Genomic DNA, 456,102 nt, shown 5'->3' on the forward strand with positions numbered 1-456,102 from the left:
ACACACCACGAAGGAATAATCCCAATAGGGTAACCCGAATAGACGGAAATTAGTACCTGTAATATACATGTACAGACAAGGAAATTAGGACAATTGCAGAGAAAGTGGATGATTTATTTAAGGGGGTAGGACGTCAAACGGGCCGACTTGGAGCAGGAGATGCACCACAGGACATTTTATTTTCTGCTGTATATACTTTTGCAAATAAATTCATAAAACTTTGTCAGCATGACCTGGAAGGATTCAGGATTCACACTCATAGCAGTGGAAGTGCAAAAACATAACAAAATAAATTTTTTTAAATATGAAATTTCATCATTTTTTCACTTCCTGTTGGCTGCATTTGTTGCTGTAGGTACAAGTAAGAGAGATTCTTTGATAAATGTTACACAGCATAGAAACCATACTTACAGGTGTATGAAACTCCAAAATTTTCCAAATCTGTTAAAAACTGTGGTAAAAATTGAGGTAATTAACTACAAAATTCGATTTTTTTCTGAACATAGTTTAAAACGTAACAGCTCATTCATCTTTTCATAAATTAAATAGATTCTAGAGTTTCAGACACCTGTAAGTATGGTTTGTATGCTGTGCAAAATTCATCGAACAGTTTCTCTTACTTATGAAGAAAAGTGTACCTATAGCAACAAATGCAGCCAATAGTAAATGAAAAAAATGATGAAATTTCACATCTAAAAAAAATTAATTTGTTATGTTTTTGAACTTCCGCTGCTACGAGTGTGAATTCTGAATCCTTCCTGGTCATGCTGACAAAGATTTATGAATTTACTTGTAAAAGTATAGACAGTGGAAATGAAAATGTCCTGTAGTGCCTCCCTGCTCCAAGTCGGCCCGTTTAACATCCTATCCCCCCTTAAGAGAAACAGCTTCCCAAATTGAGCAAGTCAGTAACTAGTTGATCCATATACGTTCCTTATGCAAACAATCATTCGACTTCTCATTCACTGGTAAGAGTTGTCCAGCTGGTGAGCTGGTTCGAGGGCCATGCCTACAACGCTCCCAACGATCTCAGTTGGGACATATCCTGGACCTTGCTGTCAAGGGTAGAGTTTGGAAAATACAAGCAGCAGAAGTCCACGCCGTGTGCGGGCGTGCATTATCTTACCAAAATGTAAGGCCAGGATGGCTTGTGATGAATGGCAACAAAATGGGACGTACAGTATCGTCGTCTCACCACCGTGCTCTAAGGGTGCTGCGGATGACAACCGAAGTGGTCCTCCTATGGAATGAAAGGGCACCCCAGACCATCACTCCCGGCTTTCAGGCTATACGGGTGGGCGACAGCTAGGTTGGTATCCCACTGCCGTCTCGAGAGCTTCCAGACACTGGTCGTCGGGCCTCAGTTGAAAAATGGTTCAAATGGCTCTGAGCACTATAGGGCTTAACTTCTGAGGTCATCACTCCCCTAGAACTTAGAACTATCTAAACCTAACTAACCTAAGGACATCACACACATCCATGCCCGAGGCAGGATTCGAACCTGCGACCGTAGCGGTCGCGCGGTTCCAGCGGTCGCGGCCAAATGTGCTCGATACCATTGGAAACGGGATTCTTGGTGTAGAGTTAATGGTATTCGTTGCGTCCGCAACTCGTGGTCGTGCGGTAGCGTTCTCGCTTCCCACGCCCGGGTTCCCGGGTTCGATTCTCGGCGGGGTCAGGGATTTTCTCTGCGTCGTGATGACTGGGTGTTATGTGATGACCATAGATGTTAAGTCCCATAGTGCTCAGAGCCATTTGAACCATTTGGTATTCGTTGCAAGGGTCGCCATGAGCTCAGTTTTCTGTCAGCCGCCTATTAATGGCACGTGTGGTCCCTGAAGAACCCGTTGCACGTTGGATCTATGATAATAACGAATCCTATGATAATAACGTATCCTATCTGACGATTACTTTGTCCTTACTTTCTGTCGTCTCTGTAGGTCGATTGCTTCGTCCCTGACGCTACGTTCGGCTACAGTTCACACATTCCTGCAAACACTGCCGAATAATGTCATCACTCTTATCAAATGTCGAGCAACTCGTTAGTTACTCTAATCGTCTTCTTTGAGCCCAACTAACTGTCCAATCTCAGATGCTGACATCTGCTCTTGTTCATGCAGCTTTCTGTGAGGCATAGTTACTGTCTAACTGAGACATGGAATGAAATTTGCAAAGACTTTATGCCCTGATGTCGTCAAGTTCTCCGTTCACTATCCTTGCCAGCTGCACTGCAGCGTCACACATTCATCCATCGGCGGCCAAAGTTCACAATTTTGCATTTTCCATCGATAACTATATGAACGCCAGCCTGTGACGAGTTTGCATAACTCCTTCGTGATGACTTTTTTTTCCTCTAGAAATGTAAAACTGGCGCGAAAAATATTTAATTTTCTTTAAGATAAATGATTCAATATACATCGTACGCCACAGGTACGGATGATAAATCTGGGCTGCCTATATTCTACATTTAGATATACATATATATCCGCGGAGTCTTTCGCGGTGCTATTTCTGAATGAAACCTTCTCGGTATTCAAGTCGCGTCAGTTCGAATAAAATTCTTGAGCTTTCAATGGCCGTCTCTGCCATCGTCGTCAGGAATAAAACAACTGACTGCCGGCCTTGTTTTTTGTGGGAGTTTGGGTATAGTGTCTCCGGTGGATGACGGTCTTACTGTATTGGTGTAAGGGTCAAATAGCCCGCCCGGTTGGCCGTGCGGCCTCACGCACGGCTTTCCGGGCGGAAAGGAGCGCCTGGTCCCCGGCACGAATCCGCCCGGCGGACTTGTGTCGAGATCCGGTGAACCAACCAGTCTGTGGATCGTTTTTAGGCGGTTTTCCATCTGCCTCGGTTAATGCGGGCTGGTTCCCCTTATTCCGCCTCATTTACACTACGTCGGCGATTGCTGCGCAAACAAGTTCTCCACATACGCGTACACCACCGTTACTATACCACCCAAACTTAGGGGTTACACTCGTCTGGTGTGAGACGTCCCATGGGGGGTCCACCGGGACCCGAACCGCTTAATAACCCTGGGTTCGGTGTGAAGTGGACTGCGGTAGTCGTCGTGGGGTTGTGGACCACTGCGGCTGCGGCGGGGACCTAGCCCCTCCGTCGTTTCTAGGTCCCCGGTTAACATACAATGCAATACAATACAAAGGTAAAATTGTTCTACTGTAGAATGACATCACTGCAGTGACATCATCGGCGAACAGGTTGAAGGTGTGGCGGTGGCACTTCAAGTTCAAACTAGCGCTCACACAGTTTTCCGCTGATATAGCCGCGATTGTGGCCTCTGACACCAATGAGAGAGGGACGAAACGACCCATGCGCGGGAAGTGAATGGGCAGCTCATGACAGATAAAGCACGCCGCGGAACCGAGGCCTACGAGAAAGACAGGCCTCGGCGCGTACGTCCCGCAAGTAGGCCTGCGCTCGCTCGCTCGCTCAACGCAGCAGACAAACTAAGTTTCTACATCTGTTAACTCGTAACAATGTGTGTACTTGTAAGCGAGAATTGCATATTCTACTGGACTCCGCTATTATGGAGTCTTACTATTATTAGTCTTATAATGATCCGAAATCCATAGGCCTCCTTATAATTTGTTGCTGCCCACTGGGGTACAATTCAATTAAAATTATGCCAAAATTATTGTCAGTTGCATAAGGCACCATTTCTTGTATGTTAAGCACAAGAGAGTAAATGCTATAAGCAAGCCGTTATACCATTTATATCGAGTACTGATCTTAAACTAAATTTTGTTGTAGTATCAGTAAGACTTTATAGTAGCATATTCCAATAGAAGATGCAATTCTTGTCGGTACGACCACGCTCAGCTGCGAGTTAACAGGTTTAGAAACGTATTTTGTCTGCTGACATCAGCACGTGAGCGAGTTCAGGCCTACGTTCGTGACGTACGCGCCGCGGCCTGTCTTTCTCGTGGGCCTCGCCGCGGGACCGAGTGACGTCATGTGGCACGAGGGGCCGGCGCCACGTTTGAAACTGCCGCTCCCGCCTTTCTTCAAGCGTCATTCATTCGTCGCTACTTCCTGTCGACATTCCAAGTCCACACCCACGCCCCACTTAGAGTGTAACCCTGGTCTCTGTTAAAATGTTGCTATTGATTCCAATCTCAACCGCCTTTTTTGTAACGGAATCCCAGGATGTTGACGCATGAGCCAAAATATTATTTTGCCCTGTCCTCCGGCAGTCGCGAATTTCTTCATGGAGCAGTCCCTGAACTTGCCGGCGTTGTGCTCGTCTTACTTCCTAAAGAACGCCAGTGACACTTTCCTCTTACGGCCTCTCTGTGAAAATACACTGCAACAGTTCGTCGATCACATGAACGGTGTCCATCCCAACATTAAATCTACCATCGACATAGAGAAGGATGGCAAGGTACCGTTCTTGGATGTTTTAGTTGAGCGGAAAACAGGAAAACGACGCACTCTGATCGCTACTTGAACGCCGATAATTTTCAACATCCCGTACACAAGAAAGCGGTCCTGAACGCGTTAACACACAGGGGAAAAGTAGTTTATGACGACGACCACCTACGTCTCAATTGCAGCACTTGAGACACGTGGTCAAACAATACGCTAATACAGAGCAAGAGAGAGACACTGCAAACACTTTAAGGTGCTACCAATGAAAGACACCTTGTAATTCGGCTGAAGAGGCTAAACCGGCTGCTTTGCTGCCATATTGTGGGCCAACGAGCAGCAAGTTAGGACGTGTGCTGCAGAGATATGGACTGAGACCTACGTTCCGGCCCGCCCCAAGAACGAGATATGGTGCATTCTGTTAAAGACGACATAGCTCTTCGCGTGCCCCAAGTGGATGGTGTCCCTTGCGAATGCGGCAGCCTCGATAAGGTCAGACAGTTCACACAGCTTCAGAGCATTTTATGGAGCACAAGCGACATGTTAAACAAAGAGAGCTTGACAAGTCGGCCACTGCTGAGCATTGCCTGGAAAACGTACACGAGAGTCTTGGCTCATGCGTCAACGTACTACGGTTCTGTTATAAAAGAGGCTGCTAAGATTAGAAAAAATAGCAATAATCTCAACAGAGACCAAGTGTACACACTCAGTAGGGCGTGAGGGCGGGCTTTGCATGTGAAAGGAAGTAAAGGCGAATGCTTGACCTTTGTAGGCAGATCTTAGCGGCCGTTTCAAACTTTGCGCCGGCCCCTCGCGGCACTGGACTTCATCGGTCTGCCCTATCAACCTACGCACATGCATCGTATCGGCCCTCTCTCGTACCAGAGGTCGCAGTCGGGATATGTACGAAGGTATCGCTTATTTATTTACAGCCCGTACAAATGTGTTTCAAAGTTTTACTGACCTTCAAAGTAGTCGTCAGCATTGTATATAACCTGTTGCCAGCGGCCTGGAAGTTGCAGGATACTCTTAGCAGTGCCAATTTTGTTTAGAGTTCCAGCGGCGCGGTGTATTTCCCGACGAATTTGTAGCAGTTCTGAAGCGAATACCGTGAAGTGTTTCCTTCAGTATCTAAGATTTTCGTACGATGTGTTCCAAAAATGAACATCATAAAGGCACAAGTGATGAAACTTTCTTCAGGACCTGACCATCATTTTTTCAGGACAATGCTAAAGCACGTACAGTGCAAGCTTTTAATGATTTGTTTGACTGATGGGACGGCGAAGTGCTATACCATCTACTGCACTCCCCTGACTTAAACCCTCGTGAGTTCAAAAAATGGCTCTGAGCACAATGGGACGTAACATCTGAGGTCATCAGTCCCCTAGAACTTAAAACTACTTAAACCTAACTAACCTAAGAACATCACATACTTCCATGCCCGAGGCACGATTCGAACCTGCGACCGTAGTGGTCGCACGGTTCCAGACCGAAGCGCCTTGAACCGCTCGGTCACACGCGCGGCCTCGTGAGTTCAACTCGATTTCTAAACTGAAGGAAACACTTCACGGCATTCGCTTCAAAACTGCTACAAATTCGTCGGGCAATAGACCGCGCCGCTCGAACTGTCAACACAACTGGCACTGCTAAGAGTGTCCTACGATTTCTACATCTCTGGCAACGGGTTATACACAATGCTGGCGACTACTTTGAAGGACAGTAAAATTTTGAAACACGTGTCTATTTTGTACCACCTGTAAATAAATAGTTGCCACAATTAAAATTCCAACCCTCGTAAGTGGAGACCCGTTTCATTCCCGATGACGATGGCGGAGCTGGGCATTGGAAGCTCGAGAAATTTATTCCAGTTCACGAGGCTTAAAAACCGAGAAATTTTATTCATATACTACACACATACTCCGCAAGCCACCATACGGTGGATATCAGAGAGTACTACGAGCGTAGATATTTCCTTTACTGTTGCACTCGCAAATAGAGCGAGAGAAAAATGACCGTCTAAAAGCCTCAGTATGAGAGCCTATTCCTCCTATCTTATGTTCGTGGTCCATACACGAAACGTACGTTGGCCGCAATAAAGTCACTCTACGGTAGGCCTCAAAACGGGTTATACACAATACTGGCGACTCGGTTCTCTAAATTTCCACAACTGTACTTGCGAAAAGAGCGTCGTCTTCCTTCTGCGAATGAAATATTTTCCAAGCCATTTTATGTCTCCACTCTGTACAGTTCCTGTGTCAATGTGTGACTTCTACTCAGGTTGGTAGGAAACAACAATCTGATACCGTGTGAGACGAGAAGAGTGTCGTAGAAACTGGCTTTCTTTCTCTGATAAGTTGGCAAAGACTGTACGGTCAAACCTGGATATATCTCTGGAGGATAAAATTCATTCCGAAAACTAAGTTGCCCTAGCACGACTCACTATCCTTCCTCACAACTTTACTTCCGCCAATTGTGACAACTAGACGTATGTCACGCTTGGGCAGCTAAGTTGGTGGAGCTCTTGCCCCTGGAAGACATAAGTCCCGAGTTCGAGTATCGGTTCGCCATGCCGTTTTAATCACCCAGGAAGTTTCATATCCGCGAACGCTCCGCTGCTGAGTGAAAGTCATTCTGTTGATTACAATTGTTGTTTATTTTTTTCAAAATTTTGGGAAAAGTTTTATTAAACAAATTAGTGTGTGTCTAAGTTGAAAAATTTAGTTGCATGGTTAATGAGTACAATTGTCACTTCTGTTGTGGCACCTGTTAAACGTTTTATGGTGGCTCTTTATCGTTTTTTGGGTAATGCTGAATTGCTATTGAGGCAGTACATGTTGTTAAGAGTGTTTTTAATTTTTGTCTTAGCACCTCTCCTATCCCAGGTCCATACTCCCTATCATTTCTAGAACACTGATTCCACAGTGATGTTCTTCAGTATTAATAAGTGTCTCAGTCAGTTTCACCGATGCGATATTCACTTCTTCCTGATACTCCAGTGTATATCTTATATCATAGAAGCATCACGGGGCTCACCTATCAGACACAAAATTCTGCTACAATGATTTTCTACATCCCTTATGAAATATGTTTACCATGACATGTCGTGAATCGCCGGCAGGAGTGGCCGAGCGGTTCTAGGCGCTTCAGTCTGGAATCGCGCGACCGCTGCGGTCGCAGGTTCAAATCCTGCCTCGGGCATGGATGTGTGTGATGTCCTTAGGTTAGTTAGGTTTAAGTATTTCTAAGTTCTAGGGGACTGATGGCCTCCGCTGGAAGTCCCATAGTGCTCGGAGCCATTTGACGAGCCAGGTCGTGAATCATCTGTCCTCTGAGTGTGTTTAGCGGCTTTCGCATTACAGTACAGAGCTACCACCGGCCGCTGTGGCAGAGCGTTTGTAGGCGCTTCAGTCTGGAACCGCTACGGTCGCAGGTTCGAATCCTGCCTCGGGCATGAATGTGTGTGTTGTCCTTAGGTTAGTTACGTTTAAATATTTCTAATTTCTAGGGGACTGATGACCTCAGATGTTCAGTCACATAGAGCTCAGAGCTATTTGAACCATTTTTGAACAGAGTTACCACTCTCTTATTGCAAACAGTAGTAGTCCTGCAGCACAGCAACCAGCAAATTCATTAGCCATTACAGAAATTATTATTCTTGTGGGAAAGAGGATTATTAACTGGTTCCATCATACACCCATGTTGAGATATCATCTACTACACAGAACCAAGAAAGACGACAAATAGCGTAGACAGCCACGAATATGACACAGCAACAACAATAGTGCTCTGTTATAACTGGTAACGGTAATACTGCAAGTGAAATCTTCACAGTGACTGACTAATGTATATTATAATTCTCCCACTTTTCTTATACGCAACAAAAATATTACAAAATCCGAAATCAATTTAGGGATCTATTTTCATAATACGTAGTTTACAGCTTAAGCATAAATGGTAGTTGCGTACGTAGCTATAGAACACATGACCATTGTGAATGAACTATATAGCATATCCAATAAGAAAAACAAAACATTCTTCAAAGTAACTCCTGAATCATTAATTTCTTGAAAACCGTAATGGATTTCCTCCCACAGGTTTTTCGATGTTTTGATTACGGGTGGAATGCTTGAGGTGTGAATTAATAGAAATTTAAAAATAAAAAAGCGACTTTCTTTGGTTCCACAAATTACATCTTGCAGCGGAGTACTCAGCAACAAGCGCCACCTGAAGATGTCGAACAGCTGTTCAACGAAATGCTGTGTGACCTGCACAGTGTTATCCGGCAACTACACCGAGAAATGTAATTGCAATAAAAATAAAATGCTCACATAGAACTTAATCGCAAAAGCAGAAGCTGAATAGAAACTCAAATCCTGATAGATTATTGAACAAACTTGTTAAATATCTTGTTTGATTAAATAACGAAACGGAAATAAATTTCTGGGAAGTCAGATCGATCACCTGTCCAATAGATTCTGTGGACAGTTAGATGAACCATCGACAACTCTGCCGGGAATCCATTTTTTTGACTAGCAACACGTGTATGAAGCTTCTATTTTTGCGATATGGTCACCATCTTTGCGGAATCTTGAGAGCAATCTCGATGCTTTATGTTTATAGACGACTTCTGGTATCATTTTCGTAACAGTTTCCTTTCGAAACACATTGACACCCTTCTGTTCATTACCGCTATTTCGTACAAGTAAAGGACACGCGAAGGTTTATATTGATTACATCCTAGTATATTATTTGCAAGTCTATAAATGCATTTGTTGTTAGTCGTAGTCACTTAATATCACTTTTACTCATCTTCGTGAGTAGTCAGTCATGGGCCTGAATTATCTTAGCCAAGCGTACACTGGTGTAACTGTTCATGTTCACCCACTGTGGAATCGATCCTAAACGACTTTTAACGACCGTGGGAGGGCATTTTCAAGCTGTGTTCTGCATAACAGCTGACTGAATGTACAAAACAGGCTCCTGATATGATCCAAGCAAAGATTCGTGTAAAAATTATTGTCTTAAAACAAAAGGCGAGACGTCACTGTCAGTTCCTAGAAATTTTTAACCAGTCTTCGTCCTGTGCATAACAAGAGGTTACCTGCTTCCTACAACTAGTACATATTCCGAATAAAACAATGCAACAATAGTTTTTTGCGTACCCTTTATTCACTGATGGAGCCATGTTTTATACACTCCTGGAAATGGAAAAAAGAACACATTGACACCGGTGTGTCAGACCCACCATACTTGCTCCGGACACTGCGAGAGGGCTGTACAAGCAATGATCACACGCACGGCACAGCGGACACACCAGGAACCGCGGTGTTGGCCGTCGAATGGCGCTAGCTGCGCAGCATTTGTGCACCGCCGCCGTCAGTGTCAGCCAGTTTGCCGTGGCATACGGAGCTCCATCGCAGTCTTTAACACTGGTAGCATGCCGCGACAGCGTGGACGTGAACCGTATGTGCAGTTGACGGACTTTGAGCGAGGGCGTATAGTGGGCATGCGGGAGGCCGGGTGGACGTACCGCCGAATTGCTCAACACGTGGGGCGTGAGGTCTCCACAGTACATCGATGTTGTCGCCAGTGGTCGGTGGAAGGTGCACGTGCCCGTCGACCTGGGACCGAACCGCAGCGACGCACGGATGCACGCCAAGACCGTAGGATCCTACGCAGTGCCGTAGGGGACCGCACCGCCACTTCCCAGCAAATTAGGGACACTGTTGCTCCTGGGGTATCGGCGAGGACCATTCGCAACCGTCTCCATGAAGCTGGGCTACGGTCCCGCACACCGTTAGGCCGTCTTCCGCTCACGCCCCAACATCGTGCAGCCTGCCTCCAGTGGTGTCGCGACAGGCGTGAATGGAGGGACGAATGGAGACGTGTCGTCTTCAGCGATGAGAGTCGCTTCTGCCTTGGAGCCAATGATGGTCGTATGCGTGTTTGGCGCCATGCAGGTGAGCGCCACAATCAGGACTGCATACGACCGAGGCACACACGGCCAACAGCCGGCATCATGGTGTGGGGAGCGATCTCCTACACTGGCCGTACACCACTGAATAGTGCACGGTACATCCAAACCGTCATCGAACCCATCGTTCTACCATTCCTAGACCGGCAAGGGAACTTGCTGTTCCAACAGGACAATGCACGTCCGCATGTATCCCGTGCCACCCAACGTGCTCTAGAAGGTGTAAGTCAACTACCCTGGCCAGCAAGATCTCCGGATCTGTCCCCCATTGAGCATGTTTGGGACTGGATGAAGCGTCGTCTCACGCGGTCTGCACGTCCAGCACGAACGCTGGTCCAACTGAGGCGCCAGGTGGAAATGGCATGGCAAGCCGTTCCACAGGACTACATCCAGCATCTCTGCGATCGTCTCCATGGGAGAATAGCAGCCTGCATTGCTGCGAAAGGTGGATATACACTGTACTAGTGCCGACATTGTGCATGCTCTGTTGCCTGTGTCTATGTGCCTGTGGTTCTGTCAGTGTGATCATGTGATGTATCTGACCCCAGGAATGTGTCAATAAAGTTTCCCCTTCCTGGGACAATGAATTCACGGTGTTCTTATTTCAATTTCCAGGAGTGTATATTTCATGCTGCTTGCATGAAGAAAAGCGTAAGATTTTTTGTTGGATGTTTCTGAAGTATTTCGAAACGAAGAAACTATGGCACGGGAGTGTGTAACTTGTTCTATAAAATGACGAAGATCCACTATTCAGTTACTGAAACTACACTGAGAAAATTCCAGAGACTGTAGTATAGATCATATCCTAAATGTACGAGAAACTTAATTATTGGTATGATACATTCTATATAAGATAATTTGAAGTCACAGGACACAATGAAGAACTCATAATGTGAATCTGTTCTCTTCACTAGGAATTTGTTAGATACAAATAGGTGAAGTATATTGGATATTGGAATTTAAGTAATAAAAATTTACAGCGGGAAATCATTCGGTGATATAAATGTAGACACTCGATGTACGTTCCGCGGACAGGTATGACGGTCTGGCGGACTACAACTCTGGTTATGCTAAATAACCTCGCAGGCTACAAGCTAATCCACACTAGTTCTGTCCAGTTGGAACATGCGTGTTACTATGTATATGTACATTGTCCTTAACGCTTTATTTGGTTTGGTTTCTTACTCATAAATCTATCTGTCTTTCTTGATAACAAAGTAAGAGATAAGAAGCAGAACAACCAAGTAATAAACAACAGGTGGATACCAGAAATAAAGAAATGTAAATGGAGGGAAAGGTAACGCTAACGAAAATTTTATGTACATCCGGATTTGAATAAATTACATTACATCACATTTTTCCAGACGAGCCAAATTCAGAATCCGTTTTTTTTAAAAAAAAGAAAAACGAAGCCGCTGCTGCTAAATTTCGTTCTTCTAAAATATCTTTCACTCATATTTCACTAGAGGGATTCTCCCAATACCTATCGTAACCCTTTTGGGAACAATGACATATAGGCCCTCCTGGAGATACAACTGTTCATCGAGATTGGTTTTAAAAGTGGTTTGTTTTCCAGCACATTGACATAATTTCGACAAGATATTGCTTGTTTCAACCGTCAAGGCTTTGCTCAGATCGTAAGACGCAAACACTAGTGTACTCTCAACCACTTTCAGAAAACCAGATTTTCGAAGTAAGTGTAAGAGGAAATGAGGAAAGCAGATGATTTAATTAACTATCTTTATATTGGTTACTGAGAAAGTGACTCTTCTTCATATGTCGAATCTCAAGCTAGAGATCACCTAGTTTATTGGTTAGACGATTATCATAAAACTAACTGCAAGAAGTGACTAATGTTTCGATATTTTTCAATTCCGCCATTGACATTTTCTTTGTCGCTTCAGGTTTTGCTGCAATATGAGTATTGAAACTTCCAATATAATCATCTCGATTATTATAACTTTAATTGGCTATGTTGCTCTAGAGCTACACTGATTTCTGATAGTCATTGTACGAGCACTGACACTACTAACACATTTTAATTGGTATTGATTCTCTGTCACTGATTATTATTAATCGTATTAGTTTGTGGTTCTACAGTTCAGTGTGAGCCTCGATCTCTTCATAATTTCCCCACCATCCACAACGATCCAAGGCCCCAGCACTCCATCCCCTCTACCCATTTTCTGCAGATCCTCCTTGACTAACAGCTGGCTTCTCGATCGAGCTGGCCCCTTTCCCCTGAATATTCATTTAACCTCCTTTTAGCAACATCCGAATCATTCGTTTGTGCCATGTGGCCCGTCCGTCTCAGTCTGGCTGATTTTACCACTCTTCTAATAGGCGCATCTTTGTATACAGTGTACAGCTCAAGACTATACAGCCTCCTCCATCTTTCACACGAAGTGCGAATAATTCTTTATAAATCATTACCTCAAGCGCTTCAAAGTTTCAAATAACTTTTTGTAATAGCAAAGATTACGAGGCATATGTAAATCTGGTCCTACAAGTGTTTTGCAAATGGTCAATCTGACGAAATGAATTAAGAACCTTCAGGAAAATGGTTTCTTTAATTCTAAACAGGTTCATTTGACTACTATTAATATCTGTTTTATTTCATAGAGACGCCGTTTGAGTGGTTGATTATCAATTCCAGATGCTTAAATCGCTTAACTCTCTCAAAAGTGTAACAGCCCAAAGTTGCATATGAACGATTGGCAGCTGTTAGTTCCGTTGTATGGTTATTTGTCACCAGATGGCACGTATTCGGCAGGGCGCACATTGTCTGTGAGCTACCAGATAGGATATGGTTAACTTGACAAGGCAAGCTTTATTAGTTCAACTTGACGAAACACAGAGATTTACTCAAAAATTAAGAGTTTTTAGAGATTGGAAACATATAATAGCTTACAAGCAACAAACATATTTTTTTAAATAAATCTACATAAATATTTCAGTATATTAAGGAATTCCCAGTTATTCAGTACACAAGAAGAATAATTTTGTATCGAACTTTTAGCACAGTGCTAAATGAAGAGAAAATGTCACACACCTACACCATCAATTTTACCATAGTCTACTGTTTTCCTCGCCGATTCTACGGAGATTCTCCTCAGCCCTCAATCTGCTTTCCTCAGTCAATCGGCAAGGAAAGAAATATACAGCAAACATTGACAAGAAGAAGGACAGGACGATAGAGCTTGAGTTAATAAGATATCAGGGAATAACGTCCATGGTACTATAAGAAACTGTGGATCTAAAATGCTGTAAGCAAGGCAGAGGTCGGAATATATTCAGCAAATAACTGAGAACACAGGTTGGAAGTACTACTCTGAGATCAAAAGGTTGGCGAAGAAGAGGTATTCGTGGTGGGCCACATCGAACAAGTCGAAAGACTGAAAAAAACTGCTTGAAAATGTAAATTTCACCTCCAGGGCGGTAGCTATGCTTCTAATATGACATCGTCTGACGGTTACAACTTGTGGTTTCACTAAACAAAATCTGTAAATTTCATCAGACATGAGGTAGTAACTTCGACCAGTTCGTGCAGTAAAAGTAACAATTATAAATGAGAATTTGAAAAATTTTACAGAGAATAAAACAGATAGTATCAAAACATCTTGCAGTGAACAATACGAGTAAGTAGACATAGATTTCTATCAGCGAGGCTTGAAAAGAGACAAGTCGTATTCTCTGTTCTTACAGATGTTTCGTAACAGTGAGGTAGTGTTTCTTCACTGATGTATTACAGCGGCCACAATAAAAGTATAAACGCATTCATCGAGGAGTTACATTGTTTGGAACTGTTTAACGAGGGACATGTATTGTGTTTAACACTACGTTATTAATCTTACGTAATACGTCTTATAGATAGGATTTATATTTTAGCGATTCTTCGGCGCGTCTCTTCTCCGAATCTTGCATTAAGTAAATCTGAGACGCTTTATCCGCCTTCTTGGCCTAAGCCCCTAAATCGCGGAGATATAGCACCACTCAGTCGTAAAGCCTATTCATATCCCTGTGACGGAATTCAATATCGAAGGAAAGAGAGTACATTCGCTGACCATTGACTGCTGCATCAGTGCCGTGCTCACTGCTACGCTTGTAAAATTTTGTATTTGTGTGAATCCAGAGCCTCCAGATCCAATACGATATATTTTTATAGAACCAACTAAAACGTTTGTATAGCTGTTTTAAAATTGTAAACGATATTTATATCGAGACAACACTATACCGGTTATATTGTATGCCCAGTGGTGGTTTCTAGATTTCTTGTTGCATGTGTTATGTCTTTGGTACCACTCTGTACGCTCTACAATTGTTGAAACCTTTATTATTCTTAACAAGTAGCTCATCTTTTTATTTTATGTGCGTCGTACAATAATTTATACCTGTTCCAGTCTTAATTCCGCTATTGGTTAACATATATCTTTCCTCAAAGATCATGTATTTGCCCAATATTAGAGGCATGAATATGGTTGTGAGAAATTTGTTTTAGAATCCCTCCATTTCCAACCATGAATGATCTAGTGAATGTTGAATACATGTTGTAACAAACTGCTCTTATTTTAGGAGTACGATATTGATTTTTACACATAAACCTTCCCGTTTCGAGGCTTCCTTTCTCCTCTTTTTATAGTTATTTCCTACGTAATTTCACTTTATACTGAACTGATCCCATGTTTTTTATATATTTTATATTATGATGCTTTCGTACACGGCAAATCATGAAGTACTTTATGTCCTCAATACTGGTTGATATATTTTATAACCCAAGTGACATTAGGTTGCCACCATTTCTGTATTGTATCTTTGTTGTTACTTAAAATAAAAAAAATTATGTGGGTTATCTTTCTGCACAAATAGTCGTGTCTGGCTTTTGATTTCAGTAATTTGTGGAATTTTGTACGTACCTCATATACATTTTTATTAACATGGTATTTAAGATAATGTAATGGATGCAATATTTTATGTCCATTTATATGCTCATAATGTATTCTTTGGTCGCTGACTGTTTTTAAGTGACATCAACTAATTCTGACACACCAGAAATTTATGTAACTTTCCTACGGTATGTACTACCGAGAGTATTAAGTCGTTGGATGAATATTATCTGTAACATCAGATTACCGGCTGCTGTGAGTTACCATGTTATTGTACATTGAGCAAAGTTCAGAATACGATCTTAAAAGGTGTCACTGTAGTGTGGATCCTTCTTCAAAATGACGGAATATGGCTACTTTTTACTTGTATTTAAGACTGATTTGAAAATGACATGAAATACGGATGTTACAAATGTTATTAAGAAAATTATACGGTTATGTTTCACCTTAATGTGAGGCGTCTGAAATGATATTTATACAAGGCGATGTGTGCAGACAGCATAGTGATTTTCCATTTTGATCTTACAGGTACTTGACAATGACACTAAGTCGAAATCAGACAATCACTGATTAAACAAACACCGCATTCCAGCCTACTACGGACCACGTTTACGTTTATGTTACGCTTGTGTTACCGGTGTAAGCGAATACCATTTTGTTCATGCCAGACGGTCCCTAAAACGGCCACTAACAGTAAAATAATTCCTTTATATTTGACAACAGAACATTAAAAACAGATCCGATGGAAACCGTAACCTGTAACGTACCTCAAGATTTGATAATACCTATAGCTGCAAACTTAATCGTATAAGAAGCATGAAAGTACTATATATAACAAAAAACTACAAACCAAGTATTAAAAAACATGCAACTTTTCCTGTTACATAGCTAGGAAATTTTTAGACGAAAGGTTGGTGACATCTTCCGCTTTTGGGATAGCCTTCAGTACCCCAACATTGCAAGTGTTTCGACGTAGTTCACACTTCATTTGGTGGATAGTAGTCTACTCTTGCCTGCAATATCGTAGCTCCAGGTCGTCTGACAATCCCCACTTATTCGTTTTGCCTTTGGTTCTTGCAACGCCGGAAGTGTGTTCAAAGATGTCCATATGTTCCACACTTTTCTGTGTCCAGAAGGCAGTTCTTTCCTTGGTATATTCCGAACCAATCTCTGAGATGGATATTTCTTTCTCACCGCATTTCAACTCTGATTCTTTCTGGTTCATCAGGGAGATTTTTATGGCGGAAACTCCTCCTAGTTTTAAGTCGACGATGGAGTGGTTGGTATCCAAAATGGATGTCGGTCGTCGTTGTAATAGATTTTGGTTTTTCTTTTCCTTGCTGCCACTTCGCGTCTGATGCTAGGGGGGAGCGATACCGGCTACGTAGGAGAGCTTCTCAGTCTTTGTTGGTCTCATATAGCCTGTGATGATGCGAGACATTTCATTGAGTAGTATATCCACTTGTTTCGCGTAGTTCGAATTATACCACACAAGGCATGACTACTCTGCAGCTGAGTAGCACAAGGCTTTTGCTATAGTCCTTACTGTCATGTGTTGTGCACCCCATGTGTTGCCTGCAGGTTTAAGCAAGAAGTTGTTTCTGTCAGCTACTTTATGATTCGTATTCACGTAATGAAGTACAGTGTGTTTAAAAAAGATTCAATAGACTTCGTAAAACTATAGCTTCCGTATGAATGAAGATAGCAACACATTGTCAAAGGAGGGGATTGATACCTCTATAAATGGGGTATGAACCCTTTAGCTTTATTAGCTTACCTTCGAACTCGAAACTAAGATCTTACCTTGGTGCTAACTGTAAGATGCTGTTCGTGTGTTTGCAGGTAGTGGCTTGCCTGGTGCAATGACGGCGCTCACTTGTTCGTTCATTACTGAAAGCGTTGAATCGACATGAGCACAACACAGCAATAAAAGACGATTAGCGTTCTTCGTTTCAACAAGTGCAACACAGTTACCACATTTTAGCGTTTAGTGTTGTAGGGCGCCAAATGGCGAAATCATCAGCATACTTTCTGTTAAAAGCGTGTTGCGTAATTTTCAGCGAAATCATTACAGCATTGCAGCTATGTAGCTGAGAGCATTCGACGATGGTGGCAGGAGTTTAAAGACACTGGTTGTTTATAAGCCAGTCCGCAGTCGAAACCAAAGATTAGCTTCCACCTATTGGATGCATGGTACGACTGCCCACTAGGAGGCTGGCGGGTTGTGCCATCGGTAGTCAAAGTTCGTACCTGCGCTGGCTGGGACACCGTGCGACGGCGTGTTCTGCTGTGTGTCTTGGCTGAAATGTTAGCCAGTGCCGCGCGGGATTAGCCGAGCGGTCTAGGGCGCTGCAGTCATTGACTGTGCGACTGGTCCCGGCGGAGGTTCGAGTCCTCCCTCGGGCGTGTGTGTGTGTGTGTGTGTGTGTGTTTGTCCTTAGTATAATTTAGGTTAAGTAGTGTGTAAGCTTAGGGACTGATGACCTTCGCAATTAAGCCCCATAAGATTTCACACACTTTTGAACTTTTTTTTGCTTCCCTTCTGAGTGAATGAAGGTGCACCAGACCCGTTGTAGTGTGGAGCCTGCAGTGGGGCAATGTCTGCAATGGATCCATTCCCACATAGAACTTTAGATGAACTCGGCTGGTATAGTCACGGTACAAGGTAAAAGGAGTCCGGTAGATTGAATTTGAATCATTGGAGGAGTCTGCTAACTCGTGTCTTCAAGGTTACCGAGCACCCACAGTGGATGAATAACCGGCAAATGGATCTTATTCCGCGGAGTCTATAAGGTGAATATCGACCAGTTTACATGCAAGTGGTTTCTTGCCTCCACCGTGATATAAATAGTTGAAAGTGGTGCTCACTTAAGATCGCCACTGTTTCGCTTTAATTGTTGGGAATGTGCCTCCGTGTAAAGTTATGGCACCTTTCTGTGCCGTTCGTGCAGCGTTACTGGTTTTGAAAAATGTTATTCTAAAGCAGCAGTGGCAAGCCGCGAGCAGCTTTATTTGTCTGTTGTTAAAAGTATATTCTGGCTCATTTAATTCACTTCTGTGCCTAGTAGTAATTTGTTTGAGAACAGAGCAGCTAACAGTTCTTGTAACTATTTAAAATATTAGATCCAAGCCGTTAATGTTATTGCTGTACTCGCCGGCTTATTTTAAAGTTTCATTTTTTTATAGGTAATAATGTTTAAGCTTTTGCTAATCGTGTAAGTGATGTTAATTATTTATGCATTTGTGGGTTAAAAGTCGTATTGTCCCGAGCTCGGGTGCGTTTTTTTTTTTTTTTTTTAAAAAAAGGAGTATTATATTAACTCGGCGGTTTATTGAGTTATTTCATTTGTGGCGATTGTTTTATTTTGTGTGTGTTTTAGAAATTCCTGTCCATACTGTTGTGTAATGTTGTGAAGAGCTGACCCTAGGCGGCCAGTGTTGGTTTTCTGTGAGGGCCTGTGGCTGGTTGCTTCCGCAACTAGGATCATTTGTTGAATTCCGTGTTGTAATGATTTAATTTCGTGAGTTTCCATTTTTGGTTGCTTTTCAAAATTTTTATGATATATTTTTGAATTCAAATTTCACTTCTTCTGACTGATGTATTTAAGCACCTTACACTACCTGGCCTGAGAATTTATTTTTGTGATGTTTTTGTTAGCAACTCTGCATTTCTGTTGATGTGTCTGCTCTTCGCAGTAAGCAATTTTTTTGTACCTGTGATCAATTAAAGTAGTAATTCGAGTACAGCAATGTAATCACAGAGCAACGTAAGGTGATTCACAATTAAATCGGCCACTGTTCAGGGTACGTAAGGAGAAATCCACAGGTCAGTACTCAAGAGAACTTTTTACGTTGTCCACTATAGACAACCGGGAGTCACGTGTCTGGCGTGTTTTGCTGTGACGTTCGTGTTTCAAACCATACAGTATTCATTTACTTAAAGACCTTATTGGTGCTGATAAACAAGAGCAAGTCTTCTCAGTACAGACCTGGAGACTGAAGATAAAAATTTAATTTCACGCCTAGTGATCAGAGAAGAGGCTACGTTTCATTTAAGTCAAAAGTGAATGGGTGTAAGATAAGAATAAAGAGAACACAGCGGCCACATGTGTTCCATACTCGTGCACTCGAGAATTTCTAGAATCTGTGCTCCTTTACCCGAGGAAAACACGTAAGGAAAAAAATGCACATCCTCAAGGACTGCATTCAGTGGCAACAGGGTATAATGTATGCTTATTGTGCGCTATTTTCACTTTGTACGCAGTAACTGTGCTCAGTTTAGAGATGAACAGTGTTTGCATCATTCATTCATTCTGAAGAGTACACTTCTGTTGAACAATTATAGCCATTTGAACGCGATCGCATTCTGAGCCTGTGGGAAACTGGTTGGAAGAATCGACGGATTGCTGCGCGTGTTGGACACAATGTATTCGTCGTGTATGGCTGCTGTTAGCAGTGATCTGTGGAATATTCCAACACCTGTAGACATGAATCTGGGCCTCCGCGTAGTATTGGGGTACGTCTAGATCAACGCATAGCAAGGGCCGCGGTGGCCGATCATCATCAAGGAACGACATCCGGGCACGTGTTGCACTTGCTGTGTAGCGCAGGACCATTGGGAACCGTCTACCTGCAGCAGGATTAAGATCGTGAGTGCCTATGGCCACGCTACCACTGGCACGGTGACACCGCCAATCATCGGTACTATGTCCGGCCCCGGTAGCTGAGTGGTCAGCGTGACGGAATGTCAATCCTAAGGTCCCGGGTTCGAGTCCCGGCTGGGTGGGAGATTTTCTCCGCTCAGGGACTGGGTGTTGTGTTGTCCTAATCATCATCATTTCAACCCCATCGACGTGCAGGTCGCCGAAGTGGCGTCAAATCGAAAGACCTGCACCAGGCGAACGGTCTACCCGACGGGAGGCCTTAGCCACACGGTATTTCATTTCATCGTTACTCTGGTGGCGTGAAAGAGTTCTCCGGAGAGTGGAATGGCGCTCTGTTATCTTCAGCGATGAGTGGAGGTTCTGTCTTTATGCGAGTGATGGACGTACACTTTAAGGGCGAGGACCTGGCGAGCGCTATATTCAGGAGTGTATTATATAAGAATATACAGCCTACAGTTGCAGGTTAACTATATCGTTTACCTAGGTTTCAACGTTAGTAATAACGTCTTCTTCAGAACCTGCAAAAAGTTAATATTATAATGTGCTAGCAAATCATATTAGATATGGTCATCCTACAGGATGCAACGTGCAGTACCTACATAAAATAGGGTATAAATGTTTGCCCAAAACAAACCATGTCCTAAGTATACTTTATAAAACTTGATGCATAACCATAAGGTTTTGTCACTTCTATTACACGAGCTGTAGCAAATTCACTTTAAGCCCGTTGCATGGGCCTCGTAGTGTGACTAGAGAATGCGGACAGCGAGGGCTTTGCGGTCTGCCTCACAGAGGGCGGCGCGCATGCGCGAGACGTGTAGAATCAAACTCTTATTACGCACGCGTCAGATAACATTTTTGCTATGAATTAATTTCATACTTTACTATTGTAAGTTAATTACAGTATCCAGCATGACTACGTTTTACATTCTACTACAGAGCCTTATAAACTGACCAACAAATCTCGTATGAACATCTGTAGGAAAGGTTCTATTATTACAGAAACTGTAATGGTCACATGCAAAAAAAAAAAAAAAAAAAAAAAAAAAAAAAAAAAACAGACTGTCGCCGTGTTTTTTTAACTGTCTGTTATTTTTCTGCTTCTTGTGTATTTTCTTCGTATCATCAACCCTGTGTTTTATGTTTTAAGTTCTAGAATTTTCTGCTATTTTACTTTTAAGTCACCGATTTTATCGCCAACTGTTATTTTTTCTTATCTTCATCTTTTTAACACAAATTCTGTAGGCTGAAGAGTGGCGTAGTAAGCTGCTGCCAGCCCGCCCCCTTCGGGGGGAATTGAAATTCAATAAAGGAAAAAAAAACAATGGTCACATGCGTTAAGAATAATTGTAAACATAATATAGGCTGGAAGCCTTCGAAAAATGCCCTACTTTTTAGATACAGTTTATCGTTCAGTAAATTGCCTCTATCTGTAATTAGGTGTGCATAAATTTGTAGTTCCTCAAACGTGTCGAGTCTATATCCCTTAACTTCATGATGTGGTAGCTCTATATCACGTAAAGTTTTTGGTGTATGAGCCATTTGCACCAGATGTTCCGCAAAGGATGACCCCTGTGTTCCTACGCCCTCTATTGGAAGATGTTCTTTAAACCTTACTGCTATAGCTCTGCCTGTTTGACCTATGTAATAACATGGGCAATCATCACACATAATCTTATATACGCCTGATTTCGGTGACTTATCACAGTCTTTCTCAAGGGAATGAACCGAATTTTGCTTTAAACTATTATTCGTCGAGAAGGAAATTTTAAAACCCGAATTTTTCAACAGGCGCCCTCGCGGTCCGCAGTCTCTAGTCACACGACGAGGCCCATACAACGGGCTTAAAGTGAATTTGCTACAGCTTGTTTAATAGAAGTGACAAAACCTTATGGTTATGCATCAAGTTTTATAAAGTATACTTAGGTCATGGTTTGTTTTGGGCAAACATTTAAATAGTATTTTATGTAGGTACTGCACATTGCATCCTGTAGGATGACCATATCTAATACACTCCTGGAAATTGAAATAAGAACACCGTGAATTCATTGTCCCAGGAAGGGGAAACTTTATTGACACATTCCTGGGGTCAGATACATCACATGATCACACTGACAGAACCACAGGCACATAGACACAGGCAACAGAGCATGCACAATGTCGGCACTAGTAAAGTGTATATCCACCTTTCGCAGCAATGCAGGCTGCTATTCTCCCATGGAGACGATCGCAGAGATGCTGGATGTAGTCCTGTGGAACGGCTTGCCATGCCATTTCCACCTGGCGCCTCAGTTGGACCAGCGTTCGTGCTGGACGTGCAGACCGCGTGAGACGACGCTTCATCCAGTCCCAAACATGCTCAATGGGGGACAGATCCGGAGATCTTGCTGTCCAGGGTAGTTGACTTACACCTTCTAGACCACGTTGGGTGGCACGGGATACATGCGGACGTGCATTGTCCTGTTGGAACAGCAAGTTCCCTTGCCGGTCTAGGAATGGTAGAACGATGGGTTCGATGACGGTTTGGATGTACCGTGCACTATTCAGTGTCCCCTCGACGATTACCAGTGGTGTACGGCCAGTGTAGGAGATCGCTCCCCACACCATGATGCCGGGTGTTGGCCCTGTGTGCCTCGGTCGTATGCAGTCCTGATTGTGGCGCTCACCTGCACGGCGCCAAACACGCATACGACCATCATTGGCACCAAGGCAGAAGGGACTCTCATCGCTGAAGACGACACGTCTCCATTCGTCCCTCCATTCACGCCTGTCGCGACACCACTGGAGGCAGGCTGCACGATGTTGGGGCGTGAGCGGAAGACGGCCTAACGGTGTGCGGGACCGTAGCCCAGCTTCATGGAGACGGTTGCGAATGGTCCTCGCCGATACCCTAGGAGCAACAGTGTCCCTAATTTGCTGGGAAGTGGCGGTGCGGTCCCCTACGGCACTGCGTAGGATCCTACGGTCTTGGCGTGCATCCGTGCGTCGCTGCGGTCCGGTCCCAGGTCGACGGGCACGTGCACCTTCCACCGACCACTGGCGACAACATCGATGTACTGTGGAGACCTCACGCCCCACGTGTTGAGCAATTCGGCGGTACGTCCACCCGGCCTCCCGCATGCCCACTATACGCCCTCGCTCAAAGTCCGTCAACTGCACATACGGTTCACGTCCACGCTGTCGCGGCATGCTACCAGTGTTAAAGACTGCGATGGAGCTCCGTATGCCACGGCAAACTGGCTGACACTGACGGCGGCGGTGCACAAATGCTGCGCAGCTAGCGCCATTCGACGGCCAACACCGCGGTTCCTGGTGTGTCCGCTGTGCCGTGCGTGTGATCACTGCTTGTACAGCCCTCTCGCAGTGTCCGGAGCTAGTATGGTGGGTCTGACACACCGGTGTCAATGTGTTCTTCTTTCCATTTCCAGGAGTGTATAATTTACTAGCACATTATAATGTTAACTTTTTGCAGGTTCTGAAGAAGACGTTATTACTAACGTTGAAACCTAGGTAAACGATAAAGTTAACCTGCAACTGTGGGCTGTATATTCTTATATAAACAATATCAGTTTCTCTCGCTACAAAAAAATGTAAAAAAAAAAACAGTAGTGTATTCACGCGGGACATACAAGTCCCACACCAGCCGCCATGAGTAACGGGTTGCGTCCTATTCAATACTTCTTCATGGTAAAGTTACCAGTGGCCGCTATATTCCACATATTGTTAGCCCCGTTCTTCTTCCATTTATTCGACAGGAAGAAGGTGTGCTCATAAGCAGGGCAGTGCACGGCCACATACGGCTTCTGAGACGGAGTGGGTTCGTCATGATGTACAACAACTGCCCTGGCCAGCAAGATCGCTAGATGTCTCACCAACTGAACATGTTTGAGACATGGCGGAGCGGGAACTTAACCATTCTTCATAGTCAGCAGGAACCATAGCCGAAATGGAACAAAAGGTGCGAGACACTTGCAACAATCTGCTGCTGGGTACCTTTCGGCACTTGCATGCGAGAATAGACTCCTGCATTGCCGAAAGAGCGGAGAAGCGGGTTATGCCGTTTATTGATTGGATGTTTCGTTTGTGAACCCTTTACTGTGTCTGAATTTTTGTCATAAACTTCTACGATGATGAACTTTCCGTCACAGCACTTGTCAAACAAAGACTTTGTTCTTGAGTGTGTTGAACTTTTTTTTTCTTTTTTAGTAGCGTATTTCCATACTGAAAATTCGTTTCTCAGCAGGATGGAGCATCACAGTAACGATACTTGCATATAAGCGTATTTCTGAACACTGGGTTATCTCACTGATGGACAGACCTTCAAAGGCTCACTGTCTCAAGGTATGGAATTTTTTTTAATGCTGGCTGTAAGATTTCGTCTGTGTACCTGCTCCCCCAACATCGTTGGATGAATTGCGACGGCGCGTAACATAAGTGAATTTAGCCAGTCCAAACACGCTCTCAAAAGTATGAGACAAGTTTGGCTGAACCTTTGTCGTGCGTTCGGTGGACTCCAAGTTGATCATTTCTGAAAGGTAAAATTAAGTGCATAAAGTTCCCATAGGCTTAAAGGTGTTATGTGCATGCGCCGAACTTGTAAAATCGAGCGGTTCTAGGCGATTCAGTCTGGAACCGGGCTGCTGCTGCTGCGGTCGCAGGTTCGAATCCTGCCTCGGGCATGGATGTATGTGATGTCCTTAGGTTAGTTAGGTTTAAGTAGTTCTAAGTCTAGGGGACTGATGACCTCAGATGTTAAGTCCCATAGTGCTTAGAGCCATTTGCATCAATTTAAAATCGAGTGACGCTTTTGAAAATGAAAACTGTGTGGTCTAATGCATAAGCTGAACTTGCGCCAGGTTTCAGTAGAAACAAAAATCTTGTGTAGTAGAGCGCTGTGAAATTTTTTGAACGTCCTCTCTGCTTTATTAATTGCGTTTCTTTTCCAGTAGTTGTTAACTTGCAGCAGTTTGAATATCTGACATCGAAAACCATTAAAACAGTTAACGGAAAGACATAGTTTCCGAAAAGAACTAGGAAAATTTCTCTAGAGATGAAAGGTGGACTAATTATGAGAGACAAGTTCTGTTCTTAAACACAAATTCAGTAGATACAGTGGACAAGCCGATCTGTCGTCACGAACCACATCCATCATTTTAGAAAATCGTGGTTGATGCATTGTTACTTCACAATATGAAACACTGAAGGAACGACAGTTTTATTTGGGTTTCATTGGCCTTACGAAAACTGCGAACAGTTTGCATACGAAGTGGGTAATACAGGCCAAATAGTATACCACGTTCTGGCCTCTGTAATGTACCCGAGATGTTGGTTATTTTACTGTTTTATTTACTTCTTTTCATGACACGGTAGTACATTCAAAACGGTTTTCATCAAATTAATGAAGTGTCTGTTGCTTATATGACATCGAGCATATTTTGTAATGTGTCTGGAGACGTTTCTGTCCACACAGTCCCCGTGGCACGTTGGGAACAGTTTCGCAAAGGACCTTATTCGTCCTCCATGGAACTCATACACCCGATCTTGAAATAATTGGCCATTACTACTACGCTCAACGCAATTTCTTCAGTTACGTTCAACTGTTTTGTGAAATTCTGTGATTTGTCATGAGAGGTATGTCCTGCCTTCATTATTTTGTTGCTTTCATAAATTGTGGATTTGTATCTACATATATACACTCCATAACTATAATGTAGTGCACCGCGGACGGTATCTTGTACCACTGCTAGTCCTTCCTTTTCTGTTCCACTCGCAAGTGGAGCGGAGTAAGGCGTGTGTGGGAGGGGGTGGGGGATTTGGAGGTGGGGTGGAGGGAATGACTGTACATATGGCTCCGTACAGACCGTGATTTCACTTGTCTTTGTGGTTTTTATACTAGATGTACGTTGGTGGCAGTAGAATCATTTTACGGTCGTTGACAAATGCCGATTTTATAAACTTTTCCAATAGTGTTTTGCCCGAAGGATTCCCATTTGTTCGCGGAGCAGTTCCGTGACAGTCAGGTATTGAATGTACCGGTGCCAACTGTAGTACGTCTCTGAACTGCTTCGATGTCTTCCTTTAATGCGGCTTATACGAAATCCCAAACTCTCGAAAAGTACTAAAAAAAAATGTGTCGCATAAGTGTGCTATATACGGTTTTCTTTACAGATGAGTTACATTTTCCTATAATACTCCAGATAAAGAGAAGTTGACTATTTGGTAAACTCAGAGGAAAATCTTCAAAATAGCCAAGGTCGCCAGTAAAGCATTTATTTTGATAAGCAATTTCAGTAAGACTTCATTACCATCTTCGAAGTATTAGATCCGAAGATGGTAGTTATCGAAATACAGTAAATGCGTTACTAGCGATCTTGACTTTTTAAAAGTATTTCTTCTGAGTTTATTACACTGCAGATCGCCGCCATTCTGGCACAGTGTCAGGAATATATATGGACTGGTTGGCTTTCCTACCACCGACATTGAAGGGTCGTTCCTTTTCATATCACTTTGCAACGTCACGCCTGAATTTTTAATGGACATGACCGTGTCAAGCAGCGCCCCGCTAATATTGTAATCGAACAGTAGAGGACTGTTTTTCCCACTCATCTGCATTAGATTCTACCTTTAGAGCAAGCTGCCATTCATCACACAAAACAAACAGTCATACTCCATCCGCCTAGTGTCAGTCAACGAAATCACTGTCCTGTATACTATAACGCTATGAGTTCGCTGCCCACCCTATCCGTGAGATCGTTTAGTGTATACACAGAAGAAGATCGGTCATCTGTGTGGCACTTCTGACGACACCGTTGCTTCCACTGATGTTTACATAGTCATTCTCATGAGTTTTCTCTTTTTCTAGTCATGTCACCACTATTTCGTTGGTTCATTACTGTACATCGGCATTGCACACTATCATTTAACACCAGTCTCTTAGGAAAGATCTACAAAGGAAAACACACGATGACACGTATCGAACACTACAGTTTATTGCACTGCGAAGACAGCTGCCGTCTCACAAGATTTAATCAGAGTATAAGCATCGCTGGGACACTGAAACATCAAAAGGGGCAGTGGATGCACTATTACAATATAAATGCTGCAACGTAATTCCAACTTTTCTACCTTTAAACAGCAATAACTTCCAGGGAATTGTGCATGACTTACGTGATTTGTCGGATAAAGAGGAAACACAGTATAGGACCGTCAGAATTGTTTAGTTCTCAGTGTAATATGTGTTTTGTGAAAATTTCTAAGCGACATAGTGCAGTTCTGATTTAGAACTGTACATACTCTTGCGTATTAAAGGGATATGAGCTCCAGCAGAGACTGAATAGCCCTGCTGCACTTCAGAAGTGAACGTGGGCCACGGCGCCTCTTTCGCTGCTGGAATACTTGTTATTCTTCGTGTTTTACTGTCGCTTTTAAATCATATCGACGACACTAAGTTTGCACAACGCTAATCTGATACTGCTCTGCTGGAGGGGCTTTCACAAACGTTTTGTTTGTAGCGGGAAATGAACCCGCGCTTTCCGTCAATAATGGGCGTCGTTTGAAAGATGTGTGAGCAGTATTTGTTTTGGCTGTTTCCTGCTACACATTCCAAAAACAAAATTTCAGGTATCCGCAGGAATACCAGGAAAATTGCGCCCGAGGACTTTTCAGAAAGACACCCAGTATACAGAAAACCGAGAGTGGCGCAAAAAATTCCAATTGGGGAATAGTTGGTTGCGGGTTCCCAATAGCCGCATTCTGCTGATAACGAAAGGAAACCTCGACGAAACCTTTGTCGGAATGCCGGACTGGAACTATTTTCATTTTTTTCAGGAAAAATATCGTCCATTGTACCAGATAAAAATTATAGCTGTATGTGTGTGTGTGTGTGTGTGTGTGTGTGTGTGTGTGTGTGTGTGTCGTGTGTTCATGCGAGTGTATTATAAATCATGCGGCTATGCTCAACCAAAAGTGTCTTGCTGAATTACTTACCAATTAGAAGGTATGCGTGAAATGTTGCGTTCAAACGTGCTGCGACTTTCATCAAAAACGTAAGTAGTTTAATGTTTAAGGAAGAAGTGTGCATTTATTCTTGGTGTCCATTGTACCTGATTCGTAATCCTCTTAACTACTATCTATACAGTTTCAGCTGCGCAACATTTAACAGACGAAACAATCTCAAAACTAGTAATCAATTTCCTCTCCATTTACGGGAAAGATACTTCAACGTCCTGTATGTGTTTGTTAGTAACAGACTATTAAGATTACAGCTTACCCTTACCTTACTTGTAACAAATCATGATTGCATACTCAGTTGCATGTAGTTTATTGACACCTTTATAAATTTTACACTTATTTGAACCTTGTTGTCAACCGGAAGCTTCAGCTACTGTCTGCAACCGCTTGAAAAATACTGCAGAAAAAGTCCACTCCACTGCGAACTCGAGTGTTAAAAGAACCCATTTTTCATCAGAAATCATCTGTTATCAATTATGGACGTGGAACTGATGAAGATACTCTTCCAAAGTTAACCATAATTCGAACACCAAGCAGTTACGCGAAAGGGGGTTCCACTGAGATACTTCGAATTTTACAGTCCCTACCGTAATACCCTTGCGAATGTAGCAGTTTTTTAAAACTAGGAAAATGAGATTTGTATATTTGGTAGGCTTCAGTCAACCTACATCAAGGTTCAATCGCAGATGGTACCCTCCAAAGAATCTATAAGTTTGTTTAAAATTGTTCAATTTTCCACATAAAGGTGAGTTTTAATTCCTTAATAGCTACTATATTGGTTTCTATATGCACGGAACATGATTCCCAATTGCTGACGGGCATAGTTTGGCATTCCGTTTCGATAAATTCTTTCAGGATAAATGATCAGGGACAGACTTACATGTGTGTCTCTCATGCACAAAATTACGTCGAATCGGCCAAATGAACGGCACATATGAAACACATACTACGCTTTGAGAAATTTGTGGGAAGTAATGTCTGAAATAAAAAGAGCTTTACTAATCTGTGACTCTAAGCAGTGACTCTTGCGTTGTGCTTTGCTGCATTCCCGTGTATCCCGCCACTTACTTGCGAATTCCAGGTCACGAGTCCGCCGCTATAGCTGCCCCGCTGCCACTGCTGTGTTAGCGCTTGCCGTCCACTTGTGTCGTATTCGGCCGAACGCCTCGCACAGACTGCCAAGTGCTAATTCCTGCCCATCGAGCCGTTGCCACCAACGGTTCCCTCTAGTCACTTGTTCGGAAGGCTCTGCGGACTCTCACGCCCATTGCCCGTCCCCTTACCTGAGCAAAAAACTGGACATATACACAAAGTAGCGAAACTTCTCTTTTCATTTTCACTACTAATTGGAAATGTTTCAGGATCCTGGCTTCTAGCCACAGTAGATTAGATGGTTAATGTACTCATCGTCATCAACGTAGTCATCATCTTCCTTTCTTGGGTTGGGCTGTTGCCGTTCCGTATTCATAGACATAATCTTCCAATTTATTTCGATGGCTTCCAACGAATCTTTGTCATTCGGGTTGTAGTTCAGGACCTTCTGAGGAATTCTGTGATCTGGCATTCTCAAGGCGTGTCGTCTCCCATCTTCGCGATACTAGCGAAATTTTCCATGTTCAATACATCTTCATTTCTAAGCTTGTCTCTTCTTGTGCAGTCATTCACCTTCTTTAGGAATCTTATCTACGCTACCAGAACTAAGCAATTTTTTGTCATAACCTAGCTTTGCTGTCGTTTTTTACCCAACTTTCTCTTCCATAGCACAATACAAGGACCGCCATCACTTAACAGAACTTCACAATTGTCTCTTCTTTGTACTTTATGGCGCACTGTTGTGCTAATAGTACAACAAACTGCTTGGAATTTGTGTATTTTATTCACAGTGGCAGAATTAAAAATAAAAGGTTTGAGGGACTCGTTCTAAAACTGAATTATCCAAAACAAATTTTTAATGTGACTGGATATTTTCCTCGAAATGTTATTTTCGTTTTATAACTAGAAGCTTCGTCAAGATTTATTTCTGGCATATTCCGGCCAGCCGGTACACTGATCTTTGGACATGTGCAATCACAAGAACATTCAGATATTCCTCATTCGGTATCTTAATTCCTTTCTTTACTTTACATTTCGATTTAGATGAATGATATCAATGTAAATATTAAAAAGGGTAGGTAGTAATCCTCCCAGGTGGCTTACACCTTAGTTAACAATTACTTCCTTTAATTTACTTCTATCTGTTTATTACAACGGGTGTATTTTTGTAAAGACTTCTACCTCTATTAGTTGATAAAGATATGCACATTGACACCGTCTTCCATAGTCTGTCGTGACTCACACGGTCAAAAGCCTTCTCGACGTCGATAAAGGCGATATGAGTTTCTGCATTAAATTCTCTGCATTGGTCTATAATGTTCTTAATTTCAAACACATTGTCTGTGCTTAAACGACCTGATCTAACCCAATGTTGTTCTTGAGAAATAATAGCGTCTGTGATAGTGATTGTGTAGTTTGTAACTAGTGTTTAGAAGGCTGATGCCATAATGGTTTCGACAGTTATTGCGTTTCCTTTCTTGAAAATGGAGATAAAGTCCGCTATATACCAAGTGCCTGGAATCTAGCAATTACTCCAACATTCATTTATTAACTGTGACATTGTCTTTTCTAGAGATAAGGCTCCATATTTAATTAGTTCTACATTTATTCCATCTATTCCAGTAGCCTCCTTATTCTTCATGCATTTCAAAGCCTTTTGCAACCCCTCCATAGTAACTGCATCTACTGTTTCATTGTACATACTTTCTCCAGCGTCCTCTTCGGACTTTCACGTACACCATAAGTTTGTATAATGATTTATCCACTGTTCATCGGGTAAATGCTCAGTTACGAAGTGTCTCTTTCTTCTTTTATATGGGCTTTCGGGGCGCTGTTTGCACATCGTTGTTTACCGTGTACGCCGTGTCCTAAGGGTCTTATGACCAAGTTCCACGGCTTTTGGTGTGCTTTTCGCACTATTAGTTTGGCAGCATTCCTTTTTATTTTGTGTGTTTCGCATCTCTTTCACATTCCTGTCTGTAAAAACTTTAAATGACCTGCTTCTCTTTCTTTGATGGCTTCTTTAATTTCTATATTTCTCTTTCCTTCCATTTACCAAGTGATTCCAAGGCTGCTTGCATGATGCAGGTCTTAACATTATTGCATTCTGTATAGATATCTTTATTGATTGGAGGTGAAGAAATCTTCCTTGGTGTCTATACTGATACAGTTTCTTATTACTACTGTATATTCCGACAGAGATGTACTTTGAACAACTCATGTTGTAGCTTCTTTTAGAGTTTCTTTGCTATTTTACATTATCTTACTGCCTAAAATGAAGCCGTCGTCGCCTAGTCGCTTCTTCTATAAATACGTATATCTTGCATATGCTGCATATCTTGCATAACATTCCTCCATTTACAATTAAGTAGAATATTAATTACAGACCATCACACTCGTGCACTTCATGCAAACTTGTGGATGTCTATCCTTCGGTAAAACGTGTTAGTAATTTTAAAATAATTAAAGCAGGAAAATTGGCGCAGCGCCTGTCGATTAGTGCAAAGTCTTCCCTTCAAATAATCCTAATGTTGGGGGTATGGGCAGATTTCCAACACTTGCGTTACAGTCATCAGTGATGTCAGCATGGTCGAGCATGTTAATTTTGTTCGCTGCTTTCTGTAGATCGTTTTAGAAAGTGGTATCAGTATCATCGTTCGTGTCTCTTCTGGCCCGTACAGTCCTACAATTTGAAATATATCATTATTCTTTCAATTATGAAGGTACATTCATGAAAATTTCATCTCCATGTGTCACTGACTAAAAATGACACTCAAGCGCTAGCTCCTTTTGTTTGTGGGACGCCTCTGTAAGCCGTCTAGTAATCTGTCAAATCTTTTCTTCCTGTTAGATTTTTCTTATTTTCTGTTATTATTTGCAATGTCTGCTTTCCTTTCTTTGAGCAGCTGACCTTACTCGTTCCTTTGTTGGTCAATCCTCGAAAATTCAAAGTGTCCAGAGACATATAATCCGCAATATCATTTCGTTTGTCTTTTGCGATTTTATCCAGTCTTGTACCCAAGGCTGATCGTGAGTTGGCCAGTAATTTTACAACCCCCGGGCCGCATTACGAGCGCTGCGCAGTTTAAGTCCCATGATGGAGCAGCCACCTCCTGGCAGCGCGACCTGCGTGATTTTCTGTCGAGGTTGTTTCCCTTAAGGAAGCTGTCTTCCCCACGCTTCTAGAGCACTCCCAGCCCTATGTGTGGGACACACTTTGTCTGGCTCCTCAGTCGGGACCATTCCAGCTTCGATGACCGTCCCAGTAGCTATGCTACCGCCGGAACAGTTCTCGACTTCTTCGAAGCACTATATCCCACCCACCCGGCACTGAAGGTACCTTCTAAAAAGCGGCATCCCTGGGAGGTGCTAACGTACTCACTGGGCCAAATTTGACCATTTGGGTTACCAACATGAAAGGGCAGAACTCTGACGAGGAGAGCGGCGAGATGTGTGTCGCCACATGTGTATGCAAATTGTGTTTGTATACTCGCTTTCACACACACACACACACACACACACACACACACACACACACACACACACTAGTCGAGAAAACATACAGGTTGAAAAGCTCAGGCAATATATAGGAGAAATAATGAAAAAGTAGCACAATGTAAGACTTTTTCCATTGTCAAAGGTAATCCAAATTGATAAGTGACAAGATGAAGCGGGCGATTTGTGTACTCTGTTGCAGGGTGGCAGAAGCCTGAACTACAATATAGTCGTGTTCCCACTACAGTTCTGGAGAGTATAGAGCCAAGAGACCAGGGGTGAAGCCTTAGAGGGGCTTAGAGGTGGGGAGAGCCCAGTTTAGGTCGCTTTCCTATAAATGTTAATACATGCAGGTATCACAAATACACATATCTGAACATAAATATTTCAGTATATGCGTCCTGAAAGCGAGCCTGTTTTAACTGTTGACACTGGACGATAGAGAGGTACGGTCGGTGACGAGAAGACTGGGGTTTGATGTTCTTAGTGAGGACACGAATAAAAAGTGTAAATAGGAATGTGTGCCATATCGATATGAACTGCACAAACACAGTGATTACTGTCGAGCAAACTGTGAACCGTGTACTGTGTGTTTTATTCCTGACTGAGCGATGTCTGGTGTGTGCACGATGTCTGATTTGAACATTACAAGAACTGTTCTTTGATGTGTGTAAGTTTTTAACAGTGTGTTTAAACAAACTGAAACTGGTTTGAGAGTGCCACGGACCAGGATGTCGTATAGGCTTGTGCACATACTGGATTTCCAGTTCCGCGACATCAGATTTCAGAAGTCAGCTGCGAATGTGAGGGAATCGTAACGTTATCGCGTTATCTCGTCAACGCTCAATCTTGCGGCCTTGCAGTGAGGTGAGACGTGTTGTTGTTTTGTTTGCGTGACATCTGAAGATGAATATATATATTCGTGACGAAACACAGGGTTCTCTTTGCTCGAACAAATTGTAAGTGACTTTATCATCGTTTAAAATTTGCAATCCTAATACTATTTTACAAGTGATGACTGCACATTTTTTGCAGTGAAATGTGAAATGAAACTCAAACTAGTTACATCCAGTAAAAAAAAAAAAAAAAAAAAAAGGCTATGTAATCCACTAGTCCAAAGGAATATGAGAGCGTAAGCCATCGTAACATGGTGTCGGAGAAAACAAAATGTGACTGAACCAGGTAATTGTTTTAATTCATCTTTTATTATCCAACAGTCACGGTTTCCTACGTGGACGACGTGAATTTCGACCTCCTGATCCACATTTATAAGCTTAATACAGAGGAAACTGGATATGCTCGTTACAATGTCTGCTGGCATTCATAGCCGTGGTAGTTGAAGGTCCGTTTATTCATCTTGGTTGTTAGGGCGTGTCATAACCCCCTCCAGTTTCTTCTCATAGGATTGACGTTTCGACCCCTCTCCTATGATCTATTTTAGGAGTTTCTGGTGCGTCCAGTCCGCTTAACCTCCTATCTAGCTTTTACGACATTCTTCTAAGTCATCGTAAGTTTTACTCTCAATATACGCACAGCATTCAGTTCGTCTCTCTCTCTCTGTTTGTGTGTGTGTGTGTGGGGGGGGGGGGGGGGGGTGTATGTGCGTGCGTTTTTGATTTCATGAGAGCAGATAAGACCTAAAAGAAACTAATCACCATATCAATTGCTGTTCCCTCTACTACATGAAAATACATTCTCTTCCCAACAGGTACCAAGAGTACTGAATCCTGCTGCGATAATTACTAAGAAAATTCCTTTTATTTCAAAGTATATGTGATGTATCGCATTCTCATTAATTAATAATACCTATATACATATAACCGCTACCGTTCGATGCGGTTAATTAAATAATTCTCATTGTTTTCTCTACTGTTTCAGGTAAGCGCAGTTCGTTCATTCCAGAATGGCGCGAACCTCAGTTTCCTAGTTGTTTTCGGTAAGTGACATTCCACGCTCGTTGATACTGCATGCGCCGTCCGTGTCTGACTAGCATTCACTTCTTGCCAGGTGACGCTGCTATCGCCTCGACGGGTTTATATTAATAGCACGTCGGTGGTCGATAGCACGGAAAACCTGAAGTTCTGTCATTGCATACATTGTTCCCGGAAATAACATTAGTAAAAGTCACATCTACCTTCAGATCTCTGCATCTTATCTTGTTGTTGCGCTTTCTCCTTTCATCTTTAACGTTGATGTTATATACATATGCTCCGTAAGTATGCGACTAACGTGTTCTTCTTACTTTACGGCAATGGACATTTTGTCCGTGAATCTGTGTTCTTTTGTTGTGAGGATGAGCGTCTATGCTCTCATATATTTAAAGTTACTGCTTTTATTTGCTTGTGTAACCAATAACATGCAATTTATGGGGTTCCTATGTGTATTGTCTGGTATTAATGTATTCCATGTGAATGTTTGATTTTAATGACGTGTCGTTGTAAATGCGTGCAAGTATTTTAACGATGGGTCTTTGGTGAGCTTATTCGGAATCTTTGTCTCATTGTGAATAATCTGCAGGTCATAGTTAAAAATAAAATCTATTACTGTCAACTGATTTCTTTCTATACGACGAAATTTATATGTTTTATATCTACAATTTGTCTCTTGCTCCGTTACGAAACTCATGTCATTGATTGTAAACTTCGATCTACAAGATAGATATTATCGCTCACACGCATCTGTCTGTGCATCACTTTACGCTGAAATACTGGAAGAACACAGAATTTGGACTGCATATCATGGTTTTGTGTTCTACTGGATCCTTCGATTCTTTGTTGTTCTGTGATTCCTGCCCAGGTGGTGCTGGAAAATCCGCTTTTCGTACATGATATCATGGGAATATCTCTGTTACAATACTTGGGATAGTTGCGATGTATTCGTGGAAGTACATCTAATGGATATCCCAAGAAAATTTCATCACTCAATTTTACTAAGAATGTTACAGTATTTGTTGCAAAGGCAGCGTCGATGTAAGGAATAACACTATTTCATTAATTCGCAAACAACAATTACAGAGGTTTTCCGTAAGGGCGAGTGTCTTTAATTGCTACCACAGGTACATAAATTTCAAAAAATTCATTGTTACGTAGAGAAAAATATAAGTGGAAACAAACTAAAACTTCTGGTAAGAGAATGAAGTGTGTTCATTATCTTAAACTACCAATTATTTTTGTTATGAGGGACAAAGTTTCGTGTGATTATCGTTGGTGTTTCGAACAGAAGACAAAAGTGACGCAATACACACTGATGTAACCAAGCTATTTCTTTAGAATACCAGTTTGTTGGGAAATAAAGCTCAACAGAAATTTAAATTTAATGTGTTATTATTTAACTGTTGACAACAGCACGTCCTTTCCGAAGCGGCGCGACACGTATGTAGAGATACAGTCATGTCGATTATTTTTATGGAGTTCAGAGAGCTGTTAAGCCGATGTAACACGCGACAAGATTCTTGATTGTTTTCATCTCGTCGGAATAATCTAACGTACATCCGTCTTTTACAAGAAGACAGTGTCTTTGTCTGCATTGTCTTCCAAGGGATTCTGGGTGTTCCTATCGAGCTGGAAATCTTAAGAGACGCAAGAGGCAACGGTTGACAAATGAAGTGGGAGCACATCCGATCTAGGGACGATAGAATTCTCATTAAAAACGTATCGCTTTACGAGTAGACGAGGGCAAGGAGGAACACATAACATCGAAGAGAGAAATATTGTTTCAAGGGGGTGTTCCACGTGACCCACAATTCTTTGATATTTCATAAATAATCTAAGCTATCGAATTGAGTTACCAGAAAAAAAGTACGAGCAAAGGAACGGTCCCTTCACTTCCTAGATAGTGCTGTAACTTTTTAACTTGCGGGATACTAAACTAGAATTTTCTAGTTAGGTAATTTTTAAATGAATCTTCCAGCGCAAGGTAAAGGAGTACTATGATACAAGTTGACACTCTTCTCTGCAGAGTTGGGCAAGCATTGGCAAGGACAAGTGTTCTTTAAGTGCGTTAATTCCTAAAAGATAAAATGCATTCCGTTAAAAGGAGGTGTACAGTTCCATTCATTCAAAATGTTTGCTCATCATCTAGGCAGGGAATTAGTTTAGGATTAAAACAGTAACCTCTTTGCGCACAACACATTGCCTTTACCGCTCTATTGGTTTTCTATCCGTAAAAGCAAAGCGGCAAGTTCCATTTCAGACCGTTTGTAGATTCTGTATTTTCTTAACCAAATATCAGGCTATGTGGATGGAAGCATAGGGAATTGCTATTGATAGGTTTGGAACGTGATTTCAATTAACCACATAACCGAAGGAAACCTTCAGAAAACTTTGTCAGTACTGGCGGATGGGAACTGATTTAATCCTGTGCATTATGGCCTCTTAGGTGCATGTCTGGGAGAGTTTGGTAACTGTGCGCAGTAGCTGATAGTAAGCACTCAGTACTTGAAGTTAACGATAAACACAACAAATTCCGACTATATCTACCTTCTGATACTTGTAACAAATCGAAATAAGAACAGAGGTGACATCTGATTTGTGGACTGCATATAAGACAGTTAAAACTGTCCAGAAAAAAACTGAGAACGGAAGCTTATGTTTTCATGATTTATTATTATCTGCATATGTTATTAAAATCTGCAATTCACTGCTACATTGCAAGGATTTGCTTTCTAAATGCAACAGTTTACAAACACAATCTGCTCACCATAGTATGTAATGACAGACTGTGGTAACGGTGAAGAAGAAGGTAGAAGACACTGAAATGTAGAAGCAATTACGGACTGAAAAGAAACAACAAAATGGATTGAAGAATAAGAATGGACCAACAGTAAGAGGTGGTTTACTGAGCAGCCAGAGAAATGAAAAAAAGAAAGAAAACCAAAAGTAAGGAGGAAAAACCAGTCACTGGAAATTTTGGATGTTCCCACCCTTTCTGAAGATGACGTTGATGATTAAGACTGTGAATCTACAGACGCATTGAAATCAGTACCACATGTGATATAGAGCGAAATGAGTTGCACCGCACCTGTAGAGGAGTAGGTGAAGACAAAGAGTTGTGCTACAGATATGTTCGACGTTCTGATTGGAAACGTGGAGAAGACACAGAAAAGCTGTGTTTCTGATGACTGCTTATCCAATAAATGCAAATCCTAGTTTCTGAAGTGTGAAAATTATAGTTATTACAAATTTTTGCTACTTTCTAAGTATAGTTCAATATTCGAGTTTGCTAATAGAAATCGGCATATGATTTCAGTAAAGGAAACAAAAGAAAAATTCGGAGTAGGTATTAAAATCCGTGGAGAAGAAGCAAAAACTTTGGGGTTCGCCGATGACATTGTAATTCTGTCAGAGACAGCAAAGGACTTGGAAGAGCAGTTGAACGGAATGGACAGTGTCTTGAAAGGAGGATATAAGATGAACATCAACAAAAGCAAAACGAGGATAATGGAATGCAGTCGAATTAAGTCGGGTGATGCAGCGGGAATTAGATTAGGAAATGAGACACTTAAAGTAGTAAAGGAGTTTTGCTATTTGGGGAGCAAAATAACTGATGATGGTCGAAGTAGAGAGGATATAATATGTAGACTGGCAATGGCAAGGAAAGCGCTTCTGAAGAATAGAAATTTGTTAACATCGAGTATAGATGTAAGTGTCAGGAAGTCGTTTCTGACAGCATTTGCATGGATTGCAGCCATGTATGGAAGTGAAACGTGGACGATAAATACTTTGGACAAGAAGAGAATAGAAGCCTTGAAATGGTGGTGCTACAGAAGAATGCTGATCAGATGGGTAGATCACATAACTAATGAGGCGGTATTGAATAAAATTAGCGAGAAGAGAAATTCGTGGCACACCTTGACTAGAAGAAAGGATCGGTTGGTAGGACATGTTCTGAGGCATCAAGGGATCACCAATTTAGTACTGGAGGACAGCGTGGAGGGTAAAAATCGTAGAGGGAGACCAACAGATGAATACACTAAACAGGTTCAGAAGGATTTGGGTTGCAGTAGTTACTTGGAGGTGAAGACGCTTGAACAGGATAGAGTAGCATGGAGAGCTGCATCAAACCAGTTTGAGAACTGAAGACCACAACAACAACAACTACATATGATTTAAGTGCCGACTATTTTTACTCACATATATTTGATATAAGGTTCCCTTCTGAAGAGCAAATTGGCACAGCCAACGCAGATAATTACCCCATGGGATCGGAAACCTTGAAAAATCACGTCTTGGTGATATCTAGAGCAGGTCTATTGTTTTCTAGGGTTCCGTACTTTAATCTGTAACAACGTAACCATTATAGGATCACTTTTTACCTGTCCGTATGTCTGCCTGTCTGTCCGTCTGTTAAAAACCATTTTCCTCAGGAACGGATAGACCCATACAATTGAAATTTATGTGACATACTAAGGTCTACGGTTGCTTGGCGATATAAAAGATTTGAGCTTCCAAGTCAATGCAGTGAAAAGATACAACTACTTAGGTCGCATATTTTGATACTCGGAAATTCATTTATCAAACCCTATCGGGTACTTGCTGTTAACGTATAATTACGAAATTTCGCAATAAGCAGAGTTTCCTAGCATAAGTAAAGGGAAAAATCCGAAAACGTTAAGTTGTTATTGCATCACATGAAAAAAAATTATTGTTCATGTCAGTTCATTATACGATTGTCTGTCTGACAACCTGTTAAGACACCTTCTCTCAGAAACCCATAGACGTATCAGACTGAAATTTATGGTCAAAAATTTAAGATGATACATCAATGCAGTCAAAATATCACGGCCATTTGTGTCACATATACTGATGCCCGCAATCTCACTAAAAACCTACAGACTATTTCCGGTTGACCTAGAACCACGAAATTTGGTGTGAAGCGAGGGCAATATTCATTAGTACAACGTCTGCTTTAAGTTTCTACTAGAATTTAAGTTCCTGGACCTAATTTAGAAATTCACTGTGGTTTTAAGTGAAATACCGGACATGAGAATGTATTATTATTATTTAAAAACATAAGTGAAAAATGAGCACATTGGATTGCAATAAATTACACCCTATGATCTCTAAACTTTCATTCAGCTATTTCAAACAGTATTCAGTAATATGACTCCATAATGAGTAAAATTAATGAAAGATTACTGTGGCAAATGCAAAATAAACACAGAAAAATTGAAATTTAAGTTACAGTTGAAACATTCTCTAAAGCTTTGGAATTCCTCGGATTGATTTCTTACTAGTGTCGATACCTACAACAGGCAATAATTGTCGACATTCTAGATTCCCAGGATAGATGAACTATCTATATATATAATTTGTACAGAACCCTCATAGTGCGGGTCCTACTCGCACTTGGACAATTTTTTTTCCATTTATATTGATTTAGCGCAGTAATAGTAGGGAAACTACACCACTTTCTCTCAACGTGTAGCTGTGTACATGCAAACATAAGACTACTTGCTTCACTTGTGCAGTGTACATATCTTGATGATGATCGAGGAACTCACGTTGCGTGAATGTTGTACCAGTATCTTGAAATGTTTATGAAATATTAGAGGGTGTCCTGGTTATGGGTAGAGAAGTGGTCCTCTTTGAAACTTATTTTCATCACTTGAGAATGGAGACATGTTAAGTTCCACAGGTCGGGAAACCGTTTGGTAGAGGAAGGCATTTCTGAGTGAGATCGTCGCCCCTTGTCGTGGCTCTAGGCGGCCCCCTGCGTCTCTGGCTGGTGCTTCGTCTGCTGCAGCAGCTCCACACGGACTGCCGGCTCGGCGTCGGTGGCGCCATCTTCCCGGCGCCGATGTTTAGGGCGGACCATGGGCGCCAGCAGCGAGGGCTCCACGTCCCCCGGCCTTAGAGGGCCCGTCAGCCAGCTGACCGTCCAGCCCACCGTCACCATGACAACGGCGCCCACCAGCGTGTAGTACAGGTACGACAGCCGGAACAGCAGCGGCACGTCGTCTGTCGCTGGGCTGTGGACACAGAAACTTCACTCAACACCTGTGGCCGAAAATTACACTAAATCGAAAATTTTTACCAGAAGAAAAAAACAGTGAATAAATTTCAGAATTTACATACAATAAAATGTTTGAGTCGATCGAGAAATAAATTAATTAGAACCCAGAAGTGGTGTAGAACATTGTAATGTCACATGATGTTGGCGTACATGTGTCCTGCTCTGAACTTGCTCCCCCACCACCAACTCTTCTACCCCTACCTACTAGTAGCACTCATCTATATGGAATCTGTAAATCTCTAACCGCGAGCAGCTGCCAAACGAAATTCAAACCTAAAAGCAACAGAAACAATGTCTCCTCAACGCCAAAGGGTGCGGTAGTAGCATGTGTTGCTACTTTGATGTTTATTACTAAGATCAGGCACTGTCATTGCAGGCTCAGTAGGCCAGACTTGGAAATGAACCTGTCAGGTTTGAAACTAGTCGCCTAATATAAATAGTGTAACAGAATACTTAATAAACGCCTTAAGAAATTTAATGAAGTTGATGCTTGCTTGTCAACAGAACGTTGAAACTGAAAAAAGTGGTATATAATCTCCAGAATGAGATTTTCACTCTGCAGCGGAGTGTGCGCTGATACGAAACTTCCTGACAGAGTAAAGCTGTGTGCCGGACCGGGACTCGAACTCGGGACTATACTTTTATTATATAAGCTATTTATAAGAGCGCACCATGATCAGGTTCTGTGATATGAATTACCATATTGCGTCATTATGGACTGAATGCAGCGCATTGCTGCCACAGTGATTTTTGTGACGACACAATTGACGGATGAAGTTAGCATGCAGTGACCATAAGGCAGGATGCCCAATTTCTACTTCCACGTCTGCCCTCTTCAATCACTGTTACGTCTGTAACAAAGGGTTATTTTTTCACAATGTAATTATTAGTGTTTCTTCTGTTCCACACATCGATGCACTGTGGGAGAGGTGCCTGCTTGCAGGCCGCTTTGCGAGCCGCTATATTATCTGCGGTGCAGATACGCAGCGGTCCTTGAAATATGCATTTGCAGATTTTTGTGCATATCTGAAACATCTTAGCAGACCTGCACACAGCGTCACACTGGAAAATAATGTTGAAACGATTATTAGGCCGGGAAGCTAATGATCGCACAATAGACCAGCTTGCCCCTGCGTAAGTATTTTCTAACAGCTTACATCTCTAGCAGCAGGTAAATACGAAGAATATTTGCTGTTAACGCCTTGAAAGATGCATCGTGAAGCTTTTTGTGCATATCTGAAACACTTTAACAAAACAGACAAGCGGTTTTTTTTAGTTAGCGTAACAGTAGAAAACATCTCTTAAGTCAAACTTCTCTAATTCGCTAGGGCCGGCCGCTGTGGCGCTTCACTCCGGAACCGCGCTGCTGCTACGGTCGCAGGTTCGAATCCTGCCTCGGGCATGAATGTGTGTGATGTCCTTAGGCTAGTTACGTTTACGTAGCTCTAAGTTCTAGGGGACTGATGACCTCAGATGTTAAGTCCCATAGTGCTTAGAGCCATTTGAGCCATAACACGCTAGCAGCAGATAAACACGAAAATAATCTACATAATTATACAAACGAAACGGTACAACTACCAACTTCAAACTTCAACCCGTTAGCAGAGTATTATTTTATTTCATTTTACGTATGAGCCCATTTCTTTTGTTGCAGGCAGCCACCACCGGTGAGTGCTAGTGCAGAAATTGTGAACTACGAGTTTCAGAACAGAACAGCTGATTTATTTATTTATTTCTCGTTCGGCATCACAGAGGCGTAATTTACAATATTCTTATCACTATATACTAAAAAAGAAAACTATATAATTCTACACTATATTCCAGATGTATCTGTGTGAAATCTTATGGGACTTAACTGCTAAGGTCATCAGTCTCTAAGCTTACACACTACTTCGTCTAAATTATCCTAACGACCAACACAGACACCCTTACCCGAGGGTGGACGCGAACCTCCGCCGGGACCAGCCATACAGTCCATGATCGCAGCGCAATAGACCGCTCGGCTAATCCTGCGCGGCAATTAAATTCTAATTCCAAACGCTTTAAAAGAAGAAACACTGCTCAGAATGACGTCAAATTTGAATGGAATATTATAAAGAAGGGGGAAACATTACGAAATAAAAAAAAATCTAATGAAAATTTGCCCATTACATTTGGCTGCAAGCGTCGTAGCCTAAATTGGATTGGCTACAAATAACAGATAATTCGCAATACGACGGCTATGCTGTGAGTTGCATTACAAACCAACCATACTGTGCAATGTGCATGACAGCACAAGTTTTGGCGCTGTTACTTAGGTAATCTCATCCATCAGGGCAGGGTCGTGCCACATTGGATGGGAAAACTCGGCTTTTTATTGTCCTGAGGCCAAATACCGCATAAAAGCAACAATGAACAACCCTTTTAATTGCCTTGAGGCAAACTGAGGAACAGCCGTATACCTTCATGTTTTATTTTGCATATTGAGTCGCCTACAGCGTCGTTTATTGGAAAATTTTCATTGATTTTCCTGTTTTGTTTCCTCCTTCTTCGATAATATTCTCTACAGTTCGACGTCATTGTGAGCACCAGCTCTTTTACAATAGTTTGAAACTGGAATTTCAGTTATAATCACCCGGTATACAAATGACACAGTAGACAGCGTTGGAAGTTCCGTGATAGTTTTCGCGGATAATGCAGCTGAACGCACGGGAGTCGCAAAGGTAGAAAGTTGTAGCGAAATGCAGGAAGGCGTGCAGAGTGTCAAAATTTGGCCCAGGGAGTGGCAAAAAAAAACCGCAGTATAAACAAATGTGACGTATTGCTTGCACATAAATAGAAAGGTCCATTACTGCATGATTACACGATTGCACAACAATCACTGAAACCAGTTACTTCTATAAAATATCTATGAGTATGTGTCGGAAGATGTTTAAATGGAACCGCCGCATAAGAGAAATCTCAGGTAAGGCAGACGCCAGAGAGACTCAATAAGAGAGTCCTCAGGAAAGGTAGCCACCAATCAACAAAGGAGGTAGCTTACAAAATCCTTGTTCGACCAATACTTTAATATTGCTCGTCACTGTGGGATACATACCAAATAGGTTTGATAGAGGAAATAAAGAAGATCTAAAAACGAGCAACACTTTTCATTATGGGTTCATTTAGTAAGCGCTAAAGCGTCACGGATTTGTTCAGCCAAATCCAGTGGCAGACGACGCAAGAGAGCTATTCTGCATCACTTGCGGTTCAGAGAACTAACGTGGCTAAGAGAGTTAATCGGTCTATTGCTTCCTCCTACGTATATCTCGCTAGAAGCTCATGAAGATAGGATAAGAGAGATTCGAACCCGCACGGAAGCTTGCCAGAAGTCATTCTTCTCGTAAACAGTTCGTGAGTGGAACAGACAAACGGGGAAGTGATAAGTGGTACACTTCGTGCCACTTCACCTTAAGGTAGATTGCGGCGTATAGATATAGATGAATACGTAGAAGTGTAGAAGTGAAATAATGGTTTGTGATACATGGAAGGCTCTCTTTCTCTCTCTCTCTCTCTCTCTCTCTCTCTCTCTCTCTCTCTGTCTGTCTGTCTGTCTGTCTGCTTATGCATGCCATATACACATGTGACTTGTGTTAAAATACGAGGGCTATCCACAAAGTACATTACGTTTTGGAATTAAAAATAAATAAAGTATTGGAAATTTTTTTTATTATATACAGATGAAAGCCACACTTAAATACTACTTTTCTACATAGTTGCCATTTAAATTATGGCACTTATCGTAGCGATGGACGAGCTTGAAAATTCCTTCGTCGTAAAATTCGGCCGCCTGCGCCTTCAACGACGTAATGACAGTCTTTTGGGACAGAAAAGGTGTGATTTTTGTGGATTTCCTGGAAAGACGCACTACAATAAACTCTCAAAGGTGTTGCCAAACTCTGCACAACCTCAGAAGAGCAATAAAAAACAAGCGCAGGGGAAAGTTGGGCTCAAAGATGTTGCTGATTCACGACAACGCCCGGGCCCACACGGCAAATGCCACTCGTGAAGTTCTCGAATATTTTAAGTGGGAGTTGTTTCCTCATCCGCCGTACAGTCCCGACCTGGCACCGAGCGACTTCCACTTATTCCCAGCAATGAATAAGTGGTTGGCTATGCAGCGTTTTGATGACGACGCACAGCTTCAAGAAGAGGTAACCACGTGGTTGAAGGCGCAGGCGGCCGAATTTTACGACGAAGGAATTCCCAAGCTCGTCCATCGCTACGATAAGTGACTTAATTTAAATGGCAACTATGTAGAAAAGTAGTATTTAAGTGTGGCTTTCATCTGTATATAATAAAAAAATTTCCAACACTTTATTTATTTTTAATTCCAAAACGTAATCTACTTTGTGGATAGCCCTCGTAAATAGAAATATATCACATAAAAATCTAAATCTAAATATACACTGTTATTAAGCTAGCCTAATATCGGAGAAATCCTCTAAAATGAGATTATCAAACGTGAAAAATGCAAGTTGAGTTTCACATGGCCCTTGTTTTTGGAACTTATACTTATTTGCATGGAGAGGTTACTGGTTCAAGGCCGTTAGCCCTATTTGGACTTGAAGCATGTTCAGCTTTGTAAGTGATATGGAGCGTAGCAATATCAGTAGTCAGCATTTTTTCATGTAGAGGACTGTTACTTGCCGCTTTCCCAGTCACGGGGAATATGTCACAGTTTAAAGAATCTGAGCCGACCGGTTGTTATCAATTTCTTTTGCGGTAGTTCTGCTGCTCCTTCTAACTTTCTGTATAATTCAATTGTTCTCTCGAAATTTTGCTTTCAGAGGGGGCAGAGAGCACGGGACTGTTTGGGATCGTGCGCTTTGCCGTGGGGTTCGCTTCGAGAGTATCGTCGTGGCCCAGGCGGCCGAACACACTGCTTTTGTATGTCTGAGGTGGCTGTTACTTGTGTAGCAGCCTAGTCCGGCTCGCCACTGCCAGAGGCACGCGCGTCTCGAATGGCTCTATGAGCACCGTAAACAGCAGATAATGAGCGGGTATGCTATATTTGAATTATATGAGGGGGGGCTCTTGTGGAGTGTGCAGTGAATTCGTGACGTTGTGGCAGACTATAGTGGGAGTCTTCTAACTGATCTAGAGAGCTAAGCTATGTGCCGATGGTTTCCTCCAGAAGGCAGTGAGAATTTTTCTACTACTTACAGTGTTCCCGCACCCTGGTTACATCTGAAATCCGAGTTACACTTATTCTCATTTTTTTTTTACATTCTAATCAATTGATGTTGCGGGTAATATGTGTATGTTTTGGTTGCGTTGGTTGCATGTGGTAATTAATCTATGTTTCAGGTGTTTCTACCAGAATGTTCCTTGCTAAGGCCTTGCAAGTGTGGTGGCCCAGGCCCCCGAACACACTGCTTTTGTATGTCTGAGGTGGCTGTTACTCGTGTAGCAGCCTTATTATTAACTAGAGCCAGACTCGTAAGTATTCTGGGCTTTAACATGCTGTGTTGCAAGCTAGTCATTGTTTTATTTCGACAATCCGTAAGCTATTCAATGGTAATTATTACTTGGTGTTAGTTACAGAAAATTGCCATTTAGTTCTAAGCTGTCATTGTTTCTTGGAACTACCACTGTTTCTGGTGAGGTACATCCTGTCGGTAGATACTGCTGTACTTGAGATTTACGTTATTCGGTACTTGCGTATTTGATCTTCAAATTTTAATGTGTTCACTGGCTCAAATTGAGTAATTACTTTTTTATTATTTTAAAATCTGTTCACTGCAGCAAACTTTGCTGTAACGCCTTTCACAAGTTTCAATAATTTGGATGGTAATTGCAAATTCATTCTTCTGTAATTGAATTATGTGAAAGCGCAGATAAGTTTTCTAACTCAGGCTTTAAGTTGTGTAGTTGTTAGCTAGACTCTACGAAACTGAGGCCAAATTTGAAACCTTCTTTCTCCTGAGCTATAGTTAGTGTGTGAAGTATGTGCTTTCATCTTGGTTTAAGTGGTTCACAATTACACCGTCAAACTGTTGTTATTCGTAGCACGATGTCATCATAAATTGCGTTATTCACCCTGTGAAAGTTAAAACAAGGTTTTTGTGTTTTAGTATAGAAGTTAGAATTTCTGCGTAGTAAATTATTTGAAGCAAAAAGTGTAATGTTATTTCCGTCCAGCATCCAACCACTTCCTCTTCGCCTCTACCACTTCAGAACCAACGGTAGATCATAGTCAAGGATGGAGCTAATTCACTTATAAATTCGGTATAAAACCTGACATGCATTTCATCGTGGTCTTGCACTATATTGCGGTTCAGTGATTTTAACTGTGTTTCAGCCTACTAGTACTCCAGGATGAATTTTTCATTCTGCATGTGGGAGTCCGCTGTTTTGAAATTTCCTGCCATATTAAAACTGTGTGTTTGACATAGAACCTGGGCATCTTTTTTTGAGGCCGTGTCCACCGAAGGCAAATTTCGAGTAATTCTCAGGTATACGCCTTCGAAGTGCCAGGATATGGCCACCACTGGGGTTTCTATGTCACTCGGCCCCGCTATTAAATGATGGGAAGGTTCTTTGAATTAACTTTTTATAAGAGTGTTTGAATATTCAATTCATTATTTCAGATTTTGTTTAACTTTTCGATACTTCGGGCTCTATCTTCTTTACAACTTCGTGGAATTAATGTGCCGCTGATATCCTCAACAAATGAATCAGATTTCTTAGTCTTGTGAGACAGGTCAAGAGATCAAATTTTGCTGCGATAGTTATTGAACACTTCGCGCGTCTTACATTTCATACAAAAACACGTTTCATGTAAGATCTGACTATCCAGTGATTTTTGCTCTATTTTAAGCCGGCAGACGATGTTCCCTCTCAAGTGTCCGGTTGAATATCAGAAAGAAATTTACCATGTTTAATGATTCTATGTGGTTCTAATTTTCTAGAGCTTGGCCAGGTATTCGCTTGAACTTGATCCACAGTTGAACTACGCGCCCGTGGCGCAGGCGCCACCGTCATACATATAATTCATGCACACACTTATGGGCACCTGGACGTGAAATGACCGAAATTTTCGAAAACATTTTTTGTCGCCATCTGAAATAATTTTATCCCGTCTCAAAAAATATAATTTTTATCTAATTTTCAGTCGTTGATTTTGAACAAATGTCTGTAAACCAGCCACGCTCATGCGACAGGCAAGGAATATCACCATAAACATTTCTTGCCTGCCACAGTCTTGGAAACAATAAAGCCAATATACAGGGTCCTTGCAGATACAAAATTACTTAGCAAATGTCTACATGGCCGTACACAAAACCCTAATGAGAGTTTCAACAGCTGCGTGTGGCACCGAGTACCAAAAACAGTGTTTGTTGGATATACAGTACTCAAAATGGGTGTGGTGGATTCTGTCATCTGTTTCAATGATGGACAATTTAGGCATCCACCTAGGAAATAATATGATAGCTGTTCTGACTGCCATAGATCGTCAGCGACTAGTCGAAGCTGAAAGGGCTGTGGAATGCAGAGTAAGGGAAAGGCTCCTGAAGAATTCTACAGGGGATAAAGAAGCAGGTGGCCAGCAAGATTATGCTGCTGGAATATTCTCAAAAACAATGCGAACATTCTTTTCTCATAATCTCGAAACTACATTTTCAGAATATTAGGTACATACAACTTCACAATGGTTTTATCCATTTCATCAAATTTCTCTCAAGTAAAAAACGCAATACTCTTTGTATTATGCCCAATACATCGGAGAAGTGATCTATGTTTGTCAATCTGTATAATTTTAGCGATATTCTTAGACAAAATATTAATGTGGTATAATGAGGGTGTTTCTGTTTCCTTAGATGTATTCCAAACTACAAAACGAGAGGCATAGTGTGTTTCTATGAATGTTGACAGCAGCCTGCCACAGTTTGAATGCTATTATACTGATGATGGACCAGAAAATGTACCAAAATAGGAACGTGTATTTTAAAAACATCTGTTAGGCAAAATAATGTAATTCTTAAACTGCAACAGATATTTCATTAAATTTCCTTTCGCAGTTTGAGTTAACGTCATTCATTGTTGGTAGAAAAACCACCTCTTCCTCCGTATTGTAGATCAAGACCAATATGCACTGAGAGCGAGGTCTAAAGATGCAGCCCGTTCACGTCCAGGTCCCCTTATTGTTTCGTTAGAGATTGGACGAAAGCAATACCGTATTTTTCAAACTATAAAGCGCTAAGTACTATAAGACGTATCTTAATTTTTAAGCAATTTTAAAAAAATAGTGTTTTTAACATTTTTGTTAGATTGTAAAGTCAGACTAAAAAATCTTAGTTTTTAAACTGATCTTTAAAATCCATAAAAATTGTCATCTGAACTTTCTTCTTCTTCTTCTTCGTCGTCGTCGTCGTCGTCGTCGTCGTCGCCGTCATCATCGTTGTCCTCTTCATATATAAGATGGTCTTCATTGCCATCGAGAGGTTACTTTTACCGCACTTCTTGAACGATTTAACAGTATTGCCTTTCATCACTCCGGGCCACGACTGTCTCTTCCCCTGACACGATTGTTTTTTTGTAAGTTGTTTCAAAGCTCCTTCCGGCGTGAATTCATGTTGGGTTCCATTCATCATCCATTTGTTCCATTCATCTCTCATACACACTTTACATGGTTTATTTATCGAGATATGAAGAGATTGCAATTCTGAAGTAAGTCCTCCCGGAATAACAGCAAGCCCTGTATTTCCCTGTCTCAGTTTCTCTCACACAGGATTTTTCAAATGACTGCTAAACTGATCTAGCACAAATAGAGAACCCTTCAATAAAGCACCTTTGCTCCTCTCCAACACCCGGTTAATTTCATACCAGCCTCGTCCATCCCACCCTTGTCATGTACTGAACTACAACACTTTGCGTGTTTCAGAAGGTTTTGGCACTGTTTTGCGCTTGAAAATGATCATTGAATTAAGTTTAGACCGACAGCACAACATGAAAGGACAACCGAGTAGTGCATTTTTTCATGTCCCCTTGTTTTTATAGTTAGGTTTTAGCACCTTTCGTGGCAACAGTTCTGTTACTCGGGACGTCATATGTATCAGAGGAGTTTCGTCCATTTTCGCTACTTGGCTTAGTTCCACACTGGTTTTCTTTTGATGTTGAATAACAAAGCGATGAAAGATAATATTTTCTCTTCATATCCTTTCGGCATTTTCTGAGATATTTTGGTTTTCGTTTACATGATAAATCCATGACGCTTGATAAACCTGTACCACAAACAAACTCCACCCTTAAAGTCTGTTAGGTTCCAGTGTAGAGTTAGCTTACGAGCTTGTATTTGAATTTGTTTTGTGTTGAGTCTCGTGCCATTTTGACGTTGCCCTGGGATCCATTTCAATACTTCGTCTTCTAGTTTTGGCCATTTTGCATTCAGTTCTTTACTTGCACATTTAGTCTTTCTCGTTTCTCCAGTTCTTCTGTTAGTGGTGGGCCGAAATGTGGTTCAGCTACTCTGTTTCTATGTGCTTCTGCATGAGCTATTACTTTTAAGTTTATAGCCCGCATCATATGAATACTTTCTATTTTTTTCCATTAGTAAACTAGCTACTAACAAAAATATTCTACTCTTAACAATGACACAAATCACTTTCAGTTCAAGTTTACTGCAACTTTCGACTTCAATGACACATCATATGCTGAACAGAGTTCTGGGTTGGTGATGGCGGGACGTGAGGGAGACAGTTTTAGCAAGCTTGTGAATCCACGCTATCCATGTTCATTACATCAGTGCATTGCTGCTGCCAGTTGAATTCAATATTGTCAGATAGGGATAGGTTTCCCGCGGCATCGAGTATACGGCCATTTTTTAAGTCTGGCTGTGATTTTAAATAAAACATCGGGCATTTTTACATTGCTTGTTTTGTAAATAAAATCGCCTTTCTTGCTGCAGCTTAATTTATTTTTCCAAGACGCGTTTCGCCATTTTCTTGCTGTAAGGTATCATCAGTAGGATCTGTAACGATACAGTTCTGTTTTTTAGATTATGAAACAAATCACGTCCCGAATTTTTATGTAAATTAGTAATTACTTACGGTTTGCTGATCTGCGTTTCCTCTTATCTGGTCTGGAGCCTCCACTGCCTCTTTATTACTGACACATAAGCACAATTTTCTATTCCAAACGTTTTCACATAGTTCACCGTGCTTCTCCTTCTTGTGTACTATTATTCTTTTAGCACTCGACATAGCTATTTCTTCCGACACTGTGCTATTAACAACGTACATACCGTAACTTCATTACAAACCAAAGAGGAGGAAACAGGTAATGAAGTTACAATATTTACGTTGTTCAAAACACAATGTCCGAAGAAAGTTATATCCAGTGGCAAAAGAATAATAGTACGCCACAAAAAAGGAGAAACATGGTGAATAGTATGAAAAAGTTCCGAATACAATATTGTGTTTATGTTTCGGTAATAAAGTCGTAGTGCGATATCCAGACGAGATTCCACGCAGATCACAGCAAACCGTAAGTAATTACTTATTTACACAATAAATCGCGACTTGGACTATTTCATAATCCAAAAATAACGAAACTGAATCGTTATAGATCTCACTGGTGATGCCTCAGAGTAAGAAAAAGGTGGAACGCGTTTGGGAAAAGTAAATTAAGTTGCAGCAAGAAAAGGCTGTTTTATTTACAAAACAAGTATTTCTATGCTTGCTGTGGAGGATGGCCACGCAAAAAACTTGTTATTTTTATATTAATTTCGAGTATAAGACGCACGTGAATTTTGGAGGCAATTTTCCGAAGAGAAAAGTGTATCTTATAGTCCGTAAAGTGCGGCATCAAATCACTTCCCCTAATATACACATAGTACTACAGTGTGTGATTTCCACAATGTTCTCAGCAATCGTTACGGGAATGTGGGACTTGAGTTACTGGACTGCATATTGGCTACTGTTAAATTTTCTTATACTGTATTACAAAAGATGCCTGAATGCATTATGTTTTGATGTTTTTCATAATACTTTCGGGTCTTTCAGTTCAACAGACAGTGCTTACATAAAATTCTCTCGCTGTCTCACTGAAGATGCGCAGCAACTTCAGAATATGTGCCCATTGTGCATGAGTAGAAAGAAAATGAGCCAACATCAGATAAATGTATTCTGTCACAGTGGATCTATGGAAAGAAAACAGTGTTTTCGAGCTGACATAATAGTGGAACGAATGCGTCAGGGAGCTTTCACAATGAATGTCGAATTTCATAAGTGTCGATATCACAGCAATACAAGCGTTCATGAAACAACTGAGACAATAACATGCTTTCTGCACAGACAGTAAGCTGTAATCGTGTCTTTATATAGACGTGTCAGCACAAAATTTATCATATCGACAAAGCAAGAGCTATCTTATTTTAGATACGGGAACTTTCGACTCAAACGTTAGCGGGCGCGGGGTCCACGACTCTGATAATTAGTCCTTCTCCACCTCCGTCCGTCACGCAAGCATTCTGTGTTTAGGAACAAATGAGATTCTTGTTTACCACTGATTTGCCAATGTAATTAATCAATTTACCATATGACAACATTCCAGAATGCAGAATTTGGAGTTCACTGTGTCAGAAACTTTTTTGACTATTAGTCATTGTTTCCCAGTAATTGAATTGAAGCAGTTTTTAATAATGCCGTTTTCCGAGCGACTGTATATTTCCTCATATAAGTGTATCATAACAAAATTAGAAAGATAATGGGAGATAATGAGTGAAACTGACTTTGTGCCATCATTGCCCGGGAATTAATTTTGCCAATTTTCTATTACAAAGGAAAACAAAAAGGTAGTGTGTTGGAAGTGTAATAAGGAAAAAATTCATTTCCACTAATTCGTTAAAACACTTTCCAAACAGAGAAACTGTCGTACGTAGAAATGCGCATAATGCACAAATGTGTAAGTACAGTATCACAATTAAGAAACGTAGTATGCAAAATACATATTCTCTGCAATGTTTGTTTAACTCAGAACTTGATTATAAAGAGTATTTCTAGTTACACATTCACAGACAGCTTGGCGCAGGTGTTTCGCGTGTCTAAAATGGGATTTTGTAAACGTACATGTGGCACCATCTCTTCATAGCTTATAGAAGCCTATTGCTTTCGCAGTTAAAGCTGTCAAAAGCTCTACTAGGTGTCAGGAATTTCTTTAAGCTGAGTCAACTGTAAGAGTGTCTTAATCAACAAGAACAAAGTATTAAAACTTCATTCATGATTCAGCATTTTATCACGCACCCCCACCAGTGTTCATGACTTCATCTCTCTTGGACTACATGTCGTACCATGATGTAATTTTGTAGTTACATTCAACAGCGTATATGGACACTGTCTGAGAAATTAATATAATAAATCTGAACGTCGTGCGTGATGTGGAACTTCTTCACGTATCTCATTGTTTATGACGTCATATCTCCTGAACTTTGGTAGGTAGGTGGTTCTTATCACACAGTGATTATTGGCTGAAAGTGAGGGGTACGCGTACTAAGTTTGGTTGAAAATGGTGCAGTAGTTTAGGAGGAGATGTGGAAAGCACACACAGACACACACACACACACACACACACACACACACACACACACACACAAACACACACACACACACACACACACACACATGTGCGCGCGCGAGAATACTTGCATAAATTTTTATAATATACATACTTATACAGACTCCTCAATTTATCCAAATCAAATCCTGCCTCAAGCGAATAACTCGACCAGTCGTCATAGACCAATATACAGCCTCATCGTAATATTAGATGACTTATGCATTTATGTGAATTTTGGAATCGTGACAGAGAACTATACAATTCACACTCCGTATATACGTAGAACAGAATTTATATTTGACGCTAAAAAAGCTTTTCTAGATGCTACCATCCCCCAAAAACCTAAATAACCTGAGTTTGAAACTGATATATACGACATTTATATGCATAGAATCCTTAATACGTCAGAGGCAATCTTCACTAAAGACAAGTCTTCATTAAAAATAATTATCTCTATATATACACGAGATTCAGCGAAGTGGTGTTACCACTATTGTCTGGAGTATCGCTGAAGGAATTAGCTTACCTTGCGGTACCTGTCTGAGCTACAGTTTCGATGGTAGATGTGAAATTCGCCGCGCATCCTTCGACGGAGGTGGGTAGCGTGGGATACTTCATGCGGCCCGTGGCAACGGCGTGCTGCGCCCCTGATAAAATAACTGCCACAGCCGCCATACCCAACAAGCTGCCAACAACAGCACCCTGTGATAAAAGTAGTAATGAAGTGCATGAATCAGTTAATTCAATCAGCAGAACTGTAATATATAATTATGTTGACCAATGGAAATGCTGTTTCGATATGTAAATGTTCAAAAATCCGCTTCCATTGCGTTGAATCAGTTGGTGTGTTATGAGAGATGCAGAACACATCTGCTAATCTACATAAATAACAAAGTAAACGTTAATTTTTTTCAAAATAGGGTGAATCGCCTATTGCAGATATTGCGGAAATTGAAAGGGCTACTGACAGGTGGTTTTCACAGAATGGATTCGCAGTCAGGGGCTCGAATTGTCAGCCAATAAACTGAAAGTGTGTATTTTTTGTGCAAACATACTTTTTTAAATGGAACAATGCCTTTTGATATTAACGAACTAAAAGTAGGATAAATTAGAATTTCAGTGGAGTTTGTTGCAGGGTTATAGTGGGAGTCGTTTACTAGATATGTTATTTTGAAAAAGTTTCCACTCTTACACTTGTTTGTGCCATTCAACCTGCGTATTCGCTAGTTACGATTTTGTTGTGTTGGCTTTCAGTACCCTTGTGAGTTCCTTGAGAGCGCTGCGACTTGCTAGTCGGTTAGTGTGTGACAGTCCAAGCATCAGGTCGTCAGTAGACTATGGGATTTATCAATCCGGTAAACGCTGACATGCTCATGGTGTATGGAAAGAGCAGGAAGAATGCAGTTCGTTCTAGTAAGATGTATGCGACCAGACGTCAACCATCTCGGCAGTTACTTGTGAGCCTCTTAAACCAGTTACGTGATAGTGATTGTGTAACACCTACACAACGTAACAGAAAAAAACAAGTGACGACATAAGCGGGGGAAATTAATTTCCCTGCTGGTGTTGCAGTTGATCCGCACGTCAGCTCCCACGCAATCGTACGAGGAAGTGGCATGAATCAGGGAAGTGTCCTACTCATTGTCCGTCAACATAGATTCCATCAGCATCACATTTGTCTCCATCAAAAGCTGCATCGAAACGATTATGAGAATCGTGTTAACGTCTGTACATGGGCATTAAGACAGGATACTCCAGATGTACTATCATGTACCTTGTTGAGTGATGAAGCTACATTTACCAACCATGGCCAGGTAAACCGCCGAAATATGCGCTACTGGTCTGCTGACAATCGCCATTTGCTTCGTCAAGTGGAAAGTCAGCACCCATGGAGGGTAAATGCATGGTGTGGTATAATAAATCATTAGTTCATAAGCTCATAGGTCTGTTGATCATAGGCAGAACACTGAACGCGCACAAATATTGAAGACCATCTTCCACGGAAGCTAACAGACGTACCTCTACAGACTACGAGTAGCCTATGGTACCAACATATGATGTCGGAGGAGGTTCGAGTCCTCCCTCGGGCCTGGGTGTATGTGTTTATCCTTAGGATAATTTACGTTAAGTAGTGTGTAAGCTTAGGGACTGATGACCTTAGCAGTTAAGCCCCATAAGATTTCACACACACATCAGTGCACGAAGTGGAACAACGTATGTTCACGAATTGTTTCCATATCGTTGGAATCGACGCAGAGGTCCTATGCATTGGCGGGCCAGATATACAGATATGATGTCTGTAGGCTTTCTTCTGTGAGGAAAGCTGATACACGGTGTCTAGAAGGACACACCATCTACACCCGATGATATGCAACGACGTATTACTGCAGCCTGATCGGACGTTTCTGCTGAAATGCTAGCACGTGTGCAACAGTCGTTCCATACCTAACTGAAGGCGTTCACTGCCGGCGCCAATACTTATTTTGCACACAACCTGTGATGGTCAACTGCCTCGCTACTTCCCAGAATACACATAACTAATGTATGGACTTGTTGTTCTTTAGAACAACAAGTACATATCGTGAATGACAAGCGCATCTCGTCAATGACTGGCACTACAATCCTGCAACCAACACCACTGACGTTCTATGTAGCCTACTTTTAATTTGTTAACATCAATTAGCATTATTCCATTTAAAAAAGTATGTTTGCCCCAAAAATGCGCTTTCTAAGCATTGTTACAATTTGGTTATTGCCTAAAAATACGAAACCTTCACAACCAGTTCAAACAAATTTCGGGCTCGCAGCCGGTCGTCGTTCAATACTTCGCACGATATTTCAACTGCGAACCTGCCATTCATCTTCAGGTGAGCCGTCGCAGACTGGCGAAAACGTCCTCCGTTCCGCAATATATTGAACGACGACCGGCTGCAAGCCCAAAATTTGTTTGAACATTCAATTCGTGGGGAAAATTTTAAAATTCACAACTTCACAACCAATCCATTTTCCGAAAATCGCAGATCACTAGGACTTTACATTTTCGCAATATTTGCGCTACAAGTTTTAGGTTATTTGTCCTATCTATACAAAGAATATCTGAAATGACTGTAGAAAATGAAAGGACAACCCATGTCCGCATCCCTTAGTGTACGACGCTAGGCATCACTGAACAGCGTCACGCGACGCCAAGATATTTGGCGCACAATATACCATCCGAGACGTCATGGTAGCAGGGATGCAGGGCAAAGTTTTCCGTGTCCTCCGTTCCGCAATATATAGCGCACTGTAGTTTTTGCGCATGCGCCGAAAACTTGGTAGATGAACCACACTGCCCACCGGCAGTGCCCTCGACGGTGGAATAGCAGAACTCAGTCGCCCTCTGCGTTGCTGTTTGCCGCGGCTGTCGGCGCAATCTGTCGTCTTCGATCAGAGTAAATCGTGGAGATGATGGGATTCCATGCACTGTCCAGCTAGTAGCCGCTGTCACGGTTTAACAGATTTTTCGCCAGTCGTATTTCTACGGATTCTTTAATAATGGAGTCCCAGAAAGACGTTGCTGTGGACAAAATCATTGTTTTCTCATACTCCATAGAATGCCCAGTAGAAATACAATGTTCAGCAGTAGCGCACTTGCTTGGCTGCAAAAGGCGGGTGTAGCGTTGATGTTCAGTGCAGCGTTCTTTCACGGTGCGTGTAGTTTGACCTATGTAAGCCATACCACGGCACGGTATCTTGTAAATTCCGGCCTTTCGTAGTAACAGATTGTCCTTACCTGATCCCAAAAGGTCCGCAATCTTCGATGGTGGGCAGAAATCCACTTTACCTGGAATTTTGGCCGGCCGGAGTGGCCGAGCGGTTCTAGGCGCAACAGTCTGTAATCGCGTGACCGCTACGGTCGCAGGTTCGAATCCTGCCTCGGGCAAGAATGTGTGTGATGTCCTTAGGTTAGTTAGGTTTAAGTAGTTCTAAGTTCTAGGGGACTGATGACCTCAGAAGTTGAGTCCCATAGTGCTCAGAGCCATTTAAACCATTTTTTACCTGAAATTTTCATAGGATTCTTGCTATTTTAAACGAAGTGTTGCCAACGAATGGAAGAAAAACTAAAGATTGTTCTGACATGTTCTCCTCTTTATTCACTTCCTGCTTCCAGTTTTAACTGTTAGTGCCCTGTTAATCTGCCGGGTGGAATACCCATTTTCGCTGAATACTGTCTTTAGATTTGAGAGTTCTTGAGTTAAGCTATCTAGATATGAGACAGTATGAAATCTATGAACAAGTGTTTTAAGCATACTCATGGTTTGCGGTTGGTGATGGCAACTCGATACTTGCAGGTACAAATCAGTATGAATGGGTTTCCGGTAAACTGAATGCCCTACAGAACCATCATTCTTCCTTCGAACCAAGACATCCAAGAAAGGCAAACAATCATCTTTCTCTATTCCCATGGTGAACCGGATGTTGCTATGAATGGGATTGAGGTGATGTAGAAACTCCATTAATTTATCTTCTCCATGAGGCCACACTATGAAAGTGTCATCCACATATTCAATACTTCGCACGATGTTGCAACCGGGCACCTGCCAGTCATCTTCAGGTGAGCCGTCGTAGACTGGCGAAAACGTCCTCTGTTCCGCAATATATTGAACGACGACCGGCTGCAAGCCCAAAATTTGTCTGAACAGTCAATTCGCGGGAAAAATTTCAAAATTCACAACTTCACAACCAATCCATTTTCCGAAAATCGCAGATCCGTAGGACTTTACATTTCCGCCATATTTGCGCTACAAGTTTTGGGTTATTTGTCCTGTCTATACAAGGAATATCTGAAATGACTGTAGAAAATGAAAGGACAATCCATGTCCGCATCCCTTAGCGTACGACGCTAGGCGTCACTGAACAACGTCACGCCCCGCCAAGATATTTGGCGCACAATATACCATCCGAGGCGTCATGGTAGCAGGGATGCAGGACAAAGTTTTCAATGTATTTGTGGTGTCGAGGTAAATGAGAAGTCCAGACAAAGTTTCAAAACTTTTATTTGAAAATAGCTACAGAAATTGCTCCAAATTACGCTCTCCCGCTTGATTGCACTCCGTGCAACAACGCTGGATTGACTGTTGCATTGTTTCAAACATTCCTGAGAGAGTGTAAATTGGATGGGAGGCTGCCATAATGTGCGCTATCAGCTCTTTATCGTTTTCAATGGATGTTTAATGGACAACTGCTATCAGGTGGCCCCAGATGAAAAAATCTCTGGGCGTCAAGTCTGGGGAACGTGCAGGGCATGCCACCAACCCACAGCGCCCTATCCAGTTCTCATCAAAGAGTTCATCCAAATGCGTTCGCACTGGACGTGCGAATTGCGCCGTGGCACCATGGTGTTGGCACCAAATCCGCTGTCGCTCGTTGAGGAGAACTTGTTCCATCAACTCTGGTAGACTTTCTCGTAAAAGGATTAAGTGTCTGTTTGGGTTCAGTCGTATGGAACCAGATTATCGCCTACCGAGTTGACCTAAATGTTGACTGCGAAGCGATCTTGGTGTCCACGAACAAACGCGGGATGCGAATTTTCCCGTGCCCATACGTGTTTATTGTGGTTGTTGAACAAACCCTCTCATGTAAGGGATGCCTTATCTGGAAAAAGTACATGGTTCGGAAAGTCCGGTTCAATGGTAATCCTTTATGAAATCCGCTAGCAGAATGCATTTCGACGTGGAAAATCGTCTGGTGGCCGAGCGGTTCTAGGCGCTTCAATCCGGAAGCGCGCGATCGCTACGGTCGCAGTTTCGAATCCTGCCTCGGGCATGGATGTGTGAGATGTCCTTAGGTTAGTTTGGTTTAAGTAGTTCTAAGTTCTAGGGGACTTATGACCACAGCAGTTGAGTCCCATAGTGCTCAGAGCCATTTGAACCATTTTTGAAGAAATAACTCAAGTGATACGGGCACTCGTAGGGACCTGTGGATGGCAGTAATTGTGTGTGGATGTAGCACTCAACGATTCGGAAAATGTCCAAAGCAGTTGGGTAGCGTGAGCGTTTCTATCTGCCGCCCCGTAAGTTCAGCGCATGTCTGCCTTTCCTTCCAAGAACACCACTCTATTTCCTGTCCGCTCCACACCGTGAGAAACACAAGAGTGTTCCCGTTTGATGACAAACTGACTCAGGGTGAACCAGACGCCGCAGAGTGCACAGGTGCTGCCCTCTATGCGACACCTATCAAACAGGCTTTAGCACAGCCAAAAACATCGCATTCACCTCTCAGTAAGAGGCGCAAAACCCGTACTGTTATCCCGCCTGGAATATCCGCAATCACGTCGACTACAGCGTTTGCAAATAAAGGTCATAAAATTTCAATCCGACGTCCCTTTTATCTTTAGGTCACAAATACCCTGAAATCGTTGCCTTGCAGGCCTGCTACAATGACGGCTCGCATGGCATGTTGTGTGCCTACTGTCTTGGCGGCGCCTGACGCTGATCAGCGAAGCCTAGCGCCTTACGCTAAGCGATGCGCACATGGATTGCTATGACCCACTACCACACAAGTCCTATATTTTCTACAATATATATATATATATATATATATATATATATATATATATATATGTAGGGTGATCAGAAAATGTCTGAAACGCTTGTAGGGATGTTGCAGGGCAGGTTGTACTGAGATATAAATGTTAAGAAACAAATTCAATACGTTCTGCCGTTTCATAGTTATTTAGCATTGAAGTTAGCCAATCAGGTCGTTGCGCGCGCAAATCCAAGTTTTATGTAACCAAACAAAGCACTCGTTGCGCAACACCGCTCCTGGCAGGCCGCTTGAATGTGAGCGCGCGATGCCCCCATTGGCTAGTTTCAACGCTAAATAACTCTGAAACGGCGCAACGTATCGAATTTTTTTCTTAACATTTATGTCTGAGTACAACCTGTCCTGCAACATCCCTACAAGCGTTTCAGACATTATCTGACCACCCAGTATATAAAGGTCTGTAAAAATATTCGGGAACTTTGTCTACAAAAAGTTTTCTGCGTTTACTTTTTATTTATTGTGCATCGTCTCCTTCGAAATACTCTCCTCCGCAATTGATACACCGCTCCCAACGCCGTTTCCGCTTCCGGAAGTAGTCTTGGTACGTATCTAGCTGGATCGCGCGAAGCTCCGTCTGCAAATTCTCTTCTCTCTCATATATCGTTGCAAATCTTCGACCTTTCAACAGAGCATTCAGTTTTGGAAATAAGGAAGTCCTCAGGGCCAAATCTGAAGAGCACGGAGTATGAGGCATCAGAGTGATATCGTTTTTTGTGCAATAGTCACGCACCAACAGGGATGAATGTACGGGTGCGTTATCGTGATTCAAGAGCCAAGTATTGTCGCTCCACATTTCAAGCCTATTCCTTATGACATTTTCTCTCAGGAGTCACAACACGTACCGATCGTACGATCGATTAACAGTTTGTCCCTGTGGCACGAATTAATGGTGAACTAATCCTTAAGAGTGAAAGAAAACTATCAGCATGGTTTTTACACCTGAGCTGGCCTGACGAGTTTCTTTTGGTCTTGGAGAACCTATCCCGACCCATCATGGAGATCGTAACCGTAGACCCACGTCTCATCACCAGTTCTGGTTCTCTTAAGGAACATCTCGTTCTTACTTTCGTGATCCAAAAGCACAGATGGCGAGGTGAATGTCTCTCTCGCCTTCACTCATGAGCCATGGGATGAACATGGCTGCAACGCGATAGATTCCAAGATGCTGTGGAAGGATTTCGTGACAAGAGGCAACTGAAATGACACACTCTTCTGCAATCTTTCGAATAGTCAGTCTTCGATTGGCAAGCACAGTTTCGTTTACGTTCTTGACATGAGTGTCGTCGAGAGGCGTGCTGAACGAGGATGATCCTTAACCTCTGTCTCGCTGTTTTTAAACAGTGTTGACCATTCGTAACACCGAGTACTGCTTAAACATTCATCACCGTGGGCCTCCTGCATCTTTTGGTATGTCTCTATAAGGGTTGAGTTAAAATTTAATGCAGACGCGTTACTCCTCTAACTCCGCCATCTCTAAATTCGCAAACTATGCGACACAATATCCAACTCAATACAGCGCTGAGCAGTAAGAGATATACGAGAGTCGCGCGGAGTGCCCGCGCGGTTAAAGGCGACATGTCATGGATTGCGCGGCCCCTTGCGCCAAAGGTTCCAGTCCTTCCTCGGGCATGGGTGTGTGAGTTGTTCTTGTTAGTTCAAGTAGTGTGTAAGTCTAGGGACCGATGACCTCAGCAGTTTGGTCCCTTAGGAATTCACACAAATTTGAACGTTTTTGAAGGTACAGCAATGTAACTTCCGGCAGCTATACAGGGTGACAGTTACTGAACTACATGAAATCAAATCGTCATAATTTCTGAACGGTTGGCCCAGGGCGAGATGGGAATTAGTATGCGCATTGTATGGTTTGGTTTACCGACGAAGCCCACTTTCATTTGGATGGGTTCGTCAGTATGTAAAATTGGAGCATTTGGAGGACTGAGAATCCGCATTTTGCGATGGAGAAGACTCTTCACCCTCAACGGGTGACTGGAAGATGTGTAAAGTCCAGTCACGGAATAATCGGTGCGATATTCCCTGATGGCACTGTGACTACTGAAAAGTACGTAAAGGTTTTGGAAGATGATATCAACCCCATTATCCAAAGTGACCCTGAGTTCGACAATATGTGGATCATACAAGACGGGGCTCGACCCTCATCGAACCAGGAGAGTGTTTGATGTCCTGGATGAGCACTTTGGGAATCGCATCCTGACTCTGTGGTATCCAGAGGTCACTGGCATTGGCCTCGATTAGCCGCCATGTTCTCCGGAAGTGGACACATGCGACTCGTTTCGGTAGGGTAATATTAAAGACAAGGTATACAGCAGTAACCTCAAAACCTTTGCTGAGCTGAAAACAGACATTCAAGAGGTCATCGGCAGCAACGATGTTCCGACTCTTCAGCGGATTACGTAAAATTTCGCTATTCGTCTGCGCCACATCATCGCAAACAATGACAGGCATATCGAAAATGTCCCGAATATCTGTAGTGGCGTTTACATGTTAACTAAAGGATGTGGACGCCGTAGTTTGTAACAAATTTAAGTTTATTTCACATATAGTCCAATAAGTGTCACCCTATACATTAAACATAGGTATTCTTCTTCAACACGAGGTCTGTTAAAAAAATCCATATATATATATATATATATATATATATATATATATATATGGATTTTTTTAATATATATATATATATATATATATATATATATATATATATATATAGAGAGAGAGAGAGAGAGAGAGAGAGAGAGAGAATTTGCCAAATTTAAGCCGATATTTATGAACAGCCTGTGTATCAGTAAAATTGAGCCATCGGAATGCATTGCCATCTGCCAAAGAATATCAGCAATTATTAAATCCGTAATATCTTTGTGTATTCTTTTCGTAATTTCATGGTCATCTAGCCAGTGTGCAGACCAAGTGGTCAAACTCGGAATGGTTGACTGAATTAGATTGGGTTTTTCATCCTTCTCGGTTGTGTTGTTGCTGTGGTCTTCAGTCCAGAGACTGGTCTGATGCAGCTCTCCGTTCTACTGTATCCTGTGCAAGCTTCTTCATCTCCAAGTACCTACTGCAACCTACATCCTTCTAAATTTGCTTAGTGTATTCATCTCATGGTCTACCTCTACGATTTTTACCCTCCATGCTGCCATCCAATATTAAGTTGGTAATCGCTTGATGCCTCAGAATATGCCCTCCCAACCGATCCCTTCTTCTGGTCAAGTTATGCCACAAATTCCTCTTCTCCACAATTCTACTCAGTACTTCCTCATTAGTTACGTGATCTAGCCATCTAATTCCCTTCTCGGTATCGGCACTCAGTAAAACTATTCAATCCATCCACTTTGATTTTGTTTCATTTTCCAAACTGTCGACTTCTGATTGACGTTTCCAAACATGTTTGTATTCTGAACCATTAAATTTTGATAAATTTTGATTTAGTACATGTAATGTTTGTCTTTCGGGTTTATGGCTGTCCAACTAGAGGGTTTTGTTGCAAACTGTGCAAATGGCTTTAGATAAATGTTTTCTCATTGTTGTGACATGTGTTACCTAAAACAAGATTAAACCAAGTTCGAGAAAAAGTAAACTGAACTAGATATAGCGACCACAAAATATTGCCCATCATGTTAAAATATTAGAGTCCTGAATATCTTCTTGTAGGAAGATACTCTTAAATCTGCTATAAACCTGCCAAGTAGATACTACGAAATGCTGCAACTTGGACATTATTAATCGCGTATCACACCACAGTACAAAATACACATAAAGGAATAATTTATTTGCTTCCATAAGTAGAAATTGAAATTCCTTTCTTGACAGCGCTAGCATCATACGGCCATCCTCACTTGCGTTTTTGCAGTCGACAAACAACGTGACTTATCTTCTACTTTTCGTTCCTAATAACGTAATGCATAGTAGTTAGTCAGAAAACCAACTTCAATCAGTGCTGCGGAAAGTAGTTCAAAAATTAACATCACAGTTCCGACTAACAGCACGATTGTTGTCAGAGTAAATCTACTCAAACTGAAAAGGAAAAGCAGTTTACTAAATAAGGCTGTTTTCTAAACCCATGTTGGTTATTAGAAAAAGCCCCTCGTTTTCAAAAATACTCAGTAATAAATATTTTCAGCTTAACAGCATGATAACTCATTGCATTAAGTACAATACTGAGTAAGTTCAACTGTTATTAACTAAGTATAGGAATATCACTACTAGATACGATTACGTTAGTTTTTGATTAACAACAAAATACACTTCTTATGGGCGAGGAAAGACTTGCTTAATAAGTGAAACTTACCCCGCCAACTCGAATCTAGCACTATTGTCGACTGAATCCATTCCGAACGCGAACCGACTTTACCCGTGACTTCACGAAGCTGGTTTCGACTAAGGCAGGGATTCGGTTGATTTTTGGCCGAAATCGAAACTGTGGCTGAAACCAATACTTTCGGCCGAAACTGGTCGAAACCGAAATTTCAGCCGGTCCTATACAGATATAGGGCATACGTTAGTTGAAAATCTTAAACTCCGAAAGTTCTTCACCGAGAGGAGATGGACAGGGACAGCCGCTAGGTGGAAATGGAGGGAGGGTAGAGGTGAAGATAGACATAGAAATGAGGAGGAGGAGATAGAGAGAGGGGGGTGAGGAAGTGGACAGAAACATGGAGGAGGAGATTAGGACATATACCCAATTTCCATACGTTTTTGATAGTGTGCTTTCTCTTTTTTTTCCATTCAACCAGACTGAGCCACAGGAACGCGTGGCTGGGAGCAGGTAGTAGTTATATAAACGAGCATAAAACACGTGTTGGAGACAGAGTTCGCGAAAAAGTAGCATGTTGTCACAAATGTTGATCACAGCGAAAATTCCCCTATAGAACAGAAGTATGTCTCTCAGTGATGTTCTTTAGGCCGTGAATAATTTGACACTCCCCCACATTCCTTTCTCTTCTCTAATGACGCCATCGCTGACGGAAGATAAAGCTCTGATCTACGTTTCTACATTTCTGGAAACATTTTAAAGGGTAAGATTTACCTTTTCTCTCTACTGTAGTAATCGCTATTGAGTTTATTACATATTGACTGAATTGAATAGGCTTTTTATTGACAACATTTGAAATCGTGAAACAGGGGATGAGAAACATGTGACGTTAGAGAAGAAAGTTAACGATTCACGTCCTGCACCACACAAATAGTGTACTTAGCACTTCTCAAAGCAACTAACTTAAAAATACAGTGCTGGAACAACAAAATTTATATTTCGATGAATTAGTTAACTATATTTGGAAAAAGCAGTAAAAATGACAGGGTTATAACTGCAAACACGTAGTCGAGGCAGTCCCAGAGTATCAGGCGAATCACCATTCTGATGGGTTACGACGAAGTGTTAAAGTAAGTACCTGACCGGGGGAATACTACATCAAATATAGACAAAAGCGACGTGGGGCAGATGAAAACTGTCAGAAATCAAAATAACGGGTCCAGAGCAAAATACCATAATTATACAAATTTAGATTAACGTTATAGCCGACAATTACGGGCAGTTAAGTAATACCAGCCACTGATGCTATGAATCAAGTAATAATCTTTATAAATTAATGGGTGTGGAAATTTTAATATTAATTGTATATTGTTTCGAGGATGGTCGAGATAATGCTAATATTATGGTATTCTGCAGATATAGAAAAACTTTTCCGTAATATTGGCGATTCGATAAATAACTGCGCTATGAAGTTATAAATTATCGCCAAGATGGAGATCTCTGTTATAATAAGTGTTTGTGGAATAAAAGACTGCCTTCGCGTACAGTAAAACACATGCAAGGTTAACTTGGTGGTAAAAAGTCGCCAGACTCTATCAACCTAACGTCTCAAGAGATCCTTTCAGACCTTTTTATATGTAGTTGTTACATTGGCCAAAAAAAGTAGTGCCACTTCGGTAGCACAACAGTTTTTCTCGAGGAAGAGGTTTTAAATAGGTTGTGAAGATTCACAATTTAACAGATTTTTCACGAGAACAACACACGATTCCACGATGTATATAGTCAGACCCAGGATAAGCGATTTGAAGTTACCTCCCTCGCTGGCCTCATTTCTCGTGTCTTTACCTACTTCTTGTAATTTGTATACCGCAGTTAACCGAGCAATGACTGCCAGATTTATTCTACATACATCCAAAGAAGTTTTGCATCACCTCGGTTCCGAAAGTTGCGGAACCTATAGAGAAAATTGGAATAAAGATCGACATAAACATCATTTCCGCCCTTTTTATTGCTTAGGGGAAACAACACATTGCATGTTGTACCACCATACAGGGAGATCTTCAGAGGTGGTGGTCCAGACTGCTGTACGCACCGGTAACTCTAATACCCAGTAGCATCTCCTCTTGCATTGATGCATGCCTGTATTCGTCGTGGCATACTATCCACAAGTTCATCAAGGCACTGTTTGTCCAGATTGTCCCACTCCTCAACGGCGGTTCGGCGTAGATCCCTCAGAGTGGTTGGTGGGACACGTCGTCCATAAACAGCCCTTTTCAATCTATCCCAGGCATGTTCAATAGGGTTGATGTCTGGAGAACATGCGATGTCGTTATCCTGAAGGAAGTGGCTCACAAGATGTGCACGATAGGGGCGCGAATTGTCATCCATGAAGACGAATGCCTTGCCAATATCCTGCCGATATGGTCGCACTATCGGTCGGAGGATGGTATTCGCGTATCGTTACGGCGCCTTCCATGACTACCAGCGGCGTATGTCGGCCCCACATAATGCCACCCCAAAACAGCAGGGACCCACCACCTTGCTGCACTCGCTGGACAGTGTGTCTAAGGCGTTCAGCCTGGACGGGTTGCCTCCAAAAACGTCTCCGACGATTGTCTGGTTGAAGGCATATGCGACACTCGTCGGTGAAGAGAACGTGATGCCAATCCTGAGCGGTCCATTCGGCATGTTGTTGGCCCATCTATACCGCAGTGCATGGTGTCGTGGTTGCAAAGATGGACGTCGCCATGGATGTCGGGAGAGAAGTTTCAAATCATGCAGCATATTTCGCACAGTCTGAGTCGTAACACGACGTCCTGCGTCTGCACGAAAAGCATTATTCAACATGGTGACGTTGCTGTCAGTATTCCTCCGAGCCATAATCCGTAGGTAGCGGTCATCCACTGCAGTGGTAGCCCATGGGCGGCCTGAGCGAGGCATGTCATCGACAGTTCCTGTCTCTCTGTATCTCCTCCATGTCCGAACAACATCGCGTTAGTTCACTTCTAGACACTTGGACACTTCCCTTGTTGAGAGCCTTGCCAGGCAAAAAGTAACAATGCGGACGCGATCGAATCGCGTTATTGACCGTCTAGGCATGATTGAACTATAGACAACACGAGCCGTGTACGTCCTTCCTGGTGGAATGACTAGAACAGATCGGCTGTCGGACCCCTTCCGTCCAATAGGTGCTGTTCATGCATTGTTGTTTACATCTTTTGGCATGTTTAGTGACATCTCTGAACAGTCAAAGGGACTGTGTCTGTAATACAATATCCACAGTCAACGTCTATCTTCAGGAGTTCTGGGCACCGGGGTGATGCAAAACTTTTTTGATGTGTGTATGTTCAAAATGAACGACTAAAGCATTTTTTTTTACTTGCTTCGGTGCGACTACATTTGTAAAACACTGGGCGCCTTTGTGTTTTTCATCGAATACTTCAGTGCACCTCTTTATGTGATTTTGAGTAGTATTGTAAGCTCCACAACTGTCCTTTGATTCTAGAAGTAGCCTTAATCATGTTCATTGTACCGTAATCAATGAAAGTCTAGAGTTAATTAGTCCTGTCAGTAGTAAACGAAAGCTGATATCAAGGACGAGATGGAAAAGAGAATCTCTCGGACACTTTTCCAGTTTTTCAGTTTCCAACAGCGCGGAGGGGAGAATACTGTCGATTACGGAACAAAATATGTATTCTGTGAACTTTGCATCCAGATTTTAACGTTCGTCATAAACTGCAAAGTAATATGACACTGTAACACGATTACTGTGACTGTCAACGATTAACAACAGTTGTAATAGATGTGCACTACCCAGCTATTAGCACGTTACATAGAGTAACGACACCACTCGTTGGACGTCAGAGCAATAAAAGCAAAATATATTGACACTTGTAAAATGGTTTCAGCAGCTTTTACGACACTGTAAATCCGGTTCTCAACAGGACGCTGTTGTAACCTACTTGTATGGATGTGTGAAACGTTCCTTTGAGAACAGGGCTGTTGTAATGCTGTTAATGTTTGCAGTCCTGGCAGGGCAAGAAATGAGGCACAATAAAGTAATTGTAAGATCAGGTTACTGCTTTGAATAAAGTAATCATAGGAATCTAAAATGGACTGCTTGATCGTGAATACTAAAAAATTCCAATAAAATTAATAAAATCCATAAACACCCAGTTTTACCCACTGTATTATTTATATTTTTTTCTCAACACTGCTTGAGGCGGAAACTTTAAATAGAAACTTCCTGGCAGATTAAAACTGTGTGCCCGACCGAGACTCGAGCTCGGGACCTTTGCCTTTCGCGGGCAAGTGCTCTACCAACTGAGCTACCGAAGCACGACTCACGCCCGGTACTCACAGCTTTACTTCTGCCAGTACCTCGTCTCCTACCTTCCAAACTTTACAGAAGCTCTTCTGCGAACCTTGCAGAACTAGCACTCCTGAAAGAAAGGATATAGCGGAGACATGGCTTAGCCACAGCCTGGGGGATGTTTCCAGAATGAGATTTTCACTCTGCAGCGGAGTGTGCGCTGATATGAAACTTCCTGGCACATTAAAACTGTGTGCCCGACCGAGACTCGAACTCGGGACCTTTGCCTTTCGCGGGCAAGTGCTCTACCAACTGAGCTACCGAAGCACGACTCACGCCCGGTACTCACAGCTTTACTTCTGCCAGTACCTCGTCTCCTACCTTCCAAACTTTACAGAAGCTCTTCTGCGAACCTTGCAGAACTAGCACTCCTGAAAGAAAGGATATAGCGGAGACATGGCTTAGCCACAGCCTGGGGGATGTTTCCAGAATGAGATTTTCACTCTGCAGCGGAGTGTGCGCTGATATGAAACTTCCTGGCACATTAAAACTGTGTGCCCGACCGAGACTCGAACTCGGGACCTTTGCCTTTCGCGGGCAAGTGCTCTACCAACTGAGCTACCGAAGCACGACTTACGCCCCGTACTCACAGCTTTACTTCTACCAGTACCTCGTCTCCTACCTTCCAAACTTTACAGAAGCTCTTCTGCGAACCTTGCAGAACTAGCACTCCTGAAAGAAAGGATATAGCGGAGACATGGCTTAGCCACAGCCTGGGGGATGTTTCCAGAATGAGATTTTCACTCTGCAGCGGAGTGTGCGCTGATATGAAACTTCCTGGCAGATTAAAACTGTGTGCCCGACCGAGACTCGAACTCGGGACCTTTGCCTTTCGCGGGCAAGTGCTCTACCAACTGAGCACGACTCACGCCCCGTACTCACAGCTTTACTTCTGCCAGTACCTCGTGTGCAGCTCGCATTATTGACATCAATATTGCATTTGTCGTGATCTTTACGTGGGTAATAAAATAGAATGTGCTCTTCAACAGTTACAGTGTTTAACAATATAGATCTCATGAATAAATTTTCCAGATTTTTACCTCTTTTTTCCTTTCTTTGGTATTCAAATTTTCTTTAATGAGGAATAGAAACGGGATAACAGAATGGTTAAAACTAACAATGGAAACGTAATTCGAGTTTGAGAAATGTATGCTAGCAACTGCTGTTTCAATAAGTCGTTCTCTCATTTCGCCGCGTCAAATGTGTTCACCGACCTTAGTATTACCGAAATACGTTCATCATTGTACAACGTTGACTGACTGTTTTCCCTGTTTTGTAATATCTATTAACTGTGGCCACTAAAAGACTAATCCCATTAATAATACATCAGTTGTATTCATGTTTTCCAGTTATTTTTCTTTATTTCTTTCCCTGACGTGCACTACACATGCGTCTTACGTTACACAGTTCTATAAGAGAAAGTGATAAGGCAAAATTTGTACATTGATTTATTATGTGTTTTACTTCACACTTTTTTATCTCTACCAGTGGAACAGAGATAATGTCTTTAAATGGAATTTGGATTCACATTCCTGCGTTAGCTAATCAGAAAAATTGAAAATTCCATTGAACCCTCGTCGTTGATATCCCATCATATACGCTGCTCATAGCATTTTCGTATTACGGTTGCTTTTCAGTATCTTAGGTTTTTACCAGAGAGAGGTGTAATGAAATATCTGTAGGAGTAACGGCTGCCTCTTACCTTGGTGTTTGCTGACGGCACCAGCATGCCAAGCGTGAAGAGACCCAACAGGGCGCCGTTGGACACACCACCAATACTGTATCCCAGCTGTGGGCATTCAAAACGTTTGTTTCAGGCACACAAATAAATGACACTTTTTGGCATTTTTAATATATGACTGCGAGGAAAATACAAGTTTTTGAATTTTACTTATTTATTTACTGAAACGACTGACTTTCGGCGTGATGTATTATCTCTTGACGTCATATCGATCACTTTGTGTCGCGAGTACCTTTTGTAATTTGTCTCTGACGTCTTTCAACAGACGTACTGTGCCATGTTTACATTGTTGAAGGAGATGAGATAGGAAGGAGAGGATGAAGTAGTTCGTAGTCTGGTTCTCTCAAAATAACACCAAGGACGGCAATGAGATTGGAAATGCGAAAAAGTTTGGAACAACTCTGCTATTCGCACATAATTTGGGGCTAGAAACCATAAGTCACCACCTCTCCGTCATTTGCTGGGCAAAAAAACCCCAAAGCAAATTTCCTCTGTCGCCAGTATTCGGTATCTGTATTGGCAACAGTCGGTAGCTACCTACTCAGTCGAAATTGTGCGAGGTATTGATAGAGACAACCGCATCCGATTACTCCAAAAATGTGGACGTGCGAAATTTTTAATTTTCGCTCCCTGTGGAAATCGGAATCTTGTGCATACATACACATCCTAATAAGGGGCGATGAAAAGTAGAAAAAAAGCTAATTTAAAACAATTCGTTTAAAAAAGAAACCACTGCTGCCAAGCATCGGCTTCTAGTACCGCGAAGAGTCTCAAAAATTATATGTGTGAAACACACTCTTTATGAAAGAGAAAGGTAATAGAAATTATGCAGCTAAATTGTTATTTTACAAAGAAGTGTGTTTCCATTCGAGAAATTTACCAATGGTAGTAATTATCTGATGAGATTTGGACGTACCATCTCTAGCTTTGGTGAAATCCTCTTCTACGGTTTATCTCTTAAGTTAGAGACCCAAATTCACGTCTTTGCTTACAGTGAAGCATTATCTTAGTAAGAATTTTTAAGATCGTTAAGGAACTCAGCGATCGTAATTAACGCCGAAATAAAATGTAGCAGTCGAGATTACAAAATTATGTTCTATCCAGTGGTGGTTTCGGTAATAACGACCATCTTCAGACCGAAGGTGTAGGTGGTGAGACGAGCGAGTGATCACGGCCTCTATGTGGTACCAGCTGCTATCGGTCACCAACTGCTCCAGTGACAGATACTGGCTCTTATCACTCACACCTCTCTCCATCTGGAGCCACGGTCTGAAAATGATAGTAGTTACCATAAGCAGTTACCAACATAGGCGTAACATAAATTTAATTTGTAAGTAGGCTGTTTAGGTTTTTTTATTGGTAACGCCACGTAGCGCTCTGTATGAAAATCACTGGCTGTGCTGTGTGTAGTCTGTGACTGGTTAGCATTGTTGTAATATTCGCTATTGTAGTGTTGGGCAGTTGGCTGTTAACAGCGCGTAACGTTGCGCAGTTGGAGGCGAGCCGCCAGCAGTGGTGGATGTGGGGAGAGAGATGGCGGAGTTTTGAGAGCGGATGATCTGGACGTGTGTCCATGAGAGACAGTAAATTTGTAAGACTGGATGTCATGAACTGATATATATATATATATATATATATATATATATATATATATATATATATATGACTATTGAACACTATTAAGGTAAATACATTGTTTGTTCTTTATCAAAATCTTTCATTTGCTAACTATGCCTATCAGTAGTTAGTGACTTCAATAGTTAGAATCTTTATTTAGCTGGCAGTATTGGCGCTCGCTGTATTGCAGTAGTTTGAGTAACGAAGATTTTTGTGAGGTAAGTGATTCATGAAAGGTATAGGTTACTGTTAGTCAGGGCCATTATTTTGTAGGGATTATTAAAAGTCAGATTGCGTTGCGCTAAAAATATTGTGTGTCAGTTTAGCGTTGATCAGAATAAGTAAAGAGAGTAATGTCTGAGTACGTTCAGTTTTGCTCAGCTGTTTGAAAAGCAAATAATGTAAGAGGTTTATCAGCACAGTCATTCATAAATTTTTCTAAGGGGACGTTTCAAATTTTGTATTTTTATATTATTTTAGTGGTAAAATTTTTGGTCACTTTTGCCTCAAGAAACACAGGTGTATTGTTAAAGCTTCAATTTTCACTAGCTGGCAACGGATCTCACCTCAAGCACGGTGCCCAGCTTCTCTACTACAAAGACCAAAGCTATGGTGATTGCTCCCACCACAAGCACGATGCTCTGCATGATGAGGTTCACCACGACGTCGGACTTCTTCCCTGGCATCAGAGGAAGCAAAAAGTCCTCGTAGATGGTCCCAGATAGTGCGTTAAGGCAGCCAGACATGGAACTGAAAGGACGGGAAAAGTTTCGAAAACAGTCCTTGTTCTCTGACTTGGAACATGCAATTCATCGGCAAATGTCAGCTAATTACACTCAGTAGAAAGATTAAGTTTAACTATTCACTTACCATTACTTAATTTTCTTCAGCATAATTACTTATCATTTGAGACAAATACTGATGTTGCACGAAGACAGACTTCACATCTTAATTGGCTATTCCTCGTCATCGATTTACGCAGTTATGTAATTTCTCTGGCTGTGTAGCTCTCACGTAGCAACGTCGTCACGTATCCAAATGTGGAAGGAGAGTCGTCTACTTCACCTGTTTGTGAACTGCCGAAAGTGTGTTCTATGATTTTTGGTAGAGCACAGATAAGCAGTCCCCATCACTTGTCTTGGTGAGTGTGAAAGCCATACTCAAGTTTAGAGTCGTACTACAACAATATCAAGTTAATTCGGTGGACTGAGCTGCTTTATCTACCTGTCTCACGAGGTGGATCATTGGGTATTATGTTGTAAAGGCAGGTAGCCTATGTAACCCACTCGTATCAGTTATATTCAGTATATCCCTCGGATGATTCCAATTCCTAAAACATTCACAATTGGATCAATTTTCGGCCTGTAACAGCCGTGCTAATTTTTAGTTATTGCATTAGAACATCACTTTTTACCCATGTGTCTTCGCTTTTTCCCGTATATTAGGAATGCTGTTCGAAGAACGGACAGCGAGACCGCATTATTTTAATGTAACTTCTTGATTAATTAGGTAAGGTACATCATACAGGAAGAAAACCGTCCATAAATGTTGCTACTTTGTATTAGCTGGACGCATCAAGTATCTGTACAACTTGTAAAATTTTATTTGATACATTTACAGTTACCAAACGTCGAATATTTTACAAAACAATTACATCCCTGCATTAGATCACTGAGCACTAGAGACTGACCAACCATTAGTCAACTTTTTAAAGCAAGTGCACTGGCTAACTACGGGTTAAAGTAAGAAGAAAAAAAGTTATAACTATGGTATTAGGACCAGCAATAACCGAGACTGTATTTAATACCACTGTGAATCAGGAATTTAGGAAAAACTGGAACTTACCGTGAGCTGTCCCCTAGGAATTTGTAGTTACTGCCGCCCATTACGGTTTGCAACAAAAAATGTACGTTCGTCACGCATACGTAAGAATTGTATTGCGTACGATACGTATAGAAAGGATTTTCAGCTCTGCACTAGTCATGAAATGTAATGAATTTTCAACTTTCAAAGCCTCTTGTCAGTAGCTTTCTTTGGCAGCTATAAAACGATGTAGAGTGGGTCACTTTACATGCCACAGATACATGTTTAGCTTGTTTGTATGTTGACCTATTGGCCATCTGTCGATCACTAAACACTTCTGTGCCTTAAATTTAGTACACAAGACAGATTATTCTTTGACTGTACTCACGTTACTAGAGAAACGTAATTTGATTTAAGAAAAAAAAATAGTATCGTAAATCACATTCAGAAATAATTTTTAATCAGACCATAGGAAAGAAAAAGGATTGTTGGGGTAGGTCTCGTAAGTCTGAGAGTGTACTCTGCGAAATTGATTAGTATTAATTTGTTGTGGACGTATTGTTAGATGGGTATCAGATGGGTCCGTCCAGTTCGTTTTCAGTCGATAGATAGTCCAAGATATTTTGATGTTTTAGTAAGTTGGATGATTTGGATAGTGTAGAAATCGGGACGACTGAAGTGACTGGTGGTAAATCCATTGATCTGATGGGATAGATTTTAACGCACCATAGGTTGCGCGCCCACGTGAGCTTATAGGAATGGTTATGGACAAACTACTGGGAACTCTGAAGTACTGGGTGTGGGTAGTGAAGGTGTCCTGAAGCAGACAGTGCGGAGCAGACTGGATTGGCGCCAATCCTGAGACTACTGCTGCAGCTTAAGTGCGACTCTGCTGTCCGTTGCCATCCACTCCTAACGAACTTCGGCTGCCTACTTGGCTACAGATTCAGTTTATTGCAGCTGCTATAGTAATATGCACATGGGTATTAGATTTATAAGCAAGTATTGCAAAAGGTTAGTGGTTGCAGTTTTCTGTTATTATTCAAGAAAGTGAATGTGTAACAAACGTATTTAAGAAACATACGGTTCCTCGTCGTATGTAAAATAACACGCTCAATGAAGAACTTCATCGAAATATGTATATAGTTCTCCATTGCACGTGTTGTAGCCGTGGCTGCCAGTATAAAATCTTTGCTTGTTGACAATCAGCTGGAGACCAGTCATTTTTATGGTGAGAGATAGTGGCAGTAGCGCTCTCGAGCAGGAAAGACTGAGCCACGCGTCCATAGGGCATTCGTCGGCACTGCTCCGTAACAGTCTTAATGCTTTTATAGCGTTTCAGTACCGCGATCGCTCTTTGCTTACGCGTCAGCGTGGAAGCGACCCATAGCAAATTGTGGCATGTGGTTTGAAATGCTGAACGTTGGCAGAAGTGTTAACTTTTACTGAGCGTTTGGGTAAATTATAATTCATGACCTCTTAACAATCGATGTTATCACTTGAAACAGTCATCATAGAATCCCTTGAGGAATTATTTAATGGGATTAGCTACAAAGAAAGTTTGTTGGAAAAGCAACGAGAGACTGCGGCCTAATATAGCTGGCGGGGAGTAATATCAACAACGACTATATAACCATTGGTATCGTAACTTTGTCCAGCGACAGTTAAATTACAACATGTCAAGACTCTACATATAGAAAACTTCTGTCAAGTGATTCTGGCAGCGAAAGCCTCAGCAAGTGTATCTGTAATTAGACAGATTGCAAAACCAACCTGAATGAAAGCAATGACTCACAGTTAACGGGAATTTCCACAGAAACAGCAATACCATGAAAGCCTAACGATTGCCTCTGAATTCACGAGGATTTCAAGCACGAAAATACGCTATACCACTGTCGCCAAGAAGATGCACACCTCATTCTTCCCCAGAAATACCAAGTAAAACTACAAGCTGCCGAATATTATTCACTAAGACTTAGCTTCCATTACAGAAGGGAAAGGTCACAGATAAATGTAGTACCTAATATTCCTATCGTAATAACATTTTTGTGGCTAGAGCTGCTGTAATTTATCAACGTTTTTTACAACAAGTACTGTAACTGATTTCTCTCTGTACTAATTTTCGTGGTGATTAGTCATTGAAAAGTCCTGCCAAGATTATAAAATCATAATATCAGGCGGTATTCCGATCCACACTGAAAATTAAATGCGTAATTTTGTTGGTTTTTTATACATATTACGTAAAAGTCATATATTGTCCATGTCCTATAGTGCTGAAGAGGCAGATATGCTGTTCAGTCAAACATACCTACAAGATCTTCAAGCAGTGCGAGGCAATATCAGTCGAGCTGCCAAGTGTATTCCCAGAAACTCCCAGATGTATGTACCTTTCAACCATATCGGTAAAAATGGATTGCAGTTCCAGTGGCCTAAACAATACGAACACACTTTTGCTGTGTACAAGACCCATGAATGGTAGCTTTTTCGGTGGGTAAGCCAGTAATCTACAGGAATTGCCTTTGGTTGGTTATCAAAACATCTTCTCTCCCGTGTTGAAAACAATTCAGCTCTCCCTTGCCACTGGGGTGGGAAACTGCCCCTAACGGTGGAAGAATTAGCAATGATCAACGGCATGATGATGCAGAAGGTAATGAAAACCGCTGTATTAAAGACACATAATACGTAGCCACAGGACAGGTGGCGGAAGATTCCGCTCTAGTCCACCTTTCGGACCTCCTGGAGGGGACCGCCAATGAGGAAATGACCTTTCGAAAAATAATGAATAATCAATGAAAGTATAACGTTCACCGAGTAGGGGCGTGGAATGTAAGAGGTTTTAACTTGGTAGGGAAGCTAGGAAATGGGACAAGGGAAGTGGTGAGGCTCATTCTTGATACGAGGGGTCGTTGAAGTGAAATGGAAAGAAAACAAGGATTTCTGGTCAGATGAGAATAGGTAATATCAACAGCAGCAGAAAAGGGTATAACAGGAGTAGGATTCGTTATGAATAGGAAGATAAGACAGAGAGTGAATTACTGTGAACGGTTCTGTCATAGAGCTGTTCTCATAAGATTCACAGCAAACCATCACCGACAACAGTTCAGGTGCCGAAGTCGTAAGCCGAAGATGAAAAGATAGATAAAGTATATGGCGATAGTTAATGGGTAATTCAGCACGCAATGGGATATGAAAATGAAAATCTAATACTCATGGGGGACCGAAATGCGGTTGTGGGGGAAGGAGTAGGAGAAAGGGTACGAGAGAATATGGGCTTGGTATTACGAATGAGAGAGGAGAAAAAGTAATTGAGTACTGCAATAAATTTCACCTGGTAATAGCGATACTCTGTTCACGAACCACAAGAGGGAGAAGTGTACTTGAAAAAGGCCAGGAGACACTCGGCTACATTACATAAAGGTGTGGCATAAATTCTGAAATGAGATACTGGATTGTAAGACGTACCCAGGAGCAGACGTGTAGTCAGATCACAATGTAGTAGTGATGAAGTGTAGGTTGAAGTTCCAAAGACCAATCAGGATGCATCAATGCAGAAACTAGTGTGGGATACGAAAGTACTAAGGGATGAAGACATACACTTGAAAATACTGCGATAATGCCCAGTAGGAAGTTCCGTTGAAGAGGAATGGATATCTCTAAAAAGGGCAATAACAGAAGCTGGAGAGAAGAATATAGGAACAAGAAAGGTAACTGAGAATAAACATTGGGTAACAGAAGAAATATTTCGGTTGATCTACGAAGGAAAGAATTTCAAAAATGTTCAGACAAATTCAGGAACACAGAAATTAAAGGCACTTAGGAATGATGTAAATAGGAAGTACAGGGAAGCTGAGGCGAAACGGCTGCATGAAAAATGTGAGGAAATCGAAAAAGAAATGATTGTCATAAGGACCGACTCAGCATACAGAAAAGTCAAAACAGCCTTCCATGAAATTAAAAGCATGGGCGAGAAAATTAAGAGTGACATGGAAATTTCACTGTTAAATACAGAGGAGAGAGCGAATAGATAGAAAAACTAGACTGAAGGCCTCTATGAGGCAGAACAATATACGTAATAGAAGAAGAAAAAGGAGTTGATATAGAAGAGATAGGGTATTCAGTACTTGAGGTGAAAAACATAGAAGTAGATGTCCTCGGTGTACAAAGCATCTTAAATCATTTAATAAAGGCAAAGCCTCCGGTCCAGATTGTATTCCAGTCAGGTTCCTTTCAGAGTATGCTGATACAATAGGTCCTTATTCAACAATTATATACAACTGCTTGTTCGCAGAAAGATCCGCATCTGAAGACTGGAAAATTACTCAAGTCACACCAGCACCCAAAAAGGGAAATACGAGTAATCGGCTGAATTACAGGTGCACGTCACTAACGTCGATTTGCAGTAGGATTTTGGAGCATATACTGTGTTCAAATGTTATAAATAGGTAATAGAAAACGATTTATTGACACATAGTCAGCTCGGATTCAGAAAATGTCGTTCTTGTGAAACGCAAACAGCTCTTTATACTCATGAAGTAATGAGTCCTATCAACAGGGGATGTCAAATTGAATCCACATTTCCATATTTCCAGAAGGCTTTAGACACCGTTCCTCAAAAGCGTCTTCTTAACAAACAGAGTGCCTTTGGAATATCGACTCCGTTGTCTGACTCGATTCGTGAGTTCCTGTCAGAAAGGTCACAGTTCGTAGTAATAGATGTAAAGTCATAGAGTAAAACAAAAGTAATATCCGACGTTTCTCAAGGAAGTGTTATAGGTCCTCTATTGTTCCTGACCTATATTAACGACATAAGAGACAATCTGAGTCGCACTCTTAAGATTGATTGCAGATGATGCTGTCATTTACCGTCTTGACAAGTCATCTGATGATCAAATGAAATGTAAAGTGACTTAGATAAGATATCTGTGTGGTCCGAAAAGTGCCAACTGACCCTGAATAAAGAAAAGCGTGAAGGTATTCGCATGAGTACTAAAAGAAATCCGCTAAATTTCGATTACGCGATAAGTCACACAGGCCTGAAGGCTGTAAATTCAACTAAATACTTAAGGATTACAATTTCACATAAACTAAATTGGAACGATCACACAGATAATGTTGTGGTTAGAGCAAACCAAAGACTGCGATTTATTGGCAGAACGCTTAGAAGGTGTAACAGGTCTACCAAAGAAACTGCTTACACCACGCTTGTCCGCCCTATTCTGGAGTACTGCTGTGCAGTGTGGGATCTGCATGAGGTGGGACTCACTGATGACATCGAAAAAGTACAATGGAGGGCAGCGAAACAGGGGAGATAGTGCCACAGACATGATACGTGAATTGGAGTGGCAATCATTAAAAGAAAGGCGTTTTTCGTTGCGACGGGATCTTCTCATGAAATGACCAGTTTACTCCTCCGATTGCGAAAACATGCTGTTGGCATCCACCTACATATGGGGAAATTATCATCACTTTAAAATAAGAGAAATCAGGGCTCGAACAAAAAATTTAAGTGCTCGTTTTTCCCGCGCGCCATTCGAGAGTGGAACGGTAGAGAGACACTTTTAAGGTGGTTCATTGAGCCCTCTGCCAGGCACTTTATTGTGAATAGCAGAGTAATCACGTAGATGTAGATGTAAGAGAGCTTTGGATGACTTAAGAACAAATGAGGCACAGTGAATAGATAACATTCCATCAGATTGTACGAGTCTGGCGACACACTAACTGTCTTTCGGAAAAACATCATGCACAGAACACTGCAAGAGTCGGAGAGTGCGACAACTGAAGCACAATCACGTCGATGGATCATACATCCAAGTTGCTGACAAGAATATTATACAGAAGAATGGAAAACGAAACTGGGGATGGGCTAGATGATGATACGTTTGGCATTAGGAAAGGTAAAGGTACCAGAAAGACAGTTCTGACGTTGCGTTTTGATAATGGAAGCATGACTAATTTGTCGACCGGGAGAAAGCGTTTGACAATGTCAAACGATGCCAGATTTTCGAAATTCTGAGAAAAATAGGCTAGGCTGTAGGGAGAGAAGGTTAAGTATACTATATGTGCAAGAGCCAAGGGGGAACAATAGGAGTGGAAGACCAAGAACGAAGCCTAGAAAGGATGTAAGACAGGGATGTAATCTTTCGCCCCTGCTGTTCAATCTGTACTTTGAAGAAACAATGACGGTGTAAGACGACGGAATTTTGTACACCTTAGATGTCGGGGGCCTCAGTTTTTCGTGTCGTTTATAGTGTTGCAAGTCACTGGTTTTCCAACATGGGATGGGTTTTTGTATGTATGTTTCACTTGTTTGATATTTAATACACGTGGCATCGAGAGCGACGAGAATAACTCCCTTATGTAAATTTGCCTGTTTAAGTTAGGTAGAAACAGGGGAAGCCAGTTTTAGTTAGCCACGCTGCGACACAATGGCCTGCAGAGCCGCAGCCTAGTCAAGGTCAAGTGCAGGTGACGGGCACGGCAGAAAACTGGAGGAAGATCAATATATCACTGAGCGGCGCGAGAGGACGTAACTTACCACTCTTCTGGATGATGGAGTGTTAATAAGGGGGTAACATACCTGGCTGTTCACTTGAAAACCAGCCAACTGTACGACATTGTACTTTTTATGCCATTTGCTGATTGGGCAGCCACCGCTACTAGCAAAGAAAGAGCGACTGCCATTGGCTGTTCCATCCAGTGTCCAACCCCACTGTAGAGGTGAGGGAAGCTAGGCTGAGGTGACAGACACTTTCCTTTGAGACGTCGTCAAGTGTGGTCAGAGGGCATCCTTCTCTGACATGACGACGGGGAAAGGAGATATGTTGATGTGAACACTTTGTTCACCCAGTTCCAAAATTCAGACAAGAGCTGGATGAATGCTTTTCCTAAAACTCCTCTGCGGAGAACGAAAAGAGCCAATACAGTTAAATTCTTGCAAGAACAACGAGGACAGAGTAACACCCGGCGCTCCAGCCTTGCGTGTGTGTTTAGCCATTAAAAGTAGACTAGAGTGAAGTTAACGTTTTTCACTTCATGAAAACGTAGGGCAAGTCTGTTAATATCGAATAAGCCACACTAAGTATAGGATCCTGATAGATCTACAGATTAGACGACACATGGTAGCAGCCAAGCCGACGACGCTGTGCAACACAAGGTAAAGAACGCAGCTTGCCATGAAATGTAAATGTCGTGTCACAAGCCAGTTTTTAGTCCAGTAAACCGAAAGTAATGTTATGTAGCAGAAACGAGAACAGAAAGGAGGACTAAAAAAGCAGATTAGCACTGGTAAAAAGTGCATTCCTGGCCAAGAGGAGTCAACTAATATAAATATAGGCCGTATTTTGAGGGAGAAAACCCACCATAGTGTGGTAGTGGAACGTGAAATATGGAAAAATGTGAACAGAAGAGAACTGAAGCATGTGAGATGCAGTGCTACAGAAGAATGTTAAAAATTACGTAGACTGATAAGGCACGCAATGAGGAGATTCTCTGGAGAATCCTCGAGGAAAGGAATATACGGAAAATTCTGGCAAGAAGAAGGGACAGGTTGGTAGCACGTAAGTTAAGACATCACAGAATAACTTCCATTCTAGTAAAGGGACCTGTAGAGGATAAAACTGTAGAGGCAGGCAGAAATTGGAATACATCCAGAAAGTGACAGAGGACATGGGTTGCAGGTGCTACTCAGATGAAGAGGTTGGCAGGAGAAGAATTCGTGGTGGGCCCCATCAAACCAATCAGAACATTGATGTCTAAGACGTATTGGACGTCGACGTCTTCCAACATGATATCAGCACAGTTTTAGCTCACAGAAAACCTGGCCAAACGCAGAAACGTATGATTTTAACATAAAAGACGTTGACAGCAGCACGAAAGACCCAGTCAGCCTAAGAATAATTCGCTCCTCTGTTTTCATATACAAGTTACATGTAATTACGATGAACAAAATGGCGATGGCTTTCCTTCTGCCTCACCATCTGTATCCGTCTGCCCCCCCCCCCCCCCCCCCCGCCCACAGATGCCCTACCATTTCATCAAAATCTCTCACCGCCTCAAATTCCTAATTCATCACTGTAGATCTTACATATGTCGTAAGGTTGAAGACGAAAATTCTTCTGATTGCTTTCCAACCAAAGGATGCAATCTCACCTAGACCAACGCATCCACGATCGTTTCCATGCGTCTCAACGCACACTGTAGCTCATCCCAACGAAACTTAAAAAGGTTCCCCTTTCTTGACTTTCAATTCTGTAGCGACATCTGCCGCGCGGGATTAGCCGAGCGGTCTCGGGCGCTGCAGTCATGGGTTGTGCGGCTGATCCCGGCGTAGGTTCGAGTCCTCCCTCGGGCATGGGTGTGTGTGTTTGTCCTTAGAATAATTTAGGTTACGTAGTGTGTAAGCTTAGGGACTGATGACCTTGGCAGTTAAGTCCCATAAGATTTCACACACATTTTTTTTCTTTTTTTTTCGTAGCAACATCTATCAACAAGAATGGAGTGCTCTCTGATTTTTGCTTTCGTGAAACCTCCAGTAGCCTGTCCAAATCTATAATGTCACAGACCAACATCCATTCCTCTCTGTTGAACTCACATCTCTTATTCACTCGTTTCGTACTATTCAACAAGGATGCCATTCATTTAAAACTGTAACCTCTAATCTTATCTGAAATCATGTTGGACAGAAGAGTATCAATATTGGCTGTTGACAATAGTCTTTCTCCCTTCCCCTCCTCATCCTTAAACTGCATTTGTTTCCTTTATTTACTTTACATATACCTGATATACGTAAGTGACAAGAGAAATTAATTGAACAAGTAAGAAATCAAAAAATTAGTTCACGTAAGTGGATGTGATCGCATGGGTGCAGGAAGTTTCTTTCTATAGACGATTGCTGACACTTGGTCTGAAACACAATAATAGCTACACATAGACAATCAGGCGCACTGGAAACTGGCAGGAGGGAAAATGGCCACGCCCATCATTTGCTAATAGTGTCCAAGATATATCGAAGTTCAACACGATTTCATCAGAGATCCTATGCCATTAGGTACTTTTGCTTTTCAGGTATGTGTAGCTGTTAATTACTCCTGATGGTAGATTTTTTCAAGCTAAGGACAAACAGAAACAATTGCTAAGCTTTTGCAAACAACGAAAAGTCGCAGTTTCTTTTATCGAACGATTTCGCTCTTCAGATGATAAAGAGCATGATCAGAATATACAATGTAAAAGATACAAATTGAGATAATACGGGAAGCTTTAATCGACATTACGTAAAGTACATATTCTGCTTCCAGTATGACAACTTACATTTAAAGTTGGTTGATAGCTTTAAAGACAGCATTTAAAGTTGTATGACCGCTCTAAAGATTAAACTGGGTGTACACATTATTTAACTTACGTTTAAAGTACCGTAAGCAGTAAATGATGACGTTGACAGCGCCAAATATGCAACTGACTGCACAACAGTACCTGTAACGTCCATGGTATAGCGTATAATTTACAACTACAGCAAATGGAATTTACATTTTAATCTCCTCTTTTTTGGGTGTGTGTGTAAACATCTCATATCTGCGCGTATCTGCGTATCTTTCAAAACACAATATAAAGTACATATTTAGAAATTATGTGCAAAAATGCATTCAAAACTACGGTTTTATCTGCTTATCTTTCAAAGAATAAGAGTACATCAGTAAAAATTAAAATATGTTTCCATACTGCCGTTTTTTAAAACATTTCTGGTAAGGTAATACCACAGGTATTGTATTTTGATTGCTTATCAACAGCACTTCATCAAAAAATTGGAAGAACCCATTTACAGTCAATTTAATCTTTGGCGCTGTCAATGTCATCATTTACGACTGTAAGTTTAATTGCTATAGTACAAACAGTATAATCTTTAGAGCCGTCAGCCAACTTGAAACGCAATCGTTCACGCTGTCAGCCAACATTAAACGCGAGTCACCATGTTGTTTTGTTGTTGTTGTAGTCTTCAGTCCAGAGACTGGTTTGATGCAGCTCTCCATGCTACTCTATCCTGTGCAAGCTTCTTCATCTCCCAGTACTTACTGCAACCTACATCCTTCTGAATCTGCTTAGTGTATTCATCTCTTGGGCTCCCTCTACGATTTTTACCCTCCACGCTGCTCTCCAATGCCAAAATGGTGATCCCTTGATGTCTCAGAACATGTCCTACCAACCGGTCCCTTCTTGTCACGTTGTGCCACAAACTCCTCTTCTCCTCAATTCTATTCAATACCTCCTCATTAGTTGTATGATCTACCCATCTAATCTTCAGCATTCTTCTGTAGCACCACATTTCGAAAGCTTCTATTCTCTTCTCGTCCAAACTATTTATCGTCCATGTTTCACTTCCATACATGGCTACGGAACGGAAGTATAATATGTGCTTTACGTAACGTCAGTGTAAGCTTTCCGTATTACCTCAGTTTGTATCTTCTACAGTGTATATTTTGTTGATGCTCTTGTTCATTTGACGAGCGAAACCGGTCATTAAATATACAAACTGCGGATATGGCTGTTTTCAAAAACTTCTTTTTAACAGTCGCTCCTCCTGCAAGGAATTCCTGTCCTTGATAGAAAATATTGCTGTTTCATGGCGAAATTGAAATAGATATGGAATCCAGTTGGTAGTTATCTCGCGGCCCTGCTGTTCACCTACCTTAGAGCAGCTCCAAATATTCCAGCAACGAAGAGCCCCGGCAATCCTGGGACGTGTCCAGCTACACTCATCACGTAGAAGGGCAGCAGCTGGTCTGGACGAGACACCTCCTGGAAAACATCAGCACAATCTCAGTGTCACGTCAGCATACGACCTCTAACGAATTAGCGCTACACAAACGTTATTCCAGGATATACAAGAACGAATATGTGAGGAAGCAGAAGTGGCGCATCCATCTGAAACGAAGCTCACAGAAAAGAAGTGCGAAAATGTTTGCTACGGACATGTTAACAGGTGAGTGCAGCACCGATGAATGCACCATTCTTAGTAAACGGCTGTACGGATTAGTATTCAGCTCCTTTGTTGTCTTCTCCTAATACTAGGGCCCAACGATGCATCCTCTCACGACTGCACGTTGTAAAATGGGTGGTCGTCACGGCGGTACCATATGACGTGGAGGAAGCGATACGGTGCCGGCGAGAGCTGCATCGTACAGATGGACATCGCTGGGATAGACGGTAAACCGGAAACGCGGCCAGAGCTTCAGCTGACGGTTGCGAAGTAGTACATAGCGCCATTAACGCCTATGGCAGCTAGATATCTTTTCAGTATAAATAAGTTTGTTTTTAGAATGCAATATGACCGAGTGGTTAGCACACTGGACTCTCACTCGGGGAAACGACGGTTCAAACCTACGTCTGGCCATCCTGGTTTAGGTTTCCCATAATTTCCTTAAATCGTGTAAAGCAAATGTCTGAATGCTATCTTCGAAAGGGAAAGGCCGATTTGCTTCCCTATCCTTCCCCAGTCCGAGCTTGTGCTACGTCTCTCATGATCTCGTTGTCGATGAGACCTTAATCTCTTGCTAGTATTATCAATAATACTGAACAGAAGATTCATGGTGAGGTCTATGTTGTATAATGGTAAACACTGTATATAAAGAGTAGATGGAAACTTACTAAAATAGAAGTGTTCTTCATCTCCCCATATTTTACATGGTTCTTGTTTTTTTTTTTGTCTTTTACTTTGTGAGCCTTTTACAGAAACATAAATAAAGATCTCTGTAGACAGGTAACACTCATCACTTCTGGGAGCAGTTTGCGTTATTCAAAGCGCAGAATTGACCTATTCTTTTAGTACATGAAACTTGGGTCAGTGTGCCAGTGGTGAGAGGCTGCTCGTTGTTTGAGGTAGCAATGTATACCATACGTTAGGCGTCATGGAGATAAGTATTTTGCAACTATTTCTCAAGTAATATTGGAAATGCCATGTGGCTAGGGCCTCCCGTCGGGTAGACCGTTCGCCTGGTGCAAGTCTTTCAAGTTGACGCCTCTTCGGCGACTTGCGCGTCGATGGGGATGAAATGATGATGGTAAGGACAACACCCAGTCCGTGAGCAGATGAGCAGAGAAAATCGACTCAGCCGGGACTCGAACCCGGAGCCTTAGGTTCGACATTCTGTCGCGCTGACCAATCAGCTACCAGGGGCGGACTCAGATAATATTGATCGTAGGATAGCCTGACGATGGTGCTTGAATCCGAAACCGATAGACGTTAGATAAACTAAACCATTGTTTCTGCTTGTAGTGGTCGCCGAACCAGCCGACATTATGTCATGAATAAGTGATTTAGTGCCTTTTCTAATAGCCTCGGTATAAAAAAGAAAGCTCTGATGATGATGTTGGCATAACTTCCTTAATTACGCCTAACTTGTGAGTGGTCCCCCCCCCCCCCCCCCCCGCTCCATTGACCCTTTCCTCCTCGTGTGTGAGTTGAGGAATTGAGTGTCTGTTGACAGTGAGATACGCATGTGTACTGTGGTGTCGTGTTTGCGTTGTACTGTGATGAGAGAAAAGGGTGAAACCCGGTAACGGCACATAGCCTACTACTCTCGAATAAGGTGCGTGGCTCCGCCAAGATCAAAGCCTGCACCCCATGGAGGGATCACCAATGAGTTGCACGTCCCCACTGAACTAGACAGTGTGGAAAGTTTTGGAATTTAACAAAAGACACTGGCGCAAAGACAAGTAAACGTGGTCTACGCTAACGTCTCTCTCCCATTTGTTGGTCAAATACTGTCTGTGCAAATTTCTTCTACCGTCAGAATTCAAACTGGCCACCTCCGATTTCCGCAGCACACTGCTGCATTATTGGCGTCTACTACGGAGAGCTTGGGAAGCCTAGTTTCTCAAACTCCGAATCTTCCACTGGAGCTGTTTTGCAACAGCAGTTTAGCCCCGTCCTCGACTCGAGTCTGCAGACATGTACGATTCCCTTCACCCTCGGTATTTTGTATTCTCCCTTTCTGGGATATTGCTAATGAAACGGCTTTCAATGTGGGATGCGAAAATTTTGTGAGGAACGGAACAATGACACCACCCGACAAAACCATAGTCCCAAAATTATCATTTGCTTCACAAAATGTGTCCCACTCCAGACCTCGCCTAATTGTTATCAAAATGTAAAAAGAAAGAATACGGCAAAATTATAACGTCATTCCTAGCGCCAGAAGTTTCGATGAGCAAATTTTTTGTACTGTTTTTGGATGCACGGTCGAGTAGGACCAGCAGGTATTTGTCCATCTTTTGCGGTTCACTTGCATCCAAAACTATTACCGGGCTGTGATGTAATCCCTTTACACACTATACGGCATTCGCTTCAAACACTGTCTGTGAAATCCGCAACCCCATAAATGTAGATAACTGCGGTATGCTGACAGCAGAGATACTCGTAAGGGGTAAAAAGTAGCCATCCTTGGCGGTGATTTGCTAACACTTATATTACAGATACTACTTTGAAATGTGCCTATTTGATACTATTTGAGGTCCTTTCGGGACCACAACGCCGCCAGTGAACGTACTGCACAGAGTTTCCCCTGCAGTTCTCTTGTTGTTGTAGTGACCTTCAGTCTGAAGTCTGGCTGAGAGGCCGCTCTCCACGCAACCCTCTTCGTCTCCAAATAGATGCTGCAACCTACATCCAAGTGAACTTCCTTACTGTATTCATCCCTTGGTCCCCCCCCCCCCCCCCAAGGTTTTTACTTCCCATGGTTTCCTCCATTACCAAATTCAGGATACTTTCATTTTTCACGATGTTTACTATCAAACGATTCCATCTATTAGTCAAGTTGCGCTATAAAATTATTTTCCCCCACTTCGTTTCAATACTTCCTCTTAGTTACTTGATCTGCCCACCTAAGCGTTAAAACTTTTCAGTAGCACTATACTCAACACAAATGCCTTCAGAAAAGACTTAAATTTTTATTAGAGGTTAACACGTTCCTTTTCTTAAAAAAATGTTTTTCGCGCTGTAGCCAGCCAGCATTTTTACATACTCTGTACTTGAACCACCATCAGTTATTTCACTGTCCAAACCGAGCAGCTACCTTTAGTGTCTCATTCCCTGATCTACTTGCCTCAGAACTACCTGAATTAATTCGACTACATTCTACTGGCGTACTTTTACTTTTATCGATGTTCATTTTACAATCTCCATCCCAATCAATTACTCTCACAAGTCGTTCGTTGTCTATGATAGAATTGCAATGTCATCAGAAAACATCAACGTTTTTTTTCCTTCTCCTTGAACATTAATTTCTCCTCCAAATTTCTTCTCTGTTTACCCCTCTGCTTCCTGAATGTATAGGTTGAATGACACGGGGATAGGCTAAATTCAGTTTCACTCCCTTGTGAACCACTGTTCATCTTTCATTTATTTGTTCTGTTTATTGTAACCGCCGTCTCATTTCTGTACAAGCGGCAAATGGCCTTTCCCTCCAAGTATTTTACCTTTGTAACTTCATAACTGCAAAGAGTATATTCCAGTAAACATTGTCAAAACCTTTCTCTAATTCTACAAATGCTATTAAGGTAGGCATGTCTTCCTTTAACGTTTCTTGTAAGATACGTCGTAGGGAAAGCATGGCCTCGACAGTTTTTATATTTCTCCGAGATCCAAACTTAACTTCCCCGAGACCTGTTCCTACCAGCATATCTGTAATAATTCTTGTCAGTTATTCACAAAAAACAAAAAACAAAAAATGGCTCTGAGCACTATGGGACTTAACTTCTGAGGTCATCAGTCACCTAGAACTTAGAACTACTTAAACCCAACAGCACACACACACCCATGCCCAAGGCAGGATTCGAACCTGCGACCGTAGCGGTCGCGTGGTTCCAGACTGTAGCGCCTAGAACCGCTCGGCCACCCCGGCCGGCAGTTATTTACAACCTTGACTTATTACACTGCTATATCGGCAATATTCATATCTGTCGGCAACCGTCGTCTTTGAAATTGGAATTATTCCATTCTTCTTGGAAACAGAGATTGTTGTTGACGCTAGGTGGACCAATTTTGTCATGGCTAGCTCTCCGAAGAAGCTCAATTATTCGTCTGCTCCAGGGTCCTTGTTTCGAACGGGTAGCAACTGTCTGAGAAACTGGAGTAATCAAAGCTCTCGAGAAGATAGATCTGTCAACGTTGGCCTCTGGTTCCACCCTCACTGGGGCCGCGTTGTTAGGAAGCACCAGTGGCACATGGTTCCCATGACCCTTGTTCAGTGCATAGCTGTTTTACTATTGCTGGCCAAGATGTAAATTACTCCCCGTCGGAGGTTTGCCCCAATGAGAGATTTGTTTCCACAGTGGTGTCTGGTGCCGGTCGTGGGTACTCTACAATTGACTTACGGAGTTCCCACAGAAAAATATGTGGTACATATTATTTAGGTAAGGCATGATACAAATGTTTAACAGATGAAAGAACAGAAATAACAATGGAAAGGAAGTCCTACTGCAATAGAGTACAGTTTTACTTCTGAAATAACACAAATTCTTACATAGAGATAACTCCCGGAAAGTACAGTCTGGTTATAATTGAACTTTCGCCACTTGAAGCGGAAAAGAGGGAAATCTATTTACCGTATGGATACCCAAACTTTTAGGGATGATGTTCAGACTATGCGCTGCAGAATTTGAGTTTCAGTAGTGTTTTTTCACTAGCGACGTTAGGCACCAGTAGTGATACGATGACGTAGGTTTGAGACACAAACATCGGTGTGCATTACAGCTGCAGGCAGTCTGGACAAGGTGAACAGGGCTCTACTCGTAAAGCTGTTTTATCAAAACAACAATAATACAGCTGCCGCTCTTAGAAAGCACCGATGCGTTATAGGAAGAGTTTCTCTTTCCACACCGATGCTGCAGAACGATACAGAAGAATTAACGGACAATTTGGGAATTGCGCCTGGAAGAGGCCGACGGCTAATAGTGCACAATCTGTGGAAGTTACCGTTGCCGTGGCTCAAAATGCTGGAGACAATCCGCGGTGTTAAGTAGAGCACAAGCTGTGTCATGACTGCTCAATATTCCATGAACTGCGGTTCAAAAAGTTCCGCGACGAACAACGAAATGGTGTCTCTTGTGCGGTTCCAGACTGTCGTGGATGCAAACGGTCCTCACATTGAGCAACATTGGTAGCCTAGAACGTAAACATTATATGCCATCAACAAATGATTCCCTTTCGTGTAGAAATTAAATTGTTATTCTTTCAATTGATTATTTCTCTCCCGCATGCCCTTACAAATGTTTCCACGAAGCTTCACTATTCTACGGCCACTCTTCATTTTTTGGGGGCCCTCAAAAAAGCAGCGAAAATTTAACCATCACCAAAAGGTATTTTTTCTGCTTCATATAATGTACACTTATTCAGCATGTGAAAAAGCTTTCGACACGAAATCTCATACAAGGTATAGTTCGAAGTAAATGAACGACAGAAAAATTACGATAATTGCTATTTACAAGGGGCGTTCAATAAGTAATGTAACACATTGTTTTCTCTGGAAAAAAATGAAGAATATGTTGTGGGATGTCGTGGAACGTTTCCTCTTGAGCCCCTGTATTTCCGTGAAGTACCGACAGGTAACGACGTCACACGTGGCCTTCGAAATGGCATCTCGAACGGAGCAGCGTTCCAAGGAGAGAGCTGTTATTGAGTTTCTTTTGGTGGAAAACCACAGTATTGCAGATATTCACAGGCGCTTGCAGAGTGTCTATGGAGTCCTGCCAGTGAACAAAAGCACGTTGAATCGCTCAGGGAGGCATCGCAACGCCTCTCATAAAAAACAGCATCTCTATCTTCATAATACTAATTTCTGCCCACAACAAAAATATTTTCGTTTTCATTTATTTAGTTACTAGTCAGACGAGTGAAGCTCTGTACCGTTTGAAGTTAATTGAATTAAGTCTCGATTGACATGTTCAACTCTTACTCGTAGTACTTACCTACGTTACCAATTTAACTAGAGCTTGATGCCTCAATATTTTTCATAATAAACTATCCTACTTTGCCTGGATGTGCTATAATGCTTCGTTCTTCTAAACTCTTCCTCAAAATTCTTCTTGTGCAGTACCATATTTCAAATACTTCAGCTCTTGGTATTTGTACAGCTTAATATCTATGTTTCGTTTACTTATAACACCACACTGCAAACGTTTTCAGGAAAGACTTCTTAGCACTTAAATTTATATTCACAGTCAACATATATCTCTTTTTCAAAGAACGTTTTCTTGCCATTGGTAGCCTACATTTTATATCGTCTTCACTTCTGCCCGCGTCACTTACCTCGTTGCCCAAATAGCAAAATTCGTTTACTGTTTTCGGCGTCTTATTCCTTAACCTAATTTTCTCAGCATAAAGTGACTTAAATCGACAACAGTCCATTACCATTCTTTTACTTATATCCACCTTATAACTTCTTTTCATTCCGTTCAACTGAACTGCTTTGCCGTCTCTAATAGAATTACAGCATATTTGGCTAAGCTAATTTCTTTTATTTCTTCTCCCTCAAATACAATTTCCTTTCCAAACGTGTCCGTAGTTTCCATTACTGATGACTCAGAATTCAATTTGTATGATTTGTAAGACAGCTTACGACGAAGTTTCTTTCTTTTCTCAGTTACTGCCTTTTTTCGTGTCATTTTGTTACTTCTTTCTTGTTTATCACAATTTTTAGATAAACTTCCCCTCCGTATATACTGATAACTTCACATTTCCAGCGAGTGTATTACATGAACATTATAAAAATCTTTTGTAATTCTACAAATGCTATAAATGATTTACCGTTTTCAAAACTATCTTCTAAGCCATGTCGTAATGACAGTATCGCTTCACGTTCTTTTGATTCATTCTATTTGTTATCCCTTTGTTACTGTCAAAATATTTTAACATGAGTGAAAATTCCTGTAAAATTCTGTCTCAAAAACGCAGAACACGAAAAAAAAGAAAAAAAAAACGCAGGAATGTGCTTATGTACAGATCCACACATACTGTGACGAATTTGCTGTCACTGCAAGAATAACTCAGCATAGTCTCTTTGCGCCGTTTTCGTTTTTCCTTTAATGACCCCACACACGAGGAGCATATTGGCCAACTCTTCACCAGTAAGCCTATCCGTACAGCAATTCATCATTCTTAACGTGCAAATAATATTACCGCAAAAACAAACCTGAGACAGAACCATGCATTACTTCTACAAACTTGAGGGCGAAGATTAAAGTACACATTACTGCCGTGAACAGCAAATATCGTGAGTATATGAAACACGTTTGTTTCCAAACAAGAAACACAGTGCATTCGGTTGACATTTGCTCTGTTCTGCAGGCATTTTCGGTGTAATGCCGATACAAAGGTGAATGTTATCAAACGAAATCCAGTTACTGTGTAACAGGTCATCGGAGGCCAACGGCATCTTATGCAGCAAAGCTCAGAAATTATACCTGAAGAACGTCTGAAATTTTGTCGATGGTGTTCGAGTTCACCGTGTAGATGTAGATACAGGTATAGAAATAGATATACAGGTTGTTATGGATACAGGTGCAGATATTATTATTGTTGACTCAGGACAGTGTTCTGAGCACAATTACAACAGTATTTACTGACCAATAATTACAGCTATGAGGATTACTATGTTTAGGTTGATTAGTACGTCGAAGTGTGATTGACAAGATAAAGTCATTCATGTTTGTGTTACCCTGGGCTGCAGTTCAGGTGCTGAAGTGTGGATTTGTGGATGCAAAACGAGAAGTCTATGTCGACAGGCACAGTTCACTTAGTGGTGCAGTTATGACTGTGCGGAAAATAAGCAGTAAATTATGTGACATGTCCGCAGAAAGGTCGTTAGATGCAGAATAAAACAACCAACACACTGAAATGGCTACACATTAAGGTACCAAAGATCACAAGATCGCCGGCCGAAGTGGCCGTGCGGTTAAAGGCGCTGTAGTCTGGAACCGCAAGACCGCTACGGTCGCAGGTTCGAATCCTGCCTCGGGCATGGATGTTTGTGATGTCCTTGGGTTAGTTAGGTTTAACTAGTTCTAAGTTCTAGGGGACTAATGACCTCAGCAGTTGAGTCCCATAGTGCTCAGAGCCATCACAAGATCTGTCCTTATACCGCTAACAGCCTGTGCAGGTAGAGATGTAGATATAAATAAACAGCACCGCAAACCTAAAGAATTATGTGGTAATTCATTCTAATTTCACCTTCATAGGGCTAAAGTTGTTATTGGCTTTCTGCGTTGCATGGTACTTACTTTAGTCGCAATTGGGTCGCAGTCGTGATATGCAGCGTACAACAGGAGGCCACAGAAAATGCTTATGACGTTCATAAGCATCAAACCGAAAGTGAACCCCATCAGAGACCTGTTGAACGTGGAAGTTCCTCAAAAGAACGTACTGAGTTCAAATATAAGATGAAGAAACTACAAAAAATAGTGCGACAAAGAATAATCAACTGGCACTATTATGAAGGGACAAGTGGTTATGAAGAGTTGTGGCAAAATAGGTAAAAGATAGAAAAATTATCTGTCTTCCACTCTGAGTTGAACAACGTTCCTAAAACCAACGTAAAATTTAAAAGCAATACGCTGGCGCTTCGTTGTCATCAGCTGATAAAGTAATTACTGTACTCAATGTAGCCCCGCGGAATTGCAAAAGGGATGGTAGTATATACTTGACAATGATCACTTACTTTCGAGCAGCCGTCATGCTCGGCAGCGCCAGGAACTTCTGCACCATCCCCTGGTTGATCGAAATTCCGCCCACACAGGAAACTGTTGCGCCCACCACCACGGTCCAGAAGGAGCTTCGTACGAATGGGTCTGGAGTCATCCTGTGGCCAACACAATGTCTCAGATGCATTCCTTGGCACCATCTGTGTCTAATGATAGGAGAAATCATCAGGCACCAACTACCAAAATAATTGTTATCTCTGGCGACTTACACAATTATCAGCAGTTAGTGTTGCACTACGTGTATAAAGCAACGATTTCATTGGAACATTGATTAGAAGGAAACTGTAAAACGGTCAGGTGAGGTGTTGGTGAGGTAGAGATGACGGTATGGTGTTGCCTCGCCCTTCGAAGATGTCTGTAGTAGCTCTTTTTGTTCATAATTCAATTAAGACATGAACCACTACATCTGGGGTTCTAACATATTGTAATACTTTCATATTTAGATAAGGCACTCAAAATAAGAACAATAAAGATGTTCTGTTGCTATTACCGAAATGTTTTTTAATGAACACAACGCAATTTGGCAATAGTCAAACGGCGGTGTGTTCATTTAAACACAATTTATGATTGTTGCTCAGCAACATCAAAAATCAGTTACAGTAGCTTCCACTCGCACTGTTACATTGTAGGCTACGCGTGTACCCCTCCACTTTGATTGCTATTTTTCCATATTTAGTTTTAACAGTAGCAATGGCTTGAGTATACAGTTTTCATACTTAAATCGCATGGTAACACATTTTATGTAGTCAACTGTAGAACATTGTTTTGGGTCTAGTGAAGGACAGCATTAAATACACACACTGTAAATACACACACTATAAATACACAGTGTGTAACAAAATCATACACACTTCGAGCGTTAGCAGAGGGTAGTGAAGGATACATTTTGAGCTTACGAACATACGGTACGTTTCAACGGAACTCTAAAATCACGAATTTTGCAGCTTCCCTTTTACACATGGCATTTGCGAAGATAATGTCAATTACAAAACAAATTATTAAATTTCTTTTAGACATGGAAATTTAAATTGCTTGCACAGACGAATACTGAAAGGAAAGAAGACAGTCAGGTACGTAGGCAACGTATCTGTGTCATTGAAAGTTAATAAAATTATGTCGTAAGGAATGTACAAACAAGGTCCCATTAAACAGAAACAAACATAAATATTTGGTAAACATTAGGTTTACTTCCATCATCACAATCGGATAAAATAACGACATCATCATCAAGGTTTAAGTTAAAATTCCAAACGTCCCATCATTTCGTCCACCATCACAATTATTATTTGGGGCTTGGTCAAAATCACAAGCTTTCGATTATTGCTTCCATCACAGTTGTCACAGACAACGTCTGATCTAGGCCATGATGGCGACTATGCGAAATATCACACAAAATTTCGGATTGTATCCGAATCTGATGCGACGAGTTAACCGATAACATTTTGCCTAAGACCTCCAACAGGAAAGACTTCGTTGTGTAACCGAAAACTTGAAAAGGGATGAAACTCACAGCCTACACTTATTACTAGCATTCTTTTTATACTCTGGAAGGGACAACTCGAAACGTGCAGACTAGTCATAACTGTTTTATAAACTACCTAATTTCTATTTCTTACCATGAGATAAGAAGGAAAGCGTCAATTACCGAATAATGCGACAGCCATATCGGTGAGCTAAGACTGAGGAGAAGTAAAGTTGCCGGACTGCGTTCTTCACTGTCATAAGGGCTCACCACTTACATTGCTGAAGGGCACACAACACGATCACCTATGGTTCGTAAAACCAATAATTTGGAATGCAGCCATTTCATTTATGCAGTAAACATAACCTGAGACTGTATGTAGCCTATTATGTCCTGAACTAACTCAATATATACGGTTATGAATTACTTATAAATAAAGGAGACGACTCACAGAAAGACAGAAGCATTGCATTATCGATAGTCACACAAACAAAATGTATGGAGCTCGGCTAGCTTTCGGGATGCACTTCATTTTTCTAGCTGTAGGAAAGACATGCACACAAACACAAACACATGCACAAACACACACACACACACACACACACACACACACACACTTGACTCCCTGCATTGTGCTCAGTTAACTGCCAGCTCTTTACTGGCCCATAGTGAGCGTACAGGCATGAGGTGGTGTGGGGTGTGGTGAGAGGTGGGAGGCAAGGAGGGGGTTTGAGGGGGGGGGGGAGAGTGTCTAGCGACTCACGGGGGAGCCAACCGTTGACTAGCTACGGGTGCAGGTAGGGGGGGGGGGCAGACAGCTGGTACACAAACACACACACACACACACACACACACACACACACACCCAACACGTGTGAAAGCAGCCATATTATATCCCAGCTCTGCTGTAACCACTACACAGTGTTTCACATTGGTATGACAACCAACCAGTTGTCAACTACAATGAATGGCCACTGCCAAACTGTTGCCAAAAACAAGGTAGACCATCCAGTGGCACAGTATGTGAGATTTCAATGGCTGCTTCACAACTCATGCCATCTGGATCCTCACCACCACCATCAGCTCTTCTGAGCCATGCAGATGGCAGCTATTCTTAAAGCACATCCTTCACTCGCTTATCCTTCCAAGCCCTAACCTAAGGTAAGCCCCCCCTTGCCACCAAATAGCGGGTGTGTGTGTGTGTGTATGTGTGTGTGTGTGTGTGTGTGCCAGCTGTCTGCCACCTGCCCCCTCTACCTGCAGCCCTAGCTAGCCCAGAGACAGCTCCCCACTCTCTCCGTGAGCCACTAGACGCTTCCCCTGCGAATCCCCTCCTAGCCTCCTGCTTCTCCGCATCCCATCCCATACCCGCACCTCACCACAGTATACTCGTTGTGGGCCTGTAAAGAGCTGGTAGTCGACTGAACACAATGCAAGGAGACAGGCGTGTTTATATGAGTGAGTGTGTGTGTGTGTGTGTTTCTGTACATGTACATTTTTGCGACAGATTTTCTTGGCAGACTGTCTGCAAACGCTGTATGCACCATAGCTCTCTGGGAACATGTTAGCTGGGAACAGGTCTGTCTCAGGGTCTGATTTTACCAGAGCATCATGTAACATAAGTCATCGAAGTGGAAAGGGAATTCCAAGTGAATGTAGTGGAACATTTAAGGATCACAAGCGGAAGTAAATGCACTATCATACGGCTACTAAAAGTTTGCAACGATGTTGCAGATTCTTAGCTTTACTAGGCATAGCTGTGAGGTGAAACGCTTGTTAGTGAAATGCTTGTCGTGATCATCCTGTGCGGACGATCAGTGGCGAGGCGCGTGCATGTTTGGTTTTGATGCAACGATATCTTCTGACACCTTCTAACGTCGCTTTTCAAGCTGTCTTTCTTTAAGGCATTCAATCAGATTCATTGTAGAATTCCTCATTTTTTTAAGCGTCCCAGCGTGGGAGAGGGCTGTCAACGCAGGGGCTACTTAAATTCAGTGCAATGATTGAAAAATGGTTCAAATGGCTCTGAGCACTATGGGACTTAACTTCTGAGGTCATCAATCCCCTAGAACTTAGAAGTACTTAAACCTAACTAACCTAAGGACATCACACACATCCATGCGCGAGGCAGGATTCGAACCTGCGACCGTAGCGGTCGCGCGGCTCCAGACTGTAGCGCCTAGAACCGCTCGGCCACTCCGGCCGGCAATGATGGCAAAGTTAGTGATATTAGTTTCAGCCAATGCAGCATACGGCATGTGGCGTATCTAATTTTCTATTACGGTTATAATTTCATCAAGCGCAAGCGAATAAAATTCTTACGTCAGCAGTTGGCAACGAAAGCTCATTTCCATGGGATAAAAGCTAATTGCAAATCATCCTTGCTCCACACACCACAAAACTGGAAGATATCAAAAACTTCGCACTTCGAAATCGACTGTGTCTATCTGCAGTCTTGTGACACATATAAACAGAATTCCACTTGCCGGCCGGTGTGGCCGTGCGGTTCTAGGGGCTTCAGTCTGGAATCGCGTGACCGCTACGGTCGCAGGTTCGAATCCTGCCTCGGGCATGGATGTGTGTGATGTCCTTATGTTAGTTAGGTTTAAGTAGTTCTAAATTCTAGGGGATTGATGACCTCAGATGTTGAGTCCCATAGTGCTCAGAACCATTTTAGAATTCCACGAGAATGTGGAAGTATGTTGATGGGGATGGGAGGAAGAAGAAACGCAGTCAACAAATTATTCGATGGCACGCAGGAATTTTTTGAGGGTTCAGAAGAGAGGAAACTGAAAATTATGTACATTAACACAGCAACTAAACTGCAGATGTAGGCAATATCCAGTTCTGCACTTTCATACTTTTTACACTTTGGGATCAATACATACAGCGCATTTCTTTTGTAATTTTCTCCCGGTGTTTCGTCTCCATTTAATGAAAAGAATCTAAACCCATGTCACTGATAGTTTCTTTCGAATCTTTCCAGTAACTAATCTTTTGTGTTATGGCTTGGTATTAGTAAAATGGACTACTACTCCTGCTTACAAGAGCTATGTGACCGAGGCTGCCATAATGCTTATGAATAGTAGTCGAAATATGTCACAAGTGAAACACGCATTTGATTACCCGGAATTTCCATGTTTGTTTGGGTAGCTATATAAAAAAAGGAAGAAGGAAACCTAATTTGTCCATCGGCATAACTCATTCGAGCAGCAACAGACAAAATTATCGAAGATAGTATTCCATTTAAATTTGTAACGCTGTAAGCAGCAGCTGATAAATAATACTCCTCCCGAACAGGCCATGAAGGCCCAAAGATACCGACCGGCCGCCGTGTCGTCCTCAGCCCAGAGGCGTCACCGGATGCAGATATGGAGGGGCATGTGGTCAGCACACCGCTGCTCCGGACGTATGTCAGTTTCCGAGACCGGAGCCGCTACTTCTCAATCAAGTAGCTCCTCAGTTTGCCTCACAAGGGCTGAGTGCACCCCGCTTGCCCACAGCGCTCGGCAGACCAGATGGTCACCCATCCAAGTGCCAGCCCAACCCGACGGCGCATAATTTCGGTGATCTCTCGGGGTCCGAGGTTACCACTGCGGCAAGGCCGTTGGCTTAAGCAGCAGCTGAGTTAGTGGTAAACCATGGCCGTGGCTTCAAATTCCAAGCTTTCTGTAGCTGTGGCAGAGTCTACACCACGATTCTATTGTTGAGTTATAAGCTATGACGCGAATGTATCAGTTACCACCGTATTAAATCAACAGAAATTATTGCAGAGCACTGACTGAGTCTCCGGCCTCCAGTTTTCGTCCTTTCTTTTCTTATTGGGCTTCTTATTGCCCTGAAAACGCTGAGGTAAATGTGCGTATTCTGTGTGGTGTAACATCCATCATTCCATTCTTCCTGATTCAACCGACATGTGCATTGGTAGTAAATAGTGGCTACAAAGTTCTTGCAAGTGAACGAATAGCAATGATAATTGTAACGATAGCAAACTAATGATCTATTAAGTTTGTTGCATTACAGAAGAGGGTTAACGATGAAAAATAGAAATCAGTAAAAACAGCTGATCATGCAGTTGGTGCATTGTGGCTATTTGCAGAATAAAAGGAAAAATTGAAACGATACATATCGGTAGTCAACTAAGATCAAAATCAGCTTTTACCATTGCCTTCGGTCACGAGACAAGCATGGCGGCATGGAGCAGACATGATACTGCTTCCATTAGCTCTCCGTCATTGCCCTGGTTATCATTACTGTAGGCATTACAGAACATGGTGCACAAAACCAGTAGAAATTTAAAAGTGCAATGATCTTATTAAGGTCGAAATATTAAATTTTCTTATAAACGCGACAACTGTTCAGATTATTTCGTCAGGGCGGCCGGGGTAGCCGAGCGATTATAGGCGCTAAAGTCTGGAACCGCGCGACTGCAACGGTCGCAGGCTCGAATCCTGCCTCGGGCATGGATGTATGTGATGTCCTTAGGTTAGCTAGGTTTAAGTAGTTCTAAGTTCTAGAGGACTGATTACCTCAGATGTTAAGTCCCATAGTGCTCAGTGTCATTTGAACCATTTACCAGAATGGCTCAGAACCAATCCCGAAAGTGAGTGAACTATCATGACCACCTAAAGCGTTTAATGTTGAACACAGCGATGAGCGGTAGCTGGCGCTTTCGATAGAGGGCGAGAGAACGCATTGCCGCTGCCATAGCCGGTAGCGGTTGCCTGCTAACACGGCCGGACACGTCTGAAGCATGCAGCGTTCACAGGCAGACAATATACCAAGTAATCTATGGCAAAAACGTTATTAGACGGAACTGTTGTTGTAGGTGTGTCTGGAAGTGAAATACGTTGTAGCTCTGCTACGATTACACTCATTACTTTAATATTCAGACAAAAGGCGCTATAAAAATTTAGCCAGTGAATGGTCTCCCTAGCCAAATATTGCATTCACAAGACGTGCAGTTTACCGCCAGACCAGGGGTGTAGTTCTAAGAGAATGGCTCGAACAGAAGACCACACTTCCTCCAGAAACTGTCACCGGTTACAGCGTTGCCACTTTGTGCAGACAACCGGACTTACAGAATTATGAGAGTTGCGACATTATTTGACCCACATCTCGATCGGCACCTACTTAGGCTCTGTGGCTGCCGGCCACCGGCCAGGTTTTATGCCCAATAGTATGATGATGATGATGAGGTCCCATACTCCGAGGAGCGTAGGGGACGATGCGGGAGACCCGCACCGCCGACTAGGCAAGGTCCTAGCGGAGGTAGTTTGCCATTGCCTTCTTCCAACCGTAATGGGGATGAATGATGATGAAGACGACACAACACCACCCAGTCATCTCGAGGCAGGAAAATCCATAACCCCGTCGGGACTCGAACACGGTACCCCGTGCGCGGGAAGCGAGAACGCTACCGCAAGATCACGAGCTGCAATAGTATACGTTAAGCAAATGACCTGAGTTGCACCCATATGTTCTTCCATTCCCCTTCATATCCCATCTTAGCAATTCCGCTCTTAACACTGAACTGGGACGTTGTTTTGGGATCCTTCGTTCCGTTACTCGGTGATAATCGTGACAGCGACGGTACTCACTCGAGGATGTGTGCCCGTCCGCCTTCGCTGGCCGCCCGCCACACCTCCGAGAAGCCGCCGGCGCCCACCAGTCCCATCACGAGCACCGCGATGAAGGCCGCCAGCGTGATCCCGCTCTGCAGGAAGTCCGTCCACACCACCGCCTTCAGGCCGCCCTGCCACACCACTAAACTCAGAAACTGCGTTTCTCACTTCAAATTCCAGCAATGTGTGTTTTCTGGGGGATGAACATCTCTAAAATTGCTGTATGCTAGTGGGGTCTAGACAAATACAAACTCAGTAATGACCAGTTCAAGGTCAAGATCGTCCAAAACGATAGGTAATACTGTAGCAACAGATGACAGAGTGCGTTCAGTAGAACTGAGTGATAAAATATTCGTGTCTCAATTCCCTGGATGTTGAGCTAATAATGCACAGGGTGTTCCTGGAGCAGTGGTCGGTATTCAGGGATATGACGGTGAAAGCTATACAGGGTGGTCCATTGATAGTGACCGCGCCAAATATCTCACGAATCCTGCCGCGAACATGGATGTGTGGGATGCCCTTAGGTTAGTTAGGTTTAATTAGTTCTTAGTTCTAGGTGACTGATGACCTCAGAAGTTAAGTCGCATAGTGCTCAGAGCCATTTGAACCATTTTTTGAATATCTCACGAAATAAGCATCAAACGCAAAAACTGCAAAGGACGAAACTCGTCTAGCCTTGAAGGTGGAAACCAGACGACGCTATGGTTGCCCCGCTAGATGACGCTGCCATAGCTCAAACTGATATCAACTGCGTTTTTTTAAAATAGGAACCCCCATTTTTCATTACATATTCGTGTAGTACGTAAAGATATATGAATGTTTTAGTTGGATAACTTTTTTCGCTTTGTGATAAATGGCGCTGTAATAGTCACAAACGTATAAGTACGTGGTATCACGTAACATTCCGCGAGTGCGGACGGCATTTGCTTCGTGATACGTTACCCGTGTTAAAAAAGACCGTTTACCAATTGCGGAAAAAGTCGATATCGTGTTGATGTATGGCTATTGTGATCAAAATGCCCAACGGGCGTGTGCTATGTATGCTGCTCGGTATCCTGGACGAAATCATCCAAGTGTACTAACCGTTCGCCGGATAGTTACGTTATTTAAGGAAACAGGAAGTGTTTAGCCACATGTGAAACGTCGACCATGATCGGCAGCAAATGATGATGCCAAGGTAGGTGTTTTAGCTGCTGTCGCGGCTAATCCGCACATCAGTAGCAGACAAATTGCGCGAGAATCTGGAATATCAAAAACTTCGCTGTTGAGAATACTACATCAACATCGATTGCACCCGTACCATATTTCTGTGCACCAGGAATTGCATGGCGACGACATTGAACGTCGTGTACAGTTCTGCCACTGGGCATAAGAGAAATTACGGAACGATGACAGATTTTTTGCACGCGTTCTATTTAGCGACGAAGCGTCATTCACCAACAGCCGTAACGCAAACCGGCATAATAGGCACTATTGGGCAACGGAAAATCCACGATGGCTGCGACAAGTGGAACATCAGCGACCTTGACGGGTTAATGTATGGTGCGGCATTATGGGAGGAAATATAATTGGCCCCCATTTTATCGATGACAGTCTAAATGGTGCAATGTATGCTGATTTCCTACGTAATGTTCCACCGATGTTACTTCAAGATGTTCCACTGCATGACAGAATGGCGATGTACTTCCAACATGATGGATGTCCGGCACATAGCTCGTGTGTGGTTCAATCGGTATTGAATAGCATATTTCATGACAGGTGGATTGGTCGTCGAAACACTATACCATGGCCCGCACGTTCACCGAATCTGACGTCCCCGGATTTCTTTCTGTGAGGAAAGTTGAAAGATATCTGCTATCGTGATCCACCGACAACGCCTGAGAACATGCGTTAGCGCATTGCCAATGGATGTGCGAACGTTACGGAAGGCTAACTACTCGCTGTTGAGAGGAATGTCGTTACATGTATTGCCAAATGCACTGAGGTTGACGGGCATCATTTTGAGCATATATTTCATTAATGTGGTATTTACAGGTAATGCATGCGTTCTCAGAAATTGTAAGTTCACAAAAGTACATATATCACATTGGAACAACCGAAATAAAATGTTCAATCGTACCTACGTTCTGTAAGGGTCAAACGAAAAAAACTACAAAGATCGAAACTTGTCTAACTAGAAGAGGGAAACCAGATGGCGCTATAGTTGGCCCGCTAGATGGCGGTGCCATAGGACAAACGGATATAAACTGCGTTTTTTTTAAATAGGAACCCCCATTTTTATTACATATACCGGTACATATACCTGTAGTACGTAAAAAACCTACCTGTTACCAACTGTTCGTCTGAAATTGTGAGCCATATGTTTGTGACTATTACAGCGCCATCTATCACAAAGCGAAAAAAGTGGTCCAAGTAAAACATTCATATTTCTTTACGTACTACAGGTATATGTAATAAAAATGGGGGTTCCTATTTAAAAAAACGCAATTTATATCCGTTTGTCCTATGGCACCGCCATCTAGCGGGCCAACTATAGCGCCATCTGGTTTCCCTCTTCTAGTTAGACAAGTTTCGATCTTTGTAGTTTTTTTCGTTTGACCCTTATTTCGTGAGATATTTGGCCCGGTCACGATCAGTGGACCACCCTGTATACACAGGGTAAATTAATTCACGTTTTGTGAGAAAATATCATATTGAAGCAGAGATGGTCAAATGTAGTTTCGATTGTGTAGTAGCGTCGCTGCTCAACAGCAATCGCTGATTCAGAGTGTTATGGGTAATGTGTTATAGTAATTTTACATCGAGAGATGTATGGAGGACTTGGTTGGTTAGTTTTTGGGGTAGGAGACCAGACAGCGAGGTCATCGGTCTCATCGGATTAGGGAAGGATGGGGAAGGAAGTCGGCCGTGCCCTTTCAAAGGAACCATCCCGGTATTTGCCTGGAGCGATTTAGGGAAATCACGGAAAACCTAAATCAGGATGGCCGGACGCGGGATTGAACCGTCGTCCTCCCGAATGCGAGTCCAGTGTCTAACCACTGTGCCACCTCGCTCGGTGTATGGAGGACTCTGAAGTGTAAGGACGTGTCGTATCTCATTTGCGCTGAATATATACTTACTCGCTCGTGCAGTAAAGATTGTTTCATTTGCAAGATACTATGATATTTGCTAACTGTAAAAGGAATCTCAACAGAAGTTGGAACTCATTAAGGTAAAGAAAGCTACTTTTTTACTAATGCAATGCGCGTATTCGTAGGTGATGATTGAGACAATGTATAGCACACTTCCAATGATTTTGGAGAGCTAACTTTTAATGTATAATAAGTTTATTCAGTGTCTTAATTGAGAGCATTAATAATTTTCAAAGAGTCAAAACACAAGGTTCAAAGTTACTGCCATATTGTTACTTACACCAAGTCAACACCATTTCCCAGATCTATGTCATTTTTGATCAACTATTTTTCTCAAGAAGTTATTGTGTCATTCATATTCGATTTAATTAAAATGTCTGCTAAACAACAGCCTTGCACAATAGCTGTTTGCTAACTATACAGTTTAAAGCACTAACAGAGAGCAGTGCGAAGTGCGTTACCATTGCGCAGATAGAGATAAGAAATTTCATTGCTTCACGGATAGCATTCATTAAGCACTGGGACCATTATTTTCAAAATGATCAAGTTTTGTTTTATTACCAAAGTCAATTTCAAATCAATAGTGTTGTATCTGATTCCGTTTTTGTTACGTAAATTCATGCCGATTTGGTTTGGTTTAAAAGTTCAGTACAGGGCAAAGCGCATAAGCGACGAGATAAAATACACGTTCACATATCATTCCCATTCTAACAGTTATGTTTCAGACTACTATCAAGTTACGTAAATTCAGTCACATTTCAAACGTACAAGTTTCAACAGGAACGATCATTCCAGCTCTAAAATGCATATCTTAAAAGCTATGAGCACTTCTTCACTTTCTATACAGTTAAAGGTATCTCTTTTACTGTATTATCTTTGCCTTCCATATGTTCAGAGGCGGCAGTATGGACCAAAATAAGACACAAATGGTCAGTGAACATGGGCTCTAAAGTGCGTATCTCAAGATCAGTGAGCACTTGTTTATCTTAGATATTGCGAAACACATCTCTTCTAGTGAACAAATGCGCATAGTTCTTAAGGTATAAGTTTTGGAGAGCATGTTTACTAGACAATTTTGCCTTATTTTGGTCCATACTACCGCCTCTCAAAATATGGAAAGTGGACAGCTCTCAAAAGAAGAGATTTGTTTCGCATTTTAAATCCAATGTTTACCAGACTTTTTTGCTTCGTATGACCGTTCTTGTTAAATGTCTGAAAACTGACCGTTTCTCCTGGGAGGCCTTATGGTTTTATGTACAAATATGTTGGGTAGACATAAAGTTATAGTTATCACCCTAAAAAAATAAAATAAAGTTACGTTATGAACTTATTATTTCAAGACTGCCAGAGGGTTTCAAATTTTTGCTTGTTCTGACACACAAAATCGGCGGGCCGTATTATGTGCGACACAGAGCCACATGCCAAGACATGTGCATTAGCTCTCTCCAAGGGGAAACACCAAAGAAACTCATAACAATTGATGAAACTGTGTTTTATATTCCTGTGGAATATTGATCCCGCCCTCGCTATCAACTCTCGGGTTTCTTTCATTTTTAATCTTAACTTTATTCTAAGTACACTACTGGCCATCAAAATTTTTACACCAAGAAGAAATACAGATCATAAGCGGGTATTCATTGAAAAAATATATTATACTAGAACTGACATGTGATTACATTTTCACGCAATTTGGGTGCATAGATCCTGAGAAATCAGTCCCCAGAACAACCACCTCTGGCCGTAATAACGGCCTTGATACGCCTGAACATTGAGTCAAACAGGGCTTGGATGGCGTGTACAGGTACAGCTGCCCATTCAGCTTCAACACGATACCACAGTTCATCAGGAGTAGTGACTGGCGTATTGTGACGAGCCAGTTCCTCGGTCACCATTGACCAGACGTTTTCAATTGTTGAGAGATCTGCAGAATGTGCTGGCCAGGGCAGCAGTCGAACATCCAGAAAAGCCTATGCAGGACCTGCAACATGCGGTCGTGCATTATCGTGCTGAAATGCAGGGTTTCGCAGGGATCCAATGAAGGGTGGAGCCACTGGTCGTAACACATCTTAAATGTAACGTCCATTGTTCGAAGTGGCGTCAATGCGAACAAGAGGTGACCGAGACGTGTAACCAATGGCACCCTATACCATCACGCCGGGTGATACGCCAGTATGTCGATGACAAATACACGCTTCCAACGTGCGTTCACCGCGATGTCGCCAAACACGGATGCGACCATCATGATGCTGTAAACAGAACCTGGATTCATCCGAAAAAATGACGTTTTGCCATTCGTGCACCCAGGTTCATCGTTGAGTACACCATCGCAGGCGCTCCTGTCTGTGATGCAGCGTCAAGGGTAACCGCAGCCATGGTCTCAGAGCTGATAGTCCATGCTGCTGCAAACGTCGTCGAACTGTTCGTGCAGAGTCTTGTTTCAGTTTTGCTATTTATTACTTTGAACAGAGACTGTTATTGTTGCCTGCGATACGTTACCACCGTTTCAACGGTGCGCGAACAGCTGTTTCACGCAGGAGTGTTGTAAGAGTCTGTTGTATGTTGCAAGCCACCTTCAACGTCGCCTGAAGACATTGCAGTCACCCCCATTCATCCTATCAACCGATTCTTCATGAGTGCAAAAGGTCTGTTTGATCTCTCTCTGATCCGTGTGGCTTATAAAGAGAGATTTCCCCTAGCAGCATCTGCAGAATTGGAGCTACATTCAGCTTTTACAGTAACGGTACGTTGTGACAACTACATGTTTGGTAACACATTAATGACAACTGTTTCTTTTTAAGTTTGTATTGTTCTTCTGTTTGACTCCAATGAATTCTTGGTTGAGCCCGTGCTTTTGTGAATGATGTTCTCAGTACTGTGAAAGTTGTTTAGTTTAATGTATGAGTATATTAACGGTAACCTTTTCCACTGCATGCTGTAATCACTGTCCACCTCCTTAGTTTCTCAGTTCAAGAGTTTAGAATCCTTAACGAGTTCTCACGAGTTCGTTTTCCTTATGTAGTAAAATTGAGACGGGACTTATAATCAATTTTCCTGCTGATAGGACCAAAGTGGAGACATCTCTCTCCTCTTATGTCTACTCTAATTTCAAGTACCATAGCACTCCCCTGGACTACGAAAAACAAAATTTCAATGAGTGTTTCTTGTGAAACATCATGCAGGAAGCAAATAAATTCAAAATTTTAAATGGTACACACTGATTCCTGGAAAAGAGTTTCACAGAAAAACGTAGAAAAAAAATCAGTGAAAAAATTCAAAGACAGTGGATGAAAAAGAAAGGAAGCTTCATCAGGTAATTAAGCAGTATGCTAGTAATTCCCTCTTTTATGACTACAATGAAGAGTTACTGGGAGTAAATGCTTTTCAGTTTATTTAAGCCATATTCAGTGGTCAGTTTTATTTTCTGCTCTTACATTATTATTACTAACAAATTTTCAATTTGTAGCACACTGCACTGCACAGCCCTGACGTATAATATTTTCACATTTACATTTATTTTCTGTTGAACGTCACTCCATATACTAGCGCGCGATCAAAACAAGGTACTCGAAGTGAATGTGCATAGACAATACCATGAAACCGAGAAACTTCTCTACGTCTGTAAATCGAACACGTGTGCGTAGAAGACCCAGTGAAAATAACGCAGGAGCCGAAAAAATGACCATCGAAATTTCCTTAAATAAAATCGTAACGCTATTGGTCGACAAACGACCTTAATTAGCCACAAAAATCGAAATAGCCCCCATGTTACTTCCAAAACTAGGACTGCAGAAGGGAAACCTTAAAAACGAAAGTGTCATGGCGACGTAAATAAAGATACTGCCTTTTCTTTTTTCTTTTTTTTCCTTTTTTTGAGTCATCAGTCTTCTGACCGGACTGACCCGCCACGAATTTCTGTCTGTGTCAAGCTCTTCAGCTCTGGGTATCACTTGGAACCTATGTCTTCAAATATCTGCTGGATGTATTCGAATCTCTACGTCTACAGCTTTTGCCCCCACAGCTCCCTCTAGTACCATGGAAATCATTCCCTGATGTCTTATGCTACGGTCGCAGGTTCGAATCCTGCCTCGGGAATGGATGTGTGTGATGTCCTTAGGTTAGCTAGGTTTAAGTAGTTCTAAGTTCTAGGGGACTGATGACCACAGCTGTTAAGTCCCATAGTGCTCAGAGCCATTTTGAACCTGATGTCTTAACACACATCCTATCATTCCGTCCCTTCTCCTTGGCAATGTTTTCCACGTATTCCTTTCTTCTCTGCTCTGCGCAGAACCTCCTCATTCCTTACCTTATCAGCCCACCTATTTTTCAACATTTGTCAGTAGCTCCACATTTCAAATGCTTCGATTCTCTTCTGTCCCTGATTTCCCACAGTCCATGCTTCACTACCATACAATGCTGTGCTCCAAACGTATATTTTCAGAAATTTCTTCCTCAGGTTAAGGCTTATGTTTGATACTAGTAGACTTCTCTTGGCCAGGAATACACTTTTTTGCCAGCGCTAGTCTGCTTTTAATGTTCTCCTTCTTCTGTCCGTCATTGATAATTCTGCTGCCTAGGTAGCAGAATTCCGTAACTTCATCTACTTCAGTGACCATCAACCTGATGTTAAGTTTCTCGCTGTTCTCATTTCTGCTATTTATTACTTTCGTCTTTCTTCCATTTACTCTCAGTCCATATTCTGTACTCACTAGACTGTCCATTCCATTCAGCAGATCACGTAATTCTTCTTCACATTCACTCAGTATAGCAATGTCATCAGCGAATCGTAATCACTGATACCTCTTCCCCATGAATTTTAATTCCATTCCTGAACCTCTCTTTTATTTCCATCATTTCTTCTTCGATGCACATATTGAACAGTAGGAGTGAAAGACTACATCCTTGTCTTACACCCTTTTTAATCCGAGCATTTCTTTCTTAGTCGTCCACTATTACTATTCACTCTTGGTTCTCGTATATATTACATATTACCCGTCTCTCCTTATAGCGCACCCCTATTTTTCTCAGAATATCGATCATCTTGCAGCATTTTACATTGTCGAACGCCTTTTCCAGGTCGACAAGTCCTATGAACTTTTCTTAATTTTTCTTTAGTCTTGCTTCCATTATCTTATCAACCGCAACGTCATAATTGCCTCTCTGGTACCTTTCTTAAAGCCAAATTGATCGTCATCTAACACATCCGTAATTTCCATTTCCATTCTTCTGCATATTATACTTGTCAGCAATTTGGATTCATGAGCTGTTAAGCTGATTGTGCGATAATTTTCGCACTCGTCGACTCTCGCAGTCTTCGGTATATTGCTAGACTCATACATTCTACACACCAACGTGAATATTCGTTGTGTTGCCACTTCCCCTAACGATTTTAGAGATTCTGATGGAGTGTTATCGATCCCTTCTGCCTTATTTGATCTTGTCCTCCAAAGCTCTCTTACATTCTGATTCTAATACTGGACGCCCCATCTCTTCTAAATCGACTCCTCTTTCTTCATCTATCACATCAGATACATTTTCCCTCTCATAGAGCCCTTCAATGTTTTCTTTCCACCTTCCCGCTCTCTCCTCTGCATTTAACAACGTAATTGAGGTGGCACACTTAATGTTACCTCTCGCTTCTTTCATGCAGCCGTTTCGTCTTAGCTTCCCTGCACTTTCTGTTGTGTCTAGACAAGACAGCATAGACACAATGAGAGGAATCCGAAAGGCACGCGCTAAGTTAAAGCAGGATGGCGTGAGGTCTGAAACAGGATACGTAATAAATGCTATAAAGAAAAGTACGTAGCTTCTGGAATACTTAACTTTAATCCATCCTTTTGGTACATCTGGAGATTGTGGCGATACAAGTGAGACTCTTTAGATACATGCAATGTTACTAATGGCGCCTTGCTAGGTCGTAGCCATTGACTTAGCTGAAGGCTATTCTAACTATCGGCTCGGCAAAGGAGCGAGGCTTCGTCAGTATAGTCGCTAGCTACGTCGTCCGTACAACTGGGGCGAGTGCTAGTCAGTCTCTCGAGACCTGCCTTGTGGTGGCGCTCGGTCTGCGATCCCTGACAGTGGCGACACGCGGGTCCGACATGTACTAATGGACCGCGGCCGATTTAAAGCTACCACCTAGCAAGTGTGGTGTCTGGCGGTGTCACCACACTTTCTGCTTATTTCATTCTTTCGCTACTTGTATTTCTGTATTTCTGAATTTCTCTGAACATTTTTATACTTCCTTCTTTCATCGATCAGCTGATGTATTTCTTCTGTTACCCATGGTTTCTTTGCAGTTACCTTCTTTGTACCTATGTTTTTCTTGCCAGCTTCTTTATTGCGTTAAAAAGTAATGTAATCGCCATTATTGTCAACTATTCCTGGAGCGAATTTAAATGTCATTTGATGAGTAAAGGTTGTCCTAGTAGCAAACGAGAAAAATGCGTTCAACTGCGGAAACGGATGAAGCGCTTCCATCCATATCAGTTCAATATGGACTTCGGGGCTAAGTGTAAAATTGGTTTGGTACAGTAAGAAGTCCAGCAACAGGTTACTCACGTGCCGGAGAAAATGTATTATGTTTAAGGTACGGACAAGGCACGGACAACGTACGACAAAGCCGAGGCGGTCCAACCTACCTCAGCTTTGCCAGTCTCTTCAGTTTCACTTAATATCTTCTATTTTCTGCACATACTTCCGCTCTGGTACAATCGCGATACATTTACATCTGTCATGCACCGGCGTATCTTTCGTTGCTACTTCACGATACAATCAAGAGGTCACGATCTTCTTCAGTAAGACAACGCAATGGAATGTGTTCAGTGGTTTACCGTAAAATCCAGCGTAACAGGGAGAAAGAGATTATCTTCTACGAAGAACGTATTAATGTTGAGTGGGCTTCTTATCCAAGATTATGTCGTTCTCTCAAGCGAAGTGACTCCGTATAACTATACCAACAACACTGTATAGCAAGTCGTAGAAGTGTGGAAGAAAGCATTCGTATTCGCTTGTACGGAACCAGTCAGAGCTTTATTCTTTTTGAGTTTAAATTCTGTATCCACGAAATCCAGACAGTACGATCTACACATATGGCGTCAGTGTGGCGTCAATGTGACATCAACAGTCTTTAACATATTAACAGTCTCAAAACTGTTATGCAGTTGTTGCACCATGTAGTAACGCGCTTATCTCGTGATAGTATCTACAGTGTGTGAACTGATGAGGAATTACAAATCTATGTATCATACCAGAATGAAATATTTCTTTCTTTAATACTTACTAAGCTATGATGAACTGCTCGGAACTGTAAATGGACTAGAAAGCAAAATATCGTGTTTGATAACTGGTATGGCGTGCAATAACAACCAGTTTGAGCAGTTGGTATCGTAAGAACGTTTCAGTGACTCCATTCTATAAGCTCTTTCAACACATAAAATGGCTCTGAGCACTATGGGACTTAACTTCTAAGGTCATCAGTCCCCTAGAACTTAGAACTACTTAAATCTAACTAAACCCACATCCATGCCCGAGGCAGGATTCGAACCTGCGACCGTTGCGGTCTCGCGGTTCCAGACTGTAGTGCCTTTAACCGCTTGGCCACCCCGGCCGGCTTCAACACAGAATTTCTGTATGAAAGTGAAGAACTTATGACTCGAAAGCAACAGCTGTTGAATAGAAAGTACATTCATCTTTCTGTATTAGAGACTTAAAAGAACAAATACTGTTGTTACTTACCAGCATTGTGTAGAAAATGCATACTGCGCTGACAAGTGGAGTGATAAGGTGGACATTAACTCCGGAAACTGAAAACAGAGGAGAACGAGGGTTTAGGTGTCAGTATTTAGTTAGTCGAAGTACTCATATTCATATGATATTAAAAATAATGTATGGAAAGCAGGTTTTTTCTCTACTTCATTGTCTCCAAAGCATGTCTTTTATTCATTTCCAATTATTTCTGCGCTAGTTATGTAGACATCATGAAGATGAATGGAGGCATAATGGACCTATGAGTAATTACAAGCCATAATCATATTAATTACCGAGAACTAAGTGACTTATTTTGTAAAACTAATTTAAAGACATTGCTGTGGATTTACGTTTAAATTGTTCAGAACCTACCGCGTGGCAGTGGAAGTACAGTAGAATTAATGTACGACATTTCAAGGGATAATTAGACGACTACATCTAAAGAGGAGAAAAACTGAAATATGTGAGGAACAAAACAAGTCTGAAATGTCTGAAATTTTAATCTCTCCACTTGCGCCGTTTTGTGAAAATGTTACGTCATGTATGTTGTCCTTCAGATGCAAGCTGACTGCATTGTCAGTATACATAGAGAAACTTTGACTTGAAAACTAAAGCTGAACGGTTTCTGCTCGTGGCAATCATTTTCATACCAGCGCTTGACGTATAATTTACGTTATCCTCTGATAAACTATACTGAAGTCACGCTGAAACATCAATTTATGCTCACGTTCTGAACGTCGTGACTGGAGAAATGATACTTTGATTTCCTTTTGTAGAGTTTGCTACATACCGAATATCCATTGGATGTTCGCTTGTTGTTTACTTAAAACTGCAAGGTAGCTGATTATCGTTGGAATAGATACTCACTAGCAACAACATCAGTCTGAAGATAAGGAAACGTATTATGAAAGGTTTCGTTTGGAATGTGGCCTGATACGGATGTGAAACTTGTACAATTGGATTAGAAGAGAGAAGACGGCTAGACGCCCTGGAGATGTGATGCTATAGAAGGATGATGCAGATCAGCTGGAGAGACAAAGCAACAAATGAAGAGGTGCTTTGAAGAGTACAGGAAACCGGACCTCTGTAGAGGTACATCCAAACAAGAAGAGACAAACCTGTAGGGCACATCCTACGACACAGTAACATCATTGGAACAGTAGCAGAAGGGGCTATTGAGGGAAGGAATCGGCGGGGGCGACCAAGGATATCGAACATACAACAGATCATGAATGACGTTGGATGTAACACATACGCGGAAATGAAGAGGAAGGCAGACAGAAGAGAGGAATGGCGCTCTGCTGCAAACCAACCTCAGCGTTGAACACTAAAAGAAAGAAAAGAAGATTGAATATCACACTTTCATTGTTGCCGTTATTCACTGCCTAATTCATATTTTAATGATTGTACGTGAAATCAAATACAGTTGCTTGTTTAGCTGTATTCACACCCAAAGATCATATAATGGTTACATGAACTATTAGAATAATTATTACTTTCTTTCTGGTGGCATTACGTAAAGAACAATTTTGTGAATTAAAAACACTTTTCAAGGGCTGGATGTAAATGTTGTTTATTTGTATGACTCGACTAAAAAGAAATTATGGTCCGTAGTAATCTTTCCAGCTATGTTAGTCGTACAATTTACCTGAATAATGCTTATTTCCCACTCGATTATTTGAATGTATTTATACCATAATTTTGAAATAACGAGCTAAATCAATTACGCTACATTTTAGTTCATTTAAATTCACCAGATTAATCCTGCTGCGCACGCTGGGCGAATTGCGAGGCTCGTATTTCATGTGTGGAGCCGCTTTGAGGTCACCTGGTAATCTAACGCTTCGTTAGTGGTGGTAATCATTTTCAAAGGATAGTCAGCACTAGTGTTATTAACTAAGTTACGCCGCTGTCGCGGCTAGAAATTTGATACATACTGTGGTAAACTTAACGTTTACACTTGTCACACAAAGCACAACAAGCGTCTGACATAACGGCAGAACTATGTTCCTTTATTTTAGGTTTTGTCTTCTAGAAGGATCTTAACTTGGCAAGTTGCAGTAGACACTACGTATTTTGCACTGCCCAAGAATGTAGTGTTAATTGAATGAATCCCAAGATGTCTGCCACTAGTGGTATGGTCCATTTGACATAATTCTCAACGCAAACCTTGCACCTTGTAGAATATTAAGTCATTGTCATGTATGCTTTCCTCAACAACTTTGAATGCCGTATCATACCGCTCCGCGTAAGGGTGTTATTTGTCATTAGATCTTACTCAATAGTCATAGAAATAGTTAAGAAACAAATCATTGCCACATTATGTCACATCTGTTGTTCCTGTGCATGTGACATGATTACATACAATCTTTTTGCCCTCAGATGCCAACAGTCCTTTCCCATTTAACATGTAGTTTTCGCAAAGCATAATTAAATACCATTAATTACCGAGTTACGTGTCGAGTGATACGAAATTTAGCTACATGTAAAATTCGTCTCATGACACAAGAAAAACGTAAAGACATATCTGCCAAAAAAAAATAATTTTGGCGTGAAATGTACAAAATGTGACATGTTAGTAGGACGTGGCGGTCTGGAGAAAGCGTTTGACAATTCAGAATGTGTAAGATTCAGAGAAAAACAAGAATCATCATGTGCAAGATACAAGAGAGAACAATAAAAATGAAGACCAGAAACTAAATCATGGATTAGAAATGATGTAAGAGATGACAGTAGTCGCTCGTCCCTACTGAGCAACCCACACATCGAGGAAGCGATGAACAAACTAAAACGAAACGAAAGTTTCAGCAACGGAATTAAAATTCAGGGTGAAAAGATGCCAATTATGATTCGCTGATGACACTACAATCAGTGAGACTCAAGGAGAATCATAGGATCTGTTGAATGGAATAAACAGTGTAATGAGTACAGAATATGGATGTAGAGTAAAGCGAAGAAATATGTAACTACAATAGTGTACCAGAAATGAAATTAGCGATAAACTTAACATCGAGGTTGCTGACCACTAGGTAGACGAACGTAAAATATTCTGCTGCCTTGGAAGCAATATACATGACGGACGCAGTAAGTAGGACATAAAAAGCGAATTACCAAAGACCAAGAGAAGATGGCTGATTTAAACCATTAGTCTTAATCTGTGTTACAAAAGGAATGTAAGTTTGGAGCACGGCATGCTACGGTAGTGAATCATGGACGGGGGAAAATCGGAAAAGGGGAGAATCGAAGCGTGTTAAATGTGGAGCTAAAGAATGACACTGAAAATATTAAATGGACTGATAAGGTTAGGAATGAGGATATCCTCTGCAGAGTCGGCGAACAAAGGAAAATACAGGAAAGACTGACAAGAAGAAGGACAGGCTGATAGGGCATGTGTTAAGAAATCAGGGAATAAATTACGTGTTATTAGACAGAGCTGTAGAAATTGAAAGCAGAAAAGGAAGACACAGATTGGAATACATCAAACAAATAATTGTAGAATGTGGTCAAAAAAAGAAGTGAGTGGCCATAATCGCTGCTATGTTATCATAAATTCTTAACTTTCACACCTTGGCTTAGGGCGATGGCTGGCATGTAGACGTACAGCGGCATATGGAGCACCAGGCCGGTAGTGAAGAGCGCTGACGCCACGACGCGGATGGTCCGGCTGAAGCGGCGTTCCAAGTACTGAAACACAAACAGGCTGTAAGCGGCCGGAAACTGTCGGTGCTTATAACAAGTACAACATAGCCATTCCTCTAGAAATTAAGGATGCCTTAAGCCTCATTAATGAAATGGACATGATATTGCTAACACAAAAAGAGAAGAACGCGTTTGCACTATTTTCTATGTTCTTGGTTTTCCCTTGTCATTAGGATTGCCACTTCATTTCGTTATTTCAGTAACAATGACTCTAGTCACATTGACACCACCACTACTACTACTACTACAATGACTACATTTAACTCTGGTACGCAACAGTGAAAGCAGCACCACTTTCACATTTCTACAGCAATATGCCGAGTCCACAAAGGCAACAAATAATTTTCTTTTCTGACGGCGCCTACTGAGTCTTCTCTTTTCTGGTGATGGCCTCCACTTTCTGTTCTCTTACTGAGCCAAGCGACAGCGAAGATATTGGCTCAACTATCTAGTGTACACACACACACACACACACACACACACACACACACACACACAGATCAGCCAGCCGGCTTGTCCATCTTTGCCACGGATAACATCGACGACACGTCATGGCATGGGAGAAATGAGCCCTTGCTAGGTCACTGGAAGGAGCTGGCATTACATCTACACACATGAGTCACCTAAATCCTCTAAATTCCGGGGAGGGGGGGGAGGGGGAGCGCTGAGCTATACCTCCATGTTGAGCCACATCCCAGATGTGTTGGGTCGGGTTCAGATCTAGTGAGTTGGGGGGCCAGCACGTCAATTGGAACTCGCCAATGTGTTCCTCGAACAACTCCATCACACCCCTGGCCTTATGTAATGGCACATTATCGTGCTGAAAAATGCCACTGCCGTCGGGAAATGTGATCGTCATAAAGGGGTGTACGTAGTCTACAATCAGTGCACGATACACCTTGACGAGCTCCACTGGGCCGATGGATTCCACACATGAATGTACCCCAGAGCAGAACGGAGCCGCCCCCAGCCTGTCTCCGTCCCGTAGTACAGGTCTCAAGGAATTGTTTTCCTGGAAGACGACGAATTTGCACCTTCACGTTTGCATGATGAAAAAGGTATCGGTATTATCAGACTACGCCACGCCCAGCCACTGCGCCAATGCCCAGTCCCGATGGTCAGGTGCCCGTTTTAGTCGTAGTCGTCACCGATGCTGACGCTCTCTTTATTCCTTGAACTATGAAGGCCCATCGTTAGGAGTGGTTGGTGCACTGTGTGTTCAGACACCCTTGTTCTTTGCCCACCTTTTATGTCTGATGTTAGTTCCGCCACACTTCGTCACATGGTCTAATTTACCAGTCTTCGACGTCGTACATCTGTAATGTGTTGTGGCCGCCCAACCCCCGCCGTGTGTTCGTGGTTTCACCTTAGTTTCGCTACGTGTTAAAGATAGTCACGACGGCACTCTTCGAACACTCAAGGTGTCGTGCGGTTTCCAAAATGCTCGTGCGCAGCCTGCAGGCCGTGGCAGTCTGCCGTCGATGAAACTCGGATAGACATCCAAAGAACACAGAAACTGGACAGTCGTTAACTGGAGTGTGGTCTGAAGAGCAGCAGTTTTGCCATGAGGCAAGCCGCCGAGAACACCAACGGCTGAATGAGGCGTTAGACCCGCAGTGTGTGCAAGGTGTTCTTCAGCCTGGAGGTGGTACCTATCCATTTTCTCAAACTTAAATTTTACTATAACAGATAGTTGGAAAAAGCATATTAGTTATCATGTGTGTCTAAATGTGGTTATTGCTTTACTTCTGCGCTTTTCAAGTAACCGTTCGCGTTTCAAATTGTCATTACAGAACTGGCAATGATTTTAATTAAAATGTATTGTATGGTAATTAACTTGTAACATCAACGTCGAGGTATAAACGGGGCAACCGTTAATGCCAATTGTTATTTGATGCTGTCCGGCTTCAGAGTACCACAATCCAGACGGCCGTGTGAACAAGGGCATCAGTTAAATGCCGCAAGCGGCGCAACAGGGAAATACAGATTACAGTTGTGGTCGCCGGCGGTAGGTATATTCAATGTCCATAACTTTAGACACTACATCAAGCAGCAAAGCGGAACAGGTGATCTTACAACGATGGAAGCATGCATAAATTTACATATTTACCTTCGACACGTGATGCTCTGAGACAGGTAGCCGCACCAGATATTTAAAGCATACTCGTGCTCAACTGACTGCGAGAAAGCAGCATTACCGCTGACGCTCTGTTATTCCTTGAACTAAGAGGGCTTTGGTTCGATGTTAACTATTGTAAAAAGATGTAGTCTAGCTTCTGATCTGTATGAGTATGGACGAATGTGTTACGGCTTAAGAGAGAAGACATTGTTGCGAGACTGCCATCTTTAACTGATAAGCATTTTCTGATTTTGTGCACGAATAATAAGCTAATCTGACTCTCTGATAAAGTTGGTTGAAAATTCTCTTTACCGAAATCTTTTACTGGTATTAAGCTTCAGAAATGATATCGATATTTTCACAAAAACACTCGGACAATCACTGTGCCTTACAATGGACATGAACTTTGATGGTAATTAAATTTATTGGCAGATCTGTGCGCCCGGAACGCTTGTCTACTCCGCAACCTGTTGTTATGTGGAATATTGATGTGACTGTCCAAAACCAAATTTCGTTTACCGTACTTGCTATGTGAAATGCTAGACGATATCTCACCAATTTTCATAAAAGTGCTTCTCAGTATACAGCACGGGATGTGCAATGCGAGCGTGTAAACAGTCGTGAAAGTAAATGAAAATTGGGAACCAATCTTAACGACTGATAAAATATAATTATGGTTCATTAAGCCATGTCAACAGTATTGTGGTATCGATAGCTACGATGCCACAACGTAGGTGCGCTCTGTTAGGTTGGCACTACGACAAACACCAACGACAGCGCACTCTAGCTCTACGAGTTCCGCTCCAGATTGTGTCCATTTGATCAAGAGCAGACGGCTGGGACACTTCGCTTGCTATTGAGACTATGTACTACTTACGACGAGTCTAAAGCTTCGCACCTCAGTGCAAAGTTAGGTACTCAGTTAATATTGTGATATAGTAAAACCATTTCTAAGAGCAGTACCGAGAGATTTTCACCCTTTCCTGCTCATACTCACTTCCTACATTCGGCCTACCCTTCAGTTTACAGGAGCAGACCCATGCGCCACCTTCCAGGCAGGATACAAAAAATTTACCTTTTCTTTAAGTTCTCACACATAGACAAATTTTCAAAGTATTTTAAAATAGCTGTCCAGTGTACAATTGCCCTCTCTGACTCCCATTTTAAGTATCAGATAGGTCCATGTGCTTCACTATAAAATTTCTGCAGCAAACTTCAAGCATTGCAAAAACAGACACAATGTCTGCTAGGATAGCCGAAATCAGTGATTTTACAATGTTGCTTATAATCCGTCTTGATTACAAAATGTTTATTCATATAAGCGGTTTCGGTTCATCTAGAACCCTCTTCAGATCTGATATTTCGGTTTCAGGAGTAACCCTTCCAAATACAGCAACTTTCACATGCTGCGTCACACGCATTTACAATCAAGACTGATTATAAGTAACATTGTAAAATTCAAACATACACAATATTCTAAAAACAAGAAACTACACATTTACAAATACAAAAAGACTGAATTACCCTGAAAATTGGCTTTTGTTATCCTTCCGTTCATATCATCACATTTCCTTAATATTTTCCTCAAAACATGTTATTACAAGGTCCTTTTTAAATAATGCTTCCTCCATTACACGGTAGGCCAGCTTCCATCCTTTTCAAACCAAGTACAATGCCAGACTCACCAACAGACGCTGCTACTCTTTTCAAAATGAGCTAACCTCTCTGGTCTCTCGATAAAGGACGTAACATAACACAAGCTGAGTTCAATTATCAAATTCGCAACTTCTTTCGCAGTTACTGCTAAAACTACCTGAAAATAGTCATAGCAAACTGTTAGTGGTCATTGATGGGAAGTATGGACAAATCACAAGTGCGCCCTGAGAGGGCAGGCGCCAAACTGCTAAGATAGCTTAGTGATAGTCTGTGGTCGTTTCCCGAAGAGGTAATACGTAAGTCCGTGTGTAAAATCTGGTTTCATATAAAGATGGAACAGTTTGTTGAAAAACTACCTCTGACGACGTACTTGCGTTATCATGTGTTAATCTAGGCAGTCTACGAGTAGTTTTCGAGGTGGCAATACTGGAACGAGTGTGTGAAATGCAACTCCGCGTAAAGACGGAATCAATTGTTAAACCTCTGCACACAACGTGGTATAGAAAACCACCCGCCCGTCCCCCCTGCCTTGTATTGTATTGTATTGAACTAGGGACCTAGAAACGACGGAGAGGCTTCGTCCCCGAAACAGGCTACAGCAGTCCACTCACCACACCCGTCGCCCCACACCGAACCCAGGGTTATTGTGTGGTTCGTCCCCCAGACGAGTGTAAACCCAAATGTTTGCATGTTAATGGTGATATGTGTGTGTGTGTGTGTGTGTGTGTGTGTGTGTGTGTGTAGGTGGAGACAGTGTTTGCGTAGCAATCGCCGACATAGTGTAACTGAGGCGGAAAGAGGGCAACCAGCCCGCATTCGCAAAGGCAGAAAGAAAACCCCCTTAAAAACTACCCACAAACTGACCGCACACCGGACCTCGACATTAATCCGCCGGGCGGATTCGTGCCGGGAACCGGCACCCTTTCCCGCCCGGAAAGCAATGCGTTAGACCGCACGACTAACCGGGCGGGCTCCTCTTTGCCTGACTGCGTTTGCGCGATGTAGGTCTTATCCCCAGCTAGTGCATCTTTCTGGCCCGTCATGCTCAAGATTTTGTAGGGGTCACCTGTTCCGTAGTACGCACTTCCCGGGTGGAATTCCACCCAACCTTGTTGTTAATGCCTCTCCAAACCACCTTGTGGGGAGAAAGTTAAAATACTCTCGAAAAAAGTATTTGTGTGATCTCAGGTTGATTATAAGATCATGTGAAGTATTATTGTGTTTTTTGCGGTGCTCGGGAACTAATGATTAACCACCGGGATCTTGTCAGGCACAGTAACGATAGATTGGCAGTCAGAATCTTTTCCTTGATTTTTTTTTTTTTTTTTTTTTTGCTTCTATAAGTGGAGATAAAATCCAGTGGCATCCCAATATCTCGTATTTCAATTACAATAACACTGAGTTATTTCCCACTTGCCAGCTCGTTATGCAGTGTTGTTTATTCCATACACTTTCACTCCATATACTTGTGATCCTACGACCAGTGGAGAAGAAACAGCTAGATCTTTACACGGCTAGAGGTAATCAAGATGCCTCCAGTTATGAGGGCGGACAGTGTTTACTGAAATCCACCGCGTTTGTTAATTCTGGCACATCTTTTTCAAAAAAAATGGTTCAAATGGCTCTGAGCACTGTGGGACTTAACTTCTGAGGTAATGAGTCCCCTAGAACTTAGAACTACTTAAACCTAACTAACCTAAGAACATCACAAACATCCATGCCCGAAGCAGGATTCGAACCTGTGACCATAGCGGTCGCGCGGTTCCAGACTGTAGCGCCTAGAACCGCTCGTCCACCACGGCCGGCGCACATCTTTTTCATCTAAATGTTATATTCAGGAACCCACTGTGTAGTATCTGAAGGTAACAATTGGCATCTGACGTATCCTCATTAATCCTTTACGCTTGGTATCTATTTGGTGGGGAATATTAGTTTGACACAGCGGTTAATTTTAATAGGACGCTTCAGGCACAGTCTTATTGTGTACTGTGATAGATTCTGACGCGCGTGACGCCATCTGATGTCCTGAACACTGTTGGGCCACTGCATGAAGCTCCACTTGCGATCCTTCGGCGTAAAAAGCCAAGGTCGCTGTTGGAAGGAATGTGCACCGGCAGGCATTGACCTCTGCAGCGTTCCTCAATGACGTTTCCGGCTATTGGTCTCTGTCTTCCATTTACCCTTCAAGACATCTATTTCAAACACTCGAAATATATCGGCATTGTTTTGCGATACCCTTTATTAACAGTATATTATATCTTATATTACTGCTCGACATTAGTGAACAGCTTTCTGACACACTGTTAATTTCTTATTTTAATTGTATAAGTAATTTTTAAGGATCTATGCACACTGACATCAAATATACTGTAGGAAGAGAAAACAAACACCAAAAAAAATTTAATGTAGAGTGACGAAATTTCAGGAATATATTTGTCAAGGAAACATGGTTAAGTAAGTAACAATGCGAAATCACAGGTTAATGTAAGCGCGATTTAAGCCGTTGCAAATGTGAAATGCCGGTGCATTAATAACGGGCGTAACCCCCCCCCCCCCCCCTTCTCCACCCCAAAGAATTTTGAGTGCAAGCACATAAACATGCTCGCATTGTGTTGTTTAGGTGCTGGATGTCAGTTTGTGGGACTGAGTTCCATTCCTGTTGCACTTGGTCGGTCAGTACAGGGACGTTTAACACTGTGGATAATGTTGGAGTTGTCCGATTATGTCCCACATGTAATCGATTGGAGACAGATTTGGTGATCTAGGAGGCCGAGAAAACATGTCGACACTCTGTAGAACATGTCGGTTGACAACAAATGCATGTATGCGAGCGTTATCCTGTTGGAAGCAACCCCTGGAATGCTATTTATGAATGGCAGTACCACAGTTCGAATCACGAGATTGAAGTACAAATTTGTAGTCGGGGTGCGTGGGATAACCATGAGGGTGCTCCTGCTATCATACGTAATTGCAGACCAGACCATAGCTCCAAGTGTAGGTCCAGTGTGTCTAGTGGTTGCAGGCCCTCAGCTGACCTCCTCCTAAGCAACACACGGCCTTCACTGGCACCGATGCAGAACCAGCTTTCATCACGAAAATACAACAATCCTCCACGTCACCCTCCACTGAGGTCTCGTTTGACACCACTGAGGTTGCAAATGGCGGCGGTTTGGAATCTACATCTATACTCTTCGAGCCACCTTACGGTGTGTGGCGGAGGGTACTTATTGTACCACTATCTGATCCCCCCTTCCCTGTTCCATTCACGAATTGTGCGTGGGAAGAACGACTGCTTGTAAGTCTCCGTATTTGCTCTAATTTCTCGGATCTTTTCGTTGTGATCATTACGCGAGATATATGTGGGCGGTAGTAATATGTTGCCCATCTCTTCCCGGAATGTGCTCTCTCGTAACTTCGATAATAAACCTCTCCGTATTGCGTAACGCCTTTCTTGAAGTGTCCGCCACTGGAGCTTGTTCAGCATCTCCGTAACGCTCTCGCGCTGACGAAATGTCCCCATGACGAATCGCGCTGCTTTTCGCTGGATCATGTCTATCTCCTCTATTAATCCAACCTGGTAAGGGTCCCATACTGATGAGCAATACTCAAGAATCGGACGAACAAGCGTTTTGTAAGCTACTTCTTTCGTCGATGAGTCACATTTTCTTAGAATTCTTCCTATGAATCTCAACCTGGCGCCCGCTTTTCCCACTATTTGTTTTATGTGATCATTCCACTTCAGATCGCTCCGGATAGTAACTCCTAAGTATTTTACGGTCGTTACCGCTTCCAATGATTTACCACCTATGGCATAATCGTACTGGAATGGATTTCTGCCCCTATGTATGCGCATTATATTACATTTATCTACGTTTAGGGAAAGCTGCCAGCTGTCGCACCATGCATTAATCCTCTGCAGGTCCTCCTGGAGTACGTACGAGTCTTCTGATGTTGCTACTTTCTTGTAGACAACCGTGTCATCTGCAAATAGCCTCACGGAGCTACCGATGTTGTCAACTAAGTCATTTATGTATATTGTAAACAATAAAGGTCCTATCACGCTTCCCTGCGGTACTCCCGAAATTACCTCTACATCTGCAGATTTTGAACCGTTAAGAATGACATGTTGTGTTCTTTCTTCTAGGAAATCCTGAATCCAATCACAAACCTGGTCCGATATTCCGTAAGCTCGTATTTTTTTCACTAAACATAAGTGCGGAACCGTATCAAATGCCTTCCTGAAGTCCAGGAATACGGCATCAATCTGCTCGCCAGTGTCTACGGCACTGTGAATTTCTTGGGCAAATAGGGCGAGCTGAGTTTCACATGATCTCTGTTTGCGGAATCCATGTTGGTTATGATGAAGGAGAGAACACAAAACATGTTCCATTATTCTACAACAGATTGACGTAAGCGAAATAGGCCTATAATTATTCGCATCTGATTTATGACCCTTCTTGAAAATGGGAACGACCTGCGCTTTCTTCCAGTCGCTAGGTACTTTACGTTCTTCCAGCGATCTACGATAAATTGCTGATAGAAAGGGGGCAAGTTCTTTAGCATAATCACTGTAGAATCTTAAGGGTATCTCGTCTGGTCCGGATGCTTTTCCGCTACTGAGCGATAGCAGTTGTTTTTCAATTCCGATATCGTTTATTTCAATATTTTCCATTTTGGCGTCCGTGCGACGGCTGAAGTCAGGGACCGTGTTACGATTTTCCGCAGTGAAACAGTTTCGGAACACTGAATTCAGTATTTCTGCCTTTCTTCGGTCGTCCTCTGTTTCGGTGCCATCGTGGTCAACGAGTGACTGAATAGGGGATTTAGATCCGCTTACCGATTTTACATATGACCAAAACTTTTTAGGGTTCTTGTTTAGATTGTTTGCCAATGTTTTATGTTCGAATTCGTTGAATGCTTCTCTCATTGCTCTCTTTACGCTCTTTTTCGCTTCGTTCAGCTTTTCCTTATCAGCTATGATTCGACTACTCTTAAACCTATGATGAAGCTTTCTTTGTTTCCGTAGTACCTTTCGTACATGATTGTTATACCACGGTGGATCTTTCCCCTCGCTTTGGACCTTAGTCGGTACGAACTTATCTAAGGCGTACTGGACGATGTTTCTGAATTTTTTCCATTTTTGTTCCACATCCTCTTCCTCAGAAATGAACGTTTGATGGTGGTCACTCAGATATTCTGCGATTTGTGCCCTATCACTCTTGTTAAGCAAATATATTTTCCTTCCTTTCTTGGCATTTCTTATTACACTTGTAGTCATTGATACAACCACTGGCTTATGATCACTGATACCCTCTTCTACATTCACGGAGTCGAAAAGTTCCGGTCTATTTGTTGCTATGAGGTCTAAAACGTTAGCTTCACGAGTTGGTTCTCTAACTATCTGCTCGAAGTAATTCTCGGACAAGGCAGTCAGGATAATGTCACAAGAGTCTCTGTCCCTGGCTCCAGTTCTGATTGTGTGACTATCCCATTCTATACCTGGTAGATTGAAGTCTCCCCCTATTACAATAGTATGATCACGAAACTTCTTCACGACGTTCTGCAGGTTCTCTCTGAGGCGCTCAACTACTACGGTTGCTGATGCAGGTGGTCTATAGAAGCATCCGACTATCATATCTGACCCACCTTTGATACTTAACTTAACCCAGATTATTTCACATTCGCATTCGCTAATAACTTCACTGGATATTATTGAATTCTTTACTGCTATAAATACTCCTCCACCATCGGCGTTTAACCTATCCTTGCGGTATATATTCCATTCTGTGTCTAGGATTTCGTTACTGTTCACTTCCGGTTTTAACCAACTTTCCGTTCCTAATACTATATGCGCACTATTTCCTTCAATAAGAGATACGAATTCAGGAACCTTGCCCTGGATACTCCTGCAGTTTACCAATATTACGTTAACTTTTCCTGTTTTTGGTCTCTGAGGACGGACGTTCTTTATCAACGATGATAATGTCCTACAGAGCCAAATGCCGAACACGATGGTCTTCCCTCTCGGTTGCGCCACATGGCCCACTAGAACACGGTATTCTTACGACCATAAATTTTTGTGACCACCGCTGCCAACAATCATATACAGTGACTACATTCCTGGCAAGCCTTTCGCGGCAATATCGCAGAAGCAACGTCCAGCTCGTTGCCCAATTATTCCGCCTCGTTCTAACTCACGGAGGTGGTGATAATGAGGTCTTTATTGGGTGTATTTAAAGCGAACCTGATTTGCATCCTCTAGTGATGATGTTAGCACCAATGTTACGCAACCGGCACGAATAAACTTTTGTTTTTATAGCACAACCCCTTCTTGGTGCTGCGATTTTTTTTTATGCCGTCCGTGTGTTTTTGGGACTTACCTCATACGTCGATGTAAGCTGCAGCTCGAAGAAGACGGGGAGGAAGATGTAGTTGGTGATGATGGAGAAGAGAATGATAGTCACACAGACCCAGGCGTAGACACTGCCGTACAAGTAGATCTCAGAAGGAACGCCCATCAGCGTGGTACCAGAGACGTGACTGTCGACAAAAGTGTCAGTGTGAGAAACAGACGAGCGAAGCCAAATGTAATGGGAGTCCAAGAGCATTGCCTACCCAGTTCATGTTATTTTTAGAAAAGAGTAACTGTAGTTCGAGTACCTTCTTCTTCCATTAATTCAGTTACGTTTGCAAATGCGAGTGCATTACAGATGAGCATAATTATCATGGGCCTACGATGGATGACAGATTTCGCCAAAATCAGTCTTACCTAATAACGCCGTGTTACAGCACCAGTTTTTCAAGAACTGATCCAAGCTGTTAAACGCAACATCCCTATTACAACAGTCGAATCTGAATAGTCTTACATTTAATCTAACGGGTGACCGTCGGGTGTGCATACAGTTATTGCTGAATTTAGCAACACCGATCTGGACTAAACTAAACTGAGCTCCGTCCGCACAGACCTCGGAATGGTGAACGGCACCGACCGACCGCCACGTCATCATCACCGTTAGGCGTCGCTGGATGCGGATGTGAAGGGTCCTGTGGTCAGCATACTACTCTCCCGGCTGTGTGCCCAGCTAGGGCCGCGATCAGACTGACCTTTGCTAACAACTGTCAGGTGTGAAGATTGTATTGGTCCAAGGTTCGGCTGGCTGCATCCTGTTCGAAGTAACTGTAGGTGTTTTCCTTCTCCGTAATAGGGGAAAGAGTGTGGCAGATATGATACGCGAGTTGTGATGGAAGTCATTAAAGCAATGACGTTTCTCGTCGCGGTGAGATCTATTTACGAAATTTCAGTCACCAACTTTCTCTTCCGAATGCGAAAATATTTTGTTGAGCCCAACCTACATAGGTAGGAATGATCATCAAAATAAAATAAGAGAAATCAGAGCTCGAACAGAAAGGTTTAGGTGTTCGTTTTTTCCCGCGCGCTGTTCGGGAGTGGAATGGTAGGGAGATAGTATGATTGTTGTTCGATGAACCCTCTGCCAAGCACTTAAATGTGAATTGCAGAGTAATCATGTAGCTGTAGATGTAGATGTTAATGCTTCCACAAACAGTTCCAAACGTGGACAACATAACGCGCCTGAGTCAGCGTCTGATGAAAGAAGACCAAGCGCAGACGCTACACACCAAACCCCAACCTTTCCTGATCACACCAATCTGGAATCGAACTAGCGGAGATAGACGGCTCGCAACGAATAACTGAGAAACACATCATTAATCTGAGGAGGGAAGTATGAGTGCATTATTTGCACGCTGTACAATTTGTGCTCGAATTACTATATGCTAGAGGCACACGCGTTCATCACTCCTCCCACGTTGTTCGCCCCTGTAAAAACCATTCAGGAACAAAGGAAATCTCTAGCCAAACATGGTCGTTCTCTACACACACTTGCCATTAAGGTCTCAGTTTCCCATAGTTGATGAAAAAATAAGAACGTCTCGAAGCTCTCTTAGAGTGCATTCTTATTTCGTAATGGCCGCATTAATCATTCACTGATAGTCAAAGTATTTGAGGTTCACTAGTTGTTGTTGTTGTGGTCTTCAGTCCTGAGACTGGTTTGATGCAGCTCTCCATGCTACTCTATCCTGTGCAAGCTTTTTCATCTCCCAGTACCTACTGCAACCTACATCCTTCTGAATCTGCTTAGTGTATTCATCTCTTGGTCTCCCTCTACGATTTTTACCCTCCACGCTGCCCTCCAATACTAAATTGGTGATCCCTTGATGCCTCAGAACATGTCCTACCAACCGATCCCTTCTTCTGGTCAAGTTGTGCCACAAACTTCTCTTCTCCCCAATCCTATTCAATACTTCCTCATTAGTTATGTGATCTACCCATCTCATCTTCAGCATTCTTCTGTAGCACCACATTTCGAAAGCTTCTATTCTCTTCTTGTCCAAACTATTTATCGTCCATATTTCACTTCCATACATGGCTACACTCCATACGAATACTTTCAGAAATGACTTCCTGACACTTAAATCAATACTGGATGTTAAGAAATTTCTCTTCTTCAGAAACGCTTTCCTTGCCATTGCCAGCCTACATTTTATATCCTCTCTACTTCGACCATCATCAGTTATTTTGCTCCCCAAATAGCAAAACTCCTTTACTACTTTAAGTGCCTCATTTCCTAATCTAATTCCCTCAGCATCACCCGACTTAATTCGACTACATTCCATTATCCTTGTTTTGCTTTTGTTGATGTTCATCTTATATCCTCCTTTCAAGATACTGTCCATTCCATTCAACTGTTCTTCCAAGTCGAGATATGATACTGCGTGAAGAGTTTGACAGAGCACTGAAAGACCTGAGTCGAAACAAGGCCCCCAGAGTAGACAACATTCCATTGGAACTACTGATGGCCTTGGGAGAGCCAGTCCTGACAACACTCTGCCATCTGGTGAGCAAGATGTATGAAACAGGCGAAATACCCTCAGACTTCAAGAAGAATATAATAATTCCAATCCCAAAGAAAGCAGGTGTTGACAGATGGTTCACTAGACAGTACTCAAAATCTTAAATTTATCAAGAAATTCCTCTCCAGGAGTTAGTGCCCACCAATTGCCTTTATTACTGGGTGACCTTTGCATAGTACAGTTTCAGTGACGTGTCTGAATGTCTGCGGAAGAATGGTAGCCCAATCGTACTCAGCGATGTTGGACGCCGTAGTCTGGAGCAAAGTCGACGTTATAACTCATCCCAAAGTTGTTCCTATAGCATCAGGTTGGCACTATGGGCAGACCAATCTAGTTCAGGAATGTTGTTGTCCACGAGCCACTGCCTAACAAATAGTGCTTTTGGCAGGGTGCATTGTCATGCTGATACAATCATCGTCTCCGAACTGTTACACTACTTACATAGTGCAAAATGACGAACAAAGTGATCATATGGTTCCACATTTAGAGTCTTCCTAAGTGTAATAAGGGACCGCGTCCAAACCACAGTACATTCCCCCATGCCATAACACCACTTCCTCCATACTTCACTGTTTCCACTACACATTATGGCAGGTACTGTTATTCAGCCATTCGCCAAACCAAAACACTTCCATCGAATTGCCAGAATGTATAGCGTGAATCATCACTTCTAAGCACTCGCTTTCAGGCATCCGCCATCTGGTGACGTCACATTTATACCACCTCGGCGTCGCTTAGCTGTGACTACAGAAATTAGAGGTTTCTTAGGGGCTGGTCGACCATTCCACCCAATTTGTTTAACTCCCTATACAAAATTTTTGTGCCAGCTAGGCTGTTCGTAACACTTGAACTCAACTGGAACTCACGGGGAAGTCCTTCTACTAATTTCAAGCGACTGTTTATAACAATCGTCCTTAACTCTCGACAATTACCGCCAGCTCGTTGTTCAGCCGTGTTTTTTCTCCCCCGCGCTTCCAGTTAACAATTACATCATCTTCAGTCTTAGTACGGTCGAAAAATTCCTGATTGACTTACTATTCCGGTCGCACTTAATGACTACCCCATGTTCTAAGTCAGTGACCTCTCCTGACTAACGTGTGGAATTTGGGTAACGAACACGATGTTCATGATGTGTAATGACTGTCAAAGTTACCGATTCACATACAAACTATTTATTTATACACAGTATATGGACAGATATGATTTAAACACTTGGCGTCTAAGAACACACTGACCATGGACCAAAGATACTGTTCTTGCAGCGATATTCTTGGGGACGGAAGGCCATAGAGCGGTTGTCCCCACAAACGCATTCTGCTGTTATCGCTTCTCTGCTGTTAGTACAATACTCCACGCTACCTTTTATACTGGCGGGTCCTCTCTCATGACATCTGGTGGGCAATTCCACATTACGTAGGGTGTCCGGATACTTTTGATCAGACAGGCATTTATGTATGGAAATACATCATAATAGAACACTGCAGGCAAAGCATTTATGTGACAGACGAAGAAGGCAATACTAAAACTGACTAGTTAGCTGAGGACCACGTGGTGTTTGGAGACACATACGTCAAAAAAATCAGTGTCATGAATTAAATACGGGAATGATTCCAATAATTAACATAAGAGGAGATACGTAATGATAAAAGTGATCTAGTTCCCGCATTGTCTCTGATCGTGCATGTCAAATATACAAGCGATTTGTATTAAGACAGAAATGAATACAAAAATATCACACAAAAATCTGACTTTTGACTGTTACTGAATCGTTATCACACAGGGGGAACTGTCAACTTTCCCGGGCGCTAGCCCGTAGAAAGTACTTGAATCATGTTAACATCTCATCCTCTAAAATGAAGCGATTACTGTTCAGATTGCCTTCAATACTTCAGGTCGCTTTAGGAATTCAGTAGAGCCATAATTTCTGGTGTCTACCAGCTATGCTACTAAGTACTGCAGACTGCTACATGGCTGACACATTGGCATATTTGCAGAAATGCCTGCAAAACAGTTTAATGCGAGGCTAGTCGATGTTACGTATCTTTCTATATAAGTTCAGATGTATCATTTTCGAGAGAAATTACTGGTATAGAATATATAGGGAACTATCGGACAGTGAAGTAATTTACGAACGTTTGTCTGGAATATCAAAAATGCTGTTGGGCTTGAGACTGTGTCACCATAAACATTAAAAAAGACAGTACTATTCAGAAAAGCTTGGTTTTACAGTTTACAATGGTACCGACTCGTACTCAAATGAATTTTATTGACAATGGAACACTATATACAGGGTGGGGCAAGTAAAAGTGGCCCGGACGAATGGGTACGATAGGATGTGAATGTATGCATACGACCACACCCCGTGACGCGCACGGCACGTGTACGCCCGTCACGTGATCCAAACCCGGTCAGAGCGTAGTGCCGGCTGTGTCAGTGTGAGTGGAGCAGTGTAAAGGGGACGATGGTATTCGTAGTGGAGCAGTGAGTGTTCCGTTGTGGAACGTTACGTGACAACAAATTCGTGGAAACGGTATGTTTCCTAAGAAGTTTATTGGTGTCAAAGTTCAAGCAAAGAGTACCATGCAGTGCTTAGTCAGAAATTGGCGTCAGGCAGACTTGTTTTGAACAAGTCAAAAAAATAGGTGCAGTCCACCAGAAAATGCTTCAGATTCGTGCCAAATCAACCTGACGCCTGCAGGAAGAGACCAGCGTATCACGTCGATCATGCGGACGAACAATCCACCTTGGGCCGGCCGGGGTGGCCGAGCGGTTCTAGGCGCTACAGCCTGGAACCGCGCGACCGCTACGGTTGCAGGTTCGAATCCTGCCTCGGGCATGGATGTGTGTGATGTCCTTAGGTTGGTTAGGTTTAAGTGGTTCTAAGTTATAGGGGACTGATTGCTGATTGTAAGTAGGCTGTTTATGTTTTCTTATTGGCAACGTTACGTAGCGCTCTGTACGAAAATCACTGGCTGTGCTGTGTGCAGTCTGTGGCTAGTTTGCATTGTTGTCTGCCATTGTAGTGTTGGGCAGCGGCAGCTGGATGTTAACAAAGAGGAGGATATTAGTGTTTAACGTCCCGTCGACAACGAGGTCATTAGAGACGGAGCGCAAGCTCGGATGAGGGAAGGATGGGGAAGGAAATCGGCCGTGCCCTCTCAAAGGAACCATCCCGGCATTTGCCTGAAGCGATTTAGGGAAATCACGGAAAACCTAAATCAGGATGGCCGGAGACGGGATTGAACCGTCGTCCTCCCGAATGCGAGTCCAGTGTGCTAACCACTGCGCCACCTCGCTCGGTGGGATGTTAACAGCGCGTAGCGTTGCGCAGTTGTAGGTGAGCCGCCAGCAGTGGTGGATGTGGGGAGAGAGATGGCGGAGTTTTGAAATTTGTAAGACTGAATGTCATGAACTGCTATATATATTATGACTTTTGATGACTATGTAAATACATTGTTTGTTCTCTATAAAAATCTTTCATTTGCTGACTATGCCTGTCAGTAGTTAGTGACTTCCGTAGTTTGAATCTTTTATTTAGCTGGCAGTAGTGGCGCTCGCTGTATTGCAGTAGTTCGAGTAACGAAGATTTTTGTGAGGTAAGTGATTTGTGAAAGGTATAGGTTAATGTTAGTCAGCGCCATTCTTTGTAGCGATTACTGAAAGTTAGATTGCGTTGCGCTAAAAAATATTGTGTGTCAGTTTAAGCCCAGTCATGTGTATAATTGTTCTGACCTCAGAAGTTAAGTCCCATAGAGCTCACAGCCATTTGAACCATTTGAACTACACGTGGACCTGCACCTGCATCTCTACCACGTCTGTTGTTCATGTGTTAAAACGAGCAGATGCTCCTCAGCGCTTCAGTTTTGTGAGTGGCTGTTCACTGAGATAACAAACAATGAATGGTTTGGACTTCCACTTAACACCATTGCTTCATCAGACGGTTGGGTTCAAATGGTTAAAATGGCTCTGAGCACTATGGGACTTAACTTCTGAGGTCATCAGTCCCCTAGAACTTAGAACTACTTAAACCTAACCAACCTAAGGACATCACACACATCCATGCCCGAGGCAGGACTCGAACCTGCGATCGTAGCGGTCGCGTGGTTTCAGATTGTAGCGCCTAGAACCGCTGGCCACACCGGCTGGCAGAATGTTGGAGTTTGGTGTGCATCGTCTGCGTCCCGCGAACCATACGCGACTGGAACAGGAAAGGGAGGTAATGACAGTGGCACGTAAAGTGCCCTCCGCCACACACCGTTGGGTGGCTTGCGGAGTATAAATGTAGATGTAGATGTAGATGTAGATGTATTGGTCCCCTCTTCTTTCATCAGACGCTGACTCAGGCGCGTTACATTGTCCACGTTTTGAAACTGTTTTTGGAAGCATTAACGGAGAAGAAAAAGATCTACAGTTATTTCGAACAGGATGGTGCAACTGGCCATACAGCCGGCCGAACCTTGGAGCACATTTACACAATCTTCACACCTGACGGAGTTGTTAGCAAAGGTCTGTCTCGTCGCGGCCCTCCATGGGCACCCAGCCTACGTGATCCGTCAGTGTGCGATTACCTTTCTTGTGGCGAGCCGTCAAGTCTAAGGTCTATTGAAATAAACCTCACGTTAGTTCTGTATTTCCTTACCTCTGCTGTGTTTCTTTGTACCATGGAACTCTGTTCTCCGGGCCACTTTTATTTGCTCTGCCCTACACGTTAAGTCAGTAATGTATTGCATGGCGCAAAACCCAGTGGAGAAGACTCACCTCGAGATCTGGGAGATGGCGACGGGGAGCACCCTCATCGTCTTGCCGCCGTGCAGGTAGTCCACCTTGGCGGTGTTCCTGGCGCGGCCGCAGATGCCGAAGTAGAGGCCGATGGCCACCGAGAGCGTCAGCATGAGCGCGAACGCCGCATGGTCCACCCAGCCGAACAGCACCTGCCTCGACGCCACATTGGCTGCCTCTGCTGTTAGATTGGCCGCCATGTCTCTCCCAACAGTCGCGACAGATGTACGTTCGCCTGAAGGCTGCTATCACCGACGGCCCCTGTGCTTTCAAGTCGCCATTGTTAGCCACGCGTCAGCGCACGACGCCTCTTTGTTGTTCGGACGAGGGAAATAGGACAAAAAATGTCGTTAGGGGAAACGCAGACACAAAGAAACTGGAGGATAATCATAAAGGAACAACTCGATCAATAGGTTAACGTATAAATCTGAGCCGTGTGCGGCTCGCGTTGGTGCCGTCGGTAGGTTGGCATCGTGTAATAGGGATAGTGGCGGCTCGTTTTCTCAAAAATGTTGAAATGTGTGTGAAATCTTATGGGACTTAACTGCTAAGGTCATCAGTCCCTAAGCTTACACACTACTTAACGTAAATTATCCTACGGACAAACACACACACCCATGCCCGAGGGAGGACTCGAACCTCCGCCGGTACCAGCTGCACAGTTTATGATAGCTCGTTTTCTTCTTCTGTTTACTGGCGCCACTACATTTGCTTCCATTGTCTGTCCGTGAGTGGCGGCAGCAGCGTTCATCGATATCTAGTACTGTGGTACTATCTTTGGAAGGACGTGAAGTGTTTTCCGGGTCGGGTGTGTCGGTAGTTCGGTTGGGACGGAGCAGCAGAGAGGTCTAGCTGCGTGAGGACATGCCGGGACCGTTGGCGGCAACCAGGCATTGCCGGATCGAGGGGCTGTAGTGGCGAGGACCACAACCACATTGTCCACCGGTCCCAGCGCGTGGAGGTGAGTGAACATTAGTCCAGTAGTGAAACCTCCATTTTGTGATCACGCCATTTGTTCATGCGTTGCTGCTCGAGGGTCACCGTAGGACGAACAGCAGAAAGTGGAGCGTGTCAAGTTCGTGGAATCTATTAGCCGTCTTCTACTGCCTGTTATTAGCTTTTCAATTTTCTGTTATTATTTGGTGAAGTGCAACCAGCGGTTTTTTACTGCCTAGTGGCCGCTAACACCCCAGTTACCTGCCCCTGAGGTTAGCGTATTTTTGCGGCAGTGTACTTTTCCTCGTCTTGCCGATGCTGTCCGGCATGACGAGTAGTTCGACAAATTCCTTGATTGCGGTGTGGATTGTCGTTTCTTTGGTCTGCCTTGGTTGTAGTGATTCCTTGTACCTTTCGATATTTTAAACACCGGATTCTGAAGACGCAGTGCTGTCTGTCACTTCGCCCTTGCTTGAATTATTCCATCGCTGTACTGGTTATCACATGTTAGGTGGATTTGGTAAGAGGATTGATCGGCGTTTAAACTGTCCCTAGTTTGAGTTGCCATCCTGTTAGGTGAGCATAACTCTTGGCTTCCTGTCTCATCACTTACGCAGCTGTAGTGACTTTTTTAAGGTCGATCCTCAGAGCACTGACTGTGGATCACTCCCTTTTTTTTATTTGGTCTGATTGTGTCAACTGTTTAAAAATAATATTTTATTTAAATTATTCTTATTGCTTGTGGCCTTCAGACAACAAATAATTTGAATTCTTCTTAATAAGGCCTTCAGCCGCCAGTGTAGCTTGTGTTACAGTTAATTTCTTTACGATTGTTTTAAAAATTATTTTGGTATTTCAGCGTGTAGTTGCTTTCTCACTTGCAATTCAGGCTTTCAGCCGCTAATTGTTCTGGAGTATTGCATGTGGCCTTCTGCCAACAAATTATTTTGAATTCTTTCTTAATAAGGGCTTCAGCCATCAGAGTAGCTTGTGTAACAGTAAATTTTTTTTAAAAAAAGATTGTTTAAAAAGTACTTTCGTATTTTAACGTTTAATTGTCTGCCTCATTTGTGATTCAGGGCCGGCCTGAGTGGCCGTGCTGTTCTAGGCGCTACAGGAGGGAACCGAGCGACCGCTACGGTCGTAGGCTCGAATCCTGTCTCGGGCATGGATGTATGTGGTGTCCTTAGGTTAGTTAGGTTTAATTGGTTCTAAGTTATAGGCGACTGATGACCTCAGAAGTTAAGTTGCATAGTGGTCAGACCCATTTGAATCATTTTTTGTGATTCAGGCCTCCAGCCGTTAATTGTTCTGAAGTATTGCTTGTGGCCTTCAGCCGACAAATAACTTTTGAATTCTCTGTTAATAAGGCCTTCAGCTATCAGTGTAGCTTGTGTTGTAGTAATTTTTTTAAAATGATTGTTTTTAAAATATTATTTCCTTAAATAAAATGTATATGTTTACTGTGCAACGAACGGTAACTGATTATGCCCCGTCCACACCTTTTCCTGCTATCCCTAAGTTCCACGTCTCAGTGGTAGCAGAGCAGTAAACGAAGAGATATTAGTCAAGTTCCATTTAGCGTATGCCAATACAATAGCTCCACACTTATCAGCCGTATACAACCACTCGCTCGCCGAAAGATTCGCAGCTAAAGGCACCTAAAGACTGGAAAGTTGCACAAGTCATACCTATACCCAAAAAAGGAATTAGAAGGAATCCACTGAATTATCACTATCGTCAATCTGCAGTAGTGTTTTCGATCATATAGTGATCAGCAGAACATTGTGACTACCGACCTACTATCGATATGAACGTGATTAGGCGATAGCAGTGTCACCTAGCGAGGAATGACTGCTCGTCAGACACATGCACGGTGCATGTAGCATCAGTGAGCGCGCTGTCCATGTGTAGAATGGGGAAGGCGCGCCTTCTGTCTGAGTTTGACCGAGGGCACATTGTGGTGGCTAGAATATCGGCGTGGCCGAGCGGTTCTAGGCGCTACAGTCTGGAACTGCGCGACCGCTACGGTCGCAGGTTCGAATCATGCCTCGGGCATTGATGTGTACGGTGTCCTTAGGTTAGTTAGGTTTAAATACTTCTAAGTTCTAGGGGACTGATGACCTCAGCAGTTAAGTCTCATACTGCTCAGAGCCAATTGAACCATTTGAAGAAGATCGGCACGAGCATTTCGGAAACTGGACGACGTCTTGGGTGTTGGAAGAGTGAGTGTCTCCAACATTGGCGAAACCAAGGTCAAACCACGTGCAGGCTGGTAAAAGAGGACAGACGGCGAACTGTGGTGGAACTAACATCTGACTTTAATGCTGAGTAGGGAACAAGAGTGTCTGAACACACAATGCACCGAACACTCCTGTCGACGGCCTTCCGTAGCCGACGACCCATGCGTGTGCCAATGTTAACACCACGACATCGGCAATTACGACTTAAACGGGCCCTTCACCATCAGCACTGGACCCTGGCGCTGCGGCATCGCATTGGATGGTCTGACGAATCCCAATAGCTTCTTCATCATGCCAATGAGAGCACACGAATCCGTCGTCTTCCAGGGGAACAGCTCCTTCACAACTGTACTGTGGGGCAGAGACAAGCTGCCCCTGTAATTTAAGGGAATTTGTTGACTTGTGTTTGCTGGTGTACTGTGTAGTGCCATGTCCCTCCAGCGACCTAGTGAGACCTCAGTGCTTCCATACGACGACCTGTCGCCGCTGTTATCCGTGCCAAAGGTGGGCATGCCGACTACTAGGCAGATAGTTATAATGTTCTGGTTGATCAGCGTGTATTGTATTCGAACATTAGGAATTACTTCAAAGAAAACGATTTATTGGCAACTGTCATCAGGATTCATAAAATAAAGTTTTTGTAAAACACAACTAGCTGTTTATTATCACGAAATAACGAGAGCTATCGGGAGGGGATGTCAAACTGATTCAATGTTTTGGGATTTCCAAAAAGCTTTTGACACTGTTCATAGCAACCAACTTTGAATCAAATTGCGTGCCTGTGGAGCATCGTCTTGGTAATGCGTCTGGATTCGTGATTTCCTGTCAGAAAGGTCAAGTTCGAAGTAACTGACGGAAAGTAATCGACTAAAACAGAAGTAATACCTGACGTTTCGCAAGAAAGTGTTACAGGCTGTCTGCTGTCCCTACATAATAGACAATTAGAGCAGCCCTCATAGATTGTTTGCAGTAGATGCTGTCATTTACCGTCGTGTAAAGTCATCAGTTGATCAAAACCAATTGCCAAATGATTTAGACAAAACATCTGTATTCTGCAAAGGATGGCTGTTGACTCCAGTTAATGAAAAGTGAGGAGTCATCTACATGAGCACTAAAAGGAATCCATTAATTTACGCAATAAATGACACAAACTTGAAGGCTGTCAATTCAGTTAAATACCTATAGATAATTATGACAAACTTAAATTGTAAAAATCACATAGATGATTTTGTGGAGAAAGCAAACTAAAAACTGCGATTTAGTTGCAGAACAACTAGAAAAGACTACAAGTCTACTGAAGAGACTGCTTCTACTAAGCTTGTCCACCCTCTGTAGTATTGCTGTGATGTGTGGGATCCGCACCAGATAGGATTGACGGAAGAAATCAAAAAAGTTCGAAGATGGGCCGCTCGTTTTGTATTATCGCCAAATAGGAGAGAGTGTGCCACATATGTAATACACGAACTGCGGTGGCAATCATTGAAAGAAAGGCGTTTCTCGTTCCGACGGGATCTTCGTATGGAATTTCAATCAGTAACTCTCTCCTAAGAATGTGAAAATATTTTGTCGGTCTCCGCCCACGCAGGGAGAAACGATCATCATAACAGAGTAAGAGAAAGAGCTCAAACGGAAAGATCTCGTAAGTGTTCGTTTCTCCGGTTCGCTGTTCGAGAGTAGAACGGTAAAGAAATAGCATGAAGATCGTTCGATAATCCCTCTGCCAGGCATTTAACTGTGAATTGCAGAGTAATCATGTAGATGAAGATGTTGGTAATTGCTTTAGTAAGCAACTAGTAGTATTAGGAACATAATCCTCAACAACGAGTTTCGTGAGTCAAGCTCCCATCACCTAGTTGTCTGTGTTCTCTCTACAAAACCATGCGTTTAAAAAGCACACAGAATGAAAAAATAAAAAGTAATTAAGTTACTCGGTGCATGTGTATGTACGAGTAACACAAACATACGGATGATGGGAGCTTGATTCCCGAAACTCGTTGCTGAGGATTATGTCCCAAATGATAGTGGCTGTATACTACAGTGTTTATAATGATTATCCTCACAAGTGCTGCCTCAGGTCCTTAAGGTGGACATCATTAGAAATATTAATCAGGGCAGTGTGGGAAAGAACTTTTACAACGTACTGAAATATATTAATGCATACCACTATGGCATTTTACACTATCGAATTATTTCTCTGAAGGCCTCTAGATGTAGAGCTAGTAACATCCAGAGTGTCACGGAGACCGCAATAGCAGTTTGTGCCGGTAATTCATTTTATTACACGTTTCTTACTATGCTTAGTGCTTCTAATTTATTCATGTGAGACCGCCAAGCTTTTGCATGAGAGTCTTCATCGAATAGACAGTAAGGACTGCGCTTTCCCTGAACATGGATCTTGAAGAGGAGTTTCCGACCCAGTATCACTCCTGGGTATTTTATCTGATTTGCCCAAGGGAGAATGATGTTGTGGAGTGTGACACGATCTCTGGGTTCGGACAGACGGAGAGTAAACGTAATTGCCTGCGTCTTCTCTGAATGCAGAGTCAGGGCAGTGCAGTTTGTTGCTGTCCATAACTGGAAAAAGTGTAAGCTGACTCTGGAGGTGCCGTATCGCTCCATCGACTGTGTGACTGTTGGTAAGGATCGCTTTATCGTCTGCGAATTGCCCAAGGACGATTTTTGAAACTAACGGCAGGTCGTTCACATACTAAATGAATGGAATTGAGGATAGAACAGAGCCTTCAGAAATGACCTACGACAGTTGTCCAATGGTGGGCCACTGAGCGTCAGTTCGGACAACACAACGCCTCCCTTGAAGATAGCTGTCAATAACCTTCGTGCAATAGTTTAGGATGTTGGGGACCTCACGCAGTTTGGTGAGCATCTTATCTTTCCATACTGGATCATATGCCTTTCCAGTACTGAGAAATTCCATCGCTGGATAGTTCCGATGCAATATACTCTGCAACCCGGAGGTGCTATAGTTTGGCTGACAGGCGGGGGTGGAAGGCGAACTGGTCTGGGGGGGTATTGTATCCCCTTCGTTGATTGCTGGGCTAAGTCTTTGGAGTATGATCCGTTCCAGTACTCTGGAGAGTGTTGGCAGGAGGCTGACGAGATGATGGCTTTGCGATTGGTGATGGTCCTTCCCCAGCTCTGATAGCCGTACTATGGGAGCAGTGTTGCAGTCGGATGGGAAATAGACCCTAGGAGGAGGCAACTGTTAAAAATACGGGTTGTCAACAAACGTGGTCTGCGCGGCAACTTTTTAACTGTTTGTCTATTATACTGTTTCGTCCAGGTGTAGAGTGGCTGCCGTGTCATATAATCGTACGGACCTCCGCTGGTGTCGTTAGGAAGTATTATGTTTGTTGCCTCGTCTATGAAGGCTGTTGTCTATACGTCTGTTGTAGGGAGAACGTTGTTGCTAAGGAACGGCAAACTGGTGCAAATTTGAGGTCTGTTTTAGATGTTCCAGCGCCTCTGTGGTGACATCGACCACCTGATTGTGGTCGGACGTCAGATCGTAATTGGTTTGAAGGCGCAGGGAGTGTCTTAGATTTTTCACTGTAGATGTGTCCATCACGTCATGTGTGTGGGCTGAATTATTTGAGACTTGTGGTGGATTATCTGGCCCGAATGGATTCCTCCAAGCCATACAGTTGGTTCCCTTGCGAATTACAAGCCAAGTGCTTGGCGTTGAGGTCCCCGCAGAGCAGAATTATTTCATGGCGAGCGAACAGAAACAGAAGGTCATCCCTATGAACGACCTCTGAGCGCTGAGAAACGTCACAATCAATGTAATAATGCCGAAACGGGTGGAGACGTTAGCTCCAGTTGCTTCCTGCGACATAAACTGTGACAGTACGAGAGGAATGTGCGTTATCGATCGCTTGGTATATATGGCCGTGCCATCTCCTGGGCCATTTGCTCTGTCCGTCCAGTAGCCCACCATGTCGCGTAACTTGAAAGGTTTGGTGGGACGGAAACGCGTTTCCGTCAGGAATAGAATGTCGATCTTAAAACGCACGAGGAAATCCTCGAGTTCCCACTTCATATTGTAAACGCCTTTCGCGATGAATATATACAGCGAAAAGTTATCCAGACTTATTGGTCAACAGGCCGCTACTGGGAGCGAATATCTTCATGACTCCATCTGCTAAGGTGAGTAGTTTTGACAAGATGTCTGTTGCTTCAAAAAATTTTCTTAAGGTCTCTTGAATGAGAGTAAAGATGTTCTTCCAGCGGAGAGCCGCTGAAAATTCTGTTACGCTCGTGACCATCTTCATGACTTCCTAGAAGTTGAATTGTGAACGTGCGTCTGTTGTAGTCGCTCTAAGTTGTTGGATCTCTGCTGCCAGCGGATGTGCGACTGGAATCTGCGAACTGTGTGTTTCTCAGATGGAAAATTGTAACATTCAGTTGTGTGGGGGCAGCAAACCGGTAATTGTCTACTCTGTGCTGCTTGTCCCTGTGCTGTGTAAATCCGCAGTTTATATTTTGCCTTCAGGTTTGCTGGTTTTTGGCAAGCCTTGGACGAGTTGTGACCCATGCACTTCACACACAGAGGTGGCAGGTGTCAATAATTGGCCATATGGAAGAAACGTTGACATCTATATTATGGAAGCCCGTTTTTTGATCAATATGCTTCAATTACCACATTGGTGTCGCAGAGATGTTTGACATCATATACTGTCTCGCTGGCTGGGCTGCCGGCCGGATCACACAGTAGACTGTCTGTGAAATTATCTGGCTGCTTTCTCGTCTCCAGGTTTAAAATTATAGACCGGAACTTGTTGGAAACCAGTATTGTACAGAGTTTGTGCTATCTCCTCTTGTGTGATTTCCGCGGGAAGGTACTTGATGACAACTTTTAGAGACTCGTCGGTTGGCAATTAGTGAGTAAACATTTTTCGGGTAAATCCTTGAAAACCGCAGGCCATTCCTCTGAAGAGGCAATTATGAAAAGCGATACTTCATTGTATCTCTTTTATAAATCGCCGCTATGGGTCCTTCGATATGTTTCTTCAGTTCACGGTTCGGGAGTAGGTACTGCCCTGAGTATTGGACGATAGCAGGTGCTATCCCCGCTGGCGGTATATGAGGGTTTTGCGTCGGTGCAGGGATCGAGTAGCTGCTCTTTCCAGCTGCGCTCTGTTCTATTGAAACCTCAATCTGATCATTGTCGGGATGAAGCGGTGCGTATTCGTTTGAGGTGGGCTCAGGGCGTTGTTTCGCGATGTCCTCCGGTTTCGCGAGTTTTAGCGTTTTCTTCCAGATTTTTGAAGGACAACAAAGTTGAAACTCTTTGTTCTCGTCCTGATTTGATGGCTGAGCATCGTTGGTGTCCGAAATGATCGGTGGCTCAGAATTTCACGAACGTGGTAACTCTGTCGTTTCCGCTCCATTAAGTGTGATATCCTCTCCGTTATCAGTGGTAGTTAGAATTATTTCACTTCTGATGGCGAGTCCTTTACCTCTTTAATCACAGTCTTACGTCCTAGGCTGTGACACGGTGGTCTGCCGTCGACAGTCACTGAATTGTCCGGGGTGCAGGAGTGTGTGGTTCTGCTGTGTTCCGGACCACGAACTGTGTTTCGAGGGCGAGGGATGACCTTAAAGCGGGGCTCCGTTATCCTCCGCGTGAGCACCTCCTTTGTGTACCGGGTCCGTTGCGTGGTTCGTCGTAAGCCGTTGTCTGTCCTACGTTGCCAGGGTCGTTGTAAGAGGAGCAGCCGATGGGCCTGGCAGCGAGGTAAGCCACGCTGGACAGCGATCGGCAATCAGGTGAGCGGCCGAGGCTGCTGCCACAGCCGATTGGTCCATTTGCATCGAGCTGCAGTACTGTTTAAACTCTATGACCCTGAAATTGATGGATTTTTCGGTCTTTCCAATACCGAAATCCGTCCTGCGTGGCATCACGTACTCGGCTGTTGAGATATCATCCGCTCCGCATAGTAGCAACAAAATAGTTAGGGCCCGCAGAAAGGCAACCCGATGAACAGATTTCGCAAGCGGGCTACTATCGTTGCGCCTGATAGTGCAGCAACAGCAGCAGTAGCAGCAGCGACTTCAACGAACCGAGCGCACGCATTGACCTTTGCAGCATCACAAACTGTACTCATGTCGCAACTTGTAATGTGACTTAAAAACCCTCGAGGAGATGCTCTGCCTTGTATTTTCGTGCATCCGGCTTCTAAACTGCGGAAGTACTTCTGAATAACAGTGTATGTGATTGCCGCCCCAACGTGTGATTTTATTTCCTAAGTAATAACTGCTGTAGTTCTCCCCTTATTATTTGTAACACTCATTCGCTGCTGCCTTCATTTAACACTTTATTCTTCCTTTTTAAAACTACTGCCATGATTCTTCCCCGCAGCGAGAACCTGCGTGTCGTCGAATTTTGATCCATGGTCACTCCCACACACTGTGTGCTCCGCCATAGCCGATTGGTCCAATTCTCTAGAGGTGCAGTACCGTTTAAGCTCTATGATCCTAATACTGCTGGATCTTCCGGTCGTTTCAATACGGATATTTCCAAATGTGCACAGTTTTCAATGCAATCTTGTCAGTGCAAGTAGGTCCCAACTGTACATCGACGATATGCAGTACACTTTCTTCTTCTTCTTCGGTTTGTATATAATCCTTGCGGCGTAAGACTGTGCCCGACATTCTTTCCTCCGACGTGTCACTTTTCCGAGTGACAGCTTTCATGACGTTTCTTATATGCCTCTGGAATACTATCCCAGATGCTGCATTATGCGGAGTACGAGTTGCTGTTGGGTGCATGTTCGTTTCGCGCGCGTTACGGCATCATTAATCAAGCCACCTTTCAGGCTTTGGTCCTCGCTCATATCAAAATTTTTACGGGCCTCATGTTGTCTGTTTCATTTCCTAACGTTGTGCCCATTGTTCCAATAATTCCCCGTAACCAGCACTTCCTGAAAACGCCTCAAGGAATGCTGAAAATCTAGACCACAGCCTGCATTGCAAATCCTAAAGTATTTTAAGTTAGCACAATGTCATCAGCAAAGAAACTAGAAACAGAAGGGCATAAAGGTATATATGGATTATAGACCTAGAAATGTATTTTGGTCTCACCTGTGTGTACAGTTCTACAGCTTAGTATCTTTCGATACCTGAGTATGTATTTATCCTAGTCTTCTATTTGTCCACCTCTTTCTTCCCCTTCTCCCTGTCCATCTCATGTCCGTCTCCTCTTCCCTTTCTCTATACATTTCCTGCCTCCCATCTGTGTCTATCTCCTCCCTCCCCCCCCCTTACTCTCTCTATTTCTTCCTCATTCTGTGTCTGTTCATCCTTTCCATCCCTGTTCATCTCTTTACTCTTTCTTTTCTCTGTACATCTCCTTCTCTTCCCTCTCTCTATCCATTTTCTCCTCCCCCACTCTCTGCCCACTGCGGGTCCAGGGGTTAGAATAGGCCAGAAGTATTCCTGCCTGTCGTAAGAGGCGACTAAAAGGAGTCTAACACTTTTCATCCTCAGGAGTTGAAGTCCCATTCTAATGTTTCACCGGCCACTTTCAAAAATCTGCAAAAGGGCGGACCATATGGGGGAGGATACCTTACGTAGTGCATGGGTTATCCATAGTGCCCTTAGATTCGATCTCCTGAATCTGTTGTCATGGCTTTGCATCTCACCTGCGATTCAACTATTTGGGCGAGGACACTTTCTGTGGTACGTCATCTTCTATTTTCTCCTGTCATCTTTCTCCCCCATGACAATATTGGATTCCTCTGCGACCAGCATCCAGCATGGTAGCCAGTCCGTTGTGGTGGGGCCGTCATGTATTGTATTGTATTGTATTGCACTGTATTGAACTGAGGGCCTAGAAACGACGCAGAGGCTTCGTCCACGACGAAGCCGTCTATGGTTCACAACCCCACAACAGGCTACAGCAGTCCATGCACCCCACCGCCGCCCCACATCGAACCCAGGGTTATGGGGCCATTTGTTGGTAGCCCCATGACAACACAGGGAGCTGTAAACTCCCCACGTATGCCAATGAGTAGATGTCTGTTGTCCTGGGGCATCAGGTCCCCCACCATCGGCCATCTTGCCAATTGGCCTTTGTTGTGGCTGGGTGGCGCCTGTGGAGAGAGCCCCTGATCGGAGTGGGTGGCATCAGGGCGGATGACTCGCAAGTGGACTAAGTCATCTCTTGCTGGTGACTGTATGGTACCAGCAGTCTCTAAGAAGGGAAAGATCGAATCAATGCCGACAGGTATTACCCTAAACCGTTTCCCTCCCTCGCTACACCATGGGAGGAACGTAGGGGTACAGAATGGAGAAAGCCATATTCACCTCGGTTTTTAGTCTGTAGAAGAACTGATGGAGACTCCTTTCTACCTACAAAGCCTCAAATTTTCGTTGAAGACCTTGAGGATAAGTGTGGTGTCGAAGATGCGAAACGGCGCAGTCTTGATTCAGATAGCATCCTGAGCCCAGTCCCGAGTGTTACTCGCCTGTGACAAGTTGGGTGATATTCATGTTTCTGTCACTCCCCATGAAAGAATCAACATAGTCCAGGGGATGTCCTCTTGCAGTCTGACGACAAGCTCCGCGTCACTTTAGAGCGGCATGGTGTTCATTTCATTCAGCGCGTTTACAGGGGACCCAAAGACAACAGGGTTGTTACCAGTGCCTTCACCTTGGCCTCTGAGGGCGATTCATTACCTGAAAAGGTCACCGCTGTGACGTTAAACGATACGTCCCCAACACTATGCGGTGCTTTAAGCGCTGGAAGTTCAGGCACATGTCTTCCCGCTGCACTTCCAGCGCCACATACTGAGACTGTGGAAGTCCACTGCACTTAGATACTAAATGTGCACCACCTCCCACTTGCATCAACTGTGAGAGCACCACTACTCATGGTCGCCAGACTGCCCAGTACTCGAAAAGGAGCTCAAAATCATGTAGTACAAGACCGTGGACCAGTTGACTTAGACAGGGCCTAAAGGTGAATTTGAAAGATTACACCCTATTTCGTTGACGTCGACATATGCTGCAGCAACTTCACCATCGCCGTCCCAAGTGTCTGCGGTCCCTCACTCTGTACCCCCTTGGTGGCAGGGGGCTAATCTTCCTCCATTGCTCCCAAAGCACCGACACTCGCTCTGTGCCCCCTTGGTGGCAGGGGGCTAATCTTCCTCCATTGCTCCCAAAGCACCGACACTCGCTCTGTGCCCCCTTGGTGCTCCCAAAGCACCTGCTTCGATAGCAAGTCCCTCCTAATTTAGGGGACATTGATGCCCTCCCCCATGCCAGAGAAGCAACAGCCTCCTCCGGCTCCTCTTATGTGGAAGGCGCCCTTGGGGCCCTCTCTCCCAAGGTCTTCACTAATGCCAAGGCGGACAAGGAGACAAAAGCTGCTGTACAAAGAGCTTCGCCGTCTTCCTCCATGCCTGAAACTGCTTTAGAGAAATCTTCCCAGCAATCCCCTAAAGAGAAGCGAGAGAGCAAGCAAGCTAAGAAGTAGTCAGCTAAGAAGCCCCAACACCACCACTCCCTATCAATTTTACATCTGAGGATGTGGTGGATATCTTAGTGTCCCCTGTGGACCTGGATCTCACTGATGCCTCATCCACCAAGGAAATAGCTACAAATACTCAATCGGTGGCAGCAGGTGACCCTGAGGCGTAATCTGCCTCCTTGCGTGCGTCATGCCTTTCCAGCCTCACGATAACGTCATCCTCCAGTGAAATTGCTGCTGTTTTTTCCACCACTTGGCTGAGCTACGGCAACACTTAAGCTTTATACCTCCTCTCTGAATTGCCCTTCAGGACACTTGGTTTGGCCGGCCGCGGAGGTCTCGCGGTTCTAGGCGCTCAGTCCGGAACCATGCGACTGCTACGGTCGCAGGTTCGAATCCTGCCTCGGGCATGGATGTGTGTGATGTCCTTAGGTTAGTTAGGTTTAAGTAGTTCTAAGTTCTAGGGGACTGATGACCACAGATGTTAAGTCCCATAGTGCTCAGAGCCATTTGAACCATTTTTTTAATACTTGGTTCCCGGAAATGCAGACCCTTGCCCTCTGTGGTTATGGGAAATATTACAAGAACAATATTGACTATAATAGAATGTGTGGAGTTTGTGCCTACGTTCTGAACTCAGTATGCAGTGAACATGTACTCCTTCAAACCCCTCTTGAAGCTGTGGCTATCAGGATAAGGACGATGCAGGAAATAACTGTCTGCAATGTACACTCCTGGAAATTGAAATAAGAACACCGTGAATTCATTGTCCCAGGAAGGGGAAACTTTATTGACACATTCCTGGGGTCAGATACATCACATGATTACACTGACAGAACCACAGGCACATAGACACAGGCAACAGAGCATGCACAATGTCGGCACTAGTACAGTGTATATCCACCTTTCGCAGCAATGCAGGCTGCTATTCTCCCGTGGAGACGATCGTAGAGATGCTGGATGTAGTCCTGTGGAACGGCTTGCCATGCCATTTCCACCTGGCGCCTCAGTTGGACCAGCGTTCGTGCTGGACGTGCAGACCGCGTGAGACGACGCTTCATCCAGTCCCAAACATGCTCAATGGGGGACAGATCCGGAGATCTTGCTGGCCAGGGTAGTTGACTTACACCTTCTAGAGCACGTTGGGTGGCACGGGATACATGCGGACGTGCATTGTCCTGTTGGAACAGCAAATTCCCTTGCCGGTCTAGGAATGGTAGAACGATGGGTTCGATGACGGTTTGGATGTACCGTGCACTATTCAGTGTCCCCTCGACGATCACCAGTGGTGTACGGCCAGTGTAGGAGATCGCTCCCCACACCATGATGCCGGGTGTTGGCCCTGTGTGCCTCGGTCGTATGCAGTCCTGATTGTGGCGCTCACCTGCACGGCGCCAAACACGCATACGACCATCATTGGCACCAAGGCAGAAGCGACTCTCATCGCTGAAGACGACACGTCTCCATTCGTCCCTCCATTCACGCCTGTCGCGACACCACTGGAGGCGGGCTGCACGATGTTGGGGCGTGAGCGGAAGACGGCCTAACGGTGTGCGGGACCATAGCCCAGCTTCATGGAGACGGTTGCGAATGGTCCTCGCCGATACCCCAGGAGCAACAGTGTCCCTAATTTGCTGGGAAGTGGCGGTGCGGTCCCCTACGGCACTGCGTAGGATCCTACGGTCTTGGCGTGCACCCGTGCGTCGCAGCGGTCCGGTCCCAGGTCGACGGGCACGTGCACCTTCCGTCGACCACTGGTGACAACATCGATGTACTGTGGAGACCTCACGCCCCACGTGTTGAGCAATTCGGCGGTACGCCCACCCGGCCTCCCGCATGCCCACTATACGCCCTCGCTCAAAGTCCGTCAACTGCACATACGGTTCACGTCCACGCTGTCGCGGCATGCTACCAGTGTTAAAGACTGCGATGGAGCTCCGTATGCCATGGCAAACTGGCTGACACTGACGGCGGCGGTGCACAAATGCTGCGCAGCTAGCGCCATTCCTGGTGTGTCCGCTGTGCCGTGCGTGTGATCATTGCTTGTACAGCCCTCTCGCAGTGTCCGGAGCAAGTATGGTGGGTCTGACACACCGGTGTCAATGTGTTCTTTTTTCCATTTCCAGGAGTGTATATCTTCCTCCAGATGGTGCAGTACACTTATTGATCAACTCCCTAAACCTTTCCTACTCTAGAGAGGTTTTAACACTCATAACCCCTTGTGAGTTGGCACTATGCTTACTGGCTATCACAACTCAACCTCTGCCTCTTAAATACGGCACATATTCGGCCATTGACCTCTCTGTTTGCAGTCCTGGCCTTCTCCCATCTATCCACTGGAGAGCACATGACGACCTATGTGGTAGTGACCACTTCCCCATCTTCCTGTCTCTCCCCCAGCGTCAGGCCCACAGACAGCTGCCCAGATGGGCTTTAAACAAGGCACACTGGGACGCTTTCACCTCTGTTGTCACCGTTTAATCTCCCACACATGGTAACATCGATGTGGTGGTTGAGCAGGTAACTACAACGATCGTTTCGGCACCGGTAAACGCGATCCCTCGTTCTTTAGAGTGCCCCCAGCGAAAGACAGCGCCTTGGTGGTCGCCGGAAGTAGCTGAGGCAGTTAAGGAGCGTTGGCCATCTCTTTTCTGAGCCCCCCAGCCTTTCGCACCCTCAAATGGCGGATGGAAGGTGAAGTCCTCTCGTTCACTACAAACCGCAATGAACCCTATAACGCCTCATTTACAGAGTAGGAGCTCCTCAGTGCCCTTGTTCATTGCGACGACACAGCTCCTGGGCCAGATCGGATCCACAGTCAGATGATTAAACATCTTTCGTCCGACTACAAGCGATATCTTCTCGTGATCTTCAGCCACATCTGTTGCAATGGCGTCTATCCATCGCACTGGCGGGAGAGCACCATCATATCAGTGCTCAAACCCGGCAAAAACGCGCTTGATGTGGATAGCTATAGGCCCATCAGCTCACCAATGCTGTTTGTAAGCTGCTGGAAAGTATGGTGAGTCGGCGGTTGGGTTTGGTCCTGGAGTCACGTGGCTTAATGACTCTGTGCCAGGGCAGTTTCCCCCTGGGAAAAACTCATAATCTTGTGTCCCTCAAGTCTGCCATCCTAACAGCCTTTTCCAGATGCCAACACCTTTTTGCCGTCTTTTTTGATTTGCGAAAAGCGTATGACACCACCTGATGACATCATATCCTTGCCACATTATACGAGTGGGTTCTCTGAAGTCAGATCCCGATTTTTATCCAGAATTTCCTGTCACTTCCTACTTTCCGTGTGGAAGTTGGTGCTTCCCATAGTCACCCCCATATCCAGGAGAATGAGGTCCCGCAACGCTATGTATTGAGTGTATCTCTATTTTTAGTGGCCGTTAACGGTCTAGCAGCAGCTGTAGGGCCGTCAGTCTCACCCTCTCTGTATGCGGACGACTTCTGCATTTCGTTCTGCTCCACCAGTACTGGTGCTGCTGAGTGGCGCCTACAGGGAGCCATCCACAAGGCGCAGTCACGGCTCTAGCCCATGGCTTCCAGTTTCCGGCCGCAAAATCGTGTGTTATGCACTTCTGTCGGCGTCGTACCGTTTATCCGAAACCAGAACTTTACCCTACTGACGATCCCTTCACTGTAGTGGAGACATATCGATTTTTAGGACTGCTTTTCGACGCCAAATTGACTTGGCTTCCTCAACTTCGTCAGCTTAAGCGGAAGTTCTGGCAGCACACCATTGCCTTCCGCTGCCTGAGCAACACCAACCAGGGTCCACATCGCTCTACCTGCTGCACCTCTACAGAGCGCTTGCTCAATCCCGCCGTGACTGTGGGAGTCTGGTTTATGGTTCGGCAGCGCCCTCAGTGTTGCATTTACTCGATCCAAAACACCATTGTGGCGTTCGACTAGTGACGGAAGCTTTTGGGACGAGTCCTGTGACTGGCGTCCTGACGGAGGCTGGAGTTCCTCCTTTGCAGGTCAGGCGTGCACAACTGCTCGCCAGATACGTTGCACACGTTCGTAGTTCTCCTACGCATCCGAAATACCGTATCCTTTCTCCACCCACTGCGGTTCATCTCCCGCATCGGCGGCTCAGGTCAGGGTTTAAAATGGCAATTCGCATCCAATCCCTTCTATCTGAACTGGAGTCCTTGCCTTTACCACCTATACTCGAGATCCATTCGCGTACTCCTCCATGGCATACATCTAGACCGCGGCTTCGCATGGACCTTTCACGTGGCCCTAAGGACTCAGTTCACCCCGCGGCTCTTAGCAGTCACTTCCTCTCGATTCTTGACTTATACCGACGCCATGAAGTGGTTTATACCAACGGTTCGATGGCTGTTCGTCACGTCGGCTTCGGGTAGTCCATGGAGGACATATTGAACTGCATTCATTGCCTAATGACTGCAGTGTTTTCACTGTAGACCTGGTGGCTATATCTCGTGCTCTTGATCACATCCGCCGGCCGAAGTGGCCGTGCGGTTAAAGGCGCTGCAGTTTGGAACCGCAAGGCCGCTACGGTCGCAGGTTCGAATCCTGCCTCGGGCATGGATGTTTGTGATGTCCTTAGGTTAGTTAGGTTTAACTAGTTCTAAGTTCTAGGGGACTAATGACCTCAGCAGTTGAGTCCCATAGTGCTCAGAGCCATTTGAACCATTTTGATCACATCCATTCATGCCCTGGGGAGTCGATTCTTCTGTGTACTGATTCCTTGAGCAACCTACAAGCTATCAACCAGTGCTACGCGCGTCATCCTTTGGTAACGACCATCCATGATTCAAACTATGCCCTAGAATGGTCCGATCGTTCAGTGGTGTTTGTGTGGACCCCAGGACACGTCGGAATCCCAAGCAACGAACTTGTTGACCGGCTGGACAAACAGGCTACACGGAAATCGCTTATGGAGATAACTGCGTTCGGTTTTACGCCGCCACGTTTTTCGGCTGTGGGAGAAGGAGTGGCATATTCTCAGTATGCGCAACAAACTGCGTGCCATTAAGAAGACTACAAATGTGTGGCAGTCCTCCATGTGGGCCTGTCGCAGGGACTCTGTGGTCTTCTGCTGGCTCTGTATTGGCCACACTTCATCGACCCACGGCTACCTCCTGCGCTGTGAAGACTGGCCGCAGTGTCGATGCGGTGTCTGTTTGACAGTGGCCCACATTCTGGTGCACTGTCCCACTTCGACTCCCTTCTGACGAAATCTTTGGTTACCGGACTTGTTACCATTAAATTTATCTGACAACACCTCATTGGTTGATTTGGTTTTACGTTTTATTCTTGGGGTGGGTTTTATCATTTGATCTAAGTTTTAGCACATGTCCTTTGCCCCTCTGTGTCCTCCACCCTAGTGCTTTTAGGGTGGAGGTTTTAATATGTTGCAGAGTGGCTGGCTTCTCCTTTTTATTCTCATGGTCCGCCAGCGACGGTAATCTGTTATGTCATTTTAATCTCTTCTACCTGTTTCTTGGGTTTTTGTGGTTTTCTTCTCCCCTTTTGTCCATTTAAGTGTTTGTTGGCCTTCCATTGATGATGTCGTTTTTCCTTTCTGTCCATTTTGTGTTGACAGTCTCACTTGTTTTATTGTCACCCTTGTGGCATTGTTTTATTCTGAACAAGGGACCGATGGCCTAGCAGATTTGTCCCTTGCCCCCTCTTTTAAATCAACCAACCTCTCTCAGTCCACCTCCTCCTCCCCCTCCCCTTCGCCATCTGTCTATGTCCTACCGTCCCCCCCCCCCCCCCCCCCCGCCATTTGTCTCTCCATGTTATCACGCTCATTCCAGTAGGACGCTGGTGTTTCTTCCACCTGTAAGTATTTCTTTCCAGATCGTTGGTAATATGTGTATCATATTCGGTTGAAATCGTTTCAGGAGTGTTTGATGATCTTCTTGCCTTTGGCTTTGACCATATGCGACTATTTCAGAACTATTTCACACATATTTAACCTACTTCACATGTATTTGTAGACATATTTGACCCCTGTCTCTAGCGAAATTCACCCTTCAGTTTCATTTGCATGCAGCTTAAAGTTTATGAAGCTGTATATCCAGAACTCTGTACTGTAGGGATATAATTTTGCAGATATGTTTAGTGAAATATGTGGCTGCTCTCTGCAAAAACGATTGTGAATAGAATTAATAGGAAAAAAATAATTAATTAAAACACCTTGCATGATGTAGTAGTTTTTCACGCATCTCAGTGTTTATGATGGCATACGAGGTGCGACAATAAAGTAATGAGACTGATTTTCTTTGCAATCTGTGGAAACTCTGCAGGCTTGCGTAGGCACAATATCTTTGACCTTGGTCTATAAGCTGCTTCTAGTCCAAGCGGCACATCGATGCAGCTGCTCAGTCATGAGTTGTGCTGTAATTAGTTAACATGTGTTTTGTCTCTCGTCACATAAATGAAACTGCATAATATTGCGCAACGGCATGCCACTTCTTTTTTCGTTAAATTGGGTGAAAATGCGATGATAACTTACGATGAGCTTCAGAAGGCTTTTGGAGAGGAGGTTATGTCAAGGCTCAAGTTTTTCGTTGGCATAAAACAGTTCTTCTTGTTCGTGCCAACATTGCTGATAATTGGATTCTGCATCACAATAATGCGCCATCGCATACTGCTCTGTCAGTACAGCAATTTTTTGCCTCAGAACAAATTTCAGTACTACAACAGCCACCTTATTCGCCAGATATCGCTCCGTGCGCCTTTTTTCTATTTCCAAGAGTCAAAACGGCGGTCAGGGGACACTATTTTGAAACAACACAAAATGTCCAAAAAGCTGTGACGAGGGTCTTGGAGGATATTACAGAAGATGAGTTCCAGAAATGTTACCATCAATGGGAGAAGCGCTGGAAAAAGTGTGTGCAATCAGAAGAGATTTACTTTGAAGGAGACAAAACTAAACATGACTAAAATGGTGAGCAATTTTTTTTAACGTCAGTCTCATTGCTTTATTATCGCATCTCGCATATCCTGAACTACATGTCATAAAATGATATAATTTTGCTGGTACATTCAGTGCTATATGTGACTACTGTACGCAATATGTGTCGCGAATACAGTTAGTAAATAAATGACAAATTAAAACGTCATGCTTCGTGAGGTAATTTTACTACATGCACGGCGAAAATGTAGAAGACATCACCTTTTTTTTTTTTTTACTTCCATCATTTTGTGGGAGTTGTCAGCGAGATAAAGCTTTTTAAAGGTTTGAAGTTATGTGGAAAGTTTGTTCCAAGTCAGTAAATGCGATCACTCTCTATTCACTGGACGACTAAAGTATGGCTATTCGCGCGTCGTCGGCTACACAGCGTTTTCACGCCCAACCATTGGATAGGTATGTTGTTCTTACCCTCGCAGCGACGATTTCCAGAGAGTAAGTAGTATGTGTGCCAAGTTTGGTGGAAATCGGACGACTGGTTTAAGAGGAGATGTGGAAGATAGGTGCATACGTACATTGATTTTGATAATATGCCTGGATTGCTTAGCGTATCATACTGGCTGCAAATAGCGCAAGGAGCAAACAAAACGGCGTAGCTGTAAGACACTAGATTAGCGTTTACAAGGAAGATTCCAGAATTTGGATTTTTTCCGTGGCGAAGACGAATATGAAGATGGTTCTTTGAAAATAACGGTACCTGTACCCCCTCGTTGCTCTACGCAGTCCGAGCTTGTACTCCCATGATCACGTCGTTGATGGATTGTTAAAATAAAATCTTACTCCCTTTTTATCACGTAAAAGACGTAGACTTTGTGTGATTGTGCAGACCTAGTATGACTTCCTGTCAAAGCAACGAGAGGTGCCAAATTAAAAAATTCAAGACTACAGAATGCTCTTCCAAAGTAAGAGCACTGGTGTTCCTGGAGAAAAGACAAAAAATTAGCAGATTTTTTACTATCCAAGGCGCACTGATATATCTTTTATATACGACAAACATCTAGGTATTAAAATTCAGACTCAGAAGGCACAGTATTAGAAACATCTCCCCAAGGCACATTACAAAAGTGGCCTGATATCCTGGGATCACATTAATAGTTAAGATGATTTTGTTACAGTGAATATTGCAAGACACATGGTAATTACTTTCATAAATCGCTTACCAGATACACCAGAGAAAGCCACAGAATTCTCTTCTGTTTTATGAGATCTGGTCACTCTGAGAAACTATACACGAAAGCATGTAATTTGTCCCATGTGATTTTACGTGGAGTAGCTTTAATTTCATTTTATTGAAGCGAAACTCTTTCTTTGATGTAACTAGGCTTGTTTGGCGGCCTTTAGTCTCCTAGAAAATGGAATACAAGTTTGCTGCTGTCCTCCCCGTAAAACCTTTTACAGGCCCATTTCCTTCTAGCTGCTATGAAGCTCCGAAGAGATCCATTCTGGCAGTAACTGTGCCCGTCAGAGCAACTGGGTAGTCAGTAGAAAATACATATTTACGGGCAACTGAGTATTCCTTTTATACGAAGTGGTGATACGGGGCTGCCTCTCGTTGTGTTGGAAAGGCGAGTCACGCGTCAGGTGCCGTGACAAGTGTAGCAACGCAAGGCGGTGAATTACTCATATCAGGTATGTGATGTTTCATTCACGCATACATACAAGTCCCGTGTATTTGAATTTAAATGTGAAATAAAATATTGCAATTTCGGCCTGAAAAGATTCATTGTGAAACACATGTTACTGCCACGTGTATCATGAACCCGGATCATAGCCATAAACTGCAACCACACCAGAAGGCATGAAATGCAAATAAAGACGAGTAATTTATGACATTCGTTAAAAGCGCGAATAATAAACGATCCAAATCAACTACTGTGCTCTTTCAAAGGTATGACTAATATTTAGACTGATGAAATTACACAGTGCAACACTGTTAGGGGATCACTTTCTCAGTACACAGTAACTGTCTAACAATGCAACGTGTATGTGTCAAATTTGGCTTGAAGGTGCCTAAAACCTTTCTCTGCAATGCTAGAAAATCCTGGTGCCCAGCGACCTCACCCTCCGGCATGACGATGTTTGAGACGGCTTAAAAACAGGTCTACTGGGAGTTTGCTATTTGCGATTCTTGAATTTGTATATACTTTGAATATCTCAGACGCAAGGCGACAATTTTGAATCTCTTATTGTTCGCGCGAAGTCTTTGTTCATAGTAGCTGTGTCGCCGGAAGATGTGCTTGTTTCTGTCGCCGCTACTTGGGAGCAAGGAGTCTAGGAGTTCTATCGTCAGAGGATAGCGAGACAGACGCCGAGCAGAGGACTCGTGGCACTGTACACGTAAAGTTAAGTGCACCTGTGTTTAAGTAAAATGATTTGTGTTTGGATATTGTGAAACAGAGGGGAAAGATTTGATTAGTGATTTAGAGTGAAAAAGAGTATGGAGAAGAATGAAGGTAGTATTTTTTTTATTTAGGGACACTGTCGTCGCGCGTAGTTTGTAACCATTCTTGAATGAGACACCCACATTAGGGAACTTCACATTTTTCATTAAAGAATGTGTAGTTATCACTGAAATGTATATCATATTTATCAATTACCTTTTAACATTTGTGAGAGTAAGAGCTTGATGTTAGTACTGCCCTTTGTCAGTCTTGATGAGTGTTGTAACATAAATTTCATACAGTCAATAGCGTATCAGATAGTTATAAAAAAGATCGTTATTACTTTAACGAGCTATTTAGGCAGCTACTTACTGACACCCTTTCGATGCCAGCTGCCTGCCTGCAGGCGTCTGGGGCTACTTTTCATGTTCTCTCTGTAATGCCGCATTTTAAAATTTTCAAAAAATGTGGGCAGGTACCACCGAGGGTGTTGCCAAAATGAGGGGTCTTGGAGGGACTCTTTGCCGTTTTATCCGAACATCTGTCACTTTTGCACCCATCTGTGATCGCACTACAGGAGAGCATGAAGCAGGAGGGTTTGAAAAAGCAAAAGACTGTTTGCTGCTCCAGATCATGTTCAGATATCCTCGAATGATTTTGAACGGTGCTTCGTGGATCCACAATGTACATCACAGCAAAATTTGCTGTCACGTTGCACTCCAAAGAGGTGCGATCACATTCAATGGGAGTGTAGTCAAACTATTTCCTTAGAGAGGGGTTGGAAAGTAAGGGGTGGCAGCAGCATCATAGGATGTTGAGGACGTCGTTCTGTTGCACATCATTCTGAAAAATGTCGTTTGCGACAGCACAATGAACGGAAATCAACGCCACAAGGACAAGAGTGGTTTTATCGACACCATTTATGTCACTCCCTGAGGCCTTTTGGTGCCGATTCTGAACGAGGTGTGTCATAAATCTTTTCCCCGGCCAGTGATAAAAAACTGCGTAATTCCTACGCTGTGTGTAGCCATTTTCATCTCTATGGCAGAGGCTTCAAAAGGAGAGTTGAAATGTGCGTAAGGGGGGTGGGGGTGTGGTTACTTTCCTATCGTGTGAATTGTCCGCGGACTCGTTAGGCAGTATTGTGGTAAAATTTGGTGCCAATGTGACATCATTAACCTATCTTACACGCCACATGAACTTCTCTCTGTTTTTTTCCCGCATGTTTCGACAGTTAGCTTCAAAATTTCCTTTAGAAAATCTTTTTGTTTGATTTTGAATTTTTGAACTCGTACTGGGTTGGTTGGTTGGTTGTAACTTTGCTGGTGTTAGGCTATGGATGACTTCACCCAAGAGCATTGTCCACTTCGTCGATCGAAGTGATTTTTATTGAAAGGAGTGTCTCACTCAGTGATGGGTATAAAATAGTTTCCTTGTTGCCTGGATCATAGCACTAAGGTCTCGGCAAATGTAGTTAGAAATTAGCAGCTGACACACAGAGAGCAACAAATACCAATTACTTTGCGAGGTACGACGTTTTCGTATATTTGCCACGAAAATTATCAACGCACAGGGATCATTTCATGAACGGAATTATTAGGCAGATTATTAAAGCAGAAAGACCACTTTGTTTAATTAAAAAGATTAATAGTTAAGTTCATTATTTAATCAGTTTTCACATGTTTTATAAAGATTGTAAAAAAGGGCCAAATTCATGTTGCATCTCGCAGACATAATATTTGGCTTCTCTCGCAGATGGATATGCACAACCATTCTTGGCCAAACAACAGCAAAGTTACAACCAACCAATCAAGCCAGTACGAGTTCAAGAAATCAAACGAAAAGAATTTCTAAAGGAAATTCTGAAGCTACGTGTCGACACATGCAATAAAAAAAGGAAGAAACAGAGAGAAGTTCATGTGACATGTAAGATAGGTAAATGATGTCACATTGGTACCAAATTTCACCACTATACTGCCTAACTCCACCGTGGACAAGTCGAACGATGGAAAAGTAACCCCCCGCCCCCTTACCCACATTTCAGCCCTTCTTTCGAAGCCCCTGCGATAGAGATGAAAATGGCGACGTTCTGCGTTGAAATTTACTGTTTTTTATCAATGGCCGGGGAAAATATTTCAGACACACCCTCGTTCAGAATCGGCACTAAAACGCCTCGGGGTGGCATAAAGGGTGTCGGTAAAACCACTTCTGTCCTTGTGGGGTTGATTTCCACTCATTAGGCTGTCGAAAAATACACTTTGCAGTGCGATGGGCAACAGAATGACGTGCACAACAACCTTTGATGCTTCTGCCCCCCACTTAGTTTCCAACCCTCTCTAAGAAAACTGTGTGCCTACATTCCCACTGAATGTCATCAGACCCCTTTGGAGTGCAACGTGACAGTATATTTTGCTCTTGTGTACAGAGTGGATCCATTAACGGCAGTTCAGAATAATTCGACGAAATCTGGACATGATCTGTAGCAGCAAGCAGTGCTTACACTTATTGAAACCCTCCTTTTTCATACCCTCCTATGGTGTGATCACAGAGGGGTGCAACTTTTACAGATGTCCAAATAAAACGCAAAAGGGTCCCTATAGGACCCCTCAGTTTGGCAACACCTTCGGTGGCACCTGCCCACGTTTACTGAAAATTTTTAAAATGTGCCATTACAGAGAAAACTTGAAAAGTATGTAGACGCCTGCAGGCAGGCAACCTTCATCGAAGGGGTGTCAGTGAGCTACTGCCTCAAGGCTCCTAGGGTACTTGGCAGGGTTTCTCTGTGAAGGCACGTTTTTAAAATTCTCAATAATTACGAGCATGTTCCACCGATGGTATTGCTGCAGTGGAGTTTCTTAGAAGGACCCTATGACGTTTTATTCATGCATGTGTCATTGTCGCACCCTTTTGCGAACATGCCACAGGAGTGCGGGAAGCAGGAAGGTTGAAGAATCATAAACTCCCTCTGCTGCGTCAGATCTCATTCAAATTTCGTCGAATAATTTTGAATAGGATCTAATGTTACACACCGCATAAAATATCAAAATTTGCGGTCGCCCTGCACTCCAAAGTGGTGCGTTCACTTTCAATTGGGATGCAACCCCACAATGTCTTTAGAGAAGAGTTGAAAAGTCCTAGTGTGTCAGCAGCATCAAATTTTCGACCGCTAAATGAATAGAATGAACGCCACAAGGAAAGGGATGACTTCATCGACGCCCTTTGTGCTACCCCCTGGCGCCTTTTCGTTTCAATTCTGAGTGGCAGCGTGTCTGAAATCTCTTCCTCGGCCACCCATTAGAAATTCGCGTCATTTCAAAGCTGGTTTTGACCTTTATTGCACAGGCTTCAAAAGGATGATTGAAATGTGGGTAGGAGGGGTTATGGTAACCTTCCCATTGTGTGGGACGTCCATTGTGGCACTGGGAAGTATATTGGTGAAATATGGTGTTAATGCGACATTATTTAACTTATCTTACATGTCACATGAACTTTTGAGCTTTGACCTTTTTTTCGCATGTGTCGTCGATAGTTTGCTGCTTAAGGTTGTAAGGGGGGGGGGGGGGATGTTGCAGGACACCATTACAGAGACAGGTTGTAGGCAAATTTGAACCGAATTTCAAACATGTACCTCGTAATGGTACCTCACAATGGTACATCGTAATGGTAGACAATTGCAGGATTTCCAAAGAGTGAACCTTTAATTGTGTTGCGCAATGTGGTATCAACGGAATATGGGAAAAACTGGAACACAGAATATAAAATAGTGGAACGTGATTAAGCGTGTAAAACTTGGCTGTTGCGTAGATGATGTTACTGAAAGTAATATTTCCAAAGTAAAACTATTTCGTCTCTTCAAGCGAAGTTGCCATTTGCTCGTAGGTACCACGAGAATATTAACTGTAGTGAAACCCGAGTGTGTACTGGCCACGCAAACGTATTCATTTCCAGAACCCGGATAATAGTGGACAGTGATGTAAACTGGGCATCCGGTGGACGCGAGTAAGTGGATCCTCCGAGTTGTCCTGAGGTGCTATTCCTGGTAAATGACATTTGAGCACGGCGAAACACAAGCCGGCCGGAGTGGTCGAGCGTTTCTAGGCGCTACAGTCTGGAATCGCACGACCGCTACGGTCGCAGGTTCGAATCCTGCCTCGGGCATGAATGTGTGTGATGTCCTTAGGTTAGTTAGGTTTAAGTAGTTCTAGGGGACTGATGACCACAGCAGTTAAGTCTCATAGTGCTCAGAGCCATTTGTACGGTGAAACACGACTCCATCGCACCCCAAAGATAATTGCTACGTAAACTGTCAGGCGGAGGTGCCTTGTTATCATATCATTTAAATCGAGTTGTTTTGCTCCACTCGCCAATGGAAGAACAACTGTGTTTTTCTCTTTACGAACTGGAAGGTCTCCGACTTTATTACATGAATATTTCGTGAGATACGCATGGGATAAAGTGATACCTGTCTCTTCCGGAAACGTGAGCTCTCGCTATTTTGACAGCATGTCCGTGAAGCACGAAGTTTTGTTGTAGCATCTGTGGTAGGATGATTTCGCTCTGTGACAATCTCGCACTTATTGAGCGTGTTCAACGTAAACAGACATATGCACAAGATTTTCTATATCCTTTCCTACTTTCATTTTTAAGACATCAATGTTTCTCTGTTAAGATGAAAATTAAAATGATGTCTGTTACTTCCGTCTTCATCTTCGGTCAAAAAAAAAAAAAAAAAAAAAATGAAGACAAGTAGACGAAAAGGCCGTTAACATTTCGCCTGTGTGACAGTGATCGAAAATAAAGCGAAGGAAGAATAGTGAAAGAAACTCGGAAACGTCCGCTATAACAGAAAAGTGAAATTTGCTCTGTCTCACTTGAAAGACATGACTTTGTCCTTTTAAATACTTGCTTTAGATTTATCCTGTAAGTAGGAATTTACCACTGAAGCGTGCAGTAGGGGTGGTTAGAACCCACACCGGTATTTTAATTTCGGATAAACAGGTACTTTTCTTTATTTGTTTGGTTTTATTTATAACACTTTTTTATTTTTTTTAGTTCTACCTACAACTGAGCGCCCAGCACTCTCCTACTCCAACAAAGCAGTACAGTATCTTAGGTTCTGTGGTCAAGCACAGTCAGCGATTCACATTATCGAGCCTATCAGAGACATTCATTGTTTATAGTACACTAGCTTCATTTCAATTTATTAATATTATTATCTTATTCTGGTGCCCCATAAAGTGTGCCACGGTATATTCCCTTCAACGTGAGGAGTGAGGTGGTGCACCAACAAGCTGAAACCACGTTTCCTAACGGAAATTAAATGGCACAGAATCCGAGAATGGGTGCAATACATTGTTTAGGAAGATCAAGTATGCAGGACCAGTTATCTTGAGTGGGAGAAGGTATGGCCCAATCACATAATCGTTCAGTATACTTGCCAACACATCAGTACCAAACAGGTGCTGAAATCCCTGAACATGCATGGCACGAGGGTTTTCGGCTGCCCAGACCTGGTTGTTTTGCGAATTCAGAGCACTGTCCCTAGTGAACAGAACTCGTCGTGGAAACGCGTGTGCGGCGATGTAGCGGTGCAGGAACCGAGTGCAACTGGCAACGCGTTTTGGAAAATCGGCAGGACCCATAGCCTGGATCCTCTGTAATAAGTGCTAGAGATGTAATTGTTACTCACGCAGAACCTCCCAGACGATACTGTGATTAATACCCATTGCACACGTAATTGTTCGAGTACTCGTTGACGGGTTATCTTCAACGCGATGCAGTACATTGTCTCCAAATTATGGCGTGCAGCCTTTCCTTCGAGCACCATAGCCCTGCCTCCCCATGGTGAAGGTAACTGTTTCTCTGAGCTGCTGCGTAGCTTGAACACACAGTCCGTGCGATGGCATGCTACGCTGCTACTAACAGCTATTCCGTGGCTAGGCGCAAATTGAGACAAGTATAGCACGTGTGACGTGACACGACACTACAGAGCGACACGCACGTGCCCCACGAGTCGCGAGGGTCCAGCGCACATTGCGACGCGTACACCACACTTAGCACAGGCCGACTGGCGAAGCTCTGCGCTGACAGAACCGAAGCGCGCGCAACCTGTTATCTTCCTCAAACGATTTTACAGAAACTATTCACTGAAAATATTTTAGTTTTGCCTTACTTGTAGCGTTATATGTCAGCTTCGTGGCGAAGTGCCCATGATCTCGCTAATGATCATTCTTATTGTGATGTACACATTTTAGTAAGACACTATGCAAAACTCAAAAAGTTTGCAACGAAAATTAGGGGTCGCTATGATTTTGCGTTTGGTGCGTATTGCACCATATGTTGCTACGTATGAAATTTAGCTAACATGTTGAATTTTTGTTTAGACTTGGGAGGAGGTCTCTATCTGCCTCCGTTCTCGAGAAAATGGATCCTATGTAGCGCGCTCACTTCGGATCTCACGCCCGCGGGGATGAAACACTCGCAACATCTTTCATATCTCCTAAACCACTCGAGACCTCGAAATGAAAGTATGGTGAATAATAGCACACAAGGAGGAGAGTGTTTTGCCAATTCTTAAACGCACGGAACTTTCTTATCTATATATCAGTACTTATACTTCCCTTTTTATTTATTTCACTCCAGTGACTGTAATTTTTAAGAGTTATCGACAGCTAGCGAAACAAGAGCTTACTAGTATGAAAATAAACATGACATTTCTACTTTTATGTTACTGAAAATCGACAGTGCTCGGAGATCGCCAATTACTTGTTTAATGAGGCACTCCGTTTCGGAATTCTGTCTCAATAGCTGCTGTGAGATGAGTTTGCCAAATTACACTGTAACAAAGAAAGTACAATTAAACCACTCACCAAGAGAAATGTGGCCGTTACTCACAAACGGTGATGCTTCTTCGAATGAGAAAAGGTTAACAACTCACACAAAAATAGATTGTCAGCTCTGTTGGAATTTCGGTGGAATACCCGTGATCCATCGTATTTTTAACACTGAGCGACTGGAACTTCTGTTGATCTTTTTTTCAGTCTACTGACTGGTTTGATGCGGCCCGCCACGAATTCCTTTCCTGTGCTAACCTCTTCATCTCAGAGTAGCACTTGCAACCTACGTCCTCGCATGCCGGCGACCTCGTTTGTCGGCGTGGGATCGCGGCGCGAGTCGGCAAGGGTGCTTCGCCGCGCCCCTGGGTAACCGGGGCGTGTTCTGCCAAACCCAGGAGGTGGTGACATCGCCTGGGCTAGGTTAGATGGGCCCAGACCGCCGAACGACTGGGGGACCGACCCACCACCTGAGTAGGAGTGGGTCCTTGGCTTTCAGGTGGAAACTTGGGCTAGTAGGCGGCGAAGGGCGAGGGGTGCATCCGCCTCTCCGGAGTGCGGGGTGCACTTGCCGAGGAGCGTCGAGTGAAATCGTCGACGACGAGGCCTTCGACGGGGACCAGTGCGCTGGCAACGGCGCGTTGAACCCTGCAGCTCTGGAGTGCCCTTGACCTAGGGGCGAGGTCGGTGGGCGAGCTGCAATAGTCCCCCCCCCCCCCCCCCCCCCCCCCATGCCAGAGGAGCCGGTCCGGGGCAAGAGACGGGCTCCCAACCCCCTTTTTTGATCACTCGTAAATCATGGCGACAATTGAAGCGAGTGATTCGTGTGCGCCTCGAATGTCTTCCGCTGCGCCTGATCCTTCTCCTCAGGACGAGCAGGGACAGGCAGAGAATGAGACAATTATGGAGAGGTACTCGAGAATCTCGTTGCTCATGGAGCAACAGATAAAGAATGGCAAAATTAGTCAAGCTGGACTTGCCATCATAAAAAATGAGCTGGCTGCATGGGCTATTGCCCACGCCAAACTTGAAGGAAGAGTAGAAGAACTCGAAAAAGAAAATGACAGGTTAAGAAGGCAACCAGCAAAGACGTGGGCAACGGTGGCTGCGCAAGCGCCCACCAAGAGCCCACAAAGCACGACTAGAGACACCATTGACAGGGTCACGAAAAGAACAGACACGGCTGTCTTCCTCAGGACACTACCTGGGCAAGACACTAGTGTCAAGAAAATACAGGAACTCTTCACAAAAACTGTTGACCCCATTAAAGACAAGATCAAAATCAAGAAGTTAAAACCAAGCAGAAACTCCGTGATCGTTGAAGTTGCCTCGGAAGAAGATAAGGAAAAGCTGCTAAATAACCAGAAATTGAACTCGGTGGTCAAATGTGAACCACGAGAAAAAGAAACCCTCTCGTCATATTATATGACGTACCTGCAATTATGACGAATGAAGAATTAGAAGAAACAATTAGGTTACAGAACTTTGACAAAATGAAAGAAGATGAATTCAAGAACAACTTTAAGTTGAAATTTAAGACTGGTCCGCGGGGTCGTGATGTTGTTCATCACGTCGCCGAAGTATCGGCGCCGATGTGGAAAAATGTAACAACAATGGGCAGACTGTATGTTGGTTTCCATGCCATCAATACAAGAGACTATGTCGTGGTACCTCGTTACCACAACTGTGGTGACCTGGATCACATACTAAGGCTGTGCACCAAGGAGCCGGCGTGCACCAAGTGCGGGGAGAAAGGTCATAGCCGCAAAGACTGCAAGGCGGCAACAGTATGCATACCGTGTAAGATCCGAGGAAAAAAGTCTTGTGGAACCACCGGTAGAAACTGCCCCACATACAGAATGCTGGAGCAAAGACTGATCTCCAGGACTGATTATGGCTGAGGCCAGTATACCGAACAGGATGCCAAAGCGAAAGTCCCCGAGCAAAAGGAGGAGAGATGCCATGCGGGCAAATAGATTCAAGGACTTTTTGAGGTCGCTTATGGGAGTCATCAAAACTGAAACAAAGGACATGGCTATACAAACTGATTTTCCAACAATGGATATAGGAATACAAACAAATCTCCCCATGGCAGAAACTCTCTCCTCTGGAAGCCGGGAAACAAAGCCGAAACTACACCTACAGCGGCAACGGCATCCTGCGGCTCCAGCAACTCATAAGGACAGTAATACTAACAACCAACCAATACAGGAAAATGTAGTGACGAGCTCTAGTACGAGCCCCAGCACTCAGTGCACACCAATAGTTAGATTACCACCGGTCGATCCAGTCAGGGTGTACCCCAACTTGGAGTACACCATGCAGCTATCCAGATTGGAGCAGCCGGCTACCCTGACCACTGCCTTACGACATGTGGTCCGAGTAGGACATGAGGACGGCAAAAAAATAACCTTTCCGGTTATGGAGGCTGTCGACAGAATCCAGCTAAAATCGGTGAATCTCCCCACCGACTTTGGAGCCTTGCGAGACCTGCTCAAGAAAGCATTCGAAAGACGAGGAGAGAAATTCGACCTTGACGACATTTATCGACAGTCAGTAGTGGCATATGGACGAATTGCATTCGACTGGAGCAAGACCTGGCCACATGACCGAATACATACATACTACCCATAATGACAAAAATTACTATAGGACAGCTTAACACACACAACAGCAGACTCGTAATGGAAGAGCTCCGAAGGGAGGTGGAGGAGAGGAGACTTGATGTACTCTGTCTACAGGAGCCATACTCCCTAGCTGGGAAAATAGCTTTTGCTGCTGCAAGCTGGCAAATAGTCAGTAGAGGGGCTGACCCGAAGGCAGCAATTATAATCACTAACAAACTCTTGAGAGTCACAACACTCTCGCAGTTCACAACTAGCCACTGCAACGTCGTGGAGCTTCAATCCCCGACAGGAATTATAACTCTCATTAATATGTATTTTCAGTATGGGGATAATATAGAAACTCATATAGACCACTTAGCGAGAGTTACCACGGCGTTGCGGGGAAGAAAAGTCATAATAACTGCCGACATTAATGCAAAATCCCCCCTGTGGTACAGTGGCACAAGAGATGCGAATGGTGAAAAGGTTGAAGAATTTATTATGGCATCACAACTTGTGGTGGCCAACAGACCCGGCAATCCTCCCACCTACGCTGCAGGTGGAGGACAGGGCACAAACATAGACATCACTCTTGTAACTCCGAATACAGCCAACAACCTTCATAATTGGAAAGTTGTAGAGAATGCCACCACAAGCGACCACAATCTGATAACTTTTACCATAGGAGAAAGAGAGTGCCACTGGGCCACGGGGTGGGAAACACAACTAAATTATAAAAGAACCGATTGGGAACGCCTAGCGAGGGAGTGTGACATTCCTCCATTACCGGAAGACGACATGCACTTAGACATGGACGTGGATCAGAGGGCGGGGGAACTGGTGAACGCAGTGACAAGAGAGCAGCCGTACCTACTAGGAGGAGGGCCATGGCGGCCTCACCGTCACCATGGTCTGCCGAACTAAGTGAACTGCGTCGGTCTGTCAGAAGGCTGAGGAGATACTATCAGCGCAGTGTCGTCTGGCAGGAACGACAAAGGTGGCAGCTGCTGTACAGGGAGGAAAAGCGAAAGTTCCAAAAGGAACTACGGGAAGTCAGAATGAGAAGCTGGGAAAACTTCGTGCTCAACCAGCTAGTCACGGACCCATGGGGACTCCCTTATAAGCTAGTTAGAGAAAAAATCCGCTCTCCTCTGGAATTATCAACAGTCAGGTACGGGGATAGAATGACGGAGTCCTGGGAGGAAACTGCGGGGGTCCTCCTCCGGTCCCTGTTGCCTGACGAAAATGCGGATGGGGAAACAGAGGAACAGAAACAACTCAGAGACGAAGATCAAGAGGAACACGGTAATGAGACGGCTGTCTACCCCTTTTCAGAGGAGGAGGTGGCAACCCACATAAGTTCATTGAAAAAAGGAAAAGCACCAGGGCCGGACGGCATTGTGGCGGAGGTGGTGCAGTTTCTGGCGCCCCAGCTGACTGCGCCACTAACACACTTATATAACGAGTGCCTCAGACAGGGAAAATTCCCAAAGATGTGGAAAACGGCAAATGTAATTATTATAAAGAAAGGACCGGACAAGGACCCTGCGGAAGTAAAATCTTACAGGCCGATTTGCTTGTTGGATATATTTGGCAAAATGCTAGAGAAATTGCTGGCTGATAGATTGACGGCACATCGAGTGTTGTGTGGGGTGAGCGACAGGCAGTTCGGGTTCAGGCTGGGGCGGTCAGCATCTGATGCAATCGCCCTGGCGGCCAAGGTCTGTGGCTCGACCTCGCTCAAATACGTGGTTGGCATCATGGTTGACATCAGTGGCGCCTTCGACAACCTGTGGTGGCCTTCGCTCTTCTCCTGCTTGCGGGAGAAAGAGTGTCCAGGGCCGCTATATGGTTGCCTGAGGAGCTATTGTGAGGATCGGGAGGTCTGGCTATCATCCTCTGGCGAAAGAGTTGGCAAGACAATCACCAAAGGATGTCCCCAAGGCTCCGTCTTAGGACCCCTCTTCTGGGACATCCTTTGCTAGATAGCTTACAACAGAGTGAAGAGGTGCTAGAGGTGATAGCCTATGCGGATGACCTCCTCCTGTTGGTTGGCGGCCGCAGCCGCGAAGACATAGAACCAAAGATAGAGACAGCACTAGACAAACTCCAACAGTGGTGCCACGCGACAAAAATGACGATATCGCCCAGCAAATCTACTTACCTCCTGCTAAAAGGACAACTCATTAGAAATCCGACTGTCAGAATAGACGGTTCACCAGTTCTTAGACGACGTGAGACACGCTACTTAGGAGTCATCATTGATGAGAGGTGGAGTTTCGGCAAGCACATTGATACCGTCACCCAGAGAGCCCTTCAGATACTAAACAATCTCATCTCAATAGGTCATAAAAGATTCCACCTTCCGTCACACTTAATTAGACTATACCACAACAGCATCTTAACTTCAGTCGTGGGTTACGGCTCGGGAGTCTGGGCACACAGGCTCACGAGGGTGGGGCCCGCCATGGCAGTGAGAAGGGTCCAGAGAAGCATGCTACTAAGAGCTGTGGGTGCCTACAGAACATCTCCAGGGGGGGCCCTGTTAGTCATAATGGGGCTCTGCCCCCTGGACATCAAAATAAGGGAACAAGCGGCCTGGTACTGGGCCAAAAGGGAAAATTATGAAAAGATTGTAGATATTATGGGTATCAGATTGGACGAAAAAAGAGAGATAAGGATAAGAGGGGAAGAACTTTGGCAGGAGACCTGGGCTGTAGAAGAGGCTGGACGACGAATCTTCCAGTTCCTACCTGATGTGAGGGAACGTTTGGGTATGAAGTACTTCGAGCCTACACGAGGTCTGATTCACTTCCTCACTGGCCATGGACCCTACCCGACATACTTATGTCGATTTGGGAAAAGGGCGACACCAGCGTGCGACTGTGGCGATCCGGAGGGTACACCCGAACATGTTGTTTACGAATGCCCTCTCTTCAATGATGTTGCAAATACACTACGAGACAGACTTCCTAACCATGACACGTATCAACTGCTTAGACGTGAGGAGACCTTTCAGACACTAAACACCTTGGCAAACGAGGTATCTCGAAAAGTCTTAACCGAATATTTAAGAGAGATACAGTAAGAGCAAGGAAATAATTACTACCGATTGTGACCTAGAGCCCTGGTCCCATACCGCCTGTGCGTGGACTGGCCAACTCCACCCGAGTTGGAATCCGCCATGTACAGGACTAGGGGGAGCAGGGACCAACCACCGACTATGACACACCGAATATGACGTAGGATAAGTTAGTTTGTAGGAATTAGTTATAGGAAATTAGATTAGGACTGCAGCGATTAATAACGTCGTGGCCTGCCCAGTGCCAGGGGCATGTTCTTCGGGTTTAGCTCGAAGAACAAGGCATATTAAGTAGGTTTATATTCTTTCTGGCACACATGTGACGCTGCAGGAAATACATAAATTCAATTAGTTATAGGAACTAGAACAAACAGTAGATATAGATATTAAATGCCCATTGTTGTTAATGTAACTGTAGCTCACTATTAAATTAAGAAAAAGCTGCACAATTCAATATAAATGTATATTATTTAGGACCCACTAATGAGTTTTAGGTAGTGGGTCAATTTGGATAATTATTATATTTATCAATAAAGATTTATTTATTTAAAAAAAAAAATACAGAGTCCCGACTAGAGATGGAAGGGACGCTTTTATTAGAAATCTCTGTCTTCCTCTAGAGTTCTTGCCCTCTACAGCTCCCTCTAGTACCATGGAAGTCATTCCCTCATGTCTTAGCAGATGTCCTATCATCCTGTCCCTTCTTCTTGTCAGTGTTTTCCACATATTCATTTCCTCTCCGATTCTGCGTAGAACCTCCTCATTCCTTACCTTATCAGTCCACCTAATTTTCAACATTCGTCTATAGCACCACATCTCAAATGCTTCGATTCTCTTCTGTTCCGGTTTTCCCACAGTCCATGTTTCACTACCATACAATGCTGTACTCCAGACGTACATCCTCAGAAATTTCTTCCTCAAATTAAGGCCGGTATTTGATATTGGTAGACTTCACTTGGCCAGAAATGCCTTTTTTGCCATAGCGAGTCTGCTTTTGATGTCCTCCTTGCTCCGTCCGTCATTGGTTATTTTACTGCCTAGGTAGCAGAATTCCTTAACTTGATCTTAGCAGTATTAAAATAATGACAAGCGGAATGATAGGTCCTTTCGTAATAATACCGACCATTTTCTTAATTTGTGTAGCCTGTTGTATAATTAATTTATTTATGCTGATAATGTGCATGCAACAATTGAAATGATTTTTCTCATCACGGCGAACCAATTAAAACATTGTTATTTGTGACTGCTTTTCGACTGTTTCTCGGTTACAGTGGAAATTTGATGTTCACATGCATGTAGTACAGTGTGTCATATTATATTATTACATCCATATCAAGTAATCACAGTGAGACTTCTACACTTCAGATCTTGGACGCTTTTTTCCAGGAGCACAAAGGGATCGCACCTGTGGAGATTATCCTTTTCTAAATTTATGTAACAGATCTTACAGATTCGCCAGCTTACTAGGCAGCGAAGAGATAACCTTGTTTTACTTTCCTGCCTTGCTTCTTAATCACAAGATTTTATAATATTCCTTGCTTCCTTAGTCACTACGCTCTGTCCCTTCTTGCGATCGGAAAACATCGTAGAAGCACATGAGGCAATTCCAGCAGCCAATGGCTCCTGCCTTGCTTCTTAATCACAAGATTTTATAATATTCCTTGCTTCCTTATTCACTACGCTCTGTCCCTTCTTGCGATCGGAAAACATCGTAGAAGCATATGAGGCAATTCCAGCAGCCAATGGCTCATCAGTTACTGAAATATGCATTTTTCTTGACAGAAGAAAAACAAAACAAAACAAAACTATACAGATACAAAAAACAGGAAAGTATAATGTACTAACGAAGAAAGCTGGAGCGTTTAAATGGGGAAAAACGAAACACTACCCGAAGGCAATAAAATTTAGCACACAGTAAGGCAAAATTTATCTTATGGGCAATACTACCACTGCTCATATGCGGCGTTCCGATGTGAGCATATGGCCGGGATACTTTTCCGCTCCCCTCCTCAAATTTCCCACGGTGCTAGCGAGGCACGCGCGACGCGCGGCGCGAGAAACTGTGCCAGAACCACAACGCCGCGCGACCTGGCGCAGGCGCGTGTCGGGTCCCAGTCGCGTCGCGTCGCAACTCGCGCGGTCTGATTTGAACCTGTGAAAAGTTACAAAAATGCGCGCTGCGCTGCGTCGCGCCACACGCGCTATACGCGTTCAATTTGCGCCTAGCCTTAGCTTGAGCTTCGCCGTGGACAAGGAGCATGTATGCGTATTCCGAAAATGTGTGCCGAAGCATGTTTACTGTATCGGAGACGAACATGCGCTGAATAGTCTCGCAGCAAGGCAAATGTCGAGTGACACCAGGTGATCACTTAACGTAGCACACGCCATCCTGTCTGCCCTACTGCACACCAGGATAAGTAACTCTGAAGGCGCGTCCACACTACTCGTGCTCACCAGACTTGTGCTCATCATACTGGTCTGTCAGGAGGCTTGTCAAACTGGTCTGACTTGCCCTCTTGCTGCTTCTGTCTTCGTCCACTCTACTCCAGTTGTTTGCCAGGCTTCGGTTCGTGAGGATCTGCACCGTACTCGCAGTCGTGACCAACGCCAGTCTCCTAATTTAAAAATGGACGTCATGGTTATAGCAAGTGCCAACTTCCTTGTGATGCGTCTTTTAGTTGAGGAAGAAGATAGAAGAAGACGCTACAAAGACTCAAGAAAACGCAGGTGGTGCATCCACAGTTTTCAGAAGCAGAAAATAGTGATTTAATTGATGACTTGGATGTTGAAAACATACATTTCAAGACATTTTGCCGTATGTCCGCATCAGATTTTGAATATCTGATAAATTTGGTTGGACCGAAAATACCTAAGGCTGACAGCAAACTTCTGAAAGCTATACCGGTTACTGACCTGTTGGCACTTACGCTCAGATACCTACTAATTGGCGATTCCTACACCAGCCACAGCGTTTTTATTTAAGGTCTCCAAGCAAGTGATGTCAAACATTGTTCCTGTAGTATGTGCAGCTCTTACTGACAGCTTGAAGGAGTTTGTAAAGTTAAGTTAATAAATTATACAAATTTTGTTATTAATGAACTTTTATTCATCAGTTAATAAGCAAAAGAAATAAAAACATTTAGATTTAAAGAATGAGGAACAATTAAAGATAAAGATTATTACTTTTAATTATTATAAATCAAGCAGATCCAGAAAATGTGGAGAGCCTTGTTCGGTGTTGTCAGAAGTAAAAGTAGATGTCTGTTGGAAGTTGCTTTGCATCTGCTCATGGGCATTGGATGAGAAAGTAAATTTGTTTGACGTACTTATAGTTTTATTGACGTGCCATAAACATGGGATTTTTTGAGGTTGCTTCAGAATGAAAAACTATTATCCGAAGTCGTCGGCTTGTGACTTTCCACTCCCGCTCTCACCACATCCGACTCTCTTACCCTTGCAATCTTTTTGCTGCAAGTAATGAGATCGATTCCCGCCGCAGCCTCCACCTATATCGATCGCGACCTCCTACTTCTTCACCTTCACTAGAATCTTTCAATCTTTGTTCGAAGTCTACCGTTATTACTGGAAGTAGTATCAGCAAAACCTGAAAATCGGTTTTTTCGGAAACGTTATTTTGATAAGTTTTAACAGCCAGATTAAACTGGAGATTAAAATAACCTGGTCTTCAACGGATGCAGAACACTTTCCAACTGTAAATTTGTTTACATTTGAAGTAGATGAAATACAGGAAGTATCAGATCTCCTAAGGAGCGTGTATGCTCTCTCAGGGCGTTATTCAAGTCACTCAGTTTTTCCATTGACAAAAACGTCATTGTAGCTCTAAATGACATACAATTTTTCCTTATGCAATCCAGGCCTTCTCTCACATATTTATTTACTTTCACCCTGATCAGTAAATCAATGTTGTAAGCGCCATTTGTTATTATTCGTTTTTCGTAGTAAAGGAAGAAACGGAAGTATAATCTTTAGGCAATTGAGAAAACTTGAAATTCGTTTCTACGTGACGAACGTCTGTATCACTTCTCAAGTTGTCAACCCATGGCTTCTCAACAATAAAAGTAGCTTTCGTACAGAATCAGTATGGCAGTTTTTCAAGTTCCAGCCTTTACTACAAATTTCGTTTCCGCGGTTGATTTTCTAAGCATTCAAAATATAAGGCACTCATCATCCAGAGATCCTTCCCTCAGTTCAGTGTTCACTTAAGAATACAGTAGGGGTACTCCCTTTTTTTTTCTTGACGGCATACTTTGTCAACTACTGACGTGCAGATCTAGTCGCCGATTCTCTAATGACGCATTATAAAGTTCCTCCATGTTCGGGAAGAAAGAATTTTAAATTTATTAATTGTTGAAGCGATTGAGCAGACTGCTTGCAAACGTCATGAAATTCTGATGTATTTCCTTTGGTGATATATACATAACAGGTCGTATTCCGGTTTACCTATTGGAATATAATATTCAAATCTTAGTTTTTTGGTAAGCCGAATGGATCAAATTCTTTCTGAAAACACGCCGACAAATTCCGTTATTCCGTATCAATCAAGCTAAACTAAATCTACTAGACATCAACACCATATATGTGCCAGGATGAGTAGTTACATGTTTACCACCGTATATGCGTGTGTTTTGTGAAGGAACAAAGAGCTATGTTGAAAACATGAAACTGTTACATACAAGATTATTTGCTATCAAATTGCCGCAAATTTGCTATCAGTTTCTCTCAAAAGTCTACAGTGATTCTGACAGCTGATTCATGGGGAGAATACTATACTCACTCCTCTTTACTGTGAACATGGCAGGCCACGCTGGTTGGGTATAATTCATACTGCTCCCCCACACTCCCACAAAACGAGGCTTGTTAGTACTGCCGAGCTGCGTTCCAGCGACTGCAGTTTCTCAAACCTGTTCGTGATCTATTGTAAAGGGTAACAGCAGCTTTAGGGACTTCTTGATACCCAATAGCCGACGTCTCATGACGTTGTTTACCGCAGATACCATCTTTTCGGCGTACACAGAGGCTTTTGTTGCGAGAGGTTTGAGTGACGTAAGCACTCGACAGGGCTTAATAGCGCCCGAAGACGAGCTAAGCGTGGCAGGTGTATTTTCATGCTTCAGCTACAAGAACGTGTTCAGCCTTAACGATATGCCTGAAATATGACTAAAACAACAGTGCGATTCGGAAACATGAAGCTCTCTTGTAAATAGTAACAATTTGCTTACGCACGGCGTACGTGGTCCAGCATTGCCTCAACCTACTTTCAGACGGCGCCACATCCTAGGCTAGCTGCTTTAGTATTTACCTCGTGATTTGCTTTATAATTATATTCTGTTTTTGTTTTGTACCTGTGATTGCGTTTATCTATTCTACTGAATTTTGGAGTCTTCTGAATATTCCATCTTATCCGTAACTTACCTTTACGATGGTCTAGTCTTCATCTTTACGATGGTCGTCTTGTCATATGTATTGTATCATGTTTTATATTTTTTGCATTCCATTATTTTACGTGTCACTGTCTTACTCTGTGACTGTAATTGAATTTTTGTAACTGTATATACTCGCGTGTCATCTGCCTGTTTGTTTGGCAACCTTCCTGTTTAGTTTACGCAAATATACCGAGCTGTTAGCCCACTGCGTTCTTCGAATAAGTAGCAATCACAATTTACCTGCTTGGACATCAGTATATTTTACATACTTTAATTCACAAGTTACTTAACGTAACGATGTTGTGCACAGTTTTTTATCTTATGTTGAAAAAACGCATTTTATCCGTTAGTTTTTTAAAAAGAACTAAAAGTGTATCGGATTCGGTCGTGGACCTATCTTCACAGTATGTAAGGCATAAACAGATCAGATGAATACATAAATCGTTTTCTTTTCTGACTGATAGAAAATCCAAAGCCTCACTACAAGTATAGGAAAAGAACACAACATGCTCCACAGAAGTCTAACAGAAATGTTTTGTATGTGGACCCTTCTTCACAAGATATAAAGCGAAAATAGAATAGGTGAATGTGTAAATCATTTTCTTTTCTGACTGATAAAAAATCCAAAACGTTACAGTAGATACAAGAAAAATACACATGTACAACAAAAATCTGCCGGCAGCTGTGACCGAGCGGTTCTAGGCGCTTCAGTCTGCAACCGCGCGACCGCTACGGTCACAGGTTCGAATCCTGTCTCGGGCAAGGATGTGTGTGATGTCCTTAGAGTAGTTATAATAGGTAAAATCTAAGAAGGTAAAACTCTATTAAGGTCCAAATTAAATCAGTTGATAGTTAAAATGCGTTTTTTGAATTACTCAACTGTTGTTGAAAGTCACCTATTCAAAACATGTCATCTAATTGCTGCAAAGTGACTGATGTCAACAGGACGAAATCGTTTTCCTATTTAAAAAAAAAAAAAAGTGTACCAAGTGACACATGGGGCATGGATCCATTAGAGTTGCAAGGGGTCAAGGTTCATGCCTTTAATTATGACCTTGACCTCTTGTAGTGGACAAATGATATCTACAGAGGTAATAATGTCGTGTGACTGGGGCCTCCCGTCGGGTAGACCGTTCGCCTGGTGCAAGTCTTTCGGTTTGACGCCGCCACTTCGGCGACTTGCGTGTCGATGATAAAATGATGATGATGATAAGGACAACACAACACCCAGTCCCTGAGCAGAGAAAATCTCCGACCCAGCCGGGAATCGAACCCAGGCCCTTAAGATTGATATTCTGTCACACTGAGCATTTTTTTTTGCGTTTGGTCTGGGCGGACGTCACAAGACATACGTTGAAGTTGATCGTTGATTCCTTTACTCAGTTTTTTTTATTACAGAGAACGAGCAGCCCTCTGACCGAACACGCTGAGCGACCGTACCTCAAGATGAAGGGGAGACAACAGCACCCGGTGTTGCCAGGTGGTCACCCATCCAAGTACTAAACGGGCCCGATATTGCTTAACTTCGGTGATCGGAGGCCATTCTTACGAACCTTGATGTCTGAGCAGTATTTCAGCTACATAGATGGAGAACGTAATTACCTATGCGTCACGGGAGGACGCTCTACGTTATCATGTTTACAATGGGGATCAATATCCAGGATCTACAGTAAGGAGAACAATACATTTCCGGCTTCAGTGCTGGAATTAAGCTACGTCAGTTGCCTATGAGGCAATATGATTGAACACTGTGAACAGAAACGACATGACAGTATGCGGTACCTCTAACAGACAACATCGGCTTTGCTAATGAGAGGATGGTCCACGGTTTAGGTAGGTGTTTTTACGCCATTTTACGCGATGACATAAAATGTCGCTTCCCAGCTCGTATTAAAATACCAGGTTAGTGGATCCATGAGGTGATTTAAGGTAACCAGATTACGCAGCTACAGCATTTTTAACTGACTTACGTGCTCTATTCTTTTCTGTTGCATTTTTCTGTATTTTTTGTTTTTGAGAAAATTTATTATATTACGCAACATTATTTACAAGAAAGTCTTCAAAGTAACTGAATCAGCGCCAACGACTGTTCTGTGGTACGCTAGTAACCGAAACAAAAAGTCTAAAAATAAACACCTGAAAGCCACTGTGTTACCTCACTCCATATATCAATATTATAGAATTTTCAATTATACTGAGAGACTGGGATGGGTTTCCATCGTTGCAGCAACTTCCCTTCCATCATAGCGTTCCACTGTTATTAGTTAAGATGACGAAACGTTGTGAGAAAACTTATACTGCGCCTGAATATCTACAAATTCACCTAGACGGTACACATTAAGAACATTCAACAAAAACTTTGTCAGTCCCCAAGTAGGACCACAAAGTTCTTTTCCATGTGGTTTTTTTCATCGGTTGCTGTAGGAAGGAAAAAACGAGCCTTGTTATTGGTTCTGGAACGTTTGTCGGATAATAGAGATGCTTGTGGAATCTACTGCGAAGCACCATGACTGTTCTCAATTTTCAATAAACCATAATGGGGTCGAATAATACACCTGGGAACGCAACAAATGGCTCTGAGCACTATGGCTCTGAGCTTTATGGGACTTAACTGCTGAGGTCATCAGTCCCCTAGAACTTAGAACTACTTAAACCTAACTAACCTAAGGACATCAACACATCCATGCCCGAGGCAGGATTCGAACCTGCGATCCTAGCAGTCGCGCGGTTCCAGACTGTAGCGCCTAGAATCGCTCGGTCACACTGGCTGGCGGGGACGCAACACTCCAGCTTCTTCCCAAATGTACTATGTTATTATAGCTGCAGGAAAATTCATCACTTTGTCGAATTAATATCATTATCAGGTTTCCTTGACACAGGGACAGAGCAGAGCAGATGGACGATGACATCGCTTACCGGAAGACAGTGGCGTTGAGTGCGGTGTATTCCGAGAGGCAGTCAGTAGGTTGTTGATTCTCCGCGGCGTCACCTGTACTGCTAGGAGCTGAATGGCCACCGAGAAGGTTAGTTGGCGGTGTTGCAGCTTCTTGCTAGTATGACAAGGACACGGCGATTAAATTTGTTTGCAGGAGGAGGACTACCCACGTCTGGCACGATAAGGAGACCGGTGTTAGCTATACATCACGTGAGGTTTGTACGTATCTTTAGGAAAATAGTTACCGGATGATCACGAGTCCCCGTTTGTGGAGTGACAACTGACGCACACATACTCCACTCAGCGGCGGAGGGTGTTGCACCAGCTGCGCTACACGGATAAGAAATGAGGAGTTTGGCCCAGTCTAACGGCAGAGTGTTCATTTTTGCGTAAGCACTGGTTACATGTGTCCATTTTGACGCTTATAAGCTATTCGTCCTTATTTATAAAGTATTATTGGTTTCTTCCGACACGACCAATCTTTGTTTCTCTTAATTTCTGCGTTTTCTACCTTTTCGCTAATAATATTTCAACTTTTAGTGGTGTGTCCGGCATTGTGTAAAAGCCAATATCCGGTTGGCAATCCTAATCAATCATATTCCTCAGACTACGTGCGGCATGGTGTACCACTTTTAGCCGGGTGAGAGTGGCCTCGGAGAAAGCGATTTCATAATTTAGTATTTGATATCTGTATGTCAGCATCTGCTAACAGAGCTGCGCGCAAAACTTACACTAAAATCTTACAAAATAGTGCCCGGCCAATTCAGATACTTGAACATTTCCTTTGGTATGATAGTCCAATAGAGCTTCTTTTTTAGAAATATTTTACTAGCTGTACCTGACTACTCCCACACTCTACATTATAGTAAGCATTAATCTTTCCATTATTCAAACAGCCGGAAACGGTAGCTGCATGAGCATTTTGGAGGAAGTAGAAATTTACACTCGTGTGTCAAAAAATCTAAATAACGTCCTACAGGGACAAACAGAACTTGGAAATAAAATAACATGTTGACAATACCAACCAATTTCTTGTGGGTTGATTATAATTAGGTGCTGTTTGAAAAGGAGCCACGCTCGAAACGGAAATAAACATCTCTGGTGGGGTACCACTAAAATGTGATTTTTTAGCATGGATTCATTTATCGGGGTGAATGAACAGCAAGTACAATACACAACGGCCTTCTGGAAATCACCTGCTGTCTGTAATCTGCTCACAACATACCACCTCCCACTTACGCTGTTATAGACTGTGGTCATGCCTACCTAAGTCAACGGTAATACGTCTATTCCGAAGAAAATAAACGGAAATTATGAGGGAAATTGTACAACCAATTGTTAACAAGACACTGCATAAATACCGTATGAGTTCAGATATATATAAACATAAAAATTAATTTTTAGTGGTCAACAGACTTCGTTCTTAACTGAAAATTGTAGGCTATATGTAAAAAATAATAATACTGTCGCCAGGGCTAAAGGGGACAATTTATTCCAAAAAACCAATTGCATCTGATTGACTTCATGCTTACGTACTAATCACGACTACACTTATGGGCGACAATGGAGATACTGTCGTAGACAGGGCTGCCAAAGCAGAGTTACTAAACGCAGCCTTCCGAAGTTTCTTCGCCAAAGAAGACGAAATGAATATTCCAGGTTTCGAATCAAGAGCAGCTGCCAACATGCGTAACATAGAAGTAGATAGCTTCGGAGTAGTGAAGCAACGAAAATCGCTTAATAATAGCAAGTCTTCTGGTCCAGACTGTATACCTGTTACGTTCCTTTCAGAGTATGCAGATGCAATAGCTCCCTACTTAACAATCATATAAAACCGTTGCTCGACGAAAGATCCGTACCCAAAGACTGGAAAGTTGCACAGGTCACATCAATTTTCAAGAACGGTAGAAGGGGCAATCCACTAAATGACAGGCCCATATCATTAATGTGAATATGCAGAAGGATTTTGGAACATATATTGTGTTCGAACATTATGAATTACCACGAAGAAAACGGTCTATTGACACACAGTCGCCGCGTGGAGTGGCCGCGTGGTTTGAGGCGCCATGTGCCGGATTGCGCGGCCCCTGCCGCTGGAGGTTCGAGTCCCCCTCGGGCGTGGGTATGGCTCTGAGCACAATGGGACTTAAATGTTGTGGTCATCAGTCCCCTAGAACTTAGAACTACTTAAACCTAACCAACCTAAGGGCATCACACCCATCCATGCCCAAGGCAGGATTCGAACCTGCGACCGTAGCGGTCACGGGGTTCCAGACTGTGGCGCCCAGAACCACTCGGCCACACCGGCCGGCGGCGTGGGTATGTGTGTTATTCTTAGCATAAGTTAGTTTAAGTAGTGTGTAAATTTAGGGACCGATGACTTTTTTTGACACACAGTCAACATGAATTTAGAAAACATTGTTCTTGTTAAACATAACTAGCACTTTTCTCGCACGAAGTGCTGAGTGCTATTGATAAGGCTTTTCAAATGGATTCCGTGTTTCTAGATTTCCGGAAGACTTTTGACTCTGTACTACACAAGCGGCTAGTAGTGAAATTACATGTTTATGGAATATCACCTTAGCAGCCACGGCTGCAAAATACTAACACGAATTCTTTACAGACGAATGGAAAAACTGGTAGAAGCTGACAGCGGGGAAGATCAGTTTGGATTCCGTAGAAGTGTTGGAACGCGTGAGGCAATACTGACCCTACGACTTAACTAAGATTATGGAAAGGCAAATCTACGTTTCTAGCATTTGTAGACTTAGAGAAAGCTTTTGACAATGTTGACTGGAATACTCTCTTTCAAATTCTGAAGGTGGCAGGGGTAAAATACAGGGAGCGAAAGGCTATTTGCAATTTTTACAGAAACCAGATGGCAGTTATAAGAGTCGAGGGACATGAAAGGGAAGCAGTGGTTGGGAAGGGAGTGAGACAGGGTTGTAGCCTGTCCCCGATGTTATTCAATCTGTATATTGAGCAAGCAGTAAAGGAAACAAAAGAAAAATTTGGAAGAGGAATTAAAATCCATGGAGAAGAAATAAAAACTTTGAGGTTCGCCGATGAAATTGTAATTCTGTCAGAGACAACAAAGGACCTGGAGGAGCAGCTGAACGGAATGGACATGGTCTTGAAACGAGGATGTAAGATGAACATCAACAAAAGCAAAACGAGGATAACGGAATGTAGTCGAATTAAGTCGGGTTATGCTGAGGGAATTAGATTAGGAAATGAGACACTTAAAGTAGTAAAGGAGTTTTGCTATTTGGGGAGCAAAATAACTGATGATGGTCGAAGTAGAGAGGATATAAAATGTAGAATGGCAATGGCAAGGAAAAAATTTCTGAAGAAGAGAAATTTGCTAACATAGAGAATAGATTTAAGTGTCAGGAAGTCGTTTCTGAAAGTATCTGTGTGGAGTGTAGCCATGTATGGAAGTGAAAATAAATAGTTTAGACAAGAAGAGAATAGAAGCTTCCGAAATGTGGTGCTACAGAAGAATGCTGAAGATTAGATGGATAGATCACATAACTAATGAGGAGGTATTGAATAGAATTGGAGAGCAGAGAAATTTGTGGCACAACTTGACTAGAAGACGGGATCGGTTGGTGGGGAATATTCTGAGGCATCAAGGGATCACCAATTTAGTATTGGAGGGCAGCGTGGAGGGTAAAAATCGCATAGGAAGACCACGAGATGAATTACACTAAACAGATTCAGAACGATGTAGGCTGCAGTAGGTACTGGGAGATGAAGAACCTTGCACAGGATAGAATAGCATGGAGACCTGCATCAAACTAGTCTCTGGACTTAAGACCACAACAACAACGTGTGACTGGATTCGTGATTTCTTGTCAGACGGGTCACAGTTCGTAGTAATTGACGTAAAGACATCGAGCAAAGCAGAAGTGATTTTTGGTGTTCCCCAAGGTTGTGTTATATGCCCTCTGCTTTTCCTTATCTACATAAACCATTTGGGAGACAATCTGAGCAACTGTCTTAGGTTCTTTGCAGATGAATCTGTCGTTTATTGACTAGTAAAGCCATCAGAGGATCAAGACAAATTGTAAAACGATATGGAAAAGATATCTGTATGGTGCGAAAATTGGCTGTTGATCCCAAATAACGAAATGTGCGAGGTCATCCATATTAGTGTTAAAAGGAATCCGTTAACTTCGGTTACACGATAAATTAATCAAATCTAAAGGACGTAAATTCATCTGAGCATCTAGGAATTACAATTGTGAACAACTTAAATTGGAACACATAGAAAAAGTTTGGGGGAAGACTGACCAAAGACTGCGTTTTATTGGGAGGACACTAAGAAAATGTAACAGATCTCCTAAAGAGACTGCCTACACTACTCTTGGTTGTCCTTTTTAGAATACTGTTGCACGGTGTGGGGTCCTTACCAGATAGGATTGACAGAGTACATATAAAAAGTTCAAAGAAGGGCAGCACGTTTCGTATTGTCGTGAAATCGGGGAGAGAGTGTCACTGAAATGATAAAGAATTTGGGATGGACATCATTAAAACAAAGGTGTTTTTCGTTGCGGTGGAATCTTCTCACGAAATTCTAATTACCAGCTTTCTCCTCCGAATACGAAAATATTTTGTTGATGCCGCCCTACATAGGGAGAATCGATCACCATGATAAAATAAGGGAAAACAGAGCTCGCACGGGAAGGCATAGATGTTCTTTCCTTCCGGGCGTTATACGAGACTGGAATAACAGAGAATTGTGAAGGTGGTTCGATGAATCCTCTGCCAGGTACTTTAATGTGATTTGCCGAGTATCCATGCAGATGTAGATGTAGATGGTCATTAGTCATGCTGGCGCTAATTTGTTGAGGCACTTGATCACAAAATTAGTTAACCACATCCAAGAAGATACTCAAAACTATAGAATTACTTAAAAACTTACAGAAAAAAAACCGAATGAATTATTCTATTACGCACCCGCTGTAACAATTACAAAGCGTAACCTAATGGTAAACTTTACTGTTACTGATTTTGATTAACCAAACCTTCCACATAAGTATTATTCCCTTTCAAGGCAATGGCAGCTGAACGCGAACATCATCATAACAGGAACTCAATAAATACCACGGCAACGCTGAAATACGACAGCCAAGAAATCAACATACACTCCTAGAAATTGAAATAAGAACACCGTGAATTCATTGTCCCAGGAAGGGGAAACTTTATTGACACATTCCTGGGGTCAGATACATGACATGATCACACTGACAGAACCACAGGCACATAGACACAGGCAACAGAGCATGCACAATGTCGGCACTAGTACAGTGTATATCCACCTTTCGCAGCAATGCAGGCTGCTATTCTCCCATGGAGACGATCGTAGAGATGCTGGATGTAGTCCTGTGGAACGGCTTGCCATGCCATATCCACCTGGCGCCTCAGTTGGACCAGCGTTCGTGCTGGACGTGCAGACCGCGTGAGACGACGCTTCATCCAGTCCCAAACATGCTCAATGGGGGACAGATCCGGAGATCTTGCTGGCCAGGGTAGTTGACTTACACCTTCTAGAGCACGTTGGGTGGCACGGGATACATGCGGACGTGCATTGTCCTGTTGGAACAGCAAGTTCCCTTGCCGGTCTAGGAATGGTAGAACGATGGGTTCGATGACGGTTTGGATGTACCGTGCACTATTCAAAGTCCCCTCGACGATCACCAGTGGTGCACGGCCAGTGTAGGAGATCGCTCCCCACACCATGATGCCGGGTGTTGGCCCTGTGTGCCTCGGTCGTATGCAGTCCTGATTGTGGCGCTCACCTGCACGGCGCCAAACACGCATACGACCATCATTGGCACCAAGGCAGAGGCGACTCTCATCGCTGAAGACGACACGTCTCCATTCGTCCCTCCATTCACGCCTGTCGCGACACCACTGGAGGCGGGCTGCACGATGTTGGGGCGTGAGCGGAAGACGGCCTAACGGTGTGCGGGACCGTGGCCCAGCTTCATGGAGACGGTTGCGAATGGTCCTCGCCGATACCCCAGGAGCAACAGTGTCCCTAATTTGCTGGGAAGTGGCGGTGCGGTCCCCTACGGCACTGCGTAGGATCCTACGGTCTTGGCGTGCATCCGTGCGTCGCTGCGGTCCGGTCCCAGGTCGACGGGCACGTGCACCTTCCGCCGACCACTGGCGACAACATCGATGTACTGTGGAGACCTCACGCCCCACGTGTTGAGCAATTCGGCGGTACGTCCACCCGGCCTCCCGCATGCCCACTATACGCCCTCGCTCAAAGTCCGTCAACTGCACATACGGTTCACGTCCACGCTGTCGCGGCATGCTACCAGTGTTAAAGACTGCGATGGAGCTCCGTATGCCACGGCAAACTGGCTGACACTGACGGCGGCGGTACACAAATGCTGCGCAGCTAGCGCCATTCGACGGCCAACACCGCGGTTCTTGGTGTGTCTGCTGTGCCGTGCGTGTGATCATTGCTTGTACAGCCCTCTCGCAGTGTCCGGAGCAAGTATGGTGGGTCTGACACACCGGTGTCAAAGTGTTCTTTTTTCCATTTCCAGGAGTGTATAAATTTACCAAAACACATAAAAATAAATAATGTAGTTGAATAGAAGTTAAGATTCACTGCCTTTTGCCACGATCACTAATATCAACTGTTACCAAATATTACCCTTAGAAGTAAATTAAGATCATCTTAATACAGAAGTTTCGTAAGGACTTTGTTTAATCGTATGAAATAAACTTTTAACTTAAGAGAAAATGGTATTATACTCTCTGACCAAGGCAGTTTGGAGAACATTTATCCACACAAGCGACTTATCATTCCCCCCGCCCCTTCCTCCTCCCGCCTGTTTCCGCGTCCACTTCCACCTGTGTGAGATTTCGCTACTAACTGTGACACAGATTCTCTACAAAAATCTTGCACTTGGCGCCATTCTCAGTTTCCAAGATCCAAAATGAAAATATACAAATAGTAATCCGTTTTTCCCTTGCACTAGTCGTTTGTCGTTGTATCTATCCGTGTCAGAGGTGAGCTTATGTTTCGTGACAAAGATCTTTTTAGGGGATTGTGTTGCCATCCCAACGCCCAACACTCCTCCTCCTCGATCTGGGCTTTGGTCCAGAAACGGCTGTTGGAAAGCAATTGACCCCAGGCGAAGATAAGGCTTTTTAAATGCCTCTGCCGATGAAAGTACTACGTTTATAAGAGAAGTCAGGATTCTGAAATAATAATTATTGTATTAACTGCAGTCTTCACTGCACTTGGTGTTCTGGGATGGGTTACACTACTGTCTTGTATGTGGTTTCCTTAACAGCTGAATCGGTTCTCTTAGAAAATTCCCAGGACACGTAAATTTTCCATTCGCATTTCTTATTACAGATTTCATATTTTCCTTCCATTTCACATCTCTTATTGGCATTACACATAGCTATTTAGATGGTGTCAAACGTTTCACGCAAGGTGTTCGTGATGATTCGGTTAAGTATGTCGAGAGCAGTAATAGCCATAACACGAATTGCTTCAGGCCAGTGTTACTTTTGTTAGTTTCCCACAGCGTGTTTCTGTATAAAATTTAGTCCAAATTTACCTCTCACTCAATATAATGTCTACGTATAACCGAAACTATGTTCCCACAAGCTGTTCTCCAACTTAAACTCGTATGCAAATCTTTGACTAAACTGAACCTAATCTGAATTAAAATGTAACTGGTCTCAATACAGCTTGCCTTTATATTAAATGTGCCACTGAAGTGAAACAATTATGTGGCCCTAATCAAAATTTCCGCTTAGCTCACGCCTTGACAGCATTGTTGCAGATTTCTCGAAAGCACAATAGTAAACAGCTAGCAGGCAGCAGCCAAGCCCGGTTTATATATTTAAATAAAATTTCCAAGCAATATTCAGACTGTTGCGTACGACATGGTGCAACGTGTTAATGCGTAATGATAAACCTTCTTTAAACAGTGGGATGGGAAAAGTAACTAATCCTATGAAATTATATTCCAAGACAACGATTTTAGAATGAAGTATGTTTTCAACAAGGCAGTATAAAATTTCGCTTGATCTTCGCATATAACATTGGCCTGAAAAGTTCTATGCTTAACAAAGACAATAATGATCTGAAAAGGGTACAATGTTAACAGAATTTCTATAAAAATCAAACAGCTTAATTAGTTGCTATATTAATGTATCACTCAGGAAAGTGGGGTGGTCTTTCTCTTAGCTCTGCGCAAGTGAACACAGTTAACTAGCTTACAAGAACCAACCCGACAACCTCTTTTCGCCTTCCTAACGCAAGTCAACACAGCACTACTGAATGCGTCCATCACCTACCACACTACAACTAAGAATTTATCCGACTGTGCAGAGGCAAAAACTGTGCCACAGCAAGAACAAAGATACTTTAACAGTAACATAACTTGCTTTCTCTCTGACGTGCACGAAAATCAAAATGACATGCCCACCTTACACTTTTGCTTGCGTTCAATGTTCATCACTCGGCAGTAGGTTCTGAATTCGCGAGAGTAAGGATACGTTTGTAAGTAAAAATTCTTCCTCTTACTCCCTCTTGTAAATATTACAGCTGTCTAGAAAATTTTAAGGTTTAATTAATTAAGGTAATGTAGAATAAAGGAAAGATGGGAATAGAGTATTACTGTTACCACAGGAAGGCTCTTTGATACTAGCCCCCAGCACGTTCCTATAACTTTAGTTCAAATGTGACACCCGTCGGGGACACAGCGGAAATTATGTGCACAAATGACATGGATTCACACCAATTCCTACAGTAAGTAATTTATTTCCAATACTATCAATGGATTCATTCCTCGACATTCGGTTTGACAAAACGTTCTCCTTTGAATGGTAAACTGCTACGTTCTTTTACTTCAATGACGTGACTGCTGTCTTATTATACGCATGAAAAACTTAAACAAGGATACCACGTGGATTAAGAGAATCGTTCCACACTTCATTGTGTGGAAGGAAGAGCTACATTTTTCTTTAACGTTTTGTCTTTGTAAAATATTTAGCGAACGGAATGTATTCCTAGTTCACCTGGTCTTTAAGCAATATATATTGTTATAGCTATCAATTCAAAATGGCATAATAAGGCGAAATGTAGATCGTGGTGGGTAAATGTCATTATTCTCCAGGCGTTAAATATAGTCCTTGCTACCATATTCGAGGACTGTGGACACAAGTAAACACAAAACAATAATTTAATGTTAGATCTACACATTTAGAAAAACAAAACATACTGATCTAAACAGAAGCGTTATTGAATAAATTATACACAAAGAAGGCAACATAAACAGAGTTGCACGTTTCAAATATCTAGGTGGGATCCACGAACCTACTGGATGAGATAACACTTCACAAAAAACTCGATTACAAAAAAAATGAAGAGAGCGTATGGCAAAAATAGTACATATATAATAAGTAATGCATGTGACACCAAGATCAGACACTACAACACATTTACCAAGCAAGATATACTAAACGCAAGTGAGACACTAACAACCAATACGAAAAGCGATATGGAAAGCATACTGAAGTAAGAACACGAAATAGTGAGAAAAAGTATCTGACCAAACTGAGAAAAGAGGGATACAGACTACTAGGAGAATAAAAGAGAAGATGTGAAACCTAGCAGTTGATGTAAGTAAAAGGATATTAATATATATACAAGGAGTAAAGTCAACAACACTATGAATAACAAATGGCAGACTTGACCTAGAGAAAGCACAGATCGCTAAAATAGAAACTGAAGAGAGAAACATACACAAAAACAAGGTACACAAATGGAATGTGCGGTCAGGGAATGAAGTTCGAATGAAACCCGGCGCAAAGTGGACTGAAGACGGAAAGAGACGCCGTGGGGAAAAACGGGAGGATCGTGAAAGATCAGAAATAATTCTCAAACGAGGCGGAATGCTTTGCGTAATCCTGCAGTGTATAGATGCGAATGACAACGATAATAATACTAATAATAAAAATAATAATATTTTTAGTTCTTGCAATTACAGCATACATTTGCCGTGATCACTAATCTTATAAAACAGATTAGCTACATTATATGTTACTATGAGCCCTAGGATTTATTTTCTTATTCACAACTGCTGGAGTAACAGGTCTATTGTTTGTAAACTCGTGTATTGATATTCTACTTCATGATACCATGTAGTATCATATTTCCATTATGTATTATGTATAGGAGCAGTTTTTGCGATTATAGGAGGTGTCATTCAATGATATCCATTATTTCTGTTAATGAATTAACATAAAGTAGATACTACGAATGGCCTGTAAGAAAAGAAAAAAGCAGAGAGGTGGTATTCATCGCCTGCGTAAACCACACGCTTGCTGCATCTTATTGTATCCAGTTTTCTTCTAAATAACTGCGTTCAAAATATAAATTATGTTTTGACTACTGGCAGAAACTAAAGCACCATTGAATTTTTTTACATAATGGCATCAGTGCTAACTATGAATCCTAGGATGGTGACAACCAAATAACAAAGTGGTCATTAAACATTTTAATTTCTGATTTTTATTTTTGGGATTTCGTGAAGTGGCTGACAATGTATTTCATTTGATGCTGTAGCCCTAGTAATCTTAAAGCAGGGAATACATGGGTAGCAATAGATACTGCAGCTTGCAACTGAGTTGGTATTTTTAGCTGGGCGTTTTCCTCTTTAACTGGCTTGTCTGCTATCCCTGATACTACACGCTGTTTTTTTTTTCTTTTTTTAAGCTCTTATTATGGTTGTGAAATGTACTAATTTCTATAATTCTGTTAGTAGTTTTTATGCTTTCATGAAGTTATATTCTTTAGTTAAGAGAGTTCGTCATATTCCTTTCTCTTGTTAGATAGTTGCAGACATTGATTCTTTGGTATTTCGTACCCATTTGTCTTTGTAAGACACGTGATATCCGTTGTGAAGATAATATGTTCCTTGGTATACGTTAATTCTGGGTGAGTGTGTGTGTCGTGATATTATAACTCAACGAAAATGGGTATAACAGTGTTTTGATAAGATTCTTCTCTTGCTTTGTTGTGTTATCGAGTATGTAAAAATAACAGTGAGTAATAATCGACACAGCTTCCAGCGATGGATGACTTTGCTGAAAGTGTTCATCTGCTGAATGGGCTACTTTCTGTTTTCTACAAGTCAGTTTGTTTATCGCAGTTCTTTCAGCGCTCATATAACAGCCATTACGAATCACTTCTTTTGCTCGTGATCTGTGAGCGACGTAAGACCTTTCTGATATTCCGTTGCTGTCTTGTGAATTCCTGCATTGTGGCACATTCGTTTGCAGCAGAGTAGTCAGACTTCTTGGTTATGACGTCAGACGTAAGGTATTTAATAAAGGAGGTAAAACTGAGTTGGTAACAAATGAATTACACACATTTAGTATCCAATACAAAACTAAATACCACAAGGGCGTCATGTCAGCTCTCAGATATTCCATTATTAAATTTTCTCAATACTTCTTGCAACATTTCCGTCATAATAGGCGTTATGTAAGGACATCCACGGTCTTATGAATCTCTCTGTGCAAACTATAATGTAACTGTTATTGGAAAGAAAACTTAACTCCTAATACGAGACAAATTTTTTTTAAAGATGCTACTACAGAAAGATGAAGTAGAAAGGAATAAAAGAAGGTAAGTAAATAATAAAAAACTTGTTTATTTTTTGTTTTTTTTTGTTTTTACATATTTTCCTGCTACAAGTTGAAAAAGTAAGTGCAGTTACTCTATGTTCATTATTATATTTGTTGAAGAAGACAAATTTTTTGAATAGTGTTGTGAAGAAGCAGTTCACATTCCTCAATCGAATGGAAATTGCAGTTGAGGAAGGTCAAAAATCAATTAATATATTTCTTTAAGCTGATATAGTACACTATGGTCGCATATTTCATATTAGTATGGCTTTACCGAATCCATCAGCTATAATGAATAACAAGAATCATATCTGCTAATTTCTGTAATTAAGAAAGTTGGTTAGCTGAAACATCGAATGCAGTAGTCTTAAGCGTTTGCTTGTAGTCAGAAAATTCGAATTTTGAGCGATGAGGTAATTTCTTTGTCAAAGTAACAATCTTAAAGCTTAAAGTTTAAATTAATCGTAGGTGACTGAAATCGCGAATTCTTGTACATATAGATCAAATATAGTGATACAGAGAGTGTGCAGTAATCACATAATATTCCTCGACAGAGTAAAGGCAAACTCGATCGCATTATTATAAGATAAAAAGGGAAGTTATTTGATTATTTCATAAACAGTCCTACATATCGAAATTCCGTTTCCGATAAGGCACAGTTAGCAAGGAGACAATTACATTTTAAGGTTAATACTCGTAATTCTTCTGTCTAGCTTGATACTGCAGTGACCATACGAAAATAACGATTTACTTTTTGGAGTGGTTCGATAGCATGTGGCAAGAGGAAAAGAGTGGGACAGCGTGTTTATTACCATTAATAATAACTGAATGTTGCTCAATGGCTCGGAGTAAGTCTTACAAGGGGAATCAAATGAAAACAAGTCAGATAGAAAAAAGTAAGTACACAATATTCTTGTTTCAAATGTAATCGCCATAACTGTTAATATATTCATGCCACTATGAGACAAGACGGTCACTACCTTCATGGAAAAATGCTTGCTTGTGCCTACAAATCGACGATTGTGCCCAGGCGTGTACCTCTTCGTCAGAAGCAAATCTACGGCCACGAATGGCTTTCATCGGGGCTCCAAAATTGTGGGAGGGATCGGGACTGTAAGCGAAACTTTTGCAGCGTGTTCAAAGCAGCCTTGATAACATATGGGTGGGCATTTTGTTGGCAGGTTGTTTCGACTTTGCAACAAAAGTTTCGCTGTTGAGCCCTTACACAACCTCCACACAGCCCCGATCTCTTCCTATGCGGTCGCCATCGGTTTCCTTCGGACGAAGAGGTGAAAGCTTGGGTACAAGCATCCTACCACAAATCTTTTATGTGGAGGGGCTGACCGTCTTGACTCATTAGCGTAAATGTCTTAACACTTACGGTGAGAACTTTCGAAATGATTTACAGCTTACACACTTTTGCCATCTGTCTCGTTTTCATTTAACGGCCCCTTCTATTTGGACGCCACTTCGGCGACCTGTGTGTCTAATGTACCCTAGTTATCCAGCTAAGAAAAATGGACTTACAGTTTAACGTGGAGCCCTGGAGTCCGAACCATGTGTCTTTCCTGGCTACTTCGAACGTCCTTGAGAAGAAAAAGCTAGATTAAGGGCAGATTGAAAATTTCTATTGTCCAAACGGGATTAGACAGCCTGACCTCCCGATTTCCAGGCACACACTTCGCTGCCAGACAACCAGACCCGAATGTGTTATCAGTAAAACTGTCAGAAACTCTTAATGTGAAATATGCCAAGTGAGAAAGTCAAGTCACTCAGTTCACTGAGGTTTCAGCTGTGTTTGGCTAATTAAAAAAAAAAAGAAAGAGAGTGAAGAAGAAGGTTCATGAAGATGCACAATGTATTGACGCTTCAACTTGACATTTAGCGTACTCGCCTATTTTTCGAGTGGTTTCATTGCAAGTATGAAGGGCAGTCAAATTAAAACCAAACACGCACTACAATGGGCCCATGGAATAGTCCTACTCAAAAGCAATCACTACATATTTTAACACATTTATCCCAGTGGCAGACGAGAGGATCAACTCCTGTTGCAAAGAACGTGGACGGTCGCTGAACGATCCACAAACGCATTCTCTCCTGCAGTTTTTTCTCCGAATGAAACAGACGTCCTTACAGGTCGCCAAATATGTGATAATTTCACCTTGAAAGATCCACGCTACAGTGTTTCTCAACCAAATCTCTAAAGTGTAGCCATCGTTCGGTTGGCAGTTTCAAGGCGGTGGTTGTCATGGAACAAGATGATTCCATCCGCCAGGGCGATGGCGAATGGCAAAGCCAACATCCCAGGTCCCCCCCCACCCCCCCCCCACCAAAGAAAGCCACAGCTGTCGACGCAAGTTCATCTAAGCTCATGACAACCTTCTACTGTGATTGTAGAGGTCCACTGCTCGTCCAGTTTTCCTCGTTCGTCGAACCAGAATCAGTTTGCAACGCTATGAAGACACTTTGTAGAAACTTCCATAAAGTTAGGAAAGCTGTGGGATGGAGTCATCCGTTGCACGATAATGCCCACCATCACACTGACAACCGGACGAGAGCTACGCTTTGGCAATTTGGTGAGGAAACATTGCAACATCTTCCGTACAGCCTGGATGCTTCTCTGCGTACTTTTTCACAATTTTGGCGACCTGAAGAAAGACATCAGTGGAGATCGGGTTTCGTCGGATGAACAAGTGTGCGGTTGTGGATCGTGCCAGTGATCGACCGCGTTATACGAAACCGGAATTGATCCTCTTGCATCCTAGTGGGATAAACGATTTAATGCCTGTGGTGATTACTTTTGAGTGGAACCACTCCATGGTCCCACTGTGGTGGATGTTCAGTTCGCACTTGATCGCGCTTATGGCTATATTCGTTGTATGTGTAATGTCTCTTGCAGCGGTCTCTCCGCGATATTTTCAGAAATTTTATAAATTATATAACTCAGTACGTATCTCGAAATATCTCTTCTTATCTTACCGATTCCTAAACTTTAATATACGATGACTATCAATGCAAAGTAGTTTCAAGCCCTATTATTCCTTGGAGCGTGCATTTACTCCATGGAATAGCTTCTCTGCTATCTATGTTTTCTCTTATGAAAAGAATGATAGAGATCTTGCCGATTAGCCGTGAAAGAAGGAAGATGTATATGTATGTATTGTTGAGCTAGTCGCCATCTTGATGAGATTCTGTATGAGAAGAAATTAAATACATGAACTAAACTAAAGTAAGTATGTTTGCGTATTATTTAACTGATTATTATTGACAGTGTCTGCTTACTACGCTGTGTTGCACGGGATCAGTGGGGAACGTCTGATTTACACAGGACGAACCTGCCGATTTGTACGCTCAAGATATCCAGTTTATTACTTTCAATAAATGAGCTAACACGGTCTTACCAGCAGATCTCCGGTCTTCCCCATGTGATCACCGAAAGTTAATAATTATTACAAATGTTTTCAGGAGATCGACTGACAATTTTCGTCGCACCGAGACTTCGAAATTGCTTCACTGCCTTATGGAATTTAAGTTAAGCTCAATTTAATCAGGATAGAACAGTATTGAACTGTGTGAATGTGATAAGCTCGCTTTGTGAATGAAAATTCCCTTAATATACGCATGTTTTTTACTATCCTGATCAGTGAAGATAAATCAGGCCGGTGTGAGAGAGGTTTTTAAATTTCAGATCCCACACAAAAAAATGTATTGAAACAGGGTACCACTTTTCACCAGGTATTGGAGATTTGGTCCACTTATGAAGAATTTGGAGTTCCCGAAATTTGAGCAGAAAAGCGGTAGTCTCTTAGTATTTCTATCTAGTACACTGAAAGACACTAATTTCTCGCGCATGTAACTTGTGAGATTGTTGCTCATAGAAATACTAGGGAGCACACGTCAGGCAAATGGCTGGTAGAGTAACGGAACACTCAGCGACCTCGCCGCCGCCGTGCCGCTGCCTGTAGACGCTTTAGGCCGCTCCGAGTGTCTCAGACTGCTGCTTCGCCTTCGGGAGCAGCTCCACTTTGACCACCGGGTCGGCGTCGGCGGCGCCATCTTCTCGGCGCCTCTGTTTAGGACGGACCATGGGCGCCAGCAGCGACGGCTCCACGTCCCCCGGCCTGAGGGGACCCGTCAGCTGGCTGACCGCCCAGCCCACCGTCACCATGACGACAGCGCCCACCAGTGTGTAGTACATGTACGACAGCCGGAACAGCAGCGGTACCTCGTCTGTCGCTGGGCTGCGGAGAGAAGCAAGGTGAACTTGATGACCATTTCGGTCATGAAACTGAAATCAATAGCCTGAAAAATCAGCAAAAATAAGTCGTATTACTACGAGTGAAAGCACTGCGTGGTATATGCAGAAATGAACAAACTAGTCAACCTATTGAACAAACATCAGCTTTTAATGCAACACAAGAAAATTTTGTACGTTACTTGACACTGTCATTGTACGAGTGTCACTCCAAAAGAAATGCACACTTTTTTTTTTAATTCCATCTTTTATTCTACATGTTTGAAAGTTTTACAGTGTGTAGATACATCCTTTAGGTACAATATTTTAATTTCTCCACATACTTTCCATCCCTCTCAACTGCCTTACGCCATCTTGGAGCCAGCGCCTGTATACCCGCACGGTAAAATTCTCGACCAACCTGTTGGAGCCACTGTTTCGCTGCGTGCACAAGGGAGTCATCATTTTCAAACCTTGTTCCACGAAGAGAGTCTTTCAGTTTCCCAAAGAGATTATAGTCACATGGAGCCAAGTCAGGACTGTAAGGCGGGTGTTTCAGTGTTGTCCATCCAAGTTTTGTGATCGCTTCCATGGTTTTTTGTCTGACATGTGGCCGTGCATTGCTGTGCAAGAGCAAAACATCTTGCTTTTGCCGATGTGGTTTTACACGACTCAGTCTAACATGAAGTTTCTTCAGTGTCGTCACATATGCATCAGAATTTATGGTGGTTCCACTTGGCATGATGTCCACAAGCAAGAATCCTTCGGAATCGAAAAACACCGTACCCATAACTTTCCCAGCAGAAGCTGTGGTTTTAATTTTTTTTTTCTTGGGTGAATTTGCATGATGCCATTCCATTGATTGCCTCTTCGTCTCTGGCGAAAAATGATAGAGCCATGTTTCATTACCTGTCACAATTCTTCCAAGAAATTCATCTCCATCATTCTCGTACTGTTCCAAAAGTTCGCTGCATACCGCTTTCCTTGTTTCTTTGTGAACCACTGTCAACATCCTAGGAACCCACCTGGCACAAACCTTTAACGCCAACACTTTCAGTATTCTGCAAACACTTCCTTCCCATCTCCCAACGTAGCGTGACAATTCGTTTACTGCGATGCGTCTGTCAGCAGTCACCAATTCGTTAACTCTCTGCACACTGTCTGGAGTGTGTGCAGTACGAGCCCTATCGCTGCGAGGACAATCCTCAATATTGCCGTGCCCGCTTTTATCGCGTAACCTGCTTGCCCACCGACTAAGTGTACTGCAATCGACAGCAGCATCTCCATACACCATTTTCAACCTCTTGCGGATGTTTCTCACTGTCTCGTTTTCAAAGCACAGGAATTCTATGACAGCACGTTGCTTCTGACGAACGTCAAGTGTAGCAGCCATCTTGAAGACATGCTGTTACGGTGCCACTCACGGGAACAGGTTGAACTAAGTTTGAAAACAAGCGGGATCGATGCATTTACACACCATAAAGCTTTCACACATGCCGAATGAAAACTGTATTTTTTACAAAAATAGTGTGCATTTCTTCTGGAGTGACCCTCGTATCATCATATCGATTACATCCTATACAAAGGCCACATGTACAATCATTATTTAACTGATCTTCTTATATGTCATGTGTGCAGACAAGGGCGTGCTGAAATGTAATGCCTCCGAATTTTTTATGTGAAAACAATTTAAAACTTTTTAAACAAAACCAATTTGAAGTCTTCATATTTGCCACCCCCTGCCTCCAAAGGACTCCGAATTATACGAGGAGCGTTCAACGAGTAATGCAACACATTGTTTTCTCAAAGCAGGTTGGTTTTATTCAGATTACTAATACACTATACTGTATTATTCCCCGAATTTCTGGCCACCCAATCCTGTTTTTCAGCATAATCTCCAATACACTACTTTACTGCGAGGGCCCATATGACCCCATGGTACAACTCTATTGGTCAATGTCGGAGCCAACGTCTTGCTGCATCAATAACCTCCCCATCATCCATATACTGCATCTCACGGAGTTCATCGTCCATTGGACCAAACAGATGAAAATCGAATGGCGCGAGGTACGGGCTGTAGGATGGATGAGGAAGAACGGTACAATGAAATTTTGTGAGCTCCTCGCTGGTACAGAGATCTGTCTGGAGAAGCAGAAGTTCGTTTGCATTTTTGTGGTGACGGTCACGCTGAAGTCGTTTCTTCAGTTTTACGAGGATAGCTCAATTCACTTCAGAGTTAATCGCTGTATCATGATGGACGACAGCGAACATACCAACAGCTTCAGAGTCCCAGCCCCCGTCGCCATGACGTTACCGGTTGAGAATTTTTATTTATTTATTTTTATTTCTTTATCTCTTATTTATTGCCAAAGTATAGACCACACAGCCCGCCTTCGGCAAACATTAGTATTGTATGAAGTGTGGATGAAGCCGGACTGACAGACATTACATGCATTGATCAAAAATGATAGTGCATTGTGAATGGCTAGTATCTAGCTGAAATCTACACTCCTGGATATTGAAACAAGAACACCGTGAATTCATTGTCCCAGGAAGGGGAAACTTTATTGACACATTCCTGGGGTCAGATACATCACATGATCACACTGACAGAACCACAGGCACACAGACACAGGCAACAGAGCATGCACAATGTCGGCACTAGTACAGTGTATATCCACCTTTCGCAGCAATGCAGGCTGCTATTCTCCCATGGAGACGATCGTAGAGATGCTGGATGTAGTCCTGTGGAACAGCTTGCCATGCTATTTCCACCTGGCGCCTCAGTTGGACCAGCGTTCGTGCTGGACGTGCAGACCGCGTGAGACGACGCTTCATCCAGTCCCAAACATGCTCAATGGGGGACAGATCCGGAGATCTTGCTGGCCAGGGTAGTTGACTTACACCTTCTAGAGCACGTTGGGTGGCACGGGATACATGCGGACGTGCATTGTCCTGTTGGAACAGCAAGTTCCCTTGCCGGTCTAGGAATGGTAGAACGATGGGTTCGATGACGGTTTGGATGTACCGTGCACTATTCAGTGTCCCCTCGACGATCACCAGTGGTGTACGGCCAGTGTAGGAGATCTCTCCCCACACCATGATGCCGGGTGTTGGCCCTGTGTGCCTCGGTCGTATGCAGTCTTGATTGTGGCGCTCACCTGCACGGCGCCAAACACGCATACGACCATCATTGGCACCAAGGCAGAAGCGACTCTCATCGCTGAAGACGACACGTCTCCATTCGTCCCTCCATTCACGCCTGTCGCGACACCACTGGAGGCGGGCTGCACGATGTTGGGGCGTGAGCGGAAGACGGCCTAACGGTGTGCGGGACCGTAGCCCAGCTTCATGGAGACGGTTGCGAATGGTCCTCGCCGATACCCCAGGAGCAACAGTGTCCCTAATTTGCTGGGAAGTGGCGGTGCGGTCCCCTACGGCACTGCGTAGGATCCTACGGTCTTGGCGTGCATCCGTGCGTCGCTGCGGTCCGGTCCCAGGTCGACGGGCACGTGCACCTTCCGCCGACCACTGGCGACAACATCGATGTACTGTGGAGACCTCACGCGCCACGTGTTGAGCAATTCGGCGGTACGTCCACCCGGCCTCCCGCATGCCCACTATACGCCCTCGCTCAAAGTCCGTCAACTGCACATACGGTTCACGTCCACGCTGTGGCGGCATGCTACCAGTGTTAAAGACTGCGATGGAGCTCCGTATGCCACGGCAAACTGGCTGACACTGACGGCGGCGGTGCACAAATGCTGCGCAGCTAGCGCCATTCGACGGCCAACACCGCGGTTCCTGGTGTGTCCGCTGTGCCGTGCGTGTGATCATTGCTTGTACAGCCCTCTCGCAGTGTCCGGAGCAAGTATGGTGGGTCTGACACACCGGTGTCAATGTGTTCTTTTTTCCATTTCCAGGAGTGTATATCTGCCAATAAAATTTCAAAAGGACGACTGACAGCTGAAATCTATTATTTACAAGTCAATATAACAGTCACTGCGTGCAACATCCTTCTGAATGGAGGGTAACCTGAAGAAAAGAGTTGCCTTACTTACTGAACACGCCTCTTAGCGTTTAACGTCGGGATGTGTAACGTAAGTATGTCGGTGCGTGGGAAGCAGCGTGCCTTTAATCGAGTTTAAAATTCGGAGAATTCGTCCATATGTGGAGTACTCTTTCCTTCGTCATGACAATGCCAAAACCCACAGAATCGCTGCGACATCTGCAAAAATTCTACACCTTGTGTTCACTGTCATCTATCATCCTCCTTACAACTGCTACTTGGCCTCATCCGATTTTCATCGGTTTCCTAAACTTAAACAACCCCTGCAAGGACCACTCGATAGTGATGGATCGCTGCAAGCAGAGATGAAGTTGTAGCTCTGTCAATAAACGTCCTGTACTGACGGTATCAAGAAACTGGTCTCTCGTTGGCAGAAATGTGATCTTCGCCATGGTGACTATGTTGAGAAATATCTATGTAGGAATGATGAATAAATATATAGACTGTTAATAACGTTTGTTTTATTTAAACAGCTATAAGACTTTTTGCATAAAAAATTCGGCGACATTACTTTTCAGCATGCCCTCGTAACATCAGCTTTGTCGAGCTAACTTGTTTCGTATTGCGAGGAAATGGTGTACTGACTTCGTCAAAATTTTAACGTGTATGATCTTTACCTGTGTTATCGTAGTACTATTTGTCACTGTTGTCTTATGTAAATCAAGTAGGGAGAGTAAAACGCCTTTTACTTTGATGTCTTTTCTTACGTTGAAGTAGAATAATAGAGGGACACTTGTAGGTCAATCGTGGCCATAGGTTGCTGCAGTAAGGTGGCATTGTGATGCCTGTAGAGAGCCGTGGCGATGGACAGTAAATAGCGTTGCACAGTGTTGAACTAAGCGGTCAGATGTGTTTAACTACAGCAGAAAGTCGTCTCTTTTCTGTTGTTGCTTCAGATGTGACATTTTGCGGGTATAAAATGTTAATGTTGCTATCTCCGCTGGTTTAGCAATATGGCGGGCTGCAGCTAGAACTGTGGTAAGAGTCGTACGGTTTCCAGTTCTGGCAATACTACAGTTTCGTTACAAGTGCCATTGTAATTTATTGTGGACTAATAGTTTCCTGCGACCTACAGCGTTTCCGAAACTCATGTGTTGCTTTAGAACTACAGTAATTTTGTGTGTGGATGAGTAACAGAACAGTAATCAAATGTAGTGCAGTATTTATGAGAGTGCACTCTGCATAAAGCAAAAGTGTCTTGTCAGCATTAAAAGAGCAGACACTGTGATCATTCATTGTAAATCATAGTTAGTGATTTTTACATCACTAATAACTTAATTATAGCTTATTTTAAGTGGTGTTACAGAGCAGAGTCACATTGCTACATTTCTCGTCTGCATTGCTCACGCAGCTGTAGCACGTCAATGTTACAGTAACGTCACGAAACTTTATAGGCACGATTGATTCGCGAAAGCGAACAGTTGAAAACAAAAATATAACTAATAAGGGTCGTTACAAGCTACCGGCAAGTTACCTCATGAAAAGATGCTGTGGCTTAGAGCGAATGACTTAGAGCGAATTGAACTGAAGTGTCGAAGAGGTGGGACGAGCAATGGAGGCGGAAGGAGAACCGAAAGGGAATATTTACAGAGAAATACACCTATGATCCGAACACCTTATTTGTATTCCAGTCAAATTAATTTAATCGTGAACGTTTCAAAATTCACCATTATCGACTGGGACTGATGGCAGGTAATCCCTTGGTAGAATAATGCCTTAGCACTACACCACGACAGCGTTAAATGACAAACAGTATCCCTTTAAAGCCGACGATGTTCAATCTACGCTTTTCCTGGCACGTTGCCACTTCTCGAGTAGCCCCTTTTGTAATAGTGATACAATCAGAACTCATCCCCGGTGTTTATGTGCAATGGCCTAACTCAGTTGCAATACTTCCGCTACTACCTCCATATAGCGGGGTTTATGAATGGATGTGACCAGTCGGGGAACCCAGCCGACGGCGGCCCTTGTCTGTATCAAAATGTCTGTAATATATCGAAGAACGGATACATACTGATTTTCAGCTTTTCCACTATCGAGGGTCTCCAAGCAAGAAGGCCACAATTTGCTGTTTTCTGCTTTTAATAGACCGATAGGCTACCATTTCATTCTTCGTCATTCGGACTTGCGCTCATCAGTGGAACTACTATCTGAACCGTCTAACCACTCTGTCACATGACAGTTCATTGGCGTACAGTTCCACCAACGTAACCATTTACAAACTCAGCGGGATCTACGAGCCCAGAGAGCATTTTTACTGCTGCAACTGTAAGAACCAATTTATTCTTGATATTCTTGTGTCCTGTATATGTTTAGGATGAATATTACAATTAGATCTATGATGCATTCGTTAAAAAATATAAAAAATAAAAAGACATATGGGTTTCTGGGAGGTTCCCACTTGGTATACTACGCTACGTATTTTGATAGATTATTTTGTTATTTATTACAATGTGAACGCCACAAATTTTAAAAATAGTTAGGAAATTAGCCTCAGATGATGGAATTCTTGGCCGGCCGCGGTGGCCGAGAGGTTCTAGGCACTTCAGTCCAGAACTGCGCGACTGCTACGGTCGCAGGTTCGAATCCTGCCTCGGGCATCGATGTTCTTAGGTTAGTTAGTTTTAAGTAGTTCTAAGTGACTGATGACCTCAGATGTAAAATCCCATAGTGCTCAGAGCCATTTGAACCATTTTTTGATGTAATTCTTGCGATGCTGCATGAATCTCATTTCGTTGATCCGATAGACGTCTTGAGCAAAGTTGATGAGGGCTTTGCTTCAGAACAAGGTGCATCAGAATCGGAAAATAACCTTTAACTGAATTCTGCAAGAAACGACATTCCCGTCGAAAATTCTTATGTGGAAGTCGGGAAACCAGATAAGTCTATTGTTTACGTTATTTATGCAAGGTAGGAACAGGGCCAAATCTGATGCGACACCGTCTATTCCCGTCGAATAGCACCAAGGGAGCCACCGAAGGACATATCAGTACGAACACAGACACACGAACACACCTCTTGGAGCGAGGCAGAGATGCTTGGCATTTAATCCAGTAAAGTGGCACAAACTCTTGATTACTACTTAATTCTAGGACCTCTCCCCCCTCTGCTCCCCAGATGTTCTTTCAAAACACTTCTTTCACCGCCAGGATTAGAACTGTCTCCGAACAGGAATTAGCTTACCTCGGAGTACTCGATGTGGCGACAGTTTCGATGACGGACGTGAAGTTAGCAGCGCAGCCTTCGACGGAGGTGGGTAGCGGAGGGTACCTGATGCGGCCCATGGCGTGCGCATGTTGCGCCCCTGTCAGAATGACTGTCACCACCGCCATACCCAATAGGCTGCCGACCACAGCACCCTGTAATTAGAGTACGAGTGGATTGCAATGCGCTCTATCCACTACTAAGTGTCATTCCACCTTCCATTTATTACATATATGAAAACATCGTTTTGAAACATTCGTTCTCCAACACCGAAAATACTCAAGTAGCACTGGGTCGGATTCAGCAGAATGTTTACAAAGTAGAAGCAATGCTAAAAGTATCAGCACATTTCTTCATGACATGGGTACGCACTGACATCTAATGCAAATAATCTGCTAGTGGTATAGACATTTGTTTTCGGCGCGCGCTCGTGCGTGTGTGTGTGTGTGTGTGTGTGTGTGTGTGTGTGTGTGTGTGTGTGTGTGTGTGTGTGTGGTGGCTAATGAGAAGGAAAGTATCATCATAGTAACATCCCTGAGACTATAGTATACTCCGTCTCTGTAATGATTGTCAAACACGTGCATTACATCATGTCAACAGAGCAACTCTTTCTACCGTATTTCATTGCAGTGTGTTTCTGAGAGGAACAACCAAATCACACTGGGCTGCTCCAGACCGAGATAAGGACGTCCATTACACCACCTTAGAGGACCACGGAAGGTGTAGGAATGAATTCGTGGAGAGGTGAAATTCCTAACCGGTGCTTGAGGCGCATTTGCACCTTTTGATAACGTACTCTCCAGAAAAGGCAAACATCCACTTTCGAGCCCCGGTCAGGCGCATACCTTTAAGTTGTCACAAACCCCTCAATCTGCATATACTATCCACATCATGTACTATATTACTGAAGTGACTAATGCATACATAGTTGAACTGATAATTCCCATCCTCAAGAATGCTACAATTCCTGTGCACATTACAAATAATTATCCGACTTTTGAGGATAAAACAGTACACCATTACCATATAGCAATGAGATTACACCTCTTCGTATTCCACGAATGCCTAGTAGGCGAGGTAGCGCCTGCACCCAGCGGTGCAGCAAGAGTGCATTATTCGTGAGAAACTTATCCGACTTGAGAGTTGCCCACGTAAGGTTTTAGTCGGCGACCACGAGGGAGGGTCACCGTATTGTGCACCAAGCACATAGTGACGGGTTCTCAAATGGCTCTGAGCACTATGGGACTTAACTTCTGTGGTCATCAGTCCCCTAGAACTTAGAACTACTTAAACCCAACTAACCTAAGGACATCACACACATCCATGCCCGAAACAGGATTCGAACCTGCGACCGTAGCGGTCGCGCGGGTCCAGACTGTAGCGCCTAGAACTGCTCGGCCACTTCGGCCGGCGACGGGTTCACAGCTGCACCTGTTATCCAAGAACAAGTTATGGATTCACTGCACAGTTCTGCGTTATCCGGAACCATTGATCGGAGATTAGTAGCAGCCGAGCTAGGGAGTTGCTATCTCATGCGTAGGCTGCCGTTAACACGACAACATAAACGGCTGCGCATGGAGCTACCCCGGGTGACCGTCAACGGCAAGTACGGTGGCGACCTCAGGAGAGATCCCATTCTTCCAGTCTTTTCGAGATGCACGGGCTGCTCTGACATCGTCGTGTAGGGAGCCGTTTCTTATGACTTCACTTCATAATATATTTTCAGGACATGGTGTACCGCAGCTTTTATATATTTGAAAAATGTCATTTACCGCCTTGAGCTGCTGGCAAAATACATCATTCACACGAACAGTTTCAGTTATATAACCCACATTAGGTCCATAAAAGTATTCACAGAATCACGTTAGGTGAAATATAAAATTGTGATAAATCCATGAATTATACAATGTTATCTTGTCGTAATACACAAAATATTACATCGCCAGTCTACAAAAACACTGCTAGGTATTCATTCATGTAATCGGCGTATACACTGTGTTGGTAGTGATCGTGTGAACTCTGACGCCACACTGCTAGTTGACGGACATCTTGCATCATCATGTGTTACATTTGTGTTTGATGGTGTCGGGATTGCACTTTTCAACAAAATATTGCTCGTCCACACATAGCACCTGTCCTCGTGTCCTGCGTGTTACTCTTGTCGCCCGTCAGATACCCATATCTCTCCCCGATAGACCAGCGCGGACGCCTATATCCAGTATACCAAGGGCTGTGAGCCGGCCTGTGTCAGGAGGGGATACCACGAAACATGGCTTTCAGACGCCCTTCCCAACCGAATCAGTGCATGGATCCAAGTCGTGTCTTACTGATAACTGGGCTCATACTGCCAAGTTCTTTGTAAATTTTGCTCGATTTTCCAATCACTGCAACAACATTACATATCCTGTCAAACCGTAAAGTTTCATTTCGTTTCCTCCTCCTCCAGTTCTAGGAGCTTTACTTATTGTGTCAGACAGTGTACTTAGATGTCTTAACTAATTCTTACCTTGGTGTTTGCTGACGGCACCAGCATCCCAAGTGTGAAGAGTCCCAGCAACGCTCCATTCGTCACACCGGCGATACTGTATCCCAGCTATGGACACGAGAAACGTTTATTGTACACACAGGAAGTGAACGATAATTATGTGGCGTTAGAAATATTTTATGGGTGTGTTGCTGTACAGCTAGAATGAATGTTGAGAGCTGCATTATGCAGTCCACAGCTGTAGCCGTATATTTTATTAGAGACGATCAGTCTGGAATCAGACCATCATCGGTCCAAATTCCATCTCAGCTGTGCTCTGTGTAACTAGAATAGCTGTTAACAGTTGTTGATTGTTCCTTCACTGACAGTAGATGAAATCTGGTTTCGCAGGACAGAGCGGATCAGGTTGTGGAAAGGGGCCAAGATCTATTACTGTTAGTTATTCAAGAACAAATACAACTTCATTCTTCAAACCAATGCACGTTTTCTCTTTAAAACAACAAAGATCAGTTCACGGCTGAGGGCCCAAGTAACTTCTTCAGAATAAGTATAAATGATTGCTTTTAAAACACTAGGATTTAGAGTAACAGCTGAAGGCCTTACTTAAGTAAAATTGCAATAACTTCTCGGCTAAAAGCCGAAATAATATTTCAGATCAGCTAAGGACATTCTTCAAAGGCCAAGCATTTACAAATTCCTGCTAGAGGCCATATTAAAGAAAATTCAAGTTAATTCTTCGGCTGAAAGCCCAATTAAAAAGAAATTCTTTACTAATAAAAGAGAGACTTAAAGATAAGCTTTTACACGGTAGAACAGAAAAACATCTTAAGAAAACTTGAAGTATCTTGTCGGCTGAAGGCCCAAACAATTACTCAAGAATAATTCAAGATAACCTTAAAATAAACATGTACAGTACACGACAGAAGGCCGTTTGAAGAATTCCATACAACTAGAGAGAAACCTTACAGACAAGGATTTACATATTAAAGCCACAGATTTTGAAACAAACGCGGCTGAAGGCCTAAATACAGAGCTAGAACATTTTTAAATGAAACACGACTGAAGGCCTAATCTTAAAAAAGTTGTCATGAAACTCGACTGAAGGCCATATACATAACATAAACAGACAATATTAATATATGGCTGAAGGCCTGGGACAGTACCTGCGACCAAATAAAATGACAATCCCAAACAGCAAGCAGTCGTGCTCAGAAGTGTTCCAAGGGTCGACCTGGGGAGAAAACTCTAACAACACTTCAGGTGATACAGGCATCCAAGCGTAGCACTAAACAATCGGGTTGCAACACGACCTAGGGACGGCTGAAGAACCAACCAACAACCTAATCCATTCCCTCTGTCGCAACCGACCAACTGCCTACTCCAGTACGCAGATAGCATTCATCTGTCCAGTGGAAATCAGACGCTACACACGGTTCCACGTAAAGACACTTGCACAAGAACTCGAACAATCGTAAAAGCAATCACTGTGGAACAACAAGGACGAATCAATTCGACACACAGTGTGTTTCCACAAGCGGTCGGCGACCAAATACACGTCGTCGGATGAGACGACCGACCGAACGACCAACCAAGGTCGTTCCCACTGAAGTTAGGTGTGTCGGCAGCGATCGGGCGAGTCTTGGCTGTTCGGAGTGACTGCAGCTCCAACCCGACTCAGCTCCATGTCCGTCCGGAATTCGGAGACACGGCGACCCGGTCACACTGGCTCGGACCCAGCCAAGCAGAGCTAACTCTTGCTCACTGGCAACGACATCTCTGCACAAGGAAGGAACCGACCCACGCCCGGCAAGAGGACCAACTGACGAGGCCCAGAAATAGTCAAAAGACCAAATAAACGTCGACCGATGAGACGGTCAACCGAACGACCAACCAACGGTCGTCCCGCTCCCATCTCCCTCCATCGGACAGTTCATGTGTGTCGCCAGCGGTCGGCGAGCACTGGCTGTCCGCACCTCACTGGCGCTCCATCCCCGACTTCACTGCTGCTGCGTCCCGACTGAGCTCCCAACTGAACTCCAGGCACACGACGACCTGGAAATACTATCGGTGGCTCCAGAGATGGTACGACGGTGCACTTGCCGATAAGTTCTACTGCTGCCACTCACGAGCAGGTAAGTCAGGAAGTTAGCGACGCCAGTAAATGGAATAAGAAAACGAGGCGGCAGTACCGTAAGAAAAGATGACAAACAATAAACTGGATTAACACGGGCCGCGCACGGCTGAAAGAACATTAGGGACTATGTTTAATCTTATAGATGATTATGAGGTAAAAATCGACATAATGTTGCGTTGACCACAACATGTTGCGAGAGGCGTACGCCAGTATAAATGGAGGCAGGGGGTACTACCAGTAGTAGAGAAGCAATAACAGCAGAATGCGACGGTCAGGAGAGCTCAGTTCACTGTATGTCACCTGAGCAATAAATCAGTCAAGCACATAACAACTCTTCTGAAGATCCCCAAATCGACTGTTGGGGATCTGACTGAAGTGGCAATAGCAGGCAGACCTTGTGAAATGACGAACAGGGACCGTCAAGCACTGGGGAGGGTGGTTGTAAGGAATATCATGAAATTAGTGGGAGGAATCAATGTCGAGTTCTACAACGGTACCAGCAGTCTAGATAGTAGAGTAGGGAGTTGAAAACTGGATACAGTGGCAGAGAAGCTGGTCATACGCCACATAAAATGTTAAGGGATGCGTGAAGTTGTGTAAAAAGCTGGACATTGTATGGCTGGAAAAGAGTTCTTCTGTATTCTGAATCACGCTGTACTCTGTGGAAATAGTGGTAGGGTTGGGGCTAGGAGGATTACAAAAAGGCCTTGTTTTTTAAGTGTAGTTGCGTGAGTAAAACAAAAAAATAGTATTCATTAACGTTAAGAGTAATCATGTATACATATCCCGTAAACTGATTCGTTCCACGTAAAGCAATAAAAGAATCTTTCAAATGATCTATGGAACACGTAACCAACTAACGTAATCACCTGTCATAATATGTACTGTCAACGGTAAAGTAACGAAAATGTGGGTGCTATTCGTGTGAGGGCGTGGTCCACTAATTGCACAAAAGAAAGTGTTAAATTCGAAAGGACATGACCACATTTTACAGTACCGTGTATGATGCAAAGTAGAGGAAGGGTTGTGAGACGACGACTGTGTCAGCATGAAAATTCCCCGTATCATAAAGCAGCAGCTGAGAGGCAATGTTTGTGGACGATAACATTCCTGAAACGATCTGACCTGCCCAGAGTCCCGAACTATGCAAGGTGGAACACTTCGGGAATGACTTGAAAGTCGAATTCGCTCCAGACCCAAGTGTCCGCCAGCCGCTGTGGCCGAGCAGTTCTAGGCGCAGTCCGGAACCGCGCTGCTGCTACGGTCGCAGGTTCGAATCCTGCCCCGGGCTGGATGTGTGTGATGTGCTAAGGTTAGTTAGGTTTAAGTACTTCTAAGTCTAGGGGACTGATGACCTCAGATGTTAAGTCCAATAGTGCTTAGAGCCATTTGAACCAAAGTGTCTTAGGTCACCACCTACTCTGGTTTCACCTCTTAGGATGAACATACTGCCGTTCTTCCAGACACTCAGGCACCTCTTTAAAAGTGTCCCCCGGCAGAGCTTAGGCCGTCATAGACACGAGGGATGGATGCAACCTATGTTAATATTCACTGGTAGGTGTACAGATACTTTCAAAATGGTTCAAATGGCTCTGAGCACTATGGGACTCAACTGCTGAGGTCATTAGTCCCCTAGAACTTAGAACTAGTTAAACCTAACTAACCTAAGGACATCACAAACATCCATGCCCGAGGCAGGATTCGAACCTGCGACCGTAGCGGTTGCGCGGTTCCAGACTGAAGCGCCTAGAACCGCTCGGCCACTCCGGCCGGCCGACAGTGGCAGAAATAAGAACACTCGCGTTTCAGCATCCGACCAATAACCGCACAGTACTCTCCCCCGCACGATACGAGTAATTGTAGTGTAGTTGTACTCCTTGTCCTGAACTCCTGATAATATCACGGAATTGCGTCGTGGTTGCAGCAACATCACACCTGATCGGCATAACATCATTACGAGGACAGCCGGCTGGGGACTCAGTTGTTGAGCAGAAGAGCGGAATAGGTAATTGCACGAACAGCCTTGCAATTTGTAGAAGTTAAACGGGTGGCCATTGACCTAGTGAACATTGCAGCAAATTCTAGTATTTCGTTTTCTGAACAGATTTTGGTGGAAAGAACGTGACCTAGAGTCTTGTGCTGTCATTCAGTTAAGGGGAGTGGCAATCAGCTTTCATAGCTGTAAATTTGTGTTGTACACTTTTCTCTCATTGAGATATTAATTTTTCACACTCAAGAGGCATTACCTCGTTCATTCGAATTTTTAATATATGTAAATTGCCACTGAGAAGAATTGTGATTATTTTTCCCGCTATTTCAGACTACATATAATGTAATTGAAACCCTTTCCTACGACAAAGTCACAAATTTTAGTGGGGTTAACTTTATGTGTATAATTTCCACGCATAACTACTTTCTGTGAGGCAAGTGAGCTCTCCCAATCCGATTCTTCAACAGAGGAATAGATTTCATAGTCAGACGTCATTAAGAGCATAATAATCGCATTTGGAGAATTAATAATAGAATTACGAGTTCAGTAAATCGTTCATTTACGTATCACCTAACGCTAGCAAAGGAGAAATCGGAGGTATCTTCCCAAATATATTTCATTCTCCGATATTTCGACTTCTAACCAAGACGAATCGGATAATGAATTGAACAATACGAGACTGGAATAGAAGGGAGAACCGATAGAGGTACTCAAGGTACCCTCCGCCACCCACCGTCACGTGGCTTGTGGAGTATGGATGTAGACGTAGATATAGATGTAGGAACCATGATACAGTGTATATAATAGCATCAAGTGGTTTTAAGTCATTCATCGACTCGCTCTGAATATGGCTGTGCGGATAGTAGCCGAAATATCAGAAAATGAAATTTGATATTCTGGGTCACGTTCAAAATTTGATGGAATATTCTGCCCGTCGGAAAACTTATGGAACGTCTGTAGCCTGTGTTACCTAACTTGTCTGCAGAAGTAAACAGCTTTGTGGCAATGACACAGCCAATGGCATCGATCGCCTCGCTGAAACGGACGTGGAAAATCTCGTACCTGCACCATTTATACGGCGATAGACCCATCGATAACATGGACCAAGAAACGAAGAAATAAAAATCGGTACTCGCAAAACGGTCATCAGTCTGAGAAATCCACCGCAACCAAACATTCGCCTTCAAACAGTAAAACGAGTCTGGACCTGCACATTTGCATTTTTGTTATATAGGAATGAACGTTTCAGTAGCAGCAGAGTGAAATGTTAATTTTGTATCTTAATACGTTATCCTAAGGAAGTTGTAACCTATTTAAGTTTATGCCAAATGGGATCTGGTAAGGCGATCTCTACATGAGAGCAAATCTCATCCATCACGCATCTCGTTAGTGGCATCCGGAGGCTTTGAGGCAAAGGTTAATAACAGCAGCGAAAATTTTAATCGTCTCGTTTCCTTAGTGATCGGATTTATCTACTTGTCAAAGTCATCCATTTTCCTACCTTGCTACATGTCTCACCTCAAGTACGGTGCCAAGCTTCTCGACGACGAACACCAACGCTACGGTGACTGCGCCCACAACCAGTACGATGCTTTGCATTATAAGGTTCACCACGACGTCCGACTTCTTGCCAGGCATCAGAGGTAGCAGGAAATCCTCGTAGATTGTCCCGGATAGCGCGTTAAGGCAACCAGACATGGAACTGCAACAACAACAAAATATTTCAAAAAACGGCTCTGAGCACTATGGGACTTAACTTCTGAGGTCATCAGTCCGCTAGGACTTAGAACTACTTAAACCTAACTAACTCAAGGACATCACATACATCCATGCCCGAGGCAGGATTCGAACCTGCGACCGTAGCGGTCGCGCGGTTCCAGACTGTAGCGCCTAGAACCGCTCGGCCATCCCGGCGGGTAAAATATTTCAAATCCAGTCGATACGACAAGACTTTAAATACCTAATTTACAGGCGCTAACATTTTGTACAGCGATTATCCACGAAGTTCCGAGTATTTCTTTCCGAACGCGCATTGATGTTGCGGAAGGATAAGAGTTGCATTTCAATAAACGAGAAGTTGCACAATGTTTGCGGCTACTTTTTCTTTATTCTTACGGGTGATTGGTGCGGCGGAGATGGGGAACGATCTGGCATTTGCCTAGGAGGGTAGTAAGAAACCACGCAAAAGCCACAGTAAGTCACTAGTGTACTAGCCGAAGGGTTTCACCTGCTGACCGGGCTCTGACCCTGTGTGGCTCATCTGCTTGCCATACACGCATACTAGAGCTCTGCGCATTATTCTGTGTGAACAGTTCTTCAGTTTGCGTATGCCCCTGCTTTTAAGTATGTTCTCTGTAAGTTATTAGTGAAAAAAAGAACCTAATACAAAGTAATTCGGAAATAAATGGAATTTTTTAATTACAATACTTCAGCTTAACAGTGCTTAATCCAAAATAAGAGATACGTACTGCGTTAATATGTCTGTTTTGAACCTATATTCGTTCATATTCTTCATTTTTATAAATTTACGATTACTTCCATTGATGCGGGCCGTGAAAGCTCATTATAATAGTAATTCTTATCTCAGTAATTACACAAGGTATCTGCAGGTTAAAATAGTTAGTTCTGGTTTGAGAAAAACAAGAAAAAATCTGACATTAGTCCCTTTGTCTTGTTGGATGATCTTTCTCAGATCATGTGAAACCTATGAAATTAAATTTGGCGCATATACAATTGCCATATATTCGAGAAGGAACTAGTTTCAGTAGTTATTTTATGCATTAAGCCCAATGAAAGTACAAACCTAAACATTACTTTTGAAATCTGCTGCACTGCGTCACTTTCGACAAATGGAATGAGACCAACACAAATTTTCAATTACGATAATAAGAGAAATAGACTGGATTGTCTTATCTCGCTGTGAAGCAGGAATTAAATTAAAAGTCAGAGTTATCCACGAGATGCTCCCAGAGATAGTTCCTAGTGATGATTTCGTAAATACTGCTATCCAGAAACTGCTAGAAACAACGTACGCCCGACATGCAACCGTAAAACTTCTATCGCTTCCTATACGTCTGGAGTCATACGTTCCACGGGCTTTCTTGTGTTTCACACTGAAAGCTGGACTCAGTTTATTTTCAGGCAACAGGTTTCAATTAACGATAAGCAAACTAGCGGTACATTTTAAGTCGTGTGTTGGCTGCCAAAACAAATTGCTACTTTTATATGTGCTGCAGTACATGATTATGCATTCACCAAACAGATGCAAACTAAATAACACGACAGAGCGTTATAGTAAACCACAACATGAAACCAAATAATAAGAAGCTCCATCATAGTAGAGTCGAAAAAACCGTCCTTTGTGAATTTGTCGCAACGTTCCTGAGTGCTTTATAATGACACTCAGCACTTTCATGATCTTCTTTAAACTGCGGAGTAGTGTGTCTCCTAGATACGTTGCTGGGTTACTGTCGTTATGAGACGTGTACTCAGAAGTACACATATGCAGCAATTTAAACGAACCGTTTTGTTTCGACATTTAACTTGAATCGAATTAATATGATGAAAACATCATAAATCAAAACATATTAGATTTCCCTGAAGCAATGTACTCAACTCGATTTCCTATCACAACAAATGTCGATATGCACACTTACTGCATGTACTGTGCCCTTCTGTGGCTACCTCTGCAGAGGAAAATGCTCCTCCAGGCGGTCCAGATTCGAGGTCAATGCCGTTTGCGCTATGTCCATTTTCCATATGCTTTGCATAAGTTTACCAGTTCCCAGTTTTCTATTTCTGGAATTCTAGGAGGTTTTAATTATTTTTTACTCCAATTCGAAATGCGACTATTAACTTCAATACAATTTATTCAGCTAAAAACTGCACTTGGAATTTATTTATATTATTATAATTGAAAGAGTAATAATTTGCTAGAGTTATTAGCAAGGTAAACCAATTACAAATTTGATAATCAAGCTTTGATATTACCCTATCGATGAATTAGTGCAATATACAAAGGGATTTGTATTGGAGCTTAAGCGTACTTTTTATTGTGGTGATACAACATGAACCAAATCTTACGAACAAGTCATTGCATATACATATTACCCACGATTGTAGTGAAACCTGAACTAGAAGCAGATGTATTAGTAGTTCTGTACAAGCTGACAATGTATTATTGTGCGAATTGCGTCCGATCCAAACGTACGTTAAGTTACATTAAAACAAGTTAATTGGTCATAATATATGCACATGAGTGCTACATCACTGTAAAACGGTCTAAACCAATGTGATAAATTCGCATACAGAACAAGAGAGCTGTGATGCAGTGAACCATTTGATTTTTGACCTGGAAGTTTTTTTACTTGGAATCAATTTCCTGTCATTTATCTTTCTGGAAATCTGTTGGAGAAGAGTCATCCACACAAGTACACACCACTCTGTACATACATTATCTTGAACTAAAGTATATATTGTATTATTTTATTGTTTCTAAACACTGATCCCGGCAATTCAGTGGTAATGGATCAATGTTTTTAATCACGATTACCGTGAACACTTGGAGAGTGCTTTTAGGATTCCCAGTTTCTGCAACAACAGCCATAAAGAGTTATGATAGCTCTTTTCTGAAAAAACCACGGCGAAAACCAGAGCGATGTATAGAATTATTACTATCTGGTCAAATTCAAATAAAATAACCAAAGATCTGCTTTCACAAGTTGTGACACTTATTGTGGACAGTCACCCGATAGTAAGATGATCAGTGCTCGGTTAGTACGTAGAATCTTTAACTATTCACTTGCACGAGACAGTAATATCTGTATCCACTCTCAGGAATCTATAATGTGCGTCTCCCAGGTTACGAAAAGTGGTTTTTGCATTAGTCTTAAGTCAAAAACTAACTCTGTGTTAATTTCGTTGCTTCGATAGCACTGGAAATATGGAGAGCAAAAATGAGTTTCGCTGTTTTTCTTCCCCTCAGCTGTGTTTATTGCTTTAATTTATTTGCTATCACTTTCGAAGCACTGCAGCTCGTAGTCGTCAGGCACGATACTGTTACTCAGTTACCTAAGTGCGGCTCCAAATATTCCAGCAACGAAGAGCCCCGGCAATCCTGGGACGTGTCCAGCCACGCTCATCACGTAGAAGGGCAGCAGCTGGTCTGGACGAGATATCTCCTGGAAAACATCAGTACAATCTCAGTGTCACGTCAGCGTGTGACTCGAGCAATCTACACGCACGCCATTCCAGCAAATAGAACAATGAATATGTGATGAAGTAGGCGCGGCGCATCCATCTGAATGTGAAACGCTGGACGAATGTATGTCGTGAGGCTGTTTGCTGTGGACGTGTTAACTGCTGATAAATACATCATCTTAACAGCACGTAAAGAATGTACATTTATTTTTGTGAGTTTATTTGATTGTTCTTTATCTGCAGATATGTTCGAATGTCTCCAACATACCTTCGACGACTAGATCATCAGAGAGTGTTGGGAGAAGTAGAGGGAATTAAATTGGGGCTGAAACCATCCCAACACTCGCCATAAGTGATTTAGGGAAATCGAGGAAATCTTAAAGGTAGATGGCCAATGCGGATTTTCACTGTCATCATCCTGAATATAGGTCCAGCACTTGATCACTACACCTCCTCGCTCGGGGCGATTAGTGTGAACCTATTATTTGTGAGAATTCTTCTTTTAAGCAGATTGTAGAATGTTAATCTTGAAGAAATTTTGCTATCATCAGTTGCTATTTCGTCAGTTTCATACACACTTGTTCATTTTACCACTAAATATCAAAATCCGATCTTAATAATTACCAATCAGTGACTTAAAGTAACACAACGCATACAACTAAGCTGACGGAAAAAAATCACAGTACCAAGAAGAAGTTGTGCGATACAAACGAAACGTAGTAGGCAACTTCCTACAGCTGTGATAACTATTAAAATTTCGCGCCATTCGCGAGTGGCATTAGTAGCGCCATTGTGAGGATGAAAAGCAGGGTGGCCTTAGATACACGCTGCAATGGTCGTGAGAGTTAGTTACTTTTGAGACAGAACTTGGTGAGCTGATGTTGCTCAAAAATGCTTTTAAGACGACGAAGGTGCCATTATCAGCACCTTGCTGAGTTTTAACAAGATGGGAAATACGGCTACGGGAAGCTGGGTGTTCTTCCTGCGTTATTGTAGAAAGACTTATCAGGAATGCAGCCACTGTACATGATTTCTAGCAGCGGTGGTCACAAGAATATATAGTCGTAAGAAGAGCGGGTTCCAGACGGTCTCGTGTCACTATCGAAGATGAAGAGTGTTCGGCGAATGGCTCTGGAGCATTCTGCATTTGCAGCAGCATATTGAGCAGCAGTTGCCACCTTAGTGAACAAAAAACTGTCACAAATCGGTTACTTCAAGGATAGGTCTGAACCAGACGTCCTGTAGAGGGCATTCCACCGACCTCAAACCACCGCCACGTGCAACTGCAGTGGGGTCGAGTGAAACCACATTGGAGGGCATGGTGGAGGTCTGTTGCGTTTTCTGGTGAAAGTTGGATCTGCCTCAGTGCTAGCAGTTACAGTGTGTTGGCAAGGACGCCAGTTGAGAGCCTCCAACCAGTTTGTTATGGTCTTGGGTGGTATTCCGTACGACAGGAAGAGAACTCTCGTGATTATCCCCCCCCAACCTGGCTGCAAATTTGTACGTCAGTCTGGTGATTCGACTGTTGTGCAGCTCTACAGTGTCGACATGTTGCCTTGCCATGCCCGATCACCAGATCTGTCTCCAATCGCGCACATATGGGACATCATCGAACGACAGATTCAGCGTCATCCAGAAACAAAATCCGGAAATTTGTCTTAAGGTCTTAGGGGACCAAACCGCTGAGGTCATCGTCCCTAAGCCTACAACTTTAACTTACGCTATGGACTACATACACACCCATGCCCGAGGGAGGATTTAGCCTCCGACAGGTGGGTGGGGGTGGGGAGCCGCACGGACCGTGAGAAGGTGCTTTAGACGGCGCAGCTACCCCGCGCGACCAGCCACAAACAGCATTAACCGTCCGTATATTGATCGATCACCAGAAACTCACATCTGGCACCTGTGGAACACCGCCGGCCAAAGTGGATGTGACGTTTCTTCTTCCTTCGATGCATAGGTGTGACTGGCTCGAAGATTACCGAGTCCTCGTACCGGATGCAGCTGACTATGATATACTAGATCAACTCCCCATCTTAACTGTTACCCTAAGTTCGAAATCACGTTGTACATAATTAATACATTATTATTACCATAGTCCAGACAACACTTGTAACAGATATACCCACACGCAAAGAAGGTATAAAGGGACTGTCACATCATGTCTAACAAGGGGAGGCCGCCAATTGTGAAATTCAGATTCGATTCATACTGCGCATAATAAAAGCTCATGGCCAGAGGTGTAATGTGGCAAAGCACCAAGATGCACTTCTCAGCCCTTGTCGAGAAAACCGACAGTTAAAAAGAAACCGTTGCCGTGAAATACTCTCTACGGTTAATAATTTTCTACAGCGTTGTGGCGCAGCGGTAAACGCTCGGGTTTGTAATCCGAAAGTCGCCGTATCGAATCTCGCGCCATGTAGCTTTTTTTTTAGTATTTGTTTTTCGTAATTCAAATGTGTATGTATATACACACACACATATATATAATTCCCGGCAATCAGTTGCAACAATTATGCATATAATAAGTTGTTGAAAGTCGTTTGTCGTGGAAAAACTGGCGACTTCGAACATCATTATGTTTTCCGCAAACAAAGTTGTATTTCACAAATGTTATTGTCTTCATAATGTTTACCACGTATAGTTAACGAAAGACGTAGAAACGATATTCCGAAACGAATACGTATAGCGTAAGTCAAACGTTCGAATTAGAATAGAGACCCCATGAACTCAAATTTGCTGTGGCAGGTATGAAATATAAACTCCGTTACTCGCTCGTTACACTTGATGGACAGATGTTGAATGGGGCCGAAACGAGCCGCCGCATTACAGCGTAGTTGCCTGCTAACTTCGAAAGAAGGTAGATGCTGTACCTAGCGCAACTTATAACATCGTCGAAAATCAGTGCGGGCGTGAGAGCTTTGGTACACCCTGTTAAACAAACGGAAAAATGGAGGCGGTACAATTGGAGAGCGATCCGCCTTCACCAACATGCATAAGCAATTCATTAATTCGCGGCATGCAACTTTTTTTATTATTAGTTTTTTGCAATTCAGACATATATATATATATATATATATATATATATATATATATATATATATGAATTACAAAAAATTAATAATAAAAAAAAGTTGTATGCAGCGGGATTCGATCCGGCGACCTTCGGATTACGAACCCGAGCGCTTACAGCTGCGCCACGACGCTGTAGAAAATCATTAACCGTAGAGAGTATTTCACCGCAACGGTTTCTTTTAACTGTCGATTTTCTCGACAATGGCTGAGAAGTGCATCTTGGTGCTTTGCCACATTACACCTCTGGCCATGAGCTTTTATTATGCGCAGTATGAATCGAATCTGAATTTCACAATTGGCGGCCTCCCCTTGGAAGTCAAACAGCCATCTCTTATTTCGTCCATTAAATACACGTTATCTTTTAATTTAAAATACATCCACAACCTGTTGTGTATCTTATTTATTATCATTATCTACGTTGGCAACAAATTTAAACAAAATTGTATTTATACACCTGTGCTTTTGTATCTTTATTATATCGCTTTGTAAAATTCTCAAAAAATGTCATAGTAATAAAACTGAATTTGTACGTGAACCGTCCAATTCCCGTCAGTATATCATTGCTCCGACAGCAGCCACAGCACACGCTTCTACAACACACGGGACGCTCGTAGCTTATGTTCAACACCTGTATTAAGACAACTGTCTACTGTATGAATTTTCAATCAATCATCTGTAACTATTTTAGCTGTGGTTGCCCCGGCTTTAAAATTATCTATTATAGCCTTTCCTGAATCTAATGGCAATGAAATTTCTGTGCACGTATGCGGTGTGTAGTATCGTGAGCCAGAAAACAACTACGATCTACCAAAAATTAGTTCTCATCTTAAAAGTCGTGTCGCATTGCAAGCTGTCGTATTCTTTATCATACTCTAAAGTCATTTTGGACTGAACATCTAATCCTGAAATCCTATCGTGTGAAATAATAGTCCAGTCTAATGACCACGTTCATTAATTCTGAAAAGAAATACTTCTTTAGCTGAGCAACAATAGTAACACATTACTAATCTAAAATGGCCATACCACTCAAACAGTAATTGAATTTCTTACAAATTACACAATAACCAGACCTCGATCAGGTTTTTCAAGACGTTGATGTTTACTCTCCTAATGTACGAGGGCTATTCGGAAGCTAAGGTTCGATCGGTCGCGAAATGGAAACTACCGTAAAAAATCGAAAATGTTTTATTTGCAATAGTTAGCTACACCTTTCAGCTACTTCTCTGCATAGTCGCCGCTCCGACTTAGACATTTGTCGCAACATATTACCAACTTTCGTCATCGAAGGCAGCCACTTGAGGCTTTCGCCAATTCTCTACGCTCATCCACAGCTCGTTGTCCATGTCGAAATGTTGTCTTCATAGCAAGCGATTCATGCGAGCTGGGATGAAACTCAGGACGAGCCAATTATGAATTGTGCTGTGGGTGATCAAACATTTCCCACTGAAAATTCTGCTGGAGCATCTTCATTGGCGCCACAGAGTGCGGCCGTAAATCTTCATGAAGAAAGAAACGGATGACAGTTATGTCACGTGGGCTGCACGACATCAGGCGAAATCTCTCACCAGGCCCTCATAGTGGGCGGAAGACACTGTTTTCTAGGCAACTTTACGTGTACCCTGAGCACTCTGAATTGAAGAGAGAAGAGTGCCGCGATCAATGGGCGTGCTAGGGTCACTACCCATCACTTCTGTCCAAAACTTCATCGGATTTTCACGGTGGGTTTCCATTTCACGACCGATCGGAACTTATTTTCGAAATAGTCTTCGTATGTGCAAGGTGAACTAGGTATTACTTACTTTAGTCGTAATTGGGTCGCAGTCTTGATACGCTGCGTATATCAAAAAGCCGCAGTAAATGCTAATGAGGTTCATCAGCATTATCCCGAAAGTGAATCCCGCCAGAGACCTGCAGAACGTTTAAGATATTTAGTATTACAGACAAGAATTCAAATACATCAAAGAAAGGAAGAATGGATTGCATGTTATAGTATGAAGTTCCTGTCTATAGTATGAATGTTGACAGGCTGAGAAGAGAAACGAAAATGTGATATGCAATTAAAAGTTCTTCTCACTGCGTTGTACATAGTATACAATAAAAGAGAACAATAACCAAGTCGAGAGAGTACAAGCGTTCCGCAGCCTAACATTTTAAACTGTTATACGAGAAAGTAGTCCACTGTTCATATTTTCCAAATGACTACAGCGGTTTGAAACAAAATGTAGGCAGAATCTTTCTGAAGTAGACGTCTATTAAAGCGTTAAAACAAACAGAAATTTCAATGCTGCAATAATCGAAGTCGATAGCTCTCAGTCGCATTTAGCTCGATGTCGATCATTCTTTTGTGCTGTTTTATTCTAATTGGAATCTATATTTACGTATTGCAAGCAATGGCTGCCTGTTTCGGTTCTACTCCAGATACTTTCAAATCTACAAATTCTGAATTAATGTAGTGATTGTAGTTTCCCCCTGATTTCAGCCGCTTACACTATCAACATTGCAAGGCCACACTGGTTAATGTCACAATGTCAAATCAGTCAGTTATCGAAACTGTTGCTTTAAAACAAATATTCCTGTCTGTTTTCTGGGACCGTACGTTAGTCTGGCCTCTCACAGATACGCCTCCGCTGTAGTTCCTTGAGACGTGACTATATGTGTCGAAGTGTGCAAGGTCCGTGGCGAAGAGGCTTGGGGGAGAGGGCCATTTCTGTACATGTGGTCATCAAAGCCACTTTTCCATACTCTCAGGGATCCTTTACCGCAGTTTTTCCTCATTATTCGAAATTACTTTGTATAATGCAATAAAAACTTCAGTTTACCAGGTACTGCAACGTATGAGTTCCAGAATTTTGGAAAGAGTAATTTTTTATCCACATAACAGACTGATGCAAAGTTGATTTGGAGATTATCAGATCGTAACAAATGGAAAATCAGGACGTTTTAGACAACTATAAGCGCTGTATCTCCATCTTCAGAACGAGGAGTTTAATAAATCAGAATTTGGTGCAAATTATTACGCAGGGCACAATGTCTGTGGGTGACACATCATTGCACTCTGCTACACGATGGTGCCTCTGCGTACCTTTCTTTTACTTGAAGTGTATGGGGTATAATACCAGCACTTATTGTTGCGCGAAGTTCCGTTCCCATAATATCGCGGCCCCAAAGAAATCGTATGGAAAGAGATGAACATTCAGTACTGAGCACAAAACAATATGACCTCTTCTTGACCTGTGTAACTCCTAGTAACGCAGTCGAAGGCGACTCCGAGCCTAATTACTAAATGACGAATCAAGAAAATACTCTTTCCTTTCGTCACTCCAGATAACTGTCACTTTTACACTGTCAAAGTGGTTGATGTAGCCTTTGACGCCACAGCATTTTTCTTCTTTTTTATTCACTTAGCTGCCCTTATTCCTATGCTGGGTCGTTATCTATTTGTGGACGAAGCAAAACATCCTTTCAGCAAAGATTTGTTTGCCTGTCTGTCAACATGGTTTCATTGCCGCAATAGTCTTTTACACAACAGCAGAGAGGTTATATATTTTTTGACAACTGATACTTTAAATTTTGCAACCGCTGTATTTTGGGAGAACAGTATTTTTCAAGGTAGCTCTCATTCTCCTTCCTGTTTGTAATACGTCCGACCGCGGCCACTTTCGCGAACACGCCGCGAGCGGCCGAGCCGGACACTCTGGGGCGAGATCCCGGCATCTTTGTCTGTGACCCCGGGTGCAGCCATTCTGCAAGGACACAGCGAGAAGCCGAGGCGGAAGCTCGCACCTCGCTCAAGGAGGGACACGATGCAAAGGGCCTACCTGACACCAAGAAGCGTGCCGTGCTGAGAGCTGATGGACACCTGCAGCCATTAGGGCGAGACGCCAAGAACGTGCGCGCGAAAGCATAGGAGTTCTTCTGACCCGACGGCAGTCATTTTACCTGCCTTGGAAAGGAGGAATGTGCCGACAATTCTAGCACCCCACGGGCACAGGGAGGAGTGTACCAAAAAGCGTGGGGAACTGGCGCAGAGAGGCGTGTGAAAGAAGGCAGCATTCTTAAGAAGATGTTTTTCTCGACAGTGAGGACATTCCTTATAACTGACGGGTGCCGGCAGATTTTGTAACGGAGCCCAAACATGAGTCTCTCCAGAGCTCACGCAGAGAGAGCAGTTATAAAGGAGTGTTGTGGAGCTGCTCTCCCAACAGCCTCAGAATCCGGGAAAACATCTTAAGAACGCGAAATCGCGAGAAAGATGTCAGTTCACGAGGCACACGCCAACCCACACCAGATAGGAAACATTCACCCCGCGCGGAAATGTGTGGCGATGAAACGGCCATCTGTCATTGGGCTGCATTGAAAATTTCGTCTGCCAATGACGACGCGGAAAGGAAGAATATTTCGAAGAGGAGTTGAGCTGAGAGGTGGAGGGGAAGCGAGAGGGAGAGTCGTGGAGACTCCGCGGAAGCAAGAGGACACGGGCGCTATTCCACCCATCGCCAACATCCGCCTTCCGACGCCGTGATAGCACAGCTTCGGCCACGCAACCGATAACGGGCAACAACGCGGAGATCGTACCTGGGACCCGCCGCAAATCCGCGATTGCCGATGAGGGCAGCCGACTCGCGCAGCAAAGCTTCGAGGCGACGTGTCGTACCGACGCAGAGCATGCGGCCGACTGCGCTACACGACGAACGATAACGAAGATTGGTGAGACGATTTGTCCCCTCATCCTTCCCCTTAATAGCTGAGTCGTGTCTACGCCCAGTCAAATCAGCCCTGAGATTTATAATTTGTTTTGGTTTGTGTAAAAAGCACGAAAATAAATACTTTTTTCATGTTATGATCCTATAAGCAATCTTTTATATTCATACATGAACCCCTTAATTTGGTACCCTTTGTGTGTGATTTCATTTAATTATTGATACCAATTAATTGTTGGCTCCTAACGTGGAGCAATCGCATCAGTCATCTGCTCGTCATTTCATGTCCGACAGCAGAGAGAACATATTCACAGAATGAGATTTTCACTCTGCAGCGGAGTGTGCGCTGATATGAAACTTCCTGGCAGATTAAAACTGTGTGCCCGACCGAGACTCGAACTCGGGACCTTTGCCTTTCGCGGGCAAGTGCTCTACCAAGTGTTCGCAGGAGAGCTTCTGTAAAGTCTGGCAGGTAGGAGACGAGGTACTGGCAGAAGTAAAGCTGTGAGTACCGGGCGTGAGTCGTGCTTCGGTAGCTCAGTTGGTAGAGCACTTGCCCGCGAAAGGCAACGGTCCCGAGTTCGAGTCTCGGTCGGGCACACAGTTTTAATCTGCCAGGAAGTTTCAACATATTCACAGTTCACAACATTTGTGACGCCCAACGTGGGGAGATCCCATTGGTAATGGTTATGGTATGTGATGTCATAAAATAGCTTCTCGAGTTCACTACACGCTTTTCTGTTTGATCCTTAGATATCGCAGATAATGCCGTTTGTTAAAGAGGCCAATCTAAAATCAAGTTTGTGCTGTTGTACTACTACTCCAGTAGTAACCACAAATCATTAAGATGACTTATTAGCCAAGATGTTTCAAAGACGTTTCGTTATAAAGCGATGATTCATATTGTCTGTCGGAAAGGTGAACTCCAATTTTTCTTTTAAGAAATTTCAACATCCTTTATTTTGCAGAAGACTGATCAGTTTTGTTCTGAATGCTTGATAAGCTAAAGAAGGTCTGGGTTTCGCTCGAATACAGGGTACATATTTGAACTGACAAACATTTAGGGGTTGTACACGGACACCGAAACAAATTTATTTCTCTAATGTCATAGTTTCCTATGAGGATTTTGCAAACCGGTAGAGGAAAGTTTCTCTGGATGAAAATTAACTAAACTAAGAAACTCTGCGAGATTGCCTGTGACAATGAAAGCACTTTTTTAATGGGTTCTTTATTGCCAAGAGACAACAAAATTAACACAACATAATTACTTCATTTACATTAGAGGTTCAAAATTGCCTCCACTGATTTGTAAGCAAAAGCTACAGCGGTCGGTAATGTTCTATCTAAAACAGTCAAAGATGGCAGGAGTGTCCTCAAATCCCTACAGACACTGCTGCTATCGGGCAACCAAATCCTCTTCTGATTCAACAGTGGTTTTGTAAACAACGTTGCACATCTCTCGTCACACAAAAGAGTCAGGGGATCAAAAAGAAAACTGAGTAGGCCATGGAACAGGACCACCATTGCCAACCCACTTTTCTGGAATCTGGCGGTTCGAGAATCGACGCACAGGACGACTGAAATTTGCCGGTGCTCCGTTATACTGGAACGACGTACGTTGCCTTGTAGCGAGAAAGACGTCATCCAGAAACTCTGGCAATGCTCTGGCGAGGAAACTGTAATAATGCCTGTCATTTCATGACCCAGTTAGAAGATACGGCCCAGTTAAACAGCCACCACCAACATCTGCCCACACATTCACGAAGAACTGCACTCGATGAGCGTGATTAAATGTGGTATATGGATGAACCTCACTCAAAACATGCAAATTGTGGATGTTTAAGACCCCACCTCATCCGAACTTTGTCTCATCTGTTAACAGCACACGGATCAGAAATATAGGATGCATTTGACCCTCATTCAAGTACTACAGTGAAAATGGCGCTCTGAGTGGATAATCATTTGATTCCATGTTGTGCAATTGCTCATGACTGACATTTACATTCGTTTGATTTTTCCTCGTGTTATGAGCAATTACACGAGTGCTGAGAGCTATTAAACCCTCTACCGAAAAAAAAACTGCTGATAGGTAATTATGAGACTAGAGAAAAACGTTTGCTATTCTGTTCCTTGTAACCTCAATGTCGCGGCCCTTGAATGTTGGAAACGAACTTTTTTTTTTTTTTTGAAATAGTGTATATTTCAAACTCTAGTGTCTACCCAGGAATTTGTAGCCATAATGTAATTCAGTACAGTACGTAATGATGTAAGCTTATTTGTCCGTCGCTGCCATACAAGACCTCAAACCTTCTTTCTTTCCAGTCTGGGCAAGCTGTGCAGTGACTAGATTACAAGTAAAGCTTACTGGGACAGGGTAAATGCTAGCTAAAATGAAGTCGTTGATTAGATTGTAATACTGGAATTTTAATTTGATATTTCCCACAACTGACAAAATTTACAAAAAAAAATGTTAATTTCTTTGTCCATCCACACACTCCTGGGAATGGCACATTAACAATTTGCAATTATGCGCCGCTGTTACCAGCAGCTACGTTGATAAATACTCAGTACCTCGCAAGGATAACTACCAGATCAAGAATATTAGGTAAGTTGTTGGAAGTGGTTAAGCGTTGGTGAAAATCTCGCTTCTGAGCACACAAAGAGCTCTAACCGCAGAACTCTGCACGGAACACGCGTTGGTGCAGTGCTGCGATACAGACCGTATATCTCCCTTCGAAGGCGATGGCCAAGAAGCCGTCTCCAAGTCCCTACTGCTCGATGGCTGAAGGCGAAGTCCCCTCTCTCCACCTTTCTCCCGTCTCCCACGCATACGAAAACGCGGCTGAAGAATACTCAGTTTCGGCCAATGTCGAACGCTCTATCATCGCCGAAATCCCTCCAGCGGCATTTCTGAGATGTAGCCAATGATCGAGTAGGTCATAACGCCCCTAGGCAAACGAAATTCCCGTCTACGCCACGTGTGGCCCAGCACAGGTGGCTACGGATGCCGGCCTATCCCCAAAAGCGCCGTATTGTTCCGCGTTTCCGGTGACCGGGTGACCGCTAGGTGCCGCTCACGGCGGCCCGGCGAGCTACGGCCAGCTACAGACTTTATATTCCACAATTCTCAACTTCCTCCACTTTTCACCAACGCTTTAAGTTAGTGGCTCAATCATGCAGACATGCAGGGAATACTGCTGGAGAGTGCATCATGTTTGTCATAATAGAGTCATGAACTGATGCCCTTGCCAATCCATTTATTATTAATACTAATGTTGGTAAGCTAACGTGTAAGTTCCCATGCCCCGGCACCTTACAATGAATCATCGTGGAATGACTAAAACTACAATACACTTTGCCGAAGAATACTTACTTCCGAGCAGCTGCCATGGTGGGCAGCGACAGAAACTTCTGTACCATCCCCTGATTGATGGTGCACCCGCCTACCCAGGAAGCTGTAGCGCCGAAAACCACAGTCCAGAACGAGCTGCGGACGAATGGGTCCGGAGTCATCCTGTGGGCAAAAAAACACCTCGAATCCACTGCTACACTTATTACTTCCCACGAATTCCACCAATGTTGCTAGTAAGGCAGGAAATAAGTGAAATATGTTGATATTACCGTACGACATTCAGGATAAGTTGATGGAGAAATCAAACAACCGAACAGTCCTGGCGTACAAGTGATACGCTGTGTACTTTACGGATTGAATACATTTTAGGCAGTGGGTTGGTTGGTTGCTTCGGGGGAGGAGACCAAGCAGCGAGGTCATCGATCCCATTGCATTAGGGAATGATGGGGGGAGGATGTCGGCCGTGCCCTTTCAAAGGAACCATCCTGGCATTGGCCTGAAGCGATTTGGAGTAATCAAGGAAAACCTAAATCAGGATAGCCGGACGCGGCTTTGAACCGTCTTCCTCCCGAATGCGAGTCCAGTGTGCTAACCACTGCACTACTTAGCTCGGTTTTCACAGTGAATGCAGCCTTACGACAACCAACTAAATCCGTTACCACCGTCTGAAATTGCTTCGGAAAGTTTAACGAAAAATACATTTCTTATATGCAGATTCAAAGGCACCATTCCTCTATTTGACTTGAATATCACTTACACAAACAAAAATCAAGTGGCTACCATTCTTTCGAATATACTTTTTAACTCCCTTCAAGAAGATACCCAAAACTCGATCCAATAGGTGTTGATGAGTTTAACACACCTATTCTTCAATTACAGCGTTATGAGCCTATACATGCCCCCACAAGAAAAAATCACAAGAGAACAAGTGTAAGCATCTTAGTACCCGCGGCGCGTTAGGCAAAGAGAAAATGAGGAGCAGCACCCTGCTGCAAATGATAAACTCTTCATGACAATCTTTCATGACTATATTCGGACTTCACTATCATTGTTACGTGGTTATCCTGAAAAATATAGGTGCGATTGCAAGAGCAGCAACTACGGGACGCCAGAAAGTCTAACGTACGAAGATGTAACGCAATGACTTATTCAAGCACATAACGGAAGTGTCGAGGCCACAGCTTCGCTCCAGACGAGTTATCACCATAAAGGAAGAGAGAGTAATAAAATTAATTCTTTAATTCTGATCACAGATTCGAACTCCCAATAAAATTCCGAGTAACTTGGTAACAATCAGAGACCGGTCGGTCAATTAATTAACAAGTCGTTAGCAGTTAATACTACTAAACTAATTTTTCCAGGTACGCAGAAACTACCGAGGTAATGTCTACATAGAGGATCATCCGTTGCGGGAGGGGGGGGGGGGGAGGATAATTTTGGCATTGTCCGTTAACTTAAATAGAGAAAACGCACAAGATGGCGAAATGTAGCATTGTTACCTGGCCGTTATTTTGAATCGTCGTTTTCAGGCCAAGCTGTGACGGACACATACAAAGCCTCCAGAGTTCAGAGTATCCGCGCCAGTTCGGGCTATCCAACCCGGAGGCAAGAACTCTGCTGCTTCAGTAGACCAGAACTTCAGGAATGGTTATACCTGCCACTTCTGTTAAGCTGGCTACCAGGATATTTTTCTATACAGTGAAAGTGCAATGTAGTTCGTAGACCGAATCTTTAAATAGTCTTAAGAGCAGCTCTTCACCACATTTTCTTGCAGTTACTAAGGGTGTCCACATCGTGAGGTTCATCGTGCAGGAGAGAGTGCCATTTTGTGGCAACTGTTGTCTTCTATTACCTCTGGAGCAGCCTTGTGTTATCTATTCTCGAGTTGCTGTTTATGTTTGTAACAAAGAAGCTCGCTGCAACTACGATGGTTGCTTCTGTGCTGTCTTTATATATGCGCAGGTGGTGCAGATCGACATGTAGCGCGGTAGGCTCCATTGTCCGACCCCTGTTATTGTGACCACGTTCTTGACCTATGGCTAGCTTAATTGTTATAGTGATACATATTAATCCATTTTGCTCCCTCTCTAGGGGTTAGTTTTCATACTGATGACGTTATTGTTTGTGCGAACTTCTGCTCTTTTGACTTGTCCTACAGCAGTGCTCTTCTGGTGGCTGCTTAATTGTGAGTGATGCATTAGGAAACTTGCAACAGGACTGTCTCTCGTTTACGTGTCCATTTCTGAATAGATGCATTGCCAAACTTTTAGTGGTCTCCAGCTTCTCTGCTATCCCTTTAATCATTTCTTTGCTAGACGACGGAACAATTGCTGTAAGAAACGAAGTCCAACGGCAGTGACAGATCAACAGGTAAGAGGTCTGCTAGCGAACACTGATAGTTGGTACTATCAGTCCAGACTTAAGAGGAGAGATGACAGAGATATCAGAAATAGCTACAGTTAAATCACCCAATCATCCAACACACGTGCTAAAAAGTGAAGACATGGACGTTCATTAACTATTCAAGGCTTTCCACTAGAGCTAATATCGACAGTTTTCTATTTGTTTTCTGCTCCTTTAAATAAACTGCTCGTCATCGCTTATGAACACGACTACATTTGAGGTGTGTTCAAAGAATGTTGGCAAAAGTTTCTCGTTTCTGGGATGCCTTGCCTCTGATCTTCTGAACCACCAGCTTTTTTATGTGCTGTGTCGTCCGAACAAGACACAGCCAGGGCAAATGCACCACAGGCGCAAAGATGCGAGCTGGGGCCACTGCCATAGAGACTCGTCACTTGAGTGAGTTCCACCAGTGCCATGTTACAACACATGACTCAATACTGACCCAATGACTTACCTTAGAAAATAGATTAACGAAAGGCAGACCCACGTTTCTAGCATTTGTAGACTTAGAGAAAGCTTTGACAATTTTGACTAGCATACTCTCTTTCAAATTCTGAAAGTGGCAGGGGTAAAATACAGGGAGCGAAAGGCTATTTACAATTTGAACAGAAACCAGATGGCAGTTATAAAAGACGAGGGACATGAAAGGGAAGTAGTAGTTGAGAAGGGAATGAGACAGGGTTGTAGCCTATCCCCAATGTTACTCAATCTGCATATTGAGCAAACAGTAATGGAAACAAAAGAAAAATTTGGAGTAGGAATTAAAATACACGGAGAAGAAATAAAAACTTTGAGGTTAGCCGATGACATTGTAATTCTGTCAGAGACAGCAAAGGACCTGGAAGAGCAGTTGAACTGAATGGACAGTGTCTTGAAAGGAGGATATAAGGTGAACATCAACAAAAGCAAAACGAGGATAATGGAATGTAGTCTAATTAAATCGGGTGATGCTGAGGGAATTAGATTGGAAACTGAGACACTTAAAGTAGCAAATGAGTTTTGCTATTTGGGGAGCAAAATAACTGATGATGGTCAAAGTAGAGAGGATATAAAATGTAGACTGGCAATGACAAGGAAAGCGTTTCTGAAGAAGGGAATTTTGTTAACATCGGGTGTAGATTTAAGTGTCAGGAAGTCGTTTCTGAAAGTATTTGTGTGGAGTGTGGTCATGCATGGAAGTGAAATGTAGACGATAAATAGTTTGGACAAGAAGAGAATAGAAGCTTTCGAAATGTGGTGCTACAGAAGGATGCTGAAGATTAGATGGGTAGATCGCATAACTAATGAGGAGGTATTGAATAGAATTAGGGAGAAGAGAAATTTGTGGCCCAACTTGACTAGAAGAAGGGATCTGTTGGTAGGGCATATTCTGAGGCATCAGGTGATCACCAATTTATTATTGGAGGGCAGCGTGGAGGGTAAAAATCGTAGAGGGAGACCAAGAGATGAATACACTAAACAGATTCAGAAGAATGTGAGTTGCAGTAACTACTGGGAGATGAAGACGCTTGCACAGGATAGAGGAGCATGGAGAGCTGCATCAAACCAGTCTCCAGGCTGAAGACCACAACAACAACAACATGTACAGTGATGTTTAGTTGCGATTATTTGCACTTAGCCGTTGAGGGCCTTTACTGTGTTACCTTTCTAGTAGTTTTGCAGACTTCTTATCCAACTAGTCACAGATACAAGTAAACGTTTTAACTGATTTGTGTGACTTTGTTACTAATTTGTGGAAGTGTTGTAAAATCTTCGTTCTCCTATCCTGTTACTCGACCCTGGGGTAGTAGTGGAAGGGAGAAAGTGTCTTAGCGGTGTACTGCACCAGAAACCGTTACACTAACCGTAACAACAGTGGCAACTCCGTCTGCACAGCAGTGGTAGCGAGGTCTTAAAAAAAACTGGCGACGAGGGTTTACAAGATTGAGCCTGGAATTTTCAAACGTAAAAGTTTTCTCACACACACTGCTCGTCCGCAGGCGTCGTACATTTTGACGTGTGGATCATGTCGGACACCAAATGACAGCCTCCCTCAAAACGGCGGAGTTTATAGGTGTCCTCGCTTCTTTATAAATATCTAGGGGGTTAAAAATGTTTCATTTTTTTCGGAAAGCTGTAACCCATAGTAACTTCCTCTTCTGGTGCTCAACAGCAGTTCTTTTTTTTTTTTTTTGAGTCATCATTCTTCTGACTGGTTTGATGCGGCCCGTCACGAATTCCTCTCCTCTGACAACCTCTTATACTTGTTAAACATTACTCGCGTTGCGACTTGGAGCTGTGTGATAGAAATGGCGACAAAATTCGCTGAAGTGCAACGACAGACTCATCATTTACGACATAGGTATTGTAGGGTAAGACTCACCGGAGGAGAAACACCCCTCTGAAGACGTCCAGCGCAGCTCTGGACGAAACGTTAGAAGAGTTTCATGGACCACGACCTTACGTCCCGGAAGGTTACCAGAAGATATGTCATCCGGTCGTGAAAGCTTTCATACTTTGATATTGTAGGGTAACACACGATGCTTCGTTGTCCACTATTGTATTGCTGCTGAAAATCCCTGAAGTCACGTATGCACCGTTTCCCTTCCAGCGCTGACAGTAGCCAGTTTAAAAACGTCCCTTTCTTGTACGTCATCGCTACATTAAACTGAGGCGTTGTTTTGGGTTGCTTCATCCCGTTACTCGGTGATAGTCACGACGGCGACGGTACTCACACGAAGATGTCTGTGCGGCCGCCCTCGCTGGCCGCCTGCCACACCTGCGAGAAGCCGCCAGCGCCCACCAGCCCCATGACGATCACGGCTATGAAGGCCGCCAGCGTGACGGCGCTCTGCAGGAAGTCCGTCCACACCACCGCCTTCAGGCCGCCCTGCGAAATCGACGCAAACCCACAACTGTTGTACTCGTCTAATCACATTTCACAGCAACAAGAAAGTACGAAATCTGTCCAAAAGAGAAGCAAATTTTTTCAAGATTTCTTAACGACTCTGCAGTCTAGACTAGTAACAAATTAAAGTTCTTGTTCTATAATGATAGATGCTAAAAAAACGAACTGAAATTTGTGTCACGGCCAAGACATGAATCCAGGCCTCTTGCTCAGTCCGCAGATGTGCTAGACATTACATCATTGGAACTGTGTAGGTAACAGATCTGTACGGACTACCAGTTCAGTGCCATCCACAACACAAACATCAGTTCAAGCCTTCAACCTATTTTCCCCTTCTAAAATCGTCAGTATTGCTGAGGCTCTACAGTACTGGAATAGCACCCCTACTTTGTATATAAAGGGGAAATCCGACATGTGCCTCAGTTGTAGGAGATCTGATGAAATTAAATTTTATCTTCATCCTCAATAATGACAGAAACAGAATAAATACACTAATGGCCATAAAAATTGCTACAAAAAGAAGAAATTCAGAAGATAAACGGGTATTCATTGGACGAATATATTATACTAGAACTGACATGTGATTACAATTTCACGCAATTTGGGTGCATAGATCCTGAGAAATCAGTATCCAGAACAACCACCTCTGGCCGTGATAACGGCCTTGACACGCTTGGGCATTGTCAAACAGAGCTTGGATGGTATGCACAGGTACAGCTGCCCATTCAGGTTCAACACGATACCACAATTCATCAAAAGTAGTTGGGTTGGGTTGTTTGCGGGAGGGGACCAAACAACGAAGTCATCGGTCTCATCTGAGTAGGGAAGGATAGGAAAGGAATTCGGCCGTGCCCTCTCAAAGAAACCATCCCGGCATTTGCCTGGAGGGATTTAGGAAAATCACGGAAAACTTAAATCAGGATGGCCGGCCGCGGGATTGAACCGTCGTCCTCCCGAATGCGAGTCCAGTGTGTTAACCACTGCGCCACCTCGCTCGGTCAAAAGTAGTGACTGGCGTATTGTGACGAGCCAGTTGCTCGGCCACCATTGACCAGACGTTTTCAATTGGTGAGAGATCTGGAGAATGTGCTGGCCAGAGCAGCAGTCAAAAATTTTCTGTATCCCGAAAGACCCTTGTAGGACCTGCAACATGCGATCGTGCATTATCCTGCTGATATGTAGGGTTTCGCAGGGATCGAATGAAGGGTAGAGCCAAGGGTAGTAACCCGTCTGAAATATAACGTCCACTGTTCAAAGTGTCGCCAATGCGAACACCGAGACGTGTAACCAATGGCACCCCATACCATAACGCCAGGTGATATGCCAGTACGGTCATGACGAATAGACGCTTCCAATGTGCCTTCACCACGATGTCGCCAAACACGGATGCGACCATCATGATGCTGTAAACAGAACCTGGATTCATCCGAAAAAATGACGTTTTGCCATTCGTGCAACCAGGTTCGTCGTTGAGTACACCATCGCAGGCGCTCCTGTCTGTGATGCAGCGTCAAGGGTAACCACAGCCATGGTCTCCGAGCTGATAGTCCATGCTCCTGCAAACGTCGAAGAACTGTTCGTGCAGATGGTTGTTGCCTTGCAAACGTCCCCTGCTGTTGACAAAGGGATCGAGACGTAGCTGCACGATCCGCTACAGCCATGCAGATAAGATGCCTGTCATCTCGACTGCTAGTGATACGAGGCCGTTGGGATCCACCATGGCGTTCCGTATTAACTCTCTGAACCCACTAATTCCATATTCTGCTAACAGTCATTGGATCACGACCAACGCGAGCAGAAATGTCGCAATGCGATAAACCGCAATCGCGATAGGCTACAATCCGACCTTTATCAAAGTCGGAAACGTGATGGTACGCATTTCTCCTCCATACACGAGGAATCACAACAACGTTTCACCAGGCAACGCCGGTCAACTGCTGTTTGTGTATGAGAAATCGGTCGGAAACTTTCCTCATGTCAGCACGTTGTAGGTGTCGCCACTGGCGCCAACCTTGTGTGAATACTCTGAAAAGCTAATCATTTGCATATGACAGCATCTTCTTCCTGTCGGTTAAATTTCGCGTCTGTAGCACGTCATCTTTGTGGTGCAGCAATTTTAATGGCCAGTAGTGTAAGTTAAAATTTCAGAAAAAGGCTGAAGGCGTGAAGTTTGTGGTGTGAAGGGCATTGTACTAGTGTATTCTGTGCATCCGTGTTAGCCATACTGCTACCGTTGTGCAATGGCTAGCATATCTGCCTCGTAAGTAGAAAACCTAGGTCGAAGTCCTGGCTGTGGCACAAATATTAATTCCACTTCTTCAGTTTATATCAATATCGAATATAAAGGTGAGACTCATTCGTCTCAATGAAAATTTAATTTCATCAGATCAATAAAGTTCTTGTCGTACAGGCTCGTAGCAACAAAGGTAAGAAACGTTCAGTGGAAGTAAGTACACGAAATTACACTCATGAGCCAAAATATTATGCCCAACTGCTTTATAGCCCGTTGGTCTACATTTGCAACAGAATATGGCAGTGATTCTGCATGATGTTGATTCTAAAAGTCGTCATAATTTTCCAGGCGAATGTGGCACTAGGTGTGTACGCACAAGTCACGCAGTTCCCCTAACGGATCGGCAGTTTGCGGGCGCAAACACGGTGCCGTATAGCGTCACAGGTATTTGTCGTCGTGTCAGATATGGTGAATTTTGTGGCTTAGGCGTCATCGTTTCACTACGAATCTAATCAGACAACTGCACCACATCTATGGCCTTGTGAGACGAACAGCTGTTCTGCCGAAGGATGCCACTACCGTCAGGGAAGACTTCAAGAGTGAACGAATAATGTCCATGTTGTTCACAGCTGCCACGGTGCCTTTGATTATTACCATAGGTCACATAGGAGCCCTACTATATGTCCGCCCTACTATAACACCGTCCCGACCGTTCTCTTCGTCCATGGAGCGTTTTGCATTTCGAGCTCCAATTCCTTTGGACGACTGTGAAACCGTACACGACCATCGACCGAGTGTAACAAGAAACGTTGTTCAACCGAACAGGCGATTCGTTTCTATTGACAAACGGTACAATCCTAGATGATTGCATGCCCACTGCGGTCGGATGACATCGAGTCAACTTGGAAACAAGTAGTGGTCGTCTGCCGAGGAGCATCGTGTTCAACAATGCATGCTAAATGTTTGCCCCGAAGCGCGCCAATTCTATCATGGTACTCTGATGTCACGTCCGCCACACACATCCGTTTTGCTTTCCAGAATAGGCAAGCCCCAGACATCCACATTTTTTGATGAGGCATGACCTTGTAAGCTACTCGAGGTTTCACCCACCTCCAGCCACCTGCCATACATGGTAGCGACTGAACAGCCGAGCAGTTTCGCTGTTTCCCTGGTGATTGTTCCCAGACGCTGGGCCATAACAATCGGCTTACTAAGACACAAGGGAATTAATGACATTTTGGTGCTAATGGGCACTGACCTACAGCAATGGGGAAAAGTGAAAATTCGTACCACACCGGGACTCTAACGCGGGTGTCCAGCTCACTATGCAGATCCTGTGACCACTAATCCATTCGGACACAGTGGTCATCACAGCTGCCCAGGTTTCCCTAGCATGCCTCCTGTCAAACCCAAATTCACAACTTATCCACACACAGCTGACGTGGAGCACCCGTCCATTATCTCATTACTCACTGCGTATCGCCGATTCCATCAAGAGTTACAGCGTTGTGTTCCTTTGCACTGAAGAGATCAAAGGCCAGTCTCGCCTTAATTACATATGTGGTGTCTGTTCTTTCGGACTTGTCCGAAAGAAGTTATGCAAATTAGTCTCAAATTGATTTTCGTACAGGTACCGACGGGAAACGCAAAACTGTAAACTTTGGCGGCCGATAGGTAAATGTGTGACGCTGCAACTGGCAAGGATAGTAAATAGGGACATGCCGATACTAGGGCATAAAGTCTTTGCGAATTTCACTCCACGTACTCACTTGGACAGTAACCATGCCTCGCTGACAAACGCGCGAACAATATACGCAAATGTCAGCTTTTGAGAGAGGACGTGTAGTTGCTCTCAAAATAACTGACTGGAGTAATGACGCCGGCCGGAGTGGCCGTGCGGTTCTAGGCGCTACAGTCTGGAGCCGAGCGACCGCTACGGTCGCAGGTTCGAATCCTGCCTCGGGCATGGATGTGTGTGATGTCCTTAGGTTAGTTAGGCTTAATTAGTTCTAAGGCGACTGCTGACCTCAGAAGTTAAGTCGCATAGTGCTCAGAGCCATTTGAACCTTTTTTTTTTTTTTTTTGAGTAGTGATTCACCCGAAATTTGAGTAGGAGCGATGCTACTATTCAACGACGTTGGTAGAAAAGAAGGAAGCGATCAACTTAGAGAGACGGCAAAACGTGAGGACCGAGCAATCGCTGTAGAGGCAAACAGGGCCCCGAATTCATCATCATCATCATTGTGACGTGCTACAGGTGCTTCAGTGACCTTAAGGACCATTACTGGGTGGCTCACAGAAAAGGATACGCGCTTCGTGCGACGCTTGTGCCGACTACCACTGGCCTTCGTAAACTGACAAGCCATTTTTCAGAGGTGTCGGGCCTGAATCTCACTGTCTTCAGTGACGAGACCCGCTTCCATCTGTGATCCGTTAACCAGCAAAGACGTGTCTGGATACGCCGACAGCGGCGGAGTACTTTCTTGACTGTCACCCATCATACAGCCCAACAGCTAGGATTGATGGTTGGGGCGCCATTTCATTTCATAACAGGAACAGGGTTGGTTGTACCATACGGTACTGTAGTCCTGAGTTGTTCAGAATTAAGATGTAATGTTCCCTTGGACATGGATGCAAGTCCAAAGAAACAGGCGCTGCAGCGACTACTGCCGTCATGATATACGCGAAACGTAATTGAAGTTTGCGAAAACGAATGATAGAATTGTAATAGAATGACGACAGTAAATATTTGTGTTGAATCAGGACTCGGCCCTTGATTTCCCGCTTATCGCGACTGGTCGATTACCGTACCTTCCATACGCCGTCAACCATGTGTCTACAACCTCCACTCGTGTCTCCATTATCTATATTCCCGTACAGTGGAGACATTTTAATTGAAAGTTGTTAGCCCGGTGTTGGTGAATAAATACGATATTGTGGTGCCTGTGTTGCTCAGAATTACGATTCAGTGTTCCTTTAGTTGTCATCCGCGGCAACCTTACACACCGCCGTACGTCGACGGTACTCTACGCCCCGTTTGGTTGCCCTTCATGGCAAGCCATCTTTGGCTTACATTTCAGCAAAATAATGGCCGCCCACACACGGGGAGAGTTTCTACTGCTCTTCTTCGTGCTTTCCGAACCAAACCTTGGCCAGAAAGGTCGCCAGATCTCTCCTCAATTGACATAGTTTGGTGCATTACGGACAGGCTTCTCCAATCAGCGCGGGATTTTGACAATCTAAAGCGCACAATATCCTTTAGGAGGACGTCCAATAACTCTGTCAATCAGTGGGAGGCTGAATAACTGCTAATGTAAGCACCAGAGGTGGACCCGTACATTGTAGTTGATCAGCTTGTGAAGCTCTTTCTCGTGAGTAAATCATCTATTTTTTTCTGAAATTGTAGTCATTTGTCTGTCTCTACATGTAAATCACTTCCACCTATTTCTGTCCCATTCGGATTATTCCTTTGTGTTACATTGGTTTTTTATTCTTTTTTCTCTTAGAGTGTATTTTCCGGACCAGTTTTATTTTAAGGAGCCTATATTCCAGTGTGGTTATTCATGGAACAGGGGTCTACGGACCTGAGTACCATCCCTGAGTCCACATAGTAACTTCCTGCGATGCAGCCTTTCTGTGTATATTATTCATTAAAGATGTAATACCAATAAGCTATGTATGAGTCGCTAAACAGAAATCAGCGTTTACATACTTTTTAATGGATAAACGCATACTATTTTTACTTACCAACATAGTGTAGAAAATGCATATCACGCAGACAAGCGGTGTGATCCAGTGGACGTTCACTCCAGAGACTAAAAAGAGAGAAATGTAAAATATACTATTTCATTACATACACAATCGTTTCTTGTAAGTAAAGCAGAACAGAGCCGCTAAGAAACAATGAGTAAAACGGTTTTGAATGTTACTACCTTCAAACCGTGTTTTTTTTCACTATTTGTAAATGATAAATTAGTTTTCTGAAAATATATTTGTTGGTTAGGTGTGTAGCTATCAGAAAGTTTCAAAGATTCACAATGGGCTAGTGAATATTTTCAAGATGTATCACATTAAGCGCCGAACATGAACCTAATAATTTCGGTATTTAACTACAGATTTAGTAAGTTGCAGTGCCGATCGTTTTACCTGAATCTCCTTTCTGGTTTGTAAAATGTTAACACAATTCTTAGGTGATACTCAGATGACCATTAGCATCACATTTAATACGAGGAATTCGATTTTTCTATGCCCTATAGGTTGCACATCAGTCACGCCTGGAATATAAAAATACTCTGATTTCCCTTCAAACGAATAAATAAAATATACAAACAATGTGTTGAAAACTGCAGGCGGTAGTCAGTGGATAAATGGCTCTGTTTCCTTCTCGCGTTAGATGTACCGGGTGATCAAAAAGTCAGTATAAATTTGAAAACTGAATAAATAACGGAATAATGTAGATACAGAGGTACAAATTGACACACATGCTTGGAAAGACATGGGGTTTTATTAGAACCAAAAAAATACAAAAGTTAAAAAAATGTCCGACAGATGACGCTTCATCTGATCAGAATAGCAATAATTAGCACAACAAAGTAAGACAAAGAAAAGATGATGTTCTTTACAGGAAATGCTCAATATGTCCATCATCATTCATCAACAATAGCTGTAGTCGAGGAATAATGTTGTGAACAGCACTGTAAAGCATGTCCGGAGTTATGGGGAGGCATTGGCGTCGGATGTTGTCTTTCAGCATCCCTAGAGATGTCGGTCGTTCACGATACACTTGCGACTTCCGGTAACCCCAAAGCCAATAATCGCACGGACTGAGGTCTGAGGACCTGGGTGGCCAAGCATGACGAAAGTGGCGGCTGAGCACACGATCATCACCAAATGACGTGCGCAAGAGATCTTTCACGCGTCTAACAATATGGGGTGGTTCTAATAAAACCCCATGTCATTACAAGTATGTGTGTCAATCTTTACCTCTCAATCTACATTATTCCGTGGTTTATTAAGTTTTCAAATTTATACTGACTTTTTGATCACCCGGTACATGTATGCTGAAGCTTTCAACGAATTTCTCTGTCGTCATCATCAGGTCAGTCATCCTATTATACCTTGTGGTGGTACTTTTGCTTGTAGTCAGCCGAATTATGCCATGGAGATGTCACGAAGTCGCGAAAGTTCCGTATGCCACCCAAAATTATTCTCTTGTCTGTAATCGAGGATCTCCAGCAGCGATGCTGATTCGGTCAGTTATTTCAGCTGATTTCTCCGTTGCCTTTCATGCACCGCTAAGGATAAAGCCACTCTCCCATTTAAACTTTGTTGTTGCACATTTTGATCTCAACTTTGATGACATAATCCCAGTAGAGAGACGCACTGGGTTAAGACTTTGGTTTCATCAGACATGACAGTATGTTTATTTGTAAACTGTATCCGACAACAGCAGAAAGCCCGCGGGTAAAATACTATGCTATTTACAATCGCTTATGATTTGTGCAAGATGGATTCGAAAAGCATTACGAAGACTTTAAACTTCTTGACCGACGCTCAAATCTCATCTGATCGCTGAGCTGTTGGGGACCTACAAGGAGGGGACCTCGTGTACATATCACCGCTCAAGGTAGTCGATGGTATCACACAGAGTTGTTAGACGATGACATACTGCGCAGAGGTTGAAGAGCGGTACCTATACCACAGTAGCACTTCTAAACGTTCCGTTTGCAAGCAGAAATGCAAAACAAACACTAAAGCTCCGATGATTCTTAGAATTCTCCAATATTTCCGATGATCGTGTGCAGTGTGTAATGTGGTTCTCTCGGATAAAACGTTTGCTGAGAGGATATATGCATATGTGAGTCATCAGCCCTCTGACGTCTGATGCGGCCCGCCACGAATTTCTCTCCTGCGCCAACCTCTTCATCCCAGAGTCGTACTTGCAACCTACGTCCCGAGTTACTTCCTGGATGTATTCCAATCTCTGTCTTCCTCTACAGTTCTTTCCCTCAACCGCTCCCTCTAATAACATGGAAGTTATTACCTGATGTCATAAGAGAAGTTCTATCATCCTGTCCCTTCTCCTTGTCAGTGTTTTCCATATGTTCATTTCCTCTCTGATTCTGCGCAGATGGTCCTCATTCCTTACTTTAAAAGTCCACATAATTTTCAGCATTCGTCTATAACATCACATCTCAAATGCTTCGATTCTCTTCTGTTTCAGTTTTCCCACATCCATAGTATGCTGTGCTCAAAACGTACATTCTCAAAAATGTCTTCCTCAAATCAAGGCCTATGCTTGATACTAGTAGACTTCTCTTGGCCAGGAAGCCCCTTTTTGCCAGTGCTAGTCGGCTTTTGGTGTCCTCCTTGCTCCGTCCGCCATTGGCTATTTTGCTACCTAGGCAGCGGAATTCCTTCGTGACCGTCAATCCTGATGATAAGTTTCTCGCGGTTCTCATTTCTGCTACTTCTCATTACTTTTGTCTTCCTTCCATTTATTCTCAATCCCTATTCTATACTCATTAGACTGTTCATTCTATTCGGCAGACCCTGTAGTCCTCCTTGACTTCCATTTAGGACAGCAATATCATAAGCGAATCGTATCATTGATATACTTTCACCTTGAATTTTGATTCCGCTCCTGAACCTTTATTTTATTTCCATCATTGCTTCTTCAATGTACAGATTGAAGAGTAGGAGCGAAAGACTGCATCCCTGTCTTACATTCTTTTTAATCCCAGTACTTTGTTCTTGGTCGTTTACTATTATTATTATTCCCTATTGGCTTTTGTACATACTGTGTACCTGTCCCTCCCTATGGCTTACGCCTATTTTTCTGATAGTTTCGATCGTCTTGCACCAGTTCACGTTGTAGAACGCTTTTTCCAGGTCGACAAATCCTATGAACGTGTATTGCTTCCATTATCAACCGCAACTTCAGAACTGCGTCTCTTTTGCCTTTATCTTTTCTAAAGCCAAACTGATCGTCATCTAACACACTCTCAATTTTCATATTTGTTTTGTAAATAACATTTCCATTTTCACTGCTACTTAATTTATCTATCCCATAAGCGTTTCGCCTTATCGTGTTCTAAGACATCATCAGTTTTGTTGGTTTTAGATTACTAAACAGTTCACATCGCCATTATATTTTTTGTGAAAAAGAAATTACTTACGATTTGCTGATCTGGGTTTTCTCACATCTGGTCTGGAGGTGATAGTGTACATGTTGGAACCTATGTTTAACAGTCATTTTTTTCATGTTTTTGTTCGTGCTACCCCCTCCAAAAATATGGGAATAAAAGAGCTTGCGGAAGAAAATATGTGCTTCACAGTATCGAAGAACAACCAGTACTCATAGCTCTTAAGGTACGCAATTTAATTCCTATTTTTACTGGACTTTTATCTTGTTTTGGTGGGTACTACCACCATTCAGAATGTACGACACTTTTTTAATACCCTATCTCTGTAGATATCATACAAAAAGCGTAAAACGAATTAGGTTGATTCATGCCTACTGGCATTCACACAAGCAGAAAATTTTCTTATTCATGTGGTGTGTACACTCATAATTAACACCGCAAGACTAGTCATATGATAATTGGGGTAGCGCTCATGATATGGAAAACATATTTTTACGGGGCAACTAAGACAGACGTATTTAGATGTGGGAATATTTAACATTGGTCTTCTTTGTGCCTTGCACCAATGGGGCAGAAAACTGAATAATTGTTGCACCTTTACCTGTAAGTCACGTCAGTAGTGGTGATAAGCCAACCACTTGTGGTTTGTACTGTTGTAGGGGAGATTTTTACGTATTTTGATAATTTTAAGTGCTATTTTATCGTGGTCCAGGGATCGGATTTTCGTTTGTGACAAAAGATGAAACTTTCCACTGTGCAAAACATTGTCCTTCATTGTACGGAACAGCCGGCATGTTAATGATTTTACAAAGTTAACGTATCATATTTGGTGGATTTCGTGGTTATACTTGAGTCTTACGAAAGTATGCAGCTTAAGTGATACACCGAATTGATTTCTTCAAAACACTTCGGTCTTTTTTTTTTTTTGTTTAAGTGTCGCATAAATAATGTGTCGTAGGTCGACTACCATCCTACAGATATTGCTGTTATGTGGTAGCTGATTATGGAAAGGAAAGAAGATAAAGTCTGCAAACTTTTTTATAGAACGTCGGCCTTTTAGTTCCCATTGACATGGGTTACAGCCTTCCATAAACTGAGAGAAGTGACACATTGGTTATCACACTGTACTCGCATTCAGGAGGACGCCGGTTCAAGCCCGGCCATCTTGAATTAGGTTTTCGCTTCAGGCAAATTTTGGGATAGTTCCTTTGAAAGGCCACTGGCGATTTCCTTCCACATCCTTACCTAATTCGAAGGTGCTGATAACCTTGCTGTTTGATCCCCTCCCCAGATTCAACCAACCTTCCTTGAAAGTTCATTTCTCTACGAAACTGGAATACAACCAAAGCTCGAGGAAATAAAAAAAGCTATATTAACCAAGCTTACATTTATCTAGCGTATAATATTATGCTATGTCCTCCTCCCCCGAAAAATGTTGCTCAATCGCCTCGAAAGTCCTTTTGATATCATCAGATCAAAATTTTTCCTGTTCTACAAGCAGAACATCAACACTTGAAATTAAGGAAACCGTCCTGGCGCGCAGCAAAAAAACCTAGTTTAGTCCTCTTACAGCGTAAACCTCATGGAAAATCCAGTGACACCAGTCAGTATCTAGTCGAGAACCCTTCCATGGGAATTCAAAGATTTGATTTCCCCACGTGTCAATGAAGGATTATGAACTGGGTTCGAAACAGACAAGGGAGATGTGGTTATCTACTTCACATGTGGTTATGGACTAGTTCTGCAGATTGTGAACGTGGTACCTGCATACAGTGAATCCTCCATATTGTTGCTGATTGTCCTCTTCGATCATACAATGGAAAAACGATGGACATTCACCACACACTGGGTGAAGTGATGAAATGGATCAGGGAACGAGAGTTTGAGATGTAAGATCGGACAAGCTTGTGATTGCGGAGATTTATCCACAGATGTTATACATAAGAATTTCTTTTCATCATACAATAAGTAAATAAAATAAAAAGTACCACACTCTCCAATAGACACAAGGTGAGAAGTAATAAAAAAACTAGTTTCTAGTCAATAACGTTTACTACGCTTTTCTAAGGTTGAACGCGATGCATTATCGTCTTCCCCCTACAGTGATGCTTGGTCAGGTGATGAAAGTTTTTGTACCAACTGTATTACAGTGTCATTTAGGCCAAAGGGAAACGCTCAAGCATTACTGCCTTGCCTGCTTAGTGTATTGTTCTAGCCACATGAGTACTATACTGCTGTAGATCTATAATACAGATAATGTAGACGTGGAAATAGCATTGGCACTTAATTTCACAGTCCATAGATATGTTTTAGGTGCTTCTTAACATACTTTACGGCAGTAGTGTCATTACCCATAAATATTTTGATAAGCATTACAGAAAATTTAGATGTGAGGTTAACTCTATGGTACTTATTTGTGGGCACATTTTGGCTTTCACCAATTAGGAGACATGGATCGAAATTTACTCATTGTGGAATGTGCCTCAAGTGTTGAGTTTAAACAGCAGTGGCAATAAGCGAGTCCCATTTGCCTGGCACTACTATAGAACAATTTAGACATGTAAATAACATTATGTTATTTGATTTAAGGGTCAATTGTGTCTTGCACTAAGTGGCGTACAAAGATCAAACTGTTGTCGATGTCAGGTACAGCTTAAACTGCAAGCTGGATCAGTAACGCCAACAAGCATGCTACGTGTATATTGATAAATTATGCAGAAAATTTAGATGTGGAATTACTTAATTTTAAGGCCCATTGTGCCTTGCACCAAGGGGGATACAAATATTGAACTTGATTCGTTGCCAGGTGGGATACTGAGATTGAGATGACCGACTGCGTTATATACCAATTAGCTGCTTAGATTTAATGATCCGAAAACAACTGGGAGGTCTAAATGTGTGTGTGTATGTGTGTTGGGTTTGAAGTTCTCTGATATGCTATTTCCAAGAACATGAATCCGCTTAAGACAATAATTGAGAATGACGATGTCAACTTGTCACAGCTGCAGCCCTTCCCCTGCACGAGACATACAGGGAATCTGGGAGGTTCCTCTCAGATGCTAGTCACCTGGAAAGTGCCCAGACTTGGCAGTGTTCTCCTACTCTAGGGGCTTAGACTATTTAGCTAGAAAGTGGGTGCTTCAGTATATTGCTATGCCAACAGTGTGATAAGCCACTAACATTAAAAATTTCTTAGAATTTGTTGGCCCTAAAACAGTACATGTCGGTGTTAAGAGAGAGGGACACAAAATAAAACCATTCGTGATTACTTGGGTAGCTTATAACCAGTGGCCTACATATTCAGTGAAAGGCTTGTGTGAGGCCTTTTTTTTCCCGTGTTTGTGAGTGAAAGTAGACGACACTTCTACATGCTCTGTTTCTTTCTGCGATCACACTCAGTCCGTCGTTCCGGGATTACTGATAACCACGACGCCAGGAGCCTATAGTCATCCTGTGTATTGATGTTCGTATGCTTTCCGTCGGTGACATTATGACACTGTTATAAAAGTAATATAATGAGGTACCCACTCCTCAATTATATTAGTCTACACCATGAGGATTGCTGCCGCAATATGGCTGAAATGTCGAATATTCCAGAAGTTTACGATTTTAAGTATTTTATCTCCCGGAAGTACACCCAGAAAGGTTGTGACAAATCCTTCGATTCACAGAATACTGAAACCTGAGTATCAAAGAATTACGTTCTTTTGCTCTGGAGGAAATGACAACTAAATGAGAGGCATTCAAAATGTAATTACTGGAGGAGTTAATGGTTTACAAAGATACAAGCGAATCGACGCACCTTGGCTGAGAGCAATGGCTGGCATGTAGACGAAAAGCGGCATATGTAGCACCAGGCTGAGAGTGAACAAAGCTGATGCCACAACACGGATGATTCGACTGAAGCGACGTTCCAGATACTGAAACACCAACAGACTGTAAGTGGACAGAAAATATTAGTGTTTACGAGATGCACATGAATTAAATTGCAAGGGGAACTTATACTAACACACATCATCATACTTCTAGTATAGTTTAGTGGATACGCAGTGGCATGTAGTGATAAAATGAGTGCGGTATCTAAAAATACTCAAGTTTCGGATTTTTCACTGTATTGTAAGAAGCTTTACTCTTTTTTGTCTATATCCAACTACTCCTTTCTGAAAGCTGAAATGTCAGTGAAAACGAAAGAAATTTAACGCTAAAAACTATTGTTACTAACACAAGATTTTAATTCACAATTACTGTTGCTGCTATTGAGATCTTCACTTAGAAGTCTGGTCTGATGCAGCTCTTCATGCAGCTCTACCCAGTGCAAGCCTCTTCATCTCAGACTAACTGCACCTCACATACTTTTCGACCTGCTTACATTGTTCGTCTCTTTGCTTTCCTCTCCGATTTTTACACCGAACACTTAACTCTAATACTAAACTGATAATTTCTTTATGTATTAGACTGTGTCCTATCAATCGATCGCTCCTTTCTAATTGCATTACAATTTTCTTTTCTCCCAATTACTGTTCAGTACCTACTCATTAGTCACACAATATTCCCATCTGTTCTTCAGCATCCTTCTATAACATCACATTTCAAAGGTTTCTATCCTCTTGTCGCCGGCCGAAGTGGCCGTGCGGTTAAAGGCGCTGCAGTCTGGAACCGCAAGACCGCTACGGTCGCAGGTTCGAATCCTGCCTCGGGCATGGATGTTTGTGATGTCCTTAGGTTAGTTAGGTTTAACTAGTTCTAAGTTCTAGGGGACTAATGGCCTCAGCAGTTGAGTCCCATAGTGCTCAGAGCCATTTCAACCATTTTTTTATCCTCTTGTCTGAACTGCGTATAGTCCAAGTTTCGCTTCCGTATAAGGCTACAATCTAAACCAATACATTCAGAAATCACTTTCTACCAGTTAAATTTTTTAAAATGTTTAATCGTCAGAAACGCTTCTTTGCCACTGCCAACCAACATTTAATATCCTCTTTACCTCTGCAGTTAACAGTTACATATTAGAGTGAAACAAACATAACTGGAAAAGAAAATGAACTGCACCACCGGCGTTAACGAGCATAATGGACAACCAGCCTGTGGTGTAACAAAGTCGAATGGCTTTAATCACAGTCAAATACACTAATTTCATCCAACGGCAGTTTGTAAACATGTATTCACTACATGTTTTGAGGCTAGCATAGATATTCTTTAACATTCGTACCTACAGAAAAGAAGGAACATAACAGCGAGTAGTTAGGAAACAGATTTGAATCACAATGCTAGTTCTCTAAGTCGTATCTAGAATTCTTTCGTGGACCATTTCAGATTTTTCGCACAGGACACTTGAGAAACTTACCTCGTATGTTGATGTGAGTTGAAGCTCATAGAAGACGGGGAGGAAGATGAAGTTGGTGACTGCAGAGAAGAGAATTATGGTAACCCAAATCCACGTGTAGACCCCGCCATACAGGTAAACCTCTGAAGGCACACCCATCAGCGTGGTACCAGATATGTGACTGTTGAAAAAAAAAATGCGAGCATAAAAGACAAGTATTCTTGATGAAATAATTTACCAACAGCCGTATGTATTTTAGAAATTTATTTTATGAACTTCTTATGTGCTACCAGTTTCGGCATTACATTGATGACATCATCAGGATCCACATGTCATAGTCATAAAATCGCTATACACGGAAAGAGCCATATAACTGGATCCGTGGATCAAATAGTTATGCAACAGCTCTTGGTGAGCAGGCGACACAGACTGGCTGGAATTGTGAATCTCAGATTTCCTGGTAAGGGCTATCAACATAAAGTATTCTTGCAGATTTGTTACTACATCATAACACCATTTTTGTGGGATAACTGATGAGCATAAAAATAAGTTAAATGCAGTCAGAAAAAAATCTTTTTCTGGAATTTCTGTATTTCATTTGCTATTTTGCCATTTTGAAAGTTCAAATATTAAGATTCTTTTAAAATTAGTAACAATGCTTCATTATAGAAGAATCCTGAAGCAATGCAGACCTTCAACAAAGGAAATTGCTTACAATACATTAGTTCGTCCAGTCGTGGAGTAATGTTCGTCTGTATGGGACCCTTACCAGTTGGACCTGATTCAAGAGATTGAGAAGGTCCAAAGAAAAGCGGCAAGATTCGTGACTGATACATTTATCCATCGCGAGAACGTTACAAATCTCATAGAAAGTTTGAAGTGGGACGCACTTGCAGACAGACGACGCGCTAAACAGAAGGACTGCTCACTAAATCCCGAAATCCGATCTTCGCCGAGCATGTAGAGCATATATTATTACCACCAACTTTCAAATCGCGCAATGATCACCATTCAAAGATAAGTGAAATTAGAGCTCGTACTGAGGCGTTCAGACAGAAGTTTTTCCCTCGCGCGATCCGCGAGTTGAACAGAGGGGGGAGGGGGGCAATATTATTTTGGGGAGAATTGGAGAATTGTGCCCTCCACCACACACGCTTGGTGGCTAGCGGAGTATGTATGTAGATAGATATTTAAGGGCAGTACACATGTGTAAATTTGACTTTAAACGCTGTTCAAAACGATTTCTGCTTTGTCTTAAGTTCAAAATTGGCATTTGACTGCCTAAAGGAATCTCAGCAGCTTGCACCTGCTGGGCTGATTTCCGTGTTCAACTTCTCATTTAATCTCCCGTTGAATATCATTGTTGACACAATTTGGCTACAGCGGATTCCCAGAAAACTACATGACTGTGAATAAGTGTAATCCTCCATTCTCAGTTCAGAGACCACGGAGAAGACTAACAAGGCATATTTGGCAATAATAATACGAATTAGGTAGCTGGAACAGTTAGACGCGATCTTATGTAATAATTTGTAACTGGGGATTTATACTTAATTAAAAATTTGTGAACTTTATTTTGAAATGGTAAAATATAAATTTATTCAATTTCCACACTTCAACATTAAAAAGTTATGTTTTTGCATCTGACTCATCTTTTAAGATTTTCATAATTTTCATAAGCCATGATAAATTTGGCAACATCAGGAAGATTCAATTATGTTAACCAGTCGGGGCAACGCACAGAACTTTCGAGGCAGAAACTGCTCAGTTTTTGAAGCTCAATTCAGCAACAGTATATCTTCTCATTTGAATTTAGGAAGTTAATTTGTTTCCTTCAATATGTGTTCTCCAAACTCCACTTAATGTGGTTCAATACTAATCATCCTTGAAAGTGTAACCAAACGTCGTGGTACAGTTTTCGAGAAAAATGTTTTGGAAGGTACGCTCTGTAGGTTGTTGGGAAACATCACTTACAAATTTCTAGGACTTGTTGAGGGTACGCAGTACACAGTACTCGAGTAGGAATGTATACCCAAAATCGTACCGTTTCCATTATACAGGCATTCCAGACTACGTGTTTAGTTCATCCAGTGAAAGAGCGCATTTCTTGGATTTTCCGGTTATGGTATGCACACAGTAGAAAACATGATAGGTACTATTTTAGTGAGTCACATAATGTTTTTACTGTATGTACGCTGATTGTCCGATGTATAGCAACAGGGATGTTCACTGAACTTTTTCTTTTGTTGTCCTGTTTACGAGACTCCTGTAAAGATGGAAGATTATCTGCCGGCACAAGTTCCGGGCAACGCACGACAAATTGACGAGACATCAGCTGAGATGGAGAGAGATTCCCCGAAGTGATACGTAGGCTCAATTGTGCAACAGTCGTTTGTATTCTCCACTGATATATTGCGTATTTTTTACTTTTACTACAGATGGAATTGTTAAACTGGTAAACGGATAAGTCTCTTTACTGTTTCGTTGGAATTGTTACCCAACTGAATTTGGTTCAGACAAAGGCAATGCACTGAGTGACACCTAATTACATTCCTTAAAGACAGGGCTGGCTGAGTCGTTAGAGTAGAAAAGGTTTCTATCCCAAGTACTGTGTACTGTGCTTCTTCTCTAAACCTTAGAGATATGTAAGGCAATTACCAAACACCATTTATTATTACTACTTTGCAGTTCTCAGTTACACTTTGTTATGGCAGGCCAAGTAACTTACTGAATACTGCACTGTGGCTCAAACTGACACCCGTGCAAGACACTACTTTTCAACAGTCGCCAGTCTCTGTAAACAACCGCTGAAATGTTCTACTGATCGTTCTAGACGATGGAAATCGCTCCCTCTGTCGGAAAGCCATTCGGGAACCGAACCGGTTTTATGAATGTCCTCATCGTTGGCAAACCTCCCTCGCCCCCCCCCCCCCCCCTTATTCGTTTAGCTTGTCGAAAAGACAGATGCAAGACCAGGACCCACGTCTGTGCGGCATTGGTCAGGTTGTTGGCACCATTTCGCTACGGCTAGATGCAACGTAGCACTTGGTCCAAATACTGCCAGAATTTCACAGTGAATCTCTGCAGTTTAAGGCATTATGGCCGCAAGAATCGTTCCGTCCCGCGTACTTTAACCACGCACTACGTTTCCTCATCTTGCGAAGACCATTTCAGTCGCACACTGCGATTCAGCAAAACTGTGTCTGCAGGAAACCCGCAGCATTTGCTCTTTTCTGACACTAACCCACTCGTGATGCACAGTGATCTTGGCCTGGTACATGTGTATCGTAGTTTCTGAGGTCCCAGTGTAACAGTTCACGGAAGGATATGAGTCATATACACTTATCAGCCAGAACGATATCGGATAAAATAAATAGACTATTTAAGGAATCAGACATTACGATAGCCTTTTCCTCTAACACCCTGGCAAATAACCTTAGACATAGCATAGGAGATTTTAAAAATAAAATCTTCTCTACATCGGACGTGTACAAACTAACTTGCAAAGACTGTAAAAGAATCTACATTGGACAGACAGGAAGAAATTTTAAAACTAGGTTCAAAGAACATCCACGGGAATAGCACGCAATAAATAGCTATTTGGACAACACCTAGATGCCGAGAAACACACAGAAATTAATATAGAAGAAAATCTAAGGGTATTGCATGTAGCCCAGAAGGGACCCATGATGGACATCTTGGAAAATTTAGAGATCTTCCTGCACAATAAACAGGATCCAAGGGCAATTTCTAAAGTTTTTTACTGTGATAATAATTATTTAGAAATCTTCGCAAATATTATTAGTTCGTGACGATATTGCTTCTCCTTCTCAGCTATATTAATATTGTATGACGATGTATATTGTTACTAATTTTATTATAGTGTTTTAATTTTGTAATGAAGACCTAGGAAGTTTATTGGTTACCTTACATAAGTCCTAAAATATTAATACATAATTCAGAAACAACTTTGTGGATGAGTATCCGGAATAAACGACCTATGTGAATCAACGGCAGCGTGATGAAGGGAGGATTGTAGTACACCGATGGTATGATATCGAATGCCGTGCTACAGCAGACGACACGTACGAGGAGGCCATTATGACGACGGAATCCTAGCCAAATAGGCTAAGGTGCACTTGATATACTTCTTTTTTCTAATATGTTAATTCTATAAAGGAGAATATACTGATTTTAAAGTTTTTTGCTAATTACGAGGAACAACTTTTACGGATAGCACCCGGAACACACCACGACAACGCATGCTGTGCAAAGATAACGCCGCAGCAGAAGACCATATGGATTGACAACAACATGGCGGAAGAATCGTTATGATACGGCGTTATCATAACAACGAACGCCGCGCAAAGATGATATTACAGCAGACGACTTATACCAAGCGGCTAGCATGACGACAGCGTCCCAACCACACAGGCTAGGGGGCGCTTAATATATGCTATCGCCCATGGCAACGGCGTCCCTACCATAGAAGATAGAGGTCTCTACTCTATCCACAAATGATGTGAAAACCGAATGGGACAACAGATACGTGATTTTAAATAATACTAAATTTCTCGAGAATTAATTAGTTATAATTATTATTTATTATGTATTATATTACAACTGGAACAAACTTTAAAATTTACGATTTCTTGCTTAAGCATGTAATTAACGTTGGTCACCATGGAAGGCGTTACCGTCTGCCCACGTGTTGTTGGCCGTTATTTAAGCTCATGCAGAGAACCAACCACGCATACCCCCCGAATCCTTTTGTATTCCACTCCTCTGCACTTCCACACTCCCTGTCGCGTCTGCGCAGCCCCCCCCCCCCCCCTCCTCTTATGGTCCCTCGTCCTCTATCTGCTTCTTTCTCCCTACCCCCCCCCCCCCCCCTTTTAGTTCCCATCATCTGTCCAGTTCCCCCCGTCTGCCCTCGGCTGTGGTATGTCATATTTGTGCCAACTTTTTAGTGCAGTGTTCAAGTGAATGTTCAGTGTCGTTCGTCTTTCTAAAGTGTTACGAACAGAAATCATGCTGTCGCTGGGTGTGAATTTTATGTCTCTTGCGAACAGAAACCAGACTGTCGCCGTTTTTTTTTTTTTTTAATTGCATGTGTATTATTTTACCTGTCTGCTTCATATGTATTTTATTAGCATCATCAACCCTTTGTTCAATGTTGTAAGTTCCACGATTTTCCGCCATGTTACAATTTAAGTCTCCGATTTTATCGCCTGTTTTTATTATTTATTATCTTCATCTTTTTAAAACAAATTCTGTAGGCTGAAGAGCGGCGTAATAAGCTGCTGCCAGCCCGCCCCCTTTGGGGGGAATCGAAACTCAATAAAGAAAAGAAAAAAAAAACCATGCATAGTTACCAAACGTGTACAGGCAGGGTGACGACTCCAGCGAGCCACCAAATGGATATAAAAATCTGTTTATTTATGTAACTTTGACTAATTGCTTGTAGAAGATGTGCATGATTACCTAGTAATATTTTAACTTTACAATGTAAATTGCCCTGAAGATGACCCCATCGCGCGTTGAAACTGGTTGACGGCAAAATAAATAATGCGATTGTGACTGTCATTTTGAACAATTGATTATAAGTAAATTAATCGCTGTTATCTCCACACAACTACGTTGTCTAAAAATTATGACCTGGTGGTGTACTACATATATAAACCCGTCCAGGGTATATCAACACCACCTGGCGATGAATGACTGCTAGTCAGTCCCACGAACGGTGCATGCAGTGTCATTGAGAATTCTGCCCGTGTGTAGAATGGGGAAGGCGCGCGACCTGTCTGAGTTTGACAGAGGGCAGATTGCGATGGTTCGGAGGCTCGGCGTGGGCATTTACGAAATTGCAGGACTTGTCGAGAAGTACTGTGGTGAGTGTCTTCAACACATGGCAAGGCCAGGGCTGAGCACACTAATAAGACAAGAAAGGCAGCGAACGGTAGCGGAACTAACATCAGACTGTAATGCTCGGCAGAGTACAAGTGTATGTGAACACACAGTGCACCGAACACCCCTAACAATGGGTCCCAGCAGCCGAAGACCCATGAAGGTGCCAAAGTTAGTACCACGACATCTAGAATTACAGCTGAATATGTTACGAGCGTCACCCCTGTTATCCATGCCAAAGGTGGACATACCGTCTGTTAGTTACATGTTCATGTTCCGGCTGATCATTGTATAAAGAGGCGCAAGATGGTAAAGGCTCACCTTGAGATCTGCGAGACAGCGACGGGGAGCACCCTCATCGTCTTGCCGCCGTGCAGGTAGTCCACCTTGGCGGTGTTCTTGGCGCGGCCGCAGATGCCGAAGTAGAGGCCGATGACGACGGAGAGCGTCAGCATGAGCGCGAATGCCGCGTGGTCCACCCACCCGAACAGCGACTGCCTCGCCGCCATAGCTGCAGCCTCTGCTGTTACGTTGGCCGCCATGTTGCTCTTAACAGCTGCGACGGCTGTATGGTCACCTTGAGGCTGCTATCGTTGAGGGGTCCTGCAGTACACGTCACTCGTTAAAGGTTCAAGGTCTCCGTAGTATATGGCAGAACAAATTGTTAAAGAAAACTTATGGTATTGCAACAATTTCAACTTCAGTTACAAGTGTCCATACAGGGCCGTTTATACCATTAGGCAGGACGAGGCGGCAAAATTTTAGGGGTGCCAAAGAGCGGAAAATATTCATTTCAAATGAAACAGCGAAAAAATGAGCAAATGAGGACAAAATTAAAAATAAGTGCACTACTGGCCATTAAAATTGCTAGACCAAGAAGAAATGCAGATGATAAACGGGTATTCATTGAACAAATATATAATGCTAGAACTGACATGTGATTATATTTTCACGCAATATGGGTGCATAGATAGTGAGAAATCAGTACCCAGAACAACCACCTCTGGCCGTAATAACGGCCTCGATACGCCTACGCATTGAGTCAAACATGACGTCTACAGGTACAGCTGCCCATGCAGCTTCAACACGATACCACAGTTCATCAAGAGTAGTGACTGGCGTATTGTGACGAGCCAGTTGCTCGGCCACCATTGACCAGACGTTTTCAATTGGTGAGACATCTGGAGAACGTGCTGGCCAGGACAGCAGTCGAATGTTTTCTGTATCTAGAAAGGCCCGTACAGGATCTGCAACATGCGGGCGTGCATTATCCTGCTGAAATGTAGGGTTTCGCAGGGATCGAATGAAGGGTAGAGCAACAGGCCGTAACCCATCTCTAATGTAACGTCCACTGTTCAAAGTGCCGTCAATGCGAACAAGAGGTGACCGAGACGTGTAACCAATGGCATCCCGTACCTTCGCGTCGGGTGACACGCCAGTGTGGCGATGACGAATGCATGCTTCAAATGTGCGTTCACCACGATGTCGCCAAAGGCGAATGCGACCATCATGATGCTGTAAACAGAACCTGGATTCACCCGAAAAAATGGCGTTTTGCCATTCGTGCACCCAGGTTCGTAATTTAGTACACCATCGCAGGCGCTCCTGTCTGTGATGCAGCGTCAACGGTAACCGCAGCCGTGGTCTCCGAACTGATAGTGCATGCTGCTGCAAACATCGTCGAACTGTTCGTACAGATGGTTGTTGTCTTGCAAACGTCCCCACCTGTTGACTCAGGGATCGAGACGTGGCTGCACGATCCGTTACAGCCATGATGATAAGATGCCTGTCATCTCGACTACTAGTCATACGAGGCCGTTGAGAGCCAGCACGGTGTTCCGTATTACCCTGCTGAACCCACCAATTCCATATTCTGCTAGAAGTCATTGGATCTCAACCGAAGCCAGCAGCACGACAAACCGTAATCGCGTTCGGCTACAATCCGACCTTTATAAAAGTCTGAAACGTGATGGTACTCATTTATCCTCCTTACACAAGACATCACAACAACGTTTCACCAGGCAACGCAGGTCAATTGCTGTTTGTGTGTGAGAAACCGGTTGTAAATTTTCCTCATGTCGGCACGTTGTAGGTAACGCCACCGGCGCCAACCTTGTGTGAATGCTCTGAAAAGCTAATGATTTGCCTATCACAGCATCCTCTTCCTGTCGGTTAAATATCGAGTCTGTAGCACGTCATCTTCGTGGTGTAGCAATTTTAATGGACAGTAGTGTGTATATTAGAACATCGAATTATTTTCAAAAACATAGGGATCAGATTTCTAATACATCGTTACTTAATACAGCTTTACTTGCTTCGGTATAAGTAAACACGTCGCCTCCACTAAGGACTAAAGTAGTCGCTACTGAGTAAGAAATGGAAACAATCATGACCTCGATTCATCTCTGTCAAACGCTGGAGCAGTGAACATGTACTGGCTTGATAGCATACCTCCTTCAGTCCCTCTTTTTGTATTTGTTTCTGAATATCATTTGCCAAGCATCTGTTTTATCCAGCGGTTCTGTTGCTGTTTTTAGTTCTGCTAGTATGTCCTGTGGATAATCGATCACATTTTCGCATGCTGGATTTTGTACTTTTCTTTGAACTTATCTAAAAGACATTAGAGGTAAGCCCAGTCCATCATTCCCACAAAATAAAAATGAGTTGGTGTGCGTGTGTGTAAGGAGACACGCATTGTTGCACCGATGGCTATTTATGGTGGGGAATAGGGGCCGATATAGGATAGAGGGATGGTATTAAGAAAGAGGGAGCGCCATTTTTCAGTTCTCGACTATGGCGGCAAAACATCTAGAACGGTTATGTGTCCATGCAGAAACATATAAGTTCGCCAAACAAACAGCTCGAGTAAATGCAATAAAAGCTACATAATAAATGCGACTGTGACCTAAAGTAAATAGGGATGCTCGATGGAAGGAAAATGTGACAGAGAATAGATTTAAACTACAAAACGGGTCATAAAAATACCCTTTCTCTGATTGTTCGACATCGTCTTTCAGTTGTTACCATTGTCATGTAATCGAATTCTGCATCCACGTAAATATTTAGATAGACCACTCGAAAATTCTGTTGAGTGCAACTGTGCTTGAACGATCTTGATAAATTTCATAATGTAGCAAATGGAGCAACACACAAATAATCAATAACTATACAGAAATTGTGGTATTTTTATGTGTTACTGTGAAAAATTCCTTTAAAATACTTTGAAGCTTACTGAAATGTAATGTTATGAATATAATTAATCGTGTACTATCATCCATACAATTGTAATTCTGTATATTTACTATTGTACGACAGTATCGTATATATTCTAGATTGTATCGTCTGTTCTATTCTTAGCCATCTCAATTAAATATAAACTCTGTGTATGATATATTCATTCTAACAGTGGCTGGAGAACCATACATTTGTTCTGCGCCATCACAAAACGACACTTATGTACTGTCATGAGCATAATTTACTGTTAACTCAGAAAAATGTGACAAAAAAATTCTGTACATGTTGTCCCATTTTTCTCGACCACACCAAATAAGTTATATCTCAAAAGAAAAATAAAAGATATGGCAAAAACTTCTTTCTAGCTAGCAAGGGGACATTAGCTTGCATGACTGTCTTTCTTGTAACTTTGTTTCTTACGAAAATGTAATGGTCGAGATAAATACAACACCCTGTAGAATATCAAATGGAATCAGAGGAGAGGGTGTCAGAAGTAAACACATGAAACCAGAGTCAATTAAGATATAGAAAACGAAACCTCGCAACACACAAAAATATTATAACTTCCTCAATAATCAACTTCTTTTCAAAATGTAAGAACATTAATATTTCAGGCGAAAAAAATCAAAATTGAAAATAAATTTTTCAAGTTCTATTTGTTGAACAGTTGCAATAAGATTCATTTAAATAGAAAAACGTCCATTGGTATAATGTTCTTCCTTATATTTTTTTCCATTAAATACTGTTGTATTACATGGTATCACTTCTTAATAATGAATTAATAGTTAATTTAAAATGTTAACTCGAATCAGTACAAGATGTGAAACGGTATATCATCTATTTCTGTATCCACAATAATACTAATAAAAACAGTAAACCATCGTATCTGTCCGTTTGTTTAAACACGCTCATCTACAAAACTATTAGACGAATTATCATGGGGTTTTCGCAATTAACTTGAGCGTAGCTGGGGCAATGTGTAGGTGGGCTTTATTTCATCAAAATCGGATCACGGAAAGAAAATTATTCTAAATTTAAAGTTTTATCTAAAACTGTAGAGTCTGTTTGAGCACGCTGATCTGCAAAACTTCTAGACGAATCTTCATGGGGTTCTCACAGGTAACTTGAGCGTAGCTTCGGGCAACCTGTAGGCTTTATTTCATCGAAATCAGAACATGGTAAAAATATATCGTACTTTAAGATTTTATCAAAAGTCAGCTGCTTAGCTTAGTGGATCAGATGTTTAAGCATCACCAAATAGTACATCAAAGACCCAACAGACAGCGCGGTTAATTTCGTAGTACGCCAAAGAACCAATATATGCTGCTTTTAGTTTTCATAATTCAGTTAAAGACGTATTTTCGAAAGTCTACATCAGTGGTAGAATTAAGCAACAGAAACTTATCTTCACAAGTAAGAAATAACATAATGTACTTGGCTTGCATACACAGATTTACTGATTGCGCTTTGCATATTAAAAGCTTAACATCATTGCTTTGCTTCTTTCGATAGGTTCTGTTCATAATCTTCGCTAGGAAAAACAAGTTTATAAATCTACATTGTGATTCGGGTGGCAGCTCACTATGTTTTGAAGTTGTTTTGTTTACGAATAAAAATGGCTCTAGAAGGTCTGGGTGTTTCAGAATGCACCATAACAGCTAAAGGACTGTGGACTAATCAGGTCTCAAGAATCCAATGAAGATCGTGAGGCAAGAGTGGCCTTGGCTGGAGGATGTCAGACTTGAACTCATTCCTATCAAACTCCTTCTGCAAGCTATAAAAAAAGTCCAATCTCAGACACTGCGTGTTGCGAACACAAACCTAAGTATCTACTGCTTTTTGGACAATCTCTTCATAGCTCCCTTCCATTTTAGTGAAGCAAACAAGTTCTTCATTCAGATCCAGATCTTACTACTTGAATTTTTCTGTAAAAAGAAGCTTTATAAGTCAAAACGTATTTTCGACATATACAAAGTCTCGGGCACATCTATAAATTAATATCTGAGCAACATTGGATATCTCACCTAGTTTACTAATAATGTTTCATTCATTCTGCTTTAGTTTCAGATTACCGTGTAGCTGTATCAGATGTACGTGATCACAAAGGGATTTTCTCTGCCTCGTGATGACTGGGTGTTGTGCGATGTCCTTAGGTTAGTTAGGTTTAAGTAGTTCTAAGTTCTAGGGGACTGATGACCATAGACGTTAAGTCCCATAGTGCTCAGAGCCATTTGACCCATTTTTTGATCACAAAGAGTGAAATATTTGAAAACAAAACCCTTACACAGGAAAATGACTTCTAAATGATATTATGTCGATAGAAACCCACCACAAACTATGGATCTTGGCGAAGTGGAGTGGCTTTTATGCCTATTCGATATACATAACCATACCAAAAGTGCAGCTACATCACGAGGAGATGTATGTAGAGGCCAAAAATACCAGTCACCACAGTTCCTGAAGAAATCCGGCTGCCTTCTCAGTACTTGCAGGTGCGCCATTCTGGGTGAACGTAACACTTAAGTTGTAACACTTACACCGTGACCTCGTTCTGTTGGTACTGCCTGAAAACAAGGGGAACTACAGGCATTACATTTCTATAGGGCATGTAGCTCTACTGCATGGCTTAATAACAATGGTATCTTGTTGGGTGAAATTTGATGATGGTATGGCAGAATAGTCCCCCATTCGCATTTCTTGGTAAGAACTACTCACTAAAAATAGAATGTGGTAGAAAGGAATAAAAGAGGAAGTCGCCTGGCATAAATTGCACAGAAAAAAAATTAATCACCGCCAACGCTTCATTTACGCTACTCGAAGTAAGATTAAACTGACCTAGAGACAGTGGTAAATTTCAGATATACTCGAAATGCACTGCTTAACCCGCAGGACAGGTCAGACACAATAAACTGTGGAAAAGGGCCAAAATAAGGGGCTGTCAGTTACACACGAACATACAACTTTATTATTTGATCAAACATTACAAGAACCCCCCCCCCCCAAAAAAAATAATTAATACACAGCTTTAATCTTTAGGACTTAAATACTGGCTGAAGGCCTCTTCAATTTAAAAACGACTGAAGGCCAATGGCTTAAAACGCAAACAATCAGAAATTTAAAAAGCAAGCCTTATCTTAAAACAGCTCTTCAGTTAAGCTAAAGTAAACAAGTTAAGCTCAAACCGACTGAAGGCCGAAGTCTTAAAAATTCGAAATTTTTTAAAATGCCAAAGGGCATACGTGAAACAGTATTTTAAACTAGGCTGAAGGCCTTCAGAGTAAACCAACTAATTTGAAACATAAGACCGGCTAGAAGCCATACAAGTACCTACAAGAACAAATTTTAAAGAAATAATGTGGTCCACACAAGAGCGCCCAGATGTGGGAGGGTCGGTCTGTAATTCAAACGCTAACGCTTGCCTAGGTGAGACAGGCAGTCGGGCCAACCATTCACGATCCGACGACAACGCAACCAACCGACAGTCAGCGGACCCACCGACAAGATAACCCCCACGTCACCCGACCAGAGCACAACAAGGAGTTCAGCGGAACGTAGAAGATATTGGCGCCCACAACCAATCATACACGGAGCTGTCAAACTACACACCATGCTAGTTAGTAACAACACGATGACGAAACTACACTGCCTGAAATTTACGTCAACGCGCAGGACAGATAAGTGGAACGTTAACGGCCACAAGGCAGAAGATTCCGCTGGTACACTTGAGTTCAAATCACCAAATACAGTGAAGCTCCACCGGAGGGGGGCTAAAATTTTCCAACTCGAAAACCACGTTGTTGCTCGCCGGAATATCCCAACAGCCGACAACAAACCCCAAACAACACTATGTGTACAGTTTTGACTTGCTCGTAGGTTCAAACGAAACTCAACTTTCGTGTCCAGGGTCGGTGAACCACGGACCTCGTAGCCATGGGAACAGCGCCACACTCTCCAACACCGCGTAGAGACCGCCAGCGGGCTCCGGCCAAACTACGCCCCGCCGAGAATTCCTCACTGTTCCACGCCAACCGACCGACTCTACACATCAGCACGGAGATAGCACTAAAATAACTGAACAGTCGACATCACAAGCTACACACAGTTTCACGAACACTTGCACGAAGGACTAGACTATACTAACGGCAGCGACTGTGCAATAACAAGGACGAATCACGAGTCAGCATACGCAGGCAACCCATAAGCGATCGCCGGCCAACATACACGTCGTCCGACAAGACGACCAAACAAGGTGGTCCGCACTCAAGTGATGTGTATCGGCAACCGTCGGGCGAGTTATGGATGTCCAGTCCTCACCGCAGCCACGCCCCGACTGAACTTCTGCCGCGTCCTACGTCAAACACTGTCAGGTCCGAACTGCGAACTGCACTGCTACTGCCTCCCAACTCACTGGCAGATCCGAACACCCCCTTAACACACGACAGCCGCGAAGTAATAGCCATCAGTAAAGATAATACGCCTGGGCTTAGATCGATAAGCGCCGCTGCTGCCGCTCACGGGCAGGCAAGGCGGCAACTCAGTGACACCAGTAACTGAAATTAAGATAACGAGGTGGTGGTACAGTAAAAACAGGATGTCAAATGAGATATGTCACGAAGACGAGCCACGCACGGCTCAATACTGTTTAATGATACGACAGACATTGCAAAACCATAAAGTACTTCCAGAGACTGAAGTGGGCTCCAGCCACAACTTATTTGTTAATGAATTGCACATACAGAAGGGTATTAAACTGAGATGAGACCTAGGAAATTTGAAAAACTCAGGTTGTTCAGAATTACAAAGACAGCAAAAGTCAACGACTTACCGAAACAGGGATATAAACTCAACAAAAATCGAGTGGATAGCGGAAATAGAGAAAGCAGTCGCGAATCAAATAAATAAAACTATACCATCCACTATAATTCCTTGGATAACTCACAGAGATACTGAATTTATTTGACGAACGGAACAAATACACTCCTGGAAATTGAAATAAGAACACCGTGAATTCATTGTCCCAGGAAGGGGAAACTTTATTGACACATTCCTGGGGTCAGATACATCACATGATCACACTGACAGAACCACAGGCACATAGACACAGGCAACAGAGCATGCACAATGTCGGCACTAGTACAGTGCATATCCACCTTTCGCAGCAATGCAGGCTGTTATTCTCCCATGGAGACGATCGTAGAGATGCTGGATGTATTCCTGTGGAACGGCTTGCCATGCCATTTCCACCTGGCGCCTCAGTTGGACCAGCGTTCGTGCTGGACGTGCAGACCGCGTGAGACGACGCTTCATCCAGTCCCAAACATGCTCAATGGGGGACAGATCCGGAGATCCTGCTGGCCAGGGTAGTTGACTTACACCTTCTAGAGCACGTTGGGTGGCACGGGATACATGCGGACGTGCATTGTCCTGTTGGAACAGCAAGTTCCCTTGCCGGTCTAGGAATGGTAGAACGATGGGTTCGATGACGGTTTGGATGTACCGTGCACTGTTCAGTGTCCCCTCGACGATCACCAGTGGTGTACGGCCAGTGTAGGAGATCGCTCCCCACGCCATGATGCCGGGTGTTGGCCCTGTGTGCCTCGGTCGTATGCAGTCTTGATTGTGGCGCTCACCTGCACGGCGCCAAACACGCATACGACCATCATTGGCACCAAGGCAGAAGCGACTATCATCGCTGAAGACGACACGTCTCCATTCGTCCCTCCATTCACGCCTGTCGCGACACCACTGGAGGCGGGCTGCACGATGTTGGGGCGTGAGCGGAAGACGGCCTAACGGTGTGCGGGACCGTAGCCCAGCTTCATGGAGACGGTTGCGAATGGTCCTCGCCGATACCCCAGGAGCAACAGTGTCCCTAATTTGCTGGGAAGTGGCGGTGCGGTCCCCTACGGCACTGCGTAGGATCCTACGGTCAAAGTCCGTCAACTGCACATACGGTTCACGTCCACGCTGTCGCGGCATGCTACCAATGTTAAAGACTGCGATGGAGCTCCGCATGCCACGGCAAACTGGCTGACACTGACGGCGGCGGTGCACAAATGCTGCGCAGCTAGCGCCATTCGACGGCCAACACCGCGGTTCCTGCTGTGTCCGCTGTGCCGTGCGTGTGATCATTGCTTGTACAGCCCTCTCGCAGTCTCCGGAGCAAGTATGGTGGGTCTGACACACCGGTGTCAATGTGTTCTTTTTTCCATTTCCAGGAGTGTATAAAAATGCAGCAAATGAAGCGGATAAAAGAGAATACGGTCTAAATAAATGAGGCACTTGGGAAGAACAAAATGTAAGAAGGAGTGCTTGGATTAAAAAATAAATGTAAGGCTTTAGATTTACACGCGAATATAAATTTTTATCAAGATACTTGCGAGTGTATCATTACGTAACTTCAGTAATATTAGTTGAAACTGAACTGTGGTTCTAGTGTATAATCGTGTTTACCGACAGTAACAGGTTGCGACAATATTCTGAATGGATTTTTTTTTTTTTTTTTTTAATTTGTGGTAAGAGACTGTGTGACCAAACCTCTGAGGTCATCTGTTCCCAATATTATACAGTACTTAATCTATTTTTAACTTGCGCTAAGGATAACACACACACCCGTGCCCGAGGGAGGACCTCCAACGGCTACACCGCACGATCTATTCTGAATATAATCGTGTGGGAAAGAATAATCGATAATTCTGGTTATAATCGTGCGATTTAAAAAAAATTGCGCTGAGCACTATGGGACTTAACTTCTGAAATCATCAGTCCCCTAGAACTTAGAACTACTTAAACCTAACTAACCTAAGGACATCACACACATCCATGCCCGAGGCAGGATTCGAACCTGCGACCGTAGCGGTCGCGCGGTTCCAGACTGTAGCGCCCAGAACCGCTCGGCCATCCCGGCCGGCTGCGATTAACAGTTGTGAAGTATAAAGTGCGACTGGTTTCTTTCACTGAAGGAGTTTCAAAAAATACGCGAGTGTATTTTCGAGTTTGTGCCATGTTATTCGGAAACTGCCTCGCTACTTACGTAGTTGGTTAACACCTTCAAGTACGATCAGTTGCTGTGAGTTGACAGCGAACGGTCGGTGCCTAAGTACTCGTGCCATGAGTAGGTGAGTGACTGGTATGTAAACTAGTTTGTAAACTGGACATAATGAAGATACAGATGGGTCCCGCACGTTTCCTTTCGTAATGCGTCACGTGCAGGTATAGGTTACAAGGTCAAATGTCATAATAAAAACAGTATCAACACTCCGAATCAGTACGAGAGGCGCTTACTACTAATTTCGCCACTCTACTACTCTATCGTAAAGAATTATATCAAGTTTGATACCCAATGTTCGACATGTCTCTATGATATTTACAGCGGTAATCGTGCCTTTGGCTCCCGCAGAAGTTTTTGTTGCAAGAGATTAGAGGACGTAAGCATTGGCCTAGGCTTATACCGCTCCAACAACGGTGAAGCGTGCAAGCCATAATTCCCTCCTCATGCTCCTGCTTCAAATAGAATCTGCCGTAACGATGTGTGTAAAACGGGACAGGAACAACATTAGATTTATGAAAGTCCCATCTTTTTCTCAAAATTGTTACATGTTACGTTTTTAGAGTTACAACCTGTTGGTAAGTTATCTCGGGACTGAATGTTTTAGTTGAAAAGAAGCTGCACTCATTTTTATAATGAAATTGTCAATACCTCTCAAAAACTGCCTAGCTTCTCACTGTTATTTCTCATTACTCTACTGTGAGAACCCACGCCATTTGTGTGGTGGTTAAGACCAAAGTAATACAAAAATTTGCTTCTTTTCTTTCTACAGGAGAGCTTAGTGTCAGTATAGTCCACTGAGATTATCACGTGTTGCAACAGCACTCAGTGAGACGCTGCATCAAAGTCTTCTAGTAGAGATTTAGTTTCATAGTAGTCTACCGGACAGATAATACCTTCGATCCCTTTGCGGTTATACACTGAAGCGCCAAAGAAACTGGTACAGGAATGAGTATTCAAATACAGAGATATGTAAACAGGCAGAATACGGCGATGCAGTCGGCACTGCCTATATAAGACAATAAGTGTCTGACGCAGTTGTTAGATTGGTTACTGCAGCTACAATGGGAGGTTGTCAAGATTAAGTGACTTTGAATGTGGTGTTATAGTCGGCGCACGAGCGACGGGACACAGCATCTCCGAGGCAGCGATGAAGTGGGGATTTTCTCATACAATCATTTCACGAGCGTACCGTGTCAATCAGGAACCCGGTAAAACATCAAATCCCGGACATCGCTGCGGCCGGAAAAAGATCCTGCAAGAACGGAACCAACAACGAATGAAGCGAATCGTTCAACGTGACAGAAGTGCAACCCTTTCGTAAAATGCTATAGAGTTCAATGCTGGGCCATCAACGAGTGTCATCGTGCGAACCATTCAACGAAACATCATCGATACGGGCTTTCGAAGCAGAACGCCCCTTCGTGTACCCTTGATGACCGCACGACACAAAGCTTTACCCCTCGCCTGCGCCCGTCAACACCGATATTTTACAGTTGATGACTGGAAACATGTTGCCCGGTCGGACGAGTCTCGTTTCAAATTGTATCGAGCAGATCGACGTGTACGAGTATGGGGACAACCTCATGAATCCATGGACCCAGCATGTCAGCTGGGGACTGTTGACGTTGGTGGAAACTCAGTGATGGCGTGGAGCGTGTGCTGTTGGAGTGATACGGGACCCCTGATACGTTTAGATACGACACCGGCAGGCCGCACTTACTTAAGCATCCCGTCTGATCACGTGCATCCATTCAACTCAAGTAGGACAATACGACACTCCAGCCGTCCAGAATTGCTACAGAGTGGCTTCAGGAACAGTCTTCTGAGTTTAAACACATCCGCTGGCCACCAAACTCACCAGAAATGAACATTATTCAGCATATATGGGATGCCTTGCAACGTGATGTTCAGAAGAGATCTCCACCGTCTCATAATCGTACGGATTTATGGACAGTACTGCAGGATTCATGTATTCAGTTCCCTCCAGCATTACTTCACACATTACTCGAATCCATACCACGCCGTGTAGCGACACATCTGCGTGCTCGCGGGGGCCCTACACGGTATTATGAGGCTGTACCAGTTTCTTTGGCTCTTCAGTGTAGCGTCACACAATCACGTGTTTTTAGTATCCCTCTAAGCGGTCAGCGCTTCCGTAATTCGGAGGCCCGTGGTACAATTCCCGGTACTGCAAGGGTTTACGTAGCGAAACGCTCTCAGCCTCTGATGCCAAATGAGAAGGTTTCAAGATGCTGCTCCAGGCGGGTGTAAAATGAATGTGCGCAACGGGAAATACTGAACGCGGAAATCAAGATTTGGCCCTGTCCGGCTACCCCCTGAAGCAGATCTTAGGATCTCTTCGTTGTGATATTATTTCCTCCTTCTTGCTCTTTAACATTATATTACAAACTAAACATAGGTGAATGATTAAGGGGACTAGTAACTACTAAATGATAAATGTTGTTTCTACTTATACATTTATTGTAGATTAAAAACTCTTTTTATATTACAGATGTTTATTTTTCCTAAATAAATAACGCGAGATGACTGACATCATCTATGTACCAAACACTAAAAGACACTACTTTCAAAGATGGTCTACAGTGGTGTGAAAACTCAGTGGAAATAAATCTTACGTGATCACAGGTGTTTAGCTTTACAGCCGTAACAAGCTGAAACAATTAGCAATATCACCATATGTACTGCGCCCAATGCGTCGGAGTGATGGTTTTCGTACACGTCTGCGACGATCCAAGAACTCTAGCCACAAATCAAACCCTTTAAAACACTAGGACGGCGGAAGACGGTCCTCTGCCTAGTATAACCTAATACTGTCTTTTCCTCTCTGTGTTCTGCAGACACGAAACGCGAACTTCCCACCCACAAGGACGGAATCCGGATAACGACTCTACGTATGGACAGAAGAAATGCTCTCAATCAGTGTACGCTGCGTACTCAACTAAGACTCCCCACCCGGAGGCGAAGACCAGAACAGTATAAGGTCGCAACAGTACAGTGTCTAAACGTTCTAACTATAAAATCTCCGTAGAGCAAAGGCAGCAAGTCCGTCTGTACCAACAAAGGCTGACACTGAGCGACCATCAAACACGGGCGCTCAAGATGGAAGACCTCTTTCTATGCACCGCTGGCTTCCCAGCAAAGCTCAGCTCCCCTCCCTCGTATCTGCAGAAGGTGAATCATATTCTCGAAACCACGGAATATTCTCCCTCTCTACAGATTTTTCCGAACGCTGACCAATCACATTTTAGTCTTTTGTCGTCCAACGCGGAAAGTTTGCAAGGAAATACCTATCCTTGTTAATGAGGAATTCATACAACGGTACGCTTTTCAGAGTTAAAATCCTCTGAAATAACCCAGTTGCGTGATTTCCGAGGTAAGACTTCCTCGTTCCTCTTTGCTGCATCCCAGATTTTCGGTTTTTCCGAAGTATTATCCAGCTATCCTTCCAGTCCCGCTACAACACTGACCGGCCGCCGCTGTATTGTGCTTCAGCGCTCACATGCCCTGACCATCCGTCTTGGCTATTTCCTGTGTTAAGCAAGGCCAACACACCTGTGTGGGTTTTTCCACCCAGGGCTTAAGTTACTCTTGCCGTTTCATTTCCATTGGCGCTCCAACCTCTACTAGTATCATTCATTACGCCGTTTTGATAATCAAGACAATACATCAACTTTCATGTAATAAGCGCTAATAACTATTTACAGGGTGTACGTGACAATGTCAGTCTCCTTTAAATATTCATATATACGATGTACTTCCTGGCAGATTAAAACTGTGTGCCCGACCGAGACTCGAACTCGGGACCTCGCCTTTCGCGGGCGAGTGCTCTACCATCTGAGCTACCGAAGCACGACTCACGGCCGGTACTCACAGCTTTACTTCTGCCAGTATCTCGTCTCCTACCTTCCAAACTTTACAGAAGCTCTCCTGCGAACCTGGCAGAACTAGCACTCCTGAAAGAAAGGATATAGCGGAGACATGGCTTAGCCACAGCCTGGAGGATGTTTCCAGAATGAGATTTTCACTCTGCAACGGAGTGTGCGCTGATATGAAACTTCCTGGCAGATTAAAACTGTGTGCCAGGAAGTTTCATATCAGCGCACACTCCGCTGCAGAGTGAAAATCTCATTCTATTTACTACATGTTTATTATTTAATCTTTCTGTTCCTTACGTTTGGAACAATTTTTCGAGACGTGACAATTGGAATATACAATAACAGGCAAAATACCCCATGTTATCAAACGAAATTTAAGTAACATTACAAATTTTTTATGCTCTTTCAAAAATGGCTGTTCCCATCTTTCTTTGGACTTAAGGTTTATGCTCTCTGTCATTCATCCATCCCTAAGAGACAGGTTGAACAAGAAATATCAAAGTTTCCTAATCTTTTCTTGGCGGTCATCAAATACATCACACGTGCTTAATTTAGGAATTAAAATACAAAACAAGCAGCTGCATCAATTACTCTAGAGCTTATCTATTGGTCATTATACAAGTGTATAAAATTCTGTGAAACATCCTGCATAATTTTACTTGGTCATTTTTAAGCTCTTGGCTTACAAAAAAAAAAAAAAATTCACAAACTGATTGTCCCAGTCTAGTGCTTCCCTAATATTTATACTCTTTAAACATTTGAAAAACCTTATGTTCTAAAGTGTTCTTTGACAGACTGTCACAACTAATATTTGTAATACGAGTTTGGATCGACCACAAATTTTAACTACTGCTCTTGTTGACAATGTATAAAGATGTAATATATTAAAAAGGTTAAAACTCATATTATCATTACCAAAAGGAAGTGACAAACAAAAATTTTACGTAAATAATTACACAAATATATAAAAACGTTGAAGCACATAGCATTATTATCAAAGTGAACGACAAACCATAATTTTTCATGAATATATACACAAATATTTTCTTAAGACTGCCCTGAAAAATAAGTACAAGACGTTTACAAAAATGATAAATATGTCGGAAACTGTTAGTTTTTGGGTGTAACTGTTCAGTATTGATCAAATTATACACTTTTTTTTATCAAGAGTCATACACTGATTTGGATTTCACAACACACTTTCATCTTCATTTGTTTACGGGGATTGAAGCTACAGGTTTTAGAAGTTTAGGAAGCGAAGATTGGTTCAACAACTTGTTTTAGATCGGTCATGGTGGCTTTACAGTTCAGTCATTGGACCCTCAGTCCATTTTTGACCCCATCAGGTTACAAGTCTCTTGCAGAGTTGATGATGTGGAAGGATCCTCGGAATATGCAGCAAGGTAAGTGTGTGTTTGTTTTAAAAAGCCAAGTTTCTGTCGAATTTGCACACATTATGACGGAGGTACAGCCAGGTATGATCTTTATAGGTCACCTAAAATTCTTGTGCGTCAGCTAATAGAAGTGTAATGGTATCTAGTCTTCAGTTCTTCTTTTTACTATGTTTGTGTTCCTACTCTTCTGTCCTTCATGTCACTGCTTTCTCTTAATATAAGTACTGTATTTTGGATGAGGATATCGGTAATTTTGGACAGGTAGGTTATCTGTTTGGTGACATTATACATGAAACTTGGGACGTAGCGTGTCTCTCAGATTCCTCGGAAGTCAGTGCCAAGTGACTGACTGCTACAGATTATCAAGTTAATCAGCCCCTGCCTGGCAGAGAACAGCGGAAGGAAAAGCAAATAGAGTTCACAGTTCCATGCAGCTGTTACCAGTTGCGCTGTTGGATTAACTGTATCATGTGTGAAGTTTGCTTATCTCTTCTCCATCGTGTCATACAATAGTGGAGCCAAGTCAATAGTGGCCGTTTAAACACTCCTATTGACCTGACCCAGCAGGTCTGCTGCAAATTGTCACATACTACCTGCTCAATCGTCGCCCGCCTCCCGACTTCTTCAGGTAGCCGCATTTTAATAGGCCTGCTGTTTAGCAATACATAACACAAAACCATTGACATGTTTCGGTATTTAGTCTTCAGTTCTTCTTTTTACTATGTTTGTGTTCTTACTCTTCTGTACTTCATGTCGCTTCTTTCTCTGGATATAAATATTGTATTTTGGATGAGGATATCGGTAATTCACTCACCAGAGAGGTCATTTACCTTTACATTTATTATTGTTCTAGTTGTACAATCAGCCAAGACACTCACTTATTTACCCTGATTTTTCTGATCAAAATTTCATGCACAAAGTTAATGTTAGTTGTAAACGAACATATTCCTGAACCTATGTAATTTAATTATTAAATGTCTGTCGGCACCTGTATACCTGTGAAAAAATACACATGACAGTAGAATTATGATCACCACCAGATCCCAAGGTTAATAATTGCAAATACTACTTGTTAAACTATTTTCCAGTAGGATGTTTATATTAGTCTAACTACAGCCTCATTCAAAGTACTACACTGTTGTTGAATACCACAAGATCGCCTGATCTCAAGGCTCTTTGTTTCGTCGTGGATGTCGTCGTGAATATCTGTGAAAAGAAAGTGCATGTCTGCACAAACATACAAAAATGAATGATTAGCCAAGCCTCTTCTTCGTTTCAAGCTTCAGCTTGCTTCCTGTGGATAATCATAAACTACATAGCAATTTTAATACAAAATTACTGATAGCTTCTTTAATCACACTGTCACATACCTTCTTTCATGTTTTTACTCAGTAATACTTTCTCTGTCACTGTCCTTTCTCCAGAGCTGCTGCTATTACCTTTATCTGTCATTAACTCTTCATTCTACGTTACATTTTATTTTACTAGTGGTACCTGAAAATATAAAGATTTTAGTACATTACATAAAGTCGCCGCTCATCACCACAACTGCTATGCCCTTATGTATTACCCACGATGTCACGTGCTTTGAACGTATAACATTTCGCACTTTCCTTTATTAATTTTTACGTGTCGATCATATGGTATTCCGAACAACTAGCCACCATGTACACAATTTTTCCGTGTCTCTGAACAGCATAAATACAACACTTCCATATACGATAACGTTGGAGCACGCCACCTACTGAATTCTCGTCTCTCTGAATGAAGACAAATCGTACTTGGACGACACTCATTTGTGATCCCATTGCCCAGCATGGAAAATACACACTCATTTCATGAAGTAGCTCGAAACATTTTCAAAATGCTGACGTTCTCTGCTAGTATGTTCCACATCAATTGGGTAAGAAACATACCTATTCACACATCTTTACAACATTTTTGCAGCACCACACGTTTCCCATTTTTACTTTATTCCTTCATGGACATATAGTACATCTTAAACTTCAGACATCATTTAAATTGTACGCTCTGCTTGCTGTGCGTATAGTTATAGCCTACATGGAGAAACATACCCTAATTTTCTCAATCTCGACAACGTACCCTTTTATGCATTGTAGTACCTCTTTTTAACATGATAAGAACACAGAAATATTGGTAAATCTACGTATCCCTTCAGTGCAATAACTTCACTTAATTGCTAACTATAAACAATATACTTTACTTTCGCCATACAAGCTCACTTTAATTCTTCCTACTTCCGTCCGTCTTTGTAATGATGGAATTTTCGTACAGGGATAAAAAGCTTAAAATCGAAAATTTCATTAGAATTTCTTCCCGTTCGGCCTGCCACATTCTCACTTGGTACTAACGTTTCCGGTCCACCATTATTTTGGGCATCCTCTCTTCTACTCCCTGTTACGTTTTCGTCAGTGGAAAAATGACCCATGGTGCGCATTATCGGATAACAATTGTGTATATGAAATATCTCATTGTCGTTCTCCATATTCGCAATTTGCTACCCAGTCGTGCCCTATGTAGACGCGGGGGCCATATCTCTAGCGATATGTCGTTGCTCTACAGATATGTTTTCTGTTTCTAGTTGACGAGAATCTCTTACATTCGAGCACATTCTAGTATCGTCTGGGCTTGAACATCATCGTGCTGAGTTTGAACTGGCTCTTTCGGCTTCTGTTATTTCCAAATTGCATAATATTTCTTTTCTGAGACGTGATTTTTTACTAGGTTGTGACCTGACTTCCTGAGATAATTACTTAATTTCGCTTTCTATGTGAGAGCTCCGCAGTCAGTGCCTTATTTGACGCAATTTCTGCGTTGCTGTATTGTTTCTACATGTTTCAAGCGCCTCTGCAACTTCGTTAATGCATCTCTACCTATCGTATTTTCTATCTTCTATAATGTTTCAAGAGCAATCCGATTTGCGCTCTTCGCTAGTAATCGCGCCTCGTTCGCGGTTCTTCCGATCTCCGCAATCTCTCGTACTAGTTTTGTTCGCAGCGTCACTACCTCATTTTTCATCTCCCTCGGTTCATGTTTTATCGACTGAATCTCGACACTACGTTTTGAATTTTACTTCCCATTTCAGAGCGTACTTCATCATTCCCCTTTTTTATTTGGCTTCCCAATTCATAGCTGACCTTTTGAATTTTATTTCTTATTTCGGAGCTGACCTTCTGAATTTTACTTCCCATTTCTCTTGCAATTGCTTTTAGGTATGCAAGGATGTCCACCACACCTGTGTTGTCTAAATCTTCTTTTCTATTGCGACTTTCTCTTCCTCTACTCTTAGGTGACCTTCTGCCCTTTTTCCTTTCCATTGATTGATATTCAACAAAGTCATCACCACGCGCCCCTGTGACGATGTCACTGAAGGCGATCTGACATGGTTCTTAGTTGTTCCGCGTTCACTTGTACTCCCTACATTATAGCCCTGTATCTTTACGATTGCCACAGTGTGTATCAGTTCCTTATCTTCGCTATCAGATTGCCCACTACAGGCTCGAATGTGTCTATCATCCTCGAAAGGTTCCCTTGGATTGGTATTGTCCTCACCTGTGCCTTGTGCTGCCAACAAAGCTCTTTCTGATCCCGTAGGTTTTCTTGAGTACTCTGTGTATCTGACATTTCTATATTGTTACAACTAGCGATCTGTTGTGCTACTAAGCACGTTTCGCCCTAGTTATCATGGGCTGATCCCTGATAACAGTTCTCTCTTAAAAGTACACACAGTTTATAATACCCACATTTATTATGTAACAGGCATGTAACATAAAATAACTACAACAAACTAGCTAAACTAATGGCAACGTCGTGAGCGAGCAGTGTCATTACAGTACAAATAAAATACGATGACAAATGGCATAACCTAAATATCAATAAATTACAGCCAGCAGACTGAAGCTCAACGCCTCTGAAAAGAAACACAATAAAATACACAAATATTATATTTAAAGTAATTGCGTGGCTTAAGCACTGCAAATTATACATGCAAGCCGGTGATCTCTATCAATAACACCTAAACATTATAAATGCGAAAAAAAATTTGTAAATTTCTGAGGTTCCAAACCACTTTACGACTACTATCAGGAGGCTCTAAGCAGGATCCTGTCAGGGTTGCCATATGCAAGACGCTACTCCAGGCAGGTTTAAAATGAATATGCACAACGGAAAATACTGAATGCGAAAATCAAGATTTGACCCTGACTCGTTACCTCCTGAAGCAGGTCCCAGGATCTCTTGATTGTGATATTATTTCCTCCTTGCTCTTTAACGTATAAGTTACAAACTAAAAATAAATGAATGATTAAGGGAACTAGAAACTACTAAATGATAAACGTTGTTTCTGTTTATACATTTATTGTAGATTAAAAACCCCTCTTATATTACAAATGTTTATATTTGCTAACTATTATTACTGATCAATTACCAAAATCTGCCCCTTTTTATGGCTACGCGATCTAATATAAATAACACAAGATGACTAACATCATCTATGTACCAAATACTAGAAGACACTACTTTCAAAGATAGTCTACAGCAGTGTGCAAGCTGAGTGAAAATAAAACTTAGGTGATCAGAACTATTTAGCCTTATAGCCCTAATAAGCTGAAACAATTAGCTATATCATCAACGTTCGATACCACACTTGTAAGGGCTTTCAGTTATCGATATCGGTCCGTACTAGTATCGCTGCACCCGCGAGTCGAGACTAACGCTGCTAACGCCGCTCCGCGGCTGGCAACAAGTCTGTAGCGTGCGCTCGGCCAGTCTTACTAGGGACATCAAGTACAAAAGTAGTATAGCCTTCAGCTGATAGGAAGAGACCTCTAACAAGGCGCTTAGTTAAAGTACGGCCTATGTAATGCCTTTATAGGTCTCTGTTTGTTATTATAACCCTCCTGACTATGAAGACTCCTATGCCACCAGTTAACTACAATACATTATTTTTTAACAACGACCTGTAATTATTTTAGTCGTTTTAGATCCAGACCACGCAGCAAGCTCGTTATCGACTTCACTGACAAACTTGCTGTATATGCAAAGAAGAGATTTGTATGCTCCTAGTTAGCATTGGCCACCAGTCATTCACATTGGCGACGTTTCGTTCGTCATCATCATAACTATATCACCATATGTACTACATCTCGTGCGTCGGAGTGATGGTTTTCGTACACGTTTGCCCCGATGGAAGAACTCTAGCCAGAAAACAAACTCTTTCAAACACTAGGACAGCTGAAGACGGTCCTCTGACTAGTATAATCTAATATTGTCTTTTCCTCTCTGTGTTCTACAGACAAGGAAGGCGAACTCCCACCCACAAGGACGGAAATCAGATAACTTCTCTACGTGAGTATGGACAGAAGTGCTCTCAATCAGTGAATGCTGCGAACTCAACGCCGACTCCCTACTCGGAGGCGAAGTCCAGAATCGCATAAAGACGCAACAGTACAGTGCCAAACCGTTGTTAACTACAAAATCTCCTGAGAGCAAAGACAGCAAGACCGTCTTTACCAACAAAACCTGATACTGAGCGACCATCAAACACGCGCGCTCAAAACGAAAGACCTCTTCCTCCCAGCCGCTGGCTTCCCCGCAAAGCTCAGCTCCCCTCCCTCGTAACTGTAGAAGGCGAATCATATTCTCGAAACCACGGAATATTCTCCCTCTATACAGATTTTTCCGAATGCTGACCAGTTATATTTTAGTCTTTTGTCGTCCAGCACGGAAAGTTTGCGAGGAAATACCTACCCTTGTTAATTAGGAATTCATGCAACGGTATGCTTTTCAGAGTAAAAATCCTCTGAAATAACCCAGTTGCGTGATATCCGAGGTACCGCTTCCTCGTTCCTCTCTGCTGCATCCAAGATTTTCGGCTTTCCGAAGTATTATGCAGTTATCCTTCCGACCCTGTTACAACACTGGCCGGCCGCTGCTGTACTGTGCTTCAGCGCTCAAGTGCCCTGACCAGCCGTCTTGGCTACTTCCTGTGTTAAACAGGACCGACACTGTAGTAAACACAAGCAACTGCGGGAACGCCTTGGGCTGCGGATCGGAGCCGCCAGGCGGGGAAGCCGCCGGCGGTGGAGCACGCACCACCGGGTAAACACAAGGACGAGTAGGACGACAGACCAACGACAACCGACCACGACCGACTATGACCGACACAACAAGGAAGAGATAAACAACGGAGGTTTGTAGAAACCACAACACCAAACACCAACAGTAAATCCACTTGGAACCAGAGTCAGGCAAAAGTCAACAACGAGCAACGACAAGAACGCAGTACCGCCGAGATATAAACTCAATCCAGAGCGAGTACCAGACTGGCTGGACTAGGTTTTTTTTTTTTTTTTTTTACTTTATTGTTATTTTAATACCTGTACAAATCAGGTAGGCTGGCAGCGGCACACTACACCGCTCTTCAGCCAGAGTGTTGACAATAGTATAAGAACGGAGAATGATAATGAACAGAGTGACGGGCAAAAGAGAGAGGTCACAGAGACACAAAAAACACGGAGTCGTTCACACTTGACGATAACAACACTGAAAACACGTTGGCACGGCGCACGGAACACTTTTGAATCCGATGGCACATGTGAACGTAGTAGTGGGAAGGCAGACACCAAAAACACTAAACGACGTCACACACACGAGACACAGAAGGCAATGATCTCCGGCGCGCTAATGTTTACTATGCATGTGTGAGTCCGGGGACCTGCCAAGAGAGGAGGAGGAGGAAGGGGAGTGGGAGAGCGAGAGGGGAGAGCAGAGATGCCACGGGCAGTGGAGATAGGGGGGAGGGAGGAAGGGGGAGAGGAAGCCCGGGGGAAGAGGGGGGAGGGAGGGGACGGGGAAAAGGAAAAAGAAGGGAAGAGAAGAGAAGGGAGGGAGGGTGCCAAAAGGAAAGGACACCGGAAGTGGGGGCGGGGCAGGGTCAAGGTTGATAGGAGTGGTAGATGGAGGGGACGAGGACATCATCAGGGAGAGGGAGCTGGCGGAAGCCACCTTGGGAGAGGGTAAGGAGGGCAGAGAGATGGAGACCGGGCGGGACGTGGGAATACAGGCGCGGCAGCGGGCGGGTGTGGGAGAGGATCGGGGATACGAGTGGGTGAGGAGCATCAAGTTTACGGGAGGTGTACGGGATCCATATCCTTTCAAGGAAAAGGAGGAGGTGGGGGAAGGGGATGAGATCATACAGGATCCGCGTGGGGGAAGGGAGACGGACGCGATAGGCAAGGCGGAGAGCATGGCGTTCAAGGATTTGGAGGGATTTATAAAAGGTAGGGGGGCAGAGATCCAGGCTGGATGGGCGTAACAAAGGATAGGCCGGATGAGGGAGGTATAGGTGTGGAGGATTGTGGCTGGACTAGGGCAGAGCGGGTCCCTATATACGAAACCGGAGGGAGCGGCTATTGGCCGCTGTCTGCACGTGGCGTAGCGGTGGCGCCCTCGTTGTGCGAGAGCCGATGCGCGGAATAGCCGCCACGGACGCGGAGCCCTCTATGGGCTGACCACGTCCATTTGTTCTGGCGCGTGTTCGACTTCCGCGGCGTGAGGTACTAGAGACACACCTGTGTGGGCTTTTCCACCCAGGGCTTGAATTACACCCGCCGTTTCACTTCCATTGGCGTTCCGACCTCTACTAGTATAGGAAATCATTCATTATGCCGTTTTGATAATAAAGACACTCCATCACCTTTCATGCAATAAGCGTTAACAACTATTTACAAGTTGTACGTGAAAATGTCAGTCTTCTTTAAATATTCATATATACGATGTGCAACCTATCAAATGATACCTAATTCCGGTTGTAAATCACGGCAAAGTATGTAGATGAGTGCTTGTAAGGTGCTAAATTATTGGCATCTTTCAAGGTTTGTAAAATAGATGTAGCCGCTCCAAGGTCTGGAAACCAGAACGCCTTGGAGAGCAGTGCGTCCTCCGCACTGTTTCCATATATAGAAACGATGATATAGTGGGCAGCTGGCCTCTGAGTATGAAAGCCGAGATGGTTAAGTACATAAAATTTGTGATGATCCTTTTACAAATATATAATGCCAGTTGAAAGAGAAGAGAAGCACCCAGAGGGGGAGGTGGAAACGAAGGCTTCATACGTTGAAAAGGTGTGTGATGTTACTACAGTGATGACTGTCTCTTGCATGGAGTTGGCGTCTGAACTGGTCCCACACATGTTCTACCAGGAACAGATCTGGGACCTTGTTGGCGACGCAGACATGTGCCATATGTGGACGAAAATTGCCCACCTAAAAATGTGCCTATGATATGTCACAGGGGGATTCAGAGCGCCTATGAGGTGCCGTCATGCCGTCACAGTTCCCTTAATAGTTATCTGCCGTGACTCGATCCTCGTCGTAGCATGATCCCAGCAGTAACGCCCCTGCGCCTCTCCAAAACATTGGAAGAATGACCCCTCCTCCCAGCTCTCAGCCATACAAGTCGACGCTTGTCATCCAGGGTAGTGCGGACGGGAATCACGGTTGAACACATCGCGACGCCATTCGTCAGCGATCCGTGCTTCCGGCTATGGCACCACATCAAACACAGTCGTTTGTGTTGAGTTGTTAATTCGTATCTTACACATGGCACAATGACTCCTTAGTTTGGCTGTTGTTGGTCCTCAGCCACTGTTTCAGGATGATACATAATGTCGCAAGGAACCCATTACTTGTTCTCGTATAGCGAGCGCAGATCTGAAGGGATTAGGATGTGCTTGTTGCACAATACAGCGATCCTCCCTTGTGGTGGTCAGATGTCGTCGAGCAAATCTTGACGACGTGTATGCCTGCCCTCATTCCCAAGTAGTCTAACACCAGGCCACTGTCATACCGACTGCCCCACCAATCGCGATATTGCACGATTCGACCAGTCGACCAAATGGAGAATGAGGATGATGCCGCTCCACAACGCTGTCAAGTTCTGAGAGCGTCCTCCCACAGTGATACGCAGTGTCTCGCTGTCCTTTAGAGTGATCACTCACCTACTGACACTCTTCGCTTCTGTTAAACACCCTGCCAGTACTAGTGACACGAAAAACACTACTGCGTTCCGATGACTGTTCCACCTGTCACAGAGAAGTGCAACGCCAATCTTTACATATCCGCCGACGGTATGCACGTGTATGAAGTTACACGGACATTCTAACATATCTTCTAAGTGTTTCACTATTTTTGTCAGGCTGTGTAATTAGTGCATTTTTCAGGAGGAGTTCCGTTGTTGTGATCTTCAGTCCAAAGACTGGTTTGTGCTTGTCTGCCCGGTTGTCCGGATTGAATTTGAATAGTAATATTGTATTCTTATTACGTTCAAAAATTACGATATCCAAACTTCGTTACTAGCTACTTCGACAAGATTTTTTTCCATATTTCGAAAGTGGTGCATTCTTTCGAGATTTTCTTCTTCCTGCTGGAGCATATCATGATCCACTGCACACTACACATCTAACATGTCATTGTTCGTGAAGCTGACGATTGCTTTGGTGTGTCTCTGGTCTGACGCCAGGTTAGTCCAAAGACTATCGACAATCTATATGCGAATCACGTAAAATCTTTTAGTGTGTTCTTGTGCTTTACTCGCTTTGCATCACGCTATTGACATGGATTGGGGTTCAACCAACACCGCATGGTGCGTAAAACCGTCAAAGGGCGGTGGCAGCTGGCTCGCCGACGTAGAGGAGAAACGATCTTGAATTGTTTGTGCGGTTCTCTTTTTTGCGCTAAGACCAAAGCTTTTAGATGAAAGTGAACGAACATGGAGCGTAAAATCTTGTAACAAGTTATTAAAGAAAACATTCGAGATAAAAGCAGAAATGCCCAAAATGAATTTGCAGTAGCCTAACCAGTCAGATAAAATGGATTCTTGTATCAAGGCAAATAAAGATAGGTATTACAATGCCTTAGCCGTATAAGTGACGCTACTGCACTTCGTGGATATAATGATGGTTACAAAGCCGAAATCGGTCATGAGTTTTAATGAACCAATATGTGGAAAATCCTTCAAACCCATAGTTTAATCCATTACAATGGTCACCGGTTTCATCTGGTGGTCCAAGCGGCCGTACGACGCGATGTACTTAAGAGTTCAGGTACTCATTTCTCACGAATAACAATAGGATGAGGCGAGTGAGCATTTTGCCCAGTAAGGAAGATACACGCCGTTAAACAGAATATGCAGTATGCTCGAAAATTCACGTTAGAAACTTCCAGGACTTGTACAGGGGTACGAGTACATAATATTCTAGCTGTGAGGGATTAGCCGAGCGGTCTGGGGCGCTGCAGTCATTGACTGTGCGGCTGATCGCGGCGGAGGTTCGAGTCCTCCCTCGGGCATGGGTGTGTGTGTTTGTCCTTAGGATAATTTAGGTTACGTAGCGCGTAAGCTTAGGGACTGATGACCTTAGCAGTTAAGTCCCATAAGATTTCACACACATTTGAACATAACATTCTAAATAGGAACCGACGTCCGGAAACGTATAGTTTCCGTCTACGACGGTTTCAGTTCAGATATGTAAGGCGTCCACGTCTGCTGAGGGGAAGAGAGAGGTTTCAGAGTTACTTGTCCTGGCATACAACAGGGTAGACAGGATGACGTGTACTACGTGAGATGTTCTTCTGATGTCACTTAAAGTCTGATATGCTGCGAGACTTCTGTAGAGACAGGGGAAGATTTGGTAGCATGAGTTCTGTTCGCTGCACTAGAAACTGAAGAGACACCAAAATACTGTTCTGTACGTGCAGTATGCTGGGTTGTTTTCTGTTTTGGAATAGTGTAAATACGTAACGTTCCAGATCTCTCACCAACAGAAAAGTCTGTTCAATGGTGGCCGAGTAACTGACTCGTCACAATACGCCAGTCAGTACTCTTGATGAACTGTGGTATCCTGTTGAAGCTGCATGGGCAACTATACCTTTACATGCCATCCAAGCTCTGTTTGACTCAATGCCCAGGCGTATCAAGACCGTTATTACGGCCAGAGGTGGTTGTTCTGGGTACTGATTTCTCAGGATCTATGCACCCAAATTGCGTGAAAATGTAATCACATGTCAGTCCTAGTATAATATATTTGTCCAATGAATACCCGTTTATCATCTGCATTTCTTCTTGGAGGAGCAATTTTAATGGCCAGTAGCGTATTTCCACCTGCATATTACACTAGAGTAGCATTGATTTTCATGCCGTATGAAACGCTAATCTCAAAACACGAAGAAATGTGTTTCTTTACTTTTCTTTAACCAAACACATAATTGCACAACAGATATAATTGTTTTGCAGGTGTTAATGACAGTTCTGCTGCTGGCGTTTGCTGATATTGCAACACTAATCACCACTCAAATGACTCTCCTGTCGCCAAATATTTCAGTTACTGCCAATCTACTTTCAACTGCATTTTCCTCTCTAATTACCATGTTTTCATTGTCTTTTCTTTCCTGTGACATCATTATTAATTTTTCATAAGCCGAAAGAGACATCGAATTTCAGTGATTAAATTAACATGAAGTATGTCCTATTTTTTTCCTCAGAGATTCACGTATTTTTTTATTTTTTCTGCGGTAGTGAATTAACACCAAAGGCTTTATCGTTAATCGTTCTTCGTCATCGTTATTTCTTGAAATCACGTTTCTAAATTAAAATACTGACATCTGTTGATGGCGTGATCATGAGTAAATATATTGAAAACTGACAGTACAGAAATGTTAATAAATGTTGAACGTTTGGTGACTTCTTACGTACCGGAGGTATAGCGAAAATAGCGACAGCTCTAAACCGGAGACATGCGGATACCAGCTCGAGGAAGGATTTTCCTCGTCAAGAGAGCTCAATGCTGAAAAGTACCTGGAAAAGGCGGTGTTTTCATATCTCTGTCAAATCATTTTGTCTGCATTTCTCCGGGGTTTTTCGTTTCTTGCTAATGCTGCTACTCCGGTTTTTTCTTTTTTCATGCAAATGCGTTCTTGGGTCATGTTTCAGACTTGTAAAGTGGCTGGACGGTCACTGAGTTCAGTGCAGCTCCCAGTAAGAATACGTCACACCCAATATGCTCATCAATGAGCATCACACGTTCCAGTACCTACTGTTTGTCAGTGCTTGGCTCACTGAAGTACGCTACGTGGTAAGTCTGATCAACACACTGACGCATCTGCCACGAATATTAATCACGGCCGTACCATGCTTTTTTCAAAATATCATTTTCGATACAGCTCATCTACGGAGTGAAGCGTCAAAGACAAGTTCAACTAGTAATAGCCATGTATTTGACAAATTTCTTTCGTTATTCATAGGTGCTGTGCACTCACCTATGAATTAGATGGTAGTAACAAAATTAAAATATAAAAACTTATTCAGTTGTTATAATAGAATTGATAATAAAGTTCTGCTCTCAGATTCGTACGTTTCCATTCCTTGGAGCTGGTGCCTCGTAACTGTTTTTATTTAAACGCTGTTGCTGCACGTAATCATTTAGACAGTGATTTCATTAGGACTATGTCAGAATTACAAAACGCTTTTAGTTCTCTGTTATCGCCTTGAAAATTTTAGCAAGGTAATGTCTTATAGCAGTAAAGTGTTTCTCGTACTTCATGCAATCGTCATGAGTACACAGAGTTGGAGACCTCTGTATTCGCTAGTATCATAGACCTGTCATTTGAAAAGAAAAAGTAAATTAACCTTAGTTTCGCAGTAGGAAACTTGAATGTTTGCCCTCAAAATGAGTGCTGTCGTATGTCGATTCACAAAACGGACAACAAGGACAATACTGACGACTGAATAATAGTGACTTATCATCTCGAAATTAGTTCCTGCAGACGTTAATGATAAAATAATATTTGTTTTTACGTGAGAAAAGGTCGTGCTCTGTATCACGTGCATTGCTTAGAAATTACCAGCAAACAGGTGTCTGCCTCTACGCAAACCCTTTTATTCCTCCTACAGTTCTGAGAGACAGGTTAACGCCCTGTGATATACAACATACTTCTTGCTTATCAACCGTCCTTCCGCTGCAAGGCATTCATGACAAACGTTTTCATGTTTTCGTGTACGCCGGTCACGAGGAAGCGTATCTGTTTCAGTTTCATAACACTAACCAAACATTGCATCGGCGCATGGCTGAACAGAGTAACTATAAATTTCTTTCTTTACATTCTACAACATTTTTCGTTTATTCAGTAAATCAGATGCCAGTCGTAACTGAAGATGAAATGACACTGGTCTTTAGAACTTCGTTATCTGTATGTGGGAGCTCGATATCGCATTATCTACACTCCGAGACGAAAAACCAATTCACTCTAAAAATTCATTAGCACATCACAGTAAAAACTTTTCCTTTTCAACTCAGTCCGGTACATCGGACACTCTCTTGACTCATAGAACGATACGATCCTAATTTCTCAGCTCAAAACAACTTCAATGGTCATCGTAATGTTGCCTCTCAAGCGGCATAAGAAAGATCTTCGAGCGCGTGGTGCATCGCCGTTCGTCTTGGTTCTCGTACTTAACATAACTCCTTAATCGTTTGTAGTATGTGTCCAGAGGCTATCATTTCTCAACAGCCTGACGCTCAAGGAAGCAGTTATACAGTAAACGTTTCTACACAACATCCCCCAGTATATGTTTTCGATCTTGAGAAGACGTACGACGTCAGGCAAAGCTAAACATATTGTAACAGCTCCATGAATAAGGCTTGAGGGGACGCTATGTACATCCATACCGGCCTCCACGTCACTGCAATTCTTCAGCTACGCGGTTGGGAAACTTCCGTCAGATAGGTTAGAACAGAGATGTGTATTTCACAAGGTTGTCCTCTGCCGAACCATATTTACAATCGCAACCAAAATGTCTACGGTAAGAACAGACAGATTTTTCTGTATGTTGCGACTATTCCAACGCTGCCACCCCAACACATGGCTTACAACTGGCGCTGAAGATGTAAGAAGAATGGACTGCCTTCAGGTTTTCTACAGGAAAACTGGGTTTCGCCTTTAATGTTCATGCAGTTTTCCCCCATTTATCTGTACTTAAAAATAGATATATCATTAGGTGAGATAAGTGCAGTTCCTTTTAGACAAAAAGCTATCTTGGTTATCACATCTGAGGGACCTGAAACTTGGTCTCCCAATGCACCTGATTTTTTTAATGCCAACTGCCACCATCACAGGTCAGCTCACTGAGCGTTCTTGTACAATTTTAGGCGACTCATTCAGCAAAACTGCGTTGTGACAGCAGCAGTGAATAAAATCTGCCCCGTTTCATCGCATGTTGACGCGTTACCACTAACAAGGGAACCTCCCCATCGCACCCCCCTCAGATTTAGTTATAAGTTGGCACGGTGGATAGGCCTTGAAAAACTGAACACAGATCAATCGAGAAAACAGGAAGAAGTTGTGTGGAACTATGAAAAAAATTAGTAAAATATACAAACTGAGTAGTCCATGTGCAACATATGCAACATCAAGGAGCCTGTCGCATAAGGAGCGCTGTGGTCCCGTGGTTAGCGTGAGTAGCTGCGGAATGAGAGGTCCTTGGTTCAATTCTTGCCTAGACTGAAAATTTTATTTTCGCAAAGTTACGATCTGTCCGTTCGTTCATTGACGTCTCTGTTCACTGTAATAAGTTTAGTGTCTGTGTTTTGCGACCGCACCGCAAAACCGTGCGATTAGTAGACGAAAGGACGTGCCTCTCCAATGGGAACCGAAAACACTTGATCGCAAGGTCATAGTTCAACCGATTCCTCCGCAGGAAAACATCTGATATATTCTATACGACACTGGTGACGGCATGTGCGTCACATGACAGGAATATGTTGTCGACCCACCTAACTTGTACACTTAGGGAATGCGTAAAAAGACTCTTCTACCTTGCCCGATTTAGGTTTTCTTGTGGATGTGATAATCACTCCGAAAAAAGTGATGAAAACATAAGAGTTTGTCACATAAACTGAAAATAAAAATTTAAACTCTTCGCTCGAGGGAAGACTTGAACCTAGGACCTCTCGTTTGGTAGCTGCTCTCGCTAACCACGGGACCACGGCGCTCCGTGACAACCGTTGTCCTTGATGTTGCCTATGTTCGCATGGACTACTCAGTTTGTATATTTTACTAATTTTTTTCATAGTTCCACACAACTTCTTCCGGTTTTCTCGATTGATCTGTGTCCAGTTTTTCAAGGCCTATCCACTGTGCCAACTTATAACTAAATCTGAGGAGGGTGCGATGGGGAGGTTCCCTTGTAAGATGAACTGCCTTCATCGCGGTATCGCCTGTTCGCTGCAAACCGTGTTTTCAACCGCTCTGCCGCGCTGCTGCATAGCTGATATATTTTGATGTCCACAGAGCACCACACTACTGCCTAACAACTAAGTAGTTTTCTATCCATTATCGACTACAGGTACGCGCTTCGAATTTCAATAACCCATCGTAATCAGTTTATACTGTTAGCATTGAAAAATGCAGTCGCTGGATGTTGTGCAAGTCTGAGCCACTTTCTGTCGTACATTTCGACGTAAGAAATAGGCGAATTTATCCAAATTATTTTTGAAACAGGTGGCAGAATCATAACAATTTCCAATCGAGGCTAAATAGATTTCTGGCAGTAGAAGCATGTAACGATGCACTGCGTTCGTAGCTGCAGACACAAACTATGGTTCATTTAGCCTCACCTTCATCTATACAACAGTTATATCATGTTGATGTCTGCAGTGAGGAAATGTTATTCACAAAATTGAACACAGACGAGTTTCGCTACATATAATGATGGGCAAAAACGATGAAGGTGCTTTAGTTACTTTTTGGTTATATATAATGGCAGGAACATGTTCCTTTGTAGGAGATGTTATCAGACAAGTATGACAGAATCAAGGACTAAAAAAATAGTTCAAATGGCCCTAAGCACTATGGGATCTAACGTCTGAGGTCATCAGTCCCCTAGACTTGGAACTACTTAAAACTAACTAACCTAAGGACATCACACACATCCATGCCGGTGGCAGGATTCGAACCTGAGACCGTAGCAGCAGCGCGGTTCCGGACTGAAGCGCCTAGAACCTATCGGCCACAGCGGCCGGCTCAAGACTAAAAACATCCCTGTAGTAATATACACGCCGTTTGTGTAAGCCCAAAGGCAAACTTTCATGAAACTGAAAATGGTAACCTCACACCCCAACAAGCATTTTTACATTTTGATGGCACACAACATTAACGGCCTAAGTTGGAACTAAGCTGCAAACGATCGTCATGGTAGTGCTACACACGTAACTCGTAAAAGGTACGAAGTTTCAGCAGTCAGGAACTGTTAATTAATAAAGATTTGTGTGTCTTGTTGGGTCTTCTCCTCGAAAACCCTTCTGTATGTGTACCTTTTAAGTGAATCAGTAAAATTTTGGTTCAAGTGCAGTTCATTTCACGGTTAGCTATCTCAGCGTAACGGCCAATGATTCACTGGGAGGTATCCATTCTTGGTAATTCGCATTCAGTTCTCTAATGATGTTGACGGGATTCTAAATCAAGTTAAAGCAATCGCTGCCTTCCCTGAAGTAAACATACGACAGTATAGCATGTAAATGAATATGCATCATGAAGATCCGATATTGGAAGTGGCATTTTTAATGAAATAGTTTACATTAATTGTGACTTTTATAAGTTTGTCATTAATGATTCTGAGATGAAGTCCCAGAATCTTCGATGAGTCACACCTTCATTCTAATCCTTCCGTACATGCCGTGGTTCATTCCTTACAATGGTTCATTCCCCCCTCCCTCCCCCCCGCCCCCCCCCCCCCCCGATAGTGATTTGTTTCTCTGCTGTCCCACACGCATGAGCTTCCTTCGGAGTATAATCAACTAGAAATCAATATGCATACCATTTCTGTTTCTCGTATTGTAACTGAGAAGTAGTCTGAAGTTGTCATTTATCTGCTCCTTGGTGACTACATGAGCAGTTGGCAGGAAAATTGATCCTTTTGTGTAAATGTACTGCTTTCAGACTAACTTTTCCAGACGCTACATGTCCGTACTCGACAGTACACGACAGTACATGATACCAAAAAAGCCCTTCGCGAAATTGTGATTTTTCGGGATGTCACGTCTCGAGTTCTATTCATAACAGAAATAAGGAATCAAGTGTTTTGTATCGGCCTAACGACTATATGTATACCTACCGGAAGAAATGGCACACTGAGTTGTCCTCCAATTCAGGGTCAAAATGTAAACAATGCACAATTCCTCCAGTACACGAAAATTATACGAACTGGTAGGCTCTTTTGTATTAACTGTGGTTTAGAGTGGACCTTAGGCGGCTTATAAAAGCACAAATTGTCCACGGGCGGTTTTTAAGGTAACCACGAAGAATCATGATATGGGTATGAAACTTACCAATTGTGGGGACGGCCACGTCTATAGTTTCCATTCCGGTAGCTCGTCGACATTTTTACCATATGCTCTCAAGAAAATTGTTCGAGATCATTATCCACTAGCGAGATCCAGAGGTTCAAAGTTACAGTTGTTGTTGTTGTGGTCTTCAGTCCTGAGACTGGTTTGATGCAGCTCTCCATGCTACTCTATCCTGTGCAAGCTTCTTCATCTCCCAGTACTTACTGCAACCTACATCCTTCTGAATCTGCTTAGTGTATTCATCTCTTGGTCTCCCTGCGATTTTTACCCTCCACGCTGGCCTACAATGCTAAATTTGTGATCCCTTGATGACTCAGAACATGTCCTACCAACCGGTCCCTTCTTCTTCTCAAGTTGTGCCACAAACTCTTCTTCTCCCCAATTCTATTCAATACCTCTTCATTAGTTATGTGATCTACCCATCTAATCTTCAGCATTATTCTGTAGCACCACATTTCGAAAGCTTCTATTCTCTTCTTGTCCAAACTATTTACCGTCCATGTTTCATTTCCATACATGGCTACACTCCATACAAATACTTTCAGAATCGACTTCCTGACACTTAAAGCTATACTCGCTGTTAGCAAATTTCTCTTCTTCGGAAAGCTTTCCTTGCCATTGCCAGTCTACATTTTATATCCTCTCTACTTCGAGAATCATCAGTTATTTTTCTCCCCAAATAGCAAAACTCCTTTACTACTTGAAATGTCTCATTTCCTAATCTAATTCCCTCAGCATCACCCGATTTAATTCGACTACATTCCATTATCCTCGTTTTGCATTTGTTAATGTTCATCTTATATCCTCCTTTCAAGACACTGTCCATTCCGTTCAGCTGCTCTTCCAAGTCCTTTGCTGTCTCTGACAGAATTACAATGTTATACGCGAACTTCAAAGTTTTTGTTTTTTCTCCATGGATTTTAATACCTACTCCAAATTTTACTTTTGTTTCCTTTACTGCTTGCTCAATATACAGATTGAATAACATCGGGGAGAGGCTAAAACCCTGTCTCACTCCCTTCCCAACCGCTGCATCCCTTTCATGACCCTCGACTCTTATAACTGCCATCTGGTTTCTGTACAAATTGTAAATAGCCTTTCGCTCCCTGTATTTTACCCCTGCCACAGTACTTATGCAGAAAACCACAAAAATCGGTTTTCAAACATTTTGCATCGTGGGTCGCAATTATCTGAATAATTAACCATGAAAATGGCTCAAATTTAAACTGTACATTCCTTAGATATTCATCTACAGATACCATTTTTCCGTTATCGAGAACCTAATGTTATTGAGATGAACTCGAAAAACCACAAATTTCGTTTACCGGTAGTACCTGTTGAGGGAATGGTGGCTTTATAACTCCTATTCACCGCAAATCGTCGAAATATTTGACATATTTTCTAAAGATGATGCTCTCGAGGAAACTAGAAACCTTTGTCGGTATTATTGTCCACTACCGAGATTCAGTTGTTCAAAATTACCGTACTTACGCGCATAAAATGTGCACTTGTTATTCGTTCTTTAGAGAAAATGACGTTTTAACTGACGTAGTGAAAACATGGGGAGCATTCTAAGGTCATCGCAAGGGATCTAAGGTTACCACACTACGCTTATAGTCAGCAGTTTTTCACCAATAAAATTTGTGACGCGCTGTCTCTGTATAAAAGACTCTTCGCGCCTGTACATATATACTCAAAATGGTACTGCAGTGACAAAAAGTATGCTAAAAATGAAGACGCCTGGAAAACGCTTAAAATGACTGTCAAAATTACTTAAAATAGGAAAGACTGCAAATTCATTAAAATATTTCTAATAGTTTTTATTAAGAAACTAATCGTAAGCCGGGCATTCTCCATTATTTTCGATCGATGACCAAAGTATCCACAAAAAATATACAGCAGTTTCAATATGTGTTAACCTCATACTGTGCATACTTGTTTATATGTGTCAAAATATACGAACGTGTCGAAATATATATAAGTAAACTCTGAATACTTTATTGACTTAAGAATTCGTTTCATATAAGCATCACGTACGGCTGTTGGTGGGAGATGAAGGAAACCAAGGAAAAGACAGAATACGTTCCTCTTTAAATGACTCTGACAGAAAAGGGGACAACAGCTGCGTCAATCCTCATCCCTCCTCCCTAACAGAAAATTTCGGATGACGAACATATTCGTGGTTTTGTGCCGATAGAGAGTAGGGGAGAGAGAGTGAAAGTGGTAGACATAGTGCCATTGGGAGAGAAAGAGACTGGAGACAGTCTTGGTGGGAGAGAGAAAGTGGTAGTGAAAGAGAACGACTGATGGATGAAGACAATAACAGTGGGAACTAAAGAGAAAAGAGATAGGATATAGTGTTGATGAGAAATAGAAAGTGCAGTGAAAGAGGAAGAGTGATGGTTAAAGAAGACAGTCGGAGCCGAAGAGAGAGATCAGTGAAAGGCAGTAAACGAGAGAGAGAAATGGGTGGAGATAGCAGTGGAAGAAAAAGAAAGAGGAGGGAATGGCAATAAAAAATGCAGTTGAGAGAAGAACACGCATAAAAATCGTGTGTATAGGGGAAAAATAAACTGGACCCCTCAGCATTTTTGAGTTGCCGAGGTGAGTAGGAGACAGTGGAAGTAGGAAAGAAAGACAAGAGAGGCAGTGTAAGTGTGACAGAGACAGTGGCATTAGGATGCAATGTAAATCAATCGGAGAAATAGTAGGCAGTGAGAGAGAGAGAGACAAATGTACACAGCGGTAGTGTGAGGGAGATGCTGAGCATGAAGGCGTAATTACAAAGAGAGATACCAAAATTTTTGTTGAGGACAGTGGGATGAGGACTGTGTCAACTGGTTCAAAATGTTCAAATGTGTGTGAAATCTTATGTGACTTAACTGCTAAGGTCACCATTCCCAAAGCTTACACACTACTTAACCTAAATTATCCTAAGGACAAACACACACACCCATACCCGAGGGTGGACTCGAACCTCCGCCGGGAGTCACTCCTTTGTGAGAGTCTTTCAGAGAATAACATATTCGCCTTTATTGTGCTGCGAGAGTAGAAGTTTTCCGCTGGTGAACAAATGCCACTGAATTATACAGAAGTCATGTTCAAGAATCTGCGGATTTGTAATAGATAGCCGGCCGGAGTGGCCGAGCGGTTAAAGGCGCTACAGTCTGGAACCGCACGACCGCTACGGTCGCAGGTTCGAATCCTGCCTCGGGCATGGATGTGTGTGATGTCCTTAGGTTAGTTAGGTTTATGTAGTTCTAGGTTCTAGGGGACTTATGACCAAAGCAGTTGAGTCCCATAGTGCTCAGAGCCATTTTTTTGTATTAGATATCGTTACATATATACCAGATTACCATCCTTGCCGAAATACATTGCTGATAATTATGATTTTAACACCATGTCGAAGAGCAAATAACGAAATAGAAGCTACTAAACATAGAAGAATAGTGCGAACAATGAATTCTCCAGCTTTTTGGGTATACAGGAAGCGAAATTTACTATCCAGAGCCGTCGTCTCTGGCGCCCTCCGTAACCCGTATGGGCATCGAATCGAAATGAAGGAAAATTGCGAATACCGTTACGTCTTTTCATTGTGCTTCAACTCTGGGTTTATGAATCTTAGTGGTTGGCGAGTTACTGCATGACGTTGGGTATGGATCTGCTGAACCCATCGATTCCCTATTAACATGACACTCGCAAGAACCCAACCAACGCGAACAGCAGTATAGTTTAGTGATAAACGAGAATACGCCTCAATCCTGCTGCTCTTTCTTACAAGAGGCATAATGTAATTTTCAAATGTGATTTCTGAGTGGAAACCCACCGCTTAATCTGTCCTTAGATATTTACGTATTTGCCACTTTTGCTACCTACTTCATGCAATTGCACGAAAATGATAATCATTTGCACAACCAAGAGAGTACACTTGCCGCCTTCAAAGTGTCATAATTTCAATCGCCAGTAGTTTATTCAGAAAAAAACATGGTTGTTAAGAAGAGGAATCACTTTCACACCCTAAAAAATGAGTCTGTATTTATGATCTCATTGCTAGAAGATCAGGCTGTTGCATCGACAAATTCAAATCACAGTCAAGGTAGTTCAGATCCCCGTCGAACGAAAGGTGGTTTTTAATTCACAGGACCCTGAAGTGCACCCGCGCGAACACATTCTTCTCCGCCTTCTGCGTGTTTGTTACTGCATTAACCTTCATTTTGGAAGTGATTCCAACTGTTTCAATTAGTGGGAAATAAAGTGTTGTGTGCTATTTTAGTTGTCTCCACATCATGGGAACTACAGCCACCGCATAGTTTCCATCGATCTGTCGAATGTGTAGTGATTTCCCTTAACGCTACTGTTTCTTCGCTAAAATTTTAAGTTTATAGTTTTTTTCACATGGGAGTGGGCCATTTTTTCTTTGCTAACAGGAAAGAGGAACACACTCAGACATTAAACCGAAAGTAGAGAACTAAAAACATACTGAGACGAAAATGACAACGGACATAACACAAGACGAGTTGAATTTGATTACCGCGAGGGGAAGTATAAGAGTGCATTATAAATAACTCGATTGTTTTTCGACAATTACAGCTGTACCACAATCCAGTTAAGCAGCAGCAAGCTAATATAAGTGGGGTATTTTCATGAATTTCGACAGAATAAAGGTAGTGTCAAACCGGAAAACTGAACTAGGAAGGCAAAAATACAGGATATATAATTTAAAAGAACTGGTGGTGTACTTCCGTGAGTAAAATACTGTTAATCAGTGTAATAGAAGAATCCGATTGTTGACAGACCAACTGATGATTAGTACTGACTGTAGAGAAAATACGCTTTGGTTTATACAAGTTCGGAAACGTTGGTAGTGCAGGAGTAAATTTATCTCCTGTCTGACTGGATTGTTGTATTATTATCTGATTAAAAGTATTCTGCCAAAGGAAGAAAGAAGGATAGGGTTTAACGTCACGTCGACGGTGAAGGCACTAGAAACGAACAACTAGGACGGACTGGAGAGGGGTCGGGAACAAGATTGGTCTTCAGAATGAGATTTTCACTCTGCAGCGGAGTGTGCGCTGATATGAAACTTCCTGGCAGATTAAAACTGTGTGCCCGACCGAGACTCGAACTCGGGACCTTTGCCTTTCGCGGGCAAGTGCTCTACCAACTGAGCTACCGAAGCTCGACTCACGCCCGGTACTCACAGCTTTACTTCTGCCAGTACCTCGTCTCCTACCTTCCAAACTTTACAGAAGCTCTCCTGCGAACCTTGCAGAACTAGCACTCCTGAAAGAAAGGATATTGCGGAGACATGGCTTAGCCACAGCCTGGGGGATGTTTCCAGAATGAGATTTTCACTCTGCAGCGGAGTGTGCGCTGATTGGTCTTGCCGTTTAGAAGAAATCGTGTCAATATTCGCCATAAAGTATTTAGGGAAATCGTGAAGATATACACCATAATAGGCTGAGGGGGATCTGAACTGCCATCTTCCGTAATGCGAGTGCACTGTCTTACAGACCCCCTAGCTGGTCTCTGGCGTTCAGACTCTGTGTCACTCACGTACCACCATACCACTTTGCTAGCAGCAAAGGCTTTTGAAACATGTGTAAAGCAAGACGTACTGTTACCTGGTGTAGACAAAGCTTCAGGCCTAAGCAAGGGTGGAACCGACTGCCACCACGTTCGCGAAATAAGTCAATAACTAACCCAAATTTACAATGCTTTGCTAAGAAAATTATTTGTTATTTCCTTTTTAGGGTTCCTTATCTCAGTCGGTAAAAACGGTACCCTTACAGGATCACTTTGTTGTCCGTCTGTCTGCCTGGCTGTCTGACTATTCCAAACCCTTTTTCTTAGTAAATGGTAGACGAATGAATCTGAAATTTTTGTCAAAATCTACGGTCCTTTGGCAATGTAAAAAAGGGAAGGTTCTAGGTCAATGTAATAACAAGATACGGCCATTTATGTTACATATTTTCATACCAACTCATTCATTAAAACCTACAGGGTACCTCCCCTTGAATTAGAATCTTGAAATTTGGCAAGAAGAAAGGGTTTACAGCACAAGCAAAGAACAACAATTCCGAAAATTGCCAATTTGTAATTATATCACACGAAAAATATTTCCTTTATGATTTGTCATCCGACATCAAACTTGAAATAAAAACATCATCGAAAGTCTCGTTATACCTGGGGCCAATGTCTTGCCAATATTAATGTCGATAACAGGTAAAAGTGGTCGAGATTCTGGGAGCCCAGGATGAATAGACTGCTTATATACATCATTAAGCTTATAGGGGACCCTCAGTGAGCAAGACTTACTCGCAACTGGACCTTTTTTTTTTTAAGAAAACGTAACGTACAACGTTTGCACAGCAATTACACGGTAGTTTACACTAATGCACTTTACAGGGGCGGAGCATCCTTAGAGGGATCATTTGGACATCACAGTAGTTCCCTCCGATTGACTCCTCAAGGTCCACATACCAAATGAATTCGCAGTATATGTTACGGAAGTGTATACGATATCGACCAGTACTGGAGGAGGTGAGACATACTCGAATTACTATATTGCTTAACTGCTCCAGTGGCCTCGGTTCACTGAAGGCAACGCTTACCATATACAGTGAGATGGCGGAAGTCATGGGATACCTCCTAATATCCTGTCTGATCTCCTTTTTCCCGTCGTAGTGCGGCAACTCGACGTGGCATTCACTCAACAAATCGTGTGAAATCCCTTGCACAAATATTGAGAAATGCTACCTCTATACCCGTCCATAATTGAAGAAGTGTTGCCGGTGTAGGATTTTGTGCACGAACGGACCTCTCGATTACGTCCCACAAATGTTCGATGGGATTCATGTCGGGCGATCTGGATGGCCACATCAATCGCTCGGATTGTCCAGAATGTTCTTCAGACCAATCACGAACAACTGACGCTCGATAACATGACGCACTGCAGGCCAGAAAAATTTCGTCGTTGTCGGGGAACATGAGTCCATGAATGGCTGCAGATGGTCTCCCAATGGCCGACTACAATCCTTTCGAGTCAGCGACAGGTTCAGTTCCATGGAAACACAGTCCACACCATTATAGTATACTTAAACAGTGCGTTGTTAACAGCTTGAATCCATGGCTTTTGGCGGTCTGCGCCGAGATCGAAACCTATCATCAGCTCTTATCGACTGGAATCGGGACTCATCTGATCAGGCCACGGTTTTTCATTGGTCTACGGCCCAACCGACAGGGTCACGAGCCCAGGAGAGGCGCTGTAAAAAATGGTTCATATGGCTCTGAGCACTATGGGACTTAACATCTGAGGTCATCAGCCGCGCATGATTAGCCGAGCGGTCTTTGGCGCTGGAGTCAGGGACTGTGCGGCTGATCCCGGCGGAGGTTCGAGTCCTCCCTCGGGCATGGGTGTGTGTGTTTGTCCTTAGGATAATTTAGGTTAAGTAGTGTGTAAGCTTAGGGACTGATGACCTTAGCAGTTAACTCCCATAAGATTTCACACACATTTGAACATTTTTTTTTGGTCATCAGTCCCCTAGAACTTAGAACTACGTAAACCTAACTAACTTAAGGACATCACACACATCCATGCCCGAGGCAGGATTCAAACCTGCGTCCGTAGAGGTCACGTGGTTCCAGACTGTAGCGCCTAGAACCGCTCGGCCACTCTGGCCGGCTAGAGGCGCTGCGGACAATGCCGTGCTGTAAGCAGAGGCACTCGCGTCGATAGTCTGCTGCCGTAGCCGATTACCGCAAAATATCTCTGCACAGTCCTAACGGATACGTTCCTCGTACGTCCCAGATTTATTTATGCAATTATTTCACGTAGTATTGCTTGTCTGTTAGCACTGACAATTCTACGGGAACGCCGCTGCTCTCGATCGTTACGTGAAGGTTGTCGGCGACTGCGTAGTGATCGGTAATGCCTGAGATTTGGTACTCTTGGCACACTCTTCACGCTGTGGATCTCGAAATGTTTATTACCTAACAGTTTCCGAAATGAAATGTCCTATGTAACTAATTCCAAGTACCATTCTGCGTTCAGAGATTGTTAATTCCCGTCGTGCGGCTATAATCATATCGGTAACGTTTTTACATGAATCGCCTGAGTACAAATTTCAGTTCCGCCAATGCTCCGTCACTTCATCGCCATCCCATGACTTTCGTCAGATCAGTGAATACCGTAGAGAAACTTTTCCTTTTTATTAAGGAGACTCTTTGGCGTAAAACATTTATTCAGAATAACAAACTCACGGGTGCGGCAATCAAGGGTGCGTGTAAACCCCTGAAAGTTATGGAAATCCCACATTCTGTAACCTAACTGCTTCGGAGCAGGATCTCTGATGCGTGGGAGAGGGGTGGCTAAAAATATTCATGGAAACCAAGTAAAGGTCCCTCACTCCGTGGTAGCACCCCTAGAAGCACCATCGCAGGATGAAGTCCTGTTAACTGGCATTCGGATTGCTCGATACTCTTTGAAGCTGGAACTCCTCCTCCGGTGTAAGAACCAACTGTACGAGGTACGTCTGGCGGGCAAACAACATCGCACGGAATTTGATAGTGAGTGGTGGATATTTTTACGCCTTTTATGTCATGATACGCAAAGCCAGGGACAGGTAATAAGTTTTGCTGTCTTCTCAACTCTTACCAAAACAATAGGTTGGTATATCGTTAACGTGAGTTAAAACAGCCGTATTTTGTAGCTTTTGATGTATTCATGGTAATTTATGTGCTCTGTCAGTTCCTAACACTTTATTTCCGTATTGTTCGTTTCTTGATAAATTTGTTTTATTACACAATGTGTCATTTACAAAAAAAATTCTACAAAATCAGTGCGTCAGCGCTAATATCTGCGCTGCGGCACGCCAGTAACCCAAACATAATGTCTAAAATGCAACATCGACAACACCGCGCAACCTCGCTACGTATAACACATTCCACAAAATATATTCATTCATATTAAGAGCTTCCATCAGAGAGCAGATCGGTAATTGGAGAAGATGACGAAAGGAATTGAGAAAACTTATGTTGTACTAGACTGAGTAGCTACAAATTCACGAGAGGACACACATAAAGCACTTTTAATAATAAAAAAATCTCAGTTTCTCTATGCAACCGCGGAGCTCCTTAACATGGTATGAAAAACGACAAGAACGGTTTGTTAGTCAAAATTCTCCAGTTTGTAATAGCTTTGTGGGTTTTTCCATCAGCTTCTTTAGAAAAGAAAGTGTGGGCTGTTGAAAGTGAAATACGTAGATTCTTACGAAAAGTTAGGAGGATATTAGAAATGCTTGCGAAGTAAACTGGGAAGCCTCCCATCAGATCTATACAACTATTATAAATAAACTATTGTGGGGTCACCTGATACTTCTTGGAACGCCAATAATCGAACTTTTTCTCGATTACACTGTGCCGTAATAGCTATACCGAAACTCATTTATTTCACTACCGAGTTGATCTTTTAGTAACAGCGTTCTTGAGGAGTACGTTATTGCTGCAGAGGAGATGAATGACGACATGCCTTACCCGAGACAGTGACGCCGAGAGCTCTGTAATCCGAGAGGCAGTCAACTGGTTCTCGCGGCGCCTGCTGCACTGCTGGGAGCTGAGCTGCTATCGACAAGCTTGGGCGGCGGTGTTCTAGTTCTTCCGTTGTTTCTTGCTAGGCTCCGCGGCGCGTTTGTCACTGCCTAATGCCGTAGCACAAGGACACGGTGATGAAATTTGTTTGCACAAGGAAGGCCACTCACTTTTGCCACGATAAGAAGCCACTGTTAGCTACCCACTGCGTTTGGAAATGGATGTGTCTTTCGGCAACCTGTTACCTGCTCATCTCTGCCGCCAGTTTGCAGTCTTACAGTTGACGCACCCAGACTCCACTCAGTGACGTACGGTGCAGTGGTTGCGCCACGCAGATAAGAAATCAGGAGCTTGGCGGAAGGTGGTGCCAGAATAGTCCTCACGCAAGGTCATTAACAAATATGTCACCGTTATCCTCCTGGGATTTCGATAGTTAGAAACTGTCAATCCTTATTTCTTTACTAATTAGGGACGCGCCCCGGCTTCATGCGCTTAGCACTGAGTATTTATATGCAGATGATTTGTTTCTAATATACAGGGTGGTCCACTGATAGTGAGCGGGCCAAATATCTCACGAAATAAGCATCAAACGAAAAAACTACAAAGAACGAAACTCGTCTAGCTTGAAGGGGGAAACCAGATGGCGCTATGGTTGGCCCGCTAGATGGCACTGCCATTGGTCAAGCGGATATCAACTGCGTTTTTTTTCTTTTTTAATAGGAACCCCCATTTTTATTACATATTCGTGTAGTACGTAAAGAAATATGAATGTTTTAGTTGGATTACGTTTTTGGCTTTGTGATAGATGGCGCTGTAGTAGTCACAAACGTACAAGTACGAGGTATCACGTTACATTCTGCCAGTGCGAACGGTATTTGCTTCGTGATACATTACCCATTTTAAAATGGACCGTTTGCCAATTGCCGAAAAGGTCGATATCGTGTTGATGTATGGCTATTGTGATCAAAATGCCCAACGGGCGTGTGCTATGTATGCTGCTCGGTATCCTGCTCGGCATCATCCAGTGTCGGGACCGTTCGCCGGATAGTTACGTTATTTAAGGAAACAGGAAGTGTTCAGCCACATGTGAAACGTCAACTACGACCTGCAACAAATGATGATGCCCAAGTAGGTGTTTTAGCTGCTGTCGCGGCTAATCCGCACGTCAGTAGCAGACAAATTGCGCGAGAATCGGTAATCTCAAAAACGTCGCTGTTGAGAATGCTACATCAACATCGACTGCAACCGTACCATATTTCTATGCACCAGGAATTGCATGGCAACGAATTGGAACGTATGCCATTGGGCACAAGAGAAATTACGGGACGATGACAGATTTTTTTGCACGCGTTCTATTTAGCGACGAAGCGTCATTCACCAACAGCGGTAACGTAAACCGGCATAATATGCACTATTGGGCAACGGAAAGTCAACGATGACTGCGACAAGTGGAACATAGCGACCGTGGCGGGTTGATGTATGGTGCGGCATTATGGGAGGAAGGATAACTGGCCCCCATTTTATCGATGGCAATCTAAATGGTGCAATTTATGCTGATTTCCTACGTAATGTTCTACCGATGTTACTACAAGATGTTTCACTGCATGACAGAATGACGATGTACTTCCAACATGATGGACGTCCGGCGCATATCTCGCGTGTGGTTGAAGCTGTGTTAAATAGCATATTTCATGACAGGTGGATTGGTCGTCGAAGCACCGCACGTTCACCGGATCTGACGTCCCCGGATTTCTTTCTGTGGGGTAAGTTTAAGGCTATCGTGATCCACCGACAACGCCTGACAACATGCGTCAGCGCATTGTCAATGCATGTGCAAAAATAATGTTCAAATGTGTGTGAAATCTTATGGGACTTAACTGCTTAGGTCTTCAATCCCTAAGCTTACACACTACTTAACCTAAATTATCTTAAGGACAAACACACACACCCATGCCCGAGGGAGGACTCGAACCTCTGCCGGGACCAACCGCACAGTCCGTGACTGCAGCGCCTGAGACCGCTCGGCTAATCCCAGGCGGCAATGCATGTGCAAACATTACGCAAGGTGAACTACTCGCTGTTGAGAGGAATGTCGTTACACGTATTGCCAAATGCATTGAGGTTGACGGACATCATTTTGAGCATTTATTTACAGGTAATCAATCTGTAACAGCATGCGTTCTCAGAAATGATAAGTTCACAAAGGTACATGTATCACATTGGAACAACAGAAATAAAATATTCAAACTTACCTACGTTCTGTACTTTAATTTATAAAACCTACCTGTTACCGACTCTTCGTCTAAAATTGTCATCCATATGTTTGTGACTATTACAGTACCATCGATCACAAAGCGAAAAAACTGGTCCAACTAAAACATTCATATTTCTCTACGTACTACACGAATATGTAATAAAAAATGAGGATTCCTATTCAAAAAAATGCAGTTGATATCCGTTTGACCTATGGTAGCGCCATCTAGCGGGCCAACCATAGTGCCATCTGGTTTCCCCCTTCAAGCTAGACAGATTTCGTTCTTTTTAGTTTTTTCGTTTGACGCTTATTTCGTGAGATATTTGGTCCGGGTACGATCAATGGACCACCCTGTATAGTGATGTATACACAAACCTTCCACGTGACTCAGTCTATCTATTAGTGAAAACTGCAACAAAATCCATACAGCAATTTATGATATTATCCTTCACATACAGATAGAAACCACGGTGGAGGTCTTTGTCGGTGTTTTGTCATAAGTTCCAGTGTTGAGTGAGAACCAATATCTGTCAGGCAGCACCGTTCCGTTCTTCGGACAGTGGAACAAGTGGCGCATCGCTTTATCCGAGAGGGAGGTGGAGGAGGAGGAGAAGGAGGAGGAGGAGGAGGAGGTGGAGGAGGAAGAAGAAGAAGAAGAAAAACTAGATGAGTTAGGAGTAGACGTAGAGGTGCTCCGTAATGAAATGCTGACTCTCCAGTTCGAAATGCGAAATGGCTGAATGATTTTCGCTGAACTAAAATCTTAAAAAGTAGTGGTAATGTACGGTCTAAACAATTCAGGTACTTTTTATAGACGTGAGAACGGTATCGGGCTATTGCAGTCTATGCATGATGGAAACGTTGATCACAATGCTCTTGTCCTCTGATGAAGCATGGCTTTACTTGTCGGGATCCGTGAACTTGAAGGACAGTTGATGTTAGATTTCTGGAAACACTCATCATTTACATCGAGAGCATCTGCATGATGTGGAAACAGGCGTATCGTTACGTTTAGTGCGACAGGAATTGCTGGAACTACCTATTTCCACCAAACCATAACGTCTGGAAAGTATGTGGCGAATACACTGCAGCATCGTTTCAGTAACGAAGTAGCGCAGGGAAGATCTGTAATTATTTAGTGCAGAGATATGCAAGAGCACACAGGGCCAATTTGTCCGTGACAGTATCACGATGACTTTGCAGTGTTTTCGTTTTGGGTTTCTGCTCTGTGAGCTAGTGCAGCTGTCATACCGGTTTCGAGTGCTAAATGACACAACGAATTTCTTGGTCCTTCAAGGAGAGCCGGCCGCGATGGTCTCGCGGTTAAGGCGCTCAGTCCGGAACCGTGCGACTGCTACGGTCGCAGGTTCGAATCCTGCCTCGGGCATGGATGTGTGTGGTGTCCTTAGGTTAGTTAGGTTTAAGTAGTTCTAAGTTCTAGGGTACCTATGACCACAGATGTTAAGTCCCATAGTGCTCAGAGCCATTTGAACCATTTGAACCTTCAAGGAGGCTCCTAACTCTCTTAGTTTGCCTCGAGCCGATACCCCACCTTCCAGATTCCGATGAAGGGGCCGGATCATCACCGTCGATTGGAGCCTGCCTCTCGAGTATTTCTTCCAGGCCATCTGTGCAGAGAGCTGTTGTGTCGTGCATTCAGCATTGATTATAAACAAGTATACACAAGGCGAAGGAGAAAATATCTGGGCTTGGTGCAAAGAAGGCGGCAAAGGTAAAATATTGTCTTTTGTTATGTAGGTAAATATTGCGTAATGGCGCAAATTGTGCAAGCTACTTTTGTTAATACAGCAATATTAGAAATACCCTTTTAACTGTTTGTTGTTCAAGAGGATAACCCCTGCGCCCTGTCACAAAATGTTTTGTTCTGAAATATTTATCAACGTCTGTCTATACCGTGTCTCTTTTTTCTAACAATTAAAAATTGTGTCATATATTGAAATGATTCCCATGAAAAAAAATTCCAAAACTGTAATCACAGCTGAGAAATGAAGAAAGTGTACACTACACTCTTGCTTGATTGGTGATTAAGAATGTGTCACGACGTGATGCTGTATCCATGGCATAAGAAAGAGATCGATGCACTTATCTACAACAAACGTGTTGAATACTAAGCAAATTTGAAAGTGAATTCCTCAGCAGAGTTCGGATCTTTTTAAAAATAAATCACCTATTTTCGGTTACGGATTTGTTTCTGTACACGAGACATGGGTTCATTACTTTGTGTCAAAAGCCCAAATGGGCTTAATGTAGAGGGAGGGAACAGGTGGTTCTAAACCACAGCGAAAGCGGACAATGTCAATTTAGTCTACCATAGATTTTATCGCCAGTTTTTCCAACAAGCTAAATGTAGTCTTTCCGCTGATAAACTTTGAAAGTGATTTAAAAACCACGAACAGTTTTGACCCAAAGGCCATTATCCAGTGGTATCTACCTCATGTCGAAAAACAAGATACAATGGAATTAGTCAATTTGAGAGAAATAGTAAACAAAGCTGAAATACAGCTCGTCAACAAACATCATAGGAACAGCTTAATAACTTCCATATTGTTTGAGACCGTTTAAAATCCAAGAAATCGGTATATGTAACACGAACACCCGATAGAAGAACTGATGAAATGTATCAGGAGATGGCACTTAAACAGGATCATGTTACAGCCTTAGCTCCTTCTTCTTGCCTGGCGTCGATCATTCCCTAGATCGGCTCTACGTTCGTCCTAGGGGCTTTGAGCTTCGTCGGTTGTCCTCTCTCTCTCTCTCTCTCTCTCTCTCTCTCTCTCTATCTCAATGATAAGTATTACAGGTATTTTTCTAATTTATCTATATCTTTCTTTTAAATACCATATTATTATGTATTTATTTTACTTTTATAGCATTTTATAAATTTTCGTTTCATGATATGCCTCTCCCTGCGTACCTCGCAGCCCTCTACACTCCTACATTGTAACTTGCATCTCAACTATTCCAATGACATCTCCTGTGCTCTTTTAGGCCGCCTGACACGTAAGTTCATGTTACACATATCAACTGTTTGGACTGTAAACGAATTCATATAGTATTCAAGTCATTATGCTATTTTTATATTTGTTAATGAGTTGCTTTTCAGCCTCATTTAGTTTCTATAGCACATATATATGCCTTTTCTACAGTAAATGAGTGTTCACAACATTAATATGTATTATGTTGCCTTCATGAAGTTTTTGGATGATTGGTTTCGTAGCATTTACACATTACGCTTGCTGATGAAGATGACAGTTGCAACATTCTTCTTTGTTGGTATACATCCATTGTACTTTGTTTCTCGGTATTATGTAGGTATCGAGGATTTTGACTTAGGGACTGAAACTGGCGTAGTTTTTAAAATAAAAGCGAAAGCGCGATAGGTGCTAATATTTTGTTCTGAATGATTACTAAAGTTTCGGAACCTGCACAAACATACTTCTTATGCGAAACTAGATATTATACTTTGAAAGGTTAGTCTAATCTAGCTGTTGAATACTAAGCAAGTATTCTTAACCAAATGTAGGGAAAAATAACTTGCTAGAGGGCGTGCATTTTATACATTAAGTAAACCGTTTATTTTTGTGTGTTTACTTGTAAAAGTCCAAACGTAATAAAGAACTGAGGATCTTAAAACAAGAATTCTTGGATCCTCCGCCGTTGGTACACTAGGATAAGTCACATTAATGTATTGTACAAGGTTTTCTTAATGGGAGAATTAATCGTCTTATTATCTTTCCAATACACGTAAATTTTCCATTAGCATCCTTTACTACAGCTCACATGTTTTCTTTCCACTTCACATCGCTTTCTGGTGTTACCCCCTAGATATTTAAACCATATCACAAGTTCCAAAAGTGTACCAATAACCTTGTAATCGGATGCTACCGGGTTCTCTCCCTTATCTATGGATATCATCTGTCACTTATCATAATTTCTAGACACCTTCCATTCAGAAGGGATTCTGCATATCGTAGCGATAATACAACAGTGTATTCAACTTAAAGTTTGTTAAGTATAACGAGAACGTGTCGCTCCTATTATGATTACTTGAGACGCTGCCGATATTAATTTACTTTTTGATCAACATTGTGAAGAACTGGACTCAATTATTCAAACATTCTTCAAACCCATCTCATTTCTGCGAATATATTCTACTTGACCGTCTTTTGGTTATGAGTCCACCATATAGCACAACGTCAAGTGCATTTAGAAAATTTAGCTATTTACAAGAAGATGAAAGTCATTGAGATTGCATAGTTTCATGAAACATAACTTACTTACTTAATCATTCAAACAATATCAGTAGGGGAGATTCTTCTGACTGGGGAGAAATCGCTTTTGGGATCCCGAAAAACTCAATGTAAGGTCCACTGTTTTCTTTCATATATGCAAACGATCTTCCGTTTACCATACAACAAGCACAGTTAATTCTTGTTGCGGATGACACTATTATTGTAAACAAACCAAACAGACACACAGCAACAGAATAAATGGTAAATAACGTTCTTAATAGTGTTATTGAGTACTTTTCTTTGAATCATGTCACTCTCAGTTTCAGAAAGACACAATACACTCAGTTCTGCAAGTTTAGAGGTACTACACCAATGAGAACTGCAACTTATTCTCAGATATATTGCTCTATAAGTTACTTTTACATTGACAGCACTAAGGATGTAATGGCAACACAGAATTTTCTCCTTCACTGGGGAAGAGAACATCTTTCAAAGATCTTTCGGTCTGGTCAGACATTGCTGTACTAGATTTCGAAGCTGTCACAAGGACATTTGGGGCTTCAGAAAGTAATTCTCGAATTCCTGCTCCAAACTCGCCATTAATTTCTCTTAAAACCATAAAAGGGTGTAAAAAAACCATTTTCACTGTATTACCGGAAGACAAGGAAGTTGATCATCATGAGATGCATAAGGCTTCTGATGTTGCAAGAACTTTGAGAATATTTTTAGATCTACTTCTGTTGAATGATTATGATGTCTATCTCCACTTGAGAAATAATATAATCAATCTGCAGTCACTAGTACCTAATCAATTGCTACCAAAGATTGCCCATGTACTGAAATATGCCTGATAAAAATCAAGATATTTAGATGGTTACCAGCGGCGATTTGAAATCTTGCTGAATTTGTTTTATGTTGTGTTTGTCTGTCGTGTGTATTACATTAAAAAATTTCATTCATTTTACACCCATGTTGTAAGGAAACGTTATATTTGAGCATTTATTCGCCGATTGTGATTTCTGTAATGATTTTGTATCGTTACAGTGAGTTACTTACTATTTTCAATTAACAAGGTAAATATAAGTGAAACAGTGAAATAAAAACCGAAAAACCTTGTCACTTGCGAAAGTGGAGTAGTGTACAAATTTAAGTGTGTATATAGACAGTTCATCCATTCGGGTAATCGAAAATGTCGACCATTCTTGCCTGTTATCGCCATTGATACTAGCAGTACATTGGTCCTAGGGATTCCAAGGTTTCTGAGAGATTTTAGTTTCAGCATTGTAAATGTGATGTAAGGTGATGCAGGAGGCTGGCTACTACTATTGTAATAATCACTAGTTCTCGTTTCAGTCTGACTGGGCCGAAATGGTAAAAGTCGAACATCAGGTGAGGAATGAATTCATTGCCCACATGACGCGTTTAGGAATTTATCCATCTTCAGACATCCAGGAGTGATTAGTGTAAATTCATATGGTGTTTTAAGTTGCCTGTGAAATAAACACTCGCAGACAGGTCTGCAGTTCAGTTCAGTTGTCCCGACATTATATTTGCGTTTGTGTTTGAGTGTAAAAATACTGAATTGTTCCAATAAGTCAGCATACGCTGGTGGGTCGAGACACATGTATACAAGAAAGCGCTGCAACAGTAGCTGCCGTTAATCCTACATCGTGTGTTGTAATGAAACGTTATAAAAGTATCAGGAGCATACACTAATTAACCACGCCAACGAAAAACCGTTGTTTTCACTATTTTGTGGTGCATGATAGCTCTCATAGTTTTTAAGTCAGTGCAGTGCAGTGAATGCATAATGTCTCATCTCAAGCAACCACCGTTGCGTATTAATAATTTGATGTAAGCCCATGACTTGATGCAAGAAAATACATTCATACAAACAAATATTATAAAATAATTATATAACTATTTTCAGATGTTGTAGTGGCAGCAAACAGCTGTCATCGTCACAAATCTTCAATGGTCACTTGAGCAATTTGAGTTTCTTTGAAACCTGTTTGTCAAAATCGTAAACAGTTCGCATATTTTATATTACTACCATAAAGCAGTATTAAACTACAATTGATACTATCTTTTTTTTTGCTTCTTATACCGTTTCTAATGTTCTCCCACACATAGGTGCTCGACTTGCCGAACATCGCACTTTTTTTCCATGTTGTGTAGATGCACTAACGCCGCAAGTACTTTGTTTTGATGTTAAAGGACAGGACAGTCTTTTGTCTTGCTTTCTGCGGCTATGAATGCATGTGCTGTTCTCTTTGTGTATGTGTGTGTGGGTGGGTGTGTGGGTGTGTATGTAGCGGACATATATAGCCTAACCTCTGAGTTCACAATTTATAACTTTATTAAACCTACTCTACTGTTGAACTATTCTGGGTGACCTCGAGTGGATATGTCGACTGTCTCATGTGATATTGATCCTGTGTTGTTTAGGGGAAGTGTTATTCATTTACTACAAATTTTATTCGTTTAACTAACATTTGCTTGCTGATGTTTTTCTGGTCCCTTCTTATGTCTTTCTTTTCTGCGACTGCCTTTTCAGTTTAGAAGTTTTCTTGTAATGTTAGCAATTGTATTTTGTTACTTAATCTAACTGTTTAGCATATTTTCCATAGTGGTTGGGTAGTGATTTCCTTGTCGGAGGCCAGCCGGAGTGGCTGAGCGGTTCTAGGCGCTGAAGTCTGGACCCGCGCGAGCACAACGGTCGCAGGCTCGAGTCCTGCCTCAGGCATGGATGTGTGTGATGTCCTTAGGTTAGTTAGGTTTAAATAGTTCTAAGTTCTAGGGGACTGATGACCACAGCAGTTAAGTCCCATAGTGCTCACAACCATTTGAACCATTTGAACCTTGGAGATGTTCTGCAGATGTTGAATGGCAGGCTTCATTCTTCCAAGCTCTTTAATTTTCTTTACATCTTATTTCTTATTTTCTGCTGGTCTCCTAAGTATAGAGCCTCACAACCTATACATCGAAGTTGGTAAATATCAATTTTTGATATATGTCAGTGTCATCTTCCTTCATTAAACCGTCGTGTGTCTAATTGTTAATTTGGAAAGATACTTTACTCTTCGTTTCTTATGCTTTGAAACAAAAAAGCAGAAAGTGTATGGTCTAAGTGAGATTTTGATATCAGTTGAAAAAGACACTATAAACCCTATACTACTTCTATCCCTGCGACTTCAAAAAAAGGATTCCTAAGAAAAAGATAGTTATTAATGCCTAAGCTTTTGTTCTGTCACGAACTTTGAGGTAGTGGGCACTGAGATCGATAAACGGCAAAAATGGAGACTAGTGCGTCCCTTTACACTTGAGGAATATTTTACCGAAGCTGTCTGACTGTTGCCACGTCAACTCTGTTTCTTGGCGTTGTTTCTGTCATTATATTTCAGCCGTTAGTTATGTCTTCTGTTCGTTGTGATTTGTGTGGGATATAAGGTCTTTCTAACGTTCAGTTACTGTTATGTGAATACCTGCATTGCGACAAATTCGTTTGCAACATAGTATTCAAAGCTCTTGGTTATGCCATCAAGAGTTGGTTAATAAATTACGGTACTAAAACAAAGCTGACAAAAAATTTATTCCGTGCATTTACTGTCAGATATAAATAAGGACACTGCGAGCGTAACATCGTAGCGTCAAAACTAATTCATTTGATTGCCCAATTTTGTGAACAATTTTTGCAAGATTTGGTTTATAGAAGGCCTTACGTAAGGAAGTCCGCTGTTTTATAAATATGTTTATCATAATCATAAGATTTACTACAACGATAATTTTTTGTGATGATATTGTTATAGAGAAACAGAAATGGGTAAAACAACTGAGTAATTAACCAAAAATTTTTTTATTGTTTTGCGATTAAACTTTTTCCTGTTACGAGCTGCAAAAATACAATAGTTATCCTTCATACAAAATTATATATCTTCTTCTTAAACATCGTTGTGGAAAAGTTGAACAGAAAAGATACTGCAGAAGAGCAAGGTAAAAATTCAAAGAACACATTTCTTTATGTAATTTCCATTATGATTTTATATTTCACATCAGCACACCCTCTCGTAAGCTATGTGGTGTAATGTATACCATGTGTCAGGTACACTGTTTTTGTCTAATGAGGAGCGCTAGTAAGCTGGTACTTGGACTTTTTGCAATACATTCTTAAGATCCCGATATCGAACAGCTTTGGAAATTTATAGATATCTTTATCCGTTCCCGAAATACGGAGGTTCAAAGTTATCCTACTTATGTACGTAAAATACGAACGCAAAATACTGTGTGAAGTGAAAATGTAGTTTATAAAGTTACGTAGCACGGTGAAAATGTCAAGTGTCTCCGTTATCATTAGAAGGGTTCTGTGAACTCCACGCTGTAATACTCAAGCACAGGCAAATTTTCTGTCCACGTTTAATCTAGTCTCAGGCGTAAAATGAGTTTTCGTTATCCGAGATTCACTGAAGTAAACTATCAACATTTTATTGGCCCTTCAAGTTCTTTCCATGTGAGTAGTATGTCCTACTGTGGGAGAGAAAAGAAGGAAACCAGTGGATTAACGCATCTGTCTTAGCATGAAAATGGTGAAGCTCTCTTTATTAAAAGAATCTGACTGAAAAGTAGCGTACCAGCTGCAATATTCCACCTTCCTCATCACCTTCAAAATTTTTCGCAAAAATATTGACATGCAAATGTATTCATAAGAGAGAAGGAGACACTGACAGCGGGAAAGAGACGGAGAAGTAATAAATACTTTAAGACAGTGGACAATGATTGTGGTATAGAAAGAACGAAGGAGACAAAGGATTATGAGAGAAAGTGAAGGATACAGTGGCAATGGCACATGAGAACAGTGCTAGGAAAATAGTGAAGGAGACACTGCGATTGGGAGAGGAATAAAGAGAAGGGGAAACTGGACATAGATGAGAGACAGAGGCTGTTACAATGACAAGGAAGAATAGGGAGATAATGACAGTGACAAGAGACAGGTGCAATGGGAACGAATGATTGAGATAGTAGAAATAAGAGAGAGCAAGAGGGAGACAGTAATAGTAGGACAGAACGAAAAGGGCTGTGGCTATGAACAGTAGGCAGTGACAGTTAGAGAACCACAAAGAGATAATGACAATGAGTCAGGCCGAATGAGTGAGTGAGCATCGACAACTGGGAGTGAATGAGAATGAGAAACTTGCAGCGATGGACTAGTGAATATGAATGAGTTACAGTTAGGACAGCTATCGGGAGTGAGAGGTGAGTTGGATGCTAAAAAGAGCATGAATATGTTCGCATGCCAATATTTTTGCCAAAATTTTGAAGATGCTGAGGAGGGTAGAATGAGGCAGCTGGCACCTCACTTTTTAGCTGGAGTCTCCTAATAAAAAGGAGCATATTCACCTCTTTTGATCCGATACCAGTATTTTTTTTGTAATAATGTTTGTTCACTGTCAGCTGCAGGAAGTGGACGATTTACGCTACGCTGGGTAGCTTCACTGCGTGCTAGTGCATTAGAGGAAAATCTTTAGTAATATCATAGTACACTATCATATGTTGTTAAACGGGTCTCGAGGAGAGGAAGCGGATTTCCAAATGAAAGGTAGATGTTCCTGATTAAAAAGGAATACTGCCGTTCGTTTCTCCGTAACTAGCAACGTTATAAGAAAGCCAGTCGCCTGGTATCTGAACAGTATTTGCTAGGTATATTTTTCTCAGTTTGGTTCTACACAAATTTTATTTGAGACTGTCTGCATAAAAGGGTCAGCAGTGTGTACGGTAAGTAGAAACGTCGTAGCTCAACAGATACCTGTTTGGAACACAAAGGAAACTATAATTACTCCTGCGTGTAAGATGCGAAACTGTTACTCAGAGATGTATTAACGACCACATGTCAGGCAAACGGCTGGCAGAGTATAGGAGCCCTCAGCGAGGTTGCCGCCTCCTCGTCGTCGTGTGTTGACACATTAGGCCGCTCCGTGTGTCTCGGGTTGCTGCTTCGCCTGCTGGAGCAGCTCAACTCGGACCGCTGGGTCGGCGTCGGCGGCGCAGTTTTTCCGGTGCAGGTGTTTGGGCCGGACCATTGGCGCCAACAGCGACGGCTCCACGTCCCCTGGTTTGAGGGGACCCGTCAGCCGGCTGACCCCCCAGCCCACCGTCACCATGACGACGGCGCCCACCAGCGTGTAGTACAGGTACGACAGCCGGAACAACAGTGGAACCTCGTCCGTCACTGGGCTGCGGACAGCGATAACGACAACTTGACAAACATGTTTCTATGAAATTAAAGTTGACAGCCTGCTAAATCAGCTACAGGACGTCACATTGATAAAAGCCAAACACGACGGCGGTATCCGCAGTGGCGAACAAGGTGAACAACAGAATAAACAAGGGTCAACTACACGGTCGTCGTCCCACGCAAAAGTATCGTAAAACGTTTTACAGTGAGGTGCCAATCCGGAGGGATGAAAACACCACTTACTAATGCTCTGCCGTCGTCTCTGCCCACAACATGGCGCCAGCCGAAGTGGCCGAGTGGTTCTAGGCGCTTCAGTCTCGAACAGCGCGACCGCTACGGTCGCAGGTTTGAATCCTGCCTCTAGGGGACTGATGACCTCAGATGTTAAGTCCCATAGTGCACAGAGCCATTCGAACCATTTTGAACCACCACATGGCGAGACATGGTCTGAAGAAGATTTTTAATAAAATTATTTTGGCGCTTGGTTTTTAGTTTTTAATAAATCCTTACAATCAAGACCAATTAGTATTTTAATTAGTAATCATATCGCTATTAATTTCCAGCAATATTTTCACTAGGTAGACAGAGAAATGTGACAGTTATTCCAACAATTCATTGATATTCCAAGCAAATAGAAGCAACCGAAGTTTGTACAACCATGGTTTTGAAATACACCAGCATCGACTGGGATTGAGTGACGACCCTCTTTGTACAAGTGCAAATGAAGAAGCTGTGAACAACATCTAGAGCGTCTACGAGGGGAGCAGGTAGCGTTATACTCCTATCCACGAGAGAGGAGGTTCGTTCAGGTTCTACATTTACATCTACATCTCTGCAGATCACATTTAAGTGCCTGGCAGAGGGTTCATCGAACCTCATTCACAATTCTCTATTATTCCAATCTCGTATAGCGATTGGAAAGAATAAACACCTATATCATTCCGTACGAGCTCTGATATCCCTTATTTTATCGTGGTGATCGTTCCTCCCTATATAGGTCGGGGTCAACAAAATATTTTCGCATTCGGAGGAGAAAGATGACCATTGGAATTTCGTGAGAAGATTCCGTCGCAACGAAAAACGCCTTTCTCTTAATGATTTCCAGCCCAAATCCTGTATCATTTCTGTGCTCTGTCCCATATTTCGTGATAATACAAAACGCGCTGCCTTCCTTTGAACTTTTTCGATTTACTCCGTGAGTCCTACCTGGTAAGGATGCCACACCGCGCAGCAGTATTCTAAAAGAGGACGGACAAGCGTCGTATAAGCAGTCTCCTTAGTAGGTGTGTTACATTTTCTAAGTGTCCTACCAATAAAACGCAGCCTTTGGTTAGCCTTCCCCACAATATTTTCTATGTGTTCTTTCCAATTTAAGTTGTTCGTAATTGTAATACTTAGGTATTTAGTTGAATTAACGGCTTTGAGATTAGACTGATTTACCGTGTAACCGAAGTTTCACGAGTTCCTTTTAGCACTCATGTGGATGACCTCACACTTTTCGTTATTTAGGGTCAACAGCCACTTTTGAGACAAGAACGGGGCCTGCGACAGCTGAGGTACACGCATACACGTGCTTTGCGCCTGATGAATGCGTGTATCCCGCAAATCATGCCTCTCGCTTGCTTGTGTAGAATTTACCGCTCATAGCTAACATCAGCCATGATAACTGGTAACAAATGGAATAAAAATTCACTACATGACTCGCTACGATCGCGTATAATGGTTGCAATACATACAACATTCAGGGCGGGAGCGCTCACAACACTACTGAACTCTTATTGGCTGTCGGTGAACGCGTGACGTAGGTGCGTACAACAAGGCTAAGCTCGACCGCCATCGTTCGTGACTGCAACTATAGTTTCGCGCTTAATGACGGAATAATTTTGACATTTCATAGTGCATGGATCTGGGGTCAAGTGTTAGTAGTCGTAAACATCAAATGTTTTGGGCGTCATCAGATTTTTTGTTTGTCTTTTGGTGGGACAGGATGCATTTTCGGTTTTCAAATGGTTCAAATGGCTCTGAGCACTATGGGACTTAACGTCTGAGGTCATCAGTCCCCTAGAACTTAGAACCACTTAAACCTAACTATCCTAAGGACATCACGCACATCCATGCCCGAGGCAGGATTCGAACCTGCGGCCGGCCGCGGTGGCCGTGCGGTTCTAGGCGCTTCAGTCCGGAACCGCGTGACTGCTACGGTCGCAGGTTCCAATCCAGCCTCGTGCATGGATGAGTGTGATGTGCTTAGGTTAGTTAGGTTTAAGTAGTTATAAGTTCTAGGGGACTGATGACCTAGGATGTTAAGTCCCATAGTGCTCAGAGCCATTTGAACCATTTTTCGAACCTGCGACCGACGCGGTCGCGCAGTTCCAGACCGGCCATTTTCGGTTTTAGAAGTTGTTTTTCTAAGAGGGATATTGGGGAGGGGGGGAGTTGGGGGCGTGGGGTGAGAGAGAGAGGAAGAAAGTGAGGGGGGGGGGGGGGGGGGGGGAAGGCAGAGCGACAAGTACTCTTCTGTGATCCTCGGTGGGTTAGACCTTCAATCACATAGTATTATGATATACAAAAAGGCCGCGATTTACACGACAATAAAACAGTCGGATGCTATGGTGCGCGAAGAAGTTACTGCATTACTACTTTCTTGGGACCAATAGACATCAGAGATTACGAGCTTTGGTTATGCAGTATGCAAGGTTTTAGGAGTGTCAAATAATCAGACACTGTAAAACTTGGAATTCCAACTCATCCTGCATTTACAAGTTTATAGAGCTCCCTTTGTGTTATTTTCATGATGGCAGGGTTCGCAAGGTCGACATTCACTTCTGCAGTAACTTTTGCAGCTGTCGTCCTCTTATTTTTTGTCATAATCCTTTCGAATGACCGCCCATCACGATCAGTCAACATATAAACTCGTCCGCGTTGCAACTTAGCAGATGATGATTTGCGCTTTATTTGTATGTGGTTTGAATCTTCGATATGGCGTCTCTTGAAACATGAAACACCTCGACTGCCTTGATTATGCAAGCATTAACAAACGACCACCAACAATCTGCTCACGTTCGAAGTCACTTAGATCCTACATAATGCACTCACAACTACACAGAACGCGTTCTGACCACGACTGACACAATGTATCGAGGACATCGTACAGGTGCCGTTCGTGGTGAAATGCAACAGCACAGCCTACTGGCTTGGCTGGAATATTATGTTAAACCACACATTTTTCGTGGGGTTTCCATATTTTGTCACGCAGCGACAGGGAACTAAGTGTAGTACTCGCTTTGCTATCGTCTCGTTGTCGTAACGCACTGTTTGTTCTTAGACTACACGTGACTTTTCCAATGGGATTCGAGCTATAAAACACGTGGCAGAAATAGAACTCCAGCACAAAGTGAGGGCGGGCACACAGCTCTGGATGTCTCACAGCTGCTAGGTCAGGCAGGGCACTCCTTCAGTTCTCACACAGTAGACCCCCGTCCAATTTCTCTGAAGTAATTTCAGCTGCCTCTGTGGCTACACGAGCAGGTTTTCACGCAGCACGCCGTCCGTAACGTGCTCCATCAAAACGTTTCATTGTGGACGTGTTACATAGGCCATACGTACAGTGATTTGCAGATTCAGGAGACGCAAAAACATCCGTGTACATACGATATTAGCAAACCAGACTATAAAAACAAGAATACGAGGAAGGAGTCGTGAGAAGACGTTACCATAGCACTTGTTGCGGGAGAGTAGGAGAATACAGAACTGGAATAATGATGCAAAGTGGATAGGTAAGAGAACAAAAAAGTTTAATTTTCTTACTTCGCATATATCTACAAATAATTTAATTCAGGTTAGAACAAGATTTTCTCCTGAAAGTAGTTTTGCCAAGACACTGATCAATGTCTAGGATGGAAATAGTCTGTGTGGTGGCCTCTTTGCCAAATGTTCCCCTTCTTTTGTTGCTATTTGACATTGTTAAATGGGGAGACACGTGATCTGTTATGTGAAAATATATGGATTAAAGATCACAGGTCAATATCTCAAAAATATTGTTTATTGTTTTACTTATGGGACATCTTCAGATCCAAAATAAAGAAAATTACTTACAAGAGGATTTAATAATTAATTTTCCGATAGTGATAGAAGCTGAATAAATGAGTTAAAATTTGAGCTACAGTCAGGACTTGAACCTAGGTCTCCTCATTTCTAAACGAATGTGCTAGCCGTTACACCACTTTTTTCGTACCAAGTTGGTTTATTTGTCACCACAGAGTACAATATAATATCACGTATCACAAAACAGACACATAAATTGTATAGTGGCCCAAAAATAACTAATTACAGTATTAATATTCATTCATATAATACTCATTTTCTCTCTATGAATAATCATAATAGTCTCATATCACGGAAGGGCTTCAGGCTGTTCCTAGCGATGACCGTCACCCGGGTGAAGATTCAATGCGGTGAAGGAGAATTTCGCGCGAAGAACAAACGTTAGCTTGTGTAACAGATTTCCTACAGCTCTAAAACTGTTTCCTCCGCGCTGGATACGAACCGGAGACCAATGGATTTCTGCTTACAGAGCATCTATAGTCCACAATCCATCTAAATTCTTCAATTCTTAGTTCGAGTTTTATTTTCTTTTTTCGTTTGTTGGTTGGTTGGTTTGGGAAAGGAGACCAGACAGCGTGGTCATCGGTCTCATCGGATTAGGGAAGGATTGGGAAGGAAGTCGGCCGTGCCCTTTCAGAGGAACCATTCCGGCATTTGCCTGGAGTGATTTAGGGAAATCAGGGAAAACCTAAATCAGGATGGCCGGACACGGGATTGAACCGTCGTCCTCCCGAATGCGAGTCCAGTGTCTAACCACTGCGCCACCCCGCTCGGTCTTTTCGTTTGTTATTACTTCCAGTCTCACCTGACCAAACTGCGAGGGATGTCATGTCAGTGTTCTGCTGAGGCCTTCACTGGTATCGTAGCGGCCTCGGGGCCCACGAAGTCCCCACCGTACTTCGCCCTCAGCAGCTATACTCTCCTTGTTGCCATCACCTCTACAAGCTCCACAACAATACATTGAGCAGCTACATGTTTCTTACCCTACTCCCAACTTTTGGAAATGGATGTTTAGCATATTTCCTAATTTTAGTTTCTGATCTTTTAATGAGAGTGGGCGAAAATACTCTTTTTTCGATATACTCTTCAAACTCCAGTAGGCTCTCATCTACTTTCTTGTTAATAATGTAACTGACATAATTCCCTAAAGGTTACATTATGACGTTTTTCATGTAGGGATAAGCTACCCGATCTGAAACCAACAACTCAGAGATTTCTACATATTTACAATCAGTTCGTTTTAGCAAAGCTATTTTTCTTTTCACGTCCTTCCATATATCTACAAATCGAACACCTGTAAATCTGTGTGTGAGCGTGTCCACAAGTAGGCATTTTTGACACAGATTTGTGTCGCGTAAATCAATAGTATTAAGTCGCTCATTTTTAATTATCACATTATTGATGACTCTGTACCAGGAGTCCTTCACTTCTCTTCACTTGGTACAACATTTGTGGCGAGATTTTTCCAGACTGTATTCTAATTCTTATCTGGAACTTTCTGTTCAAATTTGTTCCGTTTCATATTCTGCATTATCAGTTCTACGATCGATCGGTTGTTTGCGTCTGATTGGTTTCTTCGCTTGATTCTGATATAGCTGAGTTCCATGTGGATTCTCGTAAATGTTTTAATTTAGGATTGATCGATGGGACATTTGTCGGCGGATCGGGACTCTTGGGCCCTGTCGCTTTCAGTAGTGCATCAGTGACGGTGTCCAGGTGGTATTCAGTGCACTCTAAATTTCTCTTTAAATACAAAACTGTTGTTTTTTCGTAAATATCTATTAGAACTAGGCCTCCTTCGGCCATCTTTAGTGTTAAAGCACTAGATGCGACGCGGAATAGGTGCCCTTGCCGTATATAACCACATACTTCAGTCATTATCGACTTCGCTATCCCTTTGGAGATTGGCAAACATTGTCCTAAATGAAGCGCTTTTGCCAGAATAGTTATATTAACAACCTTCTCCAAGTCGCTCAGGTCTCTGCATCTGTTTTCTCTTGTGGCGGATATAATAATACGTAATATTGCCTTTAATTTATGGCATTCATTTTAAGAGGGCACTTGTGGAAGACAGTGCCTAGGGACGTGTGTTGCTCCGCGTTTTTTGCCAGGTCTAATATAATCTGTGAAAATCCTCTTAAGTTTAACATGGAACTTTTGGTCTCACTGATCACCGTAGCACTACAGCAACCTCACCTGCACCGACTACCGTAGTCTAACGCTCTTCCTAACACGAAGTTCAGTTCACATCTTCAGCAAATTTTACAGTCCTTAAGTCATCAATACCAACCGAAGCTCTCTGGTATTGGAATAGCACCCCAACTTTGAACGTAATGGGGAAACCCGGCCTGTATTTAATTACGTGAGATCAATTAAATTTCCATTATGACATATACCAATATAATAATTCCATATTGTTCGGTGTTTATCAGCCACCAGGTTTTACGTATCTTCATAATATGCTGATCTGAACCGACCCTGCAATTTAGTGAGAGAGTAAGTCATTAGATTATGACCGAGTGGAATGTCTGGTAGCTGATAAACACCGAATATAATAAAATAATTATATTGATATGTACGTTACAATGGAAATTTAATTATTAAATGTGTCTTGTTCTTGATCACCTCTTATATGCACTTTACTGTATTTTATATCTGAAATGTCTTGCCAATGTGCTGAAACAGTTATTAATAAAGGTATTTTGCTATGTTGGCCTACGATTTTTAATCCAAACATTTTTGCTCTTCCGCCGCCTCTAGTGCCACATGCAGACATATTTATCAATTGAGGGGTCAGAGTGTGCTCAAAGTTGTAACCACCAACAATGCTCACATAATTGTGAACTATACAACATGTTTTAACTATAATCTCAACAAACGCAACACCCACATTCCCTAGCCGGTGCAAAATCCGACATTTGCTTGCAAAATTGCGAAATGCGCATTCAGCAAAATGACTAGCTCTTGTTAATCCACACCAGGTTTTTTACTGAAAATATTTACTGTAGAAGGGAAAATTCCCCGCCAGCATCAAACTCAAATGGAAGACGTATAGCGGTAACACAATTTGGAACAGGTTTCGAGTGCGTCCAATTTAATTATTATAAGTAAACTTCCTTTGAACAAATTTGGATCTTACACATGGCTGTTGCCTCCCATATCAACGAACCTGTAAGTGTAACTGCCATCTGACACAGCTGTTCAGACAATCCAAAATAATTTTTATAGTTGTAAAATTCACTCGCCGATCGGCATGGTTTCGTAAACCTGATGTTTTTCCCATCAATGACTCCCACACAATAAGGGAAAGTGGCATTACTCTCATACTGCTGACTGATTTCCATCCAGTCTTCAATTGTTAATTATTTCATGAACTCTCTTCTAAGCGAGTAGTGTATAGCCACTGTCATCACAAATAGTGGTTGCAATCAATGCATGACCAAGTGAAGTGAATGGCTTGAGTTCCTGATCCTAGATACATGTTAATTATGTGAAATTTATGTATAGTATTATAATTTATACAAATTTCGTTTTAAGTAAGGAGATTCAGAACGTTGGAAGAGCATAGAGGAAGAGCATAAAGGACAACTATCTGGAAAACTTGAAATTGCAGGATGGTAGATCCGGAGATAACACAAAAATTAAAATTCTTTCTGAATATTTTCAGTTGAGGGAGCGAACAGTTCCGAGTTACTAAAAATTTATAATAAATTATCCGTTAGTTTTAATCACTGCAACACAGGAATAAAAGCAGTAAGTTGTAAGTTCAAATGGTGGACGAAGATGCGCCTTCGCCAAATGCTACTGCTAAACCTTCGGCTGCGCCTGTTTCAAGGGCTCCGAAACAGACAAGCAAAAATAAATTGTTTCCTGACTCAATAGAACAGAAACTTTTCAGAGTAATCAAAAATAATTTTGGACGACCGCACCAGAAAGCATATACGATAAAATGCTTTTACTGTCTCGCATTCTGGTGACAAAAGAAATTCAGTCAATGGGATAAACGTTTTTTTTTTAGTTGGAAATTTTGCAACTGGTGCAGTCTTTTTCAGAAAGATCATCAAATTTGCCAGCACAGTCCAATATTGCTTCAGATGTTGCCACCCCTATTCATCTCCCATCGTGACATAACCAGACCGTAGCAATTTAAGTGGCAGTCAAAAAAAATGAGAGATGACAAAAAATAATCAGTAAACTGTTCATTACTTCAGAAATAATCACCGTAACTATTAATATATTTGTCCCACTGTGAGACAAGATGGTCAGTGTCTTCATGGAGAAAATGTTTGCAGTTGCCTACGGAACCGTGATTGTCTCCATGCGTGCACCTCTTCGTCTGGAGCAAATCGACGACCATTAGTGTCATTCCTCAGGGCTCCAAAAACAATGAAATCGCATCGTGAGAGGTCGAAAGTTCTGAAGCGTACCCGAAACTGGGGCTTTACACGTCTTGGCAAGATTGTTCCGACAACGCTCCAGAAGTTTTCCGTGCACCTCAGTATCTGACGGCGTGTCTCCTGTCCTATGGGTCGTACAGTGATATATTTTCGTAGATACATTTAGCGACATATGTGGACATTGCCTATGAAAAGTTTTGCGAATAGAATTAGTAGCAGCGAAGTAATAAATTTAAACGTCTTTCACGATGCAGAAATTTTTCATGCATCTCAGTGTTTATGACGTCATATCTCCTGAACTATGTGTCGGAAAATGGTGTAATTTTGATGGTACATTCAGTGGACTATGCGAATACTTTACGCAAAATGTGTCGCGAATGCAGGTAGTAGTAAAAATGTAATAAATTAAACCGTCATGCCTCATGCGGATATTTTATGCATGAATAGCGGAAATATAGTGAGCGATTAACTTTTTTCGTTTCATAATTTTGTGGGGGTTGCCAACGAGAAAAAGTATTGTAAAGAATTGAAATTATGCATCACGTTTGTTTGCAACTCTTTAAATGCTCTCATTATCAAATACTGGATGAGTAAAATATGGATATTCACATGTCGCAGCAGCACTGCTTTTTCACCCCCACCCCCATCCCTTTGCTTGGTTGGTGCTACTTACCCCTGCCCAGCGATTATTTCCAGATGGTAAATGATATGTATACCAAGTTGGTTGAAGTTACTCCAGTGACTTAGGAGATGTGGATCATACATATATACATAGTCCTACATACATACATACGTACATAGGTTAGGGTGTCCTAAGATATAATGGGGATTTTTTCGTGATATCGAAAACACATACCCTCTATTTTTTCTATTTGACCTTAATAACTCAAATACTAAATATTATTACAATTAAATTATTATAACATGTGCCGACTTGACACTAAACATGAGACTTGAAAACTCTTACTATGTGAGAATGGAGGAATTCTGGAACTTAATGATTGTTTGGTAAATAAAACACCAAATTGCTCAAATCGTATTTGTTTGCTATTTGACATGTAAAAAGATTAGTCTCTACATTTTCGTTTCAAAGTTTGTTTTCTGCAGTCAGCTTAAATCTTTAGGTGTTCTTGTATGCAAAATAGCAAAATTTTTTTTTTCCTCCTCAACCGAGAAGAAACTATAAAAGTCTTGCATCAACTTAACGCTCTTTCAGCTGTATCATTCACTGATCTCAGTGCTGAAACCGTCTTTCTAGTTTCTTGAAAGGAAGTATTGTTTGACCACATGACAGGACATTCGTGGAGAATGTTAACATTTAACAAAATTGTGATGTAAACAGAAAACCAAAGAAACGACGTCTCTGTTTATTTATTTATTTAACGCACCATACAATGGACCACAAAGTTCTTCCTTCAAAGGGATGTAACGGTTAGCATGAGCTGACAAATTATCTTTGGTTACATTTTCAACCATTTTTAGTTTTGTTTTGTTGTGGGACGACACCAAATTTAGTGGATGGGTGCCAGGAGGTGCCGTATTAAAACTCAGCGAGAGATTTCCAAGTGATTTATTGTTTTTTAGCTACAGTGCCCTCGTTCCTCTTGGTCTTCGTCACAGGGCCCCGCAATGCTGAGGAAGCACCCCAGCGTTGCCTCCGCGCTGCGCCGAGGAGCCGCCGAGCGGCCCGCTGGCAACTGTAAGATGGTCCACGCCATGTTTCGTCGCCTGGATGTCACCAGCGTGTGTTGGAAGCCAGGACGCTTGCCCTCAGTAGCGAGCCGAGGAGCGGCTTGCCACTGGCTGGCTGGCTATGGACCCTGCGTCGGCCTCAGAAGGTCGAACCTCGACCTGCCGTGAACTGGAATTCTGGCGCTCCATCTGCTGCTGTGTGAAGCTGGTGGTGGACACGCCCCGCCGTCCAGGAGAACTGCCACACTTGAATGAATCTCGTTAGAAAACGGCACCTATTTATACTCGGCTGTGCGCCTCTGTTTTGCCAAACCTCACATATTCATAACACACTAGGTTGGCCAGTGGGCCCCTTCTGCCTGCGACTTGCGCCATGAAAACGGCTGTGTGTGCCCTCTCCAGCAGTTCTACGCCCTCGTGGCGTCTATTTTCCTTCGCAACTGCTGGTATGCATAACCCACTGCAATCCGGTCCGCACCTGGCTGTAACTTGTGCTCAGAATATCGCACAAAACTAACTTTCCCTATCTTAAACGGTGGTGCCACTACAGTTTCTAGATCCACATCATCGTCAAACAGTGACAAGACAGAAACATTATCAGTCAAATACCATACATGCTGGCTTATCTTCTGTAGAGCTGCTTTTGAAATGCCTGTATCAGTTTTTTGTATGCCTTCATTAACTTCAAAAAGCACAATGTTGGTAGGATGCCAAAATACACTGGAACCATGGCTTGATGTAGGATGTCACGATGGACAGGCAAATGTAAACAGCGCTACCTTCTCCTTGCTCGAAATTTTTAACTGAGCACAAAGTAATGATATTTTTAGGGAATATGTAGCTCTAGCCATCCATTGAGCTTGGTGTATGGCACCTGGAGGCCGTATCTTGAATTTTCTGTTTATATCTCCACCTAAAAATATAACAGAAGGCTCTATCAACTCTCTGTAATCATCTCTGATTATTTCTTTTGTCAGTTCAGTGCAGTAAAACTCAAGCAGATTGTCAATTTTTGAAACAGCTAGGTGCATTGCGACCTTTTCTTGTAGCACTGTATGTTATCTGGATGTATACTTTTCCAGTTTTCTCGGAACTATTTGAAGAGTGGAATATCAGAACTTGTTGTCACCGAACTGATTTTTACCTGGAACACGTTTTTCAACACTATTTCATACACGTGTTGGTGCCAAGGAAACAGAATGACACTTCTGTTAAGTTTTTGCTCAAGTAGCACACAGGCACCATCGATATGGCCTGTATTTGAAGCCGTAATATCACAACAAAGAAACTGCACCTTGTCTTCGAGATTCCAGCTTGTTCACATTCTGAAGAGTTTTCCAACCTTGGCACGGCAGTAAGGTGCTCTTTATTTCTATATGAAATAACTATCGCCAGCCGCGGTGGTCTCGCGGTTCTAGGCGCTCAGTCCGGAACCGCGCGACTGCTACGGTCGCAGGTTCGAATCCTGCCTCGGGCATGGATGTGTGTGATGTCCTTAGGTTAGTTAGGTTTAAGTAGTTCTAAGTTCTAGGGGACTGATGACCACAGATGTTAAGTCCCATAGTGCTCAGAGCCATTTGAAATAACTATCTGAAGACGTTCTTCTTCCCGATCAAGTGTGGTAGGCAACAGTTTACCATCCCAATGAACAAACACAACATCTGGCATCTCGTTTTGAAAATTAACTTTTATAGCTTCAGCAAGCTCTTTCCGTTTCTCTGTACTAATTCTTTGAATAGTGGACTTACTTATAGGAAATTCATCAGTATTATTTCCAAGTGTCTCAATGGTAGCTTCAGGTACATACACTGAATATCTCACACTCAACTGACGCCTATCTAGCACTGCTACTAATTTTGGAGTAATGAAATTTTTCCGCCTAGTTGTCTTACTGGTTCCAGATTTTATGTTCTTAATCACAGTGGTGAAATTTTCTTGCAAACACATCTCATTTTCATTACAATCTGAAGATGAGTCATTTTGTAATGCTTCGTAAGATGCTGTCGAAGGAGCTCACGTGGAAAAATATTTAGCCCGTCAGTTTTCTTCCTCAATAGTTCTGATGCGCGACCATTCCTCTTTATTAGCCAGTTTCTTGTCCATTCTAGCTAAGTGACCAGGACGACCTTGCTCTCTCTGTCGCTGGAAAAAGATTTTTATCTTCATTTATTTTCATTAACTGAAGTGTATCGGCGTGTGCAATGTCGAACAAATCATCTAACTTGTTGACAAACTCTTGTCGGCGCTGCTCAAATAGCTTTTGGGTTTTTTGTGCATTTTTTTTGCAACTCCCTCCAAACTTGATATAGGTTCACTAATTTCTTCATACACTTAGGTACAGATTTGGTAGGTATACGCGCCTTTTCCCAAAAGATCATACATTCCCAAATAGTGAGATTTGCGCTTTCACTGACAGTTAAATTTTCTTCTTGGATATTATAAAATAAATCTGCTAGAACTTGTCCATTCGATGGACGTTTTGAACCTTTCATCTGACGTTTTACCGCACCTATTGAAAATATACGCGTTTTAGAACTACTACGTAATTCCACTGGCATTTTCACATATTGACAACAATTTAGACTAACAATGTTAGAGACACACCGACAAGAGGGCGCGCGACATTCTTACCAAGTACAGCCAACCTGACATGTTTCAATGCAAGTGGGCACGATTTGCCAACATCCTAAGGTTCTGAAATTTTACATATAGTTGTTTTGGCATCGTACAAATAAATTAAGAGGGTATGCGTTCAAATAAAAACTAATTCGAATTTAGGGATACCCTAACGCAGGTACTTTTACATAATGGTATAACCCAGTCCCTAATTATGTTGTGGTAAAAATGTCACACATTAACAACTGGCTGCGTAAAATTCTCAGTACCAGTTCATGATACGGTTGTACGATGGCTTCACAACACTTCATGCATTACTAAGTTTCTTTTTCTCCTTTATTGTCTAGTAACACCAGTATTCAAACGGCAGTGTCTCCTCTAGTAATATCTGGCTTAATGCAGGCAGAGGCACTACCACTTAGTTCATCGTCATTTCAGACTTGTTTAACAGCATTCGAAGCGTAGTTTGCGCCGCCTAATCTGTGTCATCTGATGGTGCATTATTTGCCGTATACTTCCATTGCATTATTGTGGATGATTGCACCGTTCTTTTCCTTCAAATGCAGCAAACGAATTGCCGCACAATTCTCAATTTTATAGAGGGGCTGCGATTGTTGATTGATAATTTTCATGACTGCCTGCAAACAGTGTAATGTTGTGTTTTATTTAAGGAAGGGATAGCACCTAGAGGGCATCGAGCAAACACGTCCTTTTGACGGACAGATCAGCCTCAACACTGAGACATGTACACGCAAAATCCTACTCTGCACACGGGTTTGGAATTTTACTGACAAGGAGAAGTCCACAGTGGTGGGATCAGTTTTTTGAAACCAAAGATACTGTGGTGTAGGTTAGGAACCCAGGTATAACACCTGAAGCCACTCACCCTGGTGGATCCTCGTTTGCGAGTAATTAACGAAGAAAAATTCCGGAATTTTGGGTGATCCTTAATACCATTAAACAAGTCATTACATACAGTTTGATTGTGGGGTGTGGTATGTCGGAAAAAAGCGTCACCTACATAAGGTTTTGGGGTCGAATCCCGTCACATAGAATAAATTCTTTTATTTTTCAATATTTCTCGAAATGACTTTGAGTGTTATATTGATTCAATTAATTGGTCTAAATGATTTTTTTAAATCTATTCCTTTGCCACATCATTCTAATCACCGTATGATTTTCATTTGTTTCATTTCTTTCTTTATATCATTCTTTTTCATGTCGGAAATTTTGTGCATATGAATTTAATTATATTTATCTATTACCATATTCAATTATTTGAATATTCAGATCTACCAGCTATGAAACAAAAAGACGAAGTAATCTATTTACATTGACTGTGCAATGGTGTGAAAAATGTATTTTTCGTTACCAGATGTACTTTTTTTGCACTGTAATCATCATAAAAACAATGAAAAAATAACCTAAATGCCTATTGCACGACCGACAAAATAACGCAGATGAAGATTTAAATGAAAGAAGGGTTTATAAGCAAAACGAAATTCAAGCAAAACGAGAAATAGATGTAGTGAACGCAATAATGTGGACGAAACGACAGGGTGATGAAATAAAAGAAATAAAATCGAAGTTACTACATAAAATTAATTAAAAACACAAGAACAAGCATTTCAAGTGGAAAATATGATATGAATAAAAATGAGGGAATTGAAGAAGTTGATATTGTGATTAAAATTATGCTGCAAAGGAATGGAAATAAAAAATTACTTTTAAATCGATTTTTGAATAAGAATGATGATCCAAGTCATTTTGAGAAAGATTTAAAATTTAAAAAAATTATTGCATATGGCATGAATTATACCACCCACCTTCTGCGTATAAAGCTATCATCATACCCTATGCACCACTCAACCAATCTATGCAATACAACTTTTTCAGTGTTACTGATCAGCAGGCTAAGTCCGCAGCTCGTGGTCTTGCGGTAGCGTTCTCGCTTCCCGCGTACGGTGTCCCGGTTTCGATTCCCGGCGGGATCAGGGATTTTCTCTGCCTCGAGATGACTGGATGTTGTGTGTCATTCATCATCATTCCATCATCATTGACGAAGCAAGTCGCCGAAGTGGCGTCATTGTAATACGGCGGCCGAACTGCCCCGCCATACGATCATCATCAGCAGCAGCAGGCAAAATTCCAAATTTTTTTTTTGTCAATTACTCGCACCAGGGCGAATGGCTTGGGTGTGTTACACCTCGGTTCTTATCCTACATAACCGTATATATGGTTTCAAAAAGTCGATCAAAGCGCCGGGGACCTCTTCTTCTGAGTAAAGTGGCACAAAACGTTATTGAAACTTAACTGCACGACATCTCTTCTCTCTGTTAGCCAATACCTGTACCGAAAATCCTTTTCTGCCATCACGACTCGAAACTCCTATCTGCAGTATTTAGCTTACCTTGGAGTACTTGACGGTGTGACGGTTTCGATGACCGATGTGAAGTTGGCAGGGCAGCCTTCGACGGAGGTAGGCAGCGAGGGGTACCTCATGCGGCCCATGGCGTGGGCGCTCTGAGCCCCTGACATAATGACTGCCACCACCGCCATACCCAACAGACTGCCAACCAGAGCACCCTGTAACAGAGGTACAAATAGACTGCAATGAGGTACACGATCAGAATAACGAAGTGATTGACAATTAGGCATAGAAAGGGGCGATGTTATCAGTTCAGTTTCATACACATGCCCAACATATACGCGGCAGTAACAGCTGTGCAGTTCAGTGCTAAATTCCTTCGTTTACTTTAGATGATCGGCGGTACTGAGTTCGCCTTGTATTATCACTTTTCAGATCTCTTTCTCTGTAGGTTGCTCTCATTCGTTTGCGTATTTTAAAAAGAAATCAGCAAACGAATGATCACGCTGTAACATGGCCCTTGCTGCGCTGATAACCAGCACGGCTGGGCCGTGGGTTTAAGTGCAGGTGTCTGGGTGCTATTTCGAAGGAGCTGCGCTTTGTAACGTCTAGTAAGAAACAAAAACAACATATTATGTAGTAACGAGAAAATTATATGTATCATATTGTGTTATTGTATAAAATTATGTATTTTTTTTATTATTTATTTCTGAGAATATCTGCGTCGGCGAGTAATGAAACCGCCACAGACGATAAATGTCGAACAAAGATTAAAATAAGTAACTAGTATATAATACGTGACGGATAGCAATTTCTTTGTCTTCTTCATCTGGGAGTCGAACGAGTAAGATATCCTGTGTCGTAGAGAACGCCAATGTAGCATTCTTTTGTCGAGACTAAGCAAGGTACGCCATTACGTGTGAATTCACAAAGGTCTGTAATCACTGAGATATTTAAAGGTTTTAATAGAGTTGTTTAAATGAAAACTTGTATTATTTATTGTTAAGCTTGCTTGCATATTATCCCATCCTGTTGAGACATTTTTCAGTTATATAAATATTATCTGTGGTGCTGAGCTGCGTGGAGAACGAAGAGCCGCTGCCGCGGCGTATTTAAACGACTTACAATATAGTCGAGCATACCGCAAGGAAGCGGTAAAATAATAGTAAAATAATATTATTTCTTTTAGCTCCCAGACTGGCAGTGAAGATCAGCAGATTTTATGATGTGTTGCAGATTGACGCGGGCTGCTGATAGGATATAATTTACAGTGCAAATAATTTAATGTACCTTCAGAATCTGATAGGAATCTTGCTGTGCTCCGTTCTGATCTGGCAAACTTTATAGTGACAACGTATTTTTTAATGAGAGTCTCATGTTCTTGGGCTAGTCGTGGTATGAAATAGCATTTTAACGAGAAATAAAATCCACTGCGAACTTGTGTTTTTGAACGATCACACGGACTGTAACATCAGTGCTCATAACAAAGTAATTTCAACTTTTAATCACTGTGAAGTAGGGAAGATATATTGATTCTTAGCGTGAGTTGCAGTTACGAAAAATCGTTCCTTAAATTGTAGGCCAGATACAGAACAATAAGACTTCCATATATACATTTTATTCCGCTAAAGGGTAATGATGATAAAGAAAAGCAAAGCACAGCATTATTAACAGATATTTCGCGGCTCTTTTCGTATATGCGATAATAAAAAACGCGAAAGCTTCTGTTTTTCATAATAACGTCTCGAACACCGGCCAGTGACTGGGGTCTGGCTGTTGCCGTACAGTGAGCGCGTCAAACCCCAGAAGCTTCCTGGAGGCTTTGTACCAGGCCGCTGATACGCCTAAGTTGGGTGTGGCTACGCCTTGCTGCATCTGAACGGGCAGGTCGTTTCTCCATGGGTGTGCTAGTTACATCTCTGGGCTGTGACTATGTTCTAGGCCGTTACAGTATATATACCACAATCCACCATACACTGCATACTGTAGGGTACCTTGTCCGACTCACAAAGGGAGCGAGACAGAAACGACTGTCTATATGCCTCCGTACGAGTCCTTAATTTCCCTAGTCTTGTTTTCACGGTCGTCCTGCGACGTGTGCATTGCTGAAAATAGCATCGTTCTGCAGTCAGAGGCAAATGCAACTTCTCTAAACATTCTCAACAGTGTTTCGCGATAAGAATGGAGTTTCATTGTAGGAACAGTGTTTCGCGATAAGAATGGAGTTTCATTGTAGGAATTCCCATTTGAGTTCACAAAGCATTTCTGTTATAGTCGTGTGCTGACTGAACCTAATAACTATATTTTCAACCAGCATACATCCGAACTGTTTCGATGTCCTGCTTTAACCTCACCTGCTGGTGTCCTTAAACACTCGAACAGAGCTCAAGAAAGGGACACACAATTTTTGTGCAGGTGGTTTCTTTCATACATACTCTACACTTACTTAGAATTCTCCCAATAAACTGTAGTCGACCATTCGACTTTCTTACTACTGACCTTGCGTGCTCATTGCATTTCATGTCACTTTCCAACGTTACGTCCAGATATTTAATCGAAACGATTGTGTCGAGCAACACACCACTAATACAAAATTCGAACATTACATTACATTAATTTACCTTGAATACATTTAGAGTACACTGTCAGCATCACAGCAGATTGAGACTGTAAGCCATCTTGTATCCTCTTACAGCCCCTTAACGACGACAGCTTTCTATAGATTGCAGCATCAATACCAAACAGTCGGGGGATTGCTGCTCACGCTATCCATCAGATTATAGAGATCGCGTGCAGTCCTATCGTAGTTCCCTACGGCATTCCTGACGGTGGACTAGTCTTTGATGTCCAGAACAACGTACTGAGTTCAATTAATTAAGAAGTCTTCGAGTCTGGAAACCTAGTCCATATGCAGAGGTATGCTGCTGTAAGGCACTGTTTCAAACGCTTGCCTGGAAATCTAGGGAAATGAAATCTACCTATTTCCCTTCATCCGTGGTTCACAGTAACATTCTTAATTACTTCGTGCCTTCGATACAGTACGTATACGATAGCGATCTTGATGGCCTTGATGGTTCTGTGCTACTAACCGCGACCGGCTCCTGGGTCCCTATCGACGAAGAACCATATGGAAGATATCGTATAATAAATAACGTTTGTGCTGAGTAATCAGTCTTGCCTCTGTGCTCAGAGCGGTACTGGTGAACCTACAGTGTAGCTCCTCAAAAAACAACTCTGCAGCCAGAACCGGCCACCACCTAACAATCAATAATCATTCGATCTATGTGATGGTCCAAGACACATCTCTTGTACCTCTCATTCAAATACAGTGTCGTGGGACAAGAACATCTGGAAGTGAGAAACAACTAGTTCCAGTTTGTAAAATCCACTACTCGTCCATGGTGTATCATGTTGCTGCCTGTCACAAGAGATGTAGTTCTCTCAAGCCGCGAGCGAAGTGGAATGACATGCAGCTTCTATCTCTGGCGAATAGAGTTGCCAAAAGTCCATGGTTGGAACGTGTAGATACAGGCACATCACTTTTAAACAGTGTGAATATTTTTCCTCATAAGAGTGTGGATGTCAAGTTACAATCTGACCAGCCGGCTGTAACTGCTTACAACGAGGCGAATATGTAACTCGTTATACCGGTAGCCATATTCCGCTTTGGGTTCTAGATTTTGTTTGTAATTTAATATGTAATTGGTCAGTTTCAGCAGTTAGGTCCTACTTTACTCTTGACATAATCAAAGTATTTGTTTTAATTTCTGGTTACTGTTTTCTCTTATACAATTCCATGTTCATACCAGGCACAGAATAAACGGGTCATAACATGTTAATATTTTAAAATACAAGAAAATAAGAAAGTGAGAATGCTGAAATAAGCCTTACAACGTGGAAGCGCAGGCGGCTTTGAAGCAGTAATATTAGTTGGGCATAAATCACCTACGCAGACGAAACAACTCATCACGCATGGAATAAAAAACGTAGACATCTGGACATCGGAGGGCGGTATCAATCTCGTTAAAATCATTCAGGGTGCCCCGTTATCTTATAAAGCACTAAAATGACAGAATACTAAGTAACACTTTGTAAGATGAAGCACCAGAATAACTAGAGGGATTTTAACAAGGAACTCATCATATAGTAAGCCTTATTTGTGCATTTTCATTCTTCATTAGTCGTTGTTTAAAGTTCTTACTAAAAGTCTCGAAAAGTTCACGATCGGTTACCTCTAATGAGCAGTCGGAGGGACATAGATTACAATTTTTTTAATCAATATGGTAGATAAATATGATGGTACTATACAAAGAGGAAGCGTTTTAGCAAAAATCTCAAAAAGGTTTCATGATAGTCTAATAAACATTCAGACGGACAGGGGTTACATCTTTTGCTATAAGGAGAAATGTAGTTAGCAAGAACGAGTAATGGTTCGTGACAGGTTTGCCTCAAATATTTCCACAGTGTTCTAATAAATGTTTATATCGACGTAAGCTATATGTATTTTAATATGTATGGTATATCAATATAAATGTAAAGTGTATAAGAGAAAACTCTGCTAGCAAAAATCTCATAGTACTTGGCCAGTTTCCTTCAAATTTTTCCGCGACGCTCTAATAAATATTCAGAGGACCTAGATTGTATTGTTTTATAAGTAACAATGCATAGATTTTCTGTTCTGCGAGTAAGAAAGTGCTGTGCTGTTAGAACGTGTGGTTTTGTTTTCACTCTCGCAGTCAATCTACGATAGCTGGGCATTTAAAAAATTAGAGAGATCATACGTAATGATTATATTCTGAATCAAGCGAGTATGCTGGTTTGTTATTTTACCTCGCAGTCGATCTTACCACAGATCAGATGAGCATATACACTATCTCTAAATACTTAATTCGAAACAATTTTTGCGTTTAGCAATACATTAAAGAGCAAAGAGACTGGTACACGTGTCTAATATCGTGCAAGGTGCCTCACGAGCACGCTGAAGTGCCGTATCACGGCGTGTCATGGACTCGGCTAACGTCTGAAGTAGTTGTGGGTGGTAACTGACACCATAAATGCTGCAGGGCTGTCCTTAAATCCGTTAGAGTACGAGAGGGCGGAGATCTCTTCTGAACAGCACGTTGCAAGGCATCCCAGATATGCTCAATAACGTTAATATCTGGAGAGTTTGGTGGCCAGCAGAAGTGTTTAAACCCAGAAGCCACTGCGTAGCAATTCTGGACGTGTGGGGTGTTGCATTGTCGAATTGCCCAGTCCGTCGGAATGTGCAATGGAGATGCTAGTGATCAGACATGTTGCTTGCGTACGTGTCACGTGACAGAGTCTTATCTAGACTTAACGGGGGTCCCATATCACAACAACTGCACACGTCCCACACTATTACAGAGCCTCCACCAGTTTGAGCAGTCCCCTGCTCCATGGATGCGTGAGGTTGTCTCTAAACCAATACCGTCCATCCGCTCGATACAATTTGAAACGAGGCTCGTCCGACAAGGCAACGTGTTTCCATTCATCAACATGGAATGTCGGTGTCGACGGGCCCAGGCGAGGCGTAAAGCTCTGTGTCGTACAGTCATCAAGGGTACACGAGCGGGTCTCCGGCTTCGAAAGCCCTTATGGATGATGTTTCGTTGAATGGTTCGCACGCTGACACTTGTTAATGGCCCAGCATTGATATCTGCAGCAATTTGCGAAAAGTTTGCACTTCTGGCACGCTGAACGATGCTCTTCAGTCGTCGTTGGTTACAGCGATGTCGGATATCTGATGTTTTACCGGATTCCTGATATTCACGGTACACTCGTGAAACGGTCGTACGGGAAAATCCCCACCTCATCACTGCCTCGGAGATGTTGTGTCCCGTCGCTCGCTCGCCGACTACAATAGCACGTTCAAACCCACTTAAATCTTGATAACCTGCCATTGTAGCAGTATTAACCAATCTAACAACTGCGCTAGACACTTGTATTATACAGGCGTTGGCGACCGTAGCGCCGTATTCCACCTGTTTATATATTTCTGTATTTGAATACTCATACCTACACCAGTTTCTTTGGCCCTTCAGTGTGTATCCTTAACTTGATAAACAGAATTATATGCTGATTTGTTTAGTACCTCGCAGCCAGTTTTAACATGGAACAGAAGATTTGTGTTTATAGTTAAGTGGCTTATGATTCGGACAGTTCTAGGGAATCAAAATCGTTCGAAACTCTGTATTTCTACCCATTATCATATTAAGACCTTGCAAAAAACTGTCAGTGAAGCTACTAACATGCCAGCTGCAGGAGAGGCGCCTCACACCCCCAATACCAATGATTCCAACCAATTTATCCATTCATTTTAAGTGACTTCAGTTCCCATTCAGAGATTCGTTGGCACTGGAAATAAATGTGCTCAAGGTCAGAGAAAGGGGGGAAGAGGAGATTTAGAGAGACAGAGGAGGAGGTAGAGGTGGAGAAGCGGGAGGTGGACAGAGAGAGAGGGGAGAAGGTGATAGAGACAGGGGGAGGAAGAGATGGACAGGGGGTGGGGGGCTGGAAGCACGACATTGGGACGAAGTATTTCGCAGCTGCGAAACATTGCCAGGTTCCACTAGTACATAGTATATTCCTCGGCAGTTGATCTGAAGATGCTACAACCGAAAACGGTAATGAGAATTTAAACGAAAGAGCTACTTGGATTGTGTGATTGTGCGTGCGTCATGATCAGTCGCTGAACTTACGACGCGGAAGTCGCCGAAGTGGCGTCAATTAGAAGGACCTGAGCCAGGTGGCCGCATTACTCCAGACGGTGTTTCTCGGCCAAACTTTCTTCACAGCGAACAGTTGTGCACAGTGTTAACGCACCATTTGCAACCATTCTAATAAGCAGCCTAGCCCCTGACGCGATATGTTGAACTATTTACGTAGCATCCAACGTTACAAAACTCACATCATCAGTCAAAATAACACATCTGTGTCCACTAAGTGAACCCAACATTTCTCACTGTGTTACAGTCGCCGTCTCATTGATTTCATGACATGACTTGTGTGGGCGGCAATCGCGATGGAACTTGGCCCTATACAGCACTGTGCAGACACTGATGTAATTTTGTATTTCACGAGTATTATTTCAACATGTGATGACATGTTATCATTTCGTAGACTACAGGCTCCGACGGAGATTTGATTCCAGTTATAACTGTGCTCCGGATCAGGACTTTAATCTCTGCATTTCCTGGACAGTGCGCTACCAATTGCGTTCTCTGACAGTGCCTCACAGACCGACTAAAAGGTTCAATTTACTGCCAGATCCTCTCCATGCGTTCCAAGCTCGTGGGATTAAGCAAGCGAAAGGTTCGTTTTCCGGACCGTAATATCAGAAGCCAATAATTTCACGCTGGAAAGCAGTAGTCGCCGATCATTCCAGAGAATTTTTGTGAACGTGCTACTTCTTTCGGTCGATGGTAACTGTGAAGGTGTGCCATATTTTTCCAGATATGGTTTCCGAGCGTCTCACTGCATCATTACGTCGAAATTGACTCGGTGCACAACCCTGATTTTAAAATGCATTTGTCGTAATGCTATTACGTGAATGGCGCATCATCACAAATAGATCGAGCATCGATCCCCACCACACACACGTATCAAATCAGTATCAGTTTGAAGAAAGTCAGAGCATGAAATTCGTACTCACTTGTGGCAAGTTTGACCAGCACCATTCGCTGTGAAATTTGTAATAATTTTCCATTGGCTTCCCTGATCAGCTGAAAATGTGAGATGACTGTGGATTTCATAAACTTCCAGTAGCTCTATACCGTAAATCTGCAACGCTTTTTTTTCTCATCAGCCAACGGAAAAAATTACTAAAATTTTAATGTATCTGAACGTTATCTGGTTTGCAGCAAAATAATAAGTAAAAAAATCTCTTTTACACCATACTCTCTTCTTTGAGTATATTGTAGGCAGCATATATATGTTCGGAGATTAGTAAATACAGTTCGTCAGCAGTTTAGAGTTTTCTTTTAGAAATTTTTCTTTTGCGCTCCACCTACTCGCTTCCAAGAAACTAGAAAGTAACACAAGTTGCACCCGACCCCTCAGCTTAGGTGTTGAGTACATTCTTGCTTTATGTAACTAGATAACACGTAATTGGTTTTGTGACATTTTCGGACTTGAAGTGTGTCTAGTTCATGAAACAAGCTTCCATTTTTTTCTCTTTCATTTCCTAGTTTTACATGGGAAACAAAAGTAGGTTAAGAATACATTTATACAAACCAAGGGGAAGTCTGTTAGCCTCTGACTCAAAAATGTGAGCTATCAGTCTCAGCTACTCACTGATCGGCAGCCCCACTTCGTCACGACAATTATGTCTATCCTGTCACCAGAAGTATTCATGAAAACGTTTTAAAATGACACGATAATGCCAGGAATATCTTTCGTATCTGGAAGTACTCATTTTTGTCTTCAGTTTTATTCCGTAGCTTCCCTCATTCTGCTTGTTGCGTAAACCCTCTCTCTTTACAGGTGAAATGTTAATCTACCAGTAGGAAGAACTGAATCATGTCGTTCAAACGTTAATCAAACTGGGAGAATGACATTCTGTTGAGCATTAGTCGACGTTTTCTGTATTTGCTCTTCTCAATGTGAAAACTCTCTCAGAGCTGTGTAAATATTTGGAAGCGGAATGGCTCTATCATACCTTGGTGTTCGCCGAAGGTACCAGCATGCCAAACGAGAAGAGTCCCAGCAGTGCTCCATTGCTGACTCCGCTGACACTGTATCCCAGCTGTGAACACGAAGACAGCATTTATTGCAGGTGTAGATAGCATATGACACATTCCGGTTGTTCCTCTAGAACATTGGTAACATAAACATTCAAAGTGCTGTAAAATACGCGATTTTTTGTATGGTTTTATTTATCAGTTCAAGTTGGTTTGTAGGATCTATGAGTATGGAGACGTACCACGAGACTTCCACAAAAATTATCGTACATACAATCCAAAAGATAGCAAGGGCAGGTAAGTGCGGGAAATATTGCTCTTTCGGCTTAACAGCTCCCGCATCAAAGTTGCTGATGATAATAGTGTACAGAAGAATAGAAAAGAAAATTGAAGCAAGGCTAGACGACAATGACTTTGGCTTTACGTAAAGTTTAACGCAGCGGAAAGACAATTGCATCATTGCTCTTGATACCGGAAACAAGACTAGAGAAAACTTGTGACACGTTCGTGGGAATCATCGACTTAGAAAAAGCGCTAGACCGTGTAAAATGTTACATCGTGTCCTAAATTCCCAAGTAAATAGGTATGAGTTATAGATAAAACAGATAATATACGAGATGTGCAAGAATCACGAGGAAAATAAGCTATGAAAGAAATAATAGGATTCAAGAGTGAGATTAAAATTCTAGGTGAGCGAGTATCAGTGAAAAGATACGCTGTTACATTGCTATATTCAGTGAAAGTGGAGAATTACAGGAACTGCTGAATGGAATGAACAATCTAATAAACACGTTCTGTGGATTGAGAGAAAAACGATGAAAGATGAAAGCAAAGCGTATGAGCGCCAGTCTGGCTAGCTGCGATGTCTAACGCGCTGCTTCCCGAGCGGGAAGGCGTGCCGGTCCCCAGCACAAATCCGCCCGGTGGATTAGTGTCGAGGTCCGGTGTGCCGGACAGCCTGTGGATGGTTTTTTAGGCGGTTTTCCACCTACCTCGGTGTGGGGCGGCGGTGGGATGGGTGGACTGCTGTGGCCTGTTATGGGGTTGTGGAGCACTGAGGGCTACGGGGGGAATGAAGCTTCTCCGTCGTTTCTAGGTCCTCACAATACACACACAATGCGTATGAGCAGAAATGAGATTAGTGGTAAGCTTAACATCAACATTTGAGGCCAAGAAGTTGACGGAGTGAAGAAATTCCTCTACCCTCGATGCAAAACATCACATAAGAGACGAAGCAAGGAGGACATAAATCAGACTATCACAGACAAAGAAAGCATTCCAACCCAAAAGAAGTACAAACGTCGGCAGTAATTCGAGTCAAAATTTCTGTCGATGCACGTTTGGAGCAAAAATCACAGCACTGTAGGGAATTTGGAAAAACCAGAGAAGATATGTGCTGTAGAAAACTGTTGAAAACTATGTAGTTTGATATAAGAGATCAGAAAGTTTTGTGGAGAATTGACGTGGAATGGAACACATGGAAAACAGTGACGACAAGAAGGAGCAGTATGATGAAAGAAATGATAACACATCGAGGAATACCTTCTACGATACTGGAGGAGACTGTAAAAACTTTAAAAGGAAGCTCGAGCTTGATTATATCTAACAAGTAAATGAAGACATTGGTTGCAAGTGCTGCTCAGAAATAAAGATGGAGGCACAGGAGTGGAATTCGTAACTGGCCACATCAAACCAATCAGCAGACGTCACATACCTTGTTCCTCTCCAAAAGCTCCAAAAGTGACAACAAGTTCTCAGTCGCCAACTCGCAGTCCGTTAGCTATGCCCCATGTTCTCATTGCTTCTGACATTACGGTGAAGTCCCACACAAGTCCGTACATTGCTACGTATTTTGCGACCAGGAACTGTACGCTTAAGCTGTGTTCCCCTTTTCTGAGGGAGTACTGGTGAAAATTTCCACTACTGTCGCAATCCGACTTCGTCGTCACCTATTCCATTATCTTTCATGGGTATATCGGGTATTTCGTCTGCTAGCCGTTCAGCCATCTTCAGGACCAGTCTGTGAATGAATTAAAACTACTTTATACTATCATATACTGTATGTAATTCAATCAAGTGGTTTTAATGCATTTAGCGACTGGCCTTCATGATGGTCGAACCATTAGTAGCCGAATTACCTGTAAACGATAGATTGCTGTTTCAGGTGCCTCTATTACAGAAGCGACCTAGAGTGAGGTATTGACACAGGCATTTGAAGTCGACTGCGTCGCTAGCGCGGAGTGGAAAATTCTCTCAATTGTCCAAAGTATGAATAGCAGAATGTCTTACGTGCTAACACACATCGGTAAAATGGACCAAGAAAATAAAAAGTTGTAAACTATGCTACAAAAAAAACTTCAGCAGTAGTAACCACTGTAGCCATAACGATGCAAAGTTCCTTCGAACATACATGCATGTTCGAATGAACTTTGCATCATAATTCGGAATAACACAGGCACTGCAATATCGTAAGCTTTTCGTTAGCAATACATTTCGAATAGAAAACAAGTGAAAATTTAATCGATTCATTTCTTCCTCGATCGGATTTCCTTTTTTTTGTCGAAGCCATCCATTTTGCCGGCTGGCTGTGTGTCTCACCTCAAGTATGGTGCTCAGTTTCTCGACGACCAAGACCAACCCAACGGTGATGGCGCCCACAACCAGCACGATGCCCTGCATTATAAGGTTCACCACGACATCCGACTTCCTGCCAGGCATCAGGGGTAGCAGGAAATCCTCGTAGATGGTCCCAGATAGTGCGTTAAGGCATCCAGACATGGAACTGCAATTAGAAAGAATTGTTTTAAATGCAATCTATTTTACTTGATTTTAAATACGCAATATACATTCCACATCCAGTCATTTCCCAATATTTCATTTGGGATGAGCATTGATGGTACAGAAGAATAAGAGTCGCTTCTCTACGAGCAGTTGCTCAACTTCTAACAGCTACTTTATAATGGTCCCCCTCCATGTCAGTGTTGTCACCTTGTCATTCACCCTCAAGCTAAGGGAAGACTTAGTGAATAGCTTGCCTTTAGTATTGTGTACCTTTGTGTGCGACAACATGGGAACACATCTGGAATTTGACTACACATGTGTGGGAAGTTACCTGAAAGCTACACTCACGCTTTCTGGTATAATATGTCAGTGGTGGTCAATCTGGCGCCCTTGTTCTACCGCGATGTAGCCTACCTCCATGTCTCACAAGCTAGAACCCTACAAATTAAGCTACTCTAGCCGTTTACTGGTGTGTACTCGCACAGACGTAACTAATGTTAGCGTAGATCATAGACTGAGAATTCCGCAACAGTGGATTTCTAAGGAATATAATTTCCTCGGTCTTGAGTTATAACAGTGATTTCGAATACAAGCTGCCAGTAAGCCTTATGTTGCAAATGGTAGTGTAGATGATCGACAAATGTAATACCACTGGTTAAGGCTTTTGGGTATCTTTACATTTTTATACATTACGTTTAACTTCACCAATTATACTGTTGTCAAAAATTAAAGCAACAAACCGCAATTTCCCCGTCCTGTGTTTAATTCACAATATAATCATACGAACTCTCAATACATGCCCGTACGATCTCTTTCAGCACGGAAGATAGCACTCCAGTCAGCGTACAATCACACCAACGGCTACGTCAGGGCATCTATCACAAGGGGTAGTGTTTGCCGTGTAGCCCTACTTCCACAGTCCTTGTGTACACAGTCACAGGCGGTGCAGTATGGCACAGAGGAAACGTCTACCAGGCTTTATGAGGTGGATTACCATAGGAAGAATGGAAGCAGGACAGTCTCCAATTAATGTGGCCCGACAGCTTAATGTCAATTGTTCTGTTGTCTCTTGGATGTGGCGACAATTTATAAAGACCGACACTGTATTCTGAAGACCAGGGCAGGGCCCACCACGTGTGGCATCAGAAAGAGAGAACCGTTATTTGGCTGTAAGGGCACGACGGTATCGTCTCAGGACTGCACGGTGGCTGGCATATGACCTACCATCATCCACTGTATATGTTGTATTGAGGTAAACGGCGCACAGAAGGCTTCGGCAGAGTGGCCTTTACTGTCGGAGACGTGCTGTATGTGTACCTCTGACGCATCTTCACAGAATAGGACGTCTAGAGTTCAATCGTTCACATGCCACCTGCACGGTCGGACAGTAGGTCAATGTTCTCTTCACATATGAGTCCCGATTTTATCTGGAGAGTGATTATCGACGGATTCGTATTGCAGGGAACGGGACCACGATTTCTGGACTCAAACATTATCTAAAGAACATCGATATTGAGGAATATTACTAATGTGTGAGCAGGGATTATGTTGACCACCTCGACCTCTTAGAGCACCGGTGGTTGACGTTTTCTTGGCAACGAAAGATAATGCACACACGGCGTGACCTGCTCGTTCTCCTGATCTGAATTCCGTAGATCGTGTCTGGAGTGCACTTGGGAGATGAGTTGCACCATCCACCAATCATTCTCCAACTGCGGGAGGAATGGGCGTTATTGCCTCAACGTGAGATTGATGACGTCATTCAGAGCTTGCCCTGTCGTTGTCAGGCCTTTTTGCTGCCAGAGGTGGTCGAACCCAACACTGAACATATTAACCAGCTGTCGGAATGTGTGTGAAAATACGTTAAGTTGGAGAAAACAAAGAACATTTTTTCTTCCGTTATGCATGTTGCAGTTATTCGGGTTCTGCATTCTTTATATTGTTTCTACTTTACTATCAGCTGTTTATATTGTTTTGTGGCAAAACAAGCGCAACCTTGCAAAATTTCCGTTTGTTGCTTTAATTTTAGACACCATTATATTTATCTGCTTAAACGACATTGCAAATCACAAACCAAATGTTAATTATAGTTGAGCATAATTTTCTGTAGCTATGTGCAAATACGACCCGCTTTAGGTTCCAGGAGACAGGTATCGGGAATAAAATGAAATTAAGATTTATGCTGTTAATATTTGTTATTAAATAAACCAAAATTCGCTGGGTTACCAATAAATTGTCTAAACTTCTTATACGTGTTGGAGCTTAAGCAGCTTTTTATCGTGAAGGGACTACATGAAGCAAATCTTACGGAACGAGTCATTACATGCAAGTGTGAATGTCATCTAGAGATATTCTCACTTAAAGAAAAAAAGAGGAAGAAACTAAACTTTTGAGCCTGAAATACAGGGCAATGACAACAGTACTGTGAGGTAACAACCATACGGCAACCAGATCAGTCTCGATTGTCAGCAGCACTATAGCAGAGGCTGAAAATGGCGGCTCTGACTTCTCCCGCCGACTTTGAGATTCGGTCTGTCACAAAGTTTCATAATGCAAAAAACATATCGTCGGTCGGAATTGGTCGTCTGTGTAAGCTGTACGGACTGAACGTCATGAGCAAACTCATGGAGCGTCTCTGGTGTAGGCAATTTTCCGAAGAGTATAAATATGTTCATACGGAAGAGGCCATGGGCGACCGTCCGCCATAAATGACGACCTTGTGCAGTTGGTGAGGCAGCGCCTTATGCAACACAATTACAAGTCTCAGCGATTTCCACCCTATCTTTCACATCAAGAAATTGCTGTCCACCGATCAGCATTTTGACAGTGGCGAAGAGCTGAACACAATAGCTCCGTTACGGGACGGCAGACCTCTATGACAAAGGAAAACAAAAAGTGATCCCACGATATGACAAGTGTCTCGGTTCGAGTGATGATTAGGTCCTAAAATGACGTATCTGTAGCAAACAAACCCCCATCCTCACTCTCAACCTTATTTTTAATGTAACTATGTTACCTTCTTCTCTAAAAAATAGTTGGACTTAATTTCTGGATGACGCTTAAGTAACATCAGCGAAAACCTTAATGTAGGTGTACACTCTAGGACAAAAAAAGAGAAAAAGACCGGGGCACCAAGAAGGAATAATCAGAATCCGACGCAAATCGGTAGATGTGATGTATATTTACTGACAAACAATTCACAATTTAACAAAAAGTGGATGATTTATTCAAGACAGTATGCCTCATAAATTGAGTAAGTTAACCTACATCTACATATATACTCCGCTAGCCACCAAGTGTGTGGCGGAGGACACAATTCGACCCAAAGTCAAAGTCTTTGCCCCCCACCCGCCTGTTCCACCCGCGGATCGCGCGAGGGAAAAACAACTGTCTGAACGCCTCAGTACGAGCTCTAATTTGCCTTTTCATTGACTGGTGATCACTGCGCGATTTGAAAGTTGGTGGTAATAATACATGCTCTACATTCTCGGTGAAGATCGGATTTCAGAATTTAGTGCGCAGCCCCTTCCGTTAGCGCGCCGTCTATCTGCAAGTGTGTCCCACTTCAAACTTTCTATAAGATTTGTAACGCTCTCGCGATGGCTAAATGTACCAGTCACGAATCTTGCCGCTCTTCTTTGGACCTTCTCAATCTCTTGAATGAGACCCAAATGGTAAGGGTTCCATACAGACGAACAATAAGACTGGACGAACTAGCGTATTGTAAGCTGTTTCTTTTGTTGAAGGACTTCATCGCTTCGGCATTCTACCAATAAACCGCAATCTAGAGTTCGCCTTACTCGTTACTTGTGTAATCTGATCATTCCATTTGAGATCATTTCAAATAGTCACAACCAGATACCTGACGAATGTTACCACTTCCAAAGGCTGGGCATTTATTTTATACTCTTAGATTAATGAGGATTTTCGCCTTGTTATACGCAGTAGGTTACACTTACTAATATTGATAGATAACTGCCAGTCATTACACTACGCATTTATTTTCTGCAAATCCTCACTGATTTGTTCACAACTTTTGTGTGATACTACTTTCCTGTAGACTACAGCATCATTAGCAAACAGTCTAAAGCCGCTGTCAGTACCATCAACCAGATCGTTTACGTAAATCGCAAAAAGCAGCGGACCTATTACACTGCCCTGGGGCACACCTGAAGTTACGCTTGTTTCTGTTGAAGTCACCCAGTTCAGGAAGACATAACGCTCCCTGTCTGTTAGAAAACTTTCTATTCAACCGCATATGTCATTGGATAGACCGTAAGCGCGCACTTTTTGGAACTGAGTCGAACGCCTTTCGAAAGTCGAGAAATACGTCATCAACCTGGTAGCCCGCATCTAGAGCCTGTTGTATATCATGCATAGAGAATGCCAGCTGTGTCTCGGATGACCGCTGTTTCCTAAAACTGTACTGGTTTTTGCACATGAGCTTCTCAGAGTCTAGATAGGTCATGATGTCTGAACACAAAATATGTTCCATGATTCTACAACAAATCGATGTCAGTGAAATTGGCCGGTAATTATGTGCATCCGAGTTTCTCCCCTTTTTATAGCTTGCTATGACCTGGGCCTTCTTCCAGTCCCGTGGAACTTTCCACTGTTCCAATGACCTCAAATAGATGATGGATAAGAATGGTGCTTTATTTGTAGCATAGTCAACATATAATCTTACGGGAATACCGTCTGGGCCAGATGCCTTCCTGGCGTCTAAGGATCTTAACTGTTTTACAATCCCAGATACACTAAACACTATGTCAGCCATCCTTGCGTTTGTTCGATAGTTGAAATGGGAATGGTGCTGCAGTCCTCAACGTAAAACGTAGCTAGGTTTAGAATTTCGACCTTCTGTTTATCTCCATCAGTTACATTACCCGTACTGTCAGCAAGAGAATGTATTGAATTATTTGTAGCATTCATAGATTTCACGTACGACCAAAATTTTTAGGATTATTTTTCGAATCTGCAGTTAAAATATTGCATTCAAATTCGTTAAAATAATCTCTCATTGTCCTTCTGACAGCTGCTTTCATTTCGCATAATTTCTGTTTGTCAGCGGGACAGTGACTACGTTTACAACGACTGTGCAAAATTCTCTGCTTTCTCAGCAACTTCCTAATATACGAGCTGGTCCACCTCTGACCCATACGCGAACAGTTATTCGGCTTGCCATTGATTGACTGATTTGTTGGAAATCCTCCCGAACAAAAACATACCGAAGTCTGTACCAATTGGCGCATTAGATCGTCAAAATAACAGATGTGGTTGGAGGACCGTGTCAATAATGCTCCAAACCTTCACAACTGGGCGACATTGCTCGACATGGTGAAGTATGGTAATCCCGAAGACAAGCTGTAGAAACTATAACCACGTACAGGTGTACATTACCTTCTTGCTGAAATGAAAGCTCAGGATGGCTTGCCATGAAGGACAACAAAACGGAAGGTAGAGTATCGTCGACTTACCGCAGTATTGTAAGGGTGCCGCGATTGCTATGAATAGAAGTGGCATCCCATCCCATCAGTCGTGGTTGTCGGGCCACGTGGTGGACGACAGTCAGGTTGGTATCGTTCCGCTGTCTGGGTCATCTCCAGACACGACTTCGGCCTGGGAACTCACTGAGTGGAATTGTCTTCAGTGATGAGACCCATTTCAAATTAAGCCCCTATTATCAGTGAAGTCGTATCTGTAGACTCCCCGGACTGTGGTGGTATCCCAGCCGGATTGAGTGACGGTCTGGGGTAGCATTTCTTTTCATAGCAGGACCCTTTTGTTTGTGATCCGTGGCATCTTTACATCATGGCGATACATCAATGATATTGTACGCCACATTTTGTTGCCCTACATTGCAAGCCATCCTGGGCTTATATTTAGAAAGCTAAGGCACGCCGGCACACGGAGAGAGTTTCTACAGCTTGTCTTCGTGCTTTTCAAACCCTATCTTGCCGAGCAATCGCCCCGGATCTCTCCCCATCTGACGACATTTGGAGCATAATGGGCAGGTCTCTCCAACCAACTCGGGATTTTGATCACCTAACGCGGAAATTGGGCAGAATTTGGCATGATCCCCTGAGGAGGACATATAAAAACTGTATCAATCAATGGGAAGCCGAATAACAGCTAGCGTAAGGGCCAGAGGTCGACCAAAGGGTGATAAACTTGCTCAATCTGTGAGGTTCTTTCATCCAGTTTTTACTGAAATTGCAATCATTTGTTTGTCTGTACTTGTACACCACATCTACCAATTTGTATTCCGTTCCGATAATTCCTCGCGGTGCGTCGTTGATTTACTTTTATTTTAATTTTTGTACACAGTTTATAAATGCCACTTACACACAACTGCCTATTTTGGCGACTACCTATTGACCGTTTATGTAACTATCACAACCCCTGCTGCCATTTACGCAACCACTTTGTAACAAACCAATTCTTCCATCTTGCTCTTTCCTGCAGTATGTAGACCGTTCATGCTCCATTTATACATCGTGGAATCTCAGTTAATTACATTGGGCGCAGTGTTGTATTGAGAAAAGAAATGATCCAATAAGTATCGCTTTGGGGACGCCGAAAGCTACTTTTACTTCTGAATTTTTATCTCCACTGAGAATGACATGCTGTGCTCTGTCTGCTAGATGCACTTGCATCCAGTCACAAAACTGGTCCCATTTTCTGTGCGCTCGTATTTTGTTCAGTAGACGACAGTGCAGAACTGTATTAAATGCATTCCGTAAGTCAAGGAACCTGGGCGCCAATATTTGCAGGCTTTTGGGTCTCATGGACGATCTGGGTTTCACCTCATCGTTGTTTCCGGAACCGCTGTAGATTACTACAGAGGAGTTTTTTTGTCTCAAGATTTCATAATACGCGAGCATAAAACTTGTTCTAAAATTCTACAGCAGACCGATGTCAAGCATATAGAACTATAGTTTTGTGCGTCTGTTCGACGATCCTTCTTGGAAACAGGAATGACCAGTTCTTTCAGCTAGTTATTAGGAACTGCTGCTAACAGAGCAACAAGTTCTCCTGTACACTCTCTGTAGAATCGTTCTGATATCACGTCAGGTCCAGTGGCCAGTTGCTCTGTCGATCGATTTCACTTGTTCTTCTACCCTGTACTCACTTATTTCGTGCGACGATTTTGTCTCGTTTCTAATGGACGAACGTAGCTGTTCAGTGGGGGTGCACCACTGCTTCAAATTACAATCCACACTAACACTTGTATGATACCGTTAGAACTTCCAGTTTATTCAACAGATTTGCACCGCAAAGATTTCTGATAACACATTCACGACCATACGATATCATTTGGCAAAGTAAAGGCAGTTCCTAAACGTAAAGTAACTGGACACCACTGAAATGAAATAACCAAATTAGCTATATTTTCTTATTTCGTAAGAATATAGTGTATGAAGTAGGACGACTGTAGGACTGGTAGGAGCCAGACTCTCTCTAGTTACTGTAATTCATTTGTCAGGCGAACTCAAGCGTTTGTTCTTCAGTGTTGCTTTAGGGAGAGGTAAAAATAGCTAGTGATGGAAATTTTTTGTAAAACATTACGATACTGCCTACATAGAGCATTTTAGTATCAATTATTGCCCCACCATGAAATTAGAAATGGAATCCTCTTCGAAGATATCGCGCTTTACACTGCTGTTTACTCACCTAAGAGCGGCTCCAAATATTCCAGCGACGAAGAGCCCTGGCAATCCTGGCACGTGTCCAGCCACTTTCATCACGTAGAAAGGTAGCAGCTGGTCTGGACGAGATATCTCCTGTAAAATATCAATACAGTCTCAGTGTCAGGTCAGCGTACGACGGCCAAGAAATCCGCGCTGCGAACAAGTCATTCCAGGAAATTGAATAATGAATATGTGATGAAGTAGGCGCAGGACATCCATCTGAAAGTGAAATGCAGGTCGAACGAGCTTCGGGGCATTGAGACTGCTTGGCGTCGGGACGTCAACCGACGACTGTATCCCTTATAAATACCTTACTTCGAAAACTCGTTCACAGGTTGTGCTAATTTTGTTTGATTGTTTGTTTATTCTTTATCTACAAACATTTTCAAACATTATAAAGATTTTTGACTAGCGCCCCGTCGACGACGAAGTCACTGGGAAACAAACACGATCAGGGAAGGAAGGAGAGACGAAATCTGCCAACCCTAACAATGGGACCATCATGGCATTCCCCTCGAGCCGTTTAGGGAATAACTGAAAACTGTGGTTGGCTGAAAGGGGATTGGAACCGTCCTCTTCCCGAATACGAGGCCATTGCCATACTATTGCACAGCCGCATCCAGTTAATTTTCCTGCTAAAGAATCTACTTCTTTTTCTTGTCTCCTAAAGGATTCGACGCTCCCATGCCGATCTCACACGTTGCCACGAAATCCTCTAGTACTATTTCTTGCCAGTTATTTACGCCCATTCTGTTGAATATTGTTTTAATTCCATTTATTCGTGTAGCATTGAATCTCAAACTTGCTCCTGTACCAAAGGACTTGTTCATGAATATTGTACACTGAAGAGCGAAAGAAACTGCTACACCTGCCTATCGAGCACGCAGAAGTGCCGCAGCAGGACGTATCATGGACTCGACTAATGTCTGAAGTAGAGCTGGAGGGAACTGACACCATGAATAATACAAAGCTGTCCAAAAATCCGCAAGTGTACGAGGGGGTGGAGATCTCTTCTGAACAGCATGTTGCAATGCACCCCAGATATGCTCAATATGTTCATGTCTGGGGCGTCTATTGGCGAGCGGAAGTTTTTAAACGGCGGAGAGTGTTCTTGGAGCCACTCTGCAGCAATTCTGGTCGTTTGGGGTGTCCCATTGTCCAGACAGAATTGCCCAAGTCCGCCGGAATGCACACTGAACATGAATGAAAGCAGGTGATCAGACAGGATGCTTAAGTACGTGTCACCTGTCAGTCGTATGTAGACGTATCAGGGGACCCATATCACGCCAACTGCATACGGCACACGCCATTACAGAGGCTCCACAAGCTTGAACAGTCCCCTGCTGACACGCAGAGTCCATGGATTCATGAGATTGTCTCCATAACCGTACACGTCCATACGCTCCATACAGTTTAAAACATTCGCCCAACCAAGCAACATGTTCCCACTCATCAATAGCCCACTGTCGGTGCTGACGGGGAAGAATGCAGTCATCATATGTGCACTAATCTGCCTTCGGCTCCGAAAGCCCATATCGATGATGTTTCGTTGAATGATTCGCACGGTGACACATGTTGATGGCCCATCATTGAAATCTGCAGCAATTTACGAAAGGGCTGCAGTTCTGTTAGGTTGACCATTACTCATGGTCCCGTTCTTGCAGGATCTTTTTCTGGCCGCAGTGATATCGGAGATTTGATGTTTTACCGGATTCCTGATATTAATGGTACACTCGTGAAATGATCGTACGGGAAAATCCCCACTTCGTCGCTACCTCGGGGATGCTGTGTCCCACCGCTCGATTGCCGATTATAACACCACGTTCAAACTCACTTAAATATTGATAACCTACCACTGTAGCGGCAGTAAATGATCTCACAACTGCGCCAGATACCTGTTGTCTTTTTCGGACTTTGCCGACTGCAGCGCCGAATTCTGCCTGTTTACATATCTCTGTATTTGAAAACGCATGCCTATACCATGTTACTTTGGTGCTTCAGTGTAGTCGAAACGTGGTCCTCTTTCATTCTCATCAGACGGTCTCCTCAATGGAGTCATCTGTAATTTATTATGCTCACTGTTGTTGTGACAGCATGTGGATTTCTGTATTGTCTCCTCTTCCAGCTTTGTGGTTCTTTATCACATTATAGAGCAAAGATTTTCCTATGATGTTCGTTTTGAAAAACTTGTAACTGGAGTTCTTCCGTTTCAGTTATACTCCGTATTTCTTCTCCGTAGGTTATGACTCGTCTGATGATTACGCTATATTGCTCCGTGTTAAGATTTTCTTTTCAGTAACGCTGGCTTCATTTTAAGTTTTCCTTGTCAGTATTTCTTAGAACTTTTTGTTGGGAATAATAGGCTCTGTTAGCATTTTGCAGTCCCATTTTCACTACTAACTCTATCTGATTCATTTCGTCTCGCATTGTGCCCAGAAATTTGAACTGTTCAGCAATCGAATTTATCACTGCCGATTATTAAACGCATTTGGTTGACTTTTTAACGTCTTAATGTGTGAACTATCTTGTATTTTGTTTTCTGATCGTTTACTTGAAGATCATGTTTAGATGTATTTTCTATAAGCTCCTCAAATTTCCGTATAATGTCTACTTCACTTTTAACTGTGGGCACCATATCATCAACATACGCTAAAATCTTAACTTTATTTCTTAAGAGGATCCTAGCATGTACTAGTTTAAATTTCCTCACAACACCCTCCAAGGCTACATTGAAGAGAAGAGGAGACAGAGGATCACCTTGTCTTATCCAGTTTTATTTATAAAATGGTCAAATTTTATTCCATTTAGGAAAAGCCTGCACATTTTACAAAGGTCTATAAGTTTCATTGGAGATCCCAGGACCGTTATCACAGTCCAAAGGCTCAGCGGTGAACGGAGTCACACGCTTTCCTAAAATCAATGAAGTTACACAATTTTTTTTGTTCACGGTCCCTACCACTAAAAAGTGACTGAAAAAGTAGGCAAAGTAGTAACATAATTCCAGTTTCCTACCCTTTTACTGTACATGTTACACTTTTCCACATGCAAGTCCAGAACCATTGTTTTTGGACTCTATGTAACACTTACAAGTCTATTTGAGATGACATTAGTTACTCCTATAAAAAATAAAACTATTGTTTCGGAGGTGAAACAGCAGTGAACATCTAATCCTGTAATATACCTATTGTGTGAATTATTTGTATAGTTGAATATTATGTTCAACATTTCTGAAAAGAAAAACAACTTTCTTTATCATAGCAATTAAAGCAAAACTTTATTCATCTAAAATGTCAAGATTACTGATTAAGTCATCGAGCTGCTTAAAATTTACACAGGCATTACTCCTCGATTACATTTTTCAAGACATTAATATTTATAAACGTACGTCATTGGCGTATTGGATGGTGTGGTACTTACTTTCGTCTTAATTGGGTCGCAGTCTTGATAATCAGCGTACAGCAAAAATCCGCAGAATATGCTTATAAGGTGTATCAGGATCATACCAAAAGTGAACCCCGCCAGAGACCTGTAGAATGTTAACAATATTCAGAGGAACAAACGAGAACCAAATACATCAAAAACAAAACAAAAGAAAAATGGTTTACTAGGTATGAAGATGCTGTCAATATTAGCTACATCTACATCTGCATTGATACTCCGCTAATCACATTTAAGTGCCTGGCAGAGGCTTCATCGAACCACTTTCACAATTCCTTATTATTCCTGTCTCGTGTAGCGTACGGAAAGAACACATGTTTCCGCACGAGCTCTGATTTCCCTTATTTTATCATGGTTAACCCTTTTTCCCTATGTACGTCGGCATCAACAAAGTATTTTCGCATTCCGAGGAGATAGTTAGTGATTGGAATTTCGTGAGAAGTTTTCTCCGGAACGAAAAACGCCTTTGTTTTAATGATGTCCATTATAAATCCTGTATCATTTCAGTGACACTCTCTCACCTATTTTGCGATAATACAAAACATGCTACCCTTCTCGGACCTTTTTTCAATGTATTCCGTCAGTATTATCTGGTAAGGATCCCACACCGCGCAGCAGTATTCTAAAAGAGGACGGACAAGCGCAGTGTAGGCAGTCTCCTTAACAGATCTGTTACATTTTCTAAGTTTCGTGTCAATCAAACGGAGTCTTTGTTTAGCCTTCCCCATAACATTTTCTATGTGTTCCTTCGAATGTAAGTTGATCGTTATTATAATCCTAGGCATTTAGTTGAATTTACGGCGTTTAGATTTGACTGATTTATCGTGTAGCGAGGTTTAGCACTGCTGAGGATGACCTAACACTTTTCGTTGTTTAGGGTCAATTGCCAATTGTCGTGCCATACAAATCTATTTTCTAAATCGTTTTGCTATTTGTTTTGATCTTCTGATGAAATGAAATGAAATGTCGTGTGACGAGGGCCTCCCGTCGGGTAGACCGCTCGTCTCGTGCAAGTCTTTCGATTTGACGCCACTTCGGCGACTTGCGCGTCGATGAGGATTAAATGATGATGATTAGGACAACACAACACCCAGTCCCTGAGCGGAGAAAATCTCCGACCCAGCCGGGAATCGAACCCGGGCCCTTAGGATTGACAGTCTGTCGCGCTGACCACTCAGCTACCGGGGGCGGATGATCTTCTGATGACTTTACTAGTCGATAAACGACAGCGTCGCCCGCAAGCAACCGAAGACGGCTGCTCAGATTGTCTCCCACATCGTTTATATAGATAAGAAACAGAGCCTGTAACACTAACTTGGGAAACGCTGGAAATCATTTACGTTTTACTCGATGACTTTCCGTCAGTTACTACGAACTATGACCTCTCTGACAGGAAATCACGAATCCAGTCACATAGTAGGGGAGATTCGAGGTGATGTGATATGTGCATGCGTGTGTGTATGTATGTGTGTGTGTGTGTGTGTGTGTGTGTGACAGAGAGAGAGAGAGAGAGAGAGAGACGGACAGACGGGAGAGAGAGAGAGAGAGAGAGAGAGACGGACAGACGGGAGAGAGAGAGAGAGAGAGAGAGAGAGAGAGAGAGAGAGAGAGAGAGCGGTAGGGGAAATTCCAGGTGATGTAATATTTTTACGCTTGGTGGATGAGAGAGGGCGGAACCATCCACGTTGAGATATATTAGAGAGTGCTGCTGTGTACAAAAATTGACAAAGCTGTGTGGACTCTTCGCAGTCTGGAAGAGAGCAGTTATTGTCGTGCTGCCTTAAATTTCAGTTAGTAGTAGTAACACACTCTTCAGAAATCACAATATGAGGAGATATCTGTCGAAAATTCCGATAAACAGGAAAAGATTCCAGCTGGATTATATCGTGGTGAGACAAATATTCCGAAATCAGACAGCGCACGGTAAGATGTTCCCAGGGGCAGATACAGACTCGGATAAAAATTTGGTAGTGATGCAGACTAGAATGAAGATAATCGTGCAAAAGAATCGGTGTGGAAAGAAACAAGAAACTGAAGTGCAGAGGAGTAATGACATGCTTTTGAAGTTCTTTAAGGCTGTAGCTAATGACACAATGAAGAAAAAAATTTGGAACATTGTGGTAAGGTGTTATGGGACCAAACTGCGTAGGTCATCGGTCACTAAGCTCACGCACTACTTAATCTAACTTAAACTAACTTACGCTAGGGACAACACACACACCCATGCCCGAGGGAGGACTCGAACTTCCGACGGGGGCACCCGCGCGGTTCGTGACAAGACGCCCCAGACCACTCGGCTACCCCGCGCGGCTATAGTGAAGACAACAGGAGACTGTTCATTTGAAGAGGAATGGCAGCTCAAAAAAGGTACTCACAAAAGCTGGAAAGACAGGTGCAAGAAAAATAACGTGGAAGAAACCTTGGGTAACAGATGAAACGAACTTATCGCTGAAAGATGGAAAAAAATGTTCAAGGAAACCGAAGAATAAAGCAATGTAAGTCATTTAGAAATAAGATAAATAATAAGTGCAGGGACACCAAGGCGAAACTGTTGCAGGAAAAATGTAAAGAAAGCGAAAACGAAATGGATGTTTGAAGGGCTGATTCGGTATATATAAGAGTCAAAACACCCTTCGGTGAAATTAAAAGCAAGGGCCTCAACATTAAGAATTGACTGAAAATTCCACTGTTAAATGCAAAGTCAAGAGCATAAAGTGTAAAGAGTACACTGGAGGAGTCTGCAAGAGAGAAGGTCTGACGACGTTAAAGAGGAAGAAACAGGGGTCGACAGGGACGACACAGAAGATTCAGTATTAGATATTAACAGAGTATTGGAAAACTTCCTCTCTAGGGGTAGCGTCTTTGACTAGTAATCAAAACGTCCTTTGTCCCGGGTTCGAACGCCGCTACTGCTTAAAATTTCTATAAAAGTCGTCAGCAATGGTGGCCGAAGACTTCCGGCATAAGAAGTCACCTTCACTCTGTCAACGACCTTGTCAGAGAGAGCAGAGAAGCGGACAGAGGTTCAGAGCACTCTCTTGCACTTGGGACAGGAAACTGCCCCTAAAGAGCAAAGAATCAGCATCGAGCAACGGCATGAGGATGCGAAAGGCAATGTAAACCACTACACTAATGACACACAATATGTACCCAATGGACAGGAGGTCTGTAATTGGTAAAGTGTCGTGATGATCTCTCCATTGGCAAAAGATACCGGTCTAGTCCCCCATTCGGATCTCCAGGAGGGGACTGTCAATCGGGAGGTGGCCTTGACAAAAATATCGAATAAGCAACGAAAATATAACGTTCTACCACTCAGGGCATGGAATGTCAGAAACTTGAACGTGGTAGAGAAGCTATAAAATCTGAAAAGGGAAATGCTAAGGCACAGTCTAGATGTAGTGGGGGGTCAGTGAAGTGAACTGGAAAGAAAATCAGGAATTCTCGTAAGATAATTACAGGGCGACATCAACAGCAGCAGATAGGGTTCGTCATGAATATGGAGTTACGACAAACAGTGAGTTACTACTCAAAAGTATTCCCGAAATTTCATTACTCCACATTAATAGTTTTTTGGTGTTCTGATTTTTTCTCATCGCTGTAATTGAGGACGTAAATTGCAAGTGCCGTTTGAGATGAAGAAGTTGGCACAGGATAGGAATCAAAAATGGCAGAAGGGGTAAGTAACAGACATTCGGCATTTCTAAAATAATTTAAGGAAAACGATAATTTAAGTTAGCGCGTATAATCTGTGTGTCTGCTGATGTACCATCAGACTTTTAAAAAAATATTATCTGCTTAATCTTACTGATAACAAAAGCAGATAAGAGCGGTAACTGCTCATGCATCGAATATACTGACAAGAATAGTATATAGAAAAATGGAAAAGGAGACTGAGCGTCTGTTAGTTGATGCCCGATTTGCCTTTATGGAAGGTAAAGGCACAGAGAGGCTGTTCAGAAGCTGTGATTGATAATGGAAAAAATTCTTAAGAAAAATTAAGACACGTTCGTAGGCTTTGTCTACCTGTAAGAAAAGTTCGACACAGTAAAATGGAGATGTTCTAAATACTAAGTAAAATGAGAGTAAGCTATAGGGAAAGTTAAATAATATACAATACGTATTACAACCAAGACGGAACAATAACATTGGAACTCCAAGAACGAAGCGTTGGGAACAAAACTAAGTAACTAATTAACAATGTACGTACGGAGCACAGCACTATACGGCAGTGAATCATGGACTGTGAGACATCAGGAGAAGGGAGTAAATCGAAGCATCTGAGAAGTGGTGCTATGGAAGGACATTGAAAATTAGTTGGACTGCTAAGATACAAAGAGGTTCATCGCAGAACTGACAGAGAAAGTAACATATGGGAAATAGTGACAATAAGAAGGGGCAGGGTGATAAGACATGTGTCAAAACATGAACGAATGACTTCCAGGGTAATACACTGAAGAGCCAAAGAAACTGGTACACGTGCCTAATATCGTGTAGGCCCCCGCGAGCACGCAGAAGTACCGCAACACGATGTGGCATGGACTCGACTAATGTCTCAAGTAGTGGTGTAGGGATCTGACACCATGAATCTAGCAGGGCAGACCATAAATCCGTAATAGTACGAGAGGTTGGAGATCTCTTCTGAACAGCATGTTGCAGGGCATCCCAGATATGCTCAATAATGTTCATTTCTGGGGAGTTTGGTGGCCAGCGGAAATGTTTAAACTCAAAAGAGTGTTCTTGGAGCCACTCTGTAGCAATTCTGGACGTGTGGGGTGTCGCATTGTCCTGCTGGAATTGCCCACGTTTGTCAGAACGCACAATGGACGTGAATGGATGCAGGTGATCAGACAGGATGCTTAAGTACGAGTCACCAGTCAGAATCGTATCTAGACGTATCAGGGGTCCCCTATCACTGCAAATGCACAGTCCCCAAACCATTACAGAGCAATGAACAGTCCCCTGCTGACTTGCAGGTCCATGGTTTCATGAGGTTGCCTCCACACCCGTACACGTCCATCCGCTCGATACAATTTGAAACGAGACTCGTTCGACCAGGCAACATGTTTCTAGTCATCAACAATCCATGTCGGTGTTCACGGCCCCAGGCAAGCTTTGTGTTGCGCAGTCATCATAGGTACACGAGTCTGCCTTCGCCTCCGAAAGCCCATATCGATGATGTTTCGTTGAATGGTTCACACGCTGACACTTCTTGATGGTCCAGCATTGAAATCTGCAGTGATTTGTGGAAGATTTGCACTTCTGTCACGTTCAACGACACTATTCAACCGTCGTTGGTCCCGTTCTTGCAGGATCTTTCTCCGGCCGCAGCGATGTCGGAGATTTGATTTTTTACCGGAATACTGATATTCTCGGTATTTTCGTGAAATGGTCGTACGGGAAAATCCCCACTTTATCGCTACCTCGGGGATGCTGTGTCCCATCGCTCGTGTGCCGAGTAAAGCACCACGTTAAAACTCACTTAAATCTTGATAACCCGCCACTGTAACACCAGTAACCGATTTAACAACTGCACCAGAACTTGTTGTCTTATATAGGCGTTGGTGTCCGCAGCGCCGTATTCTGCCTGTTTACATATCTCTGTATTTGAATACGTATGCCTATACTAGTTTCTTTTGCGCTTCAGTGTAGAACGAGGTGTACAGGGCAAAAGCCACAGGGAAAGAAACATATTCGAATGGGTCCTATAAATAACTGAGGACACAGGAACCATTTTTCCATTCTGCCCATAAACGATAGGGCTGCTGTCAACCGCTATGATTTATTCAGTTCGGCACCATAAATAATGAAGCGGTGTAGAATGACTGTAGTCTGGGAGACGAGTCTTTGGTATTGACAGCTCGGTAGCGTCTTTCCGTTGCCTAGCGACTGCAGGTTCAAAATGGCTCTGAGCACTATGGGACTTAACATCTATGGTCATCAGCCCCCTGGAACTTAGAACTACTTAAACGTAACTAACCTAAGGACATCACACAACACCCAGCCATCACGAGGCAGAGAAAATCCCTGACCCCGCCGGGAATCGAACCCGGGCGTGCTAAGCGAGAACGCTACCGCACGACCACGAGATGTGGGTGCGACCGCAGGCAGGCAGCCATGACGGCCTGACTTTGAGCGGGTAGCAAGGGCCACGTTGCCGCTCTGAAACCCGGTCGCGCGCGCTTATGAAACTTACCAGTGTCTCGCGTGCAGGCGGTGCGGTCGTTCGTCGTTTGTCTGAAGTTGAATTCGCAGTTTATTTCGTATTTGTTGTTTTTAGTTTTTCTTTGTTTATGTTTCAAAATGGCTCTGAGCACTATGGGACTCAACTGCTGTGGTCATAAGTCCCCTAGAACTTAGAACTACTTAAACCTAACTAACCTAAGGACGTCACAAACATCCATGCCCGAGGCAGGATTCGAACCTGCGACCGTAGCGGTCGCGTGGTTCCAGACTGTAGCGCCTTTAACCGCTCGGCCACTCCTTTATGTTTCGTTGTAAACAATGTCTAGTGCGCCGGGTAGTACCAGCCCAACACAAGAAGTGAAACGGAGGAAGGAAAGTGTGCTACACACCCAGGCCCGTGAATTCGTGTGCTCTGTGAGGGATTCCTTTGAGAAAGAAAAGGGCAAAGGTGGGCCCTTAATTCCTGTTGTTCAGGTTGTGAAGAGAACTGCAGCAGCATTGAAAATAAGTAAGAACACTGTTGTAAAGATAGGGAAAGAACAGTATAGTGTAGATTGTGACGAGAGTGGCACAACAAAGCTGCACACACCAGGAAAGAAGCGACCGAGAAATAAGCAGGTGACAGCTTTGGACGATTTTCAGAAAGACGCTATTCGTCGTCATATACACAGCTATTATAAGAGAAGGGAACATCCCACTCTATCTAAATTACAGGTGTCGCTTCAGAAAGACGATCTTTTTAAAGGGAGCAAATTTTCATTGCGTACAGTGTTAAAAGACATAGGCTTCAGCTATTCACTGTGTAACGGACGCAAAATATTAATGGAAAGGACAGATGTAGTTGCACGGCGGTGCAGATTTCTGCGCAGGATCATGGGTGTGGAATTCGAAAGTATAGTGTGGTTAGATGAAACTTGGGTCAATGCCAGCCATTCTTTACGTAGAGGCTGGAATGATGGAACGCCCGAGGGGACAATGGCAGTGCCTGTTGGCAAAGGAGGGCGTATCATTGTCTTCCATGCAGGAACATCGAAAGATTTTGTGCCAAACTGCTTGAAAGTGTTTCGGTCAAAAAAGACGGGAGATTACCATGAAGAAATGAACAGTGTAGTATTTCAAGAATGGTTCGAGACATCACTTATGACGAATCTGACAAGTCCATCAGTGATTGTTATGGACAATGCGCCTTATCATTCCGTTGTTCACGATAAGGCACCAACCTTGGCAACAAAAAAAGACGATATCATTCAGTGGTTGAAACGGCGAAAAGTAGATTTCAGAGAAGATTTAAGGAAGGCGGAACTGCTCGAAATTGTGGCACAAAAGAAACCCCAATTTCCAACATATGTAATTGACGAGATTGCTAAAAGGCACGGGCATGAAATCGTTCGGCTTCCTCCATACCACTGTCACTTCAATGCAATTGAAGGAGTGTGGGCGCAGATAAAAAATTACATTGCTGCAAACAATAAAAAATTCACGATCTCTGAAGTGGAAACTCTCCTTCCAGCAGCTATCAATAAAGTGACAAGCGAGACGTGGGCTAAAATTGTAAACAGCACTGCAAGTGCCATCAGAGAGGCGGCCAAAACCGAAGGGGTTGTGGAAGAATGCATCGAAAATTTAATTATACATCTGGGAGAGAGCAGTGATAGTTCGAGTAGTGCTGAGGAAGACAATGTCAAATCAGATTCTGACAGTGATGTGAGTGGTGTTTTTCCATTACAGTAACTACAGCGTATTCAGGAATGTAAGGAGGGAGTTTGCTATCGATTTAAAACCAGATCATCATATTGTGAGTACTTTCTTCAGATTATAACTCTTAATACACTGACCAATTATTCTGTAGCTTGTAGTAGAACAAGCTAATAATGCTAATACTTAACAATGGAAACCAAAACTGCTAATGTTCAACAACTTGCGAAAATAATTTTCATTTCAGTTGTGAAGTTTAACAAATGACTTTATTATGTTTCAGCATCTTAGATACTTGTACCAAATAGCTCTTATCAGTTTTCGAGTTAATATATTTCAAGCATCAACTTTAAATAAATTCACGCGTACCAATACGACTTGTATTTTGTCTCGCTTTTATTTCTGCTGCTAGAGAATGCGTGTAGCAGACAGGGCGCCGCGTGCTGTGAGCCACGTTTGGCAACAGCACCGTCTGCCCGCCGGAACTGTCAGTACCAATCACTCGTCTCACGGACTATAAAGCTACAGCACACTTGCCTGAGAATACTTACTTCCGAGCAGCTCTCATGTTGGGCAGAGATAGAAACTTCTGTACCATCCCCTGGTGGACAGCGATTCCTCCTACCCAGGAAACTGTAGCACCCACCACCACAGTCCAAAAGGAGTTTCGGACGAATGGGTCCGGGGTCATCCTGTGGAGAAAGAACACCTCGAATTACTTGATTCATTCTTTGCTTCAAACTGCTTCCATTATCGGTTTAAAGGACTAAAAAAATACGTATCACTAACATATACGTGCGCAAGAAAACGCAACTCAATTGTTATTCTCCAGGTGCACACTTCTGCTGTTACGCTGCATTGGCTAAACTCCGCTCTTTGGTGCAGATTCTCTAAAACTAAATGAAACGAGGTGGTGAGTAACTAGGATGAGTGCTAGCCCACGTGAGACGAGTCTATCCAAATTGAACTGAGGTTTAAATGTTGTGGTATTGCTAATGTTTTACATGTTACCACTGCCTTGCATCTTGGTGGCTGGAATCTTAGACCAAGCAAACAGATGGCAGTTACTAAGCCAACAGATGGCTGTCACAGCTTTCTGATGTAAGGAGCTTTAGACAGGTCGCACCAACACTACCAAAGTCTCCATCATGTCCCTAGAGCGAGACTAGTTAGCAAACACCATAGAAGATAGTGAAACCAAAGCCGAACTTTAGAATTCGCGTTTAAGTAATTGCTCACTCAGGCGAATCGTACAACCATACCGTCGTTCGACCATCGCACGAAGTCCCGTATGGACGGCATAGTAATAAACATCGCTGACGCAAATAAACAAATGAAAAAGTTAAAATCAAATAAGTCGTCAGATCCTGGTGCAATGACAATTTACGGAGTGTACTCTACGGCATTGGCCCCTTTCTTACCTTGCAATTTCGTGAACCTGTCGCACAGCGCTTTGTCCCAAGCGATTGGTAAAAAGCACAGCTGGCTCTTTTATATAAGAAAGGTAAGGAAAAGACCCGCCAAATTACAGATCAACATCCCTAATATCGGTTTCCTGCCGGATTCTAAAAACATATTCTGAGTTAGAACGTAATAAATTTCCTAGGGACCGAAAAGCTAATAACCACGAATCAACACGGATGTAGAAATCATCGCTCGTGCAAAACTCACCTTGCCCTTTTCTTGCATGATATGCTGCGAACTATGAAGGAAGGGCAATAGGCAGATTTCATATTTCTAGATTTCCGAAAATCGTTCGACACGTTGCCCCACTGCAGACTGTTGACGAAGGTACCAGCATATGCAATAGGTTCCCAATATGTGAGTGGCTCGAAGACTTCTTAAGTAACAGAGTCCAGTATGTTGTCCTCGACGGCGAGTCTTCACTGGGGACAAGGATATTATCAGGAGTTCCCCGGCGAAGTGTGATAGGATCGCTATTATTTTCTATATACATTATTGGACATTGTCTTGAATGGAGGATATAAAATGAACATCAACACAGCAAAACAAGGATAATGTGAGTGAGGTCCCATACTCCGAGGAGCGTAGGGGACGATGCGGGAGACCCGCACCGCCGTACTAGGCAAGGTCCTAGTGGAGGTGGTTAGCCATTGCCTTCCTCTGACCATAACGTGGATGAATGATGATGATGCAGACGACACAACAACACCCTGTCATCTCGAGGTAGGAAAAATCCTTGAACACGCCGGGACTCGAACAGGGACCCCGAGCCCGGGAAGCGAGAACGCTACCGCAAGACCATGAGCTGCGGACGAGGATAATGTAATGATGTCGAATTAAACCACGTGATGCTAAGGAAATTAAATTAGGACACGAGACACTTAAAGTAGTAAAGGAGTTCCGCTATTTCGGCAGAAAAATAACAAACGATGGCCGAAGTAGAGAGGATATAAAATGTAGAATGGCAATCGCTAGAAAAGATTTCTGAAGAAGAGAAATTTGTTAACATCGAATATACATTTAAGTGTTAGGAAGTCTTTTCTGGACATATTTGTCTGGAGTTTAGCCATATATGGAAGTGAAACGTGGACGATAAACAGCTTAGATGAAAAGAGAACTGAACCTTTCGGAATGTGGTGTTACAAAAGATTGTTGAAGATTAGATGGGTCGATGGAGTACTGGATAGAATTGGCGAGACGAGAAATTTGTGGCACAATTTGACCAAAAGAAGGGATCGGTTGACAGGACACATTCTGAGAAATCAAGGAATCACGAATATAGTATTGGAGCGACGTGTGTGTGTGTGTGTGGGAGGGGGGGGGGGGGAGTGGGGGTTAAAATCGTAGAGGGAGACCAAGAGATGGATATAGTAAGTAGATTCAGCAGGCTATGGATTGCTGTAGTTATTCGGAGATGGAGACTCTCGCATAGGAGAGCTGCATCATATCAGTCCTCGGACTGAAGACCACTAACACAACGACAACAACGTACGTAAGGACCTTGCAGACAGGATGGACGGCAGTCCGTGATTGTTCTGCTGATGATGTTGCGACGGACTGGAAATGTGGAAGTTATATGGCTGTAGGAGGATACAAAATGACTTAGACAAAATTTCTCACCGAGCGATGTGGCGCAGTGGTTAGGACACTGGACACACATTGGGGGGGGGGGGGGGGGGAGGGGGGGCCCTTCAATTACGTGTCCGGCCATTTTGATGTAGGTTTTCCGTGATTTCCCTAAATCGCCCCGGGCAAATGTTGGGATGGTTCCTTTGCAAGGGCACGGCCGACTTCCTTCCACGTCCTTCCCTAATGGTCTCTTCGCCCAAACAACCCAACCAAGCTCAACAAAATTTCTACCTGATATAATGAATGACAGCTTACTCTAAATTTAGAAAATACTGATGACTACAAAAAAAAAAAAAAATGGCTCAAATGGCTCTGAGCACTATGGGACTCAACTGCTGTGGTCATAAGTCCCCTAGAACTTAGAACTACTTAAACCTAACTATCCTAAGGACAGCACACAACACCCAGCCATCACGAGGCAGAGAAAATCCCTGACCCCGCCGGGAATCGAACCCGGGAACCCGGGCGTGGGAAGCGAGAACGCTACCGCACGACCACGAGATGCGGGCGATGACTACAAAAACAAACCCGTAATGTTCGGATACAGCATTAGTGGTATATTGCTTGACACAGTCACGTAGTTGAAATATCTGGGTGTAACGTTGCAAAGCTATATGAAATGGAACGAGCTTGTGAAAATTGTATTAGGGAAAGAAAATGGTCAACATTGGTTTCTTGGGAGAAGTTTAGTGAAGTCATCTCTAAAGGAGACGGCATATCGGACGCTAATGGGACCAGTTCTTGACGACTACTACAGTGTTTGGGATACGCACTTGGTTGGATTAAAGGACGATATCTAAGTAATGCAAAGGCGAGCTGCTAAATTTGTTACCAGTAGATACGAGCAACACGCAGTTATCACGGAGATGCTTTGGGAACACACATGGGAATCGCAGGTGGAAAGACAATGTTCTGTTCTAGAAACGCTATTGAGAAAATTTAGAGGACGAGCGTTTGAAGATGACGCGGAACGATTCTAATGCCGCCAACAGATATTTCGCATAAGAACCACGAATATAAGACACGAGAAAGTAGGACGCGTGCGGAGGCATACAGACAGTCGTTTTTCCCTCGCTATGTTTTCGAGTGGGACACGAAAGGAGATGGCTAGTAGTGGTACAGGGTACCCTCCGCCACGCACCGTTCGGTGGCTTGCGGAATATCCACGTAGATGTAGATGTAGACATCTAGCCACTGTTTCTGCTGGCAGGGATGAAATATTGTTGGCAGAACATAGTTCGAGGGTCAGCCTGTTGGAGCGATGATTCAGATCACACCACGCCCAAGCGTCGCACTGTGCCTCTATCGGAGACAACTTTTTTCAGACATGATGCGTTGTCGCAACAGGGTGAGGTTAAGTGAATAGAAATACTACCCGCCGCAGCTGTGGAGCGTCTGTCATCGTCCACCGTCTGTTTCGAGATGTACTCCACGGCACCCATCACCCTGACGTAGGGTACCGAGTGTACTGCTAATGGACGCCGCCTTCGCTCAATGTGGCTGTGTAGGAAGCACCTAGTAATACTGCCAGGAGCTGACTTGGTCGCGTAAAGCTGGGGGCCATCTCCTGGGCGATATCAGCCTACCCAGTGATCCATACTTTGCAGTTGCACCTGACTTGCTGATGTGTCGCCGTCTGCACTGCGTGCATGCGCTATGTTACTACATACTGGTGTCCATTGACTACTGCCGCTGTATGCTATGCTGGGGTCCTTGGTTCACTGCTGTACTTAGTGTTCTCTGAAATTGACTTGCTCCAGGCTGTTATATGGTCATTCACTTATATCAAACGTTGCTTTGGCCTCGAATCTCATTGACTGGAGTAGAAGTGTTCACCCAGCCAGCGGTGGTGTACGAACCTGGTACACCTCTAAAAACCAGGAATGATTGTTGGGGGTGCCATTTGATTTAATAGTTGGACCCCTTTACAGCACGGTCGTCGTCGCTGATATTCTACGCTCTGTTTTATTGCCATCCAGGGCCTTCTTTCAGCAAGGTGATGACCGTCCATACAAAGCGGGAGTTTTTACTGCTTGCCTTCGTGTTTGTCAAACCATACCTTGGCAAACAACGTGCCCAGGTGTCTCACCAATTGAAAACGAGGGTAGGTAAAGGAGGAAGGAGAAAATTGGGGACGGTGTGAGGCGGAGCGTTGTGATTAGGCTTGGAAAGAGGGGTATATCTTTGGACGGATTTCATCGTTTGGGAGTGGGAGCTGGTTAAAATTCCGGCACGGAGGTGCAAGGAAGTGGAATATGAATGTAGTGGCGCAGCAGGGAACCGGGGTTTGTAATTAGTGCATGTGAAATCGGGTGCTGGGAATAGGTTTTGCGATTTATGCATCAGATTCAAAGGTGCTCTTAGAAGAGAAAAAGGAGTGGGAAGTGGACGAGTTGGTACATGACGCGAGTTGAGGAAGGTGGACCGATGCAGAAGGGAAGGTTGAGTGTATGTCTTTCCAGGATTTCAAGTGACTTACAGAATTTAGGCGAGGCAGAGATCCAGGTAAGGTTAGCGTAGGTTAGGATGGGATGGATGAGGGATTTATAAGTGACGATAAGGGCAGAAGGATGTAGATCCCCGTATGGGCTGTTAATAATTGTAGTAGTTTTAGTCGGTTTCAGGCGTTGTGTTGCATGGTAAGGAGATGCGTTTCCCATGTTAATTTTCTTTTGAGATTACGGTGGCTTGCAGAGTATATACATATATGTAGATGTAGATGTAAAACACTTCCCGTTGAGAGTTAGTGCTAAGTGCTTCACTTTATTAGCAAGTGAGACAGGGTGGTTGTAGATGGAAAGATGGAAATATGGAAGACGGAAACGTCGAGTGGTACGACCAAAGATGGTGGCTTAGCTTTTCTGCGGGTTTACTTGCAGTTTACGTGTATTACACCACTCTACTAGGAGATTCAGGTGGCGTTGGAGAGAGGAGTGGCAGAGATGAAGTGTATGATGGGTGGCCAGGTAGGCGGTGTCGTCGAGATGTTGCAGGAGGAGCGTTGGGGGTGGCTGTTTGGGAATGACTGCAGTGTACAGGATGTACAGAAGGGGTGAGAGGACACAGGCTTGAGGCACACCTGCAGCAGGGTGAAATATGTGGGAGCCGGCATGGTTGATGTTGACATATGTCGGACGATTTTGCAGGGAGGAAGCTAGAAGTTGGGCGTGATTAACCGGGAGTGCATAGGTGGTTCTAAGAACCCGCATGATAGAGCTACAATTCCCCCTGATTGGCTGCGAGTGACACTGGCGGGTGCCGCAAAAGGTTCGTGACAGGAGAGACCACTCTTGCTGATTTACACGCCTCTGTGATTTGGTTCGGTGTACGCAAAGGCCCTCTACAGATAGCCATGCGATGTCCGTGGCGGAAGGTCGTGTTGTCGCAGGGTCTGAGCTAGTAATCAACCAGACGGCAGTGTGCTGCAGTGTGACGTCGGTGTCTGACGCCTTCTGCGACACGTCACCTGACGCCTTGGCCAAGAATGCCCTCTTCGACAGTGCTAGTCTGCTTCTTATGACCTCCTTGTGCTAACTAATCTAAGGACGTCTATATTCCGTTTGTCACCCCTACATGAAACTGAGATATTGTTTTAGGATGCTTCATCCCGTTACTCGATGAGAGTCACGACAGCTCCGATACTCACACAAAGAAGTCGGCGCGCCCGCCGTCGCTGGCCGCCTGCCACACCTGCGAGAAGCCGCCGGCGCCCACCAGCCCGAAGACGAGCACCGCTATGAAGGCCATCAGCGTGACGCCACTCTGCAGGAAGTCCGTCCACACCACCGCCTTCAGGCCGCCCTGCGACATCACCACAAACCTTCAACCAACCATACCTAAATTTTAGACCAAGAGCAATGTACAAAGTGCGTCCAAAAGGAAGTTTCTTTACGGGACTTAACATCTGAGCTCATCAGTTCCCTAGACTTAGAACTACTTAAACCTAATCTGTATATTGAGCAAGCAGTGAAGGAAACAAAAGAAAAATGCGGAGTAGGTATTAAAATCCATAAAGAAGAAATAAAAACTGAAGTTCGCCGATGACATTGTAATTCTGTCAGAGACAGCAAAGGACTTGGAAGAGCAGTTGAATGGAATGGACAGTGTACTGAAAGGGGCATATAAGATGAAAATCAACAAAAGCAAAACAAGGATAATGGAATGTAGTCGAATTAAGTCGGGTGATGCGGGGGGAATTAGATTAGAAAATGAGACACTTAAAGTTGTAAACGAGTTTTGCTGTTTGGGGAGCAAAATAACTGATGATGGTCGAAGTAGAGAAGATATAAAATGTAGACTGGCAATGGCAAGGAAAGCGTTTCTGAAGAACAGAAATTTGTTCAAAATGGCTCTGAGCACTATGGGACTTGACATCTATGGTCATCAGTCCCCTAGAACTTAGAACTACTTAAACCTAATTAACCTAAGGACATCACACAACACCCAGTCATCACGAGGCAGAGAAAATCCCTGACCCCGCCGGGAGTCGAACCCGGGAATCCGGGCGTGGGAAGCGAGAACGCTACCGCACGACCACGAGCTGCGGACCGAAATTTGTTAACATCGAGTATAGATTTAAGTGTCAGGAAGTCGTTTCTGAAAGTATTTGTGTGGAGTGTAGCCATGTATGGAAGTGAAACACGGACGATAAATAGTTTGGACAAGAAGAGAATAGAAGCTTTCGAAATGTGGTACTACAGAAGAATGCTGAAGATTCGATGGGTACATCACATTACTCATGAGGAGGTATTGAATAGAATTGGGGAGAAGATGATTATGTGGCACAACTTGACTAAAAGAAGGGATCTGTTGGTAGGACATGTTCTGAGGCATCGAGGGATCACCAATTTAGTATTGGAGGGCAGCGTGGAGGGTAAAAATCGTAGAAGGAGACCAAGAGATGAATACACTAAGCAGATTCAGAAGGATGTAGATTGCAGCAGGTACTGGGAGATGAAGAAGCCTGCACAGGATAGAGTAGAATGGAGAGCTGCATCAAACCAGTCTCAGGACTGAAGACCCCAACAACAACAACCTAAGGACATCACACACATCCATGTCCGAGGCAGGATTCGAACCTACGACCGTAGCAGCAGTGCGGTTCGGGACTGAATCGCCTAGAACCGCTCCGTCACAGCGGCCGGCAAGATTACTAATGATCTCTGTAATGTAGACTAAATGCAAAATAAGTTCCATGTGCTACAGTGTCGTTAGTAATACTGTAGCAGGGTTATTTGTAATACTGTAGCAACAAATGCCAGGGTCGTTCAGTAGATACTGTGGCGCGCCCTCCGCGAGGCGCAGCCTTTGATCTCCCATGAGTCTGCACTACCAGCAGGCGATCTTCAGACGGCAACAAGTCGGCTAGCGGGGCGTCAGAGGGCGATACTAGGGACCACATCAAGCCAGCAATCGACACGTACATCACCCTGTGGCCCGCGCTGTTCGTGTTACGTTATGCAGCCACCATCATGAGGACCAGCCCAGAAGAAATGATCCCCGCGGCCACGGTTTAAGACCGCGCTCTGACCACAACCTGTTGTTCATCCACTCACTGAAGACTGTTGTTCACCTCCGAAGTTCCCGCCGCTGCTGCCTCCCTGTCCACCGGTAGCCGCCGCCGCCCTCCGCCTTTGACGTCGCGCTTCTGGTGACTGGCCCTCCCCGCAGGACACTTTCGAACTTCGAGAAGTTTTCAGTGGGGGCTACTGAACTTAGACCAACTTTCATACTCCAATCTGGACTCAAACTTTATTTCAAAACATATTACGCGCCAGAGTAGTGACTTTGCGTTTTCTCTTCCCCAAGTGTTGTTTGAATAGGAATTCGTGACACAAACTTAGAGTGAGGAGTCGAAATATTGGGATCACCAGTTTAATGGCGTGTATACGTCTTTGGAACGCAATACAGCAACGATTCTCTGTGACATGGATTCGACAAGTCCTTGGCAGTTTTCCGGAGATATGGGGAACGAGATATCAACATAAAGGTCACGCAATTTCCGTAAATTTCGTGCCGCTGGTTTGTGGGCACCTTGCTGCTACCCAATAGCGTCCCAGATGTGTTCCATTGAGTTCAGGTCACCCGAATCTGGTGTCCTCGACATCAACGTGAGTTCGCTGTCAAACTGCTCGAAACATTGAAGCATGTTCCGTCTTTGTGGCATGGACAGTTTGCATGATGCTCAGTGGCGTGACAGTGTTGGACCGCCTGATATTCAGTTCTGTACCGGAGTTCCCCCTAAATACATCACCACCCTCAAGAAGCACTGATTTGATGTCGACGCAACGGATTATATAAAACTAACTAATCTGAATCGGCCTTGGCACTGTATTTCGAGTTTGGACTTTGTTAAAAAATAATAAACAGTCAAAAATATCCCTCAAAATTTAAGTGAATTAGATAAAACTGATCTTGAAATAACAAAGGCCTTAACTCCCACAAGTAGATTTATTTAACTAGAAACACTGATATGATGTGCTGTTAAAATGTAAGTACACTAAGACAGAAAGTGAATGAGAGGCTAGATCTGTAGAGTGGTAAGTTGGCAATGTTGAACTAAGGGCGTACTGTTTGACTACGCTATTCTGTGTCACCTATCATGAACAAGACGGTAACTCTATTGACTGCTTCATTATTATCTCTCAAGACAGTGAACGAATACCACAAGAGTGTATGACTATGACGCGTACCAAGGAAGATCTGCTGCTCCGACAGGTACGTCAGTACATTACAGGGGGCATGAGGACAACTCGACAAAGTTCTCTACGTGCCGGAGCTGCCAGTATTTTACCATATACAGATGACATCGTGTTCGGACTCCACAGACGTCACTGAGTAAATCTGGAAGCTGGCGATCAGGTTGATGCCCTCACTCTCGGACAACAGAGCCTGGCTCAAATCCGTACTAGAATCCTGTTTCCGAACAATAAAACAAGTTGTCGATTCGGCGGTGTGGATCAGAATATTCTGACCTATTCGTCCCGTTCCGTGCACAACACCCAAAAAATTACACTACGCTGACTCTACCAAACTCAAAACGACCAATAGCAAGGCAGTATTTTTCCTCACCAATCGTAAGAACAAACTACCACGGAATTATTCCCACCAAAAATAGGGAAAAACGTACCGCCACCCCCAATCGAGCTGCTTGCTGCAAAAAATTTGTGACACCTTGTTACAACTGATGTCTGATCTCCAAACAAAATGCACGCATTCTGCTTGCAAGAGAAACTAACAGTCGTAAGAACACTGAAAGTTAGAGTGAAACGTTCCGGCTAGATGGGCGACAGTCTGACAGACACCCCGCTGCGCAGGATGCGCTTTCACTTGAAAGAGGAGTATCCACAGTGCCTGCTGATGGAGAACTCGCGACGTAGGCCCCCGGCCATTTAGCCAGCAAAATCCGACAGGCGTCCACAACACTCCTCTCCTGCCATAAAGCGATTTAGGAAGCGCCAGCCCAAGCATGTGCAGCTGGGACAGTAAGACATGGGCAACGGCATGCCTAGCAAACACAAAAGTCGGCCCGGGACGCCAGTCCAGCTGCCTCTCGGCGTCCTGCCTTAGCGTCAGCGCAAGCCGGACACACTCTTCCTATCCGACTGCACCTTCTAAGTCTCTGCCCGGCAGTCTCGCCTGGTGGAAACAACTCTCTGTAACGTGCTTCCTCGGCACAAAGTGACAGCGTAACAGACCCCACAAAAATACGGGGAAATAAAGGAATGATCCATCATCCAAGTAACAACAAGCTGTCGACGCTCCCAGTACCCAGTCACTGTCGCTTCATAACCCTTAACCAGCACACTCTCAATAAATAAACATCATACACGAAATGAAAATGAAATGGTGGCAAGCCAAAAGGGATTGATGTCTTTCAAGTTATCCTGCTGGAAGATGCTACGACTGTTGTAAGGGTTTTGCTTTATACAGGAAATTGTAATTTTGGTAATATTTTGGATATAACTCAGAAAAGTATAGCTTCAATAACATCTGAGTAAAAGCGGACAACATCTCTGCCAACCTGCAAAGAGTTGTGCTGTGAGAGACTGTTAGCAGAACCTTTGCTTGTGAGTGGAGAGTGGAGTGCGGTCTTGGGGGAAGGGCAAGAGAAAGAGAAAGAGAGAAGGAGAAAGGGGGAGAGAGAGAGAGAGAGAGAGAGAGAGAGAGAGAGAGAGAGAGAGAGAGAGAGATGAGAAGGAGTCGAGATGTACTGGGTGATCAAAAAGTCACTATAAATTTGAAAACTGAATACATCACGGAATAATGTAGATAGAGAGGTACAAATTGACACACATGCTTGGAATGAATGGGGTTTCATTAGAACCAAAAAAATACAAACGTTCAAAAAATGTCCGACAGGTGGCGCTTCATCTGATCAGAATAGCAATAATTAGCATAACAAAGTAAGACAAAGCAAAGATGATGTTCTTTACAGGAAATGCTCAATATGTCCACCATCACTCCTCAACAATAGCTGTAGTCGAGGAATAATGTTGTGAACAGCATTGTAAAGCATGTCCGGAGTTATGGTGAGGCATTGGCGTCGGATGTTGTCTTTCAGCATCCCTAGAGATGTCGGTCGATCACGATACACTTGCGACTTCAGATAACCCTAAAGCCAATAATCGCACGGACTGAGGTCTGGGGACCTGGGAGGCCAAGTATAATGAAAGTGGCGGCTGAGCACACGATCATCACCAAATGACGCGCGCAACAGATCTTTCACGCGTCTAGCAATATGGTTTTTTCTTTTTTTTAAATAAAACCCTATGTCATTCCAAGCACGTGTGTCAGTTTTTACCGCTCTATCTACATTATTACGTGGTTTATTAAGTTTTCAAATTTATATTGACTTTTTGATCACCCGGTATCTTGTGATAGAGTAAGATGTGTGTACGCCATGCTATGTGCTGGCGGTACTTTTCTTATTATTTTTCACTTATAAAGAGATATTTTGTACATTCATTCAGAAGTCTTCAAAAGGTACTGTAATAGTGCATTTGCCGGACATCCAAGCGTAGTAATCAATTTAATCAGCAATTTAGAATTGGCGATTTTTTAATGATAATGTAACACTGTGTGGTTTACTAATCCTTCTTCGAAGGCAGATACCATACGTGTTTCTAAGAAAGTAAAGAGAATTTGTTCAGGTTTTTCCACTGTTAATGCAAAGTGAATTTTTAATATTGCAGGCGTTAAAATATTTTGTCTTAGTGTTGTAAAGTTTTGTTAATACAGATACTTTATTGTTTTCCTACCAATCAGCATTCGTCTCTTTATTTCCGTTTCAGATACATAATTTTACTTCCCCGAGTTTCTCAGTAACAGAACTTTAATTGACAATGATTGGTCTAGCGGTTCTGGCGCTGCAGTCCGGAACCGCGGGACTGCTACGGTCGCAGGTTCGAATCCTGCCTCGGGCATGGGTGTGTGTGATGTCCTTAGGTTAGTTAGGTTTAAGTAGTTCTAAGTTCTAGGGGACTTATGACCTAAGATGTTGAGTCCCATAGTGCTCAGAGCCGTATGAACCATATGACAATGATCATTGCAGCAGTAAGATTTATTAGCACAGGTGTTTTGTGGATGTCTCTGTAATTCAAAGCATGCGTTGCACATTGCGTTGCTGGTAGTTTGAATTTTAATTTTTTAAGTAGCACAGCCGCAGCAACAGCGGTAGTTTGGAAATGGCAGCAGTACAACATTTATTCATTGCGCAAACAGGTAGGCCATTTCTAATTTACGTGTGATACAACTAACATTTCAACAGTGACATACGTTTCGATAGGGCATTTTTGGTAGTTATTTATATTTTATATTTTTCTCGCAGACAGATTGCTTTTATTATTGCGAACAGGTCAGTTTCGTTAAATTTATCAGAACAGTCTGTACTCCCACCCGAGCGTAGCAGTCTACAGTTTAATGTTGTATTTCTGATTAACTTTTGCATCGCCCATCACTTTTCAAGAATTACGAGATTATTTAACTGTTTCTCTAATCACGAGTTCAACTTCACATTACTACACAGACAAAATACCAGTACATATAACTGTACATTACCATAAAACAAAACCTAATTAGCCACCTTCACTGCTGGGGAAGTTATCAAACACGAAGAGATGCAGGTGGTCTGCAGTAATGTTCATGTGGCCCATAATAGTCAAGCTACCTTCGATTTCTAACACAGTCTCCTGGAAGCCCAGGTGAATTAACCGCTATGGCAAAATGGCGGTTTCACTGGTCGGCTTGCATGGGGTAGTGCATGTATCGGAGCAGCCATTTGTCTGGACGTTGGCGAAACTAGACAGCACTAACGACCAAATGCAACAAGAAAGATGCCTTATCCGTCCAGGCGAAACATTTCCACTGATCCTCTGTCCAATCTCGATGACCTCCTTCCACTGCAATTGCAGTTGACGATGTCGTTGGGTCAAGATGGAAGCACGTAGGGATTACCTACTGTGCAGCCACATGTTCAAGAATGTGCTCTGAACGCTGGGCTCCGGAACACGTCTGTCGTCCTATCTGCCAAGATCGCCGCCTATCCTACTTTACAGAGCGGGCAAACCGATGACCTCCACGTTTGTCATCAGGCGTTGACGTCCAACACGTGGCTTCACTGCCCATCTTCTACATTCTATGAGGCCGGGCCATAACAATCTGATCCTTGTCAACGTCGCTTGTATCAGTGTATTTCCTATTTTGTCTACCGTTTCACCGCTAGAATGACGTCACATTCGTGTCTCCTTACATACTTGTCATGTGCTTTATCTGTAACGCCACACTGGGCATTCAGACTCATGGTGGACAAGGGTCATACTATTTTGGCTGATCAGTATATCAATGAATGTTGATTTTTTTTTCTTTCAGAAAATCTTCATTAGCCAAGACCGCACATAGGAAATTTGGTAACTGGTTTCGACCGTTACCGGTCATCTTCAGATCTAAGTAAACACAGCAGTGTCTTAGATAAAAGGACACTTCGTCAGTTGGCTGTTAATCGTAGGTTACTTGCAACAATGACATATGGATTTATTTGCTAACAATATTGCGCCATATGTTGACTTTGATCAGAAAACGGATTGTTTTCTTCAGATGAGGTGAGTGAACGTAATGTGTATCTAACTACCTCAGGTACGAGTTACCTCAATCATAAGGAAAGAAAAATGCTATTCTGAAGGTGTGACACAACTTCGTAAGAAAGTGTTATACGAAAAGAAGTGGAAAACATCAAGGAACATAAAACATAAAGGTTTCTTGAAATTACTGCAACCAGTCGCCTTTTGGTTTGTTCTTCAATTTTTTATTACTCCATTATCGGTTTCGAACCGCCCAGTGGTTCGTCATCAGATGATACGTAGCAGTGTGGGAGTCATGTAGCTGTGGCAACATGTATACGAAACATGTGAGCACTGAGCGTGGCGAGAATTAGAACTTCCAAATTTCGTTTATACATCTTGTAACAGCTACATGACTCCCACACTGCTGCAGACAATTAATAAACGTACCATCTGATGATGAACCACTGGACGGTTCGAAACCGGCAATGGAATAATAAAAAATTGAAGAGCAAAACAAATGTGACTAGTTTCAGTAATTTCAAGGAACCATTATCCATCACAGTCGCAGTGTTCCTGGTCCATCTTGGATAAAAGTTTAACATAAAACATAAATTGGCAAAGAGTACTACAAGAATTGATGTGAGAAGATCGCTACAAGATGCTTGAAAGTTATATTTCATATGGAAGGAAGACGATAATTTGTCACTGGATATCCTATCAGAACAAGAATTCTTCGTCCAGGAGTATGATTACTGACCGACAGCATTATCATTTGCATGTTCAAGGCAGGCGGTGGGGGTTAGTGGGGCTTGGAGCCAATGATCTTCTTGGCTTCTACGTAAACTGAATTATGTGACTACTTAATTCCTTCCATAAAAGTTCTCGGATGTACTTCCAAGTGATAAAGTACCAAAATCCTCAAAGTATTCAACCATCCAACGTTTCAGTCGTGTTTCAGCATTCCTCATTAGGGTGTAGACTAATATGACGACAGAGTAGGTGTCTCAGCCTATTGCATTTATTACGGTGTTGTAAGACTACCACTGCCAAAATTCTTAGATGTTTGATGGTCGTGAAGAAACATTGGTCGATGTTAGGAGAGAGGGTATGATTTGCGTATTTATACCTCTAACTTCTTTTCATTCTTTTCTGTGCACTACATCTGAGCCGTAAGTGCGCTCAAATCGATTTTGGCTGCTCGTTGAACTTTGCTGGTGTTCGTTTCGTACCTCGTGCCTCGATGGGGCAACCTTACAGTTCTTTGGAGGCATTTAACCACAGCGTGCTCTGTGCTGGGTCTCTTCTTGCTCGCTGTTCCGCATGCTAACACAGGTCGTTTGCTGAGGACGGAGGTCTGGTAGCTGTGTTGTGATTGGCGATTGTTTAACGTGAAGAGCAGGTGGACACCATTTGAAGAATCGCCGCTTATTTATGGCTTTGCGGTCGTGGGTTGCGTCGTCTGAGTCGGCGCAATTCCCATTTCTGCTACATTGGTTCGTTGTGGTCCTGCTAGCTTTCCTCATTAAGTAAGACCGGCGTTGAAATAAATGGTGGGCATCTTGTTTTGCATCCGTATTCGAAAAGGTCCATTTGGTCATAAAAAATAACCTCCTGAGAAAATGTTTTTATTGACAATAATATTTTACTGCATATCTACCTTCCTTTTCCACATAATCGCCTTTGACATATGCACACTTTCTACAACGCTATACCACCTTCTGTAACCCATCCGTACAGAAATCTGCCGCCTGGGAATTGAACCAATTTGTAATGCCAGTCTTGTGTTCATTGTTGTTTTTAAATCGTTGTCCATCCCGGCATTTTTTTCTAATGCGAGAGTAGGAAATAGTCGCTCGGTACAAGGTCGGGACTGTACGGAGGATGCTCAAAAAGTTCCCAACGAAAATCTTGAATCGTCACCTTAGTTTTGGCAGCGGGGTAAGGACTTCCGTTGTTGTGAAGGAAGATTCTGCCAGACGACAGTTCCCTGTGGCGTCGAGTTTGGGCCGCACGTCTCAGTTTGGTTAGCGTTTCACAGTATACGCTGTCACTGTTGTCCCACGACCCATGAAATGAGTCAAAAGGACGTCTTTTTCGTCCCAACGAATTTTGATTCAAGAACGGAGACTGCCTAAACTTTTTGGTTTGGATGAAGTTGAATGCCACCACTGCAGTAATTGTTGTTTCGATTATGCGTTGATGTACAATACTCATGTCTCGTCACCCATATTAATGTGGGAAAACAAATCATCTCAACTTTGTCTACACCACTCCTAAAACTCTCGTGCATTACGCGTCCTTTGCGATTATTGAGCTTTTTGAATCCACCTCACACACAGCTTGTGATAAAAAAGCTGTTCAGGGACAGTCCTGTAAACTGAAGTTAGATCAACATTTTGGAATTCAGTAGCCAGACCACTAATCGTCAATCGGCTATCACTTCAGAGTTTTTCGTTCACTTGATCAACGATGTCGTCGATCCGAATATTACGCCGTTCATCGTGAATATATGCACAGCCACTTTAAAATTCTCGACACCATTTTAGTACTTATTTGTCACTCATTATGTCAGTTCCATACACGGTGGATTTCAGCAGCTGAAGAGCCATTTGCCAGAAAAAAATTTAATCACACCGCGTACTTCACAACTGTTGGGATCTTCGATTATCTCGGCAATGGCGATCTGCTCTCACCGACTGGCAAACGACTACTGAATCAAACCAACACTGCTGCAGTTTCCTAACGAGCCGGTAGACAGCAATGCATGCGCAGCAAGCCGACGATTAGGTAAATTCTGGTCACCCGACCTTAGGTTTGGAATACATCACGCAAGTGTTTAATGTTCGAGTTTAATGACTTTTCTGGAGACTAGAAATCTATTCTGTAGGAATCAGCATGGGTTTCGAAAATGACGGTCGTGTGAAACCCAGCTCGCGCTATTCGTCCACGAGACTCAGAGGGCCATAGACACGGGTTCCCAGGTAGATGCCATGTTTCTTGACTTCCGCAAGCCATTCGATACAGTTTCCCACAATCGTTTAATGACTAAAGTAAGAGCATATCGACTATCAGACCAATTGTGTGATTGGATTGAAGAGTTCCTAGATAACAGAACGCAGCATGTCATTCTCATTGGAGAGAAGTCTTCCGAAGTAAGAGCGATTTCAGGTGTGCCGCAGGGGAGTGTCATAGGACCGTTGCTATTCACAATATACATAAATGAACTTGAGGATGACATCGGAAGTTCACTGAAGTTTTCTGCGGATGATGCGGTGGTATATCGAGAGGTTGTAACAGTGGAAAATTGGACTGAAATGCAGGAGGATCTGCAACGAATTGACGCATGGTGCAGGGAATGGCAATTGAATCTCAATGTAGACAAGTGTAATGTGCTGCGAATACATAGAAAGAAAGATCCCTTATCATTTAGCTACAATATAGCAGGTCAGCATCTGGAAGCAGATAATTCCATAAATTATCTGCGAGTAGGCATTAGGAGTGATTTAAAATGGAATTACCATATGAAGTTGATCGTCGGTAAAGCAGATGCCAGACTGAGATTCATTGGAATAATCCTAAGGAAATGCAATCCGAAAACAAAGGAAGTAGGTTACAGTACGCTTGTTCGCCCACTGCTTGAATACTGCTCAGCAGTGTGGGTTAATAGAAGAGATAGAGAAGATCCAACGGAGATCAGCGCGCTTCGTTACTGGATCATTTAGTAATCGCGAAAGCGTTACGGAGATGATAAACTCCAGTGGACGACTCTGCAAGAGAGACGCTCAGTAGCTCGGTATGGGCTTTTGTTAAAGTTTCGAGAACATACCTTCACCGAGGAATCAAGCAGTATATTGCTCCCTCCTACGTATATCTCGCGAAGAGACCATGAGAATAAAATCAGAGAGATTAGAGCCCACACAGAAGCATACTGACAATCCTTCTTTCCGTGAACAATACGAGACTGGAATAGAAGGGAGAACCGATAGAGGTTCTCAAGGTACCCTCCGCCACACACCGTCAGGTGGCTCGCGGAGTATGGATGTAGATGTAGATGTAGAATGCGATTCGCGGAGACCCTTGTTCTTTTGCTGAGCCCTTGTCAGTGAATACTCTTTTGGTTCTCCCCTGCTAAGGTGTCAGGCAAATCCAACACCTTCCATGAAAACCCTGACATGATAAGCAAATCCAGTAGCATGTCACATAGCTCCGAATAAATCGTGACATTAAATTAACCAAAGTAATACGAGTAACGAGTGAGCACATGGAATACTACAGACTATCACAAGAATGCCTAAATGCATCTCATACCTTCCCACCGTGAGACAAACGCAGTTCCGAGGGGAGAAACGAGAACAGAAGCCGAGAGCAGAACCGTGTTAAGCGAGAAGGCCTTACGATAAGGGACGGACCCCCACGTCGCCACCAGCTAACCGCTACGACCACACCACCCGCAAGTTTTTAGCGTGAGTCTTATCCGCGTCTCTGATACGTTAAGACCACCCCCCAGCCCATGTTAAAAGATAGAGCCATCCAGAAGAATAGTATATATCTTACGATAACGCTAAAAGGACCACACAAGCTGCAAGTTTTAGCGTGAGACTTTTTCGCGTCTCTGTTACGTTGCAAACTTTAAAAAGCATTGCCCCACTACGAAAAGTATAACGTTTCTCATTGGATAGACAGAATTTTTGTAGGTGGAGCTTGAGACCCTGATTGGTCAAATGAAAACACAGCCAGATAGTTTTTTTTTAACTAACTTCGGTAAATTGTAGTAAGGAGAAGAGAAGAGAGTTGCTTCCGAGAGGGCGAGCTGGACGGAGCTGCGCCGGCCGCCTCCCCCTGACGAACACCGACAAGGTAATGAACGCACGTAATGCCGCATTTTTGAGCGCATAAGGCTTCACTCAGAACTGCAGAAGTCTCATCTGTTACATGCCCTTTTTGCGTAATACTAGTGTCGATCGTCAATTAAAGCTCATGGTGTTCACATTTGCCACTTGAAGTAAAAATCTGAAACGCGATGATTTTTCTGTTATATAGTTATTGAGAAGCCACATCAGCCACTGTAATTTATGAAAAGTTAGATAAGTAATTAAAGATAATTGAGGGTCACTGTAGACCATTTTGATAGTTTTCTCTCTTGTGAAACTTAATTTAAACCTAGATTATAGATGTGATATGGCATAGTCATCCTTCGATCCATTGTAGAACTTGGAAACCCACTCAGGGAATATTCGTTCACATTTTTGTTGAACGCAGTTGGTTTTTACCATCCTGTATTAAAACATTTCCTTTTATCAATAGTGCAATTTATGAACAATGTTTTGTGAGTAGAATAAAATTTCCAATGGTAAACTTAACTGCTTTTTCGACGTTATTTTACCAGCTAACTAAAAATAGGAAAGCCTTGAACCCCTTCCACTAAATTTAGTTAGTATTAAGATTCTTTTACAGGGAGTGCAGTGGAGCTGACGCTGAAATCATTAAGTATTTGGTTATATCATCGCTAGTCTCACTGAACTCTTCTGAATTCTACATGTCATGTGTGGTCTGACGTCTCCTTACCAGCAACAGGTCCCAGGTTCAAACTAGTCAATTCCCTAAAAAACACGCTCAGAGCGTCGTTGCGCGAAAGTGGTAGGGAGACACGATATAGAACAAACAGACACCACGCAGAATGTTTAGACCCTGTGTGTTTGTGTAGCTTTCGCTAGTGGTCCTCAATTTTTCCTGTCTGTTTGATATGGATCAGCACCTACGGTAATCGGTACATGGCCGAGTTATTCTTAAGACAGACGTAAAAGACCTCACATTTTGGCCGGTTCTGTTTCCATTATTGTCTAATTAAACACAGAGAGTGATACTTTCACGTTGTATGTGTGTCTTATTTTGATTGGTAGCGTTCTCGCTTCCCACGCCCGGGTTCCCGGGTTCGATTCCCGGCGGGGTCAGGGATTTTCTCTGCCTCGTGATGGCTGGGTGTTGTGTGCTGTCCTTAGGTTAGTTAGGTTTAAGTAGTTCTAAGTTCTAGGGGACTGATGACCATAGATGTTAAGTCCCATAGTGCTCAGAGCCATTTTCTTATTTTGATTTCTGAGGTGTTCAAACTTTTTCGTATTTAAAGCACTCATGTGTATATTCTTAAAAACTTTGCGTGCGCTTTCTTCTGAATGTTCAGTTGTTCAAACTGTTTTAAAAGATTTGTATCTTCTATGCTCTGTTTACCTTAAAGCTCCTGTGAATTCAACGAGTACAGTTTTTTTCTTTTAATTATATTATGCCGAGGGCAAAGATCCGTGTGCGTTCGGTAATTTATTTCTGTTAATTAAATTGAATGTGTATTCTGTGTGTTTTTATAGTCTGAACTGAACGAATCATCTGTGTGATCCTTGGTAACCGGGTCAAGCCGGTCAACTTACTTTGGCTAATGCTTTCATTTTCAGATCTTTGGTGAATTATGTTTTAAATAGTCATTCTGTTACTGATTACTCAATTTAAAAAGCTGCATGAGTTAAACGTTTTCGGAATTTAAAAAAAAATTCCTTCGATGTTTTTCAGGTGCTAGTTATTCTAAAATATTGTTCTAAATAATTGTGAGCAGTCTTTTGAGTGCCTCTGTGATAAACTCTTAAATGCTTTTGAAATTTAAGTTATGCTAAAACTTGAAACTAAAAAAAAAAGCGTAAAGTATTTGTATTTGATACACCGAGCACCTTAACACTTCCAGACCCATGCCCTTTTAATTTTGTGCAAAATGTAGATGTATTTTCCAGAATAGACTAATACAATTGTGAACCCAAAACTGAAGTTGAGCCATCCCAGGTGGAATTCACACAGGTCTATTTCCGGGTGTATAACACATCGTTTACCACAATATGTGCCTCGACGTGAAGCCTCTATTATTTTGAAATCGAAGGCAAATAAACAAAATCAATAAATGCAGATGACCGAAAATAAAATTATAACAATACAGAATATCAGGTATAGAAGTATGAAACTGGATTTTTGTTGCAATAATTACACGTCTGTTGTTTGAAACTGATAAACAATATTTTATTCAAAATAATCTCCATTGCTATTTATATGTTTCTCCCACCTCTCCGACAGACTATGAATGTCACGCCACGCCAAAAAACAGTTCTTCTTTTGAAGCGAACCAATCAGCGACCCATTTCCGTACATCTTCATACGAATCGAACCGTTGTTCATCGACAACGTGTTTCAGTGATGCAAATAGATGATAATCGGACGGAGTCAAGTCTGGAGAATAAGCTGCATGTCCTAGTATTTCCCAACTGAACGCGCCGACCTTTTCCCCGACCGGTTTTGCTGGGCGTGATGGGGCGTTATTGTGGAGCAATATGACATTGTGTACCCTTTTTCCATACTCCGATCATTTGTATTCCGATCGTTTGTCACGTAAAGCTCCATTAAATCGATCGTTTGCTGTTCGTATTGATTAGTGTTATTGGTTTCACCAGGTTTTAGCAGTTCATAATACACTCCTGGAAATTGAAATAAGAACACCGTGAATTCATTGTCCCAGGAAGGGGAAACTTTATTGACACATTCCTGGGGTCAGATACATCACATGATCACACTGACAGAACCACAGGCACATAGACACAGGCAACAGAGCATGCACAATGTCGGCACTAGTACAGTGTATATCCACCTTTCGCAGCAATGCAGGCTGCTATTCTCCCATGGAGACGATCGTAGAGATGCTGGATGTAGTCCTGTGGAACGGCTTGCCATGCCATTTCCACCTGGCGCCTCAGTTGGACCAGCGTTCGTGCTGGACGTGCAGACCGCGTGAGACGACGCTTCATCCAGTCCCAAACATGCTCAATGGGGGACAGATCCGGAGATCTTGCTGGCCAGGGTAGTTGACTTACACCTTCTAGAGCACGTTGGGTGGCACGGGATACATGCGGACGTGCATTGTCCTGTTGGAACAGCAAGTTCCCTTGCCGGTCTAGGAATGGTAGAACGATGGGTCCGATGACGGTCTGGATGTACCGTGCACTATTTAGTGTCCCCTCGACGATCACCAGTGGTGTACGGCCAGTGTAGGAGATCGCTCCCCACACCATGATGCCGGGTGTTGGCCCTGTGTGCCTCGGTCGTATGCAGTCCTGATTGTGGCGCTCACCTGCACGGCGCCAAACACGCATACGACTATCATTGGCACCAAGGCAGAGCGACTCTCATCGCTGAAGACGACACGTCTCCATTCGTCCCTCCATTCAGCTTCATGGAGACGGTTGCGAATGGTCCTCGCCGATACCCCAGGAGCAACAGTGTCCCTAACTTGCTGGGAAGTGGCGGTGCGGTCCCCTACGGCACTGCGTAGGATCCTACGGTCTTGGCGTGCATCCGTGCGTCGCTGCGGTCCGGTCCCAGGTCGACGGGCACGTGCATCTTCCACCGACCACTGGCGACAACATCGATGTACTGTGGAGACCTCACGCCCCACGTGTTGAGCAATTCGGCGGTACGTCCACCCGGCGTCCCGCATGCCCACTATAAGCCCTCGCTCAAAGTCCGTCAACTGCACATACGGTTCACGTCCACGCTGTCGCGGCATGCTACCAGTGTTAAAGACTGCGATGGAGCTCCGTATGCCACGACAAACTGGCTGACACTGACGGCGGCGGTGCACAAATGCTGCGCAGCTAGCGCCATTCGACGGCTAACACCGCGGTTCCTGGTGTGACCGCTGTGCCGTGCGTGTGATCATTGCTTGTACAGCCCTCTCGCAGTGTCCGGAGCAAGTATGGTGGGTCTGATACACCGGTGTCAATGTGTTCTTTTTCCCATTTCCAGGAGTGTAAATGGCACCCTTCTCATTCCACCAAACACAAAGCACTGTGTTCTTTCTAAAGCGATTTGGTCTTGGAGTGGTTGTCCATGGTTTGCCTGGATTCACCCATGATTTATGATGCTTGGGATTCTCAAAATATAATCATTTTTCGTCACCTGTCACTATTCGATGGAGAAATAACTTTTTTTGTGTCTGGCAAGCAGCATTTCACAAGAAGTCTTTCGATTTGCTTGCTATCTTTCATTCAGTTCATGTGGAACCCATTTTCCCACTTTCTGCACCTTTCCCCTAGCTTTCAACCGAAGAGGAACGGCTTTCTGGGTCACATTCAATTGTTCCGCGAGCTCCTGTTGAGTTTGAGTATCATCTTCATCCAATAAGGCCTGCAATTCACGTAGTCTTCGAACTTTTTCGGAGGTTTCCCCCGCTAGTCGCGTCTGATGTTAAAATCACCACTTTTGAATTTTTTTAACCGCTCGAAACACTGTGTTTTCCCAAGAGCATGTTCGCGGAAAGCTTCAACAAGCATTCGATACGATTCTGCAGAAATTTTCTTCAAATGATAACAGAAAACCAATGCCGTCCGCAGATCGTGATTCGTAGGCACAAAACTCGACTTGCTTACGGGTTTGAAAAAATACTGATGTATGGAGCTTGAGTTCCTGTGTGTTGACATTCTTCGTCAGCCGCTACAGGAAGCAGACGGCGCTGCAGACGCGGTCTCGCGGGCTCTATACTGATGGCTAGCACTGACTACAGGAAAATTTCGTTTTCATATTTCTACACCTGGTAGCTTTTATTTGTTCTACGTAGCAGCTAACGTCCCTCTATGTTGTAGCAGTAAGGAAATGACAAACTATTACTCCTACCTTCACACCCCAGCCCACTTCCCCTTAATAGGAGCGTTCGTCCTCCTTTCCTGATGTATCGTATCTACTCACTGAAGCCCAGAACTGTTTCTGGCCTCTTCAGTGTCTTACCGTCGTTATATTCAATATAGCCTATCTCGTAAATAATTCTGAAACACTGGAAATATTTCATACTTTTCGGATACAGTATTTAAAGTTATTCTTTGGGACTAAAAATAGTGCACGTAGATGACTAGAATACGACACAGTACATCACAGCTCCTTTCTCTGTGCTCCCCCGCAAATATTACTAAATTTTTAAGAAGCACTACAATCCCGTGCAAATGCTACAATTTGCAGCCAGTTGTGGTGATCCGTGAATTATGGGGCTTATCCAAACTCTTGTGTGATACCAGGAAGAAGGTTTCCATTCCGTAAAGGAATACGATATGAAATCAGCTAAGAACTGCACTTGATCTCGAACGCTATATCAGCCTATTTACGCTATCCTGTCGACCTGAAAACCGTCAGCGGGTCCATCTTCTAATTTCGTACGAGACAGCCAGTCTGTTTGTTGTAGCACTATTATGAGTTACTGAACAGAGAACATCTGGTTCCACTTCTTAATTAAGAATCAAATAAACATGTACCGTTCTTACTTACCAACATAGTGTATAAAATGCACATCACGCAGATAACAGGCGTGATCCAGTGGACGCTGACTCCAGTTACTAGAAACAGAGAGAAGGTAAATTTATTGTTTAATCTCTTAGTGAATGATCTTCGTGAATGAACCAGTACTGCAGATGATAATGAACAATGCATAAAAAAGAGCTTTTGTATTTTATTGTCTTCAAACCATGTATTTTATTCACTCGCGATAAGAGATCGAGTAAGTTGGTGGAAAACGTCAGACTTGTTGGCTATTTGTGAATATATCATCAAGACATCCACAACGGGCTTGTTAACATTTTCAAGGCACAACCACGTTGAAGACTACATAATAAACGAAATATTTACTAAAACGAGTTTTACTAGAGATTTCACTTCAAGGAATCAAAAGATTCTAAAAGACAAAAATGTAGAACCACGGCCGTATTAGGTATAATATCGTTTTCATTGTTAACTGAAAGATAGTAAGAGTTTGCGTGTAATCGAAAGGAGTAATGAAATTGATCCCGGCAGATATTTTGTGCTAGAAGTGGCTTTTTAGTTTGCAACAGGCAGATGACCCTCTTTTTTCAGGATCAATTCAACTTTTCCATTACCTTTACTACCATGTATTAGCCTATGAAATGCGTCATAGGTTGTACAACAGTCATATAGTGAATATGCAAATGATACATTGAAAACTGTAAACGTCTGACAGTAGGACTGAACATCTGATATACATAATTAGGTTGGTTGATACACAAAGGCCATTCATTCATGCGCTGTGAAAAATAACTTAATAACAACGACGCGCTGTTATCCGCAGGATATGGAAACAGAGCGGGCTTTGACAGGATAACTACGTCAACATATCAATAGCATTCATTTTTTATTTGCCTGAATTTCATCGGCAAATGAAGATGACATGCACTAAATTAGAAACAATACGTATCTGCAGGTATCTTATTTGAACTTTCTACAGACAAACATATCAGAGAACTGGAATGCATGCAGAATAAAAAGGAACGCTGAGAAATAAATATTCACACCCGGAGTCACGGGAAACGTTCGTAAGTCACGACACACACGGCGGACAGAAAGGTGTATATAAGTCATGGAACCTCTGATCAAGAAAGAAAAAGACACTGCTTCACTGAAAATCACACCCAATGAGCAATGGATGAATCATTATGCAGACTTACGGTGTACAGAGAAGAACGAAGATGACAGTGGAGAAGGTATGTACAATGAAATAGTAGATCCAGTTACAAGGGCCTCTGAAAGGCATATAGAACAGGAAGCCTACTAGACAAGATGGAATAAATGCCGAACTCATTAAATATGAAGACATAAAACACTTTCACCATCAATAAATGAATGCTGAAGGAACTGTAAGGTTCCAGACACTCCGTACCCAGCAGCAATAAACTGTCTCTTGAAGAAAGGGAAACGCAGCGACTGTGGAAACTATCGTGGCATCAGTCATCTGATCACTGGATACAAACTATATGTGAAGATAATCAATAACCTTATGAGGGATGTCGCAGACTGTGCTATTCCTGCGGAACAGAACGTATTTAGAACAGGCCCTTCATACAGAGAAATTGTGTTTGTAATTAGGAACATTACAGGAAAACACAGAGAATTTAATACAGAAACCAATATGGCCTTTATTGACATTGAGAAGGCCTTTGACCGTGAGCCGTGATAGCCTGTGTAAGAGTGAATGTGGAGATCCATATCACCTAATAAAATAGTGAAAAGTCTTTACAATAACAGACCCATTATAATAAACACAGGAAGGAATCAATTAGAAGAAGTAACTATTAACCGAGGTGTAATATCTTTATGTTTTCTTCTTTCTTCATAAAATGAAATGTAAATCAAACAAATGACTTAAGATAGCGAATGAGGAGTGACTAACCTATCTGCAGATGATAGCGTTATTACTCAAAAGAATGAAAATCAGCCTACCATTGAAAGCAAAATACTCAAATTTATGTAAATTTATGTCTGTAAACTATCATGAAATTTTATAAGCTGATGACGTTATCCTATGGAGGCAAAGCTAAAAAAAAAAAAAAATAAATAAAAATTAAAATTAAAAAAAAAAGGCCAGCAGAGGTGCGTTCCTAAGGAGGACGAAGAAATGCACAGGGACAGAACAGGCATGATTAGAAGCTAAGATATTACAACAGAATTAAATATTTTCAGTATGAATGGAAAAGTTCAAAATTATCTTGAAAGTAGCAGACAGGACCTCAAGTGAACGCCAGATCACAGAATTGCTCAGAAGATCCTGTACAACAAGTGGAATGAGAAAAGAAACATTGGAAGACCTCGGAAATTATGGTAATGTTTTTGTTTCTGAGTTCGGCACAGGCAACAGCATAATTCTTGGAAGGAAGATAATGATGATGTCCAGGTTCACATATCTTTGATTTTGTTTCATTTTTGTAAGAAATTGGCAGCAAGTGAAAACTTTATGCAGATACCATTATCACTGAATCTTTTTATATGGGTCAGTTATTGTGAAAGAATCATTAATGTTAAATAAAAGTCGAGATGTGTGACTGCGTCAAGAAAAACATGATATGAAACAGTTTGTTGTATATCTCACTTAAGGTACACAACTGGAGTCACACATATGAATGCCAATAATCTATGTTTGGAACTGAATACTACTGCTTATTGATAAAGCACGTAAGCTGACATGTTTTTTTCTGAAACTTAAGTTTCTCCTGGCGAATAAATATTCGAATTACTTAGGGAATGTAGGAGGGTGACATTTTCGTCAACCGCTACTATTTCGATAGACAGTAGCACAGTGTCTGTATCTTGACAGTGACTATAATGTTAAATGCAATGTTCCTTCAGATATGCGTGTGTGTCCTAAGGAACAGACATTGCTGACTCTCTTTAACGGTATTAAACCATGAAATGCATTCGCAAATTCCAAATACGGTACCACCACAGCTATACAGTTTATTGGAATCAAGTAAAAATTTGTGCTAAATAGGGTCTCGAACCCGAATTTCCCGCTTTATGTGACGTAACATTGCTTATAGCTCAACAGACACTGTCAAATACACACACGGCACTAATTTACTCGTATTTCATGTCAAAGCCAAGCCAACCAGACGAGAAAACTAAATACGTCTCTCCTTGTGTGGCGGTGGTGGTGGGAAGTTCCTATGGGACTAAAAAGCTGAGGCCATCGGTCCTAGGCTTACACACTACTTAATCTAACTGAAAAGAACTTACGCTAAGGTCAACACACACACCCGTGCCCGAAGCAGGACTCGAACCTCTGACGGGAGGAGCCACGCGAACCGTGGCAAGGCGCCCACGACCACGCAGCTCCATATGTGGAAATCATGTGATTGTGCGAGCACTATGGGTAGCAGGCACTGGGGCATCTGTAAGTTTGGGTCTCTCCGTGAAGCGTGCTCAGATAGCCGAAGCAGTTAGGACGACCGTTTGCGTAAAGTGGAAAATCCGGATTCGAGTCCCAGTCCGCCACTAATTTTCATTTTTTTCCAGTAAGTTGTAGGGCTGTGGTGGTACCGTATTTATGCGAATATAAGGGAAATTATGCGAAAAGATCACACATACACTGTAAACAAAACCGAAAATGATCAATATCAGACGTTATTGATAGTGAATATTCATCAACGGGTGAGGTAGCATTACCTCTGTCTCTCTGTTGTTTGACCATGGAGTGACGGCACTATTCTACACAGATTTTAACCGAAAACCTCCACCTCTATGTATTAGGTCAATTGCTAATTTAATTTCAACTGTTTCCGTTATAACACTATGTTGTTTATTTGACGGCTAGTACTATGAACAAAGAGGCACAATACAGATGGAGAACCCGTTGTCACAATTAGCGGCCATTTGTTTATGGAAGGTTTGGAGAAACATATTTTTTTAGCACGTAGATGATTTTTTGTTTAATGGAACTAAGAATTAAACGGCCTTTAAGAACATCCGAATTCAGTCCACCTAAATACTCCGTTCATAAGTAGGTGGAGAAGGATTGCTGCCATCCCTTTCCTGTTGTGTTGATCAGGAGAAATTTTGATGGTATATCGCGACATGCTTTTTGTGGAAACTCAACTTATATTGATTTGTATCTACAGACTAATAGTTGTCGCCATCCGATTCATCATGAACGACTACTTCGTTCCTTGGTTCACAGGAACAGCGTCATCTAAGAGTCTAAAACAGTGTCACCTGAATTAGAACATCTCGAATGCAATGTTCAGAAGGGTTACAGTGAAAGACAGATCATACGTGCGTTGCGCTACTGACTACCCGCGAATCAAGTGGCACCAACGTCTAGGCATTTTTCCCTTACATAAGAAGCATTTCAAACAGGATTGATCATATTCTGGGAGAAATGATACGAAATTCATTTTTCGACCACCATCTATTAGCGCCGTTCACAGATTCGTAAATTATGATCTTGATTCGCGTAAGGCGGGCAACTAATGTATTCCTCCCTGTTGTGGCACGTCATATAATGGGAAGACCGTGGAGGATAGGTGTACTGAACATAAGCGTCACACACGCTTACAACAGCCGAGCTATTGCAGAACATAGCCACTACATCGACCAACCTATGGAATATACACTGAAGGGCCAAAGAAACTGATACACCTCCCTAATATCGTGTGGGGCCCTCGTGAGCACGCAGAAATGCCGCAACATGACTACGGCCTGAAGTAGTGCTGGTGGGAGTTGACACCTTGAATCCCGCAAGGCTGTTCATATATCCGTAAGAGTATGAGGGGATGGAGATCTCTTCTGAAGAGCACGTTGCAAGGCAGTCCAAATATACACAATAATACTCATGTCTGGCGAGTTTGGTGGCGAGCGGAAGTCTTTAAATTCAGAAGAGTATTCATGGAGCCATTCCGCAGCAATTCTCGACGTGTGGGGTGTCGCATTGTCCTGCTGGAAATGCCGAAGTCCGTTGTAATGCACAATGGACATGAATAGATGCAGGTGATAAAATAGGACGCTTACGTACGTGTCACCTGTCAGAGTCGTATCTAGACGTACCAGGGGTCCTATTCACTCCAACTGAACACACCTTCCACCATTACAGTCCCCACCAGCTTGAACAGTCTCCTGCTGACATGCGGGTCCATGGATTCATGAGCATGTCTCCATGCCCGTACACGTCCATCCGCTAGATACAACTTGGAACGAGACTCCTCCGAACAGGCAACATGTTTCCAGTCATCAACAGTCCAATATTGAAGTTGACGGGCCCAGGTGAGGCATAAAGCTTAGTGTCGTGCAGTCATCAAGGGTACACTAGAGGGTCTTCCGCTCCGAAAGCCCATATCGATGATGTTTCGTTGAATGGTTCGCACGCTGTCACTTGTTGAAATCTGCAGCAATTTGCGGAAGGGTTGCACTTCTGTCACGCTGAAAGACTCTCTTCAGTAGTCGTTGGTCCCGTTCTTGCAGCATCTTTTTCCACCTGTAGCGATGTCGGAGATTTCATGTTTTACCGGACTGCTGATATTCACGGTACACTCGTGAAATGGTCCTACGGGAAAATCCGCACTTCATCGCTACCTCGGAGATGCTGTGTCCCATCCCATCGTGCGCCGACTATAACATCACGTTCAGGCTCACTTAAATCTTCAGAACCTGCCATTGTAACAGCACTAACAACTGCGCCAGACACTTGTCTTATATAGGCGTTCCCGAACGCAGCGCCGTATTCCACCTGTTTACATATCTCTGTATTTGAACACGCATACCTATACCAGTTTCTTTGGCGCTTCAGTGTAGCAATATGGAGCTTCTGGCATGCACCTCCTCCTACTGAGATAGTGTTAATAATGAAGCAGTTGAATGTTACAAGTGAGGGTAGAGGTTATTGCGTAAGTTCTGCAACGTCTTACGTCGGTCATTTTTAGTTGTGTGGTGGTACTTGTGTTAACGGTGTGTGTGTGTGTGTGTGTGTGTGTGTGTGTGTGTTTGTGTGTGTGTGTGCGTGTGTGTGTGTGTATGTATGTATCTTTCCGCATGCTCTGCAAATCGAAGTTCTGAATTTCCTCCGGGTGTGGAAGTGTCGAAACACTGGCCTTTGTCGAAGTTTCCACTCGGCTGCATTCCCGATATTTTTTTAAATACTTTTTGGTATGACTTTGTACAAGCTGATATTAAATGACGAGTGACCTCAAAGTAGGGTGCCTGGACTGCATAAGAATGTTTGCACTGTCTCCGTTAGCGCAAGTAAGAGACTGTGCGATACCTTGTTTCCATGCGTTGATCAGAAAATCAAGATGTTTTACAGGGAGCATCCAAAAGAATCATCCGATTTGGCACGTCAATATTTCTGAAACTAATAAATACACACAGTGAATTTTGTTTTTTGATGAACGGGGAAATAAAAAAGCTTTTTTTCCCTACCTGTTCATAGGCGTTCAACATGCCCCCGTTGAGATGCACGACATATGTCAATCCGGTATAGAACTCCACACGTTGTTGTTCGTCACATTCACGAAGAGCTTGCAGTAGCTGAATTTTGTATGGTTTCATGTGCAAACGTCGACGCAGCGCACGCCGGACGGACATGGGGACATGTTGAGCTGTGAGCTGCACGGCCAACGGATTTCTGTGGACTCCTTGTGGAACTATGACGGATGCGTTCGACGTCTGTGTCGGACAATCGGAGACGGCCCCTTCGATTTGTCTCACAAACGACCTGTTTCTGGGAATTGTTCATGGCAGCGTCTAATGCTCTGTGCTGTAGGAGGATCCATACCATACCTAGTACAAAACTCACGCTGAACTGTTGATACTGAGCCACACTGCGCGAAACGTAGAACACAAAACGCTTTTTGTTGTCCCGACACCATTTTTACTAGAACTGAAGGGGGCGCACACTGCTACTACTTAGCCGGAACCGTATAAAACTCGAGAGTCTGCTCTTTTCAATTGTACGTTGTTCACGCACATATGTCAAATAATATAATAGTTATGATTTTTTTAGTCGGATGATTCTTTTTGATACACCATGTATTATTGGACAGTGTGACATAGCGTAAAAGTCAAGGTCCCTAATGCGAACATTGCAAACAACAAAATTATGATAAAGCTTTTCTGTACTGACTCATACACTAAATGCTTCAAATCTGCCGGTTCCGTGGTTGGTGTAATTCTCCTTGAAATATCTTCTGTTGTACTGCCGCATCATCTTATAAAATACTTAAAAGGTTAATATTTGCAGCAAGCTATGGTAAATGCAGAGTGGGGAAGAGGTCAGTTTCGCTAGCTGGCGCTCTGCTGGTTGTCAACTCAAACCCGATCACCATCAGTTATATGTTAGATAGTATCTATCTTTTCGGGAAGGTTCTCGAAATAGCTTATGTTTGCAGCGTTTGTGTATTCTGGAGTATTCGGCGTTTGTGTAAATAGAAGATTCCTGGATATTCGATGTTTGTACAAATAGCAACACTCTCCGTCAAGAAGACCAGTTCTGTTCTGGCTATACTTTTGTGTTCGTAATAAAAGTCCTTTCAGTTCTTTTTGTTGTATTTCATTTCCTGCCCTGATTTCGGATTTGGCATCAGCCAAAAGAGTGGTGAATAATATGATACATTAGAATTACGAATAAAACCAACGAGCTTTCAGAAAAATGTGTTGCATTCCTTATTGAACGCTACTCATTTTCTGTATAAGCTATAAATAAATGCTTACCATTATTAAAGTTCCAGTACCACGGTGTTAGCTACTGAATATAAGCGAACTGCTAGAGTATTGTGTCCTATTGCTCTGATAGAAATGGCAATTAATTGTCTTAGCAATGAGAGACATTTCAGATATGTTGTCTGTTTCGACAAAGTAGTAGTAGTGGTATGGTATTCTGCCTTACAGCAGGTCTTGTCATGGGTTAAGCCTCTTCCACTTTTGTCTGTCCATAGCCAGTCTTTTCATTCCTGAATATTTGTCTACTTTGATATTGTCCAGCATTTGACATCTTCTTTTTCCTCTTCCCCTCTTTCCCTCCACCATTCCTTCCTTCCTTCAATAAACGGTCCCTCCTCAAGCAGTGTCCAATCCAGTTCCGTTTACTGTTTCTGATAATTAAGAATGTTTCTTTCTTCTCCAACTCCTCTTAATACTTCTTCATTCCTTACTCGGTCTTCCCATTTCACATTTTCCATTCTTCTGCATATCCACAACTCTAGTGCCTCCAATCCTCTTTCATCTTCCTTCCTCAATGTTCAGGTCTCGGCACCATATGGTGCAACGCTCCAGATGTAACATTTGGCAAGTCTTTTCCTCAGATCTCTGTTTAGTGGTCCACAAAGTAATTTCTGTTTCCTCTTGAATTCTTCTTTTGCCATTGCAATTCTTTTCTTAATTTCTTTTGAGCAATACATATCATCCATTATTACACTTCCCAAGTAACTGAAGTTATTTACTTGCTCTATTTCCTCTCTCCCTATTTTCATATGGCATTTTCTCCCCTTTTCTCCAATTACCATACTTTTCTTTTTCTTCTTGTTAATCTTCATTCCATATTCTTTTAATTTTCTGTTTAGGTCATTTAACATTTGTTCTATCGCTCTTTCACTCTCTGCCATCACAACCATGTCGTCTGCAAATCTTATTCAGTCTACTCTCCGAATCCCTATACAAGTTCCTCTCCTTCCATCAAAACTTTCACTAATAATTTCCTAAAGGTATATATTGAACAGTGTTGGTGATAAACAACAACCTTGTCTTACACCTCTTCCCAGTTCTATTTCTTCACTCATCACATTTCCTATTCTTACTCTTGCTCTCTGGTTCAAATATAAATTTCTAATTAGCCGTCTATCCCTCAAGTCAACTCCATGTTTCCTTAGGATTTCCATCAGTTTGTCCCATCTGACACAGTCAAAACCCTTTTCAAGATCAATGAACACGATAGACACCTTTCTTTTCTTCTCCATGTACCTCTCCCCTATCACTCACAGTAGCCCAATGGCATCTCTAGTTCCCGCTCCTCGCCTGAAACCAGATTGTTCATCTCCTATTACGCAATTCAGTTTCCATAAAGCCCCTGTTGAGCGTACTCAGCAAGACTTTGGCCGCATGCGACATCAGGCTCACTGTTCTATGTTCCTCACACTTTTTGCTGTTCTTTTTCTTTTCTATAGGTATTAAGATACTTTCTGCAAAGTCTTTTGGCCATTTTCCTGTCATGTATATTTGATTACACAATTCAATCAACAATTTCGACAGACCTAAACGATAATTGCTATAGGTGTTTTTAGTTAGATTTTAACTGCTTAATAAAACTATTTTCGTTGATATACCTTGGCTGAAACAGATGGCTGGCGTGTAGAGGTAGAGTGGCAGGTGGAGCACCATGTTGAGCGTGAACAAGCCCGACGCCAGGACACGGATTATTCGGCTGAAGCGGCGCTCCAAGTACTGAAACACCAACAGCATGTAAGCGGACGGGGAATGGATGAATGAAATTACAAGAACTCCCTATTCTAAAGACAGGGCTGGCGAATCTCTTAATACTGCTAGTACGAACTAGTAGATACATGGTGATGAGGTTAGTACAGTTTCTGAAAATACTCAGTTCTCCACACTTTTATTTTATTGCAAGAAACATTCTTCACTCTCTCATTACACGAGTACATCTACTCTTTTCCTAAAATTGTGAAGTTGGTGAAAACTTGACAAAATCAGGATACGCAAAATATTGATAAGAGCACAATACTGTAATTTACTGCCGGTATGTAAATTTTTTGAGGTAGTTTTTCCATCATTTTCGCCTTGATAACGCTCTTTCTGAACAAACCACACCGGCAAGTAGGTGTTTATTCGCCATCATGCTGTACAAATTGGTATTGAAGAACCTAGGAAATCAAAATATTACATTTTTTCGCTAGAATTTGCATTATCTCTTAATTCTTCCGCAAATTTCATTAAACTCTTTTTGGTTTGAAATTATTCCACACTGCGTAACATAGCCCATGATTCCAGATTGAGATTGCTGTTAACGACACACATGTCATCTACAGTAGTAAATTATTTATCGTACACATAGGCATAACAGCCTACACAGTAATAAATATCATTCTCAATATGGAGTCATTTATCCAAAGATATCGAAGCTTCGTCCATTATTTTAATGAAACAGAATCAGTTGTGAGAAAACTCATGTAACTACATACTTTTACGATCCCTGGTCTTCTTGATTCTTTTATACGTTAAGGTAATGGATTAATAACGTTTTCAAACCTGTATTACCTGTTACTTTCACGTATCTCAGTTACCTATAAGAATGTATAATTTTCTTTTTGATACCAACTATAAAATATACCTTCATCGCAAGTAGCAATTTATACATTTGAAACATTATTCCTTTAATCAAATTTGAGGTGGCGAAGCCACTTTTCATTGAATAAGAGTAATTAAGGAGGTACTTCATTTCCTAACGGCAAGCAGAGACATTAAAATATAAGAACTCCATTTTTCTCTAATATCACACCAAATACAAGTATATACACTTTTCTTAAAAAACTCTTTTATTTCAATTCCTTTTTATATATCTGTTCATGGTATTTCCAAACTACATCTTCCCCATTTTTATTGTTCACAGTTTTAATTACTTTTGTCTGATGACTATGACATGAGTATTTTGTTCACTGTAGAAATAGTCATGTATCGATATATTCAGCAGTTTACAGTTATTAAAACCAAGTTCACTAAAAAATTCGCCCTCGCTTATTACTGTTTGTTTCGGGGTTCAGATACCTCACTTTAAAGCCACAGTATTTCTTCAGCTTAACATTTTGGCTTCTTTCAGAATTATGTAGTTGATGCAATATTACTATTCATCAATGTTCTTGACATAAGACACAGTTTGTTATTGACAGCCCTATGAGGCCAATGCAAGGGCTACTTGAATGGAAAGTAGCGATTTCAGTATCTGGATACCTAACAAGGCTATACATTTTATCTAAATGAGGCACAAGACGACATGTCCGCCATTTTTCGTTGAGTGGGCTTCTAAATCTGATCACGCAGTTCGTTTCCTTGGATGTATTTATTCATCAGTTCATCTCCAGAAAAAAAGCTTTTTGAGGCTACAAATAAGTAATGTTATGACGTCTGCATTAAATGACAGAATGGTGAGTTTCCATTCACTACAATGAAAAACTCCCAGCAGGAAAAGTTTAAAGCATCTCTATCACATTAACATATACATGAATATAAATACATGTAACATACAAATAAATGAATCGCCATCGATGTAAACATGAACAACGTTATGAACATGAAAGATGTCATGTTTAATGAAACTGATATTATAGTCAATATATACAAAAATATAATCATACTATTTAATTTAATCCTTGTATAAATATTCAACAAGTGCAGTCATCACGATAAAGACTAGTGGAGAGATTCGAAAGGTTAGGAAAGAATTCTTTCAATACCATCAGCAAAAGACTTTTGAGACATTTTTCCTGTTTCTTCAACATCAAGAGAACCATCTTTTGTCAGGGGTTTACTCTGTAAAGATAATAATTAAGTCTTTGTACACCATCTCCAAATAGGCAAAAACAACTCGAACAAATTGCGTATATTGGGGAAGAAAGGAGAATGAAGGAATACGTAACGAAGAAATGTTACTTCAGATAACAAATATACGGACCATCACATATAAGCACGTTAAAGAACTTAAAGATCTCTGCTTCAAATAGACTTTAAAGATAATGATTCTTGCATGGGTAACTCAAGTGCTCAGTCTGACAATGCTGCCATTTTAATTAAGGCGGATTTGCTATGGGAAATATTTTAGGACAAGGAGGCCCTAAAATGATATAAGAACATAAAAATGTTACTAATTATAAATACTATTATTCAAGCAATAGTCCAGATTTAACAAAATCAAAGCCAAATGAAAGTGAGACATGCAATATATTAATTAAGCAACTATGATAGATGTTGAAAACACATGTTAAAAAATATATGAATTAGAAATACGGTAACAAATTCATCTTCACAAGCGATGTTAGAAATATGGATGATCGTTAGCCATTCATAGAGATGAGGTAAGTATTGGAATTATTACGATTAGGAAGCAAGGTAACATACATTCTGAAGAACTACACCCCTGACATAATCATTCATAATTCAAAAGATATTCCTTAACTCTCTATTCATTATATTGTCAGCCATTTTAATTCCATTCGATAAAATTTACTTTTTCTCTTTTAAGGTCAATCTTATTAAAAGAGCAGACGAAGAACAACCGAAATAAAGAATCTAGCCTGAAAAAGATAACAAATTTATTCTCAACGTTTGAGGTCCTTTATCAGTCTTCCAAATATATTTTGGAAAAGTGAAAGCAATGTCAAGGGGTTAAGTAGTTGGATGAACAATCAGATTGTGTAGCATAATATTTTTTCATTACTGATGTGGAATTTTTGTTACAATAATACATTATATCAACAGTTAGCGGAAGGAATTCAGAAGTTCATACATTAGCTGTACCTTGTGAATAGTACAATAATGCATGAAAACTCTGAGCATACGTATAAAGTTGGAAAAGTTCAATTTGCAACCAAAAAAGAAAAAAAAATGTAGACTGTCCGCCAACCTGGTGGGCCAGAAAGACTTCCACTGTGTATGACACAGTTTGTAACTTGCTTCTTCATTAAGAGAGCCCCCTGAGCAAACATAAGTCAACTGACAAAATATTACCTTATCTGATTCGGTATATAAATTTTTCCATAGTATCAGTCTGTAAATGAAAGAGGAAATGAATAACTGACATATAGTTCCTTGTTATAATCTGTATTTTTTAGTTCTGAAGTAGTAATGTATATAGTCTGGGAGACGAGTCTCTGGTATTGACAGCTCGGTAGCGTCTTTCCGTTGCCTAGCGACCGCAGGCAGGCAGCCAATGACGGCCTGACTTTGAGCGGGTAGCAAGGGCCACGTTGCCGCTCTGAAACCCGGTCGCGCGCGCTTATGAAACTTATCAGTGTCTCGCGTGCAGGCGGTGCAGTCGTTCGTCGTTTGTCTGAAGTTGAATTCGCAGTTTATTTCGTTTTTGTTGTTTTTAGTGTTTCTTTGTTTATGTTTCGTTGTAAACAATGTCTAGTGCGCCGGGTAGTACCAGCCCAACACAAGAAGTGAAACGGAGGAAGAATAGTGTGCTACACACCCAGGCCCTTGAATTCGTGTGCTCTGTGATGGATTACATTGAGAAAGAAAAGGACAAAGGTGGGCCCTTAATTCCTGTTGTTCAGGTTGTGAAGAGAACTGCAGCAGCACTGAAAATAAGTAAGAACACTGTTGTAAAGATAGGAAAAGCACAGTATAGTGTAGACTGTGACGAGAGTGGCACAACAAAGCTGCACACACCAGGAAAGAAGCGATCGAGAAATAAGCAGGTGACAGCTTTGGACGATTTTCAGAAAGACGCTATTCGTCGTCATATATACAGCTATTATAAGAGAAGGGAACATCACACTCTATCTAAATTACTGGTGTCGCTTCAGAAAGACGATCTTTTTAAAGGGAGCAAATTTTCATTGCGTACAGTGTTAAAAGACATAGGCTTCAGCTATTCACTGTTTAACGGACGCAAAATATTAATGGAATGGACAGATGTAGTTGCATGGCGGTGCAGATTTCTGCGTAGGATCATGGGTGTGGAATTCGAAAGTATAGTGTGGTTAGATGAAACTTGGGTCAATGCCAGCCATTCTTTACGTAGAGGCTGGAATGATGGAACGCCCGAGGGGACAATGGCAGTGCCTGTTGGCAAAGGAGGGCGTAATATTGTCTTACATGCAGGAACATCGAAAGGTTTTGTGCCAAACTGCTTGAAAATGTTTCGGTCAAAAAAGACGGGAGATTACCATGAAGAAATGAACAGTGTAGTATTTCAAGAATGGTTCGAGACATCGCTGATGACTAATCTGACAAGTCCATCAGTGATTGTTATGGACAATGCGCCTTATCATTCCGTTGTTCACGATAAGGCACCAACCTTGGTAACAAAAAAAGACGATATCATTCAGTGGTTGAAACGGCGAAAAGTAGATTTCAGAGAAGATTTAAGGAAGGCTCAACTGCTCGAAATTGTGGCACAAAAGAAACTCCAATTTTCAACATATGTAATTGACGAGATTGCTAAAAGGCACGGGCATGAAATCGTTCGGCTTCCTCCATACCACTGTCACTTCAGTGCAATTGAAGGAGTGTGGGCGCAGATAAAAAATTACATTGCTGCAAACAATAAAAAATTCACGATCTCTGAAGTGGAAACTCTCCTTCCAGCAGCTATCAATAAAGTGACAAACGAGACGTGTGCTAAAATTTTAAACAGCACTGCAAGTGCCATCAGAGAGGCGGCCAAATCCGAAGGGGTTGTGAAAGAATGCATCGAAAATTTAATTATACGTATGGGAGAGAGCAGTGATAGTTCGAGTAGTGCTGAGGAAGACAATGTCAAATCAGATTCTGACAGTGATGTGAGTGGTGTTTTTCCATTACAGTAACTACAACGTATTCAGGAATGTAAGGAGGGAGTTTGCTATCGATCTACAACCAGATCATCATATTGTGAGTACTTTCTTCACATTATAACTCTTAATACACTGACCAATTATTCTGTAGCTTGTAGTAGAACAAATTAATAATGCTAATACTTAACAATGGAAACCAAAACTGCTAATGTTCAACAACTTGCGAAAATAGTTTTCATTTCAGTTGTGAAGTTTAACAAATAACTTTATTATGTTTCAGCATCTTAGATACTTGTACTAAATAGCTCTTATCAGTTTTCGAGTTAATATATTTCAAGCATCAACTTTAAATAAATTCACGCGTACCAATACGACTTGTATTTTGTCTCGCTTTTATTTCTGCTGCTAGAGAATGCGTGTAGCAGACAGGGCGCCGCGTGCTGTGAGCCACGTTCGGCAACAGCGCCGTCTGCCCGCTGGAACTGTCAGTACCAATCACTCGTCTCACGGACTATAATGGCAAGGATGTCAGACAACAGACTGGTACGTCCAAGGTACATCAGAAAAGTTCAGTGTATGGTGTCAGAAAACAAAGGAAACAAGAGTTAGAAAATTTCTCTTAACTGGCCTTCAAAGTAATCACCATTAGCTACTACACACGTCTGACATTGGGTGTAAAGCTGTTGGAAATTGTTTCGAAACGCTTCTTGTGGAAATCACCGGAAGCACTGTGGTCACATGGTATGTCTGCAATGCGTTAACCTTGCAGAGCCAATTTAAAGTTCGGAAAGAAAAAGAAGTCTGCTGGCGCCAAATCTAGAGAATAAGGGAAGTTTTGAAGGACAAGCGCTTTGTTTTGAGAGAGAAGAACTTGTAGCTGTTGCTGATATCCAACAAGGCCATTTCTTCGGGCAATTTCAGAAGAAGCGTTTGCTGTCGATTTCCAACAGCTTTGCAACCGACGTCACAAATGTGTTGTAGCTAATGGAGATTAGTTTTAAGGCCAATGGAGATATTTTGTTCGTAACTCTTGTTTCCTTTATTTTCTGAAACCAATCTCCGAACCTTTCCAAGGCCCTTTGTAATACATTTCGTATAGTATGTACTCACAGATCAACTTGGTTGGACTAATAGACCGACTGATGACTTTAATGTAACAAAACTCACTCTTGTGCTTATATTTCACAACATTTCGTCGATATTAATCCAAGCCGAAAAGGTGTAATTTCCTGAATACTAGTTATAATATTTAACGAAGTATGAATAGTCAATTGTCTTAAAATAATTCTAAAAATAAAATTTTAAGCAATCGCTCATTTCCTTCGTGTTAAACAAGTATTTATAAACGGGAAACAACTTCACTCACATATGAAAGAGTTTTATCGTCAAAACGACTGGAAACTTTTATTCATTTTTATATATTTGTTTCGAGCCTAAGATAGAGACATTGCTTAATATTCATATGTAATAATAGAAGAATTTACTGACAGTTCCTAGTTAACAAATGGGTTTGAGCCACAATATTAATTCCCATTCAGGTTTTCTATCTAAGATACTTCATAAACTTACCTCGTAAGTTGATGTGAGCTGAAGCTCGAAGAAGACTGGGAGAAAGACGAAGTTGGTGACGATAGAGAACAGAATGACACTCAGGCAAATCCAAGTGTATACACTGCCGTACAAGTAGATCTCTGAAGGTACACCCACCAGCGTGCTACCAGATACGTGACTGTTGAGAAAAGTATGAGTGTATAAGGTAGATGTGGGCAACATACTATGTATAAAATCGAGAATCATTCCCTAAGGAGATCAAATCATTTATAATTCTTTATTCATTTAATCTATGGCTCCACTACTCATTTGTATTTACCATTCGTCCCCGAATGGTAGAGGATTCCCAACGTACAAGTGTTATATCTGATTTTGCGTTTTATAGCAGATAGCCTACAACAAGATTACGAAAACTAAAGTGGCAAATATTCTCAACTGAGATGTCGATGAACTGGCTCCTATTGGTAAACGTGTCATTCTTATTCACAGAGTTCAATATGAGTACCTTGACGAGTAATCGAGAGAAGAACACCAAGGTCGCTGTGATGTATATGTAGTAAGTATTGTGATAATCTCAACAGTAAGCAGAATACATATGTTTGAAATGAACATAATTCCGCAAAGTTGGCTCATTACAATTCGCAAATGATTACTGAATGCAGAGCTGTACGAGAGAACTGACCACCAAGATTAACTACAAGATAGAGTACCGTTTTCTCAAGCGGAACTTTTGGAGGCAACAGTGTGTAGTCAAAGAAGAGATTACCTCTTTCAACGCGCTGAGCAAATGCGGGTAAGTCTGCCAGTAGGCCGCCACTTGTGTTAGTAAAATGTCAGCTTGTCGATGAAACAAACGTCGGACGAGAAACCGAAGCAGACAGCTTAAGCTCTAGAAGTGTCCACGTATGTCTCAATGTCTGCAAACCATTTATATTCTACCAGGTTCTGTATTACTTGTATTACTTGTCAGATGCATTCTTTTCGTACAAAGCAAGCCATTTCCGTCCGCCTTGATCAGTGGTATTCTATACTTACTTCTCTATCTTTCCAGACAATAATTACTCAACTTTGTTACTTTTAAATTCACATTAAGGTAACATTAAATCAAAGCCAGTTTCAGAGAAATAACTGTAATTTCAATCGAGTTTCATAGCAATAAAAATCGCTCTTATAATTAACAAGGTAGCTTTAGTACCAGGTAGCATCACAAACATCTTATTTCGATGATTATGTGGACTATGGGCAGCAATACGATTCCTAAAGTATACTAATTTGCTTCATGGGATTCAGACTGGGAGTTCGACTTGACCTTTCCGCCACCGAGCTATTTTCTTTTGAAGACATCGTTCGCTAGATGAATCCTGTGTGAACGAGGACTGCAACCATGTAGGATACAATCATAATCAATTATATCCACGTACGGTGATATATGCATTACGTTTCTATATTTACAGACATGAACATCGTTCCGTGTGGAGAAACATAGAGGTCTTATCAGGCATTTGGAGATACACGAACTCCCGTCTTAAGGTAACCCTTTGATAATTGCTTCGTGTATTATAACTCTTCCTGGCATTTTGCAAAATAAGGTGACATCTGCTGCCATTTTGCTAGAACGAAACTCTGTTCATATGGCATACAGGGGTAAACTTCCGTGTGATAAAAGTGATGAGAATATTATAAGTTTAATCTCAGTTTGCCTATGTTTCTTGCTGAATAGATTTCATTTAAGAAGTGCCGGTATCCTAACAGACTTACTCGCCTTTGCTCAGCGCGTTGAAAGAGATAATCTCTTCTTTGATTACATACATGTAAATGTTGGCTTGCTTGTGAAAAATCTCCCTTGTGAGACGAATGGTGATATCTTCATGGCAGGTCTCGCTGATATCGTATTTCAAGTTGTCTGCAATAATGAAATATCGTTTTTTCCCGTGGTTTTCCACAATCAGATTCTTTCACAATTCTTCAGCGTCCATGAACGAAGCTTCTCATTACTGAACGTCTTATTACAAATCTTTTTGGAACAGACGCAGAAATGAATCCAGGTGAGACAATCTAGCGAGATCTACACCACCACTCAAAATCATTTGGTAGACTTCAGAAATGATGTAAATCCTACGAATCTCTTCATCCCAATACAATAGCTACACTGATCACTTTTTTGTGTATGGTGATATATAATGAGTTCATTATTTGGATACTGTTATCATATAACTAATAACCAAAACGGCCTTCCTGTGCTGGTACTGCGAACGGCTGAAAGCAAGGGGAAACTACAGCCGTAATTTTTACCGAGGGCATGCAGCTTTACTGTATGGTTAAATGATGATGGTGTCCTCTTGGGTAAAATATTCCGGAGGTAAAATAGTCCCCCATTCGGATCTCCGGGCGGGGACTACTCAAGAGGACGTTTTTATCAGGAGAAAGTCGGGTGATGCTGAGGGAATTAGATTAGGAAATGAGACACTTAAAGTAGTAAAGGAGTTTTGCTATTTGGGGAGCAAAATAACTGATGATGGTCGAAGTACAGAGGATATAAAATGTAGACTGGCAATGGCAAGGAAAGCGTTTCTGAAGAAGAGAAATTTGTTAACATCGAGTATAGATTTAAGTGTCAGGAAGTCGTTTCTGAAAGTATTTGTATGGAGCGTAGCCATGTATGGAAGTGAAACATGGACGATAAATAGTTTGGACAAGAAGAGAATAGAAGCTTTCGAAATGTGGTGCTACAGAAGAATGCTGAAGATCACATAACTAATGAGGAGGTATTGAATAGAATTGGGGAGAAGAGGAGTTTGTGGCACAACTTGACGAGAAGAAGGGATCAGTTGGTAGGACATGTTCTGAGGCATCAAGGGATCACAAATTTAGCATTGGAGGGCAGCGTGGAGGGTAAAAACCGTAGAGGGAGACCAAGAGATGAATACACTAAGCAGATTCAGAAGGATGTAGGTTGCAGTAGGTACTGGGAGATGAAGAAACTTGCACAGGATAGGGTAGCATGGAGAGCTGCACCAAACCATTCTCAGGACTGAAGACCACAACAACAACAACATCATATAACTTACGGCTCTTATTCGCAGTTGTCCTCAAAATCATGTATGAAGGGACTGCATTCAATACTAGCAGCACTTGAATCCGACGAGTGGTTCTAGGCGCTTCAGTCGGGAACCGCGTTGCTGCTGTGGCCGCAGGTTCGAATCCTACCTCGGGCATAGATGTTTGTGATGTCACTAGGTTAGTTAGGTTTAAGTAGTTCTATGTCTAGGGAACTGATAACCTCAGATATTAAGTCCCATAGTGCTTAAAGCCATTTGAACCATTTTTTTGAATCCGATGGAACATTCTCATCGGGTGTTGTAGGGACGCGTGCTGATGAGAAATTACCACGGCTAGAACCTTGAATGACGGTAGGCGCTCAAGATACTGCTCCGGGAGTAGCTTTCCGTTTATACGGTTATGTGTTTGCCATCCTCAAATCTTATGGAACGTGCTATCATCGTAAAATCATCCTAGCCTATCTGGTTGCATGAATAAAACTTTTTCTCTAATTTAATTCTTTTATTAAAGTATATACATATGAGTTTCGAAATACGTAAGGAAATGAACAGCACTTTTGTATAATAAGCGTTTCGCAAGAAAATACTTTCATTGTAGTGTGAAAATAAAACTTTTTCTCTAAATTAATTTTCTTTCAAAACACTTATTCTACAATAGTGCTGTTAATTTCCTTACGTATTTCGAAATTCATATGTATATACTTTAATAAAAGAATTAAATTAGAGAAAAAGTTTTATTTTCACACTACAATATATATATATATATATATATATATATATATATATATATATATATATATATATATACTTTAATAATAGAATTAAATTATTTTCACACTACAGTGAAAGTATATGTATATAGGGTGGTCAGAAAATATCTGAAACGCTTGTCGTGATGTGGTAGGGCAGATTGTACTGAGATATAAATGTTGCGAAAAAAATGCAATAGGTTGCGTCGTTTCCGAGTTATTTAGCATTGAAGTTAGCCAATATGTTCGTTGCGCGCGCAGATTCAAGTTTTTGCTAACCAAATAAAGCACTCGTTAGGTAACACCGCTCCTGGCAGGCCCCTTGAATGCGAGCGCGCGACGCCCCGATTGGCTACATTCAGTGCTTAATAACTCGGAAACGGTGCAACGTATCGCATTTTTTCTTAACATTTATGTCACGGTGCAATCTGCCCTGCAACACCCCTACGAGCGTTTCAGACATTTTCCTCCCTCTGCCTCTACAGGAGTGTCACAAATATATTGCTCAATTTGTGACACTCCTGTGGAGGCAGAGGGAGGCTCTCTGGCACAATTTCTGCACGACAGACTGACGACACACCAGGTGTGACGGAGAAGGTACATCATAACATGATGGACGGGTACAACGCATACATCGACTTAGGTGGTCGCCGTACTGAGCAGCTGATTTGTGCATGAGTAACCGTTGCTGCACTCGTTTTTGTTTTTCTTCTTCTTCTTTTTTCAGTAATGTCAGGAATCTTTTCAGGTTTACTACAGACAAAAGTGCTGATAAGTTCTTTAATTTTTCTCCTTGCAGTTACTAAATAATTAAATTCATAAAGCAGAAATGAGTATGTTAAAAAACTAATCTGAAATGGTTGTAGAGCTGAGACGGTATATTCCCAGCCGTTGGTTCCTATTCGATATATTGTGTGCTCAGTGACCTCAACATATCTTCGAAGTATGCAGCTGGAACTACCGAACGCCCTGCATCATTACTACCAAGCAATTCTCAAGTAGTGTACTAATTTACGGAAACATGTGAGTAATGTCTTGCAGAGTGGATGGCTCACCTCGATATCTGCGAGATGGCGACGGGGAGCACCCTCATAGTCTTTCCGCCGTGCAGGTAGTCCACCTTGGCAGTGTTCTTGGCACGGCCACAGATGCCGAAGTATAGGCCTATGGCCACGGAGAGAGAGGGCATTAGCGCGAAAGCCACGTAGTCCACCCAGCCGAACAGCACCTGTCTCCCCACCACACCTGCTGCCGCAGCTGTTACGTTGGCCGCCATGTTGCTCCCACCAGTGGTGAAGGTTGTGTGTGCACCTGGACGCTGCTATCACCGAGGACCCCTGAAATATCACGTCACTCTTATTAGCAACACAGCCAAACTTCCGTATTAGACAGTTTCTTTTTCCGGCTTTTAAAGCATCATATGGTTCATATGGCTCTGAGCACTATGCTACTTAACATCTGGGGTCATCAGTCCTCTAGAACTACTTAAACCTAACTAAAAGGACATCACACATATCCATGCCCGAGGCAGGATTCGAACCTGCGACCGTAGCGGTCGCTCGGTTCCAGACTGAAGCGCCTAGAACCGCTCGGCCACACCGGCCGACTTTTCAAGCATCAAAAGAAGAAACGATACCTTGGGATTCTACACCTATACTATATACACTGCAAACAACTGTGAAGTACATGGTAGACGGTTGTTCCCATTTTATCGATTTGAGGGATTCTTTCCATCCCAATCGCGAATGGAACGCGAGAGAAATGTTTAAATGTCTCTGTACCCCCTGTAACTAGTGTAATCCTGAAATGAGATTTTCAATCTGCAGCGGAGTGTGCGTTGATATGAACCTTCCTGGCAGATTAGAACTGTGTACCGGACCGAGACTCGAACTCGGGACCTTTGCCTTTCGCGGGCAAGTGCTCTACCAACTGAGCTACCCAAGCACGACTCACGCCCCACCCTCACAGCTTTACTTCTGCGAGTACCTCGTCTCCTAACTTCCAAACTTTAAAGAAGCTCTCCTGCGAAACTTGCAGAACTAGCACTCCTGAAAGAAAGGATATTGCGGAGACATGGCTTAGCCACAGCCTGTTGGATGTTTCCAGAAATGAAATTTTCATTCTGCAGCGGAGTGTGCAGCGGAGAGCTTCTGTAAAGTTTGGAAGGTAGGAGACGAGGTACTGGGAGAAGTAAAGCTGTGAGGGCGGGGCCTGAATCGTGCTTGGGTAGCTCTGTTAGTAGAGCACTTGCTCGCAAAAGGCAAAGGTCCCGAGTTCGAGTCTCGGTCCGGCACACATTTTAATCTGTCAGGAAGTTTCATATTAGTGTAATCTTGTCTTCGCGCCGCCTATGGCAGAATGGCACTTGCTCTAACAGAAGCATAAATTGGAACATTGAGAAGAGGGCAACATATATATTCCATATTCCTAGATTTCTCATAATCATTTGGCGCAGTGCCCCATTGTAGACTGTTGACGAAGGTACGAGCATATGGAATAAATTCACCGATATGTGACTAGATTGAAGACTTGTTAAGTAACAGAACGCAGTGTGTTGTTCTCGTCAGGAACAAGGGCATCGTCAGGAGTGCCCCCCAGGACAATGTGATAGGACTGCTGTTGTTCTGCCGCGCGGAGAGTGGCCGCATGGTTTAAGGCGCCACGTCACGGATTGCGCGGCCCCTCCCGCCGGAGATACGTGTCCTCCCTCGGACATGGATGTGTGTGTGTGTGTGTGTGTGTGTGTGTGTGTGTGTGTGTGTGTGTGTGTTGTTGTTGTTGTTGTTGTTGTTCTTAGCATTAGTTTAAGTAGTGTGTAAGTCTAGGAATCGATAACCTCAGCAGTTTGGTCCCTTAGGAATTCACACACATTTGAACATTTTGAGTTTCTGTTCTCTACGTACATAAATGACTTGGCGGACCAGTGATCTGCGATTGTTTGCCGATGGCGCTATCGTGTACAGTAAGGTGTTGAAGTTGAGTGATTGTAGGAAGACATAAGAAGAGTTAGACAAAATTTCCAAATGTTAATGAATGGTAACTAGCTCTAATTCTGGGAAAGCGTAAGTTAATTCGAATGAGTAGGAAGAGCAAACCTGTAATGTTGGGATACAGCATTAGTAGTGTCCTGACTGACACAGTCACGTCGTTTAAATATTTGGGCGTAACACTGGAAAGCGATATAAAGTGGAACGGCCATGTGAGAATTGTGGTAAGGAAGGCGATTGGTGAACTTCGGATTATTGGGAGAATTTTGAGAAAGTGTGGTTCATCTGTAAAGGAGATTTGCATATAGGACGCTGGTGCAACCTGTTTTCTAAACACTGCTAGAGTGATTCGGATCCGTAACAGGTCGTATTATAGGAGGACATCCAAGCAGTTCAGAGGAGGGCTGCTAGATTTGCTACCGATAGGTTCAAACAATATTTAAGTGTTACGCAGATGCTTCGGGAGTTCATGCGGGAATCCATGGAGGGAAGGCAACTTTCTTTTCGAAAAACTCTACTGAGAAAATTTAAAGAACAGTAATTTGAAGCTGACTGCCGAACTATCCTACTACTGCGAACATACATTGTGCCTAAGGAACACGAAGATACGATAAATAAGGGATCAAACAGAGGCGTACGAAAGGTTTTTTTCTCTCGCTACATTTGCGACTAGAACTGGAAAGGAAATAACCGGTGTAAGATGGCAGATTTTAGCACCTTATTTATTCAGAAAATAATAAATGACAAATACCACGTGGATAGAGATAACGACTTGACAGAACAATACTAATATCAACTTATCAACATCGATACTGGTACGTAAGATTGTTAGAACTGTGCGTATTACCATCGGGAAGGTAGTTTGGACGGACACAGGAAAGAACTGTTTTGAGCTGTCGAACAAACGAAGTGGCTGGCAGCTGGCCGGAGCTTCACACGGCGGCTGCTTTGGCAGCAGAGTGGTACTTGTGGCCGCAGGGAGCATCGGGGGAGCCTGAGACCACACAGGTGGAAGGAGCGAGGGAGCGAGAGAGAGAGAGAGCGAGAGAGAGAGAGAGAGAGCGTCCGTGCGAGACAGAGAGACTGCTTGCCGCCGTTGCGGCTAACGGGACACAAAGTTTGGCGGCAACAAGATACCGTGCGAAAATTCAGAGTCCTGATTGGCCGAAAACGCGCAGGGATACATGTGAGACGAGCAGAAAAGTTTGGCGGCAACAAGATCGGGGCTCTGGTGCCGGAGGTGGTGCTGGGCGGACGCTGTGGATGTGCTCTGCAAGCGGGGGCCTAGAGATAGTGTGGTGTGCGTACTGTAAGACCTTCGGTACAAACACCATTAGATTATTTGACTTGTCGCTCTAACGAAGTAGGCGAGTGTCAGCAATATGTCTCGTGGTCTTATTGTGGCGTATTTATCTTCTGCCGTTAGGTCAGTCGATAGAAATGCCACTTGCTCGCTTAGAGTAGCAGAGTGACGGTGACCAACTTTAAGCAGAACTTGATTAATTTTCACACACATTTATTAAAATAATAACAAGTGTAAACATTACTTAACTTGATTCTGGATGCTATTTACAATTGACAATCTGAAGTTCCTGTGGTATTAGTACGTTAATCTTATTCTCACATATATCTCTGATACCTGACAAAAGTGTCTATTCATTTATCTTCATGGCTATGTACGGGAACATGGTAATCTTATTAGGCGCAGACTGAAACTTGACTATAAACTGGTACAGACTAATGCAGACTGGTACAGACTGGTGCAGACAAATGCAGACTGACTAATCGGAGGTCTGTACACTCGTTATAATACCTCGTGCGTTCATGTATCACTGTGCGAGTGTGATCCGCGAGGAGAAAATGTTCTACGTTAGCAGCAATCTCATTGGCTGCGTTACATATTAATACGCGGATCGACGGAAGCAGAATTTGTTCCGTCTCTAAGGCAGCACCATCTCGAAGTGCGGAGATGGACGAGCGCTGCGCCTGCGCTGTTGTGCTTAGCGGGGCGCGGTCTAGGGGAAAGTTGTGTACGCGCTGACTACGCGGAACTATGTACACAACAGTTAGCTTTGGAGATAATGCTGGCATTGCGATCAATGTGACCCCTCTTCAGTTTTTCGAAGGTAATGCATACGTCTCCACAAAAGCAGAATCATCTGTTTCTCTGACAAGAGAAACAGATTTTTGCTCACTTTTGGCGTTCGAATGCAACATTAAGTGTTGCTTTGCTGCCACGCATTTGAGTCTACCAACTACTCCTGGCATTTGTGCAAGTAGATTGTGTATTTGCTACTGACGGACTCCACAGTTGGAGTACCTTACGGTCTGGAGTTTACGGACGGAAATCACTTCCACGTTTTAGGTAAAGTCGAGCTCTCATTGGGGAAAGACGGCATCGCGCCGGTACCTGGGCCGACTATCGTAATCGTCACGCTGAATTATGGTGATACTAGCACAAACAGCTGGCAAAGTATGGCACTGTAATTGCAAATGAGTACCTGTTCCTCTTTTGCTTGAGCTCTCTGATTCTGTGTCCATCTAGGTGGAGCTTCAGTAAAACAGCCTGCGTGGCCAGTATTAACCTGCATAAGTTAGTGAAAGTGGCATGATTAGAGACAGAGTCTCCATTGTGCAAATGGTAGGATACTTAGTTTAGACAATTAATTTGATTGTAATGTTTTAGGTTAGTAATATTGCTCATCCTGTTTTAATGAATAAATGTAAGATTTGATAACATATTATAATTAAAGTATTATTATTTCCGCAGGTAGCAAATTACTCATTGAGAATAAGAGTTTTCATAATTACAAGTATCATTCAAGTTCGATGCAGACGGCATTGGGGGTATATTCGCGCAGTTAAACACAGCCGAAGTCGGATAGCACTAATTAAAAATAAAGATGTTTCATAAACATAATACACCCGTACGTTGCACCGCTAGTGGTACAGGGTACCCTCCGCCACGCATCATTCGGTGGCTTGCGGAGTATTTATGTAGATGTAGATGTAGATGTAGACATGTGACTGAAACAACCGTTACTGGTGGATTAAACACAACAAAAACAATTTTTAGTGCGTGAGACTGCAGAAGTTCTCTCTGTTCGATAATTTATTTTGGTGCCTTGCTCCACAAGATACACACTCAGCGTATGTAAAGGCCAAAAAGGGCTAGGATATAGGAATTTCCAAGCGAGTTCGCAAATCGTCAGAAATAGTTACAACAGAAAGCTGACCAACAAACTGTCGGCCACCAAGGATCGAGTGTGAAATTCCAAAAATATGTGCGGCTCAGAATCAATAGAAAGAGTTGTTTCTCGCCACCTGTGTAATGGTGAATAAGTCATGCCGGGTTGCATCACATTAGGCAGAAAAATGATGACCCCTCGCCTCCCCTCACCCATACACCTTAACAAAAATGAGTCAGAGCGATTGGCACGTGCAGTAACCTCATAAACAAAGATCTGGGTGAGATATTCTTAGAGATCTCCCTCGTTCATGTTGTTCAGTTCAGATTATAGTCAATATGTCGGAGTTAAGATCGCTCGATAATTATATACTGGTATGACGACTATGTCGCCGGTTACATGTTGATTAATAATTAGTATTGGCGGCCGAAGACTTCCGGAATAAGAATTCACACTCATTCTGCTAACGGCCTTATCAAAGAGGGCGGATGAGCGGACACAGGTTTAGGGCACTCTTTGTCCTTGGGGTGGGAAACTGCCCCTAAAGGCGGAAGAATCAGCAATTTGACTGCATGTCGAGTTTCCTAGCTGACATTTTCATCAACCAATTAGAGAATTAGAGAATAAGGAGAAAATAAACTTGTTCAAAAAATTGTGTATTACAAGAGATATGTAGATGACACACTACTCTTATTTGATGGCACTAAAGATGAACTATAAGAACTCCTCGCATCATTCAACTAACTCCACAATAAAATAAAGTTCACAATAGAACATGAAACAAATCACTCCATGAATTTCTTAGACCTCACAATTGTGAATGAACAACAAGAACATAACTTGTACATTCCCCGAAAACCAACCTACACTGACATCACAATACATGAATCTTCATACCACCCGAACACACATAAGTATGTTGCATTTAGATCACTGTTGAACAGGGCACATACATTACCTTTAAAACTCAAAGTACTAACACAAGAAATAGATACTATCAAAACAATTGCAGTAAATAATGGTTACTCTGTAAAATCAATTGATAAACTATCTAGAAAAATTCAGACCAACATCATTCATAAAAGCAACGAAAAGAAAACTACCGACACAAAAAAAATCTTCACAAGCATTCCATACCTAGGCACAGTATCACAAAAAATAGCTAACTTATTCAAAAAAACCAATATTAAAATATCTTTCTCCACAAACAGCAAACTTGGATACCACTTACCTCACACAGTGAACACAAACAAGCCAATAACACAAAACAGTGGAATATATAAATTACAATGTAACAGTTACCCTGCATTTTACATAGGAAAAACTGGAAGAACCTTCCAAACACGGTACAAAGAACACACCGACGCCTTTCGACTAAACCATTTTGAAAAATCTACAATAGCTAACCACATGTATACTAATAACCACAGACTTGACGACATCCACAACAGCCTAACTGTACTTCACACGGAACCCAACAGTAAAAAACTTAATCCACTAGAACAGTTAGAAATAATGCTACACAAAGAAAAATATTCTGAAAACTTGTTGAATGAACAAACAGAGTTTAACAGCCACAATTTTTTCTACACCTTTAAAAGTTTATTTTTTTCCTGAGGAATCAAATCTATAACAGTACAAACAGCTGACAACCTACAACATGGTACCAAATAATTATTTTAATAATACCTGAGTACTAATAATACTATATCATATTATCTTGTGTGAAACAAGAAAATCGATTATATTTAGAAGTAGAACATCTGTATGAACGAGAATCTTTGGCATGTTCTGCTACTACAAAGTGCGAAAAAGTGTGTGACTATGTATTTATCCCAGTATGTACTGCAAAATTAAAGATGTATATTGTGTATACCAACTGAACAACAGAAGCAGCCATCATACAATGTTAAACTGTAAGTTATTTTCATATTATTAACGCTGTTAAACTTATATTTACAATATACCATGTTGCAACACAAAAACGTAATATGAACAGGCAAACAACTAAAAAATCCGATGTAAATCACTAAAAAGCACCTGAAGATGAGCCTCCAGGGCTCGAAATGCATAGTGCAGTAAATAAACGCAACTTGTGACTGAAGGTGGTTTGTTCTTCATTTTAAGAATCAGCAATGACCAACGGCATGAGGATGCAGAAGGCAATGGAAACCACTGCATTAAAGACACGTACCGTGTACGCACAAGATATGTGGCCTGTAATTCAAAATGTCCCATTATGATCTCTCCATTGGCAAAAGATTCCGGAATAGCCCCACATTCGAATCTCTCGAACTGCCAAGGAGAAGGTGACCATGAGAAAAAGATTAAATAACCAACGAAAGGATAACATTCTACGAGTCGGGGCGTGGAATGTCAGAAGTTCTAACGTGCTATGGAAGCTAGAAAATCTGGAAGTTAAATGCAAAGGCTCAATCTAGATATAATAGGGATCAGTGAAGTGAAATGGAAAGAAAGAAGACAAGGATATCTGGTCAGATGAGTACAGGATAATATTAACAGCAGCAGAAAATGGTGTAACGAGAGTAGGATTCGTTATAAATAGGAAGGAGTGGCAGAGACCGTACTGCTGTGAACAGTTCAGTGATACTGCTATTCTTATCAAAACAGACAGCAAACCAACGCCGACATAGATATTTAAGGTATACATTCCGACGTTGCAAGCTGAAGATGAAGAGACAGAGAAAGCATATGACAATGTTGAAAGGGTAACACAGTACTTAAGGGGAGATGAAAATCTAATAGTCATGGGTGACTGGTGTGTAGTTGTAGGGGAAGGTTACAGGACAATGTGGGCTTGGGACAAGGAATGAGAAAGACTAATTGAGTTCTTTAATAAATTTCAGCTAGTGATAGGAAACGAATTGATATACTTGGAAAAGGCCGGGTGATACTGGAAGAATTCAGTTAAGTTACATCATGTTTAGACAGAGATTCCGAAATCAGATACTGGATTGTAAGGCGTACCAACGAGTAGATATATACCCAGATTACAATTTATTAGTCATGAAGAGTAGGCTAAAGTTTCAGAAATTAGTCCGGCAGAATCAATACACAAAGAAGTGGCATACAGAAGCAGTGAGGAACGACGAAATACCCTTGAAGTTCTCTAAGGATATAGATACAGCAATAAGTAATAGTTCTGTAGGCAGGGCAGCTGAAGAGGAATGAACATCTCTAAAAAAGGGCAAAGTTGGGAAGAAAGACATAGGTACAAGAAATGTAACTGCGAGGAAACCATGAGAAACAGGAGAATTCAATGAAAGAAGAAAGTACAATAATGTTCAGGGAAATTCGGGAATACAGAAATAAATGTCGCTGAGGGATAAAGTAAATAGGGTGTCCAGGGAAACTAAGACAAAAAGGTTGCGTGAAAAATGTGAAGAAAATGTAAAAGAAATGACCGTCGGAAAGACTGACTCAGCATACAGGAAAGTCAAAACAATCTTCGGTGAAATGAAAAGCAAGAGGGGTAACATTTGGAGTGAAACGGGAATTCCACTGTTAAATGCAGGGGAGAGTGCGGATAGGTGGAAAGAGTGCATTGAAGGACTCAATGAGGGGGAAGATTTGTCTGATGTGATAGAAGAAGAAATGGGAGTCGATTTAGAAGAGTTAGGAAATCCAGTATTAGAATCATAAACTAAGAGAGCTTTGGAGAACTTAAATAAGGCAGAAGAGGTAGATAAAATTCCAGTAGAATTTCTAAAATCATTGGACGAAGTGGCAGGAAAACGACTATACACGTTGGTGTGAAGGGTGTGTGAGTCTGGCAACATACTATTTGAATTTCGGAAAAATATCATCCACACAATTGCGAAGACTGCAAGAGCTGACAAGTGCGAGAATTATTGCACAATCAGCCTAACAGCTCGTGTATCCAAGTTGCTTTCAAGAATAATTTACAGCAGAATGAAAAAGAAAATTAAGGATAAGCGCCGCGCGGTGTAGCCGCAAGGTCTGGGCGCCTTGTCATGGTCCGAGCGGCTCCCCCCGTCGGAGGTTTGAGTCCTCCCTCGGACATGGGTGTGTGTGTTGTCGTTAGCGTAAGTTAGATTAAGTAGTGCGCAAGTTTAGGGACCGATGACTTAAGCAGTTTGGTCAGATAAGACCTTACCACAAACTTCCAAATTTTTAAGGATAAGTTAGATGACGATGAGTTTGGTTTTAGTAAAGGTAACGGCACCAGAGAAGCAATGTTGATGTTGCGGTTGATAATGGAAGCAAGACTACTGAAACATCAAGACAAGTTCATAGGATTTGTCAACCTAGAAAAAAGTTCGACATTGTGAAATGGTGCAAGATGGTCGAAATTATAAAAAAAAAAAAATAGGGGTAAGCTATAGGCAGAGAAGGGTTTTATACAATATGTACATGAGCGAAGAAGAAAAGACAACCAAGAACGATGTGCTCGGATTAAGAAGGGTGTAAGACAGGGATATAGTTTCTCGACCCTACTGTTCAATCTGTGCATCGAAGAAGCAGTGACGGAAATAAAATAAAGCTTTAGGAGTGGAATTAAAATTCAAGGTGAAAGGATTTCAATGATACGATTCACTGATGACGTTTCTATCCTGAGTGAAAGTGAAGAAGAATTACATGATCTGCCGAATAGAATGAACAGTCTAATGAGTGCAGAATATGGACTGAGAGTAAATTGAAGAAAGATGAAAGTAATGCCATGTAGCAGAAATGAGAACAACGAGAAACTTAACGTCAGGATTGATGGTCACGAAGTAGATGAGTTAATGAATTCTGCTATCTAGGCAGCAAAATAACCAATGACGGACGGAGCAAGGAGGACATCAAAAGCAGACTAGCAATGGAATAAAAGGGCATTCCTGGACAAGGGAAGTCTACTAGTATCAAACATAGTCCTTCATTTAAGGAATAAATTTCTGAGAACGTATATTTGGAGCACAGCTTTGTATGGTAGTGAAACATGGACTGTGAGAAAACCGGAACAGAAGTGAACCGAAGCATTTGAGATGTAGTGCTACAGACGAATGTTAAAATAAGTAATGAATGAGGAGGTTCTGCGCAGAATTGGAGAGGAGAGGAATACGTTGAAAACACTGACAAGGAGAAGGGGCAGGATGATCGGACATTTGTTAAGACATCAGTGAATAACTTTCATGGTACTCGAGGCAGCTGTAGAGGGTAAAAGCTGTAGAGGGAGACAGAAATCCAGCAAATAACTGATGACGTATGCTACAAGTGCTACTCTGAGATGAAGAGGTTGGCACGGGAGAGGAATTTCTGGCACGCCGCATCAAACCAGTCGGAAGGTTGATGACTCAAAAAAGAAAAAAAAAAAAAAAAAAAGACGACTCCCAAAACAGTGAAACAGTCACAGAAGCATTTATCGGCTATGGTGATTAACACTACAGCTACCAAATTCAGTCAACCGTCGTAGCGTCCAACTCGTCTATAGCAACCACTGCTCGAGATGATAGACTTACCATAAGCGTTCTATCAAAGTAACATTGTCCATGACCGATTACAAATTTACACCTGGTAATGAATAAACTATATTTTGCACAAGATTCGAGCATATCTAACATCTGAACTACAAGGTAAATGAAGAAAACTGGCCCGGAAAGTACACTCCTGGAAATGGAAAAAAGAACGCATTGACACCGGTGTGTCAGACTCACCATACTTGCTCCGGACACTGCGAGAGGGCTGTACAAGCAATGATCACACGCACGGCACAGCGGACACACCAGGAACCGCGGTGTTGGCCGTCGAATGGCGCTAGCTGCGCAGCATTTGTCCACCGCCGCCGTCAGTGTCAGCCAGTTTGCCGTGGCATACGGAGCTCCATCGCAGTCTTTAACACTGGTAGCATGCCGCGACAGCGTGGACGTGAACCGTATGTGCAGTTGACGGACTTTGAGCGAGGGCGTATAGTGGGCATGCGGGAGGCCGGGTGGACGTACCGCCGAATTGCTCAACACGTGGGGCGTGAGGTCTCCACAGTACATCGATGTTGTCGCCAGTGGTCGGTGGAAGGTGCACGTGCCCGTCGACCTGGGACCGGACCGCAGTGACGCACGGATGCACGCCAAGACCGTAGGATCCTACGCAGTGCCGTAGGGGACCGCACCGCCACTTCCCAGCAAATTAGGGACACTGTTGCTCCTGGGGTATCGGCGAGGACCATTCGCAACCGTCTCCATGAAGCTGGGCTACGGTCCCGCACACCGTTAGGCCGTCTTCCGCTCACGCCCCAACATCGTGCAGCCCGCCTCCAGTGGTGTCGCGACAGGCGTGAATGGAGGGACGAATGGAGACGTGTCGTCTTCAGCGATGAGAGTCGCTTCTGCCTTGGTGCCAATGATGGTCGTATGCGTGTTTGGCGCCGTGCAGGTGAGCGCCACAATGAGGACTGCATACGACCGAGGCACACAGGGCCAACACCCGGCATCATGGTGTGGGGAGCGATCTCCTACACTGGCCGTACACCACTGGTGATCGTCGAGGGGACACTGAATAGTGCACGGTACATCCAAACCGTCATCGAACCCATCGTTCTACCATTCCTAGACCGGCAAGGGAACTTGCTGTTCCAACAGTACAATGCACGTCCTCATGTATCCCGTGCCACCCAACGTGCTCTAGAAGGTGTAAGTCAACTACCCTGGCCAGCAAGATCTCCGGATCTGTCCCCCATTGAGCATGTTTGGGACTGGATGAAGCGTCGTCTCACGCGGTCTGCACGTCCAGCACGAACGCTGGTCCAACTGAGGCGCCAGGTGGAAATGGCATGGCAAGCCGTTCCACAGGACTACATCCAGCATCTCTACGATCGTCTCCATGGGAGAATAGCAGCCTGCATTGCTGCGAAAGGTGGATATACACTGTACTAGTGCCGACATTGTGCATGCTCTGTTGCCTGTGGCTATGTGCCTGTGGTTCTGTCAGTGTGATCATGTGATGTATCTGACCCCAGGAATGTGTCAATAAAGTTTCCCCTTCCTGGGACAATGAATTCACGGTGTTCATATTTCAATTTCCAGGTGTGTATTTCAGGTACCGTAAGATACGAAACCCAACTAACATCATCCGTCCCGAATGTGGATGATGTGAGCTCGGTTAAGTATAGTAAGATGCTTTAAATATTTTCCAGGCCAATTTTGTTTCGCTCGCCTTGTATATAAGTTATACGAGGAGCTATGGGACGAAGGGAAACAAAATGTGTGCGTAGCCGAAATCATGCATGCCCACTCTTTTGTACACATCGTGTCAAAACCGACATCACTGCTATAAAAACTGCGCGGCTTCAGCGCCTTCTCGACAGACACGTGTTTCTAAAAACATATTTCTGCTCAGTCAGCACGACAAGCAATCATGGGTACCTCCTCTGCGGCAGAAAGTGATGATAGAATTAGCATAGCTATGTTTAAAAACATAGACGTTACTGTTATTTCAGTTCTCAAAGGCCTCCTCATTCTCCCTCTAGTTAGTGGTATGGATCCTGCTAAGTGGAAGCAAAGCATAATTTAACAAATATCTAAGACTGTTAAGCTAAACTCACCAGGCGATTTTAGGCTGGTCAGCGTATTACCCTCAGTATCTACTGACTGGGAGTGCACCGTCCAGTGACAGGTGACGCAATACCGTAAAACTTATAAAACTTAAAATTTATGCCGATCAGGCTTCCGGAAACAAAGCAGAATTAATCAAATTGTCAGCAGACGTCAAATACGCCATGGACAGGCGTTAAGCGACCAGCAAAGCTTTTCATACTGTTGATTTATATATATTACTTATGAAAATGAAACAGATGAATTTCTGACGTGAAATACCGTGGCTCGCCAGATAGGTTGGAAACAAATGTCAGTGACTTGTCTGTGGGTCAGAGGGGTCAGCCGGTAACACGTGCTCTCTGGAGTCATCTAGGTGTTTGTCCTTGGTCCATTGTTTTTCTGCCATATTTCGACGCTATTCTACCTGCTCTCCATTCTTGTAACTACGACTTTTATGCTAACGATAACCAGGTGGCTCTAAGAATCAGCAGTACGAACGACGCTGCTTACGTATCAGACAGACTGCATGTCCAGTCAGATTATTGTGAGAACCTGAATAACCTGAATAACTAGCTTTTGCAGAGCGGGCCACTACGAGACTTAAAAGAAGAGAGTCAGTGAGGTTCTGGAACGTACCAAGGCTGATATGAAGCCATGACTCCAGTGCTGTGAGCAGCTGCTCTAGTTTTCTCGGTTGAGGATCTATGGTGCGAAAATCATCGAGGTAGTCCTGCAGATTTTCGAATCGGTTCAGATCCGGGGAGAATGTTGGCCAGGGTAGTACGATGAAATAAACCAGTTATTCTTCGAACCACACACGTACAATGCGAGCTCTGTGACACGTTGGCATTGTCGTGATGGTAGGCGCCATCGTGCCAAGGTAAAACAAACTTCATGTCGGGATGGACATGGCACCAAGAATAGATGCATGCTTGTGCTGGTACACCGCGTCTCCCAGAATTACGACGTCACCCAGGAAATACCCCGAAGTCCTTCCCTAGACCATAAGTGATACAAGGTGTTCGCTTTCAGACGTTTTACGTCAACGGCCATCTTTTAGATGAAGCCTAAAACGTGATTCGTCTGAAAAGGCCACCTGTCGCCAATCACTGGATGTCCACTTGCGGTACCGGCGTGCAAATTCCGGCCTCCATCGGCGATGAACAGCAGTCAGCCTGGGAGCATGAAACAGGTGCATTCTGGGAACTCTCATGTGCACCAACGTTAGCTGAACGATCGCTGAAGAGACACTGTTCGTGGCCACTTGGTTGATGTAGATAGGCAGTCGTTGAACAGTTGCGCGTCTAGTCACCCAGACACATCTCAGCTGCCGTCATTTATGTGCCGTGGTTCACCAGAGTTGCCCAATTTTATCATGTTCGGTTTACACTGACCACGGCTGTACACGAACAGCTTGCAAACATAGTCGTTTCTTGAAATGCTTCGCCGGCCGGGGTGGCCGTGCGGTTCTAGGCGCTACAGTCTGGAATCGAGCGACCGCTACGGTCGCAGGTTCGAATCCTGCTTCGGGCATGGATGTGTGTGATGTCCTTAGGTTAGTTAGGTTTAATTACTTCTAAGTTCTAGGCGACTGATGACCTCAGAAGTTAATTCGCATAGTGCTCAGAGCCATTTGAACCATTTGAAATGCTTCCGCCCATGGTCCAAAAGCCAATTAGGATGCCCTTTTGGATGTGAGATGAATTGTTCCATTTCCGCATTACAACAACAGCTGCACTGATTCCGGTTTTCCCGCGACACGCATTATACAGGGTGAGTCGCCTAACGTTACCGCTGGATATATTTCGTAAACCACATCAAATACTGACGAACCGATTCCACAGACCGAACGTGAGGAGAGGGGCTAGTGTAATTGTTTAATGCAAACCATACAAAAATGCACGGAAGTATGTTTTTTAACACAAACTTACGTTTATTTAAATGGAACCACGTTAGTTTTGTTAGCACATCTGATTAAACAAATACCTAATCACTGCCGTTTGTTGCATTGTAAAATGTTAATTACATCCGGAGATATTGTAACCTAAAGTTGACGCTTGAAACCTCCGACGTTCAGTTGCGTGTTGTAACAAACACGGCCCACGGTCGGCGAGCAGCATCTGCAGGGACATGTTTACGATGACGACCGTGTTTACGAGTGTGGCTGTAGTGCACTGTTGTGGTTTGGTCTAGCTGTCGCAGTGTCCGCATGTAGCGCTTGCTGCTATTGTTATTCTGCATTCGTCTCCGCACGCAGACCAACTGTAGTACACCGTGTTACCAAACGTCTGTGATAGTGTAGTGTTGTAGGAACTGTGACCATGGTGTATTCGAACTCTGAATAGGCGGAGATGAATGTGGACGAAATGCAGCTGAAGCCTGCAGGGTTTATGCAGAACGGTACCCGGATAGAGAGCATGCAACGTGCCGCACATTGCAAAGCATCTACCGCCAACTGTATGCAACAGGTATGGTCGTAGCACGCAAACGGGTCCGTAACAGGCCCGTCACAGGAGAAGCGGGTGCAGTTGATGTGTTAGCTGCTGTTGCCATAAACCCACACATGAGTACACGGGACATTGAGAGAGCCGGTGGACTGAGTCAAAGTTGTGTCATGCGCATACTGCGTCGTCACCGATTTCACCCGTTTCATGTGTCGCTACATCAGCAATTACATGGTGATGACTTTAATCATCGAGTGCAATTCTATCAATGGGCATTAACAGAGAATGCGTTGCAGTTCTACCTGTTTACCGATGAAGCGGGTTTCACAAACCACGGGGCAGTGAATCTACGGAACATGCATTACTGGTCCGTGGACAATCCTCGCTGGCTCAGACAGGTAGAGCGACAGCGACCGTGGACTGTAAATGTATGGTGCGGAATCATTGGCGACCACCTCATTGGTCCTCACTTCATTGCAGGGGCCCAAACAGCTGCAACATACATCGCGTTTCTACAGAATGATCTGCCAACGTTGCTCGAAAATGTCCCACTGGAAACGCGTCGACGTATGTGGTATCAGCATGATAGTGCACCTGCACATTCTGCAATTAACACTAGGCTGACCCTTGACAGAATGTTGGACGGGCGTTTCATAGGACGTGGAGGACGCATAAATTGGCCAGCCCGTTCTCCTGATCTTACACCTCTGGACTTCTTTCTGTGTGGTACGTTAAAGGAGAATGTGTACCGTGATGTGCCTACAACCCCAGAGGATATGAAACAACGTATTGTGGCAGCCTGCGGCGACATTACACCAGATGTACTGCGGCGTGTACGACATTCATTACGCCAGAGATTGCCATTGTGTGCAGCAAATGATGGCCACCACATTGAACATCTATTGGCCTGACATGTCGGGACACAGTCTATTACACTCCGTAATTGAAAACGGAAACCACGTGTGTACGTGTACCTCACCCCTCATGGTAATGTACATGTGCGTCAGTGAAAAAGACCAATAAAAAGATGTTAGCATGTGGACGTAATGTGCTGTTCCAGTCACTTCTGTACCTAAGGTCCATCACCGTTCCCTTTGGATCCCTACGTAATTCGGTGCTCTCCAATACTCACGATCGAACAGCGGAGGAGTGGTACTCAAGCGTCAACTTTAGGTTAGAATATCTTCAGATGTAATTAACATTTTACAATGCAACAAACGGCACTGATTACGTATTTGTTTATATGTTCAGATGTGCTAACAAAACTAACGGGGTTCCATTTTTAAAAACGTAGGTTTGTGTTAAAAAACATTCTTACGTGCATTTTTTTATGGTTTGTATTAACCATATGCACTAGCCCCTCTCCTCACGTTCGGTCTGTGGAATCGATTCGTCAGTATTTGATGTGGTTTACGAAATATATCCAGCGGTAATGTTAGGTGACTCCCCCTGTATATACTCCATTACTAGAGCTGCCACTTGTCTGTGATTGGTTAGTGCACGTCGACGCTGAACATTGGCGGTGGTCACATTAATCTGACTGGACCATGTATGAATGAAGATTTTTTTCCAGTATCCCGAAAGGCACAAATCCATAGTCTTAAACTAAACCCTAAGAAACCACAGATCATCCTCGTACCACAGTAAACGTTTATCAGGGCACATTTTTGAAACAGTTTCTCCAATACTTCTTGATAGTATCCAGTTACCTAAAAACAAAATAGTATACCATCTTGGTTGAACATCTAAATTTAGCAAAACAGACTGTTGCAGCACGCATGAAATTCGCATCAGCCAGAAGTAATCCAAAGCTTTAGAAAAAACATTTCAACCTTAAATTAAACAAAAATTAGTATAGTCTTTAGTGCAACCAATTCTGTACTATTGTGATGTGTTTCAACGTTAGAGTAAACACCATACATAGCGATTAACTTTGAATGCATCCGCACGACACGTGTGTAACATTCAGTTGATCACATCAGTTCTTGCTGTTAGGCTGGATCCAGTCGGACAGGTGACGTGACTTCCACAAGCTCTGGTTACTTACACAATTTCATAGTCACTAGTAGCCGCAGTACCTCTTCCGACGTACTAAATAACTATCATACGGGATCGGTTACATTTATTACGCTGGATGTACTTTTATGTAACACTAAATGTTTCAAGAAAAGGACTCCAATTCGTGGCGTTGCTGTTTTCACCACTTAATATTTCTCGAGCTCCTTTACCACTTCAGCCGTACAGTTGTTGAAGAAACTGGTCTGTAACCTGCGTGTCACCCAAAACCCCCCTCCATGCAAGAGGAGATTGAAGAATTATCAGCGTATCGTTGATGTAGCTTCTCTCTTGGCTCATTCGAGCTGTTTACCATTGTTTCAGCAGAAAACTACTATCTCCCTCACATTGTAAACTATCCAGGTTTTCCTCATACCCTTTTATTTCTGTAGTCTTCCTTCCATCTCACCTGCTAACCGTACCCTGTTACTTCTCGATCTTCCTCTGGCCAATAAACTTCTTCCCAATGAATTATTCTGTACTGCTGCCACACGTTTCTTTTACGTGCCGTCACTCATATTTAACAAGAACGTAGTAGTATTGCTTATGCCATTGTTAGTGTCCGATGTTTTTTAAATTTTGTATGTTCATTAGTGTCCATTTTCGGACAAAACGGACTGGTTACCTGGTCAGTGTGCCAGCACCGTCGTGTTTAGACTTGAGAAAGAGGGAGGGGAGGCAGTAATAGCGTACAGTTCGGTACTTCGTGTAGTTTCCAGCATTCACTCCCATACTGCCATACTTTGTGTAGTTTCGTAAACTGGTACAGGATTATACGCAACGATTAATGAAGCGCTCATTTAAAAGAAAATCGGAAATGATACCTAAGTTATATCTCACCTTGTCAGCATTTACTTGCACGGTCCGATGCCTCTGTATCGACTCTATCACACTTTTTTAATCAATTTTGTCAGTAAAATTACTGATGACAGGAAGTTGCTGCATCTTCCTGCAAAGATATTTTACGCGATTATTATTCGTCGTCACTTTTCGCGCTTACACAGGAAGGCAACGAGTGTGGCTTTCAATTTGACTCTCCCTAGTCACGTGACCAAGTTATATCCCCATGCGACCAGCTGACCAGTTTTGCCGAGAAGTACAGGTTGTCCGAAGGCGGATGCTCAATATTCAGGAAAATAACAAAATACCACTGGCAAACAAGGAAACTCCTGTTCAAGAGAAGCCTGTAGTATCAGATATAGGCGTTAATGTGAGGCATAAATTTCTAAGAATGTACGTTTGGGGCGCAACATTCTTTGGTGAACTGTAGGAAAACCTGAACAGAAGAGAATCGAAGCATTTGAGGTGTTGTGCTACAGAAGAATGTTGAAAATTAAGTGGACGGGTAAGGTAAGAAATGAGGAGGTTCTCCGCAGAATCGAAAACACTGATAGCAAGAAGGGACACGATGATAGGGCATATGACACCAGGGATTGACCTCCATGATACTAGAGGGAGCTATAGATGGTAAAAACAGTAGAGGGAAAGAGATTACTATAGATCCAGCACGTTACTGTGGACGTATGTTCCAAATGCTACTCTGAGACGTAAAAGTTAGCCCAGGAGAGGAATTCGTAGCAAACCGCATCAAAGCAATCAGACGACAGCAACGAACATTAGAAGCGAAAATATCTAGTAAACATGGGCTCCAAAACACACATCTTTAGAGCTATGAACATCTCTTCATCTGCAATATTGCGAAACAAATATCTTCACTGTAAGCTCTTTGCTTTCCATATTTTGAGAAGTGGAAGCAACAAGAAGCAAAGTGCAATAAACATGGGCTCTAAAAAGCTTACCTTAGGAGCTGTGAGCAATTTTTTCTGTGGCACAGGTGAACAAATGCTCATAGCTCTTTTTTTTTTTTTTTTTTTTTTTTTTTTTTTTTGCATTTTGGAGCACACCTTTTCTCCTCCTATTCGCTTCGAATGATCTTTCCTGTTGTATCCCTGAATATTCGGCAATCCTCCTGCGATGCCCTGTGTATTGTCATTATATAATTGTTACTATAATTATTATTATTATTACTATTTTACAGCCGAAAATTAAACAAAAACGCATCATATTGGGCGGAAATCAGTGGATATGATGCACATGTACAGATAAGCAAACGCAAGAATTATACGAATGGGACGGAAATCGGTAGATACACATGTACAAACAAACGATTACAGTCTCAGAAAAAAAAGATGATTTATTCAAGGGAAGACCTTCACAAACTAAGCAAGTCAATAACACGTTCGTTCACCTCTGGCCACGTTGCAAGCAGTTATTCGGCTTGGCGTTGATTGATAGTGTTGTTCGATGTCCTCCTCAGTGATATCGTGCCATGTTCTGCCTAACTGGCGAGTTAAATTGTCAAACTCTCGAGCTGGTTGGTGGGCCCTGTCCATAAGGCTCCAAACGTTCTTAATTGGGGAGGGACCCGGCGACCTTGCTGGGCAAGGTAGGGTTTGGCAAACCAGAAGGCAAACAGTAGAAACTATCGCCATGTGTGGTTGTTAAATACGCATGCTGGTCTGAAAACTGTTGTTAGGTTTATTCTACCATGACGAGATTTTTCTCTACACCTTACGTGAACTGCACCGCTCTCCACAGGATCGACCGTGGAGCACAACAAGCACTTTTGCGCTCCTAGTGGCTGACACAAACGGTCTCCGATCGAAGAGCGGAGGAGTGAAAGACGCCATAGCACACCAGCGAGAGGATTATTTTATCTGAACCGGTGCAGTTACGCTTCAGACACTGTAAAGAGACGTTGTGCGTCGGTCTGATACAGTGAAGCGCATTTCAACGTGGAGTTCGTTTTCTTGTGTTTATAAAACAGTATTTTGTAGTGGATTCGAGAAATTACTTTGTGACATCAGATACCGTCAACATTACCTATGAGGTCGCCCCATGTTGTGCGCCAAAAATGTAGTGAACTGTGAATTCTTCTCTCTGCTGTCGGACGTGAAATGACGAGCAGATAACTGATGACATTGCCCCACGTTAGGAGCCAACAGTTAATTGATATCAATAATTAAATAAAATAAAACACAAATGGTTTAACATTAAGGTGTTCACGAATGAACGTAAAAGATTCTTTATATGATCAAACCATGAAAGAAATGTATTTATTGGCGTTCTGTTTACACAAACTAAAACAAATTTATATATCTCAGGGCCTATTTGATTGGGTGTGGACACAACTCAGCTATTAAGGGGAAGGAGGAGGGAACGAATCGTATCACACTATTCTTCCTTATCGTTCGTCGTATACTGCTGTCGGCGGCAGGTGCTGCGTCGGTATGGCGCGTCGCCTCGGATCTGTGGTGCGCGAGTCGGCTTCCCTGACCAGCACTCGCGGCTTTGCGGCGGGTCCCAGGTACGATCTCTGCGTTGTCTGCCCGTTGTCGGTTGCGTGGCCGAAGCTGTGATATCACGACGTCGGAGGGCGGATGTTGGCGCTAGGTGGAAGACGGCCCGTGTCCTCTCGCTTCCGCGGTGTCTCCCCGACTCCTCCTCACTTCTCCTTCCATCTCTCAGCTCAACTCCTCTTCGAAATATTCTTCCTTATGCGTCGTCATTGGCTGACAAAATTTCCAATACAGCACAGTGACAGATCATAGCCACGCCACACCTTGCGGGGTGGAAATTTCCTATCTGGCGTGGGCTGGCGTGTGCCTCGTGAACTGGCATCTTTCTCACAATTTCACATTCGTAAGATGTTTCCCTGCATTCCGAGGCTGTTGGGAGAGCAGCTACACAACAAATCCTTATCACCGCTCTGTCTGCGTGCATTCTTGGCGTTCCGTCCTAATGGCTGTAGGTGTTCATCAGCTCTCGGCACGGCACGCTTCTCGTTGTCAGGCAGGCCCTTCGCATAGTGTCTCTCCTTGAGTTCCCGCTGTGTCCTTGCAGAATGGCTGCAGTGTCCTCTACCCAGGGGATCGCCCCATGGGGTCCTGCTCGGCCTCTCGCAGCACGTTGGCGGAATTGGCCGCGGTCGGACGTATTACACAATTTAGTTTATATGTGTGTATGAACTTAAACTTTCCTTATGCCTGCCTCTGTTAATACTTGTCGTATGTGCTTAAACAGCCACGATTCGCAGTTTTCCCATTCCCGCCGGCCGGTAGGGCCGAGCGGTTCTAGGCGCTTCAGTCTGGAACCGCGCAACTGCTACGGTCGCAGTTTCGAATCCTGCCTCCGGCATGGATGAGTGTGATGTCCTTAGGATAGTTAGGTTTAAGTAGTTCTAAGTTCGGGAGCGGACAGATGACCTCAGATGTTAACTCCCTTATCGCTCAGAGCCATTTGAACCATTTTTTCCCATTCCCAGTCCAAGGGTAAGCATCATTACATTAGTCAGGTAAGCCTATTTTGCCTACTTTAAAATGAAAATTAATGATAAAGATAAATTATGGGCCACTCAGTAAGTGTGAATGCAGTGTGTCGAGAGTTTATGGTTGAGGTCGAAAGGAATTCGTAATAAGCCTTTATTTGGCATCCCTATGATTTGGGAGAGCACAAATTTCACCCAAGTGATCGTTACATTTGATAGTGAAAAAGTCAGGATACAAGAAAAGCAAATAGTGTGTCCCAGATTAAGCTGTCGCCATGCAGAATGAATTACGTAACGTTGACGTGGCGCTCTACGAGTTCTATGACGTAACTTCCGGCTATTTTACGCTGAGGAGCCATTTCGTCATATGAAACAAAAAATAAGTCCTCCGACTTATCGGCGACCTGCCAAGTAAACTAGAAGAACCGAAAGGAAGCAAGAACACTCCATACGTCACGAGACGAGAGCTTGAAGCCAACAGCAAGCAAGACGCCGTGTCGTACTTATCTTGTTCAGCAGAAGCCCATATTCGGTGGGTTTTTATGTTGTGCCTTACACTTCATGAATGTATGCTGTTTCTACGCACCAGAAAATTTAATGCATCGGGAATGAATCGTTACTTGTTCGGTGTGCTGTAAGAAAACTAGAGGAAACCTCATACTGGCGGTTAAAACATTTTCGTGTTTAGTTATTATCGCGTTGTAACTCGGGTGTTAGCAGAATAAGCCGTTTTAAGGCAAGAGCACATTAAAGGCTCCTGACAAACTTGTCGTTTTTGTTAGAATTTAACTGTAAATTATTAACACATCGGTGATTAAAGCCTCTAGAAGACTGTGAGATAAAATCCAAAGTCCATTGTATCAAAGCTACAGCGTAGCGTAGTATGTAGAGGCAGAGATTAGTACGGTATAGGGTTCGAGTTCTGTTGTATCAATAGAAATAATTTCTGTCATTCTTAATTTTATGTAAATATAAGGTAGTTCCCTGTCATGAGTGAGTTTGTTAGATTTGGTGGAATTTTAAAAGCTGATGTCCTCACTGCCCGTGACACGTATCTTTCCTTTCTATCTTATTACATTTTCGCTGATATTGATGTTTTTATTTGTGTTTACCACGGACAGAACAATATGAGTATTATATGGAGAAAGGCGGAAATTTGCGTTTTGATATAGCCACCGTAGGAATTTTACGTGCGTCCATTTTCGTGAACGAACTGCATCGTTCGCGAGCCAAATAAAGCCGACAACTTCGCTGGAGGGCGCTGAGAACGCATAATCGCGTTAACCAGGTCGTCCCGTGTGCCGACAGCGCTGTATCTTGTGACGATGGACGTCCCATCTGCTTACGGATCAACGTTAGCAAACCCGTCCCGTGTGCTGATGGCTTTTCCACAGCTATACACACAGTGCCTCATTCAGCTGACATCCCAGTGCCATTCTCAAAGAGATAACTTCTTTGGAAATTACTCTGCACGCAATGAGCGCTGATTAGCACTCCTTCCGAAACACCACAGGTGAGCGAGAGCTGTAGCTTATCGAAACCCCAGACCACAAAGCCTGGGAGGGGGGTACAGTATGCCTAGGGCGAAAGCACTCTACGAAACAACGCTGAACACATCCACGTCGTACGCGGAAACGGCCAACACTTGCGTGCAGGCAGAATCTGCTTCCATCGCTGAAGACCACAATACATCATTCCATCTTCCAAGTGATCCTCTCATGGCATCAGCAAAGCTGTGCAAGTCGATGCCGAGGCGCGAGTGGCACATGGGCTAGAGGTGTGTGTGCCCATAGTCCCACTGATAATAACCGGTTAGTTCACACGTCTGGGCTCACAAGCCCTTTTATCTGTGATGTGGCAGGTGTACGATCGAACAATGCTGCTCTTACAATACGACAGTCCTGGCGGGCATCTGTGCTGTGTGGGCGTCCAGAACCTCGTCTACAGATGTGACAATCTTCACGCGATCACTGATACCAGCATCGTTGCGTAACTGACGCAGCACATCCAACTTGTGTGTCAACTCTCCGATAGGACCGTCGCGTCACTAGGTAGGCCACAGCTTGACTCCTTTCAAAATCGCTGTGTTGGTTGTAGGAAACACGAATGTGTCTCCATGCCGTGGTTGCATCCTACTTCACAAGCTCGCGCCACACTGAGCCTTCAGACTGTGGGCTTTCCCTATTAAAGAGTAGATACAGGTGGTCCTCTGATAGCTGTGCCGCTACGCTATCTGTTGGTGGACGACGTTGAAACCATTATCAATACATCTTCTGCCCTCCAGGTGGTGTATGGCGTCATCGGATCAAAATCGACGTCGTCTTTTTCAGGTTTACCTCCTTTTTTTTTTTTTTTTTTTTTTTTTTTTTTTTTTTTTTTTTTTTTTTTTTTTTTTTTTTTTTTTTTTTTTTGCTGTGTATTTCCAGGCTGTTCCAGGCTGTTGCAAGTATCTCATATCGGTGTTTGGTATCTTCTCATATGAAAAGGTAAGGGTCAGTGTTTTTCACGGCCCCCAGATTCAGCAGCTCGTTAAAGATGATCAAAATGGTTCAAATGGCTCTAAGAACTGTTGGACTTAACATCCGAGGTCATTGGTCCCCTAGACTTAGAACTACTTAAAGCTAACTAACATCAGGACATCACACGCAGCCATGCCCGAGGCAGGATTCAAACTTGCGACCGTAGCAGCAGTGCGAATCCGGACTAAGGCACCTATAACCGCTCGGCCACAGCGACCTGCAAATATGATCATTTCTTTGGAACAATGACAGAACTTGAAAAGAATACTTGGTTGTCATTCAAAAACATAGTCAACAATTTTCATGGAAATAGACGAGCACAGAATTACATCGAATTTGTCCAGAACTTTTCGAGAGCTTCAAAATGCTTTGTTACAAAATGAGCATCAAACTGAATCATTTTACATAGCCATCTCGCTGACTTCTCAAAAAACCTTGATGCAGTCAGTCATGAGCAGTGTGTACGGTTCCACCAAGATTTGAAGGTTTATGGAGGCACTGTGTCAAGGTAGACGGGATACACACATTATGGCTCACTACTGTTGAGCATCAACCTAAAATATCCACAGATTAAACACTCCAAAAGAAGTTACAAGCGAAAATTTTCATTCTTTACCATTTGGTAAAGAAACTCTACTAATTGCGTGGACATAGTTCAACCTGTAGTAAAGCTTTTTTATGAATTATTCTGTGTGAACAGCATATTTGGTAAGTTTTCCCTTTATTTTCCTGTACATGCAAATTTTGAACTTCTTTTGAGGAAAATAGAGGGTACCTTGTAGCTTAAGAAGTTAACGTAATGGACAGAAACTGCGGTTGTTTTTTGATTCACAGGCCAAGAGCTATTCAAGAAACATGTCACAGACGTACCAAAACCCAATTTTTCGTCTCCAGTGTACTTTTTAAGTATCAACATAGTTGCTGAAGTCTCTGTCGACGATTGTGTCATGTAAACCTATAGTGAATACTGGTGATATCTGTCAGGAAATATCTTCCCGGTATATTCATTGTGGCAAGACCATTTCGATTAGAAACATTTATTTTGGCCAGGGACTGTTGCGATAAATTAGTTTACATAGGAAACCACTCGCCATGGTTGCCAAAAATTGCATGTTGTTGTTAGTGATTGAAGGCAGTGCAATCACTTTGGAATACGAGTCAAGATAGTGTATCGTTAGCTTCATGAGCCTTAGCGAATCTATTGAAAATTTCATTTCCTGTAGAGAAGAACACCCGCGGTGATGCTACTATGCTCGTCTGGTCTCTTTTGACATCCTGAAAAAGCGGACGCAAGTTTGCTGCTGGGCTTGCCGTAAACTCTTTTATAGACCCATTTCCCGCTACCTGCTACGAACCGCAGGGAAGATCTATTCCGGCAGTAACCGTACCCCTCAAAGTACGTGGCATGCCGCTATAGAGGACTTCTCTTCTTCAACCGAGAATACCTTCCATATATTACACTGTTCTACCAAACTACAACTCGTCATGTTCGTAAGACGCCGTAGCCACGAAGCAATGTTGAAATGAGCGGCGCGGGTTAGTCGTATGAGGTGTACGTTGTTTTATGGAAATTGGCCACTGCTTCATTCATGTATGCATGAAAGTTCTTTGTACGTGAGTTTAAATACGAAATGTATTTCTTAACTGCCACTCTCAAAAGCGAAATGCATGAATCGTAAAACCAGAACAGTAGAACCATAATTTGCTAACATATGAGAGTAAGCGTAAATTACAAGGACAGGCCAATAATTTAAGGCGTCCACAAAAAGTGTAAATAATAAAAGCTGAAAACCAAGACATACAAAATATAGCTAAGGATTTTAGAAAAGACTTGCTGCTTATCTCAGATTTATCTCTCTGTTGTAAAGGAAGTAAATAACAATTTCAGAACATGAAAAAAGTGCTGTAGAACCGAATAATGAAAGAAAGGATAGCTGATTGTACTTTCTGTTTTTGTTGAAAGTAAGGATTCAATAAAAATTAACAGTCTGCTTAATACTGAGTTTGGGCCGAGAATAGGCGGAGCCTAGCATAGATGAAGAATCACTTCAAAGAATGGCAGTAACAGGGATCTGTATAACGAAGACACAATTGAGAAGGTAAATAATGTTTGAAATAGCGAAACATACATTAGCTGAAGATGCAAGAAAACCATCAGGAGACTGAATAAGGTGGAAAATGTGTCAGTGAGACAACGTCGACTAATAAATTCAACAATGAAAGGAGCTCTAAAGTTGATATCTCACGTTATTGAAGGACTCTTTTGTATCAAATATGTAGGAATAAAGAGACAAGCACAGGATGATAAGAAATGTAGGGGAGAAACCTACAAGATATAGTATAAAGTAACTGCAACGCTGTGTGTCTCGAGCGTTGTGTCAAACGGTGTCATGGAAACTGAGAGGGACTTACAAAGAGTGCTTGATTGTCATGTTGCAGGCGCAGACGCCAAGTGATTGCCTTGATTTCCGAGCAAACTGTGTTTAAAGATAGGGAAATTAGGTCACGAGTTGAACTGCGAAAGTGAAAGTCGCAAGTTCTAGAGTAACCTCTCCCCCCCCCCCCCCCCCCCTAATATATATGATTTCAGGAATGAGGAATTCTATGTTTTATCTAACCTACCCATGATGTCACGACAAGTAGAACTCAGTATAGGGGAAAGCCCGTAGCACCTGATACAGAGCACCCAAGATTCCGAACACATGGAGCAACTGGCATCTCTTCTAGTATCAGACGCAGGCCGTTACGACCTACAAGGGCGGTCGAAACAGTGGCGCGCGGAGTGGTTGCCTTGTGGTGTTGACGTCAGTTTCTTACAGATTTACGGATAATAAGAGGGTTGTCTGTCAGGCTGTAAATAAAATTCTGTAATTCATTAAAGCAAATTATTTCTAAAAAACATCTTGAAACTACACATTTTTATTGCGTCTTTTCATAATCACCATGAAGATTTACCGAGTTGCTGAATCCGTCTGCATATTTATCAGCAGCTTGAAATATGTGGAAGCAAACGAAAAGAGAACTTGTGGCAATCTAAATGTTGACTCGCGATCTCAAGAAAAAGGCCCCGAGAAATCTGAGAAAAATTGGCCGCCATTGAGATATAGTGAATCGCAGATTTTCACTAACGTATTTTATCACTTACATGCATCAGTTCGTTTCTGACTACAGGCGGAAGACCACTTTTGTCGTCATCATGGACTCGTCCTTCAACTCTTAAATGATATCATTGACGGACACTTCTTCACTCATCAAATTCGCTATGAACGTCTGAGTTTTGAGAATTTTTTGCCAATAAAAAGAGTAGTAAAGAATCAGTTTCACGTTTGGCGGTCTTGCAACGTTCATTTTTATAGGCTACTCTATGGGAACAAGAAGTAATGAATCTTTTCCTTATCCAAGCTCTAAGTACAGTGATCTACAGTGACTGCGCTCGCTGGGGCACATACAGATCGAACTGACAATTTAGTAATGATGAAGAGTAGACTGAAGTTTAAGAGAACCGTTGGGAACAATCAATGTGGAAAAGAAAGACATGGGCTACTGAAGTAATGAAGAAGTTCTCTAAGACTATAGGTATTGCGATAATTCGTACCTCAATAGACAGTTGAACATAAATAGACTTCCCCAAAAAGGGTAACAACATAACCGGGATAGGCCAGGAAGTTTCCTTGGTCAACAGAACAAGTACTTCAGTTGATCGACGAATGAACGAAGTACAAAAACGTTCAGGAAAAGACGCGAAACAAATAAAACAAATCACTTAGGAATAAAGTAAAAAGGAAGTACAGGGAAGCCAAGGCGGAATGGCTGCTCGAAAAATGCGAATAAATCAAGAAAGAAATGGTCGTCGGAGGGAATGGTATAGCATACAGAGAAGTCAAAACAACTAACCAAGTAAAGACGAAAGTAATGAAGAGTAGCAGAAATGAGATCAGTGGTAAATTTAACGTGAAACTTGGTGACATAAAGTAGAAAAAGAATTGTTCTAGATTGGAAGCAAAACAACACATGCTGGACAAAGAAAATAGGTTATCAAAACCAAATTAGCAGAGTAAAAAGGGTGATCCTGGTTAAAAGAAGGAGACTAGTCCCAAACATCAGCCTTCATTTGAGGAAGAAATTTCTGACAGTTGACGTTTGGAGTATGGCTTTGAATGAAAGGTATTCATGGACTGTCGGAAAACTGGAAAATAAGACAATCGGAGTGTTCGAGGTGCGGTTCAATAGAAAGACGTACAAAATCAGATGAACTGATTATGATAAGAAATGAGGATGTTCTCGGCAGAATCGATAAGGAGAGGGACTCATGAAAAACGTTGACAAGAGGTAGTGACAGGATGATACGACATATATCAAGACAATAAGAAATAATTAGAGGGAGACATAGAGGGTCAAAACTGTAGGGGATGACTGAGTTTGGAATATATGCAACAAATAATTGAGAGGATCGGACGCAAGCGGGACCCTGAGCGGTTGGCACAGGAGAAGGTTCACTCCAAAAGGATCCGATATGCCTTGCCAACGCGATCGCCGATCAGTGACAATCAGTTGTGACATAAGTTTCTGTACGGAGAGATTTTTATCTGAATGACCGTGGGGAAAGTAGATGAAAGATTCAGATGTAATCGAAGAATCCAAAGAAAGTGCAAACCTTGTCTTACAAATCCCACGAACAAGAATAATGAGAATAGAAGGCAAAGCCAGAAGTGATAGGATTAAAAATTGCTTGAGGCACTGATGGAGTCTTTGTCTACTACTGTTTGACCTGCGTATCGAGGAAGCGATAAATAAAATACGACGAAGTTTCGAAAATCTGATTACATTTCGGGGAGAAAAGATATCTATGAGATTCTCTGTTGGCATTGCTATCGTCTGTGACAACGAAGAAGGATTTCAGCGCATGTTAAAAGGAACTGTCTGCTACGCACAGAAAACAGAAGAAGAGTAAAGCAAAGAAAGCTGAAAGACTTGAGCAACAGAAACTAAACAACAAACAACATCAGAACTGGGCGCCAAGGACTAGACAGAGTGAAGGAGCATGAAGCATGATGGACGAAGGAAAGAAGACATAAGAAGAGGTCTAGTACGGTAAAAGAAACCATTTCGAAACAAAGAAATATACTAGTATGAATCATAGGCCTAAATTTGAGAAAGAAATTTCTGAGAACGTGTATCTGGTACAAAAAGTGAATCATTGACTTTGGGACAGCGAAAGAAAATGCGTTTGGGAAGCAGTGTTGTAAAAGGGTTCTGAGAATTTGCTGAACTGATCCTTTAAGAAAGCTAAACTACACAGGCTTGCCGGAGATAGGAATATATGGAAAAAATCAGCTGCGAAAAAGGTGATCACTAAACGTCCTAAGACGTCAGGGATAATTTCCGTGATACTGGGAAGGGCCGGGAGGGGGGAGGGGGGAGGGGCAAACGCTGTGGTGTGTAGTGGTAGACACAGGATTAGTCAGGAGGAAAGGTACATGGTTTGAGGGGTGATAGTATTAGCGATTCTGAACAAAAACACAAAAAAGGTCCTATTCATTTTTTATCTAGAACTAATGGTTTGTGCGAAGAGGGTTTTGTAGGTCAATTTGAGGTACATCTATATCTACATCCATACTCCGCAAGCCACCTGGCGGTGTGTGGCGGAGGGTACCTTGAGTACCTCTATCGGTTCTCCCTTCTATTCCAGTCTCGTATTGTTCGTGGAAAGAAGGATTGTCGGTATACTTCTGTGTGGGCCCTAATCTCTCTGATTTTATCCTCATGGTCTCTTCGCGAGATGTACGTAGAATGGAGCAATATACTGCTTGACTCTTCGGTGAAGTCATGTTCTCGAAACTTTAACAAAAGCCCGTACCGAGCTATTGAGCGTCTCTCCTGCAGAGTCTTCCACTGGAGTTTATCTATCATCTCCATAACGCTTTCGCGATTACTAAATGATCCTGTAACGAAGCGCGCTGCTCTCCGTTGGATCTTCTCTATCTCTTCTATCGATCCTATCTGGTACGGATCCCACACTGCTGAGCAGTATTCAAGCAGTGGGCGAACAAGTGTACTGTAACCTACTTCCTTTGTTTTTGGATTGCATTTCCTTAGGATCCTGTCAATGAATCTCAGTCTGGCATCTGCTTTACCGACGATCAACTTTATACGATCATTCCATTTTAAATCACTCCTAATGCCTACTCCCAGATAATTTATGGAATTAACTGCTTCCATTTGCTGACATGCTATTTTGTAGCTAAATGATAAGGGATCTATCTTTCTATGTATTCGAAGCACATTACACTTGTCTACACTGAGATTCAATTGCCATTCCCTGCACCATGCGTCAATTCGCTGCAGATCCTCCTGCATTTCAGTACAATTTTCCATTGTTACAACCTCTCGATACACCACAGCGTCATCTGCAAAAAGCCTCCGTGAACTTCCGATGTCATCCACAAGGTCATTTATGTATATTGTGAATAGCAACGGTCCTATGACACTCCCCTGCGGCACACCTGAAATCACTCTTACTTCGGAAGACTTCTCTCCATTGAGAATGACATGCTGCGTTCTGTTATCTAGGAACTCTTCAATCCAATCACACAATTGGTCTGATAGTCCATATGCTCTTACTTTGTTCATTAAACGACTGTGGGCAACTGTATCGAACGCCTTGCGGAAGTCAGGAAACACGGTATCTAACTGTGAACCCGTGTCTATGGCCCTCTGAGTCTCGTGGACTAATAGCGCGAGCTGGATTTCACACGGTCGTGTTTTTCGAAACCCATGCTGATTCCTACAGAGTAGATTTCTAGTCTCCACAAAAGTCATTGTACTCGAACATAATACGTGTTCCAAAATGCTACAACTGATCGACGTTAGAGATATAGGTCTATAGTTCTGCACATCTGTTCGACGTCACTTCTTGAAAACGGGGTTGACCTGTGCCCTTTTCCAATCCTTTGGAACGCTACGCTCTTCTAGAGACCTACGGTACGCCGCTGCAAGAAGGGGGGCAAGTTCCTTCGCGTACTCTGTGTAAAATCGAACTGGTATTCCACCAGGTCCAGCGGCCTTTCCTCTTTTGAGCGATTTTAATTGTTCCTCTATCCCTTTGTCGCCTATTTCGATATCTACCATTTTGTCATCTGTGCGACAATCTAGAGAAGGAACTACAGTGCAGCCTACCTCTGTGAAACAGCTTTGGAAAAAGACATATAGTATTTCGGCCTTTAGTCTGTCATCCTCTGTTTCAGTACCATTTTGGCCACAGAGTGTCTGGACATTTTGTTTTGATCCACCTACCGCTTTTACATAAGACCAAAATTTCTTATGATTTTCTGCAAGTCAGTACATAGAACTTTACTTTTGAATTCATTGAACGACTCTCGCATAGCCCTCCTCACACTACATTTCACTTCGCGTAATTTTTGCTTGTCTGCAAGGCTTTGGCTATGTTTATGTTTGCTGTGAAGTTCCCTTTGCTTCCGCAGCAGTTTTCTAACTCGGTTGTTGCACCACGGTGGCTCTTTTCCATCTCTTACGACCTTGCTTGGCACATACTCATCTAACGCATATTGTACGATGGTTTTGAACTTTGTCCACTGATCCTCAACACTATCTGTACTTGAGACAAAACTTTTGTGTTGATCCGTCAGGTACTCTGTAATCTGCCTTTTGTCACTTTTGCTAAAGAGAAAATTCTTCCTACCTTTTTTAATATTTCTATTTACGACTGAAATCATCGATGCGGTAACTGCTTTATGATTGCTGATTCCCTGTTCTGCATTAACTGTATCAAATAGTTCGGGTCTGTTTGTCACCAGAAGGTCTAATATGTTATCGCCACCAGTCGGTTCTCTGTTTAACTGCTCAAGGTAGTTTTCGGATAAAGCACTTAAAAAAATTTCACTGGATTCTTTGTCCCTGCCACCCGTTATGAACGTTTCAGTCTCCCAGTCTATATCCGGCAAATTAAAATCTCCACCAATAACAACAACATGGTGGGGAAATCTACTCGAAATATTTTCCAAATTATCCTTCAGGTGCTCAGCCACAACAGCTGCTGAGCCAGGGGGCCTATAGAGACATCTAATTACCATGTCTGAGCCTGCTTTTACCGTGACCTTCACCCAAATTATTTCACATTTCGGATCTCCGTCAATTTCCTTCGATACTATTGCACTTCTTATCACTATAAACACGCCTCCCCTTTCATTGTTCGGCCTGTCTCTGCGGTATAGATTCAAATCTGAGTTTAGGATTTCATTACTGTTTACGTCTGGTTTCAGCCAACTTTCTGTCCCTATATGGGCATTGTGACCGTTTATTAATGACAGCAGTTCTAGGACCTTTCTATAGACGCTTCTGCAGTTTACTATTAGCACATTAATATTGTTATTCCCTGTTGCATTTTGCCTACTCCTACCTTGCCGCGTCTCAAGAGGCGTCTTGTCGGGCCTAGGGAGGGAATTCTCTAACCTAAAAAACCCACATGTGCACTCCACACGTACTCCGCTACCCTTGTAGCCGCTTCCAGCGTGTAGTGCACGCCTGACCTATTCAGGGGGACCCTACATTTCTCCACCCGATAGCGGAGGTCGAGAAATTTGCACCCCAGATCTCCGCAGAATCGTCTGAGCCTCTGGTTTAAGCCCTCTACTCGGCTCCAAACCAGAGGACCGCAATCGGTTCTGGGAACGATACCACAAATAGTTAGCTCAAATTCCACCCCGCGAGCGAGGCTTTCCGCCTTCACCAATTCCGCCAACCGCCTGTACGAACTGAGGATGACCTCTGAACCCAGACGGCAGGAGTCATTGGTGCCGACATGAGCAACAATTTGCAATCGGGTGCACCCAGTGCTCTCTATCGCCGCCGGCAGGGCCTCCTCCACACCTCGGATGAGACCTCCCGGCAAGCAGACAGAGTGAACACTGGCCTTCTTCCCCGACCTTTCCGGTATTTCCCTAAGGAGCTCCATCACCCGCCTAACGTTGGAGCTCCCAATAACTAATAAACCCCTCCCCCCGTGTGCCTGCTCTGACCTTGCTGAAGGAGAGGGTAGTTTCCCGACTTGATAGACAACAAGTGTCTCGTATCAAACTGTTCGTCTCAACTTGTTTCCTCAATATGCTACCTCAAATTGGCCTACAAAAACTACGTAAGCTACAACGCACGCGCGTCGAGCTAGTTTTTCAAAATTTTCGCTCTCTCTTCGCTCAAACCATTAGTTCTAGAGAAAAAATGAATAGGACCTTTTTTGTAGGAAATTTAATATATTTGTACTGCGACACGTTTTGGCTGGAGGGTGCGGTTTACGAGTTATTCAAGAAAAATGTACCAAAGTGATTTTAAATGTGTTCTATCTCGGAAAGCATTCGGAATAGGGCATACGCCCATACGAAGTTTTTTGTTCAGAAGCACTAATACTATCAACCTTCAAAGCACATACCTTTCCTCCTGACTCACCCTGTATACATGAAGTTGTTGAGATTGTTGTGTGTCACTGCTACCCTGAGATGAAGTGTTTGTCGTAGGAGTGGAAATCGATTGATCGAACTTAACACACAGCGCCGGCCATCAGAATGTTGTATACTGAGAGGACAAAAGTCATGGGATAGCGACATGCACATATATAGATGGCGGTAGTATCGCGTACACAAGGTAATAACGGGCAGTGCATTGGCGGAGCTGTCATTTGTACTCAGGGGACTCATGTGAAAAGGTTCTCGACGTGATTGTGGCCGCACAACGGAAATTAACAGATTTTGAACACGGAATGGTAGTTGGAATTAGACGCATTGGACATTCTGTTTCGGGAATCAGTAGGGAATTAAATATTGCAAGACCCACAGTGTCCCGAGAACACCAAATTTCAGTTATTACCTCTGTGACCGCCATCACTTAACGACCGAGAGCAGCGGCGTTTGCGTAAAATTGTCAGAGCTAACAGGCAAGCAGCACTGCGTGAAATAACCGCAGAAATCAATGTGGGCGTACGGCTAACGTTTCCGTTAGGACAGTGCGGCGAAATTTGGCGTTACTGGGCTTTGGCTGTAGACAACCGACGTGAGTGCCTCAGGTAAAAGCACGACATCGCCTGCAGAGCCTCTACTGAGCTCGTGACCATATCGGTCGGTCCATAGATGATTGGAAAATCATGGCCTCGTTGGTTGCGAACCGATTTCAGTCGATAAGAATTGACTGCAGGGTTCGAGTGCGGCGCAGACCTCAGAAGCCATGGACCCAGGTTGTCAACAAGGAACTGTGCAATCTGATGGAGGGTCGGTAATGGTGCAGGCTGTGTTTACACGGAATGGACTGGGATTTCTGGTCCAGTTGAACCGACCAACGACTGGAAATGGTTATCTTCGGCCACTTCGAGACCATTTGCACCCATTAAACGATGGAAATTTTATGGATAACAATGCTCCCGTCACCGGCCCACAGCTGTTCGCGAATGATTTGGAGAACATCGTGGACAATTCGAGCGAATGATCTGGCGTCCCAAATCGCTCTACGTGAGTCTCATCGAATATTTCTGGTACACAATCAAGAAGTCAGTTCGCGCACAAAATCCTGCACCGGCAACACTTCCGCAGTTACGGACGGCTATAGATGGAGCATGGCTCAATATTTTTCAAAGACTTGTTGAATCCATGTCACGTCGAGATGCTGCATTACGCAGGGAAAAGGACGTATTTCCATTACTTTTGTCATCTCAGTGCATCATTCAAGGATCACTTGCCACTGATCATCTACGGATACGAATGTCGTGGCCTGTTATGCTCATACGTACAAATATCTGTCGGAATGCATTTACCCAAAAACGGTACCTAAGATCTACAAACAGATCCTAGTCGACAGTTAGCTCATTCACACCAAAATTTTCGTTTAAATGTGATCAGATAATTATCTCAGTAGGACAGAAGAACGAACTCGTAAAATGATAGACCAATATCTTTAATGTCGCGCGTTACAGGATTCTTGAGCGTCTTCGGATATAAGAAACTTCTTGGCGGAGAAAAGCTTCTATCCGTAAGCCACTAACTACTTAGAAAGTGTCGCTCGTGCAAAACTCAGCTTCCTCTTTTCTCTCACGATATTCTGCGAACCATGTGTGAAGGGCAACACGTAGTTTCCATATTCCAAGGTTTCGAAAAACCGTTTGACAAAGTGCAGCGCTACAGACTGTTAACGATGGTCCGAAAAGCGGAACAGTTATTTAAGTAATGGAACCGTGTCCTGGACGGCGAGTGTCCACCAGGGACGATTTTACTGTTATTAGTGTCGCAGCGAAGTTTGATAAGACCGTCTTGTTTTATACATGCCCAGGGTGTATCATAATTAATGGCATAAATGCGTGCAGTTGAAAGTACACGATACTAGAAGCAAACAAGTCTTAATAAACATGGGCTTTATAACACATACCTTAAGAGCTATGAACATTTCTTCTTCTATACTATGAAACCAGTGTCTTCTACTGCAAGTTCTCTGCTATCCGCGTTTGATAGGTGTTAGAATGGAACAAAACAAATGAGCATAAGCTCTAAAGCGCATACCTTAGATCTATGAGCATTTGTACATTTTCGCTATTGTGAAATACATGTCTTCCACTGAACAAGTCCTCATAGCTCTTAATGTATGCGTTTTGGAGCCCATGTTTACTGAGACTTCAACGCTTATAGTATCGTGTAATTTCCATTGTATGCGTTTATGCAATTATGATACATCCTACATAAACGATTTGACGGATAAGGTGAGCAGTAATCTGCAACAGTTTTCCTGATGACGCAGTTAATGGATATTACCGTCTTTGAGTGACTGTAAAAGGATACAGGACGACGTAAATAGGATTAGTGTTTGATGAGATGAATGGCAGCCTGTTCAAAATGTGAAAAAATAATAAATTCATAAAGGCGAAAATGGCATTAGTGGCGTGCTGGTTGCCACATCCACCTCGATTAAATGTCTAGGCGTAAGTAACGCTGCAAAGGGACATCAAATGGTCGTAGACAAGGCGAATGGTTTACTTGGATTTATTAGGAGAATTGCAGGAAGGTGTCGTTATGCTTCAAGCAAGCCGAATACAGAACACTTTATAGATCATTATTGAGTACTGTCTGAATGTCTGCGATCACCACCAGGTCGGATTAAAGGAAGACACTGATGCAATTCAGAGATATGCTGCTAGATGTATTAATTGTAGGTTCGTTGCGTTACCAAGAATTCTTCATGAACTGAAACGGAAGTACCTGACTTGGTGAAGATGTTGCTTTCGCGAAACACTGTCAAGTAACTGATCCGATGAAATTACATTTTTCTGGAGACATATGAGTCAACACGATACAGAAGCAAAGAAGTCTCAGTAACATGGCTCAAAAATGCATACATTAAGAGCTACGAGGACTTGTTCAGTAGAAGTGATGTACTTCACAACTAGCAATACTGACGATTTATAAGGGGAAAACGGGCTGAAGGTGTGAATTGAAGTTTCTGTTAGGGAGGGCATTGCACGACGGTGGTCAGTGCAGTTGTGGTAGCCGTAATGCTACGGTGATCTAGTGACAAGAACATCTGCCTAGTAAGGAGAGGACACAGGTTCAACTCCTGGCTGTGGTACAAATCTTTATTCATTGCTTCAACTTCTATTCTTACCGAAACATTTTTGAGTGAGTTTAGAGAGCCGGCATTTGCGGCAGTCTGTCCTTGTACAGAATATGTCCGTCATGTCTGACAGCCGGCCGTTGTGACCGAGTGGCTCTAGGTGCTTCAGTCTGGAACCGCGCGACCGCTACGGTCGCAGGTTCGAATCCTGCCTGGGGCATGGATGTGTGTGATGTCCTTAGGTTAGTTAGGTTTAAGTAGCTCTAAGTACTAGGGGACTGATGACTTCAGATGTTAGGTCCCATAGTGCTCAGAGCCATTTCAACTATTTCATGTCTGACAACGCAAACCAGGAAGTCCCCACCCTCTGGCTCCTTACCACATCTGCAAACTGTAGCCCATTCCAGACACAGTTAGCCAAACAAATAATGGAAACTGAATTTTCTTGTGTAAAAATCATCCATATTTTCTGCGGGAGACTTTCCTGTGTGTATCGAACGGGCACCTGTACATGGAAATATTTTTTTTAAATTAATATTGGTTTGATGTACGGGGCATGAGTCATAATCTGTACTACTGTATAAAGCCAAGACGTTGTTAAGTTGTTTATCGTTGTTGCCAAAATTCTCGAAATCTGCTTGACCGAGTTACTACAGAATTTTACACGACGCTCTAATATACACGCGGACTGACCAAAGAGGACCGTTGTACGATAAAATCTCACAAATTTCTTTACCGATTTACTTCAGACTTTTACATGACACGCTAATAAAATGTTAGAAAAAGAGGGAGTTGTGCTTATGGCTTGTCAGCTTATGTGTAGAATACTACTACAGAAAGTGAATCGTCCGAAGCTTTGTAATCGTACTCGTTCACAGATTACAACAATGCGGAATACTGTCATTAAAGGTACTATAGTCACAGATCTAGCAGCTGGAGAGGTCTGACTCTCATACGCCATACGCCAATGATTACACCCGATTTACCCACTCATTACAAGCGACTTCATTTGCCAATCAAGGTTTGGTTTCCAAAAACAATAAACTAGGATAAATACCAGCGGGGTTGAGGCTTGGGGCGATGACAGTGGGGGTGGAAGGAGGGGGAGTGAGGAAACGGAAATAGAGAGAGGAAAGGAGGAGATTAATGGAAAGAGTGGGAGGAGGAAGTGGACAGAAAGAGGGGGAAGAGATTAGGACATGTATTCATCTGCACTGCATATTTAACAATTCCGAAGCACTGCTGGGTTCAGTAGTTTTTTACAATTTTTATCTGTTAGCAGGATGACACTGAAAAACCACAGAGCATTACCTGTATCTGCAACTATACACAAAGTCCTCAAGCTTCGCTATGGTGCATGACGAAGGGTGTCTTGTATTACTGCTAGTTCTTTCCTTTCTTGTTCCACTCGTAAATATAGCGAGGTAGAAACTACTGTCTACATGCTTCCGTACGAGCCCTGAGTCCTCTTATCTTGCCTTCGCTCTACCACATACGCGAAGTATCCTGCCGGAGGAAATTAGCTGCTTTCAAAGTTATATCCCTTTTCACTTGGTTCATTACTGGAAATTAGATGAAGCCACTGCCTGGAATTTGTATTATTTATGTTCTCTGAACTTACCGCTTGTGAACTAGAGAAAATTAGCAATAATTTCGTAAAAATGGGTTCACGGAAGAAATCCTTTCGGCGTTATCTGCACATCGGATTTCCTATACACTATGTTTGCCTATTGTCATTCCATAGCTACATAACCTTTCGAATCTTTTCAGCATTACCTGTACATCTGATTTCCCATACACCATATATGCCTGTTGTCATTCCATATAGCTACAGTCCTTTATATTCCATATAGCTACAGCCCTTTATATTGGACCCTATAAGCTGTACAAAAATGATGTTGACAGCATTCAAGAGCTCGTAGTGATCAATACAATCCCATCGAGATTATCATAAATCACTTAAATGAAATCAACACGTGGTTAAGCTACATGTACCTATTATAAACTGAATTTCAGCTCCTAAATGTTTTTTTCCATGTCTCGGTTTTCGTGAGCCATCACAAGGCATATTATCAAACGAATCAGTCTAATCACTCGTCACTAAATTATTTCAAAAAATGGTTCAAATGGCTCTGAGCACTATGGGACTCAACTGCTGAGGTCATTAGTCCCCTAGAACTTAGAACTAGTTAAACCTAACTAACCTAAGGACATCACAAACATCCATGCCCGAGGCAGGATTCGAACCTGCGACCGTAGCGGTCTTGCGGTTCCAGACTGCAGCGCCTTTAACCGCACGGCCACTTCGGCCGGCTAAATTATTTCGTAAAACACATATGATAATAGAATACCACAATAACATCATATGAGAGTGATCGTTTCTGTTCCACGAGAAAGTAAATAATAGCGAACTAATATTCCGGTCTGAAAAACGCGCGAAGCCACAGAAACTGGTGAAAGGTCTACAGTAGTTCCCTCTGATACGGGTTGCTCCCAGAAGGGTGATCAAGTACACGTTTCTGTAGTCGGCGAGACCTACACTGAAGATTTTACCGATCGGCATCGATTTACGCACTATAAGACATCACATGGGTTTGCCAGTTAACTGCCAGTGAACAGTTGTGACCTGCTTAATGCCGCCCTTCCTCCGACAAGCTGCTGGCACCCGCTAACGCCCTGTGATATACGGCGCACTCGCTGCCTTATCAACTGCCCTTCTGCTCCATGACGTTTCTACTGCATCGCTTACTTATTGTGTAAATTTACGCACGTCATGGGAAAACATTTCTAGCTTGCTATCTGTTTTCTGGCTCACACATTGTGTCAACACAGTTTTTATGAGTGGTATCCCAGCTCCATCAGAGCACCTCTTACGTTTGTACTTCCTTTCATTCAGTCTTTTTATGTGGTAGTTCACTACAGAGGTGAAAGGCCATACAAGCTATTAGTCAATGTTACGTCCATTGAAATACTAAACTTATACACATTTCGTTACAAATCGCGTTTTGTTCTCATAAATCTCACGTTTTGCTTAGAATCCACATTTTCAGTGTATCTGTACAATGTTACCAGAGTTTTTAATAAGGATACATATTGACTACTTAATGATCTGTTTCATTAACAACTTACTTCGATATATGGACTACTACTATTATTTAAAGCTTCTGTGCAAGCACTTCTTATGTTGATATCATAATTCTTCGTTGCGTCAGAAATCTCTTTCTTTAAGAGTGTACATTAGAATAAAGTCATAGCTCTCTATACCAGCGTAACGGCTTTAAGGTATTTATGTATTCCGCTAACGGTAATCAGGACCTTGTATTTACGAGCTGTCATTTGTAATAAATCTCTTTTAGTTAGGCGGTGTGTGGAGTAAAACAGCAAACTGATATTAGCGACCGTTCCAAAATTCATTCCTGAACCATTTAAAAACAATTATTGTTGAAACCATGCCCCATGAGCGTCATCATACTCAACACATCCGCAATTACAGCCATTACAGGGCCTATACCTTTCTGCTTTCTCATTTCAACGAACTGATTGAAGAGAATTGATTGATAAGAACAAAGTCTCTGGCAATGAGAGCGACTAAGCGAAGGAAGTACGCTGTAGCGAAACGTCATAACTGAATGCAGAAATGTTGCACGCTTGTATAGGTGTGCCTTTTCGCTTTTTATTTTTATTATTAGTATTTTAGCTAACTGTAAGAGAAGTAAATTTCGTGTTTTGAATCACATGCCTAGTTTTATTACGTTTACAGTTTAAATAGCAAAAGTTGCACAAATCACCTTCGCCTAAAACACATTAGAACAAATCACTCATAATTTTAATATAAATACCACGCACTGACTTTCTTGTAGTACAAGTGTTCTTTTTTTAATTTTAGGAAATGCTTAAATTATGTACCAGTTGTTGAAATAATGTTGTTTCTCTAATATGCATCTAATGGCTTTGCAAACAACATGTATAGCATACAGAAATTTTCTGCTAGAAGAACTTGAAAACAATTTCGTTGCTTATAGACAAAGGTACTGTCGATGTAAAATGAATACTATTACACTCGGCCTTTGTATTATTATTATTATTATTTTATTATTATTAATAATAATATTCAATACTTGCTTAGTGCATATAATATGACAAATAATTTCATTATGGTTAAGCAATGCATCAGCAAGATAGCGTCTTTGAACAGTAATCGAAACTTCCAGAGCCTCGGGTTCTAGCCCAGCCACTGCTTCAATTTTGAATAAAAGCAATCAGCAATGGGTGCCGAGGCCTCCCCCTATAACGAGTCACCCTCGTCCTGCCAGCGGCATCAAAGAGAATGGAGGAGCAGACGGAGTTTCAGGGCAGCCTCTTGCCCTTGGTGTGGGAATCCGTCCGTAAAAGATGGATGGCTGATCAGAACCAACGGCATGTGGATACAGAAGACAAGGGAAACAACTGCATTGAAGATACACTACGTACGTCCACATGTAACATTGTAATCATGACCTCCCCATTGCCAAAAGATGCCCGATTACTCTCCAATTCGGATCTCCAGAACGGGACTACCGAGGGGGAAACAACCGTATACAGAGATTAAATAACCTGCGAAAAGGTAGCAATATGCGAGTCGTAGAGTGAAATTTCAGAACTTTGAACATGGTAGGGAGGCTAGAAAATCTGAAAAGGGAACGGGAAAACGAGGACAGGCAAGTGAAATGGGAATAAAATAAGGATATCTTGTCAGACGAATATAGGGAAATATCAACAGCACTAAAAAATGTTAACATGAGTAAGTTTCTTTACAAACAGGAATGAAAGACGGAGACTGAGTTACTGTGGACAGATCAGTGGAAAGAGTTTTCTCAGCCAAATCACCAGCAAATCAACGCTAGCACCATAGTAAAGGTATACGTGCCGACGTCACAAGTAGAAGAAGAGATAAAATATATGACGATATTCAGCTAGTAATGCAGTACGCAAAGGATATCTCATGAGGGATTGGAACGCGGTAGTTGGAGGAGTAGTAGAAGGAATGGTTACGGGAGAATGTGGGCTCAGTAGTAGGAATGAGGGAGGAGGAAAACTAATTAAGTTACATAATAAATTTCTGTTAGTAATAACGAATATACTGTTAAAAAATTCAAAAGAGAAAGAGATGTAATTCGAAAAGTCCAAGAGAAACCGGACGATTCCAACATCGAGACAGAGATTCTGAAATCAAATAGTGGATTGTCAGGAGCAGATGTACAGGGTGATTATAATTAAAGTTAAACTTTCAAACCGCTGTGGAAATAACACCCCTGGTGAGAATGACGTCAAATTGCAACGGAATGTTATCGAAGAAAGGAAAAAACGTATGGTAGAAATAGTTACAAAATGTAGCTATAGATGGTGCTGTAAGCATCATAATTTAAAAGTGGTCGACTGAAAATGACAAATGAATCGTACAACAATGCCTAAGGTGTACGTTTGACGTTAAACAAACCGTACTACACAGTGTGCATGGGTGTACAGGTGTGATACTGTTAGTTACCACCACGGCAAGGTCATATCACATCGGAGGCCAAACACAGCATAAAAAGCGTCACTCCTATCGGTTTTTAACTGTCCTAAGGCAAAAAATCGCATAAAAAGCATCAATCACATAGGTTTTGTAAAACGCATAAAAATATCGATCAGAATCAAATCAGATTATTAATTTCCATGTGACTGGCGTAAAACATGTTCAATATGATGTCCACCGTTTTCTGCAACAATTTGAAATCGAGAAACAGGGTGTTCCACAACTGATCGAAGTGTTTCTGGGCTCACGTTCAAAATGTGATGCGCAATGCGTGCCTTCAATGCAGCTAAGTTTGCATTCGGGACACTGAACACAACATCTTTCAGATCGAGTGACGGAGACGGCCAGGCTGTAGGGAAGTGGCGGCTGATAATTCTAGAATTTCCGAAACGGCGTTTCGGCAGCTGCGTAACTGGATATGCAACGTGCAGAGGTGCGCCATCTTGCATAAAAATGATCCCATCCACGTTGCTGGAGAGCTGAAATGACGTGGTTGCGCAAAAGACACTGATAGCGCTTACCATTAACGCTACAGGTAACAGGAGCGGAACCACCTGTCTCTTCAAAAACATATGACCCTATGATAAATGATACCGTAAACCCGCATCATCCTTTTCAGGATGAAGTGGTACTGGTTGATCTGCGTGTGGATTTTCCGTTGCCTATATTCGACAATTCTGTGTATTGACACTTCCCGTCAGATGGAAGTGGGCTTTGTCTGTCCACAAAATCTTCCACGTCAAATCACTGTCCACTTCCACACGAGCAAAAAATTCTAAAGCAAAGATCTCTTTTGCTCGCAGTTCAAAAGGAAGCAACTCGTGCACATGGGTAATTTTTAATGGATAGCAAAGAAGGAAGTTTCGTAGGATTTTAAGCACCGTGTTCACGGGTATATCCAGTGTTCTGGCAATTATCCTTGCACTACACGTTTGCACACCACCACTCATCTCCTCCTGCATTGCTGTTGCCACTGCTTCCACTGACGTCGAATCAATTCGTTTCCTCCCTTTATCAGGTTTCACACCAAAAGAACCCTTCTGTTCCAATTTCCGAATCTTTTTCTCCAGACCCACGGCAGTCATCGGACCAATGACGTTTTTCAAACCCTTCAGTGTCCGGAACTTCATTTACGTATTGTGACACATACAACGCTATCTACTGATCAATTTTCACACTATTTTTTTCTTCTTTTGCTATGGGTGTTCTCCCTTCTCCGTTAACATTCCGTCGCAATTTGACGTCATTCTTACCAGTGGTGTTATTTCTACAACGTTTTCAAAGTTTAATTATAATCATCCTGTAGACATGCAACACAATTTAGTAATGATGAAGAACTTGCTGAAGAGACTCGTCCAGAAGAATCAGTTTTGAAAGTAGTGGCACGCTGAGGTATTGGAGAAAGTTGGAATGCTTCTGAAGTGTTCTAAGGCTGTAGATACCGCGATAATGTATACCACAATAACCAATTCTGTTGAAGAGGAATGAAAACCTATGCAAAGGACAAACACCGGATTTCAACAGTACACCATTGGTACAAGGTAAATGCAAAGAATATTTTTTTAACAGAAAACATGTCAGTTGATCGACGAAAGAAAGAGACACATAAATGCTTGGGGAACATACAGCAGTATAAGTTAATTAGGAGCGAAGTAATAGGAAGTGTGGGAAAACCAGTGCGAAATGGCTATAGGAATAATGCGAAGAAATTGAAATAGAAATTATCGTCGGTAGAATCAGCACATACACTCCTGGAAATTGAAATAAGAGCACCGTGAATTCATTGTCCCAGGAAGGGGAAACTTTATTGACACATTCCTGGGGTCAGATACATCACATGATCACACTGACAGAACCACAGGTACATAGACACAGGCAACAGAGCATGCACAATGTCGGCACTAGTACAGTGTATATCCACCTTTCGCAGCAATGCAGGCTGCTATTCTCCCATGGAGACGATCGTAGAGATGCTGGATGTAGTCCTGTGGAACGACTTGCCATGCCATTTCCACCTGGCGCCTCAGTTGGACCAGCGTTCGTGCTGGACGTGCAGACCGCGTGAGACGACGCTTCATCCAGTCCCAAATATGCTCAATGGGGGACAGATCCGGAGATCTTGCTGGCCAGGGTAGTTGACTTACACCTTCTAGAGCACGTTGGGTGGCACGGGATACATGCGGACGTGCATTGTCCTGTTGGAACAGCAAGTTCCCTTGCCGGTCTAGGAATGGTAGAATGATGGGTTCGATGACGGTTTGGATGTACCGTGCACTATTCAGTGTCCCCTCGACGATCACCAGTGGTGTACGGCCAGTGTAGGGGATCGCTCCCCACACCATGATGCCGGGTGTTGGCCCTGTGTGCCTCGGTCGTATGCAGTCCTGATTGTGGCGCTCACCTGCACGGCGCCAAACACGCATACGACCATCATTGGCACCAAGGCAGAAGCGACTCTCATCGCTGAAGACGACACGTCTCCATTCGTCCCTCCATTCACGCCTGTCGCGACACCACTGGAGGCGGGCTGCACGATGTTGGGGCGTGAGCGGAAGACGGCCTAACGGTGTGCGGGACCGTAGCCCAGCTTCATGGAGACGGTTGCGAATGGTCCTCGCCGATACCCCAGGAGCAACAGTGTCCCTAATTTGCTGGGAAGTGGCGGTGCGGTCCCCTACGGCACTGCGTAGGATCCTACGGTCTTGGCGTGCATCCGTGCGTCGCTGCAGTCCGGTCCCAGGTCGACGGGCACGTGCACCTTCCGCCGACCACTGGCGACAACATCGATGTACTGTGGAGACCTCACGCCCCACGTGTTGAGCAATTCGGCGGTACCTCCACCCGGCCTCCCGCATGCCCACTATACGCCCTCGCTCAAAGTCCGTCAACTGCACATACGGTTCACGTCCACGCTGTCGCGGCATGCTACCACTGTTAAAGACTGCGATGGAGCTCCGTATGCCACGGCAAAGTGGCTGACACTGACGGCGGCGGTGCACAAATGCTGCGCAGCTAGCGCCATTCGACGGCCAACACCGCGGTTCCTGGTGTGTCCGCTGTGCCGTGCGTGTGATCATTGCTTGTACAGCCCTCTCGCAGTGTCCGGAGCAAGTATGGTGGGTTTGACACACTGGTGTCAATGTGTTGTTTTTTCCATTTCCAGGAGTGTATAAAAGTCCATTAACCTTCGGTGGAATTACAAGCAAGGGTGTCAACATCAGGAGTGGAATAGGACTCCACAGTTAAACCACGGTTTGATACATACAGTCACAACAGTCTGCTTCGGAAGTTGTTACTATTCGACAGCTGGAGCGGCACTACTAGCACTACAGTTATTTTGTACTTGAATTTCGATTTTTTTTTTTTTACATTTTGAGTTCGATTTGTTAGTAAATTGCCAAGAAATATGAATTATCGTGAAATACATGTGAAACCACCCCATTCACACTGATTCAACGTCATGAACTACAACGCATTTGCAGCTTACTCCGTTGAATGCAAGAGAATAAAAACAAGCATTTCATGCATGAGACCGCTATATTTCTGTTGTTGTCTATTTCATAGGCACTTTCCTTGATACTTAAAAATTTTTATGCGTCTATTGATTCACCCATTCTTATACTTCACTCGATTTTCTGACACATGGATGCTTCAAAAGCGGTTGAGTTGACGATTTTTTTCCGTTTGCGGCTCAAATTTAGCAACAATTGGGCATTGCTTTCTTCTGTTCTGGGAAACACTTTCATTGCTTTTGACGATTTATTAACACGTCTTTGTGGTTTTCCCCTGAGCTACAGGTGTGGTAGCTTATTTTGTACATTAAATAATGTAGGTATTACATTTCATATCGGTTTCCTACGTTTCACATTCACTGATTTTGTTGAAAGTGTCGCGAACAGAATTCCGCTTTGTTGGGTGGACATACTACGTCTTTCTGCAAAAGGTCAGGTCTCGCGGTGTTTACTAGCTATATTTATTATTAAAAATGGAAAACGACGTTATTCGCTAAATATCTATACACTGCAAGAGAATCGTCAGTAAACTATAGTAACCTGCAACGTACCGCCGCGCGGGATTAGCCGAGCGGTCTAAGACGCTGCAGTCGTGGATTGTGCGGCTGGTCCCGGCGGAGGTTCGAGTACTCCCTCGGGCATGAGTGTGTGTGTTTGTCCTTAGGGTAGTTTAGGTTAAGTAGTGTGTAAGCTTAGGGACTGATGACCTTAGCAGTTAAGTCCCATAAGATTTCACACACATTTGAACATTTTTTTGTAACGTACCGCTTCGTCCCTCCGAGGGTCCTTAGGAAACTGAAATATGACAAATATGATGTCGATTTTTATATCATTACATACACTCCCTGTTATAAAAGCTGTGTTAAAAATCAATATAAACATTAGTATTCGTACTCATTCGATATAGTGTTCAGAAGTGTCGCTTGCTGCTGATTCCGACGCTGTTATTGCTGTGGATAAAAAAGAGACGGAGTGTCGCTACTGTTATGTTAGAGACTGTGGTTAGGGGAGGAAGCGGAGAGGTAGAAAGAGAACATCTAAACCCACTGGGAAGATTTCTCTAATATTATGATAGAGGATGAAATGGGAGTCGATATGGAAGATAATGGATTCCACTATTAGTCAGAGTTTAATATAGCTGTGACAGATATGCAATGAAGTAAGTCTGGAATTTTTAAAATCATTTGGGAAATGGCAAACAAAATACTAATCAAGATGGTGTGTAGACTGTGGAGTCTCCTGTAGTGCAGTGACATGATACTCTGCGGTATCGCCAGACGGTGCCATCAAGCACAGATATTCCACATCAGGCCCCACATACTTACTTAGGCCTCTGCCACGAGATCTTCAAATGGTCTCCCTCACTCGCCGATGTCGGACCGAGGCTCGAACTAGGGACCTTTGCTTTTCGCGGACAAGTGCTCTACCATCCGAGCTACCCAAGCACGACTCACGATCCATACTCACGGCTTCAGTTCTGCCAGTATCTGTCTCCTACCTTCCAAATTTCACAAAAGCTCTCCTGCGAACCTTGCAGAATCAACACTCCTGGAAGACAGGATATTGGGGAGACGTGGCGTAGCCACAGCCTGGGAGATCTTTCCGGAGTGAAACTTTCACTCTGCAGCGGAGTAGAGCACTTACCCACGAAAGGCAATGTCGCGAGTTCGAATCTCGGTCCTTTACACAGTTTTAATCTGCCAGGAAGTTTCAACACTCATCCAGTTCGTCAGTTGCGATTCAGTAGCTGCCAACAGTTCCAGCTGATCGACAGCAACAGTTCCAGTCTACAATTATCGCCCGCCGAACAGATCAGTTGTCGTCATAAGCCAGCCTCTATAATCGAGTGATCTTCGCCGAGTGTCAAGTGGGATTCATTATTCACAGGCAGGATTCAAATCTCTCACATACAGCAATCCAGAGAGACCTTCTGTAGATTAAATAGTTCTCTTTCACTCTGTTGGGTTAGACTGGTATCTTGCTTGTGGACTAGAGAGCGTTGTATAAGTCACAACTCTGAATATTTCATTGCACGTAGTGTTAATAAATGTTTATTACTTGTTTCATTTTGTTGCCTGTATTACTTGTTTTAGATCTAAATCCTGCGAGCAGGTCTGTTGCTGGCATTCGAGCCAACTGTCTTGTACTGGAACAGTTCTTTTGTAACAGGGGATTCGCTTCGTGCTGCCTTAGATATTGGGTATCAGATACTTTTGGTGATTTCAACAGAGACATACCATCAGAGTTTCTGAAAATATCATCCCTCATTCTGGAAGATAGCAGGTGCAGTTGAGTGAGGGAATTGCCGTAGAATCATCTTAACGGATTATGCGTCCAAGTTGCTGACAGAAGACTGGAAAAGAAAATCGAAGTGCCGTTAGATGACCATCAGTTTGGCTTTCGGAAAGGTAAGGGCACCAGGGTGGCTGTCCTGGCGCTGTGTTTGACAATGGAACACTTAATAAAAATTTAAACACATTCATTTTGTCGACCTAGAAGAAGCGAAAAAGAGGGAGCAAGTCGTTAGAAATTCTGTGAAAAATAGGAGTAGCGGTTAGGGATAGCGGCTAATACACGATAATACACGAAGACCAAAGCCCGAATGCTGGAATTAATAATAGAGCAGTAGTCCTCTACTCTCAGTCTCTGCGTTAATATTCAGGGAAAAGTATTTCAGCGATAATATGCTATAATTAAACTGCTACTCTCAGTGAAAACGAATAATTACAGGACCTGTTGAATCGAATGGTCTGATGAGTACAGATATGGATTGAGAGTAAGCCGTAGAAGGACGAAAGTAATGAGGACTAGCAGATATGAGATGAACGATACACAAAATTAAGGAATTTTTCTGCCATGGAATAAAAATAACGCGTGACTTATGAAACCAGAAGGACACAAACAGCAAACTAGCGCCGAACGGGGGATACCTCGCCTCAATAAGTGTACTTAGCAGGGAAGGCGTGCATCTCATTAATAACTGAGTATGTAGTGTGCAAGTGCTACTGAGATGAGGAGGTCGACACAGGTGAGAAATTCCGTCAGTGAAATTCCTCTGGGGAAAATGTTTTCATTGCACACAAACGTACGGTTACCAAAATACGTAGTACTCATCCACACTCATATTTTAAATAGCTGTTTACGGACGTGAAAATGTCACTGCAGTTTCATAGTAAATATGTAACATTCAGTTATTTCACGGCTAAACTTCATTACAAGTTTAGTTCAGAAAAGAGCGAGTCATACTGCTAAAACAACTAATTATCAACCTACCGATTTTCTTAAACCAACATTTAGCTTTAGATGAGCAAGAAAAGTTCGACATCATATATTACTGTGAAGTAGAACTAATGTAGACGCCCACCTCCGTCCACACCCCCCTTCCCCCGCCCCCCCCCCTCCCCCCACACACACACACCTGTGTGTATGGGTGTGTGTGTTCTTTATTAAATTAACACACTATACATGAAAGTAACAGGATGTGTCACTCTTAAAATGGTAGCCAACACCAAACGGATCACCACTTTTGCTCATCTTTCACACGATTTTAATACGAGAGTCGTTTAATAACTAATGCCCCATTTTTTTTTTTTTTTTTTTTTTTTTTTTTTTTTTTTTTTTTTTTTTTGGAAAGCCATTAATATACATAGATAAGCGTCCTTGTTGATGCTTCACACCTGATGTATGTTCTGTGCGCTGGTGAAGTTTCGAACCGTTCTGGCAAATGGCAGAGCTGTAGTACTGCGTCAAAATGACGTCTACATATGACTCACGTTACAAGCAGCGTGCTGTTATTGAATTCTTGTGTGCAGAAAAAGAAACCGTGGTGAACATCCATAAACGTTCGTGTACAGCAGTGTATGGCGATGCTGCAGTTGATGGTACAGTAGGTCGATGTGTAAAGAAAGTTACAGCCTCAGGAAATGCAGAAACAGAGCTCCATCATCAGCCACGCTCGGGGTGGACATCACTGCCTCATCCACCCCACAGTCCAGACCTGGCACCCTCGGACTTCCATCTCTTTGGGCCGCTTAAAGATTCTCTACGGGGAACACAATTTGCCTACAGGACAAGAGCTTTTATGAGCAGGGAGTACATGCTCTTCCACAGCGTTGGCGTATGGTCATAGAATGTGATGGAGACTACGTAGAAACATGGGACTTGGACAAGACACGTTGTTCTATATTGTCACCAAATTCTGACTCTTAATAATAAACATGTTCTGAGAAAAAAAAGTGAGGCATTTACTTATTGAACGGCCCTTGTATATACTTAGGTGGTGTAATATAACAATGACAGCTAACTTTCTAAACCGGTATTTAAAAGAACTACTGATATCAGTGAATCTACCACATCAAAATAAATTTTATTTCAAATTTAAGTAAGGAATTAATTGTACGGGGTTTTGGTAGTTTTATTTATCCATGTCATGGCTGTCATATTCCGGCAATGCCATGTATTTTATTGTTACTTCGTAATCATTAGCGTTCAAACGAAGTTAAATGAAGACTGTATTTTAAGTAAGAATTTGGAAAAGTTTGTCAATCAAAATTCATAACAACAAAGATAAGTCACGCTAGCTCATTATTATCGCGTCGCGTACTGCTGTGATGCATTCGTGCATTCGTTTCTCTTTTTTTTTCTCATGAAGTTAAAGAATTCTAAGGTTCTGATTGTGAGCTCTGACTCAACTAAATATTTTGTAATCCCTGGTATCTGAAAACTTATTCGTTCTCAAGTAATGACTGACATCAATACACGCTTTACTGATCATCACGTGAACTCAAGGCCGATTATAAGCAATTGGCTTCAAAAATAAATTATCCCCTTTAGATTTGATTACTCGAATAATTTATTCCATGATTGGAATTTCAGTACAAAACAAATTTTAACTGACAGACTCGATTATTTAATGTAACAATTACACTTCCATGCACTCATTCTTTATTAAAACTGTGCATTCGGTTACCGTACTTGTGATTAAACGTACACTTAACCACATCATTTCGACCAATTTTCTTCGAAACCGGTGCCTTTCAGACAAATTATGTAAACGTGATTGATTATATCTTACACCGGACACTGTAGTAACGTCAGAATAGGACTCATTCTCTCAGGTCAGGTCAGTCTGTACTTCCTTAAAAAGTGAATCGTATGATTTAACCTCATACTCTACACTCCTTCTAAAAATAATTTCAGTGATTCCGCCACTATTAACAGCAGAACCTCTAGAACTGGGCTTTCACATCAGTGATGCCTTTCAACAGAGCAGTACGAACATACTACTTCGAGTGTGGAATGAAGTTGACTGGAAACTCTATATGTGCAGAATTCGCAGGAGTGAGAGAGATGTGGGACGGTGGAGAAGGTTCCAAGCTCTTCTCACAAAAACTTCATTAATTCTATCAATATGTTTCCAAAATAATCAGCAAAGGCAATTAGTGCAACCGCTTCAGTTCTTAATCAAGTGTGCGTTTCTTCTATACCTTTCTCTAGAGACGCAATTAATTCTCAAATCCTTTCGAACACCAGATTCTTGTGAAGAACTCATCGATGACGATGTCATAAATATCTTCTCTTTGTTGCCAATATAACACACTAATTTCGGATGATAATTTTTGACTGCTAAGTTTAAGCCTCATCGCAATTACAGGGAATGCCATGCCAAGCCACCTACGTGAAAATACCACAAATTTCACTACGGAGTAGATGCACGACGCTGGTACTGTTGAACTGAATGTAGGCGTGGCTCACCCCTTGACAGTGACGTCGTACGATGAGAAGTCGGTCAGCAGGATGTGGAGTCTTCGCAGCCCCTCTTAGGTTGGTAGGCCTGCGGCATCTGGCGTGCTCCTTGGAAGCGACTGCGCCGCGATTGTCTCCTCCGGTAGTCTAATAGTTGGCCGGGTACCTTGTTTTTGTCAAGGACGCGGCGATTATTTTTGTTTGCACGGGGAAGTCTACCCAGGTCTGACACGATAAGGAATAATAGGGTCGTTGCCTGTCCAATGTTCGGCGGCATGATGTAATATCTTACCTCACAGAAAAGTGAGCACTTAACGGGGCATTGGATATCTGTGAATTCTTAGAAACAGTCTTGTCTCGTAACGCCTTTGAATTTAACAGGGAGACCTAAAGCCAGCGAGAAAGGCTAGCAATGAGAAACAACCTCGCAGGCATTGTATTTAAATTTTAACAATAACCTCAAAGTCCAGTTGCTTTGAAAAACACCATTATTACAGATACTTCGACGGCTCTGTTTTATCACACAGAAGTGATACAGAGATGTGAAATGTAGTTGCCCAAAAATGTCTTCCATGCACCCGGATCACTGAATTTACCGTTGATACCGAAACATTTCGGAAAATTAACTTGCTCGAGACGGCTACAACAGAGCGGGACAGGGGAACACGTATTCGGGACGTGTGGAAAGCCAACATGTACAAATGTTATTACAGCAAATTCATGCCACCCATACAGTGCATAACGGCGTACTTTACATTCACGATTGATAGAATTTTAAGGTTTCCGTTGCTAGGAAGCTAAACCGACAAAGAGCTAGTACTTCTGAAACAAGTCTCGATTAATAATAACTATCTTCTTAATATGATTGAAATATACAGGGTGAGGCAGGAGGAAAGCTGCTAGCTATGAGGGGTGATAGTGTTACCAATTCTGAACAAAAAACTTGATATGGGCGTACGCCATTTTCCTAATGATTTCTGAGATAGAACACATTTAATATATGTTTTTATTTATTTTCTCTGTTCCTCAAACACCGTCATTTTTAACTACGTACCACGGTAAAATAGGGGAACCTAAGGCGAACAATTTGGTTGGTTGGTTGGTTGGTTGCTTTGGGGAAGGAGACCAGACAGCGAGGTCATCGGTCTCATCGGATTAGGGAAGGACGGGGAAGGAAGTCGGCCGTGCCCTTTGAAAGGAACCATCCCGGCATTTGCCTGGAGCGATTTAGAGAAACCACGGAAAACCTAAATCAGAATGGCCGGACGCGGGATTGAACCGTCGTCCTCCCGAATGCGAACAATTTGGTATGGGACACTTGTGGTCTATCAAGTCGGGGAGCTAAGTCAAATTGACCTACAACAACAACCTAATCTACAGTGCGTGTACGTCGCGCGAGATTTTCAGTTTTTCCGCGCTCTGTTCAAGCAAACTATTGATCCTAGAGAAAAACTGAATAAGGTCTTTTTTATAGGAAATTTAATGTAGTTTAATTTTGCACTGCGACACATATGTCTGGAGGATGCGGTTCTCGTGTTATTCAAGAAAAATGTACGAAAGTTGTATTAAATGTATTCTGTCTCGGGAAACTATTCGGAATGCGAAGTTTTTTGTTCACCCCAGCCACTAACACCATAACTCTTCAAAGCATGCACTTTCCCTCCTGAGTCACCCCGTGCACAGAAATTTAGAAAAGGCTTTGGCGCGAATAAAATCTGTAAATGCAGACAATAAAGCCGCCCCTAATAACAACAACGAGGGCCGCGCAGGATTAGCCGAGCAATCTAAGGCTCTGCAGTCATGGACTGTGCGGCTGGTCCCGGCGGAGGTTCGAGTCCTCCCTCGGGCACGGGTGTGTCTGCCTCTCCTTAGAATAATTTAGGTTAAGTAGTGTGTAAGCTTAGGAACTGATGACCTTAGCAGTGAGGTCCCATAAGATTTCACACACATTTGAACATTTTTTGAATAACAATGAGGTGAAGGAAAGATATGCAGCAATGATTTAAACGAACGAATATCAGATAAAATTAATGTAGAATTCGAGGCCAAGAACGCACTAAGAAAAAAATTAAAAGATATAATAACATGTGACGAAAATAACTAATTTTTGAGCTCGAGCGTGTGCAAACTCAAATGTGGTTGCTATATCGGCCACACAGGCAGTAACTTCATAACACGAAATAAAGAACACCCAAATAAAAGAGTAAAAAGGTCTACGTCTAGACCAAAAGCGTTCCCTACACAGCTTGTTGGAAGAACCTGAAATAAATGACAATCCAGAAAATAACTACATGAACTCCGAAAATGAGCAAACCGAGTTCCGTCACAGAAACTGTTTCGATACCTTCAGACTCATTCATTAGTATGGGACACAATTGCAGTACATTTATAATATATGATGAATATCACTGCATAAAACTAAAATAAACCGACTAAATATTAATATCTAGCTTCCTAATCAGCTCCAACGCTGCGACACTGGCGTTCATTAAACCAGTCCACATGTCCTTACAGCATCGTAGGACACACTCCTATCTTAAATGTCTGATAAGTTGTTTCTGTGCACCACAGAACTCGGAGACTCCACAATACTCCATTAATGGAGTGAGTGAGAGCACCGACCACATCTACTGCGGATTCTATTTAATTTGAGCTACAGTCTCCTGTCATGTTCGACGCCCACATTGTCACAGTTATACTTCTCGGACCATTCCCGTTCTTGGTAATTTCCGTTGTGTGGGTAGTTCTTGTTCCAGAGATCTCTTGCTTTGGTGTTACCTGCTCAGCTAGCTGGTTATGCACCTGCCTGGTGAGAAGGAGATCAGTGCTTCTAATCCCGGTCCGGTACACATTTTCGCTAGTCGCCACTGTTTCCGCGTAATGTCCCGATGCAGCTGACATCAGCAATCCCTTTTCTTTGTCCCCCACTCCACCTTCAATTTACATATATATCACAGCTGCGGATTCCGTGTGGTGTCTGTTCTTTCGGACCTGTTGAGCGGCAGTTTTCTGTGCATCTGATGCTCATGAAGTCATATTTCCTGAACTATGTGTCGTATAATGACGTATTTCCTAGGTGTATTCAGTGGCATATGTGTATACTTCCTGCAAAATGTCTTAAGAATAGAGTTAGTAGTAAAGATGTATTAAACTGAAGCGTCATACACGAGGCAGTTGTCTGTGTCGCTTGGCCACCAAGAGCTGTTGCATAACGACTTTATTCACGGATCCAGTTATATGGCTCCCTCCGTGTATAGCGATTTTACGACTATGACGTGTGAGGCCTGAAGATGGCATCAATGTAATGCCCAAACAGGTAGCACATAAGTTCATAAAATAAATTCCTACAATACATACGGCTGTTGGTAAATTATTACATCAAGGTCTGCATAATGTGTTGCGAATACAGTTAGTGGAACAGATGTAATAAATTAAACTGTCAAGAACGACGCGGCAGCTTTTCATGGATTTCAGTACTTGGCGTCATATCTCCTGAGTGTCTTACAAAATACAGTTAGTAGCTTTGTTAATGTGAAAAATCAAGACTGATATAAATATAACGTCTTGCATGATGCGTCTGTTTTTTCATGCATCTCAGGGTTTATGACATCATATCTCCTAAACCATGTGTCAACAATGATACGGTTTTTCTGGTTCATTAAGAGGTATGTGTGAATATTATCTGCAAAATGTGTGGCGAATAGATTTCGCAGTAAAGAAGTAACAAATTGAAACGTTATTCTTCATGCGGCAGTTTTACTGCAGGAACAGCAGAAACGTAGTAAGCCCTGAAATTTCTTCGTTTCGTTGTTTTCAGTAGGTCATTAGCGAGAAAAAGTTCAGTAAAGCTTTGAAATTACGTATAAAATTCGGTACAAGTTGTAACGGGATATCCTCCTATAGCATTACTTTTCCTCAACAGTAGTTCCTGATACCAGTATTATTTTTAGAATTTTGGGCAGGGCAGTATTATCTCAGTTGCTCTTCCGAAAGCTTTCATATAATTCTGTACACACTATGTTATATTTAAAGCAAAAATTTATGAAAAGGAATTACTTTATTTCGATGTTATTATCGATTAGTACTAGTTCTGAAGTACTAGTTCTGAATGTGCAGTTAATAATTTTTTCAGAAACATTTGAAGTTACGAATTATTGCCACACATAAAATTTGTATTATTAGTGACACAATACAGTACTGATTACTGCGTCTATTTCTGGATTCATTTGTGAAGTAATAATCGAAAGAAATAATAATACAGAAACTAGTGGAAATTCATTTGTTAAGAAAAATTGTAAAGCCTTTGGAATATGCTTATTTCCGAAGAGTGTAAGAGTCGCAAGGATGCCTCTGTTGTGATCGGACGTATTTTAGTATTTTGTACGAACAATGTAATCTCGGCTTTGTTAATGTGAAAAGCCAAAGAACTGTATGATATAGTAACATGTGAAAAAAATAGTTTTACGTAAAACAAAAATTCTGCAACAACAAGCTTCAAACTGATTTAGATCGCCGGCCGTTGTGGCCGAGCGGTTCTAGGCGCTACAGTCTGGAACCGCGCGACCGCTGCGGTCGCAGGTTCGAATCCTGCCTCGGGCATGGATGTGTGTGATGTCCTTAGGTTTGTTATGTTTAAGTAGTTCTAAGTTCTAGGGGAATGATGACCTCAGATATTAAGTCCCATAGTGCTCAGAGCCATTTGAACCATTTGATTTAGATCAATCCAACCCTAGGACCTAAAATGTGACATTTCCAGCTTCAAGAAACAGACGCCTAGACAAGAAGAACTGGAGCCAACTCTGCATGACGAGCTAAGTAAACTAGAAAGTTTATTGTAATCTTTGCTTCTCTCACATCTTCGTAACAGACTAATGTGGATAATAGATGGAATTAGGAACAAGAGGGGAGATTATAAAGTCCCTATGTGCTATCATTCTCTGATACTGGATACCTATAGTGCGGTTATTTGTGAGTCATGGACTATATTATTGTTTCAATCCCACTCTTTTGATAGGCAGGTGGTTCTTAGCCCCACAGCAATGATTTCCAAACAGTAAGCGATTTATGTATCGAGTTTGGTTGAAATTATTCCAGTGGTTTAGGAGGAGGTATGGAATATCCATTCATACATACATATATACATACTTAAATGCATTTTTATACTATGTATGGATTATACACATATACCTTTGATTGACTGTAACTGGTGTTTTACTAATACCTCCAGCACTTATCGGCGTAAATTACATTTAATCTACACTGCTGGCCACCGTAAATGCAACACCCTGAAGGAAGCATCCGAATCAAGTGAAATTTACACCATGGGTTTGCAGCGATGAGATATGCAACTGATTAGAATTTCAGCGCAGACGCACATCACGCGCGCCTGTGGCGCCACCTCATAGCGCCATTTAAGGCTTGGCGATTTCGACGAGTGTACGTTCGGCACGTGTGTTTACCTTGTGGTTGTTTCACAAGACGACCAGTTATGCCTCGTAGACAACAGCGAACATCGTTTGATCAAGTATCCGAGTTCGACAGAGGAAGGATAGTGGCTTACCGAGATTGTGGATTATCATACAGAGAAATCGCTAGTCATGTTGGACGAAACCAAACAACTGTATGCGGATATGTGACCGTTGGATGCAGGAGGGTACGACGGACCGACGTGGTCGATCGCATTCACCTCGGTGCACCACTGCACGTGCTGATAGGCAAATTGTGCGCGTGGCAGTGACGGATCGCTGAGTGACATCCCGAACCATAGCACAGCACATTGCGTCTGTAACGCATCATCCAGTGTCTGCGCGTACCATTCGACGCCGTTTACAGCAGAGTGGTCTGTCCGCAAGACGTCCATTGCTTCGTCTACCATTGACGCAGAACCACAGACGTCTCCGTCGCCAATGGTGTGATGACAGACGGATGTGGACGGCAGAATGGAATGACGTTGTCTTTACTGACGAGGCACGCTTCTGTCTGCAGCACCACGATGGTCGGATTCGAGTGTGGAGACACCGTGGAGAGAGGATGCTAGACAGCTGCATTATGCACCGCCACACTGGTCTTGCACCGGGTATTATGGTATGGGGCGGTATTGGATATTACTCTCGCACGCCTCTAGTACGCATTGCCGGTACTTTAAATAGCCGGCGCTACATATCCGAGGTGCTGGAGCCAGTTGTCCTTCCTTACCTTCAGGGCTCGGCCACAGCCATATTTCAACAGGATAATGCGCGACCACACGTGGCACGCATTGTCCAAAGGTTTTTCGTCAATAACCAGATTGAATTGCTTCCCTGGCTGGCTCGCTCTCCGGATCTTACGCCGATAGAAAACATGTGGTCCTTGGTTGCTCAACGAGTGACCCAGATTACATCCCCAGCTGCCACACCAGATGATCTTTGGCAACGTGTGGAAGCTGCTTGGGCTGCTGTACCCCAGGAACACATCCAACGTCTCTTTGACTCAATGCCGAGACGTGTGGCAGCGGTGATCTCCAACAATGGCGGCTACTCTGGCTACTGATTCTGGCAGGAACCACATGTCACAGACGTCTGTGAACGTAATCATTTGATACTTGGTCAACATGTTATCTACAAAATAAATTTTGTTGTGCTACCTCTTGTCTTTCTTGGTGTTGCATTTACGGTGGCCAGCAGTGTATAAATATGCGTCCACTTGTTCTTTTCTATACTGACTAAGTTCCTATGTGTAGGTGCTGTAACTTTGTGTGTCGATTTTCTCGTTTTATAAATCCATTGATATATTTTGTTCATATTTTCTCATTTTTAAATTCTAATACTGTCTGCAAACTCTAACTGACAATCAAATTTCATAAATTAACGTGTGACCGACACATAGACTTTCATAATCTTATCCAATAGAAAACTCTCGCCGATCTCCTCAGGAAGTTCCAACGCCTCATTACTTCTATTGCTTTTGGACACACCACTATCAGCACACCTCACTTGCTACTGTGTCAAGAGAAATCGCAACAGTGACTATCGTATTGGCGGCCTGTGGTGTTTCAGACATTGTCGCACTGTTCACGTGGATATTTGTCTTTCTGTAAACAAGATACGTGGCACGACTGTACGATCTCGCACGGCCAAGTGAACAATATGTCTGTCCTCTCGAGCGCTATTCGCTTGGGGCCGCTGATAAACCACATGGCGCTGAGTATGGCCTTCCTGGAGCCCTCGATTCGGCATTCTCGTGGCAGTCATGAGATTCCGACAACCTGTATGGCGTATCCTGTAGCTGTCGTTTTCCGAAACTTGCTGACTTATCTGTATCGTTCTTTCACGATGAGTCGGTTCAGGGCTCATGTATCAGAAGCCGGTACTTGTGGTGCCAAACTTACAGGGGCGTCAGCGGCATCACAACCAAAAAGTTTCATGCAGGACGTATCATAATTAGTAGCGCCTACCTGGGGCTCCGATCTGAAAGGGGCACAAGGGACACTCGAAGATTTATATTCACTTCGTATCAAACTGAGTAGTGAGAAGTGACACGGGTGATAGTGAACAAGGGAAAATGGGCGACGGGAGGCGCGGAAGAATGTTTCGGAACCGATCCTGCTTACGCGAGGCATAACTAACATTCAAATGTGATTTCCTAACGAGAAACCCGCTGCGTGAGCTTCCTTTGTATACAGACCGTAGACGGCGTAACTCCTATCTGTATTCTGATGTTGCGCTTAATGCTTAATCATTTGCATCTCCAAGCATGGAGCACACTTCATGACATTTTGACGTTTATTGCATGCCGTCTTCAGTGTGTTGTGTATTTAAGTGCCAGAAGAGTAGTTTTTGAGTGACACTCGATATCTGGTTAAAAGCAGAATTGAATTCCGCAAAGCACCACGTCGACGACTTATATAATTAGGACGTAAACGTACAGAGTATGAAATTAACTCCAAGATTTATTACTGATATAATTCAGTTGGCTATGTCATATTCGATGGCAGTTGAGCAACATAAACGAAAGCAACATCGGGTGTGCCCCTAGAGCAAAACTGGAACACCGTTATCCTAAATATATTTACACTAAACGATTATTCAGATGGGTTTAGAAGCAATGTTCGTTGACAATATTATTGTTAAGATATAGTAAAGTACCGTCGCTGGATGATTTCAAGAAAATTTAGAACGTCCTAGATGACAGTATCTTTATGTTCTCAGTGACAACAGTCTGCATGCTTACAAATTATGGCTAACGCCTATAAATTGGAAAACACTATTAGTATTCCGGTGTAAGTGAATATTTAACTTTGGGAACACGTCGTATTGTTTAAGTACCTATTGGTAACCCTACGAAATTAACTGAAATGGAATGCATTTGGGAAGTCAGTATACAGAAGACGTACGTAAGATTTCTCTTTCTCGAAGAGTTCTGGGAAACTGCAGTCTAATGAGTAAATGATAGTGGTGACGTAAATTAAAGTACTGCGACCATGTTTAGAGCTGTTACTATCGTGAGGAGATGACAGCAGAAGTTGAAGGCATGCAGAATGCGTTTATACAGCCGTATTAGAACGGAACAGCCCGTACTGAAGTGCAACGGAAATGCTGAGGGAACTTATATGGGAATGTTAAGAGAAAGAGAGACAGTTTCCTCAGGAAACCTACGAGATTAATTAATGCTCAGTAGTCCCCTTACGCAATATAAATCCACTTGTTTAAATGAATAAGTGGCATGTTGTAGATGTGAGTGAATTACATGAAACCATTATTTAGTGAGTTAATCATTCAATGCTGAATTAAGATAACTGGAGCATTCCAGTAGTTATTAAAAAGTCTGAGATGGAAGATGGTGCTGACTTCAGGTGTAATTATTGTGAAAGATAATTACTTTTAGATAATTTAAAATACGTGAATGGAAAGTCGAAATGCTTAACTTTCGAATGGAGTAGGTCGCCTTTCTCAAATATAAGTGTTAGCACACAGGTTTCTGCATGTAGTGAACTGTAACGGTAACTTAAACTAAATGTAACTTTTAATTAACAGTTTCCTATGAAAATCCATTACACCAAGGGAATGACAACACTCAAAATGACAACCTGAAAAATAAATTCCTGTAAAATTCCGTCTAAAGAAGAGCTTGAATTTTTATTTAGGTTTTACACAGCAATAGGTAAATACACTGAAACTAGATAAAAATTGTTAGAAAAATTTGGTTGTTTACGGGAGTAAAAAAAAAAACGTAAGCGATGTGAAGAATCTGAAGAAAACATCTGTTGTGTCATAACTGTATATAGCACATATGTACATACGAGGTAAATTACACTTCCAGTGAAACGGTGAATGTTAAAAATTGCTTTGGAACATGTTCTAAATGGAGATGAAAGCAGGAGGGAAATGACCCATATGCGATAATTTCATCTCCACGGATACGGAAACAACTGAAAGCGGGACGGAAACCACCAGCAGCCCTGGCATTCGTGCTGATCACTCTAATCAGCATTAGTACTAATCACTCAAACAACAGAAAATCAGCAAACATTAAGATGTCTCTTACCACTGTATTCCTAACTTCAAGAGCACCCGAATATCACCAAAAAAACTGAAATACTGCACGCAATATTATGTAAAAAATTAAATTTTCTTCAGTTTCACAGAAGACCATTACTAAACAAAAACTGAATTTGCACACTACAGTTAAAGGATCACTTTATCGAATCCCCATGATTCCCACCCATTCCGACGTTTAAGTTTATAATTTGGCTCAAAGATGGGTACAACTTTCCCCTGCAATGATGCAAAAGCGTGGTGCCCTGTAATGTCACCTTTGGGCTCTAAGACGCTTCAAACAGCAGGGCGCCAACACGTGCGAAGAAAATACAACTCAGAAGTGCATGCCACGACTAAGTTGGGTTAATGATGGCACATTGGCACCAAGTTTGAGCAAAATTCTGTCCAATACCACCGTGGACGGATGGGAAGGTCGTCAGTCACCCTCTCACCCACACGTCACCCTTCTTTTGGCGCCTCTGCGAAGGACATCAGAACCGCGGTGCCCAGCGCTGAAACCACACGGGTTTTATTACGAGTGGAAGAGGAAAACATTCCGGGCATACCGCCGGTCAGGAGGCCGCAGAGGGTGACAGATAGTGACGCGAGACTGGACGCGCACGTAGTTTATGTATCAGCCAATAGAGGACAGTATTGGATAGGGGACTGTGATTTAGTTTCGATTGTGCCCACTAGAGTGCACTAAAGTAATAGAATGTTTTTCATAAACTATTCTAGTATTTTCATAAAGTATTATTATGTCTTTTTGTGTATGTAAAATGTTATAAACGTGTTTTAGCAGTATGAATGATGCGTGAGTGTGGTTTAAGGTTAATATGAAGATAATTGTTTAACGAATTATGTAGTGGGATTTAGTGTGGGAACATTTCGAAGAAGTATGGATGTGGACAAAGGGGATTTCTGTAGAACAGATTTGTAAAGTAAGTTTATGGTAAAGGAAAAGTAATTCAGGTATAAATAACAGTAGTAAATAACTTTATGCATATACAAAACTTCAGAATGTTAGATAATTGCCGGCCGGAGTGGCCGTGCGGTTCTAGGCGCTACAGTCTGGAGCCGAGTGACCGCTACGGTCGCAGGTTCGAATCCTGCCTAGGACATGCATGTGTGTAATGTCCTTAGGTCAGTTAGGTTTAATTAGTTCTAAGTTCTAGGCGACTGATGACCTCAGAAGTTAAGTCGCATAGTGCTCAGAACCATTTGAACCATTTGTTAGATAATTACGTCGGTAAAAAGTGCAGTCGTTAGGTTTACTATTTTGCGATTGGTTATTGATGAAAAGCGCGCACTGACGTGGGAGAATGTTGTTTTGCTATTGGCTGTTGAGTTAACTGACCAATGAGAAAGCAATATTCTTCACGCGCCTTTTTCTGCTAGTAGAGAATACTTAGAGTATTCTAGAGAGGAGTCGTAGCCTAGCCATGAAACAGTTCGGACGTGTGTAG

The 456,102-nt window shown here is 42.8% G+C and overlaps 3 protein-coding genes across 3 annotated transcripts; all 3 read right to left on the minus strand.

Annotated features, from left to right (window-relative positions):
- Positions 1–39,870: 39,870 nt before the first annotated feature.
- LOC124613350 (sodium-coupled monocarboxylate transporter 1-like) lies at positions 39,871–132,568 on the minus strand. The gene is made up of 12 exons (XM_047142046.1): positions 132,351–132,568; positions 125,042–125,201; positions 114,754–114,871; positions 111,176–111,243; positions 100,287–100,441; positions 93,182–93,322; positions 92,745–92,853; positions 84,157–84,266; positions 72,242–72,425; positions 70,020–70,106; positions 53,617–53,792; positions 39,871–40,470 (listed from the first exon to the last, which is right to left on the minus strand). Exons 1-12 carry the CDS (start codon positions 132,482–132,484, stop codon positions 40,200–40,202), a joined length of 1,713 nt encoding a protein of 570 aa, XP_046998002.1. The 5' UTR covers positions 132,485–132,568; the 3' UTR covers positions 39,871–40,199.
- A 58,363-nt stretch (positions 132,569–190,931) lies between these two features.
- LOC124613351 (sodium-coupled monocarboxylate transporter 1-like) lies at positions 190,932–445,213 on the minus strand. Its single transcript, XM_047142047.1, has 13 exons — positions 445,131–445,213; positions 393,696–393,977; positions 388,851–389,010; positions 382,095–382,212; positions 372,772–372,839; positions 355,020–355,174; positions 348,832–348,972; positions 340,379–340,487; positions 336,945–337,054; positions 206,596–206,779; positions 200,975–201,061; positions 198,448–198,623; positions 190,932–191,202 (listed from the first exon to the last, which is right to left on the minus strand). The coding sequence occupies exons 2-13, from the start codon at positions 393,914–393,916 to the stop codon at positions 190,932–190,934; spliced, it is 1,800 nt and encodes a 599-aa protein (XP_046998003.1). The 5' UTR covers positions 393,917–393,977; positions 445,131–445,213.
- LOC124613179 (sodium-coupled monocarboxylate transporter 1-like) lies at positions 301,820–329,186 on the minus strand. The gene is made up of 4 exons (XM_047141818.1): positions 329,088–329,186; positions 326,468–326,554; positions 317,833–318,008; positions 301,820–302,612 (listed from the first exon to the last, which is right to left on the minus strand). Exons 1-4 carry the CDS (start codon positions 329,166–329,168, stop codon positions 302,342–302,344), a joined length of 615 nt encoding a protein of 204 aa, XP_046997774.1. The 5' UTR covers positions 329,169–329,186; the 3' UTR covers positions 301,820–302,341.
- Positions 445,214–456,102: the final 10,889 nt, after the last annotated feature.

Source organism: Schistocerca americana, chromosome 4 (assembly GCF_021461395.2).
Source record: "Schistocerca americana isolate TAMUIC-IGC-003095 chromosome 4, iqSchAmer2.1, whole genome shotgun sequence".
Lineage (NCBI taxonomy): Eukaryota > Metazoa > Arthropoda > Insecta > Orthoptera > Acrididae > Schistocerca > Schistocerca americana.

What these genes read in the sequence shown, in the direction of transcription:
- LOC124613350 (XM_047142046.1), bottom strand. Translation starts at nt 132,484, where the DNA reads ATGCTGACGCTCTCGGTGGCCATCGGCCTCTACTTCGGCATCTGCGGC. An exon ending in GGACGGGCACACATCCTCGA is followed by an intron (nt 93,323 to 100,286) that starts GTGAGTACCGTC and finishes TGTTGGCCACAG; the next exon opens with GATGACTCCAGACCCATTCG. An exon ending in GCGACCCAATTGCGACTAAA is followed by an intron (nt 84,267 to 92,744) that starts GTAAGTACCATG and finishes GATGTTTTCCAG; the next exon opens with GAGGTGTCTCGTCCAGACCA.
- LOC124613179 (XM_047141818.1), bottom strand. Translation starts at nt 329,168, where the DNA reads ATGCAGGGCATCGTGCTGGTTGTGGGCGCCATCACCGTTGGGTTGGTC. An exon ending in TACCTTCGGCGAACACCAAG is followed by an intron (nt 318,009 to 326,467) that starts GTATGATAGAGC and finishes CCTCTGTTACAG; the next exon opens with GGTGCTCTGGTTGGCAGTCT. An exon ending in ACACCGTCAAGTACTCCAAG is followed by an intron (nt 302,613 to 317,832) that starts GTAAGCTAAATA and finishes CGCTGTCCGCAG; the next exon opens with CCCAGTGACGGACGAGGTTC.
- LOC124613351 (XM_047142047.1), bottom strand. Translation starts at nt 393,916, where the DNA reads ATGGCGGCCAACGTAACAGCTGCGGCAGCAGGTGTGGTGGGGAGACAG. An exon ending in GCCATCTCGCAGATATCGAG is followed by an intron (nt 389,011 to 393,695) that starts GTGAGCCATCCA and finishes TTTTCTCAACAG; the next exon opens with TCACGTATCTGGTAGCACGC. An exon ending in GCGACCCAATTAAGACGAAA is followed by an intron (nt 337,055 to 340,378) that starts GTAAGTACCACA and finishes GATATTTTACAG; the next exon opens with GAGATATCTCGTCCAGACCA.